Source organism: Magallana gigas, chromosome 9 (genome assembly GCF_963853765.1).
Source record: "Magallana gigas chromosome 9, xbMagGiga1.1, whole genome shotgun sequence".
Taxonomy (NCBI): Eukaryota; Metazoa; Mollusca; class Bivalvia; order Ostreida; family Ostreidae; genus Magallana; species Magallana gigas.
Genome location: NC_088861.1, coordinates 14,381,382 through 14,922,821, shown reverse-complemented (window position 1 = coordinate 14,922,821; position 541,440 = coordinate 14,381,382). Strand labels below are relative to the sequence as shown.

Genomic DNA, 541,440 nt, shown 5'->3' with positions numbered 1-541,440 from the left:
TATTGTCGTAATTAAGATTTGTAATTGTGCAAAAGGCATTTAATGCACGTGTAAAAAGGCAATGTGTCAGATTACAAAGGTAAGATAGACATTTATGGTGTGTATATATATATATATATATATATATATATATATATATATATATATATATATATATATATATATATATATATATATATATATATATATATATATATATATATATATATATGAACTACAATAAAGTTTAAAATATAGGCAACAGTTTTTGTAAATGTTAAGTAAATTTATGAAGCGATTTTCCACAGAAATTTAGAGAGGGTGTAGAACACTTCAGAACAATATGTTTGTACATTTTAAAGATTGTTTTTCACCATGGTCTAAAATCATCAACTGGCTTCGGTGATCTTGTTCAAATTAAACAGCATTCAAATACTAACCAAAGATTAACCGTTTTTTTAGTTTGAGCTATTTAACGACAGATGTCGTGCTATAAAAGAAATGAGAAAAAAATATTTTTTTTGTTTAGTTTCTTATACCTATCACTAATACAACACACACTCTTAATAGTCATTAGGTCAATCAAAACAGATTAAGTCTCAAAAGTATTATTTCTTGTGTAAGATATACACTACGTACAATCAAATATTCCATTTCCATTTAGTTTGGTTCTTTGCTTTGCTCGACGTCGCTCTTATGGTTCTTAGAAAACGGTAAATAGCATATACTTATTTTTACATTTTACTAAAACATTGTTCAGAGTCACAACATCTAAATGAAAAAAGTACATATTTATAATTGTTCAATGTACGAGACATAAAATTCTGTTTAAAGCTATTTGTAATTATAGAACAACATGGTTTACTACGTGTTTTAAACTCACATAATAGAATACAAATGATTTTGTACTACGATTTAGACGCCATGTTGTAAAGAACCCTTTGAAATGCGGTTTTTAAAAATATCCAGTCGATGTTTTCTTAAACTGCCTGTTACTTATCAGGTTACAGCACATTACAATTAGCAATAAGTTTAAATGAGAAGTAGCAAACGACGCCTGAAATTTCTGATTTACGATACATCTTCAAACAACAACTACTGAAAAAAGAGAGTGACTAGGACCGAAAATCGTCTTTTGTTGATAATGATGTTTTTTTTACAATGCATTCTTATTACAAGTCATTTTGCGAAATACTAATGCCAAATTTTGGAAGCGTGCTCTCTGCCTTTCATTCAATCTGACCTTGATGATGAAGAAAAGTCTGAAGTAAATGCCAATAGCTTTCGTTTATTTATGCATAATTTTATGTCTGCACCTGTTTTGCCATGCACGTAAGAGATGCAATGTCACAAAGCGACATCACATTGATGCTTGTTAACTTCGGACAGATTACAAAGCTGTTTATAGCACTTTATCCTTGTTAAAATAGTTGTTTCATAAGACTTTATTTTATTCGTTCTTGTATGGCAAATACAATGTTAGGAAGAATTACGCTATTTATGAGGCATACACTCAAAGTTACAGTACTTGAAATCGTTCAATAGCGCACTCATTTTGTAGCACTTAAAGGGGCATGGTCACGATTCTGATCGCTACGTAAACAAAGCTTTTGTGTACATTTTGAATGTTGAAGTGAAAATTCCAGTTTTAGACGTCAAATGAATGTGTTAATCGTTATATACTGTTTATTTATGCGTAAAATGAATAAGAAAATAAATCAGCTTGAAAAAGATTTTTACTGGTATATTGAACATATGTAAACAAAAACAGGGCACGGGCCTGTTTACATGACGAAGAATTGTATACCCTGTATCTTGCTTAAAACTCATCGACTGACACCAAAATTTAAATTGGTTATAAGAACTGCATTTCTAAGGCATTGCAAATAATAAACACAAAAAAAATGTTATTTGACCAAAATCGTGACCATGTCCCTTTAACAATGGTAAGTAGCTTCAATTCAAATATGTTTTTTTTGGCTAATGTAATCTTATTTCAATTCATAAAACCTATGACGGATTTGTAAATTTACTGCAAAACAATATGTTACTATAGATTACGTAGTTTGAACAAGCAGTTATCAGCCAAATAGTTACTAACAATTAGTCGAGAAAATGAACAGATTTAAACTTAAACCCATTCATGGGTATATTATAAATCGTTATTAACTTTTGTTATTCACAAAATTAAAGGAGATGGTATATTATATTTAGAGTTTAGATTATCAATTTAATTGGCATCTGAAACACATTAACCTTTTGAGAAATTCCTCCATCGGTGTAGATATTCCTAAAGTTGTTATGCTTAAAAGTGTACAATATTCTTTTTAGTATTGATATATACTCATGACTAACAAATTCCAATAATTAAACATTTTATCAATGATAGTCAAAAACTAAATAAGCAAATTTTTCTGTTTGGTCGATAGTGGTATCATAATGGTATCATACAATTCAGATTTTATAACTACGCATTTAATGTATGCTATTGTAAAACGTTTCTTATAATTTTCTAAAGTAAGTGCAAGAAAATACCACTTAGTTTAGAAAACATAATGTTCCTTGTTTTCTACTTTTTGATAAAAATCTCCATTTAAGATTAATCGTAACATGAATCAAGCTCAAATGGAAATGTGATTAGTTTATATTCTGATGCATTCTTTTTTTTTTTTTTTTTAATTTTTAATTTTTTTGGTCTGATTAGTGCAAGATTGAGATTATTTGTAGAATTAAGATCAACGTAAGTGCACGCAACGCTTAAAGACTTCTTTTGCTGACTTTAATTCATTGACAAGACGCTTTAGTAATTAAAATCCTTGTATTTATGTTACTCATTATTTTCTGACGTTGTTGTCTTCAGAGCAGTCATATGGTATATCATGTGCATGATTATTATTGTTGTTGTTTGATAATACACGATCGCATATTAATATGTACATGTAGTAATGTAACTGTTCATAAATGCATGTTGTCTATTCTAGATGATGTAGATATACTGACAGCAAATGAAAATGTGCCCCCATGCACTATAACTCATTTTATTAGCAAATAGCAGTTAGAACATGAACTCAGATGGCAAATGGATATCACGATTAAATACTCCAAAATTAAGAACATTCAAACTTTTAAAGGAAAATTTTTATCTAGAAAATAACATCTCAATGAACATTTTTAGGCATATTAGCTAGATCAACAATGGCACAGTTTCGGTGAAAATGGAGACTGCACAATTTCAGGGTGAACTTGTCTAAACTGAGTGCACATGGAAACTTTGTAACTAAAGGAGGAAATGCATGTAGAGGACGAACTCCAATTTCTTCTTAAAAGAACTTAGATTACAATTTCAGAAGTAAACTTTATCAAAGTGTTAATTTTTCAAATAATCGCTCTAGTTTCTCTTGTTTCTAAATTCAAACTCTCATTCGTAATTTTCCAAGACAAGCTGCAAATTTTATTCATTCTGCATTTACTTATTGCATAATTTGAAGGCTGAAGTGTTCGCTTGCAAATTGACACGCAAGTTACACCCTTATCCAGTTAATGAAATCATCCTGTTATTTTGATCCAAAATGAGGCTTAAGAAACATAACGCTACATTAAACAGTTCAGGTTATATTAATGCATCTATATCTCTGTAAATCTTAAAAGTAATTAAAATATATATATATATACTGGGATTTTTTACATAGATGATTGAGTTAAAAGGAAAAATAAACATTGATTTTACATATCCAGTTTGATTTATTTTGCATAGATTAATTATCTGCAAAATATTTTAAGAGGCATCCCTTCCTTATCCTTCTTTGTCCAATGATTGTTTTGGGTAATATTTCACGTTATCGAATTAAACAAATAATTCTTGTAAACACGTGATACAACAATTCCAAATCAATTGTTGAAGAAATCTTAATGCTACTTTTTTTCAATTTTGAAAAGTTTACAGTCATTAAATCACCAAAACGTTAGTTTATATCAAACGGATTTTCTTAGTACGAAATACGAATGTTTTTCTTATGTTGAATATAAACATGTATATTTCTTATTTAAAAAAAGAGCTGTCGTGTTTGTTCTTGAGAATTTAGATAAATATTATTTTTAAACAAAACAGAATCGCACATTTTAAACCAATAAATTAATAGAGTTGTATGAACTGTAAACGTTGGATTTGCTATCATTTAAATATATTTATTGACTTTTAAACTCCTAAAATTGATGTTGCATTTTACTTGGCGATCACAATTCTTTTCTAAAGTTTAAATAAGATACACATATGTATTTGCATGGTGAATCCTTGACTTTGTCAAACGAGGACATTACGAAATAAATATTCAAATGTATTAGATATTTCCTTGATAAAATAATTATCGTGAATTATTCAGCATTGTAAGGTCATCCCCTAATATAACCTGAAAAATTATATATGATATACTTTCAGGAACCTACACATTTAATTAACAAACTGAAAAACACAGGAAGTGTTGAAACATCTTTTATTTGTTAACATCAGTGAATAATGATTTCGGGTGCACTTTTAGTGAAACAAACAATCATATTTTGTTTTGTCTTAAATTGTATATTTGTTGTGAAACCCATGACTCAGAGGTAAATTCTGTTTTTTTTATAATTAAAAATATATGTATAATATAAAGCTTACACTGTATTACTATGACTTTTATCTTTTTTTAATAGTCGTGGATATGCAACTGTGAGTACAACGGCCAAAGGTAAAATATTCTTTTAAGATTGTGTGGCTTTTATTAGATATATTTTTTTAAACATCACAGCATCTGAATTGAATAACACATTAAGTTTAAGTATTTATGTACTTATTTCAGTTTGTCCAATTGGATACATTGGTTTAAACTGTTCATTGCAATGCAGATACCCAACCTTTGGAAATCTTTGCCAGAACAAATGTAATTGCAAACAATCACGCTGTAATCACAGGACGGGATGTGAAAGTATGTGTTAATTTTATCAGTAAATATAGTTATTTAAAAAAAATAATACATCAATATTTCAATGATTTCTCAGTATATCTAGATGGCCAACTGACTGAATTTTATGAAATTCCAATGAACGGCCATTTTGATTAAGTTATATATCAGCAAAATTTAAGTCCTCTGAATACGCATTTGCTAAACATAAAATCAAAGTGCATTATTTTTCTACTAAGGAAAGCAATAGAACATTCAATTGTTTGTTGTTAAGTTGTTCAATTGTTCAGTTCAGTTGTTCAGTTGTTCGTTTACATTTTCTTCCACCGTCAAAATGCAGTTATGTACATGCATCACATTTCGAATGTTGTAATGAATTGTATAATAGGTTACTAGTAATTCAAATATTTTTATATGAAAATAAAAACTCTTCAACTTTATGAGTGCATACGGGTACGTTTAGTTGTTTTAGTTGCATAGCACGAAACATTAGTTTATCGATGTGGATAATTAAGACATTATAGTCAAATAACTATTTTCCAATCAAAACCGATGTCACTGAAATTATATTTTTTCTATCATTTATATGAATATTTAATTTGATTTATTTCGTTCTTTCCCGAGTTAATATTTAATTTCCAATTAATGCTTATGTAGTGAATTCAATATTTTTATAGGTTGCCCAATTGGTTCGTTTGGCCTAACTTGTGAACTAACGTGTCGATTTCCAGGTTTTGGTTTTCAGTGTCAACAAAATTGCAGTTGCGAAGAAAATCGCTGTGACCATAAGGAGGGATGCATATATAGTGAGTAAAGTTGTTATGTTTTGACAAAATTGCATACAAATGGTTAAAAAAAGGGCGTTACAGGGTTTAGATTAAAATATACGATTATTAATACAATGTTATATTCCTGCTAATTTAACATGCCGTACTGATAAGGTCTGTACTAGCGTTTGAATAATCTTATTTCAAGCATATGTTTATGCACTAGAATGGAATAGATGATTTTATATTATCTATATAATGTTCACTTCTTTAGTCTCAATATTATATATTTCATGTTTCAAAAAAGATGTGTCAACAGCTAGTTTCAAAATATTTACTCCAATGTTGAATGCTTCACATACGTTGCTACATTATAGCTTATACGTAAACTTAAGTAATGTTATATTGTTGAAATAGGGATTTGTCTTTGTCATTGTTTATGAGCCTCCTTGGGATGATACATGTGAAGAAAACTGCCCTCAGCCAAGTCCTTAATTAAATTGTGCAATCTCAAAATTGTGAATATTCTATATCTATAAAGGCTGTTTTAAATTTTTTCTTGTAGATTTAACGACGAACAAAATGGTTACGAACACTTTATTCACTTTAACATACACACGGGATGAATTAGGTAAATCAATGCTATTTACATTTGTTAAAAGTCGCATTACACCAGGAAGAACATCACTGTCTCATTATATAATTGATAATTTTAGAATATACAGAGATTCCAGTCCAGAATGTTGATCATACTTTTTCTTTAAAGACGATATAATGATGAATTTAAATGATGAAAACAAACATGTCGTGATTTCAACAATAATCATTGCTCTCGCAATATTTGGTCTTATACTTCTGTGGGTTTATGTTTCGACGTTTGCGGTAGCACCTTGTCCGCAAAGAATCTAGAAGAACATTGTACTGAAAATTCACAGGAATCCACGACAGGCGTTAGAAAAATGAAAAAATAAATATCAATTGAAATCAGAAAATTGGTTCGTGAACCGTAAGGTGTGAAAAAGCGCGTCCCTTTCTTCATTAAAAACTTTCAGATTCCTCCGATTACATATTTTACTGTAACAGTTACTGTACTGGTGTGCAATAATTTGTTAAACATATGTTAAGCATTACAAATCTAACAGAAACACATCTCTACCAGGTTAGAAACATTTAAATTTTTCCGGATTATAGATTTTTCAAATCTTTAGCAGAAAATGATTTTAAATTGAAAGAACTTTTTTGTTAAATTAATAATCCATATTAGGGGTCCAGATGTGTCCTCACTCTTTATTCAACATCTATAGTTTATAAAAATTATACAAGACAAAATAGAAATTATTGATAGTTTATATATTTATTTCTTTAAATCTTATTTCGTTCTAACAAAACCAAGACATAATTATGGTTTAGTTTCTTGTACCTTTGAATAATGTATAAACTTAAAAGTTATATTTATAGGCCCAAGTTAAAACATATTCACAAAATGTTTAATTTCTCGTGTGAAAGAACGTACATGAAGCTTAACTTTGAGTTGGCATACTGTCCGTTTCCTAGCTCTGCATGGCGCCAACCGTATGATACTTAAACATTGTTCATTTTTATTGCATTGTATATTGATCTTGAATAGTTTTATTATAACCTTACAAATATATGATATATTAGCTATAAGATTAACTTTTTTATTGTTAAAATATGTTTTAACAAATAGTTAGAGTGTACTTATAATCGTGAGAAATATATACATAGTAGATTTGTAGATCGCTCTTTTATTTTTATTTTAAATTTATTTTTATTTTAAAATGCATGAAAACGGCATAAAGAACATGTCAATGTGTACCATGTATTAATGCAACATTTTAAATATTTTCATGTTCGCATCTGTCATTTAATTGTCAGATACATTAAAAATAAAGTGCATGAAATTATCTTTTTTCGCTAGAAATAAGTAATATATGGCTTTGGAATGTTTCCGAAGTATACATACAGCATTGTGATATCGTTCTTTGATTGTCGTTCTTGTATAATGAGTAAACTCGTTAGAACAAATGCACTTTGTTTGGATTAAACACTTGGAATTGTACAATTGTAGAATAAACCTAGTCAGTTGTCATACTCCAAAGTTTGTTTCCTTATTTATTTATTATAAAATCGGTGAAAAAAGCTGTATGAAGTTATAAGTTTTTGAGTTAAACCATATTGAATCTGTGATTGCAAATAAACATAAAACTTTATTTATTATCTTTTGAAAAAGACATAATACATATAGAATAATTCACTCATCTATGATTTATCTTACATGACCTATTATTTTTTAATGCTAGTCAATTACATATTGTTAGCAAAACATGTTCTTATAGAATACGTTGTTTTAATTTGAAAGAGAATGTTCGAGTATTCCGAATATCGCACTTCGTCTTAAAGTAGATCCAGTGTTCTGTGACGTCACACTTTTTTGTAAAACTTTGAACTCTTTAAAAATTGTGCAAGATAGTTTTATTTATTTTATGTGAATATAATCACATGAATGTAATTAGAATTATTGGTAGGTTAAAGATATTTTTGCACTTAATTTTATACTAAATTTCCAAATTTTTATATATTTTATCTATGCAAAGGGGAAATAACTCTTTTCTGACTTTTCTCTCAGTTGTATGTCTAAATGCTATAGTTTTTCTTATTCCAACGATTAATTTTAAAATATTTTTGTAATTTTAGTTTTCTGATAAAGTTGACATTAAAATTAAACAAGAAAAACAAATTTCTGCCTACAAGATTTTACTTTTGACAGAAAAAAAATACATTTTTCTAATGCTAAAATATGCTTTAGTTTATGTTTATCTGGCATCTCAAAAAGTGTGATGACATGTATATTTTTTCTAACAATTGATGACATTTAAGTCTATTAAATCGAAATCAGTTCGGTTTTTCAACTTTCCTCAGAGAATTTTACGAGTATGGAGTTACCTTAATACGGATTTTATAATAATGGTTTGACTTTTCCTTAGCGCTTAAGATATTCTGTGTTGATTTTGCTTAACATTCCTGTTGTAAACAATGACAATAAAAAACAATTAGAACGGTAATGTATGTATTGTATGAGAGATAGAAATGATAAATGTTAAGAAACTTGATTTTGTTAAAGTAAAATAAAAAACGCTATTTCTGTTGAATAACCAGGATCTCAGAATATGCTTATATCTTGTTTCGTTTTATGCCATCACCCCCAGCCCCCATTTTTTTCTTTTTCTTTTACTAACACCGGCTAAAATTTAGACACAGAAGCTTTTTTAAAAATAAATCAATAGTCAATTAAATAATGCTTAAATATTTAACATTGTTGACAGATCCAAGCAGAAAACTAGCAAAATCTTATTTTTATGGATTTTTTTTTCAAGGTCTAATTGGTTTAGGGCAGCTCATAACGTGAAAAGTAATCTGTCAACAAACGATTTATTTTACCAACTTTTTTTTCTAAGATGTCATCCTATATAATAAACACCATAAATTTAGGTTGGACTAGTGACACATTAAGGTATTTATTGTGTCACGACCACATTTTGTACCGAAAGAAAAAGTGGTATTATATTTATAAACATAATATCATTTTAAAGATGTAATCAAATAAAAATGCTTAAACAAAGGAATTTTCAATAATGTATAATTACTTATTAATTTCATCTTGAATTTTACACTGAAGTCTATGGGCAACACATGTTATTTTAGGATATTGTGAAAAGTAACTCAAAATTCATACAAGTCTTTTAGTAAATGTATGAGTACACCTTTGTCTTGATTTCATCAAGGGAATACATCAGACATACATGCTACTTTATTGCTCATGTCAAGCCTTAGCATAGTCATACTCAAACGCCATATTCCTATTATGAATATTCTTTCCGGAATCGTTAATTTCTAAATAAACCGCACGATCGATGTCAAAAAACGTTTTTGTGACCATCATCAATGTCTCTATCAACCTTGTCAGCAGATAAATAAAATCATCCAGTATCCACTTTGATGTCGGACTGATGATATTGAGAACACCTACAGTCTGCTTAGAGTTTGGATTAGTCAACTTAGATGTTTTGAAGATCGCCTTGTAGCCTTTCGTCTTTCCTCAAATGATAAATATTTTCTGTCAACCCTTTCTTGGATTTACTTGTCCTGCCCTTTTTTCTGAATGTAGAAAATATAATTGTAAATATACACTTTTTTCAAAGTAAAGCTTTTCAAAAATCTATATTATCTATTATCAAAAATGACTTTGTTTCTAACTAAAATATAATAGAGAGAGAGAGAGAGAGAGAGAGAGAGCGGTATTTAAATTGCTGTTTTACTATTATGATAATAGCCAAGAATATAACCAAGACTATTTCACCAGCTCTGGCTATTAAACTTTTTTTTTAATTATTATTTTGATAAAATAGGCACATATTTACATATATATACAGCAAATCTTAGTTATTACAATGTAAAAGACATTTTTTTCTTTCCTTTACTTTGTATTTGTATCTTTTTTTTACGGTACATTTCATTTTAGGAGGGATGGATGATCGTGACCATTTTTGACTAAATTAATCTCAAAAGAAAACCACTGAATATATATATTAGAAAATATTCAAATTTTACAAACATTAACATTTTCTTAACTAATTGTTTAATACCTAAAAGATCATATTTAAAACACATAGGTAGATCTGATGCTAATTTATAGGCTACCACCCTCCCCCAATTTAGGAATCTAAAGATTTTGGGGTAATTATTTAAAACTCACTTAGTATAGGTATTGCATTTTAATTGTAATCTGGATGGTAGTATTTCTGATCATATCGAGAATGTTTAAACTTGCATGTATATATTTTGATAACTTGATTCTTAAAAGTTTATTTATTGCCCAAAACAATTTGTACTACAGTAAGGGTTAACTCTTATCGATAAATCTATAAGGATATGCATACCTATTTAATTCGCAATGTACAGTCAAACGTTAAAATTAAAAGCTATAACTGCTGTTATGCACAAATTTTCTCAATGCGATTGGTGTTTCTAAAAACAGTATATAAAAACGACTATTATGGGTATTAATAGGCATTCTACTTCGTGATTTTTTTAATCAAAACAAGGTAAAACTAACAAAAAAACCAAAAGTCTTTTTCAATGCAATTGTTACATTGTCTTTCTGATTGATGCTCCTCTGCGTAGATATTGTCGGAAAGCTATGAGTTAAATCATGGTAAGTCGTTGGAGTAATGTTAGCTTTGCTTGGGGATGAAGATTAGGATATGGACTGAGAAGAGCCATAACCTTGTTCGAAACATATGTTAATTAAAATACATTACTATAAATAATAGATAATTCTAATAAATAAGTAAGATATGAATGTAGCATTCTCTAAAAGTAACAGAAATTTGGTTGGATATAATGTGAGAAGAAAATTATGTATTGATATACGCAAGTAAGTGTTAGAAGTGGGGGTGCACCTGCGCATGCGTGTGAGTATTATTACAATTAAATGATTATAAAGAATACAAACCATTAGAAAAGACACGCAAACAGTATTGTGTATAATCGGCATAAACTGGATGATCACTTACCAACTTCACTGAAGTTGAATATATGCAGTAGAAACCAATGGTGCTGGTGAGGAAGAACAAGAAATTCGGTGTTGTTTACCATTGATCTCGTTAATTTGTATTGCGTTTTTACAGTAATCAACACCAGGATTCCGACATGGTATATACACTTTCTCTACACTGAAGACGTTTGTAAAAGAACATGAACACTGGTATTTGATTACATCAAAGTCCACATTAATGTTAATATTAGAGATGACTTGACCATTGCAACTGTCTAGGTTATTACCTGAAAAACATATATGATCACATAGAAATTTGCTAAAACTATTCCTTTCTTAATGTATTTTACTTCATTGTTCATCGCGTCAATCATATTATGAATGTAATGAATTGGAATCAAGAAAGGAGAGAAAGAGGGAGAGAAAGAGAGAGAAAGAGAGGAAGAGCAGAATGTAAAAATGACATTCTTACTGTCTTCACCCCATGCTCTTTGACCTATAAGAAGAATTAAGTTAAAAGTGGTGCAATATTTTTATATTCATCATAATGATAGGAAACAGAGTTGAAATGATATTTGGGTCTCCGAACTATATAGCGCCCCCTCCGTGGGTCACTGTTCGGAGACGCCAAGAAAACAACAAGTTTAATTTTTATTTAAGTTTTACCTGGTTTTATATTTAACAGTCATCCCAAACCGTTTGGACCGGAGACTGGAATCATAAGGGTCCCTCACTGCAAGCGAGTTCCCCTAATATAGATCATTCCCCATCAAGTAGACACAACAAAATAATTTCAATAAGGAATAGAAGAAAAGTTATATTCATTCAAATTAATGTTAGTGCTGGAAAATGACTAAGATGAGCATTATATACTCATCATAATAATAATATTAATTTAAATTTAAAATTCAAATTTGTTTTTAAATTTATGCTCTTAATATTCTAAAAGTTTGTTTTTTAACAAATAAAGATTCATCTTAATCTGTAGTCAATAATTGTAAAGTAGCTAAATAACGAAAAAATTATACTATAAAGAAAAAATTTATATATATATATATATATATATATATATATATATATATATATATATATATATATATATATATATATATATATATATATATATATATATATATATATATATATAAAGATGTCTTAATTATTTCACTATAATTTGAACCAGTGAACAGCAAATATATGTTTATATTTTTACCATTCATATTGTACATCAACAGTATATCATTTTATCATTTTTTTTTACTAATAAAAGTCAAAGAAACATGACACTTCATTCTCCTATCTAAAGTTTTATTTTTAATGAATATGCATGTAAAACTTTTGATATAAAACAACAAAACACCGTTCCTTATATAAAGCACCGATGAACATTAAATTAAATTAATTAACTTAAGTTTTGTTTTATGTACAAGTAGACAAGGGATGTGTTTTATAACTACAAAATAAATAAGAAACGTCATGCATGTATTTAAGAAATAGATTACAATGTGATTTAATAATGAATTCAATAAATTCACATATAAGTGGAATTATCCGTCCTTGACCAGTTTCATGAAATGTTAAATTACAGGAACATTTAATGTTTAGTGACAGAGAAAAAACCAAATATTCATGCGTATTTTTATATACTAACGGCGTGTTTACATACTTTAATAATCATCTCAAATATACTTACCTCAGCCTAAAACACTCTTGTGCAACCTGAAATCAAGTTCTGCTATCTATTTTAAACCTTTTTAGTAAAACAAAATGAAGAAAAATTGTCAGATGTACCAGTATAATCATATCGTTATAGATTCTAGGAGTTGACCAATTCCAAAAATAGAACATCGTTCGCTTAATCCAAAAAGATATTTTGTAAATGCAGCATCAAAATAATCCTTATATTCGGTAGCTAGTATTATTGCATGCATCAAACAATTAATGCTCTAGATCTCACAAAACCCCTTAGATTGCACCTGCTTTCAGAACGTATCCATGGAATCGATCTTTATTATATCAACTTTAGTTAGAAGATCTATGATTTTCGATAACTGATTTTTTTTTTCAAATTGATTCTATAACCCAATAATTTCATGATGTATATATGTTTTTTAAAAGACGGCTTATTCGCACAACATATTTTATTGTAAAAGTACAACCAAGTGTAGAATCGATTTTTTGCATCGGCAATTAAAAATGGTATGATTCATTGAGGAATCATCCTTACTTTGAAAAGACACATGTACATAGATTTTACAAACATATAAGGATTCTATTTGTGCAACATTTCTTTTTATTCTGAGTACCTAAATGTATACCTTGCCTCTGTTGGATGGTACTGCAATTCTTCACTACCTTGCTACATTGCTTGCATCAAGTTAATCAGCAGATCATCAGTTGATCATTTATCAGTTGAACCTTTGAACAGGGATAATATTTGCCCAGTTTAATTTTCGCACCTTTCTTCTTTAAACAAGTTGCTAACGTTTTACAAATATCTATTTCTAAATGCCAATAGGCAAAATCAAAACGGGGCGGAACTGTTTGCAAGTGTAGAAAGGCGTAAAAAACATGGGGCAGAAATAATCAATAAAAATTTATTACAATAATTTCTTTCGACAATAATGTATGGCTAGTTGCCAGTTCGATCAGCCAAGAATCAGGTAATGTTAACTGGTAATGAGAGGAAAATGCATTCGTAAGTGAAGTAATAATAGTAAATAATTATAGTAAATAATTTCCATACCTTTTTTCTTCATCCATTTGGTAATACCACTCCGTTTGTTCATTTTCTTATTATCGAAATGTGTTACGCACTTATTTTCCCGCAAATATATCAATACATAGTATGACAAACTCTAATTGGCTAGCTTTCGATTGAAGCAAGAGTCGAGTCCATGTTTATGAAATACGTTTAGATAATAAACAATAATGTTTGATTAACTGTGCATTAAATAATGATATGTATACATGTGTGTACTAAAGAACAACTTGGATTGTGTATTTGTTAATGGGAAAAACAAAAAATAAAATTAGTATATAACTAGTTTTCAAATAAAACGAGGTTACGTGTGCATATTATTGAGATATGCCTAAAAGAAAGAACAATATTGTGTGATTGACTTTGCATAGAATGATGATATGCAAATTAATTTGAAGTAATGTCCACACATATTGGATGTCAATGTCTCAATTATTTGGAATCCACATTAATTTTGATACTACATTGTAGCAAAGTCAAAGATATAAAATATTTGCTTCATATACATGGTGTAGCTGTATCTCTTAAAACATTCATTTCTTTATGTTAAGTTTTTAAAAAATCCAAAAAACACGCTACCTTTTTCAAGTGTAAACGCTGTAATATCTGCCTGATTGCTGTTCTTTTGCATTGCAGATGTTTGGTCGCTTTGTATTAAACGTGTTGGGACGCTCTGCGCAGTGGTAATGCTCGCTTCACTTGATGACTTGGATTGACAAGATCCATTTACAACTATCGAAGCATCTAGGAGGTTAACAAAGTGGAATTACAAAATCATTGATAATGAAAAATTGCACGGTGTGAACATAATCATTACATAGGTATTGTTTGTAACTTTATATTTTGTTATTTTTTTTTAAAGTAAGTAATATGAGAATTATATTTTAAAAATACATACCGTTAGACAAAATTCGTAAGCAGTATCCTGCATTATCGCATTTTGTTGAATCAACACAAGACAGCTCTACGATTGTAAATTCCGAAGAATAAACTGTGCCAGGTACTGATGACGTACATTGCATCCTAAATGTGGCACCGTTAATCTCTTCGATTTGTATTGCCGTTCCACAGTCATCAACACCAGGATTTCGAGACAGTGAATAAAATAACCCTGCATTGAAGGCGAAGTTAAAAGAACAAGAACACTGGTATTTGATTACACCGAAGTCCACATAAAGGTTATTTTTAGAAATTACGCTACCATCGCAACTATCCAGGACATTGCCTGAAAAGAATGGGTAGTAAATTACAACAATGTTAAATCGACGAATGTTATGTAAACTATATTTCATCGCAATGATCATATACCTGTAACTGATTGAAATTTAAAAAGTACAGAAAGAGAGAGAAAGATAAACAATGTATTCTTACTGTCTTCAACACATGCCCTTTGACCTGGAATAAATACAAGTTATACTTTCAGCAACAAGTTTATATGCATAACTTTTAATTAGAAATGGGGTCACAATAAAAATTTGAGTTGATAAAAAATAATTTCAATAGATGTATCCCTTAGTAATAGCACATGTCAAGTTAATCTATGATTTATTATTGTATTTTGTCAAATTAGGTATTAAACTCAGATTTTAAATATTGTTCATTTCAGCATAATTCCAGAAATAACTATCATGTATACTTAAGAATTCGTTTTCATAATATCAAACTGAGATTTAAAATAATTTTTAAGTGGTATGCGTATACGCTAAACGCTTAACATGTTTGTTATGTAACCAAAACACGAAAGCTTCATGTTTGTTATGTAACCAAAACCCAGAAGCTTCATGAAAGCTCTACCTATAATGAATTAAAGCTTTTGGAGTACTTATTGCTGGACTAGTTTGATAGATGCCTCGTTTGGATCAAGAATGACAAATTATCTATATTTTTAACTAATATAGCAATTGTACTGATTAATGAAGCAAGCTTTTTACTGACTTTTGAGTTGAGTTGAGTAATGAAACGACATATTTAATGACAAGGATTGAAACATTTACTGGATCAGTACTTTGATAGAAAAAAAACATCGACAAGGGAAATATTTAAGTACATTGCGTAATGAAGTGTTATCGTCCCCTAGTTCTCTATGCATTAAAGTTTGGTTTATTATCAAAATATCAGTGACTTTGTGATGAAAATATTCAAACCCAATGATGCATATAATTTTTAACTAAACAAATGTGCGACTGCCAGTTGTAGACACCACCGTTTCCTTCCTACATTTTCAGAAATGCGATAAATGATGATTATTTATATCTGGCTTTTTTCATGAAGGATAACGATTTTTTTGGTCACTTGCGGGAAATTTGGTTCCCGTTATATTTTATGTCAACCGACTTGAAAGATGATTTGATTAATTTCATATGTACTCTTATACGTACACTGGAGACAAATTGAGTTTAAAGACTTGTTTTAATAATATATGCACATCTTAACAATAAGTAGACATTAGAAAAATTTATGTTTTAATTTTATTTATATTTTAGAGATCATTTTTAGAGGCAAATGTAATCATAACTTAAGATAAAACGCATTTCTATTCCAAGGGCGTAAGGATATTGACTAGTTTTACAAGAATTGTTTGTTTGTTTGTTTGTGTTACGTTAAAGGCATTCATAAGCTCAAGTAGATTTTAGATTTAAAATGTCCGTTGCTAGGAAAACATAAGAAGTAAGATAAACGTACGGTTAAGTTTGTATACAAACAATTACTATTGAAAAATAAGTGTTTTTATCGGAGACAGTTTGACAGTTAAAATTTTTTAACGATAAATTCGATAACCACGACAGACCTTAAGATCTGATAAGATTACATGTGATTACTCATAAAAGCTGCATGTAAACGTTCACAATAGAATTGCAGATACGAGTACATGTATTTACTTTTTTCTGTAAATCAATTCCGAATAACAGTCGGTAATAAATACAACGTTTGGCCTTGAGTTTTAAATGATTTCAGCAATGCCAAATTTGTTTATTATTTCGAAGAGGAATACACATGAAATTGGATACATTTTACCAACAAACATCGTTATAAAATTGATCAAAAATTATTTTTGACTATTTTTCAGTTAACCTTAAACTGCAAGTGCAGGCAACACTTGACTTTTTTTAAAATTTAAATTATAGATTGCAGATTGACATCTCCGACCTAATTGTTGATATATACAAACAAATCAATCATTTTAATTGCTCCAAAATATGTGTGTTAGGAAAGAGCAAAATAGTTATTCAAATTGTTATTAAAACATGTAAGAAAAAATATTTGAGACTCTACACATTCAAAATATTTTTTGGCAAAATACGTTTTTCTCTCCTATGCTTTGGCAGTGCAGTTACATACCATAGAAGTATAAACAGAATGGGGTCTTCAGAATAGAAATATAAGTTCAAACTTACCGCGTACGTCACGTCCTAAATTGAAATGGCAGTATATAATAAGAAAAATGAAACGTTTAACCATGTTGTTATTCTGATACGATTAAATTGCGTTTTCCCTTGAAGTTTTTGAAGACTTTGTATCACAGTAAGACTATGAAATACGTAATCGTCAGTTACTTTAATTTATTTATCAACTACGGATATGATGTGATTTCTCTTCCTTATTCACTTCGTTCCGGAATTGCCTTGCACATGCGTGCTCGTTTGTAAATGTGTCGGTATGGTGTACAATAAAGAATAAATCAAACTTAAATATATATCAGTTCTGTGTTTTTTAATAACACAGAGAGAGACAGAGAGAGAGAGAGAGAGAGAGAGAGAGAGAGAGAGAGAAAGAGAGAGAGTGAGTTTGTTACAGGGATTTAATTAAAATCTACACTTAAACAGAAACATCTCTAAAAATATGGTTGTAATTTACAGAATCTACCCAAAGAAATGAATCAAAAGAGAGCCCTGAAAGTTCAATCTAGTCCACATTGTTCGAGATCGAAATTTCAACGACCCATAAGCCTTTGGAATATACATGCATACCCTAGCTGTCGTCCTTCTTTTTTCGATCTCCAGTGTTTTCAGTGTTATTTATTTGTAGGTTAACATGATGAATAAATGAAATTGTATAATATAGAATGAGTTAATGAAATAAAAAAAATCGAATGTGTATATTTGCATAAACGGTTTATGTGAAATATGACATGTAGAATGAAAAAGTCTAGATGTTACTGAAGGACATTTGACGATAAAATAAAGATTAGAAAGGACATAACTGACTTGACAAATAAGTAGCCGATTTAATGCACATATGTTATAAAAAATACTATGAATCACAAAAAAGTTTACTTAAAACCTTAACAATGTTAGCTTATGTTTTAACTACAGATATGATGTGTCCAAGTTTTAACAAGCATTTTCATTATTCGCTATGATCGCAAGTTTCTTCCGGAGTGCGAGTATGCTTGTATATTTGCCAATAATATTACATGTGTTTAGATTAGCTATACGTCAAAGATTATAATGAGATACTTTCAAATTCATATTCTAAAACCACTTTTAGAAATAAGGAAATCTAATTTATGTTTGAACAACGGATATGGTATGTCTATGTATTAAGAATCCTCTTTATTAGTCACCATAATCGCGCATTTCCTCCGAAGTGCGTGACTGATTGTTTATTTGCCAATAAGTTTACAAAAAGTCATTTAAATAGAGAAACGAATGGATAAGGAGCTCGTCAATTAGGATTAGTAAACAACTACAATTAAACTGGTTTTTATGATTCATCATTAAGAAAAGTAAAGCTTCTTTATGATGCTATATATTTTGTGTACAAATGAAAATTTTTCATTCAAACTCTATTAATTATTAAAAGCATTGCAATAAAAAATACCGTTACCAAACATAGAAAGATTAGTACAATACCCCCAAATAAGATAGATTTGTTTGGTTTATTTGAAGTGCTGATAATTTCACGGATGTAAACAGTCAAGCTTGATAACAGTTTTTTTAATTTCAAAAAGTGTATCCTTGAAAGTGAAGTTAGTATTTATTCATCAAATTTGTCATTTTTATCCCACAAAGACTATGAATAATAAAAAAAAAGTACAACATCATTGAATATAACAAAATAGAAATTCCCAGACAAATAAACAAGAATTAACTGTACGATTAGGACAGGTTTTTTCATCAAAATTAAGTAGCTTTGATATAAAAACAAGGCATATTTGAGCTGTTTAGATTAGCTTAACATAAATAAATTCAATGAGATACTTTAAAAATCCTATCTTTTAGAAACATTTACGGTCACGTTAATATTGCTTTTATTGATTGTTTTGAGTTTCAGGGTCTTTGAGACAACTAAGCAAGCAAAAGTTATGCTAAAATTGTCAATGAGTTCTGCAATGTTCGAGACTGAAATTCTAACGATCGTCTTTTTCAGTATTTCGAGGGCATTGTGTTTTATTTGAAGTCAAACAAGATAAAATAAATGTATGATTGTGCTTTGAATATTGGAATGAGTCATTTACATGTATATATAAAAAATCTAATATACTAACTGCTCTAATTTGAAATTGGCACATCAAGAATACAATATGCTTCAAGATGATGAGAGCGCTCGACAGCAAACTGCAACAGAAGGACATTTGACAATAATCAGAAAATAAAGATCAAACAGAACATAACTTAATAGTAATAGTGGCAGATAATGTTCATATGTAAAAAAGTAAAAAAAAAATACTATGCATTACAAAATAAAGGTTTTACTCAATCTTAAGTTATGTCAATTTATGTTCTAACAACGGATATGGTGTGTCTATGTATTAAGAATCCTCTTTATTATTCACTATAATCGCGCACATCCTCCCAAGTGTGTGAGTTCTTGTTTATCTGTAAAAAAAATTACAAAACAGTCATTTTCATATATATTTAGTATTTCCTTTTTTCATAAGGGCAATTAAAGAGAGAAGGGGCATGTCAATGAGAATTAGTAAATACGTACAATTAAACTGGTTTTTAAAATTCATTATTTAGCAAACTAAATTCGTTATCTTTTGTGTAAAAATACAAATTTATTAATTCAAACTCTATTTATCATTAAAAAGCATTACATATAAGAAATTATACAGTTACCATACATAGAAAGAATAGTACAATAACAGAACAGATTTTTAAGGTTTTGTTAATTGTTTGTTATATTTTAAGTGTTGATATTGTTAGGGAAGTAAACAAACAACCTTGTTAATATTTAATTTTATAAAGTGTTTCCTTGTTACATGTGTAGTTTGGCAAATTTAGTCAGTTTAATGCCATAAAGAATAACCATAATAGAATGTAGAAATCACGTACACTTTATTTATGAGCTAAATTCCACGTGACACTGTTCTCATTCATATTCATTTCTTTAAATTGTCTCCCATACGAATGAAAATAACATAAATTTTATGTATGAAATTTGTGTGATTACATGAAAACTTTCATTATTTTAATGAGAACACGTGTTAGGGCAATGCATAGATTATATGTGTATGTTTTGACAAGACAGTCAGTGATTCACACTTTAAATTCACTTTAAATGCCTCCCTATTCAACCATTATATTATCTAAAAATGGGACTATACTGGCTAAAATGAATGAAGAAATAAAGAAAGTTTTAAAAAAAATCAGATTGGAACAAAATACAATTATAACATAATATATCTCATTCAATATATAATGATAATTCTTATAGAAATATGAGATTTTGATTCAATATAAATCATTTATGTCTAGTTGCAAGTCCGAAAGCTTACTGAAAAAATCTTGAAAAATGCTAAATTAAAAGGAGAAAGAAACCGACAAGACTATTTACTTTGTGTCAAGATTACTGACACAATTTGTTTGCAATAACAACTTTGTGAATATATGAGGAACAGCTTTACCTATGAATTGCATGTATTTTTAAAACAATTCCTAAATCCCTTAATGGCGTCCTTCATCACTAAAACACCCATTATTCCTACAACGCCCTGCTTGGATATTTTAGATTCAAAATGAACCGACATCTCAACAAAACGAGCACATTCCGATCCCTGATGTAGTAAATGAAAACCCCAAATGAGGAGAAAATACTTCCGAAATACTTATTTTTTAATTCATGATTTTATTTTCGATTTATTTCATGATTTATTTTGTTTGTAATGCACATTATATTATACGCATTTTCAAAGAACTAGGTTTCGATTTTACACATGGTAATCCTACTTACATCCCTAGCAGTCTTTCCAAGCAGGAAATTCTTCAAAACCATAAATCGGTTATGGATATCTTTAATATCCCCAATTAACAAAATAAATTTGATTAACCTTATTTGTACTGGATTCCAAAGCTTCACAAAAGTCCTTACTAACTACCAAACCTCTCTCTTTCCTACTTAATAAAAGTTTTACGGTAGTGAAGGAGAAACTTCATGAGTACTGTACAACAATATACTCCAGAAGTAGTCTGAATCAGATGTGGATACTAAAAAATCTGAAGAATTATTTTAAACTTTGAGGTCACAAAATCTTACCAAAATCAATACATAGAAAAGGTTTGATTTTTCAACGCTATATACAACCATTACCCATGACAAAATATTATCTAGGCCTTTTGATATCATAGACAGCTGTTTCTTCAATAAAAATGGAAGTCGTAAAAAATGCTAACCTTGTCATCAGAAATCTAAAAAACTATTTTGGTAAAACCCATTCTGATTGCACATACTAGTACTCTGAAGTTGACAATAAAAAGCTGCTTGGGTTTCTGATAGACAACATCGATGTATTTTTTGGAAACCAAATCTTCAAACAATCTGTTGGAATTCCCATGGGTACCAATTGTTCCCCATTGTTAGCAGACCTATTTTTGTATTCTTAAAAAGCAGAGTTTATTCATTGTTGTTCTGCTTTGAATTTATATTTCGTTTTATGGATTTTTGAGATGGTTGAGTTTTTTATTGTCATTTTTTTTTATTTATATATTCTATTGTACCGAGAATCGCCATTGTGATAACAATATGGTCGCTATGCAGATTAGTAAAATGTACACCATTACTCAATATGAACAAATATAAATAATTGACTGAACGATTATCACAGTTTTTTATCAAAATAAATTATGGACAAAATAAAAAAAATGCATTGAATGAGGTGTTAAGATTAGCATAACATCAATAAATTCAATGAGGTACTTTGAAAAAAAAATTAAAACCAATTGCTCAAATGATGCTTATATTGATTTTTTTTAGTATCAGGGTCTTTAAGAAGTTAAACTAAAATGGTCAATGAGGGCTGCATTGTTTGAGACTGAAATTCCAACGACCTGCATGTTTAAAGAATAGACATTGTCGATGCTGTCGTTTTTTTTTTCTCTATTTCGAGGTCATCGTGTTTTTTTAAAAGCTAAACAAGATTATGAAATGTATGAGTGTGCATTCTATCATTGAATAAGTAATTGCCACTGCTACAGAAGGATACTTGAAGATAATCCGAAAATAAAGAAAAAAAAAACCATAATTGAATAGTGGCAGATAATGTACAACTGAAATAAAGTAAAAACTACTACATGTATGCAACAAAAAATAAAGGGTTTACTTAAACATAAGCAATGTCAATTTATGTTTCAACTACGGATATGATGTGTTCATGTATTAACAATCTTGTTCAGCATTCACTATAATCGCGCATTTCCTCCTGAGGGCGTTCTTGCCTGTATATTTGCTGATAAATTTACAAAAAAGAATCATTTTGTAAATCTTGTACTTCCTATTTGCATAAGAAAACAAGAAGCCAATAGGCCTTACCGGTCACCTGAGTAGCATAGCTTATTCACAAACTTGTCGAGGAGTCGCATAAATGCATTTAACTAAGTTTTATTTTGGAGTAGAAAAATTACAATATCGTAATGACGGTCACCTCTCTGTCTGAAATCTTTTAAAGAAGACTATTAAACCTATAATTTAAGCAAAGAACTTAAAGGTCATAAATGACTGCATGACCTGATATTGAAAAGCTGTAAGACTGATAGAAAATAATTTTCCCTTATTTGTTAAATTTTAAGATAGGTTTTATGTGTAAAAAATGTTTTATTTTAAACAACCTCCAATTCCCCATCCCAAAAGGGAGACAGAAATTCTACTCGTTGGCATTTCAACACAAAAACAGCTTTAAAAGTTATAATATGTTACTCACTCCTGCTCCAGTTTTTGAATATCCCATTCACATTGATATTTCATCACCATCTGGCATTTATACCGAAATCATTTTACATGTACCAGTTATTACTTTAATATTAACAAGTCTATTTGTTAATTAAAAAGTTCTAAAACTGCTTTTGTTTCAAATGAAAAAATACTTCTGATCATACAACTTCCTAATTACACTATATTTAATGATTAATTACTAAACAACAAGAAAAGGAAGATAACTCAATTATGATGAAGCAAGGTAGATAACTCCATTAACTGTTACAACCTTCCCCCTAAACTCTTTCCGAATGCTTTTACAAAATCTTATTAACTTTGATAGACAATATCAAAAATATATATAAACATTTTAGTTTGGTCTTACAGAACTAAACTACAAAAATACCTTAGAGGTACCTTGCATATTAACCATGATGATCTACATGTCACACCTCTAAGAAAGTTTGTCTGCAGAGAATTTGTGGTTCAAATGTTTAGTATACTACACGTAATGACTTAACAAAAATCTAAACATCATATATAATGCATTGACCATTATCAAAGCTTCATTATGAATGCAAGTGTACCTTGTTATTGTGTGTTGAAAGGGGGTCCTAATTTGTTTAATGATACGATATCTATGCTGATAATTCCTTCCACAAATGATCTTGAGAAAAAAGTTTATTAAAGTTCTATTTATGTAGGCTCGCAGACGTTATACTCTGTCGCGGCTATGTGAAGGCTGCCCGATTGATTTAACAGCGATATGTAGAAAGTCACTTGTCTGTACTTCATAAGATATGACGTCATAGTTAACGTTGACGTCACGATCTGCATTCCTTTCGATTGTTCTTAGGGAATATATCGTAACGTAATAAGTGATATTTGATTGTGCATAATAAAACCGCTTTATTCCGATGTAAATACCACTGATACTAAATTCAATATCACCGATATGGAGTATGAAAAAATCAACAGTTTTAAAGCTTCGTAATAGGTAAATAACTATTCATAAACTAATGGTTTTGAGACTCCCCCTGCTACGTGTAATCTAATGATGAAGATATGTATATGTATATAAAAAACGGCTTGGCACAAGTGAAAGATGAAAACAATCTAAGTATATTTTACGTGAAATCGGGAGAGAAAATAAGTACCAATGTGAATCTTGCTGGGGGAAACCTACCGATTGACCTGATTTTGTGTGAATCGAGCCTACAATGTAAAAGTGTGCTTAATTTCGATGGCGGTGCGAAATGTTTTGACAATATTTCAAATAAACAAAATATTTATATGAACCCCCAGCAAGAACTGCAAAATACAATACTTATCGAAGGATTTTTTCATCAAAATAATTTTGATTTAATGTCATTATTCACTTGCGCCGATGCGATTTTTATAGATTATTTACCGTGTTAGAATACACCCGTCACGTGCTTAAGAAAAATATATGACGTCACAAAATACATCAAATATAGTGTTGGGTGTCACTGTTAATTTATGTAATAAAAGTTTAAAGAAACTCGCTCGGTAAAAGTATTTTTCGATAATTAAAATAGTATCATTTTTCGATATATATAATGAGCTTCGGACAGCCTTAACATAGTCGCGGTTTCAAAATCATCACCAGCCGTGAGGTCACCACATTTCCTTGATAGACAAATCATATAATAAAAACGTCAATAAAATGAGTTTTTAAAATATATATGCAAAGCTTAATATAACAGGATATTAAAAGAAAAAAAATTATGTATGAATAATAATGTCTTAGCTATACATGTTCGAAATATATACGGACAGTTGTGGGTTTTATTTAAAAGGCCATATCTTAATTTTTGTTTTCATTTGCTTGTTTGCGCAGAAAGGTACTTAGGAGAAAATGTGAGATAAGGTGAACAATACTGCTGTGTCTACCTGGGGAAAAACAGTCATGTTATTTAGGTGCACAAACAAACACATTTTAAGTAAAAAAATCACTATGTGAGTGATTACTTCATTTCAAACGTTTAATACCGAATATCAAACTAGTTTTTCATAAATTATCTGGCAATTTCAATTTATGATAAATCTTAGAATTGCATTACTTTGTCATGCTTATGTTTAAGATGTTCAAAAGGTTATTAAATCTCCCCCTGTCATCAGTTTAAAGAGGATTGTCCAAAGATCTGTAATTGCGAAAAAAAGTATTGAAAATCACGTGTTAAAATATAATGTGTCAGATTACAAAGATAAGATAGGTATTTATGGTGCGTATATCTACTACTATGAAGTTTTCTTAACTGTAGGCATATGTTTTATACATGTAAATATACATTTGTGATATGTTATTTAACAGGAATTGAATGAAGGTATAGAACTCCTAACAATATGTTTGGTACATGTACCTGTTTAAGAATTTTTATCACGATTCAAAATCTTCGACTTGCTCGAGATTGCTTTGGTGATTTTGTTAAAATAAAAAAAAACCACATTTAATGTACAACCAAAATTATCCGTTTTAGTATAAGCTATTTAACAACAGATATTAAGGACATGAGGGGAAAAAAATGTATGGTTTGGTTTCCTATACCTATTACTAACAACGTATATTCTTGATAGCCATTCGGTTAATTAAAACAGATTAAGTCCTAAATTGTATATTATCCTTGTGTGAATTTTACACTAGGAACAAGCACGTTGCTAGTCATTTTACTGTCATTTAATTTGGTTTCTTGCTTAGGCATATGCATGGTGTCCAGACTGCATTGATATCAGAGAAACTGTACATATTTATATCTGTACAATGTACGAGATATGGGATTTTGTTTAAAGATGTATGTAATTATAGAACAACATAGCTCAATACGTGTTTTAACCTCACACAATAGAATTCAGCTTAATACATGTACAACGAATGAGGCAATGTTGTATGGAGCCTTTAGAATGCGCTTTTTATAATTATCCAATCGAAGTTTTCAGAAAACAAACTGTCTGTTACTGAGGTTACAGCACTTTTGGCATACAGATTATAATAAGTTAAAATGTAAGGTTGCATACGACATGTGAATGTTCAGTTTTACGATATATCGTCAAACAACTACAGAAAGAAAAGAGCGACTGGGAGTGAGAACCGCCTTTGGTTAAAAATGATGCTCATTTATTACAGTGCATTCTTATTATAAGTCATTTTCCGAAACACAACTACATAAACAGATCGAAATCAATAATCACATTTTACTCTGTATTGTCTTTCAATGTGAATAAATAAAAACATATGCATCCTCACAAGAGTTTATTTTGATCGAGTTTGATTGAAACTTTTTCTTTTCAATCTGAAGTCGTTTAAAAACGTCGGGGGTATATGTTTTGTTTATTTATGCAAAATTTTATATTTCCACCTGTTTAGTCATATACGTACAGTGTAACAGATGCACTGATGCAAAGCGACATCACATGGATGTGTGTGAACTTCGGAAAGATTACAAAGCTATAAAGCACTTAATGCTTGTGAAAATAGTTGTTTCATGATTTTTTTATTCGTTCTGGTATGGCAATTTAAATGATTGAACAAATAAACCTTGTTTACATCAAACACTCAAAATTAACGTGAAATTATTCCATAATGCACTCGTTTTGTAGCACTTAACAATAATAGGTACATATAGTACTAATTGGAGTATGTTATATTTGTTAAATATTTCATTTAGATCAAACTTTTATGAATTTGTAAATTAAGTAGTTAAAACAAGCAAAAACAACAGCTGAACAGTATGATAAATGTAACAATAAGTCGAGGCAATTAACAGTAGCATAGCATACAAATCTCATAGCATACCATACAAATCTCATAGCATATCATTAAAATCGCATACCATAGCATAGCATTAAAATTGTAAAAGATATGCATGAAATGACTGTATAACAACGCATTCGATGAATGCTATTGTAGATAATTTTTAATGATTTTTGAAAACAAGTACAAGGAAATACCCCTTTTTTGATAACATTATGTTCCTTGTTTTCTAAATTGTGATATAAAACTCAATTTAAGTTTAATCGTCACGTGAATCAAGCTCAAATGGAAATGTGAATAGATTAGAGGGTGATGCATTCTTTATCATTGAATATTTCATTTTTTTGTCTGATGATTGCAATATTGCGATTGTCTGTAGAATTAAGATCAACGTAAGTACACGCAACGTTTAAAGCTGTGAATAACTGAAAATTATTATTTTTATCGAAACATATCATTTCTATTTAAGGAATTCCACATAATTTTATTCCATGTCTAGGAAAGAAATACAAGTAACAGCTAAGCCTTCGAATGCCGTATGTAAGTATTTCTTTCAGATAAGGTTTCGACGCATTCCGGATCTTGCTATCCCATAATTCTTTTTTATCTATTATTTTTTAGCTTGTTTGCCTGGACGCATTGGAGAGAATTGCAGCATCCCGTGTCGTTACCCTACCTATGGTAGTAAATGTCAGAAGGAATGCATTTGTGGGGAGTCCCAATGCAGCCCTGTAACTGGTTGTATGGGTATGTAAAATGTTAATTATTACATGTACAACATTTTTTGATTTCTGAAAATTGTGGTTATTTTAAATGCCTTATATATATTTTATAACTTTAAATATATTTTTTTAAATCAAACTCCTTTATGCTACCGTTTTGTAGAGAGTTCGGTGACTTTATTCACAATTCCAGTGTCGTCTCGAGTTATCGTGACATCACCTTTCCGTACATCGAAAAGTAAAGAAAAAAGCTTAATGTTAAGAAAATGAATAAAGAAACTACTAGAATGTTAAGCTTTATTTGTAAGACAGTTTCCAGAAAAATCAAAATATAAGTAAAAAAAATAACTGAATAAGTTCATTGTATAATAAACGTAGCCAATTAATGAAAGTGTGTTTTGCGTAAATTTTCCGTATACGTTTACACTCGTCTGATTATTTGTCTGTTATTTAATCTGGCTGCCCAATCGGCTACATGGGAAATGACTGTAAACAACAATGTAGATTCCCAAATTATGGCAAGGAATGTCAGTCGTTCTGTAAATGTACTTCCGACTTTTGTGATCACATAGATGGATGTAACATTTCTGAAATCGAAAGTAAGATATATGAATATTTCTACTCAATTACAGTGTTAGTGCAAAAACAAAAAAAATTAAAAACGCATTGGATTTATAAATACAACATGATAAAGTGAAATTATATCTTTAATAACCATGATTTCTACTAAGAAAAAAAATATATTGTAGCAGACAAACACAAAAGACAAATAATTGATTGATTAATGGTTTTAACATTGAATATTTATACATGTTGTGAGTTCATGTGTAGTAGGTCACACAGACATACGTCAAGATATGCGAACGTTGATTCATGGTTTTATCGGGTGGGCCATCAAGGTGGTATGGGACACCTATCGATATTAATAAGGAGTAAAGTACATAATAATCAAAATAATTTCACCGTTTTAGAGATTCTAAATTTCACAGATTTTAACCAAAACATACTTGTTAAAATTTTTGGGAAAGGTTAAAATTTTGATTAATAGAGAGACCTCAAAACCACTGCGCTACGCTGTTAGTTGACAATGTTGGGAAAGAAACTATTTATATTTAACATTATATATGTATATAATCAATTCTTATCTCTCGTAGATTATATATTTTATGCATTAAAATATCAATACTTTTATTTTTATTTTGTTGTGACAAAGCCTTCTTTTCCTACTTTACCTGTAATATTTGTTTTGTTTTGTTATAAAGACAATAGCAAATTTGAGTGTGATAAACCCTGTTTGTTTGAGGACCATGGAATTTACTGCCATCTAAACTGTACTTGTTCCCAACATATGTGGAACAACTTGACTGGATGCAGAATCTCTAATTTTGAAGGTAAGAAACATTTTAATGCAAGATTTCTGGTGTAAATATAAGTACTAGTATAATAAGTGTGTTTTTCTCAAAAAGTAATAAATTAGTTTTAAAAAACATTTTAATGAAGTTTCAATACATGTTGAAACAAATTCTCACTATAAATAAATAATTATCTTAGCCTGAATAATTCAACCTTTCTATAAGAAACAGTATTACTATCAAAAGTATATTAAACTGTTCGACTATTTTAAAACTATATTAATTTTTTTTATTTGAAGATAGGGGGCTTTTATCAATGATCAACTTCTATAATTTGAGAACGGCTGTTATCATTCTCGGAGTCATCGCTATTGTTTTCTCATTAACATATGCCTGCACGTATTTGAGGACCTGCGATGGACAACATGATAGTCAATCTCCCCTGGTGAATCTTGTAATCAATAGAGATCCAATATATGCAAACATTAATGTCTAAGCACTGGTACTATATCCATATAATTATGTGATCTAATAAAAAAAAAGTTAATAGTTTAACTTTAAAACAACATTTATCATGATTGGTGTGTAATTTTGAAAAACTTTTATTGAATTGTATTGTTTGCTTTCTGTAAAAAAAAACCAATTCCAATAATAAACAGTTTATATTTTAGATCATTGTAAATTTTAATTTTTTTAAATTGATTTTTTAAGCGAGTTTCAAGTCTTGTTTTGTATGGGGTTTCCATTATTTCTGCAATGACATTGTTATGTTTTAAAAGTACTTGAACACAATTTGAGATCAAAGAATTTATTTTTCATTTTTATGTATAAAATAGTTTACTGGTGCATTTTTTATGATTAACCATAATATTGAATGTTAAAGTCAAGTTACAAGCGAGATACAGACGTAAAAATTGATTGTTATGTAAACAAGTCTTATAGTTGTTTACAAAAATGTAATGTAGAGAATTACCATTTCTTAGACAAAATAACAAGTAAAAACTATTTAAACTAATTCAATATCTTCTTTAATGCTTTTATCAACAAAAGAAAGATAGATTTGATTGAAACGAACAACAATACAACACATATGTAAAAAATGACAATATTCGAGCTTTGTTAACAATCAAAGAATTATGAACTCTGCACCTTGATTATAAATTGAAATTTGAAATTTAAATTTTGACATAGCAATATAACCTTTTATATTATTTTTTATCAGTATAAACATTAAAAATGGAAAAACAAAATGTAAACATTTTCAGTCAAATCGTGTCCAAGTCCCTTTAAGGTTTTTTTCCTATAAGCTTTTCCTTGATAAAAGACTTGCGCTTATAATTTAGTTAACTTTCTTCATTACATCTCCATTAAGACATTTCTTCTAATTGAATGCGGTTTTAAAACAATAGTTTTTTATCAGGAAACTTAATATGAAAAAAAGATGTGCGTTTTATAAAGCGTAGTTTTGAAATAACAGTTGTTCAAATTAAATGAAATGGTAAAAGAATATTCCTTTTTTAGAAAACTTTCACTAAAACAAAAAAAAGATGTAGTTTTGAACAAACGATGTTTTTTTTTTTGAATATAAAATAACATATCGCCTTCCACAAGTTTCAATACTTGTTAATAATAGTTCTAAATAATAACTGTTGCCAGTTGAAATATGTTAAAGTTTACGCTGATTAGTGGAACACAAGAACATGATGCATCAGTTATCTGAAAAATGCTGCTGGAAAGAACCATCATTATATTTATCATTTATCAGGTCATTGTGTAGAACTTTTTATAGGTGTCAGATATTTTTCTGTAAGTATTATGTAGAAAACATCTGTGTAAAATTTGGAAATAAGGTCCTCCATGGGTACCAACTGCACCCCATTGTTAGCAGACATAATTTTTATCTTCATATAAGGCATAATTATCACGAAACGCGTTTATTGAAAAAAATTAAATCACTTGTTGCGGCCTTCAACTCAACATTCAGGTATATCGACGACATATTATAAATTAAAAATCCTTACTTCTCTACTTACGTCGACTTTATTTATCTCAGTGAACTTGATATAAAATGTACTACAGAGTCTGCGCCACCTATTTCATATTTGGATACTTGACTGGAAAGGTACCCTGATGGTAACGTAACAGCAAAACTGATAAACGTGATGACTTCAATTTTTATTTTGTTAACTTTCCTTACTTACATGTATGTAGCAAGTATCTTCACCACCTCCATATGAAGTTTTTGTCTCTCAAAATTCCATACGCAATGGCATGCTCTACATATGAACAGTTTACATGGTTAGGCAAGATACTGACAAACAAGCTGATAAAACAGGACTATCGACAGTCACGTTTTAGGTCTTGATTTCTTAAGTTCTAAGGTCGATTCAACGACATTGCCAGAAAATACATTTTTCCACTGGGTTGCATGCGGACTGTCGTTTTTCATACTTTTTTTTATACAATTTTAATTACTCAATTGTCTACGGTGTTTTCCGTTTTCCCAAATAGATGTGTGGTGTGACCGGTCAGCAGAGGATGCTCACTCTTCCATGGCACTTCAGTTTTGGCATAAAAATAAATTTGGCATATTTCATGCCATACTATTTTACATCATTGCCCAATACTCCTAATTTTTTTTCTGATTTTATAAAAAAAAAACCAACAAATCCACCAATTTTCTTATTAAAGGAGTAAAAGTTTGAGACTTTCAAATTATTTTAAAGCATGCTATGTATTTATATTCTGAAAGCGTTTCTTTGGTGAAAACAAAACAAGATAATAAGGTGGTGAAATTTTGATTTTTTGAATAAGTGATATTGAGATGATCATAACAAATATAGATTTAAATAAGGGATATTGCAAAAAAAAAAATACGACAAATTTCAAAGGATATAGAATGCACAATGACCGAATAGCTAATTAAACTTATGTAATGAGCTAAACACTCAGTTTATTCAATTTATTTATTGTGGAACAATAAGAAATTTTAGGCAAAATTATCACATGACAAACGTTTCAATTTGGTAATAAACACGTAATAAAACACTTTCATTTAATATGAAGACGAATGAGAAGTTGACACCTATGGCTTCATACATAATGGCTTCAAACTCCTTTTAATAAGTGCTAAATCGACTTCAAAAGCAATTATTTTAACAATATCTTAAATTAACATGTACCATTAAATTTTTATTGAATGATTTTAAATACGTGATAAAAGAAAAAAAAAAAACGTTTAAGCTGTGTGTAGATTCTAAAAATAACATCAAACTCAAATATCCACTTTACCAAAGCAAGTTCGTTTTAGGTTTTATCCAAAATTAAATACTTCATCCACCTACAATGATATTTTGCTGAAGCAGGCATCTGTAAATGAAGCCAAGAATTAAGCATCTATAATAAAGGTCATGACTCCTTATACAATGTTTCCAGGTCATAGACCCATGGTGTGTTTTTATACTCGCCATATTATTGATAAATGCATTATTTGTAAATAATAATGTTATTTAAATCACATAAATCGAGATATCTCTATTGAATGAAACAGGTATGTCTTGTTAATTATATAAACGAAATACACTTGTTACAATGTATAATATTGAATTATATAAATTTTTAAAATTTAACCCCATGTATTCATAAAATTATTGCGACTATGTATTAAGTTATGGAACGTTAGGACATGATTCACTATCGCAAGTATCTGTGAAATGCCTATCTACACAGTTATTCAGGTAACTTAAATGTTTCCTGTGAAATGTGTCAGTTTTACAGTGCTCAGAATGTTGAATAACTCCCAGGAATTTCGAGTTCATTTAACGGTATCGTACTTATAAGTTCTTGAAAGATCGACTTATCTTTTTCAAGATGTTTGTCTCCCGATTTGTCTGTAACTATAAATTACGACATCCGGTCTTCAACTACATCACTGGGTAGGCTAGTGTTGCTATGTTTGTGTTTCTTCCGTCCATTTTTAAAGGTAATTCCTCTAATAGCAAATCAGTTGCATCTTAAACACATCTATATGTTTTTTACTAACATCCAAATGAAAAAAAAATATAGATAACGATAAAAATCCGAGATTTATTCTAGGACAGAATTTTTTCGAATAAGTGAGACCATAGAGTTAAGACTGTTTTAATATGCTATGATATTTAACAAAAGTTTAAACATTACATGTAATCTTAGTGATCGCATATACCGTTAATTTATGCCTTAATTAATGATCATATTATGTAGGTACATGCAGTAGTATTAAAACTGTTTTATTTAAATACAGTTCAGTATTGGTCAATTTTTAAGACCTGTCAGTTTTTAAAGAGGTGTACAATAAGCAGGGCAATACTTATGTTGGTTTAATTGGGTATGGCTTCTATACATAATTTACATAGTCTTCATAACATATTTTTAGGTACATTAAAGAATGACAGTGCTACCTCTGATGCTGAAAATTGTTATTTGAAAACAAGAGGCATTTTGGAAGATAATACCAACATCTGTGGATTATTATTCAATGCAAAAGAACATCTAGAGTAATTAAACTAATGCAAACATGAATAAATCAGTCTCGAGTAACTAATCATTGAGAATCTGATTTATGTGCTTGGATTGGTTTGGCTAACAACATCTCATACTGTCTGCTCTGTGAGTACCAGTATTTTAAAAGATAGGTTAAATATTATGTTAATTTTATGCTATATACAAATGGGATACAATACCCCATTTCCACATGTTTGGGATAATTCCCATAACATTCATTTTGTGGGATTAAAAACCCTAAACTGTTATTTAAGAAAAATGTGGGGTTTTCTTTAGGGCATTTTTTTTTCAAACTAAAACCCCATAGGGTTAAAACTTTTAAGATCAAATATCTCAAAAACTATCTAAAAATATTTCATTTTTTTTTCATACTTTTATTAAGAATTAAACACCCCTTAGTTAATAGAAAAGTTTGGTCGATTGTGTGAATGGTAATTGGTGCGCAACGCCGGAACAATGTCCATTTCGGAGTTGTCCGTCCCCATGTTTTAGTTACACTGCTCATCGTTAATGATAAAATGAGCGCCCGACAATCGGTATCTACTAATAGACTACTCTGGGCGAATTCAATCAGAGCAACCCCGTAACAAAAGCGAATCCACTTATCGCAATCGAAAAACACGGTGGGGGCTTTTTATTACATTTCAGAAAATCATGTTTGACTTACTTGACTTAATACGAATTATGCTATGATATCTTTCATACTCTTTTCAGCGATTTTGCTGATTTGAGAATCATTTCACAGTTAAAGTTAGACACCGCTAATGATCAAATATATAAAATGCAGTATGGCATATAGTTGATTTTTTTGTTAGTTCATTTTCTTTCTTGTTAATTATATATAATTAGTTTGTTTCAAGGTCTAAATAGTTTGAAAGATTAGTGGGTAGAATAGAAGTGGTGTTCTAAATTCGCACAACATAATTTCCGTGGATTTTTAATATGTATGATGACTTACTTTATGAAACTTGAAAAACAAAAATATATTTACTTAATCTCGTTACAGTATTTACAGTGCTGCTATTAAATATAATCATAAACACTTACCTTCATTGGAAATTGAGTTTGCCGGTCAAGATGATAGTAGTTACGAAGTAGGCGTCATTCACAGCACAGAAGGTGAAGGTCATTTATTTAAGATATCCAACTCCTCAATGTTGTTGTATTAAGATTTTTTTTGAGAAGTGTTTCATTGAAATCTGTAGACAACATATCTAAAAAAAACAAAGATAATTGGGGGGGGGGGGGGGGGGGGGGGTCAGTATTCATCCCTCTGGTCCATTTCATTTGACCTTCTTGCACCTAAAATGCAATTTCACCCTAATTAGGATTTGTTGTCAGTATTTTTGATTAAGCAAACTTATTTCTTCAAATATAGTTTTTAATTAAGCACAATGGTCACACTAAATAGAGTGATAACGAAAAAAATATTCACGAAGCTGCATAAACTTTTTTAAAACCTTCTTGCACTTAAAATGGACAATTTTTATAATAGGTACATTTTGATTTGGAATAAAAACTTTTTGAATATCAAGAATTTTATAAGATTTATCGAGTTTGCCTAGATATGTATTTAGTATTATTTTGACATAATAAACCATTAGGGTCAGTAATGTCAAATTTAAATAAAAGGCTTTAAAGGTAAAAATCCGGAAAAATTTGGTTTAAAAAATTCAGACATTTTCAGATATATTTGCATGATTGTAAACTTAACGTCTATTACTCTCTCAAAAGTTAACTTTGTACATGTCACACAGAGCCTATAGAATATGTTACAAACCTATGAAATGTAAAAAGAGTAAAGAATAAATAAAAGGATAAGAAAAAGGAAAGTATATTGAAAATTAAAAAAATTGCTGGATTCTGTCATTTTCGTATAAAAACCTTCTGCACAAAAAAAATGTTCTCTCAAACTTTTGGTTTTTTTCTTGGATTCAAATGAATTTTCTTTATGCATGTGTTGTAATTATAAAATATAAAGCTTTTGTGATAACTAGATAAATAAAATCATATTTAATTTAAATATAATGATCATTTTCACGATGAAATCAAAACGTTAGGAGGTAGATACTCTAAGACTACCAATCATAGTGAAGCTGAGCATGCGCACTAAATTCGGTGTTTTCCATTTAGTAAATAAATCGACATAAACAATTATTTTAAATTTAAAACAGACGACAAAGAAAGAAAGTTATACGGAATTTTTATCGACTGTCCGAAATACCACACTCTCCGAAATATCAACACTTTCCCCTAAAGATGTTTCAGGAATAATTTTGTTTCAAGTGATTATATTGAGCAGGTAAATTTCGATAAGAATAAGCATAATCAGTAGCACTACGGTACTTATATAAGGAAACATTAACAAAGGAAGAACTAGAAATCGACCAATAACTTATGCCATTCAATAAACCAATACCGGTTTAGTATGTTAATTTACTTGTAGGCTGATGGGCAGTATTTATCCCTTATCTTGCAAACTGATCTTCAAACATCCAACGTCCCCAGCGTTTTTAGTTCTAGTATCGAGAAAAGAGTAACAGGAACAGCAGATGTGTCTGGCAATCTCAACGTTTTAAAAGGGACAACCGTTTCCTTCAGGATGACATATGCCCAATACAAATATGCCATACCTACAAGTAGTAATGAAGTGGGACCCTTCAGCTTTTAAATTGACATTCAATTTGTCTTTTTAAATATCGGTTGTAGTTTATAAATGTACAAACAGAAAGCCTCGATTTACGCTTTTAATTTATTTTATTTGATGTTTTTGTGCAAAACGCATATTGAACATATGTGTCGTATGGAAACGGTGACGAAAAAGAATCGTGTTCCTTTAATTTCCTCGGTTTATTCGTTTGCTATATAGCACAAATATGTAGGTTTATAAAATAACTTATTTTAATGCTGTGAAATTACTTTTGCGAAAGACGATTATTAACCTTCTAGAAATTTGTTTTAACAAGGTTATATATCCTATAATTGCACTTCCAAGCATCTATTCCGTATTGACATGAAAATCAAACATCTTTTTGTCATTAACTGTGTCGAAATTAAGTCGATATTAGGTGATTTCCGTGATTTTTCTCATATGTGGACATTTGCCTTTTCCTATTCTGTCTTCGTCATCCTGTATTCGGTTTTCTTCTCGAATCTCCTCGACGGTTTTCCCTAGTTTGTTTTTATTAGGTCTTTCCACCTTTCAGGTGAAAGACCTTTTGTATTTCTTATGTTTTTTATTAGGTCTTTCCACCTTTCAGGTGAAAGACCTTTTGTTTTTCTTATGTTTTTTATTATTATTCTTATTTTTTTTCTTCTCTTTTTTTCCAGGGACAGCTTTTTTATTTCAAGAGATATTGAAACAATTTTTTCTTTATGTTATTGGCCATTAAAAGTTATGGTACCAAATGACCCTTTGCTCGATAACTCCCAGAACTTACAAAGTTATTGCCCTTGTGTACGAAAAGCTTGTTATCGCTACTCCTCTGAAACCATTAGAGATAGAGACTTGGAACTTTTACCAATGTCTTCAGTACACTTAGAGGGTTCTTCAATCTACTAACACCGAAAGGATCTGAGGCCCCATTCTAGTAGTTATTGCCCCTGAAAGTATTTGAATTTCCATAAAATCCCTTCCAACTTTTTTATTATTTATCATAGAGACTTCCGACCACTTGGGATGGAAGCGTCTACCTTAGATGAACCAAATGATATAAAGGTCAAAGGTCAAGGTCATTTGGAAATCTCTTAATTAATGAGTTTTTAGATCTCTTTTGTTTAGGATGGTAGAGAAAAACTTTTTCATGGATGTAGTAGGACATCTTAAGACATTTCAAAATATAACCCTTTGACCCTTACCATGTAACAATTATAGAGTTATTGCCCCTATTGTACAAAATGCTTGTTATCGCTACTCCTAATTAACCGTTGGAAATAGATGCTTGAAACTTTTACTAAAGTATTCAGTATATTGAGACGGTTCTTCAGTCTATTCTTACCGACAGGGTCCAAAGTCCCTTTCTAGCAGTTATTGCCCCTGAAAGTTTCGAACATTCAATAAAAAACACAAAAAACTTTTGAATCAATAATCATAGATACATCGGACCACTTGGTATTGAAGCGTCTACCTTGTCCGATGAAAATGACATAAAGGTCAAAGGTCAAGGTTAAGCAAAAAAAAAAATTGCAAACTTAATCGTTGAACACTTTTTTTATGAAGTAACGCAGAAAAAATAATTTATTCTATTGAAGCAATCTTATTTCAAACATAAAAAACAACTAGTAGGCTAATTGTTCTCGAACAATTAGAGGTCTTTCCACCTAATTTTTTAAATGAATTGCTAGATTGCTCAATAAGGTATACAAAAAATTATTATACCTATGATACATGTTGTACTATAAAATGGGAAAACCACGAAGCTATTAATTGATAAATGGTTTTTAAAGAGATTTTTTATTATATTATTATCAAGCCAATACTATAGAAATAGATTTAACTAACAATAGAAGAGAGTGCTCTAGAGGCTAGCTGTCTTTGAACAAAATGAATGGCAAGTTCCACTTGAGTAACCACAGGACTTGATGTGATACCTGGCTGACCCAATTGAATACCTTATTGCGCAATCCAGCAAGCTATTGAAACCCTTGCTATAATTCTGTAATTCAAATGGTATGAAAATTCATTAATTAACGGACTTCCAAATGACGTTGACCTTTGACCTTTATATCATTTTGTTCGGCCAAGGTAGATGCTTCTATTCCAAGTGGTCCGCAGTCTGTACGACTAATAATAAAAAAGTTGGAAATGATTTTATAGAAATTTAAAAACTTTCAGGGGCAATAACTACTAGAAAGGGGCCATAGATCCTTTCGGTATGAATAGATTGAAGAACCCTCCAAGTGTACTGAATACATTGGTAAAAGTTCCAAGTCTCTATCTCTTATGGTTTCAGTGGAGTAGCGATAACAAGCATTTCGTACAATAGGGGCTATAACTCTGTAATTATTCAAAAGTATGAGCCAAGGGGCTATATTTTAAATTGTCTTAAGATGTCCTACTAAATCCATCAAAAAGTTTTTCTCTACCACCCTTAACAAAAGAAATATAAAAACTTATTAATTAACAGCTTCTCAAATGACCTTGACCTTTGACCTTTATGTCATTTTGTTCGGCCAAGGTAGACGCTTCCATCCCAAGTGGTCCGAAGTCTCTATGATAAATAATAAAGAAGTTGGAAGTGATTTTATGAAAATTGAAATACTTTCAGGGGCAATAACTACTACAAGGGGGCCTCAGATCTTTTTGGTATGAATAGATTGAAGAAACCTCTAACTGTAATGAAGACATTGGTAAAAGTTCCAAATCTCTATCTTTTATGGTTTCAGAGGAGTAGCGATAACAAGCATTTTCTTCTCAAAGGGCAATAACTCTGTAAGTTCTGGGAGTTCTTTGACACAGGGTCAATTGGTACCATAACTTTTAATGAGCAATTACATAAAGTTTAAATTGTTTGGATAACTCTAATAATAAAAAAGTCACCCCGAGCTAAATAGAAAAAAAGAAGAATAAAAAACATAAAGAAATCAAGAGGTCTTTCACCTGAAAGGTGGAAAGACCTAATAAAAAACATAAGAAAAACAAAAGGTCTTTCACCTGAAAGGTGGAAAGACCTAATAAAAGTAAGGCTAGTTTCTACACTAGTAGACTAATTGTTCACGGAACAATTAGAGGCCTTTCCACCTTCCATAATGATTCAAAAAAATTCCCGAAAATGTTGATAATTATTGAGTAATTAGAGAAAAATCAATTTACGAAGAAAAAAAAAGTAAAAAAAAAAAATCGGTTCCGCACAGTGGTATCGATCCGAGTACCCTTGGATTCCTAGGCGAGAGTGTTGCCAATACGCTATTTCGCTTGTTATATGATCGGAGGTAAAACTTGTTGAGATGTGTAGTGAATTTGGATGATGATAGAAAGAAGAGACGAAGCGTTCTTCTGTCCATCTAAAATTGATACCCAACGCTGAGGAACCTTTAGAATAGATAGGGGCTTAGCGATTGGTTGGGAGGGCAGTATTTGTTCACCAGTTTATTCATAAAAATCAGTGCTGCTTGTAAACAATGTGGCCGGATAGCGTTGACTAAGAAATCAACAGGCCAGGTCAAACTCTGGTCGCCGGCGGGTATTTGAAGGTGTGGGAACGTCACTTTTGCTCAGCTGATGCGAATTCTCCCTGTGATTTGAAATGCACGTGCTTATAAATCTATTAACTGTCATGCATTCGTGGATTACAAGTACGGAAAATCGGAACTGAATTAAGGCCAGTCATGTATTTCAGCCAAGTCGAGAAATAAACAAACTGAAAGAAAATGTAAATTAAATTCATCTAAAATCGGGGTCTGGGAAGGAAGAGTTATCTTTCGTTGCACTTCAACACAAGTCGTCACAGGTTGCCGATAGAAATGTAAACAAAGATTTTCAGTGAAATTTGAGCATGAATTTATTAGATACAAATATCGAAGCGTTGAAATTTCGTTTCTCGGGACCATGGTTCGATGCCGCTGAGGTGGATAACTTTCTTCAATAGGGTTCATTTCGTTTGAAATTTGGCAGGCAATTAGATTCAGGTGTGAGGAACAGTCCCATGAATTTTCGCCAAGTTCTACAGAGTTTTACTGGAGCTGGAATTTTTATTTGGAGGCGTAGTCTAAAACGCGGTCTGGAGTCAAATGGCAGGCAGTGTTTCACCTTTTTAAAAAATTCTGACAAACAGTTGTAACACTTTTTTAAGGTTTTATTTTAAAAAGGAATATCAAATTTCAAGTTCAAATAACGAGGGTCATGTTCATATAAGAAATCAATCCTTGTATAAAAGAAAGGGGGTGGGGGGGCAAATTGTTCATATAACTGAACCTGGTATATATGTTGCATACACTTATTACTCATTAGTTCTAAGAGGTCAAAGGTCAAGGTCAGGTCAAAGGTCAAGGTCAAGGGTCAATGTCAAACCTAAAAATAAGGGGGGGGGGGGTGTGTGTGGTGGTTTTAAAGAGCTTATTGCACATATAAATGAATCTGAAATGTATATGTAAAATATACTTGTAACGCATCAGTCCTTTAAGGTCAAGGTCAAAGGTCATGGTCAGGTCAAAGGTCAAGGTCGAAGGTCAAGGTCAAACCTAAAAATATAAGGGGTGGGAGTGTGAATTCGTGTTTAAAAGAGCTTTTTGTACATATAAATGAATCTGATATTATAGATGTTGCGGATACTTATAACACACCAGTCCTAAGATGTCAAGGGTTAAGGTCAAAGGTCAAGGTCAAAGGTCAAGGTCACACATTTAACAGAAAAAAGAGGGGGGGGGGGGGTTATTTCTAATGTGTTTGTGAAATCAATGAAATTCAAAGGGGAATTACTGCCAGAAGGGCACGTTGGACCCTTTTGGGATCAATAGATTGAAGAAACTTCTAAGTGTGCTGAAGACATTGGTCAAAGTTTCAAGTCTCTACCTGTTATGGTTTCAGAGGAGTAGCGATAACAAGCGTTTCGTACAAAAGGGGCAATAACTCGCTAGCTATTACAAGATGGGAGCTGAAGGGCTACATTTTGAAATGTCTTAAGACGTCCTACTACATCCTTGATCAAATTTCTCTATATCACCCTAAACAAAAGAGATGCGAAAACTCATGAATACACATATTTACAGATGACCTTGACCTTTGACCTTTACGTCATTTTGATCGGCCAAGGAAGACGCTCCCATCGCAAGTGGTCCAAAGTCTCTATGACAAATAGTAAAAAAGTTAGAAGTGATTTTATGGAAATTGAAATACTTTCAGGGGCAATAACTGATAGAAGGGGGTCTCGGAACCTTTCGGTATGAATAGATTGAAAGAGCGTCTAAGTGAACTACAGACGTTAGTAAAAGTTTCAAGTCTCTATCTCTTATGGTTTCAGAGGAGTAGCGATAACAAGCTTTTCGTATACAAGGGCAATAACTTTTTAAGTTCTTGGGGTCATTAGACACAGGGTCATTTGGTACCATAACTTTTAATGTTCAATCACATAAAGAAAAATTTGTTTCAATATCTCTTGAAATAAAAAAGTTTTCCCGTGGAAAATAGAAAAGAAAAATAATAATAACTAGTAGACTAATTGTTCACGGAACAATTAGAGGCCTTTCCACCTTCCATAATGATTCAAAAAAATTCCCGAAAATGTTGATAATTATTGAGTAATTAGAGAAAAATCAATTTACGAAGAAAAAAAAGTAAAAAAAAAAATGGGTTCCGCACAGTGGTATCGATCCGAGTACCCTTAGATTCCTAGGCGAGAGTGTTGCCACTACGCTATTTCGCTTGTTATCTGATGGAAGGTAAAACTTGTTGAGTTGTGTAGTGAATTTGGATGAGGATAGAAAGAAGAGACAAAGCGTTCTTCTGTCCATCTAAAATTGATACCCAACGCTGAGGAACCTTTAGAATAGATAGGGGCTTAGCGATTGGTTGGGAGGGCAGTATTTGTTCACCAGTTTATTCATAAAAATCAGTGCTGCTTGTAAACAATGTGGCCGGATAGCGTTGACTAAGAAATCAACAGGTCAGGTCAAACTCTGGTCGCCGGCGGGTATTTGAAGGTGTGGGAACGTCACTTTTGCTCAGCTGATGCGAATTCTCCCTGTGATTTGAAATGCACGTGCTTATAAATCTACTAACTGTCATGCATTCGTGGATTACAAGTACGGAAAATCGGAACTGAATTAAGGCCAGTCATGTATTTCAGCCAAGTCGGGAAATAAACAAACTGAAAGAAAATGTAAATTTAATTCATCTAAAATCGGGGTCTGGGAAGGAAGAGTTATCTTTCGTTGCACTTCAACACAAGTCGTCACAGGTTGCCGATAGAAATGTAAACAAAGATTTTCAGTGAAATTTGAGCATGAATTTATTAGATACAAATATCGAAGCGTTGAAATCTCGTTTCTCGGGACCATGGTTCGATGCCGCTGAGGTGGATAACTTTCTTCAATAGGGTTCATTTCGTTTGAAATTTGGCAGGCAATTAGATTCAGGTGTGAGGAACAGTCCCATGAATTTTCGCCAAGTTCTACAGAGTTTTACTGGAGCTGGAATTTTTATTTGGAGGCGTAGTCTAAAACGCGGTCTGGAGTCAAATGGCAGGCAGTGTTTCACCTTTTTAAAAAATTCTGACAAACAGTTGTAACACTTTTTTAAGGTTTTATTTTAAAAAGGAATATCAAATTTCAAGTTCAAATATCGAGGGTCATGTTCATATAAGAAATCAATCCTGGTATAAAAGAAAGGGGGGGGGGCAAATTGTTCATATAACTGAACCTGATATATATGTTGCATACACTTAGTACTCATTAGTTCTAAGAGGTCAAAGGTCAGGTCAAAGGTCAAGGTCAAGGGTCAAGGTCAAACCTAAAAATAAGGGGGGGGGGTGGTTTTAAAGAGCTTATTGCACATATAAATGAATCTGAAATGTATATGTAAAATATACTTGTAACGCATCAGTCCTTTAAGGTCAAGGTCAAAGGTCATGGTCAGGTCAAAGGTCAAGGTCGAAGGTCAAGGTCAAACCTAAAAATATAAGGGGTGGGAGTGTGAATTCGTGTTTAAAAGAGCTTTTTGTACATATAAATGAATCTGATATTATAGATGTTGCGGATACTTATAACACACCAGTCCTAAGATGTCAAGGGTTAAGGTCAAAGGTCAAGGTCAAAGGTCAAGGTCACACATTTAACAGAAAAAGGGGGGGGGGGGTTATTTCTAATGTGTTTGTGAAATCAATGAAATTCAAAGGGGAATTACTGCCAGAAGGGCACGTTGGACCCTTTTGGGATCAATAGATTGAAGAAACTTCTAAGTGTGCTGAAGACATTGGTCAAAGTTTCAAGTCTGTACCTGTTATGGTTTCAGAGGAGTAGCGATAACAAGCGTTTCGTACAAAAGGGGCAATAACTCGCTAACTATTACAAGATGGGAGCTGAAGGGCTACATTTTGAAATGTCTTAAGACGTCCTACTACATCCTTGATAAAATTTCTCTATATCACCCTAAACAAAAGAGATGCGAAAACTCATGAATACACATATTTACAGATGACCTTGACTTTTGACCTTTACGTCATTTTGATCGGCCAAGGAAGACGCTCCCATCGCAAGTGGTCCAAAGTCTCTATGACAAATAGTAAAAAAGTTAGAAGTGATTTTATGGAAATTGAAATACTTTCAGGGGCAATAACTGATAGAAGGGGGTCTCGGAACCTTTCGGTATGAATAGATTGAAAGAGCGTCTAAGTGAACTACAGACGTTAGTAAAAGTTTCAAGTCTCTATCTCTTATGGTTTCAGAGGAGTAGCGATAACAATCACTTCGTACACAAAGGGCAATCACTTTGTAAGTTCTGGGAGTGATCAACCAAAGGGTCATTTGGTACCATAACTTTTAATGGTCAATCACATAAAGAAAACATTGCTTCAATATCTCTAGAAATAAAAAAGCTGTCCCTGGAAAAAAAGAGAAGAAAAAAAATAAAAAACAGAAGAAAAACAAAAGGTCTTTCACCTGAAAGGTGGAAAGACCTAATAAAAAACATAAGAAAAACAAAAGGTCTTTCACCTGAAAGGTGGAAAGACCTAATGAAGTGGAAAGACCTCTAATTGTTCGAGAACAATTAGTCTACTAGTTATTATTTTTTTTTCTTCTCTTTTTTTCCAGGGACAGCTTTTTTATTTTAAGAGATATTGAAAGAATGTTTTCTTTATGGTATTGGCCATTGAAAGTTATGGTACCAAATGACCCTTTGCTCGATAACTCCCAGAACTTACAAAGTTATTGCCCTTGAGTACAAAAAGCTTGTTATCGCTACTCCTCTGAAACCATAAAAGAGAGAAACTTAGAACTTTTACCAATGTCTTCATTACACTGAGAGGGTTCTTCAATCTATTCATACCGAAATGATCTGAGCCCCCCTTCTAGTAGTTATTGCCCCTGAAAGTATTTACATATCTATAAAATCACTTCCAACTTTTTTATTATTTGTCATAGAGACTTCGGACCACTTGGGATGGAAGCGTCTACCTTGGCCGAACAAAATGACATAAAGGTCAAAGGTCAAGGTCATCTGAAAATCTCTTAATTAATGGATTTTTGTATCTCTTTTGTTTAGGATGGTAGAGAAAAACTTTTTCATGGATGTAGGAGGACATCTTAAGACATTTCAAAATATAACCCTTTGACCCTTACCATGTAACAATTATAGAGTTATTGCCCCTATTGTACAAAATGCTTGTTATCGCTACTCCTCATTGACCGTTAGAGATAGAGACTTGAAACTTTTACTAATGTATTCAGTATACTTAGACGTTTCTTCAATCTATTCATACTGACAGGGTCCAAAGTTATTGCCCCTGAAAGTTTCGAACATTCAATAAAAAAAAAAACAAATAACTTTTGAATCAATAATCATGGATACATCAGACTACTTAGTATTGAAACGTCTACCTTGTCAGATAAAAATGACATAAAGGTCAAAGGTCAAGGTCAAGCAATAAAAAACTGCAAACTTAATCGTTTGACACTTATTTATGAAGTAACGCAGAACAAATACTTCATTCTATTGAAGCAATCTTATTTCAAACATAAACAACAATGAGGTGGAAAGACCTCTAATTGTTCGAGAACAATTAGTCTACTAGTTGTATTTACGTTTGTTTCGCAATGGCTTTTCCTTGTTTATTTGTACTTATTTACGTTAGTGTGTAGATTGTCTTTTGGACCGTGTAGAAAGCAGAGTCCAATGATTGATGTCTCGGAATTCCATGCATGACATCCTTAAATGACTCTTAATTGCTTAGGATTGATCAAATAAGGCGGTTTGAAAATTAGCAGTGTATGAACATTATAAAAACGTGTTAATTTTATTCAAAAAGAAAAACGAGGAAACGCTTACCTTGAGACGTTTTCAAAACATATTTCAAACTGAGTATGATAAAGGCTTTGAAATACTATCATTTACTATTTGTTATTTAGATAAAATCTGAAATTTATTGCGTCAATACTTTTAATTACCCATATATATGTATCTTCTTCTGAATACTTTTCTTTTTCTAAATTGTCAAGAAATAAAATTTAAATTTACTATTTATGCATGAAAATAGTAATACAATTTTATAAGAATTGAAAAGTCTTTTCAATGCAAATTAATTTAAAAAAAATAGATGGTCGAACAGAGCATATTTTATTTGCATCTCTTTATCTTATATTTTCCTACCAGTGTTAAAGGGTCATTCCTACAATTGATCACCTGTTTAATTGAATTTCTTCATTCTGACTATGAAATTTCCATTGTAATTTATTCAACTGCAATGGCATTATGCGTAACGTGTAACGTAACTTGTAAGTTTTTTCTTCATTGCTCTGATTTAAATCAAAACATTATTACCGGAGGCAATTTGATATGCTCTCTGCGTAAAGAGTTAAATTATAGTTTCTTATAAATTAATGATATTGTATGTCCATACGTAAAACTTAATTACTATTTGATCGGAAGCAGAACACCCCCAGTACAACTTTCAAGTTCAGTTAAATAAATACATGTACATGTATGACCCAGTGCTGGTTCCGACATTTCTAATATATGCCATTTGTTCATCTTTTTGTTAAGTAAATAATTTCCCCAATTCTTTAATATCATAGTTTTCTTTAATAAAGGTGTATAAATTTTATCGTCAATTGAAATTCTACTTTTATTTTCTATTTTTTATGGTGTTTACATTTTGATTTGGAATATTCTATTGTTTTTGTGGCAATAACACTATATCATAAATGAGTGATACAGATGGATTAATTTGACTTTCTAATTTCTAGTTGATCAAAACAGTAAAAATGCACAAAAGCTCGATTTATTTTTGGAAAAACCAAGCTATACATATTATATATAAATAAACTTTTAAACTTGATGTTATGTTTGAATCCGTCAGATTGACCATGGCTTTTGTTAAGCACACTGCGTTGTTTCTGTTTTTCTCAGTGTGTTTTGGATGTTATCCTGGTCCTTACATCGAGCAACAAGACTTTTGTAGATCCGAATTTGGTAAGTCAATGTACATTTTTTGATCGATTTTTCCATTCTTAAGTTTTTCTAAAGTTTTTCTAAAATGGTTAAATAAATGCATCTTAATTGATTTTAAATGTTTTGATCCATTATGAAACGGTTTCTGGTGTTTCAATGAAATATACTGCAATGTGTAATTATTGTATACAGGGTTATTCTCGCCCCGTGTTATTTTCGCCCCTCTTTATTTGCAAACAGTTTCGCTCCGTCTTGAATACGCCCAGACAAACTGGTGTTTAAAAATAGATAATTTTAAATATACAGTACCGATCAGACCCAACTTAACAGAAAGTAACCCCCAGCTCAACTCTGGGTTTACTTCGGGTTAACTAGAGTGGACCCAGAGTAAACTCAAAGTAAACCCAGAGTGGACACAGAGAGTAAACCCAGTTAGACGTATACCCCTAAAAGCAGACGCTAACTGTGTATTCGAAATATACATAGGGAAGGAATTACAGGCAGTAGGATGGTAAGATAAAATACTAGTCTGCTTCACACTTCAGTGCATACAGTTGACCTAAAAAGCAATTTCAAAGTAAACCCAAACTAAACCCAGAGTAAACCCAAAGTAAACCCCGAGTGGACCCAAATTTTCAAAAAGTAAACTCCAAGTAAATCCAGGGTTTAGTTGGGGTTTACTCTGGTGTTAGGTTGGGTCTGATCGGTACTGTATGAGTTCGTCTAATTTTAAATCCGCCCCGTGACAACGAGGTCGAACGGAGAGAAATAAAAAAATCGGGGGCGAATTCTTTCTTATATACAACATTATTTTTGGACAATCAAAGAGTATCTTTAAAGTATCATATATAGGCCTTATATTTATTCAGAAATGTTTCTTTTTATATCATTTTTATGCATCTTAAGCATTTGAGGCCAACATCACATCAATTGTCGCTGGAGATCACGAAGATAAGTACGGGATTGAAGTTAAGATAGTTTATAAGGTAAAACAAAATTTTGTTTTTATTTCATTGCTTTATATAGAAATTAATTAAAGCGTGAAGCTGATCGAAAACATTCTAAAGTTTTGTTTGATTAATGGGGTATAACAAGTGTTGAAAAAAGGTTAAAATATTAAATTTATATTTCAGTTCAAAGGAATATTAGGAATGCATATATCGTTTAAAAAGGGTCGTCGGCAAACAAATTAAACATCATATCTGCCTTAAAATTTGACTACTTAATTTGTTGTTGACCATAACATAACATTTAGTAAACAAAAAAAAAAGCCAAATATTTTAGCTATAAAATTTGGACATTTTACTATTATTTTTTTACAGAGCTCTCCTGCTTATTATTAAAGTAAATGTAGTCTTAAAATTGCCACAAAAATCCAGTCCCCTTCATTTAATTTGATTTATTTATTGCATTTATCTATCAACTATCACGGGAATCTATCTTATTTAATTATACCACATGCCACGTGCACAGCGTTGCAATTGTTCATTAAAGACAAACGTTTTTATATATGCAACAGGGTGTTCTGGAGAACATTTCGTCAACTTTAGACGGTTTTAGTCGCACCTGTGGGAAAGAAGGAATGGAGCTGTATACGAGTTATTTAATCTACGGTAATAAAACAGTATTTTTTAACATCATATAAGTGAGTACATTGTAACGGCATGCAGTGCTAACAATCAAAGTTACTAACAGTAACGTATCACTCATAGTCACTGATAGTAACGTAACAATGAAAGTGACTAGCAGTGACGCATCACTCATTGTTACTGATGGTAACGTAACAATCAAAGCTACTGAATTAATCGAAATTTGAATATGATGAATATAATTAAATTTCATTAAAAACACCAACCATGTAGTAGTGTTAATTTTGGTTAAAGTTGCCTGAAGTTTGAAGATCTTTTCTTTCGTAGATTTTCAAATTTAAAAGAAAACCTTTTATTGTCGATCATAGGTTAAACACGAAGAAATGATTTTTTAAAATTTATGTTCTTTATTTTCAAAGCGATGACTGTGCCACACCCAGATTACCCCAACCTCAGTCTCGTATTTTTCAGAAAAGTTTCTGACATTACTACGGAGGATATTAAGCGTATGACAGAAAAATATGACTGTGGGTGCAAGGTACTTGAACAAGTTCTAGAACTTCACACCATTTTTTAAAACTTATTTATGTATACAAGTTTCATATCGTTTTAAGTTTGACCATTTCAGAAAGATTCCGATGTTTGCAATTATTTCCGCTGTCATCCATCAAGTGTTTCATATTTTACCACACACTCAGTAATTATAATTCAAATGTTGATGTTTTATTGAATTGTTGAATTTAAACTTTCAGATAAATTTTAACGAATGGTCATATTTCCCTCAACAAGATACAACAAGTCGCCCGCTTCTTGAACCTACCGCAGACGCATGTATTGCCCCAAGATTTTATTGCCGGAGATCTGCGTTCTGTCAAAAGAATTCAGAGGGTATTTGTACTTGGGGAGACCTTGGAGTTTGTGACTACCTTACACAGATGGATGGCCCCATTACAATATAGTTATAAATTACATTACATTATATTTCATTAAAATAGTTAAATGAATGTAAATCATTGAACATTCATTATCATCATAAAACATAACATTACATTAATCATCCATTCCATTACTATATAAATAGTGCCTGTTTGGGAGGGTAACAGTTGAAATTGACACCCCTCAAAAACCATTGTCATCCGACGCGAAGCGGAGGTTGACAATGGTTTTCGAGGCACTATTGATTTTGTTATACTGAATGTCTTAATTTTAAAGAAAACATCACTGCTTTTAGATAAGAATAACGTGAATTCTAAGGCGAACCGTACGCGCATGATTTTCACGCATGTAACAATTCGTAATGTTACCCGTTGCTAAGTGCGTTGCTAACGCTGAGGGTAATAGAACAGATTATGAACTGCGTCTAATCCAATCAGATTTCAGTATTTAACATGAAAGTATAACAAATTAAATTGATCATGAGGACTAATTCAAATATTAGACCTCCATTAAACATTATGTCTTTAAGATTTGCCCAAAGGCGAATCTTTCATTATCATTATAATGACATGACATTACATAACATTACATTATACTTGGCCTTAATTACCTAATCAAAGGGATTTTGTTGTTTTATTACAAATTAAATATTTGCTTCTATTTTGAACTACCGGTCAATAGACTGCGATCTATTAGGCCGCCGGTCAATAGACTGCGATCTATTGGACCGCCGGTCATTAGACTGTGATCTATTGGACCGGCAACGTATATCAGACCGCGTTATATATATGTTATATTAATATTCTTTCATGTTAAATACTGAAATCTGATTGGTTTAGACGCAGTTGATAATCCTAACTATTACACTCAGCGTTAGCAACACACTTAGCAACGGGTAACACAATTAATTGTTACATGCGCGTAAATTATGCGCGTACGGTTCGCCGCACAATTTACGTCATTTTTATATAAAAGCAATATAAAAATTCTCTAAAATTATGACATTCAGTACAATAAAATAAATAGTGCCTGTTTGGGAGGATAACAGTTGAAATTCACACCCCTCAAATTCCATTGTCAACCTCTGCTTCGGGTCGGTTGACAATGGTTTCCTCGGGGTGTCAGTTTCAACTGTAACCCTCCTAAACAGGCACTGTTTATATACTGTTACATCTTTTTTCAGGGAATGTATATTCCTTTACATAGACGCTGTTTTAGTACTTGGTGAAACCAAATTCAATGTTATCAAAATGGAGTATCAAATAATCAACAGTTTTAAAGCCTCATATAAGGTAAAAGACTATTTGAAAATCGAATAGGTTGAAGACTCCCTTTTTCTTGTGTGAACTAATACTTATAAATTGAGATGTTGTAATGCATGCAACAGGTTTGGTGCATTTTAAAGTTGAAAAAAATCTCAGTACATTTAAGCATTGAATCATTTTTTTTTAAAGATGTGGTCTCATAACTTCAACGGTGTGTGCATACAAATTGAATAACGCGCTTGGCAAAATATTGTATATTGGGTACCCTCATTGTAAGGATAACTCCTGCTAGAGTGTTCAAGATAGAAAGTTGTTCTTTTGCAGATCAATTGTACATATATTAGATGTTTGCTTTTTGCTGGGATTTTGATTTCTGATGATTTATGAAAAAATGTACCAGCTTTTTAACTTAGTCATTTTTTGGCAAATATCTTATATAGGGTACTACCTTCACTGGATATGATAGACAGTGTTAATCAATTCAGGGTTGACATGGTTTGTATACAGTTCAAATAAAGGAAAACCATGTTTGCTGTCACATTGACAACTTCTCGCCTGTTTTCAACAGTATAATAATGATTGAGAATGATAAAAAGTAAAGATATCAATAATTGTCATTGTGTCTAAAGTTTGAAATATTAAGAATTAATAACATTTAAAGAGTACAAGCAAGAGACGTCAATGAAGAAGCAGTCAGCAACGTTATTTGAGTTAACACCTTGAAATGTCATGTACTCGGATAGTTAGCATATTTCAATTTTATACTATATACAGGGTCAATTTCGTCTCGTGTTATTTTGGACAATCTGCACTTTAAACGGTTTCACCCTGTCTTAAAGTCACCCATACGAAGAGAAATAATATAAGACAACGAAATTCGCCCATCCTTACATTCGCCTCTCACAACGAGGGCGAAAGGCGCGAAAATAAAACGGGGAAGAATATTTCCCTGTATACAGTATATACCGGCAGAGCGATTATTTATAATGCCAAAAGTCTCTGGTAAATGTTATCTGTATATGTACTAACTGTGTTTGGATTTAATTTTTTTAAAATTAAAGAAAAACGGTATTTCGATTATTAATTTATTAATGCAATAGTGATGTATAGTGCGAGTAAATTGGTATTTTAAGATAACAAGCTAAGTACTATATGCATGTATAGACAGTGGTTATAAGATAAGTTGTCGAATGGTCAATTACCAATATAAGGTTCTGCTTCAAATAACTGGCTCAAGGAAGAATACAAGAATGACATAATTTTTAAATGATCAATGATAAATATTAATTTAAGATACAATATAATATTATATAGTTTCTTATCATTTAATGTGTTCAATCATTAATAAATAAAAATAAATCATTAATCACTAAAATATCAACGTGATATAAAATTACTGATTTTACGATACATGGAATAAGATGCAGATCAGAGTTGCAATATAATGAAAATGGTAAACGTTACCCAAAAAATAAAGAGCACCACTTCTTATTTGTACAGAAATGCATAAAGAAATTAAAAGTTACATTGGATTGTTTTATATTTACATGTACAGCCATACACTGAGGATTATCAGACAACACCTTTTTTGTAAACAAATGAAGATGACGACGGGGTCAATAAACTTTATACAAACATGACTAAAAATACACATTTATCAAATAATGGTTTAAACACTCTTCAATATTATAAAATAATACTATAAAAGTTTTAACACATCATTCATAAATTAAATAAAAACCCTAATATTTGGATCTTATCCGTTTAAATAAATCTACCAAAGAGGAACAACCTTCATATTGCATATATATATATTTTACCGGGTTTTTTTTAAATTGTAAAACAATAATCAATTCTTACCCGAATTATTTTTTTTCATTTTATGTAATACAATAGAAATCAGGTTTTGATTAAAATAAATTTACACAAAATTAGATACAATGTGTTCTTTGAAATAGATTATCAGTCTACATTTGCAATATAATGTGTCTGTGACAATAAAATATAAAACAGTTACTGCAGTTATTTCATCGCATTCATCCGGTAAGTAAAAACACGACATTTGATTAAATTACGTTTTTAATCAGCATATTGAATTAATGATCGGTGACGATAAGGTACATTATACATGTATGATGTTTTTCCATAAATAATATCTCATTCCTCATTTTCGTCAAAATTGCACTGAATACGTTGTCGGTTTTTTGCGATCTCCAATCCTTTCCCAACCATTTGTTAAAGTTTGGCGGTAAGGTATTCATAAACACTATCTCATTCCTTTTTCTCGTAATAATTGCATTGACTATTTGGTCGGTTTTCTTTCGATCACCAATTCTTTGCCAAACATTCGTTACATTTTGGCAGTAAGGTTTGAATCAGAGAGCACACTCCCCACTTGGCCAATGCAGGTCTGAATTTTCTCTGCAAACTTATCAGAGCTGGCTATCTCGCTGCTCTTCCAAGTTGTCACTACCATCTCAAGTTGAAATCTGAAAACAGATGAAAATGCCATGAAAAATGGCAAACATTTTTTTTTACAGAAATACAGAAACATTTGGCAACTAAATTACAATACTCGAAAAGTAGAGTTCTACACATAGAAGTCTAAAAAATACAGTTTTACGATACATTTTATCTTTGTTCTCTCTCACAAATCTACAATTTTTTAAGCTAATCATCATATTTCAGAAAAATACAATGTTCTTTATAAAGAAGCCTTGAACTAGAATTGTTCAATACGATTTTTGTCTGTTATGGTATCAAAGAATTTTCCATACAAACTTATTACATGTATCTTTTAAAAAGTTAAAGATTTCACCTATTAACAACAGCAGAATCAGTCACTGAAAAAAATAGAAATATTTGAAGGGATCATCAGCGTCACATTTCAACAGGATTGTCAAAGCCAAAACAAACACTTTAGAGATAAACTTACTAATTGTCTTCCATGTGGTAAAAGCAGCTGTGTCCATCATTGGTCATTACTGCCACGTCTACAAACACCGGTGTATACCCCACAAAGCTGGTGGGCAGTTCAAAGTTACCTCTTCTTCAACTCAAAAAATAGTTAGAAGTGTACATGCATTAAACTATACTTCTTTATACATTATACATTAACGGCACTAGAATTGTTTTGCTAACGGCTATTCAAATCACATCCTGAGCTCAATTACGTTCAACAGAAACACTCTGGACTACATGTTGTATTATGCATTTATCCCCCCCCCCCCTACCCTATCCACCCCAATTATATGCCTATGAATGTGTGTGAAAGGTTACAACCACAGCGACAAAAATAATTCCTCGAGGACATAAATATATCTTATTTCAGAGATGCATGACTGTAATCATTACTTTTGTTTTAAGATTTTAACTTTTAAGTAATCACGCCAAATCAATACGGGTCTAGTCTTTTTAATCTCTATTTGTACCCCCATGCACAGACTTTTACGTGATATTACATTAAAAAAAGATTTCTATTGAAAAACTATTGAATTTCCAAAATGGCCTTTCAAAACACCCTGACCCCTTTATTTAAGCTAATTTTTATCTAACACACTTCTGTGCTTATTGTAGAATTAACTGCTTAAAAACAAGTTAAACTGAAAATATACGAGCACATGAAATTATACCCGAATGTGTGTAAGATACAAGTTATTTTTCTTCAGAATGAATCCGGCCCTCAAATATTTTAAAACAAACTTAAACTTTAATAAAAAATCTATAAATTGTGTAACAATCTTCGAAAACTCTAAACTGTACACAGAAGTATTTATAGTTATTTAAGTGTTATGTTCAGCCGAACAATCTGACTGGTACATGCACATTTCTAATCACAATAAAGCTGATATTAGAACAATGTGATCATTTTATATTATTTTTTACATCTAGATCAAGCAAAGTTATATTTTATGAAGTTTAACTATCTCAGAACAAATAAAGAGTTTGATGAACTTTAACTTAACATGATAGGATTGAAATTAATAATTATACCGAGTGAAATTGATTTGTTGTTGTGATAATGTAGATCATGATTTTATTGATATATTTTTATGTTATCACCAATGCATGGATACTGGAAAATCAATTACAAAATATAAACATGTACCTTGTGCATCTTTGTACCAACTGGTATTTTTTTTTATTAATTAAGTAGTACCTTTTAGTAAATGACTTATCCAGATAGATGAATGGTTTTGATAAGCCTAGTTTTTCTGCTGTTGTTGCAAGGCCAAGTAAATGACTTGTAGTAGTTTGATTGCACAATGTATGAATTATCATGAAAGTTTGAAATTGCCAGCAAGCTCTTATAGGGGTTTTTATATTGACATTTGTTATTAGATCTAATGATTCCTTTTGGTAACTTTTTACTAAGCCTATTCACCTTTATGGGTTGAAATATTACATTTGAAAGTTGCTTACATAATGAAAACTACAAATGAGGAATCTCTAAGAAATAAAAAAAAATCAAAAGCTTGCCATGTATATATCTATTATATTTGGCTAAATATTTTGATTTCACAGCTTACGAACCCTGATTCATTCAATGTTTTAACCTTTTTCTAAAATATATTTTTCTCAATTTTAGATGACTATTTCAAATGTCACGGAAGAGCAAAACCTTCAAAGGACTACGAACGATAGCATTGTCTAGCCGCCTAATTTAACATTTTTGAAAGTTGTCTAATTTAAGTTATTTTTTATAATAGTGTAAACATTTATATATATTTTCATTACATATAAATGATTTGGTCAAACAAAGAGAGATATCTTTGAATTTTGGATTAAAACAGCTCATTTCATAATAGAAAATAACGGAAAACGGAAATGTTTTTATAACACCCCCCGTGAAACCAAAAAAATCCTTTTGAGGGGATTTATATATTGTTATTAAGCATATTCATACCAAAGGGTTTGTTGTTTCACAGTGGGTGAGGACATATGTCTACAGACCGAAATACATTCCAAAAAAAAGAATTTTGCTTTGTAAATTTTTGAAAAATAATTAACAGATATGAATTAAAATGAAATTTTACTTTAATATAAAACGTAAACATGTATGTGATTATTAAGTTTTTAAGCACATATCGCCCGCTAAAAAATATTTTTCTCACTCATAGAGACCGATTTCGATGAAATTTTTTAGAGCAAAACTTTTGTTTAAAAATTATGAATTTGACTACAATTTTTATTTTAATATAAATCAATTAGGATTTGATTACACTTTTTAGTAGAAAACTTAGTTTTTGAATATCTGACAGAAATTCCGAAATATTTGGATGCAAAATCATGGTTAAAAGTATTCGATTAGCTCGCTCGCTAGTGAAATATAAGGGAATGGGAAACGATATGGATTGTAGCGATACGGAATATAATTTATCAAATGAAGAAGGAAATAATAAGGCTGACAGTAAAGCAACAAAGCTATATTCGAAAATAGGTTTCGTTCACAAATGAAAGGAAAATTAGTGCAATTCAAGTTCCTGTAGATCAAGTCCTTAAGTTTATGACTGAACTGTATGACTTGGGGTTAGGATACAGTGCACTTAACACTTCGAGATCTTCTTTGAGTGCGCTAGCAATTTCTAGTGATGTTTTGTAATAGGAAAGCATACATTGGTTATTAGATTTTTAAAGTGTGCGTTTCATTTTCGGCCCATTTAACTAATTTATTCCAAGAAATGGGAAGTTACTTTGAATGTATAGACAAAAAAAATCACCTTGTACAAAATTGTGGTTAAAAAATTTGTCTTTAAAACTATGTATGTTAATTGCATTTACTACTGCTGCTAAATGATGTCAATCTTTACATTTATTGAATGTAGATGGAATTGAGAGTGTAGCAATGTATACAAGTTACCGTGTAAAGGTCTTTTGAAGCAGGATAGACCTGGGTATCATACCAAGTTTTTAGAAATGAGAGCTTATCCACCAAATTGATGATAATTTGTGATTATGTGTTAAAAGAATATCTGATGAGAACAAGTATTATTATAAAAGATTATACACATCTGTTTATCAGTTATGTGAAACCGCATAACATAGTTTGCAGGGACACGATTTCAAGATGGCTCAAAGCTTTAATGAGTAAAGCAGGTAGAGATATAAAAAAGTTTTTAATTCATAGTACATGTATAAGAAATCATTTAATATTTATTAGTTTGACGAGGTATTGGCGCTTCTTATTGGTAAAAATATTTCTTTGATACCTGCATCAATTAAAAAGTACTTATAGAAGGGCAAAACAACTGTCAACAAAATGTAAAGTTATGTCTGTTTAATTGTGAGCAAACAAAATGTAACTTTATAAACATAAAACATTTATTGTTTAACCTTCAAAAATAAACAATATACATTATTTAATTAACTAAATAGAAAATTAAGCTCTTCTCACATTTTTGTCTGCTTGTGATCAAGGATCAACATTTACGGCGAGACTGGCTGTTCCAATTTCAGGAAAAATTATGATAAACATATAGGTCTAATACACGTTTACGGCAACACTGATGTATAAATTTGCTAATGATAAATTTTAAATCATCACACGTACATGATCAGCCATCAGAATGAGCTTCGTAAAGCAAAGCTATGAGTAGTGCATTAACTCCTTCACCGTATTTAAAGCGGTAGCTATACTATTTTAGTACCTCACTGGCTATCAAGTTACCACACTGTTAACAAAAATGCACATATTTACTATTCTTTCTCGATATATCAACTACTTTCGTCCACAATCGCGTGTACTTGCATCATGGTTATGTCCAGTTGCATATTCCAGCGATCTAACTCACATTAAAACTAGTTTTTACGAATCTTGTTGCTCATTGAATATTATCACCATCGCGTGTATTTCCCTTTCGTATTTAATTCAGCCGTGTCAATTTTCAACAAATTCAGCTCAATAACTCTGCATCAGTTGCAGCTCAAATCGACACACTTTGATAAACATCAAAATATGCTTATTTCGCAACCAAGTGAACGGACTTCAAAAAGCAATGTAGGTTATGTAACATTTTAATAATACCAATCTCAATAAACTCATCAATTGTTGTTTTGTATGTGTAAATTGGTGGGCTACATTAGCATATGGAGCATATGGAGAAAAAACCTCTTAATAGACAAATTCTTTTTCAAGTTAACCATGAAGGTCATGGTTCTTTGTTGAATATCCCATTGGTTAAACTAAGTCAAAATAACTATCTTTCACAATTAGAGTCTCATAAGTTTCAAACGAACACTGTAATTATTTTTTTTTTTCAAATTGCGTTTATATTAAACTTATCAACAAACTTTAAAAAGACAAACCTTTGTTTACAAAGGATTGTTAAGTACATTTATATGTTTTAATATTCTATATAAAAAACCAATATCTTATGTAGAGACCAGAAACGAATAGTAGTTGGGTTTTATTTTTTATATTGCATACCTGGATATACGATTGTCCACAAAGCAGTAACACACTGTATCAACACTTTAACACCACAAATATAAAAAAGACAATAGCATTTATATAACAACATTTTTATGGAAATTGAAGAAAATACTTATATATTGCTTAAACTTTTGCTAATATTTCAAACATTTTATGGTTTAAAAAACCCGAAAAATGCGAGTGAAAACAGCTTCTTCTCAAAGAACGTGTTCGGGACCCTGCATCAGTTTTTACAAATACAGTCGGTTCAAGCATATCTTTTACAACATACCCCATAGCATATCATGGCATTGAAATCTCATAGCATAGCATTGGAATTTCATACCATAGAGTACAATCTCATAGAATTGCATTCGTAATATCATATCATAGCATACCATAGCATAGCAGACAACACTATTTTAACTCGGTTGAAATGTTTTTGTTCGAAAAAATAAACGTTCACATTATAGATTATTTTACTTCAAAAAGTGTAAAACTCTTTTGTGCACGGAGGCGTTTTTGTTCAAATATCATAGCATAACATAACATAGCACACAACATCATTAAGCCCTTCATTCCAATTTCTCATAGCATAGCATACAAATATCATAGTATAACAATGAAATCGCAAAGCCTAGCATAGTATAAAATTGTAAAAGATATGCATGAAATGACTGTACATCGTCACCTGGTTTCAAGGTAATAACCATGATTTCGGTTTTTTCAATTAGTAGTCATGGTTATGATAAAAAAAAATAGATACCCGACAGTAATCCCATTTTTCTTTAACAGAAGATGGAGCTGGTTGTGATCTGATTTTGGCGCAGCTGATCCTCTTACTGAAAACATGAAATTGCCATGAACATGCGCTCAACAAACACCAGTTGTATTGCTCTATGCCCGACCAACATTTGAAATTACATTATCGAAGATAACGATACGACCATCAGCAGCAGGATTGTTTAGATTTTTGCTAAATTGGCTCATAAAAAACAATGGTAGTTGATGCAAAAAGAAAAAGAAATAAAAATAAATTTTTAAAAAACATAAAACACTGGTTTTTTTACATGTACTTAAAATTCAAAATAGAAAACTGGCATATGGCATAGTTTGAAATTATTCTAGGGGCTTATATACCATGACGCCTAACAGTACGACTAATTGAGCTCAATTGAACTTAAGGGTATATATATGAATGGCTGAATTTTTTTTTTTTTAGAGCTGAAGACTTTTTTTACCTATCCTTTTACGTTAAGAACTAAGATACCCTAGTATTATTATTTTTTATACATACATGACTTTGATTCCAAAAAGGCAACTTTATTCTTCAATTCCACAATATTTGCTTGGATTTCCTGAATTTCACTATGAAGGGTACCATCATTGACTGCACGTATTTGAGGACCTGCGATGGACAACATGATAGTCAATCTTACCAGGTGCATCTTGTAAACAATAGAGATCCAATATATGCAAACATTATTGTACAATCACTGGTACTATAATCCATATAATTATGTAATCTGATTTAAAAAAAAAAGTTAATGGTTTTTAGCTTAAAATCAACCTTTATCATGATTGGTGTGTAAGTGTTGTAACACTTTTATTGAATTGTATTGTTTGCTCTATTTCAAGAAAACAATTCCAATAATAAACAGTTTATTTTTGAGATCATTGTATGTCCAAATCTTAAATGTTTTAAAAATAAATTTTTTAACCGAGAATTATGTTTTGTTTTGTATGGGTTTTCTATTATTTCGGCAATAACATTGTTATGCTTTATATTTTTTTTCCTATAAGCCTTTGCTTGGTAAAAGACTTGCACATACAATTTAGTTAACTTTCTTCATTACATCTCCATAAAGACATTTGTTCACATTGAATGTGGTTGCAAAGAATATTTCTTTATCAGAAAAATTAAGAACAAAAGGATGTACGTATGATAACGCGTAGTTTTGAAATGACAGTTGTTCAAATTGAGGAGGATGTTAAAAAAATATTCCTATTTGGAAAAAATTTATTAAAATCAAAAAAAAATTGTAGTTTTAAAAGAACGATGTTTTATCTTTTGAATATGAAATAACATATCGTCATCCATAATGTTTATTTCTTTTTATTTTGTTTATTTTCTGGGTGTTTCTTATTCATATCTTACGAAATATAAGTGTATATTATCAATTTTTTAAATGGTTATCTTAAACAAATCCCCAGACCCCGTAAGCCTTTTTAAAAAAGAAATAAACAATTGTACTTGTTTTTCTTTTTTTATAAAACAAAAACCCAAATTAAACATGCTGTCACTTTCAAAATGTTAGCTCAAGCCTGTCAATTAAAAAATGACCCTTGTAAATACTTTAAAAAGGCAAGCCAAGTAATTAGAATAGTTTAAAGTTTCTGATAAAAACATCTGTGTAGATTTTGGAAATAAGGTCATCCATGGGTACCAACTGCGCCACATTGTAATCAGATATATTTTTGTATTCATATTAAGCATAGTTTATCAAAAATTTATAATATTAATAATTTAATATATATAATATAATATTAATAACAAAAAATGTGTATATCGACTACGTATTATCAATTAAAAATCCTTACTTTCATACTTAGTCCTCTCTCTCTCTCTCTCTCTCTCTCTCTCTCTCTCTCTCTCTCTCTCTCTCTCTCTCTCTCTCTCTCTCTCTCTATATATATATATATATATATATATATATATATTCTAGTGGACTTGAAATAAAATGTTCTACAAAGTTTGCGTTCCTTATTTCACTTTTGGATATTTTACTGGAAAGGGATATTAATGGTAAGGTTACAACAAAACTTATAAACGTGATGACTTCGAGTTTTACATTTACTTTCCTAACTTATGTAGCAATATACCTTTATCACCTCAATATTGATTGTTTTTGTCTCTCAGTCAATTTGATACACATTGGCATGTTCTACATATGAACAGTTTCTATGGTGAGGCAAGCTACTGAATTGATAAAACAGGTCTATCAACATTCAGGTTTGAAGTCATCTTTTCGTAAGTTCTATGGTCGATACAACGAAATTGCCAGAAAATACAAGTTCGATATCAACATCTGTCAATTTTAAAAGAAAAAAAACCTTATATTTCAAGAGTGAAAGTTTTTTCACATATTTAACTAATATTTCGTAAAATTCAAAGAAAAATTTGCTACAGTTTTCGCGTACAATTAGTATATTTCATGCCATAATATAAGTCTCTTATATTTGGAGTAAAAGTCTGTAACTTTCTAATTATATTAAAGCATGCTGAGTATTTTCCCAGATTACGACGAAGAGCACACGACGGGTGTGACCGGTCAGCAGAAAATGCTCACCCTCCATGGCACTTGATCATATACGTCTATCTTTAATAATAATTTTTTTTTTGATTCGTAAAAAGTGATATTGCCTGTTAAGCAGACGCTTTTATATACATTTCTCTAAAAGTGACTAAATGGCACCTGTGTTATTATCTAAAGTGCCTTCATCCGTGATATCCAGCAATTTTCATTTATGACTATATACATGTACAACACAACAATAAAAAAAAATTGATGATGTTTTTGATGACAATTTTGCTTTTTACATTCATTTGAAGCATATCAGAATGTAATTCAATATTTACCAATCACAAAATGCGCAACAAATGCAACAAACACATCAAGTATAAATTTCATTTATAACCGATATTAATTTTAATTCACGATATTGAGATCATTTAAAATTCAGATTTAAATAAGGGATATTGCTAAAAAATGGTTTTCAAAGGATACAGAATTCAAAATGACCAAATAGCTCATTAAACTTGTAATATGAGCTCAACGCGCATGTTATTTGATTCATTTATTGTGGAACAATTAGAAATTTTAGGTAAAATTTTCAAATTTTACCTTCAAATGTATTAAAAGGCATAAACGCCTAAAAAATGACAAAAGTTTCATTAAGGTATTTGACACAAACGAAAACACTTTCATTAAATACAAGAAGTATGAGAAGTTGACACCTATAACGTCATGCACGATGGCTTCAAACTGCTTTTAATAAGTGCTAAGTCGGCCTCAGAAGCAATTATTTTAACAATATCTTAAATATACATGTACCATGAAATATTTCTAGGATGATTTTAAATACGTGATAAAAAAAAAACTTTTAAGCTGTGTGTGTAAATTCTAAAAATAACCTTAGAATTATACTCAAATGTCCTTTTTTGGTATCCATGCATTCATACTGCGATTGCGTGATGAATTATTAAACGTTAGGACACGATTCACTAACGCACGTACTTGTGTAACGACCAATAGTAAAACAATTATTCAGATGGCATTATTGTTTCCCTGAGTTAAATATAGTCCTGGATAAGAGACATTGTACCGCCATCCCGTTTAATAACGTGAGGAAGCATAATCAAAATAATTCCATGAACGTAAACATTTTATCAACTAACCACAACACCAAGTGCAAGGAAGTTTTTCAAACATCTTTTATTTGTGAACATTTTAATGATGTTATCGAATGTGCCAAAACAAACAATCAGATTTTGTTTAGTCTTAAATTGTATTTTTATTGTTAAATCCATGAGTGAGCAGTAAGTGTTCCTATATTTTACTGATTATCCGACATCTTATGTAAACAGTACTACATTCATAATGTAAAGCTTTTATTGTGTTATGAATTTTTGTACATCTTCTATAGTCGTGGATATGGTGCAGCTGTTGGTACAACGAATAAAGGTAATATATTTGTTTGTTTTTTTATTCTTTGCATTTTTCACAGATTTAAGTTACCAAATCTTATTAGTTCCTAAACTTGACAATCATGAGATTGATCAACCAGGTATATGTCTGGAGTCAGTCAGTAACAAACCTAACAGGTTTTTTTTTGTTTTCCGAAAGACTATCAAGTGACATATGTATTCACAGAAAACGATAATCTACGCAAACCCATGTACAAGTTACCTAACATTATAACGTCACTTTAGTGACTACCATTGACATTCTTAATTTCTACATGATTTTAACTATCTTCAATTTTTTTTAAAGATATCTATAGAACTTTAATTTTGGGCGAGAAATGTATAACATCGCTTATTGTTCATTCTATTTATGTCTTTGTTTTCCTTACAGGCTGCCCAATAGGTTTCATTGCCACAAATTGCAGTATACCATGTCGATTTCCAAGTTTTGGATTGAATTGTCAAGAAAAATGCAATTGCACAGAAATATTTGTAACTTCAAGGAAGGATGCAGAAAAGGTGAGTAAAGTGTCAATTCGTATGACATGACACACAACGCATATATATAGGGTTAAATTCATTACAGATTTTTTTTTTAAATTAAAAAAAATCACTGCCTAATTCTTATATGAAATATGCTGTACTGATCAGAATAAAGTCTGAACAAGATTTGAATCTTAATCAGGCATCTTTTAATTCAATCATTTATGTAATATTTATGTCGTTATCACTAAAAATTTACATTTTATATTTCTTGAAGTATTTCCTTGAAGTATATTTTCCTAAACAGATCTCAATGTACCTATTTGAACGTCACATAGGTCTTATACATGTACGTTGTCACAACGTCTCTATAATCTGAAGTCATTTTAGTTAGTTTGACTTTAATGCTACATGTATTTATAATGTGTAATAATCCATATTGTTTTTACTTTATTTTTTATCTTAACAACTGACTTGATCATTCTGTCCAATAGCTATCAAAAGATGGTGAAATCATTGATTATGACACCTCATTGGGATGTAACTGTATCCACCACTTGCCTTCCCTTTTGTGGCTGAAATAATATTTTCTTTAACCAAATTTTGTATCACATATTCTGTATTTGCTACAATTATATCAAACTTACCAGAATATATATATTGTTTTCTTCTCTACACACTTAAAATTAATTGTTTACCTCGTACAAATCTGCTCGATGATTTTTTTAAAACATATTTTTCTTGTAGATTTGACGACGTACAAAATGGTTACGAACACTATTTATACTATAAAATATACACGGGATATACTAGGTAAAATATTGGAATTCACTATTATCTTAAATGAATTTTTTTTCGAGTTGAACAAGAGAAACATTAATATTTCATTATATAATCTATTGTTTTAGTACACACATGGACCAATGTCAGGAATATTGAGAATACGTCTCCTTCTCGTGAAGATATAATGACGAAATCAATTGATACAAACAAACGTTTCTCTCTTCATACAGTAATCGTCGTACTTTCAATATTAGCTTTCATACTTGTATGTGTTTATGTTTCCACGTTTGCGATGCCACCTCGGTCGCAAGGAATAAGGAATAACGTTGTACTTGAAATTCCCAGGAATTCAGAACAAGTGTAAACAACTGACCAATCTATGTTTTGTACCTTATCAATATTTTCATCTGAATTGAGTCTCCTCAGCATGTTCTAGATATTCCAGTTGGTATTGTGAAAAGTTAGATCGAGTTTTGAACAGTATGCAACTAACCGCTAAAGATTAATGGTTTATTGCTATAAAATTCATCTTAAAGTACAAAGGTATATTTATTGTTTATGACTTTATTTATGTAATAACACATTTTCTAGTACTATAATGAAGATGTTTAAATCAACTTACATGTACCACTTGCATTAAATTTGTGAGAAAAGAAATAAATCTTTTACTGGTTTATGATCAACATATCGATTTAAATCTCTGTTAAAAATATACTCATATGAATAGCAAAAAAGATTAGTTTAATATGTTTTAATCTCCAGAGATTATTAAACATGATATTTAATGTAATAGCTTTCGACTCAAAATTTAAAAAAAACATAAATAAAATACATCTCTAAAGGCTAATACAATGTTAAGGTTATATTTTGTTTTTAAAGGGTAAAAAGAAAAGAAAGAATGAAATTTCAAGTGAATCATTGAGATATTGTATGAAAAGACGCAATTTAACGATAGGCTATTTGCAGAAGAATTGTACAAAATCAGAAAATTGGTTCGATATACCTTAATCTGTAAAAAAAAAACAACAACAATGCGCCTCTTTCTACATTCATTTGAGAACTTCTAGATTTCACCGATGATATATGTAATAGTAACAGTACCCGCGAGTTTTGGCCTGTGCAAAGCTTTATACGATTGTCAAAAGATCACAGTTCTACATCTACCGGGTTTGACACTTGTAAGTTTATATTTTCCTGATTGTAAATCTAAGTCAAAAGCCGTTTTTAAATTGAAAGAGCTTTCATAAGTAATGCGTTTTTGAAGAATCTAAAATAAGTAGTCCGGATGTGTCATCAATCTTTATCCAACATCTATTTAATGGGTTTTATATTGTTTTACCAGGGAAAATAAAAATTGTTTCTAGATGATGTCTTTATTTTTTTTTAATTTGATTTCGTTTAACAGGAAAAAGAGAGAAAATATTTGGGTTTAGTTCATTCTACCTCAAATAATACTTAATATGTACATTCTTAGCAGTTACATGTATCAGGTCAAACAAAACAGATTCAGTTCCAACAAGTTGAATTTCTTATGTAAAAGTACATACATAATGCGTAACTTTGCATCGTCAATCAATTTTGTTCCTCGTTTTGTATGGCATTTACCGTATGATATTTGAAAATTGTTATTTTTAAATTTTATTGCATTGCATATTCATCTTGAATAGTTTCAGTAAAACCGTACATATATACAATAAATTAGATATAAAATTTACTTTTTTATTTTCTTAAAACATATTGTAACTATAAAGAAACATAAGGTTAGTACATCAATTAACATAAAGACAATCATTATGGATTTTAGTTGATACCAAACGCTGAAGTATACATGAAGTACAATGACTCATAGGTCATGTTTTTAATACATGTAGTCAGTCGTTTCTGTATATGATACATGTATGTATTTTTCTCGCATCTTGGGTGCAAGAAAAAAAACAGTTCGTTTTTTGAACTGATAAAAACTATAAAAAGGAAACAGCAGTAAATAAAAATACCAATTCTAATCTTTAAACATCCACTAAAACAAATGTAAAATAAAACTTTGTAAATGATTTAAAAAACTCGTCTCTTTTGATTTCCGGACAATTATACACAACCTTGGTAATATCTTTTTCTAACGGATGCTCATTTCTTCTTCAACACACTTATTCTTTGACCAAATCAAACATATAAGCAATAAAAAGGCATTTATTTTGGAATACTTGTCAGTTGGGTTTGTTGAACACAAAGTTTTGATACCACTGAACCATGTGAGAAACAAGTGCCATTTTTAATTTAAGTGCATAATTTGAATTAAATGATTATAACGACAAAAGAATACGAATAATGAAAAAATATAGAATGAATCACAAATAGCTACAGTGTACTTCCTATCGTGTGAAGTATATTCAAAGTGTGTTTGACCATCATATACGTATACATATACACTATATACATGATATATTATTCATTTCTAACAGTGCAATGAAATTCAGTCGGAGGTTGCCCATAGGAATGACTTTTTCATTGTAGTTTTAACAGTATTAAAAATATTGCTTACTGCTAATAGCTTACAAACAAATTGTGTATGGAATTTATAGCATGTTTAAATGGGAAATGACAAACGACGCGTGAATATTCAGATTAACGATGACTCTTCATACAGCTCCGGATTTCCCTATGTTATATAAAACTCTTTTAAAGCCGGTTTTTTTTATAAAATGATGTAAATAAAATCAACCATATTTTGGGGATAACACACTTTGAAACCATTAATTATATATATGATTAGCATTTTCAACGTGTTCCCTTTTCACGGTGTATCTGAAGGTAAAAAAATATATATAAATGGGAGTATCATCTCAAGGGAAGAATTCGTCTTAAGATGAAACAGTTTTCATATTTGCTTGCTAAATAAATCGCGCTTTCGGTTTCATTTAAAAAAAATCAAAAAGGCATGAAAAACACACTAATGTGTACCAATGTGTATTAATGCAAATATAAGATGGTTTTATGTTCACATCTGTCATTTAAGTGTCCGATACATTGAAAATAAAGTGCATGAAATTATCTTTTTTCGCTAGAAATAAGTGATATATAGCTTTAAAATGTTTACGAAGTATACATACAGCATTGTGATATCGTTCTTGGATTGTCGTTCTTGTATAATGATTAAACTCGTTAGAACACTTTGCACTTTGTATGGATTATATAGTTGAAATTGTACAGCTGTAAAATAAACTATTTTAAGTTGTCATACTTTGAAGTCTGTTTCCTTGCTTATCTGTTCAGAAATCTAGGGATAAATACTCTCTGACAAACTCTGTTTTATGCTTACATGTAACAGTTAAATCATGTTGACATTGTGATTGCAAATGAGCATCAAAACTATATCAAATATTTTCTGAAAAAGACATGGAATAATTAACTCGTAAAAGATTTATTTCATATGAATAAATCAAGATCACGAAATACGGAAGAAACCGTAGTCGGTCCGGTGTATAAATAGTAGTCTAACAAGTACGAAAAACGTCAATTAGCATGTGTCTTAATGAGACAATGTACCTGTTGACAAGGTCATTGTAGTGACCACCGAACTTGCGGAAAGATGATTTTAATCTGGGTTCTTCATTCATGTATTCTTGTATCAACAACTTGTTTGTTATTAGCTTGTCTCGTTTAAGAAATTCTTCGTATGTGGAGCATACTCTTGCATAAGGAATAAGCTGAGAGATATAAACCCCATAACCATGTGATGATGGTATATTGCTATATTGTACGACAGTAAGGGAAGTTGATGATGGAAAAAATAAAATCATGGCGTTTATCATAAAGTTTTGTTGCTAGCTATATATAGGTTACCTTTAACATTTTTTTTCTAGAAAAATACCTAGATGTCTCAGAATCTGTGGTATGTTTTATTTCATGCTCACTGGGATATATTGAGTTAACATAAGAGTGAAAGTAACTGTCAATAAAACACACCAGTAATTTATAACTTTCATTATAATTCAATGCAATTTTACATTGCTTTTGTCTGTTGAAGAGGAGGGGGCTTTTATGATAATTGGTTAAATGATACAAATGTTAAAAACAAAATATGTTACTTAATTTATATGTTTATAAATCATGACTCGCCTGATATTTTAACGTACAGGAAGATAACTTGTCTTATTTTTAGAAATTGATTTTAACAGCCACTTCCTTGTTGTTCATTTACAGATGACTCAACAAAGATATTTGAAAAAAAATACTAAATCGAAAATCAAACCAGAATATATGCCTTTTCTTTTTTTTTACTTGTTTTAATTTGGAGTTTGTGTTCTTAATAAATCTAAATTGTATTAGCTAAAGTAGTTCATAATGTAATTGATGAATTGTCAGAATCAAAATCATGAACCAATGAACGATATAAAAATGTTCTAGCTATTTGGTTATACTTTGAAATGTAATGAGCTAAACTATACAAAAAAGCAGTTTCAAAAGGTAACAAGCAGGGTGTAGATTAATACAAGGAACGAATAATTCACACTAATTATAATCGCGATATGCATGTTACTGCAAGGAAATACGCATAAGCTTTATTTTTGTTTTGTTCCTTGTTTTGAAAAATTAATATAAACAATCTATCGATAATATTATTAGATATTTACAAACAGACAAGTGACTGTTTCATAGTGCAATGCATTCAATTTTAGTGAAAATTATTCTGTTTGAACTGGTAATTGAAAAATGTAAACTTGACGGGGAAGAGAGATCAACGTAAGTAAAGTCGAAAGTTGATATGCATCAACTAATTATTATAATTATTTATTATATCTTTGTACATACAATTAAACTTTATTAATTTAGAATGAAACTAAAAGCAGCAGCTATGTCGACAAAAAACTTTAGTAAGTATCTCTTTCAAATGATGTTAAATGAGATAGAACTGAAATACTTTTTTAACATTTTATGTACCTCGTTTTGTGTTTATTTCAAGCGTGTTCAGCGGGACTTACTGGAAACAACTGTAGCATTCAGTGTCGCTATCCCAGTTTTGGCAATAACTGTCAGAGCATATGCAACTGTAACAACTCCAGTTGCAACGCTGTAACTGGTTGTATTGGTAAATTTAAATACACTTTGAGTTTTATATGATATAATTATTCAAATGCGTTATTTTGGTCTCCTTTTGGCTCTCTTTATTTCCTGTTGAAACGTTACTATTTCAAAATTATTTGTTCTTTCTGTTTCATTCAATATAAGATCCATGCTCATGTTTTCTTCCACGAATTATTCTCTTTTAGTGGGCTCTCCAACGTTATACCCTGTTTCAAATTCGTCACCAGTCGTGGAGTCATCTCATTTCCTTGATAACAAAATCGCAACCCCAAAACGTAAATTAAATGAGTATTTGAAAATATTTGCAAAGCTAAATGTAACAATATTAAAAGAAAAAAAATATTGGTATTATAATTATACAGAATCATGATATATATGGGCAATTTTGAGGGTGTTTTTAAGCCTACATATTAAAAGTTTTAATTCGTTCACTAGTTTGCCCAGTTGGGTACTTGGGCCCAGAATGTGAGTACACTTGCAGATATCCGAGCTACGGTAGTGGATGCCAGATGAAGTGTAACTGTACAGAAGAACTTTGTGACCTCGTGAATGGATGTAAGAATATTACTATTGAACGTAAGATTCACGTTACATATTTTAATCCACTATTAGAGACCATTTTATTTTAAGAACCTTTCCTTAAAAACACATGCGCACTGGGTTTTTTTGTATGGGTAAACAAAGCTAAGTTTTCAAATAAGTTTCCTTAAGAAATCGAACGATCAAATGTAATCCCCATTTAATATTTGTTTACTAATACATTTAATCGTTATTGAGAGGGAAATTTAAATGTCGGAAAATGTGGGGTTTTTTTTCATTTATGTGCTTTTGCAAACCAGGAAAAGCGTATGTGTTAGCATGTGTCAACAATACCTTTTTTGAATCCATAAGCATGAATATGATTTGAGGGTGAAAGCTTGATGGGAGAGTATTCTTAAAAATAAAAAATAAAAATAATGAATAGAAAAGGTTAATATAAAACGACGGATTGCAGTTGATATTAAAAGCATTCAATGCACATGAAATGAAAGCAATTGTGGTATCCAACGTTAAAGTCTTATGACTTTGCATGCAAAAACTATGTAATGACATAATAATTATAAGCATTTATACTTGTAGTAAAGACAATTATATGTTAGTATTTTTACGTTTATTGCTAGTAGTTTTACTAATGAATTGTTTTAAATCTGAAATTCCTCATCGCAAACATGCAGATTTTAATTCGAGAAAAAGGTCATTAAGTAGACGTTTACTGCCATTCAAACGTCTCATACTTACTATTGAACACGTTTACCATTTATCATTAAACAATGATGCCATCTAATGGTAATCATGATAATGCATTTTTTGGTCCTGCTAAGGTTTTAAGTTTTTCAAAAGGTTATAACAGCTCTGAATTTGACGAATTTTGTCCCTGCAATCAGTTTGAAGATGGTTGTCGTAAGATTTGTAATTGCACTGACGGTATTGATGACCACATATCAAACTGTAATGTGTCAGATTACAAAGGTAAGACACTTTTTTTCTGGTGCATATATGAACTGCTATGAAGTTTCCCTAGCTTAAGGAACAATTTGTAAAGATGCAAAATTATGAAATGATATTATTTATTCATAATATTTTACTAAACTGTACTGTACCAAACTTTACTTTAAAACATCAAAATAATTATCTTTTTTACAGTCATGTTTATATTTTTTGTTTATTTAGAGTATCTTATTTTCAGACAAAAAATGGAACAATTCATATACTTTGCGAATTGCCGTCATCAATATTGGGGCCATCGACTTATTCGTATTATTAATCTACATCTGCGTGCATATTAGAACCCAAAATGAGGAAAACAAATATCAAGTCCAACATGTTGGTCTTATTATTAACAGGGATCATTTATATGAAAGTATAAATGTTGTGTAAAGTTAAGTGATTGACCATTTATGACTTTTTCTTGATATTTGTTAAGTGTTTAGTAATATTTCAATTTAAAACATAAGATTAAACCATAGTTTAATTTTTTTCCATCTACTATTCTTTTTTTCATCGTAGTGTCAGGGGAGGGGGAATTGAACTTTTTCATTTTTTTAAATGTCTACTTATCTTTATTGTGTGAATTAAAAAAAAAAAAAAAAATTTTTGATAACTTCTGCTTGGTGAAATGATAAACAGGTGATTATTATTATCTTTTACACATTTTTTTTAAAGAAATACGTACTTTTTTACTGTTCCTATTTTATCTTATTTTCAATTGTTGGCTAAAGAGCAAATGTTACATATGATATGAAATTACGCCCTCTACTGGAAATTATAGCTGTTGTTTTCTCAAGAAAGTTCTCTAGGTTTAAAGTCTACGTTCTTAAGTAGTATCTTGTTACATGTAACTATGAAATTTTTACAGTTCAAACGATTGTCATTGTCAATATGAGCTATTATGCGTCAATCACATTGAAATATTTGTTACATCATCAATTGTCTATCCTTTTTTCGTGTGTTTGGTATTATCTAGTATATATTTAGATACTGATATTATTTCTATTTTAAAAGTATTTATGAAGCGCAAATTTCCATCTTTTTATTCATTAACCAATATGTATGCGTGCTTAACTTATCAAATAAAAGGTAATAGCTTCTAATACATGTAACTTCAATTTTAAAAAGATAAAAATAGCCAAAAAGGTTAAACCATGATTATCAATACTATTACATATGGGAAGTTATTAAAGAATGTGCATTGATGAAATTACCTATTTGATATATAAAAAGTAATTGGTAAATCTGTTATCAGATGTTGTGATAATATACCGGGTATATTCAGATAGTAAACGATGCAATACTTCAAATGTTAAAATAAGATTTAGTTTAAATTAATATACAGCTTTTAATTGGTTTTCAGTTCTCCTATTTGATCAAAATTATTTGGCTTTGTTTATATAAACTTATCATTTACATATCAGCAACTAAATCAATTAACAGAATGATTGAACAAATGATGATAATACAACTAAGAACCATTTCAAATATCTTGCAACTCATGCTACATCCATTACTGTTAAAAGTGTTTTTCTTCATTTGACGATACTGACAGGCATTAATGATAAGCTGAATGATGGGTTCAGCTATTCCATAACAAGCTTTTACAATCTGTACAGGTGATATTAGATCCTCGGTACTGAACGCGACGATAAGAGCCAGTATGATCTGTGGCAAATCCTCCAGCAGTGTGGATATCACTGAAAGTGTTACTGCGCATGTGCCGTTCTCTTCGTCTTGGTCATCGTCGTCGCTGTTGTAGATCCCATAACACTTTGTAAAAACGGTACACAAAAACAAAATAGTTCCAAAAATGGCAAATCCTAGAATACTTAATCTCACTTTGTCTCCAATCAGGTCTGTTTTGCCTTCGACGTAAAAATCCCAATCCAAAATAAGATCAGCTACTTCTAATGCAAGCTTAAAAATGAATAGTAAAACTCTTTTGTGGTTTGCCATTATGAGTACACTGTATTCAGTCAGCTAAATGACCACACCAAAGTCTTAAACTCAACTTTTGACATACAATTAGCTTTCAGTAATAAACTGAAATCGATTAATACCGTGGTATTATAGCAGTGGTATGATTAGCGTTTCCTTTTGTCATACTGTAACATGAATTTATCCTTGTAGTTGATATAAATTTTGAACACGTTGCTTCCCACTAGTGATTACATGTACATATATGTACATTGCACAGAATCAAGATTATAGGAAATAAATTCATGAAATTTAATGGAAAATTTCCTATCATAGTTAAAGGTTATGATTATGAAAAAAGTGAAGCCAAAATATTTATTACAATATTTTACTATTAAAGAATGAGATGTACTACGGTTTTCATTCATTCAAATAATTTTCATTTTTTGTGTGTCTTTTATCTATGTATAAGCTAGTTAGGATTGTTAAGCGACTTTGTCGCATGGTTTTTGTCTCTTGGCTTCTTGATTAGAATAGTTAGGGTTTAATCGTGGGGACTGTATTTAGATATACAAATACACTGTTTTGATATGTATTTACTCTAGTCAAAATTTTAGCGATAGCAAAAATGTTAGAGCAAGGGGTTTGCTTCCTAGACATTGCTGAAATAGATAATGAATGATGCTTTTTTATAACACCCCAAAGAATACAAGAAGGAACACCAGGTGAAGTATTGCTACCTGGGACAAGTAGAACTGTGTATATCCTATGAAGACTACTCTGAAAGTTGACCCGAGGTTGAATACACAGGGATTAAACCAATGAATATTCCAGTTCAAAATTCGTATTATATATTCGTATATATATTCGTATATGCATCCATGATAAACCAAGTTTATCTCAATGGAAATCTGTGGTCATTAGAGTAGAAACATGCAATACAATCTTTTAAAGCATCCAAATTGGCCTTAATACAATAACATTTTTTGAAAAACGAAACTCAGATTAAATATTCCTACTTGCATCAGTTTATAATTGATATCCACTAATACAAGGAAGTTGTACAAAGAATCAATTGAGTGTTGGACTTTTTTTAAAACTTCCTTTATACAATGATTTATTTTATTCAAAATAAGATTATATCAATTACATTTCGTCTAATGAATGAAGTAAGTTTTTGTCTTTTGTAGTTTTGATTTTATCACTGCTACAGTTTGATAATATAAAATGCAATGTATCATTTTGTAACCCATTCACCGTAAATAAAATGTATTCATCATTTAAAAAAATTGTACATGTTTGGTTTTGTTTGAACAAACTTACATTACGTTACGTTCAAAAGATAGTATTCTTCCTTAAATAAACTAGGCATGGAAACATTCGAATTAATTTGAAACGTTTCAAAACTACGTACGATATTGTTACATAAATGTTTTGTTCATTTTTCCTGTTATCTTCCATATTAAACATATTACAAAGTCACACCAACGCTCTTATTTTTCTTTGTGTTGATTGCTACTTAAGGCGAATGCAAAGGGTTTCCACCTAGCTCTAAATGCATCTACTTGAGGCACATTGTCTGTGTATACCTGTCTACGACTTCGTATTTTTCATCCAGCTCTTTTTTGCCGTCCCTTTTTTTTATATCGTGTTTCCTTACCTATCAAGTGAAAAGCAATTCTGTGCAAATTGTCATCATGTGCATAAAACCCCTACAACATCTTAGCTAGACTTTATCATTAATTGTAAATGCTTTAGTTGCGTTCACAATTCTGGAAGGGGACATTAAAATGTATTTGAAGCTGTTTTGGTCATGAAATATAAGCTGTATTTCAGACAGATTGATGTCAACTTTAAAACCGATACATGTATGATTTGGAATATCGTTATGACACCGAAATGTTTTTAAATGGATTTTGTGTTGGAATTAAATATAAGACTTACAGTCGTTACATCAGGTACCAGTTACTTTTTAATGTTTCTTTTTATTTATTTAATTTTTTTGCAATCAAATGTTTATGAGTACTTGTTATTGAATTTTAATGGAGTTCTGTTAAATACATGTATATACTCGCTAAAGAATGAAGCAAGTAAAAATAAAAATAATTTTATTGAAACACGCTATGATTACTTGGGTAACTTCAATTCCTAATTATTCAAAGAAGAAAATAATATACCTGTGTTACTGTTTATCTGTCTTTTCTAATCAAAACCAATGTGCTTATTAATGGGGCGCCTGTAAAGTGCGAAACGAAATCGAAACGAAACGAAACGAAATCAAACGAAACGAAACGAAACCAATCGAAACGAAACGAAATCAATCGTAACGAAACGAAATCAAACGAAACGAAAACAAAAATCGAAACGAAACGAAACGGAATTTAAACAAAACTAATATCAATTTTGACTACATAAAAGTGAAAATAAATTCATTGAAATGAATTTTTGAACCATAAAATATAACTACCTGTATGTTTCAGGTTGCCGCTGTAAATTTTTAAGCCGATTATCCGAAATTTGCAAAAATTATATAATTATGTAAATAAGTGATGCACATTCCTATACCTTTTAATGTTTCTAATTTGTTTCATTAAATGATAAAAATGATATTCAGACGTTTTGAGAGAGAGAGAGAGAGAGAGAGAGAGAGAGAGAGATGCCTTAAAACTTATCAGCGACATCACATACAAATGTAGCAAAGTATATACGCAAGTTTTGGAGAGAGAAAAAGAAAGAAAGAGAGAGATAGAGATGTGAGAATGATACTAAAGGGGACATTCTAACAACAATTTTCTTTCTGTCGATTTGAAATATTGTAAAAACGAAACGATCGAATACAATGTGATTTAGAGCATACTGGTTGGTTATCAGTTTCTAACATATAATAAGAATTGTTGTAATATGTATAGCATGAATTTGGCAAAATTAACTTGCAATATAAAGATGATTATACTGTAAACGTATTATAAAACTGTCTTTACCCCTTTGGCTATGTATTCTATTTTGCGTTTTTGGCGGAAAACGGCGTCCGCAAAATCAAGTGCATTGCCAAATGTAAAATATATAAGTAGATAAAAAGGTAAATTCAGAAATGCGCTAAATCAAATCCATGCTAACTTGTTGAGTAATTATATTCCGCCAAATATTGTACACCCTAAATATAGTGCATTTACAGTATTTAAGGAGACATTCCAACTACACGATTTTTTTTATATCGATATGAAATATTGTAAAAATGATTAAAATACATTGTGCGTGCGTGTGAAAGGGAGAGAAAGAGGAGATCATGTTTGATTTAAGGTAAAAAAAAAAAAAAACAGGTAAAAAACCTCTTTATATTGCACTTTAATTTTGTCAAATTATGACGTCCAAATTCATGCTATACTTTCTTATTATATGTTAGAAACTGGTAACCAACCAGTATGCTATAAATCACATTGTATTCGATCGTTTCATTTTTACAATATTTCAAATCGATAGAAAAAAAAACTGTTGTTAGAATGTCCCCTTCAGTATCATCATCATATCTCTATCTCTCTCTCCGCCAAAACTTGCGTATATACCTTGCTATGTGATGTTGCTGATAAGTTTTAAGGCATCTCTCTCTCTCTCTCTCTCTCTCTCTCTCTCTCTCTCTCTCTCTCTCTCTCTAAACGTCTAAATATCATTAAATGAAACAAATTAGAAACATTAAAAGGTATAGGAATGTACATTGCTTATTTACATAATTATATAATTTTTGCAAATTTCGGATAATCGGCTTAAATACTTACAGCGGTAATCTGAAACATACAGGTAGTTATATTTTATGGTTCAAAAATTTATTTCAATGAATTTTTTTTTCACTTTTATGTAGTCAAAATTGATATTAGTTTTGTTTAAATTCCGTTTCGTTTCGTTTCGATTTTTGTTTTTGTTTCGTTTGATTTCGTTTCGTTTCGATTGGTTTCGTTCCGTTTTAATTGGTTTCGTTTCGTTTTGTTTCGTTCGATTTCGTTTCGTTTCGTTTTGATTTCGTTTCGCACTTTACAAGCGCCCGCTTATTAATGCTCTTTGCATCCACCATGAATGCTAACATATTCATCTTCATGTATTTCTGTTTATCTGTATTTTCTAATCAAAACCGATGTGCTTATCAATGTTCTTTGCATTCACCATGAATGCTAACATATGTATCTTCAATATTATTTGCTTTTTAGTCTTACTAGCTAGCTAGCTGGCTAGTTAGCTAGCTAGCTGGCTAGCTAGATAGATAGATAGATAGATAGATTTTTTTAAAATGCCCGCCTTGAAAATTATCCTGCCACCCCCACCAAAACTTTTAATTTTTTTCTTATTTAAAACAAAAGAATTGTGAGCTAGGTAATTGTGGGTATTATTAAATCATTGTTCATTATTTATCGTATTACCTTATTTCACCTTTAAATACATTAAACATGAAAAAATAGAAATATTCAGCTTATATTGTGTCCATGTCTCTTTTAAAACTCGATTGATTTATTTTTGAGGTGATATATCTTACATAAAACATCAATGTGTATCTTGGTACATCATATTCAACATAGAACCACAGTATTGAAAATGGTTATACAATCATATATGTAAAAAAGAATTAGGTTTTTTAAATTCTTATTAAGTTAAAAAAAGGTTCAACAGGCCTATTTATCTCATGATTTGCGTATCATAATCAAAAGCTGACAATTTAACCCATTGCGCTACGGTTTTATGCACAAAACTAGAGAAGAGAACACGCGAAACTTTACGATGATTGGACTGTCAATTTTTTTTAAAGAAATTACGGTACAATAAGAATGTGTCCGATATCTACTTTATTAAGAAATGTACATGTAGTTTCAATCTTTATTTATGTGGTTTACATCTTTACATTTTTTTTGCGAATTTGTTTGCAATGAACATAACATAATTCCAATCTAATTATGCAATCTAATTATATACATAATGTTAAGATAAGATTTACAAGCAACAAAATATTACAACATACAGTCTAATATTCAATTTCAGTGATCGTTTTTCTTATTTTGGGCAACATGTTGGGCGAATTTATTGATCAAAAACTAGTTCGAGTTTAGGTTTATGGTTTGATAATAGTTTCATATCTGTTTGAAACCAGTTGCGTGGTTTGAAGGTTTAGCACTAAATGGAAAGTTAGTTTAGAAAAATGGGTGTCATTGCACCCGCATACTTACTAGATTTGTTCTTGAAATTTAAAGAAGATAATTTTTGAACTCATCTGCATTTGCATGAAAGTCTTTATTAAACAGTGCAGACAATTTTTTTCCTGGCAATACCCACATATTAGGTTATTCTGCGAACCCATTGCAAAATTGGCTTTTAACACCATATCAATATTTTGGAAAAGTAAATGCTGCTATGAAAAACTGTATTAATATTCATTTTTCTACACGTATATCAATAGAGATCATTTGATTCATTCAAGGCGTTTGAAACAAGTTAAAAATGACACTGGTTTCAAGTGAAATATCCACTAATTACGTGGTCTTAGCTCAAAAGCCAGACAAATCTTGTTGATTTCAAAGAACCGTAGTTGAATGGCCAGCAATGAAATAGACAGGCGATCTTATTACATGCATTACAATGTGTACTAAAAAAATGATATGAGCAGATCTTTCAATTCTTTTTTTTTTTCATCAACAACTTTGAACGTTTTTCCTTTGCCTGTTGTAAATTGCAAAGGGTAATTCTCAGTGTTTGTATTAATGGATTACCCAGTGTTTGTATTAATGGAATCACTCTCTTCCACATTATTATTTTGGTCAGTACTATATGTACTATCATAGATCCTTTGAGACATAAATGTTTGACGTTAGAACGATACCCATATGCTTCGCTGAGTTCATTCTTTGACAAATGTGCCACACTTGAGTATCAACAACTCTCTTTCGAACACCTCCCCACCATCTTGAAAGGATTTAAAACCACCGAAACCGCACTCGAAGGTGGTTTTAGGTTTCCTGAAAACTTGTTTCAGTTTAAAGCCAATAAATACAAAAACTAGTTTTAGTTTAAAACTAGTTCAAAACCAGTTTTGCAAATAAATGAAAAGTTTGCAAAACCAAATTAAAACTTAAACTAGTTTTTGATCAATAAATCCGCCCGTTATTTTGCTTTATAGAGTAATTTTAAGGTTCGTCGTGCCTAAAAAGGACATCTTATAGATGTGATACATTAAAATATCGTTGAATAGTCAGATAATATGCATAACTGAAATTCATTGCATTGAACGACCACATTATCTGTATTTATCGACTTTAATCTTAACTGATTGACCGATCAACCTTCATTTTTTAGATGGATGGACATATATCTCTTCCTATATTTAGAATCAGTTTGACAACAAATAAATTAAAATTAAATTAAATTAAAATAATTAAAAAAAAATAAGTTCCTACACTTACTGGATGTGTTGTGGAACTTTTTAGATGAATCATGATTTTAAACGAAACTGTCAAATCAAAATCAGCATTTGAAAGAAGAAAGCAACACTTTGTGGTTATTCGTAAAAAAAAAATTAGTTTACTTTCCTACGTATTCTAATCTTTCTTTAGTTTTCGACTGTATTTTCGGAAACCTGGTCATTGCCTAGAAGCTTAATATCTGGATATTAATTTGTTTCCCTCTATTACAGTTTGGGATTAAAAACAACTATAAAGAAAACAAATTCGATCAACCTCCATTAATCCTCTGCTTTTAATAAGATTTCTTCTTGTTAATCTATATTATGCCTACTGTTAACTTACAACATTTGACTGTGGATTCTATTTAGCGACTTTGGCGGAAAACGGCGTTAAATCTCTCTCTCTCTCTCTCTCTCTCTCTCTCTCTCTCTCTCTCTCTCTCTCTCTCTCTCTCTCTCATTATCTAAAAATCGACATTACTGAACCCCGTTTTTTATTATGTCAAATTAAAACTGAATACATATCGAGACAAAGTCCTGACTTTTGTTAAATATGGACTTTCAGAAAGGTTTTTATTTTCAATTCAAATTGTAGCTTTTGAATATAAAATTTATTTTTAGTGCTAAAGGTCACGGAAAACTTATTCAGCTTTATACAGATTTTTATTCGAATCTCTCTATTCAATCTGACCATTGTGCATAACTGAAAAACAATATTTGATGTAGATCCAAACTAGTTCAGTACTGATATCTACAGAAAAAAAATTGTAAAGCACTCACATCTGTTCATCACAGTTTAAACAAGTTTTACAAGGGTCTGCTATTTTCATAATCTTGAAATAAAGTTTCATTTTCGAGTTTCTCCTGATGTTTTATTGCGTTAACAAATCTTATGTATTTGTATTAGTTGTGCTTAGTCAAGTATTGCCTTGTAAAGTTACCGCATTGTACTTGTATACGATTTGAATTATATTACATGTACTGGGATTTCCAATTTTATAAATATTTCAGTAAGCTGGAATTTCATTTTCCTAGTAATTACTAAAAATCTGACTAAAATTAATTACAGCAATTTTCTGTCGCTTTCATTGGAAAAAAAGAAGAATAAACCAAGATAATTAAGTTATAAATTTGATACAATAAGTATTTTTGACATAAATTAAATTAATTATGAATTTGGATTGATACTGTAACATATTAAATATCTTAGATAATATGTAAATATGCATGTGGTGATCAAGTTTACATCTAACACTTATATCCTTCACTTAATGGTTCGTTCTTTTACAGCATCTGCTGCTTCACTCCCCTGGAAATTCTAGCTGGGTATGTGTAGTTAAACATTTACACTGTTGTTTATGAATCTTAATCTTATGAGGGTTTTAGATTTTAGAAATTTAATTAAATGGGCTTTGCACTAGTTACCATTTCCCTTCTTTAATTAGATACAATTCCTTTTCCTTCAAGAATACTATGTAATTCCCGTATCGATAAACGTTTATGTCATTTAGATTACATAATCTTTTAAACTCTTTAATAAATAGTAAAGATTAGCTTCATTATCAAGCTTTTCTATGACTATGAATAGTTGAATTATTGGCGGGAACGGTCCTGGGGAATAGAAAGATATCGAAGAGGACAGTAAAGGCAACGAGTAAAGGTGATTATGGTATGTTCAGATAATTCATACTTGTAGTAAACCAAGTAATAATCCAGGATTATTTATGTCTTTTATACGGTAATTGTAATAAAATATGTGTAAATAGATCTCAAACTAAATTTGATTGATACCTGCTGCGCACACTCAGCGCGCCATGTGCTTTTTTCTTCATGATCGATTGTACGACTATAAATTCTTTTTTTTTAAGTTCGCCAAAGAACATTTGAATACTTAAACAAATTTTATTGTATGATATTGTACAGTCGTTTTACCGGTAATAAATATTTGCCAGTATCGAATGATTTTTGGAAAAATTATTGGAGAAAACGAAATAAAGGTTTTGAAAATCCTAGCTAGGTAATTATAATACAGAAATAAATATTATATATTTTTTGACATTTACCGTATTGTTTACAAATTAAAATGGTGACCCAGATATAAGCTGCTGGCAAAATGACTGTATACATCTTAATCTTTTTGAAAAACACTGAGCAATGACCGTGTGTGTAGTCCAATAATTTGCACTTTTGTAGTGTGGGTTCTGGTTCAATTTGACGACCAGGTTTTCTCTATTGACAAACTTCAAAATCTAGAAAATGATGAAGGGGAAACTGGAGAAAACATGGATTTACATGTAACAGAAAGAGCCAGATGCATGGTCGAGTATAACAAAGAATATTACCCAACAACCGTTATTTGCATATAAAATGTAGATTTAAAAATCCTTTTTTAATTTTTTTAACAATAATGATGAAAATTACAAACAAAATGTGTTTCTCAAGCAACTTCGGTCTTTATATTGTAAGAAGTAGAAGTCTAATTCAAAGAATCTTAGTTCATATAAGCTATAAAACAAAGAAGAAGTAATGAAGAAGAAGAAAGAAGAGGAAACCAAAAAGAAGAGCAGTAAGAGAGATCATTGATTATGCCCATCAAATGTTGACGTAGTATTTATTAACACATGTATCAGCTGCTAGAAAGACCCAATGGGATTATTGTCCAATCTTTGATCAGGTCCAGTCGAAAGACTATTTCTACCTACATAGCTTGTAGTATAGCTATCTTGGTATTTTAACCCACCTGAAGTAGCTACTTTTACCTATCTTTGAAAAGAAATTATATATAAATAATTACATTAAGGCATTTTCAGTATTTGTCAAACGTGTTGTTTATCATCTTCAGCACATGCACAGCAAAATTTAATTACTTTATGAGATGAAGAATGAAGAACGAAATACGTTTAAAATCACCCCAAAAACTGTTTATCTCTAAATGCATGACATATATACATACATTTATATTTCTTTAAAATTGATACAGATTTGTAATCTATTTAAATATAGTTTTAATTCTTATCTACCAATAAATAAAAGTTGAGTAGTTTTTAATGCAAAATTGCTATGTTACAAAGTACTTCAAAATTTTTGCGGTATTCACCACTAGTTTGAAATGTATATTAATCATATTTCACGGATCCTGCATTTGGCAACAAAATGCAAGTAAAGCAAAAAGTAGGTAGAAATAGCAACTGCGGGTAGGTTTAAATACCTGACAGCTTTAGTGAAAAGTGAATAAAAAAATGATGTATAAGGTAATTCATATCTTATATGCATATATCCATTTTACTGTAGGTAAACCTTCTGAAGATAAAGAAAATATGAATGAGAATGAGGGTAAGTGTCAAAAACTGTATATTATTGAATCCATATTGTTCAATATTCTTGTTATCGCTTAAATAATTACAGGTAGTATGATACAATGGGAATTGCACGTAATTTATAATTTCACCTTACGAAAGCTAGAGAATTTCAGGATTTTATATTGTGTTATGTATCTGTACAAATGTATTAATAATATTTTTTTATCTTAAATTATAAGAGAGAAATCAACAACAAAGAGGAAAAAGAAGAGCAATAATGAGGAAGATTCAATATAAAAAAGGTAAGATTTGTTTAAAAATCATTCCATATAAATTTGCATTACATGTTATGAAAAGATTTAATTTCCATATAGAATTAGAATATCAACTTTGTTCCAAGTTCATTCGAAAAAATATTGTGGATTTTTTTTCTCAGAGATTTCTAAAGAGAAAAAACATAAAGAAAATTGTAGAGAAAGAACGCTTTTGAGTGCGCAGCTAGCATTTTTGAAGCAGCTGAATGAACCACTATTGGACTTCATCCTGGAAGTGGGAATCTGAGCTCCCAAGTCTCAAGTGGAGCTGCACCATACCTAAGCCTACTTGGGCATCAAGAACCAATTATCTCTGTAGTAAAGAATGTCCAAAAGTCAAAGGGAAAAAGAGGTATAAACTAAACAATTGAAATAACCACCAATTGTTGTATCTGATTATTCAATCTATGTTATAAAACTTATTTTATTTTTTTAGAGTTGGATTTGGACTCTTTTGGGGATGCCAATATGGCAGGGGTGCCACCAGGAGCTACGACAACACAGAACGTGGTAGTCTCTCCTGTAGCTGAAGTAGCCCTCAACCCCACAGTCCCTCTCGGAGCTGCATCAACACCGAGTCGATAAGTCTTTCTCGGAGCTGCATCGACACAGAGCCGACAAGTCTTTCTCGGAGATGCACCGTCACCAAGCCAGGTTGAGAAGCAAGAGCAAAGAATCTTTGGAGTAAAGAATGCCAAAAAGTCAAGGGGAAGGAGAGGTATAAACTAAACAATTGAAATAACTAACAATTGATGTGTCCGATTATTCAATCTATGTTATTGAACTTATTTTATTTTTTTATCAGGGTTGGATTTGGACTTGTTTGGGGATGCCAATACGGCAGGGGTGCCACCAGGAGCTGCGACAACACAGACCGTGGTAGTCTCTCCTGTAGCGGAAGGGGCCCTAAGCCCCACAGTCCCTCTCGGAGCTGCATCAACACCGAGTCGACAAGTCTTTCTCGGAGCTGAATCGACACAGAGCCGACAAGTCTTTCTCGGAGATGCACCGTCATCGAGCCCTGTTGAGCATCAAGAGACTGAGCCAACGATCTCTGGAGTAAAGATTGCCCAAAAGTCAAGGGGAAGGAGAGGTATGAACTAAACAATTGAAATAACCTACAATTGAAGTGTCTGATTATTCTATCTATGTTATTGAACTTATTTTATTTTTTTCAGGGTTGGATTTGGACTCGTTTGGGGATGCCAATACGGCAGGGGTGCCACCAGGAGCTGCGACAACACAGACCATTGTAGTCTCTCCTGTATCTCCAACGGCCCTCAGCCCCACAGTCCCGCTCGGAGCTGCATCAACACCGAGCTGACAAGTCTTTCTCGGAGCTGCATCGACACAGAGCCGACAAGTCTTTCTCGGAAATGCACCGTCACCAAGCCAGGTTGAGAAGCAAGAACAAAGAATCTCTGGAGTAAAGAATGCCAAAAAGTCAAAGGGAAGGAGAGGTATAAACTAAACAATTGAAATAACTAACTATTGAAGTGTCTGATTATTCAATCTATGTTATTGAATTATTATTTTTTTCAGGGTTAGATTTGGACTTCTTTGGGGCTGCCAATACGGCAGGGGTGCCACCAGGAGCTGCGACAACACAGAACGTGGTAGTCTCTCCTGTAGCTAGAGTGACCCTCAGCCCCACAGTCCCGCTCGCAGCTGCATCAACACCGAGCCGACAAGTCTTTCTCGGAGCTGCATCGACACAGAGACGACAAGTCTTTTTCGGAGATGCACCGTCATTGAGCTCTGTTGAGCATCAAGAGGCTGAACTAACGATCTCTGGATTAAAGAATGCCAACAAGTCAAGGGGAAAGAGAGGTATAAACTAAACAATTGAAATAACCTACACCTGATGTGTGGGATTATTCATTCTATGTTATTGAACTTATTTTTTTTTAAGTGTTGGATTTGGACTCGTTTTGGGATGCCAATACGGCAGGGGTGCCACCAGGAGCTGCTACAACACATAAACGTGGTAGTCTCTCCTGTGGCCGAAGCAGCCCTCAGCCCCACAGTCCCTCTCGGAGCTGCATCAACACCGAGCCGATAAGTCTTTCTCGGAGCTGAATCGACACAGAACCGACAAGTCTTTCTCGAAGATGCACCGTCATGGAGCCCTGTTGACCATCAAGAGGCTGAGCCAACGATCTCGGGAGTAAAGAATGCCAAAAAGTCAAGGGGAATGAGAGGTATGAACTAAGCAATTGAAATAACCTACAATTGAAGTGTCTGATTATTCTATCTATGTTATTGAACTTATTTTATTTTTTTCAGGGTTGGATTTGGACTCTTTTGGGGATGCCAATACGGCAGGGGTGCCACCAGGAGCTGCGACAACACAAAACGTGGTAGTCTCTCCTGTACCTGCAACGGCCCTCAGCCCCACATTCCCTCTCGGAGCTGCATCAACAGAGAGCCCACAAGTCTTTCCAGAATCAAGTTGAGCATTGGGAGCCAGACTTTTCATCTTATTGCGATATAGGGCCAGTGGCGACTTCTTTATCATCTGCTTTTAGAGTGCTACAGAACACACGCAACTCCTGCATGCTGTTAGAGGAGCAGTTGTGTGATTTACAGAGGGCTTACGAAGAGCAGGCTAATGAAGTTAGTTCATGGAGGGGTCAGTGCCTTTATCTACAGGATGCACTTGGTAAGTGAATGAGATTGTACCCTTAACCTGAATACCCACAGTAACTTAATAAAATGTAATTACAATTAGCGATAGTACCACACCAATTAATTTTTTATTTGTATTTTAGATGAATGAATAAATCACATTTTTTTCCTTTTTAGACAAAAGTAAAAGTCCTTTAGAAATGCCGGGAAATGCAGAATCTGTACAAGGTCTCAGCACACGAAAGGAACATTATAGGTCTAAAAGGGGTGTTCAGATCTCGGAATTGCTCCAGTCTAACACATTCACTCCAAAACTAGCTTGCATACCACGCATCCCTTTATCAATTGTTCTCAAAGCGGTAAAGTGATACTTTTTTCTCTCTCTAAAAATATCCTCTAAAACTTAAAACATAATAACCAACCCTACCTCCCTCTTTCAGGAGATTTATTGCTTTTGGTTTTCATCTTTTCTTAAATGGCGATTTGCAAAAGTCAAAACCTTTCATCGGACTGGATCCAGGACATAACAAACGTCGGAGTGAACCTAGAGTTTATTTGGACACAGCTGATGCGTTATCGTGTGCATCCTAACTCCAATGGAAGAATGCAACTATTCTGACATTAGTTAACATCCAGTTTTCAACTATTTATATCCATTTCAAAACACTACATAATAATGACAAGCATGCGCGTGTGCCATACATTGTACATAGTAATATACTAGAATTGAATTTAATTTGATAGCTTGATTAATTGATTGATTATGTTTATACATCTGTGTATTATGCTTACCTAAAATAATGCATTGAATATAACTACATGTATTAAGTAATTGAAAATTGAATGATTGGTTTCGATTGCTGAGTTGTGTTTACTTATTGCAAAATTTACGCATTGATTCATCGTCCCTTATTGCTGCTTTGTTGTTGATTGCGAGTAGGCCCGTGGTATCCTCGAACCAAAATCACCGCGGCCAGTAACGCCATATAATTCCAATAAACTTATTTATTTAAATGCCCTTTTGTTATTTATTTATGTATTTAATTATTAGGTGTCTTGGCATTCTATGTTTTTCGTGGTTTAAGTTAATGTCTTTTTGAAATATTTACCAGTAGTTTATTACCAAAATGCAGCACTACCAAGATAAGTTAATTTTTTTCGAGATTTCTTTTCATGTACAACTTAATCAGACCAACATTTACATATTATTTACATTAATATAATTATATATTTTATCTTAAGAAATATATAAAGTTGCGTAGTATTTTATTGGGTTTATCTAAAGTGGGGGGAGGCGTGTTAAAAGTGCTATATATATAATCTGTCCCGAGATTTTGCCTCCACCACTTTTTGCATAATTTTCGATAATCAAAAATACTTTTATGCTTAAACTACGTTCATCCACAATTATGAAAAATGTCCAGATTATCTGTTTTGAAACGCCCCCTTTACCGCTTCAGGTTTCAAAACACAACCCAAAATAGAAAGTCTACGGGTATTTTGCATCGCATCAGCCATGAAATAGGCCACGGGTTTTTGCATCGCATCAGCCATGAAATAGCCCGGATGATAACGTCGAGAAATTGTGCGAGGTATTCCGAGTAAGTTCCGAATGGTGAAAAGCTGTAAAAATTTTCCGTTATAAGTCCCCGAAATTTGTTTTCGTTTCTGTGAACTTTTATGAGTGAAAATTATAATGTGTCAGTGTTAATATCTTAGATAATTTCCCTTTTATCGATTTCAATTATAATTACACGTTCTTACAAATGTTTTAATGGCAATAGCTGACATTGTAGTGTATATGTACTGGCTTAATATTCTTTTGATTCCAAATACTTTTGTTTTGTTTTTAATGTTTAGTAACTGTGCTGAATATCAAATCAAATGGCATACATATATATACATCGTTATAATAATGTATATTGGTGATATCTGGCATAAAATTCTGATCATTTATGAAATAATTTCAATCAATCATAATTTAAAAAAAACGATTGTCAGAAACTAAAGTAAAATCATGTGCGATTCATGTTTTTTACTTTTTTCTAGTGTGGAACTCTCAAAGGCTAAAAAAAAGTCCTACATGTATATACTATAAGAACTTACGCTCTCTACAAAAACTTGTAGCTGTGGGTTTTTTTCCTCAAGACAGTTGTCTAGGTTAAAAGCCTATTAAATGACTATAAAATGATTATCCTGATAGGATTGCAATAACATTTTTTGGGGTATTACCTGCATCATAAGACATATACAGGGAGCTTTAAAATGACAGTCATTGTCCATGTGTGAGCTATCAGATTATAATTACATCATATCGAACACTCCAACTGCAGTGCATTTTAAACCAATAAAATGTTTACATTCAAAACGACACTCTGATTTTAAAAGAACTTCTTAATATTTTTTATCTCGTTGATATCTACTATTTTGAGTAGACCCCTACTTAAATCAATAGCAACTAAATCGGGCTTTTGACTTGCATATCAATAGTTGTAGCTTACACCCAGTACGCGACGGTGTTAAACATATAGATAGTATTTAAGGTACCTCACTACACCCAGACTTATACTTTTTAAGACACTACGTCACAAGATGGCGATACAACTTTTTTGTTAAACTGTTTATCACGTTCGATTTAGTGGTATATCGTCGTAGCTCAGTGGCTAAACTAGTAAGCATCTGAACCGCAGATCATGAGGTCGAATCCGCCTGTAGCTTTTGTTCATGTTTATTGAATTAAATTTTCGAAAATGTACTTTTTCATCCAAAATTGCACTTTTTGGCCTATTTGACTTAAATACTTCTTACCCATTATGAATATCTATCACAATCAAGTAATTTTCTGCTTATTTGAGAAAATATTTCAAGGTGTAGTGAGGCACCTTAAGATGGAAAAGTTAAAATTGATTTAATATTTAATAATTCACTACTGAAAGATTTTCCATAGAATTCCTTTTTATGTTTAATTTTACTCTTTTTACATTAAAATTAATTTGGTTAATTCATTGAAAGCATTATTGTTCTGATGCATCCTTCTTGAACTTGTACATTAAAGTTTTCTCTATTTACATACATGTACACAGCATAATCCTATTTGCATATTCTTACATTAAAGCTTTCATTTTGCAAAAATTTTGATAGGTGGTGCAAAATCAGTACACTAAGTTTTTATTAAATGTTAAAACAATTATAAACAAATATCAAGACAATAGTAAAAAGACAAACCATGCCAGAGATGCAAAAACAGCGGTAATTCAACTAATTCTGGCCAGATTGAAATTAAAATTTCTAATTTACCAAATTGCCAAAACCATAAAAAAGAGAGCAAAAGAGCAGACGCACAGAATGGAACTGCAGATCATATCAAAACATTTCTGACATTCGTTATCATGAGATGGACTTCGGAACGTTTTCTTACTGTGTTTTCTGTCGCATGATAATTTTATTGCTCTTACAAGAGGCTCAATTATTCCGTACACAGCCTTCAAGATTTGAACCACAGATATCAGATGTGTCGTATGTCTTGCAACAGTGATAGCGAGGACGATTTGTGGCATGTCCTCTGTGACGGTCGACAGTAAAGAAAGAGACGCCATACATGGATGCTCTTCGTCGTCGCTATCAAAAAGATCGCAACACAGAAAAACGATTGTTGTCAAATACAAAAAGGTCCCCCAAATGGCAAATCCTAAGATCCAATTTTTAGTACTCTGCACATTTGGATCACTGCTTTGGGCTATTTCGTATGCAAAATCCCAGTCCAAAATAAGATCAACAGTTTCAGAAACCATCATGAACAATAAGAAGCAAGTTTCCTTTTCGCTGCGCATCTTGTGTGACGTGTTAATCTATGTGAAAAAAGAGTCACAGGGTTTTAGTATTATTCTGAAATGCATGCCCGAAGAGTTCAGATGTTTTTATATTCATTTAAAATATTGAAATACTTTAACTATTTCTAGCGACATCGTTAAACTTACCGGTTTTAAACAATTCCTCTACAATACAGTTAGGTAGCGACTGTGGTTTGAAATCCTTGAGAAGTAATTTTCTGGAAATCTTCGCCGGGCTAAATTTAGATGTTCTAATTTAAGGATAGTGGGATTTCCATCAGATAAATATAGCACAAATAGCATTTATAAACGTTTCCAGGTTACAGAAAATAATTATCCCTTTAATGTATATTTTTATTGCAACCATTTAAAATCAGCGCATTTAAAAGTATATTTCTTAAGATCTTAAATAATGGTTTTGAATATGTTCAATTGTTTGGATGTTACCGAAATCTTCTATGTTAAAGTTTTGCGATCTGATAAGTTATAAACGTGCCCCAATCAGTATCTTTTATTGTTGAAGGTATTTGCGATTGAAGTTTGTAAAGAAATGTTGTTGGGTTACAGAAAAAGAAATATGAAACACATGTTTCATAGAGAATCCTTTTAATGAGAAGGGTGCAAAAAATGTAAACTAAACATTTATAGGAAAACTTTTCGATAAAAATTCAGAGTCTGCTATATAATAAAAAGTTGGTATCGGACCCGGAAAGAGAGTATCTATATATTTTGAGATTGTAATAATTTTATTTGTAATTTTTTAACTTAGTTTGATTCACAAAATACCGGTTTTGCACGGTTATCTGAAAAGATTCATGTTCAAAACAAAGGTCAAGCAAAAAGGAAATAAAAGTTTCAAAAATGATATAATGTTGACGATCATTCAAAATTTCACAACATGGGCACGATAAAAATTTAGAAAGTTGTAGGGGTTCCTTTTTATGGTTTTTCAACGGAACTTTATCTGTTAAACTATCGTTGAGTTTTAGGACAGCATGTCGATTACTTCGAATAATTTGTTACATTAGCATCTATCTCTATCTCTACCTCTATCGCTTTTTGTGTTCTTAGAACTCCCTATAGCTTAAATACTGGTAATTCATTTACTTTAATATTCCATTTTTTAAAGTATTTTCCGATCGAAGATGGAAATTTTATTTCCTTTTTATTAACAATAAAACAAATCCATGGTTATCTGACCTAAATTAAACACAGCATGTTTTTGTAGCTACAATTTTGTTAAAATAAAAACAACACAAAGAGTGGAATTATTAAAAAAATTGGTATTAATGAATTTACATATTTTATTTAAATGAAAAAAATGACAAGAAATTCAACATATTCATTTGACAAATTCAGTGGTAAAAATGTCATCACGTGTTGTAATAATAAATTATAATTTTCAAATTGCAAGCGATGCATTATGACAAAGGTCACGATATGATTATCCAAACATATAAAAGACATACAGATCTTAAATTCTTTTCCATTTTCGTATATAATGATTCAAATTATTTTACCTTTTTATAAATCCCAATTACTTATCGGAATATAAATCATACATCAAAATAGATGAACAAATGATCAGAACACAACTCAGAAACATTTCAAATATCTTGCTGCTCATGCGACAAGTGTTTTTATCCCAAGTGTTTCTATTCATTCGACAATACTGACAGACACATATAATCAGCTGGATGATGGGTTCGCCTATTCCATAACCTGCTTTCACAATTTGTACATCTGATATTAAATCCTTGGTATTGAACGCGACGATAAGAGCCAATATGATCTGAGGCAAATCCTCAAACAGGGTGGATATCAGCGAAAGTGTTACAGCGCATGCGCCGTCCTCCTCGTCCTGGTCATCGTCGTCGCTATCGCAAATCCCAATAAACTTGGTAATGATGGTAATCAAAAACAAAATAGTTCCAAAAATAGCAAATCCAAGAATACTGTATCTTATTTTGTCTCCGATAAGGTCTGTTTTGGTGACCTCGACGTAAAAATCCCAATCCAAGATTAGATCCCCTATTTCTAAAAGGAGTGTAACAATAAATAAGACAACTCTGCGACAACTTGCCATTGTGAATTATCTTTCAGCTGAAAAGAAAATGGAGTAAATTAAAACAATGAAGTAATGAAATTAAATCAGGTGACAGACTAACTTCTAAAAACTCTCTAAAATTTATCTGTACCGTGTTATTACTGCTGTATGGTCAACGTTTTCTCTCTTTATTTTTACTTGTTATACCGTATTTATTATTAGAGTTGATTTAAATTTAGAACACTGTGCTTCCCACAAGTGATTAGGTATCTATTTATAGAAATAATAGCGATATAGTCTAACGTTATTCTAACGTTAACTATATTCTAAGAACGAAAAGCGAAAGTGCAATTATGTCGTTTTCAGAAATCATCAGGTTTACTATGACATTCTAGAAGTATCATTTCAAATTCGCTTGATAAGGAAATCGGATTTAACGTTTGTACAATTTAGATATTTGTTTACACCATTTATAAAATCGTTTGGACTAGCTATAGCTATCCAGAAATTGGAGTTAGTCTAGTATTACATTAAAACTTACATGTGCATTTAACTAGGTCTTTGATGTGTTTAAAAATAGTATTAATCAAGTTTTCTCTCAACGTTAACTAATGCTCAGACTAAGAGCAAAATTTCAAAGCATGTCAAAGTGCAGAATATAGGGAATATTTATAAGGGATATGCTCCATGATTTGCATTTCACTGTATATTGGCTGACCGCATGGGACGTTTCGCGCTGCGAATTTTCGGCCCCAAAATTTAATACCAAACGTCAATGATTTCCCTACATTTAAATAAACACTTGAGATACGCGGTTTTTTTTTAAAGTGTATTTATTTATTCATTGGAATTTTAACGTTCCACTTTGTAAATATTTGCTCCTACAGTCAGAAAACTCGAGAGTTCATTCTATGAAAAGATTAAATCATAAATGATTTTATCATATTATTTCAGCATGATTAAGACCTCAATTGACATACTTTTTTTTAAAACGAATTATTAATTGTTCTTCATATACAAAACTAGAAAGATTTTGTATCATAAACTCTACATGCATTATTTATATGGATTTCACTTGTAAAAAAGAATTGAACAAACGTATTTCAAAATTGTACAGACTTTTTAAATTCGTTTTAACGATTTTAAAAATCGTACCAACGAATTTCTCAACGTTCATTAACTCAACGAAAGAAAATCTATTTCGCAAAATAAATTGTCTGAAATAACATAATGTTTATGAGAAAGTATGTGTGGGAAGTATTAAGACAATTCTCCCTTCAGGGTCGGTCCGTTTAAGTGTATTCCAAATTGTCTCTCCTCGTATATGCACAAAGTGGCATTTTTTGTTCTACTGTAGTTTACTTTTTGGCTTAAAATTGTACGAAATATTCAACAAACTTCCTTAGAGCGCTATTTTTCAAATTTATTCAATTTATTAAGATACAAAACAACAACCTCAGTCTATTTATCAATATTACATGTAGATGTGAGCGATAACGTAATTTTAGACGGCTGTTTCTGTTAAAAGACTCTTAAACATAACGCTGATTCTGTGCACCTTAGTATTAATAATCTTTATTTTTAAACATCAACCTGGGTAATTGATATCCCCCACAACACAACACAAAACATACACATAGGCCTACATACATATCAAAAATTCTCACATGACTTATTTATGGAACAGGTAGCTTTTATATTTTCATTCAGAAAATAATTGCAAAACAAATGCATAGATACAATTTAAGAAGAAGAAAAAACAGTCGGTTATAAATCAGAAAATCGTGTTGTTTAATGGTACAGTGCAACATACTGTAAACGAATTATTTTTGGCGTGTACGATATTTGGCGGAAATTAGTTTTTCAACAGGTTGGCGGGGATTTGAATTAGCTTATTCCTGAATGTGACTATTCTTATACATAGATATATGGCATTTAGCAATGTACTTGATTTAGCGGAGGGCCACATTCCGCCAAAAGCGCTAAATAGAATACACCGCCAAATGTAGTACGTTTACAGTATTTATTCTACACCATATCTAACAAATATCACAATTGAAAGCAGGAAGTACGAGTATTGTATATTAAACTAGACCAAACGGCAAAACATAAAAAGCAGATATTAACGATTCCACATACTAAAATCAAATATTTACAACCGACATAATTGTGTCGTTTCATTAATTAGGCAATACTAACATTAAAAAAAGAGCTATTGAGAACAAACACAATACACCACAGAAAAACATATCAGCGGATTTCTGGCATTCATAGTCATGAGATGCGGTGCTGAACGTTTTCTTGCTCTTTTCTCTTTCATTGAAAAGTTTGTTCACCCGTACCAAAGGCTCAATGAATCCATAAACCGCTTTTGCTATCTGAACCCACGATATCAAATGCGTAATATGACCAGCCACGGCAATAGCAAGGATGGTCTGAGGGAAATCCTCGGTGACGGTTGACAGCAACGAAAGCCACGGTGAGCAGGGATTTTCTTCGTCTTCATCGTTACAGAGATCACAACAAAGGCTTAGAAAGGTTAGGAAATATAATATAGTTCCCCAAATGGCAAACCCTAATATTAATTGCCTTGAACTTTCGTCTACTTTTTCAGGACTTTTGTTGATTTCGTAAACAAAGTCCCAATCCAAAAAAAGATCGATTGTTTCAGAAGCAATCATAATACAGGCAAAGCTGTTTGCATCCTCGCTGCGCATGCTCTTCAATGTGTATTTGCCTAGATGAATTATGAAAAAAAATGATTTAAAACATTAACACAACTATCATGTACGTATTATACGTAGAATTGTTCAAAGCAAGTACGTGTACTAATATTTCTTGGCCATTGTACCGATATAAATAATAAATAATCTATTATAATTTGAAAAGGTGTACTAACTTACCTCCACAAGACAAACAAGAAACAAGATTATTCACGAAAATGTATCCCTTGCTGTAGATTCTTCCAGCGAGGCAATTTTCAGAAAATTCTTCACTGCAAGCTATTCATAGATAATCTATTTCTAGACACACGGGGTTTTTTTATTAGTAAATATAGCACATCATAAACATTAGAAGAAAGCTCTTACTGAGTTTGTTAGTTTGACCATTTTGTTTTAAATCTAATTTATATAACGCTAGACTCTAACTTAAGTCCAAAAGTAATATTTACTGTTTTATTCGTTTGACATGTACATTATATTTATAAAAGTATCACCGTGCAAAATTCACTGTTTAATTATAACTTTATTTTGGACTTTACTTTTAAAATTCAACATCTGTTTCGTAATATTTTCTCACAATTTATTTCTTACAAAGTTACAAGTTTATTTAGTGATTGACACTTTTCGGACTCTATATGTGATTCCAAAGAGACAGAATGCCACGTCTCAAGGACTGTTAATCTCTTAAAACAACAATGTGCAATTATCAGTTTTTCATTTCTTGGCGACAAAGACTCATTGAGTTTATTTAATTATTTTATATCTGTGAACCTTTAACTCAGCTTACTTATGTCACCACCTGTCAATTTATACTCATTGTTCAGATTCTTATTAATTATGTACAATTGTCAATCGGCAGTCTGGAATACGGCGGCCAGCCTCGGCCACGTCCGACTCGCCCAGAGTCTTGAGTCCGGAGGCCACTCCTGGCCATACCCGACTTGTTTGTAATATGTCTGCCTGTTAAATTGTTATAATGTTGCCATCATTGAGTCTCGACCAATAAAAACGGAATCCTGCATCAATTGCCTGTTTGTAAACTTACTCTACGTTATTACCCTACGGCCTACAGCGCGCCACAACCTTATACACATGTACCTTATACCCTTTACGCCAACATTCCCTCACCCCGTCCGTACTGCACACGGCGGATACAGCTCCAGAAGAATTCCCTAGCACCGTAAAATCTACGCGGTCGCAAAAGCTTACGAATTATACAATACAATTGCCTCTATATATTTTAGTCATTGCATACACTTGTTCTTCTCATTTTATGGACATATGATAAGTTTTAAAAAGCTTCAATTATTTCGTGAATGTAGTAAATGTAACTCGTTGAATTAAAAAATGCTGGATAATCAGCATATTACCCATTAAATCTATTAGAATGTTAAAACAAATGTTCTTGATCTGCAGGGATATTCCTCAAACCAAGAAGGACATTTAAATCTATGTACCAGTTAAGTGTCAACGTCTTCTCTAAATATAAATATATACAAAACTATGTAAATAACTATACATACATAGCGGGTATGCCATGAATGAAGACAAAACACATATTTTTGGCATACTCTAAAACCTGGCCTTGCCTGGCCTGGACTCCAAATTTTGGCCTGTCCTTAGAAGTTGGCCTGGTATCAAATTTGGTTTCTACAAACATCTTCGGCCTCAATTTTATTTTTATAATCTCTTCACACATTGGATGAATGGTATTGATTTTATTTATCGATTTATATTAAATACACATGAAACATTAGACAAGATGGCTGTAAGTCCTCAAGTGATAGTTCTTTTGAAACATATATATGACTACAGGAATGAGTGATTGGTTTTAGTAGATTTTGATACAGTCTATTTAATAAATTCTTAAAGTACTTAAAGAATGTAATACTGCTATTGTATTACATCAAGGCAAGGTTTTTTTAGTGTACTTAATCAAGTCGTACTGCTCTCAGGATCGGACAATATCTATATCAAATACTTGTATGAGAAAAAAATGGCAGATACCAATTGGTTTATTCTAACCAACATTAAAGGTCACAAAATGCTTTGATTTGTTCAAATTCTGATACCAAAGTTCCCCTATAGGGGATCATTGTTTTCCTAAATACGCAAACAGCACATGCATGAAAATCTACTCTTATCAAGAGGTGATGATTACATGTAATGACCATCACTGAATCAAGTTATTGAAGGATACAATGTAGCTGTCATTCACAAATGAAATTAATTAAATTAGATCATGTGAAATGTTGAACGGCAGTGCAGACAATGAAACTGACCCCAATAAAGCGACAGAAGTGGTTGATGTCGAATTTGTGCTGGAAAGGGTTATTTGGTTTGATTGGTGTTGACAGGTGATGTAAGCGAACTGGCATATTTAAAATGCATTGCACATGGATACAGATTTGATGTTGTGAATCAGTTTTTCGAGATATTTATTGATCCTTCAAAAAGGTCAGTTTCTTAAAATGATGTTTAACTTCATTATGCTGATATCACTATTCTAAATATCGTCTTGTTTTTAAGTGGGGAAAGGGGTTGCGTCTATGAACTTTAAAGCTGATTGCTTTAGTTTATGACATAATCAATTCCTTGGCAATAGTGAGAGCAGTATTGCATATGCATATCATATGTATTTGTGTGTAAACATGAATAAAATCAATTAAAACACAATTAGTCAGGGCACCTGGGTATATCCCTCTAACTATTTTTAGAATCGGTAGGACAACAAAGAAGTGCCTTTAAGCAAAATAGTCCCTATACTTGCAGAGTGTATATACATTTATTGCGACATTTTAAATCAGAATGCTTGACACATGTCAGAAAAGAGGATTTGCAATTTTTAAAACAAGTGTCAAAATTGAATTATCATTTGAAGAAAAGAATTGAAATTGTTTGATGTACACGCTTTCCAAAACTGAGAAATTCCCTACTTTTACTTTCATTTTCAGAGTTTTTCAATACAGACGCATTTTGCCGGAAAACGAATCTGACTTCAAACCACGAAATTTTAACAGGAAAGAGACAATTTGATGAGCTTTCATTCAAGAGGTCCCTCGTTGCTGAACGAAAATTAGGGCCGGAGCTATGAACCATAACGTTAACATTACCGCCTATGGAAAATGCAGTAGTGGACTATACCCATATTGAGCTCCATGCTGGTAAGGCATATTTCTTGTTTATTTGCAATTATTATGATAAACGTGCATTTTTCTTGTGTACATTTTCTCATTTATGTGAATAAACTAAATTTCCAACAAGTTCAACAAGTTTAATCATTTTAATAGCATATTTTCCAAGAAAATATCCATCACAACACCCCCCCCCCCCCCTTGGATTTTCAAAAAACCAATTTAAATTAAAGAATTTGTGATTTTAACTTTAATGTAATTTATTTTGAGTTTTTACATTAAAAAAAATGAAAATGTAGGTGTGTTTCTAATAATATATGAGTTTAGAAGACATTTTTATAAATTTTGAGACCAAATATCACTTTGGGTTTTTAGTGCGATCATTTCAAGCGAACAAAAGTGAAAGTAGAAAAACAGAAAGTTTCCGGTGAGGAAAAATACTTCATTCTAGCAGTGTCCAGCTATCTAAGATTAGTTTGCATTGTAAGGGAATTGTATTAGTGTCCGGTAGGTTCCAATTCTATATTTATGATGATAGATTTGCATTCAATTGGAGTAAATTAATTTGTCATGCATGTGACATGACTATGTACCGAAGATGTAGGTATGCACTCTTTAACATGTAGAAAGCTACCATGTTGGTTAGTACTTTAAAATCCACAAAATCTATCTTTGTTTATCATAATCAAAATTGAATGAAATTATCAGTAATCATTTTAAGTAGATATTTACTAGTATTTATTTATTCATACTATTGAAAAAATAGATCAATATGTTGGGGTGGGGGTTAATATTGAATGTTATTGGGGGGGGGGGGTGTTGGTCTTTAGGCTGTATAGATGTGTTGTGCATGAAGATGTAGTTATTGTTGCCTATCTGTTCTCTCTTTCTGTATCTTCCCCCCTCTCTCTAATTCTGTCTCTCTCTCTGTCTCTCTGTCTCTCTCTCTCTCTCTCTCTCTCTCTCTCTCTCTCTCTCTCTCAACATATGACTGCTTTTGATATGGAATTGCAAATGTTTGGAATAGTGTTGAATAATGTAGAATTTAATTCAAAACATTTCATTTTAACATGTAAATTGAAATGAAAGTCTTCTTCAAAGAATAAAAACACAACAATGAGCCACACTTGATGTAAGTAAAATTTATTTTTGTAACTTCACTCGTCCAAGTTTAAAAGAAGGAACCTATCAAAACTATATACCCTGCATAGCCAGTATTTTACATGCAGATAATTTAGAATATTATAGATACTGGGAAACTTTACATTGATTATACATATTTCACAGTCTTTGTGGGTATTTCTTGTTCTTCTGGATTTTGAACTTTAGTTGAATGTAGACTCTCTTCCACGGGATATGTCTTTTGATATTTTTTGTTAAATTTGTTACCATGGTAACAATATACAAGAGTAAAAGAAAAAATCCTTATTAGCAAGTTTCTTTTCCCTATGACATATATTTAATGAGTTAAGTCATGGTGCATTTGTTCCGAAATTAGGCTTAAATAAAAGTTCAGCAAATATTACACTTATATGAGTAAAAACAACTCATCACTATGACGTCATTATGACGTCATAGGTGAGGTAATCTCAAGCTAGCATCAAAATGGAGCAAAAACTGAATTGAGGGCCTCACATTATAGAGTCATATAACTTTATTATTTATAAACCAATACCTACATGTAATACCTTGATCGATAGGGAAATTCCTATACTTTTCTATTTTACCTTTTTCGTGGTGTTTGAAAACAATTCTTTTTTGTAACTAAAGAAAAACTCATGATTTATACGACAACAATTTTATAAAATCAGACATAATTGAGCTTTTTCATAAGAATATGAACAAAATAAATTTGGTAAAATATTGAATGTTTATGTTTTACATGTATTTTAATCCTTGAGATTAAAGTTTCCTCAATTTATGCAATTTGAAGAGCATCGAGTGCCAATGAGCTATATGTTGTTTAGGTAAATTATGACTGGACTGTTTCTTCAAATTTCATGCATGTGTATCAAGGCTGCAAAATCCATAGTTATGTATTGAATTTTTCCAAATTTGGAATCATGGTTCTTTATAGTGTCTAGAGTGAATATATAAGCTATGAATTGTAAATAACCACAATGACTGTTTTATATTGGGTATATCCCTCTAACTATTTTTAGAATCGGTAGGACAACAAAGAAGTGCCTTTAAGCAAAATAGTCCCTATACTTGCAGAGTGTATATACATTTATTGCGACATTTTAAATCAGAATGCTTGACACATGTCAGAAAAGAGGATTTGCAATTTTTAAAACAAGTGTCAAAATTGAATTATCATTTGAAGAAAAGAATTGAAATTGTTTGATGTACACGCTTTCCAAAACTGAGAAATTCCCTACTTTTACTTTCATTTTCAGAGTTTTTCAATACAGACGCATTTTGCCGGAAAACGAATCTGACTTCAAACCACGAAATTTTAACAGGAAAGAGACAATTTGATGAGCTTTCATTCAAGAGGTCCCTCGTTGCTGAACGAAAATTAGGGCCGGAGCTATGAACCATAACGTTAACATTACCGCCTATGGAAAATGCATTAGTGGACTATACCCATATGTTTTATAAATATTTTCCATATTATTATCTCTTAAACATTAAAACAGCAATAAAAAAGATCAATGAAAACTCTATGGAAATGTGAGAAATTTTTTTGTTGATCTGTCGCCAAAGGTAGAGGCCAAATTTTGGGCCAACCAAAATTTAAGGTCAGACTAATATTTGGGGCCAGGCCAAATTTGAGGCCAAAAGCGACATTAGGCCACTTTTGAGGCCAAGCCAGGCCAGTGGGACCAGGCCAGGTTTTAGAGTATGCCATATTTTTCATCAATTACGTCAACCACCATAAAAGAGATACTGTTAGGAATGTGATCATATGTCCTGTGGTTAATATTAACATTTTAAAAAATCAATGTCTGCTTTAGAACGTGTGAAAATCAAACTGCAATAAACATTTTACACACAAGCCAATTATATAAGTGTATATCGTATGTTAGTTCTTTAAAAACATAACAGTTTCACCATGTTTTGATTGAATATCTCTAATTCGAGTTTCTGAATAAATCTGGATAAACATGTAGAACAAATAAATTCCTACATATTCTCATCTACCTATTCCTTCATCATCAGATCATACTCAAGATGCAGTACTTTTTTTGTCTGACTGACTTGAACAGGTCGCATCGTAACTTTTAAAAGAGAATTTTTCTAAAATTTGATCATTAAAATTCGATAGCTATATGTGTTTTGTTACATTTCATTTATTTAGTATGGATATTAAATCAAGAGTAGTAACGATGAAAAAAATATATAACGTTAATCATATACTATATTAAATACGTATTATCAAAATTATTTCAGCAACTTGAATTCTTAATATTTTGATATATTATATGTTTAAATATGAGACCGAAATTTTAAACAAGAGGCCCATGATCCACATCGCTCACCTGAGGAACAATAGGTATGATAAAATCAGCTGAATGGAGTCACAATACAAAAATCTTGACAATGTACAATAATACTATATATATATATATAGATCCTGTATAAATAAAATCCATTTTTCCCCCTGGATATTCTTATGTTTATAATCATTATTCCCTTTTTTTAACAGAATGATTTTATAGTCATATCACCTGTTGAGTATTGCAGTTATCAAAAAGATCCTTAACAATTGTTTATATATGGGATATAAAGCTACATCAAACTCTGAACCTTCTTGTGAGGCCAAAGAATTGTCCTGGAGCCAAAGTCTTAACAATTATAAAGAATCATCTGGCTGATTTGTTTCTGAGAAGAAGATTTTTAAAGTTTTACTCTATATATTCCTATTTAAAACTTTAACAACCCCCCCCCCCCATTGTGGCCTCACCCTACCCCCAGGGATCATGATTTTCACAACTTTGAATCTACACTACCTGAGGATACTTCCACACAAGTTTCAGCTTTCCTGGCTGATTAGTTTCTGAGAGGATTTTAAAATATTTACTCTATATATTCCTATGTAAAACTTCGACCCTCCATTGTGGCCCCACTCTACCCCCAGGGGTCATGATTTTCACCACTTTAAATCTACACTACCTGAAGATGCTTCCACACAAATTACAGCTTTCCTGGCTGATTAGTTTCTGGGAAGAAGATTTTTAAAGATTTACTCTATATATTCCTATGTAAAACTTCGACCCCCCCCATTGTGGCCCCACCCTACCCCTGGGGGTCATGAATTTCACAACTTTGAATATTCACTACCCGAGGATGCTTCCACACAAGTTTCAGCTTTCCTGACTGATTAGTTTCTGAGAACAAAGATTTTTAAAGATTTACCCTATATATTCCTATGAAAACATTTGACCCCCATTGTAGCCCCACCCTACATCCAGGGGTCATGATTTTCACCACTAAATCTACACTACCTGAGGATGCTTCCACACAAGTTTCAGCTTTCCTGGCTGATTAGTTTCTGGGAAGAAGATTTTTAAAGATTTACTCTATATATTCCTATGTAAAACTTCGACACCCCCCCCCCATTGTGGCCCCACCCTACCCCCGGGGGTCATGAATTTCACAACTTTGAATATTCACTACCCGAGGATGCTTCCACACAAGTTTCAGCTTTCCTAGCTGATTAGTTTCTGAGAAGAAGATTTTTAAAGATTTATTCTATATATTCCTATGTAAAACTTCGACCCCCCCCCATTGTGGCCCCACCCTACCCCCTGGGGTCATGAATTTCACAACTGTGAATTTGCACTACCTGAGGATGCTTCAACACAAGTTTGAGCTTTCCTGGCTGATTAGTTTCTGAGAAGGAGATGTTTAAAGATTTAATCTATATATTCCTATGTAAAACTTTGACCCCCCATTGTGGCCCCACCCTATCCCCGGGGGTCATGAATTTCACAACTTTGAATCTTCACTACCTGAGGATGCTTCCACACTACACAAGTTTCAGCTTTCCTGGCTGATTAGTTTCTGAGAAGAAAATTTTTAAAAGATTTACTCTATATATTCCTATGTAAAACTTTGCACCCTACCCCATTGTGGCTCCACCCTACCCCCGGGGGTCATGATTTTCACAACTTTGAATCTACACTACCTGAGGAAGCGTCCACACAAGTTTCAGCTTTTCTGGCTTTCTGGTTATTGAGAAGAAGATTTTTGAAAATTTCTCGAAATTTTTCATTAATTTTTAATTATCTCCCCTTGAAAACGGGTGTGGCCCTTAATTTTCACAACTTGGAATCCCCTTTGCCTAAGGATGATGTGTGCTAAGTTTGGTTGAAATTGGCCAGGTAGTTCTTGAGGAGATGTTGAAAATGTGGAAAGTTTACGGACAGACGGACGACAGACAAAATGTGATCAGAATAGCTCACTTGAGCTTTCAGCTCAGGTGAGCTAAAAACCCACCAACAACTTTCCCTTGTATATAAAATGCAACGAAAACACTTCATTTTTGTTACGCGTTTAATTTTATTTTCATGAATATTTATCGGGGTTTTTTTTCAAACAAATCTTATATACATTATCAGAATAAATGAAGTGTTTTATTTCTAATAAATTTATATATTTTTGAAGCTCTCTGCAACAATTGTGAATTCGAAAGCATCAGCAACACAAAACAGGAAAACCTTTATTGGGCTTAAAAATACCTGTAAACATGATTTACTATAGCTAATTAAATATCATGAACTGTATTGAAGAAGGTAAAGGTACAAAATTGTGCATTTACATGATTGATAACAAAATCACACATATTTACAACATATTTTATAAACATCATAATTTCCCCATGTTCAAACATCTTTAATCTATTGTAAAGACGTCCATTACAAAAAATGCACAGTTATTCATTCAACAATAATTCCTTTAAAAAAAATAAAATATTTTCTTTTTCAGCAGCTAATAAAAAAAATGTTGAAAGTTTACCTTGCTATACAAATATGCGTTACATTAAAGGCTTAGATGTTATCAATTAAAACTCAACGTTATATAACAGTATATTACAGTTGAGTTTAAATTGATAACTTTTAAGCATTAGATGTAACATATACACAAAATAACTATTTAGTTATATACAATATAGTTATATACAAAATAGGTATATATTACGCGCTTTTCTGATGCTTTCCAATATTTAAATGAATGTCTAAGCTGTTTTATAAAAAGTACTTCCGAATAAAATTTGTACGTGAATAAAAACACATTATCTATAATCAGCATGTGACTGTATGTTTTAAAGTTTTCGGGGATTTGATCCAGGTTGTTTTTTATACACCATGAGGCCTGCAATTTCACCGGAGGGGACTATAGCTTTCCTCTGCGTCCGTCAGTCCGTCCGTCTGTCTGTCCGTCCGTCAGTCCGTCTGTCTGTCCCACTTCAGTTTTCCACACTTTTTTTCTTTATGCATTTGAGGAATAATATGAAACTTGCTGAACAGCTTCAAAATGTTAAACTACAGATCAAGTTTACACTTTTGTAGCGTCGGATTGACATGTTTTCGAGAAAATTAATTTTTTATATTCCAATTTTTTAATGTTCGGGTTCATTATCGGGTTCGGTGTGTAACTGAATAAACGAGGTCAGTATGTAGTCAGTATACTGTGCGTTACTTGTACCATCCCTTTTCCTGTACCATTCCTTTTATCATTTCTAACAAACAAATGAATTCTATAAAATAGTGTCAAGCATTGTGTTGTAAATTTAATCGGCAGGGTTTTTTTGTATTATTATTACAATCGGGTTCGTTGTCGGGTTGGGCTGTTTAACTGTTTGGTTTGATTCGGGGTACAAAAGACGGTAAGAAATGATATTGTGCATAACAGTGCATTGTTTTCACAAATTTTTACCAGCGAATACAGAATAGACCTGGCGAAATTACAGGAGATGAAATAAAGAGTATTATTTTACCTATTTCCTATTTAATTTCTATATCAACTATATAGTTTTAATTTCCTGTGTTCTTTTATCACTGATAAAAGCATGACATCTCGTTTACAATAGCTCTGAAATAGTTGTGTGCTTGGAAGCTTTCATAGAATAATACAAACCGGTATGGGACGTGTATTGCTATGCAATACTCTCAGAATGCTTGTTTCCTATGTCATACAAATTTGATAATTATATTGTTTTACCAATGCTCTGCAACTTGAAAATCGGGTCAAAGATCATTCAGAATAAAGAGATATAAATCATATATCATATTGTTTTATTAATGACTCATTATAAACAATGTGTTTTAATTCAGTTGTTAAACATGGATTCTTTCACCCATTTTAAAAATAGTTCTTTGTTGTTCAAAAAGATTTTCCATATTTTTACGACTGGTAAAAGATGTTAAAGAACGGAAACAAAACCTAACTAATATTAACTGAAATTGTGCTGAACATTATTTATAAGTACCAATAGAATATTATAAAATGGGGATTTTGACAAATTATATAATCATTTACTTAATTTAACAGTACATTGTTTTGCGCAATGATATATAGGTGCACTTGTAAACAAGAACTGCATTGTGACGTCACATTATGTATTCACCCGGCTTCAACAGGTAGTACGGAAATTTACATTCGGCTTGTTAGTCAATCAGATGTCGCGTTATAAGCGACAAAGGAAATAAAATATAACATTCCAAGGTATATGTAACAAAATAATGTCTCTTTATTAATGTGCATGTTATAAAAATTACCTAAAGCCGACGGAGCCGGGTTAGTGCAAAGCAAAACTGTGTTCAAAACGTGACATTTCCTGGATGCCTGATACGATATCAACTGCAAAATAGCTAAAAGTCGACCGCAAAAAGACCATGATACATAAATTAAACTTAATTTTTCTTTTACGCATGAGTCCAAAATAACTTAATTGATTGTTTCCACATTTTATGAAATGCAAGTCTTTACAGATAAGAAAGTAACTATATTAAATTTGATCTAATTAATGATGAGAACACAACTTAAAACAATTTCAGTCACCTCATTACAAATTATGCTGAAATTGATCCAGTCCCAGGTGTTGTACCTTATTGCGACAATACTGACAGGCATACAAACAATTAGCTGAATGGTGGGTTCAACCATTACAACGCAAGCTTTTTCAATCTGGACAATTGACAACAAACTTCTGTTTTATTACATGATACGTTCAGAGTCAAGCAATGTAGACATTAACGAAAGTGCAGATGCGGATTTAAAATATTTGCCATTCTCTTCTATTCCCTTATAATCGTTGATGTTACATATTCTATCAAACATGTAAATGAATGTACACATAAACAAAACAATTTCAAAAATGGCAAATCCAAGAATGCTGCATTTTACATCATAATCTATTTTGTCTGTAACGCCAATCCAAGATGAGATTTGCTACTTCTAAAGTGAGGATTAAAATAAACAGGCAAACTGTTGAACACTTAGCCATTGTGATTTTTGGTACCTTGAAATTTGAGAGACAACTGTTGTATTTTATACAATGATACTATAGTGTAATACTAAAAGGTTAAGAAAAATGGGATAAATTAAAAAAAATATATCATAATTAAAATCATTATAATAATATAATCAACAATATGATGTGGAAAAAAAATGTCTTTTTTATAATATAAGCAACTTAAACTTTTTTGAAAAGGTTTTTCCAGTTACGTAAAATATTTTTTTTCTAAAGCTAAAGATTTGGGTGACAATCGGATTTGCATTTTGGGTGCATAATGGTCAAATTAAATGCGCTATCACTGGTCCTCTTTTTGTATTTTTGAAATATGTTTTGTCACAGATTCCAATTGCATGACACACATTTCAAGAGTTCTTGATACAACATCATTCTTTTGAGGTGTGAGACACCTTAGTATAGTGTTGCTGCTTGTTTGTGATGAATTATTTGGTATACGATTGCTTTAACTTTTATGTTGTTTCTTTTTGTTCGTTTGTTAGCTTTTTACAACTTGTTGCAGTTGTTCAGTTAGTAACCTTCGCGATGTGATAAATATTATTTCAACAAGAAAAGCTCGACTTAATATCGAGTGCATGTGAACACAGAGAATCCCATCTAACGCACACGAGCATAAAATAATTTTTCTTTAGTATACCGTACACTTATTAACTTTTATGCCGAAGGCATGCATCGTGTAAGGAATGTGTTCATTTCACCAAAACCTCCTGATAAACCCACTTAGAGAGAGAGAAATCCTATATTTGTAAATGGCCTTTTGAACATCATGAATTCCTCTTGATGAAGACTTCTAATTAACACATTACATCATTTAGATCAAATAATGTTTGCTTAAATTATTTGTAGAAATATTTTATTGCTCCGTTTAACACATGCCTTATCTCCACAGACAAATTGCATTTTAATATAGCACGTACATGTGCTAAATATAGGCATCAACTTTTACTAGTTGTTGCATGCCTTACGTAAGTGTGCATTTATAATCTGAAAATCGTTGTCATTTGGCATAAATTGATACTGTTCATTCCTTAAGCATGAAATTAGTTTCTAAATGAATAATGAAAAAGATTTTCCCCCATTTTAATATTTCATTTTCAACGTGCAGTGAAGTCTTCAAACATTTATAAAAGATCCTCCTAAAAATGAATTTATGTTTATATTTGATTATTTCTTTAGTGCTCATCCTATAGTTACTTACATGAGTCATAAACATATCTAACAAAATTGTGATTAATAATGTTAGTTTCTCCTGAAATTCATTTGTTTAAGTACATATATTGGACACTAAAATAAGTAAAGCTTACAATGTACACTACAAGGAAAATATTCACATGCAAATAGAGAAAACATTTGGACTTACCGTATAGTTGAAGCTCACTCTCAAATCCAAATACACTACTTAGATTTTTGATAAATTTAACTTTGGATATGATTATTGAATATTAATTCTGATACACATAATGACATTTTTATAAACGACTGACTGATAAGGTTCATGTAGAAGGAAAAGATCTTCTAAAACTCAAATAGTTCAATACTGCTGTTCGCAAAAAAAAAATGTAAATCACATGTGTCCATCGAAAGCACAAAAAGGAACAATATTCATGTACTAAGATAAGTTCACAGGGTCCGCTATTTTTATAATCTTCATTAAATTTCATTGTCAATCCTAATGTTTCGTTGTGTCTACAACCTCACGTATTTGTATTAGTTTTCTTTTTTAACCACTCCCTCGCAATATTACCGCATGATATAAGTTTTATTTATATTCCTGGGTTTTCCAGTTTTCTAAATATTTCTGTAAGTGGGGTTTTCATTTTTCCATTAATGCTCATTTTATATGCTTGTATTTTTAACTTAAATTGTTACAGCAGTTATCTGCCGCTTTGATAGTAAAATGATGTTTTTTTAAAGCAGAAGATAAAAAAGAAAACAAATACCAGAATTTAAATGAAATATTTTTTATTATGAGCATTTTTGGCATCAATTAATGATGGATTGGGAATTATACAGTACACATCATATATTTATGAGCTGATCCACACTGCATAAACTGTTTATCGATCATAAGTAGTGACATTTAAATGTAAATTCAATTGGAAAAGATGCTTCAAGAAAATAAGTCATCATAAAATGTGAATCAAATTATAAAAAAATTTCACCCAGGTGTTGAATTTGTTTTCAGTGTCTTTATTTAAGTCTGTTGGCCTTGTTTATACAAATATATTATTTATGGATCACTGACTAACTTAATCAACAAAATGATTGAACAAATAATCAGAATGCAGCCAAACAACATTTCAAATATCTTGCATACCATGCCACATCCATTACTGTTTTTCTTCATTCGACGATACTGACACGCATAAAGGATTAGCTGAATGATGGGTTCAGCTATTCCATAGCAAGCTTTCACAATCTGTACAGGTGATATTAAATCCTTGGTATTGAATGCGACGATAAGAGCCAATATGATCTGTGGCAAATCCTCCAACAGTGTGGACATAAACGAAAGTGTCACAGCGCATGTGCCGTTCTCTTCCTCCTGGTCATCGTCGTCGCTGTCGCGGATCCCAATAAACTTGGTAATGATGGTACATAAAAACAAAATGGATCCAAAAATGGCAAAGCCAAGAATACTGTATCTTACTTTGTCTCCAACAAGGTCTGTTTGGCTCACTTCGACGTAAAAATCCCAATCCAAGATCAGATCCGCTATTTCTAAAAGGAGCGTTAGAATGAAACGGGACACTCTTGAACAACTGGCCATTATGAGTATTCTTTCAGCTAGAAAAAAATAAATGAGATGAATCAAAACAATGAAGTTATGAAATTAACACAGGAGACAGCACTAACCTCCAAAAAAAAACCCTCTAAAATTTATCAATACCGTGAGTTTAATGCTGCCGTATGGTTAGCGTTTCCTCTCTTTGTTTTAACTGTTATAATAATACTGTTACGTGTGTTAATTTTGTAGACAATTTAAATTTAGAAAACTGTGCTTCCCAAGATCTATCTTGTATTTATTTATAGAATAATTGCAATTTATTCTTGGAATGGAAAGCGAAAGTACATTGGTGTCGTTTTCGGAAATCATAAGATAAACTACGATAGCGCAGAAGTGCAATTTCAATTCTACAGGAAAACAAGACAGATGAAGATATAAATAATTCTTATTTATGAGTTATATTGTAGTTATTTATTTATTCTTAGGATTTGTACGGTCGAAAGAGCTATTTGTTCGCAGAAATATTTTTAAGTAGTTTCTTCAGATAAATTAAAGCTGCTTGGTCTGATTTTATATCAAATTTTATGCACGCTTTTAAACGGTGGCTATGCTTAGTATATGTATAATAATAGACATTGCAGTAGTTTTCCCAGTCAATAAAGCCAAATTTCAATGAAAAAAAAATACGTACAAAATTTGCTAACAAAACAAACGACATTAAAAGGTACGGCGTTATTTCGCCTCATGTTAATTTTCACCCCTGACGACGAGACGGGTATAGTTGTAATACGAATTTGACATCGCTTTAAATAAAGGTCGAAATGGTCAGACAAACGATCAGACAAATTACAAATAAACATGTGTACGTTTAGTTCGCCAATATTTCTAAAGTCTGCTTTCTTTACAATCGATGCATAGCATGCGGGTTGAATAACCCCAATCATTAAACATGCGGACGAAAACATGCGGTTTCCTTTTCTAAACATTCCCGTGATGCATTTTGGTTTGGTTTTTCGTTTGCCCAAAGAGAAATTATTTTTATTTACTTTGAATATTTCTAACTTTGAAAGGAGATTGATTCTGCTGGTGTAAATAGGAGAAAGTCCATAACTTTCTAAGATAAATGATTTGTATGAACAAAATTTTGATACTGTAATTACGAAAAAATCGGACCAAGCTGCTTTAACTATTTGTTCGGAATAATGAGGAACTTGATCGGACGAACTCGGATTTGTTTGGACAAAACAAAAAGTTTACTGTCATTCTTTTCTCATTTTTTCGATGAAAATGATATTATCATGCGCTATTGCTAAAACTATTGTGGCATGATTGAGACATTTTCATTGAACATAAATTTTAATTAAAGAAGTCCCCATAATTTTTATAGTTATGATATTTGGTAGATTCTTAAATAGTAAGCGAACTCAGTGCATACTGGCATAATCTTGAATCTTAATATCAACGTAGGAAAAAAAACTAGCGTAACTTAGGTTTTTTTTTAAGTCGAGCAATATTTTCACTCCAAAATTAGTTATGAAAAAATTATATTTTTAAGGCATGCTAAAAACAGCAGTTTGTATCTGCGTTGGGCATTCTGTTCAATGTTTTTTTCCTAGATACATTCTGAAAAATCGGCTGATTTAAGACAGTTATTTGAATTGTTGAAAACGCATTGATGTGTCTAAATCAATATACCTAATATCGATAAATTAATAACCATTAATTGTAGTTAGCAATTTTGAACTTGCCTCTACGAGACGAAAAAGAAACGATGTTATTGACAAATGTATCCCTCGCTGCAGATTCTTTCAGCGAGGCAATTTTCAGAAAGTTATTAGTGCGAGCTATTCATAGATAATCTATTTCTGGACACAGGGGATTTTTTTGTTTAGTAAATATCGCACATGATTCACTTTATTGAAAAAAACATACAACGAGATTTGTTAATTTGACCGTTTTGTTTTTAAAATATTACAAAAAGCTAGTGTCAAACTTACATGTAAGTCTATAGGTAATATTTACTGTTTCATTTTTTTTTTTGACACATACATGTACATTATATATTTATTAATTTATAAATGATATTCCCTTCATACCTTTCATTCAACGCATAACATTGTATTGCTATACAATCTGTACATTGCATTTTTTCTTTTCATTATTTTTATTTTTTGTATATAATGTGTATACATTAAGAAACAATCAAACTATCATATCATATTTTTGGAAAACATTTAACTATTCAATGTATGTAATACTGATTTTGCAGCGTAGAAACAGGTACAGAAAAAAAATGAAATAGATACACATGTCACATGTGTTCACGTTGTGTTTGCATGAAATGAGTTTGAAATTAGCTCTAATTATTTCATAAACGTAGTGTTTTGTTGAATTAAGAATGTTGGACAATGAACATTTTACCCATTCAATCCACCAAAACGTTAAAATAGATTATTGAAAGGTTGAATATTTCTATCTAAATATATGTACCATTTACCCACAATGTCCTTTTTTAAATATAGATATTAACACTGCTATGTCACCAACTATATCAACAGAGCGGGTATGCCCTGTATGAAGACAAGACTCATATTATGTGCGCATTATCATCGTTTACGCTAACCGCAAATACAGAAAAACTGATAGGACTGTCATTTGATAACATGCCCTGTAATTTAATAATAACATAAAAACCATCCGATTTCAACTTTACAAAGCGTAGAAATTGAAATGAAATAAACTTTCTTTTTACACATAAACCAATCATATATTATAATAATCTTATAACAATCATAGCCTGTTTTGATTATATATCTCTAGGCAAAGTAGCTGAATAAATACTGAATGGACAGGTAGAGCAAATGAATGCTTAGAAATTATCTTATTTCTCCATCGCTAGCTCATACTTAGATACTTTTCTTGTTTGGCTGACTTGAACCGGTCGAAAATGGATTATTTATTTTTCATAATAATCGATGCATACATTTTCCTTAAGTGAAAAGTCGACAGCTATGTTTATGTTACAGTTTTTGTATTTAGTGGGCACATTATAATGTAAGTAACAATCATGATGAAAGATATTACGATATACACATGTTATATATCATATATAAAAACGCATTAACAACATTTATTTCAGCCACACAATGGTGTTATATGTTTAGCACGTGACTGCCACAAATATCTCTATTGTTATTCGGTAAGAGTTAAAACTAGGCAACATGGCCATCAATGGCCGAAGCTTCGCATTAACAACATTTATTTCAGCCACTCAATGGTGTTATATGTTTAGCACGTGACTGCCACAAATATCTCTATTGTTATTCGGTAAGAGTTAAAACTAGGCAACATGGCCATCAATGGCCGAAGCTTCGCCTACTCATTTCATATTATTTAATACAAGAAACCGCATGCCGTAAGTTCTTAAAATATTTGAAGGAGTTGCCATTTGAAATTCTTTAAAATTTGAGTAGTTTGCCTTTTAATATTGTCGGGACATTGTTGTGTTTGGAGCAATTTGTGAAGCAAAGATTTCCAAAGAGTATATCAAAGTTGAGATTGATAATTTTAAAGAGTTTGAAAAAGTTAAATTAGACGCGATGTTTGACAGCTTGTATACATGGGTTTGCGTAGTTCATCGCTTTTTGCGAATAATTATATAACTTGATAATCCTTAGGAAAACAAAACACCTATTAGATTTGTTATTGACTGACTACAGATATATATCGGGTTGATCAATCTCATAGACGTATCATAACGTCCACCACTATATCATAATTCCTCCAGTCTATTTTATAAAAGTCGACTTTGTTCCAACATCCCCATACTTGGCGGGTGCCCTAGCCAAGGTGTTTCCGGAATGTCTCCTCCTTTACATGGGGAGTAGCCCGTGTCCCAGTCTGTATAAAAGAAGAGGCAGAAAGACAGCGTCCAGATTACTACTCTTTTATTAATTTAATATGACATTTTAACAATAAATATCAATATTAATTACAATGAAATTTATCAACATTTATATCTATTACAAAAATCTCTGAAAATAAAATATTAGTTGAACCCTCTGAATCTATTTACTTTACTTTGGAGAATGCGCGCAAGCGTTATAATTTATCTTACCTGTATAAAAGAAGAGGCAGAAAGACAGCTTCCAGATGACTACTGGAGAGCTGTGTTTCCTGCACCCCTATTTTATACGCACGGACACTGCGCTACAACATTCTCCTCCTAATAAGTAAATGCGATCAAGTGCATACTAATGATCTGACGTACCGTGGTCAGTAGTAGCATTTTGTTTAGATTTCTGACCCGGCGTCGATAGGCTCATCACTGGACTTAATAACACATTTCTCCATGAACATATATAAACATACGCTATATCTAACGCATGTACTTTAACCAATTTCTATAGAATTTCCGTTATGATAGACGACCCGAGGCGGATTGAATTAAGTGGTTCATTAGGTCGGATGCTTTTTAAATAGTATATATCCGCCCTTAAACCCAAAAAACCTCTCTTATATGTAAATGTAAAATATTGTATGCTCTTTCTATGTCTTGTGAGAGGTTAACTGACGCCTAACTTCTTATGGTCGCGTTCTTAAAATGTTTCAGATCTGTTCGCAGTTGAATGGTAAGAGACTCTTGTTCCAAAAGCCAAATCATGACACACTAACTCAATCATTGTTTTTAAACATTTAATAAACGTCTTATATAGCCACAAAGACAAAACTATCTTTTAAATTATATCTTCACTATGACGCAACAAGACGTTTTTACATTTTTCTTCCACAACTCGATTTCCAATATATATCAATATATGCTACAGTAAGCGGGTAGAAAAACAATATTTTATTGCGACAATATATCTATTCTTACAATATTTTCAATGGAAAATAACAATAACAGACTGTCAACCATCCCAAAAGTCCATAAAATGAAATACATATTTACAGCAGAGCAATACAGGCCTCTAAAAAGATAGAGGTGGGATCAGGTCCTTAGGAGGAGTAAGCATCCACTGTTAACCGGTCGCACCAACTGTGTGCTCCTTGTCACAACATAAATAAATAACATCATTTTTAGGCATATAAATCAGAGAACATTGTATTAAACTAATCAAGAGGCAAATCACAAAAAAGAAATTAAAATTTATCCAAGATTCTGCATACAAAAGGCAAAATTTGTTTTTGATTATTTTGCATGAAATAATAAAATGAGCAGAACAACAGAGCACACACACAACAAACAACAGAAAATCATATCAAAGAATTTTTGGCATTCATAGTCATTAGATGCAGTGTTGAACGTTTTCTTGTTATTTTCTCTTTCGTCGATTAGTTTGATCACCCGTATGTAAGACTCAAAGATGCCATAAACAGCTTTTGCTATCTGAACCCACGATATCAAATGCGTAGTATGACCAGCCACGGCAATAGCAAGGATGATCTGAGGGAAATCTTCGGTGACGGTTGACAGCAACGAAAGACACGGTGAGCACTCGTTTTCTTTGTCTTCATCGTTACAAAGATCATAACAAAGGCTGATAAAGGTTAGGAAATATAATATGGTTCCCCAAATAGCAAACCCTAAGATCCAATGTCTTTCGTCTACATTTTGGGAACTTTTGTTGATTTCGTAAAAGAAATCCCAATCCAAAAAAAGATCGATTGTTTCAGAAACAATCATAAAAAAGACAAAGCAGTTTGTATCACCGCTTCGCATGCTGTTCAAAGACTATACTCCTAGAAGAATTGTAAAAATAAGATGATTTCAAACATTTCTAAAACTTTAATGTACGTATTATCGCTATAGGAACGATATAATTAAAAAAAAAACATCAATAAATTGCGATAGTGTACAAACTTACCACTACAAGACAAATAAGAAATAATATAGAACGAAAATGATTCACTTTCTGTTTGCTCTTAAAGTAAGGCACATTTTCTAAAATTCTTCACTGCGAGCTATTTAAAGATAATCTATTTCTAGACACAGGGTTTGAAGTCAAGTAAAAATAGCACATCATACTAATTATAAAGAGTTTTGTTAAACTAAGCAGTTTGTTTAAAATAGGATTAATATAACGCTAGTCTCGACTTAAGTCTATACGTAATACTTATTGTTTTATTCTGTTGGTATACTTTTGTAAGTTGCAAATAATACAATGCAATTTCCTTCATACTTTAAAGTCAACCACATCATATTTATATAGCATTTGTTCATTATATTTTTGACATAAGATGTTTATAGATTTAGCAACACACTAATTATAATATGTTACATAATTATTAAGGTATCTTACTCCTCGCATTATGATTTCATTGTGCAGATATTATATTTAAACGAACATGGTTTTATTTATTTAATCATCACAGAAAGATTAATATTTTTGATTAAACATTCATTAAAAATCCGTTTGAATACAAGAAACAAGTTTTTTTTTTTTTTTTGTTTTTTTTTTTGGGGGGGGGGGGGGCTTTTTTTTCGTGCGAAAGGTTTTTTAGACGAAAATGACAAAAACAAGCAATTTTATTAAATTTAAATATTTTTCATTTTTTTATATTGTCTTCATTATTCACATTTTAAGCTATGATAGGATTGTAACATATTCTATAGGTTCAGTGTGACATGTACAAAATTATATCTTGAGAGAGTGATCAACGTTTAGTATAAAATCATGCAACTATATATAAAATGCCTGAATTTTTTTAGCCAAATTTTTCGAAAATGTTAAATTTGAAGCCCTATTTCTAAAATTTGACATCACTGACCCCCGTGTTTTATTTTGTCAAAAAATGATACTGAATACATATCTAGGTAAAACTGGATAATTCTTATGAAATTCTTGATATTCAAAATGTTTTTATTCCAAACCAAATTGTAACTATTAAAGAAATTGTCTATTTTAAGTGCAAAAAGGTCACAAAAAAGTACATGCAGCTTCCAACATAATTTTTTTTTATAATCCCATTATTCAGTGTGACTATTGTGTAAAATTAAACAATATTGGAAGAAATAAATTTGCTTAATCACCAATTATGACAACAGATCAAAATAAGGCTGAAATTTCATTTTAGGTGCGAAAAAGTCAAACTAAATGGGCCATAACTCAGAGGGATGAATACTGACCCCCCCCCCCCACCCCCAACATATTATCTTTGTATTTTCTAAGCATGTTTTGTCTAAAGATTTCAATTATATGCCTCTCAATAATGTCTTGCTACAATAACATTGAGGAGTGTGATACCTTAATATGCATTAAATCATTTATGAAAAGTAAAAGACCCATTTTCTTCACATGCACAGCAAAGAAAACAGATACAGAAAAAATATAACATATATTTACATATATTTACATCGTGTCTGCATAAAATGAGATTGAAAAGAGCTTCAGTTATTTCGTGAATGTCTACAGTTTATCGCTGAAGTTGGAATTACCCATCAAATCTAATAAAATATTAAGGGAGATGTTGTCAAAAGGCAGGAATATTCCTCAAACCAAGAGGGACATTTAAATATATGTACTAGTTACGCATTAAAGTCTTTCCTAAATATAGATATAAAACAGGGCTGCGTATACGACTGTTTAAATATAGCGGGCATGCCCTGTATGAAGAATAAACACATATTATTTGCACATTTCCATCAATTATGTCAACCGCCACTATAGACATATTGATAGGAGTGTTGTTAACATTAACAAAAATAATTCGATTTCTACTTTACGTGTGAACATGAGGTGAAGTAAACTTTTTTCCACATACACCAATTATTTACGTGTATACTTTTGAAACACGAGCGTTTCACAATGTTTTGATATATATATATATATATATATATATATATATATATATATATATATATATATATATATATATATATATATATATATATATATATATATATTCAAAGAAGTCTAGGGAAATCCTGTCACTATTAATAGATGTAAAAAAAAAAATACAGACTGCTGACGTAACTTAATTGCTTAGTTGCGTCTGGCATGTAAAATATTTGTGATCGATTTCAAATTTCCATTTATCATTGTTTCTTGTAAATATGATTAGATTATTATTTTATTTTTTTGCGTTTGACAAATAAAACCTTTCGCGCAGATATGAATAAGTCTTAAGTTCGCATATCTAGCATGTGACCTCCCCCCCCCCCCCCAAAAAAAAAAATAGTAATAGAGATAGTATTTTGCCATATACTTAACCGATCTCTAAGAAATCAAACTGCACGTAGGATCTTACATATACATGTATTATCAAACTGTCAGATTTTATTTGTCTAAATAAAAATATCTACCTTCAAGAAAATTCAAGTTATCAAAGTGACATTGCAATTTTTTCTAAAGCAAGAATTTTTTACTAGAAATTTTCAAAGCCGGGAATGATGAATCCAACTATGTGCTTCTCATTACTGTTTGAGCTTTAATGTATAATTCAACTGAATCTATCCGAAAATATATTATTGAAATGTTAATAACTAAATGATAAGAAATGTTAAAGAACAAAGAAAGAAAGAAATTGAGAAGGAACCAAAATCGATAATCTTTCATCAAGGACGGGTATTCACGGACCATTTCATTTTATTGATAGAAAGCTTTTGAACTTATTACGGCTGCATTCATTTTAAAATTCAATACGTTCTGAACATAAATAGGGAACTTAGATAGGTAGCAACAGAATAAACATTACCATTTTGATTTTGTAGAATAAACTTTGGGCTACATTTTAATGCACTTTCATACACATGTCGATAAATATATACATGGGAATTTCAAATCTCAAAATAGAAGATTCATCCACGTGTGTACAAGCCTATAAAAAGGGGAAAATGCAGAAATCTTCATAATTGCATTTTGGTGTGGAAGAAAAAGATATTATCAAATCCAAGGTGAGTCAATTGCTTCCCATCTCGTCTGGTTAAATTCCTATATAATTTAAATAGGCATGTAAACAAAGAAACACTTCGTTGTGATATAAGTTATAAGAATAACATATTGTACTCAGCGCTAGCCATAGAACAATTAGTTACATAGATAAAATGAAAACAAGTTGCTGTCCTTTAAAAAAGGACTACAATACGTGGACCATTTGCATGTGTTTCCAACGAAAACGTGAAAGCCTTGAGATTATCAGAGATTCCGCCGGCTCTAGCCCCCCACTAAATTTGTACGTTGTATTAAGTATACATGTATGTATAGCCCTGACTTTTTATCTCAGAATTGAAAGAGTTCATACTTCTAAAATAATTATGATCTATCTATGAATGAAGATTGCATGTATAGTATCAGGCATTCGGCGAATTCTACTATTTGCGCACACATTACGATTCGCACTACTTTGTTAACTATGCAGTGACAGCTTTGTGTAAATTAAACATTTCATATTTTGATGCATTTTTCTGGAGATTTTAACTTTTACACAGTGACATAATTATTCAATCATACTTAAATGCTTAAAAAATTTTAATCGGGAAGTACTCTAGCCTCGCCTACTATAAAAGTAAAGTTAAGTTACATGTGTATTCGGAAAACAACAAAACATTGCAAATTATGCTATTTGATGCATGTTGTAGTTTCGGCATAACATTAACTTATTTCATAATACTGATAGTTCATATCACATGCCAATCATTTCTGTACTGTTTACCGACAACATTACAATTACAGCGCCTTTGAACTTATGCACACATATGGCACGGAATCCTGATCCCGATTCAGATAAACGTGTGCTAACCTGGTTCCCTGAGCTACCCATTACGCACAGGAACCAGGCTAGCTCATGCGCAGGCTGAATTTTCCCCATAGCATCCGGTTTAACCTCGCTTATATATTTTCTGCGTGGACCTCAGGGTCCACGCAACAATCGTCTTTTTTATTCAATTTAAATAGATTAAATAGATATAGACACATTTTTACATTTTTTATATATCGATGTAAATCTTATAACCTAAAAAATTAGAATCTAGCATTAGTACACAATTGTTACTTATTCATTTTCTTTCTTTTAATTACGATTTTAATTTACGATATAAAAAACTAATTTAACTTTTCTCTTTTGGATAGCAAACGTATGGAGCAATGTTTGGTTTCTGTACGAAAAATGATTAGAATTAGAAATTTCGCGCCATTCCTTTAAAATAAATGAAGTCTATAGATCGAAAATGCTAAGAGAATTTTACTGTGTTTCTCATGTTTAAACAAACTAAGAATTTATGAAGAAAAATAATATAATAAAAAAATCCCTCCAAATTACATGATTGACACATTTTATAATTTACTTTTGCAGATATGGAGTGCTGTTAAGTGTTTCTGTTTCTGTTTACCCTGACTTTGGAGTTGATAGATCTGGTGTTGGACTGGGAGTTTTACTACGAGATCAGCAAAACAGATGAGGTGAACTATGAAGTGCAAACTAGCATCCTCGCTTTTGCCATCGTTGGGTCTTTTCTATTTTTCTTAATAGTTGCCAACAAAATTGAATTGTTCTGTTGCAACGAAAATGGTGACGACGAAGAAGAGGACGCGTGTTCGATTGGACTCTCCTTACTATCAACGATCATTGAGGACATTCCTCAAATTGTTTTAGCTATCATTGTTGCCTTGACGACAAAAGAACTTGTGTCTCCAGTACAGATTGCAAAAGCTGGGTACGCAATATTAGAGCCTTTCATTCAAATTGTAATGAATGCTGTGGAAATCAACGAGATAAACAAACACTACAAACCAAATAACGGGCGAAAAAACTGCAAAATCGTTGAAATTTTCATCAGTATCATTCTTATGATATGTTCTATTACTCTGCTCATCAATTTGATAAAGCCTTTAGAACATTACATCAATTTGTAAAGAAGAATATATGTTTTGTTTTTCTTCTTACTTAAAATTTACATGCATATATATGTGTACAAAATATTTTGTATTAAATTGTAAAACCAATTATGTCATTGACGTTATTGCCATTTAAAAAAAATTGGTTTAATGTTAAAGTTATTGCTTTTTTCTTCAACAAATTTAAAGTCTGAGAAACTACAATTCGTATCATGCATCTGATGAAGTATGTATATGTTTCCAAATAGAAATATGATCTTATCAATTACAAAGCAGCATAATACAATAGGCTAATTTACCATTGTTAACTCAAATACAACAATTATTTTATAAGCGTACATAGTCTATTTGAATTCAATTCCTAAAAGTACGTTTACTCGAAGGTGCAAAATTTGCACTATCAGGAACGAAAAACCACTCAATTGTATATTGTAACCCTACCATTGTTGTGCAATTATTTACTTTAGGATAACTTTGTCAAAGACATAGTTACTTTTCAAGCCAGTGAATCTAATATCCGTGAAAATAGTTTACTTATTATACATGTACATTTAAAAAACAATTTTGAACTCAAAGATTAGAATTGATTTATTCCTGAATTACTGCATTCATTTTAAAAATGTTACCCATTTTATATTGAATAAAAAAATGAATAATAGAAACTCTTTATCACTGGATGTTTAAAGCTACTTTATTTTTTGGACTTTGGTGGTATTAATAAAAAATATAGTGGGGTGTCGATGATTCTTAAAAGAAATCTGTCTGCTTATTGCTAACAATGTTAGGTCAAATTTATTATTATTTAATCTCGATGAAAGTTCTCATATTACTGCTATTGCATACTCTTTCATTGAAACACAAATAATTGAACTACCCTTAATAAATCCAGATAAAAGTTTGGATTTCTGTCTCATTATCAACAGAAAATCTGCAACTATTTTCTTTTTTTTAACGATGGCATTGGTTGTCATTCTCTGAAATAAATCAAAGCTTTCGCTTTCGCTTTTGATTCAAAGAATCTGGGGAAATCCTGTCACTATTAATAGATGTCAAGAAAATACAGACTGCTGACGTAACAAAATTGCTTAGTTGCGTCTGGCATGTAAAATATTTGTGATCAATTTCCAATTTCTATTTATCATTGTTTCTTGTAAATATGATGATTCCTTGCGTTTGACAAATAAAACCTTTCGCGCAGATATGAATAAGTCTGATGTTGGCATATCTAGCATGTGACCCCCCCCCCCCCAATCACCCCCCCCCCAAAAAAAAATCCCACATATGGTGCATATTAAAAGTTGTGTTTAGATAGTAATATTGTATGCAAAAAATTAAAATCCATCCGTAAAGCCTTGATTAAATTTCAATTATTTTGCATAGAAATAGTATTTTGCGATATATTTAACCGATCTCTAAGAAATTAAACTACACGTAGGATCTTACATATACATGTATTATTAAATAAGGTTTAATTTGTCTAAATAAAAATATCTACCCCCAAGAAAATTCAATTTTTAAAAGTAACATTGCAATTTTTCCTAAAGCAAGAGTTTTTTGCTAGAAACTTGAAGATTTAAAACCAAATTTATTTATTTTCAAAGCCGGGAATGATTAATCCAGCTAAGCGCTTCTCATTACGTTTTGAGCTTTAATGCAATAAACAAACTAAATCTTTTCGAAATGATATTATTGAAATGTTAATAACTAAATGATAAGAAATATAAAAGAACAAAGAAAGAAAAAAATGAGAAGGAACAAAAATCGATATATCTTTCATCAAGTACGTGTATTCATGGACAATTTCATTTAATTGGTAGAGAGCATTTGAATTAACTACGGTTGCATTCATTTTAAAATTCAATACGTCCTGAACATAAATAGGGAACTTGAATAGGAAGGAACAGAATAAACATTAGCATTTTGATTTTGTAGAATAAACTTTGGGCTATGTCTAAAGTCTGTATGTGTATGTGTTTGTTTCTGAGAAAATACAATACGCATCATGCATCTGATGAAGTGTGTATATGTTTCCAAATGGACAATTTTAACTTATTTATTACAAAGCAATAAAGAACAATATACTTATTCAATATTGTTCACTCGAATGCAATCATTATTTAGAAAGCGTACATATTCTAAATGAATTCAAATTCCTAATAATAGGGAACGAACACAAATAGTTAATCTTAACAAAACAAACAAGGAAAGGCGCTGAAATATAAGTAGGGCAAACAATTCTACTGTCTTGTAAAAATAGCATTGTCTTGCTAGCCACCCCCTTAATAGAAAAAAAACAAATATATATCAGTAGAAATGCCAATGACAAAATAATTTTTTTATCAATAAGCTTATTAAAGATAATGTTCACATTCGTTAGCATTAAATATACAATAAACTTGCAAAAATGTCATAAGTTAAACTTGATTAAGGTCATATTTCTATTATCAATTCTTGGAGAAACAGTCGTTTTCCGGGTTTATAGGATCATAGATTTGGTATATGGGAAGGATTTTCCAAAAGAGTGCAATAAACTATTATACAAAATGGGTTCCCGCAACCTTTTTGCACTATTTAGGTGTACAAACAGGTGTACAAACATTGTCCTTTGCTGAATTCTGATATCTGTGCTTTGATCTCGCCATCAAGTGCTACCAATAGAAAATATATTCTGTGAATTTTATTTCACACATTTTAAATTTTTTTAAAAATCTGAAAGAAGATTAAATTATATATTATTTCATAGCTTATATCGGTATCGTGAGATGAAACAGGAATAGAAAAAAAAAGTTGACCTGTGTTTTGACTTACTCTGAAAATTTTGAATCCTATTAATAGAGGAAGAGTAAAGACAAAAGAACATTTTCAAATTTAAAAGCTTGCATATTTGAATTCTGAATATTTTTCATGATGGTTTATGACTAATGATATCGTATCTGAAATTTGAATGTAGATTTGATAGGTAATCTGTTACAGACTTCCTAAGGTACATTAGTAAGATATAGAATATCTGATACCATTTACTCTTTGAATAATTTTTGATTAAATGTATTTATCAAGAAATCAAATGCATTTTCATAAATGAATATGATGTAAATTTTCACTCAGCAAATTACACAGATATTCATTAGTTTATTACCAGTTGAGCTTTGTTTATTTACACAGCAAAGAAGAAGGTACAGTTTCCTTCAATATTTGCCCTAAAAATCAAAAGTTGTTTAAATCTCATAAAAACACATATGCCATCTTGAACATGTGTGTATATAAAGTACTAAGTTATACATCACTTTTATCTTGTTTCAAAAAATTATTATGACTTCAAAACATCATATTTTTAATATAATATTTTTTAAAAATGATTAAAAAATGGCACATTTTCTCATAGTTTTTCGAACAGGAAAATGTGTCCGCAGCCGTCGCCCACAACGAAATTAATATTATTTAGGTGATATCAAATGATAAAGTTATGTAATTTCGATCATTGGCGACAGCTGCGGGCATTTTTTTCTACAAAAAAAACCCAAAACGGTCTTCTGCTCATTTTTATAAAAATTACGGGAAAATGCACAATTGGTGACGTCACAATTAACATTTTGAAAGTAAAATCAGGTAACTGTTTATAGATTCTTAGTTTTTGTATATTTTTGTGTAAATAAACGTTTCATTTCAATTTCTAATCATATTTTTAAAAGTCACTCCAAAACAGAACCAAATATTACTAAAACTGTACCTAGTTCTTTAAAGAAAGTGTTCCAAATGACGTCTTTTTTTAATGAATGACAACATCAAATAGATGAATACAATTCCTCACAACAGCCACTGTACATTTTATGCCATTGTTAATTGATATGCAAGGTATGAAAATAAGACTCGTGCCATGTTTTTGTTCATTTGATTAACTATATGGTTTTAGATTTGTTTAAATCAATACTTTTCCTATTTGCTATTTGTTTCGAAGACGTATTGTAGTTTTTAATTTTTACACATTCATGTTTCGATTAAACCACGTATTTCCTATTCAGGGCTCAACGTGTAAGCAATACCATGATCTGTGCTGTGTTTTTGTGAATTTTTTAAGCTATATTAAAACACATATTGGTTTGTTTGTCCAAAGTTTATAAAAGATCAATTGTAAATAATGTATTGGGGAAGGAATAAATCTCCATACCAAATTTTAAAAAAAGAATTACTGATAAATGCTCTATACAATTTGAGTTTAGCAAATATTTTTTCACTTATGTCAAATCATAAACCATGGGAATATTCCTAATGAAGATATTGAGAAAAAGAGTAAGTCTATCGATTAACATAAAAAAATGATAAAGTAAGAAAACCTTTTATCGAAGTAGTTAAATCACCAGTAAAAATAAGTTTTCCAACTGATTTCTAAAAATTACTTTCGCTTTCGAAAAATAACCTAGGTAAATGGAAAAACCTTTTCCAAAAATCGATTTAAGATGCACATGTTCTGAAATAGACATTTTAACCAAAACGCCGATTCCATCTCCAGGAGTTTATCAGAGCACATCGAAGCGGTAAGGGATTTACATTCTATTTTATCATTTTAATTGCTATATCATTTTTTAATTAACCTGAAAGTATTTAAAAACATGTCATTATATTGAATACCACACTGCTTAACTGTGTGTCATAATTTTCCAGCTGAACAGATGCACAATGGCCAGCTGTTCAAGAATTTGCCTCTTTATTTTGACCCTCATTTTAGAGGTAGCGGATCTATTCTTGGATTGGGATTTTTACGTCGAAATCAGCAGAACAGGCAAAATAGAAAATGATATAAAAAACAGCATTCTTGGATTCGCCATTTTTGGAACCATTTTGTTTATGTGTACATTCATTTACAAGTTTTATGGAATGTGTAACAGCAACGATAATGAGAGAAAAGAAGAGAATGGCACATGTGCATCTGTACTTTCGTTGATGTCTACCTTGTTTGAGGATTTACCCCAGATCATATTGGCACTGTACGTAGCATTTCATACAAAAGATTTGTTGTCACGTGTCCAGATTGCAAAAGCTTGCTATGGAATAGCTGAACCCATTTTCTGGCTGATTTTCTATGCCTGTCATTATCATCGAATAAAGAATAACTCTGGGGACAGAATCACTTTCAGCATGGTTTGTAAGGTGACGGAAATAGTTTTAAGTTGTGTTCTCATCATTTGTTCGTTAGTTTTATTGATAGATTTACTTTCTACTCATCTGTAAAACTTGCATTTTATAAAATGTGGAAACAAATCACGAACTTTTTTTATCACATGCTTTCAGTTACCATAAGAATGATGTTGAAATTTATGTATTGTGGTCTTTTTTTAGGATCGTTTTATGGCAATAACAAGTAATTCCATATCAGGAATCCAGCATCTGTCACTTTTTGTACACATATTTTGTTTTGCACAAATTCGGACCCACCGGCTTTATGTGAATCTTTTTTTTTTTACATATTCAATTATAAAGTAACATTATTTTGATGTCTCTACCTTGAAATGTTGTATGACATATACGGTCACATTTTGATTATACTTATTGTTTTCTTTATTCACATTTATATTTAATTCGAAAATGTATTTTATAGAACAGTTACATTGTAAGTCATTAATTTTAAGTTTAGAGAGCATCAGAAAAGAGGGATATATATGCATATTTTGAGTAATACATGTATGTCTACTTACTTTAAATGTTAGATATTATCAATTTAAACAATAACTCTTTTAGTTTATAAACTCTTATAGTACGTTGGTTTTAAATTGATAAATTCTAAACTTTTGATGTCACATACATATAACAAGGTTGACTTATAACATTTTTAACATTAACTACTGAAAACTTGGGCCTTTTATGTTTATAAAAAATGAATTGTTGTTTAATAAATTACTGAATGTATTTTCGTAATGGATATCTTTACAGCATATTAAACATGTTTAAACATATGCGGAAATTTCTTTGTTGATAAAATATCTGGTAAGTATATGTTATTTTGCTATCAATCATCTACATGTATATCATTGCACCATTATCTTCTTCCGTCCCGTCCATGATATTAGTTAAGCATTTTGTCATTAGTTTCAAGCTTAATCTTGGTTCTTCTGTTTTGTGTTGTTGAAGCCTACATGATTGTAACAATGAGATTCAGCAAAAAATCAATTTATTAGAAATAAAACACGGCATTCTGTTTTGTTCTTATAAAATATTTAAGATAAGCTTAAAATGTTTTAATATTCGTTAAAAGAAAAATAAGGTATATTAGATGGGTTAAATGTTAATTAAGCATTCTTCTTCTAGCATTCTTACTTCAACGAATTAATACGTTCACGAAATAATTGAAGCCAATTTCAAATCGTTTCATGCAAACAAAATGTAAATACATGTTACATGTATATCTATTACGTTTATTCGGTATCTGCTTTTGTGCTGCATGTGAGCGAAACAGGTTTATTACGTTCATTAACTGATTCAACGCTTTCTAAACTATATCATATAACAATTTGTTTCTTCATGTAGAAACATTACATGTCCAAAAAGGAAAAATGATGAAAAATGCAATTTACATTTGGCACATGTATAGCAAAACAATTTTATGCGTTGAATGAAATGTTTGAAGGTAATATCATTTTTAATTCGTAAACCTACATAAACATAATCTACATATATGTCAAAAGAATAAAACAGTAAATACAACTTATAAACTAAATTTAGAGACTAGCTTTATATAACAAAACGGTCGAATAAACAGAACTCTTTGAAAGGATTTTTTTTATATATAAAGTGAGTCATGTGCTATTTGTACCTAACATATAAAACCTTGTGTCTAGAAATATATAATCTATAAATGGTTCGCAGCAAAGTATTTTCTGAAAATTGCCTCGCTGAAAGAACCTTAAGCAAGGGATACATTTTGGTGAAAAATCTTGTGTCTTGTTAGTCTTGTAGAGGTAAGTTTGTACTTCAAACAATAACTGATGGTTATTATTATATGTATATCGATAACAAGAAATATTGATTTAGACACGTAAACGCGTTTTTAACAATTCAAGGGATAATACGCCCAGTATTGTAGCATAAATTTTTAAGTCAGGTATTTTTCATATTTTATCTAGGAAATCGAAGATTGAACAGGATGCGCAACGAGGATACAAATTGCTGCATCTTTTTTATGATTGTTTCTGAAACAATCGATCTTATTTTGGATTGGGATTTCGTTTACGAAATTAACAAAAGTTCTGAAAATGTAGACGAGAGTTCAAAACAATGGATCTTAGGGTTTGCCATTTGGAGAACCATATTTTATTTCCTGACCTTTTTATGTCTATGTTGTGATCTGTGTAACGATGAAGACAAAGAAAACTTCTGCTCATCGTCGCTTTCGTTGCTGTCAACCGTCACCGAAGATTTCCCTCAGATTATCCTTGCTATTGTCGTTGCTAGGCATACTACGCATTTAATATCATTAGTTCAGATAGCAAAAGCTGTTTATGGATTGATTGAGCCTTTTATTCGGGCGCTAAAACTTTCCAAAGAAAGAGAAAAGAGCAAGAAAAAGTTCAGCACTGCATCTCATGACTATGAATGCAAAAAATTCTTTGATATAATCTTTTGTATGTTGTTGTGTGTGTGCTCTATTGCTCTTTTCGTAGTTTTAATGTTGCCTGCAAATTGATCCAAAGGAAAATTTCGCGAGACGTATAAAAGCTGTAGTATGCATAATCTTGAATATAATTCATATTCTACATTCTGATTCGCCTTTTGATTTGCTTTATACAATGCTATCTGCTTTCTATGACTATAAATACTGAAATGGTGTTATTTATGAAATATGTTGTAAATAGTGATACATATTGTCGCAAATATCTACAAGATTTATTAAACTACTAATGTTAATTTATAAGATTTTTTTTCTTCATGCTTAACATTTAAATATATATATATATATATATATATATATATATATATATATATATATATATATATATATATATATATATATATATATATATATATATATATATATATAGACTCTAGTTATGGAAGAAAAATGTACTAAAAAAGAATTATTACATGTGGGCAATATCAAATATACGTTTATTTAATGTTTAAAAATAATGATTGAGTTAATGTGTCATGAATTGGCTTCAGGTGTAATAGTCTCTTACCATTTAACTCCGCAAAATTCTGAAATATTTTAGCATCGCTGTCATAAGACATACAAACAATAGTTATCTTTAAGAGTGATTTTTGGGTTTATGGACAGATATTTACTATTTGAAAAACATCCACTTTAATGAGCCACTGAATCCAATAAAAGAAAATAACAGCTACATGTAACAAAATCTACCAATGGCAAAATTATCAAATATATCAGTTGAGATGTAGCTTCAAGGTAAAATAAAATATATACAAGTCATGTTTCAATGTAACACAACAACCCGATTTTGAAGTGTCCAATACAGCGCGTTAATGACGCGGTTATGGTGCATGACAAGGCTGTCATTTTAAATATTATAATACAAAATGAAATAACTTTAAAATGTTAATAATTTGATATTTATTGAACACTAGCTGAAACGTATATAAATATGAGTAATTAGGAATCAGTCTTTGAATTTTTTTAAGAGATCAACAAGATCGGGCGTGATTAATTATATTATTAATGTAATGGTTAAAATTATACGTGGTATTTGTGCGAATCGCGTACCGTATATTTTACCTGTGTTTATTCTATTTATAGAGTTTCTGTTCAGCGCAAATCCTTTTTATTTAGAGATTATGTTTCTTTAAACTTATTAAAAATATCTTTTGAACATTTATCTAGTTGTTTTCGATTCTATTATGATAATCAGCAAAGTGAGACTAATTTGTGAAATTATTTATTTACTTATTATAATATTTGAGATTTAAACTAGTCTAACAAGTTTATACGGAGTCTCACTTCGCTGACGCCCTTGAGAGTGTTCAGGTGTGAAACGGGTGAAACGTGTGAGTGATACTAGTACCTTACATTATTTACGGTAAGAGAGTTATTTTCATGTTTGGAATAACTATTCATTTGTATTATATTCCATACACAGTAATTTAAATATCATTTACGTGAGAATAATAAAATTGTTTTATATGCAGACTGTTTAGAGAAATGTATAGCGATTTGAGATAACTTCTAATAAGTCTGTAGTATTTTTGGATTTAAGCATAAATATATGTGGTGTTTTTTTTATTATATACAGTCATACCTGTTGCAAGTGAGTGCGCTAGTCTACTAATTGACTGTGTGTGGCACCGCCGCCATATATTGGAGGTTCGTTGATGTCATATTTTGAAGTAAATGCAAATTGTGTATTATTAATTTTTTAGTGTTTCTGTGTGTGTCTATTTGTAATATGAGTTATTTTGTTTATATAGTAGCTCATTGCCAATAAATTTAATATTTAATTGAAATAAAGAACTTGAACAGAATAAGCGATTTTATTCTATTACATTAAGCTCATCCACCATTAATGGATTTGATAACATCGAGCGCATTTTATCATCTGATAATAATCAAAGAGTGATTCCTTATTTCTAAAATAAATCCAGCCTCTTTAAACGAAGATATTTGAACAAAACGTTCAATAGCCGTTCCAGGTCGGGGGTTGGTTTGGGGTGGGGGGAGGCGGGGTGGATACTTTTTAACATATTAGTTTCGACTTTAGGACGAGAATTTCAGACCTCAAATTTTCCAAGGGGGTCACGACACCCAATACTCCTTTGCTACGACTGGCACTGATTTCCTTTTTCCGAAATAAAAAATCGACTTTTGCTTTCGCTTTTAATTCAAAAAAATCTTGGGAAATCCTGTTACTATTAATAGCTGTCAAGGAAATTACGACTACTGACGAAACTTAATAGATTAGTTGCACTTACTGGCTTTTGAAATATTTGTGATCAAATTCTAATTTTAATTTATCAATGTTTCTTGTAAATATGGTGGTTGTTTTCTGCATTTGACAAACATATACATTTCTTGGTAACTGAAATCTTTCTACCAGATATGAATAAGTAATTTATTGGCATATCTGTGAACCAAAAAAAATAATTTATGAAACACCACATGTAGTGTATTTTAAAAGTTGTATTTAGATAGGAATGTCGTATGGAAAAAATTGAAATTGAAATTTATCCGTTAAGCTTTAATCCTATTTCAATCATTTTGCATACAAATAGTATTTTCCCCTATATTGATACGCTCTCTAAGAAACTAATGTGCAAAGTGATCTTACTTGCATTATTACATGTATATTGTCAGATTGTCGTTTGTCTAATTAAATTAATAAAAACGCAACCAATAAATGAATACTTTAGAACGGAACGCATTCCATCGTTAAACCGGGTCCGTAGGACATTTATCATTTTAACGATAGAACATTCTATCTACACTTTCCTAAGTACATGTACTTGATGACAAATCTAAGTCACCATTGCAAGGCGGTAAATTCTGGCTACTCACACTTCAGTATTGATTTTCAATAGAATTGAATAAATAGTACTTAACATATGCATGAAAAAAAATACTTTATTAACAATCAATTTCAGTCTTTTTATTAGGGAAGAAATCATTAATCGAATACTTATCTTCAGCTGAGTTGATAGTCGATCACATGTCTCCTAAATCAACAAAAGTTTACTCTCTTTACATCATTCATGTGAAAGAACTGTAAAAAGAATAACAGCAAGAGAAAATTGTACTATTTCGAAAGAAAAACAAATCTAAAATGTATGATGTAGCCCTTTTCATAAAAGGAAATCTCTAGTTTGTGAGCAAATAGATTTTTTAGTGGAACATTTTAATAAACATTTATATTTTTCAGTGTCTTTGCGTGTAATAACATTACGTATCAATAAATTCAAATGCCGTATAATTGTGGCGCAAGCGGGGTTTGCTTATTTATTTTCAAATATTTAATCGTACAATTGCTGGAAATTATATAAGGAATAAGGAATCATTCTTTGAGTATTATGAGGTGATAATTTCGGTCGGGGCGTGATCAAATCCAATAAAGCCTTTATGATAGCTTTGATCACACCCCGACCGAAATTAACACCTCATAATATTCAAAGAATGATTCCTTATTACTTATATTTATATAAGTTTAAGCCATTGTACGAATAAATATTAAAATATAAATAGGCAAACCCCGCTGGCGCCCCAATTATACGTCATTTGAAGTTATGGGTTATATAGTACAAAATCGATACGTAGTGTTATCACTGGCAAAGACACTGGGAAATGTAAATATATAGATATAAGAAATAAGGAATCAGTTTTTGGAATATTATGAGCTGATAATTTCGGTCGGAGCGTGATCAAATCTATCATAAAGCCCTTCGGGCTTTATTAAATTTGATCACGCCCGTACCAAAATTATAGATTTCATCAATGCATATCTACGAGTAATAGTCCTAGCACGGAACATCCCATGCAGCTAAGGTACGGCTTAATGCAAAATAAAAAAAAACCCATATATATCAGTTACATACATCCCTATGTTTCATTGAAACTTTGTTTTCAGTATGAGCTTCAGTTAACGTTTAAAGAACACTTAATGAATACTATATAAAAAGCCCATTATATTGAACATCAAAGCTATGTTAAGTCTATCCGAAACTAAATTTATATCGGAAAACGATACTATTTTAATTATCGAAAAAATAATTTAACCGGTCGAATTTCTTTAAAACTTTATCATATAAATTAACAGCGTTATCGAACACTATATTTGATGTATGTTTGTGACGTCATATGTTCTTATTAAGCGTATCTTAACACGGCAAATGGTTATAAAAATCGCATCTCCGCAAGTGATACATGCATATGACTTTAAATGAAAAATATTTTAATGAAAAATCCATCGATAAGTTTTGTATTTTGCCGTTCATTTGAATATTTCGTTTATTTGAAATATTGCCAAAACATTTCGTACCATCATCGAAATTAGGTACGATTTACCTTTTAAGCTCAATTTACACAACATTCGGTCAATTGGCAGATTTTTAATGTAATGCTTGAATGACTTCAATTCTGTCAAAACGATTTTCTGAGTGGTATAATCATATTTTTCTATATATGTCCTTTTAATTTCTGTTATTTCAATTAAGTAAGCTGGAATTCTTAAATTTTATTTAAGTGATACTAATTAACTCCACATTGTAAATTGCTGATTATTTATTAGGTGTATGTATCACGTCTTTTAAAAAAATCTTTAATTTGATTCACTCAAAAATTGTAAAATTGTGTGTCACGTTCAGCTTTTAGTTAATTATCTTCTTTTAAAATAGTTTTTATCATGCCATTCTGAGTTTGTACTTTATATGTTAAAATAACTGTACGTGCGAAGCTGTTTCATGCCAAAAACGGAAATAACCCAAACATTTCTAATCAATTTTTAAATCTGCATTTCTGAATTTTTATCCAACACTAGAATACAAAATGATTGAAAACCCATTGGTATTAGTTTCATATAAACGATTTTCATTTTGTCCCATGGTTGAATTAAATGACTGGTGAAAGAGATTTATGTGATTTTGAAATTCAAATGCGAACCATGTGCTATTTTTGATAGACAGAAACCCAGTGTTTAGAAATAAATAATCTATAAATAGTTCCGAGAAAAGCATTTTCGGAAAACCATTTCCCTGGAAGAAAAAAATAACGGTAAAGTAATACATATCTGTCCATGTTCTATGACGGAGAGGTAAGGTTTTACGATATTGCACAATTGTTGATGAAATAATATGTTATCTAATACCTTGAAAGTTTTCTGTAAGTACGTAAATACACTCATGACAAGTAAACAAATTGTATGCCTTAATTCGTCTGTGTATGTCTTTAGTCAGTTTGTTTTTCGAATATTTATAGGTAAAAAGGATTACAAAGGATGCGCAACGAAAATGACAAAAGCTTTGCCATGTTTATGGTTGTTGCTGAAGCAATCAATATTTATCTAGATTGGAAATTCTGTAACGAAGTCATGAAAACTTCTGAACCTTTGAGCGACAACATAAAACAGTGCTGTTGGTGGTTTTCCTCATGGGGAATCTTTATATTTCTTCCAACATTGTTAAGCCTTTGTTGTGATCTAATAAGATATGACGATAATGAAAACCCCTGCTCTCTGGTTCTTTCGCTGGTGTCAACCATAACTAAAGATATCCCTCAAGTCGGTGTTTCTCTTGTCGTGGCTTGTCATAAGACAACTTTGTCAACCGGAGTTCAATTCTTGAAATCTTTGCACGGAATCATTGTACACTTCATAAGGGGGATAAAAATTCTTTACGACTTTGGACAGAGAAAGAAAACTTTTAGTACTGCATTTGATGATTATGAGTGTATGAAATTCTTTGAAGGAGTTTTTTGTTTTATTTCGTTTATTTGCTCAGTTGCGCTACTTATTGTTTTATTGTTGCCTTCAAAGGCTACGATTTTGTCGTTCAAAGATTTTCTTGAAAAATTGTAAAATCCTGTATGTTTATTTAAATGTACTGAAATACGATTTGTTGTACTGATGTGTTACTTATTATTTGATTTATATTAGAAAAAAATGTTTTATATGTAAAAAATAAATAAATCGAAAGCTTCAGCACTAAACTAACCAATTTGTTTAATTGCAAATAATGTTTGTTTTACGATATTGATGTGTTTTTGGCAGATCAAAGAAATATACATCTTACTAGACTTTGACCCGTGCGTGCACGGGTTGACATTGCATATGATATCGGGCATTTACAAAATAGATACATCGAAACACTTATTGTTGACATTTGCATAACCAAACTTCAAAGCTACAATAATGCTACCTGCTGAGTTGGAATAATCTGTGTTTCGGGAAAGGCCTTCACAACAGTTAAAATGCCTCCCATATAGCCGTAACAGAAAATTGCAGAATCGCTCCAAAACGATTTTGGAGAAAATTAATAAAGTTGCATTGAAAATAACAGTCAAATTGTTCACAACAAACCATTTTGAAGCTGTAAATACCTTTTTCGAAAAGTTTAATTCTATAATTGCAGACTTCATCATACTTCAACAACGTTTTTTTTACATACAATGTTGACATTTGAAACTCTCGGGATTTTTTTTTTATAGTAAATGCACTGTGTTAGAGTTATCTCCCGTATTGTCTTTAATGAACATAAAAAAAATTCAAATGAAAATTAACACGCATTTGTTTTATCGTTTCCAAGTTTAACCATGCAAATATGATATTGTGGAAACATAAAATAAAGAGCCTCCAGTGATTTAGCGTGAATGTAATGCACATGCGCAAAATTGTAAAATCCAAAAAATTCAGATGATTTCCGGAATTTTTTGAGGAATTTTCGTTGATTATTAATAAACGAAGCTTGATTTAGAAAAAATAAAAACAAATTGGTAATCTTCAAGTACCAATGATGTTTAAAATATAAAAAACAAAAGACAGTATTATTCCGATTTATCAATATTAAAGCTAAAAAAATTCGAGTCTTTTATTTTAATATAGTAGTATAGATGAGTTAAATGATAAAAATAAAAGCTATTACATCAATTCAACAATAAAATTGCTATAATTTTTTTTTTAAGTTTTGAATTAAGTACCACCTTTCTAAGTTAAAATCATAATATGACTTTATCTGCCATGACAAGGGGTTGGATACTGTTGTAATTATATTGAAACAAACATCCGATTAGTATAGAAAACCTGGTTTTTAATGATTGGCAGTTCTTAGCTTTTTAAAAATGGTAATTATAATTTTAATATGTTGAATATACTCCATGAATTTATATTTAAGATGTCACTTACTGTCATTAAATTTTATTTTACTAATGATTTGTGTTTAACAAATTTTGCATACATAGGTGTGTATTAATGTTTTTTTTTGTGGAGTGGAGGTTAAAAGATAACTCCCTTTTTATGTGTCACGATAAATAAGTAAAATCATTTACACTTATTATAGACACCATCCATCCCTGATCAGTTTAATTAATTTAGCAATATTAATTACCTTTCGGAATTTTTTTGTAAACAAACTTCTATATTTTTGAAAATATGGAATTATAACGTGCGTTTGACTAGACAATTAAAGGATATAGGTTTTTGGCGGGGGGAGGGGGGACTGATCGCTATTAATAAAAACATAAATCTCTGTAATTCAAATTCGATACCTGCGAATTAATAGACTAGAGGTATATTCAGTATGCTATATTATATAGATAAACTTAAAAATAAAGTAAAAAATGCGATATAAAATATTAAAATATTTCGTTATAACCAAATTTTTTATTAGGGTAAACCAAAAATAATTAACTAATTGAAATGAATTTTTTATTTGTTTTTTTTTATTATTTAAAGGAAAACATCCTCGCAATTTTCATATCTTTATCTTGATTAAATTAACCTTTAAATTTTGACATTGTGGCGCATGTCGAATTTATGAACGAGTATGCTTTAATTTTAACAGTTTTATCTCATACAATATTTGATATCAAACCATAAATTTATTGCAAATAATAAAACCCTTTGTAGCTCAAGTTTTAATTTTTTGTGTTTTTGAATAACTGATCATAAATAACGCCATTTTTAACGCTTTTTGGAACAACACCAGTATAAGCAGTAATTAATAAATATCCTAACAAAATAAAATTTCGTTCTCTCAATATTTGACATTAAATTATATTATATTCCTTTTTTTGTTATTTTTTAAAGGGAGCACCACTCGAGTATTACTAGTATGCATTGAACGGGATTTGTTCATATCTTTTTTTTTCAACAATGGGCACTAGTTTTCATTTTCTGAAATAGAACATTGTCTTTCACTTTCGTTTCCCATTCGAAGAAGTCTTTGGAAATCCTGTCACTATTAATAGATTTAAAGGAAGAAGAGACTGCTGACGTAACCTAATTGCTTCGTTGCATCTTGCTTGTTAGATATCCAATTATTTTCCTATCAATGTTGCATGTAAATTAAATATAACAAGTTTTTTTTTAGCGTTTGGACAAAGTTAAATATCTTAGTACGGTAACATAAAACCGTTTGTGCAGATTTGAATAAATTGTAAGTTAGCATTTCTAGTAAGGTAGAAGAATTTGCAAAATCTGAAGTACACTATCTATTGAACGTTGTGTTTAGACATACATATAGTATGAACGATATTTAAATCCATCCGTAAAGCCCTTATTTAATTTGAATCATTTTAAATACCAAAATAAGTTCGTCAATAAGTTAATAAATCTCTATACAAGGCAACGTGCATATATCTTATTTATATACATGTACTGTCATTGTTTAATTTCTCTAAGTATAAAATCTCACACCTAGTAAATTCAAGTTTTACAAAATAACATTGTAACTCATTCTCAATCAATGTTTGCTGAGAACTGCATTCAATGCATAATGGCTCTACGTGTATATTGATTGATAATGCGACTAATGAAAACATTTGCATTGTCAAAGCCACAGAAGATGAATCCAGATAAGCGCTTTTCATTACTTTTAGAACGATTTCTGAATCAACTGTATATTTTCAAGAAGATATTTTTGAAGTATTTTGAAATAATTAAAGAGGCATGGTTACGATTTTGGTCAAATTTGTTTCTGTTCTTATTCTTTACAATGATTTAGAAATGCATTCCTAATGATCAAAGAAAAATTAAGTTTCAATCGTAGAGTTAAAGGTAAGCAACAGGGCTCACAATTCCTTTTGATGTTAAACAAGGCTCCTATCCTGTTTTTGTTTACATTGGTCCAATAAACGGGTGAAAGTTCTTTTTTAAGCTGATTTCCCCCTCTTCTAATTCGTTTTATTCATAAATTAATAGTTCCTAGAGTTGATCGTATTTATTTTAGGTCTAAAACTGGAAATTTTACTTCAACTCTCAAAACGTAAACGAAAGCTGTGTTCATATGACAGAGAATTGTGAGCTCTGTATCTCGCTTATCGACAAATGACACTCAAAGTTTGGTTGACTACTAGTGTTTAAAATACCTTACTGATGCATTTTAAACATTCAAAACTGAAATATAATTTTTTTAATCAGAATATGGGCCATGCCCCTTTAAAATGATACGAAACATGAAAGAATATCAACAAATCAAAAATTGAGAAGGAACCAAAATTGATATATCTTTCATCAAGGACATGTATTCAAGGACCATTTCATTTCATTGGTGAAGAGTTTTTGAATTATTTACGGTTTCATTTTTTTTAAAACTCAATGCGTCCTTAACATAAACAGGAAAATAGAACCGGTAGCGACAGAATAAATATTACCATTTTGATTTTAGAATATAGATTAATCTTTGGGCTATTTCCATTTCAGTTTATACAAAATTGTATCAAATTGAATAGTTTTCCTAATTTATGAGATCATGACTTGTATGTATGTGCGTATGAATGTGTTAAATGTACAGTGTATTATAAAATGAAAAACTGTAAATAAAAAATAAAAAAAAATCTTTGGGCTACATTTTAATGCATTTTCATGGGAATTTAAAAACTTAAAATAGAAGATTCATACACGTGTGTACATGTCTATAAAAGGGGAAAATGTAGAAACCTTCATAGTTGCATTTTGTTGTGGAAGAAAAAGAAATAATCTAAAACAAAGTGAGTCAATTGCTTTCCATCTTATCTAATTAAATGCCTTTATAATGTAATAGGTATGTAAAAGAAGAAACACTTCGTTGTAATATTAGTAATTGGAATAGCATGGTGCACACAGCGCTAGCCATACAGCAATTAGTTACTTAGATCGAGTGAAAACAATCATATTTTTTATCAAATTTATATAGATTTAATAGATATAGACACATTTAGACATTTTTTCTCTATCAATGTAATTTTTTTATATAAAAAATTAGAATCAGTTTCTGTACGAAAAATGATTCGTAATTAAAAATTACGCGCCATACCTAAGAAAATTACCATTTTTTCATGTTTAAACAAACTAAGAATTGATGAAAAAAAAATATAATAAAAAATCCCTCCAAATTACATGACTGACACATTTTGTAATTTTCTTTTGCAGATATGGACTGCTGCAAAGTGTTCCGGTTTCTGTTTACCTTGGCTTTGGAGTTGATAGATCTTGTGTTGGACTGGGAGTTTTACTACGAGATCAGCAAATCAGTTGAGGTGAACTATGAAGTGCAAACTAGCATCCTAGCTTTTGCCATCGTTGGGTCGTTTCTATTTCTGTTGATAGTTGCCAACAAAATTAATTTGTTCTGTTGCAACGAATGTAGTGACGACGAAGAAGAGGACGCGTGTTCGATCGGACTTTCTCTACTATCAACGATCATTGAGGACATTCCTCAAATTGTTTTAGCCACCGTCGTTGCCTTGACGACAAAAGAACTTGTGTCTCCAGTACAGGTTGCAAAAGCTGGGTACGCAATATTAGAGCCTTTCATTAAAATTGTAATGAATGCTGTGGAAATACACGAAATAAATAAACAGCACAAACCAAATATCGGGCGGAAAAACTGCAAAATCGTTGAAATTGTCATCAGTGTCATTCTTATGATATGTTCTATAACTCTACTCATCAATTTGATAAAACCTCTAGAACATTACATTAATTTGTAAAGAAGAAAATATTTATGTTTTTTTGTTTTCATGTATATGCAAATATTTGTGTACAAATTATTTGATATGGATTTGTAAATCAATCCCTACATTAATGTTATTGGGCATTTGAATAAAATCTTTTTAATGTTAAGGTAATTGCTTTTTTACTAAAAAAAATAAAACATTGTTTCTGAGAAATTACAATCCGTATAACGCATCGGAGAAAGTATTTCCAAATAGGCAATGTGATCTTATAAATTACAAAGCAACATAATACTAATAGTATTAGGCATCGTTCATTACAATATTCTTTTAAAATTCGAATTATTCTAAGTAAAAGTAGAAGACGGAAGAAATTAAATGATTGACAAAATAAACAAGGAAAAGCGCCGAAATAAAAGCAGGGTAAAACATACTACTGTCTTGTTAAAAAATATATTCATGTCTTGCTAGCCCCCCCCCCCCCTTGCAAGAAAAAAAACCTCAAACTTCTTTAAGTTATATCGACGGTGGCAGTGAAAGGGTTGGATGTGAAGGTTGGCCCCTTCAACTCAAAAATGTCAACGACGAAATAAATTTAATCAATCGGCTCATAAATGACAATGTTCAAATTCGTTAGCACTATTACACATGTACCAACACTAATCTGGCAAGAATGTAAAAATCTAAATTGATTAAGCTTATAATTCTGTGATTAATTCATGAAAAAAATGCCGTGTTTCGGATTTGGAGGATCATAGATTTAGTACACGAGAAAGAGAATTAGTATGAGAATATGTACACATTTATTTGCTTTACATATGTAAACTCTGTTTATATATATATATATATATATATATATATATATATATATATATATATATATATATATATGAATAGACAATTTCTATTGTTCGTGTCGTTAGCCATTTTTAGTGCTTTATATATTCAGTTTACTGGCTTAGCATATATTTATTAGATCCGACACTTTAAAGATGCCTAGTGTTGTTGATTCTATTCAGTGCTTTATGCGAAAGCGAAAGCTATGATCTCTTGCAGAAAATGACAATCAATGCCATCGTTAAAAAAGAAAATAGTTGCAGATTTTTTGTTGATAATGAGACAGAAATCCAAACTTTTATCTATGTTTATTAAGGGTAATTCAATTACTTGTGTTTCAATGAAAGAGTATGCAATAGCAGTAATATAACAACTTACATCGAGATTAAATAATAATTAATTTGACCTAGAATTGTTAGCAATTAGCAGACAGATTTCTTTTAAGAATCATCGACACCCCACTATATTTTTTGTTAATACCACCAAAGTGCAAAAATTAAAGTAGCTTTAAACATTCAATGATAAAGAATTCCTATTTCTCACATTTAATTCAATATAAAACGGGGAAAAAATTTAAAATGAATGCAGGAATTTAGAAATTAATCATTTCTAATCTTTCTAATTCTCATGTACCTAACATATGGGGCCTACATATTGCATGTCAATTTCAACAAGAGACATCTCTCTAACTAATGATTATCACAAAAATCATTTTATTAATTTAAGTAGCACTCATAAGCCTTTAAGTACAGCAACTCTCAATTTTACAAAATGCTACCTAAGATCAACTTAATAGGACACATTTGACGATAACTTAGGAATATCTTAATTTAGAATATCAAAACCTTCTACTGTAACAATTATTATTAATTTTCCAGAAATCAAAATGACGGGGTTTTTTTTAAACAATATGTATCAGGACAGAATTGACTTACAAGTAAATAATCATTTAAACAACACGTGTGTATTCTTTGAGGGTTAATAACATTTAATTATCTTGTCATTCAAGTAAATGTAATACACAAACACGCGCTTTTCATAGAATTGTTAACGGTTTATATATGAACACACAAGTACAAACACAACCAATTTTCCTTTAACTCTGCAATATATAGAATACATGAACATGATAATTAAGAAATAAGTTGTAATAGATGTATATCTCGAAAAAAAATACAGTTTATTCAAAAGATAGTGAATTTTTTAAAGTTTTTTTTCAGAATGAAGTGATAAAAATTAAGAATGGTCACGCATGGCTTATACCAATCGATGTAAGTTTTCTTTTAAGCCAAGGACATTAAAATCATTTCCAAAAGTAATCAAAACAATGAATGTAACTCACGTTGTGTACAATGTAGAAATTAAGCAAAAGGTGAATAATTTACATCCGCCAAGCAGAGACAGTATTCGCGAAAAAGAAAACTTAATTGGTTAACTTCTAGGCAGGCATGTGGCAATGGAAAAAGGGGTGAGAGTTCGGGGACCCCCTCCACAAGATTTTGTTAAAATGAACATACATGATAGAAAAAATTAATATGCCCCCCTCCCGGATTGAAAATTTGACGTTTGTTGAAAATGCTGCATGGATCTGTAAAAAAAATTTGCTTTATTCAACCGGTCTTAAAAAAGCTTCATAACAGTCCAAATATCCCTAAATATGTGATTTTTCAGCCTTAGGACAGTCTTAGGAAAAGGTAAGTGATGTACTAAATTTGGGACAAAATTATGGCGATTCCTAAATTTAAGAGAGCTTCGAGAAACAGACTTAAGACTAAGGCGTGTCTTTAGATGTACTTAGGACACATCATAGTCCTTAGATAGATTTGTGAACATGCCTGTTGGGTCTTTCATTACGTTATACTTGTTAGTGTTAATTTGTTTAACGGTTTTCCTCTTTGTTTTGTTACGTTGTATATTAATGACCGACCCCTTCTGTCAGAACCCTAAATACGTATGCTTTCGAATATTTACCAAAATAGAATATATAAAAAATCACTATCAAAACTGTATATATGTTTACAAATGTGAAACACAAAAATATAAAATACAAGCATATGTATATATAAATTAACTCCAAAGAAATAAGTGGTTGTACAGTTTTATGTAACATATTTTGACAAACTTTGACTACATTAAACAAAACAGAATCTTTTAAAATTACATATTGATGTACTGTTTTAGAGGCTTTACCAAATTGACAAGTAGGAAAATAGAACCAAGCATAATAATAATGCTGATGATAATTTCAATGACTTTGCAAATTTTTCGTCCGTTGTTCTGTTTGTATTTTTTCCTCATTTTGCAAATCTCTACGGCATTCATTACAATTTGAATAAAAGGTTCTAATATAGCGTACCCAGCTTTAGCTATCTGTACTGGAGACACAAGTTCTTTTGTCGTCAAGGCAACGATAATAGCTAAAACAATTTGCGGAAGATCCTCAATGACCGTAGAAAGTATTGAAAGTCCAATCGAGCACGCGTTCTCTTCTTCTTCACCATACATACAACAAAACAAGTTGATTTTATCAGCAACTATTAATAGGAATAGCACAGATCCAACGACAGCAAAAGCGATGATGCTAGTTCTAACTTCATAGTTCACCTCATCTGTTTTGCTGATTTCGTAGTAAAACACCCAGTCAAACACAAGATCTAACAACTCCAAAGCCAGGGTAAACAGAAACCGAAACACTTTACAGCAGCCCATATCTACAATAGAAAATTTAAAATATGTCAGACATGTAATTACGGTTCGTTCTTCTTTACTCCCCTACCGGTTTCACCGGAGGGGACTATAGCTTTTCATCTGCGTCCATCAGTCTGTCTCACCTCAGTTTTCCACACTTTTTTATTGCGTTTGAAGAATAATATGAAACTTGCTGAACAACTTCAAAATGTCAAACTACAGATCAAGTTTACACTTCTGTAGCGTCTGGTTGACATATTTTTTATATTCCAATTTTTTGGGAGTTGATTTTAATCAACTCTCCTATGCAGTTACTCAGGAAAACCGAAAGTGAAACAGTGTTTGGACCTCAGCACAAATCACTGTTGCTGACAAGACTTAGTTCTTAAAAATAATTCATAAAATCGATGTAATGTATGCTAAAACATTGTTTTTCAAGGAAACTCATTTATAAATACCATGAAAATAGTCAGATATTAAATGGTACGAACAATTTAAATATTTTTTGTAGTTGTATGTATTCCTACGCCAGAATGGTCGACCCCGTGTAATTTGTCGTCGGGGGGGGGGGGGGGGGGGGGGGTTCTTGTCCGAACTTTGTGTTAGCGATAAGGATGCTTTTGGAAATAATTCTTTTATTCAGCCGAGCTCTATACTTAAATTATTTGTTGCATGTACTCTAATAAATATTTACATGTATATTCATCATGCATTATTTCCAGTTCTAAGATGATATCTGAAGCCGATCGAATTCTTCACTCGCATCTTTTATACATTATCTTGATATACACCAAACTCATAATTTATTTTCCCGAAAAACCATACTTCCTAAAAAAGGTTATTATCTAGAGATAAAATGATTATAGGCCTATCTAACATATTTTCCCTTCCCCATTCCGGCGATTACGGCATGCCTTTACCTGCGACTAGCTTTTTCTATCGGTGACATCACTGTTTCCATATATGGTAATGTCAAAATTCGACAAACTTGTAGACTTTACATTTATCGATTTGTAACATGTCAGCCTTGCTATTTCAGAAAACAGAGATACAAATGCAGAGACTACAGAAAGAAAGTGTGTATTAAGTGGCAGGTTACATATAGATAACAAACAACATTTTACAGCTGCATCTTTAGGAAAAATTAGATAGAAGGCCTGCGGGGTCAACTCTAAAGTGTTGATGCCTGAGTTTGTTAGGTAATACTATCAAAACTACACTCATTCATACAGAGGCTCACACACCAACACGACTGCATATTCGGATTTACAAGTTTACAAGTCCGTATTTTTTACACGATTACCCTCCATAGGCATGTACGTTGATGCATGTTCTTCTAAAAGAAATAATGTTGTTTGAATTTTTTGAATATTTTTTGTGTAATTTATGGATATAAAAAAGAATGTAAGGTGTATCTACCACTGAAATGTTAAATTGAAATTTCTTAGTTAATCAAATTCACATAGATAGAGAGTAAAGCCTAAATGTTTCCTTTTCAGTTCAATATAAAGACAATTGCTTTTACTTGATTCTTAATATATTGATGTATATACAATGCAATACTTAAATAATTGATTAATATTAACAGCAGAGTTTTAATTTACCTTCACATGCTTATTAAGAGAATAAATGCAATTGAACATAAGAAGTAGCGAAATTTACTTACCTATAACTTAGAGGTAGTTAGTGTTTCCTTCCGTACACCAACTCTGAACATGTCTGCAATTTTAATCTTGTTGTAAACCTATATACCTGTCTGAATCTTACGGAAGCGTAATAGCGCCAGGTTGTGAGCAATTTGTTTTTAAATTGCAACTTTTTCAGTTGGAATATCAAACTTTAGTCTTGGATTTTTCAACTTTAAAGTTTGGAATTCCAAGATTGAAGTACTCCGTGATGTAATCAGTATAAGTGTATGATTGAAGGTGAATACCAAATAAAAATATTGTCAAAATGCAAGTCAGATTAAAAATTTCAATATTAGAGTTTAAAAGTTTAACTTTAGAAGTTGAAAAATTCTGATTAATGTTGGAAATTCAAAGATTAAAGTTGGACTTTTAAAGAAAATAAATTCACAACGTGGCACTATTACGCTTCCCTAAAATCTTCTATTTTAAGTTGTAAAATACCCAGGTATATTATTAGCTTAAAAAGTGCAGTTGGAGTTTATTACATTTAAAACTGTCAATATTGTTTCGGTCGCCACCGATTTATTCTCTTTTTTATGTTCAAGCATTCGAAATTACAATGATTACAACCGTAATTAATTCGAAAGTCATTTTAATTATGAAAAAATAACGAACTACAGACCCTAAATAAACATTGCAATAAAGAAAAATTTAGCTAAATAAAGTATCGGTATCTGTATGGAAGATTTTTTAAATCGATTAAAGGTTATCAGTAAAAAAAAAAAAAAAGGGAGGGGGGTCTTGCAAATAATATTTTATATACTACACTTGAGAAATATATTGAGTTTTGTCAGTATACTTGCAAGTGTTTGTATGAACAGGTTAAAAAACAAGCTTACTATTTACATGTATTCACTCAAAAGGTGTTATGTTGCTAAGAAACTGTTTTGTGTTTTTTAACAAAACACTTTTTATTATACTGTCAGGATATATCTATATAGATAGTAAAGCTATGGGAAATAAATGATGCAACTTTATATATAATCATTCTGCAATTCTATTTATAGTTACTGGATTTCCAGAATTTTTCTTGGAATAAAAAGCGAAAATGAATGCCGCGCTGTTTTCAGGAAATTGAATCTGCTAGTCTGTTTTAGTGCATTTCGGTATATATCTATTTTGTAGAGTTTTTGTTTGACTTTTGCTCTTTCTAATGTCTCTACCCCCTTTTAAAAGTCGAAATAAAAGAAACAATATTTAAAAAATTTGAAGAGGTACTTAAACGTTTCTGGTAATATTTCGATGAAGCTAAGTAATATGGCCTATTATACTATATGAAAAACACGTAATAAAGAACAACATTAGATTTGCTAGCTATTGATCAATATTGATACTCCAAGATGTTATGTAATTTACTTAAAATTGGTGTTAAATCATATTTTTTAAAAATATAATCATTTGAATTCTTTAATTCACTAAAACTTGTAATGTAAAAAAAAAACAAAATGATATCCCATGGTTATTATGTGCAAGCATTAATTGTCTGTATTTTGACTAACTAGTATATTGTTATACAGTCATGTATAACTTTAATTGTGTCTTTTAAGTTTTGGAATTCAGCTGAAATTTATAATAGACGGCTTCCCTTAATGAATCTGTGTATTGGTCAGTAAGGGTGTTGGCTATTCGGGGAAGATGATGCATGACACTTAGTGTGCTAATAACCTTTTGATTACAGCACCAGCGTTTATAAACCGTTACAGCGACAATTAGCTTTGCAGTTCCAAGATCCTGGGGCACAATTAGGCACAATTAAGAGCCGACCGTGAATTGGTAAATATTATAATTGGTTAATTGGTTAATTTGAACGAATGATTTTATGGTTAATAATTGGATTGGTATTATTGGTAAATTTGGGTGAAATCTGCATTATCTACGGTGTTTTTATGGAATTCTTGAAACTTACTTTTATTTATTAGGAATTAGTTTATTACTACTGGTGATGTTTTACATCGAGTTACAGGTGTTTACAATCTGACAGATATAGAAAGCTATTGATGGCGTTGATTCACCATAGTTTTAGGACAACGGGAGTTCTGGTGATTAAAAACTGTTGGTGACGTCGATTCACCACAATCTGTTCGCCAAGTTAATCATTTAAATCTTCACCAGTGGTTTTCTATAAATAATTCGGAGTAATAAATAGTTTAACGGGTGTTTGAATTCATTGTTAGTCAATAGCCCCACATTAGTTTTAAATAAACGTTATATCGTTTTTGTATACTGGACCTTCTTGTGAATATACAATATTAATACTGAAGAGGTTGCGCTACAAATTACGGTATTGGCTCGAAAAAATCCGAACCCAAACCTTGTTGACGTTTCTAGTCGCGTCACAAATTGGTGGCAGCGGTGGGATTGTTGATTATTCATAGTGAAATAAGGAATTATATTCGTTGGAATTTAATTGTGTTGTGTTTTTCAAAATGGATGAATCGTCTAAAGTTGTTACTTTTAATAAACCACTGGAAATAGAGGATTTAGAAATTTCAATGAATCAAGGACAGTTTGAAGAAACCATTGCACTTCAAAGACAAGAAAATTGGGAAAATGAAATACCTGAAGAATATAGGAAGCCATGTTAAATTTAAAGACATAAAGACTTTTCTGAAAAATTAAAAGAGAGTTTCTTTGTTATTCAATAGCAAATTTGTGATCAGTTACAAGAACAACGAGAATTTTTCAAGCAAGAACAATCTAGTTAACATGAACAAGTAAATGCTGTGTATTCTTATATGAATTTGATGGAAAATGGAATTCATGATCAGATTTATCACCTGAATTCAGAATTAAAAGAAATCAAAGAAAATCAAAGGGACTCAAGTAAATGACCATGAGAAAATTTCTGTCAAACCACAGACTTCTTTAAAAGTGAACCACAAGTGACCTAACACAAAAGATAACTTCAACTCAGATGCTACAAAAGCAATTTCAGATTTCAGGAAATTGGAAAATCATCAATAAGTTCCATAGCACAAGAAACAAGTCATGCTAAAATTACAAATAAAGGCAATTCGTCGATGGAGACTAACAATGGTTCTACAGAAGCTGTGAGCATTGAAAATGAAAGTTCTAGAGAAGACAGCAGCACAGAAAAATCAGGGACATTAAAATAAAACCACAGCATAATGACAGAGGTTATGATTGGGAAGAATATCTGACAGTTTGAAATCTTACACAGAATGAATGACCATCTTTAAGTTCTCCTTAAAGAGAGCTTAAAGGTGCTTAAAGGTAGCTTAAAGTATATCTATAAGCCACCTTTAAGCTATATGTGGTCCTTAAATGTGACTGAAAGGGGGCTTAAAGAAATCGTAAAGATGGCTTAATGGTGCTTAAAGACACCTTAAAGACTATCTTTAAGCCACCTTTAATCCGCCTTTAAGAACAACGTATAGGTTCTTATTGTCCAAACTGTCAATGGACAATTATATTCAACCTATATGTGAAGTATTCATTTTAGAAAAGCATAGTTTTGAGTATGGGCAATAAAAACACACCTGTTGTATATATTCTGTATATTCTGTGTTGGGTCCAGGGTTTTCTGACGTTTAACAAACATTAGATTTTAGTTAGATATACACAAAGACATAAAAACATGTCTAGACACACAACCGCAGCAATTTTAACAAGAGAAAATTTAAATTGATTACACATGAACATGTACGGTACATAAGTAAATCATGTATATTCTGTCGCAAGTTTCAATGATTCCAAGACAGAAAAGGAATAAAAATGGTTCTTGCTCTAGAAAATAAATGAAAAAAAAATTCAAAACGCCCAAGACACCACTTGAACCCGGCATCCTTCGTGTATGAGCATCACCTCACTCCCTCTGCACCACGGCAACATATCTCTAAAGCGGTTTTTATATCCTATAAATCGGTGGCTATTGAATCAATGTTATGAGTGTGTTCTTGTACTTGAAAAGATATTGACTTTCATTCAGCTTGTAACAATGAATTTTATGAATATCTAATTTATAAATTACATGCATGCATGTATTTAGAATGAAATACGGTACTTGCTCGTCAGTAAAAAATATATTATACCTGAATGGAAACTGTTAGGCTTACTAGTACTTATTTAACAAGCATTCTGAGATTATTACATAAGCAATACACGTCCCCTACCGGTTTGTAAAAATTTGTGAAAACAATGCACTGCTATGCAGAATATCATTTCTTACCTCTTCTGTACCCCGAATCAACGGATCAACCCAATAACGAACCCGATTGTAATAATACAAAAAACCCTGTCGATTAAATTTACAACACAATGCTTGACACTATTTTACAGAACTTATTTGTTTGTTAGAAACAATACAAGGAATGGTACAAGTAATGAACGATATTATTACTGACTACATACTTTCCTCGTTTATTCAATATACACCGAACCCGATAACGAACCCGAACATTAAAGGAACATAAAAAAAAACTCTCGAAAATATGTCAACCAGACGCTACAATAGTGTAAACTTGATCTGTAGTTTGACATTTTGAAGCTGTTCAGCAAATTCATATTATTCCTCAATCGCATAAAGAAAAAAAGTGTGGAAAACTGAAGTGGGACAGACAGACAGACGTACGGACGAATGGATGGACTGACGGACGCAGAGGAAGGCTAAAGTCCCCTCCGTTGAAACCGGTAGAGGACTAATGAATTTAAACCGGGTAGATATACGTTCACCTAATTCATAATTAATTGAAATGCAAGGAAAAAGATGAAACTATTTTTTTAATGCATTTAAACTATTAAAGTTACCGTACATATGTATTAGTTCTACGCAATATCCCGGTTTTCATGATCACGGCGCTGTTCCAGCATGTATAATTTTAATATTGATTATTATACATTTACAACAGATCTAGAATAACAAATTAAATGATATATGTTTAAATATTAAATTGTATACATGATTTTTAAACTACCAATTCTATAACAATATAATATATAATATAACAATATCACCAACTACCGGTGACGTATTTATTGCATGTGGCAATTGCAAATGATTTATACATATACATGTACATACAATTGTATGATGTACCCGGCCGGGAATGTGACATATTTACCCTTATAAATAGATTTAAATAATGAACCCCCATTTATTATCACTAGTACAGTAATCTAAATTTAAAATTCAATAAACGTCTAATTTGATATACTTTTATAATGACGCAACATGAAGCTTTCACATTTTTCTTCAACAAATAGTCACAATGTATATCAAGTAGTAAGCAGGTTGAAAAACAATATTTTGTATATCAAGATAAATATTTGAATGCATCTAAATAGATTTTTGCTACAATTAATATCTACTAATATATTTACAATATTTTAAATGAAAAATGACAATAACAAACTGTCAACCATCTCAAAAAACCATAAAGCGAAATACGAATTTAAAGCAGAGTAACACGGACCTAAAAATAAAAAAGGATAGAGGTGGGATCATTGCCTAGGAGAAGTAAGCATCACCTGTTGATCGGTCGCACCCACCGTGTGCTCCTTGTCACAACATAAATAACATAAATGAATAACATCGTTACATCATTTTTAGGCATATATAGCAGAAAATGTTGTATAAAACTAATTAAAAAGGCAAATTACGATATAGAAAATGTATAATATCCAAGATCCTGCATACTTCAAATTTGTTTTTGATTTTTTTGCAGGCAATGATAAAATTATGCACAGAAAAAGAGAGCACGCACACAACACAAAACAGAAAAAAATATCAATGGATTTTTGGCAATCATAGTCATGAGGTGCAGTGTTGAACGTTTTCTTGTCTTTTCTCTTTCGGTGTAAAGATTGGCCGCCCGCATTAAAGGCTCAAATATGCCATAGACACCTTTTGCTATCTGAACCCAGGATATCAAACGCGTAGTATGACCAGCCACTGCAATAGCAGGATGATATGAGGGAAATCCTCGGTGACGGTTGACAGCAACGAAAGCCACGGTGAGCAGGGATTTTCTTTGTCTTCATCGTTACACAGATCACAACAGAGGCTGACAAGGGTAAAGACATATAATACGGTTCCCCAAATAGCAAACCATACGATCCAATGTCTCTCGTCTACATTTTGGGAACTTTTGTTGATTTCTTATAAGAAATCCCAATCCAAAAAAAGATTCAGAAACAATCATTAAAAAGACACAGAAGTTTGTATCCTCGCTACGCATGCTGTTCAAAGAATATATTCCTAGAAAAATTATAAAAATAAGATGACTTCAAAAATTTATACCAATATAAAATGTACGTATTATCCGTTGAATTGCTAAAAGTGTGTACCTGTCTTAATTAATATTTCTTGGCTATGATATCGATATAACAAAAAACATCAATAATTTGCAATAGTGTACAAACTTACCTCCACAATTCAAATAAGAAACAATATTATTTAGGAAAAATATCCCTTGCTGTTGATTCTTTAAGCGAGGCAATTTTCTAAAAATGTTTTACTGCGAGCTATTCATAGATAATCTATTTCTAGATATAGGGTTTTACGTCAAGTAAATATAGCACATCATACAAATTGTAAAACAAGCTTTCACTCAGTTTTGTAAAATCAACCATTTTGTTTAAAGAATGATTAATATAACGCTAGTCTCAACTTAAATATACAGGTAATACTTATTGGGTTTTTTCTTTTGACATCTAAACTATACTTTTGTAAGTTTGAAAATTATACAATGCAATTCCCTTCATACTTTAAATTCAACGCATGACATTGTGTTACTTTATCACAATAATAAAGCATTTTTTCTTTATATGTTTGACATAAGGTGTATATAGATGTAGGAACACTCTAATCATACAATGTAATACGATAAATATTAAAAAAGCATTTATTTAATCATTTGATAAAAGTAAAAACCCATTTTCTTCAAAAGCACAGAAAAGAAAACAGATACAGAAAAATTTAATAAATATAACATGCATTGTCATCACCAGCTCATACTTAAATACTTTTTTTTATAACTGGTCGCATTGTATCTTTGAAAAGCAAGAGCACATATTGTATTATATAGAAGTATAAATATTATCACACTTTTTCCGAAAATACTTCTAGTGTTCTATATTAATGATCCTCCAAATCCAAAAAACGGCAGCTTCTATTAGAATTTATCACAGAGTTATAAGCTTGATCAGATTAGCTTATGACATTTTTACCAGATAAGTGAACATTTAGGTATTTGTGACAACGAATTTGAACATTGTCATTTATGAGCTGATTGATAAAATTATTTCGTCATTGGCATAATTGAGCGGAAGGGGATCAACCTCCATATCAAACCCTTTACTACCACCGTCGATATTACTTAAAGTATTTGGTTTTTTCTTGCGGGGGGGGGGGGCTAGAATGACAAGAATATATTTTGTTACAAGGCAGTACAAATGTAGTGTGCTTCGCTTCATTTTTTTTTAATTTGGTCAATCATATAATATTTTCCGACCCCTACTTTTAGTAATCCGAATTAAAATAAAATGAATATTTGAGTGAACAATGGTAAAATTGACCTAATAGCTTTACTATTAAGTTGCTTTGTAATTAATTAGATCATATTGTCTATTTGGAAATATATTCATACTTTATTAGATGCGTGGTACGTATTGTAATTTCTCTGAAACAAACACATACATGTTAATTTTTTAAAGTCAAAAGTAATACTTTTTAAATTGAAGAAATTTTATTCAAATGCCAAATAACACCAATGAAGGAATTGATTTACAATTTTATACGAAATATTTTGTACACAAATATTTACATAGACATAAAGAGAAAAACAAAAACATAATTATATTCTTCTTTACAAATTAATGTAATGTTCTAAAGGTTTTACCAAATTTATAACCAGAGTTATAGAACATATCATAAGAATGACACTGATGAAAATTTCAACGATTTTGCAGTTTTTCCGCCCGATATTTGGTTTGTGCTGTTTATTTATGTCGTGTATTTCGACGGCATTCATTACAATTTGAATGAAAGGCTCTAATATTGCGTACGCAGCTTTTGCAATCTGTACTGGAGACACAAGTTCTTTTGTCGTCAAGGCAACGATGATGGCTAAAACAATTTGAGGAATGTCCTCAATGATCGTTGATAGTAAAGACAGTCCGATCGAACACGCGTCCTCTTCTTCGTCATCACCATATTCGTTGCAACAGAACAAGTTGATTTTGTTGGCAACTATCAACAGAAATAAGAAAGACCCAACGACGGCGAAAGCGAGGATGCTAGTTTGCACTTCATAGTTCACCTCATCTCTTTTGCTAATCTCGTAGTAAAACTCCCAGTCCAACACCAGATCTATCAACTCCAAAGCCAAGGTAAACAGAAACCGGAACACTTTGCAGCAGTCCATATCTGCAAAAATAAATTACAAAATGTCATTGGTTTTGGAGGGATTTTTCCATTATTTTTTTCATGAATTCTAAATTGTTTAAACATGAAAACAGTAAATTACTCTTAGCATTTTGACCGATGGACTTGATATACATTTTAGGTATGGCGCGAAATTATAATTTCGAAACATTTTTTCGTACAGAAACCAAATATTGCACAGGATGAATCTATGTCATTCAGTTAAATGAAAGGTTACTGAAAGGTGACTGAATGGCATATTTTTGCCATTCAGTCACCTTTCCAGACCATTCAGTTATCATTCAATTGACTGAATGGCAGAGCTTCATCCTGTGTTGGTCAATACGTTTGCTTCCGAAAGTAAAAAGGTAAATTAATTTCTTAGATCGTATTTTAAAAAAAATGTTTATGTAACACTTATTTATATTATTAATACTAGATTCTAATTTTTTAAATTATGATATTTACATCGATAGAGAAAAGAATGTCTAAATGTGTCTATATCTATTTTAAAAAAATATTAATTGCTGTATGTATAGCGCTGTCTACATACATCATGCTACTCTAATTACTAATATTATATTACAACGAAGTGTGACTTCTTTTACATGCCTATTTGAATTATAAAGCGAATTAACCTGATAAGACGGATTGCATTTGACTCACCTTGGATTAGATTAATCCTTTTTCTTCCACAAGAAAATTCAACTATGGAGATTTCTGCATTTCCCTCTTTTATAGCTCTGCACACACATGTATGAGTCTTCTATTTTAAGTTTTAAAATTCCCAGTTATATATTTATCGACATGTGCATGAAAATGCATAAAAATCTAGCCCAATGTTTATTCTGTATTTGAAAATCAAAATGATAATATTTATTTTGTTGCTACCGGTTTTATTTTCCTTTTTATGTTTAGGACGCATGGAATTTTAAAATGAATGCAATCGTAATAAATTCAAAAGATCTCTGCCAACGAAATAAAACGGTTCGGTGAATACACGTCCATGATGAAAGATATATCAATTTTAACTCATTAATTTTTTATTTCTTGATATTCTCGCATATTTGGTATCATTTTAATTATTTTTAAAACACTTTAAAAGTATCTTTTTGGACTGATTCAGTTCATTCAGACGTAGTTCTAAAACTAATGAGAAACGCCTTATTGGATTCATCTTCTTCGGAGATACAAATGTTTTCAAAATTCATTATCAAATAATTATATGACCATTTATCAATATAGAGCCAAGATATTCACCAGCTTGTCAACCATGCATTAAATGTAGTTTTAGCAAAAAAATTGCTTAAAAACAAGTTACATTTTTTTTTTTGGGGGGGGGGGGGGACTTGAATTTATCAGGTAGGAGAATTTATTTTTTTTAGAAAAATCAAAGTAAAGTAAGATCCAAAATGCCCTTTGATTTTGTAAAGAAATTTATCAAGTGATTAACTTATCTAAAATGATTAAAATTGAATAAGAGCTTTACGGGTGGATTCAAATACCATACCCTGCACACCATATTTCTGCCTAACACAACTTTCAAAATGTAGCGAATTTCAGATTTCGCATATTCTTCCACACTTACCTACGACTTATTTAAAGTTTTATGTAAATTGTTACCGTACTAAGATATCTATTTTTGTCCAAATGTCAAAAAACCCTGTTATGTAACATTGATGGGGAAAAAATGGATTTCTAACAGGCCATATGCAGCTTAGGAATTATGTAACGTCAGCAGTCTCGTCTTCCTTTAAATCTATTAATAGTGAAAGGATTTCCAAAGACTTCTTTGAATAGTAAACGAAAGTGAAAGACAGTGTTCTATTTCAGAAAGTGCCAATCGTTAAAAAAACAAGAGGCCCATGGGCCACATCGCTCACCTTAGCAACAATGTATGATTAAATCAGCTTCATGGTCATTATACAAAATATCTGAACAATGCGGTATAATACATGTAGATCTTGTATTAGAAAAAACATTTCCCCCTGGATATTCTTTGTTTATAATCAGGTCCATTTTTTACATGTAACAGGGTGATTTTATAGTCATATCACATTCAGCATTGCAGTTTTAAAAAAGACATTAAACAAATGTTTATTGAAAGGATATAAACACATATGTGTAAGCTTTCCTGACATATAGTTCCTTTGGAGAATGTTTTTAAAATTTTCACATATGTTTCAGCTTTTCTGACTTTATCGTTCCTTTGAAGATGGTTTTTTAAAAATTCTCGTAAATTTTTCAATAATTCCTAACTATATCCCCTTGCAAATGAGTGTGATCCTTAAATTTCACAACTTTAAATTCACTTTGACTTAGGATGCTTTGACTTAAGTTTGCTAATAATTGGCCCAGTGGTTCTGGAGAAGATGTTAAAAATGTGAAAAGTTTACAAACAGACAGACGAACGACAGACAAAATGTGATCAGATAGCTCTCTTGAGCTCTCAGCTCAGGTAAGCTAATAACGATATAAACAGATCCCGTTCAATGCATACTAGTTATATTCGAGTGAACATCCCTTTAAAAAATAACAAAAAAGGAATGTAATATAATGTCAAATATTAAGAGAACAAAATTTTATTTTGTTAGGTTCATTTTGTTTGAAATAAATTACACTTATCATACTTCTAGTGAGATGAAATATCAGGATATTAATTAGTTACTGCTTATACGGGGGTTGTTCCAAAAAAGCGTAGACATGTGGCGTTATTCATTATCATATCATTGTAATATGCAGTACAGTTATGGTTGAAATTCAAATATTACTTGAGATACCATTTGTAAAATTAAAGCATAATCCTTCATTAAATCGAATGCGTGCAATGTCAAAATTAAAAAGATATAATCAACATAAAGACATGATAATTGCAAGGAAAGGTTCCAGTACGATGTCGAAGTTTAAAGCGGCGCACCGATAGCCATTAAAATGTTTGTAAGGACCTTGAAACAAATCACAGTGATTTTAAAGCAAATAAAATTGCCAAAAATCGCTTAGAAATGCATATATATATATATATATATATATATATATATATATATATATATATATATATATATATATATATATATATATATATATATATATATATATATATAACTTTAACGTTTTATATTGTATTATGACGTCATTGATTTATTTCTTCCCTGAAAAGACTCTCGTTACATCATGACGTCATAGTAAACGTTTCTAAGGAAAACAAGTTCATAACTTATGTACATTCACCTGAAGAAGGATGTAAATCCAGAAAGCGCTAGTGAATAGAAACTTTGGAACTGTTCATTTTCTTTTTCTTTTATGATTATTTATACTGTGTGATATCACCTTTCACTCATTTTGGATTAGATAGATAGATAGATAGATAGATAGATAGATAGATAGATAGATAGATAGATAGATAGATAGATAGATAGATAGATAGATAGATAGATAGATAGATAGATAGATATATGATTCAAACACTAGAATACTCTAGAATGTCTTTAGTTAAAATTACCCATTTAATTAAATCAAATTAAGACCAAGGTATTATTATAATATAATAAAATTTATTATAATAATGATACCTTGATTTTAATTTAATACCGTGCGCATGTGTAGAATTCGTATATTCTCTTTTGAATACAGGAACTTTGGCATTCATCATAATAGAAATACTAGCAAATATTGGTGCTGGTGATGAAGTGTGCTTTTGCAGTGTAACATGTTACTAAATAGTTTTGTTTGGGTGCAAAGACCAACGACCCATAAGCTTCTTCGGAAATAAATTTATCGAACAATTTTTGACATTTCTTTCTGTAAAGGATTGCGATACCAATTAATCCATGAATTTGCATATATTTATCTTTTCTATTTAGGAAATGCAATGGTTTCGGAACACCTGTTATTTCATCAGTTTCATCATGTTGCAAATGAAGCATTTCAGCGCCGTAAAGGTTTTTATCAGTACTTCGCATTGTGTTCATCTTTGTTTTGTGACTGAATATGACTTCTACATTAAAAATTAAACTTAACTAATTTCTAAATACAGTTTAAGAACTACTTTACTCTCAGTATAAATGAATCAGATATAATAATTGTAAAAGATTTACAACCCTTTATAAATTTATTATAACAAAATAAGAACAAAAAAGGCAATAAGTCAAAAGCAAGTACTTAAAATCCCCCAACCTTAAAACCTAACTTTAACATTAACAGGGACTTAGTTGACAGACAAGACGGGGACTCAGGAGAAAAGTAACTAGTGAAACAAGCTGTCTCCCCCGTCAAATATGACGAAACACGACTTTATATAGAAAAGAGAACAAAGACAACTGTCAGTAAAGTTAGTGAATATCGAATAAAGTGGGCTTTACCAAACTAATAGAGCTAAATCACATCGGGATCGAAATAATAATAATGATTAATATAAACGAAATCCCTATCTACCACAATCTTCCCCCTTAAAGACAAATGCTATGCATTTGACTTAAAATTTTAATAATATAAATGTTAAAGTTAAAAATAATTTTTTCCATTAACTACCCGTATCAAGATAATGTATCACATACTTTATAAACTAATACAGAGTCAATAGATATACAAATGGAAAACTTCTACTTGATTGAATTAATGTATCTGTCTATATCGGACGGCGGTGGGGAATACAACTCTTGTCTTGTTCCCATGTTAACCACGGCAACTTGCTCACTGTTTTGGGAGACAAAATCGATGGGCGTGTCCCGCAAAATCATTTCCTTATAATTGTGGGGGGAGGGCGGTTTCCTCGCGCTCGTGTATCCTTTTCATGTGGAACCTTTTCGGGGCGGGGACTTTCCTTTAAGTTCTATGAAAATTGCAATTAGGATACGCAAACAAGAAAGTAAGTTATAGAAGTCTCCATCATGGGGAGGCACGCTATAGCGTGCATTTTAACGATGGGTTCAATATATTATGGGCGCGTTATATTGACCCCCCTCCTTCTCCTTTTCATTTGCTATTGTAGAGGGGGTTCAAAATATTATGACGCGATATATATCAAACCCCCTCCTTATTTAATTCGAATTGAGGAGGGAGTTTAACATATTATGACCACGATGTAATGAACACCCTCCAATGTCCAATTACATTTGGAGAAGGGGGGTTCAATATATTATGGCCGCGATACATTGAACCTCAATCTGTTTTTCAATTGATATTTGAGAGGAGGGGGGATTATGTCCGCGATATATTGAACCCACGACCATTTTTCATTCCATTTGGAGAGAAGATTCAAAATATCATGACCACAATCTTTCAACCCCCCACCCCTTTTATTTCCATTGCAGTTGGAGAGGGGTTTTAATATATTTTGGCTGCGATATATCGAACCCTTTCTAATTTTCATTGCAATTAGAAAGGGGGTTTAGAATATAATGGCAACGATATATTGAACCCCCTCCTATTTCCAATTTCATAGGAAGGGGGTTCAAAATAGTATGGCCATGATAAATTGAAATCCCTGCTATTTCCAATTCCAATTGGAGAAGGGTTCAAATTATTATGGCCGCCATATTTCAAACCCTCTTCTATTTATAATTCTCTTTGTAGTGGGAGTTCAAGATAATATGGCAGCGATACATGAATCCCCCTCCCCCTTTTATTTCAAATTTCAAATGGAGAGGGGGTTCAAAATATTATGCCTGCGATATATTAAACCCCCTAGTTATTCTAAATTCCAAAAAGAAAAAAAACCTTAATTCCAATTCAAGCCTATCTATTGTATGTGTATGCATGAAGTTGGGATGGGAGGGGGGATTAATTATGAAAATTACAGCCATGAAATGTTAAACCCCCTGTCCAAAGGGAATTGAAAAGAGGAGGAAAGTTCAATATATCGCGGCCAATATAGCATTAAATGATTTATTTTTGACGTCGTCGTGTCAATAATTGCCGTCAGGTGAGCAGACAAATTGAATAACGCGCGTTAGCGCGTTATGATAATTTGTCTGTTCACCTGACGGCAGTTATTGACACGACGACGTCAAAAATAAATCATTTAATGCTTATATTTACATTCCCTTACTGAAGAAATCAATTCTTTACTTAAATAAATCGATATTAAGTGCAGATCACGGAGGGAGTGAATAAGTAACAGCAAGAACAGCTGTTTTGTAAAACCGGTTTAAACTGGTTTTCACATAGACTGTTGAGATGAGATCGACGAGCATGAAAATATAATCCATGATAAATAACTCTTGAAATGTTGCTTTTTACAATAAAGTCAACTTTTTTGTCGAATAATTATAAAACATGGTGTTTTGACAACATTCATGAAATACATTTTTTAACCGATAACAAAGAAATCACTGTTTGAGAACTACTTATGTAAATTACTCGTAATTCATACGCAGTGAATAGGTGTTGCATTTAGAGGCATTTAACCATCACGGAATTTAATGGAAAAACACAGTAGAATGTAAATATAATAAATTGAACAACTTCTCTGATTGGAATTGGAAATATGAGGGAGTTCAATATTTCGCAGCCATAATATTTTGAACCCCCTTTCTAAAAGCAATTGAATTAAGAGGGAGGTTAAAATAACGCAGCAATAATATTTTGAACTCCCTCCCCTAAAGGGAATTTGAAATAGGGGGTTCAATATATTGAAGCTATTATATACCAAAGGGATTGGAAAGAAGAAGGGGGTTCAATTTATCGCGGCCATAATATTTTGAATCGCCTTTCCAATAGCAAATGAGAAGCAGAAGGGGGGGGGGTCAGAATATCGCGGCCATAATATATTGAAACGTAGAGTTTAATATTTTATAGGAAGATCAATATTTTGCAGGGGTATATCGAACCCAGGTTGCAAAATATATCGAGCCCGGGTTCAATATTTTTTAACATTTCGCGGTTTCATAATATTATATTACACCGGTATAAAATCATGAAAAACTTTCCTACAAATTGATTTCCTGACGATCTATATTTATAAACACCAGTTTGATGTCCAAACAAGTTTTTTTTTAAAAAATTGAACAGACAATTAAAAAAAAAATTGAACAGAAAGCAAAACATACACAACCCAAATATAACCACAGAGAAAGTCTCAAAAGTAAAACCAGTACTGATCTTGATAAGTAATGATACAATTTTATTTATTAACAGCTTAATTCTAAAAAAAAAAAAAAAAAAACCTACATAAATAACATACTCATAAACTTAAAAAAATAACATCTACGTCATTTTCAAACTTACTTACCTGACAAGATATCCATCAACACGCGCAAACTCTACCGATTACCAAAAAGGCTTGATTTGCTTAGTTCAGTGATACACAGAACCTCCTTCTGCCTATCTGGTACCCGATTCTTTTTCTTCGAAGGATAGACTGCAGATTTTGTAATGTGCCAAATATGGTGGTTGGCGATGTCTTTGAGGTCTCGGACTTGGAGTTTTATCCTCTGGTTATTTATGTGATATTTCCTTTACACCAGCTGCGTCCACTGCAGCAGCTACTTTGGTTTCTGGTTCAACATCGTCAACTGTGTTAAAAGTCCTATCCATCGAGGCTTCATCTGTTAAATTAACCACAGACCCTATTCATGGAGCCAAGTAGTTCACCTCCTTAACTGATATCTGATCAAAAGTACCAGTTTCAGTTTCCTTTTCTAGTGTGCCTATATTTATCTTATTTATCACAAAAATACTTCAAATTGGCAGGAAGAGATTCCTATACAGGGTGTGTGCTTTGCCAATTCTATCTTGTCGTTTTACTATGTACATCATATGTAGATATGTCATTGTTTGGTTGTGTGATACATGTAACTAAATACATCCTATCATCCCATCTGTCCGCAATCTAATGTTTGCATTAAAAAGCAACTTTCTTTACTAATACTTTATCCCCTACATCGATGGTAGCTTCTTTCATCTTGGTGTTATAACCTCTTTTCTGCTGAAGTAATCTAACGCTTCATGGATTTTATATTCACTAAAGCTGCCTCTTTATACAGCGATCACAATTTGTAATCCACTCTTACATTGCTTTGTTCACTCCGAGTAAGTAAAATAGGTCTTTAAGCAATGACATTGTTCTATTTATGCCAGGATGACTAGCGTCCTTTAGTCATCATCTTATGTTCTTAAGGCCACGTTGTTTTCTTTCCTCATCCTTGATTATCACTGTGCTGATATCTTTCAATCACGAATGCTCTTTATCCACCTTTTATAATACTAGATCTCTTCTCACTACCTCTCTAAATTCCTCCTTTGAAAACGCCCGCCACATTTTACTGTTAGATAACATATTCACATCATCTATCACCTGTGATAAACAGTTTATATATGCAATGTATTAAAAAGTATTTGTGGACATATTACAAACTGGTTAAACAAATTCTGAGGGAATCTGAGATTGCTGATTCTTCTCATTCATGGTCTCAGGCATGTGGGACATACAATCCACATCCAAGTTATGTGTGCCTGGGCGGTATAAAAATATAATTATATCTTAAGGACGACAACCAGTGATGTCCTGTAAAATCTAACTTTGCCGTTGTGAGTATATAGGGAAGGAGTTGCTTTCTGTATGTTCCATAAATTTGTTCTCATCAAGGTAATCATCAAATATCTAAGTGATGGACCATTTTAGTGCCAGAAACTCTACCTTAAAAGCTTTCTATTGTTTCTCAGACCTGTTGACTCCTTTACTGTAATTAAGGTTTTCCGCTGGGAGCGGAAAACCTTACTATTATTCTGAAAAATTTTCAAATTTCTTCTTATTTTTTTTTCTTCTAGACGCCAGCTTTGATCCTTAATATCTCGCTCGTTTGTTCACCGATTGTTTTGAAATTTTCAGGACTGATAACATGCCGCGTGATGTTGTCGTTGCATATTTTAGTTGAGGAAAATTCCTATCCGGTTTTGAGTTATTCCCCTTTTAGTAAAATTTAACGACTTCTTTTGTACAGGGGGTTTAGCTTTAACGATGACTGGCAGAGTCTCAAAGATGGGCTGGTGTGGAAGCTAATACATTGAATTTGTGCGAGATATATTTTATTTATTATTTAAATGCAAATAAAAGGGGTGGTATAGATGTTGAAATAAAGGTAAGAAAAAAATCAAAAAAATTCGCGTATTTTCCGTGTTAGTTTTCTACCTGATAAAAATTTGTTATAACATGTATTTTAAAAGTTCTTGGTCTTACTCAGACCTTTCATTCGGTATGCCGAAAAAATGGCTGGCCCTTATAATTAGGGAGTTAGAGGCGTCCAAAGTTTCTTGTCAATAACTTAAAAAGGAATAAAAATTTCTAATGCATTATTGAAGCAAAGTTGTAAAGACTATTTTTATTGTCTTCATTAAAATTATGTCATTATTTCAAGCTTGTGGGTGGAATAAAACAAGTTTCACATGTTATATGACATAAAGATGTCCTCTCCTCACTTTTTCTCGCAGCAACTATTTTTTTAAAATTTACATAAAAAATTGAATTATCATGGAGTTGCCCCCCCCCCCCTCCCCCATTTTTGTAGCATGTAAAAAAAAGGTATAAAAATCATGAAATTATGAGTGAAATTTTGAAAATTTTGGAAAATTCTATAAAAAAAATTTCTTTTTTTGCTTGTCAAGATTTGTTGGATGAGTTTGCCCCCCCCCCCTTTCAAAAACGATGCTACGTGCTTGGAAATTACTCATTTCTTTATTCCCCTCTTTAATAAACAAAACAAACTAACAAACATAACCGATCCTTATAAATATAATTACATGTATCAAAAATAAACTTCAAAAACAAACTACACATTCATCCTTCACCCACAATATTGCCTTTTCGATATTTGTCATCGTTGTAGACCCGTGTAACAATCTGTTACATTATATATGTAAGTAGGTGCTTGCACGACAAAGAACCCCTTGCTGATCTACATTTTCATTAACGCATACACAGAAAAAATATATTTTGATTAATTTTTGAATTTCTTTTGATGTAAAAAAAAAAAGAGAAGAAATTGGTTTTCAGTCTCTCTTTATGCCTGTTTGTTAGCGGTTAATCCAAGTTCATTTTGAATATCCTTTTGTAATTTAAAAAATGCAATGTAAATTTTTTTTCATACAATATTTCGGATAAAGCAATGAAGAGTTGTTTCTTGAAATTTTATTAGACCATAAAATTGTAAAATGCTAACATTGAAAATTGTGCCCGATTTCTTTCTTCTTTTTAAGGTAAAACTTTATTGATTTAAAAATGATTCTTTGAGACAAACAAATTGACATAATCAATAAGAGTTGGACAATCTCTAACTGCAAATCTGTAGCTTTTAGTCAGAAAAAGAATCGGATGGACGACCTAGGACACAGATCGTCCATCCGAATTTCTTCAAAATTGCCATTATTTTCGTACGCGGACGCAATACTCAGCGAGACTAAATGGTTCGTATCTTAAGTTTTAACTGCTTTGAAAGGTAATATTGGTTTTCTGATAATTATGAACATGAATAATTAAATAAAAATGGTTAAAATTATAGTAAAATTACCGGCATCGGTCTTCTCCGTGCGCGGATCTAGAAGGGGAAGAGTTCCACCCCCCCCCCCCAGCGAAATTTCTTTCAATTACGTGTACATTATAAACTTACCAAATATACCTCGGGCATCCCTTGGCAAACTCAAATAACCGTCTGACTTTTCAACCCCCTCCCCGGAAAAATTTTCTGATCCGCGCATGTTCCCCCTCCTCGAAATACAAAATTATTCTTCCAAACCCCTTGTAAAATTTCCAGGATCTCCGCATATATACTAAGAGATTCATTGGCGCTTGCGTTCGATAAAAATGCGTGTAAAACGTTTGCCAATGGTCTTTTTACCTTCGTACCGGGCACAACCACAGTCCCACTCTGTGAATAAAACGCGGCGAATCAAACTAGAGACAACGTGTTAAGATCTGCATTTGCTTATAAACATGTAGTATCATCGTGCAAAATGCACTGTTCAATTATAATTTTTTTTTTTACTTTACTTGTAAAATTCGTAATTTTTTCTCACAGTTTGTTTCTTACAAAGTTACTTTTTTATTTAGTGATTGACACTTTTAATTTTAGACTTTATATGTGATTTCAAAGAGACAGAGTGTCATGTCTCAAGGACTGTTAATCTCTTAAAACAACATTGTGCAATTATCAGATTTTCATTTCTTGGACATCAAAGACTCATTGAGTTTATTTAATTATTTTATATCTGTGAACCTTTCATTCAGCTTACTTATATCATTACCTGTCAATTTATACTCATTGTTAAGATTCTTATAAATAGTTATGTACAATTGTCAATGCGCAGTCTGGAATACGGCGGCCAGCCCCGGCCACGTCCGACTCTCCCAGAGTCTTGAGTCCGGAGGCCACTACTGGCCATATCCGAATTGTTTGTAACATTTCTGTCTGTTAAATTGTTATAATGTTGCCATCGTTGAGTCTCGTCCAATAATGTGGGATCCTGCATCAATGGCCTGTTTATTTCTCTGGAACTGTATACTGGTGGACCTTCGGGAATACGGCAAACCTACCCTTCGTTTTAGCTTACGGCCCACAGCACGCCACAACCTTATACCTTATACACTTTACGCCAACATTTCCTCACCCGGTTCGTACTGCACACGACCGATGCAGGTCCAGACGAATTCTCTATCACCGTAAAATCTACGCGGTCACAGAAATATAATACTTTGTTTCTCAGTGTTTACACATCTAATATTGTACTATGGTCAGCTATCAATTTTTTGTAATACGTCACAAGTATGACGCAGCTACGACGGAAAACCTAATCGTTGCTTGCAACGAGCTCGTCACTAGTTACATATAACCATTTTTGCACTGCTTAAGTTGATAAAAAAAACTTCTAATCTCGCATATCTAGCAACATGCACCTCAAAAAGTATTTGCAAATGTCCAGCATACATGTAGGAATTGTAAGCGCTTCCTTCAAATTCTGAAAAGCTGTCTGTTCTGCATCGACCTACTGCCACTTTCTTTGGCTGGATGGTCTTTCTTTGCGATAGACACCAAATCAGGAAGAGGTCTGGCTATTTTTGAGAAGTTCTATAAAAGTTTACGGTTGTATCCAGCAATATCAAGACAACATGTTCTTGGTAATTGCCTTTTTTTTTAAACTTCAGTGACAGCATAGGACCACTTTGTCTGATTCTTTTCAAGACTCTCCGAAGTCTGTCTAGATGCTCCACAAAGTTAATAGAAAAAATTATGATGACAAACATTCAAATCTATGAAACATATCCTTAAATGCAATCCATCTAAACACTGCTCAATCAGTTTCTGGTATACAGCTGGGGCATTTCTTAAACCAAAAGGCATGCGATTGTATTCGAAGAAACCAATTGACCCTTCTGTAAAAGCTGTTCTTCAATTCAGCTTGATGGCGGTATCCACTATTCATGTATAATACATTGAGATACTTCGACCCAGATAGAGTTTCTAGTATTTCATTAACACGACGAAAGCTGTTTCATTGAATAATCTTGAATTAAGGAATCTAAAACCTGCGCAAATTTTTTAACTCTTTTTTCCTGGCAGGTACTATGTTTGAAGCAAAGGGCGAATGATATCCAGCATTAGACATTTTTTTTTCATTTACAGAGATCATATGCCAACCCTCCCCTTGTGATTTCTCAAGTTAAGATAGATATTCTCGACTGTTGAATAGTAAATATAATGGTCTTGGAGGAGTAGGTGGTTTACCTGTCTTCTTACTTTCAAAAAATCCATCTTCCAATACCAAAATCTTTTGTGGTGTGTTTGCTTTTGGTTGAAGTTTCATAGCTTTCAGAGCCCAAATGATGCACCTCAAAAGGTATTTGCAAAAGTCAAGTATACATAGCGATAGACACCAAATCAAATTAACTGACATGCCCAGTTTTTATATACAACTGTAGTTTCATGTTGCTTAATTAACTATGAATAAAATTTTTGTTTACATTAAATCAAAGTATTTTTTAAGATTTTAATTATAAACGTTTATTTTGCTTTATTAACTCATTGAAATTCAAACTCTAAATCCTCTATCTCAGAGGAAATTGGTATAAGGAGGTATTTTGAAAATAATTTAATTTGAGGCAAAAAATTGCAAATGTAGACAAACAAAAGTAAAAAAAAAATAGAAAAGTGATCAAGTAAAAAAGAAAAACAAAACAAAATTTACTAAAAGAGTGAAATTTTGTATAACAAAACCAAAATAAAAAATTAAATTTGAAAATCTTATGAAAATGATAAGGTTTCAAATTCAAACTGAATGAAAACGAATTCGAATTATTAGATCAATTCACAATAACTGTGAAACTGCTCTCTTGCAAGCCAAGCTGATGTTAAATTAACGTTGCGTCATATTTTACCAAACTCTATCATATTGCCTTGCAAAAGAGCAGTACCACAGTTATCATAAACACATCTCGGTTCACGGCAGTTTATTCATACAGCTGTCAGGTGCGACAAGGAGCTCTATTTAGATTTTATTGAATGCCTAACCAACTACCTTACGTTAATTTCACTTTCATGTCGTCCGGTTCAGTTGTTCAGCTTTTTTATAAACATTGTACAAAACTAAATTACCGTAAAAAATTTTCATCTAATTTTTTTCAACCCAAGTATCAACTTAGCTATCAGCAAACCCAAATTGTTTTACAAAATACACATAGTGAAACAGATATTCAATACACCTAAATAAAACAAAACTTTCCCCTTTGACCCTGACAACAGCCGAGTAGCTCGATACCCCCCCCCTAAATCTAACTCTTTAATTGAATCGATTATAATATTGGTTTTATAGTACAAATTTACGTGATTAAAAGAGCAATGAACAAATGAGCCATTTTGAAATTGTAATAAATTACAACTGATCATCAGTAACATATTTTTGAATTTTACATGAAAAAGCTATTGTTTAAATATGCCAACAGGTGACGTCACAAGGACAGTGTACTGCATATCATTTTACATACATGTATGCTTTCATTTCTACCTTCTATATAATTCGAATAAGTACACTCCGATTTCTCGGTTGGGTGTAAACAGTTTTGATTGGTGTATAGCTAAATTATTTTTGCAAACTTGGTTGTTTATTTTATGATATAAAAACTATTTCTTTTTCTTCATTTTTTTATTTATTATTAGTTTTTATTATAGTTTTGAAAAATTAATGCTACTTTTAAACAAATTACTTACGTAAAATTCAGCGTAAGTTTTTGTCAACATATAAGATATAAATATATCTGTGTAAAATGTAAATAATGGGTAATACACATTAAAATCTTAACCAGGCCCTATCCCTCCCCCCCCCCTCCAACGACAACTCTCTTTAAAGGTTTAAATGATTCTGAATGTCTAATATGCTTACACTTTAATTATTACACTAATCCTCAACCACCATGTATACTTAAGTAGATCTGACCATGCCATGCTTTTTGTATGTGGCCGGGGTATACAGAGATGCATGTATAAACATACCTTTGTAGATTAACTACATTATCGGTTTTATTCTCATTTTAAATCTTATTCAGATTCAGTTATAAAACAATGCAAGACCATACATGTAGTTGTCATTATTGTTGTCTTCTTTGTGCCACACGTGTAGAAAGGGACTGGTTACCCTATCTCTATATTTACTCGCGGCTTTAATCCACATCCACTGATGCCTCTTAACTATTGGAAAGCGAAAGTAATCTATTTCCCTCGATCTGGCGTCATAACACATAACGGCATTGATACACATAAGTTTTTACAATTTCCATTGTCTTGCTACAGACGCTCTATCTACTCGGAAGTGGTTATGCGCATGCACTATTACCGCCGGACTGATAAGTTCAATGGGTTTATAATATATTTTAGAGTTAGGCATTAAAAACGAGCACTACGTACTTACTATTAAATAAGATTGGAAGCATTCATCCATGCCTTCGTAAAAATGGATTTTCAAAGGGCATCATTCCTTCTTTAAAACCGAAAAGCATAATTTGTTCAATACAAATGTACTTTAGGCAGATATAAGAAAATTATGTCTTTTTTGCCGAACATCATTTTAACCAATCAAATATATGTAAAATAAATGAAAATTTTCCATCATGTTTATTCCACCAATCACAAAAGGAGGAAGTGTACAACCCGAAGACTACAACTTCTTTCTTCTTCCTTCGTAGACATAAAACTGACAACGGGATATATTCGCAGGTCTAGTACATGTGAGTATGAAAGAAATGATGTTTTGTTTGTTTTGTTTTGATATCGATGATACTACAAATTAACTCTTTTTATAGCTTTTGACGGATTTGTCGAAATCTAATCAATAATGAAAAATATTTTGAGAGTTAGGCATTTAAAACTAGTACTGCGTACATATTGTTAAATAGCTGAAATATGTTACGAAAAATATATGCTTGCAGGCAGAAGAGGTTTTTTGAAGGGACTATCCCTACAGAGACACTTTAAAACCGAAAGTAAAAATGTTTTTGAAAAAAAGGATTGTGTAAAACAGGAAGAGAAGACACCAGAAACCGAAAGTATCAGCATTCATGTTTTTCACAAATATTGATATAATACTGATCAGAACATAGGGGGCAAATTGCTTAACATTGTAAGTACTGTTATGATATCTCTTTGACACATGTATCAAAGCAAAGTTAGGAATATACATGATGAAGTTAGAAAATGATTTTTTGCGGTACAATTTTATATAGCTTTTAAAAATGGGTTCCGTGTGTGAAAAATGTTTTTATTCGTCGAAGAGAACAAAGAGATTTGAAAAAGAAAGTTAGATAGCGTAGGAAGTTTAGTAAGTCTTTTAAAGAAAATGTTGGAGTTTTTCTTTCGGAGTTTTGTATCCTTTGGGATTTTTGTGATCGGCTTCGGCCGATCACTATTGTGTCCATATGAGGCACCTGGCAAATGCTTCCACGTGCGCACACATTCCGCTTGCATAAGTTGTTCTTATAAAAACTTGAAGTTTGGTTTAGTATTAATATAACATTTTGCTCAGTTTTATTTCAATTTATTTACCTTAAGAGATGCAAACATACATAAAATACAGTCGACCTGTTAATTCAAGAATGCACATTTTGTCTCACGCGTAAGAATTTCGATGGAAAGATGCATTCAGTAATGCAGGTTGCCTCGATGAACTGACCTCAATCATAAGAAAATGCTCAATGAACTGACCTCGATCTTTTGATGTTGCATAATAGTAGCTACATGTAGGAAGACTGCTTGATTTATAAACAAGGTTACGTTATAATGCGACCTCAATAGCAAGTTATGATGGCATCCGATGTTTTTCAGTCGCATTAAATTATTTTAATACAACTTTTTCTTTGTATACGTGTCAATGCTCTTTGAAAAGCCCTACTCAGTATTCTGAAGAAGATACATTAACATTTAATAATTACGTTAAACATATAAAACAAAACAAGGAGTTTACGATCGGCTTTCCCCAAATTTATTTCAAAATTAAATTTGTTGACGGTTTATAATGACGAATTTATAGTGTACATGCAGATTCAAAATATTCTATATTTATAAAAATACAGTACTTTTTAAATAATTTTACATCAAACTGATCATGTTGATTGCTTTTAGCTATCAATATATCATTAATGCCGATCATTCCTTTAATAGGAATACTTGTTTTTATCTTTTTTAGTTTAGTTTTTTTTAACTTTTGATGCATTTGTTAAAATCTACTCAATAATGAAATAGTTTTTTTTAGAGTTAGATGTCTTCTATAAAACAAATTGTTCAGAAAAGTAGACATCGTGAGATAAAGTTAAATTCAAGTTTGTTTAAAAAAGGATACCCAGGGTAGGGTGGGGTAGGGCCACAATGGGGATATCAATTTTTTTTGAAAATCTGTTTTACGATGCGACCAGTTTGAGAGAGTGAAGTAGGAGTGTGCACACACCGGTATATCGGATTATTGTCAACTATGTGTTATTAGCTACAATTGTCAATTATCGTCAGAAAATGTTTGTATGAGATACACTGTACATGTAGTACACTAAGCTATACATAAAATAAGTTCTGTAAAATAGTGTTAGCTTATTGTGTTTTACATTTTATTGGCAGCTTTTTATATTATTACAATTGGGTTCGTTGTCGGGTTAATGTTAGCTTTGCTTCAAATATGTATTTTTTAAAATGGATTTTCATTTGTAATTGTTGTGATATGATATATTTAATATACAGGGTCTCAAAATTTTGGTATTCTCAATCATAGGGTTAAAGGTAAGGGACGTGTATTGCTTATGTAATACTCTTATAAAATGCTTGTTAATTCTTGTCAAATACGTCAAAGAAATGTCTATGCAAGACTATTTTGCTTGGTATTATTTTTTATGTACATTGTTCCCAATTTTGCAAATCTAGGCATATAGCAGTTTTCTTAAATAATTATATAATTGTGTTTTTTTTAATCGAAGGTAGTGTAATGAAGATTACAATATATAATCATTCATTAATGTTCTGCGTTTATATTTTGAACAGTTTTATTCTAGTATATTCATTTTGGAATTTTATGCAATCGTCATTAAAAAAATGGATACAGTGGATTTTTAATTAAACAACGCAATCACAATAATATAGTTTTTAATAAATGAACTAAATCTCTAAAAGTATCTCTGTAAGATAAATGTTTTTTTTTTCGAAACCCTTTTATCTGCATGCATACATGTATATGCATCTTATCATATTTTATCTATGAAATAATAAGTATGCAGTACTAATTTTAAATGCCTAACTCTAAAACAACTATTTCATTATTGAGTAGATTTTAACAAATGCATCAAAAGTTAAAAAAAACTAAACTAAAAAAGGGGAAAACAAGTATTTCTTTTAAAGGAATGATCGGCAATAATGATATATTGATAGCTAAAAGAAGAACTAGAAGAAAAACATGAGTTCTTTCACCTGTGAGACCTAATAAATATAAAGCATTCCTACACAGGTTTAATCATTTTGTCCTATTTGACCGTCAGTGAAAAATGTGACAAAAATACACAATTTGTTTACTCATGTAGATAATATCACGAAAATAATTTTAAAAGACTAACCAATGTAATGTCTTTTTGTTTGAGGTGTTTCAAATTCTGTCTATATTGATTGTGATATTGTAATATGTTGTTTATTTATATTTATATTTATATATATATATATATATATATATATATATATATATATATATATATATATATATATATATATATATATATATATATATATATATAAAACATTTTTAAAAACTTAACGAACCTGTCTGACATCACACACCAATGGTGCGTTCAAAATTGTAACTGCCACGTAAGGAAAAGTAGCAGCTACACTGTTGAAATTACCTTGCCGATACGTACAAATAAAGTCGATGTAATAAGTCTTTCCTTAAATATTTCCAACTTCAAATCAAAGACCGAGCGGCTAAACTAGCTTCCCGTTCATAAGACTGAGATATCTACGAGATAGCGGCTAGGCAAGATATTATCTTGAACACACCCCTGTAATGACAATCCACAAATAGTAAATTCAAGAATTGACGATAGTCAGTGAATGGACAGCCCAAGAATAAAACTCTTATTTAGAATTGAGATTATTGATATACTGATGTTTTGTCTTTTTAGATCATGTTAAATTCAATCTAATTTACAGTCTGGTTAAAGTAGTTAAAAGTTTATTTTTAATTTTTTTGTTGCAGTTCACATTGAGTACAATGCCGCCAAAAAAGTCGCCAGCGGTTGTAGTTGAAGTCGAATATGAAAAAAAATGTTATCCTGACGGTACGTGTCGTGAGAGAGAGAGTAGAAAAGAAACAATATTCACAGGAGGGAGCCAATCTTCGCCTCCGACTCAACCAAGTATTGAATATGGGTCTAACAAAAAGTAATCGGGAGGAAACCATTCTTAGTGCTACATAAGGAAAAGGACACAAAATAATTTGTTTTGGACGTTTGGCTTTTTAGACCTACACAACAAAGAACTGGACTAAAATTTAATTTGAAATTTGATATGTTATGATCAATTGTTAGGAGTTAACTCATTTGTTTGGGGTTTTTTTAAATAAGCATAACATCAATAAAATTGTAGACTTTTTGATTGTTGTGGTATTTTTAGGGGGACAAGGAGAAAAGTGTGTAAATACACGTATAACATATCGTAACGTGCAATTATACCCTGCTTTTTAATGCAAGCATACTTTTAAATATTGTAACAACCGCTAATGATACAAAGCCGTTTAAGGATATACAATTCATTTAAGCCTGATGCTATTAGTTTTTGCACTAATAGTTCCAATATTTTCAACTGGAAAATTTTTGTAAAGCGTTTTATTATTGCTTTCATGGCCTATAATAATATTACACGGAGTGCAACAATTTTAATTTTATAACTAAAAACACTTTTTACACAAAATGACACAGTATCCGTTAAAAACTATAATTAATATATATTAATATTTCAAATATTTTTGGTTGCAAAGTGTGTGGAAAGCTACTGCAGTTAAAACCCAGTTAACCACAAAGTACTGAAATAATATTAAACTAGAGCAGATCTCGTGGTAAAGCCCCGAGTAGGTCTTCCGTTGTTGAGGCGGGTTGAAAATATATGTAATGTGGTGTCAAAGGATTATAATGACTATACTTTCAGTTCTGCTTTTGTTATAAAAACGTGTTGTGATTGAAATCCTTTATATAAAACTTGTTTTGAAAAAGAAAGGAAGAGAATGTTTAAGGAAAACTATTTGTCCAATACAGTTTGTGTAATCGTTTCAAAAATTCTTTAAAAAGTGAGATGTTTAATGGCGAGTTAAATCTTCAAAGGATAGCAAGCATTGTTATAAACAGTATATTAGTAGGTTGTGGTCATTAGCACCTTCTATCTCCATAATGGTGTCTAAAGATTTGATTGATACATCTGACAAGTATGTGCTAAACTATTCCTGGCTTACTATTGATACATTGGGCCAAGTGTCCAACAACCATCTCACTTGGATGTTGTTAACTAATACTTCAGCCTCACTACACTCTGCAACTTAACCACCAATTATTTTCAAACTGGCAAGTCTATGAGTGGAATCTCCCCATAGACTAACGCAAGTTTAAATTCTTCACTCTACAATTTCTAGCAAAAATGACATCCTGTAGACATTTCCTTCACTAAGTAAGGTTATTATGTTGCCCTGGGTTATATCCAGGTCTAGGGCGTAATGATCTTTCGAAAGATTCATTGTAATTAGACATGGTTTTTTAAATTATTATAACCTTAGCGAACATTCTCACTTCAACTTGCAATCCTTCAAAACCAAATAAAAGATCAAAACCATAGCATTGCAAGTAACGTAATAGAAATCCTTGAAAGTGGTGCATATGGTGGGGAAAAAAAATTGCTCGGAATCAGGTACAGATCAAAATATTACTTAACACAATGATACTCCATTTTGCAAGCATTTATTTGGAGGCTCATCCTACTAAAACCTAACTACATATTACAAGGATTTCAGTTTGGTTTTAGAATTGGTTAAAAAGGTCTAACGCAGGGGGTAGATAAGACATTTAAAATCTGTTTTGCGATTTCCAAAAGCAGCAAGGGAGAAATTAAATAGTGATGTTTCATTAACCAGAACTGCAGGCACCTTTTCAAGCAAACCAATATCTAAATGAAGAGTTTCGCAGATACTAGTAAGTACAGTACCGATCAGACCCAATCTTACAGAAAGAAAACCTAATTTAAACCCTGGGTCTACTTTCGGGGTCAGCTCTTGATTTACTCCGGGTTAATTAGAGTGGACCACGAGTAAACCACGAGTAAGCCCCAAGTAAACCCACAGTAAACCCCGTAGCAAACAAAACAGAAATTATATATTTTGACAACAATTCTTTGCATATCGATTTTGATCCAAAAAGGTACTTTCCCCATGCGTTAGGCGGCCAATTTGGTTATTATTTACACCCGTTGATTTTTAAAATGGCTTCTTGGTGTCATGTAACTAATGTACACAATAATTTTACATCTGCGGCGAGAGAATCCAAATCGGTTTGTTCCCGTTTTGCACACATGTGAAAATTATGTATCGAAAAAATGTGTGCAAAACGGAAATTGGACCTCGTCAGATTCATGTAGTTGCTTAATTGAATTTTAAATCGTACTTATGGGCAGTCCTACCCAAAAATTCTTATGATTCGTTATTTTGTCGATGCGTTGGTAAATAAAACATTTTGGGGGGAGGTGGGTATAATAGGTGTAAAGGGTTCATGAGTTCACGTAGTTTTTCATGTTTTACCATCGCTTTCAAAGCTCATATCACTTGTTTGATAGAGAGTAACACAAACGTATCATAACGGAAATGCTATGATATTATGCTTAAAATTAGATCATACAGCAGCCATCTCACTACAATATTAAACACTAATTCTAATTGCCATTGATAAAAAGTCATTACTGTTTTTGATTTATAAATGAAAATAAATCATTTTTTGATGTATAAAAAAATTATCACTGACTGTGGCCTTCATCTCAACACACGTATTATCAATTAACAATTTCCATACTTACGTCGACTCGATATATCCAAGAAAACTTGAAATAAAAGATACCACAGAGTCGGCGTCATCTATTTCATATTTGGATATTTTACTGAAAATGGACAATGGTTACCGAACAACAAAACTTTATGATAAACGGGATGACATCAATTTTTCTGAAGTCAACTTTTCTTACTTATGTAGCAATATACTTTCATCACCTGCATATGGTGTTTTTGTCTCTCAGTTGATTTTCATGCACAAGAGCATGCTCTGTGTGTGAACAGTTTCTAAGGCTAGGCAAGCTACTGACAAACAAGTTGATAAAACAGGACTATCATCAGTCTTGTTTGACGTCATCTTTTTGTAAGTTCTATGGTCGATACAACGACATTGTCAGCAAATACAATTTTCCACTGGGTCGCTTGCTGACTGACGTTTTTTATACTAATTCTTAGACCGTTATTAATCGCCTAATGTCTACGGACTTTTCTGGGTTTTTTTCCCGATTACGCCAAATAGCAAACGGCTGGTGTGACCGGTCAGCAAGAGATGCTCACTCCTCCTTGGCACCTGATCATACCTCTATCTTCTTAGAGGTCCGTGTTGCTTTGCTTTTAATTTGTGTTTCGTTTTATGGATTTTTGAGATAGTTGACAGTTTATTATTTCATTTTCATTTTATCCATAGACATATAACGTTATATGTCTATGTTATATCAAAGCAACAGTACAACTCATTCTAAATCAAGCTGTATACGTCTTCATGTGCTGTCTAGAACTATATTCTAGAGCCCGCGAAGTTCATTTGATAACATTATTTTCGCAATATGAAAGCAAATTGATATAACAATGACGATATAGTATTAATTTCCTGATTGTTTTTCTATATTTTTATCTCAGTTTAATAAAAATCACATTCTTATAATTTGCATTTCAAACTTTATATTTTGTAATGCGATATCGCAGATAGCAATAAAAATGGTACAGTGTATACTTTAAAAAGGTGGTTTCAATTATAAAAAGATCTCAATTCAATACATCTCCATAAATAAGAAGGCATGATACTTTACATTTTGAAATACAATAAAAAAAAAAGACAATTAATAAGTTAAAACACAACAAGTGTATGTCCCGACACGCCTGCGTTCGAAACGATGATCCTTTTCTATAACTCTAACTTATACTTATTTTCATAACGGGTAAACATGTTTAGGCAACAATACAATTCAGTTTAAAAGTTCAACTTTACCTACATGTACGTTATAATTACATGTGAATTCATAAGAAATTTATAAGATTTATATTGTATACATACTTTTGTTAATTAACAATCTTACAGCTGTATCGTCTGTTTTTCTCTATTCCTAAGTCGTCTTCAGATCAAATTATGCTGTATTGAAATAACTAAGGTTCTTAGTTGTCACATAGGGGCATCGTATCCGCTCTTCACTACACACACACACACATATATATATATATATATATATATATATATATATATATATATATATATATATATATATATATATATATATATATATATATATATATATATATATATATATATATATATATATAATACACAATGGAAGAACAATGTCAAAAAACAACTTACTTGACAAAATGAACTCGGTAAAAAGCGTTTTTATTCCATTAAAACCGCTGTCTGCTGCAGACATTCAATCTCTTCACTCAAGAAAAGATAACTCTGTATTTTCGAAATCCGAAAACTCTCGTAACTCTCTATATATGTTCAGCAAGCATAATAACATTCATTCCGATATATTTGGAATGTTCTTTAATTAGCGTTATTTCATATGCAATTGTTTAAAAACAAATACTTTTTCTATCATTTATTCATTCTAAAATTACTAAATATATTTCTTAACTAAATTTAAACATTGTGAGTCTTTTTCTTCTAAATCAAATGGTCTGGCTCTAGTGGTCAGCATAAAGTAATTGCAGTAGCAGGTCGAACAATTCATTGTTCTCAAATTTCCTATCATGATCTATAAGACGATAAAGATATACACCATAAATATACATTGTGACAGCAGATCTGCATCATAAAAAAAATATACATATATTTTGATATTTTAAACTGAATTCTACTTAATATCTATTTTGAAATAAGATTGCCCATTTTTCAAATATACCCCTTCCCCCCACCGCAAGTTATGATCTGCAGATGTATAAAATTTATTTCTTTGTTTTGTTATTTATGTTTCGCGGAATTTTACAATGTATCACTACTGAACATATAGAGAGTCCCGAGAGTTATCGGATGGCAAAGGTACGGAGTTATCTTTTCTTGGGCGAAGAGATTGAATGTCTGCAGCAGACAGCGGTTTAAATAGGATAAAAACGCTTTTTACCGAGTTAATAAGGAATATTTTTAATGTGAATCCGAAATAAAAGTATTGAGACAAAACAGAAATCGTGTGAGGAAACAAACATTTCTAATGACGAAATTCTAAAAGAAATAAAGAAACTCCAAAAAAGTCAACAAAATATCCAAAAGACGTCTAAATCAATACATACTGATTATCAAAATACAAATAATAATAGAGCAGAGCATTGCAATGCAAGTGACAGTCCTAGCTGCAAGAATCGGAGATCTGTTATCGGTCGAATGTCTCTACAAGAAATCGACAAGCCTGAAGGTATCAACCAGTCTATTAACACTGAGGTTCAAGTCCCAGCATCGCGTCACAATAATGAAACAGACAAGGAAAAGGGCACTTTGTCTTCTACGATACAAACAAAAAAGGCAGACAAAACAAATCTACAAACGAATATAGACAATCAAAACAGCATCAAATCCTATGCAAGCGCCCTAACATCTATTGAAAAAAGTGAGGCGAGAAAGTGAAAACACAGAACGCAGTGATTGGCTATCAAGAAAATATATTAACAAGGATACAAAATCTGTTTTTACGGGATACACATTTGTCCGTGGTAAACGCCGAACACAGCGAATTGTTCTTGCTAACATCAAGGCACGGGGATCATCATTCGAGGATGTCAAAACAGAAATCATAAAATGGTGTGAAGATAGGGGTGTTAATGTGTCTGGTATTTTCCTGCTAGCTCATCATTCGGCAAGGAAATTCCCCACTTTTGTAATCCGTGCAAACATTGATGTTGATGACTACGAGAAAACACAGACTCCAGACTTCTGGCCAGACACCATCTCCGTAAGGGATTGGATTGTTCGCACAGATAGAAATACCGAACCGGAACGATCGGAAGAATCGTAATGGCAGTGACATTATTATGTATTTTTATGATCCTGTCCTGTTGGAATGTACATGGAGTGTTCAGCTGTCTGTCTGAGCTGTCCGATGTGATGGAATTGTCTGACATCGTTTTTATATCTGAACACTGGCTTCCAAAACATTGCTTACCAATTCTAAATACTTCTCTCACAAAAAACTATGCTTGTTTTGCAAAACCTGGAATTACAAAAAACAACATAACACGTGGCGGCATTGCCTTTCTTTTTCGAAAATCTAGTGAGATCTCTGCAAGAGAAGTACAAATAGTAAATGAAAGAGTGATAGGAATTGAAAGAGGATATGAGACAAACAAACTCTTTATTATTGGATGTCTCCTCCCTTCCACTAATCTTCCGCTTGAAGAATACAAACAGGTGATGCAAGATGTGTTCGACTTGTTTGATGAGCTAAGTGAAATTGGCCCCGTAATACTATGCGGCGACTTTAATACAGATATTAAAAACAAATGCAGCAGTCCAAAGTCAAAACTCCTTTTGGAAACTACACATGAAAGAAATCTTAGTAGCTTATTCTCATCTGACACCCATTTTACGTTCCAAACAAAAGATAAAATATTTAGATCACTTCTTGACTACATCTTTGTACCCGAGTGGATTTTTCCAGAGGTGAAATATAAGGAAATATTTCAAGACTTTGCTTACGATGTTTCTGATCACTTTCCATTACTATGTGAAATTGACGTCCAAAATATCTTCACTCACCTACCACCAGATTATGCAAGAAATATTCCGAAATGGAAGTAAGCTGACACAAACAACCTAGCAGCATATAAAATTACCTGTGATAATCTTTTAAACTCAACAGATATGGTACTGTCATCTAAGGACACCATCGATATGTTCCTTATCCACCTAACCGCTTCTCTTCTGTCATCTGCTGACGAACATATTCCATATGGAAAATTTTATTCACACATCAAACCATATTGGAAAAAATCAGAGTTACACAACGCCCATTATGAAATGCGGCGTTCTAGATATGGAGGGTAATCGTGTTCAAAAATCCAGACATGTAAACTTGTAGATCCGAATATGTAATCGTGTTGGTGTGTGAGTCTGAGTATGAATATGTGTAATTCTGATCGTCTTACCTATAAAACTCAGGGATAAACACTTCAGATTTGACCCTGCAGGCCTTCAATCTAATTTTTCCTAGAGATGCAAATTGCAGCTGTAAAATGCTGTTTGTTATTTACATGTAACCTGCCACTATAATACACACTTTCGATCTGTAGTCTCTGCATTTGTATTTCCGTTTTCTGAAATATCACGACTGACATATTGCAAATCAACAAATGTAAAGTCTACAAGTTTGTCGAATTTTGACATGACCTTATATGGAAATAGTGACGTCACCGATAGAAAAAGGCTAGCTGCAGGTAAAGGCATGTCGTAATCGCCGGAATAGGGACGGAATAAATATTAAAAAATACAAGGTGGGTCTATAATCATATTATCTCTGGATAACAACTTTTCTTAGAAAGTATTATTTTTCGGAAAGTTATCGATAAGAAAAACAATGAATTTAAAGACATTGGTTTTGAGATTTTGATTAATATGAGATATAAGAAGCGACACCCCCTTTGAAAATAAATAAATAAAAATTCCAAAGATAATGTCAACTGTCATGAAACTAAAATGTGTATACATTATTGTTAAAATGTTTTATTTTGCATTGCCGGCAATGTGTAGGGAAAAATCATGCAGGTGAAAATTGGCATTTTTTTTTAATTTCAAGCAATTATTACGGGGTACGAGCATGACGTCCTGAATGAAGCTTCAATACAGACTCACTTAGTGATATTGGTTGATAAAAAAATGTTCGGAGAGCTATTATAACACAGCTCTAGAGCAACCTGTGAACATGTACTGTTTACCATAAAGCAACTACTTAATTTTGTAAAATTATCGTTAATACAGTATATATTTTAAAACATTTTATAATTAAAATTCAGTTCATATACGATCAAATTCTTCTGACCCACCCCATTCCTTACTTTCAGAAATTCAATTTCCGAAGAAAAATCATAATTACAAAGACATAAACGTACATACTAGTATACCATTTCTATTTCTTCAAACCCTTTTAATTTTTAATAAAACTTGGTGCTTTAATAAATAATTATGAAACTTCTTTTTATTTAAAACAGTTTTAGTTTGTTTTATTATTTATCTTTCACTTGCACAACAAAATCATTTTGATATTTTTAAAAAAGTTTAAATACATGTATAGTTACATACATTTTTCCGCAAAAAATTACCAAATCTTTGCAGGTCGTTTATTCTAACTACTTCAGAAAAATAACAAAATAACAAGAGAAAAGCTGTGAATGTGACAGCAAACCGGGTTTTCTTTTGTGTGAACAGTATCTATAATCCATTTGTCAATCCTGAATTGATAAAAACTACCTATCCAAAGAAATGGGGTACTCTATATGCAATGTTTTTGCCAAAAATGACTAAGTTCAACAGCTGATATTTTTTTTTTTATAAATTAACAGAAATAAAAATGCAATTAATTTCCTATCTCGAAAACTGTACGAGGAGTTATTGGAACAATACGGGTACCTTTTTACAGCCACTCGCCCGCCCGCCATTTTCACTATTTCAATAATAAAAAAACCGGTTAAAAATTCTATATAAAAATTCTTAGAATTCAGAGGCAATAGAGCAACATGGGACCTCACGGCGGTCTCCGAACCTTATGCCGCTAAAATACAGGCACGGAGGCTCCCCCCCCCCCCCCACTTTTTTGCACAGCAAAAATATTTGCATACAAAAAATAGAATTATAGAGGTTCGTTCCTGTGTTTTTTGGTAGCCATTTTGGGTCACCTCTAATCTAGAAAATATGCATCATATATTGAATCTACTCATAAATTCAAATTTTATAATACCAATTAAGCTATCTTAAATAAAATAGTAAAGGAAAAATTACATATTTACAGAGTTTATTATGGGACTATATTTTGAGGCGGAAGGTTTTTAAGAAGAAAATGAACATTTTTCATAACTCAGTTGTTTTAGAGTACTGTCACTTTACCTTCATTATTTTCAGTTCAAACAAAATTTCCAGATAGTTTGTGCATTATGATATCTTCATTTTGTTATGAAAAACATAATTTTACAATTTTTTAATTTTTCTATCGACATATATTGGCAAATTTAGCTTATAATTCATAAAAGTCAAGGAAAAATGAATTCCAATTTTAGCCTAAAATTAGCTTATTTCATGCCATATCTCAAATTTTACATAATAAACCTTACTTTTTTTTCTGAAATTTTAACCTTTTTCTGACAAGTTTATCATAATTTGAGAAAAAGTTTGAGACTTTTAAATAATTTCATTACATGTTAAATTGGTACTCAATAAAAATAAAAATAGCGTTTTATCAGTGCAAAAAGGTCAAAATATCAATGAGATGAAGAAATTGTAACATTTTTCTTTATGATGATTTTAATTTTATTCATTCTAAATAGTATATATTTGTATTTGATGACATGATTCATTCCGATAATAAAATATTAAGGGAAAAATGATGTATGTGCAATCTGCACTTTCAGTGCAGAAAGGTCATTTTAAATACACCCTAGCGCCAAGTGAAGCATATAGATTTGAATTTTGATTAAGCTATGTTTGTAGATTTTTAAAAAATGCTTTAGAAAAAAACTTTAAGACTTTTGATTGCAGGATCCACCGTCCTTAAGATGGAGTTGCCCCCCCCCCCCAACACGTTTATGGGACCATGGAAAAATCTGAATTGAAAATAAGGAAATAATCAGTGAAATTGAAGTTAAAGGTACTAGGATTTTCAGAACTTTAGAAAGTAACCTTTTTTTTTTGCTAGTCAAGATTTTTGGATTAGTCTGCCCCCCCCCCCCCCCCCACATCCCCCCACTTTCAAAACCTGAAAAATATTTACCCCCTAAGGAAATTTCTTGATCCGTCTCATTTCTAGAAAAGAGTACGCATAAACTTATATTCCAGTTTAAATTACATGTCAAATTATTTTAGAAAAATAAGATATTAGGCATTTCTTTTTAACCCTTATCGTATAATACCATGAGAATTATATTACAGAAATTAGCGCATTCGTCACATCGGCGACGATTTTTATATGCATGACCCTCTTCCTGTTTGGTCCAGTTTCAATCATACCTCAACAATTTTTCTAAAAATAATACCGGTATTTTCGATAAAAAAAAGTGTCGTTTATTAAAAGCTTATTGCAACAGTTATGCTCGATATTATGTTTATTTTTCATCCATTCCGGCGATTACGGCATGCCGTTTCCCCACAGCAAGGCAGTTGCCATATCCTTATATGTCAAAATTCGACAAACTTGTAGACTTTACATTTGTCAATTTGTAATGTGTCAGATGTGCTATTGCCGAGCCTGAAGATACAAATGCAGAATCTACGGATTGAAAGTGTGCAAAGTTGAAGTTTAATTAGCTGATGAAAGCAATAAAGCTGCAAATTGTGCATCATGCGAAGGAACTATGTCAAATCTTACACGTGTTTATGCTCGAGTTCTATAGGTTAAACGATCAGAATTACACACATTCATACTCAGACTCACACACCAACACGATTACATATTCGGACTTACAAGTTTACATGTCTGGATTTTTGAACACGATTACCCTCCATATCTAGAAGAGCATGGAAATCAGAAGGTTCGCCTAGAGACAAACAAAATGAATCATATGTAAATTACAAAAAAACAAAATGTAAATTTAGAAAACTTCACAGATTAGCCAAAAAAGATTGGACACAAACAATATTTGATGAAATTGATAAAGCCGCCGAAATAGATATAGGAACTTTTTATAGAACAGCATGGAAAAATAAAAAACGAACAAGCACATCCCTACCTTCCAAGTTAAGATATAAAGAAAAAACTGCTGAAAACATAACTGACATATGTAACCTTTGGGAGGAATATTATTCAGATCTTGCGTGCGAACGACATTGTCCAGGTAAATTCGATGATAACTTTAAAAACTACATTAATGAAATCGTAGAAAACATCGATAACAATCTAAACTATCAGGAAAAACCATTCACGGAACAAGACGCTATAACAGTTGAAGAAATAAAGCATCATATTGAAAAACTCTCAAAAGGCAAAGCCCCTGGACCAGACTTTCTTACCACCGAGCACCTGATATACAGTGGTCATATTCTTATTGAAAAACTATGTCTTCTTTTTAATGCTATAATGAGTGAAAAGTATGTACCCGAAATGTTTAAAGTTGGAAAAATTATATCTATCTATAAAGGTAAAAATAAGGATAAATGTGATCCTACTAATTACAGAGGTATTACATTGACATCTGTAGTGAGCAAACTGTTTGAAAAAATAATTCTATCAAGAATTGAAAATGACTTTGCTAACAAAAATGTATCATTCCCACATAATTTGCAATTTGGGTTCAGAAGTGAATAAGGTGCCATACCAGCTTGTTACGTCTTAAAAGAAGCAATAAGTTATTATGTAGATAAAGGCTCATCAGTATTTTGTGCATTTCTAGATAATGAAAAAGCGTTTGACAGAATTTGGCACAATGGTCTCCTATATAAACTATATAATCTTAATTTTGACTCAAGGTTATGGCAAATTATAAAATACTGGTATAATGGCAGCAAATGTTTTGTGTCATTTTATGGTGCAAACTCCAACTTGTTTAAAGTTTTACAAGGTGTAGGACAAGGAAGGGTCCTAAGTGCTTTTATGTTTCTTGTTTACATTAATGATTTGTTATCTGAAATTTGCCAAAATGGTAATGGTCTTATTTTGGGTGATATACACATACCAGGTATTTATTAGCGGATGATACTGTTTTAATGACCAACTCGCCAAGGTCTTTACAATGTTTACTTAATGAAGTAGAAAAATATGCATATACTTGGAGACTTCATTACAATCCAAGTAAAAGTGTCTTTATTGTTTTTTCCAAGACACAAAAATGTTCTGTTTCTTATAGTATTAGATTATTTGGTAGTGAAATTCCTCAGTCTGATAACACTGTTTATGCTGGCTGCCTTCTACAAGCAAATATGAAAACTAACAAGCTAACCGAACGAGTGTGCAAAAATGCAAGATCAAAAATCCACTCATTATACTCTATTGGTGTTAATAACTACGACATTCATCCAGTTGTGTCTGCCAAAATATGGAAACGTGTTGTGCTACCCTCTGCCCTCTACTCCTGTGAAATATGGTCGTCACTGACACTCACCGCCATGCAACTCCTAGAGTATGTACAAAGACACTTCTCCAGAATCATTCAAGGATTTTCCAAATTTTCTTCGTCGCTCTCCAGCATCTCAAATATTGGACTGTGGACCATGCAAGGCTACATTGATAAATGTCGCTTATTGTTTTTAGGGAGACTACACCGATCAGACCAAAACTCTTTACAAAATCGGATTTATAGGTTTATTTCTGATGTTCATGTAACTGAAAAACTTTTTGCAACTAAAAACTTGTTACAAACAGCTAAGAAATATAAGCTCTTCGATGTGATATTTAACGACTTTAATATTTTTTTTAACAAAAAAGAATATTCAAAATTGGTTATCGAAACAATTTGGGCAGAGGAAGAAAAACAATGGCATAGCTCTCTCTGTGTGAACCCTGAACTCTCTTTTTTTGTAGAATACATACGAATTTGTGCCCTAATAAGCTTTGGCAAATTGCTAAAGAGGAACCCTCAAAACGACTTTTGATCAACTTTTTAGTTCAAGTTTCATCAATGAAAACTGTATGTAAAACTTGTCCTTTATGTTATAAGGAAACAGATAGCTTTAATATGCACCTTGTTTTAAGCTGTTATAATCTTTTAGAAGACAGAGATATTATGCTTGAAAACATTTTAGAATTTCTTGATGTCAACGAATATATATTGTTTGAAAATCAAGACCCAGAATTACAGTTTTTATCCCTTATGGGATGTGTCAATGGTACAAGTTTTGAAAATATATCGTATACAAAATGGAAACAGATAATGTTAATCGTTGCATTTATGTTGTATAAAAACAGAGGTTTCTTTGCAATAGATTGTCATAATTTATAAATGTCTATCAAAATATGTTCATATATAAATATGTTTTGTTTCTGTTCTATTTTCACTTGAGTTTATAACTTGATTATGTAATACTCTCCATTAATTTGGAGGAAATAAAGAATATCTTATCTTATCTTATCTTATATATATATATATATATATATATATATATATATATATATATATATATATATATATATATATATATATATATATATATATATATATATATATGTCATTGAGTCTAGAGCGGATACGATGTCTCTGTGGTTGTCATCACTAGTGTCCTCTTTGTGCCACACGTGCAGAAAGGGACCGGAACAGAACACTGGTTTCCCCTATCTCATATTGCTGGCTTTGATCCACATCCATCGCTGTCTCTTGTCTTTCGAAAATAGAAAGAAACGTATCCCCGTCGATCTCGCGTGATTAGTAAAAACATACCAGGTTTATACACGCAAGTTTTATTTCCGTCGTGTTGTTACAGACGCTGTTTCAACTCGGAAGTGTTAAAGCGCATGTACCAATACTGCGGGACAGATTATAATGAAAAGTATTTTAAGGTTCGGCATTTTGATCAAGCATCGCGTACTTATTATTAGTTCCTGGAATAAAAATAGTAAGCCCACATCCTTGCCGACGAAAAAAATGATTTTAAAGGGCATTATTGGAAAACCAAAAGGGCAAATGTTTTTCAATAAAAAAATTCATTCATAAGTCAGGCCATTTGAAAAGTTTACTCATTCGCCTAACAGCATTCCAACTAATTAATCGAATGTAAATTTTTACATCATCAATCACAACAATCGGAACATCTCTCGGTGAAAAGTTTACTCTTTCGCCTAACAGCATTCCAACTAATCAATCGAATGTAAATTTTTACATCATCAATCACAACAATTGGAACATCTCTCGGCCTTTTCCGTCAAGTCGATAACCAACCTCGGACGAAATACGTCACCATGTTTGAATACTTTCGGTCATATGACAATTAAAATGGCGATGCCCATATGTACGTTTTGTGGCCGAGTTAAAAGAAATCTCACAAGGGTAACCGGCACAAAACGTGCATACGAAAGAGACATCGAAAAAATTTGAAGACACTTTATGTCTTGATATTGAATACACATGTGCATGCAAGATATGTGGCCTATGTCTTTCTTTGTGTGAAAAATTCAGCGACTTTAAGAAGAAGGTTCAAAAGTTGTTTGGGGCTTCGACGATTTCTCAAGATCATATTACATCTCCTTCAACACCAAAAGGCCCAATTTTAAAACGTTCTTGTATGGACACGCCCCTGAAGGTAGATATTTTTATGCCATACGGTAAATTATTGTATATTGTGTTATAACTATGAAAAACAGAACATACTAGTGTCATATTGATTAAACTTTTTATGGACTCCCTCAGAAACTCAATTTAAGGTGTAGCTCTTGTGTGTATTGAATTATTATGTACTAAATTAAAGATGTGCATTTCAATAAAAACTATGTACTATTTTACTAGTGAAGTTTATAGTGATTGCAACTGAATCAGTAGGCATATTTTATCTAATAAATTGTGCCATTACATGTACTTATGATCCATCTGAGAATATTAAGTTACTTGTTTTGAATCATACTTTCAAAGGTGAGATACTGTTATACCTAACATATTTTTTTCCATTACAGAGTACTGCTGAAGTAAAGCCTACTGAAAAAAGCATCATCGAGGAGAAGTATTGATTTCACTCATGATCATGGCTATAGCCTTCAATCTGAGGGTAATTAAGAAAAAATTGTTTGAATAAATTTCTGACATTGGAAAGTTTTTTATTTCAAATTTGTCAAAGTATCATGTTTTTTAATTGTCATCTTGTCAACTTTCGTTAAAAGATATTACCTAAAATCCAAAGTTTTCAGATTTGGAAAAAAAAGTTTGACCGAAATAATAACATTAGACTGGGTGTACCCTAGGTGTTTATTTCTCATGTTTGTTATATAATACATGTACAATAAATGTATTCTCATAAGTGTATAGTGGGTCCTTATTAACAATCAACAGAGGTTTACTTCTGAATTGAGGTAATATTAAAGGAAAAAATCATGTACATATGCAACTACATGTTTGATTATAAATCCATGCCCACAAAAGGCCAGTTCAGATTGGTTGTTGGGGGGGGGGGGGGTATACAATTTTCAAATAAGAACACTGAAGAAGGCCAGTGCCATAATAAAATATAATACGTTGTATCAATAACAAGACTCTTAAATTATTTTGAAATAAATAATTAGAAGCAATAAATCAATACCCTAATTTATTCTATATATTTACTATAAATATTCAAGTTAATAAGTAAAGCAGTTGGTTTCTATGTTAACAGTACACATATATAGACACTATATACATTGTACCATTCCTGTGTATTATTGTTTGTTTTCTAATGACATGTATTTTGATATTTATTTAGTTAATGCCAAGACTTCATTTTTTTTTCATCTTACATTGGGTAGAGACAGCAAGGTAAGCTGGCAAAGGTTTGATCATCAGTATAAGACTGTTAAAATGTTCTGTTCTGTTCTGTTCAATTTAGTTTGATAATATTGATATATAATATAATATATTTTTTATTGTATTTGATCAAGCTCTATTCAATATTTAATATACACGTTTGTGTATGAATGTGCACAGTTTTGTTTACCTTCACATCTTACATTGTTAAAATGTTCCATGTGCACCAGTACCATATCTACAGAAAAGCATAAGAAAAATTTTCATTATTGAATTTAATTAAGCAAACATAATGTAAATTTTTTGCATGTGTTTTCGTTACTCAAATTTTTGTTATTGGAATTAGGTTCTTTAAAATTGCATGGCCAATCAAATTAATATATATTTAATTATTCATGTACTATAAAAGCTCATTCTTTTAAATCGACTATTTACTAAAGATAAAGGAACTTTGGATAGATAAATTCATGAAATCATTCATCATATTTTGTTATTGAGTACATATTAAAAAAAAATCAGGGTCATCGTTAGAATAAATAAGAAATAGTTCATGTAATATGGTTTATATTTTAAGCTTGCATATGTATTTAACGGGCGCTGAATTGACCAAATTGAGAGTGCCAGTGGGTGGGGACCAACTGACCCGTTTTCGCCTACAAGACATCAAGTCTCTTCGTGGTGGTTGTCATACTGCTACCGAAAGAACTGGAAATTCTTAACCCAGTGGTTGTGGAACTGTCCCACACAGTTATTGATTCGAGGTAAAAAAAAAAATAAAAAAAAATTGCAAAGATGATCTCACTAGAGTTGAGATACCTATATACTGGTCTCTTTTTAGGTGATGTGCATTTGGTTGATATTTTTTTTTCATTTACTTATGGTTTCATAAAAATGCATACATTAGGACTTTTAATATATGATCTTTATCTTAGTAAGCTAACAATAAAGTCTTTTTAAAGTCTATTTTATTTAAGTGTAAAAATGATAATAAACTCATATAATTATTTAAAGAAATATTTATATTATAGCTACTAACTCCTAAGTATATATTTTTTTGTGGTTATCCAGAAGATGATAACAAAATTCATGAAGAAAAACGGCAGGGACATTGGTGCGTTGCAAAATTGAAAAAAAACATCCAAAGGTCAAGTGTGAACGGAAATGTCAAAAGCAGATATGCAGCCCATGAGGACTTCTCCATGCGTGTAGGACGAAGTTATTTTCTGGAATATGTCTTATCATACTTTTGTAGTAACTCCTTGGATGACGTTCTTCAAAAACACATACCAGTACTAGTAAACTTAAAAAATTGTCATCAGGCGGAAAAGAAAGCATTTTTTAATCCACTTTTAAAGATCTTGCTACCGGAATCCTGGGAAAATGTAAATTTGAACAAGTATGTGTAATATCACACACACTCACATACAATAGTGAAAACTGTCTACTCTTGTACAATCTGTTTGACTGTGAATTTCAACCCTTATTTAAATTACCATTTTACCGTTTCCTATGTTCTGTACAAGGAGGGATCTGACACATTGTCCGTTCCTACATAAAACTTGTCTCCAAATTAATGGGATTAGACAGGTTCCACATGATTCTTTAGGTTATTTTTCCTCTTTTAGATTTTAGATCTAAATGATCTAAATTTTTAAATGCATCAAAATGAGAATTTATGTTTTAGCCCTGTAAAAACATTATAGTAAATGGAGCGGAGGTAGGTATCCCATTATCTGCTGATAAAATTGTGCTCAACTCAAACAGTAGTGGTGACATTGTTCAAGTCCCTCTTGAAGTGAAATCTTTAGCAAACCCTCTTTTGCTAAAATTTTCTAATATAACTAGTGTCAACATCAAGACCAAAGAAGATGATGACCTATTTAACTATTCAAAGCATTACCTTCACTACTGTTCCATATTGTTGTGCTTTAAAGATGCAATTCGAGAAGGGAACATTTTTATCATCAATATTGCTCTCAAAATGATGCTACCTTTTTCTAGCACACTCAAAACTATCTAAATACTTTGTGGAGTGTATTTATTGTATCTTACTAACGAAGCACTTGCTTGAACCAAGACTTGCACTTCAAATCAGAGTCAGTTCGTTAGTGAATCCAAATGGTGGTCCAGGTGCAAATAAACCTGCTGATATGGAGAAGGAGAATCCAGTCAGAGACTTGTAAAACCTAATTAAAGGGTTTGGCGCAAACAAAACGGAGAACTCCATTATAAACCTGTCAAAAGCTGCCCCAATTGTAAACCACATCACAGAAAATGTGCAAATTGCTTGTAAAAGTTTAACACCTGTCATAAATCTCGCCCAGATATTTCTGATTTACAAACTCTACTGAGACACATACGTCAATTTCAGCAATTTCAGTATACAGAGGGGAAGACATTAATTTTTGTCAAATTCTTTAAAACTAGTGTTTATGATGAACTTTATGACAAGAAAGACAGATCCATTAAATCTATTGACTCTGTAGTGTGGCGTTTAAAAATGAACTTCTAGGTGCCTCTGGAAAATGACTCTGATTCTTTAGACGAGGAGCAATAAAGCCACAACATTGTGTATTTAATTGTATTTTAATAGTTTTGTATAAGTTATGTATTGATATATAAAGTAAATGAACAATGTAACAATATCAGTTCAATTTTTTACATGTTTATATTTGTATGACTGTATGTATATTAAAACGGGACCTCTATATGCATGATATTTTCTGTTTACAGTTTGAACAACAAAGCTCCCTTAAGTCCATTATAAATACATTTCTCAAATCCAAATTACTTTAAGAGATGTAGTCTTAGACACTCATTCTTGTTGAGAAGATTTACAGTTTGAACAACAAAGCTCCTTACGTCCATAATAAATACATTTCTCAAATCCAAATTACTTTAAGAGATGTAGTCTTAGATACTCATTCTTGTTGAGAAGATTTACAGTTTGAACAACAAAGCTCCTTAAGTCCTTAATAAATACATTTCTCAAATCCAAATTACTTTAAGAGATGTAGTCTTAGACACTCATTCTTGTTGAGAACAAAATTACTGACAGCAGAATCAAGACATTTACGTTTCGAGGCAATGTCATTGTTGTAGTACATAATGGCCTTGGAAGGTAGTAAAGTTCTACCGGCTCGTCCAGTTTCCTGCAAATATTTTTCAAGAGTGGTTGGTGGCCTAAAGTGAATTACTCTTGTCAATGAAGGAGCCCATGCCTTGGGTGATTGTTGCAAAAATAACTCTTATTTTAAGATTGGTCTTTGTAATCTCATGCACAATAAAAAATTTCATGCCGGTTGCATGATCCTTATTGTACTGAGCACTTATTCTTTACTCCGGTATTGCCTCTTTCCCACAGTATGCCTTAGCTCCAAGAAGTTGGTAAATATACATATAGCTATAGCCAACACTCTCTCAATTATCACAGTATACTAATGTAACCGGATAAGCCGCTAACTAAACAACGATTTCACTTTCTATTTCTTTCCAAATTTCATCATATTAATCATTCTTTTTTGATATTCGGAAGTCGACTCCTTATTTCTTGATAAATATTTGGCCGATCAGGATTAAAAACAATAACATGAGTGTTCTGGAACTTTGAGAGATCACTTAACAATTTCAGATCTGATGAAGTGGTAATGACAGTGAGTGCCAAATGTGGAACGTCAGGAAGTATGGAAGTTAAATGTCCCAGCTCTGAAAATGGTTTACGGAAATCTTTCCACTATATAAAGATATTGAAAATAAATTTTACAATAGCAAGGCTAGAAAACAAAACAATAACCAATGGCTCCAATACATGTAAATACAAAACTTTACACACAATTCTCGGACCATGTTTTTCTTCATCTATGACTGTGCATATATATATATATATATATATATATATATATATATATATATATATATATATATATATAGTGGACTGCGAAGAATTTTTGTCTTTGTTTTTTAAAGTGTCCCAGGATGCGCCTATTGGAGGCAGAAATCCCCTTTCTTGATTTCATTTATGGATACATTTGAAAACAGCACATCCTCCTTTGCTTATGGATTCTCATCCAGGTCAACTTCAGATTTGTTATCCAATCTATAAATTCAATAAAAGTTTGTTTTTTAATAACAGATTCTGTACCCATTATATTATCAGGTCCTGGACCAGTACAATCTCTTGATTAAGCTATATAGTTTGAATAAGCTATATAGCTTTATATAGCTATTCAGAGTAGCTTAATTTAGCTATGTTGTCATACATTTTTCTTAAATTCGTAATTTTTTCAGCTTGTATAAGTACTCGTACTCTAGTGCAGTGATGGTTTTTATTTTTGAACTGTTTTGTGAACAATGCATGTAAAATGTACTCATCAAATTGTGTCTTCTTAAGAGACTTTGCACTTAAATTTTAAAAAGTTTTTATTAATGACCACACAGTAACTTATTTAATGAAATATAAAGGAGGCAAGTTATATTTAACAAAATAATTGAATGGTAATAATTTAGCCCATTGAGAATAAATCAGTCTTTTTCATGCCTAAATGCACACTAAGTGGTGGACAGTTCCCAAAACAATGGAAATATATATTGCTAAATAGTGTTAAAAAGCTAAAATGTTAAAACTTTAACTAGGGTTGCCTTTGAAATGGTCAATGGAACAAATATGAATAAATAGTTAATTGTAATTTTTATACCCCTGCTCCAAATGAGAAAGGGGTATACTGTTTTACCCTTGTGTGTATGCCTGTGAGTCTGTAACAAAAAATTCTGTCACATTTTTCTCAGCAGCTATTTATCGCAAATGCTTGAAATTTTCAGACACTATTTGTCTAGGCATGCCATATCATGGGATATAATTTTGTACTAATCGGAAGTAAACTTACTGTTAAATGACGACTTCGGTTATTTTTAGCCTTAATTCTCAAACAAATTTTCGTCAAAGATTGTTCAGCCACTTTTTATAGCAGTTGCTTAAAATTTTAACACACTTTTTGTTTAAGCATGCCATCTCAAGGGCTATATTCTTGTACTAATCGGAAGTCAACTTACTATTAAATGACAACTTTAAATTTTCAAAGAAATTTTCGTCAAAGATTTCTCAGCAACTATTTTTCGCATATGCTTGAAATTTTAACACACTATTTATTTAGGCATGACATACTGTAGGGTATATTTTTGTACCAATCGAATGGCAACTTTCTTTTAAATGTCGACTTTGCTTATTTTGCATATTCACATTAGAGCGGGGGTATCACTAGTGAGCATTGGCTGACAGATATCTTGTTTGTCTTTTTTTCGTAATAAACATTAAAGAAAAAAACCCGGTGAAAACCTGAATATAAATACCAGAATGCGACCACCATCAATCACTGATGACATTGTCACTTTGGTGCGTATACCAAATTTAAGAAAAAAAATAAGTGCTGAATAGTATCAAAAAGAGTGCACGTAAAAACAACCTGATTAATTTAGTTAGGTACTTAAGCGAGCCTTGAATATTTCGAGGCTCGGGGATGTTGCGATGGCAGAGCATTCCAATCCCTGATGGTACGAGGGTAGAAAGATTCCTTCCTTACTTCTGTATTACTCGATGGTATTGGGAAGGAATGTACTCTCATGTTTTCGGCTATGTCTTGATGGTGTCACTAGTTTGTCTGATGTTTCAATTTTCACTAGTCCGTTTTTGATCTGAGTCTAGGGAGTGAATCATATCGGTTACCGACGTCTGGCGGCCCGACGTTGTACCATCTCGATTTAGTGTTTATCATCCTTCACATATGGGTCCTAGGTAGTCTTGGCATATTCATGCATTGGTCTTGCAAGTGTCTTTGGCTTTCTCGTTTATATTTTTGCATTTCTGATGTTGAGGTTACGTTTTAGAAAGCTTAAGGTGTTGTTAGCTTTCTTGCAGATGTTTGATGTTTGTGCTGGTTCCACTTAATATCTGATGTTATTGAAACGCCTATATATTTTGCTGTCGTAACCTGTTCGAGTTGATGGCAATGAAGAGTGTATTTTTTTATTATTAGTTGCTTTTTCCTTGATATTGTTAGGACATTACATTTTTCCGGATGGAACCAAATTTTCCAATTTTCTTCCCATAATGCTAATTGGACCAGGTCTTCCTGTAGATGGGTTGCATCAATGTCTGATATTATTGTAAGGTATACGATTTTGTCATCTGCAAGAAGTCCGATCTTTGTTCTAACATAATAACATTCTCAGATCTACTATATAAGAGAATAATTATTCAAACCTTTTCTCTCTGATGTGACACGTCGTAACATCAGATCCGCTAACGTCTACAAAAACATGCTGTTATGTATTTCTTGATAAGGTCCATGACTTGATCTTGCATAATGGCATTAAAGGGCATAACAACAATCACAATAGGCAAGTCACAATTACTGTTTTTCTTTTGCATCATAAATGGGAGCATTTGGAATATAATGCTTCTGCCATACCAAATTGGTAGCACAAAAATGACATCTCTGTTATCATATAAAATTCGTAGAGCTTCTTGCTTTTCTTTCAGTGTCTGGATTTCATTTTTTTTTCTTAGCAAATTCCAAACAATCTTCTATAGTTTCCATTTTTGTTTACATAAGATACCATGTGTAAACATTTCATATATAACACCACCTTTTGGCACCAAAACATCCTACACATACATACAAAAGTAACTGTAATATATCTCACATTAAAATGATAACAACATAGGCAGCAAAACTATTTTAATTATATCGCATTTCGTTTTGCGTAGTCTGTAATTCGCCGGAGGCGATTCTCATTTTCACCATGAAAAGCATTGTATTTGTACGCCTACGTCCGAGGTTTTTCTCGACTTAACGGAAAAGACCAAACGATGTTTTGATTGCAATCACAAAGGAGAGGAAGTGCACAACACGGAGACTGTGAATTATTTTAACTCTGTTTTCTGTGTGGTCATCCTTCAAAGACGGTGATAAAAAGAAGCTTGACGATATATAAGACGGATAGTAATAAGCATACCCTAATCTATACAGAGAGACTTGAAAACTGAAAGAATACCTCTGCACGGTAAGAACACGTACGTTTGAACAGAAATATGATCAGAGGCATATGTGCACGCAGGCGTAAAAAATTGGAAAATATGTTTTAAGAGTTAGGCATTTAAACTAGCACTGCGCACTAATTATACCCGCACTTTCTAAAGAAAGTACGGCTATATTGTTGATACCCTTGTCCGTCTGTCCGTCTGTCATGTTTTACTTTCTCAAACTGCTCATACATCTTATAAAGTTTAATTTGGGGCGTCATGTTGTTTTGTAAAAAAGTTTCAAAAATTCATGGGGGAGGGTCAAAAATAGGTAACAAATGACTTTTTTCACAAAAACACGTTTCCTCAATCTCCTCTTCATTTTCAACAGTAGATAAAACATCTCTTGGAATGTGTTGTGGAGTGTCATATAGATGCGCAATAAGGTTTTAGAAATTACAATTTACGTTAACATTTTTGTAGTACTTGAATGATCTACTAGAATATGATTGGGGATGTCATGTTTTTGTTAAATCACGTTTCAGAATTTCTGCAGTAGCTTTGCCATCTCTTGAGATACATGTATGATACTGGCTGTCCTACAGATGTTTAAAAAAGGGTCTTAAAAATTTCATTCAGGGAGTCAATGAGTAGCAGAAAATTGACGTTTATCACTCCTAAATAACCCTTTTTTCCAGAAGATATGAAACAATGTTCTCACCAGAGGTCGTGCTACAAAAGCTTCGTTTTCAACTCAGTCAACGCCGAAAAAATACTCTGTCACGTGATCAAAACAAGCATGGCGAGCACATAGCATTGTTGATTTGCTTCTCATGTAGAATCAGCTTGAAGGGAAAATATTCACGACAAGTTTAAAACTATCATAGGGGACGATATTGCTGCTAGTTGTGAAAAAAATCAACGATGAATCGGGAGCGTGCAGAAATATAATTTTTCAAAATTTTAAAAATCTGTCGAATAAAATCATGTGATCAGATTTTCATTTTTACCTCCGCGAAATAATTCTCCAAGAAAAATTGAAATAAAATTAATACAAATATTAAAGATTTAAATTTAATTTATAAATGATCATATTTATAGATAAAAGAAGAAAAAATAACGATTTTAAATACATTTTGCCCATCGTTTCAGTCTGCATACAAATTTTGTACATCGGGCATTCACAGAGGTGTAAGCGAAGCATGTGTAGTACGACCTCTGGTGAGACAATGAAAAAGCCACATTATCTGTTAGGAGATGACACGGGCTATATGATTCTGAAGGTTGATAGTATCTGCAAAATGATCTTCTACCCTTAACAAACATTATTCCTGGACCTCCTCTTATCTCTAATGATTGAAGAAACCATAAAATGCACGAGAAGGAAGACTCTATGTATATATGGTTTAGGGGTGGGGATCACAAGCAAAATATTTGACCATTTCTGATTTTTGGGGTGTTGGTGGGGTAGAGAGTCTGGGTGACCCCCAGAGGCCAACGCCTCTTATTACCACGAGATTTTCATTGATGTGGTTAAGATTCAAGAAACAAAATATATAGTTTGGAGAAGGATTTTCAATGATTTTGAGGATATTTTTAAAATATTCGACTATTCAGAGTCTTTTCTTACATTTTTTACAGGATCAAGATCATTCTTGATTGATATGATGATTCAAGACATCATTCAAGATTAACATTATCAAGTCTTCTGAACAAAGAAGGGCCATCATTTGGGTTAGGAAATACCTACATAAGTCATATCCTATATATGGAAACGATAAAATTCAGTACATGATTAATATCAGTTCTGGAGAGTCAATGGGTGTTTCAAAAGGGGAATAACCTATATCCATGTACCAGTTGATGTACAATGACACAAGGGTACGATTTAGGGGTAGGAATATCAACAGTTATTTTAATGTATTAGATGTATTATCATGTCCTATATCAGCGGGGTGGGTATGATTTTAAAAAAACTCCTGGGAGTCATGTACTTTATACTATTTGATGCATCATAATACAAGAAACAATAATATATATGGTTTAATGGTCGGAATCTCAACCGCTTTCAAGATGTTGGGTAATTTCCTGGGTAAAGCCGATGGGGTCATGACCTACAAAATATATGATGTGCAATTATACATTAGGAACAAGAAAGTTTACGATGTAATTTTTTTTCAAGATACATGACAATTTTCAAGTTCCGGAGGCAGTCCTGCAGTGAAAATCATTGGGCAGTGTATCATTTATTTTAACTTTCTTTACTGCAACAACATTTACAGGCTTTTATTGTTTATCTAGAGGCGGGAGGTGTGTCATAGTAGTAATTGTGTTGCCAAGGAAAGGATTGTGGTCTGCTTTTTTTTGTACAAGTAATTTTACTTCGTAAATGAATTTTTTCGGGGGGGGGGGGGTCCGAAACCCTCACTAAACCCCCTTCTCTAAATCAGCGCACACGATGATGTTGGCTCACGAAAGTCTAAAGCAGGCAACTTTTAAGGGGGGGGGGGTAGCTTTATTAAATTTTGTTTGAATAATTATGTAGAACATATGTTATTTACGTGAAGTGCTTAATTATTGTTTTAATTTTAAAATCCCGTGCAAACAGTTCAACCCGAAATTGTAAATTGTACATTAAAGGCAATGTGTATTATGAGATGGGATCTCAACCTTTAAAACAATACCTATAATATTACAAAAGTACCGGAAATTGCATGTTACTTTTTTTATAAAACTGGCACAAAAGAGCGTTATTTAGGGGCAAACACTTGGTGCGGGTATAACTGTATTAGGACAGCATCTACTTATTAAATAGCTGCAATAGGATAAGAAGCATATATTGAATAGCTGAAATATAGTAGAAAGCATTATGAATGAAGGTGTAAAAAATAAATATATCTTGAGAGTAAGGCCTTTATAACTAGTACTTCGTACTGAAACATGATAAAACCATGCCGACGTACAATGTGAACTTTTAAAGGGCATTATCAATAAAGTGAATATTTAAAACTCAAAGAACAAATGTTTTTCAATATAAAAGTTTTTTTGCAAAAAAGGAATAGGAGATACAAGTAACCTAATGGTCAAGTGTTTACAAGTTTTGGGGTTTTTTTTAAATACGAATAATGTTCTAATTAGAACAAACAGGACAAATTGCTTAACATTGAATTTATTGTTTTGATATCTCTTGAACGCTTATGTCAATACTAACACAAAAACATGATCAATTTTAACAGTTAGGCTATTTTACTACTAGTACTCATTATAAACCACAGGATGAATGACCATCTTTAAGTTCTCCTTAAAGATAGCTTAAAGATGCTTAAAGGTACATGTAGCTTAAAGACGATCTTTAAGCCACCTTTAAGCTACCTTTAAGCTATATGTGTTGCTTAAAGATGGCTTAAAGAAAGCGTAAAGATGGCTTAAAGGCAGCTTAAAGACTATCTTTAAGCCACCTTTAAGCCACCTTTAAGGACAACTTATAGGTCCTTAATGTCCAAACTTCTTTAAGCCACCTTTCAGCCACCTTTAAGCTACCTTTAAGCCACCTTTAAGCCATTAAAAAAATTATTTCAATATTGTGCTTAATTTCCAACAAAATGTATTAACTTTATGAAAGAAAAGGTATTAAAACGGTTTTTGTTCTAGAAAGAAAAATGAAAAAAAAACAAAAAAAAAAAACCGGCCACGGCGAGAATTGAACCCGGGATCCTTAGTTTACTAGCATCACCACACTTCCTCTGCGCCACGTCAACTTACATATATATGAACGTTTCTATATCCTATATATCAGTGGATATTGAATCACTGTATTGAATGTGTTTACTTGAAAAGATTTTGACAAACCATTCAGTTTGTAACAATCAATTATATCTAATTTATAAATTACATGCATGCGTGTATTTAGAATGAAATACGGAACTTGGTCTTCAGTGAACAAAAATATATTATACCTAAATGGAAACCGTTAGGTTCACTATAGTAGGCTTTCTTAGTTAATAAATTTAAACCGAGTAGATATACGTTCATCTAATTTATAGCTATAAAAATGTAAGAAAGAAAATGAAATCATTTCTTTTATGAAATGCATTGATACTATTAGGGTATTTGTTCAATTTCCCGCAATTTCCCGGTTTTCATGATCGCGGCGCCGTTCCAATATGTTTAAATATTTACATGTAATTGTACGTACATAATTTTTAAACTATCAATTCTATAACAAACAAAATTACCAATTACCGGTGACGTATTTACTGCATGTGGCAATTGCAAATGACTTGTATATACAATTGTATGATGTGCCAGGCCGGGTATATTTGACATATTTACCCTTATACATATATTTAAATAATCAACCCCTATTTATGATCACCGGTACATTAATTAATTAGCATCAAGATTTTACTCTTACATACATGTATCGTTAATTTGTAGACGTAACATCTTTGAAACCCAGAGCTAGGAAATAATACTTTGAAAATGAATTACAAATGTAAATTAACTTTTATTCACTAGACTTATCGTATACTCGTACATACTAAGATTCAACGCCTTTAGAAACCCTGACGTGCACCTGGACACACGACACACCTGTTGTGTATATCTTGTATATTCTGTGTTAGTTCCAGGGGTTTTCTTAAGTTGGACAAACAATAGACTTTAATTAGATATACACAAACATGCACCTGGGCACACGACACAACTGTTGTGTATATCTTGTATATTCTGTGTTAGTTCCAGGGGTTTTCTTAAGTTGGACAAACAATAGACTCTAATTAGATATACACAAACGAACAAAACTATGTCTAGACAAACAAAGCAGTAATATCCTGCCCGATATAACAAAGGCAGTTGAGAGTCTTTTCATCTTTAACATGTATCTAGCAGATCTAGAGTTAGAAATAATGAAAATTGAAAAAAAAAATACAAACCTTAAACCGATTATCAAATTAAATCATGCATTTTTGGTTCATTATCTTTATTTTGTTTAATAACCGGAGGAACAGAGAGAGAGAGAGAGAGAGAGAGAGATTTTTTTCACCGATTAATTTATAATAGGAAACAAACATACTTTAATTAGTTTTATGCTCATATTAAGATACAGAGACTGCGCTCATCCCTACAATAATTTTGAAACCCCCAAAAAATTATAAAGAATTTTATAACGGCAATCTGTGTCCATCGGAGCGGTGCTGATGATAGCGATCTGTGTTTAATGGAGCGACGATTAGAACCGCCTGGAACACACACCCCCCCCCCTTCCTTGGAAATTATATTATCACTCGGATGACCCCCTCCCATCTCTATAAAAGAGCTTTTGCATTTAATATATGTTTTTATTGTTCAGCTTGATCAATATTGACTTAAAGACCACTTAAAGACAGTGTAAAGGCAGTGTAAAGAGAGCGTAAATGCCACTTAAAGATGCTTAAAGATGGCTTAAAGGTGGCTTAAAGAAGTTTGGACATTAAGGACCTATAAGCACTTGCTTAAAGGTGACTTAAAGGCGGCTTAAAGGTTGTATAGCCTTTAAGCTCCTTTAAGTCACCTTTAAGCCACCTTTAAGGACTTGCTTAAAGATGGTTTTTCGCCCTGTGAACTGGCTAGAAAATTAAATTTGAAATGGGTTTTTTGGGGGGGTCATACTTTTTATCTTTTGTATAAGTTGGACCTTTCAAACATGCAAATTGCATGAGTCATAGAAAGAAGATATTAGGTTTCACAAGATCACCGCGATGTACGAGTCGGTATTTAGGCAATGATTTACTAGACTTTTATAGTTCGGCATTTAAACCATTTTTTAAATAAATTATAAACTGGAATGAATTTAAAGAAAAAAAACGGATGCAAATAAGCCTACCTTTACAAAAACTTTACAAAGAAACTTGAAAACTGAACGTAGTAAAGCATCGGATGTTTAGTACGTTTTTTTAAAAAGATTTGCTATTTACTACTATTACCACAAGATTTGTATTAAAGTAGTTAAGATTCAAAAGACAAAAAAATATGGTTTGGAGTAGGAATTTGGAAGATTCTGAAGATATTTCAAAAATATTCGACTATTCAGAGTCTTTCCGTACATTTTTTACAGAATCAAAATCATTTCTTGATTGATATGATGATTCCAGACTTCATTCAAGATGAAAATGCTAAAGCCTTCTAAATAAAGAAGGGCCATCATTGGGTTAGGAATTACCTACATTATAAGTCATATTCTATATATGAATACCATAAAATACAGTACATGATAAGATTCAGTTCTGGAAAGTCAATGTGTGTCTCAAAAGGGGCATACCTAAATACATATACCAATTGATGTGCAATAACAAAACACTCCTGGGTCTAAAAACCCCTGTCCAAATGAAAATCCCCTGTCTTCCCCTGTGTTTTAACTGTCATTCCCTGTACATCCCCTGACTGCAACTGTACAGAGCTCCTGTATACTTTGTCATCACCTCTGCACCCCTGTACACAACCCTTGTGTGTCACGGTAAACCCCTGTCACCCCCTGTATGCCCTAACTGTCACCCCCTGTAAACCACTGTATACCCCTGTGCATACCCCTGACATCCCCAGTATGGTCTTTGACTGCTCGCTAAGTAAATAAATAGCTTTAAATTAATTCGGAATTTTAAAAATTTATATTTAGCATTTCATGATTTAGTCGGTGCTTGTTTTTCTTTGCATTTCGTAGAGGGCAATATTATAACAAACGTGAATAATTTTGACCCAACATTGACACAAATCAAGATATACTTGTACACCGATAAACCCCTTATTTTATTACATGCATTTAAACAAATGATCGTGTTCTGTAATATGTACAAAAGAAAGAGAAAAAAAAAAAATAAAAATAAGTGGAGGAGTGAGTAAAATCTACAATGTTCTGTGCCATGTACTATGCCTGAGCTAAAGCGCATAATAACACACCATGATGAGGACGTGCAGATAACCACACACCGATCGAAATGATGAAATGATCACCTATATTTTTACTGTTTTGCCGAGTGTAATGATGCATAGAATTAAAAAGTCTTTACGAAGTTCATGTAAATCGCTGATATTTGCTGTCAGCATTTTTTGATAAAACATAAGAGAAAGAGAGAGTTGGTTTTTTTCGGAAGGGTAATTAGACCGGTCCATTGACACTTTTAACTTCTATCAGTGTGCATTTTCCAGTTTTGTTATTTACATGCATTATTGTATAGAATTGTCCTCATGCATATAGAGCAATGGTACAGTTATTGTATGATTTAATGCATGACTGTGTACAAAAGCCGGTAACGGGATAACATATGATTATACACACATGCATTATCTTAATATTCAGGGTTAAGGATAAGAAAAATGTCATACATTTATTCAAATTTGATTTGAATTGAAAAATGAAAAATATTAAAGAGCAAAATACAGTTTTATTTCATATCATGTGCCAAATAATGCCCTGAATTCAATCTTTTCTTGTTTGAAAGTCTCAAGACTTAACAATTAAATTGTATTCGATATCTTCTACTTTGCAGTAAAAAAAAATATGAAAATAAGATGTTGAAAATAAACGAAATCGATAATGAGAATTAATCATAATTTTGAATTCAATTCAAGAGTCCAATTAGCCGGTCAGAAACATATTAAACAAACATACTAAAATAATTTCTTAAGCAAACTTATATAAGCTATTGAAGCTTAATTTTGCTATTCACGGGAAATTAAAAAAGGTGTAACAAAAAACTTGGTTAAAAAAGAAGAAAGGTGTACGCTATCGTTACATGGCTGATTATAAATTCTACATTCTGATTTATTGTTTTTAGTGCGTTCCTATATGTTTAAATATATACAAAATTAAAAACCATATCCCGCGTTTGATCTTAGTTTCTAGTGTGTTGTTTATAACCAAGAATCATCTGATTCATTTTAACATGTGATTTCTAAAATTACGATAACAGTGTGTCTTGTGATTCGGCGCTGTTGAGTGCAAATATTGACTTATAGTTAAAGAGACAGTACAGCGCATCTTATCAAAAAAACCGACTTGGAAAAATTGTCCGATTGGGTTCGGTATTTTTGTACTACTTATGAATGTATAAACATTCAGAAAATTATGAAGTTCTCCATGCAATAAGTCTAATTATTTCATTAAAATTAATAATTACGTATAACCTATCACATAAATACATCGCAACGTGTTCGGGGTTCAGCTTTCTATACTATCACGCATGCGTATTTAATGTAAACAAAACACATGCAGGGCTCGCGAAAAATCGCCTGGACAGGTTTAATTTGTTGATAAAAATATGTCTTTTCTACTTCTCATAGGTAATAACTGTTCAAAGTTTTTAAAATAACCACAATTATTATTTTGTAAGCATGTATTTTTCGTGTTTATCATAGGAGTTGCTACAACCTAAATCTATTTTTATAAATGAGGCCCCTTGAGGGGTTATTTGAGATATTTATGTCTATTCACTTTAAAATGAACCTAAATTAGTAAACCATTTGTAAATTATCGAGTAAGTAAGGATATGTTTCATTTAGAGAATCGCTTTAACCTCGTTTTCATGATGACCGTAGTCGGACGAAGATCTTGTAGTTTTCAGCACGTGTCAATTACTGTCATTCAAAGTCCACGTGGTACAAATAAACGATGTAAGATTATTCAGGTTTGTACGACCCTTGAATTTCCGGAAGCTCATAATTACGTTAATTAAGTATGTGAAAGGGATTTTCGTGTATTTCAACTATTACAATAAACGTTATTTCTAGTTTCCGAACTATACAATAGGTAAATCTGAAGTTATCCACACATGAGTTTTCAGCTGTACTGTCTCTTTAAAAATATAACAAATGTGATTTCAAAAGTTGAATTAAGAAAATAATATTGAAAAAAGTCAAAAGCCGTACAGGGGATGTCAGGAGCATGCACAAGGGTATAAAGTGGCTTACAGGAGTTAAAAGGGGCATACAGATAGTTACAGGGGATTACATTGGCATACAGGGGATGTGAACATGGGCGCACAAGGGATGACAGTGTATACAGGGGCTCTGTACAGTGAACATACAGGGGTTGACAGGTGAAGACAGAGGATTTTCTTACGGATAGGGCTTTTTAGAGCTAGTAGTGCAAGGAGCAAGAATGAGTACGACCTAGGGGTAGGAATATCAATAGTTATTTTTAATTATTAGATGTATTATCATTTCTTATATCAGCATGGTAGGTGTGGTTTTAAACAACTCCTGGGAGTCATGTACTTTATACTATTTTATGCATCATAATACAAGAAACAATAATATATATGGTTTAATGGTCGGAATCTCAACTGTTTTCAAGATGTTGGGTAATTTCCTGCGTAAAGCCGGTGGGGTCATGTCAATTTTTTGATGTGCAATAATACATTAAGAACAAGAATATTTAGGATGCAATTGCTTTTCAAGATACTTGACAATTTTCAAGTTCCGGAGGCAGTCCTGCAGTGAAAATCATTGGGCAGTATGTCATTTATTTTGCACTGTTTACACTTTCTTTATTGCAACGACACGTACAGGCTTTTATTGTTTATCTATTGACGGGAGGTGTGTCATAGTAGTAGTTGTGTTTGCAGGGAGAGGATTGTTGTCCAATGTATATTTTCTTTTTGGTACAAGTAATTTTACTTCGTTAATAAATTTTTTGAAGGAGTGGGAGGGGGGTCCGAAACCCTCACCACACCCCCCTTTCTAAATCAGCGCACACGATGATGTTGGCTCACAAAAGCCTAAAGCAGGCAACTTCCGGGGGGTAGCTTAATTTAATTTTCTTTGCAATAATTATGTAGAACACACTTTATTTACGTAAACGTGAAGTGTTTAATTATTGTTTAATTGAATTATTCACGTGCAAACAGTTCAACTCGAAATTTTAAATTGTACATTAAAGGCAATGTGTATTATGGGATTGGGTCTCATTCTTTAAAACAATAATTATGATTTTTAAAAAGTATGGAAATTGCATGTTACCTTTTTTTTAACTAAAACTGGTGTAACGAAGAATTTTGACCCGGGTTGAAAATTGACCCGGGGGTCATTTTTCAACGTTGAATAATGAGACGAAAGGTGTTGAATAAAGACCCTAATCCGTTGAAAATTGACCCGCATCGTGGAATTTTGATCATGAAACCGGTTCAAAATTCAACAGCAAAGAAGCACAAAATTAGGAATCAATATTATAACTTGAGTTTATTTAGTTAAAAATCATCAGTTTATACATATTTATTCTTTATGTTTCAATGGGGGTGGGGGGGGGGTTAAAAATGAAACTTTATAAATGAACATTTTTTAATTTACATATTATCCCTTTAAATATGTAATAACAATTTTATTCATAATAAACTTTTCCCGTATAATTGCTGTTTTGTGTGATATCTATATATTTCTTTAAAAAATATATGTTTTTAAGACTATTTGTATATGTCACAGGATTAATTATTATAGTTAATTAGTATTCATTTTTGCAATCACTTATTTCAACATTTCATGTTTTCATTTCCCATTGTCCATTTGTTTACATTCACACCGCTTCATTCATTCATACAATCATTCATAGAATGATAGTAGTACGAGAGGTCACGTGGTTACGTTTGGCGGGTGGATCAGTGAATGAAAGGGTGTGTTAGACTGGTTTTTCGGGTTTAAGTGAGTGAGTGCGCATGTCTGTTTGCATTATCGAATTTTTAGCACGAACTTTGATTTAATATCACGATTACGCCACCCAAGACAGACGGTTGAATTATTAAGTTTCATAGCTTGTCAACCCGACTATTATCTTAGTTCATATTGCTGTTATACTTGGTGAGTTATTTTAATCAAATATTGTGTAATTTAAATATTATTTAAGTAAAGATAAATTTAATGAGTGAATGTAGAGAATGAGAGTGTTTTAGTAATATTATAATTGTATATGATTACAGATCACCTAGCTGTACTTGAGGAAACCATTTATTCGATATACAAATACAACAATAAATATTCAGCGTCATTTCCACAAAAGGCCTTTGAGTTCTTAATTGTTCCCAAATGTAGCCCAGAATATTATATATCAGCTACCCCTTGACATATACATAATAACACGTTAAAATATTCAATGCAGTTAAACTCCATTTTTAGCCGGGCTCTGCTGAAAGCAGAGTCCTGGCTATAGGCAGGCAAATCGCCAATGTTACTATAAATAGCACAAGTAAACAAAAAACCGAACAGCGTCAAGATAAAGCTTCCGCTATACAAAATAGTTACACAAAGAGCCACGTTTTGTCAAAAGTGCTGGCATTTTGTTTCTTTTTTTTAAATTTCGAATGAATTGTCTATCTTTTTTAGTTTTCTTATTAATAACGTGTTTTTAAAACATTACTATGCAATTTGGACACATACAATGCGCAAGAATTTCCATGAACTACTTTGCTGCACGATGAAGAAATGGGGATCGAATATATAATGCTTGTTGCAAAATTCAAGGCAGAAACTGTTGAACTTTTTAACTTCTACTAGATAGACAAATTTATTTGTTTATAGCCGCTTACAAAATTTGGTCGCTCTCTGATGCTTTGCCGACATTAAAAGCAAGAGAGAGAGAAAGAGAGAGAGAGAGAGAGAGAGAGAGAGAGAGAGAGAGATTTTCAGTCTTTACTACACAATATGCATTAAGACACACCAAAAGAGCCCGGCTTTCAGTACTTCAGTACTTTGATTTAAATTCGCCGGAGAAGTGTACAAATGTAAATATTTTAAAAATTACTTTAATACATCATATTGTTTAATTTTGGTTTTACGTTCACCCAGTAAATTGAAACTTTGATATTGTTCATTGTAGATTTTCTAGGTGTGTGCAAATACAAAATTTAGAGTCTGTCATATTGAGATTTTTGTGTGTAAAAACTGTGATTATCTGAATTTTGTATTCACACCTATCCAGCCAATAACAGTGTACAAAATGATGATATGCTAACATGTACTATTTCATGAATAAAGCTGTAGTAACTATATCTTGAAAACCTTTTTTTTTTTTAATTTTTTTTGTTACGTAGTTACTAGGGTAACTAAATATCGTCAAATCGCTGATTTTTTTTAGGCATAAACAATTCTGCTTCATGGAATCTGTAGCAAGTTAGCAACCTAATTTTTGTACAGGATGACAATAAAATAATTTTGCTTTAATTGTTTCTAAATTGCTTTGATTACAAAAATTTATCATAAATAGTAACAGTAATTGTTTTCGTCAATAAATAGGTAAATTGCATTTTTTTAATAGAAATATGTAGAAGAAGATCATATAACAGTGTTGGAGTAAATGGTTGACCTTCCTATCACAGCCACCTACATTATTGATTCAATTTAAACGTGTTTTATTGAACGGAATGTTGAAGTTATTGAATGGATTGGATAAGAGTCATAGCCTATGTAAACCCTTTCAAACATACAAAGTCAAGAAGAAATTATCTATAGTCATAAGAATATAGTATTGCAAGTTTACAGAATATTATTGATATTATGTGCATATAAGACAGGGGATACTTGAATATTAAATAATTATCATATTTATCATAAATGATTGTATGACATGTTGTTGGTAGACATGTTGACTCACACCTATATTAACAAACCTATCACCTTCATTTATACCTGCAGCAGGGATACAAACATAAGAATGACATTTTCATGATCCATCCCATTTGAAAAGAACAGTAAGTAAAAGGGGACTATATATTAAGTAAATGTACATGTATAATACTTAAATAGGTTTAAACCGTGTAACCTAAGAGAATCAAAAAAGCTTTGGAGCTCTAATATAAATATAAACATGGGAAACAATTTTACAATTTTATCTGTATGAAAAATCAGAACTACCATAAAGTACATAGTTCATATAAAAAGGTACACTAATGTCAATAAGTTGTTTAAAAAGTTTGTCTCTTTGTTGAGTATATCTTGGATATCCAGGGGGAAAAATCACATTTTCTTCAGATGCAGACCTACACAATAAACATCGACTCCCATCAGTTTAAAATATCCTTAAAGTAAGCTTTACTAGCTTTATTCCGTAATTGACGTAAAATAATATTGCCTTAACTGAAATTTTTGTAAGCTTTACGTATATTTTGTTTTTTAAGTTTTGACTTAAAGAAAGATAAAGTTGCATGATGAAATTTTCTTTCCTGCATGAAGATTATTGCATAATTTACATGTAGACGGAGCAAAGCTATTGTAATAAGTATATAGTGGTAGATAGAAAAAAGGGTCATTCGACCTAAGATTATATGTATGTTCAGTTAGAAAATATGATTGAATTCAATCTAACATATCTTGTAGTGCTAAACCAATTATAATCTTGGAGAATATAATTAGTTTATGTTTATCCCTTCGAGATTGTAAGGTTTCCAAATTAAGCTCACAATATAAAATGATTTTAGAAGAATTAACTCTTATCCCTGTCACTGTCCTGCTTCAATTTGTACATGTTTAAGCAAATCGGATTTTCCTTGATACAGCTGCTCCAAACAACATCACCATATTAAATTCCAGTCTAGGTCTGATAAAAGCCGAATTTTACCAAGTGTTTATCTATCAATTGTATGCTTAAGTAATCTTAATATATAACTTTTTGTATGCCTTTTCATGTATACCATTCATATAATTAGATCAACCATCCTCCGACTGTATATTTAGATATTTAGATGTAATCTATTTTTTTTAAAAATTGATAACATTTTTGCTGTATGCTATATGTTTTTAATTTTGAGGAAATATATTACGTCAGTTGCCTGTGTTTCTAATTTACTGGTAATTAATGGAATTGAAAACTCAAAATGATAGTTCTAAATAAATTGCATTTTTAAAAAGAACTATGACTCTGCATATGCAGAAAATTGGATGGTGCTTCAATAAAGTTAATCGGACAAGTTTATGAAAAACTATTGTTAAGTATATATGTATAATACAGTATACATAAAAAAAGATAAAAAAAATTTCTTGGCTTTATTTACGTAGTATAATAATAATAAATGGATATCATATTTTCAGTCTCAAAATTAAATGATTAATTGGACCTATCAACCTAAAAGAAATTAGCCCATCCACATATGTACCGGACAGTATGAACATTTTAAAACTAAAACTTTCAAATATGTGCAGTTTTGTACATTTAAACGGTGTAGAGTAAATTCCAGTTCAGGTCAAAACTCTGAGGTTGGGGTCAATTCTCAACAGGATCAATTTTCAACGTGTCGATGTCTTCAGAGTTTACAAAAATCTTTCTCATACCGTTGAAAAATGACCCCGGGTATAAATTTCACGATTTTGGTCTCAATTTTCAACGTTGAAAAATGACCCCCCCGGGTCAATATTCAACGTTGAAAAATGACCCCCGGGTCAATTTTCAACCCGGGTCAATATTCTTCGTTACACTGGCACAAAAGAGCGTTATTTAGGGGCAAACACTTGGTGCGGGTATAACTGTATTAGGACAGCATCTACTTATTAAATAGCTGCAATAGGATAAGAAGCATATATTAAATAGCTGAAATATAGTAGGAAGCATGCATGAATGAAGGCGTAAAAAATAAATATATCTTGAGAGTTAGGCATTTATAACTAGTACTTCGTACTGAAACATGATAAAACCATGCCGACGTACAATATGAACGTTCAAAGGGCATTACCTCTACAGTCACTATTTAAAACTCAAAGTACAAATGTTTTTCAATATAAAAGTTTTTTGTAAAACAGGAATAGGAGATACAAGTAACCAAATGGTCAAGCATTTACATGTACAAGGGGTTTTTTCTTCAAAAAATCAGAACAAACAGGACGAATCGCTTAACATTGAAATTACTGTTTTGATATCTCTTGAACGCTTTTGTCAATATTTATACAAAAACATGATCCATTTAAACAGTTGGAATATTTTACTTCTTGTACTTATTAAAAACTGGCTCAAAAATTAACTTTTTAAATCTTTGTTTTTTTTTGTCATAGAGAACTTTGTAACTTCTTTATAAGTTGGTTCTTTCAAACATGTAAATTACATGAGTCATAGGTAGCACCGCGATGCACAAGTCGGTAGTTAGGCAATGATTTACTAGACTTTCATAGTTCGGCATTTAAAACTATTTTTTAAATAAATTATAAACTGGAATGAATTTAAAGAAAAAAAAACGGATGCAAATAAGCCTACCTTTACAAAAACTATACAAAGAAACTTGAAAACTCAACGTAGTAAAGCATCGGAGGTTAAGTACGTTTTTTTTTTAAAGTTTTGCTATATACTACAATTACCACAAGATTTGTATTAAAGAAGTTAAGATTCAAAAAATAAAAGAATATGGTTTGGAGTAGGAATTTGGAAGATTCCGAAGATATTTCAAAAATGTTCGACTATTCAGATTTTTTCCATACATTTTTTACAGAATCAAAAACATTTCTTGATTGATATGGTGATTCCAGACATCATTTAAGATGAAAATGATAAAGTCTTCTAAATAAAAACGGGCCATCATTGGGTAAGGAATAACCCACATAAGTCATATTCTATATATTGATACGATAACATACAGTACATGATAAGTTTTAGTTCTGGAAAGTCAATGTGTGTCTCAAAGGGGGCATAACCTAAATACATGTACCAATTGATGTGCAATGACACAAGGAGCAAGAATGAGTATGGTTTAGGGGTAGGAATATCAACAGTTATTTTTATGTATTAGATGTATTAACATTTCTTATATCAGCATGGTGGGTATGGTTTAAAAACAACTCCTGGGAGTCATGTACGTTACACTATTTGATGCATCATGAAACAAGAAACAATAATATATATGGTTTAATGGTCGGAATCTCAACTGTTTTAAAGATGTTGGGTAATTTCTTGGGTAAAGCCGATGGGGTCATGACCTACAAGGTATTTGATGTGCAATAATACATTAAGAACAAGAATATTTAGGATGCAATTGTTTTTCAAGATACTTGACAATTGTCAAGTTCCGGATGCAGTCCTGCAGTGAAAATCATTGGGCAGATTGTACCAAAAAGAAAATATACATTGGACAACAATCCTCTCCCTGCAAATACAATTATTACTATGACACACCTCCCGCCAATAGATAGACAATAAATGCCTGTACATGTCATTGCAACAAAGAAAGTGTAAACAGTGCAATTTGATAATTCACGTGCAAACAGTTCAACTCGAAATTGTAAATTATACATTAAAGGCAATGTGTATTATGGGATTGGGTCTCATTCTTTAAAACAATAATCATAGTTTTTAAAAAGTACCGGAAATTGCGTGTAACCTTTTTGTTTTACTAAAACTGGCACAAAAGAGCGTTGTTTAGGGGCAAACACTTGGTGCAGGTATAACTGTATTAGGACAGCATCTACTTATTAAATAGCTGCAGTAGGATAAGAAGCATATATTAAATAGCTGACCTATAGTAGGAAGCATGCATGAATGAAGGCGTAACAAATAAATATATCTTGAGAGTTAGGCATTTATAACTAGTACTGCGTACTGAAACATGATAAAGGCATGCTGACGTACAATATGAACTTTCAAAGGGCATTATCTCTACAGTGACTATTTAAAACTCAAAGTTCAAATGTTTCTCAATATAAAAGGGTTTTGTAAAAAAAAAAAAAGGAATATGAGATACAAGTAACCAAATGGTCAAGTATTTACAAGGGTTTTTTTTTCTTAAAAAAACTCAGAACAAACAGGACGAATCGCTTAACATTGAAATTATTGTTTTGATATCTCTTGAACGCTTTTGTCAATATTTACACAAAAACATGATCAATCTTAACAGGTAGGTAATTTACTACTTGTACTTATTATAAACTGGCTAGAAAATGAACTTTTAAAAGGGGGTGGGGGTTGGTCATAGAGAACTTTGTATCTTCTATATAAGTTGGACCTTTCAAACATGCAAATTGAATGAGTCACAGGTAGAAGATACACGGCGATGCACGAGTCAGTATTAAGGCAGTGATTTATTTAATTTTTAAAGCGCTAAGCATAGCTCAGCGCTTTATTGTCGTTAGACTTCTACTTCCGGTGCAAGGAATAACTGCCCTCTATGAGCAGAAATATACATCATTTAAACTGGTAAGAGGTATAGGGAACCAGTTATCTGGGTGACGGAAATGGCCGAGTAGATACGATTGGTTTGCGGGGCTTACGTACATCAGCACGGGATGCTACGCAGTGATGAAAAAATATAGTGCGTATTCAGAAGCTAAAATATAGAAAAATATAATCGATTCTTTGCAAGAAAATGTCAAAAACTGTGATAAATTACTGTTCAAAAGGTATAATTTGTGATTTTAACATATCTTTTTTCAGGCAAGTATCCATATACAAGTCGTGTTCAGCTTTAATTCACATCATTTTCAGAAAGTAACATATATTTAAAGAAATCTGGCCTTCGATACTTTAAATTGATATTTATTAAACATAAACCAAAATTTCAATAAGGCTCATTTCCGCCTACGCTTGCACACAGTAAATTTTCTTAGAACCAAGCTAGGTTAGCGCTTTTCAGTACTTTCAGTACTTTGATTACAGCTAGGTATTTAAAACAATTTTTTAAATAAATCATAAACTGGAACGAATTTGAAAGAAAATGGAAATAAATAAGCCTACCTATACAAAAACTATATAAAGAAACTTGAAAACTGAACAAGGTTTTTTTGAAAATGTTTTGTATGTTATTTTAGATTTTTGTGCAATAGTTTGTTTCCTTTTTTATTTTATTTTTTAAATTTTGACGCATTTTGTAAACAATTAGCCATGCTATGACCTTGAATTGCTAGTATTACATATTGGTCACTATGATACTTATATATATCTAGATACTGCGCAATGAATTGTGGTAATGATAACTTACAGAATGAATTCTGTGACTCTTGTAGCACTGCGCAGTATTCCTAAACGATATTATGAAAAAAGGTGCAAAATACGGGCATACTAATATCCAAATTGAGAGTTTATAAATAAGTGTCATATTTGTCGATTCTGTTTCTGCATCGATAGCGCTTGTACTCTATTGAGTCATATATTGCATATTCTATATAACCTTTGTACCCAACTCATTTATACTTTTATATATGATATTTCAATATTGCACGCAAGCGATCCGTCATAATAAGGCGGGACACTCAACGCCTGCATCCAATAACTCTTATACCTAAGTTAGGTTAAATAATTCTTGCACAGTAAAATCCAAACTGAAAATATATAAACAAGTTATCAACAAATTGTCATATTTTGCATCCTGTGTCCACAATGAAGGCCCTGATATAGCAAGTTAGTCATATAATGCTGGACGTGCTTGATTTATCTACACTGTTGTACACCTTGTGTAGATGATTTACACAAAATAATCAAGCGAAATTTGGTGAAGTGTATATTTTCAATATGGATGCCAAAGTAGTGACAGCTGCCGAGGAGTTCAGTTTTTAAGACAATGCTTTTAATAGCTTTTGAAAATAAATCAATTTTGTAATCCATTGCTACTCTTGCCAGTTTTCAGGTTCATGCAGAGTGCAGTATGTGTTTGTTATTTTTTTAAATAGGCTATTGAAAAATTGTCTATAAGTTTATTTTAGGAGAGACACAATGCTCAGCAAAAGAAAAAAAGTAATTGTCAAGCAAAAAAAATATTTTTAAGTGACTTTACATTCTTTTTAATTGAAAAGTATTATCTGGTAAAATTAATAGATAGTGCATTCATATGCATTAAAAAATAAATGCGTAAAAAACCATATTTTCATACTATTTAGTACACTTTATTAGTTCAATGTGTCTGTTGACTTTTGCTGACAAAACATGTTTTCTTCATATATATAAAAATACAAAGCTTTTGAATTTATTTTAATGCTTTGAAATCTTTCAAATTACACACGCAATATGTGCAACTAATAGGCTATCAACTCAAGCATATTTCATGTGCTGACAAAAGAAATTCTTAAGATTTCTCAGTTTACCGTTTTGCCGCCATATTGAAAATAAGAGTGTAATTTCCAAAACATGCCCTGTACAAAGTGTACACGATGTACACCTAAGGTGTACACTTTTGCACTTGATTAGAAAAAAGTGTACACCGGTTGTAAGGTGTAGACAAATCAGGCGCGCCCGCTTTTTAACCTTTGTAACCTTTAAGCCATGTACGTCTGAATGCATTATGCGTAAGCGATGCATCATACCAAGGAGAGGGGAGGGGGGGGGGGACTCCGAGACTCAAATCTTGCATCCGTACTCTTTGATAGGCAGTTTTGACAGTTTTGTTACTTTATTTAGAAATAAAATATAACTCTGAAATTTGAACACTAAATGTTCAATCACGGTAAACATATATGGACCGAACTAGTCATAATTGTCAATCATAAGTAAAATGTTATATATAGCATGCACCTCAAAAGGTATTTGCAAATGTCAAGCATACATAGCGATAGACACCAAATCAAATTAACTGACATGCCCAGTTTTTATATACAACTGTAGTTTCATCTATGAATAAAATTTATGTTTATATTAAATCAAAGTATTTTTTTAAATTTTAATTATAAAAATTTATTTTGCTTGATTAACTCACTGAAATTCAAACTCTAAATCCTCTATCTCAGAGGAAATTGGTATAAGAAGGTATTTAAAAAATAATTTGAGGCAAACAATTGCAAATGTAGACAAACAAATGTAAAAAGATAGAAAAGTGATCAAGTAAAAAAGAAAAACAAAACAAAATTTACTAAAAGAGTGACATTTTGTATAACAAAACTAAACTAAAAATTTAAATTTGAAAATCTTATGAAAATAATAAGGTTTCAAATTCAAACTGAATGAAAACGAATTCGAATTATTAGATCCTTTCACAATAACTGTGAAACTGCTCTCTTGTAAGCCAAGCTGATGTAAAATTAACGTTGCGTCATATTTTACCAAACTCTATCATATTACCTTGCAAAAGAGCAGTACCAGTGTCTACAGTTATCATAAACACATCTCGGTTCAAGGCAGTTTATTCATACAGCTGTCAGGTGCGCCAAGGAGCTCTATATAGATTTTGTTGAAGGCCTAAACAACTACCTTACGTTCACTTCAATTTCATGTCGTCCGGTTCAGTTGTTCAGCTTATTAATAAACATTGTATAAAACTAAAATACCGTTTAATTTTTCCATCCAACTTTCTTTACTAATACTTTATCCCCTACATCGATGGTAGCTTCTTTCCTCTCGGTGTTATAACCTCTTTTCAGCTAAAGTAATCTAACGCTTCATGGATTTTATAATTACTAAAGCTGCCTATTTATACAGCGATCACAATTTGTAATCCACTCTTACATTGCTTTGTTCACTCCGAGTCAGAAAAATATGTCTCTAAGCAATGACATTGTTTTATTTATGCCGGGATGACTAGCATCTTATAGTCATCATCCTATGTTCTTAAAGCCAAAATAATTGTTTTCTTTCCTCATCATTGATTATCACTGTGCTGATTTCTTTTAATCACGAATGCTCTTTATCCACCTTTTATAATACTAGATCTCTTCTCACTGCCTCTCTAAATTCCTCCTTTAAAAACACCCGCCACCTTTTACTGTTAGATAACATCTTCACATCATCTACTAGTATCACCTGTAATAAACAGTTTATATATATGCAATGTCTTAAAAAGTATTTGTGGACATATTACAAACTGGTTAAACAAATTCTGAGGGAATCTGATATTGCTGATTCTTCTCATTCATGATCTCAGGCATGTGGGACATACAATCCACATCCAAGTTATGTGGGCCTGGGCGGTATAAAAATATAATTATATCTTAAGGAAGACAACCAGCGATGTCCTGTAATATCTAACTTTACCGTTGTGAGTATATAGGGAAGGAGTTGCTTTCTGTATGTTCCATAAATTTGTTCTCATCAAATATCTAAGTGATGGATTTTAGTGCCAGAAACTCTACCTTATAAGCTTTCTATTGTTTCTCAGACCAGTTGACTCCTTTACTGTAATTGCATATAACCCTTTTTGCACTGGTTAAGTTGATAAAAAAACACTTCTAATCTCGCATATCTAGCAACATGCACCTCAAAAGGTATTTGCAAATGTCAAGCATACATGTAGGAATGTAAGCGCTTCCTTCAAATTCTGAAAAGCTGTCTGTTCTGCATCGACCTACTGCCACTTTCGTTGGCTGGATGGTCTTTCTTTGCGATAGACACCAAATCAAGAAGAGGTCTGGGTATTTTTGAGAAGTTTTATAAAAGTTTACGGTTGTATCCAGCAAGATCAAGACAACATGTTCTTGGTAATTGCCTCTTTTTTTTTAAACTTCAGTGACAGCATAGGACCACTTTGTCTGATTCTTTTCAAGACTCTTCGAGTCTGTCTAGATGCTCCACAACGTTAATAGAAAAAATTATGATGACAAACATTCAAATCGATGAAACATATCCTTAAATGCAATCCATCTAAACGCTGCTCAATCGGTCTCTGGTATACAGCTGGGGCATTTCTTAAACCAAAAGGCATGCGATTGTATTCGAAAAAACCAATTGACCCTTCTGTAAAAGCTGTTCTTCCATTCAGCTTGATGGCGTTATCCACTATGCATGTATAATACATTGAGATACTTGGACCCAGATAGAGTTTCTAGTATTTCATTAACACGACGAAAGCTGTTTCATTGAATAATCTTGAAATAAGGAATCTAAAACCTGCGCAAATTTTTAAAGTCTTTTTTCCTGGCAGGTACTATGTTTGAAGCAAAGGGCGAATGATATCCAGCAGAAGACATTTTTCCTCATTTACAGAGATCATATGCCAACCCTCCCCTTGTGATTTTTCAAGTTAAGATAGATATTCTCGACTGTTGAATAGTAAATATAATGGTCTTGGAGGAGTAGGTAGTTTACCTGTCTTCTTACTTTCAAAAAATCCATCTTCCAATGCCAAAATCTTTTGTGGTGTGTTTGCTTTTGGTTGAAGTTTCATAGCTTTCAGAGCCCAAATGATGCACCTCAAAAGGTATTTGCAAATGTCAAGCATACATAGCGATAGACACCAAATCAAATTAACTTACATGCCCAGTTTTTATATACAACTGTAGTTTTATGTTGCTTAATTAACTATGAATAAAATTTATGTTTATATTAAATCAAAGTATTTTTTAAATTTCAATTTATAAAGTTTATTTTGCTTGATTTACTCACTGAAATTCAAACTCTAAATCCTCTATCTCAGAGGAAATTGGTATAAGGAGGTATTTTAAAAATAATTTCATTTGAGGCAAACAATTGCAAATGTAGACAAACAGATGTAAAAAGATAGAAAAGTGATCAAGTAAAAAAGAAAAACAAAACAAAATTTACTAAAAGAGTGACATTTTGTATAACAAAACTAAACTAAAAATTTAAATTTGAAAATAATAAGGTTTCAAATTCAAACTGAATGAAAACGAATTCGAATTATTAGATCCTTTCACAATAACTGTGAAACTGCTCTCTTGCAAGCCAAGCTGATGTAAAATTAACGTTGCGTCATATTTTACCAAACTCTATCATATTGCCTTGCAAAAGAGCAGTACCAGTGTCCACATTTATCATAAACACATCTCGGTTCAAGGCAGTTTATTCATACCGGTGTTAGGTGCGCCAAGGAGCTCTATATATATTTTGTTGAAGGCCTAAACAAATACCTTACGTTCACTTCAATTTCATGTCGACCGCTTCAGTTGTTCAGCTTTTTAATAAACATTGTACAAAACTAAAATACCGTATAACTTTTCCATCCAATTTTTTTCAACCCAACTATCAACTTAGCTATCAACAAACCCAAATTGTTTTACAGAAGACACATAGTGAAACAATACACCTAAATAAGACAAAATTTTCCCCTTTGACACTGACAAAAGTTTTTGTCAACATATAAGATATAAATATATCTGTGTAAAAAGTAAATAATGGGTAATATGGTACACATGGTAGATCTGGCCATACCATGCTTTTTGTATGTGGCCTGGGTATACAAAGATGCATGTATAAACATACCGTTGTAGATTAACTACATTATCGGTGGTATTCTCATTTGAAATCTTATTCAGATTCAGTTATGCTTTATTGAAATAACGCAAGACCATGGTTGTCATTATTGTTGTCATCTTTGTACCACACGTGTAGAAAGGGACTGGTTTCCCTATCTCTATTTACTCGTGGCTTTAATCCACATCCACCGATGCCTCTTAACTATCGGAAAGCGAAAGAAATCTATTTCCCTCGATCTCGGGTCATAACACATAACGGCATTGATACACATAAGTTTTTACAATTTCCATTGTGCTGCTACAGACGCTGTTACTACTCGAAAGTGGTTATGCGCATGCACTTTTACCGCGGGACTGATAAGTTCAGTGAGTTTATAATATATTTTAGAGTTAGGCATTAAAAACGAGCACTACATACTTACTATTAAATAAGATTGGAAACATTCATCCATCAAGCATTGCCTTCGTAAAAATGGATTTTCAAAGGGCATCATTCCTTCTTTAAAACCGAAAAGCATAATTTGTTCAATACAAATGTTTGTACTTTAGGAAGATTTTAGAAAATTATGTCTTTTTTGCCAAACATCATTTTAACCAATCAAATAAATGTAAAATAAATGAAAATTTTCACATCATGTTTTTCCACCAATCACAAAAGGAGGAAGTGTACAACCCTAAGATTACAACTTCATTCTTCTTCCTTCGTAGACATAAAACTGACACCAGGATATATTCGCAGGTCTAGTACATGTGAGTATGAACGAAATGTTGTTTTGTTTGTTTTGTTTTTGTTTTTTGCTTTTTTTTTTATTATTAGAAGGGGGTTGGGGGTTATTTGTAAGGATTTTTAGGGTTGTTTTTTGTTTGTTTAGAGAAACCTAGTGCAAATACTGTACTCATTGCTTAAACAATATTAATTTAACGGTCGAACGAAGAACATTTGTGATTGATTTGTACTCCTTTACTTAATTCCCGACTCTCGTTTCAACAGATTTTGCAATTTAGTAAAGATGAAAAAAAAACTGTTTCAAATGTAAAAAAAAAAAAGAAGAAATAAACTTAGAGATCTCTAGTAAATGATGATACTACAAATTAACTCTTTTATAGCTTTTGACGGTTTGTCGAAATCTAATCAATAATGAAATATATTTAGAGAGTTAGGCATTTAAAACTAGTACTGCGTACATATTGATAAATAGCTGAAATATGTTTAAAAAAATATTTGCTTGCAAGCAAAAAAGGGGTTTTTCAAAGAGACACTTTAAAACCAAAAGTATATTTTTTTGGAAATAAAGGATTGTGTAAAACAGGAAGAGAAGACACCAAAACCGAAAGTATCAGCATTCATGTTTTTCAAAAATATTACTATTATACTGATCAGAACATAGGGGGCAAATTGCTTGACATTGTAAGTACTGTTATGATATATCTTTGACGCATGTATCAAAGCTAAGTTAAGCGTATACATGATCAAGTTTGAAAATGATTTTTTGCGGTACAATTTTTAAGTAGCTTTTAAACATGGGTTCCGTGTGTGAAAATGTTTTTATTCATCAAAGAGAGCAAAGAGATTTGAAACTGAAAGTTAGATAGCGTAGGAAGTTTAGTAAGTTTTTTAAAGAAAATGTTGGGGTTTTTTTGGGGGGGGATTTTTGTATCCTTTGAGATTTTTTTTTCCCTTTTTTAGTTTAGTTTTTTTAACTTTTGATGCATTTGTTAAAATCTACTCAATAATGAATTTTTTTTAGAGTTAGGCATTTAGAATTAGTACTGCATACTTATTATTTCATAGATAAAATATGATAAGATGCATATACATGTATGCATGCAGGAAAAATGGGTTTCGAAAAAAGGCATTTATCTTACAGAGATACTTTTAAACCGAAAATGAAATATCTTCAGAGATTTAGTTAATTCATTTAAAACTATATTATTGTGATTGCTTTGTTTAATTAAAAAGCGACTGTAGCCATTTTTTTATAACGATTGCATAAAATTCCAAAATGAATATACTAGACTAAAACTGTTAAAAAAATAAACAAAAAATTATATATTGTAATCTTCATTACACTACTTTCGATTTAAAAAAAGCACAATTATATAATTATTTAAGAAAATTGTTATATGCCTAGATTTTTAAAAGTATTACATAAGCAATACACATCCCTTACCTTTAACCCTATGATTGAAAAAACCAAAATTTTGAGACCCTGTATATTAAATATATCATATCACAACAATCACAAATGAAAATCCATTTTAAAAATACATATTTGAAGCAAAGCTAACATAAACCCGACAACGAACCCAATTGTAACTAGTAGACTAATTGTACACAGAACCATTAGAGGCCTTTCCACTTTTAATAATGATTAAAAAGAATTCCCGAAAATGTTGATTATTATTGAGTAATAAGTCAAACATCAATTTAATTATGAGGGAAAAAAATCGATTCCGCCCACCGGTATCGATCCGAGAACTCTAAGCTTTGTAGGCGAGAGTGTTGCCACTAGGCTATTTCGCTTGTTAATTGATAGAAGGTAAAATTTGGTGAGTTGTGTAGTCAATTTGGATGATGATAGAAAGAAGAGATGGAGCGTTCTTCTGTCCATATGCAGTTAATACCCAACGTTAAAAACATTTAGAATAGATAGGGGCTTTGCGATTGGTTGAGAGGACGGTATTTGTTCAACAGTTTATTAATAAAAATCAGTGATGCTTGTAAACAATGTGGCCGGTTAGCGTTGACTAAGGATTCAACAGGCAAGGTCAAACTCTGGTCGCTAGCGGTTATTTGAAGGTGTGGGAACGTCACGTCCGCTCAGCTGATGTGAATTCTCCTGGTGACTTGAAATGCACGTGCTTAGAAATCTATTTGTGGATTACAAGTACGGAAAATCTGAACTGAATTAGTCTTGTATTTCAGCCAAGTCGGGAAATAAACAAACTGAAAGAAAATGTAAACTAAATTCATCTAAAATCGGGGTCTGGGAAGGAAGAGTTATCTTTCGTAGAACTTCAACACAAGTCGTCACAGGTTGCTGATAGACATTCAGTGAAATTTAAGCATAAATTTATTTGATACAAATATCGAAGCGTTGAAATTTCGTTTCTCGGGATAATATTAATGGTTCGATGCCGCTGAAGTGGATAACTTTCTTCAATATGGTTCATTTCGTTTGAAATTTGGCAGGCAATTAGATTCAGGTGTGAGGAACAGTCCCATGACTTTTCGCCAAGTTCTACAGAGTTTAACTGGAGCTGGAATTTTTATTTTGAGGCGTAGTCTAAAACGCGTTCGGGAGTCAAATCTCAGTCAGAGTTTCAGATTTTTAAAAAATATTCTGTCAAACGGTTGTAACACTTTGTTGTTAACACATGTATCATTCTTAAAAAGAAATATTAATTTTCATGTTCAAATATCGAGGGTCAAGTTCATAGAAGAATTCAATCCTTGTATAAAAGAAGGGAGGGGGCTAATTGTACATATAAATAAATCTGATACATATGTTGCATATACTTATACCTCATTAGTTCTAAAAGGTCAAGGTCAAATGTTAAGGTTAGGTCAAAGGTCAGGTCAAAAGTCAAGGTCAAACCTAAAAATAACGGGGGGATGTTTTAAAGAGCTAATTGCACATATAAATAAATCTGAAATGTATATGTTAAATCTACTTGTAACGCATCAGTACTTAAAGGTCAAGGTCAAAGGTCAAGGTCAGGTCAAACGTCAAGGTCAAACTAAAAATAAAAAATAATAATAATAAAGGGGTTGTGTTTGAAAGAGCTGATTGTACATATAAATCAATTTGATATACATATATGATGCAGATACTTATAACACACCAGTTGTAAGAGGCCAAATGTCAAGGTCAAAGTCAAAGGCCAAGGTCACACATAAAAAAAATGGGGGGGGGGGGGTATTTCGTATGTGTTTGTGAAATCAATGAAATTCAAAGGGGAATTACTGCCAGAAGGGGACGTTGGACCCTTTTAGGATCAATAGATTGAAGAAACTTCTTAGTGTACTGAAGACATTGGTAAAAGTTTCAAGTCTCTGCCTGTTATGGTTTCAGAGGAGTAGCGATAACAAGCATTTCGTACAAAAGGGGCAATAACTCACTAACAATTACAAGGTGGAAGCTGAAGGGCTACATTTTGAAATGTCTTAAGACGTTCTACTACATCCTTGATAAAATTTCTCTATATCACCCTAAACAAAAGAGATACGAAAACTCATAAATACACAGATTTTCAAATGACCTTGACTTGACCTTTACGTCATTTTCATTGGCCAAGTAAGACGCTTCAATCCCAAGTGGTCCGAAGTCTCTATCACAAATATTAAAAAAGTTGGAAGTGATTGTATGGAAATTTAAATACTTTCAGGGGCAATAACTGATAAAAGGGGGTCTCGGGACCTTTCGGTATGAATAGATTGAAAGAGCGTCTAAGTGAACTACAAACGTCAGTCTCTATCTCTTATGGTTTCAGAGGAGTAGCGATACCAATCACTTTGTACACAAAGGGCAATAACTTTGTAAGTTCTGGGAGTTATCAAGCAGGGTCATTTGGTATCATAACTTTTAATGCTCAATAACATAAAGAAAAAATTATTTCAATATCTTTTGAAACAAAAAAGCTGTTCTTGGAAAAAAGAGAAGAAAAAAAATAAAAAACAGAAGAAAATCAAAAGGTCTTTCACCTGAAAGGTGGAAAGACCTAATAATATAAAACTGCCAATAAAATGTAAAACACAATAGCTAACACTATTTTACAGAACTTATTTTATGTATAGCTTTATGTACTACATGTATCTCATACAAAAAATTTCTGACGATAATTGACAATTGTAGCTAATAACACACAGTTGACAATAATCCGATATACCGGTGTGTGCATATTCCTACTACACTCTCCCAAACTGGTCGCATCGTAAAACAGATTTTAAAAAAATTGAAACCCTCATTCTGGCCCTACCCCACCCTACCTCGGGTATCCTTTTTTAAACAAACTTGAATTTAACTTTATCTCACGATGTCTACAAACAAGTTACAACTTTTCTGAACAATTTGTTTTATAGAAGAAGATATTATAACACCACCGATTTTTTTTATTAATTCTTAATTTTCTCCCCTAGAAAAGATGCATGGCCTTTCTTTTTAATAAAATTGAATTCCCTTCACTCAATAACGTTTTGTGCCAAGTTTGGTTGGAATTGGTAAGGTGGTTCTGAAGAAAAAGTCAAAAAAGTTTACAGACACAGGGATAGACGCGGACAGACGGACGCCCGCAGGCAAAAGGGGATCAGAAAAGCTCGCTTGAGCTTTCAGGTCAGGTGAGCTAAAAGTAAACCTAGAAAAAAAACATGAGTTCTTTCACCTGTGAGACCTAATAAATATAAAGCATTCCTACACAGGTTTAATCATTTTGTCCTTTTTGGCCGCCAATGAAAAATTTGTAAAAAATACACAATTTGTTTATTCATGTAGATTATATCACGAAAATAATTTTAAAAGACTTACCAATGTAATGTCTTTTTGTTTGAGGTGTTTCAAATTCTGTCTATATTGATTTTGATAATATATAATATGTTGTTTATTTATATATATGTAAAACATTTAAAAGAACTTAATAACGAACCTGTCTGACATCACACATCAAGGGTGCGTTAAAAATTGTAACTGTCACGTAAGGAAAAGTAGCAGCTACGCTGTTGAAACTAACCTTGCCGATACGTACAAATTCAGTCGATGTAATAAGTCTTTCCTTAAATATTTCCAACTTCAAATCAAAGACCGAGCGGCTTAACTAGCTTCCCGTTCATAAGACCTAGATATCTACGAGATAGCGGCTAAGCAAGCTACTATCTTGAACACACGCCTGTAATGACAATCCACAAATAGTAAATTCAAGAATTGACGATAGTCAGTGAATGGACAGCCCAAGAATAAAACTCTTATTTAGAATTGAGATTATTGATATACTGATGTTTTCTCTTTTTAGAGCATGTTAAATTCAATCTAATTTACACTCTGGTTAAAGTAGTTAAAAGTTTATTTTTATTTTTTTTTGTTGCAGTTGACATTGAGTACAATGCCGCCTAAAAAGTCGCCAGCGGATGAACAAATAAAGATAGTTGATGAAAGCTATGAAATAAAAACTTATCCTGACGGTTCGTCTCGTAGGAGAGGCAGTAAAACAGAAATAATATTCCCAGGAGGGAACCAACCTTCGACTCAGGAACAACCAAGTATTGATAATGGGTCTAACAAAAAGTAATCCGGAGGAAACCATTCTTAGTGCTACATAAGGAAAAGGACACAAAATAATTTGTTTTGGACGTTTTGACTTTTTAGACCTACACAACAAAGAACTGGACTAAAATTTAATTTGAAATTTGATATGTTATGATCAATTATTTGGAGTTAACTCATTTGTTTGGATTTTTCTTAAATAAGCATAAAATCAATAAAATTGTAGACTTTTTGATTGTTGTGGTATTTTAGGGGGAAAAGGAGAAAAGTGTGTAAATACACGTATAACACAGGCACGTAGCATCGTTTTTGAAGTGGGGGGCCAGACTCATCCAAAAAATCTTGACAAGCAAAAAAAAAACAAAGGAAATTTAAAGTTTCCCAAAATCTTCAAAATCCTAATCCGTGGGGGGGGGGGGGGGGGGGGGGGGCGGCTTGCATAGTATTTTTCACTCCTCATTTCCTTATTGTCCTATCAAGTTTTTACATACTCCCAAAAAAGTGGGGGGGGGGGCAACTCCCCTTGGACCCCCCTGATGCTACGTGCCTGTAACATATCGTAGCGTGCAAATATACCCTGCTTTTTAATGCAAGCATACTTTTTTTTAAATATTTTCAACTGCAACATTTTTGTAAAGCGTTTTATCATTGCTTTCATGGCCTATAATAATATTACACGGAGTGCAACCATTTTAATTTTATAACTAAAAACAAAATAAAATACACAAAATGACACAGTATCCGTTAAAAACTATAATTATTGTATATTAATATTTCAAATATTTTTGGTTGCAAAGTGTGTGGAGAGCTTCTGCAGTTAAAACACAGTTAACCACAAAGTACTGAAATAATATTAAACTAAAGCAGAGCTCGTGGCAAAGCCACGAGTAGGTCTTCCGTTGTTGCTGTGGGTTGAAAATATATGTGAAATGGTGTCAAACGATTATAATGACTAAACTTTCAGTTCTGCTTTTGTTATAAAAACATGCTGTGATTGAAAGCCTTTATATAAAACGTGTTTTGAAAAAGAAAGGAAGAGAATGTTTTAGGAAAACTATTTGTCCAATACAGTTTGTGTAATCGTTTCAAAAATTCTTTAAAAAGTGAGATGTTTAATGGCGAGTTAAATTTTCAAAGGGTAGCAAGCATTGTGATAAACAGTATATTAGTAGGTTGTGGCCATTAGCACCTGCTATCTCGAGAATGGTGTCTAAAGATTTGATTGATACATCTGACAAGTATGTGCTATACTATTTCTGGCTTACTATTGATACATTGAGCCAAGTGTCCAACAACCATCTCACTTGGATGTTGTTAACTAATACTGCAGTCTCACTACACTCTCCAACTTAACCACCAATTATTTTCAAACTGGCAAGTCTATGAGTGAACTCCCCATAGAGTAACGCAAGTTTAAATTCCTCACTATACAATTTCTAGCAAAAATGACATCCTGTAGACATTTCCTTCACTAAGTAAGGTTATTCTGTTGCCCTGGGTTATATCCCGGTCTAGGGGATAATGATCTCTCGAAAGATTTATTGTAATTAGACATGGTTTTTAAAATTATTTTAACCTTAGCGACCATACTCACTTCATCTTGCAATCCTTCAAAACCAAATAAAATATCAAAACCATAGCGTTGTTAGTAACGTAATAGTATCATATCTGTGTCCGGAAATGTCCTATAGCTTGCTTCAATCCAGTCCAAAAAATGTTTCAAACATCTCAATTTTTTCGAATGAACAACCAATCCCTTCTCAATGGCCTTAGCTAAGATATCCTCCTTTTATAACATTTTCATCTGTTTGCTGTTTAGCACTAAATAATTATTTTAAATGCCTCCCCATTAATTCTAAGGTACCAAAAACACTCGTTAGTTTGTCCATAAGGTCACCAGTACTTGCCAAAGATCCTAGCCGTATGGCAAATATTTTCTAATAGCACTTGCAATTCGACTGATGAAAATGTCTTGTCAATCATAAAATGTTACATCATACTTGTCTTCCAGAGATTAAATGTCAATTCTTACCTTGTGTTTCCTCCAGTAAAGATCGACATTTTTGGCTATTGGATAGGAACTGTAAAAGGTTTTGGAAGAATAGGTGGTTTACCTGTTTACTTACCTTCAACACATTCAACAATCCATGTCAAGAACTCTTGTGGTGAGTCTGTTTTTAAGTTTAATTTTCATAGCTTTTAGAGCCCGAAAAATATTCTTTTCATCATCTGAGTTTATCTCTGCAATGTTTATGTTTACAAAGTAACTCAAGTTGTAAAAGTTGTGAAGTAAAGATTTTTTTTAAAACTGTCGCGTTTTACACGAGTGCAATCTAAGTGCGCATAAAAACACCTCATAGCCTACTCTATATTCAGGGTCGTGAACCTTCGAGAGCATTCATTGTTGTCCCCAAATGAGACAACTCTTGAAAACATGCATTGACTATAGTCCGTCTCTTAATCTTATTAAAATAAATATCAAAGTGATTTAATTATACATTATACACACATATATATATATATGAATTATTATAAGGCATGAAAAATGCATGAAATAAGAACATTATCAAATATAAAAGGCTGGCACATGTACCTGGTGAATATTAAATGTATATTGCTTGTAAGTACACGTATAAATTTACACAACTACATATAATTAATACACTGTTTTATGTAAATTTTAAAAAAAAATTTGGATAAATTTTGTTAAAATGAAAAATAAATTAATAAAATTGCATATATCATTCTAAAAAATCAAGAAACTAATAGACTTGTAGTTCAACATAAATAAAGTGATATTAATTGAATGGATTTGATATACTGTACAGCAATTTAAGATTTTGATGTCATTTTTCATATGAAAGGTAATAAAAATTTAAACACACAGAATCGTTTCAATCCATACCATTTAAACAATGAAAATGTTGCAAAAGGCCTATTTGTTTAATATAATGAACATAAATTAATGACCCTGTATACATCATTCTACTAAAAAAGAGTAATAGACATGCTGTTTAGGAAACTAAAGTGATATATTACAGGGATCAACAGCAATTTTATATATAAATGGTAAAACTGTTAATGGATTTGTTTCCAAACATTTGAAGAATAGAGAAAAAACATTCATATTTTTATTCTTTGTTAAACTTAGATTAAATAATATTCGAACAAAAATACTGATGGCTAAAACTGAATATTTTTCTGTCAATTTCTTCTGTTCATGAACAAGACCTATACATTTATCAACACTTTTATATATATCATGTCCATTTCCCATTGTAACTGAGTATTTTTGTTCTGCTTGTAAACAAAAGAGTATATCAAAAAACCTGTATAAAAAAGTAATGCTAATTTACAATTTTAACAAATAAAGATAGCTGTTTCCAAAAATGTTACATGTATATGAATATGTTGGATGGATAGGAAAAATACAAAATACGTGCACACGATAAAATGTTTGCTGGTATTCATTATGTGAACACTTATGGTTGAAACAATTCATTCAGTAACATTTAAAGTGCCCACACCTTTTTATGTAACATAAATTAGAATGTGTATAGAAAAATTCTTCTGTGGTTGGCTCCATGAATCTTGAAAAGATGGTGCGAGTTGGTAAAAAGTCAGAATATGGTTCCATTCAAATCCTCGTGCATTCTATTCAAGAAATATTCATTTATGTCTTGGTCTGGTAACTAAACTAGAATCAACATGAAGTTTTCAGAGAATTAATTTTTGCAAGCATTGTGCACTCATCAATTACTTTTATAGTCAATGCAGTTTTTTCATGAATGTGCTATAAAGTGATAGTGACAATGTAATCTTTTCTAATATTGCACATTCATGTATTACATCATTTTGCCACTAATTTATACCAAGCTGACAGTTTCTTTATTTTTTATTATATATGCAATGTCAAAAGATAGTTGCATCAAGTGCATGTACCTTCAATCATTTTAAAAGCCATTAAAAACATTTCAGCCCTACAAAACACTTTAAATTGTTTAAATGATTTTACAAATGAAATATAAATTAATAAATCAGTATTTAAGTCACAAGTGATATATTTTTTAAAGCAATATCACTTATATGACAAATTCAGGAAACCCGGGTCAATCAAGTCTGCACACACTCGAAAAATGTAATGAATCAAATGGTTTAAACAGATTCACCAGAAACCATCTGCCTTTGTTAGCAATTGGTGTATCTTTAAAAATATTTAGATTTCTAGTGGACAGAAAGATATTATATATATTGAACAAAGATCAAAGTCATAAACACTTATGTAAAAATGAATGTCTGTATGAGTTGCAATTATCAACATTCTATGTACACTAAAATAAGACTGCGTCCATAACAAAAACTAATCTGAAAAACATATTTCCAGTATAAGAAATTCATGGGATTTCTGCAAATCCCATTCTCTCAGAAAGTGTAAAAGACATTTTGTTAAGTTTATAAAATTTTCAAACTCCTGGCATTCCTTTCAGAGATTCCTACCACTTCAAATACCGATAATCATGCAGTGTTGCAACAAGATGCCAATATAAACCTTTCCCTTTTACACGTGAAATTGTAGCTATTTAGATGACCTTGCTTGGCTTTCAATCAGCTTAAACCAAATATATCTACATGTGAAGGACAAGTTGTAAGTTTGTTACATGACAAAGAAGTACCTTCTGGGATTAAATTAGCAGACTTGACTGTGTCATTAGCAATATCAAATTGACAGTTTTTTCTATATTCCTGATCTTCAGATCCTCTGGAGGCCGCAGGTAAACCTGTAGATTAGAAGAAATCAAAGTACTGAAAGTACTGAAAAGCGCTAACCTAGCTTGGTTCTAAGAAAATTTACTGTGTGCAAGCGTAGGCGGAAATGAGCCTTATTGAAATTTTGGTTTATGTTTAATGAATATCAATTTAAAGTATCGAAGGCCAGATTTCTTTAAATATATGTTACTTTCTGAAGATGATGTGAATTAAGGTAACCCACTCCTCAATGTTGTTGTATCAAGATTTTCTTGAGAAGTATATCATTGAAATCTGTAGACAAAACATACTTAAAAATACAAAGATAATGGGGGGTCAGTATCCATCCCTCTGAGTTATGGCCTATTTAATTTGACCTTTTCGCACCTAAAATGCAACATTTCATCCTGATTAGGATTTTTTGTCAGTATATTTGATTAAGCAAACTTATTTCTTCAAATATTGTTTTTAATTATGCACAATGGTCACACTAAATAGAGGGATTACGCAAAAAATTTGTACGAAGCTGCATAAATTTTTGTGTGACCTTTTTGCACTTAAAATAGACAATTTCTATAATAGTTACAATTTGATTTGAAATAAAAACTTTTTGAATATCAAGATTATAATTTTAATAAGATTAATAATTTGCCTAGATATGTATTCAGTATCGTTTTGACATAATATAACATGGGGTTCAGTGATGTCAAATTTTAGATATAGGGCTTCAAAGGTAAAATTCTCGCAAAGTTTGGCTTAAAAAATTTCAGATATGTTCTATATATTTGCATGATTTTATGCTAAACGGCTATCACATTCTCAAGATTTGATTTTGTACATGTCACACGGAACCTATAAAATATGTTACAAACCTATCAAATGTTAAAAATGTGAATATTGAATAAAGTATAATAAAAAGAAAAGTACATGTATATTTAAAATTCATTAATTGGTTGTTTCGGTCATTTTCGTCTAAGAAACCTTCCGCACGAAAAAATAGTTCCCCAAAAAACTTGTTTGTTTCTTGAATTCAAATGGATTTTCTTTATGAATGTTGTGTAATTATGAAATAATAATCTATCTGTGAATATTAAATAAATAAAATCATATTCATTTCAAATATAATGATCATCTGCGCAATGAAATCAAAACATGAGGAGTGAGATACCTTAAAGCTGAACACGACTTGTATATGGATACTTGCCTGAAAAAAGATATGTTAAAATCACAAATTATACCTTTTGAACAGTAATTTATCACAGTTTTTGACATTTTCTTGCAAAGAATCGATTTTATTTTTCTATATTTTAGCTTCTGAATACGCACTATATTTTTTCATCACTGCGTAGCATCCCGTGCTGATGCACGTAAGCCCCGCAAACCAATCGTATCTACTCGGCCATTTCCGTCACCCAGATAACTGGTTCCCTATACCTCTTACCAGTTTAAATGATGTATATTTATGCTCATAGAGGGCAGTTATTCCTTGCACCGGAAATAGAAGTCTAACGACAATAAAGCGCTGAGCTATGCTTAGCGCTTTAAAAAGATACAATATTATTACGAAGCTAAATGCTATCATGAAAACAAAAGGGTGTGTCCCAGATTACACTATTTTATGGGCACATGCAGTACCTGAGACATGGGTCAAAACATTACCACGATAACAACCATAACAACTCATTGAGTGGGAAATGACATATTACTATAAAATTTGTCATGGCTTCTCTCTCTCTCTCTCTCTCTCTCTCTCTCAATTATATGTGTTATATTTACATAACAAATGCAGACCCTTGATTCATTAACACTTTCGTTGTTAATAGATAAATGAAACACAAAGCTAACAGTTTAAAAGAGATTCATATATCACAAATACACGCACCTGCCGAGGAATTTCTGTACGGAAATGACTGAAGGCATGATTGACACAAAATTATTTTCGAGCTTTCTCATTGCATTTTATTGTTATTTACTTTTGAAATGTAGAGTCATTTAGTCTATCTGGTCTAAGTATCTTTCCAACAATACCAAAAAATCGTTCCACTGCTACATAAGTAGCAGGAACAATAAAGTATATCTTTGCAAGTTTAGCAAGAATAGGAAATTTATCTTCGTTTTCCTTCCAGTACTGCAACGGATTTCTCCCTTCACTTGGCTCGAGGAGGTACTGTGATACTTCAATTTTAACATTTTGATCCCCTGAAACATGCCTCTTCTTTCCCTGCTTTGTAGGAGCCATAAAGCTGAAAAGTCCATAATCAATCTTACTAATTTTCCTTTGAGCTAAGAGATCCACCATCACTGGAATTTTCAGGTTTTGCCTTCTTACATACACTAGTAGTTGTTCTTCTACATCAGCAGGAGATTATGACCATCTAATTTTAAATCTTGAATCTAAAGCTGCTGATAGTTGGTAAACATAATCATCTTTGTAAATTTAGAGTCTTTTGATATTAAATACGTCAACGATAATACCATTTTGTTGTTTTAAAGGTTGTTGATAGTTCGGCAAGCTTGTGCTCATACTAAGTGTCACAGCAATATCTATAAACTCCCAAAAACATTATTTCTTGCTGCATCATTAATGTGGCATCTTCAAAGGGTTTCAAAAGCAAACAAAGTTTGCAGTAGTTTACGTCCATATCCAGTTAACTGAACAGTATCAAGTTTATTAAGTTTTTCTTCAGGTACCTCGAGAACTGAGTGAATTGTTGTCAATTGGGAATTCCATCGAGTGGCGTTTAGTCAACTTGCAGTCTTTTTCCTCTTCCAAAATTTCACTGGCTTTTATAGATTTATAGTTTGCTGCCTTCGCAATGACGGGGGGGGGGGCACTTACTTCATCCCATCTTTGATCACCAATTGTAGAGTGTGTGCAAAACATGTACCATGCTTTGCATAGGCGTCGGAACCGGGGGGGGCTAGGCCCCCCCCCCCCCCACTTTTTTTGCAGAGTTATACCTAACCATTAGAAACATAGCATGATAGAGGGTAATTAAATACCATAGGCTCCAAACTAGAATCGTTATATTCATCTTCACTATTTATAGACTCATAGGTGTCTTCTTTCAAACTTGTATCTTTATCGCATGAAAATCCTGGTAGGGTAACCTGAAAGGCCTTAGCCATATTTGTAGCATTGTCTATTACAATGTTTAATTTGTTATTTTATCTGCTGTATTGTAGCAGGCCACTGCTTCGACATCATTTTCTTGGCGTATGTTTTCAGCACAGTGTTGAGCTCTGAACCGCTTACATGACACCATGATCGATTCCATAAACTAATTCAATGTGATGTGACCTGTGATTCCAATAAAGCCCTTTTGTCGATTTGACCGGAGGTCAATAGTCAAACAGACATTCTCCACAGCCTGTGATGACTTGCTCTTTAAACTACTTTGGACAGAAGTTGATCTTTTAAGGAGAAGTTTTGTGGAGAAATGTTTACGGGAACGTAACTGGTAACGGGGATTCACTGATTGGATTCTAGACAACTGAAAGTGCATGGTATCAGACTCCTGCTATAAACGTAACTAAAGCTTCAGTTATCTTCCTCTGGTTTGGATCATGCGTTGTGTAATTGGTATGTTTTTATGAAGTATGGGCGTATGTGTCCATGGACGTTTGAAATGTTTTCCTCTGGTCATCTTTCTGAGTTTCGTATAAATCTCTGTGCTTCCTCTGAAGAGAAAGATATTCATTTAAACATTTTAAAAAGACAAAATGATAACTTAGAGGATACATATAAACTACTGTGTTGACATGTGATGAACATTTTAGTCTGTATATTGGTATGTTTTTCTATTACAATTTACACCATGGTTTATCTGACAGGCTTTGACAGATCATTGTTGGTAAATTTTATTATCAAAGCAAACTTAATTAACATCATATCAGATGTGTTATTTTAATGCTTATAATTGTATCCATATAACTGAACACCCACTTGCATAAATAAAGGTTTACAGTAAAAAGTACAAGCTCAAATCATTCCTGTATAATTAATTACATGTATTACATGTACAGATTTAAATTCATAAACTCTAATAAAATAGATATGAAGCCAAATTACTTATTTGAAGAAAATAAATTTACCTTCATATGTGTGACATATTTGAGGTAGTTTTTCATTCTCCGATATGTGTGCAGAACAGTATCTACATTTAGCTTTCACAATACCCTGTGATGGTTGATCATCAGACAATTCAAAATGCTGTACAGCAGACATCTTTCTCTAAACAAATGCTTATTAAAAGTGACTCTTTAAATAATTTTCCCAATTAAATAAGCACGGTACATGAACTGTTTTCTAATTAACTAAAAGCAAGGACTGTTGGATAGCAAACTCATCGTGACTGGACATGAATTTAAACATCCAAAGTGCAATAAAGGAATACTGGCCGACTTTTAAGTTGAACCTTATTCACTAAATATAAGATCTAATGAAAAATGAATTCAAACTTTTTAATTTTGCCATTGTAATCATAAAAATAATCAAAACATAATCATGATTACAGGACTTCTTCACAGAGTAATCGATTAAATTACGATTACTTGTAATCAGAAAAATGGATGATTACCGATTACTCATGATTTCTAATATTACTCATATTACTTTCAAATTTAAACATAAAAAAATGATAACTGATGTGAACAGAAACAACATTCAAATATTTTCTATGAAATTCACAGCGTTTAATTTATAAATAATATGAATTTCGAAATCTTCAATGTGCATTTTATAAGATAGAAACAGAAATAATTATGTTCATTTATATTGAGCCCTTGAACTGTGTCGTTTTTGGGAGTTGGGAATCACTAAATGTTATTGGAACATTATTGGACCAATTTTTTACGCTGCACTTAAAGAAGTTTTTCAACAAAAAGAGATGTCTGAATCTCAAAGGCTCTCTGTGATATCACTAATATACAAGAAAGGCGAAAAACAATTGTTAAAAAATTATAGACCAATTAGCTTAACAAATACAGATTATAAAATTATAGCTTGTGTTTTAGCTAAAAGATTACAAAAAATATTAGCAAACACAATTAATAAAAATCAAACGGCTTATGTTAAAGGCAGATACATAGGTGAAAATGCTCGACTAATATTAGATATATTTGAATATTGCGATTCAGAGAACAAACACGGCATATTATTATTTCTTGACTTTGAAAAGCCTTTTGACTCTGTAGAATGGAACTTTCTGTTTGAAACACTGAAAAAAATTTATATTCGCGATCAGTTTCTTAAATGGGTAGAGATATATAAAAACCCTAAATAATGGATGGTTATCTAAGACATGTAGTATGACAAGAGGGACAGGGATGTCCAATATCTGCTTTATTATTTTTATTTGTAGCCGAAATTTTGTCCATAAAAATTAAAAACGAACCAGATATACCGGGGATCAGCATAAATGATAAAGAAATCATTTATATACAACATGCGGATGACTTGAAAATAAAAAAAGAGTTTTGCAATCATACAGGATCAAAAATAAACATAAACAAGACCGAATGTATTCTTTTTTTTTTGGGGGGGGGGGGGCTTCAAGATATGTATGATGAAATCAATGGCATTAAAGCAACAAATAAAGTTGTCAGGTGTTTAGGTATTTATATAGGACATGATAAAGAAGAATGTTACAATAAAAATTGGATGAAAATATATCACGACATGGAAAAGTTATTTGAATCATGGAAACGTAGAAAACTAACGGTGTTGGTAAACATGTATAATCAAAACATTAGCAACTTCAAAACTAGTTTATATTGCATCTTTATTGTGTATACCAGATAAAGAATATATCTGTAAAGTCCAAAGACTCTTATTTAATTTCATATGGGACAAGTCTGAAAGAATCAAAGGAAATACCTTGATAGGCAATATAACAGATGGAGGTTCATCAATTATATATATTGAAAGTAAGTTCAAGATACCGCGATTGTTATCTTCTAAGGGCACTCTATTTGAAATCCTTGGGAGTTTTATGGAAAAAGCTAATTTAAATCTTCATTACGTCTTACAGTTTTCTGAAACTAATTTAAATGCACTGGATAGAATAGACAAACTTCCACTTTTCTACTAACAAATTCTAAGTTCATTTAACGAATGTAAACAAAGGTGTAACTTCGATAACATATCACCTAACGATATTTTAAAACAACCCATTTGGAATAATAACAACATCAAAATAAAAGGAGAAACATTATTTTTTAAAAACTGGGTTAACAGTAATATACTTTACTTAAAGGACTTAATAGATGATAACGGGAATATAAAAACACTACAAGTGCTTTCCACTATTTTTAAGAGAAAGTCTAACTGGCTTCATGAATGAAAAACTTTATTACATGTATCAGTTATAAAACCATTGTGTAAAAAATATAATTTTACAAATGTTTAAAAATATTTGAACATTAAAAATGAAATGAAATTTCATTTTGCAACAGGGGTGTCATGCTTAAATAAAAAAATGCCAATTCTTTTATAAAAACTTAATACACAAGAAATTTGTTAAACCGTGTTATCAAACTAAACTTTCTCAAGAGTTTGCAATACCGGTGAAGGATTCAAATCTATGGAAAAATATATACACGAGAAAAGTCAAGAATATAAATGACAATAAAATAGCAGAATTTAATTACAAAATGCTCCATAATATTTTCTGCAACAATGCATATTAAAGTAAATGGTTAAGGGGCAAGGGGGATAACTGTAATATATGCAAAACAATTGAAAACATTAAACATTTATTACTTGAATGTAAAAATGTTGAACATATTTGGAGAAAACTAGGTTCCCTTTTTATTAATCGATATAAAATGGAAACATATTATTTTAGGCTTTTATTTAGAACAAAACGACAAGATTGAGTCGTTGAATTTATTAATTTCTTTCATATTGCTTATAAAATATATAAATACAAAATGTACTGTAGAATTGAATCTCTGCAAGAAACTAAAATAAATGTGTGTTAAAGTGTCAAAAATGCTCTTATTCAATATTCTTCTATGTTACGTCTTATGAAATGTGACAAACAACGTCTTTTCTCAAAATTTGCTGATACATTGTGATATATACATGTTTTCACATGTTTTTCATTTGTAATTCTATAAAGTAATAGCTACTTTGAGAGAACAGTCTCATGTAGCATCGTCCACTGGGGAGTGTTTGGACTTTTTGTGTTGTAAGGACCCTGGTGGACCATAATTGTCAAATAGTATCAGAGTACTTCTATATTATACATATACTTATACAATGCAATTGTTTGTTAAAATACAATTTATCCAATTTATGTATATTCATTGTTTGAAAACAAAACATATTCGACTTAATATACAAGATATCTATGTATTAATCGTCAAATCTAGATTTATGTTTTCCTAACTTATTCCTGTATTGTTTATGAATTATTGTTATCTGTATAAAAAAACTGAATAATAAATATCATAAAAAAAAATTTAAAAAAATGATGTTTTTTCACAATAAACCTTCATCCTCGAACTCCTTCTACATTTTCAACAGTAGACAAATCACCTCTTGGAATATGTTTTAGGGTATCCTATAGAAGCGCAATAAGGTTTCGGAGTTTTCAATTTTGTCCTGGGGGTCATTTAATGGCTGAAAAATGACGTTGTTTTTTTTAAATGGTTTCAAAAACGTCATTTTTATTTTGGCAGTAGCCAAATGATCTAGAATATGATTGGGGTGTCATATTGAAGTGTGATCAGGTTCCAGAATTTTTTTTATTGCAAGGATCAGTGGACAACAAAAAATGACGTTTTTTGCAAAAAAAGTATGGTTCCAAGGACTCCTCTTACAACTTTTGGAGTAGCTACGTCATCTCTTGGGATATAATTGGGGCTGTCCTATAGATGTGCAATAAGGTTTTAAACATTTAAATTTCATCCAGGGAGTCAAATAGTAGCAAAAAATTGACGTTTATCACTCAAAAAAAACATAGATCCCAGAACTCCTCTTATGATTTAATGGATAGACACATCATATCTTTGGATATGATAGGGACTGTTCTATAGTGCATTACGGTTTTGAAAAATTAAATTTAACCCTGAGGCCCATCACCTACATACCGTTTGATGCCCTTTACCTTAAAGGATCAAGAATATATATGATATATGATATAATATATATAAGGGGTGGGGATCTCAACCGTTTTCGAGATATTTGTGCACTTTCTGTTCGAGGAGGTCACGACCCCCCCCCCCCCCCCCCCCCCCCCCTGGGCCCATGAACTACATACCGTTTGATGCTCCTCTACACAAGGAACAAGAATATATATGGTTTAAGGGTGGGGATCTCAACTGTTTTGAAGATATTGAGGGACTTGCTGTTCGAGGGGGATCAGGACCACCCACGGGGCCCATGACCTACATAACATTTGATGCCGCTTGATATAAGGAACAAGAATATATATGGTTTAGGGGTCATGATTATAACAGTTTCTGAGATATATGGTAATTTCCAATTCCTGGAGGGTGGGGATGACTCCAGGGGTCAGATCTAATAAACCTTATATATTGCCAGTAACAGTCAATATATGATAATGAAAACCCTATATTATCTTTGTCCGTTTTCAGGTAACCATTTACAATAGAGTCTATGATTCTTCCCATAAGGTTCAATGATAGACCCCACACCCTTTTGACCCACCACCCCCCGAAAAGTGGTTGTCTAACCCCAAATGAAAAAATCAAACTAGGGTGCACAACTAGATATGCAGGCGTATTGTATCCTAGAGTTTTGTACAATTCTGTTCAGCCATCTCTAAGAAACAAATTCAGAGCTGGAAAGGAGAAAAATAATAATGATACATGTAATAAGAACCGTACAAAAACAATAAGTCTCCAAATTTTATTTGGGAGACTTAATAATAAAGATTAAATAGAGATAGGATCAAGGGTCATCAAACATCAATAATTTAAAGATTATTGACAATTTCTGATTCTAAGGGGGTCATGATGACTCCTTAGGGTCATGACTTATATATACCATAATGATCTGATGCAAAATGACCAGAGGAGGTATAATATCTTTGGATTAAGGTGGGAATCTCTATGTTTTTTATGATATTCGATAATTTAAGGAAGAGAACTTGGGAAAATGACCTACATACCATCTGAAATGCCTTGAACTAAGAAAAAATAATATATGTACATGATATATGATTCAATTTAAGAACTTAGATATAGATCTATCATCTATGTTTTGTAATACTTCCTATGTACACCTATATATATGTATTAGTTTGTGTTTTGTTCTATACTATTCATTTTCATGACTGTAGTATGACTTACTTATTTTAAATTACATAAAAAAAATTGTCAAATATATGACCTGGAACCCCCACCCCCAAACAAACTCAAATATTAACTGTCGCCCCCCCCCCCCCTGGACAATTTTCTGGATCCGAGCTGTATTTCTCCTCAAACTATAGATATTAAAATGAAATTTAAAAAACTTGCATTTATTTATGCTTAAAATGAAAATAACCTTACATTTACACTATTCTTCATTTTCAAATGATCTATTAAACTATTAAAATAAAAAAATATGATTTGGGGTCTAAAAAGTTTTATAAACTGGTAAAAAATGTTATTCTTAAAAAAAATCACATTACACCTTGCATAATTGACAAATTATCTATTGAGATATGATCAGAAGTCATATTTCTACCTTGGGATCAATAACTAATATTGATCTACAAATTAAAATTAATAACAATAAATGATTCAAATTATATATGTATATATATATACTCCACATCCAAACCCCCTCCCAATCAAACCTGGTTCTAATGATTCAGTCTTCTTACATGTGTACAGTTGCATATTTTAAACCATTTCTTGATTGCATTTTCTCTTCTAATGCACATTAACATTTTTGAAATTGCTTAATTTAATTTTTGAGATTTATTTGCCTGTGTATTCGCCTATTTGGGGCATTGGTTAAGTCTCCTAAACAAAGCAATGTCATCATTAGGCTAGGAATTACCCACATGGATCAAACACTACATATGAATAAGATAAAATACTTAATTATTTCTAGACTAGTTCTAGAATGTCAGGGTGTCTCCAAGGGTGCATAACCTATATACAATTTGATGCGCAATGACACATTAAGAGCAAGAATAAAATTATATGGTTTAGGGATGAGGATCTCAAAAGTTATCAAATATACAGTGTATCTTCATTCTTATTTCATAAGGGGGGGGGGGTTAAAGACAAAACCTCGGGGTCATGTACTTTACAGCATTTGATGCATCATAATGACATAAGAAGATATTTTGTATTTTCCTGTTTCATGGGGTCAGAACAATCCCATAGGGTCATGGTCTACATTGTATATGATGCATTTATTATAATACATTAAGAAAGAAAGACCCCTTTCTTCCTATTATAACTCATATTAAAATAAAAAGTCTCTACACTTACTTATTGTTACAGGGTCAATATAGGGTCAACTCAATACTGTAAGTCTGACAAATGAAAAAATAACTTTTGCAATTAAAATGACAGAAACTTTACAAATGCGATAGGATAGGTAACGATGATTAACTTATCTAAATATTAAAAGATGATGATAGAGTATGGTATTCTAGCTAAGGGAGATCACTTATTTAGAAAGTGAAAGTAATACTTATGTACATACCGGTGTCTCATAATATTGCGTTAATATAATACTCACTATACATGTGTTATGCTTACCTATATTGGTCAACATCATAATGATAATCCAATTAGAGCACAATATGAATCCCTTTAGCTGATCACCACAAAAGAAATGTTTATGCATGTAAACTAATCCTTTTTCTGCATTTGAAAAACACATACATGTATGTAAATTTAATCGAAGAGCTAGGTAAAACTAGTACCAGCAATTGAGACCTGCATGTAGACCTGTGTTGTGTACATAACTTCAGACAGCGATCAGTTATTTGTAACATGCATGTATTTTTATGACCTATTCTTCAAATCCTTTTCTGCATATGAAAAACACATACATGTACGTATACCACCTGAAACCCATATAATCGAAGAGCTGGGTAAAACTAGTATCCGCAATTGAGACCTGTAGACCTGTGTTAAATTATTGTGTACATAACTTCAGACAAAGATCAGTTATTTGCAACATGCATGTATTTTTATGACATATTCTTCAAAACCCCTTGCACTATTTTATGACGAAAATAACAGCTTTAAGGTGGTACTGGACAACCTGCATATTGTGATGTAAACTTCATATTGAAATAAACAATAAAGTATAAAAATAATATTTTTCCCCAAAATAATGTTACCTTACGGGTTAGAGCAATTACGGGTTAGAGCCATTACATGTCTGTAAGGGCATTGGAGTCCGAGGTGTATTTTTGGTAATTTTACTATTGATATAAATGAATTTTCATAGGGGGGAGGGTCTGGACCCATCACTCCCACCTCTTTTCTAAATCCGTCCACACGATTATGTACATGTAGGCACACAGAAGCAAATCTAAAGCCGACAACCGCCGCGGAGGGGGGCAAAATTTAATTTTGTTTGTACTCAAATTGCACTTAAAGTGCTGCTCATGTGTTATTATCATATGGGAAGGAATCTCATCCTTCAGTTATGAAAATTATAATTTTTAGATGTATTACCGGAACTTGCATGTGACCTTCATTTTTAATTAAACTGGTACAAAACGGTGTTATTTAGGGGCAGACACTTGGTCCGGGTATTACTGTCTAATGACAGCATCTAGTTTTCATTGCAGAGGATATATATATATATATATATATATATATATATATATATATATATATATATATATATATATATATATATATATATATATATGTATATATATATATATATATTGTTATTTTTTTAAGCACTAAAATGGCTAACGACACGAACAATATCAATAAGGCCACGTAATAATATCTGGGTCAAGGTTGATTTTGGGTAGACATCAAGCAATTTTTGACAGAGTTATGCCCCTTGGACGTAGAAAAATTCAAAAATTTTCCAGGTTCCGTTCTTTTTCTTCGCAGAGGATGCACACATTGAAATGAAATTTGGTATACAGACTTATCATTATGATATCTAGGTCAAAGTTAATTTTTTGTACGATCAAACAATTTTTGACAAAGTTATACCCCTTGTAAAAAAAATCTAATTATCTGCAGTTTCCGTTCATTTTCGCTGAGGTTGTACTTATTGAAATGAAATTTTGGTATGCAGATTATTCAAAATAATATCTAGTTTTAGTTTAATTTTGGGTACAATGAAGTATTTTTTGACAAAATGATATGCCTTGGACTTAGAAAAATTTCAATTATTTGCAGTGTCCGTTCATTTTCTTAGCAGATGTTTCAAAGGAAGGGGGCATAGGTATTTTAAAAACATCTCTCGTTCATAATTTAGACAGTTTAATAAATAAAAAATATGACTTTTCAAAAATATTAAGAAAATTATCTTATTACAAAGATAATACAGTTTAGAGAGATATATACCCGAGTTTGCCACCTAGATCCTTGGGACAGGGACAAAGACACAGATTTGGGCTGTAATTAAATTACTAACCTATTCATTATAATGAAGTATCAATTTCCATCATAAGAAAACAGAGATTCGAATCAATGACTCCTTCCTACTTCAATGAAGTCCAGTATATGAATTAACCAGACACTTTTTATTGTTATTTTTTTTTATCAGAGTAAGTTATTAGAGTTAAGGATAACATTTTGTATTGTATTTAGACCTTACAATGTTTTGATATAAAATATTATTATCAACAGTAATGATATATAAGCAATATTTTGAAAGTCAAACGCGTCGTATTACACATGGTACATTATATCAAATGAAAGCGTAATAAATAAGAAATCAGCAAACAACTCTATTGAAACACTTGTTAATTCTTTCTTGAAATTCTGCAATTCATGATAAATGAAATTATAGTGACCTGGAAAAAAAATGAAAATTATCCAACGGGTATCTGATGGTAATTATGCTTTTCAAACTGACACATTCCAGTTAAAAATTCTATAGGAAAACCAAGCATATGAAAATACAAATAATCTTTTTAGATAGGCGATGTTTTTCTCCTTTCTTCCGCCAAGGATTTCCAGGTAAAGCAGAATAATTATTGGTCAATTTCTCTCGAAATATGCATATGCATATAATTTTTATCTTCACTTGTGGCAAACAGAGATACGTCAAAAGGCGTTAAGGAAGGTCCGAAATGATATCGATAACAATATCACTGTCTTCCGAAGAATAATACTTGCTTGCGTCCTCTTCTTTCTCTTCCTCGTTGGTACTGCTGCAGCAGCATATGTCCCAGACCATAGAGAAAAGGATCAAAGCTGACAAAATACCGATCATACCGTACATTATGTATTAATACCAGTCAAGTACGTCTTCTGTATTTTCCAGGTGCGAGTAATACTTCCAAAGAAACCCAAGTAAAGAAAAATCATGAATTAAAGAAAAAAAGACTTTACCGCAACACACGTTTGCAGTTATATCTCGTTTTTTGTCGTTGGTGCCACAGCAGCATAAATTATAGACCATAAAGAGCAAGATCAAAATTGACATCATAACGATAAAACCGTATAACACGTGTTTGGACAGGTCAGGTATGTCATTTGCATTGCTCAGGTACAAGTAATGATTCCAGAGAAACACAAGTAAAAGAATGCCTTTGACAAACGAAAAGAGCGACCTCAACACTTCACAGCAACCCATGCCTAAATCAGAGAAATGATATCATATCAAAGTAAAGTATAAACAGAAAATTAAATAAATACATGTATATCTTAATTAATACTATATGTTTTGTCAATCTTTATCTAAAGCATCGGCATTTTAAGTTGTGAACACAAAACTATCCAAAAAGTTACTAAGTCTTACCTTTTTCAGTAAAAGATCTGTAACTCGTAAAATTACTATTTTAACAACCTTCTTCACTTCTGCCGATGCATCGATTATTTATATACGAATTTATAATAAAAGGGGGCGGGTCATCCTCAACGGCAATTAAAATATTCTCCCTTCACTTATACAGCGCCAATTCTGCACTGTTCTAGAAGATTTAAATATAACACTATGACATTCTAATTCGGCAATTTTCCATCGGATATTTTGATTTGTTATTTTTAATCATACAGAAAAATACTTATGTTAATTAGTGGTGTCCTAATTAAAGTACACGTATTCTATTGTTTGAATCGAATACAGTATATGTATTTATATTTGGACGAGACAGTTTGGAATTTTTTAAAGTTATATATAAACTGATATATAATTAGCTTATGTTCTAATATTTAAATGCCGTGTGCACGTGTTGAATTCAAAAAATTCTTTTGAAGACAAGAACTTTGGCATTCTTCATAATCGAAATACTAGCAAATATTAATGCTTATGATGTAGTGCGCTTTTTTTAGTGTACATGTAACATGTAGTGGAATATTTTGGGGGTTTTCAAAAATGTAAACAACTCCGTAACCTTCTTCGTAAATAAATGTATAGAATAATTTATGAAATTTCTTTCAGTAAGGTTTTGCAATACAGATCAATCCATGCATTTGAATATATATTTCTATGTAGGAAATGCATTGGTTTCGAAACATTTGTAGTTTCATACATACTGCAAAAAAAATTTAACCAAAATCATAACATCTAATGTTGGTAAACTGAGACACCTAGTTAGAGCTGAGAGTCATAAAAAAATAGTTATACGAGGTTCACAATTATCATTAGTTCTACAAACACAAGACAAATTACAATAAAGAATCAGGATGATATTTAGATATTTTGTTGCAATCCACATATTTGCATTCACTAATGTGGCAGATTGAGTAGAATGATAACATTGTCTTGCCAGGTGTTGAAACATTACTTACATGTACATGTATATAAAGAAAAAGTGGAAATATTTCTATAAACGTTGTGCAATTATAAATTCAGTAAAATGGTGCTTGTTTTGCTTTTCAGCCTACTTGGTTCAGCTCCCGGCAGTAACAATTTACAGACACACAGACAAACAAAGGTTGACTTATTGAAGTCGATAATCTACGATAACACCAAGGCAATCTGGACTCCCCAGCCCTGAAACAACTGATTCAACTGCCTTCGTGTAAATCTATTGAAAAGATTAAGTTACTTTCAAAAATTATTTTATCAAATATCCTGTACATAAACGTACGTAGTCTAAAAACAATATTTGTCTTTTCCAATTTGGCTATAGATTCATCGAGTTTACCTTGCACCACGAGTAAGTTTTTTTCTGTCAATCATAGATCAAACCAACTTACGCACTGGCGAAAACAAACAGAAAAGGCAGCGGATTTGACGACTGAACACTGTGTTCACTTGTTCTGTCGCGGGAACCTATCTGTTTGCCGTCGATGCTTTCATTTTTAACCTCGTGTCTGGCTGAATCTAAAAGTTAACACAGGTACTGACAGTACAGTTGCAAACGTCAACTGTTTCCTGTGGTCAACGAAAAGTTATTTATCCAGACAATCATCGTAAAGTTGAAGTCTGGAGACCATGTAAAAATTACATTTCAATTTACTACTAGTAGTATTTACAATTGTCTTCAATAATACAAAGGCATATTTTTGACAATGTTATGTACGTCTCTGACACTGGAAAGCACTACATGTTATAGATTGTGTGCAGACACGAAGCATCGATTTTGAAAATGGGGGAGGGGGGGAACAGATTCATCAAACAAGTTTCCCAAAATCTTCAAATTCCTAATTCGTGGGGGGGGGGGGGGGGGGGGGGGGGGGGGGGGGGGGCTGGCTGGCGTAAATCCATAACTTATAACTTCGATTTCTCTAATTTCTATTCCACTTTTTTACATACTCCAAAAAAAGTGGGGGGGGGGGGGGCAACTCCATGATAATTATGATAATTCCATTTTTACTATGTAAATTTAAGAAATTTATTTGGTGCGAGAAAAAGAGGGGACGGGCCCCCTGCGCCCCCCCCCCCCCCCCCGATGCTACGTGCCTGTGTGTGAAGGTCTCTATTCAGTATGCATGTACGAATTTTCCAACCAGGCATAATCAAAACAATCTCTCTCTCTCTCTCTCTCTCTCTCTCTCTCTCTCTCTCTCTCTCTCTCTCTCTCGTTGGCGGGCTATGTTAATTTTTTTGGCAATGATCGCTACCTTTAAAACCTGCTTGAATTATCAAAGAAAGTATTTTATTGTTAATATTTACATCTCTCTTTAAACAAATCAATAAATGGATCATAAAATTAAGAAAAACTAATTAAAATATGCTAACGTACATCATTGTACGTTCGATAACGGAAACAGCCAAATCGTCTTATGATGTTATCATGATTAGGCCTATATCGTGAAGTCCTAGACTTTCTCAGGTCGATGAAGGTTAAAAGGAGCGTGTACACTTCAGTCCTGTCAGTTTCAACATTTCTATAATTTGCAATCAATTTACGTAAGAAATAGAGAGAATCATACTTGGTAGATGTAAGATTCAACCTTTAAGTAGAAAAGTTATGTATAAAAAATAATATATTTATAATTTATCATAATGATTTTAAAAAACATGTTTAAATTATAAGGCAGATCTGATGGGTGATTTTTTGACCACCTAGCCTCCTTAGGTGGGTAAAAAAAACAACATCCGCATCATAAATTTTCATTTTTTTTTATTTCGAAAAAAAAGAACATGACATAAAATGAACACTAGTGCGTTGTGCTGGAACAATTCATGTTCTGCTTTTGAAATGTTAATAAAAATACGGAGATTTTCAATATCTAATTATACATATTATAAATGTTTAGCACAATGAGAATGATATCATCTCAACGTATAATGATAGTGCACTATTATCAAAACAAACAAACAAACAACTGTTCTATAACTTGCGGTTATAGAACGAGGACATGTATGATCTACAGCTTGACTAAAATCAATCATGTAATTTTATTTTTTTTTCTGATATATCTTGTTTATTTTTTTTTATCATTTTATTTTTTTTTCAAATACATTAATAACAAATACATGGATTTTGTTAGTTTTTCATATATTGGTTGGTAAATCAGAAACTCTTAACAAAGGCTTTTATGTAGCCATTTAACAAAATTTAATGCTTTACACTTGGTTATAAAAATTATCAAATTAATTAACATAATAGCAATTTTTCAATACTTTTTTACAGAACCCCTTTCATTCTTTATCGATGCCTAGTATATTGGCGTTCGAATCTTCGTGAGGCTTCCTCGTCCACATAAGTATTAAACGGTTTCGCTCGGGCGCGATTCTCCAACAGATCATCGCTTCTCTTCTTGTTACGCCCTTTCTTGTTCCTCTTGACGTCACCATTTGAGTTACAGGCCTGACCAAAATCTAAGGGAGGCAGCGCGACTCTCTCTGAAGGCACATCCGGGAAAACTTGAACGGGTAGTCCTCGAACTGGTCCGTATCCCGGAACGTACCCCACAATCGGCCTCTGTGTCCTGCCATGATTGGACTGATTCTCGATCACAGGAAATGACGTATTGTTGGAGGTGCGCTTTATCCCTCCTGGGCACGCTTGTCCACTGTCTTCCTTCATCACAAGGACAGCTCCATATCCGGGAACGTAACCCACCGTGGTTTTCTTTTTAGCGTTGAACGGCTTACTTCGAACCTGCTCGTTTTCATCAGCATAAGAAAATATCTTCCCGGCCTTTCTTCTATTTTTCTCTTTAATTTTTTTGTATGTGGGAATCTGGTCCAAGTTATCATAGACATGTGCAATGCTAGGGTGCATGTGCGTGGGACAGTACCCCCGGTCGTAGCCTGACTGACTTTGAACCAAAACATTGGAAGTAGTAGTGTGACCAAGATAGCCAAAATCTACATCGGATCGCGTGCTGCATGGATTAGCTCGCCCACTGTCTGCTGCAACTACTTCATGCCCCATGTCCACATGCCGAGCGTGGGGAATATTGTCAGGGTTTCTCTCGGAAGCATGTGTGACAGACAATGCTTGTTTGACATCGTGGTTGGAAAACACTATCTCAATCTTAGACACCGGAGCAAAAGGAAGGATCTCATTATCGGCATCCGACTTGAGATGCTCATTTGTGTCTTCTTCCTCCATCGGTTCGAAGTCATCTTCATACATGAAATTGTCTTCATTGTGACGAGGTATTTTCTCGGTGATATGGACTTTGGTGCTGGCAGTGGGTTCTTTTAGTGCTATATTCTTGAATTCATCCTTGTTTTGTATTTTGCTGATTTGCTTTTTAGTAGCTATTTCAGTTTTCTTTGTAGACTTGGCAGTGAGAGCTCCTTTCCGTTCGAGTTTGCGCTTTGCTTCGTAAGCCTTTCTTCTTTCCAGAGCATTCATCTGAGTATTTTCTTCTTCCTTTTCCCTGGTTTTGGGAGAACTGAGTCTTGCTTTCTTTTTGTCTTTGTTAGCGATTCCATTCGGTACCTTGTTTTCTATGCGAGCTTGAGCTTCACATTTCTCCTTAGATATTTTCTTTACATTATCCATTGCTTTATCAGTCGCAGGCTCTGTGACTTTTGGTGTGATGCTTCTTATAGGTATTTTGCTGGACCGACCAGATGAACCTCTCATTGAAGTCTGGGATGAGCTTGACGTTTCTGAAGCAAGTTTTTGTGACTTATTTTTTGTGTCATCAATCTTCTCTTCATTGTTTGCATTATCATTTGAAGGAGGAGCGCCAAGACCAACTCTTGAAGTTGTAGACGACACTTGTGAAATGTAGCACATTTTTCTCTCATCCCGCTTCGTTTCATTGTCTGATTTGCGTTTGTTTACTTCATCACTGAAATGCTTGCTTGGAGAATTCATTTTACTGTACATGATGATAGGCGAGGAAGCTTGTCTGATTTTGTCCTCATTGCGTGTGACTTGTACAACATCCTTGACGCGTGTCGTTCTGGTTCTGACCGGTATATGGCTTGCATTGCTTCGACTAGTGGCACACTCTTTTCCAATATTAGTGGATGACGCATTGTTTTGTAGCCTTGATTGGTCCAGCAGTACAGTCTTAATATCCTGCTTTGAACCAGACTGTTTGGATTTTGGACGGTCTTGGACATTTTCAGAATTCCTGCTCTCAGTAGATCTTGGGGTAAACAGGATGCTCTGTGTAGAAGGTGAGGAGGTTTGTCTGATAAAGGGCGATGGAGTACCTGTACTTTTGTTCCCGCTGGATCCTAGAACGCGTCCTCTAGAACTGACACTGTTGGCTGATGTACCACGCTGTCCGCGTGCTGGTGTTCCACTCCGTGTCAAATCTCCCGACACCAGACTGGATGATCTTGAGTCGGACCCAATCTCTGATCGGGCGCTTCTTGCACGAGATCTCACACTGCTGCGCTTGCTTGAGTTTCCGATTTCTTGGAATGATCGTTCACTCCTTTCGTCTGGGGACTTTGCTGATTTGACGCTTGAACGCTCAAGGGTTGCTGCAGATACGACAGAATGCCGGTCGCCATCATCTGGGCTACGGCCATCGTTCTGTTCAATTCTTGATTCGTTGCTAGCAGAACTTCTCACACGGTTACACTTGCTTGAGCTTCTCCTCTCCTCCTTTCTTATGTTGAGAGAACTAGCTAGTTCATAGACTGAGCGCTCTGTATATGCTCTAGATACGACAGAAGCTCTGTCACCATTAGATGATTTACCGCCATCGTTCTGTCCGACTCTTGATCCGTTGTTGGCAGACGATCTGCCACTAGCTGAAGCTGTTCCATCTTGATCGGTACTCCTCCGGAAACACCGGCTTGAGATCTCGCTGTAAACACGTGCGGTCACGGTGTCTACAACCTCATCTTTAAGTACTCCGCTCCTTCTTAGGTCATTGCAAATCTGGCTGCACACGCGCTCCATGATGGCCTCTACGGAGGGCAATTCCTCTGTTGGTTTGGATGTGTCGCTTGTTCTCTTGGCACTGAATGCCTGAACATGACCATCTCTTGGCGAAGTAATTCTGGGTGTCTGTCTAAAAGACCTGGGACTTTCTTCATTGCAAGCGATACCCGGAATGCTTATAGAACACTCCGACTCGTTGAAGTTTGGTGTGTAATTACCTTCCACAGGAAATTCCATACTTGGATATAGATTTCTTTGACTGACTTTAAAATTTGATTAACTATTAATAGGAAACAATCCGGCCTGAAAGAAAAATAAGAGATGATATAGACTACATGTATTTAATACAATATAACCTATCTTCACTCTAAATAATGATACATATAAATCGTTGGGGAATTTCAACATGTAGGTGTAACGTAAGATACATGTGTACCAATAAATAGGCTTAAATTAACTATGAATGTTTACCATCTTTATAAGATTTATTAAGATTTAATACAAATGAAATTTTACTTACCAAATAAATTGGACCCAGAGGTTGTTAATTGTACTACTATTGTTATGAAATCTGCGCTACTATCCGATGTTTTGAGGTGAATTTCTCAAGTGACAGGACTAAGTGAATGGTTAGCCCAATTTTCAAGCTCTCTGATGAATACACTACGATCGAAATCGTACAAAGATTGGTAAAATCTGACGAGGCAGCGAGTTACCAACCGGCGGTTCCAAGATGACTTCTTAGAATGATTGTGACGTAGCTGTGATAAACTGATAAAGACATGGCGTCAAACTACATTGTGACGTCATAGAAAATCAAGTCGAATCCACTGTGTTGTAGCACAGCGTAATCTTTTTTTCCAGCGTAAATTTGTAACTTTATAACGTTATAAAAACTTCACATTAATAAAAATTACTTATATATACATGTACTGTTGTTTTTCTTCAATCATTATTTTAAAAAGTAATAACAAATAAGACTTTTTTTTAATGTTATAACAGATAAATTGAATACCTTATTATTTGTCCAAGATTTTCTCATCCAATTCAAAGAACTGGTAACAATGAAACATAATTTAAATGAAAACATAATTTGAAAGGTTTTCTTGAGTAGTTTCGGAAAAGGGGGATGTTGAGATGTAAATTCCATTTCAAAAGGAGATGATGGGTACATGTAGAACCCTAAAACTTCATGTCATGCGACGTCATTGATTTAATAAATTAATGATGTTCTTTTATCATTATTTTTCTTACACTGTATAATAACATATATTTTATCATAAAAGTCATTTGATTCTCTTGAATTTTTTGGTAGATGTACATGCAATGTTTTTCTTTTCCCGAGAGTAAACCAGTCTTTAAAAAAAACAAAATTCTAAAAAAAAAAGTTGATTATTGATGATTTGACAAATAGCAAGTAATTGATTATCGAATTCGGATTAACATGCATTTATACTGTACATATTGAAAAAGAGAGAAAAGGGTCTACATGAGAAGTTAATTGATTTGATGAAGACATAAGACTGTAATCAAATTAATAAGAATTCTACACATGTTATTGCATGCACGGATTCAGATTTTATTTTTTTATTTTTTTATTGGGGGGGGGGCTGTTTGCTTAGGGAAGGGGGTCAAAGTATAAGATCTTTTTTCAGTAATTATAAATAAGCATTAATTTTTCAGAGGTGGGGGTATGACTATTCTCTTTTGAGAGGTGGACAGGCATAGCCTACATCTCAAAAGAGAATAGGGGTATGACTACGTCTAGTTCCGCCTGTTGTATTGGTACATGTATATCCCCTGTAAGTAAAAAATGTGCTGGGCGCTGTACATGAATTCAATTTTCTCGTGAAATTAATTATGGACAACCCTTCGTCATACAGATAGAAAATAGTCTAAATGCATTCATTTATACTGAATGAAATGTATAATTGTATATAGGCGATTGGAGAAGAATGAATAATTTCGTTTTTCAAAGGTTTCCGATCTTCTTACATTTAGAAGTTTTACATCCTTTTTATATGTTTTTTATGCACCTGTACTTGCATAAATGAAGACCATCTATTTTTGACAGAACATATAATTTATAAACACTATTCATAATAATGAATATATAATTTATAAAATATAATTTATAAACACTGTTTTAAATTCGACAATTTATGTTTTCTCGATTGCCGTTTTGGTTTATTGTATGACAATTTAGACATACTCTAACCTACATACATCAAATCTTAATCTAGGGGGGGGGGGGGGGGGGGGGGTGTTATCCCCTGTCCCGATGCGACATGTACATGTCTGATTTTAACACAAACAATGTAACTAACTATTGAAGACCCGCGTGCGTTGCGTTGAAATTGTCTGTTTCGTCATTGTCTGTTTCAGCACAGGCGGAGAAAGTATAACAGTAACGCGTTGGGCTTTTGAACGTTATGCTTTTGGGGTCGAGCGTTCGTGGCCTATTGTAGGCGCGTATATGATTTTCTTTGCCGTGTATTTCGGTATAGTATGCTTTTATCCTACATTAACCCCATTGTATTCAATGCGAAAATAGATGAGTATTGAATATACAGAGAAAAACTGACAAGACGCAGAATACAGTTTCAATCCTATAACAAAATGTCCAATCCCCGTTTTCTGTGTACAAGTATGTATAGGAAATTAAGAAAGTTTTATAAAACTTCACAGTTTCTCCGATGCCATATGTGGTACATGGACATCTTGAAGACAAATATTTAGGGGTTTGAGAATATTTATTAAGCGTTCAATGAATAACTTGTTAACATGCACATAAGTAAATTCACTCACAATACATTACAAAGATTCAAAATATCAGAAACAATGGTATGAATATTATAGACAATTCACAACTACAATACTATCATAAAGTTCATCAGTCATCTGTTCATAGTTAAAAAAACAATTAGTCATCAAGAACAAATCTCTACAAACGTCCAGATATTTCCCTCTACATCTGTCATCTGTTGTTCATCCCCAGTAAGTTTCTAGTCTACAAAGAAGAAAAAAAAACATCAAATGAATAATATAAGACTATTTGCAGTCTCCAGAAAAATCTGACACCATATTCTATATACATGTACTTATAATTCATACAATCTTTTCCTTAATATGAAATGAAGACTTGGTGTTTTCAAATCAGTTTGGTCCAAAAGACTGAATCTGAAAAATCTAAACTTTGATTACCAATGTGGTTTTGTTGTTGTCAGCACTCACTTTCAATCCAACATGTATGTAATATAAATCTCTCTCTCTCCTCTCTCTCTCTCTCTCTCTCTCTCTCTCTCTCTCTCTCTCTCTCTCTCTCTAAAATCTTTCAATACAAAGTCAATCAAAGCCCTATCGACAAATCTACATGTATATCCTAGACAATCATTATAAGCCTCTTATAGACTTTTTCTCTTTTTCTCAATTTTTAAGGTGAAATAAAAAAAACATTGTCAAGTCAGCTACATGTAGCAATGTCTGTATTGAAATATCTATCTTATAAGTTTGGATTGAAAATTGCATAAACTGTTGCTTTACTGTATTTTCTAAAAGTCCTCATCAAATAAAGGTAATATAAATATGGTAAACAAACACATACAAAAATAATTTTATGAAATGTATGGGGGTGCTTCACTTGTCATTTCTGTTAGGTTCAGTTGGTTTTGGAATTGTAGGAACTTGACTCACCATTAGACAAAATCCTTTAGCAACTTCTGATAGAACTGTATTGGTTTCTTGAAGCTGAAACAGATTAAGAATTTCTACAGTATAAACACATATATTGTATATAAGCCTAAACAAACTGAAATAACTTTTATATATAATACGATACATGTAATTTATTGGGATAAAACCCTTAAAATTCACCTAAGAAAACATACATGTTAATCGTATGCTTTGTAGTACAAAGTTTGTTCATTAAGATAACTTTTTTTATTATACTTTCATGTTAAATACTGAAATCTGATTGGCTTAGACGCAGTTGATAATCCATTCTATTATCCTCAGTTTTAAAAACATACTTGGCAACAGGTAACATTAACAAATGTGTAAGAGAAAAATAGGGACATTTCTGGGAGATGTCAAGAGAATTTGATATTTTCCTGCACTTGAATATTTTATAGAAGTATTTCCTATAAATGGCAAATATCATACCTATATACATAAAAAAATTTAAAAATATCTTCATAATTTTGACTAACTACAATCAGGGATGTACAATAGTATATACGTCCCTGCTACAATAATGTGTCTTTCTGTTATGCCAGGTATATTTTTTTTTATTTTGATCTGGCAGTATAGAGATAGTCTTCAACCACCACCCCCCCCCCTCACAAAAAAGGGGGAGGCTTAATTATTCATCATTGTATATAACCTTATTTTACAATGTTTATGTACCATAGGTAGTAGATGACAAAATAATTTCCTACCTATTCTTTACTGAAAGTGTATACATCAACTTGATAGGAAATGCTTCACAGAAATTTCTAAGAATTCCAATGAACCCAATTTCTTACATTTCTTGCAAGGTGCCCGGCACGGACCACATCCTCCAGCCGGTTCTCCAGGAAGTTCCAGGTGTCTGTGTAATCCTCGGACCAGTCCTGGATCAGGTAGATCTCTGTACTCTTGTAGACGGCGGCCAGCGACACTCTCTTGGCGTACCAGTTAAACTGTCAATCAATAATAACCACATATGATGATGTATTTTATACTTTGGAAACATTTGAATATGTCATATTACATTTAGCTGGATAGAACGACATGAAATGCCTAAGCATATTCTTTTAACCCTCTCCAAAGATTGAACAAATGTCAATATAGTGCACCCTTCAATTCTTTACTGTACCAACATTGTTTTTATTTAATCAATATCTTTTTATTTCATAGTCAACTATTTCGGCAAAAAATCTGATATTAGTGAAAAAAACCAGCATTGAGCCATTTACGACTTATTTATATTTTTTTTTCGAAAAGTCAAAGTCCCATGTCTAGGGTAGAGACAAAAAGTTGTTTAATTTCCTACCCCATATTAGCTTACATCATTGGATTTGTCCCCAGCATAGAACCAGATATCATCCACGCCTCGACTCAAGTTTGTCCAGGATTGTACCGCATTCTGAGGCAATGTCTGTATCGCCATGGCCTGTATAATTTATGTACAATGTGTATGCATAAAACCTCAAATAAGAAATTAACCAACATATCATTTGAAATTAAATTTATTCATGCCTGACTAATTTATTTGACTGATTTGAGACACAGAGCAGGGGTGCATGCTTCTCTAAAATCTTGAGGGCATGATTCAGAGTCATTTCAACAAGAGCTTGGTATATGTAACTACCAAGTTTATTTTATTAAAATAAGCTGTCAAATACTGATATTAAGTACCTTTTCTCTGATTTGTTAAGAGAAGCTTACCGTTATTCACACACTTTTGAAATCTGAAAGGGTTTTTTTCAAAGGTCTGATTCATTGTGCAAATTTGACACTGCTTCAACCGAAATAAAATAGATACTATTGTCATTGCGATCAAAGTATTCATATTTATTAGCTAGTGACTAGACAGTTACTGGGCTGCGTTCAAGATCGTAGCTGCTACGTAGGGATACGTAGTTGAACGGTAAGCTAGCCTAGCCGCTACGTAGATATTCGTAGCCTAAATATTTAATGCTAAGCATCAAATTCAAGATGACAACCTTAGTCAACAGTTTGTAATAAACAAGAAATATATTTATTTAGTGATATTTTAATCATCCTTTAAGTTATAATAATTTTTAACTTATATTTCCGCTTGAAATTAATGAATTATATCAATGTAAATAGTCTTTAGTTGAATATTTCAAACTTCAAATCTGAGACCTAGTGGTCCATTCAATAGACCTAGCTATCTACGACCTAGCGGCTAGGCTAGCTGCTACGATCTTGAACGCAGCCCTGGTAACCACAATTAGACCCACCCCCCCCCCCCCCCTTCATCAAATTGAAGTTTGACAAATACTGCCCAAAAGTCCAAGCTCTTGTTAAAAGGGCTCTATTTAGGCACGTGAACAGACCACTTTTTTGGTATATATATGCATAAATTCATTATTTTATCAAAAATTCACAAACAAAAATATTGGTCATTGTAAATATTTTAGATTCACTTGTCTGAATTTGGTATCATCCGTTAATGAAATGCTTACCTGTGGCCGTTTATCAATGTATGGTATGATCAAACGTGGTTTTCTATGGCGTCATGTATAGATGAACCTGTATTGATTTTTCTGTGATAATAAAAAATATTCTCAATTGAATAATATGAAAATCATACAAAAAATATCTCTCAAGTTTTATATATGTCATCAATTAAATAATACCCTTTCATTAGTTGTACAAGAAAGGGTATGCTTCTTTTCATCTAATGGGAGTAATTTTTTTCGATATCATAAGTATTCATAACAATTTAACAGGTATTTGAATACATCAATTTCATAAAATAATCTTTTATCTACACAATTGGAATTTCTTCTTCCTCTTGTAACAAATATATACAGACTTACTCATGTTTTTCTTTTGATTCTTTGACTCTGTGTTTTAAATAAAATTCCAATTCTTTATCACTCTCTTCATGAAAATAGAACACTAATTCTGCCCCACCCCTGGGTAACATCCAGTGGACCACAGGTGGCATTTCTATAAGGATTAAGTGCCTGGAACAGATAAAAACATCTATACACAATGCACTCTCTAAAAAAATTAGATCTTCATACTGATCTTTTACCAATGTTTGACAGGATACATGTATTTTTCAGACAAATTTTTGAAACAATGTAACAGATTCAGTGTACCTGCCAGTATAAGATATTGAGAATGAGGTTTCATTATTAGAGTTATCTTTCTTAGCTTATTTTAATATTCAATAGGGCAAGTTCTAGATAAGAACTGGTTTAGAGCTAGTCAGTGACATTCTAGAGGTCATAACAAGTATTCTTGATTTCCATTGGTAATTCTAGGGTCAAATTCCTAGACAGTTCAGTCTGTATTTTATATTATGCAATTCAACTCTAGCACTCTATTGGTTTAATATATTTCAAGTTATTTTTCATTGGACACAATGATGACCTTGGAAAGTCAGAGCCATGTATTGCTGAGCATACAATGTCTATATTAGTAATAGTAACCTAAGTCCACAATTTGTGTGTTTAAATTATAGCAGATTTGAACCTCAATGGCTGTGTTTTGTTTATTTGATGACAAATTAAATCAACGTTTACATTATGACTTGCATCTAATTTCATTCTTCAATCAGATTCATGTAAATTTTGAATAAAGCATGAAAATGACCTCATTTTCCATGACCGTCAAAGTCAACAGTAAATTTTCAAGGTCACTGATCATGCTTCAAGTTAAAAACTATCACATCAATAATTATAGAGATTAATTGGGTATCATTAAATATAATCACCCTTTGATATATACAATGACAATGAACTTTATTCTCATTAAACTGTGTTTACAGTGTAGAGAAAATATATATCGCATAGCCCCCTAACTCCGTCACTATCCTAACTCCGTCACTTTCGGGAAACTCCTCGCCTTTTGAAAAAAAGTACAATTATGACGTCATTTTTTACTTGTCAAAAATCTTTAATCAAATGTCAACAATTTGCAACGGTTAAATTGAAGAATGTGTCAAAAAATAACAGAATTAAACCTTGTTCATTTTATGCACCATTAATTGTGTGAAATCAGCTAAAACTTTTTCACGGGTGCACTAAAATATCGATATTTCTGACATGCGGGCCCATTCTACCATTTACGGTGGTCAGCCATTTTTAGAGAGGTCAATATGAAACATTTCACATGTAATACATTTTTGATTAAGGTAATTAATACATTTTTTTCAGTCCGCAATAGCCTTTATGCACTACTCTTGATGATAACGTCAAATCGCTCATGTCGATACTTTTGCCTTATACAGGGTATAGATATCTACGGCGTATTGCTATTTAGAATACGCTACATTTCTAAAAATATAATAAATAAATAATATAATAAGTAATATATATATTAATTAAAATAAAATAAAAATTTGAAATATGTAAGGACATAAATCAAACGGCATCCATACATTCTGAAAAGACCATTATGATTGTTGTTACATGGACCCATTTTTTATTCTGGCGATCATTTCATTTCGATGAAATTAAATACAATTTAAATTGTATGCACCATTTTTACTTATTATAACTTGGCCTAGATACAAATGGAGTTTTAACTAAATTGTTAATGTGTCTTCATTCCCTGCCCTATCATAGAGCATGTGGGTGACGGAGTTAGGTTCACAAGATATGATAAGCACCCGTGATAAACGTCGTATTCAGAGAGTTTTTTTGAATAAAATAAAAATATTTTTGTCAATAATTTTATGAATTATTTTGTTTCAGATAATATTCAGTGATTGCAAATGATTAAAACCACAAAAAATAATTTACAGAGAAATGCGGGAGGTTTTCTGCTTATGCTGACGGAGTTTGGGTACTCGGGGATACAAATTACATTGTGAAGAAGGATTAGTATATTAAGGTCATGATCTAGTAAATGATTCCAGAGAGTCTTTTTGGAGCTAGAACCATAATGACGTCATAATTGATTTGAAGAATCTTTTCCTGTACTTTTACGGCTTTAAAGAAATTATGTAGGAAATTAGACAATTTCATGACATTCTATATTAAATCATGGGAAAAGTAATCCCGATACCTATATTCAATTTGTCATCATTTTAAAGAGGAGTTCAAGAGCGCGGCTATGTTAAGGCTGTCCGAAGCTACATATATCGAATTAAAAATGATACTATTTTAATTTTCGAAAAATGCTTTAACCGAGTGAGTTTCTTTAAATTTTTATTACATAAGTTAACAGTGGCATCCAACACTATATTTGATGTATTTTTGTGACGTCATATATTTTTCTTAAGCACGTGACGGGTGTATTCTAACACGGTAAATAATCTATAAAAATCGCATCGGCACAAGTGAATAATGACATTAAATCAAATATATTTTTATGAAAAATCCTTCGATAAGTAATGTATTTTGCAGTTCTTGCTGGGGGTTCATATAAGTATTTCGTTTACTAGTATTTGAAATATTGTCAAAACATTTCGCACCGCCATCGAAATTAGGCACATTTTTACCTTTTAGGCTCGATTTACAGAAAATCGTGTTAATCGGTAGGTTTCCCCCAGCAAGATTTACAGTGGTACTTATTTTCTCTCCTGATTTCACGTAAAATATACTAAGATTGTTTTTATCTTTCACTTGTGCCAAGTCGTTTTTATATGCACATACATATCACCATTCATTAGATTACACGTAGCAGGGGGAGTCTCAAAACCATTAGTTAATGAATAGTTATTTACCTATTACGAAGCTTTAAAACTGTTGATTTTTTTATACTCCATATCGGTGATATTGAATTTAGTATCACTAGTATTTACAACAGTGTCTATGTAAAGGAATGAAGCGGTTTTACTATGCACAATGAATATCACTTATTACGTTACGATACATTCCCTAAGAACGATCGAAAGGAATGCAGATCGTGACGTCAAAGTTAACTATGACGTCATATCTTATGAAGTACAGACAAGTGACTTTCTACATATCGCTGTGAAATTAATCGGGCAGCCTTAACATAGCCGCGAGCTTGTTTAATTCCGTTTTTGGGGAAACTGAAGGCATTCTGGATATATTTTATTAGTAAAAAATGGACAAAACTCTGACATTTGTTCTTTATTTCCTTCATATTTCATTGAAAATGATGGTTAGAACATGATTTTTAAAAGTTTTTACCAAAAATTTTAGCACCAGTACACCCTTTCAAACAAAGCTATTGTTATGAAGCATCATTGAAAGAGTTTATATCTTAAATTTTATAAACCTGTAGGCACCTAGATTTATTCATTTACTAGATCTTGACCTTAACCAAGAGGGCTAACTCTCTCAATAATTGTACATGTATTTATTAATTTACAAATCTTGATAAGTTGTTCTTTTGTTTGATACATTAAACGATGCTTCAAATTCCAAAACATTTCATTTTGGGTTTGATATATAATATTTTGGTAAATACAGGTTTCTAGCATCAGTTATACAAACATAGGTAATCACAGATTACAAAGCTCACCGAAACGAGACATCACCCTTATAAAACTTCACTTATGAGACCAACTTTATCATATTAAATGAAAATCATACTTTATGATCTTCGATATTCATGGATTCTGTTTTGACACAATATCATATATCATCTGTTAAAAAATTGTATGATAATCATATGTTACTCAATACAATAATATAAAATTAAATATTGCATCCTATCATATTTACAACATTTATGATACATATATATCATATAATACATTATTATGCCTTCTGTCAGTTTGTCACTATATATTCAATACTCATCTATTTTCGCATAGTATTAAAGGATTTACCGGTATATAGCGTAAGCATACTATGCCGAAATAGAGCACGGCAAATGTTTTCAACGAAAATCTTTCAAGCGCCGACAGCGGGATTCGAACTCATGACGCTAAAATCATTCAAGCTTGAAGCCCAACGCGTTACCGCTACGCTAAATTAGCCGTTATCAAACCTGACGGTATTTATATATATAAAACGTAGATATATACGACTGACATCAAACAATTAAAATGATTCATTTTTCCAAAAACACTTCATTATTGACGGTAATTTTAAAGTTAAAGTTTCTTATAAACTTTTGAACAAATTGATTGAACATTTTTCAAAGAAATTCTACATGAGAATCACAAAAACGCTTTTTTAAATGACGCTTGATAAAGAATGTACAAGAAAAAAATTCATTGAGATTTCGTCTGCTAAACATTTTGAGTTTTCTCGGTAAGGCCAAGCGAGACGTTTAGTTGACGAGAACATAAACCTTTGTTGACTTTTTAATGCACAACAACTTGTTTAAATAAACAATCAAATCAATTGATTAATTTGAAGAAAAAAAACAAAAAGCTTGCTCTTTCCAGTGATAATTTATAGGGACTTGTCAACTCTCGAACGCCACAGCTACTTAAATATAGCAAAGCACGTCAGTATATTCAACAGTCGGCATAATAATAACAATAGTGCTGTGTTGTGCATGTACTATGCGTAAATAGTAGTCAGGGTTTGATACATAGTGCACTCGCGTCCGGCTCGTGCACTATGTATCAAACCCTGACTACTATTTAGGCATAGTACATGCACAACACAACACTATTATATAAATAAAATACCATAATAAACAATGATGAGATATGATATTGTAAGGTATGATATGACATTGTATTGTGTTATAAGTTATTGTATTTGATCAAATAATACAATATCATAATATATAAAACAATATAGTATTATATTACAATATCATATTACATATTTCATCATAACATTGAAACATATGATATTAGATTGTATAATATAGTATGATATTGTATGATACTGTTTCATTTTTGATACATAATATGATATTGTATCATATGATACAATATAATTTGATACAACATTGTATCATATCAAATGATACAATATTATGTGATAATTAAAAGTTTAATATTATATAATACAATATTATATTATATATATTGTATCATATGATACAATTATATAATTTACAATATCATACAATACAATTTCATATGATGTGATAATATATCATATTATAAACCAATATCATATTATACAATATTGTATGATACGATATTATATAATATTACAGTATCATATTATACAATTTCATGTGATATAATTCTATATTACAGAAACTAATATCATATAATTTTATTATACAATATTGTATAATATAATATTATAGAATATACAATATTGTATCATAGAATGCAATATTAGTTTTTGCAATATATTGTATTAGTATCATGTGATAAAATAATAAATTATTAATACAATACAATAGTATACAATATTATGTATCTATAATATACAATACTATACATAACAATATCATAATACAATATCATAACATAAAATATCAAAAAAATTGATACAATATCATATCGTATCATATAACTTTTTATAATATTACATATGATATTATATTGTATCATATTAAACAATATTGTTTCATACCATACAATACTATATCATAGGAATCATGTTATATCATTTATCAACAACAACATCTATCTATCAAGCAGGTTTGAATGAAGTGGGAAATTTCATTAGCATCCTTGATAATGGAGATCAGGCTCTGCATCTGAAGCAACCTCTGCGTTTCATTTATAAAATAGTTAAATCAACTATGCAAGCTATCATCTATAAAACATGTGACATGTTCCAAAAAAAAAATAAACCTCATCCAGCATCCGAAACCTATGGCTCAGATTCAGCATTCAAGCCCATCAGGTGCATTGGTATCATAAAACGCATCATCCATGCAAGTTTGGTGAAGTTCAGACCAGTAATAACTAAGATATCATCATCAGAGGGCACTAGCAATTAAAACCTTAACCTGCTCCAGCATCCGCAACCTATGGCTCAGATTCAACATCCATGCCTGTCAGGTGCATCTGTATCATAAGACACACAATCCATTCAAATTTGGTGAAGTTAGGACCTGTAATAACTAAGATATATTTTTTAGCATCCTTGATAATCGAGATCAAGCTCTGCATCTGAAGCTTCCTCTGTGATTCATTCATATTACAGTTTAATCAACTATGCAAGTTTGAAATAGTACTATTATCTATTAAACATGTGACCTGTTCCAAAAAACTTAACCATATCCAGCATCTGAAACCTATGGCTCAGACTCGGCATTCAAGCCTGTCAGGTGCATCAGTATCATAAGACGCACCATCCATGGAAGTTTGGTGAAGTTAGGACAAGTAATAACTAATATACAATCATCAGAGGCCACCTGTTTCAAATACTTTGACCAGCTCTAAAAACCTTAACCTCCTCCAGCATCCGAAACTTATGGCTCAGATTCAGCATTCAAGCCTGTCAGGTGCATCAGTATCATAAGACGCCCCATCCATGGAAGTCTGGTGAAGTTAGGACAGGTAGTAACTAAGATATAATCATCAGAGGGCCCCTGCAACAAAAACTTTAACCAGCTCTAAAAACCGTAACCTCCTTCAGCATCTGTAACCTATAGCTCAGATTCAGCACCCAAGCCTGCCTGGTGCATCAGTATCATAAGACACCCCATCCATGCAAGTTTGGTGAAGTATGGACAAGCAGTAACTTAGATATTGCTATCAAAGGGCACCTGCAACAAAAACTTTAACCTGGTCCAAAAACCTTAACCTCTTCCAGCATCCGAAACCTATAGCTCAGATTCAGCACCCAAGCCTGCCTGGTGCATCAGTATCATAAGACACACCATCCATGCAAGTTTGGTAAAGTACGGACCTGCAGTAACTTAGATATTTCTATCAAAGGGCACCTGCAACAAAAACTTTAACCTGGTCCAACAACCTTAACCTCCTCCAGCATCTGAAATTTAGGACTAAGATTCAGCATCCAAGTCTTTCAAGTCCATAAGTAGGTCCAGATGCATCATCCATGCAAGTTTGGTGAAGATAGGACAAGTAATAGCTTAGAAACAGGACCTGCAACAAAAACTTTAACCAGGTCCGGACGCCGACGCCGACACCGACGCCGAGGGTATAGCATAAGCTCCCCCTGACTTCGTCTCGGTGAGCTAAAAATCAGAACAGTTAAACAAATAGTGGAATTCATCTCCAATTTCATTACAAGTACATAATTTACAAGTTCTATTCTCTCTTAAAATATTGAACCATCTTCCTGTCTCAATTTAGTTTTGCATTACCAGTTCTAAAAATACAATATTTCTTCCATAGTTTTGTTGGCAAATTCAAAAAATATCCCGCAAAAGCCAATGATTTTTTAAACAGTCTGTTATCATACTTTATGGTGAATTTTGTACATCACTATACCATATACGTTTGTTTGAACTGATCTAATAGTATGCTGCTAACTTTCATTTTTAACCAAGGAATATTTATATAATTTTCTTGCCATAAATACGACAATCTTCAATGATCTAAAATGCATGTTCTTTACAAATGTAAATGTATATATGTATAATGTATATTCTTTGAAAAAAACCCTACATATTGCATGTTTTACATATATGTAAAACATGAATTTGTTGAAAACAACAAACCTGCTACTATTGCTTTTTTTGTCCAGCCATATTGATGGACAAAAGGGAGGGAAGCCTTGAGGACAGCCTGCTTAGTCTGGTATTCCTCCTCAGTCTCCTCAGGCATCTCCTCTTCCTCAACTTCATTGACAAGGTCCTCAGAGTTATCTAACCTGAAAATGTTCGGATTAAAAAAATAATGATATTACATGAAGATAATACATAACAAAATTAAGAGACTTCAAAATATATTCTTGTTCATGAAAACTTGATACTTGCATGTACAATGTACTAATTTTTACCCAAAAAAAGAGAAATTGAAATAGATAACAATAAATGAATTGTAATATTAAGATCAATGTTTCTTGCTGTTTACTTTTAAACTTTGACATTTCCACATTAAAATAGTATTCACACTGTCCACAACAAAAATAAATGTATATATACACATTCATGAATAGATCAAGATTTTATAAGATAGTTACATATAGGTGTCACTTACTTTTCAGTGTATCGAGTTTCTTGGCCCGTCCCCTGGGTGTTATACCCTCCATTACTGTTATGTGAGGATGCTGACCCATCCCCCTGGGCCCACTTGAGGTGTCCTGCGGTTGATTTCCATCCCCAGTACTGGTGCACTGTCAGCACATCAAACATCCGCCATTTCTATTACATCTGCTCAAAGCTTATATGATAAGGTAAATAAAACATAGGTTATCACAGATTACAAAGTTCACCCAGACGAGGCATCACCTTTATGAGGTTCCTAAAAATAAATTTCAAAGCAAGAATAGGGCTAATTTGTTAAGGCAACATATCTGTGAACCAATGCTCTGATGTGAATATACAAAATAAGCAAAGCCAACATTTAACAGGAAGATACAAAAATAAGATCCCAGCAAATAGCATGCGTATGTGACCACGCCCGGATGTCTGGTACATAACTAGGCGATGCTGCACGTTCATTTTGGGAATTAAGCTCAAGGGGAATAAGTAAATCAAGAATGCACAAAGTCCAAATGGCAGGATATGAGAAATGTTTATTAAAGATTGAATGTTAAATAATCCAATCTACACACGCAGGTAACAACATTAATGAGCAAGTCTTGTTCCTAACAGTAATATAGAGAAAGGGGCCTAAACAGATGAATTAGAAATTTGTCTCCTAACACTCTACATGATTTCCTAGCTTCGCCCTACATCCTTTCAGTCCGAAGTCTCAAAGCTAACTCTCTCTAAAAGAACTAATGTATAAGAATTAATTTCTCTATGAATTGCCTAAGGTAAAGTTGTCACTTAGGGCTAATCAAATAATTAAGTTATCAGTGTCATCCCTTTGATGTGAAGAAGTCAAAGTGGTTTTGTTTACCCTAACTAACACCTATGAGTGCCCAGTACCATGAGCAGTGTCACTGACAATAAAGATTAACAATTACTGTGAAATCACTAAATATTCTAGGGGATTAAGAAGTAAACAACAGCTTGGACAACCTTTAGAAATAAATAATAAGGAATGCTTTAGATGTCAATAAGGAATTACTAAGTATGGGAACATATAAGATAAAAATAAAGTAAATAAATGTAAACTATGAAAATGTATGCTAAAAGTTGTCAAAAGTGAAATGGATGTCATTTCACTGGTGATATGCTCCCCCTACTTCACAAAAAGATTTCTCCTGAAATCATAAAAAATACTATAACTCAATCCTGATTTTTTTTAATACGAGAAAATTAACAACATATATTATCCGATACTTGTAGCAGGTCAATTATTTTTATGAAAATATCATTAACCTAAAGGCATAGGGTCAGTATAGATAATAATATCCTAAAGTTAAGAAATGACTAAACCAGGAAAAATATACTTTAAAAGTATCAATTCCTAAGGGTTTGGATTCTGAATGATCAGTATCGATTCTAAACTAATATATGTACTAGCTACTATATACATGTATATACATGGTACAAAAGCTTAGTCTAATTTAGTAAGAAAATTAATATTTCACTCTCTATATGTAAAAAGTACAAAATCACATGTTTTAAACAACAAGTTAAGAAAATTTTAAGAAAACACTTTTTAAATTACTGGGCATTAAAACGTGAAGAGGGCCTAACCTCTGGAAAACTTGATACTTATTTTTTATATAAAGAAAATTTTACAATGGAATCATATATGTTTATCCATTCTCATAATTTAAGAAAAATACTTTGTAGATTCAGAATAAGTGCACATGACTTACGAGTTGAAAGAGGTAGATATGAATTTACAAAAAATAATACTGGTCAAAGAATTCCTTTAGAAAGAAACAAAAGGACATGTTTATTATGTAACGAAAATTGTGTAGAAGATGAAAGTCACTTTCTTACTGAATGTCTTTTATATAAAGAAGAAAGAAATTCATTTTTCCATTATGTCTCAATACTCAACAAAAACTTTATACTTTTAACAAAGAAAGACAAATTTATCTGGTTAATGTCGAATGAAGACAAAATAATAATTACAAAGTTAAGTGAATTTCTGATCAATGCTTTCAAAAAAAGACAGAATACTTTGAGATCTAAATGACCGGTGAATTACTTATACAAATCATGATACTATCTTTATATTTGTATAAATTACCTTTATGACTATATATTATGTGCACACTGTTCATATGTTTTGACATACTGATGTACATTTGCCCGGCTGTTACAAGTTCATGTATGTGTATGTACTATTTTTATATGTTGAATCTATTATTTAGGCATTTCTATCTAATATCTGTAATCTTGTATGCCCTCTGGGCCCAAAATTGGAAATAAACTATTATTATATTATACAAGGGCCCATTATAAAAAAATTGGAGAGAAAAAAAAAATCCAGACTTGCATGTACAATGTATAAGAAAAATAGTAAACACATACATTGAACAATAGAGCTATAAAATTTAAAGAAAGCTATTTCACTTTACATTGTTCATAATGAAAATAGATTGTCTCTTTGAAAACAGCATCATAAATGTCACATTAGTCCATGGAATAATTGGATGAAATGAATAAGTCATGTTTCACATACTAGTAATCACGAAAGTCTTTGTATTGGTTCTGTATTGGTTTGTTGATTTGTACTTAGTTTTCTTTTGTAATTTGTACTGTTCATTGGATTTGGTGTCCTCAGACAGGAACTGCAGCAAGTGGACGTCGCCACAAAGAATTTCTACAGTATCTTGGAAAACTGCAACAACTGCAAACTGGTTCATGATCATGACATCCCCTGAGGGAGTTCCATCATGATAAACAATAAGTCATGACATCCCCTGAGGGAGTTCCATCATGATAAACAATAAGTCATGACATCCCCTGAGGGAGTTCCATCATGATAAACAATAAGTCATGACATCCCCTGAGGGAGTTCCATCATGATAAACAATTAGTCATGACATCCCACCAGTAGGGAGTTCCATCATGACAAAAAAATATATATCAAAAGAGCTATAACATCCCATGTTTGCTATAGGAGTTCCATTATAGCTTATATCAAAGGTGTTCATGGCATTGGAGAAAGCATCGGTTTATGTTGACCTGGAATCTGCAAATTTGGGCATAGGGCAAGGCATGATAAATGATCAATCAGTAAGCACAACCACAAGAAATCACAAGACACAACGGAACTATACCTATTATAGATAACTTATAGAAAAGAAAAATAAATAGAATAGTATTTGAGATACAACACTTTGGTAAAAATGAATTATGATTTCAAGGTATAAAGAAAAATTATTCTGATGGAAAAAAGTAAGTTTACTTGATACTGAGATGGAGCATTACGCCGTTCCCCAGCAGTTTAAGAAACTACAAGAGTTTCCGCTGGTTCATAACTTACAGGCGTTCTAATGCTATTCAGTAAATTAAACAAAATTCGGAATCTTTAAAGAAAAACAGAAGGGAGAATTATTTTAAAATATTGTAAAAAAAAAATAATAATAATTCATTTGAGTTGTGTTTATTTATCCTGGGTCCTTTGAATTTGATGATAGTGCGCTGCAGTCACACTACCTAGCACTATATACAGGACACAGAATAAATATCAGATGACCTAATTGGGAAAATGTAATAGAGTAATTTTTGAAAAATTAATTTGTATTCTGAGAAATTTAGAGGTCTGCATTTGTATGGAAGAGTTTGACATGATCATAGAGTTTTGTTTTGAATGCTAAAATGCCTTCTGGAGAAGAGTGACAATTTTTTAGGAGCCTGGCTTTTGAAGGAGTAAGATGATGCATGGAAAGTGTTGGTTTGTGTTTAAGGAATAAGACTCTGGATACAGGAAAGTATTGGGTGCTGTTCCTGTTTATGACCTCGCATCCTTTCCCTGATTTACAGTCACTGATTTCTTGTTCAAGTTTTTTGAAGAAATTAAGGCTTAAACAAATGGCTTGGAACCTCATAAGGGTACTTTGCGTAGATCCATCATGATTTTCGAGATAAAACATGATATGTGTGCCTCTGCGGTCAATGGAAGCAGTGTAGATCTTTTGTTGACTTTTGGGAGGGAGTGAAAGGGCTTGTACAGATTCCTGTTTGTTCAAATGTTTTTTGTTGGGTCGCTTCCTTTTCTTTCCTTTTGCATCATAGAGGGAATGGAAGGTGTCCTTTAAGGCTTTTGGGATTTGGTTTCCGTCTTGCCATGAAGTTTGAGCTGCACCTTTGAATTTGATCTTGTAACTGGCTTCCCTTGGTATAGGCTATATTCAAGGATTTTGTCTGTTTGGTCCGTAGAAAATGGTTTCGATTGTTTTTCATTTTGTTTGTTGCATTTTGAATTTCTTTTGTGTTTGTTTTGAGTTTTGGCTTGATTCTTTGGTTTAGAAGATGATGGTTCAGGTGGAGTATTTTGATGTTGGGGATCATGAGCTGCATATCTGATGCTTTGGTCATCATCATTATCATCATTATTCTCTTCAGCATCATCTTCATGGAGAAGCTGATTTTCATCATCAGCTGGAAGCTGATCAGCATTAGCTTGAGGCTGGTCAGCATTTGGAGGAGGAATTTCCTCAGTATTTTGGTTGTCCAATTCTTCAGGATTGAGTACAACATCTTGATATTCCGGTAAGAAATAGTGAGGTCTATCGTCAGGACTATAGTAAGTTTTTTAAATTAGTCTTTTGGCATGTACGAGACTCTTCAGAATTTTGTGGTCTGAATTTTCTTCGGAGTTTAAAAGTATGGTTTGGTCCCTGGTAAATTACTGAATATGGACCAACCCATTTTTGTAAAAGTTTGGGAGATTTTCCTTTAGGAACATGGCTGCAGAAGAGCCATACTGTGGAGCCAACCATGAAGTCTGGTTCTTGTGCACGCTTATCATGCTGCTGAGTGTACTTCTGTTGATGTTGGCCAATGTTTTCAGCAGCAACTTCTCTGCATATTTTAAGTTGTTCCAGATCGCATTAGATGTAATTTTGGTTCATGTGCCGTGGATGGTTTTGGGATTAGAGCAACATCAACAGGAAGGCGCATCTTCTGTCCAAACAACAAGTGAAATGGTGAAAACATTGTTGATTGTGTGGCAGGTGTAGATCTGTATGCCATGAGGACAGCCGGAATAAACTTCACCCAGTCGGATTGGTCCTTGTTACAGTATGATCTTAGTGTTTGGCTGATAAAGGAGTTCATCCTTTCACAAGCAGCATTTGTTTGTGGGTGGTAAGCACTTGTATAGTGTCTGGTGACTTCAAAGAGTTCACAGAGGGCTTGGACTAATTTCGACATGAAATTTTGTCCCCGGTCTGAAATAAGTGTCCTTGGTGCTCCATATCTCGCAAATATTTCAGCAAAGAGTACTCTGGCAACCTCAGTGGCTTCCATAGATTTCAAAGGAAAGGCCTCGCACCATTTTGAAAAGTTGTCAACAACTAAGAGAAGGTACCTATCTTTGTTTGGGGTTATTGGTAATTCAAGGAAATCCATATGCCATCTGCTAAAAATGTCCTCAATAGGGAGTGGTCTCAAAAGGACTGGCTTCTGATGTTTAGAGTTCTTGGACTGTTGACACGTTTCGCAAGTTTTGATGTATTGTTCAATGTCTGAATACATATTTGGCCAGTAGTATTTGGTGCGGATAGCAGCATATGTGCAATCATGTCCTTGGTGTCCGCCACCAGCAATACAGTCATGATATGAGAGAAGAATATCATTTCGGAGGGGTGCAGGAATGCAAAGTTGTCTAATAAGACATTGATCTGGAGATTGGTTCCTAGCACGTTCCTTGTAAAAGTGGAAAAGAAGTCCATTAATAATTTTGCAACTATTGCAGTAGCTTGCTTAACATTTTGCGGTAAATTTTCTGTTCTTTTGTAATTGATAATTGTCTGAAAGTCTGGACAATTTTCTTGCAGATGCTGGAGGGTTAGATTGTCTGAAATATGATCATCATGTTGATCGGCTGTATTTAAGGCAAGAATTTCAGGTTTGCTTGGTTGATTGTCCTCTGGATATTCAAAGGTTGTGGCAATAAACTCTTTCATGGAAGCTTCAATGGATCCAATGGCTGGCAAGTCATCATCTGATGGAGAACATGGTTGGTCTGAAGGTGGATATTCACGACGGGACAGACAGTCTGCATTCTGGTTCTTAGTTCCTGGGCGATGCTGTATCTTGAATTTGTACTGCTGAAGGAATAGAGCCCATCGTCCTAGTCTGCCTAATGCATCCTTATTGGTACATGTATCCAACCAACGAACTGTGATGTTGTCAGTGAAGACTGTGAATTCAGCACTGGTAAGGTAAGCCTTGAAGGTTTTAATGGCTTCAATCAAAGCGAGTCCTTCTTTATGGTTTATATGCCATCACTTTTTTTTTTTATCCCTGAGTGTACGTCCTCCATATGCGATAACATTCACAAGTCCTTGTGAGTTTATTTGTCCCAAGACATATCCAATGGCAGCATCAGAAGCATCGACAGACAATACAAATGGTTTGCTAAAATCAGGAAAGGCAAGGATGGGTGCTCAAGTTAATTTTGTCTTCAGAAGGTTGAAAGCCTCAGTGTGTTCTGGTTTCCACTGGAATTTGATATTTTTCTTTAGAAGATTTAATAAGGGAGCACAGATTTTGCCACGGTCTTTGATGAATTTCCTGTATTAGTTGCACATCCCAAGGAAGCTGCAGACATGTTTAGAGTTTCGAGGTTGTGGAAAGTCAGCCACTGCAGCAATCTTAGCTCTGTCTACTTCAACTCCTTTCTCAGAAATGATGTGTCCAAGGTATTTTACTTCTTGGGCAGCAAAGTGGCATTTTGTTGGCTGGAGAGTAAGATTGGCTTTACGAAGTTTTTGAAAGATAAGATCTAAATGGCTTAATGCTGTAAATGTTCATCAAAACTTTTAGAAAAAACCAAAATGTCATCAATGTAGATAAGAGCAATTTTCCAATTTAGTTCCTGTAAAACTTTCGTCATCAGCATCTGGTAACTTGTTGGAGCATTTGTTAAGCCAAAAGGAAGTCGTTTGAACTGGTAAAGCCCTTGATGTGTGATTAATGCAGTTTTGTGCTTGGGTTTTCTCATCCAAGGGCACTTGCCAGAATCCACTAGCTAAGTCTAAAACACTGAAAATTTTGGATTTAGAATCAGCTATTGTGTCAAAAACTTCATCTAATTTTGGAATTGGAAAGGAAACAAGCCCTGTGATGATATTCAGTTTTCTGTAATCTACTGCAAATCTGTATTGTCCGTTAGACTTTTTCACCATAACGACCGGACTTTGGTAAGGAGAAGTTGATTCCTCAATGACATCATTTTTTAACATCTTATGAATCTGACGTTCTGTCTCATGACGCATCTTTGGATTCTGGGAATATCTTGGGGTGCGGACTGGGATATCAGTGTTGGTAATGATAGAGTGTGTGTGGAGGTTTGTTTTACCAAGTTCAGTGGCATCTTTGGCAAATACATCTCTGTTTTGTCCAATCAGATCTTGGAGTTGTTGAGTTTGAGCAGTAGAAAGATTTTGTTCTTCAATATGGACTTCTAAGGTTTTGGCTAAGATGTATAATCTGTAGTAGAAACCTTTGGCTGAATGGTGTGTTTGTCAGAGGAGTGTGTGTCAAAGCAAATAATGTGATTGTTGTCCATGTTGAACACTTTAGAAACAACAGAATTTGCTTTTAATGGAACCGATACTAACAAAAAATACTAACAAATTTTCAATAATTCTTAATTATCTCCCCTTCAAAGGGGGTGTGACCCTTCATTTTCCTCTTCACCCAATGATGCATTGAGCCAAGTTTGGTTGAAATTATTAGCCCAGTGGTTGTGGAGAAGAAGTTAATGTAAAAAGTTTACAGAGACAGAATGATGCCGGACAAAAAATAATCAGAAAAGCTCACTTGAGATTTTAGATCACTTAGCTAAAAACTATTGAATGTTGTTTATTTCATTGTTAATTGCATATTTTCGCATATCCCTGGCTTTTCCTTAAAGCAACAAGATCTGGCAGTGTTGCTTTGATGAAAAGTTCTTCTTCTGCACCTACACGTTTTTTTGTTGAGGAACCATTCCGCACAAAAATTACATACTCATCTTTCACTGATTTATCTTGATTTTTAATCTTTTTCAAATTAACTTTAAAGTAAAAATTTTTGCATATTTCTGTTGCAGGTTCTATATCCACTTCAATCACATAATGAGGGGTTGATTCATTGGGTATTTCAACTTCAACAAATTTTGGTTCTGAAATGCACTGAAATGCAGTATCAGCCATTTCAGAGTAAAAGGCTCCAGTGTTTAAAATTGAATCTTTTAGTTCGTCCGTATACGCATTTCTGGTGTCATCCTCAATTTCAGTAATTTTACAACCTACTACTTCTCCATGTTTGTACTCTTTGCCAACAGAATCTGCTACACCAAAGTAGATGGTTCCATTTACTCTAGAATTAAGACAAGCAGAGGCAAATCTTAGAGTTTCTGTCTGAAATTTTATGAATCTGTTCTCTTTTTTAAACTTAATGCATGTAAAAAGGGATTTAAACTCCAAAGCCCTTGAAGACACTTGTCCACCACATTCTGGTTGATTCAAAATACTTCCCACTTGGTATTTCACATTTTCCGAGCTTTCTTTGAATTTTCTTGGATACCGAATGTTAATTTGTTTGGTTTCAGCTTCTTCTTTCCTTGCATGTAGATGGTTTATAGGGTGAATTTCTCCATTTCCTACACTTCCTTCTTGAACAGGAAGTACTTTAGTTGGACATTGAAAAGAATATTCATTTTTCTCTGTGCGTTGAAATTTGTTGCTTAAATTCTTGTGTATCTGTCTTTCAAAGCCTTTAGAATAATTTTCTGGGTCAAAAACAAAATATTCCTCTGATGTTCTGAAGGCAAAATAAAACTGTTGTGGACTTGCAGGATCATTTGACAAATTCGTGACAAAACGCTTTTCTTTACTTTCAAAAATGTTCTTGGTAGTTAATAAAATACCAAACAAACCTTTTATGACCTCCCAGCTTTTTTCCATAACATATAAAAAGTTACACTGGTTTTTAGGCATATCATTTCCCCCACTTAAGTTATTTCTTTGATCTTGTGTTAGAAGGTCAAACCCACGAGACCGGATACTTTCGTTTATTTTTTCCCAAAGAATTTTTTGTTGTGCTTTTTCTTTAAATTCATCTTTTTCGCATACCAGAAAAAATGCAAATTTTTTCTCAAACTCATCATTAGGATTTGTCAATGATCCATAAATAACATACATCATGCATGGCTTGCACAATTTGCGTACAATGCTTTCATCTAACGACAGCATTGGGCAAAGCAATTTTTTGTACTTGTTTGCATACAATTCATTAGAACTTTCTTCTTGCACAGGATGTTGTAGTTTGGAGTTTGATATACTATTATCCATGCTTCTGGTTTCTTTTGTAATTGATTTTGAAAGGGCTTTTTGGACCTCATCACAAAAAGGGAGGTAAGTATGAGTTGGTACTTTAAATCTCTCGTTACGCATTATAATGGCTTTTCTAAAGTAAATGCCATCTATGTCCAAATCATGAAAGTCACTTTGAAATTCTTTCCCATCCTTGTAAGCATAAAATATAAGACCATCTATGTTCCATTTAATGATGTGCTCACGCAGAAGTTTTACACATTTTCTATCCCTTTTCACAAAAATTTCATTCAAAAATTCTGATATCTGTTCTGATGTGAATTTTAGTAGAGGATTAGATCTTTTTTCATGAATTCCATCTCTAATACATAGAATTCTAATTGCAATTCTCATTGGCACTCTGGATTCCGATGCAAAAACAGTAGGGGCATTCTCTCCTCCATAGGAAAACAGGGTCAATCCATTCAACTCCTGTAAACTTTCATACTTCTCAAAGACTTTGTCATCCAAACCAACTGCAGTCTTTAACCATAACGAGACATCATTCTCTAAACTTTTCCTTGATACACCTACAAATCAAAAGACACATGTATTAAACAAATTGATAAATACATGCAATAACGTTCATCATAAACATTATCAATAATATTTTTTAGGGTTCAATATTGGCTGCAAATTTTGTAATGCAATGTATGGCAATACTTTAATGAAGTCAAATACAATACAAACAGTCTTCGAAATAACCCTGGAGTCCGATGCCCGGGGCCTGGTAAATTTGCAGGCAGGCATGTAAAAATTGCCAAATTAAATGCCCGGAGGGCATGTGTAAATTTTCTGTCAATGTACAAAATGTTCACTTTCCATTTCTTCCATCATACCCAAGTTATTCGCTTAACTTGCTTTGTGCAGTCTACATTCTTGGTACGACTTGTCAAATAAGCGTCAATCGTAATCATTGAAGTGTTTAGTTAAACCTTTTGTATATATGTTTGCTAAATTACGAGATGTACATCGATGCCACGTGTAGTCATGAACTCATGATTGGGCGATTTATATATTTTGGTTGCACCATACATGTACCGGTACATATAATAATTTTGAGTTGGGCATGTAAAAATTTGAATGGGCTGGGTTAAAATGATGGGTCTACATGCCCATAGGGCATGTGCTGAAAAAAATTTGTCGTGAAGACTGTACAAAACTAGACAAGGGTCTCATTTTTAGCCAAGGACATTAAAAGGTAACTAAAGTAGTTGCAAAGGGCTTATTTTGTAAAGAGCCATTTTATAAAACTAAGACAATATATGGAATACCATAAGTTGGCCAGGAATATCAGGTGTGAAATCTAGGTCTTTGTAACCCCTTAATGCTACCTTTTGATGCACAGGCCATATCCTTAAAGCTGAGATGAATTCATAAAAGCATTTATTGTCATCATATTAGTTTTGATCGCTCCTCAACTGCTACTGGCATATATATTTTCTGGCTGAGAAACTTTAGTCGGTTAATTTCCGATCGAGGTATTCAGGTTGCGTGGACTTCTAAGTGAAAGAACTACAAATTGTAGTAATATGTTTGTAAACTAGATGTGTCCTAATGCCACAAATACCCCTGTAGGCAAGCAAAATTTCAAATGCCAAATTTAGTATAACATTTGCTTGATTGCATAATAAGTTATAAATCCCTGAAAATTACTTATTTTCTTTCAGAGGCATAACTATAAAAAAAATCATCGGATCGGAAATATTTTCGAAGCTGATCGATCTGTACTTTTTTCAAAAGTAAGAGGGGAAACTGAGAATTTTTAATTTTTTTCAAAGTTTAAGCGGCACAACTAAGTCAAAAATCATCAGACCAGAACCAAATTTGAACTCAACCTGTATATTCCTGTGACACATCGATTTTATAAATTTGACTTGAATGTGTGCAACGGTTGTTGAGATAATGATTGCGAAGAGATTTTCCAATTTTTTTCTAAGTTCAAGAGCCTTAACTAAAAAATCATCAGACCGTAAACAAATTTGAACTCAACACGTATATTCATTAAACACATCCATATATCAAATTTTCGTTGAATGTGTGCAACGGTTAATGAAGTATATCTCCGCTATTTTGAGACCCATAACTTGAAATTCGGCATGAGTGTATCTCAGACATTACTTATCAGAGATAAGACAATATAAATGATATATGCCTATTTTTGAATTATATATTAGAATGTTAATGCTTTTTCATTTCATGACCAATGAAAACCCACCTGCTGTCTGTGTCAGGCTTCCTGAACATTGTCCAAGTCTTGATGAATCTTTAGCCATGTCCAATTCTTTTGCATCAATCTTTTCCAGTACGCCAATTTCCTATAACATGTACAATAAAATTATAGCATTTAAGAATCAAGAGGCCCATAGCCCACATGGTTCATAGGACTGTGTATGTAATGGATATATGCCAAAAACAGTTCTGAATGAAACAAGAGGCCCAGGAGCCACATTGCATACCTGAGCAAAAATAGCCTGAACTCTGATAAAATATAGCAATTTAGCATTATACAGTATCAAAAAATCAAAATATCTTGACAACTAAGTAAAGTAAATCTTGCTCAATTTTTTTTTTTTAAATCTGCCAATTTTTTTCCCTCATTAAAATGGTAAATATCAAGCCCCATTTATTGTTGTACCTGTAAGAAGATTTTTCTCTATTCCTATATAACCCCCCCCCCCCACTTTTCTCTAGGAAATCATTGTTTGATCAAATTTTAATCTGCACAACCCGTGCCTTCACACAAGTTACTGCCATTTGGACTGAAAACTTTCCCAGAATATTTTTAATGATTTTCTCTAAATTGTGGCCTCGCCCTACCCTCGGGGACCATGATTTAAACAAACTTGAATCTACACTATTTTAGGATTCCTCCACACAAGTTTGAGCTTTTCTGACCTACCGTAATCCAGTGAATATAATACGCAGTAGTGTACAATACGCACCCCCACTTTAGACCTGAAAGTGGTGAAAAAAAGCTTGTTGGGATGTATAAAACGCATCAAAAAATTAACCAAATGGCAATCCCGAGTATCAACAAGGCAGTTATAATTTGTATGCACGCTCAACTTCATCGCGGGAATACGCTACCGGAAAAACGCAGTATTTTTATTGTAACTACATGTAATACATCGCGGTAATATCTTAATTTCATAATCAATGTTTTAAATAGACCTAGTATTAAATATTCTACCGTAAATAAAATCAACTACTTTAAACAAGCGTTATATAATTGTTTAGTCATTAAAACCCCTGTGTAGTGAAAAATGGACGATGTACAGGTATGGAGATAATTAATGGACCTTATTAAATTCTTAAATGATGCCGATCAAAGTGATAAATTGGAGGCCTGGAACATAATATATATAATAGTTGTGTTGTGTATAGTACACTGAAGTGTCTGAGATACCCAAGCGTTAGCGGTGGGGCGAGCACAACAATGGCTTCAATTAACGGAAATAGGTTATAGAATTATTTACCGTATTTTCCCGACGACTCGTCGATGCGGACGACTCGTCGAATTGCCCATTTATAGCCAAAATTTTAACAAAATCCTATGATACGTCGATCTCAGACCATACGTCGATCTTATCACTTCAAAATGGCCTATAAAACTGCAGTAACATTATCAGTGTATAATGCCACGATGTCACCGATATTGCTACTTATATTATTAATGATTAACATTTAAACAATTACGCTTTATACTTATGCATCAAATTTTCAAATACCGGCAACTTCTACAAAGTCGCTTGCATTTTAAACAATTCCCGATATCGCAGGTTATGCAAAACTAAACTTACATTGTCAGAAATATTTTATTCCCAAGCATTAAAATAAGTATCCACTCTGACTATCGCCAGTGTATTCGTCATTACGTAACCAGCCACCTGTTGACTCGGCGCGTGGTCAATGTTTGTTTAACAATTTCCGGTGTCATAGGCATGCACCTGTCTCGTGTCGGACTTCAAAGGGGGATCTCAAGTGAAGAAAGCTTAGCAATTACTATGATTTAATGAAACTTGTTTACTTTGTATCCAGTAATGCAGTTACACGCTATTGTTTTACATAGACACTGTTAGAAATAGATCGATCATTTGTACGACTTGATAATGACGATATACGACATACATACGTTTCCTAAAAAAATTATCTAACAATAATCAAAGAATTGGACAATAATTAATGAACTATAATCACTCTTATAAAGGTACTCTTTATATGCACAGGGAGTGAAATTGCCGTAAAGATCTCAGCCTTAGGGCAAGATAATTAACACAACCGGTGTCAGCCTATTGTATAAACAGTAGTATTGATAATTGCCGATTACGTATTTTAAGATTGAATTTGACCATTAAATATTTCTGATTTATACTTTCCACTAACAACTCTTTACAAATAAAATAATTAAATTTAAAAAAACATCCCCCGGACCTACTGCAATATTTTCTTCCATTCAAACTTGGTTTCAATTTTATTGCGCAATGTTATCTTCCTACTAGTGATACATAGAACCATGTGACGATGTGTTTATAAAAACGGAACGGTAAAACTTTTAATTGATTAAGGACAATGTAACATTTTTTAATAACTGTTGTTATTATTATGTATTTAAGTGTTGACAGATGAGTGAAAATGATAATTATTAAAGATGAACAGTGAATTCAACAACGTAATTTTCAATCACACAGCCAACTCAAGATGATTAAAACCAAGATTTTTAATGCTATTTTTAAAAATTTTCTGACATCGAGCCTACGACAAGTCGAACAAGACGATAAGTCGGGTGCTCTGCTTCAGAGGAAAAAAATACCGACTAATCGTCGGAAAAATACGGTATATTCATAATTATTTGCAATAAATCAATCAGCATTACATGGAAATGGTTAAAAATGAGCCAAATGGTGTGTAAGCTGTTTTCAAAGATCGGTTACAAATAGCACGTGGCCATCCAACCCCCCATTCTATTAATAACAGCTGTAATGGCGGCGTACACAGAGATAAAGAATAGGCACTTCAAATTAATTTTTAAAGGCCATTTTGAAACAGTTTATTTATTAACAGACTTAAAGTATACATTTTCTTTAATTACATGCTATAACAACGATTTTCTAAGGGTTAAATAATATACAATTATTTAATGCTTGAGCAGTCAATAGACCAGAATATTTTCCCGAGGTACAGGGAACAGCTCAGTATGATCTATTGCCCGAGGCCAACGGCCGAGGGCAATAGATCATACTGAGCTGTTCCCTGCACAAAGGGAAAAAATTCTGGTCTATTGACTGTTCAAGCATAAAATAATTGTTTTATTACCTAATTCCTTTTTTAGTTTTCCGTGTTTACAATTTGCAGATGGTTTTCATGCCATTATGCAATATACTAAGGTTTTTTCCATTTTTTACAACCCTGCTGCATGCATTACAACATCTCAATTTAATATCAGTTTACACAAAGAAGGAGGAGTCTTCAATCCATTAGATTTTAAATAGTCTTTTACCTTATATGAGGCTTTAAAACTGTTGATTATTTGATACTTCATTTTGATAACATTGAATTTGGTTTCACCAGGTACTAAAAACAGCGTCTATGTAAAGAAATATTATAATACATTCCCTGAGAAAGGATGTAACATTATAATGTACACGCGTTCTGATATACGTTGCCGGTCCAATAGATTGCAGTCTATTGACGGGCGGACTAATAGATCGCAGTCTATTGACTGGCAGTTCAAAATAGATGCAAATATTTAATTTGTAATAAAACAACAAAATATCCCTTTGATTAGGTAATAATAATATATAAGTGATAATGAAGGAATGTTACGATGTATAGCAGGGTATCTGTCCTGTCTGTGAACAGCATGGGTAATATGGCAGTATGATACCCCGTGCTTCAGCAAGGGAAAAAGATATGTCCAAATCCTATAGGGATGTATAATACGCACCCCTTTCTCACAGTGAAAAAATGCTCGGAAAAAAGTGCGTATATTCACCGGATTACGGTAATAGTTTTTAAGAAGAAGATTTCAAAAGATTTTCTCTATACCTTCCAATGTAAAAATTCTTCCCCCATTCTGGCCCCACCCTACCCCCGGGGACCATGATTTAAACTTACTTGAATCTACACTATCTGAAGATGCTTCCATACCAATTTGAGCTTTTCTGGTCTAATAGTTTTTAGAAGATTCAGGGTAATGAGGTCTATCTATGGTCGCCATTTTGGAATTGGCGCTCTCATTTTTACCGGTCGTCCTTATCTCGTTTGCAGTGACTGTATGTTGATCATTAAAATTTATATCAACGTCTTTACGCTTGAGCAATAATTCAAGATGTTGCCTTACTTGGTCTTGAATAATGTCTGAAAAATTGACGACTTCCGGTGGGAGTGATCCATCATCGTTGAAATTCCCGACATGGGACTCTTCAATGTTACTCGTCCCGCGGGCTGCCGCCTCCACAGACGGACTTGTGTCCTTGACTGCCATACTGTCTCCACAGATGGATTGAGGCACTTTATTGTTCATTTTAATCGTCTTCTGTAGACTTTTACCGTGAAAAGAGCGACCGACTTTCCTGGCTTATGCGCATGCGTAGGGAATGTCGCGTGAAGGGCGGTACATCGATTTACCCAAAAGGACCCAAAGGAACACAAAAGGGCCCAAAAGGAACACAAAAGGACCCAAAAGGAACACAAAAGGATCCAAAAGGAATTACCGGGACTGCCCAATTATTTCAGTCAATTCAATTCGTAATTATTCTAGCGACCAACCTCTTAGTAGTAAAGTGGCATATTTTAGACGGCTTAATTGTTTAGGATTTGGATTAAAATGATTAATATGAATTTCAAAATAAATTATGATTCTTTAGTACGTATCGATATTCATCGCCAATTCAGTTGGCTTCACATAAGTTACATATTGGTCTTTAAACATATTTTATTGAGTAATCGAATGGTTTGGGCAACAGGCTTTATGATCAGCGAAGTTTCAAAGGTTTTATTTTTGAACTGCATCCTGTCGGGTTTATATGTGGATTTTATACGAAACTGAATGTGACGGGCTCCAGTTGATTTTAAACCCAATATATTTGAGTCCTGTCAGGCAAAAAACATCAAGTAGGCAAAGTGTAGAGTCAAAATGGATTCTTTGAATTATGTTATAATCTGATAAATGTCGGTATATATATATATATATATATATATATATATATATATATATATATATATATATATATATATATATATATATATATATATATATATATATGTGTGTGTGTGTGTGTGTGTGTGTGTGTGTGTGTATATGCTGTCCCATGTTCAGATATAACACAGACAGCTAGTAAACATCATTTATTCACTAGGAATAAATTGTAGATACTACAATATAAACAAAATCACTTATTACACAATTGCATGAACTTGTCATTACATAATATAGGTTGGGGAGACCGTTACACATCTGTAAAAAGGTCTATCTATTTAACTCTATTCATTTTATTGTCACAATATATAAAAACCCGTAAGCATGAAAGTAAACAAGTACCGGTATGCACTGAACTTCATGAAAATTAACTGACATTAAATCTAGTAAAGGCTCCAATACATATCGTAGATATGAAAAGCATGTTTGTTTACTGCACGAAGTACACATAGCCCATTCAAATAGTAAAATATACCTTAATGGAATTTATACACGTCAAAGTGCATAAGAAAGAAATATACTGTTCATAACTCTATATGTTATATAAAAAATACAAAAAATACATACACTGTGGGGTCTCTATATCACCAAAAACCTGATGGAACGTGGTTCCGACAATTTGTGCATCGCGCTCGTGGAGCGGAGGTCCTAATATAAACTCTGAACCGGTTATGTATATATAAATCCGGATTATAACTGAACATAATAAACAATCCCGAATGATTCCAGAACACTCCCCACCTAATATTGTCACAATATTACCCTTTATATAAAAAATTGTAACAATTTAAGACAAGACAAATAATACAATTTACATAGAAAATATATGTGATCAATTTTCAGCCAAAATCAAATGGTGCAGTGACCAGGATAACATCACCATAAAATGTGAAAATGAATGATTGTCATAACATTACCCGGTTCTTCACAATGTCATATTAACACTGAATATGAGAGTACAGTAAATGTTCAACAATAAACATCTATTCAATGAGGCGAATTAGTTCACTGATAGGTCTCATATAAGTACATGGTTTCCCATTCACAATAAGGCGTACGCAGACTTTTCGCACAAGTTCATCAGCACTTTGGATAACTTCCTCCACAAGTCCCACAGGCCACTGGCATCGCGCTATATCTTTATCTCTAACGATCACAACATCCCCAGGTTTAAGGTTTGGTGTTTCAGTGGTCCACTTACGGCGAGACTGTAAGGTATGAAGATATTAATCATTCCACTGCTTCCAGAAGAAATCGGAAAGTACTTGCACTTGTTTCCACTGTTCCTTATACAGGTCACGAATGCTAACATTCACACAGGTAGAGAAATGTCCCGATATTTTCTGATTCAATAGTATTGCAGGACTCAACACAAAAGGCATATCTGGATCGCTTGATATCGTAGTAATCGGTCTAGAGTTCATGATTGCTGTCACTTCGGCCATCAATGTACTAAGAACCTCATGAGTGAGATTCTTTCCCTTTGGTCCTAATAGTAGAGCATCTAAGATACGTCGTGTTACCCCTATCATCCTTTCCCACACTCCTCCCATGTGGGAAGAGTGAGGGGCGTTAAAAATCCACTTTATCTTTGACTGGTCTAAGAAGTGCTTTACTGGACCTTGTATCACATCTATGTTAAGATCTCCGGTAGCTCCAATGAAATTTGTCCCACGGTCAGATCGCAGTTCACAAACGTTTCCACGGAGGGCAATAAATCTTCGTAATACATTGATGAATGATGAGCTTGACATGGATTCCACCAGCTCGATATGAACAGCTCTTGTCGTCAGACACGTAAACATAATAGCCCATCGCTTGCTTTCAGCAACACCTCCTCTGGTTTTACGTGTCACAATCGACCAGGGGCCAAAGGTATCCACACCTACAGCACTAAACGGAGGTCCTGGAGTTACTCTAGATGATGGTAAATCTGCCATTTTCTGAGACATCAAGTTTCCACATAATCTTTTACACACAACACACTTATGAATCACTGATGAAATCAGTTTCCTTGCACCGATCACCCAGTAGCCGTTATTCCTTATGACACCCTCCGTAATGTGCCTTCCCTGATGAGCACCTGTTTTTTCATGGAAATGTAGCACAATCAATTTTGCAACATACGATTTCCTAGGAAGGATAATTGGGTTCTTTTGCTCCATTGGAAGTACACTAAGGTTTAATCTGCCTCCTATTCTCATAATACCGTCCTGATCCAAATATGGGCATAGATTCCTTATTGAGCTGTCTCGAGGCAATGGTTTCTGGTCTTGTAAACACAGGAGTTCTTCTAAGAAAAACGTTTTCTGTGTTTCTTTCACAACAAATAGTTCACTTTCTTGTTTTATGGTTAAAGAATCGAATGTCATATGCTTCCATTTTCTAGCAGCTGTTTTTAGCACTGTAACAGCAGATATTAGGAAATTCCATGTAGAAAATCTCTCAAAACGATTTGTGAGGTCTGCGGTCTTCAACACTAACTTGTTTGCATTTATGCGGATTTCTTTATCTTCATGAGGGTTCACGAGTGGAAAGTATTCTTTTACAAGGTCTTTGCTGATATGCAGAAATTCAGGTCCTTTAAGCCACTTACAGCTCAAGTCGTCAGCTGTACTTAATCCCCGTGTTCCTACATCAGCTGGGTTTTCCTCAGATTTTACATACCGGTAATTCCACTGGGAAGGGTTAGATGATCGTAAAATGCGTTCCACACGATTGGCCACGTAGTTGTAAAAACGTTTGGTATGATTACTGATGTAACCTAGCACAATCTTGCTGTCGGAATAGAACCATGTGTTGACAAATGTAATGTTTAAATGTCTCTTAACAGTTTCTGCTATTTCAACTGCCATAAGAGCAGCGCAAAGTTCTAATCTTGGCATTGAATGTCCATGTAAAGGGGCCAATTTCACTTTGCCAAACACAAATGATACATCACTCCTTATCTCATCTGGAACTTTGATGTATGACACTGCTGACACTGCTTGTTCGGAGGCATCACAAAATACATAAAGCTCTACATAGTCACAAAGGCTCAAAGATTTTGTGATATACATTCGAGGAATGGAAATGTTCTGAAGTGATGAAATGGACCTTTTCCAAGATTCCCATCGATGTACATATGAACTATCGACATCGTCATCCCAATCACATTTTGTTGTAATTTCGCGAAGGATGATTTTTCCACAAATAACGAGTGGTCCAATGAATCCCATAGGATCATATATGCTGTGCAACATAGACAGGTAGCCACGTCTAGTGTTTGGTTTCTCTGGGAAGTTGACATCAAACAGGAAACTATCAATTGACAAATCCCATAATAGACCCAGACTATGGTGTACAGGAAGAAGGTCTTTCTCTAAATCCAGTTGTTTGATTTCTTTACTCAGGTCTTCTTTGGAGAAAGCTAACATCACTTCTTTATTGTTGGATGCAACTTTGTGGAGATTGATGTTACCATTGGTTTTCAACGCAGTCCGAGTTCTTTTCAATAGGTCGATCGCTTGCGAAGCATTTGGAACAGATGTTAAGGCATCATTTACATAGAAGTTGTTATTCACAAAGTCTTTGATATCTTGCTCGGAATTCTCCACACTTTTGCGTAATCCAAAGGTAGCCACAGCCGGTGATGGACAATTTCCAAAAACATGTGCACGCATGCGATATTCTACAAGATGCTTACTTGGATCATTGTTCTGGTACCACATGAAGCGTAAATAATCCCTGTGGTCTTCCCGTACAAGAAATGAGTAAAACATCTGTTCAATATCTGCTGATATTGCAATGGAATCTTTTCGGAAACGCAGCAGAACACCAACTAAGTTATTAGTCAAATTGGGTCCTGTAAGTAGAACACTGTTGAGTGATGTTCCTTTGTACGTTGCAGATGAGTCAAAGACTCCACGTATTTGGTCTAGTTTCTTAGGATGGTAAACTCCGAATAATGGGAGATACCACACTTCTTGTCCAACTTTAAGTTCTGGGGCAATTTCTGCAGCGCCACTCTGAATAACTTTTTCCATGAATGTAAAAAAGTGCTGTCTTTTCTCACAGTTTTTATAAAGACTGTTATCTAAAACCATAGCTCTCTTGAGGGCCATAACTTTGTTATTTGGTATTGCTGGCTTATCCCTCTTGAACGGCAGAGGTGCTGTCCAGTTTCCTTCTTCTAGTTTCATTTCATTTTCCATAATATGAATAAACTCACGATCTTCGACCGAGAGGCCAATTTCCTCATCATCTTTGTGTTTTCTGAATATATCTAGCTCCCCTTCTACTGACTGGATGTGAATTTGAAGGTCTTTGTCACATGGTTGAAATATTGTAGGTCGACCGTTTGGTAAAATGTTAGTTTTGAAACTTGTTACACTGAGATCCCTCACACTGACTTCAGGTAGGTGTTTACCATTCAAACAGACGTCACCAATGATGACCCAACCAAAACATGTCTTCTGAGCAAATGGATGGTTTTTTGGTCCTGTTATCTGCTGATAAACATAATGTGCGTCTGTTAAATCTCTTCCAATAAGAAGTCCAATTTGATGATTTGGATCATATTTCGGAATTTCCGAAGCAATAGAACGAAAGTGCGGATAATGATATGCGATCTCTGGTGTAGGAATTTCTGTGACGTCTTGTGGAATACTTCGACATTCAATGAGGGTTGGTAGTTTCAACACTGTCGATGAGTCAAGAGACTGTACAATAAATCCATGAGCTTGACGACCAAGAGTTTGTCCTCGTCCAGAACATGACATTAAATTATACATTAATTCGTTTCCTTTCACACCAAGAGAGTCCATTAACTCTGTAGTTGCTAATGTTCTATTACAATGTCCATCTAACATTGCATACACAGTCACAGATAATTCTGGGTGATTTTCTGGGTATACTTGGACTAACACTGTTTTTGCACAAGAGCGTCCATGGAAACCATCACATATAGAAGTACACTTTGAATCAACAATGAATGGTTCACTCTCCCCACCTTGAACCGTTTGAGGAATACCTTGATTTCTAGGCTTTAAATGCATAGCAGTCACATGATTGCCGCTGCCACATTCTTTACACTTAATGTAAGCTCGGCAGTGTTTTTTATTATGAAATTTTGTACGTAAACAACGGAAACAGAGTTTATTTTCTGCTACATATCTGCGACGTTCTTCCATAGGTTTTCTCATGAAGAGTTGACATTCATCAAGATTATGCGAAATTGCATGTGGATGTAAAGAACACATTTCTTTTCTGATGTTTTCTTTTTCTTCCTGTACTTCAGTTTTTCTTGACATTACTGTTGCTGGTCTCCTGGTGAATCTTTGTTTATCCATTCCTACGGGTGATGAAGATTCAAATGAAAAGCTTGGGTCATTCAAAGATATGCTAAGTTCATGAATGAATTTTACAAACTCCTGGAAAGGTGGATATGGAACAATGTTTTGAATCTTATATTTAACAGCACGATCCCTCCATTTGTTTTGTAAGTTTTCAGGCAGCTTGCACACGATTGGATTGACACCAATTGGGGTATCATAATACGACAAAAGCATGGCATATCTATCATTGTTTTTATGACACTCTATTTCTGCCAATAGATCTGCAAGGTTATATAACTGTGTTTTGTCCTTTGGTAAGGTAATCACTGGAAATTTCTGTACTTGAATGCGCAGTTTTGATTCTATCAATTCGGGGGATCCATAACGTTCATCCAATCTCTCCCATATCTTCTGAAGAGCTATTTTCGCATCATCTGGGTTCGCTCTTCTTATACTGGTTACTTGAACTGTAGATTCAGGTCCGAGCCATTGTAACAGCAAGTCTATTTCTTCTAAATCACTTAAGGTGGCTTCAGATACAATAGTCTTGAATGTCCCTTTCCATACGTTGTATGAGGAAGGGTCATCATCATATCTTCTAAGTCGTTGTGAAACTAAGTCTTTTTTCAATAAATAACAGTTAATAGTATCACTAGTCACCGCACTTTCAATAACACTAGACGAAATAGGTTGATATTGATGCCGCGGTGTAAACGTAGAATCCAAGTGCGGTTGTGCTATAGGAGGCGGTCTGTACGACTGTGAAAATGGTGTAAACCTAGGTTGCATAACCTGAGGAGGGAACCTAGGTGGTAACGGTTGAGGTGTATACCTCGGCTGCATCAATTGTGGCATGTATGCCTGTCCAGGATATTGCATAGGTCTCGGAGGATACATAGCCATCACAGGTTGAGAAACTGAATGCTGCGGCGTTGAAGTTGACGACTGTGCGAAGTGCGGCACTGCTGGAGCAGGAACTTGTCTTGGTAGTTGCTGGTTTACAATATGCTTAGATGCTTGTCCAATATACCTGTCTTGTTCTTCTTTCTGTGATTCAGGTTTTACTTGTTTCGGACCCAAAGTTATTTTTTCTACATACTCTCTGGATTTATCGGCACTGTTTATCCTCGGTAACCCCAAATCACATACATGTCCTTCATCTTCCATCATTTCAAATTTTACCTTCGACTCTGCAAGCTCCAGTTCTCCCTGACACTTCAACAATTCTAACTCATTTTCTAAATCTTCTTGTGCTTGTTTTTATTTAGCAACATTCAAGTTTTCTTCAATGATCAGTTTGGACTTTTGACGCTTTAATTCAATGGCTCTCTCTGTTATTTTCAACTTTGTTTTAGCTTCTTCTAATTTCTGAAGAGATTTAATGCTTAATCTACTTGACGTTGACTCTTCATCTGTTTTCTTCCTTGTTTGTAAAGGTTTCAATTTTTGTAAACACTGAATAACATCGTCATGAAATGGAGTAAAACACTTGTTCATCAAATCTAGTTCTTTGAAACTTTCTTCATTGTTCTGTCTATTCAAATATTCACAACACTCATGGTATGTATTCTCATAATTTTTCAAATTAGCTTCAATCCTATCACACACTTTAACAAGAACTGCTGAATCGGATGTTGAAGTAGATTCAAGAATGTCAGAATTAATTCTTTTTTCTAATTTAGCCAACTTGCTTTTCTGCTTGTTGAGATTTTCTAAATATAGTTCATGTCCTTTCTGTGTTTTCTCATGTAAACGACCTGAAGTTCTTGGATCTTTCTCCTCCATTTCCATGTTTCCTTGATCATCCAAGTGTCCTTGCTGATCCTTCTCCCTTTCATGTGTAGACATCTTAGGATTGGTGAAGGCTGAGTACCAGTTATCTACTATGCTGTCCCATGTTCAGATATAACACAGACAGCTAGTAAACATCATTTATTCACTAGGAATAAATTGTACATACTACAATATAAACAAAATCACTTATTACACAATTGCATGAACTTGTCATTACATAATATAGGTTGGGGAGACCGTTACACATCTGTAAAAAGGTCTATCTATTTAACTCTATTCATTTTATTGTCACAATATATAAAAACCCGTAAGCATGAAAGTAAACAAGTATGCACTGAACTTCATGTAAATTAACTGACATTAAATCTAGTAAAGGCCCCAATACATATCGTAGATATGAAAATCATGTTTGTTTACTGCACGAAGTACACATAGCCCATTCAAATAGTAAAATATACCTTAATGGAATTTATACACGTCAAAGTGCATAAGAAAGAAATATACTGTTCATAACTCTATATGTTATATAAAAAATTCAAAAAATACATACACTGTGGGGTCTCTATATCACCAAAAACCTGATGGAACGTGGTTCCGACAATTTATAAACCGGTTATGTATATATAAATCCGGATTATAACTGAACATAATAAACAATTCCGGAATGATTCCAGAACAATATATATATATATATATATATATATATATATATATATATATATATATATATATATATATATATATATATATATATATATATATATATATATATATATATTACACACACGAAATTTAAAATATAAACCCGTAATGTTAAAAAATAACAATTTACCGTAACAACTGTGTAGGTGTAGACTTGTTCAGCAATAACTTGGGTACCAGATCAGAGGCCCACAGTTGTAACACCTATATATATATATGTTCTTTATTCACATCCAGTATCCCATGAACATTCGCTTCCCAGGTGTATGCAATAAATCACACCGGCATATATAATGTACATTCACCAAGAGATCAATGGGTGCATATTTTACTATCAATTACAAGCCGGAGATTCACACCTATAAGATAATCTGCAGATTGCGTCTTAATTGTCCTAGAACACAAGGTGCACGTGTAGTCTTAATTGTCCTAGAACACAAGGTGCACGTGTAGTCCAGAATGGTGACACTTTGAAACGATCTAGAAGAACCCCTGTGTTTAAGTTCACGGCTTCAATGTGTTACCCCCTTGTTTTTACAACAATTAAAATTCGGTACCTATACACAGGAAATGGCAGGTGTGAAACCCCTGAAAATATATTGGGTGTAAACATTGAAGTGTGTGAGCTTTTACAGTATCATTAAATAACTATTCTTTTGATGTAATTTTCGACACCGTCGGTAATAAGGAAAGTAGTTCATATCGAGTTTGCAATTTTATTTTTTACGTGTTAAAGGAAAATTTTTAGTTTAAAAGCAGTAAGTATTATTAGAATTTCTGTAGACATGGTAGATATCGTAAAACAATTTTAAATTTTCTCTCATAATCGTTTTATTTGATTATTTCATATTTCAAAAATGACCCTTCAACCCGACGAAAACTTGCTCGACGCAGTATTTAATTTCTTGAAATCAAAGCGATTTCCCTCCGATAGCACGAAAAACCAAAAGGACGCGATTCGTAGACGTAGCAAAAAATTTAAGTTAGGTGAGGATGACACTCTATATTATCTTGCTAAAGGTAAAGAGCTAATAGTAGTTCGCGACCCCGATCATTATATTAGGGTTTTCGAAGAGTGTCATTCAAGTACAACTGGCGCGCATTTAGGCAGGGATAGGACTATCAGTCGTGCACGCGATCGCTATCAGGCACGTAGCATCGTTTTTGAAAGTGGGGGGGGGGGCAGACTCATCCAAAAAATCTTGACAAGCAAAAAAAAGAAAAAAAAGTTTTCAGCTTCCCAAAATCTTCAAAATCCTAATCCGTGGGGGGGGGGGGGGGGGGGCTGGCGAACTATATAACTTCAATTTCACTCCTCATTTCCTTATTTTCATATCAATTTTTTACATACTCCAAAAAAAGTGGGGGGCCAACTCCATGACTTTTCCATTTTCTTTGAAAATATCTGAAAAAGAACGAGAGTATTTGAAGTATAACGATCAGTGTTTTCGGTCGCTCTCTATTTTAGAGTTCCTGACGGGGCCTATTGTAGACTTGTTCAAGGGGGCTGTGTCGCTTAGGAAGTGCCAAATTCAAGCCGGTTTTCTTTGTCAATTGTACAAAATAACTGTCAGATAGTAATAGAGTTTAATTCATAAAATCAAATAAGAACGGGGGTATTTGAAGTATAACGATCAGTGTTTTCGGTCGCTCCCTATTTAAGAGTTCCTGACGGGGCCTATTGTAGGGCTGTGTCGCTTAGGGAGTGCCAAATTCAAGCCGGTTTTCTTTGTCAATTGTACATAATATCTGATAGTAATAGAGTTTAATTCATAAAATCAAATACGAACGGGGGTATTTGAAGTATAACGATCAGTGCCTATTTAAGAGTTCCTGACGGGGCCTATTGTAGGGCTGTGTCGCTTAGGGAGTGCCAAATTCAAGCCGGTTTTCTTTGTCAATTGTACATAATATCTGATAGTAATAGAGTTTAATTCATAAAATCAAATACAAACGGGGGTATTTGAAGTATAACGGTTGTACATAATAACTGATAGTAATATAGTTTAATTTATAAAATCAAATACGAACGGGGGTATTTGAAGTATAACGATCAGTGTTTTCGGTTGCTCCCTATTTAAGAGTTCTTGACGGGACCTATTGTAGACTTGTTTAATTGTACATAAAAACTAAAAGTAATAGAGTTTAATGGTATCAATGATTTTTCCCAAAAATTGGATTTTTTGAAAGTATGACTCTTTGAAACAGAAATCGGAAATGGCAGTTTTCAAGGAATTGTCGGACTCTAAACGTTAAGATTTCTTTGAAGGAAGCAGTTTGTCACAACAATGAGGATCCTTTTTTATAAAGCGTGTTCTCTGCCACATTTGTCTCATAACCATTTTCAAAATTTTTATGGTCTTATAAAAGTAAGTACAAACTTTCCATATAAAATTCTACTCTGCTTTATTACAACCTTACATGCCAAAAAAGATTAGCATCGAATTCTGTATCTTTGTTTTATCCATTTTATCTGCATTTTATCTTTAGGTAAAAAAAAGCATAGGAACTGCAACACCCTCTATGTTCTTATTTAGAAAAAGACATTTTTATCATAATATATGCAATAAAGTTAAAAACTCTGTCCAGAAGAGCTGCATCTGGTAGGATATTTGGCCATACACTTACAATGTTATGTATTGAAAATATGTAAAATATAAGCATTTGTAAATTAAGGGTGTTGTTTACTCAGGATTTGAGTTCTCAAATTCGGATTGTTATTAAGTTGAATGTCATGAGTAAAATTTATTTTAATCACATAAATTATTATCGAAATGAATATTTATTGACATAACATTCGATATTTGTACTCTATTATGGAAATAGACTCAAACAAAATTTGACTTTTAGCAGAACAGAGGGAATTCTGAATAATTTGTCCCACTTTTTCGTTTAGATAGTTGTATGGCACACAGTACAAAAATATTGAAAAATGCTTAAAAACGATAAAAGATACCATATCTCAAAATCTGGATCATTGACCTCATGTAAATTTCATGCCAGCAGAATAAGGTAAATATAAGTAGTTTAACACTCTAAATGTTTTAGTGTTATCATCATTTAATTTTTTGTTGAATCAAAAATAGGTAGGTATTTGAAAACTGATAGAGGAAATTCGGACTGGAATATTTAAAAAAGAAATGTAAATGAAAACTAGCTTGTTTATTAAATTTAATGGTTTTCATTATGAATGTTGTATAATTATGAAATAAAAATCTTAATATGTGCTAATCAAAAAAATAAAATCATATTCATTGTAAATAAAATGATCATGTGCGCAATGAAATCAAAATGTGATGAGCGAGATACCTTAAAATGCATGTTAAAATGAAGCTCTTGAGATATTTGAGTGCATGGTAGAATCCTCAGGTAGTGTAGATTCAAGTTTGGTCAAATCATGGTCCCTGGGGGTAGGGTGGGGCCACAATTTGGGGATCAAGATTTACATAGGAATATATAGAGAAAATCTTTAAAAATCTTCTTCTCAAAAACTATTAGGCCAGAAAAGCTCAAAATTAAAATGGAAGCATCCTCAGATAGTGTAGATTCAAGTTTGTTCAAATCATAGACCTCGGGGGTAGGATGGGGCCACAATGGGGGGGATCAAGTTTTACATAGGAATATATAGAGAAAATCTTAAAAAATCTTCTTCTCAAAAACTATAAGGCCAGAAAAGCTCAAATTTGAGTGGAAGCATCCTCAGATAGTGTAGATTCAAGTTTGTTCAAATCATAGTCCCTGGGGTAGGGTGGGGCCACAAGGGGAGGGGTCAAGTTTTACATAGGAATATATAGAGAAAATCTTTAAAAATCTTCTTCTCAAAAACTATTAGGCCAGGAAAGCTCATATTTGAGTGGAAGCATCCTCAGGTAGTGTAGATTCAAGTTTGGTCAAATCATGGTCCCTGGGGGTAGGGTGGGGCCACAATTGGGGGATAAATTTTATACAGCAATATATAGAGAAAATCTTTAAAAAAAAATTCTTTTAAAAACTATTAGGCCAGAAAAGCTCAAATTGGTGTGTAACCATCCTCAGATAATGTAGATTCAAGTTTGTTCAAATCATGGTCCCTGGGGTATGGCGGGGCCACAATGGGGGATAAATTTTTATATATAGAGAAAATCTTTAAAAATCTTGTTCTCAAAACTATTAGGCCAGGAAAACCCAAATTTGAGTGGAAGCATCCTCAGATCATATTGATTCAAGTTTGTTTAAATAATAGTCCAGGGGTAGGGTGAGGCCACAATGGGGGATGAATTTTTACATAGGAATATATAGAGAAAATCTTTAAAAATCTTCTTCTCAAAAACTATTAGGCCAGAAAAGCTCAAATTTGAGTTGAAGCATCCTCAGATAGTGTAGATTTAAGTTTGTTCAAATCATAGTCCCTGGGGTAGGGTGGGGCCACAAGGGGAGGGGTCAAGTTTTACATAGGAATATAAAGAGAAAATCTTTAAAAATCTTTTTCTCAAAAACTATTAGGCCATGAAAGCTCATATTTGAGTGGAAGTATCCTCAGATAGTGTAGATTCAAGTTTGGTCAAATCATGGTCCCTGGGGGTAGGGTGGGGCCACAATTGGGGGATCAAGTTTTACATAAGAATATATAGAGAAAATCTTTAAAAATCTTCTTCTCAAAAACTATTAGGCCAGAAAAGCTCAAAATTAAAATGGAAGCATCCTCAGATAGTGTAGATTCAAGTTTGTTCAAATCATAGACCTCGGGGGTAGGATGGGGCCACAATGGGGGGGGATCAAGTTTTACATAGGAATATATAGAGAAAATCTTAAAAAATCTTCTTCTCAAAAACTATTAGGCCAGAAAAGCTCAAATTTGAGTGGAAGCATCCTCAGATAGTGTAGATTTAAGTTTGTTCAAATCATAGTCCCTGGGGTAGGGTGGGGCCACAAGGGGAGGGGTCAAGTTTTACATAGGAATATATAGAGAAAATCTTTAAAAATCTTCTTCTCAAAAATATTAGGCCAGGAAAGCTCATATTTGAGTGGAAGCATCCTCAGGTAGTGTAGATTCAAGTTTGGTCAAATCATGGTCCCTGGGGGTAGGGTGGGGCCACAATTGGGGGATAAATTTTATACAGCAATATATAGAGAAAATCTTTAAAAAAAATTCTTTTAAAAACTATTAGGCCAGAAAAGCTCAAATTGGTGTGTAACCATCCTCAGATAATGTAGATTCAAGTTTGTTCAAATCATGGTCCCTGGGGTATGGCGGGGCCACAATGGGGGATAAATTTTTTATATATAGAGAAAATCTTTAAAAATCTTGTTCTCAAAACTATTAGGCCAGGAAAACCCAAATTTGAGGGGAAGCATCCCCAGATCATATTGATTCAAGTTTGTTTAAATAATAGTCCAGGGGTAGGGTGAGGCCACATTGGGGGATGAATTTTTACATAGGAATATATAGAGAAAATCTTTAAAAATCTTCTTCTCAAAAACTATTAGGCCAGAAAAGCTCAAATTTGAGTGGAAGCATCCTCAGATAGTGTAGATTTAAGTTTGTTCAAATCATAGTCCCTGGGGTAGGGTGGGGCCACAAGGGGAGGGGTCAAGTTTTACATAGGAATATAAAGAGAAAATCTTTAAAAATCTTCTTCTCAAAAACTATTAGGCCAGGAAAGCTCATATTTGAGTGGAAGTATCCTCAGATAGTGTAAATTTAAGTTTGTTCAAATCATAGTCCGCGGGGTAGGGTGGGGCCACAAGGGGAGGGGTCAAGTTTTACATAGGAATATAAAGAGAAAATCTTTAAAACTCTTCTTCTCAAAAACTATTAGGCCAGAAAAGCTCAAAATTAAAATGGAAGCATCCTCAGATAGTGTAGATTCAAGTTTGTTCAAATCATAGACCTCGGGGGTAGGGTTGGGCCACAATGGGGGGATCAAGTTTTACATAGGAATATATAGAGAAAATCTTTAAAAATCTTCTTCTCAAAAACTATTAGGCCAGAAAAGCTCAAAATTAAAATGGAAGCATCCTCAGATAGTGTAGATTTAAGTTTGTTCAAATCATAGTCCCTGGGGTAGGGTGGGGCCACAAGGGGAGGGGTCAAGTTTTACATAGGAATATATAGAGAAAATCTTTAAAAATCTTCTTCTCAAAAACTATTAGGCCAGGAAAGCTCATATTTGAGTGGAAGCATCCTCAGGTAGTGTAGATTCAAGTTTGGTCAAATCATGGTCCCTGGGGGTAGGGTGGGGCCACAATTGGGGGATAAGTTTTATACAGCAATATATAGAGAAAATCTTTAAAAACAATTCTTTTAAAAACTATTGAGCCAGAAAAGCTCAAATTGGTGTGTAACCATCCTCAGATAATGTAGATTCAAGTTTGTTCAAATCATGGTCCCTGGGGTATGGCGGGGCCACAATGGGGGATAAATTTTTATATATAGAGAAAATCTTTAAAAATCTTGTTCTCAAAACTATTAGGCCAGGAAAACCCAAATTTGAGGGGAAGCATCCCCAGATCATATTGATTCAAGTTTGTTTAAATAATAGTCCAGGGGTAGGGTGAGGCCACAATGGGGGATGAATTTTTACATAGGAATATATAGAGAAAATCTTTAAAAATCTTCTTTTTAAAGACTATTTGGCCAGAAAAGCTTAAACTTGTGTAGAGGCATCCTTGGGTAGTGTAAATTCAAGTTTGCAAAATCACAGTCCCTAGTGGTAGGGCAGGGCGTGATGGCGGTTTGAATTTTTAAATAGGAATATATAGAGAAAATCTTTAAAAATATTCTGGGAAAGTTTTCATTCCAAAACTCAGTACTTAGTGTGAAAGCACAGGTTATGCAGATTAAAGTTTGATGAAATCATGATTCCCTAGAGAAAAGTGGGGCCACGAAATAGGGGGTAGGGGTATATAGGATAGAGAAAAATCTTCTTACAGGTACAACAACAAAAGGGGCTTGGTATTTACCCAAAAAAAAGAGGTGGATAAAAATTTGCAAATTTTCAATTTTTTTTTTAGCAAGATCTACTGTACTTAGTTGTCAAGATATTTTGATATTGTTACAATACTAATTTGATTAGAATTAAGGCAATTGTTGCTCAGGTGAGCGATATGGCCCCTGGGCCTCTTGTTTCAGTCTGTGATTAACATTAAATTACAGTTTTTAAATTTTTCCCTAGTACATGTATCTAATCTATATCTGTCAGGGCTATCTAATGAATGTCTATCACTCAGAGAGAGAGAAAAAGAGAGAGAGAGGGACATCAAAACCAAGGTATACATGTAATATATAAATATTACACACTATTACACACTTACATTCTATGCATTTTTGTTTGGTCAATGACATTGACTTTGGGGTAGAAAATGCAACATACTACATGTACACCTTTGGTGCGCCACCTTAATTTTCAATGAACACACTATTAAATGTTGATGAAATCAGATCTTTTATGCAGAAAATTAGCAGAAAAATGAATAGTTATAGCAATGCTTAATATCTTGATGTAGGTGAAAGAATGTGATAGATGTCAACGATCCGCAAATGCTGCACCATCAACAGCCCCTCCCCTGCAAGTCATACCAGTGACAACAGATGTGTGGAACAAAATTGGTATAGATGTTTTTAATTACAAAGAGTCTGCAAATGGTTACAAATATGTAATGACTGTTACAGATTACTTTTCAAAATGGGTGGAAGCAGTAGCTGTTAAAGACAAAACCGCAGATACCATTGCTGAGTTCCTAATCAAAATAATCTTGCAAAATGGTGCTCCATGTGTGGTGGTGTCAGACAATGGCTCTGAATTCAAAAACCAAACAATTCAAAGGCTTACTTCTACCTATGGAATTAATCACATTTTTACCACCCCATACCATGCATCCCCAAGCCAATGGCCTTGATGAGAGAACAAATCAGACGTTGAAACAGAGCTTGAGGAAACTGGTACATGACAACCAAGATGAATGGCCAAAATATATTGGCAATGTAGTTTCTGCAATCAACATGACCACTCAAAGTTCAACAGGCTATGCATCAATCTTCTTCAAAGAATTAAGGACACCAAGAATGGGGCTTCAAAATCAGCTGGAACCTTGCACTGATATTAGCATTTCAGAAATAACAGAAAATCGCATTCACTATTGTATTGAATGTCAAAACGAAATTTGCAAGGAAGCAGAGGATAACATCAAACAAGCCCAAGAAAAGCAGAAGACCAATTTTAACAAACGTCATAATATAATTCGACACACCTTCAAGATTCATGATAAAGTTATTCTGCAGAACCTGCAACGGAGAACAAAAAAGGGGCACAAGGAGGAGGAGAAATGGTTAGGTCCATACACCATCACCAAAATCAATGCATCGAGGATATTTACAATGATCTCATCCACAGGCAAACAAATAAAACGCCATGGTTCACAGCTAAAGCCTTACATTTCAGCTGATGGATTTGAGACCCATGAGAGCAGTCCACCCTTACATACAGCACAGACAGTTGACACAGCACCTGTTGTTCCTTCCTTTTCACAGAGTCCAACACCGGACACCCACGAAAACTGCCAAGCACAGACAGTTAACACAGCACCTGATGTTTCTTCTTATTCACAGGGTCTAACACCTGAAATCCATGAAAACTACAGCAGATCAAGTCAATTAACTGTTTCATCTTGTTTGCAGGGTTCAGCCAAGCACATCTTGAATGAAATTGCTAATGACGCTGGCCACCATGTCATTATGGGAGACATGCACATCCATTTATTAATGATCTACCTGCTGGATCACAGTGTAGTTCAATGTCCTACACTTCTATCCTATATGCTTCTTCAACTAACATTTGTTCTTGGTCTACAGATGATGTCAACCATGTTATGCTTCAAGGGCATATCCTACACACTAATCAATTAAATTTTTTACACAGGAACGTCCCAGATTTAGATCATCGCCTTGCAATTGATAAATTACTGTGACAATAACTGTTCATATCGAACGCACCCGATTTTGTTTTTTTACCAATAATTCTTTGCAACGGGCTTGGCCGACCTTAGCAATAGGCGCTAGGATATACCCGGCCGAGCTGTCCAGCGATAAAGACGTGCTTAGTGTTAGAAGGGGGTATCATGGTGAAAGCCTGTGTGGCATGTTTTAGTCTCTCAAGTTAAGCATCTGACGCAGACACGGATAGCTGACCGTGGTAAGTATTTATTTAGTTTGGTGTAGTTTATTTGTAAATTTTTGCCTTTTTATTAGTTTTACGCAGTCGTCCTATAAAGTAACCTTGGCCATTGTTCACTGTAGAGTTACCTGTGTGTTCACTGATGTGTGACTTTAGCGAGAGTGTTTAAATAGAATTCGTCTTTTTCTATAGTACAGTTTTTGATATTGTTGTATAAAGAAACGGTGATTTAAAGGGCTATTTTCTATACGTTATTTTATTTTACAATTTATTGTCGCTTTTTCCACTTAACTGCTTGGGCGGAAGTGCGTCACCGGAAGTTTCAGACGCCATATTGTTTAGGCCTATAAAAAAAAAATGTGTGTTTAGGGTAACACTGATGAAAAAATTAGGTTAGGTAGGTAGGGATTTTTTTTTATTTTATCATATTTTTTTCTGCATGAATCCTAAGAATGTTTGTTTGTGCCATATTTAAAAACGGATTTTTTAATAGAAATAATATAAAATTTAAAATGGGATAAAAACAGACATCTAAAAATGGTAGGATCGGGGCATTTTTGTAGGTCAGGTCGGGTTACCCTAAACACACATCTTTTTTTTTTTAGGCCTTACTGTAAACAAATAACTTAGTTACCATATACTTACAATATTTTGAGATGTTACCTTTAATATAATACTATTTATACATTATCATAGTTTGATACTATCAGTGAGATACTTATATAATGTATTATACAATATTGTTTTTATTATGGTGTTATGGTGTCACTTGTACACTTATTGTAGTGTCATATTGTTGATGTTGAGAGAGAGAGAGAGAGAGAGAGAGAGAGAGAGAGAGAGAGAAAAAAAACCCATATACAACTGACTCGTTATTACAAATGTGAAGTATGGGGGTTCTAACCTGGGGAGCATTTTTTATTTATTTTTCTAATAAAAACACATAATTTCCTAAAAGAACAGTGTTTTGTACTTGCCATTATAAATTTAAAACTAATAGCATTTTTTATTTTTATATTTATATTTGATAAGCATTGATTGCGTTCTAGCTGCAACGAGTTACAGCTAAGTATGCAGTAAAATTCATCTCCTATTTCGCACTTATTGCAATGAGCACAGAATCTTTCATGTCTAGGAATATTTGCCCAACGTCCACTTTCAATGGGTAGATGGTGATTACATGTTCGAAATCTACAAAAAGTAATTGCATCTTTTTTTGATAATGTATCAAAATAATGTTCAAATTTTAACTCTTCCTTATAAATTCTATAATTTAGAGCTTTTGGGGATGATTGTAGAATAGATTGCCAATTTTGTTTGAATTGGTCTATCAAAGTAAGTTTTATTTTTGCCTTTAGCCATTGTGAGTTATGTATAGTTTGATTAATCCATATATTAGATAAACCGCAGTTATTTAGAATATGTTTGATGTTTTCATACCAAGGGAATTTCCTCCCAATTTCGTGATTCATACAAATTCCTAGATCATATATTAATTTTGCAATTTTTGTATCTTTTCCGGTAAGTATTCTTGACCAATAAGAAATAATGCGTGTTTTAATTTGAATTTCAAGTGGGTATCGACCAAGTTCACCATACGAGGGTTGTTCGGAAATTATTGAGACATTTTCTCTTATTCTTTTAGTAAAAAAGATAAACTCTTGAAATTTTACCAAAACGTAAATCAGGATAGAGTTTATCAATGTGAAAAGTTTCTTGTTCATGGCATTAATAGATCATTCCTAGAAAGCTGACCAACGTGCCTTCGTCCTGTAACCCGGCGCAACCGCAAACTTTTCTCGACGTCATTTTAACGCTTCTTATTGCTCCCATGTTTTAAACACCTTACAAACGAACTGAAATAAGAATTATTCTTTATTTCTCATCTTTTGTTTTAATTTCAAGATGTCATCATTTACATTTTCTCTCATTCTTGTTTTTTTTAGAGAGAAAATCGAGTTATTTTTACCCGAAAGTGTAATTACTGTGAATGTCTCCTGCAGAAATTTTTTACATATTTTAGAACTGTTGACAACAGTTAGTGTGTCAAAAGTTGTTAATTAATCCCTTTGGCCTAATTCTAGTTAAACAATCAGTGAAAAAAAATATGATGAACTGAAGTTCTATCCCTAATCTTGTCATCGTATAGATTTTTTACGCAATTGCGTGGCTTTAAAAGGTCTTCTTCTGAGATTTCCACCAGTTTAATGGTTTTCGTTGCGCCGCCTTGACGTCAAAATTCAATGTAAAGTCGTTGTCAGATTTTTATTGTTTGGTAAATATATGTGTACCATATCCGTATTTCAACTCGAACACCAGTGAAACTTAATCAACAGTTTGTCGCAAAGAATAGCAAAATGAACATATTTAATTTGATTTCTTTGTTCATTAAGTGTAATTCTACGGACACTTTTAAAGTACGCGGCTTTAATTTCACAGCGATATGTAGAAAGTCACTTGTCTGTACTTCATAAGATATGACGTCATAGTTAACTTTGACGTCACGATCTGCATTCCTTTCGATCGTTTTTAGGGAATGTTTTGTAACGTAATAAGTGATATTCATTGCATAATATTTACACTTGCAAATGTTTTCCCTTATATAACACTGTTTGAGCAATCCGCTGTTATTTCTGCATAACATCATTATGGGTCAAGAGGTCAAAGTAGCGCATGAATAATATAGGTCACTACTTTTTCTATGTACACAAACTAATCGACTTGTGCTGAAACACACCTATTAGATATCGTAATGAAAACATAATTTAGGCATAAAAAATAAACGTATTTGTATTTTGTTATACGAAGTTTTATTCATTCATTCTCATATAAAATATAACATTAATTGTGGGGATAAATGATTCATGTTAGATAACGTTAGGCATGTAAACAGAATGTTTATGGTTCGACATCGTAACGAGACGTTCTTGAAAATTACAATCGTAATTTGCCAAACGAGTTAACTCAGTTAAAATTCATTTCTGATTTTATTACAAGCCTCGGTCAAAATTGCAAACGCAATATCACAGACCTTTCTTGTGTAGTATATATTCACGGATCACGGTCAAATTTAACTCCTTGTGTTATCTGTCCGATTTGTTCCGTAAAAAGATCATCGAAGTTAAAATCCCTTTCCGCTATAATGTCGGAGGAAATCATTATGCTCTTGAATCTGATTCTCAATAGATTTCCCCCTGAAAATGTCTAAGTATACTCTAACTCAACTTTCAATCGCTTGTTTTTAAATTTCTGACCGCTCTGCGACTTCAACACAGGTGGTACTATTCCGCCAAGCTTTAATCGTTTTTTTCAATTGTACAAGTGAATTTTCTTTTCTGTTTCCCTTTTTAATGATAAAAAAGTGTTGTCTCCTCAAAAGAAGTGTCATATCCATTTATCACAATAATCAAATGCTTGCATTATTGTTGCACTATTTTTTGTTACGTCATTTTAATCGAAGCGGCTTTCTAGGTCATCACAAAAGAGAAAGTATGGAGCATTGTTAGTGTCATAATTTGCAACAAATGTAAATATAAGAAATAAGGTATCATTTTTGGATGTCTATCGGGATATAGATACGGGTTGGTACGTGATCAAATCTTCCATAAAGCCCTTCGGGCTTTATGGGATTTGATCACGTGACCAACCCGTATCTATATCCCGATAGACATCCAAAAATGATACATTATTTCTTAAATAAAACTGCTTCATTCCTTTACATAGACACTGTTGTAAATACTAGTGATACTAAATTCAATATCACCGATATGGAGTATAAAAAATAAACAGTTTTAAAGCTTCGTAATAGGTAAATAACTATTCATAAACTAATGGTTTTGAGACTCCCCCTGCTACGTGTAATCTAATGAATGGTGATATGTATGTGTATATAAAAAACGGCTTGGCACAAGTAAAAGATAAAAACAATCTTAGTATATTTTACATGAAATCGGTAGAGAAAATAAGTACCACTGTGAATCTTGCTGGGGGAAACCTACCGATTGACCCGAATTTGTGTAAATCGAGCCTAAAAGGTAAAAATGTGCCTAATTTCGATGGCGGTGCGAAATGTTTTGACAATATTTCAAACAAACGAAATATCTATATGAACCCCCAGCAAGAACTGCAAAATACATTACTTATCGAAGGATTTTTAATAAAAATATTTGTGATTTAATGTCATTATTCACTTGTGCCGATGCGATTTTTATAGATTATTTACCGTGTTAGAATACACCCGTCACGTGCTTAAGAAAAATATATGACGTCACAAAAATACATCAAATATAGTGTTGGATGCCACTGTTAACTTATGTAATAAAAGTTTAAAGAAACTCACTCGGTTAAAGCATTTTTCGATAATTAAAATAGTATCATTTTTCGATATATATTTAGCTTCGGACAGCCTTAACATAGCCGCGTAGATGTTTAAGTTGTTTAATCTCCGAGTTCATGGCTGCGCCGGGTACCCCGACCACCGACTTGTTTATCTACTATCGTAAACAAAATATTAAATATTCTTTAAATATTACTTTGTTTTATTATTTGTTGGTGTTTCTTCAGTGTCTATGCTAATTTTCACCAAAATTCGTCACTTAGAAAAGAAAATAATTGATTTGTCTCAATAATTTCCGAACAACCCTCGTATATCATGAAATCTGGAGTTGATTGTTTTAAATGGAGTAGAAGTTTACAAAATTTGAGATGAATTCTTTCTATAATTGCAATATTTGAAAAGCCCCAGGCTTCACATCCATATAACAGTATAAGTTGGACAATTTTGTCAAATAAATCTAGTTGACACTGTACTAATAGGTTATGAAATCTCCCCCTTTTTAACACTTCATATAATGCTTTTGTAGCTTTTTCGGCTAATTTCTGTATTGCAATTTTAAAAGATCCTGTTCTGCTAAATACTATTCCCAAGTAGTTAAAATCATGGTAACAACTTCAATAAATTTATCGTTATATTTTATCTGCACGTTTTCTTTCTGCCTACCTTTGCATAATATTATTATTTTAGATTTATCGATATTCATTTTCAGGTTCCATTTTATGCATTAAGTATGAAAGCAATATATCTCTCTTTGCAATTCCTCGGGAGATTCAGCTAACAGTACAGTGTCGTCTGCATATAATATAGCAAATAATTTGAAAAAAATATCTAACTTATATTTCTAACATGTCAGTAATAGTTGGTAAACCTTGCACAACAGACTCATTTAAAAAGTCATGTAAATCATTAAGTACATAGAGAATAGGAAGGCTGACATATTTTCACCTTGCCTCACTCCGTTTTCACAATGAAAAAAAGTAGAGGTTTCATTATTATAAACAATTCTTGACTTAATATATGACTGAACATATTGATAATAATATTAAACATTTTGCCACAAATATTATGGGATAATAATTTAAACCACAATGCTTTTCGCCATACGTTATCAAACGCTTTTTCGAAATCTACATCTACATTGAAATCTATGCAAATACATCTATTCATAACTTGTTTCTATGGACTAAGATCAGATTTAATCTAATTACACTCTGTGCAGTCCCCCCCGTTTTGAAATAAGACGTTTATAACTCAAAAATGTTACCTACATGTACATATCAATGTTTCCTTATATGAACCTACAGAATAGCGAAAACGTTCAATTCTGTATGAACTTTTTCGTGACGTCACAATGATCATAGCAAGCGCTTATCGCTTGTCTTATTGTAAACATAAAATCTCGATAATTTTTTTAAACAGTTCTGAACGATTTGTATTTTTCAAACGTAAATATAAGTAATAAACAGCAATGATAAAAAGTTCACCGGGATATGAAGTTGGTTGGCACGTGATCAAATCTACTGAGAAGCCCGAACTTTATAAATTGCCATTAATTTCTTAAGTATACGTACGTATATGTATGTAGGAAACTGAAAAAAACTTATCATCCATGATAACATTTTTTTTTTCTTGGGGGTGATGAGAATTTATTAAGCATACAATCAACAACTTTTTATCATGCACATAAGAAAATTTACTCATTATTATTACAAATTTAAATAAATATAAACAATGGTATGCACAAAGACAGCTTTCAAGTACAATTCTATCATAAGCTGTATACAGTTTGTTGTAAAAAACAAGAATTAACAATTTGACGACAAGTAATGAAAATATTCTTTATAGATGTCCAGATATTTCCTTCTACATCTGTTATCTGTTATTCATTCCCAGTAAATTTCTAGTCTAGAAAGAAGAAAAAAACATCAAATCAATATTAGATAAGAATTTGCATGCTCCAAGAAAATCTGACATCATATTCTATATTTTAACAGTAAGAGGAAGTGTATACTCATAACCTACACAATGCTTTTTTTAAATAATATGAAATGAAAATATGGTGGTTTGAAATCAATTTGGTCCAACAGCTGTGAATCTGAGAGAAACCTTACACTTTGAATACACAAGTGATTTTTTTTTGGGGGGGGGGGTTTCAGGGTTTTTTTTTTTTTGTATGGTATGGTACTATAACATGTCATTTATTAGTTTGTTGTTTGTCAGTACTTTCAATTTATATCTATAGTCTATTATGAAAACATATCTCTCTCTCTCTCTCTCTCTCTCTCTCTCTCTCTCTCAAAATCATTACAAATTAAAGTCCATTCAAGTTCAATTCTGTATCAACAAATCTCTATCACAATCAATGGCCCTTTGGGACTATTTCCAATTTTCAGAGAACACCAGACAAATCTTCTAGCAATGTGTACACTGAACTATCCATTTTATATGTTTGGATGGCAAAATACATAAACTGTTACCATTCTGTATTTACTATGGGCCTTGTGCATTAACATGGTAAACACATACATGTACTAGTAGTGCATGAAATAATTTAATGAAATGGGGGTGCTTCACTTGTCACCTGTGTTAGGCTCAGTTGGTTGTAGAATTGTAGGAACTTGACTCACCATTACACAAAATCCTTTAGCACCTTCTGATAGAACTGTATTGGTTTCTTGAAGCTGAAACAGATTACCAATTTCTTCAGAAACACATATACTTGGATACAAGCCTATCAAACACATAAATTAACTCTAAGGGTACATGTAATTAATTGACAAATAAAGAAATTCACCTGGAGAAACATACACGTACATCTAATGCTTTGTAAGATACATTTTCATTGCATATTGTACATGTATAAGCAAAAAAGGACATTACAAGGAGATGTCATGAACTTAACAATTCCCTGCACTGAAGTTATATACCAGTGTTTTCTAATGGCAAATGCCAAACCTATGTCCAGAACAAAATAAATCTTCATAATCCTAATTCTACCTACAACAATGTGGCCCTCTCTCTCTTTTTTTTTAATTTGACTTTTACAGCAGAAGTAGTACCCCCACCCCCCCCCCCCCCCAAAAAAATAAATTAAAAAATGGGAGGGGTGGAGGGAGCTTCATCGAATTAGCTAACCTGACTGTAACTGTACATGAACCTATAGGTAGTAGATGATAAAATTATTGGTTATTATTGTTTAATGAAAGTGTGTACTTCTAGTTGCGAAGTAATGCTTCACAAAAAATAGTTTTAGAATTCCCAGGAACACAAATTTTATGCTCCTTACATTTCTGGCTAGGTGCCCGGCACTGACCACATCCTCCAGCCGGTTCTCCAGGAAGTTCCAGGTGTCTGTGTAATCCTCGGACCGGTCCTGGATCAGGTAGATCTCTGTGCTCTTATAGACGGCGGCCAGCGACCCTCTCTTGGTGTACCAATTAAACTGTCAATCAATTATATTGATAGTAAATAACTACATAATATGGATATAAGCATGTATTTTAAGTTTTTGTTATATTTGATTATGTCATATTACATTTAGCTGAATAGAACAACATGAAATGCCTATGCGAATTACATTAATTAACCCTCTCTAAAGATAAAACAAAAGTCAATATAAATTGTTCACCCTTCAATTCTTCACTGTACCAACATTGTTTTTATTTAATCAACATTTTTCTGTTAAATAGTCGACTATTTCGGCAGAAATCTGACATTAGTGATAAAACCAATATTGAGCTATTTACAACTTATTTATTTTCTTAAAAAAGTCAAAGTCCCTTGTCTAGGTTAGAGACACAAAGTTTTTTGATCCCCCCCCCCAATAACTTACATCACTGGATTTATCCCCAGCATAGAACCAGATATCATCCACGACTCGACTCAAGTTTGTCCAGGATTGTACTGCATTCTGGGGCAACGTCTGTATCGCCATGGCCTGTAAAATGTTTGTATATGCATGAAAACTCAAATTACATATAAGCCAACATATTGGTTGAAAGGATATTTATTTATGCCATTCATTTAAATTGACTGATCTGAAATACATACAAATGGGGCCGTGCTTTAGAATTTGATGGTCATGAGGTATTTTGCATGATTTATACATGCAGGTGATAAACACCACTTTACTGTACATCTATGGTTAAATTCATTATTTCCTTTTAAATTCACCCAAAAAAAATATAGCATTATCACAGGAATGAATTTGATAGCTACAGAATTTAAAATAGAAATATATACACTGCAATTTACACTTTTTTAAACTGTATACTGTCCCAACACATATAATGAATTCCTAATAATTTGGTTCTTTTTTGTCAAGTACAGAAATAAGAAGAGTAATCATAAATAACAAAAGTTATAAACATCATAAACATGACATCATGCTTTGGACTGAAGTGCTTTTTTTCTGATATTGATTATAAGGTACATATATACATGTACTCCTGATTTTAGCTCTTATCATTTGTCAATGGAATGCCTGTAATTTACCTGTGGCCATTTATCAATGTATGGTATGATCATTCTAAGGCGGGTTTCTATGGCGTCATGTATAAATGGACCTGTCTTGATTTTTCTGTAATAAAAAATTACAATAGAACAAAATCATACAAAATATCACTCTAAATTCTATATATATGGTGCTGATATCAGCACTTGTACGTGAGAGGGCATGTTTTTTTTTAACTGACAGAGTAATTCTTTTCATAACATCAGGTATTATAATATATCAATTTCATATTATCAAATTTTATCTATACAAATCAAATCATTGACAAATTTTTTTCTCCCTGTTTAAACAAATACAAACTTACTCATCTTTTTCTTTCAATTCTTTGACTTTCTGTTTCAAAAAAGATTCCAGTTCCTTATTACTCTCTTCATAAAAATAGAACACCAATTCTGCCCCACCCCTGGGGAACATTCCGTGGACCATAGATGGCATTCCTAGAGACTCAGCACCTGGAACAGATTAATACATCTATTAACAATGCACTCTCTAAAAACATTGGATCATATTTCAAGGTAAAAATTATCACATAAACAATTACTAGAGTATGATTATCATTTAAGGTGGAATAACATAACTGGAAAAAGTCACTCCAATTAATAGTAAATTATTTGATTTTGAAAGATATAATGATAATTAAACCGTATACCCGTATATGTCAAATAAGCAAAAAATTTGCAGTTTGTGGATAAAAAAAAATGGAAACAAAAATAATTCAATTCAGTAAGTAACAACAAAAGTCCTTGCGGGATTCAAACTCGTGATGTACTGATCAAAAGCCGACATTTATCCACTCGGCTATGGAGTAAGTTTTATGTTTCTATCGATAAAATCCTTTTAATAAAACGAAATGCTGTTTCAATCAGAGGTCAGCCATTTTGTGATGATGTGCTATTCCACCTTAATATAACCACCCTTTGAAATGTATATATATTCTTTTATAAAACTTTCATACTTCATGTACATGTATTGCGTAACCATGAATTTATTGCAAACAACAAACCAGCAACTATTGCTTTCTTTGTCCAGCCATATTGATGGACAAAAGGAAGGGAAGCCTTGAGGACAGCCTGCTTGGTTTGGTATTCCTCCTCTGTCTCCTCAGGCATCTCCTCTTCCTCAACCTCATTGACAAGGTCCTCAGAGTTATCTAACCTGAAAATATTCATATTAAAAAAATAATACAATACATATTAAACAGACATAAAAATATATTCTCCCACTTGTTTGTGAAAACTAAATACTAGCAAGTACTTATTCCGACCACATATGAGAAATGGAAAAAAAATCATTATCTCCATTAATTCAAATAATATTCCAGGTCCTAAATAACAACAAAATAATTGTTATATGAATTATCTTCTTGTTACACTGTATTTACTTAAAATTTACCAGTAGACACCTCCACAGAGAAAAAGCATTCAGACTGCCCACTATAAAAATATCATTCACATTCATTCATAAATAGATCATAAGAGAGCTGTCACTTACTCATCGGTGTATTGAGCTCCTTGGCCCGTCCTCTGGGTGTTATACCCTCCATTACTGGTCTGTGAGGATGCTGACCCCCCGGGCCCACTAGAGGTGTCCTGGGGTGGATTTCTGTCCCCAGTACTTGTGCTCATGAAACGTCCACCATTTCTGTTACATCTGCTCAGAGCTATAAATAATTATAATAGAGTAATACGCAAGTTTATATACAACATTACTGGTACATGTACAGTTACTAACATAAATCAAATTTATTACAGCAACATTTCTGTTCAACTTAACAGAGAAAAACATGTTGCTACTGTGGGGTTTTTTTTTTTACCTACACACGGTATACGAAAAAAAAACAATTCTTGATCAGTTATTGTGGTGAATCTTTGATGCTAGTTGTGACATGAGAGGAGTTAAAGAAAACATATTTCTGTCCTAAAAGCATTGGAGAAGTATAACTCAATAATGTGTTCTTTTTTATCATCATTTAGCCATGATTAGATAAAACATACCGCTGTATACCGATACTTGAAAGAGAAAAAAATCAGAGTTTTAAAAATCTGTTACCACCAGTGGTGGCAAACACACATCACAGATAGGGAACAAGAACATACATGTACATGTAATTTTACAGCGAATTCATGTGGATGTAACAAAAGACACTGAAAACAAAGAAGACAAGACAAGCATTTTTTTTATTGGATTGAAGTTAGATATCTGCATGTACAGTAGTTGTTCTGTGTTTATAAGCATTGTTTGATAAAAAAAGTAAACTTTTTGCTTTATTACATGTACATTTTCACACAACAATTAAAATTTTTTAATCATGTTTGTATATGTCAATATTGCAATACCATAAATTCAAAGTTAATTAAGCTATGTTTAATTGTATCCAATATCAAGGAGTTCATTAACTATCAGCTTAATTGGCTTTCACACTTCTCTTCTGAGCATCTGCCAACTCGATGGTTCGACTGAGTATACTGTCCATCATGTCGAACGTGTTGAGTGCGGACTCAATGACCTGAATCTGCTGTTCCCTGGATACAGGCCCCAGTTTCTCTCCCCCCACATTCACACTGAACTCTGTGTTCTCTGTGGGTAGAGGATTCCCTTTCCTCACATCTTCTAGATCCAAATTGTAGTGACCTTTAGACAGAATTACGGCTTGTCGGAGAGGTTCGAAGAACTCTTTGTCCAGATTTGGATAGAGCTCCCAAAACCCGGTTCGATTTTCAGCAGGTTTATCTCTGAGGACTAAATATCGGACAAAGTTCAACACTGAAAGAATCCTGTCTGAATTTTCCAACAAATCAGTTGTGACTCCGTCTGGTATGACGGACACCAGTTTGAATACTCGAATGAGATTTTTCCCGAGGAAGATATTGTCTGGACCTTCTCCTTTCTTCAGTAGGGAATCGACTTGTTCTTTATACAAACTCAAGGTGTGGCCCACAACTCCTGAGTGTTTGCAAGTGTTGAACACAGTTTCGTACAGACGATGTCGGCCTTGAAGACTAAACATGCCAAAGAAATTTGAATATATCGGAACACATGATTTGCGAATGTCTTTGTTCTGGCAATGCGTCATGGTGGAAATGAGTAGATTGAGAATGTCCTTGTAGAAATCATTATCCAGTTCGTAATGCGTAAAAGACATGGGTGGTATGACAAACATGAGTTTCTCCAACAGGAGAACTCCTTTCAGTTTCACAATGGAGTGTTGATCCTCCAAGAATGACTTGATGAAAGGAAGATGAAATCTAAGCATGAACTTATGGTTGTAGACAGCAGGCATTTGATCAAGACCAAGGCCCTCTGCCAGGACTAGATATGACAAGCAAGCAAGGCTCTTCTCAGGAATTAGCTTATCTTCTTTCCAGTCTTTCACTTTATCATCCCCCTCATCCTCCTCTAGTTCTTCATTTTCTTCATCTTCTCTGGCTTCACTTTCCTCGAGTTTGGCCCGCATGCTCCTTTTCTTGGTTTCATCTTCAATCAAAGCAAAGAAGTTTGGACACAGCTGTGCAAGTTGATCAATCAGTCTTTCTGCACATACTCTACTGTAAGATTTCTCTTTTTCTTCTTGCTCCTTTGGTTTGAAGGTCATATCTAGATGATACAATGGATGAGACAGAAGCTTCATCAAGTACTTGACCAGGAGTTGAACTTGTGGAGTAGACTTAGAGAAAGTTACTTTTGGATTTCTCATAGATACTTCTTCCACAAAAGGACTAAGGAATTCCAGGTAGCACAAAACAACATCGGTTGCCCGCATTACCGAAGGGTCCATTTCTAGCAATTTTCTCTCCTCATGATCGAGATTGTGGTCCTTAGCCTGTGGAATGGCCTCAATATGAGCTGAGAGGGTCTCCAACGTGACATCCAATGAATGATGTCGTTTGTTTGGCAACTTCAACAAAATCTTCTGCACGTTTTCTAATATACACTTAAACTTCTGGTCATCTTTAAAGGAATCAGCCTGCTCCAAAACTGCCAACAGCAGCTCTTTAGGATTCCCATTTGCAATGACATAGTTCATGCACCTCTGGCAAGTCTCAAAGAAATATTCATGCTGTTCTAAATTTTCTTCTGTCAGGTTCGCGGTAAGTTCCGACGCGATTTCCCAGAACACAGACTGGTCCTTTAGTTTGTGCTCCAAAATCACTGTTTTCAGTCCCTTGCTGTCCTTGAACTTTATGCACTCTTTGACCTGTTTCAGGGCAGTCTCTGCATCGGCAGCCTTCTCCATAACCTCCACGTCCATTAAGTGATCCATGATGTTAATGAAGTGATGATTGTGAGAATAACTGAGAGGGGTTGTCTTTGTTTTAAATGCTACCTGGAAAAGAGAAAACAGTTTGCTGGATGTGATTTACTGATTTGACACAATCAAGGATTTAGCTATAAGATTGTTAAGTTTAAACATCAAGAGTGAAAAAAAGTTTGCATGAAAGAGTCAACATAGTAACTAGTTTTTTTTTCCAGTCCTGTAAATTTGTTTTGAAAAAATTCATACCAGCAAACTATTTTCTCATGTTTTAACTCTTCTTATTCAGATTGTAAGGAAACAATGATTTCTAATTTCTTTATACCAGGTAGTTGTATAACACATCATAAAAGTATTATATCAGAACCGTTTAACACGAGCTTGCACTTTGGTTAGATGCGTCAAACAGAAACGTGATGTACATGTAGAAATATTTCAGTTATCCAGAATTTTCAGCTTTAGATAATGAACAAAAACGTTTTTAGTTACTCAAAATGAAAGACAAGGAAATTCTTAATCTTGTGGGCAAATTCATAAATGATAACATGCTATAGTACTCCTTTTAAGAGAAATATTGTCGGAATTAACATTGTCATTTTCTATTTCATTGCTGTCCACTTGATCAGCCATGACTTCGTGAAATCAACAAGCTATATCTGGCTTTTGAACTAGAATGATCAATCTTATTTCACTTGAAACAAGCGTCTTTTTAACTTGTTTTGACGCAATAAAGGGATAGTAACATCCTATCAAAAGTCCACGGTCGTGTTAAAATGGTTCAATGATGTAATGTTCAACCATTATTTCATTTATGAGGTTTATTGTCAAAGAAACTGAATGATTAATCAAAAACTCTTCGGTGTTGAAAAACAGAGGAAATTAAATATAAACTAATGAATTTCTTCTGCTTTACAATTGAGACATTACGACAGATTTGAATACCGGGTATGTATGATGAGGAAATTCGAGATGTACCTATTACATAACGCTCAATGCAAATCAACAAATATACATCGAAATATAAATGCAATAGAGATCTATTTATTGGGCCTATATGAAAGGTGGTTTTTTTTTAAAATAAGAAATCGATATATTTAAAAATTGTTACCTGTTCTTGAAATAGAACGAAAAATCAAAGCGAATCTGTTTATGCAGGGCGCTGCCATTATTTGATTTCGAGTTGTCTCGGAAGTTTACCATCAATATGTGCATGGAACGCTCATTTGGAACAACTCTAATCTTTACATAGACTATATATACAAATAAGTTTTCCACTTCCACAACGGCCGGTTAGCTCAGTCGGTTAGAGCGTCGTGCTAATAACGCGAATGTCGTGGGTTCGACCCCCACACTGGCCAATTATTTTTCCCATAACCATTCTATTTTTACACAACGTTGAACGTAACTCAAGTATACACGAAAACATTACATCTATGTTTTTGTGTATTGTATTAAATCGATCAATTTTTACGGCCATTTGCACGTTTCAATCTTGCTAACCTTTTTGTATAATGTACATTGAATACTTTTTTTAACATGCATTGTCTTCTGTAACAAAGAATTTAAAAAAAACGGCACTACCCGACAGCCGATCGAGTCCCTAGCTGTGGGGATATTTTTAAAATTATGTTATTGGTAATAACCATCTTCGCTAGCCAAGGGTTTTCGGTCCACTCTGCCCCTTATAAATGGTGGGGAGCAGAGTAGACCGAAAACCCTTGGCTAGCGAAGATGGGTAATAACTTTGTTTTCGACTTTCGGGGTTGTTTACAGTAAATACTGATGTTAGAGACATGAACACCAGCTTATGTTTTGTTTGCAATAAAATAGCAAGATATTTTGCACGTACACAGTGTACACGATTTATTACGATATATTAAACATGCCTTTCTTTTCATCACGATGTTAGAAAGTATCACACTTCTTTGATTGAATGAATTTGTTTCAATGTGACTCTGGCAACAGAACACACATGCATCCTCCTTTTAAAATCCTGTATTATCAAACACAGGCTTTAGTTATATTATAATTATATACGAATTATGCAAAATTATACCCTGAGGAAAAACAACTTCACAAACAACGGATTCAGATCTGAGATATTATCTCAGTTATTATATTACAATATAAGAGGAGAAATGTATGACATCATTAATTTTGAATATGTACAGTCAAATTAAATCAAAAATTGTTTATAATAACGAATTTTCACCTTTTTTTCAATTTAAAAAATAGTGTTAGACAAGTTGAAAAATTTTCAGCTTTTTCCCCCCATATACTTAAATGATTTATACACGATTTTATAAATTCATCTCATGTTCAAAGCTTACCCACTATATCTGAACTGTTTGAAACAAAGCTGAATGTGTTTTTTAAAACTATTTGCCATTTTGTACGCAGATCACAGATGACACTGTATTATTAGCAGAATCTTCTGATGACATCCAACAAAACTTAATAACTTCTATATCTATTGAAGAAAATAAAATTTGAAAATGAATGAGAAATCGAAAATACTCTAGTATTTAGCAGTTGCAGACGTAATGAAAATTTACAGACACGATATATGGCGATAGGTTAATTGAAATTGTGACAGATTTTAACCATTAAGGAGTTACTTTAACAGATCATGCAGGATCTTTTAAAGCCGCAATACAAAAACTATCCGAAAAAGGACAATTTATGAAGTTTAAAAAAAGGAAGATTTTGAAATCACCACCTACCCCTTGAAAGTGGACGTTGGTGTATATATAGACCCCTGGGACTCAGGCACATGTGTTTCGAACGATGTTGGTTTGTCAACAAAGTCCGACAACTCCTTCAGTTCTTAACACATATAAACAGGGAAAAAAAAGGAACAAGTTTTGTAAATCCGAAACTTAATCTATAGCTTCTTCATGATAAATTATATTCCTTATTTGAAATTTGAATTTGAATAAAAGTCTTTGATTTTAGATATATGAAATAAACAACATCACATTGTTGTTTTGACATTGTCCCTGGTATTAGCCCTCGGATGGTATCGGCCCGCGCCCTTCGGGCTTGGGCCGATACCAACCGCTCGGTAACTGCCTGATACCAGGGCCGAGATCAAAACAACAGTGTGATATTCTATATGTACGCGCCACAGCGAGTTGTGTGTTATCGCAAAGTCGTGTTGTGTAAAGTTTTAATAGCGAAAAGTCGTGTTATAATAATATTACTTATTAGGTTAGTTACTGACTCACTACGGAAATATATTGGGTTGATCAATCTCATAGATGGCGAGGCGAAGCCGAGCCTTCTATGAGATTGATCAACCCAATATATTTGTAATACTTGTAATAAATGTGCAAACTTGTGCGTTGTCATTTTAATATTGCGCTACCATGTTGTCACAGTGTGTTAGCGCATCATTCTTATAACGTCGCGCTAGCGCTTTAATAAAAACAGGCTGGTGCCTTGTGACTTTGCGCTAGTGTGTTGTCACTGCGCACTAGCGTGTTGTTCCTATATGTTGCGTCGGCGCGTTGTTAGAAACATGCTAGCGCGTTGTCACTTTGTGCTAGCGCAATGTCCCTTCGCTCTAGTGCGCTGTCTTTCACGACTGTTACACTTTTACAAATGGCTCTATCGGGACACCATATAGTCAAGAATAATGATAATCTAACAGAAAAAAAACAATAGGTATTTTCGACCAAAAGTAGAAAAGCCGAATGTCGAAAAGCCCGTATATAATAAAGACATAAAAAGATTCTTTAAGACCGGAAGTCAAAATGTCCTAATAATACGATACAAAGGGTCGACAAAGTTAATTCATTACACTGTTTTCTCTTTTAATTGCGTTAATTGTGGTTTATGTTTTGTGCCTCATTTGAATGTGACAAACTCATATGTGTGACGTTGGAATTAGAAAGTTTCAGACATATATAATTGTTACAAAAATTTAGGGTAAAAACGTCTCCTGGTATAAAAGAGCGAATTAATGAATGAGGAAATATTAGAATTTTTGCTATACATTAATTTCAATTGTTTTTCACTGAGAGGCCGGTATGTGTATCAACAAAATGTGATAGAAATGGTAACTTTGACAGACGATAATTTAGGTACAATACACTGCCTTGGCTAATTGTGTACGGCCAGTGAAAATAGCATGGAATTTTTAGCAAATATATGCAATTTAACGTCTCTCTCTCTCTTTCTCTCTCTCTCTCTCTCTCTCTCTCTCTCTCTCTCTCTCTCTCTCTCTCTCTCCCTCCTGTACACAATGTATTATCAATACAATTTTTGGGAGTTGATTTTTAATCAACTCTCCTATGCAGTCACTCGGACAAACCGAAAGTGAAATAGTGTTTGGACCTCAGCACAAATCATTGCTCCTGACAAGACTTAGTTCTTGAAAATAATTGATGAATTCGATGAAATGTATGCTAAAGCATTGTTTTTCAAGGAAACTTATTTACAAATACCTTAAAAATAGTCAGATTTTAAATAGTACGAACAATTCAAATATTTTTTGTAGTCGTATGTATTCCTACGCCAGAGTTCAATATAGTCTCATTCAACTCGACGCTCGGCTGTCTCCGTAAACCCTTGTCGGAGATTTACGGTGTCAGCCGAGCGTTTAATTGAACGAGACTAGAGTTCAATATTGTTTGGATCCATACAATTTTCGAGAAATATATCTACCACTGATACATACTTTGATTGAATTAATTTTGTCTTTAAATATTATTTAACATGATTCATATGGAGGTTTCTCGACATTCTAGTCGAAAAAGTTCAAATATTCATATTATAAAAATATGCGTAATTTAAATTAGAAACTACGTATACCTATACTTGTCATGCAAAATAACATATCATTGATTTTAAAATAAATAAACATCGACAAAATCAACTCCCGTCAGTTCTTCAGTACTTTGTTTTTGTTCTAAACAAGAATAAAAAGAACTATAACTGAAATTAAAAGTGGTTAAAATACGTTTAATTAACGACATTCGACATCACATCCACTTTAAATTGGGTATTTTAAAAGTTGACATTAAAAGCAAGCTACAGAGGTAGCCGACATGCAATATAGAAATTTAACAACACAATAAATCTAATGCACAGTGGTGTTCAATGTCTATTTCAATCCAAAAAATCTGAACACTCTTTTTCTCAGTCCACCCTTTTTCTTTTTCTTTGAATGAGTCTAAAAAGAAAGAACCCAGTCATGTATAAATGCATTGATGAAAACCTTCATGGATAAAAAATATTACAAAACGAATTTCCGTAAGATTAATGATTACTGTTACGCGGTAACTACCTCCATTTTGTCCATTTCCTCGTCGTCATTTTCATCATCAACAACAGCGGCCTTGGAATCTAGGGATTCTTGGGGTGGTGCAATTTTAGATAATGCAACGGGGCTAGATAAGTCTGGATAACTCGGGCCCTGCGAAGGCAGAATTTTTCATATTTTAATATACATTCCAAGTACATACATTTGTAATGTTCATGTACATATAGAAACACAGTTAAACGAATGAATGTGTAATGAAGAAGCACAGAAGCACAGAACTCATTTCTCTTGCTCTTTTTCATATATATATATATATATATATATATATATATATATATATATATATATATATATATATATATATATATATATATATATTGAGATGCGTTTCAAGTGTATTTCAATCAATTTGTGACCAAATTAAAGTACAGTTTTGAGACAATTTTCAAAGCAGACTGAATGAATGAAAAAGACATTTGAAAGGGAAACATATAGCAGGAACAATAACTCTGCATAAAGAACTTTTTATTTGACGTCAGTTTGTAACTTTGTACCTGGCGTAGATGGTCATCATCGGTTTGCTTGAAACTGATGATGTTGAAGAAGAACAGCTTTCTCGGGACGAACTCCTCGTACGCCTCCTCCTCCAATAGTTTCAACTTTTTCCTTTGAGAGTTAGTTTGCTATTAATAATAAAATCGAAAATTTGTCTTTCATATTCCATGAATAAAATTTTCTTCATGATAGCGTACGTATGTAAATTGGTCTATAGTATATAATTTGCTGTAATATTAGTTATGCTGCATGGCCATGCATTTTCATATCATACATGTATTCTTACCAGTAGCTCGGCAAACACTAACTGCATCCTTTTCATCATCTTTTGTTTTTGTGTTTCCCGTTGAGCGTGAATTGTCTAGGGAAAAGGAACAATAAAAATAAAGATGCAACTGTGTTTGATTTTATGTGTTTATTGCTATAATCAGATATATATGTACATTAGCTTACCATAAGTTCTGCACAAACTTGACGCATTTTCTCCTTGATCTGCATAGTCCTTTGCTGAGCATGAAAGGTCTGAAGAAAGAAAGATTAAATAAAAATTACGACCTAACAACTGATAATATGAAAACATATACTTGTATTTCAAAACATGCAGCGTATAAACTATTTGATTCAGTACCGTTGACTTTACTCGTACATTTATTTAAATGCGCTCACCGTTAGCTCTGCAAAAACCCTAGCCATGAGTTTCTTCGACGTCCTTATCTTTTGCTGAGAATGAAACATCTATTGGAAAAAAGTAACAAAATTAACACTTAAAAATGTTTTAAAAGCATACATCATATTTTGATTGGAAGCATTTAGTATAGTATAGTTTATTAGCTCAAAACCGCATGGTTTATAGGTATTTTATAAAAACAAGTAAATATATAATCAACGTGAACAAATTTTCTGCAGTACACAGACATGTCTGTCATTATGAGATATTACCACAAATGTACTATTTAAAAAATAATTACACAAAAAAAAAGAAAAGAAAAATGTACATATACATAAGGATTAAGGAATCATTCTTTGAGTATTATGAGGTGATAATTTTGGTCGGGGCGTGATAAAATCCAATAAAGCCCGAAGGGCTTTATGATAGAAATTATCACCTCATAATATTCAAAGAATGATTCCTTATTACTTATATTTATAATTTTAAGCCATCGTACGATTAAATATTTAAATATGAATAAGCAAACCCCGCTGACGCCTCAATTTGGCGTCATTTGTATTATGGGTTATAAAGTACAAAATCGATACGTAGTGTTATCACAGGCAAAGACACTGAAAAATGTAAATATATGTATCTTAAAATACTTAAATTATCACATTAGGAGGATATTATACATATCAACTAAAGCAACTTATTTCTATACTCTGTGGCTATAAATTATAATTGATACTTGATCAAAATTTTTGAAAATATATGTATTTCATAAAATATAAATACGCTTACCATAATCTCTGTTAAAACTGTACGCATTTGCTTCTTGGTCTTTTCAGCCTTTCGTTGTTCATGATATGTCTGTTTAGGAATTAAAATAAAACATTAACTGGTTTCATATGTATTGAGGCATTATAAAAACACTGTTTTGGTATTGATTGATTGATTGATTGATTAAATGTAATACAGAAATGATTTGTCAATTATATTTTATATTTAACTGCAGACTTTGCTTACCTTTAGCTCTGCGAAAACCCCACGCATTTGTCTTCTGTTGATTATCATTTTCTGTTCATCATGGAATGTCTGTAAAAATTGAAATCAATTTGTCTAGATACACGTGTGTGTATGTTCATTTCTTATAATCACAATCTTGATTTTATTAATATTTTGTGTGTACAATAACTTACCATAAGCTCTTGAAGAACTTCATCCATTCTCTCTTTATTTTTCTGGATGTTTTTTTGAACGTGAAATGTCTGTAAAATCGAAATAAAATCAAGACTCTTTAAGATTATATCATACTTTATTAATAGATCTATTAACAAATGAATTGAAATTTAAAATTTACGACAAATATGAATAATATACCATAAGCTCTTCGAACACTCCGGTCATTTGTATTTTGATTTTTTTGGTCTGCGTCTCGGATTGATACTTCTAAAAAATTTATATAAATATGACAACAATGCTTTATACCTGCAGATTATGATATTTAATTTAAAATATTTACAATAGTGAAAAAGTTCTGACCAATAGTTCCTCCATTTCAACCACTCTCCTTTCTTTATTCTTCAGCAATTTCACTTGCATTGGTTGGTCCTGAAAATATGCAATATGAAGCTAGATTATTAATTTTGTTTATAATTTATTTCATTCCTTCAGAGATCAATAGTAATAAAAATTTTTCAAAATTTGCACGAAACAGTATGATTAATTAAGATGAAACAATGTACATCTAAATAATATGAATAAACATGAAGTTTTAATTCCATGTTTTATAATTTGTCAATCATTTTTAAAAATTCAATTCCACGTACTTGCACAAATAGATCTAAAACAATTGTTTTAGTTGTGCTAATAATAGTTAACTCATAAAGATGTGTAATACCATGGGGGCTTTCCTTTGGAGAGGGAATTTAGTGAACCTGGCGACCCAAGATGGCGTGGATTGCTGATAAACCAAATTAAATAAATTTTTCATTCATTAATCTGCACATTTAAAATTCTACATGGCATTAATTTTAAAAGATTAAAGAGTTGGTGTTAGATATCTCAAAGCATTCTTTATAATAACACAGTGTTAATATGAATGTTTCTGAAAATGAAATGTTTACCAATAAATCCCTCTGGACCTGCCCCGAAGTTCGTCCTCTGTTTCTCCTTTCAATTTGAGTTTGATTCTGCATAAATAAAAAAATTGAACTGACTAGTATCCCCAAGTATTACCATTACAGGAACGTAGAATACGAGACGAATATGTTGTCATGTTGTAAACTTCGTATTTACTGCCATCCGGTAAATTCAAAATTTACAACATGACAATGTCACGCAATACGTTGAGAAACAAATACCAAATCACTGTTAGCGGGATGCATGCATTTGTTCAGAGATGTTAAAAAATTAAAACTTCGATTATCAAGGTGAAACTTAAAATTAGAAAACAATTCATCAATCGCTTAATGTATCGGATTGGTAAAAGCGTAATTTAATTTAGACAATAACCAAGTACACTTTATCTGGAGTTATTTACAGTAAATAAACATACTTACATTCTTCTCCATCCTTCCTTTCGGTTGTAGCAACAACAATGATTATGACGTCATAGATAACGATCGTCATTGTGACGTATTTATGACGTTATAGAAAACGTCTCTCTCTCTCTCTCTCTTGTCCATAGGTATGTGGGATGCCGTACTCGTATATAACATTTGTCGCAGGCCCCTAAAACCAGCCTCAATAGCGGTGCTGCAGTTTTAATAAAATTAATGTTCAATGCATTACTTACGAAATATTAAGAAACAATTTCAATTACATTGTAAAAAGGCAAAAATCTAGCGCAGTTGCATAATATGTTACTTTGTCAACTTAATCGTCTGTTAATTGGAAAATGAATACGGATTTTGTAATTTTAATTTCAAAAATATTCAAAATTTAAATTTCAATACGATAATGACATGATGTTCTTTCAGGTAAAATGTGAAAAAGAGCCATTGCAAAAAATAAACTGTGTTTTAAATCGGTTTCGACATATAGCCCGCCATGCATCGCGGTAGCCCAACTTTGAAAACACGCCGTCAAAATTGTGTAAAAGCGACTGTATTTTGTGCAGTGTTGTGTTAGCAGGACAGCGTGTCGTATAAATTTGTGTTAGCGCGACCGTGTGTTGTGCAGAGTTGTGTTATAGCGAACATGTGTTGTGCATGGTTGTGTTAAGGCTATTACGTGTTTTGAAGACTTGTGTTTGCGCTATCGTGTGTTGTGCAGAGTTGAACTAGCGCAATCGTGTGCTATGCAGGTTTTTTTAGCATATGCCATTTGTACTTTCTGTACTTCATATTTATTAAAATATTAGGCTACCTTTCTTTATACTTGTACTTTCACGTATGCCATTGTCATTTAATTAGAAAATCTTAAATGTTTACGTTTCTTATAGAGACTGTCTCTTTATACCATTGTAAAGTGGTTTAACGATTGAAATAAACGAAACTGAGACAACAAGACTTCATGTTGGAGTTCGAACCCTTAATCCGAAACTCCTCTGTCTGTTACCTATGTCTTTTACTCTTTGATTTTAGAAAAACTTTTATTTCCATTCATATAAAAAGGGGGTGGGGGGTTGTTCCTAAAACAGAACACATTTTTAAAATTTGATATCGTCAGACGACAATTTACCTTGTCGTTTTCTAAATGATGTTCAAAATATAAAATTGTTAATGGACAACAAATGGCAATAAGTTACCCGACTGACTCAAGTGACCTAAAATATTTACATGTTCACTATACAGCCACCCCCTCCCCCGAAAAAAAAGTATCCTTAGCCCCTGCCCCATGGGCGGCAAATTAAGTTAAGAACAGGACATTATGTATAAAATAATGCACGACGACTGTGAAAGTAAGAATGAAAATATTACAAAATTCGATACATTCCACTACTAGTATGTGCCCAAGTTGTCCATACCCAAAGGTCCTGAACCCCTGACCCAAGAGCCATGAACTTCACAATTTTGAGGAATTGAAGGACTTTTTGGAACACCAGATTCATGCATTCAGTATATCTCCCACTACTGTGAAAGATGAAAAGATTTTCTATGATACAATACATTTTCACTTTATGGTAAAATTAGCCAAACCCTTAAGCCTGCCGTGAACCTGAAGCAGGGGCCATGGCTTTTACAATTTAGGTAAAAGGCTTCATGAACATCATAACCATGCATTCAGTTTATTTCAATAATGTATGCGAATAGAGAAGAAGATTTTATTAGATTAAATATATTTTCACCATATGACCATATTGGCCCTACCCTAGGGCCTGAAACCCTGACCCAGGGACAATGAATTTTAGAATTAGAGTAGAGATCTTCATGGATCTTAACCATGCATTTAGTTATGAGAGTGGAATTTTCTTTTTATCCAAGATCCAATATATTTTCACGATGTGGCCATATTGGCCCCGTCCTAAGACATGAACCCATAACCCAGGACCGTGAATCTCACAACTTTGGTTAAGGGCTTCATAGTCATCATAACAACGCATTAAGTTTTTTCTGCCATATGTAGGAGTAGAGAAGATTTTTGTAAAATTGGCCTTTTTGCTTATTTGGCCCTGCCCATGGGGCCCTGGGGTGGTATGGTTATAAATTTCACAATTTATATTCCTCTTATACAAATATGGTAACAATTAGCCTTGTAGCTTTCAAGGAGAAGTTAACAATGTAATATTATTAACAGATAGCACACGATGCTTGACGATGGGTAAAGACTAATAGCAATAGGTCTGAGGGATTCAGACTACCTAAAAAGTGGCACACAGCTTATAAATTTTCATTTCACATTGGACCAAAAATAACAACAACAAAGTAGATATTGTTAGGAAATAAATATTTATTATTAAACATGATTTTTCTGTCACTTGTACCTTTACAAAAAAAAAACATCATGGAAGATGTACATTGTAAATGTTTGTATCATATATAATTCATGAATACGATAAGAAAACATGTCACTGTTTAACATTATCCCAACAGCGTGTTGTTGTCACAGTGCAGTACATAGATGGGACTTTCTTGAAGAAAAAACAACAAACAACTTGTTTTTTTTTAATTTATAACACCACAACAATCAAAACCTCTGAACAACAAGAAACTCCATTCAAACAAGTGTTTTGGTATGTACAGTTATAAATAGTAACAGCAGTACAAATGCTGGCATGTCATATGACCTACTTTTTCTGTACAATGCTAATGAATGACTTCCTAACAACAATACAGCACCTTGTTATATTTGTGTTTCAATCAAGAAAAATGTAGAAATATGTATTTAAAACATTTATGATTGTTGATTAAAACTCAAGTTTTAAATAGATATAAAACGATAGGTGACTAGCAAAACTCTGAGTCTGCCTTCATGTACTTATCTCAGATTAAAAAAAAAAAAAGAATAAGAGAAAATACATGTAAAATGTGTATATATACTATATACATGTAAATGCATATTCATGCATGTAAGAAAAAGAATTGTTTAATGAATTATGTACAATATAAATACATACAGGAGAACTGTATTGTTTCTATGACCTGAACATAAAGAGATCATGTGGTCTCATAGTTTAAAAAAAAATGAAATGTAATGAGTGAAGAAATAGCTTACTGGTTAAGACTTCATGGCTTAAACATATATGCATATTCCATGCAACGGTTGTATCTCGCTGCAGATTTGCTTCCATGTATTTCATAAATAATTATAAAACCTGCATTGTATTTAATGAATGGATGCCACTTACAGTTAATGGCATGCATGGACTCCACATATAATATATCTCACATACAATCAAGTTAAATCTATATGATAGTTAATGACAATGTTAATTAACAGTCAGATTTTTTCACAGTGTTAATTACTAATCCCTTGATTTAACCTGGATAAACAGCCTGTGTACATCATGAAAAAGCAACCAATTATTGCCACACCATAAACCTATGCCCCTCCTAGGGACCGAAAAATCGGCAAGCGTAAGGCAAAGGGAAACTTCCAAAGCAACTGGTTTGCCAACAACCAAAATAGCTTGTAATTTTTAAAAAATAGCACTGTAAGAAGGTAAGCTATTCTTGTAAGGAAATAAATGCGATAAGCTTGAGGATTTTGAAGCATTAAGTAAAAATAATACAAAACGGGATGAAAAACCATAACCAATTAAAAAAAAACAACATGCTTTTCCAATTCATCTTGAATATTTGGTCAATATAATACCCAAAGCAGAAAGATATCAATTTAAAGTCTTGATTCTGTTTATACAAAATAAATATTAAGTAAGTTTAATTTTTAATATTCTTTCTTGTGAAATTAAACCATTTAAGAGAAATTCTTGCCTCTGCGCTCCCCAAATCACCCTCCTTTGATTCAAACCATAGGAGATACTACCCTTCAGAAAGGCATAGCTTTCAGTCTGTTTTTAATTTTCACATATTCTATATAACAGATCGAGAGATATGTACATGTACAATGTTCTTTTTGTGTTTGATAATACAGATAAAAAGTTGGAACTTCTCAATATTGATATTTTCTATTATCCAGTATTTACAGAATAAATCTCAAAAGTTAAGCCGTGTCTGCCGATACGTTCTTGGGTGGTCGCACCTTGAAATAAACAAAACAATTTATCATCAAAATACGTTTCTCTTATACCCTGGAAATCATTGCAATGAAAATTTAAATCTATATGGAAATCATCAAAGTTTTTACCATATTTTGCGATTATAATTTCTCATAAAATAGGTGGTGCAACGTTTTGGAACGTGAAGCTATACAATTTACATACATGTAATCTGTATTACACAACAACAAAACCATGCCACATGCTTGAACTAGACAACAATGGTACACATAAAATCTGAATAAAAGTAATCCAAATTAAATCTCTAATTGATAACTCATTTATCATTTAAGCTACACCAATGCTTGACATTGATTTATTTATACAATTAAGTTCTATGATTTTGATGCAGTACGTTGTTCGATAGGAACCAATATTGCACTTTTCCAATTTGGCCTGACCGGTGAAATAAAAAATCATATTTCCTTAAAAGTACACTTGAACTGCAAGTGTTCAATTTTCCAAACAAGATGTAATATATTTAGCACCTTATCTGAATTGCTGCCTTGTGGTTTGTTTTTATTAAATATCTAAAATTAGAGCTAACTTTCCATGGTACAGGTACTAAGCTTTTTCCAAACTAAAAATATTGTTTCTAAGAGACAGATATATCACCGAAAACTTAGTGTTATGTTTGGCAATTTCTTTTTAGGTATATGACAATATGATACATTATTTACAAATCAGATCAAAAATAATTCTGATAATCAAATAAATTAATAATACATGATTTTATACATGAATTAAATTAAAAGAAAAAAATTCCTTCCATCAAAATAAACTTGTTGACAAGCTTCTAAGTGATCACAGCATACAGCTTCATTAAAACGTTTAAAATGAATTCTTGGCATCATGTAGAAATTTTACAAAGTCTTAAGAATGTTTTTTTAGATGGTTGATTCTACACTTGATGTAGACAGATCTTGAACACTGCTGCTCCGACTACATATACTGGCGGAGTCGTCATCCTGTCCGCTCTGAGAGCTAGAATAATTAGCCGCTTCTTGTAGCCGTTTGATCATGTTATACTGAAAAGTCACAGAAAAAAAAAACATACCAGCAAGTCAGATAACTCTACATGTATAAACAAAAACAAAACACAACATTCCATCGTCAACAGACCATTTATACTCTAATAAATATCATAATGATTATTAAGAAACACAAATTATTAGTCCATTTAAAAAATTATCCTTCTTGTCAAATACCCGGTAGACATAAGAATGATTCAGAACAATTTTTCTTTCCAAGAGTAAAGTGTTTATAATAATTTGCATTGCCTATTCTCATCTACTCTATAAATGTTTCAGGATCAAGAGGTCTAAAATACATATTTTATAATAAAAGTATAGCAAAAAGTAAGCCTTTAAATGATTCACTAAGTGGAAATATCAGGATCAATATCTAGGCAAATAAATGGTCTGCTGAACAAAAACAAAATGCACACAAAACTTTATGCACAATGCACGCCACTGAATACGATGCAAGCAAACAAAAGTACACTGTGCTACGAAAAACATCCTCTGCCTCAGATTCAAGCCTTTTGTCATCTTTCTATGTTCGAAATCAAACACCCAATCGTACATTTTGTACCTCACTTCGAAAAAAAAAAAAGAAAGAAAAAGATTAAGTGATAAGGCTCTATGTATTTTCCCATAATTTATGAAGTGAAGAAGACAATACACTATTTTAAAATACTTCATTTTGAAAAATATCAATATTTAGCAAATTCTGCAGGAAATTATCTACATTTTTTCTATGCAAAAAAAGGTTTTCATTTACAAATTACTATATAGGCCTTAAACTTAATCTTTTATGACTTGTATATGACAAAAGCTTGGATCTGACACAGAATGGACTTGATCAAATGTCATGCAGTTGCTCAAACTTTTGATCTCACTTATTTTTTCTTCCTCAATGCACTTAATTGAATGATGAGGTGTACATCTTTTTTATTGTGAAAATCCAAATAAAATACTTTCCATTTCGATTTGCCGAGGTGCAGATGTTGTGAATAAAAATGGGATTTTTTGAAAAAAAAACAAAATGTAGTGAATAACTGTGGGTTTGTGGAAACAAAATGGCGTCAGAACAAAACGTTTCGGTGTACGTTATGTGAATTCTACCATCAGCTCATAAAATAAAAAAAATTAAAACGAAAAACAAAGAACTACAACATCGAAACAGTGATTGACAATTCGGTGGTTTTTACACATGACTAACCAAAGGATCTGTTGAAGGTTCCATATGGTTGGTCAAGTCAGAAGACTTGGATTTTAGAGCGACCCCACTGGATGTGGAGATGACCCCCTGGGTATCGTAACCTACATCCTCAGGGCGGATCTTCAGCAGGGAGGGGTCCTCGTCCTTGGCCGTTGCCCAGGGATACGACTCCAAGACCCAGTCTGTGGGGTCTTCCCAAGGGGCTCTCTTGCCGTAGACCTACAGAGGTAAGACAAAAGAGAAATGTTGTTAGACAGTTTATCATACCGATCTAAACAGGCAAAAAACACGTTGGTACAAAAATGTTGTTAAATATTTCTTTTAGTGAAATATCAATAGAAGATATATCTCCAGTATAATACTGTGTAGAGGTGCAGCTGTTAACTTTCATATGTTCACAGTATATCAGGTGTAGTGTCATGCAACAAACCTGCAGTCCTTCTCTGACAGCCTCCAAAAGATAGGGAACAATGGAATAGTTCCACAAGTCAGTGAACCAAACCTTAGAGCCAGATATCTCCATAGGGCATGACAAGAACAATCGGGGACCTATTGAAAAAGAAGAATTCAGTTTCACATCGAGTCTTCTATTACTCATAAAACAAAAATATCACTGAAAATTGATCTTTTCCTAACTTGATGAAAAATCATATTGATCGCCATGAACATACCAGGGCTGTTACATACTGTTAATTAAGTAAAATTTGTATTTTTTCCTGTTCTTACCAATAGTGACATCAGAAGAACTGTGTGTCTCCAGGAACTTGTTGAGGTGGAGCCAAACCTTGGGCACCCAATCAATGATCTTGTTTAGGTCGTTGTTACGGATACCAGTTCTGACCTCTGCCTCCACCAGCTTCCGTCGCAGATACCTTCCCAGAAATCCTTTCACCGGCTCCATGTGGTTGGCGCAGAGCACCCACCGGAAGTTGTGGTGGAGCTGAAGGTTTGTGGTGGAACATGTGGCTTGGTTCATGGTTCCAATGATGTAGGGACTGGAAACAAAAATTAGACCAATGACATTATCATCACATTTATTGTTATTTCAAGCCAGTACTTCAAAGATTCTTTCACTAAAGTATTTACTAGTATATGAAAAAGATTTAAAAAATATCACAGTCAAATCACGAAATTTCTTCATAGCATTGTAGATGTATGGCAGATGACACCCTGATCTTACCATTTCTGGTACTTGACGCTGAGGAAGCCATTGAAAACTTCACCGAGGGACCCCACATGGTGGAGGTTGTCCAGGATGATGACACTGGGTAGTTCCCCCACCCCTGTGTTCTCACACTGTTCTGCGATGTTGGCCAGGTACTGTCGGAGTTCCTTGGCTGACTTGTGGTCCACATTAAAGGTTGCCACTGAGCCAGCTGTCAGCTCCTTACCAGATCTATGTATTGAAAAAATATACATATAAGTAAAGCATTTGTTATTGTGAGAGATTGCAGAATACATGCTGAATTTATTAGACTGTCGGTTGTCTGTATATTTTAAATTGTTTAAAAGGTTTCGGTTCTATCCATTGCAATCTTGTCTGAATACGACAATTTGAATTTGATTTGCTTTTGCATATTAACAGAATCAATAGAGCAATATGATGCTTTCAATTATGGTGGCTGTACAATTCATAGTGTGCTTTGATTGATATCTCTAATACTTTGATAATTTAACTTTGATATACATATTTAATTGTGTTTTAAAAAATACATATGGTTTGAAGATATCTAATTACCTTAAAACCAGGTGCTCAGCCAGTTTCTGAGCCAGGTAGGTTTTCCCGGTTCCACTTGGTCCACATAGAATGATCCTCCTGTGTTCCAGAAGCAGCGACACATATCGCTGGACAATGGACTTCGGGATCAGTGTCTCAAACGCCAGGGAATCCACACTGTTCTGTCTTGTACCTGTAAATCATTTTTTTCTTTATTTTAGAAAATGCAGTCGAGAAATGCAAAGAACAAGTCTAAGATCAAATGAACCTATTTTTTTTACCTCAAAGAAAAAATCTTCAAATTCTTTACATAAGGTTTATGTTCAAGCTAGAATTGAAATGTTTGAAAAGATTTTTCTTTACAAGAGAATTTTTAAAATTTTTAAGCAATATTTTTACCTTTCAAACAAATTCCAATTTGCATAGTATCACCAACAAGGTAACCAATGGGAAGTAACTCTGGCAGCTCTGCATCCTTTGTTCGGATGATTTCCGCAATGTGATATGAAAACACGCTCTCAGCACTTAGCCCTAGATTCGTCACTGGATCAACTCGTAGTACATATTCCTGATCAAGATTGTAATCCATATTAACTTTTGAAGAAGTAATCTTAATTTAACACAAAACAGAGTTTAAAAGAAATATTGATTCCTAGTCTGAATTGGACTTGTAAAACTGAATATCTATTTTTCATTTCCTTTCTTTAACAGTAACGCTTAAAACTTATTTTAACGAAATTGAGTAAAAATAAATTATACAGCAGTGTTTATTAATGTAACAAAATCTAAATATTTTTTTTTAAAGTTATATCTATAAATGAACACTTTATTAGAGGTTGAAATCTCGTTAAATAATCACCTTTAATATTTTTCGAACGATATTATCTAGTATGTCCCACTTTGTTTTTCCGCTGACAGAAAGAGAACCTATTAATACTTCAGCAGGTCTCTGCAAAAAAAAGAAATAAAGAAAAAAAATTAAATTCCAGGAATTTGCACAACCTTGTGAAACATATGTCGAAATTAATGAACCTCAATTACAGAAAACATCCGATGCCAAATGGAGAACCTGGAATTACAAACAAATTACCGAGCAATCTGTATTTGTGATTGTGGAAGAGCTATAATTATATCTTATCTCGGTAAGCCCTTCATGAAGAAACTAGAAAACAGGTGTTTATTTCTTGATAATGTACTACACAGGAAATAGGTTTATCTCTAAGCATTGTAATTCACATCTGATATTGACATTATGAGCTGCCATTTTTTCCCCCTCAACATCCGAAATATACCCTTCCTGTTTTATATTTCTCATGAATCAGCTAATATTTAATCTACGCATACATTTGCAGGTGAGATTTGTGCAGTACAAATGAAACTCCATATTACCAGTAAATCTATTGACAGTTGAATATTGGGATCTTATTAACAAATGTCCAACACATTGAGTGCAGTTTAAGTACAAGCACAGTGTGAGAAATGTGGTGGAGATATAGAAAGACAAATATACCAGATTATTCATTCTTGCTTACAAACCACGTAATAACTACATAATCTGGTTGCTTATTCTCAGAACATTTGTTCTTACAGCATACATGGCCATGGAATTCAAAGTATTTTGATATCCTCAAATTTTCAAAATCATTACCTTTAATTCACCGATTTGAAAATGAACATTTTTTGGGGATGCGCAGCAGGTTTTGGATGATGGAAAACCAAGATTAACATGTCCCGCATTTTAATTGATCAATAGCCAAAATCATAATTTAATCTTTTTCAGTTACATATTAGTATAAAATGTTCTAGTTCTACCTCCACTCCTTCTCTAAGTGGGTCTGGGTTTGAACCAAGGTAAACTGTCATGGTCACTCGTTTGCCATCTCTGTCAGGGGTTTCTGATAATAACATTTCTGAAATTGAAAATATTACAAAATCATTTTTTTTTTTCAATTGATTTTTCCAATTGATCTGCACTAATGAAATAATGTGTCTGCTTTATATAGTGCCAGCCTTTGATACTGGGTATATTCATCTCCAATATCAATTTGTGTTGAAAAAAAAAGTTTATCAATAATATGTCTTACACTCTTCTTTAACACCATTTCCTATCACATTCTGAAATTCTACACTGTTGAATTTTGAAAGAAGGTGGAACTTTCTTACCTAAACTAGGCTGTTCTGTAATACTGAGCGACCGCTCTAACGATTCACTACTGGTACGATTATGAGCTATGGAATTCTGGGATGAATTTAATGGACGAACATGCATCATTCTTTGAAGTCTATCATTGTCTGCTTTCAAGGCACTCATTTCATTCTGAAAAATAAATACCATTCATTTATGTTATACAGTTTGAACTATATTTCAATCTATCCCCTTTGCCAATGAGTAGTAATTCAGAGTTGCTTCCCTTGAAAGAGCATTTTTAAAAATTCTATTTTTAAAAGATTTTAAAATATTTGTGAAAAGAAGAGCATACTTATAAATCATCATCCACAAAAGATATTTTATCTCCACTTTTCCTTACAATGAGACTTGAAAATTGTTCATTCTTGGTGGTTGAGTGGAGCTCAATATTATCCTTCCCCCTTCCCAACCTTCCACCAAACACTGTGTATACAGCGAGTGTATTAAAAGCAAACTTGTAAAAAAAAATTTCATAATTTTTGTTGTAGGGTGTGGCTCACTACAGTAACAGTCCCCCCTCCACAACACTATCTAAGTGTATGTACCTTCATTTTATTCATGGTTTCGCGGAGCTGCTCCAGCTGATGCGCGGAGGACAGGGCCTCCAGTCTGATGTCTGTGAGCTTCATGTCCTTATCACGGAGCTGTTTCTTCAACTCCAGCACTGAAGAGGCATCCTCCGCTTCATACAAACTGTCAAAAGAAATTATAATTCTACAAATTCTATTCACTCCATGTGCTAGCTTCCTCTTTTTTTTCATTCATTCCTGTTTTCAATGATTGCTTTGTTAGCCTGCATTAAAAGCTTCCCATTCTCATAACAGTTTTGAGCATTATTACTTTAAGCATGCAACATTTGCAGGTGCTTTGCATCTTCAAGCTGCTCAACTCATTTAAAGGCCATTGCACCCTTAGAGTTCAGATACCATTTGACAAGAAGTATTCTACTTACGCGCTGGAGGAGTGAGAGCCTTTGATAAGGCCCTGTCCGTTTGGCATGTGGATCTGGAGTAGGGGAGAATTGGGAGCAGAGAAGTTTGGCCTCGAATTGCCCATATCCAACTCGCAATCCGACATGGATCCACTTTTATTCTTCTTCCTGGAGAAAGCCTTGCTGAAGGAACTTCTTAGCTGTTGACAAAGAAAAGTATTATTAAAGTTTAAATTTGTTGCAGATAAAATATATTCCGAAGCATGACAAGCTGTTACTTCAAAAATCACAAAAATGAGAAATGAAAAATGTTGCAGACATATTTCATTAAACATTTAAAATACATGTGGTGCCTTATCAAGCACGTGTCCTTCTTAAAGACTGCATGCATTGAATTTGTCAATAATATTCTCCATAGGACTGAAAGTGCAACAGCTGAATGCTGTCTGGACATAAATAATCTTGATAGCATTGCATGTGCAATAAGAATGTCGTCTTGACATGAACAATTTCAAAAGTACCATAAGTGCAGTATCTGAATGCCGCTTCCACATATTAAATGATCTCAATAGTTATTTAAGAATAATATCTGAAAGTCCTTTGGATATAGACAATCTTAAGAGTATTAAAGTGCAATATCTAAATGTTGTTTCCACATAATCTCAATAGTATTTTACAAGTGCAATACATGTATTTGAATGTTGCAATAACTTGAATACCTGCATGGTAATTTCAATAGCATAGAAAGTGCATTATCTTAAAGTTGTCTAAACATAAATTAATCTTAATAGCACTGTAACTGTGCTATCTAAATGTCACCTTGAATTAAGGTAAAACATGTAGTGGACACTTACCCATCCCTTTTTCTTTTTGCGGCGACCTGCTTCCCCGTCCGTGGCGGCAGACTGTTGGCTTGCGGTGCTACAGGCGCTGGAGAGACTGTTGATGCTCGACACACTGTCGGTGGAAAGCTGTCGTGTTATCCTGCCCTCTGGTGACAGAAAAAGAAAAACCCGACGTCATTACCCCTCCATCTAATCTCCCCGAGACTGACTTTTGTATTATTTTAAACATGCATTGGAAACAAAACAGGATTATGGAAGTTGGCAGACACACAGAAAAAAGTACAGCAATCATTCAGGGCTAAGAATGAGATAATTATTTTTGAAAGATTATTGGCATATGGCGAGCAATTGTAAAAGATGTCTGCCAAGGAAGAGTTGTAAAATTCTTGAATACCAGAGACAATCAACAGATCTTACTTTAGAGGACACTTTGGTTTTCTGAAGCACTTAATTCTTAGGTGAAATTTTTCTGCACAATCTCTTATTTATTGTTTATCATTCAAAATGTCATTGAGTAAAATATACAATTTTTTTATATAACTGGTGTGTGTAATTGAAAGGATCTGTTTCATGTCACTGGTTTGCATCTGCATGCATGGAGTTCAGTATTTATGAAAATTTTTACATCCCAAGTGTAATACAGATAAAAACATTTGAAACATGACAATTCTTTTTAGAATCATTAACTTGGTAAATATCATAGCTAGATATTCTAAGATTCTTTAAAAATACTACAATTGTGAGTTCTAATCCTTTTTCTAACATATTAAACGAAAAAAAAAGAAGAAAGATACTGGTAATTGAATCAGTGATCAATTAAATCCTTATTACAAATACATGTGGATAACAAATTTATGAGTTATATATGAAAATTATTTTTTTCAATAAAAACAGTACAATTTAAATATGAGGAAAAATATATAAAAAGAAAAAGATGAGTAAAATAACTTAATGAGAAAAATAGATCACCATGCAAAAGATGAGTACAACATTCAATAAATTTAAGGAAATAAAAAAGAAAACAGTGTGCCCACTCCACCACCCTGCTTAATACCAGGGAAAAAATACTTTTTAAAAAGATAATGATATATAACTTAATGATGATTACTCCAATGAAAAAAAAGGTCAATATCCCTGCACCTGAAGTTTATATGACTATATTATATATTCCAGAACTCCTGTAAATAGGCCAAAAGGAAATCTAAGCTAAAACTTGGGAAAGCTGTGTTACCAATGATTCTGGGAAGAGTATTAAAGTCTTTCATTCCTCTCAGTGATGAAGAGCGTTTTTTCAATGCTAAACAATGGGTAAAACGCAAGTTTACATAAATGTGATCCACCTTGCAAACACTTTCAGTAGGATAAATTATTACTTCCTAATTTCTCTTAGAATATTTCAGTGATCATTCAACTAGATTTTTTTTCAAACTTGAAAAACAATGTGCAAAAAAAAAGTTTTTGATTATTTGAAACTGCAACTGACTATAACAAATGTGACAACAGTGATTATAAAATAAGTCAAAAAACACTCGAAAGTGATGTTGGTGATTTCGAAGCTAAGCTAGTATTCGTTTTTACCCGTGGGCATCGGAAGGGTATTGAACCCGGGCCGGTTGCCGTGGTGAGGAGATTGGTGATGGATTTGGTGGAGCGGACTAGAGATGTAATCGTTTGTATTGACCATACCCGGTGAGGTGTGACGACGCCCCGCCCCGGGGCTGAGAATCGTGGGGTCGGGTATACTCAGACCACTCTGTCTTTTCAGTGCCTCAATAGTTGCCCTTAGCTCATTCAACTCTGAATCCTGGAAAAAGAAATAAGCACTGTTTAATACACAGATATAAAAAAAAACCTAAATACAAAATGGAACATACTTCTTTGCATCTCAGCATCTAAATAAAAAAGTTGGCTTGATTTAAACAAATTGCAAAAGAATCAGGAAAACACTCCCAAACCACATGTTATAACAGGAAAACGTAAAAATAGAAAGCATATTTATAAACAGAGGATATAATTACCTTAATCAGAACAAATTAGGTACGCACACAGATCAAGTTAAGAATCCAGAAAAATAAGATAACTAAATACACAACAAATAATAGAATCCAACATGGGGAGGCTAAATTGTCCTGTTGTAAGGTCTTCCCCCCTTTGCAGAGAAATGGTAAGACACAATTGCCATTCGGTATGGCGCATTTAGCTGTTTAGAAAATGATTTCCATCTGCCATGAGGCAAAACAGATGCAAAGATTATGAAATGTTTTATATTTCAGCAGGGCGCAAGTGAAACCCAAATAAACTGCAACCAAATACACCTATATGAAACAACATATAAGCCCCACAAACAAAATGCTAAAATAAACAAAACAGTAATGGAACTCGGGCGAATCGGAGAAGGCAGCGGATCCAAACTAAATATTTTCACTGCACATCTCCTTTGTTTATCTGCAAAATGGCATTTTCCTCATGCATCTATCAATACTAAAAGATAAAATGTTTGTGAATGTTTCAAAACCTTCACTTGTTACGCAATGCTGTCATGTTTAATCTTGATATATTCTTGATCTTCAGAGACGAATGACAAAGAAATCGAGTTTCAAGTTGTAACCAGGACATTTGACCTTGTTCTTGTTCTTTGGATGAAATTAAGTTTACATTGATTTGTTTCTACCTTAATTTCCTCCCTGTTCAGTTGTTAAAAAAGATCATATAAAAATCCTTTGATGTTCTTCTGTCGTAAAATTACAACTTCTATTTGTGGGTGTATATATACCGTATAAATACATATATGATTGCACTACTTGCCTGACAGTCTCATATTTGCTACAGTTCATTAGTGTTGTATTTATTACTGCCAATTCTATTGCTCTTGGGGTGAAATATATTGTGCTTAAATTGCAAAACCACTAACATCTATTAGCTTGATTAGTTGATGGTAATTACATTTGACTAAAAATTTCATAACCACAATATTGATTTACAAATAAATCATATTTGCACATCAAATGTATTTTTTTTAGTTGTAAATACCTAGCTATCATTAGAGAGAAAAGAACATTTTTTCTTGGTGACACAATTTTTTCTCCAGTGACACAAAAAAAGGGATAAAAACTGTGACTCAATCGTATGAAAGAAAAGAAGATAATGATGGAGAGCCCTCATCTTTGATCAATATCGTCCTATAACAAAAGGGTCAATTTCCCAATAAGGCCTTCTTTTCTAGGTTTTTACTCCCATTTGACAAAAGAATTCAATGATAATGCATCAGTTTGCTTTAATTGGCCAATGTCACTGAAGTTCTACCACTACTAAATATCATTGTATGGCAAAAAGAACAGGCAAAACACAACACCATAGGGAATTGTCAGCATGCAGAAAAATACATGTACTACAACACACCACACTTAATTTAAAACAAAACCAAAGACATGCACAATCATTATAGTACTTTACAGGGGAATAAAAACATTGACACAAAACAAGCATTTCTTGGTAAATCTTCAAAACTCTAACATATCAAACTGGGTGAACACTGTTAATATCTGGGTACATCATTGAAAATTAAGTTCTAATTCTGTCAAATAAGTCTTTTAGATGATATATTGGTGCATTATTTGAATTTTATCTCCTTCCAATGTGTCTGCAAACATATAATGATGACAGCTATAAGGATATAATTCGAAATAAATATAATTATGTGAAACCAACCACAGAAGAAAGAAAACGTCTACATTAACTGTTAAATGCTACGTATAATACAGGATAGACTGAATAATGAAACAGAAGAAAAATGGATGCACTTGACACATACCTTTTCTTGTTTGGAGCGAAGACGTACTTTATCGCTAGCCTATATTGAACACGATATATGCAGCATGAGACGTTAGCCAATCAGAAAGTCAGCAAAAAAGGAGAAGAAAAAAAAAATTTGAAAGAAAACAAACATCATAATCGCATTGTCAGCTGAAAGAAGCCAGCATTTGTCATGACTGAATGCATTACGTTCATGCAATAAAATTGGTTAATTGACTCAAAGGAAAAAAGTTCCATTTAATGACAGTTAATGGCAAAAAACAATAGTAAAAAAGCATTGTTAAGAGTCTTCTCTTAAAATAAGGGAACTTTTACACTTAACCCCCCCCCCCCCCCAAATCTTTGCTTAACCTCTCACCCCACCCCCTTACTTCTTTCCATCTCCCCTCCCTAAACTTTCTTCCAGACTGCGATGGCGGGTTAAGATTATTATCCTCTGTCTAATGATGACGTTAGGAAAAGCGTGCCATATCTCCATATTTCCTCTAGACCTTTATCTCCATCTCTGATAAAGTGCTATGATTCATATCCAATATTACACAAAAATCTCCCCCCATAGATTGGCAAATGTAGCCCCCTTGAAGATATCTTTGCTTACTTCTGCTTTGACAGTTGATCTGATATAACTCACTGAATATGCCACATCATGTATATGGACGTTACATAAGATGTCTGTGTATCCCCGTGTTCTATACATTATTAATACAACATCAAAAACGTAATGTACAGTATAGCCCTGTTCATCCTCCAGTATTTGAATTACCAAAACCCTTGCAAGTCTGTACTTTTCAAAGCATTGGTGTAACTTATACTACCAAAGATTCTCATTCTCTTTCAAAGAAGTGTTACTTTATCTATATTAATCTTGAGGTCAGAAATTAAAAGAAAAAAGAACAAATTGATCAAGGCAAATGTAAAAAAATGTCTGATTAAATAACTGCATTTAAAAAAAAAATAGACGAGCGGGAGAGGGGGGTTAGGGCTGTTAAATAAATTCAAAATAACCACTTCAATTTAAACAACACTTTAATCAAGATGCATACATTCATTTGCAATTAACTATGGTCAATACGGGGGAAAAAAAATAAAGCAGTTCAAAGGGAGACAAATCTACACTGTCCAAAAAAAAACCCAAGGTACCGGTAAGTCTAAACCAATAAAAACAACAGCACATCGCAATGCTTCTCAATTCACTGACGATAAAAGAGATTATAATTTTTTCTTTTGAAAACAGCAAAATATAATCATTCGTAAAAGGAGAAGGATGTTTAAACCCATGGCATTTCACAACAAGAAATTGTAAGATTCTGGAGTATTGATATGTGATCAAAAAGAGCAAAGCACATACCTTTTGTTCAGCAGTTGAGGTCAGATGCTGTAGCCGGGCAGTCATGTTGGATAGGCTCTGTTCAAATGCTGCCACTACATGGGCCTATAGAAAAAAATAGAAGAAAGGAGAAAAATAAGAAAAGACATTATAGCAATAAAAACATCAATATACTCCATATGAATATTGTTCATTCCGTGAACTGCTCTTTTGAGAATTGGCCTTAAAAAAATGGAATCTTCTGTTACGATATCAGTTTCAATTTATTACGACACCAATCCAGCCTGTTGGATGAAAAAGATCAATTTTACAAGTGACCTCGTGCATTCTTGCTGTTAAACCCAGATACAATGATTACATTGTCTTAAAATAAATGTTTGGTGTAAACTTAATTTCTGAGCATTTTAATATCCATTCAATTTTTAATACAACAATGCTTGAGTTAATCCTTTTTGATGAAAAGCACAAAAACTAATTTCCGTTGGATAATTAAGTTAATGGATATAATTCCTCTGCATATATTCCATTACTTTTCAAAAACACTGACACATTTTTAAACAATGATGTCAAAATTATTTGAATAATGCAGGAATCCTAAAATCCCAAGACGTGTGGAGCAATCACATTGATTCTATATCCACATCGTTTATTTGTACAGAAAGAAAAAACCTACCGAAAAACAAAAAAGCATTTGATGGGTTTACGCCCCATCTGTCTTGAAATTAACAAGCTCAGGTGAAACTGAATTTGATGAACCTTATGTCAAAGCTGAAAATTAAGGGCTAATTCAAACAGATTCGGTAATGCCGCTCTTGTAGAAAGTAATTTGACAAGATCTGTTGTTTAAACTGGCACTCAATGAAACACCAAAATCTACCACACAAATGCATTCTGACATTGAAGATTTCGAGGAGGTCACATACACATTTCTTTTTCAAAGAAAAAACAACAACAAAAACACACTGAACATATCTAGTAATTTCTCAGTATTACGTGAAAATACAAAAAGACAAAGTTGTTTTCAGCCGAGAGAGAGAGAGCGAGAGAGAAAGAGAAAGAGAGACTCTTATCATCTCATACTGAACTGTTTAACTAAATTTGATTAAGAAAAATTTTTGGTAATAAATAAATAAAGATTGCTAACAAACCTCCTAAATGATGTATTGCAATCTATGGAAGTTTTTAATTAATTGATTATAAATCATTGGAACTTCAACTCATGAAAATAGTGACCATGAACTTCTATTCAACTTTATGACAAAAATATGGAAGTTTTTAATTAATTGATTATAAATCATTGGAACTTCAAGAGAACTCATGAAAATAGTGACCATGAACTTCTATTGAACTTAATGACAAAAATATGTCCTTGGTTCTTATCAAGATAGCCATCACAAAATGTTAGATGCAAATGCATTATTGCCTCCGGATCAGATAAATATTCAAGGACTCCAGGAATTTCTATTCAAATACTATACTGAACCATACAGTAGCTCCTTAGCAAAAAGGGGATAATATTCATTGCGCTTTTACTGTTCATTTTGTGTGAAATCAATACACACAATGACCTGAAAAACAATGTGAATAATTGGCAAATGCATAGATAATCAGGGTAATCAAAAATCAATTCTTTTATCTGATATGATTCCTGTTGTTTTTCACTTGTTCTATGTTGATTTAGGGAGTCCAATAATGTCCATGGGGGGAACGTTTAACACATCTCCTCAATTTTCACTTCCTTTGATCATGGATGGAAGTTTATCTTGATTATGCTAACTACTACAACTTAATTTAATGAAGTACATCAAAATGTGGGCAGAACAATTTTACCCCCATTAAAAGCCTGCAGTCTGCAACATTGAAATCGTACATAATATCAAATGACAGCCTTATATCCTTTTCAAGCAATACCATTATGACAAAAATTCAACATTTACAGATGTTTTATCAAATTTTCTGCTGATTTATTCTAAAAATACATAGCAACAGTATCAAGAATAGCAACCAAGAGGCGGAGCTTTCGATTTCCTTTAAAAAAAAATTGACTTCAGTCTTTTTGTCACTACCGATTCCTTCCTGTAATTGCCATAGTAACAAGAGATGATACACTGGAGGCATGCTCAGACGCTACCCAAAAAGTAACGTCTCCTGCTGTGCAGTTTATCAACAATCTCTGAGCAAAATGATGCATTTTTACACAAATTTATGAATATTAAAGCACACAATGAAGCAGACGTCAGGCATTGCAGCAGTGATCTATGCAAGGCTACGATCGTCATAGGAACAGATATCTGAGCAAGGGTGAGCACATCAAACCATTGCACAGTAGGGGGACCATGGATGTGCCAAAAATGCAGTGTTTTTTTTCTCTCTTCTTCTTCCTGAACATCTTATCTACAAGAGATTCCTGCGACTATCAGACCTCAAAAATTTATCTGAATTCTTCAACTACTGAGAAATCCCAGAATTTTACACAGAGTAGAGACAAGACAATTTGAGAGATTAAAACATTTACCCTAGCTGAGTCTAAGGTTCATAAACATTATACATTTTATACACTAGTTGTATACTCAAGAGTTCTTGAACTGAGTTGCCATCTTCATGTTACAGTGCTGCTAAATAATGTACAGTATTTCACACATTTGATGCTGTGGAATATTGCTTATGTGTATTCCCAGTTCATAAAAAAACCTTAAGTCATCCACTGTGAAGTTTATCCTAGAATGCAATCATACCCAAGAAACTAGATACACTTCCATTCATGCATGAAGAATTTTTATCCTGTGTCAGTTTCAAATTACACTACAGCAATTTCCAAAGTGAAACTTTTTTTTACAGAATACTTATATAATTAGTATGAATGGCTCAGTGGTGGGGGTGTGAAATTGAAAGTATTTTTATGGCCAGGATGAGGGTGTACAATTGAATTTTGATCTTTCTCTATTAGATGAAAATAAAGGAAAAAGCTTACATAAGTTTCTCTTGATATGCAAAGCAGCTCATATGCAACTGAGGAATGTTGGAAATTATTGATAATTATTGACTGCCCGTGGTATGATATCCCCCAAAGCACCTGTGCTGGTCCAATATTTTTACTAATTTGGAAGCCATATATCTGCAACTGCCTCAACATCAATGGATGTACAGGAAGTGCAGATAGAAGTGTTTTGCATTATTTGCAACTAAAACCCTTGTAATTCAGAGAAATATATGCATAGATAAGTCTCCATTTAATCTAGGGATTCAGGCAATTCTCAACATTTTCATTTGAAGTCCTTGAGATGAAAAGGCCAAAATAAGCATGCCAAATCGATCACCAAAATACTTCTTCCTCTGAATATTTTTAAAATAATTAAATGGTAAATTTTTATTTTTGAGGAAAAGATCTACGGGTATATGATTCTAACAAGAGTGATTTATCTACGGGAAAATACTCCCCCCCCCCCCCTTAAAAAAAGGAAAAATAAAAATAACCAATTACATAATTCACAAACAAAATGCTCCTCATGACTCAGAAAAAACCAACAGAGAACATGAAGATTAATTAAAATAAGAAATAAATTGGTAAACATCATCTGTCCTCTCAATTATAGCTCATTTACTGCATAGAATCAATTCCCCGGACTAATTCACCTGCCAGTACAGAGTGTTCTCAAGGCAGGTGTAAGTTCAGTTCATCCTGACTCTAACCAAGCCTACTGCAATCAGCTTCCGACATGTCAAACACCAAACAATAGAGAAAATTTGTAGCAGAAGTACATTGTTATCAAGGTTCTACGTTAATTAACAACATGCTGAATTTCATGATGACAAAAATTTACAGGATCCCTATACAATACCAAAATGTCATGTCCAACATTAATTGGCATTTTTTTTTACCCCTTTATATTAACTTTTGTGGACCTGAATTTACAGGCGTTATTAGAAGGAAAAGGAAATTATTAGTGCTTAAAACTCACTTAGTGTCAGTGGAAAAAAAAAGAACATTTTCAGATAACATAAAATAATTCCAACAGTCTTCAATGGAAGATTTACGACGACTAATATACAAACCATGTAACCCTCATTTCCGGCACTGTCATACAGAGACTCGTACTCAGATTTTTCCTGCATGTTGTCCTTGGAAGGCTTCATGTAAAGCAAGTTCCACTGTAAAATATATCCTTTCTAGAAACTCTGTACAAATCTCTCACATTTCAATTTTGCATCACCCTATTACATGTACGTACATCCCCTGTGTCTTATGTTGAAAATAATCACAAGTGTTTAAAAACTGTTGTGGAACCGTCTGTTTTTCTCTGGTTCTCTTTCCTCACACTATTAGTTAATCAGAAATATTGATAAATATCTCGATTCCAATGCAAACACTTGTGAAGAAAAAATATGATCCTCCGTGTGTTTGATGATAGGGCAAGATAAAAGGACTCCCACAACATCCAATGGAGAAGGCCCTGACAATGCTACTTAACATGGAAATCAATTAAAAACCAAGTAATTAAAAGAAATACTACAGAATTCTGTTCTGTGATGGATTCTGTCTGCTCTCCGTAATTTCAGAAGTCCTCTCATCAGGACAAAATTAGATCATTCTCCAAATCTCTGAAGAAATCTCAGAGTCGCAATTCCATTAAAGAGTCCAAAGCAGCGAGCACTTGAAAGTTACGATGAAAGCAGAGTCCTTTATTGTTATAAAATAGGAAGCCAATAGTTCACGTGGATAAAAAACAAATTTGACTTTTACAAGTCCACAGGCATATATTAGCATTTAATGCAGTATGATTTTCAGACTTTTGCCTCCTCTTGAATACATCACATTTTTTCATCAAATGTGTCAATTGTTCATATCATAATAATACGAACTGTATGTATCACATGCTGACTTTAACACCTTTTACATGTGATTTAAATTGTATAGTGCAACACACTCTGGCACCAATAGATCAATATCCACCTATAGGCAGCAGTAACAAGGCTTAATAGTGGTCACTGTTGCGTTTTTTCCAATAGTACTTAGAGCTTCAGTGAAGGGTGATATAAAAACAAACTGATTAGGATCAATACACCCCACACTGGTCTATAAATAAATCACAAGATTGAATTTTTTGCATCCTTTTCTGCATTATTATGATATCGGTTTTATCACCGGCACACATTTTTTATCGTCATCTGAGCCACTGGAAGCAAGGGGTAAAAAAAAACGTTACCGCACAAAGAGCTACAATAAAAAAAAAATCACCAAGAGATGTATGAAGTCACAAAAAAATTTAATCTATCAAAATCTAGGTGTCTAGTGAGGTTTTTTTTGTTTCCTTGGTGAAAGTCAGCACAAACAGAAGGGAACTGTGGAATTCGAAAGACAATCCCTCGAAATCGTCAGAATGACATCAGAGGGAAACAGCGATCCTGGAGATGATTTTTCCAAGCGATATCCTCTAACAAATAAACCAATAATACCAAAGAGCTTCTTGCCTCTAAATCAAATACATCATAACAAAAGCTTCAATTTCACAAACTTCTGTTAGTATAACATACATACACTCCTGATAATGCCCCATCAGTGTTAATGATACCTAGGGTAAATAGGTTGCATAATCCCCCAATAATGCTCCTCTCTTGCTGGGTTCTTTGATTAAAACCACTATAGATGCACTCAAAGTTCAAAGTTCAGAGCCAATTCCAAAGAATGTTTTTCCTTGATATTTACCCAGACTCTGAGAGTATGCTTTTCCAAAAGTCAATGCTATTATTTTCAGTTATTAGAGCCCCTGAAATTTTCTGGGGTAATTGGATTTATGGAATAGTGTAGATCAAGGGCTGATTCAGAACTATTTTAATGATCACTTTAACAACCAGTGCCAAATATCAACTATTTCGGTTGAATCATAAATTAATATGATTCTTTTTGGCAATGACATAGCTTAGCTATTTTCATCACTATTTTCATTTTTACAACCCATTTGTATGAGGAAAATAAAACAGCATCAAGATGATAGCAAGGTAAAGATGTTTCTTATAAGATTCCTTTTCAAATCACACTCCAAAACTTTTCTGTTGATAAGGTTTGTCTCTAAGCTGAATCAATCATTGGTCAAAAAATAACTTTAAGTAGATCATCTTTTCCCATGCTCCAAGAAGAAAGAAAAAGAATGTTAAGGCTTGAAACTTCAACTTTTATCACCAGATTCAGGCATCTTGAAGGTCCCAAGGGCCACAGAACATTTTTGTTGTTGACGTTACAACATGGGAACAGTGTATAGGTTGTAATTTTACTCAGAGCCCTTTCATGCAATGGAACCACAGAAAAAGTCGTTACAAGAATCTCTGAGAATTTCAAGAAAATTCCCAACTCCTTTCTTCTGTTGCAAAGCTGTCAAACTGCGGCTTTCATATGCATTAAAAACTATGTCACTTGAGATTTTTTTATCACGATTTTTTTCCCTCCATGTTATTTGGACCCAGCAGCTGCTTCGTCAAATCAAGTTAAATTCATTGGAATCCTTGCAAAATTATGCACATAAAAATTCTTGGGTAAATCCTGTTTGCATGAAGACCTTTCCCACAGCGTTCCCTAGACTGACAGTTCACCATTTCACACCAATGGCCACTTTGTGAACTGGACCTCTTTGGCATTCATCTTCTTATACAGAAATTCATTTGCATATCATCATATTCTTTGGCAGATATGAAATAGTAGGACCACACAACAAATATTTATCAAAACCTATGAATTCCTGATAAAAAAAAGAGGTTTTTTTTCATATCTCCAATCTTCCAGGTTTCTGATGAGCTAGATGATCTATTGGCAGCTTATCAGATGAGTAAACATGGACGAAAGTACATAATCTTCCTTCTGAACAGAAACGACCTTGAGTGAAATTAATACAGTGACCGACCAATCTACGATTGCAAAAAATCCCTGGGATCCCACTCTTGAGCGAAGAATCAATGCGGCCACTTTGTTCAGCTCTGATGTCATCGGTTTAAGTCTAATATTGGGGTCCCTGCCCTTAGCCTTCCTTACCAGCAACTTTACATGGCAGAGGTTATGTTTTCTTGCCAGATGCCTTGTTGTTTTCAAACTTTAATTTGGGTTGATTCCTTTAGTTTTTAAGACTGGTGAGAAATTCTGTCGATAGTATACAAGCTAGGCCTCCCTGAGATAGTTTGGATCTTCATGCCACATAAAAGTCTAGAATTCCAGCTAAATTAACTTCAGATCCGGATCCAATTTCATTAATTTGCAATTAAACTTTTATCAACTTTCACAGAAGTGGGGGGAAAAAATAAAGTAGAGAGTATAATGGACAGAACACAGATAGGACATGCCACACTGTTACGGAATTGAACAGATATAATTTTACAATGAAGTTTTACGCATTCAAATGTGGATTTTTAAAATTGATTTTCAGTTTAAAAAATATCTTATTATCAAGTTCAATCATATTAGAATGCATCAGTTTTAATGACTCGTAAAAAGAACAAAAAACCTTAAAACATTTAAACGCATCTTTCACCAGCAGTAACACATTTAAGAAAGATAATATTATGAGGGAATAGAACTAAAAGATGAATGTTCTTCTTCAGGAAGTTGATCTATCATCGATAGGGCATTTATTTTGACAAAGCCCATCCGAGTGACAAGAAACACGCAAACTTATTTTCATGCAAGCACTATGTGACTCTACATAACAACCACATCTTGATAAACTGAGTTGTTTTTCTGCACAAAGGGCAGATTACTCTGTCGCAAAAGGCTCTGCTAAGATAAATAATCTGCATGGAAGTGGACAACTTTGAGCTTAAGATATATGAACTATCTTTTTTCTTTGGATAGGGATTACATACATATGAATAACAGCAGGTTCCTTGTACACATTTTAACAGTTATACTATAGTATTTGAAAAGAATTCTTAACAAACACATGAAATCTATTTCATCTTCAATATTATTCTTCAGTTTGCTGTATGTATATATATTGTCCTATTTTCATCTTGTTCATTGATTGCTGATGAAAAGTGTTCCCCAAAACATCAAAACTATGTTCATTTTAGATGAACTATCAATATAGATAACATTGCACACTTTATACATTTTACTTTCCAAAATATGTTTAACTTGTTTATGAATGCTATATCAAGATCTCATATACATAAAACTATAATTGTAAGTGTTACATTTTCATATTATCTTTTCCTGTACTGACATATCAATACATTAACCATAAATTAGGAAATTGTTTGGATCAATATATATTACTTGGCAAAATATCATATGCCAAAAATATTCTCAGAGTTTTTTTTTATCTTTCTGTTGTTACGCATATAGCCTTAAATATATTACCATAATAGGCACCATAAACTGGGCAGGCCTTTATTAGGAAATATAAACTGAAACAGAATACAAAGAGCTGCCAAAATTGATTTCATGCATTAACTATAGAGGCAATTTTTTTTATGTAAGCTCAAATAGTTTTTCTATCATATGAAAAGGGAATAATTTTCTCAGTTGTAAAAAATATGAAGTGCTAAACCAAACTTTCTTAAAAATGATAAATACCCTTTTCCTGACACCACAGAAAGCAATGGGATGTCTGAAAACCAGCATGGTCATTTTGTAATTCAATCATATGGTCCTTAAAAACAGATAAACACAAAAAGCTTCCAAGCATGATAGAAATTCACACTCAACAACAGCAATTAATGTGCACAAAATCTGACACAAAATCACTCATATGATATCTTCTTGGTAATTAATGTCTTTACACACAGCAACATTGATATGGATCACAAAATTGTCATGCATTATCGAAGCAGAAAGCGAATCTTGGGTTGTTGTTGCAAAGAAAGTACTTACTCGCTTGACCTATTCATGGCAAGATGGAAAGAAAATTTGTAAAGTTTATATGCATATAAAAGACAGCAAAAATCAATGCACCATACCATTCAAAGATCAATATAAACACAATACATTGAAACCTTATTGCTCATGATTCAGTTTATTCTAGTCACTGTTTACTACGGAACAATCTCTGAGGGATTAATCAGTTTTCAGTGTATTTTTTCTTTCTTCATTTTTGCACAGCAGTGACATAATCCCCAGCAGCAAAAATTCCAAAAATGTCTTGCTGCATAGTGCAATGTGCCTATAAGATACCTGTAGTATTCATTCTAGGAAATATTTAATTTATTTGTCCTTAATATTTATAATACTGATATCTGCACTTAATTACCACATTTCATTCTTTATCAATAATTCTATGAACATGAATTAAGATAATCAAAAACCTAAAACACACATGTACATCTTTCTGATCCTATAATGAAACACACATAAAAATGGCAATTTCATGAATTCATCAATCTTTGCATTTTCATTCAATTGCCACTCACACAATATATCTGATAGCCTAATTTATTTAAAAGTATACCAGGGTATTACACATAATTTGGTATTTACTACTTGTCTGAATGTATTGATACTGTTGTAAGGTTATTCACTCCCAGTCTTTCCTGCTCTTAGAAATGTGTTTACTTGTTTTTTTCTTTGGAATGGACAACAAAAAGCATTCCATAATATAGAATTACATCTATACATTAGTCAAAACTAACTGTGACTCACAAAAGACTGTACATTATTTCTAACATTCATTTCTTGTTCTGTGATGATTAGTCACAACGAGATACATGAAAGAGCATCCCCTAAAACTAAAATACAAAGAAACCGAGGAGATGCATCTGTTTGATATGGTGCACCTTTATAACAAGCATCACTGATAACCCCCCCTTCTAGACCCTTGTCTGGTCCCCGCTTGTGAACTGGTATCTAGACAATGACCTTTTGGTCCAATCAGATTCCGAGCATGAATCTTGGATCTCACTGAGATGTACATAGGTCAGCCCCATTATCTCTCAGAAATTAATTGTTCCACATCAGGGTTGATATTTTCAAGAGGGGATTGCCTGTTTTCGAGATATTCCAATCAAGATTTGATGGCTGCTGATGTTCTTGTTGGCAAATTGAAAGTCTTTTATTTTTTATATTGCAGCAGTTCGTATTGTATTTCAAGAATGTTGATTTTAATGTACTTTTGAACAAAAATAAAAAGACAATCATGAAAAATGTTAAAGCTGATAAAAATACCAAAAATGCTTTATGTTAAAGGTGAACTTCATTGTAATTAAGAATTCAAGCAAACAGTGAAAGAAGGAGAATAACAAAACAAAGGTTCATAAAAGTTCAGGGCTGTCCATGAGATATTTCCAGAGGGAACTGAAAGTTTAAGCCACAGTGAACAAAGCAATTGAGTCTATATCCAGAGTCCCATGTATACTCTTACAAGAGGGAATCATTTTGGTATACAAACACAACTCAATTGGAATAATGCGGAAAAATGCTAAATAGACATCCCAGTGAAAATTACAATTGCAAAACAGGATAGGGCTTTCAGAGAAGGTTGACACTTCTGTTAGTTGAGGCTGGGATTCAGTATTGACAACTGTTAACAGCTAGAGGATCCTTTGATTAGCTCAGGAATGTTTTCAAGAAATCCTTGTGTTTCAATGATCTCTGATTATACAATGAGGATGGAAGAAAATCTTATATACTTTAAACTTTATTTTCCGACTTAGTCTATTGCAATACACAAATATGATTTCAATTCCATAAAATAAAATTTTCTGCAGCATTCAAATATTTTCCATCTCTATCTAAATCTGCTTCTGTAAAAATTATGGGGTTTTTTTTCAAAAAGGAAAATTGAAACATAATTTAAACAAATCATTTAATTTTGTTATTAATATTATCAGACTCTACTGTTCTATAAATATCAAGCTTCAGATAATCAAGCACACATCAGTATAGTGCTTGGAGCAGGGATTATTTCAAGAGCCATCCTGGAAAGCTAACAGTGCATTCTTCCAACTTTCTTTCAAGAGAAGAATAAATACATGATAGTATCATATGATTCACCCTGATTAAACACAGAAAAATGCCCATTATCTCGTTATGAAAATCTGTTTTATTGCTTTCAAATCTGCCATTACCTTCCCAAGTCCCTGACTATTAGCTTTATGAGAGACAGCGGTACACAGAATATAGGAACACATTAGAAATCCACTTTATGATTGTGCAAGTCTTAATATCATATAGGATATATGGTGAAGATATTAGCACCCTACGTACAATTCCAGTCACGTTTTGCGCTATTATCATTGAGTGTTTATTTTTAACCCCCATCTGACGCAAATATATGTATATGTACTTCTTTACTTCAGCGGGCAAAAAAAATATTAATCTCTCTGTGAAAAAAGAAAACAATCTAAAACATTTCATCTGTTGTTATCATCAAAGAAAGTGTTGCTGATAAAAATGTCTTGTTCAATTTACAGAAGATATAAATAAATGTAGTAAGGTGTCTTCTGGGGATTTAAGTTAAACTGTAAAACACAAAAACATTCAATGATGGTAGAAAAATATTAAAATTTATTTCAGTAAAAATTGTTATCTTCACATATGGTGGTCTTTTTAGAGTGTTCAAATAAATTTGAAAGAGTCTGAGAGAGAGAGAGAGAGAGAGAGAGAGAGAGAGAGAGAGAGAATAAAGAAATCATGATGTCATCTCTGAATGCATGCTTTCATCTGCAACTTTTGTGGTCCCGTCATTTCAGTGCAAGTCCTGACAAAGCCTGCCAATTATTAGTTTTCTCTCCGATACAGACAGAAAAATATGATTCTTAAATCAGTAATCATCGCAGTGGAACCAGAATCATTCATCTTACCCTCAAAGATATGTCAAAACATGGCTGAGTCATTCAGAAGCATGCTCTTTTGCAATGCAAAAACCATATTTCTGTTGTTTTTTTTTTAATATTTGAGCATGTGTTTTGAAACTGTAAAAAGTGAATTTGTTCTGAGAAATTGCAACTGTAACATATCCAAGCATTGAGAAATGATTTAAGATCATTTAAAAATTCAGTGAAAAATTTTATCTTCCCAGTGCTCATCTTTACAGCCTGCTGCTGCTGCACCTGGCATTTCAAAGATTCTTTATGTTCTTTAAAAACATGAGAGAGAGAGAGAGAGAGAGAGAGAGAGAGAGAGAGAGAGATTGAGAGAAAGAGAGAGAGAGAGAGAGAGAGATTGAGAGAAATTTTGCTCATCAAAGTCATAAATCTGCTTTGGTATGAAAAAAAAACTCCAAAATTAATATAAAATTTTCCCTTAATATGTTATCAATAAGTTTGGAAAAGTATATTCCTAAATGAAAAATTGCTATATCAATTAATTTTTATGAATCAGTGAAAAATGTTTAACCTACATACAAATCAAGCTGTGGACATTCTGTGAGGAAGTAGAACTCAGATAGAGGAGAACACAGATAGCAGTAGGTGCCTCCAATAGGTGGAACAACACTGATGAGATACAAACCCAATTTACTTATCTTTGACTCAATTTTTAAGTTGAATTTAGGTCAGAGTCAACAACAATCTTGATTCAGAGACATAAAAATACTCATATGCTCAAATTCCTATAATGTGTTTGGTTTACAAATGTCGATCAAGGATTATTGCCAATTAAAGGCTAGACTCAAAAGCCATAATATTTTGGGGGAACTATATTTAATCTTAAAAAATAAAAGACAAACACCCCAAAAAACTCTCCACTTAATCAGTTCACTTTCATCTTATCCTAGAACTAACCAATGCTACGGCACGGGTGTTAAGGTTCACAATGTCTGGGTAACCAAATGTTTATACACCAACTTAAGAACACCATGAAACCCCATGGAAATTTGTTTCCATGTCTTCAGACCAGACAGACACACAAATGGGTTAATGAGCAAAAATACTGTACTGATTAGCAAAGAGTGTTTCCCTTAGCCATCTGTGGTTGGTATTCACAGCGTGAGCTATGAAATCTGGAGAATTCGGAATGATGGACATACATGACAGGATTTAGAGTCGTGAACTGGAACTAAAAACAGATAATGCTTACTTTAGAGCAAGTGTTAGGCTAATTTTCACAATGAATGCATGCAAAAATTACTTTAACACTCGAATCCATGGAAACTGCTGCCATATCTACATAGGAGACCATTGGTCCAAATCCTTTCCCTTTCATAATTTATAAACCTAGTTGATCAACTTTGAAAACACATATGTAGGAAAAAATTGAGGCAAAAGTATTCTAAAATCTGAGCTTTAAAAAAACAAAACAAGTGATGTTCAAAAAACTTACCAGCTAATTAAGAATTTCCAACTTGAATGAGAATACCATTGATGTCACAGGCTAATGTATATACAAGTGACAATAGAATTTGTACAATCTATTCTACAGATAATGATGGAGATTGTAAAGGCTTAATATTCACAGTGGAATCATAAAAACCAATGCCAGAGTCCCCAAATGTGACTTGTGTGCCACATCCTATTGCCAAGGAAACATTCTCTGTACAACATTTTGTTCATTATAAAACTTTAGGGGTGCTGATTCTATCATGAAAAGATGACCCATGGTTTTGCAGGGAGCCAAGGTAAAAAATCTCTCTTCACATCCTCTGTGCAAATTATCAGGAGCAATCAACTGTTTGCTAGTAGGCTTTATACTATAAAGCTGCAACATTATGGAAATATTCCAGGCAATTTGCATATAGTTACATGTGTTTTCAAAGACCTTAAGGCCTGGTTTTGAATATTGAATAATAGGAATAAAAGTCTTAAATATAAATTGATTCCTTTATCTTAAATAGTTGCTTACAAGAAAATGTATGTTCAGAATGAAATTATGTATTCTAATGAAATTCATTTTGTACTACTTGGAAATGTCCCCCCCTCCTCATCTTTATCATAATTATTGGGCTCATAAGCATTATTTTACAAAACCTTGCCAAAAGGCCATGCAAGTCAGATGAGAATACTTATTGATTTCAATCTCACTACAATTTTCCAATTTTAGAAACCGAATCTTTTAATAAACTCTTTGAGAGCAACTCTTTTTACTCTTTCCAGTAGCAAACAACTTTTTTGCAGAAGTTTGAATTCTTGTTAATAAACTTTCGTTCCATCTGTGCACCTTTCACACTAGCGGTTAACCACAGAAGAATCGAGCCAACATACTTTTTTATCATTATGTAACACTTCAGCATCCGTCACGATAAGCCCTCCAAACGAGACCCCATAGTAAATCATGGGGACGTGCATAAGGCAGGGATATTTATATACCTTCAGGTGATAACACTTGGAATCAAACTCTGCGTCTGAGTCAATGGGTCAAGGAAGAGGTGGCGTTCGATGGGAAATCTTGAAAAGGCTCCTAATTTACGATGAGAAATGATTACACCACCAACATGCAAGGCAGCAAATAACAGCGAAAGGAAACTCTAGACTAGATCATCGAATTATCTTGCTCCTCTTTCCATATTTTAGCCCTTTTTTTGATTAAGATAAAAGTACATCAAGATTAAGGGATTTAAGGCTTTCTGCTCACACACACAGGAAGTGCAGGGTATAAGTGATAAGGTATCTACAATAAAACTTAGCACATGAATGCAGATGAATAATTCAAAACTACAACACAATTTTTTTTTTGGTGAGATATGAGTTGGAATGACACGTAAATCACCCATGTAGCTGTAAAGAAGATGCTAGCGCTTCTGGTAGTGATATCAATTAAGTCAGGGCGTGGGTCAGAAAGCTCCTGTGTAAACTGTCAAGTAAAAGTTAGAAACCCCTCACTTCTCATGTCAGAAAGTCAGAGAATGTGAAGAGAATAGATTACTATCAAAACAGGTATTTTATTTCAGTGAGTCTCTCTCTCAGTGTTATTGTTTCCATATCTCCTCCTGTGCAGGTGTGGTCTTCAAGTTAAATCAAACAATATAAGATGGAAGATTAGAGGGAAGAAAAACAAGACTTTATACCTTCCACACATCCAGGGTGTCAGACTGTGATGGAAGATCTCTAGAGGGTTCCTGGGAATCTCCACAAAAATTGCACAACATCCAATGGCAGTTATGTATTACATTCAATAATACTTTCAAACACCCTCACTTTTATAACTCCTTAATACTCAAAGTCTCACACAAAAACCTAAACAAAACACAGTGCTCCCCCTTTACAAGCAACTGAAGAAATTTTAGTGATTTGCAGGTGTGCTGAAGGCTACTATAAGATGTTAAAAGGGGGGGGGGGGGGGGACAATTACCCTTTATCAAGTCACACCTACACATGAAGTGTTGTGTTTATGTTGTCTGCAAAGATGCAAAGCTGCTGGCAGATGGGGGGTAGGAAAATAAACAAATCATCTATTAATTATGTAACATGGGCTGCCTGGGTTAATTGGCTTAAGTGTTTCTTTGTTTGTTTAGTGCATAATTCTGATAGGATCCAGGAAAACATTCCTAGCTAGAATGAGGCGAGGTGTACGCAATGTTTGGAAATGCAATTTCAATATAGAGTACAGTCCTCTCCAGAAAATTGGACTTGAAGCACCATCATATGAATTGTTGCTAAGAGAAATTGAAAGAAGCCAACAGAGTGAAGAGGCTTGCTAATTTGCCTCCTCCTTATTGCAATGAAACCCTTCACAAAACCTGTCAAATAAGAGCAGATTCCAAACTTCTTGAGCTATTAGCTATAGTCATGCCAGGCGGCATCTTCTCTGTGAACTAGTATAATTGATAGCCTGGTACAATAGCTATGCATATAGCAACACCAATCTGCAGCATCAAAGAAACCCAAGGAGAGAAAGAGAGAGAGAGAAAGCCAGATTACAATACATTGCCTGTCTAATCTTTGCAATCAAATCTAAAGATTCCTTGCATTAATTCAATTAAGTTGCAGCTACCTCTTGTAGTTAACACAGCAATGCACAAGTGTTTTTGAACCCTATTTTTCTTGCCAATTGGAGCACTTGATAATACAGAAACACATTGCTGTATCTCCCTCGTGGAATGCACTAACTCCTATGACCTTATAACAGAAAGGCCATGCAACTTTTGAGGATAAATATTGAATTTTTCAAGTCATTAATGCCTAAAGGATATTTGATTGACAAAGGCATCTTAAGATACACTGTCCCCGTAAACTTGTACTAATATATTACACTGTAGATTACAGTAGCAATTACCACTTTTCAATAGAAATGTTGAAATATTAAATGAAGTTACATGAATGAACATCAAATATTTGGTAATTGAAGATTCTACAATTGTTAAAACTAATAGAAAATTAAGTAAAGACTAGTTCCAAATTAATAATTCAGAAGCCTGCAACAAAAAAGCAACAATCATACACCATCAATTCACCATCCCTATCCCTCAGAAGTCCAATTCTGCTAAATAACTGTACGCTCTACTAAACTCTTATGCTCCCCCTGGAAATAGCCGAGTACAAATATCATTTAGCTATGTCAATATTTTGTCTCTGAGTAATCAAACAGTTTTGGCCTGGGTCAAAAGTAGGGGACTGATGGAGGATGAGGAATCAATAAAAACTGATCAGAATGACCACAGATCTACATCCCAGTCAAGCCATTCATCATGTAAATCTACCCCATTTGGGAGACCAATTGGAAAATTGTCAGAATTAATGGCCGAGGAGAAAGGATCATCAATGCTAAGACCAGTTAGAAGCAATAAATGCATTAAATTGTACGTAGGTACATACATCTTTGTAAGTTTTAATGAAAATCGGTAGTTTTTCTGCAATTTTCTCTTGAGGCTTGTCTTCATCATTAATGATTAAAGTGAAAGCAAAACAGATCTCCAAATCAGAGTTTACTATCAAACACGTAATGAATTTTGCAAGACTGATAATAAATTTGTTTAAATAAACGTAAAGTTAATTCCGTAATGATGGATGCAAGAAAATTTCCAATTCCTTAACAATTTTTTGCCTGGATGAATGTAATTTCATGGTGGTTACATCTCCAAGATACTTTAACCAATCAAAATTCAACGTTAGATAGGAGTTTTAATCTCGCTTAGTACCACAGAAGTTATTGGTTATTAATGATAAAATAATCTACAGGAAAAGCAAATATATCTGGAATCCTCATCAAACCAAAGTCATGGTTGAATGATACCCCCCTAATCATTATCTTACACAGGACAGGAACCCCAACTAAAATCTACACAGCCCGGCTCACAGCAAAGGATCACGTTTTCTATTTTGGAAGTGGTTCAATTTTCTAAAATATGTTTAATGTTATCTAACATCTATGCCAGGTGCTTAATTTTTATATCAAATGCATTTTTTTTCCAAAGAGTAACATTAGCCTATTTTCTTCATTTATAATTCAGTGTAATGAGAATTTGCTCTGTTGAATTTTATTCTTTGGACCACCATAAAATGAGTGTATTTGTTTTTTCAATTACTAAGCAAAACAATTTTTCAAGGCGAAATCTTTCACATGCTATGAAAGAAATGTCAAATATGTTTTTAAGATGATTGAAACGAATGAATGAAAAGAAAGCATGCTGCTGAAAGAAAATGATACAAAACCTCCAGCTCTGTTAGGTATTTGTCTCTTATTAATGTCTTAAGCAATAAACATTTCAAAATTACCATAATAGCTGTGCCTTTATATTGATATCATCACTAGAACTCAAAACTCATATTTTAAACATGTATGATATGAATTTTTTCAATGTTAAACACTCCAGAATAAATTCAGTATTGACTGATGCATGGGTAATTGGAACAAATGTATACAATAAGCATTCCATTCCCCCTCCCAACTTCAACCCCCCCCCCCCCCCCCCCCCCCCCACCTCCTTGCCAACACCATTTTGAAAACCCAGTATTTTTACCCAACACCCTAAACAAAATATTCCGTCACCAAATGCCAATGTGAATTCGATAACTTGCCTTGTTATTATTGTTATAAGCAGTGTGAAACGGGTAATAGACTTCAGACTTCCATTCCACGGGACCATTGTCATACAGAGACTTACAGCGGGAAGGAGAACTCGGACTCTCCACTTTGGCATCCATCTTTAAATCAGTCAACAACAACCAAAAAAAAAATTCAAGACACAATTTTCGCGTTAATAAATGTCACACACAAAAATTCTTGGTATGATCAGCTGCCTGTAAAACCACAAATATTTAGGCCGGGTATCCCAAAAACGTTTCACCAATAGCACACTTGAGGAGTCACAGAATCCATGTGAAAAATATTCCACAGCGAAAGAAGCGTAAACAAAATATTTTCTCTCAGATGATATCCTTCCAACACTGGACTTTATGGTGTAATTGCAAAACTCACAGCCGATGAAAACTTCTCAAGAGAAGCAAGGTTAAAAAAAATATGCAGTATCTTCACACTTTTGGGAATGTTCGTAATGCTTTTGCTATTTCACCTCTCCCTGGGTGATGGTCAATGCAGTTGAAACCTAAACATCATTAAAGCATTTCAAGGACCGCTGCCAAAAAAACTTGAAACTTCTAGAGCAAAGGTTCAAACGCTAAGGAAGGGAGGGGAAAAAAAATCCTGGTGCCAACAACTTGTTTGATAGGTTGAAAGATCTTCAGTTATTGGAGGTAATATTGAGGGGAATATCGTGTGGCGATTACTGGTTACGAGCTACTCACTCCTCTATGTTAACCATCAGGGTGAGTGTTCATATCAGTAGTTTTTGATATCAAATATGAACCCACCTTCAAAAAAAATTTTATCGGGCAAAACTGAACAAATGCTAGCTAAGAAGCCCATATCAAAAAGTTTAAAATGCTCAATAATCGAAAAGCCATTCTCCACATTTCTTTTTATTGATATCAAGAAAATATTTCTTAAAAAAATCTAGAAAATTTGTCTTTAAAAAATTAAGTACAAGGTAAAAAAGTGGGGGGGGGGGGGGGGGGGGGACTTTTTCCCCAAAAAAATCCAAAAGAAAACACCCCAAAAGACAACTGTTTTCAAAATGGATGCAAGATATGCAACTGATCAGTTCTTGAGATTAAAGAAATGAGTTTGATATCTAGAAGAGGTATCTTGAATGCCTTTAATCCCCCAGAACTTAAGATGATTGTTGCATGCATTAGCTTGCATTTAAAGCAGCAGGACTTCTGCTGTTTTTTTCTTGGCACCCTCCTTCACAGTATCAATTATATAGTGTTCATTTACTTAAATCTTCTTCAGCATCTCTATATTCTTTGTTTAGCTGGGTTTAATATCTTAATTTCAATGTTTCCTTTTCCCCTTTCCTCTCTCTCCTTATATATTAGATATTTCGGATAAGATTCCTGGCCTGGATTTTAATTTACTGGAAAAGAACAGCTGTTCCTCTAAAACAAAACTGTTACTATCAACCAATAAATAGCAGAGTTATCTACTTTTTCTCAAAATGAATTCAAAGAAACCCTTGAACACACACTCCACACACATACACACACATTTTGAAAAATAGACTCGGAAAAAAATAAAAGCCAGTCCATAAAATGACCTTGAAACTAGCGCACAGAGAGGAAATAAAACATCAGACTGATAATTTACACATAAATTCAAAGCCCTCTATAACTAGCTACTGAGAGAATCATTTAAAAAATTCAAATCTCCGGGCTTGATTAGGAAGGCCAACATAAAACTTAATGATCACGAATACCATTCATCTTACGATAAAAAAAAAATTTGAGAAAAAAAATATCAATGATGTGCGATAAGGACTTAAAGGATGCTACAATCTGATGTTTGCATCCGAAACAGCCTGTATGATCAGAAATTGACTGAGCTAAGGGTCTTATCAGTGAACTCAGGAAAAGATTTTAGGTGCAGATTATGCTTCTATGCTCCCGGTGTATGTGTTAAAACATGTTTCAGAGGGGCAGGTTAAAACAAGGTACACCCTCTGCCTCTCTGCGGGGACAGATAAAGGCCGAGGGTCATCATAGGTCAACAAAGGTCACTGGCAATGTATGCACTTCTTCAACTTTATATAGAGAACATGTTAGCAATATGGTTGGGCAAGAGAGACAACTCAAGTTAAAATCTCACAAAACCACCTGTGATTGCACCCCCTCCCCCTCCCCCCCCCCCCCCCCCCCCCCAAAGAATAGAAAAAATACAATTAAGGTTTTGAATCTTAAGTTAAAAGTACAAGTCTTGTTTTCACACTTCAACCTTTTAATGTATACGGATAACTAACAGATAATGAATCTTTGGGTTTTTTTTCCAAATTCTTTTTAACACTTTATGTATATATTATTTTTTTCTCCTTTGAAGCTGTCACTCAAAACATCATAAAAACTCTCTTCAAACTTGTAAGAACATAAATTGGTATACATTTCATAATCTCATGCAATGAAAAGCTTAATCTCTTAGCCATTAATTCTTATCTGGTTCAAACCACAGCAATAAATACAAACTGCAAAAAATTGCATGAAATTCTCTGCCACTGCAAATCTCTACAGTAAATAAATTCACATATATTAAAGACACATGACATGCAGGCTAAGTAACATCCTGGGACTTACGTTTGTGCTGAGTTGCGTGGTCAGTGTCACCACTTTTTCCTGTGCCGACTCCAGTTCGCGTCGTAGCTTACGAATCTTTACAAGGGAAAAAATGAAAAAAAAAAAATTAAAGATGAAAAATAGTCTTGTATCAAACAAACATCAAACTCGGCTGGAGGAAAAACACACACACACATAAATCTTGTCTGCAACAATTTCTATTTAATTTTCCTCTCTTATCTTGCACAAAGCTAGATATCTCCAGTCGGGTTTTTTTCTTTCTTTCTTCTTTCTTTTTTCAGATTCTTGTCTTTTTGAAAAACTAGCCGTCTTGAAAACTTACTTAAGCTCAAGCCAAGAGGGCTATAACTGTTAATTTTGCAAAGTGGGGGAGAGAAACTCAAGCCTACCAAACAACATGTAAGGTTTCTTCTTCGGTTGATAAGAGAAATATTTTCAATACATATTTCTCTCTTCCATTTTTTGTTTTTACCCCTTTTCTAAAATTATAGCTGACAGAATTGAAGAATCTTCTGCTTTCTGATCGACACTGGCTGTTGGCCAAAGTCAACTGTTTGCTTCTGAGTTTATTGAAAGTTTTGTATCTGATTCATCGTCATTAAAATTCTATATTGCATCAAAACATGCATTGCAACAGAGCATTTCATTTTGAAAAAAAATAGATAAACTTTAATTCCAGGAATCCAGTGCAAAGATGAGCTGGATAGTATATTAATCATAAACTGACAATTTAAGTGGTTGCAACTTGCCAAGATTCTTATCTAGAAAAAATTACTTATCTATAGGAAAAAGCATTTTTAAAAAGGTGTCAAATTTTGCACTTTGGGCAATTAATTTCCAGTTACCTTAATTTCCCTATCCCTCTTTCAATGCAACAATTAAGTATTATTTTGTAATACTTTGCTAAAGTTTATTAAGTAAATATTACAAACATTTAAATAATTAACATTTCAGTTTACAAAAATTCTAATTCCCCGATTCAGCATCAAATCTAAAGAGGAAAACATTGTCGTAAAGATGTCTACAATATAAATCCTCCAACATCTGTGAAAAAATTTAACAAAAAATGTAATTCAGTAATAACGAGAGCCACTAAGACTTTCAAATGAATATCTTTTCGCTGCTAGAAAACAAAACAGCTCAGTGGCGGAGGGCGAGAATAAACCACACAGAAGCTGCCGATTTATTTCACATAACTCACCTCATGCTGATGTTTGTCTTCAGCCTACAATGTAAAAACAGATCAGGATGAGAGAGAGAAAGAAAATGATATAGATATAATTAATATCATACTTTTTTTTATAACCACCTGTTTGCTCTCAAGTGGCTTACATTATACTTGTGCCAAACTTTTTCTAGTTGGCTGCCAAGATTGTACTTCTATATTTTTTCTGACCAAGCATTCATCCCCTTTTTCCCATTATATACAAGAACTAAAACTGTTATATTTAGATAGTGACTTCAGTACAATCTTCTTGTAAACATAATTATAGTATTCTTTCCATTTACCTCAATGCTGTATCTTATCAAATAGCTTGAGCTTAACAATTTTGTCAAAAGGAGACACAAAATTTTCAAAAAATTTTTGCAATATTTTGGAATTTTACATTTCTTTGTTCAACAATTTCATTCATCTTACCGAGGAATACACAGAAGAGCTGCAGGATGCCAGAGATAGATTGGAGCCATGAACTGAAATTAAGAAATCGAAAAATCACTGCAAGAGAGACAACTCCAAAAGCATTAAATAATTTAATGAAATAAACACTTTATAATTTAGAGTTATTTCCCTTTCATTATCAATTTCATACATTGGCAACTCCAAGAAGAATTGCATGCAAATGGATGTCAGTTCATGAAAAATGACCGTTATCTGATGTACACGTGTAAAAAATCTGCAAAATAATTAAGACACTGGAGAATCTGCCATGAAGGGACATGAAACGGATGCTGCAGCAAAGTTGGGAATGAATGATGCATCTCAACTCGAACATGATCAATGGAGATCTAAGACGATAGATTAATCGATGAGAGAGGGGGGAGTATGGGGGAGGGATGATGACCTCAGCAGAGAGGTCAGACGGGGTCAAGATGATGGGAGGGAAAGTGTGAAAGGAAAACTTTGGAGCATTCATAATGGTAATTACTGCTAGGAGCAGACAATATTAGAGTATCCTGAACAAGCACAAACTTTCTTTTCTAAATCTCTTTTCTCATGCAATATTATGACACTTTTTGTTGTAATCTTTTTTTTCTTTGTAGCAACATGCAAAGATCATCATTTGATTTTTCTTTCAAAGCCAGTAACTAAGAGGTATCAAATAAAAAAAAAGATGGAACTTCATGCAAATATCTAAAACTGTGTTAAATTCATGACATCCAAAATACATGCAAAACTTCAAAACAAAATTAGAAGTAAAGATTAGCATTTTGCTCCATGGAATGAAAAGAGCAAACTTAAAAACAATTTCATTCATCTTGAGAAGACACTCAAGTTGCAAGTCAAAGGAAGAAGGAGTTGCCATGAAATTTCTTTCAAATAGTCATTTTTTTTCTAACTATCTCAAGACAGAGAAAATTTGGATTGACTCACTACTTCCATCCTCATCCTTGTTGATCTTGGAGAGGGCCAGGCTACTGTATGGGGGTAGGCTGGACTGAGTGTTGGACCGGACCATGTTCTGATTCAAGGTCGCTGGGTTGGCGTATCCCCCACCACTGCTCATGGACGACCCACCACCACCAAAAGCAGTCATAGGATATGTGAAGCGAGAGGAATGCGAACTATTGCTAGGGGTGGGGGAGGAAGGGGGTGGGGGGCTTGGAAGCTGGGAGAACGAGTTGGTGCGGGTCAGATTTTCCCCAATGTGTTGATTGGAAGCATAGATGGAGTCTGATTGGGTGGACTTCAGACTATTTGACCGGGTCAGGCCCACATTGTTCATTCCGTGGGCGAGTATACGAGCACTGGCATCACTCAGGGCTCGAGCCTGCTGAATCTGGGCCTGAATACTGGAAGCATGAGAGGATATGGAGTCCATGCTTTCAGTGTCTGACATATGCATAGGGATGTTTCCATTAGTGTTCTTAAGCCAGACACCCTGACCTGAACCCGAATTACGAGGACTTCCATATTCCATGGCAACATAGTGTGCTGGCACACCGTTTTGTGGCATGTTGGGAAGAGACTGGGAATACATGTTAGGTCTCCCCATTTCATTTTTCCCATAAGTAGCATGGGGATTTGAAATAATAGTATTATTGCACAAAGGGGTCCCCTCGCCCTGCGAGGGGGTTCGAGTAAGACTAGCCTTGCTGCCACTCTTTTTTTGAGTATTCCTACCCAGAGTATTGGACTTATAAAGTTCCTCGGGGGGAGAAATATTGTTACCATTTGTCTTTGCACCATTAATCCCTTTTTTCTTCCTCTCTAGTGTGGCACTAGTGAACAGATCCTCAGCCCTCTGTGGTGTCGTTCGCAGTGATGCGGCACTTCCTGGACGTGGAATCCCAGACGGAGTGCACTCCCCTGGCTTCATGCCGTTGTTTTCATTCATCACACCGTGCTTGGCCAGACGACTGCCGACAGTGGAGCTCTTGGAGCACGACGATCCTCCTGATCCGTTGCTCTTGTTGCTACCGGCTGAACTGGTGCTGGTGTTGCTGAGAGGACGGCGATATCCAAACCCGCCCTGACCCCCGCCACTTTGTTGCTGCACCCGCCTCATGCTGGCCTCCATTAAATGCGACTGCTCCGTGTTAGTCTCCGAGTCCTTCTTATTGGACAGACTGTTATTGGAAGAGTACACGCCCGATTTATTAGGATCGACGTAATCTGCACTGTGAGTCCGGTAATGGTTAATGTCCGGTTGACTTGTGTTGGACAGTTTTCTCATTTGTCCCTGCACTGGTGGGGACTGGCCCCAATGCTGCATGGGTGAAGCATGAGTGTAGCCATTAAACAAATACGCATAATCAGCAGGGTCACTACTCAATAAACGGTTTGTCTGGGGTAGTGGGTATTTCCTCCACCCAGACATGGGACTAGCATCACTACTATAGTCCGCTCCCATAAAAGCGCTTGTTCCGAGGTTGGGGACTCGTTTGCCGTGCATGTGACCGGGGTAGCCATTTGGAATTCCCTGGGCGTTCGGTGTCCGCTTGAGGCTGTTGTACGGGTTGTTCTGATCGCTTCCTCCGGTCAAGTTTCCGTCGTCTGTGCTAATTTCGTTAATTGTATCACTGATGTCACCGCTGCTAATGGAACTGCTGTCATCAAAACTGCAAAAAAGAGAAACATGATCCTAAATTAATATTGCCATTTTACTCCATATGAATCATTGTAAAGAGTTCCAATGTGTGAAGTTCTCCACCTCAAACTCTTATGGTATCTTATCTAAACTAATCTTAGTGCTCCTCAATACAGCAACTAGATTTAAATCTAGGAGGAAGAATACAATAATGTTTCCTCCAAAAGTGATGGGAATGAAGAAATCTGCAAGATTTTTCAGGTTTTTTAATAAATAGCAATTTTAATGAGTTTTATTTTCAATTAAAAATGCATCATTAAAAGTCACAGTTGGAAAATCCAGAATTCAACTTTGTAGGCCACTGAACAAAGCAATTTCTAATGGTGTTTTCTAATTAAAGTATTATAGTGAGCTATTATGAGTCACTTACACAATGTGCAGGGGTCTAAAAATAAATTTCTTGAATGTGCAGTTCTATTAACTGTAGAAAAAAATACATCAACTGCACAATTAAAATTACTGGTGGGAAGGTGATTGAGTTTATCGGATTTGGCGACACAATATTTGTTTTAAAAAAGAAACCACTTATTGCGAACGAAACCCTTCACCTTATATGCACACGATCTTAGAATAAAAAGTGTGGAATTTCTTTTTATGGATCCAGACTAAAAGGTATTAACCAGAAGCGCCTAAATACCACGCATCCTTTTTTTTTTGGTCTTCATTAATAGGATCAAAAACGGATAAAACCTTTATACATAATATTTATCATACTTATGCCAAGACAAGCCTCTAAAAATTAATTTCCTGTATCTGTCGACAGGGAGGGAATATTTTTCTGCATTTATTTTCTTATGTCATTAACTCTCCTTATGCCATTAACACAATTTCGCTATGCCATTTAGCTGAACCGAAATTGACTGCAGTTCAAACAGGAATATAAGTTTTTACAGGTATTTAAATCTGAAAATAACCACATGGTAATCATGCACTGTTGAAAAAAAAATTACTTTTTTTAAAAATTTACTTTAAATATTTATTAAACGCTATAATGCATACCCCACTGATGAAGCAGAAAAGTCGACATGGGACATTTCCTATAATGTCAACGCAACTTCAGCCAAAGTAGCCGGCCAAAAAAAAAAAAAAAAATTCAACCTTGGGGCCCAGTTACAGCTATCTGAGTACACCATATCTAATCTTCTAATTCCCAAAGTAAATCCACAGCCATAATTCACCAACGAATCCCGAATTTTCACACCTGGGGTGCTGGACCATCTTAAGCCTTGACCATATTTGATACACTAGCTATTACATTGTTGACACCAGAAAATTGGGCGATTATTGAAAAATTCTAAGGCTTATAATGTCAAAGCTTCCGACTCGGAAGGCGATAAGATAACAACAATACTGTATCACATATACTGATCTTGCATTGCACTCAAGAAGGTGACCCAAAATATCTGACTACTTTGTACTGTTCATAAATACTCAGACAGCGGCAAAAAGGACTAAACCAATTCTCCAATGTACCGTGACATAAAAGTACTTCCCAATTCTTGTCACCAAGCATTCAAATCCATTCACATCTGATTAGTTCTGTCAAAATAAAAGGACATGTCTAGGAGATGGCCCAGGGAAGAGAGAGAGAGAGAAATTTTAAAGGATAATTGCTCTCATCAAATTCTCCTTTTCTCCATTGTTATTTCAAACCGATTAAATTTGAGGTTTGAATTTTTTTTAAAGTGCCTGCCTTTGCCCTATATTTGTAGACACTTGAGGTGTGAAATTCATTGGTTTATCTAAGTCTGATCTGTATTCATTCAATACACATTCTCTCAAAAGAGCCTATTGGTCTATTTTGCTAATGTTAAAGAAGATGTATGAATAGAAAGACTCATTCACAAAACCTAGCTTCTGCATGAAAAATTCTTAACAGTAGATGAACAAGATTTATGATGGTAAATTAAGGGTGCTTGAACTTTGTACATCTTTTTTTGAATGAACATTTTTCAATGAAATGAAATTGCTTCCTCAGGCAAAAGAAGTCATTGACAAAAACCATCCCTGTAATGAACACTCATGCTTTTTTATTTGAAAAATTCACACACATTTTAATCTCCACAAATTGCTTCTTGATGCGAAAGATGTCAAACGCACTTCATAAATCAACTAATTTTTAAAAAATTTATTTACAATTTTTGAACAATCAGTCAATATTATCACCTGGTACCTGTCCAAATATTGATCCGGACAGGGATTTTAAGTATGAATACACTCACAGTGCTGGAGCATGCAATACTAACTACTATTGTATAATGTACCAGATTCATTAGTTTCTGTGTCAGCGTCTGTGTAATTATAGCAGCACTGAGTCGCCTGAGAGAGAGAGAGAGCATCAGATCGATACAGTCCGATCAAGTAGGAGGCTGAGTCATCCTTGAGCAACGTATAACGGAGACTCTTTATTGTAGAACGCTGTCAATTTTATGGTAAAGAACATGCATAATACATGTAAACTTAGTGACAGTTGGTCTGTTAATGTTTAAAGATAATTGTTTGAATGTGTTTCATGATATGTTGGGGGGGGGGGGGGAGGATGAGAGAAAAGAGAGACGAGATAGTTTCAAAATAATCATTAAAATCAGCATGCAGTAAAGAGCAAAACTAAAAATTAAAAAAACCCACAAATATATTAAATATATGGCAAAAACACAAATTTTTTATCCATGTCCTAATTTTCTTTAACAAAGTCTTTTAAAAACCCATGGAAAATTTTGGCTTCTTAATTGACCAAGGTAATAAAGGCTACAGCTGTAAATTGATTTCTACATGTATCCCATATCTCAAAAACCAAAGAGGAGAAAGCTGATATTGTGAGAGAAAAAAAAGGAGTTTGGAATCAGATTTTCAAAGGATATGTGTTCAGTTGTGTAGCTCATCATTTAATTATATTCCAAATTGCTCATTTCACTCTGCAATTTTGCATGCAATTAGAGACTTCTTTTTTTCTCCAACAATGTCGTTTACGTAAGAGCCGTTTGGAGCATCTGCTACATCTGTGATGTCATTCAAATCTAAAGGCCGTGCAAGGATGTTTTTAAGGGGGGGAAAAAGGAAGTTCACAGCATCGAATCACAAAAGAGCTCTCAAAGGAACAGAATGCAAGATTACCACATATATACAGCAGAGCCAATAGTCTGCACATTATGTAATCATGTAAGCGGTCCATCTAGTGTGGAACCGACTGACAACAATACTCAAAACCTTTTGAGAAGTCTCCACAGTATAGAATTGAGAGGGACCAGCCCATAACCAGCACACCAACAATACATTTCTCTGCTGTAAACAGGACCATTGACAAATGCAGTAGAAGACCCCCTGTCTCCAGATGCTGCAATCCAATAGCCCCCTTGTCTGTCAGGAGCATTTACTGTCAATTAGATAAATTGTTGTATATATTAACTTCTAAGCTATCTCTGATAGGGGTCAGGCATCATTGTCTTATGTCATATACTCTGTTGGCTTCTCATGTATGCTGCAGCCTGCATTCACATCTGCAGAGAACCAGCATCTGACAGATACGAGATCATAGCTATATGACATTTCTTACCTAAAAACTCCACAAATAACTTATGCCCAACAGTGACTAAGCTTGCATATGTGTGCAATACAGCAAGTCTCAATTTGGGGGAGGGGGGGGGGTACTTATATATAAAAGAATTATTGTATTTGCATCAAATCAATTTAATTTTAGTTGTGCTTCCTATTTTGCTGCTCAGTTTTGACAGAACATCCAACAGCCTCAGATATCACAATTCAAAAGATAAGGCGAGAGAAATTTAATTTTTAGTTTTACGGATCCGCCGACCCAATTTTTCCGATTTTGTAAAAAAAAAAATAATGAAAAAAAATTCGTATCTTCGGAAATTTTTCCGGAATTTTCAAGTTTGACCGATCTTGGTTTTAAAATTACTTTATTTTATTTGAAATCTGCAAAACGTTTGACAAAGGGAGCTTTTAAAATCAAGTGTAAGCGTCTCTATAACATGGAGTATTTAAGATGGAGGTCAGCCATGCATGGTTTGGCTTAAAAGTTTTTATGAAAAGCAAAGAAAATATGTCATCCTGAACAAGTTTAGTAAGGTTAATACCAATGATCTTGAAACAAACACAAAGTACACAATGGATAGTGGACAAATTAAACTTAATATTATAAGTTCAAGCAAATAATATGTCATTTTGATTAATAAAAGTTTGCCCCCAGTTTTTTATTTTTTTTATTTTCCCTCCTCCGACCCAAATTTTTTACAACAAAATCCGTAAAACTAAAAATTAAATTTCTCTCGCCTAAATTGACGTGGCAGGCTACAGCATTAAAACAAAAGTATTACACATTCAAGGACAATAGCTAGGGTACAAATCAAGTTATTGACAATCGAAACTATTATATACTCTGCGTAAAAACCTGGGCCCCTGCCACCATTTGATTTATCTACTGCACATTAAACTGCACAACAATACGCTCTTATAATTTCCTTCCTTGGATCAAATTTGTCTCTGCATTGCGGATGCACAAATTCTGAGCAATAAACCAGAATTACACGCTTCTCTCTGACAAAATCACCCAAACAGAAGGAAATGAAATCCTGATAAATTTGGCACCCAGACGGTCATAGATCAGAGAATATTGCAATGGGGCAAATTAACCATTTCTGGAACATGCAAGCGTCAAGACAAAATATTTAGCAGCTTAACTTTAAGAATCAATATCTTGGCAGGAGAGGATTGCTTCTTCAATTATTTTTTTTTTTTCGCTCTAAATTTTTTTTGGACCCGTTGGATCAATAAATATGATTTGATCAGGATGTCAACTCACTCAGAGTATTGGCAGATTTGGTATAAATCCAATCATTGTAAGTTTACTAAGGAAAGAAAAAAAATAACGAACTGAAAATGTTTTGGGTAGATACTAGCGCATTTCTTGATTCTGGCAGACAGAAGACAAAATTCCAATACCCAAGCCATATTGACAGAAACGGGATGAGTCATATGTTTTGTTACATTGCATTCAGTCTTCAAACAGGGAAGAAAAAAAAACAAGATTGATTTTACCATGTGACATGATAATGCCAAATATTTATCTCAAGTCAACCATATAATTATGAATCTCTATGAACAAAATCAAAAAATCTTCAGAGGAATGTAGTGAACGAGATTTCAAGAGAAAATTCAATTAACTTCAAAAAGAGCATTTTTTATTCCCTGGACAATGTTTATAAATACTCTGGAATTTATCCGAGAAATGTAATCATTATCTGATGAACATTTAATGATTTAATCATTAAAACTATGCACTTCATCACAATTAGCTAAAAATTGCAGTATTGACTGAAGGGCATTGTTGTCATCTTGAGAGAGATCTGACTCACTGTTGTACATGAAAGATTCAGAGGAGAGTAGTTTAAACTTCAATTATTGTCAAATAAAAATCAAGTGCATACCTCTTTTCTAAAAGCAACCAGCATGGAGGCTTATGTTTGAGATTCCTTACAAGATCATAACAAATATGTGTTCAGCTTCATTGTAAGAACCCACGTTCTTAACTTGAAAGTCCAGCTGAAAGGTCTTTTGCAGCTCTAATTATCACCTAGCTTCAATGCCAACTCTGGCTCCACTCACGTCATAATGAATTTGCAAATATTACAAAGACCTTTTGTTGTCAACATTTGCAACACCTTAATACTGCATGACTTTATGCAAGATGACCATTCTTCTAACACACCATTTAATTACCAATTCTCTCTTAACCAACTAATACTAATAACCCAGAGAGGGACATTTTGTATATATACTTACAAACACAAATTAACCATGGGTGACACTGTTGATGTTCATCATAGAATGAACAACAACTGAGGACAAGTGAAGCTGATGCAGGACAGTAGATGCTTACCCTGACGAGGAGGAGGTAGTCCAGTAAATCACATTCAACTGGGACTGAATATGCTGCTGTAGTTCAGCCTTGGTCAGGATCTGCTGGTTTGATTTCACCAAAGAAGGCGGCTTATTTTGCCTCCCCAGACTAGCAGTCTTGTGGGTCAAATTCCTGTTCTCATCTTTCTCTTCTGAAGGGATGGCTGGGAGAGGCCTATTCCGAATGCTCTGGTGCTCAATGATGGCATGGGTTATAATCTTCCTAGGTCCTGACCCTCCAATTTGTTGTTGTCCAATTTGCTGTTGTTGTTGCTGACCAGGAAGCTTCGGCTTGGTCCCTGGATCTTCCAGTGACCTGCCCTGGGTCAGTTGTTGTCCAGCCAACCTGACCTGAGAGGTACCCTGCCCCTCCTGTGATTCCCTGGGTAGTGTGTGTGATCTGACCTGTCCTGCTCGCCCCGGACCATTCACTGCTCCACCCTGACTACTGGGATCTGGGCTCGATGTCTGCTGATGCCCAAAAGACGTTCTAAGAAAAGCTCCGTTTGTTCTCATGGTGCCTCAGATTGTACACACACAATGGAACATGCCCAAGAGCCGATACTGTCTGTGAACCCTTCAAAATCAATTATATCACAAAACACATTGGCCAGATTTTCTCATTTCTGAAGTTCCTTGTTTCTTTCCTCTCTTTACACACATATGCAGGTGAAATGGCTATTACCTTGCCATGCATCAAACATTCTCAAGTGTTATAACCGATATTCCATCTAGTCAACTCATCCCAAGTGTGTTGAGCGTCTGTGTCAAATAATATTTCCAAACTTTTTTTTCTCTTCCTCTTTCCCACACCACAATGAGCTACCAGCATAAGATCACAGCTCACATAAGCCTAATGCTCTTCATTATCATTTCAAAGACTCTGTAACATATCACTCATTGATTTTTTTTTTTTTGCCTTTCATTCACACTCTGAATGTAAACCAAGTGTTGTTTTGAATTTCACTGTTGGAGCCTCTTCTACTCTCCGAGTAATTAATCCATTACACATGAGTTGATCCAGCATGCACTCGGAGCTTCCAGACGACTCACGTTGTTTTTTAAAACCTTTTTAACTCTCGCGCCTCACAAATTCACAGCATCTTTGTTGATTCCGATATTGATTTAACAACATCCCCATTAATATGTAATAGGTAGCCATCAAGAGCTTCTTAAATAACAAATCAATCTTAATTTTAAAAATTGACTGAAGTAAACTCCTTCCTTAAAATCAGTAATTTAAAAGTAATTATGTTCCTCTCCCATGATGATGAGTAACACAGGATCAGCGGGTCTTTTCCACAAAAAGTAACGACTGTTCAAAATTGAATTTCACATGGACAGTTATATATGCATTGCACAGGTAACTTCAAAAGATAGTCTTTTTTCTCTGGCCAAAATCCATCTAACTTGTTCTACCAATCCAATGTTGCTCTATACAGAATCAATATGACTCAAACCAATTTTTACACAAGAGCCGGTAGCCTTTTCCCAATGACATCAAGGGAACAATTCACTTGGAATCAAAGTGTTTTTTATGCCTCAAATTTTTCGCCCTTTCTTGAGCAACAGCAAAAGCTGAACATTTTTACCCTTAGATCCAAAAGTATCAATTATTAACTGCTCTAGAGATCTCTTGGCTTTAGGATGCACCTTTCCAACAATATTGATCAAATCGTTATGACCAAAACGCAAATGCATTATCCATCAATTATTTCAAGAGGAATATCTTTTAACCTCCAAGCTATTATTATAACAGATTCTTATGAAGAGACCCATTGGATCATTTTTTTTCCCACAACTTGCATATTGCACCAACACATAAAACTGAACAAAATTCAGCATGCTCCAGAGCTACCAATGGAAATCTAGTGTTTTATGCATGGACTCAACTTCTGCAATTCAGACTTCACAATCCAATTTACAAATGCAGTTGCATGGTAAAAGAATACTTGTTGTAACGCTGAAACGGTAATCACTTTTTTTCATCAGATTTTGTTATTTTTGTCTTTTGGCACAGCAGGCAAATTTAATAACCAATTTGTCTATACCACAGAATTTGATTGCTGTGCTTAGTATGTCCTCTTTTGAAATACAATTTATTTAACACAAAGTGATAGGACGGAGTCTTTTAGGAACTTGATAAACTAGAAATTATGGGGTAAATACAGTTTGTTTTACAGAACACGTCTCATAAATCATATTTGTCCAGAATGTATTGATCTGTGTTACACAGAATCCAACCAAATTGACCCATATTCTTTCTAAAGAACGAAAAAGCATCCAAAAACTTTGCTAGCCTTAAATGTCATTCCACAGACCTCGAGTTTGCACTTTCTCTCGAGAATCTGTTATATATTGTGTCATCCCCTTTTTTATGATTTAACTGGTGATCGACGTTTCTGAGTCATACAATAAAGTCTCTTGGAGAAAATCATGGACATTTGCGGACTCCAAATGAAAAGCATTTTGGATCAATCTAGAAAAGACGCAAATCCCAATAGCAGACTTATTTATTGGCAGATTTGGTGGGATTGATGATACTTCTTCAAAGCAATCAATTAATTCAGCTAAAGAAAAGTTATCTTGCACAAAATAAAGATTGTGAATTGCTATTATGTTCTCTCTCTATATATACCCTATAATATTTCCATTTCTGACAAGAACCATAACTCATTAATCTGACAAATATAGAAAACCATTTCCCAAGGGCCAGTATCTTAGAAGAAGTTATGTAGGCTAGGATCAGGCATCAAATTTATTTGCAAAGCCATCAGAAGAGCTTATTAATTTTAGTTTCTAGAAAAAAAATTGGATTTCAAGGCATTGAACTTTCAAAAATAATTTTGATGTTTCATGGTATTATTTTTCCTGAAATAATTTTCATAATTCTGTAAGTTTTTTTTATTAATGTCGAGAATTGATGAAAAATCAAAGCTGTAACAGCTTGTATAAACGATTTCATTTCCTGCCTTGGATTAATGAATTCCTAAGCTAAAACGGGAAAGATGATAAATGCATGCCATGAATGTGTGTCGATCAAAATCATCCAGAAGCTCCAAGTCTTATACCCCTCAACATAAATGATTCTGAACTCATCAAGGTGAATACAGAGAAAATCTGGCTGAGCATCTTCATTTTTAACAAGGTGTTGACCAACATAGTGGCGTCTGTCCAATTTCTGGAAATAGCAGCAACAAGATGGAAAACACCGCTTCTCCCTCCGAAAGGATCAAAGTGATTGTTCTTTCTGTTTGTGTACAACCAGAGACAGCATAGAAACTGGTACCGTTTCCTCTCAGACTTTTAACATAAAAAACAACAACAGTAAAGGGAGGTGCTATGGTGTACAGGGATTTCTGTAAAACTTGAGGATGATCCGCCAGAATCTGGGATCTATATCTAGTCGCCTTAATGAACCTCTTGCTAGGGATATAAAAGCTTTAACTGTAAACCTTCACCAATACATCTTTACATCTGCTCATCAAATTCCTTGCAGGCAGCAAACAGGCATTACAAGGCATCTTTTCCCCTCCTTCATTACTAAGTTCTTCCACAATCAAGCAGCAACTTTTACTTTTTTTTCTGAACAAACTAGGGGGTAGTTCAACAAATCTGACTCCGTAACTTTCATGTATAATTGTTAGGGCATTCCAGGGACCTCACCAGATGAAATTCATATAATATCCAACTGACATTTAGCTTTGATGGCATAATCTTCATTAAATTATACACAGTCAAATTTCATTATTCATTAATATACATTTGCGTATACAAAACACGCACACATCCCGATTTGCCAAGAAAATCAAGATGGGGGCCCTTTGATCAAATACTTTCCTTGCGTATGGTCGTATGGTCGGATGCTGTTTTATGTGAGATTATGACAAAGGCATGCCATTATATGAACCAATTACTTTCCACTAAATGTTCTGAATTCTTAATCTTGATATGTTTTCCAGAAATTTGCCTATAGACTTAGGAATACACAACCTCCATGAAAAATATAAGCTAATCACTGACTGTCCATGGGCTATGGATAAAAATAAATCTTTATCAAATCATACATACACAACTTTAGGCAAAGCTACAATTAATATTAACAGTTTTGACTTGACAACGACTCAAAAAGATGGTGAAGGTTTTTTAAAGCAATTAACAGCTAATTTCACAGAAGTGACTCTATCAACGAACACACCAAAACACAAACCTCTAATCTTGCTCTCCCAATGATATGGAACAGCCTACCAGTGTTTGTTTTATTTTACTATATACAATACCATGAAGAAACCACAAAGATTCAATCAAATATTAATTTCCACCGTAAAATAACCATGAAATGTTAAAGAGCAAACACCCAAAGTTTTGCAGCATCATGAAAGAGTTTACACAGATGCATATAGGACAGTTTAAGGAATTCCCTCTCCAATCAGAAAACAAAAGCAAGGGGGGAATTCATTTCAAATGCTCTATGAATAAGCATCTTTTTTCTTGGAAAAACAGAAATTGCCCTGCTGTGTTTATCACAAAATCTACATTTTCATTTCTATAAAATTATCTTATTAAATCAAATCATTGATTGAAAAATTACATTGAATATGAGTAATCTTTTATTAAATCTAATCCATAGAGATATTTTAGATTTTACTGAATATCATTTCATCAAATATTAAAAATTCATTTTTAAATTAAACATCAATCAAATACTTTACACAATAATTTTCTGTGATCCTGATCTTGCACATGTTTTATTAATGAAGATTTATTCATTGAGCAGTGTAAAGCCTCTCCAACAGAGACAATGACTAATTCCTTCTGCATGAATCATCATCCTCCCTTTGTTATTGGTTGCTAGGTGACTATACCATTAGAATTGATGACACAATGATTATCTCACTAAAATTGAATACTTCAAACATTTAGAGAAGGCCACAAAAGTTATCTCCTCTTTTATCTGCTCAGATTATTAACAATTTTATGATCAGGAGTTATCTTTCTTGCATAATTGAGGAGCACAGGAAGGAAACTGTAACTTTGTCAATATCTTTGTTCAAATCTCTCAGTTTGTGTTCCTATAGTCAAATTTATTTTGTCTTTGATCATTACCTTAATTACCTGTTATCAAACATTACCAAAAAGTCTAAAAGAAAGCCTGCACAATTGAATTTAAAATTAAACATTAGACTTTCACAAGTCCACTTGCTTAACACCTTGTTGCATTGCTTGAAATTTTAAAGCACTACTTAAAGTTTATCTTAATTAATAATTTAAATTCGTAGAGACCACTAAGATTATCAAACCTGTATAAATATCTTCATAAATGTCAACTCACCTGTCATCATCTAGGAGTCCGCTGCTTTTCTGCATGCATTCCTTGACCGCCTGCATCCCCTCCCTGAATCTCTGCTGTAGGCGGCGGGCGTAGAGGGACGCCCCACCCTCACTCAGGTACCCACTGGTCATGTCCTCCATCTTGGCCTGGTTATTTTTTAGAATGTCGCCATCAGACATGTATCCGGACATATAGTCATAAGTGTCATAATCGGAGCTGTAATCCGTATCGAATCCACTGTTTTGTCCACTGGAGGGCACTTTCCGAATTGGTCCGGAGTAGAATTTCCCGTGATCAATTAATGGACGATTGACTCCCAATCTGCTGGTACTCGCAAAGTAAGCTGTGGTTGGTGTCGCATATCCTGGATTGTGATAGTTTAGAACTGGGAGTTTGTTAGCTGGGGATCCATACCCCCGTAGCAATCCGGATGAACCGTAGGACATTGCCCGAGTGATCGGTGCCATTGGCTTGATATCCAACTTTTCACCTTCATCATCGACAAAAGTTGTTGTTTTCTCAGAAAATGTTGTCTCTTTCACTGTAACACTACCGTCTTTAGAATCTTTGGTCACTTTTTCTGTCCTTACTTCCGTATCAAAAGTTGTTTCCACTTTTTCGCCGTGACGCGGTTGCACGATGGCCACATTATTAGCGGTTTTGTTCAATTGCGAGTGTAACACTTTTAATCCTAGATGTGGTGAATTGGTAGCACTTTTCTCTGATCCAGAAAACTCGTCACCACTAGAGGGTTTATAAATAACACTTTCACTCGAAGAATGACTTTGCCCACTTTTCCCACTATTACTGGACGACGAAGGGGTAGAATCACTATTATGTCCAGAAGCCGAAGTTGAAGCACTGTTACTATCTATGCTCTGATTACTATTGTCCCGGGGAACACTTCGTGGAGGGGGCTCCGTTTTTGGCAGGGGCGGAGGAAGAGCCCTGTTCAGCACCGTGTGGTTAGTCTGTGCATTCCCATCTGACTTTGTTAAGACATTTGAGGGGGTGGCTACCGAACAGGTAGGCTTGACAACATTAATTGTCTGAGAGGAAGCAGAGATAACATGATTCGACTCTGCAGCAGCACTGTTACCACTGTTTTGCCTGTTGTGCTGCAAATTATTGTGGAGACCTGTTTCATGGTGGTTTGGATGTTGTGTGCTGTTGGAGCTAAACGGGGTTGGCAGTCTAGTATTGTTCAGTGGCAGCTGACTGGGTTTTGAACTGTGACCTTCACCTACTCGCTCTAACCTTCCATCTGTGTACTCGACTTCCGTGTATCTCGACTTCTCCTGATGTTGCATTCTGGGATCCAGTGTCTTTGAATGGGAGTGATGGTCCCTTGATTTTGATTGGTCTGAGTGTTCCTTGCTCTGATGTAAGCCGTGCTGTGAATGGCTGTTGTTGTGAGATGATGAAGATGGCAGTGTTGAACACCCAGGGATTTGAGAGTGATGATTTTGCATAGATCTTGCTGATGGAATATTGCTGGAAGGGGTAGATGGTAATGGCACATTGTATTTTTGAGCACTTCCCGATGAATTTGAGTCTCTTGATCTGCTCCTCTCATCTTTGCTACTCTTCAAGTCCTCCCGACTACTTTTCATTGACTTGCTACCAGAGGAGGATGGTTTTGGAATGCTACTTGAGGGAGTTGGAATACCACTTGATGGAGCAGAAGATGGTGATTTGGACTTTCCTCCTGAGGAAGACGATGTCTTTGGAATTAAACTCCCAATCTTGGAACTCTTCTGACCGGCTTTGTCATGTTTGTCACTTTTAGCACTGCTTTTCTTGTTACTCGTGGGTAACGTTGACGAATGGGACGATGGAGTGGGAGAAGGTGACCCCCTATGTTTGGCTGACACATCTTCAGCAGTAAGAATGCTCCCACCCTTATCCCTCCCCCCAAATCCCCCTTTACTGAGGGACTTGGTTTTGGGAGGGAGCTTGGGGCTCCCAGAGTCATTTGAGGGTGTGCTGCTACCACATGTTCCAGGGTCAGTGGAACTCGAGCTGCGCGCACTCGCGGACGACTGCCGGTCGCTCGCCCGCGAGTCCCGGTCACTGCTCGAACATGTACTTCCTGTGCTAGTTGTGCTCTGTTTAGAGGCACTCTTTGGGAGACTACTCTTAGTCTTCGACTTGTCCTTGGAATTGAAGAATTTGAATTTGTCTAACATAGAGTTTTTGTTGGTGGTTACCGCCCCTTTCTGGGAGGTGCTTTTGCCCGAGGCGGAGGAACTTGTGGAGGTGGTGCTTCCAGTGCTGACCACTCGACCTCCACCACCTGACTTGTCACCAGAGCGGGGGTGTGCCAAACTTCGACCCCCGGGGATCGGTATTCCTGAGGTAGCTGAGGATCCTGGGGAGGTTGCCCGTTGTGAAGCCGAGGGCGCTGGGTTGTTATTGACGTTGTTTTTGGCACTTATAAAAGATGAACCTGTGAAAAGTAAAAATACTTCCTTGTTAAAATCATATAGTTTGTACAAAAAAATATCTCATGTAAGAATCTTAATTATATTAAGAAAATTTACATTTCTGAAGAAAAAAAATATCATAAAAAATATCTTATTTTTTCCTATTAATGCTGCAGTATATTCAATGATTAGTAAACAAAAAATTTGAATTAAAGAGAACAGATGCTGAACAGTATAACTACTAGCAGCTCTACAGAAAATATTGATCAGTAGAGTTATTCCCCTTTGCACAATGAAATTACCACCTGAATGATCTGACAGATCATCATCATCAGAACTGAAAAATATATCATCCTCCAGGTCCTCAATATCCTCTAATGCCTCCAAGTCATCCATCACATCAATATTATTTTTTTTTAAATTCTCCTCAAAAGCAAACTTAAAACACACACAATAATTAATCCCTCAAGGAAACAACACTGCAAGGTTTCCAACAAAGTTGTGTGGCTAATTAGACCACTGTATGTCAGTCTGTCCCTGCAGTCACGCTCTCCTCACTCTGAAGGTCAGAAAATCATATTGCCAAGTACTCTAGTGCCTTAATTTTTTTTTTCAAGCAGCACTTGGTATGTATATATAAATATAAATGTTGTTGAACTCTTTCCTCATTTGTCATGCGCCATGTCGCTGCGGTTTTGAATATTAAGCTTTTGATATTTATAGTTTATGCATATAATTAATGAAATAGTTTCTGTAGAGCTATTAATTAACTCCAGGAACTGACAGACAGCATACAATTGACAAAGTGTACCTATAGACACATAAATAAGTACTAGAAAAAAAATATTGGTATAATATATGCCTCTGGAAGCAAAATATTGAGCATATATTTTTTCCCTGTTTTGAAAATCATACATCAATGTTCCTTAAATGCCTGGTACTTAGTGCTTTATCAGACATAAACACCATATCCACAAGTATTTAACAACAAAAACCCATAAAACATATCTAACCTTTAGAAGCAATACCATAAATAGCACATTACTAAGAAAAAAATCAAAATAACAAACAAGGTAAGGTATTTCTTCACTAAAAAGGTTATAATCATATTGCAATATTACCTGGCTGGGGCAAGCGTGAAGGCATCCTTAATTTATAGCCATAAAAAAAAGAGCTCACAAAGATGCAATTCGCAAGATATTGCGAACAAAAATTTTTAAAGTTCAGTCCTTTCAGACACTTCAATTACGGCCTTTGGTCTTCCAAGTCTCGGCAATAGCAGCCACCCCCATATACATATGTAAACTACCCTCGTCCAAAAGAGACAGATCTTATACAGAAAACCCTCTGACACATCATTTAACAATGGGCACATTTAAGCATATTTCACAGTAACTCGATAATACCTTTGGACACTTGATATTCTATCAGGGGTCTTGCTTTTTAACACAGCAGTGCAAAAGGTTGAATTTTTTTTCTTTCTTAGAGCCATTTTTTTGTATCAATCTGCATATTAATAAAAAAAAAGTTGTGTGGTTGACAATTTGCAATTTCTCAGGAGCCTGATAAAAGTGGGAGGTCTGATTGTTTTTTTATATTTAACCACTTCCCATAGATTATCTATATACTTTTTCCCTTCAATGTCTAGACTTCATAATTTCTGGTCAATTGAAGAACAGCAGGGGTATAATGGCCCTGTTCCTTTCTTCAAGAAACCTTTTCAATAGATACTATTTTCATCATTCATGATTGTCTTCTTTCTCTCAGTTCAAGCTTCGATAAAATCAAGAGAAAAAAAATAAAACCTCGGAAACATTGACTCAACACAGTTACTCATGCAAAAACCACAACAAAGGGAGACTCTTTACAAAACATAGATAATGATAAAAACACCAAATTTGCACCTTCGCAGAGTTCATAAAGCTTGACTGCCTCGGGTCAATCATAGCTACGCATTTATTCACTCGTAAATTGTCAATACGTTACGTACCGTACTAATTGGTCCTTTGCTCTAGAGAGCTAAGATTTCCTATTTATACCAAAATACCTCTTTATATAAATGTTAAAATATATATCATTACTGAGAATTATATACTTATACTTTCCTGCACTTTAAAAAAATTGACACGCTTCCAAATTTCTTTTCAAATACATACATCCGATCGGTTTTTCCCACACAAATTATTGGAATACATATAAAAGAAAAACTTACGATCTACTCGCTGCCCTTACAGACAGATGTTAAATGCAAGTATAATTTCCGACACAAAGATGTCAAATATAATTGTTTGAGAGCCTCTTTAGATCATTCTTTCAGAAAAAAGGTTTCATCAATCGTATAGGTATGGGAAATTTCTTCAATCTATGAGCAGCTGTCTTTTAAAAAGACTCGACTCCATTTCCACAATATGACAACTTAAACTACATAATAAGGTTACAGGTGATCATCAATTAGTCCTATATATAAGAATCTGAAGCCCAGGCCTGATACCTGTATACTGCTATGTGTGGTAATACCCTCATAATTAGGCAAGAAGTGATGTTCTGGGCTGGTGTCAAAATGTTATACTGTGATGAGAACCCCTTATATCTCATAGTAAATATATACATACACTGATAGTAGCTTGTTGTTACATAAAACATCCCACCTTTTGACAGGTACCAGGGATTAGCCTGGAATTATTACTACACGAGGACACCTTATACTCATTCTAATAGTTCAAGGTAAAGATTGAAATAGTCTCACTGTTCTAGTTTAGATTTTCAAATCTTTAATATTTGCTTGAATCTAAGATTTAATAATCAAATTAAGCTATCATTTGTATCAAACTTTTAAAAAAATCTTGATTTTCTTTCTTACATATTCTACAATCGTGTTCAAATAAAAGGTGTATTAATGTCCTTAACATTTGCATGACATTGCATTCTAGAACAAAATAACTCACTTATGTTTTAACTAAGAATCCAATGTTAACGACACATTCCTATGACCTCGTTAGATTTCACTTTAAGGTCATATGCACCAAGAAAAACACAATAAATGGAGATAGCAGGAGAGAGCCTAATGCATCATCTAACATCCACAGGTCATTCTGCTGAAGTGTAAAATTGAGAAATGCTCTGACACATGGAGACATTAAACGGCTACGAGGATTATATATGGAGCCAGTCAGGGGGAAATGAGTACACTACAATCTGCATTTCGCAGAAAAATAAAAATTATTAAATGGTGCTTACTATTCGAGGAATGATTTTACGAAATGTTTAATCAGAGAGGCGGCATCTCCTATCTTAATAGGTAATAATAGGTTTCGATTGAAAAAGGAAACAATTTCGATTTATTACAAGGAGGGAAATATCACGATAAGCAATTAAAATAGACAAATTCATTTGATGTTCAGAAAAATCTTCAATTGTTACATAAATGCAAGAGCGTGGCATATATTTCCGTAAATATTTTGGAAACGTTTGCACCCATTGATTAATTTGGACAGATGGCTGGTTTTTACATTTAAGTGCAGGATGACATGTCATAGACACCCCCTTTCCTTTCTTATTCCTGGTGCCTCCTTAGTCATTCTGAGAGTGCATCCGTACTCATTTTCCTGAACCAGAAAGATTACATATTTATTTCAATTTTCAATGTCTCCAAGATTCAGTCATCCTTAAAAAATAATTTGTTGATTTGTATTGATGGATGTTGAATTAACTACACGAAAGTCCATTTAAACTTTATCTCATATTATGCAAACTATATTTTCAGGGTTGGACATTTTTGTTTTGAAGAACTAATCGTATCAAAGTTACAATCGTTTCAATAAGGAAATAATGGTCTTAATTTTCATAATTTCATCAAAGATAAAAATAGCTCTACAGTATTATATGACATACTGTGGGATACAGGGCGCTGAAGGGTCTCATTACACCTATTAACAAACTGAGCCTCATTAATCATTTCTGACTGATATTCCTTTCACAGATCTTCATAAATATCATTAATACCCAATAATATATATCGCAACTGATAAAGATTGAAGATCAAAATTTGACACAGGATTTATGCAGGTATGCAAACACAATCGGGGGATTACACTGCCAGACAGAGAACTTTTTTTTGGAGGTAACCGAACAATTTTCCTGTCAAGACACAAAGTCTGACAAAATCTCCGTAACCTTAGAATCCTGAGACACGTCTTCTCACCCTGGGAACTTACTTGTTGGGGGGGGGGGGGGAGAATTGTTTTTTTGCAAGAAAGGATACATTTATAGTATCCACACTGATCATTATAATGACATATATTTCAATATCATGGCATTATTTATTATTTACAAAAAAATACAAGCATCATCTAGTTTACTTGCAAAAAACAACTCAGATTATTTTAAAAAACTTACCAAAATATGGAGAATACACATACTGCACTTCAGAATTTATCCAAGACATGGTACAAATAATGTTTGCCTAGATATTATTTATATTTTATGTACATGCATTCAAAACAAAAGTATACACTAGTAGTACAGTTATTTCAGTGGAAGTATATATGCCAAAATCATTTTTCTTTTTAATACCAAAGTACAGTTGATTAGATAGTATTGCTTGATCTCTTTTCTATGCTTGTTGTAAGAAAAGCATATGACCCGATTCATTCACAAAAAGCAGAGGGTTACTACGCATAGTAAATTTTCCTTGGAATTACACAAACAAAGTTCAGGCACAAGGCAAATCACATTTAAACACAAAGTTCTTCTTAATTCAATAAATTTTCACTTTTTCCATTGTTTTAGTTTAAATGGTTTTGAAGGATGTTCCACTATTCCAGTTTTTAAGTCTTTTAATAAACTGTCGTCACCTTGTCTAAACATTTTTCTGTGTAAGGCAAAGCAAGGAAGCAAGAATTTTAAAACACTTTGGTCCCAAATCCTATTCAATAATACTCCGACGAATTCAAGCTTTGATCGACATATTTTGTAATGATTAAGGATATGATATAACTCTTGAAATGACCACCTGGCTGTATATATACACAAAATCTCTAACAACATCCAATTCTATCAAGGGTAAAAAAACTTTGACCAACTTTACAATTAAAACGCGAAAAGAAAACTGAAACTGTAGCTACTAGAAAATGAAACCTAAGCATTTCATTATACCTTCTCAAACAAGCTACTCATTTAGGTGTTCAAATGGTTATAGATTAACTGCCGAGATAAAAAAAAACAGTTTTCTTACCACTCTTCAACTTGGTAAGCAACTAAAATCCCTGCAATTTGTCGCCAAATCAAATACATTTAGGCATGCATTGCTGCATTAAGAAACAAAGGCTTTGCCTATCAATCCCTTGTACATACACAATGCTTTGTTGTAAGACAGGAATCAAATCTAAAGATGCAAGATTAGATGGCTATCAACAGATTTAGGGAGATCTTTTTAAAACCGGCATAATGATTTCTGCAAACACACGAGCTGTATAAGCTACAAAGTCTCTGACTCAGCTATTTGTTCCTTCTAAAGATGTGAATTATTTGTGTCAACATCCTGCCCGTGGATGTGGCATCTTTATGAGGAAATTCACCACTGTATTTATTACCAGTATCTTATTTACCTTCATTAAAAGCAAAGAAGATCGTAAGTCTGAATTATAAACATGGATAAGTTACCTCCCTTTACATAACTGTAACCACGTAAAAAAAGATTAATTTGGTCCTTTTAAGCTGTTAAGTTCTCATTAAAAATTCAACAAACTTTATTACATCTTCGTGCCTCAATAACATTTAAAGTGCACACAATGCAAATTTGTCAACAGCGTGAATTTCCGAGCACTTGAGAGATAAATTACCTAAGAATATAATAACCTTCTTTTACCTGACAGTGCAAACATTTGAAATGCCATTCCTGTAACTTTTTCCTCGTTTACTCTGTCATAGGAAAAAAACAATCAACATTCCATTTCACAAAAAAAAATTCTCCATAACTGGGTTGAATTGATCCTTCTTTAAACACTGGGTGACAATTTTTCCCTCAAGAGAAAGGAGAGTCATCAAAGGGGTAGGGTAATTCACACAGAAATCCTTCACCCATCACCCTCCTTAATCCATCCAACAAATATTGCACCTCAAAATTCACTCTTTGCAATAAGTCTTGACTGAGTGTCTAAGTTTCGTAATTATCTTGTCTCGATTGAAGCACGAATGAAGCTTTAACGATATAAGGTTAGTTGGCGATTATCTAGTCCAAAAACATATCAAATCTCATGGAAAAATTTTCATGTCTTGCTCTTTTCTTGACCTCCTTTCAAATGGAATTAAAATTCAGCTTTAGCATATATCCAACCATGGTCAGTTTGATAAAGTAAGGGTATATATACATAAATGGTCTAAACATTTCCAAAGAAGAAACCCCATGATAAAAAGAAAAAAGCAAATTAACTCTGGCTTCTAGCAGATAAGGGATGTCTTTTGGTCCTTTGATGTTTGATAACAGGTAGAAAATAAGCCTGGCTACCTGCTCAGGTGCAAAGTTGTTAATATCTACATAGGTAAACAAGCAGGTGCAATTAAGCCAGCAAAAGAAAGATTAAAATCTTCTGTTGCCAAAGCTATTAAAACTTTCATCCACGGATCATTATCAGGTGTAATGAAAACCTCACAGCTGTTTTTGACCTTTGGCTTTTGACATGAATATACAGCCAGGTGTTGCTATAAAGTTACCCTGACCCTTTTTGCAATGTACCCCTCAAGGCCAAGTCTCTGTTTTGATTTCCAAAACCTGCTCTGTAGGCAAATTTTCTATCATATTTCATTTTTTTTTAGTACCTATTAAATATAAGATTCAAGTTATTATACCTAAAAAATTTAAATTTTCCGCAAAACTATTTGCCCTAAAATTTCAAAAGACTTTGAACTATATAAAAACTATAAAAAATTTAACTTTTAATTTAATGATGCCTTAAAGCCTTATGAAATTTTGTGGGTGGGTATTCGAGTCCATACGATAGCATGTGTATATAATTTTACGCCAGCCTTGCTGATATGAAATAATGCAGTGAGTCTATATATGAAATGTAAACAACACCATTGAGTCGTTACTCACCATACATCCCTATATAATGCACTCAGTCCCCCATCATAAAGTCCTTCATTTAAACTCACTTACCACGCAACACACACACACTACATTATAAGCCAAACAGTTTATTTGACTTATATGTAATGATCATGTAATCTTAATGGCAAATTAAATAAACTTTGTCAGGATTCCCATACCTATTACCTGGGGTGGATTAACTGATAAAGTGGATAAAGATAATCAACACGGCCAGGGGGCGACACTAAAAAGGGAAAAAGATTATAACACCTTTAGATGACCCGTGACAAACCCATGCCTTCGTTTATATATATATATATCAAAGTTATGGCTAATTTTAGTAGCATGTATTTTAGTATGCATAAGATACTAGTATAAATTTCCTGCAGCAATGAGGAAATCTGTTGAGAATATTTCTGAATAAGTAAATATTTACAGTTTTTCCTGCATACAATCAGCTGTTGATACATGCGGACCTTAAGGACTTGACTTCAATGTTCACTACTCCACCCTTTTTAATGATACATTAATCACTTAGTACACTTTATCCAGGCACAATAATATGATCAGATCACTATACACTTATATGTTTAAAACTATTATCGGCTAGCTTAAGGTACCAAATAATAGTTGTAGCTAGTGCAACCTTCAATCTATACAGTTTATGCTGGGTTTTTTAATGCGGCACAACTCTCCTTTCATTATTTAGTAGTTGCATGCATGGGGATAAATGGACCATGGATGACAAGCCAGAAAAATTGACTTGTAGAGCTGCTTTGCTAAACAAAAATAAAAAGGCTAAATGGTCCTATTACATTCTCCCACCCTATCACTGTATGAAGGGGGAGGAGGGGATGCTGTCAAGATGGATTAACTGAAGGAAGAAAGATGTCTTCCAAAAAAAATAAGTTATCTAATTTCTAAGCTGGTGACAAACTGAATTTGACAAATGATTTCCATGGAATGATCATCCTAATTGCCAGAACATTTCAATCTGTGGGGCCCTAACACTGCAGCAGCTCTTTCTTGGTTCATATGGAGCCTCTAATCACCCCATACTGCTAGCGGATCTTAGTTGTCTGTATTTAGAAGAATTAGCAGGAAAATGCTAGCATAAACATCTGTGTATCTGTCGTTAATGCCTTCCTTTCACTGGCCCAGCAGGATAGGGACCATGATACCACAATCTAGACTTACAAAAAAAGATTGCCCCTTCCCGGATTCCATGTTTTTGTAGTAATTCTAGGTCAGTCTAACCCAAGAAGCTTAACCTAAATAGATCTGTCTTACTTACCAATGTATTTTAGCATTATTTTCCTTCGAATTCAATTCATAAATAAACATTTTTCCATTGCCTTTCCGTAATCAAAAATAAGAAAAGTCTCATATTCACAGTCAAATCAGAACCGCTCTGAAGAATGAAACTATAGAAAATCCTGTCTCAAGTTGACCTTTTCGGTATGGAATATATACATACATTGTATATAATTATATAATAATACATATAAACAAAACATTTTCCCATCTATAGCATCTAGTTATTTCCAGTATCACTCAACGTTTAATCATAGGGAAGAATATACTCTGTGCAAATTAGGGTCATTAAAATATTTAGCGTAATTTGACTATAAACATTTAACAAACAAAAAATGACAGTTGATATCCCAGATCATTTCTATGATAACAAGGTTCGCAGAAGTTCAAAGTGTGTACACTGATCTATAAAACCACTTACAAGGTCTGTATCTGATTAAAGGGAAAAAACGGTAACTCTCTAAATTTACTAAAATTTACTAATACCCCTCCCCCCCCAAAAAAAGTCTGTACCAGCTAATTTCTTACCTTCCAAAATTAAATGACCACCAATAAAGCTCAGTTTCGCAAAACTGAAATGTCTTTTACAGAATTTTTAATAGGTTTCCTATTTACTAACACTCATATAGACACGTACACCTGGTAAGTTCACTGAATTAAGGCACACACACACACTAGCTGAACTTCTACCCTTGGTGGTTTATTTGAGGGAGACATTTAACATCAAAATGACCAAACCTTCATTATGTTTATACTATCAACACAGCCACAAGTCTATTATAAGGCTGCCCACCCTCCCTGCAATGCCACGGCCTACCCCCACACGATCATCAACGCTGCGTAAACAAATACATTACAGATTATTTGTCCACCGTTGACCATTAGAGTACCATACAGCTCTCTACAACAAAGGCGCAGGGTACTTGATACTTCATACGGCCCTGCATTATAAAGCCATTAAACTGCTGATATATTTATCTACATATATATATTTATCTACATTGGTATCGACATTAATTCTCTAACATGATCGATTCTGTCTTCTAAGACATAGAGTCTTGGTCACAATTTCACTTTGAGATATGTTGAGATGTTCCAATTCTAGTGTTCCTTTACATTGATAAAATGTTTGACTTTCTATTCCCATTATTCAATGCCTTACAATCTTACAAACAGTTGACAAAGTAATGAAAACTGTTATCTTTATCTTTTTATCTCTTGAATAGTATTTAGAGAGTAATTAAAGAGAACAAAGCTAAGTAACTCCTCTCTCTCTCTCTCTCTCTCTCTCTCTCTCTCTCTCTCTCTCTCTCTCTCTCTCTCTGTATGAGAGTAAATTGATAAATGAATACTTGCCCTTGTTTTGTCAAAAGCCAAAAACAAAAGTTTACACACACAAAATCCACAGAAATCAAATTTCACAATAATCCTGATACATCAATTCAAGGAAAGCTCAAACTACTTCCATAAATCACTGTTCGAATTGTGTTGTTTGAAACCAATCACAGAAGAATCAACACCGTTAAATATATTGATCTCAAGTGATTTTTTAAGCAGACAGTTCCATTTTTCCAAAAGTTTATCACACAATTCATCTATTCCTTTGTATGGCTAGAGAGCATGTGATCAAATATCGGTTTTGGACTGGGATCAATCAAGTGCACCCCAAATCTTTCACCTCCTCAGAGAGAGCGCCTGTTCAGTAAATCGAACAAACCCATCACCTCGTCATAGCAGGTACATCTTTATATACACACAATAGGAATTCCAACAAGAAGGGGGAGAGAGAAAAGAAATCTATTCAAAGGCATAAAAGGCAAAAATCTTCTTTTGTGTCTATAATGGAGGGAGAAAAATCTACTGATATTGTATTCCTTGTGAACAAAAGGAAATTTTGACTTTTTTTGTCCATTTAAGCGTTATATAAATAATGGCAGTACGTAATTATCTCCGGGTGTTGAATGTTGGTATATAGCAAAGTCTCCGATCACCATGATCGAAGAGTCCATTAAATAGAGGTGTTGACACCCCTGTTGTGTGACAAGAAATTCCTCAATGTTTTGTGACAAGAGATTCCTTAATTCAAGTCAACAGAGCAGAGATTTCTTAACTCAAGTTTTAACCGCCCCCCCCCCCCCCCCCCCCCCCCCCCCCTCAACTTACTCTCTTTATCTCTATATATACACCGGCAGATTTATTGGCAATTGCCAACAAATTTAAAAATAACGATTCTTCTAAAATCGGTAAATTACAATTAAAGATCACCTTCAATCTCATTAAACAGTCTTCAGCATATGATTTTTATTCTGGTTAATTGGAAATGAGTATAGCTCTAGCTGCTTCACACTTCAATGAAAGCGCGATTACATCATTCACTTTTTTTTCTGGTATCTTCATTTGTTAATGTTCGTTGAGACACATATAATGTCAGGGGGCATTATTCTGTGCAATGATAAGCTTTTACAACATCATAAAACTGTACTGTTTGATTTCTGAGTAATATCCTTTTATCAAGGGGACAGAGCTCTTGTCATGCAATAAAAACAAATTAAATCAAAGTGCATCCAAGTAAACAAGCAAAGTTTTTCTTCAATCATTGTTTCGTTTTTTTTTTCTTAATAGGAATAGTTTGTTTACCTCTTCTGCAAGCTAATTGCTTAAAGTTTGCTTTCTCTATTCAAATACAGCTGAAGCAATATTGAGTCGTTTGCATCAGAGAAAAGGTCTTATTAATGAATTTCATGCTCGTGCATAAACGTGTTGTGCCTCCATTGAAGAGAACTAAAAGTGTTTTCTGACTTAACTTCTTACTTAAAATCCAACTGGTCAAATAGGGAGAAAAATACTGGTAAATTCTTATTCAAATCAGAATATCATTTAATCAGATACAAGACCATGTTCATACCTATAAATATCAATCATTTCTCCCTTGTAGATATTAAACCAATTAAAGCACTTATCATATCTTGAGTTTTAAATTGAAAGAAACAAAACTATGACTCATATCAAATATGACACCTTCATAAAGCATACATGTATTTGTGTGAACTGAACTGAACTGTCCAAGCTTAGATCATTATTCTCAAGGAGAAATAACTCTTGCAAAGATGTTGTTTGTTTAATTGCCCCTTTGATCTGTTTTGCAGGAATTATACAAAATCTTCTATGAATATATATGTACTTTGTCACACCTCATTATTAATTTTCAAAATAAACATTTAAAAAATAGAATCCTTGCATTTTTCCTGATTTTAATCATTTTGGGGATATTGTCACAACTATCAACACCATGCATAACAGGATGTTTGTCTAGACTTCAAAACAAAACAAAACAAAAAAGCAAAGTTTCATCTGTTAACCTATTTTATGATATTTGTGCAGTTCCTGATATCAATTCAATTATCAAGAGCAATATAAAAAAATAAACAACTTGTGATTTGGTCAGTTGATTAGCTCAAATTTGAAACAATCTAGATTGTTTTTAAAACGATGATATTAAGTGATAAAAAAATTTACCAGTTCCTGATATGTCTACATCTGAACAACTCTGAATAACATCCAAAAAACTTGAAATCATATAAAACTTTCTGCAAGTTTATATTGCTAAACTTTCGTAGATTTAATCCACCAACAACTTGAAATCAAATAGAAATTTGTGCAAGTTCATTTTGCCAAACTTTCAAACCTTTCGTTACAACATTCCTTGATTGTCACTTGAACATGACTTGAATTTACCTGAGGTGACGTTGTTGTTCTGTTGGTTGAGTTGAGCTTTGTTTCTATCACTGGAAGTGGGAGTTGAGCGACTGCTACGTGAGTTGTTGAGATTGGAATTACTGTGAGATCCACCGTCTTTGCAGGAAGGGTTTGTTATCGTTGGACATTTGCTTCCCTTGTTGAACGGAGATGGTAACCTACAAAAAAGATTCAGACTATAAATGACCATTCAAAAACAATGTTGGGAATCAGTCTCCACAATCTACAACCAAAAATAGATCAAGCTGGCCTGAGTTTCCCAAACGATTAGAAAGAAAATTTCTTTGAATGTAAACTATGGAAAAGAATACATTGTTGCAACATTCTGCACACAAAGAATATAATGAATGCTCTTATTAATTCTCAATTTATCATTTTCAATATAAAAATATGACCTTGTAGTATTCTATTATTACATTCAAATAGAGTTACGACAATAAAAGCCCAATAAAACTGTTAATTATCATTAAAGCCAGTTTCTGTCCTGTAATTAAATGTCTCATTATTATATAGTTGTGAAATGAAACGCATTATCAAATTCAAGGACAAAATCATAATTTTTAAGCTTTGCAAAAAACTTGATTGTAAATAGAATCTATTTAGGAAATTGGCTGAAAAAAAAATGCTGTAATTTTGAAGTACAGTATTAATATATATACGGAAGATAACACACAATAACCAGTTATTTCAAGGTCAGTAAACTGTTATATACCAGCTCGTGTCAACAAAATCAGACCTTGATCCTGGAAATGGTTTAGGCAAAGGTCACTAGCAGACACGTACAACACAGGAAGATAGGGGAGCCTAGCGCGGAAGAGCGAGACAGAAACTGATTGACAGTCTGCGCATATCCAGGAAATTTCAACATTCAGGAAGTTCACTGAACACAATTCACGACTTGTCATGTCCATAGCATCTCCATGATAACTTAGTGCAGGAATGGAAAAAGAAGTGTAGTGTCCCTGCTCAAAATTTTTTTTTTCTCTTCTGGATTCAAAGCAAGCACTCTCTCAGCTCTCTACTCATTGAGATGGCTTATGTTACGAATGCAATTACACACACTATCTCTTTTCTTTGGCTTTTTTGTAAACAAAAGGGTCTCTTTAGGAAACATTGCTTCTCACTCCACCTGCTTCTGTTGTTTCCTGTTCTAGTTACACAATAAACATTTTTACCCTGGCTGTCTTCTGAAACCACTTACTGCTTCAAGCAAGAAAATCGTTCTAATGAAACAAGAGTTTCCAACACTTGTAAGAGTTTTCGATCAAACAAAAATCAAAAAGTCCTACAACTTGTTCAGAAATCTATTAAAACAGGCGGTTATGAGCAATACGAACCCAGAAAAAATTAAAAAGCGTGATTTATCCATTTTTCTTACCTCAACAGTCTTGCTTCAAACAAGCCACAGAAGTGAACAAGCTGACACGAGACGTCAGTTGGAAGGGAAAGTTGGTTCAAAACAGACACAACAACCAAAAGGTGTTTGGCCCCAATCTTTCATAAGATCATTTCCTTGTATCTTGCAAATCAGATATGCCTGCTAGTAAGGTCAGTAATATTTCTCTGATGCTGGTCAAATCAACTGAATCACACACACTTTCTCATATTAGCAATAGCTCATATACTGAGTCACTAAGTGTTATAACATTCAATGGCAAACATGATGATCCTTAGCACTGTCTTGTTTTAAGAGCACATTAAAATTTATACAGTACAGGCAACAGAGATTTTCCAAGACAAAGAAATTACTGGATGGAATTCAATGATCACTGGGTCAGAAACCGTCTGCCATAAAACTCAATGGAATAACACTCTCTGGGGTGAAAAACAGAGAAAAAGATGGGGACACAACCAAGAGGCTGCAAGTGAATTAATTTTTGGTCATTAATGAGTACCGACAGTGACAGAGGGGAATTCCTTCTCTATGGATTCAGAGAGCTTTGATTGACACAGCCATTAGTAGTACAATTTGCAGCAGGACATAGGTTAAAGAATTAATCAGGAAACCAATTAAATATTAATTCATGAATCAGAGACGCACAGCGGGGTGGAGGATTTATGGGGACCTCCTCTACTATTGTCCAAGGGACTTATGATGCTCTGGGGTCAGGCGAGATGACCTTCAGACAGGTGACCGATTATTTCCACTACTTGACCACAGCTAAATCTGGTTGAAGTCCATTTTTGAATGTTACAAACATAAAGCCTGACCTTGGGAATATCCTCTTGTTATGATGAAGTTTCAAAAAGCAATATCTAATATCTATATCACATTATCACATATTGAAATGTTTTACAATTTCAAAAATCAAGTAATGTCAGAGCCTGCTTCAAGTCAACTTTTGCATACATTCATCAGTACTCATTTCATGACAAATTGATAAATAAATTATTATAAGAAAAACTCTGAAAATGAAATTAAGTATTTTCTATATTGTTACACAATAGCATTGCACTGCTATTGTTAGCAATTATGCTACAAAGTCAAAACAAAACATTTCTAAAATTTCAACTAACCTGGATAGAGATTCGCCTCCATTGAGCTGGGGTGTGTTTCTGCCCTGCTGTGAGAGTTGGTGGTTGTCAGGAGTGCTCTCCCCTGGCTGGGCCTTCGCTTGCGCGTGTTCCTGGCCCTGTCGAAGTTTCGCCTTCTGCTGCTGCTGGTAGCGAGACAAACTATAGAACAGTCCTAATATGGATTTTAAATTCCCGTCCTTGATATCTGCAAATGTGAGAGGATTCCATGAGAGTTTTTGCTATTTTCGTTTATTTTTTTTCACTTTTAAAACTTCATTTTGAGTGTATAGAGAGGCACCACTTTACGATTTTTCTTTCGAATACTAGCTCCAATTATACCTAGTTTTTTCTGGTTGGAGAATCCGAGAGGGATAGGTTTTTAACTGCAAGTGTTATATGGAACTTGCATTTTCTCTTACTCGATGCTTATGCGTCGAGCATGGAAAACTTATTTCCCCTTTCAATGTTAAACAGGAAACCCTTGAAATGTTTACAAACTGAACAACAAAACGCAACACTTTCCCAGAGAGAGTCAAGTGCATATTACTCAAGGAGGAAAACCAGTTGCCTAACAAAAACCAAAATTTGAACGTGAGAATGATATTTTTCACAAAAGATCAATTAATTTTATTTTTACCACGGAATGCATTTTCAGGTTGCATGAAACTATAAACATTGAAAGAATCATTAAAGAAAAAATTCTCATTATATTTTGTGGTTAAATGAGAATTTAAAAAAATATACACCAATTAACTTAAACCACAAGAGAGAGCAATGGGTCATATAACATTTTAAATGATAATTCAAAAAGTTTTAATCTTTCACATATCTTTAATCACAACAAAATAAACTTTAAGATTAAATTAAAATTAGTATTATATGTACTGTATGACATCAAAGAACCAATGGCTAAAAAACATTAAGAATATAGTGAGCAAAAATATTGTTTTCAATTGAATATTAACAGTGCATGGCCACGATAAAAAAAAAAAAACAACTGACAATTTATTTCCAGGATGGCCTGATGTAACTGAAATGTACAGTTTACCTTTAGCACAAAGTCCCTCTATGTTGACTCCTAAGCCTGCAAGGAATGCTAGGCACTTGTTAATGTTATCTACCTGCAAAAAATAAAGACAAAAATTCCTCAATAAAGTTTGATATTGCAAACATCATTGTACAATTTAAAAAATTATGATGTTCCCCAAAAAAATATCTTTTTTAGAATCTGGCATATAAAGAATTAAATTTGGAATCCAATATCATTCAATTCATTGAGACAGAATTTTTAAAAACTTTCATTAGAAATTCAATAAAAAAAAAAGAAAGAAAAGAAAATCAATTTTCTGTGAAGGACAATAAGGTTTCAGGTACTTCATAAATAAAACGAAAATGATATCTGCTAATAATACATTGATCATTAAAGTGTTCATAAACCTCTGCAGTCAAAATTACACCATTTTCTGTCTCGTATGTCTTACGCCAGAGAATATCAAACCAATATTTGTCAACTTTTTACAACCCGCCTATGACTCATATGTGACATTTCTCGCTCTAAAGTAAGCTCTGCAACGAGGAGATATTGCGATCCCCAAAAACTCAGAATCCTCTAGTTACAGCTAGAGTAGATCCTAATAATTCAATAACTTTGATGATTGAACAGGAGAGAAACCGCGTCTATCCCACAGACCCTTGGATAATCAACACGATTCTCAAATCATGACTCACTGGACCGAGAGTGAATCTAATGACATAAAATCAATCTATATGGAGATCAGCAAACAATTTAGTCACCTATTTAACAGGTGCTTCGTTAAATAATTTTTTCTCTCCCTCTGTCCAATTTTTGCACAACTCCAATTGATTACAAGTGTCCATTGTTCCGTAATGAAGAGGAGGAGAATAATTGAGAGACGCATTTGCACATCCTGATTTGCAGCCAATTTACTAATAAGGCAATTTTAAGCATGAAAGCTATTAATTTCTTTTCTCTTAATTGACAATGGATATTGGTTTTTCAATTATAAGCCATTGTAAGGTTTCCCTTAAATGCAATTTCGCTATTTTTCTTATCTTTCAAAGGATCATGGCAGTTGAATACCTATTATCTTGCAACAAAGAGAAGCAACAACCATCAACTCATGAAATCCTGGATTTAACGTGGTTCAAAACACTGGTCATAGATTACCATCAAACATTTTCAGCATTTTTGTAACAATGTATCATGAAATTTTATGTCTTTATTTATACTTTCAAAACATGGGCAAAAATCTTGCAACTCTTCAAATGTGCATGTGTGTGAGGGTGGGGGGAAGAGAGGTGTGGGGGATACGGACATTGTCAACTCCCCCGTTTCCCCCTTCTTTCATGATTTCATTGCAAGGAGATGCCCATTAACTGTTCATATAACATTCTAACAATAAGAGAAAACCATCTCATGTCCACATCACATTTCAGTGCAGCCTGAAAATTTTGGGGGAGAAATCAGCAAAATTAATAATAATTTCACATAGCACATCTTATCAGATTTCACGAGATCATTCATAAATGCAGCACTGGGTCACAGAAGCCCTTTGATGTGTGGCTGGGCTGCACTACTGATCTAGATTATGAATGCAATAATTACTGCCTCTACCAGGCTGGTGAGTCGCTGTGACATACACACCAACGGGTCTCTGAAGAGACTCAACAGCACCTATCTCTCTCTTAATTGTAGACAAACAATCCCTCATTATCTTGCAATATTTGTCTGGCAGATGATAACTGCAAATTTAATAATATGGTGAATCACACTGCCCCCCTTTGGCTAAGAGTGAATACTGTTTCTTTTTAAGAGCAAAAAAAAAAAAAAAACTCGCCTACTAATGACTGGATAACTCTTTGTGGTAGAAGACACAGAGTGAACAGACTAGAATCTAAGTATGACTTAATTAAGTGCCAACTATCTGGCAGATGTGAAAGCATTTCCTCATCATCTTCATGCAGGAATAATTACAGTAGAGCACAGCAATAACTAATGAATTTCTAATAAAAGATGCTCCCTAATGTGTGTTGTCTTAATCCGCAACTGTCCCAACAAACTAGGTCTCTTGGTTACCATTAATTCTCCAGTTTTCAAAAGGAGATCCACAAAGTGAGTGCAACATATCCGAGATCAGATTTTTTTTATTTTTTCGAGTATTATATCCTAAAATAAGCAGGCAGTGCTTTGAAGTGGACAATGCATATAACCTTATGCTTAATTCTCTATTAGTTCATGTAGGCTATGCCTTTCCACTTTTCAAAAGAGAATAAATCATATGTCTGTCTTCTTTATTATGAAGACAATAAAAACATGCACAGAAGTTGCAGCAACTGACATGGTCACTCTCTCATTTTCTTAATGTCAAGAGAAATTAATCTCAGCAATCATCATCTGCATATTCATATCCCTTCATTGCTTAATGGCCGACCATAGATCATTCCCTAGAGTGGCTCCCCCCAATGAGACAAGAGCAGCTATCACAATAAAACAAGCGACCCAGCGTCTGACTCTGTCCCTGTTAGGTCACTGTACACAGCTGTTGTCTCCTGTGCCTGGCTAGCTGTCATCAGACCATCCTCCTTTGCAGCTGAGTGGACACTGAGGTTCTAAATCATGCCACAATGGCTTACAGATGTTGAGTTATGGGAGCAAAGCCTTCCGAATCAATGTCCATGCAGTCGGGATTGTTTGGGTAACATTGTAAGCAATGTCTGTCAGATTCTGTCTTTTTTACTCATCACCATCCGGTAATAAGCATTATGGTTACATTTATCCAGATAATGAAAACCTTTGGTTTACACTAGCTGTTTAAACAGAGATATCTTTAAGTAATGTTACAGTGATATATCTCGATTTTAGGATTAAAAAACTTAGCTAACTTTCAGTGCATGTCTTGTCAACTGATAAATACTTTGGGTTATAAAAAAGGGATAATGCTGTAGGTCATTTTAATAAAAAAAAAAAAAAAAAAAAAAAGGAACAACAAACAGGAAACCTAACACTATACAACTCTGTACCAACATGACCTTGTAGCAAACATCCCATTTAATTCCTATCACCCATTTCAGAAATGGATCCATTCACAAACAATACCGAGGGTGACAGTATTTTGAAGCACCTGTCAGTCACACCAAGGCCCCACCTGATCTACTGCCGTCCCCACAACAAAACGCTGGTGTCAGAAAAGGGATAAATAGCAGTTAAAGTAAACCCCATTGCATGCGATATAATCCAAACCCTGTAAGCCTTAACCAGATCACATGCAATCAAATCGTAAACAATGTACCAAGGTTCCTTTATGGATCAGAGGTAGCTTTGGGAGCACCCTGATTTAGGACCCAAGATCATGCAATGGCTTTAAGAGTTTTTTTGCCTGATGAAAATCACAAATAAGAGAAATCTTGTGAATAGTATCTGACGTCTGAAACAATCATTAAGCAATACACATCTTGAGACCAGTAGACTGTATCTTTTATACCTTTCATGTTACAAGCCATTGTTTCCTGTAAGAAATCGGGCAACCATTTTTAGAAACATTGCTTCCAACTATGGTGAATGCTTTTCACACACTTGAAAAAAGAAGCTTTCAAAATGTAACCACAGACTGCAAAACAATTCACAGGAAACTTCAAAGAGATAAAAACATACAACCAACTGCTCCCAATTGCACATTAAATCAAGAAGAAAATACTCCGGAGTATAATCAAATGTGGACAAGCTAAAGACTTTTGCACTGCTAGAATAGTTAGAAAGCTTCTTAGGCATGTTAAGAGGCAGCTGCTCCTTTAAGCTTCAATAACTCGCAACTTTTGTTTTTCCCCCCATCCTCCGTAAAACACGATTTACAGGTACTTTGCCGCCCCGAGCCAAACCTAACAAGCAATGTACAACAAAATCTCGCATTCCATCGAAAATGTTACAAACTTTGTCAATTAGGAGCAGTGGAGTGAGCGTGTCACTTTTTGGGTACCGCAAGCCTGGGCATCAATTATAGCAGGTTAATGTTAGCTAGGAAGCATGCAACATATTACGTGTAATTGCCATTGTTGATACATGAATCACCAATATCATGAAAAGTTGTGCAACAATATAATATTTTACTTAGACGACAATCTTTTTTTTTTGTATTTGAAATGTAAAAGTTGATATTGATTACATTAATATTTAATTCAATTTTGTATCTTCTTCAGAAAAGTGGACAAACAAAATCTTTCGCATGCATGGACAAACTTTTAAGGCTATACCAGTCCAGTTTCTAAAATGTATGATCAAGGATGATTGAAACCAAAACAACAGATATTAATTCGGTGATATTTTTTTTTTCCATATTTACCTATGTTATACTACAAAAGCTTCCAATTCTAATTTAAGCCTTACGCATACAAATTTTACAATCAGTCAAATCATCTGAATTATTGAAAAGAAAATCATAAATAAAATAGAGCATGCATGAAGATAAAAATACCTGCTCAGAGAATTAATCAATCCAATAACAAAAATAGTATACACCGACTCCCTGAACAACAAGAATATGACACAGGACAAGAGTACATAAATCCACTCACTCAGATACTCTGTAACAGTATAAGTAGCAGCAGGCAGCAGAATCCCCGCACGCAGAAAGGCAGAGGGGTGGTCTCAAAAGGCACTTAATTTCTACTACACTACCCCCTCCTAAGTGTGAAAGTGTTCAAGACCTCATGCAGTCTGAGCTGCTAGTCAATGGAAACGTTCTTTTTTTTTTTCCGAATACAAACCGAATACAAACCGGTGATCTAATTGATTAAGGGATGCATGTTGCTGGAAGATATTAAATTTACTATTTGATGATATTTTATTGTTGAAGGGGCCGTTGTGTTCTTTTTTGCTCGAGAGATCAAAGACCCATGCATCAGACAACATGCTAGTGTGAAGTTAGAGGGAGGGTCCCTGGGGAGACAAAATGACCCCCACTGGGTCTCTGGTCCCTGAGATAAGAGAGGTGAACTCATTGGTTTATTTGTTTATCAGAGCAAGGCCTTTAATGAGGGTGACTCCAAGGGGCTACTATCAAAAGATTTGTAACCGGCAATTGCATAATGGTTCCAAGGAAAATTATAACACTACATCTGACAGCATTGATCAAAGGGAGAAATCTATGATTTCCAAACACTGATTAGAAATTGGAGATCTTTATAAAAACAGAGAGTAGGAAAGAGTGGTTTTCAAGCAAGCTTTCTTCATTCCGCTACAATTATTAAAATTGTGAGAGAGAGAGAGAGAGAGAGAGAGAGAGAGAGAGAGAGATTGTAATACATTTATACATGTATTTACAAAATACCAAAAATTGAATCTTACATTTTAGTTTGCAGTTAACATACGACAGGGAAATTATTTTTAATATTGAGACATTCAAAAATGTATAAAACTCTGACACTAGTAATGTACTATTTCTGACTTTTAAGTACAAATTGTACTTAATTCTTCAACAAGTTGGACTAAGTTTTTTTGGACACATTCATGTATTGATTTAATGGCAATTGCACCAATCTCAATTCTTCAGACATTATAAGACCTTCAATTTCAAACAGTACATGTGTTAACATACTGGTTTCAATAGCCATTCAGACCACATGTATTGCATCAAGGTCACATGTATTATGAAACTGAATACATCACCTTATAAAAATGGCAACAGCATGCATGCTTTCAGCAGCTTAACATGATCAATTTTCAAAAATCAAACCATAGCTACTAATGTGACTGTTGGCAGATGGTCAGAAAAATCACAGAATCCAGGAAGGAAACTGCATTCTACTAAAATCCTGTATCTATTTTTGAACCTTTTTACATCAAATCAATATACATTTCCATATATCATTCAAGTTTGCTCTGGACAATAAGACGAAACGCTTATGCAGCTGCAAAGGTCTTTGAAGAAATGCCAACTGTTATAATTATAACTGCTTATTGCATACTTGATAATTACACTGCATCAATTTCCCTCTTTGACAAAAAAGTCTTCAAAGGTCAACTACAATGTTATGACAAAATTTTGCAAAACCTCAAAAATTCCCAATATTAGAAATACATCAATTGAAATGAAACCATTTCAGCAATAGTCACCCACTTTTAATCATTTAGAACACTGCAGCCGCTATAATCTACTCTGATCCTACAAATTTCCCAGCATTCTCCCCCGCCCTGAAAGTCAAGTGCCCCTCACTCAACAGAGATTACCAGGGGCAACCTTTAACATTTGTCAGGGTGCTGATGACAAAGTCCTGTCAGTGGTTGAAGAAATGAGATGATAAATGTCATCTTGCACAATCTGGAAGAATTTAAAGAAGGAAAACATTCTGTTCAAGAATTTTCAAGGGCTAAGAAGTTGATGACCTTTCAAATAAATGGCAGATAAGAAAACTCCCATTAAATGCTAAAGCCTAAGTACAGAGATCCTGTTCAAAACCATAAATTAAATTATTCAACCCTTTTTCCTATTCAATGATATAATATGTCCATGCATTCATTGTTCATCAGTGACACTAAAATCTTATGAAATCGAAATTTAAAAGTCAGCAGGTATTTTACAACTTAAGCTATATAAACTTTTGAACCATTATCATCATATGTAAAGAAATAAACTCCACAAGTAGCATATTAAACAGAGGCAAGTTTTCACTGTATATAAACTGCTCTATCCAGGAGCTACGAGGTCTGAATCCTTAGCACCTGGCACGTGTTAATAATGATGTGTTCCGTAAACATGCTCAAAAAGAACAAAGTCAAGCCCAAATCACTTCCCTCTGCTTGCAACATCTTTCTCTTCACTTCTTAAATGTTGTTTGGTCAATTTAAGGCTTCCAGAAGATTCTAACACCCTTACCTTAATTTATACTCCCAACAACATTTTAATATTCCTTTGGCATATATCTAATCAAACCTCAAATACCTAAATGAACTTGGAGAGACCTAAACTATTGAACCCTGAAAGTAGCAGAACTATTTGTGATAAACTTTGCCATATTGCATCCTTTCCAAACAACCAAATCTGTCGTTCCCAAAAGTTCAGTAAACTGTGATGGCAGAGACCTGGTACTTCTAGCAGTGTGACAGTTGGGAGTTGACAATTCCCTGTCTGTCTGTAATTGCCCTCTGCCAGACAAGCAGCAGACATCTTTAGAGCCATTCTGCATCACTTTTAGAGAAAACTGTGAAAACGTCAATATTCTAAACGGCAGCTTGCTCAGAGCAAGGCTGGCAATATTGAGGTCATGACCTTTGTATTGGTTGTCTGTGGAGGACCAGGACCTGTAAACTAGTTCCCTTTGTTTTCTTTTGAAATCATGAGGGACAAGTTTGTCACAGCTTGAACAAATTGAACATCATAGTAATAAGACCTAATCAATTTTTATATTCCATGATCTCTCCTTATGATGAAGTTTTCCAAACAATGGTCCAGCCTTTTGAATAACAATTGGCTCATTATTTGTAATAAAGTAAATTTTAAAGGAAATTGAAGCAAATGGTTGACATATAAAGTTTCTGGGTACTATACAACTTCCCCTACTTCTAAAATCTTGTTAAAGCTTAGATGCTGAAGATAACTCCAAACGACAAGATAACAGCTTTATGGCCCTCTTGACTGGTGTGAGCATCAGAATCTGTACAACTTTCAGCACAAAGATAGCAAATCTTGAGTTTACAAGTCACGCTGTTTCAATCACCTACTCTAAATCATGTTAGACAATTTGAACTTGTGGGTATACACAATTTACTTGTAATTCTGAATTTATATGCTTAGATTTGTCAGAAGGAGCAAAAATCAAAACATACCCTACGATTGTTTAACATGTAATATTGACTAAAAGAGTCTTACCTTTTAACATACAAGACAGTCTTGAAATAGCACACTCAGGAAAATAAGTTTTGAGGAGACATGTAAAATCCTTGTCATTTATTTAGTAACAGTTTATTGACAACAGCTGTGTTAAACATCACACACATACACAAAGGTAATTCTTCCCCCAAAAAACTATATTTCCGGACATGAAGTTTAACTTCAGGTCATTAATTGGAGAAAAGGCCGTGAAGGGAGAGAGAATCGCTGAAGTGTGAAACATGAAAGTTACAGCTGCTGCTGCTGGGCTATTCCATTAATCTACCTCTCCCCCTACAATGAACTCTTCATGTTATTGTTTACATCATTATGCAGACCCAGAGAGCGTTCCATCTTCATTTACCCCGAAGGTTTCGGATTTTGATAAAAATCAATATGAAATTTATTTGAATATTGCTGTGCCGTCTCCTGTTTGAATGTATTATTAGTAACAACAGATGTTTGATGTGATTTTGAAAACTGATTAAAAAGAAAGAGATGTCTTTGTAAAAAAAAAATCAATAGTTCTACCATAAAAAGCTGTCAGTAATTAAATTTATCCCTCCCCTTTAATTTTTGGTCTGATGGTTCAAAAATGAAACAAAACAAAAATGTGTGGATTAAGAATCAAATTTTTTAAGAGCTGCTAAAACATTGTTAATTACAATTAATACAAACACTTTATGCATACATAAATGATAACAGTCATCAAATACAATGTAAACCACATTGCTCTTCTATTTGAAGAAGTTAATGACAAAGAAATACAGCTGAGAAATTCTTTAAGAGATCAAGGCATTTGTTTTGAGTGCAGAATTTTATTTGCACTCTCCAAAAAATATTTCTAAAAATTCTTACAGTGGCTAACACCATAAAAAAATATTAATATTACAATCCTAACACAACACATACACAGGAATCTACTATAAAAATCTGACTTTTTCTAATGAATCAACTTCAAATAAACTCCACATATGCATTTTAGCCAGCTTACTTCCTCTGAAAACATCTGTAACTAATGCAATTAAACCTTTTTGTTAATGGAGAACACGGAAAACACATAATGATGCTCACAACATGGGACAAGACAAATTAATATTATTTTTTTGAGAGACATGGAGAGATTTTTTACTTTGCGATTCCTTTGGAGCTTTAAATTCACAATTAGCTGTTCTCCATTTCATAACATTAGTCATATTTTTCTGGTGCAGTTGCGTAATTTTTACTTTTCCGCGACATTTGGAAATAATTGTGAGCATTGTACAAGAACAAATTATTGAGATCTGAAGCACTGCAAAGTATAGACATGTAGTAATAATGGCAAAGAACAAGGGAAAAAATAAGCATTCTGACGTACCTACACAATGTTTCATATTGTCTTTGACTTGAGTAGTTTCCCCCGTCTTATAAATTTTTAGAAGAACATGCAATGTTTAATCTCAAATTAAAAAATAAACATCAACTTAACTTCTTCAAAAATCCTTGTCATGGTCTTTCTTAAAATGATTCACAATATATTTACAAATTGAAGGAATCTTGCAGTCTGAATATTTTACTCATAAACACGATGACTGTCTTGAGAGAAGTAGCTCATAAGGGTTGAACTGTGACTGCATGTGTCCTGTTTGTTCTTGAGCCTTAAGGACATTCATAATGGACTTTGAACTTTACAGGTTATCAAATATAAAGCTTGTATAAGTCAAAATTTTGAAACTTTTTATTTCAAGGACCATTGCAGCCAGGGGGAGTGAAATTTATCGAGAACTACCAAAAACCAATAATAGCCTTCCGAGAATACATTTTGGGATTTACTTCTGTCATACATCACACATATGAATGTATACATGAACTACTTTCTTTAGTATTAATTAAGGCATCTGGACCCACAGCATATAACTCTTCGACAAATTATTTTAATAGTTAATATACCATTTCAATCATAAATTTTAACTTTTGTCATTTTCTCAATTTATGGTCTTTAGAGCCTGCCCTACAAACTCCTGTGTCTAGCAACAGATAAATACAAGCTTAACTGGTGGATACTGCATCTGTGGAGATGATTTGGACATTGAGAGATTCAAGTGTTGCTTACAGATCTGTCAAGACTCATTAGAAAGGTCTGCCATTTGTTTATGAAATTTCCAGGTGGGTTAGTTTATGGCAGAAATAGTTTTAAGATGATCGATGCTTCCTATTTGTATATGACATTCATCCTGGTCAAACAGATGTTTTTCTTTCATAAATTTTACAATGCGGTCATTTTTGCTTCCTCTTTTTAAACATTCTTAAGCAAAACATCTTGGACTAATTAGACTTGAAGAAAATAGTAGCTGCTTTGTTTGGTACCTTGATAGCATGACCAGGGATTATTAGTTAACACGTCATTTCATCAATTAAATTTAGAAGAAAAAAAATTGAATGAATAAATACATCCATATAAAACCAACAAAGAACACATCATCTTTGTTTCTAAATAACAAACAAAACTTTCATATCTAGGCAATTAAATGCCAGTTAGAAAATCCTATCTATAAAAATTCCTGACAATTTGAAGATAACGTAATCCTTGCAGGTGTAACAAACTGACATCATGTAACTCTCTATAGCAGACTCTTATACTCACTACAAATAAAAACCAAGTAAATTCTAACACGATTTTCATGTTTGATTTGATTACCATACACTGTAGCTTTGAAATATAGGTCAAAATGTATCCTGGTCAAGGCACCATGGAAAATATTATTCTTAATTATTCAAAATAAAAACTTATAAACTGTCTTTAAGTCTTCTGTTCAATATGTTATATGACTTAGTGCCAACAAACTAAAACAAGCCCAATTTTGAACTCATTCTCACTTTAACAGTATTTTTTTCTTTTGTTAAGTGAGACTGAAATCAAAAAGAACTGGTCTAATTATAGTGTTTCATGGCCTCTAATCATGAGCAGTTGAGTTTGAATTCATAATTCTTTTTTCTCATGATTCACCAGATTTCTTACATTTTTATTTTATTTATTGGCTTTCTTAGTATGACAATGATATAAACATGTCTTACCATTTGAGCAGTGTTCTTTGGTTTGGATTTTATGTCTTTAATTTTGTCATTAGCTGAAAAATACAAATGAAAATCATCATTAAAGCATCATCTGAAATCAAATTGACAATTATACAAATCAATACAACTTAATGGACAATACTCAGGATTGATAATCCATATGCATGACTAATTTATACATAATCATAGCTTTGGATACAAATCTTTTTCTTTTTTTTTATCTCAAGACAAACCAATGATTTCCAGGATCTCTGCTTTTGAATAAATTCAATGCACAATTACACCAATTTGGGGATAATTATTCAAAAATATTTATAATTCCATCTGACATTGGCATCTTACCGGTCAATACTAAGACCAGCTCACTAAACTTCAGTTGATTCTTAACCACCACTGGGAATTTCAAGAAATTTGATTTGCAATAGAGTGTGTTTTTAACAAAGATTTTTTTTTTTGGGGGGGGGACTTGAATGGAAGTAAATCCCCTTGTTAGGAAAATATCTTTATCAATACAATCAAACAAATTTTGTTTTTTTTTAGTCTATTAAAAGATGAAGAATGATTAATATGGTGCATGAAACTCACTTATAAATGCTGCTGATGTTTTTGAGTGTACACTTAGCATTTATCTTTAAATCTAACATTTAATAATGTGTATCATGAAAAATGAACACACATTTAATTTATGGAGGTTTCTAATGAAGTGAAGCTCCTTAAAATCTATTAATTCTGTATCCAAGCTCCAAACAGCAAGTTCAGCCGATAGTGAAACATTCCTCCAATAGATCTAGATAATACAACACTTCTCTTTTACTTTTTTTTTTACCCCTATCCAGTAAATTGAAGTTCAATACACCTGACATGGTGTATTGAAATCATCTCCACAGATGCAGTATCCACAATTAAAAAAAAAACCTCCCCTGTCTTTCATACAAAACCTCTTATCACAATACATATGTACCCCCTAGTTCCAGCACTGATCGTGATTGTCTGACTCGTGGCATGGGGCCATGTCTGGTATTTGAACCTAGACTGGGATATCTAACCAAACACCATGTAGTGGGGAAGGCTTATCTGCCAAACACATCGGGAGCTATGTAAACTAGCAGCATGTGTATCTATTGACCATTAACTGGCCGTTAAAACTTTCATGAAGTTTGGGGGGAAAATGGAAAATCGGCATTGATTTACACAGCCTTAGTTTGTATGATCAAAATATATATGATACCTTCTTCATACTCATATTATAAACCAAGAGTCATCAATTTTTGGGGGAAACGTAGCAAGTGTCATCAATTTTTTTCAGAGAAAATATTTATGTGTACAAGTTATACATTCCTCATTAAATACCACTGTAGCTGTTTAAAACTAATGTTACGCTAGTATTTTATGATCTTCGACTACAAGCCCTGTTTGCTATTGGACCCTGAGAGATCAATACAATGTACGAGTTCCAGCTACATGTACATATGCAACCTACAATAAAAATATCAGATGTCAGGAACAACACAGAAAACCTCAATATCTGCTGGACCAGTACCAAATCAATGACATAATAGCTATGTGATACGCTCTTGCAATATTAGTCAGACTGTAGAATAATGATTTAATTTCTCCAATACATTCTAGACCAAATCTTTGCTGTAGCAAATCTTATTCTATCATTTATGAGAAACTGCATGAAACACCGACCACTATAGAAAATTCAATAGAAAAAAAAACCTGTTTGTTTAAAACTTGAAATATCCTAGATATGCATCTTTTGAACAAATTTTGACAAGTACAGCAGCAGTTTCAAACACAGGATTTAATTAAAAAAATAAATAAATATTTGCTTATGATTTATTAAGAGAAAGAATTCCAAACCAATAATCTATCTGAGACACTATACAGAACTGCAGATGACACTCCAGTGCTAGTACATGGACCTTCTGAATCATATATGTATTATGATCCTGATTGTGGGCTCTTTCATCTTTTCTTCAAAAAGCTGTTTAGTCTTCTTACAAAGATGTAAGGCTTGGTTAATTAGGTACACCAAAGCTAGAGAACTTTCATAGAAGTGGTGACATTCAAAAGCATCATGACTCTAGCATGTGGTCAAAGAGTCCCCAAGTCTATCAATGCTGCCTCTTTGGCTCATCCCCTTTGGAAAGTTATTACCAGATCTACCAAATTCTGCAGCTTTAATTGAGGCACTTCATGAGAGTTAAGTAAAAGTAGCTCTCTGATTTGATGTATTTCATCACATTAAGGTAGAACTCCTTTCTGTTCAAATATAAATTACGTAGCTTTTGTGTGATAATGAGAGAGAGTCATCTTTCTTATGATAAAGACATTGTACCCTAAGCACAAACATGAGTGAACGTCGTAAATAATTGAACATTGTGAGAGTTATCTCCCTTGTAAGAAAGACAATTCACCTTAAGCGGCAGAGATTATATTAAGCACACTTACTGACGGCCTCGATGACCTCGGCCAGAAGTACCCCGTCTGACACGTCCTGCTGAAGGTCACTGATGGTGTGCTTGTTTTTGGCTTTCTCCAAGTAATGATTGGCCCAGTCTGTGTATATCTGCAAAAGGACAAAACAGCAGATGAAGACAATGGTAAAGATACAAATCTTTGTTAAAGGAAAATAACTGTTTGGACATGCAGTAAAAATTGTTGTCCATAGTATTAATATAGACCATTTCAAGATGTTCAGGTCCAATTCTTAAAACTGTTTAGCAATTAAAACAGAATGCAAACAAACTCACTATATCCTTAATATTTTGCAAAAATTGTCCTTTCATAATTAGAATTTCAGTCAACCAAAACAAACAACTGTACATCCAATTAACCATCAACAGACAGACAGACAAACATACCTTAATTTTGAATTTTTCATTAAAAAAAGTATTATACTGTTCTGAATTTTCCCCAGGAACAGGATGGCTAGAAGATGATCCCATTTTTTATCAATATTTTGAATAAATATTAACACACACACAGGTTTATAATCTTTCAATCTTAGAGATAAACTTTGAATAATCCATTGAACACTCAGAATCAATTTCAATGTGGATTGTTTTCTGCTGGAAAGAAACCATTCACTGTCTCCAATACAGGAGAATACACACACTGCAGTACAATTTCCCTGTCAGACAATACCAGTTGGGTTTTCAGATTACGTGATGCATCTTACATAAAAAAAAAATTGCAATCTTCTTGTGGCCTCTGAGCTCAGACCAAGATGGAGGCACAAAAAAGAAGAAAAAGATGAGCATCCAATCTTATGAAATGTAACAAGTGCTCAATAGCATGTACCAGAAAAGTCCAATTGCTTCTCCGTTTGCAATCACAACACATTGAACACCAAAAAAAAAATAAATGATCTATCAAAAAAAAGCCACAAAACGTTCTGTCAATATTTTGCTGATGAACAAATAGACGGGCTAAAGCTACTACATGGCAATTAAGTCTCCATAGAAAAATCCAGATCCCAGGGAATGATTTAAACTATATTGCTTCCCATGCAGGGGGACCCTTAATGCATATGCACAATGCTTCTCGTCTGAGTTAAACGATTCCGACTTTTGCTGGTGAATTTTACTCCTGGAATATTTTACGATTTGTGGTCCTTATAACATGGCTCTATTTCCCTCTATCAGAACAGAATATCTCCAATATCAGTGGCACAAATGAATGATAGATTTTTTTTAGTGGTGTGTGTCTTCACACAGCTAAATAATTCATTTGCAGAAGTCTTATGTTTTACATATCTCTCTGATTGTCGGTTCTCCGATTTGACTCACAACTCGATCATTCATTAAGAGCATCATAATGAGGAAAAGAAAATGAGAGACTCAAGCGAAATATCTTCTCATGCGTTTTTTATCAGGCGAGTAAATAAAAAACTTAAGATGTTTTTAGAGAAAACAAAAAGATGTTCTCCCCCTAGGTGGGCATTTACAGTTCCGAAGGCTTCTGTATAGGAAGATACAATTACTACACATTATTGATATCTCTCCCGCGGAAAGAAAAAAAAAATTAGGAAAACCTGGTCTCAACAGGGTCCCGTCTCATCATAAAATCCCCACAATTATGACTTGATATTAGAAGATCAGAGATTGCGTTGTTTGATGTTGTTACCCACATACTGTGCCCAGGTAGCTACTTTTTCCTCGTTCTGGATGACTAACCTTTTGTAATTACAAGTCATTTAAGACCCGATATTCTAGGTGTTAGGCGAAAGTACGACCAAATCAATATAAATACTATCTATAAAAACCTTGCAGCTTTATTATAATGCATCACCATATTAAGTTCAGTGCAGTGTAGAAATTTTATAATTAGGGTAACAATTTGAAAATTTCATCAACAAAAGATTTTTTGCTATCGATCAACTGAGCACTTTTTTATTATTGACAAATTGCCCTAAAAGTGTGGCAAAAAAAGATCCCAAAACAAACACTCAAACTGAATGCTAAATCAGTTACTGGTGTGGAATAAACAAACAACTAATTTCATGGTAAATTTCATATCCTTTTCTCATAGGGCTTCCAAAATCAATAACTGCTGTGTGGGACAACCAATTCTTTACTACTGAACATATGGCTTATGATGTTACAGAGAGATGTCACAATGTCAAACCATTAGAGAAGAAGGCACAGGGACCTAATATTTGACCATAAAAGTTTGAGCTGAACGATATCAGTGTAATGTAATTTAGTGGGCATCATCTGATTTTATCAGAATCATTTTTAAGTAGATGAAGTTGTTGGGAGATTGTATCTTGCTCAATCAAACTAGGTATCACTTATAAACACGTACTACACACATTATAAGAGTAGTGAGGTGTAAGTAAAAATGTTCACTGGATCTATTTTCAAAAGAACTTAATTCATTCTTCAATCATGTCCATCATTGAGAGAGAGAGAGAGAGAGAGAGAGAGAGAGAGAGAGAGAGAGAGTAAGATATTTTTTTCACAAAGTTTAAATTTCTAGCAAATATGACAACAAATTCAAGGCATTTATGAAAAAAAAATAAAGCGCCAGCTGACAGTAATTTCTTTTCAGTTCATTAATCAAAGTAGAAAATAAGGCAACAGTTTGCATACATCTAAATTCTGTGCACACACTTAGAGTTATTGCCCTTTGAATGCAATTCATCCTACAGAACTTGCAGCAATTTGTACTGTCCTTGTTTGCCCTATGAACCAGAAGAAGGAATCCATTAACACTGCACCAGTTCTCTGTGTGATTAATGAGTATAGGGTGCTCTATTCAGAGTTCACCTTATCTGTATCATTCACTGGGGTTGGTCAGTGCTTTCGCTTCAGTTAAGTCTCCGAAACAAAACTAAGACCCAATCTACATCATTCTCAACTTTTAATGCTGTCAATTTATCTATGTTGATCATTCTTAATTATGTCCCAAATCTAGGTTAAATATTAAACATGATAAACTGATATATACATAAAATCTTCGTCTCTGTTTTCTTTTTCTTTTTTTTTGCAATGTATTTGAGAGAGTTATTGATTATAACTTTGAAAATTCCGTCAATTAATGTAAACAATCAATGTAAATGCCTCCAGCCCCCCCCCACCTTTAAAAATCATTTAATACGTACACTTGCACAAACACCACTACTTGCTATTGTTAAATCAACTCATAAGCCCCATGGTACTGACAAGGAAATATGCACTGTTTATAAGTGGAGAGTGGAGTGGATTATTTCCTCTAAAGCAGTGCATAGCATTTTCGGATAAAAACATGTAACATTATACTCTTCTTGAAATATTACAAAACCTATGCATACTATATGTTATTTATATATATAACCATTTTTTGAAACCCTTATGTTTTCAGAAAATGAAGAGCGATTAAAGACGTATTCTTTCATGGTTCTATTTTCGTAATATCATAGATAGAACAATAGCATACTTGAGAATATCGGCTGATCAATTTTGGTCTCCAATCAAAAGCCTACATGATATGGCTATACACAGTTAATCTGGTAAATGGGATTTTTTTTGGTTAAATTCAAGGGTTTTCTGTAATGGATTCTTTGTGGCACAAAATCTAATTTTTAGAAATTTTTCTCAAAAAAGAAATGCACGAGAGGAGTTGACGGGTCACTTTTTACATTTTTCATAGCACAAACATTTTTTTTGTTAATGAACTCAGATCATCAGATCAAACACAACACTTTGTGTCCCATTTGATTAATTGATTAATATAATCCTTGTCTGGCAATTCCACTGTTTGAATCAAGTTATTGCCTTAAATATATATTTAACATTAAGACGTTCTGTAAGCAACAATCATACATGTATATATCAAACTAAAACTAAAATTCTTCAGAGGCTCCATCAAAATAATTTTGTATGCATGCCAAATAAAGTATTTTTAGCATGAATTAAATTTTATGCACCTAATAAAACCATTTGAAATTACCACATCTTACAAAAATTATTTTAAATATAAATCATTTGAAAAACTCTGCTGAAGTCCAATATAGCACCTGTGTTTATACCCTTCCATCTCTCACACCTATGAATAACAGAACATACTCAAAGGGACATAACTCAAAAATTTGTAAATAAGCTGTCAAGAGATTTCAAAGCAAGTTAGGCCCTAGACCACCAATAGTAAAAACCTGCTCCGACATATTGTATAAATCTCTGCCATTGAAACCACTTGAAGCTGATGTAATCGGGCTTTATCTTGACAAATCATTATTTGACTTCATTCATCTCTCAAGTTAACAAACGATGTTTATCAGAATCTACCAATCTCCCTCCAAAAAAGTTTTATTACACAACGCCAATTACCCACTAAAATCACCATTCATAAAGCCTCTTTCTCTCAGGTCGCCCGGAAATAAAAGTAAAAAAAAATTCTTTCTCCCCAAATCAATTCCTATGTATCTGATTAAGTGCAACAGATAAATACATCTCATTGCTTAAATTATCACAGTGCAACTCCATTAAAGCAAAGAGCAACACACAGTTATAATTCAAGGTAATGGAAAACATCTAGCCAGTAACAGTGTTTTCTTGCAAACATCAAAGGGACATAACTTGTACAGGAAGGGCCAAGTTATTGTTCAACTTCATATCAAAAAACGCAGAAATGATCCAGATCAATGCTTCCAATCTGTGGTTTCGGAACATGTAGTGATATCGCAGGAATTCTGCTTCTTACTACTGCACTATGCAGGGGATGATGGCTACATCTGATAGCAGTAGTGTTCATTCAAGAGGCTCGCAGGCTTTTCAAGTAGTGGTGCATGCAGGCAATTGAAAATTACAACATATCACTCCAGTATCACTTTTAAATTACATGTGGTTGCTTGTACAATTTACAGATTATCTAAGCTACTGGCTTTTTCCCGTTCAAACATCTTATTACTGCTCTGCTAAATAATCTTTAGGTAGATTATAACGTTTAAGAAAGCTTTAGTCGAAAAGAATATCAACAGATGTGCTTACAATATTTTGTACCAAAAATATCAAACTGACTTGGAGGCACGATGTATAGAAGACTCTGGTAAAAACTACAGCACAAAATACCTCAAGTTTCTAAGTTTCTTATAAATACATTACTCAAAACCTGACTCCCTTTATTATAACCTTTTGTTTTCTTCACTTTGTTGCTTTTATTTCTTCAAAAGATAAGTTTTTAACAAGTTTGAAGATCAATCAATACATCAATTGTTCCTGCAAGTTCTACAAGAACAATTAGGTAACTATGTATCGTAAAAATTGCTCTTCCCCTTCTATGTATATCTCTTTAAAGACATGTTCTTGTTAAAACTTGGCTATATAGACCAATGAAAGCACTATGCTATGATGTTTCATATGACATGATCTCATAGAGATAGCATGATGTAAACAGCCACAATGGGGTTCCAACCACCAATATCTCCTTTACCAACCAAGCAAATATGACCACTGAGCTATGATGATTGACCCACAATATCTTACTACAACAAATTACTTCAAACCATTGTTTGTACATATAAGCCTTTCCATATATCTCCTATATGATTTCTACATTCAACTTTCAGAAGAAAACAAATTACACATCATTACATATGGCATCAGTCCAAATTTCTTTTTTAAGTCTTTCGTCTTCTTTATAATAGTGCATCTGAGCAACCTTGGGGAAGTACTAAAGTACCATTAGCTCTCCCTCCTGAGAACCACTTGAGCCTAATCATTCTAGTAATGCAGTTGTAAACATACGTCATACCAACAAAGTACTTGTATTATACACATGGCAAGGTACACTGCCAACAATTTAGTTAATTTCTTTTTCTCTGACTTTCTCCCTCTTTTTCCCCTTTCTCTCAATTCTTTCTTCACTTGCTAAACTAGATCACTATTCATTTCAAATTAAAGTCTGCACAACAAACTTCATGTTTTTATCATATCAGTAGTGGTGTTTTTAGATATCAGTAGATGGCCGATTTTGAGATTCATAATCTTCATAAAATTCATAAACTTACCGGAATCTTATCCTTATGATCACTCATAGCTGAACTTTTTCTTCCAATGTTAACAAAAAAGTTAGACAGTTTCCATTTTCTTTAAAGTCAGTGAGTGTTTTAAAACTTTTTTTTCACTACATCTCACTCATATCAAGTGTTTCAATCTTGTATACAAGATATCATCTCGTGAACAACAAAGCACATATTAATCCATACACCACATGCGTTTTGTCGGCATGTTGCTCAATTAGGGTTCCTTATTTTGTACAATAAATCAAAAAGAAATCATTAAATCCACCCACAAGAAATCTTTGATCAGATGTAATAATTGCTGTAATTACATCCTATTTTCTCTTTCCATAACAGTTTAAAGGATATTGCATATATCCATCCATTTCCTTAAAATTTTCGGTCTGCACATGCATTTTCATTTTCACGAAAAATGCAGGTTTGTCGGAATATCAAACGAAGGCAGCTAGTGCAGTAATAAAGGAGATCAGATCTGTGAGGAAGATGCACAAGGTATATCCATTGGGCTCCTCCAGCTATACATAACAATATCTTCATAAACGATATACAGCCTATCTTCACAGTACGAGAAATGTACTCTCTGGTGGGTTCCTGCGTCTCTTGGCTGCATGCAAATCTCCAGGTACTTTCTCTCTGCCATTGTTCTATTTTGAATCAGTTTCTCCTCAAAAAAAATGATTAAAAAAAAGAAGAAAAAGCAGAAAAAACTCAGGTGATATACATGAGCATACAAATTTTATCCTTGTGGTTTTTTTTTTTTTTGAGCGTTACGTAAACCTCAGAAGATTCATCCCTCTTTTTGTGTTCATATGAATGGAAAAGTAAAGCAAAGCAGCGAAAAAAGCCAAAAAAAAAAAAAAAATAAGAAGCCTTCGTTTTTATCAATGGCAGAAGATTCACATCGTATTTTGGTGGATCTTATTTCAAAGTGTTCACCAGCTTGTTCTTGGGGATGATAGATGCTTCAACGAGCTCCTGCATTAAAAGAAATCTTGAGACAGGAGGAAGAAGTCTCACTGCAAATTCAATCATTTTCCATGAATCTACCTGGCAAGAAGCCACGACTTCTGCTGGACCTTTTTTTCAACAGCTGTCTTTTCAAATAATGATAATTATCCACGACTTCCTATACACTCTAACTTTTAGCCTCTATCTCTTCTCTCCGGAAAAAAAATCTGGCAGATTTCTACATGAACTTTTTCCACTGAAACATAACCAAAAGAACTTAAAATTCGAAAAAAAAAAAAAAAAAACTTAAACCAATTCTATTAAGCTAGATGATTACATAAGAACCGGGTTTGAAGCAGCAACCAGTTTACCTGTCTAGTTAGGAAGAAGTTTTACGAGTTAAGGATGTCTTTTTGCGGAGATTAGGATGTCTGTTTAACATACATTGTAAAAATATGTTCTCCACTCATTTACAACTTACATTATAGTGTAAGCAACAATGGAGCAGTTCCATAGATAAAACATTTCACTCAGGCTGCCCTTATTATTGCATCCTGAAATAAAAGTTCCCTGATTAGATACCCTTATCGGTTCCTCATTTTATGTGTCCTGTCTACTTTAATTGTCAAAGATGAAAAGGATTGGAACATTTAGCACATGATAAGCAAAGAAGATGCAAATGATTGACATAGGATCTTCTTTATATCCAGTTAATGAAATGTAGGTCATGTCCAATCTATTAGACAGTATAAATAATTAAACAAAGATTTCATTTTCAATTCAAATTTATGTTGCATGTTGTACTTTAAAATAAGCACTCTCATGCTCAATTAACTTTAAGTAAGGTGATGAACTGTAATGTTAATCCTAAACCAACAAAATCTTAATCTTTCTTTCTATGCTAAATTATTTGATAAAATGAACCTCCATGTTTCCGAATAATTGAAAGCATATTTTTATTTCATTTTTTCTATAAATATTAATCTTAAAAGCTTTTAAAAAGTACTATAGTAAGCATTTAGAGCATTCAAAAAAATTCCTGTGGTTTAAAGAATTTGACAAGAAGGTTCTTGCACATCGCTAAATGCCCCTTAATTTACCAATTTTCACTTTTCTGAACTAAAACCATATTTATGGTTGCTTATAAGCAGCACATGGCACTAGCTGGGGTTCCATTTTCCTCTGAACAGTTGCTGCAACTTATGATGCACAAAAAATAATGAAAGACAAAGGGCTGCATAAACAAATTTTAAACTCCATCAGCTTCAACTTTTTTTGAAAAAAGAAAAAAAAAACTCCTAAAAACCTGGAAACAATTATTTCTAGAACTTCATCATCTCGCAGAAACCTTGTACATAAGAACATACAAGTCTGCTTAAAGCATACATAAATAATGGCTGCATCTGGAAGGAACCATTGCTCTCAATAAATCTGTTATCTGGTTCGACATTGATATCTCAACCCCCTTGTATCAAGAAGAAATATGAAATGCATTGATGCACTCCCTTTTGATAGACCGTTATCTCTAGAACAATCCTATGAAATCCTTTAGTAATTATCACGTAAGTGTGAAAAAACCTTCTCATCTCTCCGGCATATCATCTGTGGCTTAACACAGGATTGTATTTTAATGTGATAACAACCTTAAAAAAAATCATAATGTGCTGATACATATCAAAATGATATTGGAACAAAGGCCTCTGGAGCACAATGCTAGCCTGAAAATAATTATGTGTTACTGAAGATCAAATAAAAGTGAAGATGTTTGTTTGGGTTTTTATTTTTCAGTAAACTTTGACTGTGACTGTGATATATTAGAGGATTAATTAACAAAATATACTGTATGATCTGGCATTCTTCTTAGAGACTTATGAAATTGTATATAAAAACTGAGAGAAATGGACAGCTTATCAAAAAAAAAGAACTTCTGAATCATAAGATGCAATACATCAGAAAATATTTCAGAGGACAGAAAAAACTTTATGAGTATTTTCTTCAATTTATAAACAGTAGCCCTATATTTGATCTCATCGCATATTTTACAGCCTTTAAACTGCTTTCCCTGAAAATAGCAACTTGTTTTATCAATGAAAAAAGGGCAGAAAAGATAAAAACCAAGTTCCTTCAAATCAAATAATGAAGTTTGTGCATCTGCCAACATCTTCAAGTTGGCACTTGAAATTGCTGATCAATTTGTGTAGAAAATGCTCTGTAAAATTGTATGCAGATGCAAGATGGAAAACACCACTTTCTCTCAAGGTAACATAAATTAGTTTGGAAAAGAAGATAGTTTTTTAACTTTTTCTAAAAGAATTCTCATTTAAGGTGTTCATATTACTTATTACTTCTGTTTATTTTTAATCAGTTTAAAAAAAAACATTCATTAGTTTAATTTAGAAGAAAAAAATCAGTGCATTTCATCTATATTAAACATTCACTTAGAGTTTACACCTATCCATTTCAACATGAAAAACTTAATTGTGTAGGTCTTAACATTATCTCAATTTTTTCAAAGTGCATGTAATGGGCACATTGATTCTACGGTTAAGGTTACAACTGAAATTAATTGTCTCTTGTGAATTTCAATATCATTATAGTACTGTACTGTATCCTTTGAATCATAAACGTTTAAAGTATGGATTTCAATGACAAATTCACGCAATTATCAAGTATCAAACTTTTAAGACTAAAATGTCCCCCTCATCCAAGCATTCCCCCGGATGTGATGGATGAGGGGCATTCTTGGAAGACAGCCTGAGGCTGAGGAGTATCAAGTAGCATTATTTCCTGGCTATTATGCTCGGGATCGCCCTTCAAAAAAGCTAAAAACCTACCTGGAAGTGACGTCACATACCGTATAAATAGTGCTCCCACTGCGATAAACACTCATAATTTTAAAGCAGATTTATTGTCAAATATGTATTTTAATTTGAGGTGGGATAAACAATTCTCAAAACCCATACAGGGAGGGAACCTTGATACTCCTCAGCCTCAGGCTGTCTTCCAAGAATGCCCCTCATCCATCACATCCGGGGGAATGCTTGGATGAGGGGGACATTCTTTTCATCCAGCCTTCGGCATATCGGAGTATCAAGTAGCATCTTCAAAGTATTTGACAATAAATAAAAATCCTTCCAAATAGAGAAGATTCTCAATCAATGATATAAATAAACATAGACCATTTTAATAAATCAACTTTGGTTTCATCATGTGGAAACACAAAATTGCTTGATCATCTTAGCCACAAAACACATCAAATGTACCCATTATTTTCCCCACCAATTTCTTTAATAATTGTCCATATTGTGGCTGCATGATTTCTCAGAAAATAACGTTTTAAAACCATTCTGCCTCATTTCTCTGTGATATAAATAAAATACATTGTTTGTAAAATCCAAACTATATCTAATTTTCTGTCTGTAAGATGTTAATAGAAAAAAGAATGAATTGCATTCATTGAAATGTCAGATTTTACTGTCTGATATATAGGGTACATATACACTTATAATACAGCTATAATGTAATCAAATGTATGATCTTCTAGCTTCCAATGTAATGTAGAAAACAAATGTTTTCTTCCTTGAATATAAAGTATCATATTCATGTATGATTAAGTTTTGCAACATAACTAAGGTACAATGACCCTCTGATCAGAAAAATATTTACTCTTCATGAATTACCTATATGTCAATCATTCTTCTTAAACTAAAATCATATTTATATATACATGTATGTCCTATTTTGTCTAGCTCATATAGCTATATATTAGGATAAGTTAAGTTTTCTTTGAAACTTTAGATATTATCAGCAATAGAAATAGTATTCACTTGTGTACAGAAGGATGTCAGGTATAATCTTGTCTGATGTCTGCATGAACATCAACATTCCTTCCTTTGAAAATTCTTAAATCAATATCAATGACTTTCCTGGTATGTGGTATTTATACGAAAATCAAAATGCTAATCTTTCATAACACATCCATTTTGATATATTAATACACTGTACAACCAAACTCTGCATGAATTAATTAGTTTTAAGAAAACTAATTTCAAAACTTGCAATCTTTTCTAAATTTGATAATTATATCTTCAATATGATTTAAGTTAATATAACTGACCTATGTAAAGATTTTAACCTCTAGCTAGGTACTGTTTTCTCTAAGAATATATGGAATTCACATTTCATTTTCCATAAATCTAATATGTGTATCATTATAAACAATCTAGCTATTATTTACATATACATGTATATTCATGGAGTATATGTAACTTTTCCCTATAAAGTGGGAACATTGTATGACATTAATTTTTTGTGTATTAACAATTTATGACAAGATATGAAATCTAATATTAAGTTCTTTGTAATGTCATTTTTTGTTCGTCAATATATCTATATTCATGTAATCACAATAAGACCAACAATTGGGAACTGTAAACAGGACTATTTTTGCCCCATGTTATTTTCTTAGATTGTAAACAGTTTTGTCCCAATTAAAACTTGCCCAGACAAAGCTTTGTTCATAGAGACAATGTAGGGCATTGTAATTCGCCTAGTCTTCATTAATTCACCCACTGGCAAAGAGACAAAAAATAAAACAGGAACAAATGTGTTCCCTGTAATCTTTCTTGGAATTTATGAATCAGATATGTTATATCTAGTGTAACATTATTTACATATATGCCAGCAGCTAAATATGAGTAAACATTTCTTCAATAGTAAATATTGTAATATAATATCTTTGTTCCTTGATCGAGTGATATGATGAAACACAATCACTATCTTGAAATAACTTATTATAATCAAATTTCATAATATGAAATAAGCGAAATTATAAATCCTGTTAATTCATATATTCAATCAATATAACACAATTAGAAAATACAGAAAAAGAACTTTCTCAATCTTTTGCAAAGAAATTCAATCATCTTTAATATTTAAAAGTTTTTCCCATCATTTTAATTTTCTGTTGCAGCTACTACATAGCCTTATTGGCTTAATGTTCACACAATGTCTATCTGTAAAGTTAATATTTTCAAATCTATTCTGATTCAAATTCTGAATATTACCAGAAACGTTCTAAAATCTGTTTTAAATTTGTAGTATCATATATACTAAACACCATTAGCGAGTAAATACATGTAACATTTGTCTTTTCATGAAGACTTCAGTTATGATGATAAGTTCTGAAGAGATAATCAATAATTATTCACATATACTGGAAACCATTCCAATGCATCAACTAATACATATATTGTAAGTATATAATAAATGTATGAAAATCAGTTTGTTCTTTGCTTTTTCTCAATATGAACATTGTAAACATGGTGCTAGCTAGTGTATCGTAATTCCAAATTAAAGTTACTCATGTAACCCATCATGTATCAAGAGAATCTCAAAAAATCAAATTTCAGTGTCTCTATAAATATATAATCAAACATATTCTCATGTTTCATATTGTATATTCAATACTCTATTCAATAACTTATAACTGTTTATGGCCAATTTACCATTCAATTATATCTCTTCCATTGCAATATTCTATTACAGATGTATTTTTACATTTATAATCCTTATCACTGGATTTTCCCTAAAGAGGAAGGTTGTAAAACAACTGATCTCCATTGACAATTTGTCTTGGTCTAAAATTGCTTGCATTTCACGATATATAGCTTTTATCTAATTCTACATGACATATGGTAAAAGTTTAATTCACCAAATTCTTAGGATAGAAATAAAAGATGGTCACATATAGTCTCTTTCTTTAATATATACCATACTCTTTCATTTCAATCTAATTGAACATGTACCATACTTTGGTAATAAGTTTTAATGTTTATTGTTATAAACAAATAGGGTTATAGTGAACATTGTATTAATATTTCTGGATTTTCATTCTGATCACATTGATCCTCTTTCACTCTGAACCTTTTCTTTTGTATTATATCTCAGGATTTCAGCAATGTATCAAACAACTTCATTTCTTTATGTCATACATTGTCATAAAAATACTTATCAAGCCTTAGTTTCCATGAAGTCTTCATTTAAATTAGCTTAAAATAAATTCATGTATGGTGTCTGAAATCAAATCATCTAAGTCAATAAATGTTTGGTTCTTTGTTCCTTAAATCATCCCCATGAATCATATAATGATGTGCAGGTTTATGACTTTTGTAATAATTATGGATGCAAAAAACAATTAAATAGTAAAACCATATTAATTATTTGACTGAATACATGTATATTACCGGTACATGTACTTGTTTTAAAAGTTCTTTTCAAGTCAAGTATCCTAATGTTTGTTTGATTTCTCTCTATTACTAACTTATACATATTGATGTCTTTCATTCAAATTTTTTAATCAATACCGGTACTCCTGTTTTCAACATTCACTGTCACTTCAGTCAAACTTTATAACTCTTAACTCAAACTTTATATCTGAATAAAACTGCACAAACAATTGATTCGATTCAAAACACTGCATGAATTGTCTTTTGCACCCATTCCAAACAGCGATAAATTTAATTCTCTAATATTTTACGAATCAGTTCGTCTTTCAAAAAATTTATGATTCTCCAAGATTTTAAGTTTCTTTCTTCCAAACTTCACAACATGTATAACTTCGACTGTACAATGTAATATAAATAAATGTAATGCAGACAATCATCTTTTCTGTGACAATAACTTGAAAACACCATATATTATGTGGTATAGAAAACATATGTATATGTAAGCTTCTCATTTCACAGCCAATGTATTGCTCTGAGAAGCAAAATAAATTCCAGTTCATTTGTGCAATTTCTTGTTTGGTCTTCAATGACACCAAATTATATTACTGATATCATCAGTTGTACTTATTTCAATCATGTGAAAACTGATGCCTTGAATACTTCTTTTTTTTTTTTTTTTTTTTTTTTTTTTTTTTTTTTTTTTTTTTTTTTTCATGATCAATAAACCAACATTAATTTCATGTAAAATATTGCACCAGCCTGTTCAGATGTTCTAAATTGACATCTTCTTTCACCTACATGATTTAGTACAGTTGTATTATTAACCCGACTGTTATTTTGTTCAAACTTCAGACCTTTGGTCATTTTACTATGAGCACTACATTTTGTAAATTATAGTTCGTAAACCAATCATCTCTAGTATCAGTCAGCAGTTAAGAGAAATTCCATCTCTTGTCTCATTTATATCCCTGATATTGAGATCAATAAAACCATAAGAAAATCTGAACACAGCGTGTTCTAATTGTACTGTACTATTTGATATATACACAGCGTGTATATTATTCAACTTGCGGTGTAAAATTTTTTATAGTAGTCAAAGTTCTGAACACAACGTGTTTTATAAACGTACTATCAACCAATACACAACGTGTACTGTAAAACTTGCGGTAAAATATATTCACGACAAAATTCTGAACACAGCGTGTTCTAATCGTGCATTCAACAAATACACAACGTGTATTGTACAACTTGAGTTGTAAAACCACATGAACCATGTGTAAAGCGAAATGCACGGATTATCAATCCTTTCAAACCAAGACTTCGTCATTGGTAGATTTAATTCGTTTTCAAAGGCTTTACAAACCTTGCACCTAAGGCCACGTCTTAGAAAATTTATTAACACCGCAATAACCATATAACCGACAAGGGCTCATGTCCCGATGTCGCCAGAAAAAATATGAGTGTTTATCGCAGTGGGAGCACTATTTATACGGTATGTGACGTCACTTCCAGGTAGGTTTTTAGCTTTTTTGAAGGGCGATCCCGAGCATAATAGCCAGGAAATAATGCTACTTGATACTCCGATATGCCGAAGGCTGGATGAAAAGAATGTCTCTAACAGGTACAAAAACCAAAACCAAAATCACATCAAATTTTTTATACATTTTAATCTCAAGTATCAAAGTTTAAAAACTTCACGATTACTCAAATGAGTACCAACTCCACTGAAAAATGATCTTGACAAACTTGACAACTTCTCAGCTATAAACTCTCTTCACCTGAGACTCATAGATGTCTGAATCGCTGCAGATACACATTGATCTTACAATGCTCCCTGTTTCCAACTCCAAAATGACGTCTGCCACATCATAATGGCTATTATCAGCAGCAAAAACTCCACTTAATGGACATTTCCTTGTGTTTTTGCAGGGCTCTAAACTTCAGGATAAACAGGAATGGACAAGGGGAAAAATTGATCTTATGTCAGAAAAGCCCCCTAACACCATTGATAGATGATCTTTGATCCAATCAAAATGTTGCTAAGAAAAATCAAGATTGGCTCTTGAAATTGGTTGAGCAATGTCACAGTAATGTCACATGTATGATATACATGTAGGAGTGGAAATCAGTCTGGGGCCATATAGCAAGATGAGTTCAATTTAGATACAAGACTCAAAACCAAAGGCATATGTACAGTCAAATGAACTAGATGACACTGTTTACTTAAAAACTTTGAGATGTGCGAGTATTTGAGATATCAAAGATAAAAAATTTTAAAAGTAAGTGGTCTGGACTTACAAATCACTTCGACATATCCAATGTATTCAAGATATCAGTGTTCAAGATATCGAAGTGCAACTGTACGGTAGAAAAGTAAGACTGAAATCAAATGTGAGAATGGCTATACATGTATTTTCGGTCCTGATGTACTCTAATTAAGTAATTTCCAAGGCTCTAGGGATATTATAACTTCAACTGCATTTCAACTTTCTCAATAAATGAAACCTTCAATCTCGGCCAAGAAAACTCAGACGCTTCTGTTTCCTTTTGACCTCCTTTCCTTAAAGTTCTTTCAATATTCCTTTTCCTTAATAAAACACTCTCAAACCACTTTTCCATTTCAAAGTCAGGAAAAACATGACAGGTTTCATCTTTGGATCAGTTCTGCAACTTGAGCTACATACTTCCTACAATTAGCACATATCTAGCTTACAAGCTAGAGGGGCTAGCATATGGATAATGTTTAGAACTCATTAAAACTCAGAGAGACAGAACTGTGTCATTGCAAAAAAGGCCTGCAAGAACTCAACTTTGGTTGGATAATGAGGTTCTATCATCTTCTCAGCAAGACAATGTGTTTAAAAGAATTAAAAATATACTAATCAAAATTAAAAGAGGTTGGACCTATCATCTTTGAACAATACATATCTCATCTCTCAGTTTATATGTATTACTCTTATACAACATAGGCACTGAATGATTGGAATTCATTGAGGTCGAACTAATTTGAAAAATAATTAAATGACTTTATTGCAATATTTCAAAGGACTCAACTGTTGAATTCCAAACAACAAAGCAGCTGTTGTCAGATTAATTTCACTATTACAATTCTTTACTGGAAAAAAGCTCTAATAAATTTTCAAAGAACAATCAAACAATGCACCAGGTTATTTCCAAAAGCTACGACCTGAATCAATCTCAGACCATACTAAAGAGTTCTTCCATCATTTAATGCGGGAACATTCTAAAAATGCAAGGGGAATTATTGAAAAAGAAGATAACAAAGAATCCTGACCTACACTATAAACTTCTTTGATAATTTTTATTGCTCCACGAATAGCACCTAGTTCTAGCCTTAGAGTACAAGGTGCACTTCTATAGGAGCACCATGGAGGAGACAGAGCGATTCCTTCATGCTTCATAACAAATGAGGACATAAAATTCCCCGCATTATCAGGTATTACAAATGCTACATTTAGCTTCACTTACAGCAAAAAACCCTCCGAATCAAAGAAAAGCTCCCCCCAAAAAACTGCAGCTCAGGTACTTTTGAGATTTTAAATACACCAAAAAACCGGCCATTAAATACCATCAACCACTTCCAGAAGACATCTGCTCTATGTATGACATAATTGATCAAAGAATATCGCACCATACCAGTTGCACAAGCTGACCTTATTGAAATGTTAAACAGATAAATATTTTTCTCCTCAAGTTAACCAAAGCATTTGGAAGGTTACATGGAGTTGTCTTCCTTGACTCACAATCTACATTAGGGCACATGTATTTGAAATCACGTTATCTAGATCAAAACAGTATAATCTGATTTTTACAAGGAAATATATGTATCTCGAGATAAAAATATTACTCTTTAACGAACATTTGCTTTGATCATTTGTATATTCAGCGGAAATTAGATTTTTTATTCATTATTTATCAATCATGCGCTACAACAGTTTACAGATAAAATCTAATGTACAATGAACTAGCATTCAGTTTTACATTTTGTAACCTTTGGATATTCAAACTGGGAAACATTAAGATGATTAAGATATCATTTTATCCTCAAACTTAAGCCAAAGTTAATTTTAAAAAGCTGATCAAACGACTTACTTAAAACAAACGAGTTAAAACAAAAAAACCCATGACACATGCATTTAATTCACATAATGTATATTATAGTATATAGAGTCATTTCAAACGATCCTTGAAACCGAGTTGGTGTGTAACCCTGCAAGACACTCACTCATGAAAACTATGATCTCACTGAACTATGCGAGCTTGAATCAATTCAATTGTTCTGAGAAATCCATTCTAAATACGCAACTCCAATACACAACTCCTACGCTTTCACTCTCAGATGATGCTGGCATTATCGAACAAATACCACAGTGTCATGCGTTCACAAGTGTTTTGGGGGGCTTTTATCGTGCTGCCAAAATTGCTTTTATAATTTTTCCATGTTTTCCCTTTAGAATTTCTAGGTGATACACAATGCTAGGAATGTAAGCTATAACTATAGCTTTGTTGTTTAATCCTTCGTTTTTACAACCCACACGAGTCCTAGTTAGTGTCTATCCCATACAAATTTACATCACAATCTTACACATATTGTTTCTTCCATTTCGTTATTAATGATAAATAACAACATGGAACTTGGGGTCTCTTAGAGATCAATATGATCTGATGCAGACATTTGAAGATCAATACGATTAGGTAACTCAGACTGATTAACGCAATTTCATGAATTTACCTTGATTTAGAATAGATTATATAACAAAGTATCTTCTAATGTCATCCAAGATTGACCAATGATGGACGAGAATGCCTTTGCCATTTTTGCAAGGTCTTCGAAACACCTTTCACACAGGATGCTTCAAGCTGATTGCAATGATTTAATAATATACCACATCTAGAAATTTAGAATTTACTTCCAGAGCACTATCTAGCACTGAAAGAGCTTAGTTCTTAGCAACTGTTAACTTTAAAGGTGGAGTTGAAAAAGAAATAATTGGTGGTATATTGTGCTGTAAGTAGAGATGAAGATGATATTCATCTGATGAAAAATTGATGTCAGTTTTTTTTTCAAGACTTCTGAATGTTTATCGATTTTAGCCATAGTCACAACTTTTCATTCAGGGGCATGTTCTTCTTTCAACTTACCTTGGAGTTGTAGGTTTTGGGTTCTGCCGCATCCCAGACGGTAATGATATAATCCAGCACCATAATGCCGGCTCGAAATAAAAACTATATCACTGAATAAAAATTAAAAATTCCACAAAGTATTATATATGTCAAGAACAGGAATCAAGGTCATCTCCAAAAATAAAATCCAAAAGTCTGCGAGTCAAAAACGTCAAGAGGCACAGAAGTTACATGTTGCTGACTTTGAGCGAGTATTTTGGTCCCCCTTCTGCGAGATGTTCCACAACATTACATCAGAACCCCATAATGGGATTAGCTATATACACCTGCATAAATGTCTGATATCATTGTATTCTTTATCCGCCTCAATAAAAACTCAAGGTAAAACAGCAGCAGAGCAAGTCGTATGATTTGCAGGATGCCACAACGATAAAAACAAATGCAGTCAGCGGCAGTAACAGAATCTTGGGTTGGACAGAGCGAAACTTATATATATGCTGCGCCTTTTAAAACAAGTGGTTTATAAATAAAAAAAATTCTATCTCATTCGGGAGTACACAAACCTCAAGACTTGATGACTGAAGAGTTTGGCAATTAAAAGGTCTGCCGTTAAACAGTTAGTGCATATAACCCCTTCTCTCCATAAGAGTCATATTTTGAATTTTCCAACAGATGCGTTCCATTAAGGCGTAAAAACCCCACATGCACATAAAAATCCAATCACTGATAGAAATTTGTGTCCCCTTGACTCTCCGATTGATGCCTGATCCTTTACAAAGAGTGCAAACCAGGGAACAACATCCCACTCCAAACTCTGAAAGATTTTAGGTAAGCGTCAAGACAAAAAAAAAGATTATCATTAAACTGATGACTGCACTTGGGCTCTCTTTTAGATGAATTCCTCAGATGTTTGAGTCACAAATTGTATGGATTAATGATTTGTCATAAGAGTATCCAATATTTGGGGGACATTTGGTTGAATTAATGGCTATGGGTCCAGAATGTAATCTAATATTTCTCATGGTCCAGTAATGGGCTTTGATCAATACATGACCCCCTTCATCACACACAAGTGTGTCAGGAATCAGAAAAATCAACAAATATTATGACGACCATCAAAACATTAAGCAATCAATGTAATGACCATTCCATAGGATTCCAATATCCATCGCATTGAATTGTTTAGTTCACACAGTGTCAGACAGCAAATATTGAAATCCCCTTTTGTGGATAAACTGTTTCAACGAGAACTTGCGGGTTATTTTAAACTATGAATGTTAATAAATGAATCCGATTTAAACAAGCGAGATATTTTTCTCAAACACGCCATTGAATTGCACAACTTTCAAACTACAGGATGAAAACTCGTAAAGTGAGGTAATTCCATAGCCAAAAACAAAACACACAGAGATAAAACGAAATCTTGAAAACAAATCATGTATACACAAGAAAAACCTGAATTAGCTCCACCTTGTAATTGATGAAGAAGTTTTGAAGAAAACAACACTTCTGTTGCATACACTGGCCACACACCTTTTATAAATCCTCATAAGAGAAAGCAGATCTGTTTAGCAGAAGACAGGATGAAAACTTGCATCTGGTGGGTGAAAACGTTTATTCATTAGGGGAAGGGAGTACAGGTTTGCTCCATGGTCACTTACATGAGCCATTGTTGTGGTTGATAAATGGACCAGAGGGTCTAGACTTAAAGGCTGCAAAATACGACCGAGTAAATCAACGTTTATACAAACAGAAAACTTTTCTGTGTTGGGAGTTTGGATGTTTTAATATGGATGAGGGGCGTGAAAGGGCAATATGCACACAGCAGATTAAAACTTTCTCCTGTATGAAATTTCACACACACCCTATGGCTAATGCTCTTCTTATCAACAGTTTATTAAATTTGATCAAGGAGATTTAATAAACATGTTAGCCCAATTATGTGATAAAACCACTGCACTGGCTGGCGGGGGAGTCTGTGTGCATCGGGTTAAATCTTTAATGTACCAGACATATTACATAACAATAACAGGAAAAGCCTTCTCAAAGACGCTTCCATCACATGATGCAGATTTATATTAATGTTCAAAATCCCGTCTCTCAACGTGTGGTCCCATCAAGAGTGGAGTCTATACTTGGGGTGATAAAAGGCTAATAAATTAATTACCAGATCATATAACATCAGATCATCCAGAGATCTGTCTATCAAAAAGTGACTTCATCGTTATGGCATCATATCAAAGGCATTGTAATTAAAAATAGAGTCAAGTCGCCTTTGATCTGTGAAAAAATCTAGTTATCTTAATATATATGTTAAAAAACTTTTTTTTCCAGTAAAGATTATCTTACTATTCTGTGAGACTGTGAGAAATAAGTAAATAGATTCATGAAAATAGCTAGTATACAGGAAATTTGGGTTATTTATTAAAGGACAGTAAAACATGCTTCTTTATTTGATACTAATAATAAAGATTCTTCATTTTAGTCATATATTATAACCATTTTTTTTACAAATTTGAGGATATCATCACTTTTAAATTGTAACTCCACAGTGAAAGATCAGCTAAAAGCTTGGATAATCAAACTTCATGATAAAAAAAAATATCTTGTGTGAAAACCAATCGCAAATTATTGTGTGCTAGCAATATTTTCATTTTACAACTGCTCAACTATACATATATTATTTTTAATAAGCTCGAATACCAATTGTTACATAATATTGTAAAAACTTTCCCAGAATCCACAAATTATACAATAACACTCCATTATAATTACACCCCCTGCCTGACCAAATGCTAATGAATCAGCAAGGGGCATTGCTAGAAAGAATAATGATCTATTGTAACAATTACTTCAGTTCCTCAAACAATATGTGGTAAGCAATTGTCAGATAAGAGATCTTGCTTTTTGTTTCCTGGAAAATCCGAATTCCCAAGACAGACTGACAGTTTTATGTTCTTCATCCACAAAACCCGGATCTGTCATCATAACTAGACATTGCCGACAGGTATACATCCGTACGTAACAATAATTATTACAAGTGAAGGTACTGGTATTTGCTATGAGGAACAGGTCTGGAATTTCTACGATACAATGGAAGGCATGCGGAGGAGGACAATATTACACACAGACATACATGTACTGGTTACTACTTAGCTCAGCTGTCTTTCGATGCAACTACAAGTAAATGCAATGCCTCCTCATTGGAGTTTTGAGCATTCCACAAGAGAAAAAGTTTACATTCTCTTTTAATTCCAATGGTGTATAAAGATATGTAACTATATACATGTTGTAGGTTCAACTTGCATACAACGGAATGAAAAAAAAGAATTGTGAGTGCTATTAAACACTTAATGCACATTGAGATTAAAACATTTCCAAAATAAGATACCTATCTGCAACCCACTGATTTTTATAATTGATATGTTCCTAAGCTAATTTGTATATTAACCACAAAACCGCAAATTGCACATAATGTTATTATGACGAATCTGCATGTTGAGCTTAAAAATAAGAAGAAATAATGGCGTTTGTTGGTTGCTGCCAAAGCATTTATCATGGCATTTACTGCATTGTAAAACTATAATGCTTCAATTACCATACCAACATGGTCCTTGTTAAAAGGCATAAAAATATACAATATCTTTATTGATTTTCTTTTTTCAGTTTTCTTGTAACCCGCTTACAGGTATGTCTGCTGTATCCTGCTTGCCCCAGAATGAAATAAAACTACACAGCAATTATCACCATTGTCTTCAGATTATCTTGATCTGTAATCAGAATGTGCATCAACAGTGTGCAATGTTTGCAGAGAATGGGGAAGAAGAATGCACAGCTGTTATAGTCGCAGCTCAATTACAACCAGCAGGTAGAGGATCAATGTAATTACTTGGAGGTGGATCCAAGAACTTCAATTCATAATGGGTGGATCAAAGTATCATATATATAATTTTATGTCACTTATTAATTACTGGGTTGAAGTTCAGTTCTTTTTTTATGTCAGACTTTATTGACCACAATGGTGCCTGATCAACCAAATATAATTCAAGTGTGAATGTTAGCTGTCTTCAGAAACCTAAATTATAGTTCCTAATGAGTATGCCAATTACACATTGAATAGTCAAATCCCTGGCCGTCCACATCATAATCTAATTTCTTTTCCCCCCACCAATATAAAGCCCTCTAAAGACGTTTTCATGACCATGCTGTGGTCAATCATAAAACCATTGCAGGAGAAGCATCAGGCCCACATTTGATGAACTTCCACCAGAGGAGTCACTTCCTTACAAATATTGACTCCCTGAGTTGACATGACCATATTGTCCATGCTGTGCAAGGAACCGTTAGTCATCTTCCTTAATCTTCTCTCCAATAATCGAGCCCTAATTGCCATGATGATGCCTGCTTATGGGTTTCCCCTTGCTTTTGGCTTGACCTCGAACCACCTTTTGCTGAGCATGACTAAGACAATTGGGGGGATCAGCAAGACAGTGAGTGCTGGGGAAACCATTTCAGTCGAAAATTTGTCACTTCAAACTGTTGCCAAAAGTAGAGATAATTTGACAAGACTTGTCCAGAAAATGTGTTTGCTGCTGTCTGGGGTAATGGATATTGGCAATCCCCATCAAAATTCCAAAACAATGACAAAGCACAATTTTCCCTCCTTTATTTTCTTTTGTTTTACCCCCCAAAAAATAATTGTCTCATTTTTCCCAATTCTTCGAAAATATGATTTTCAGGCTTTGTTTTTATCCATTTTAAACATTTATTTTTTCAATAATCAATATAGCATATTAGACACCCTAACAATATATCCTCATAGATTTCCCATATTCCTGACTATTGATTACGAAACTCTCTAAAGGTAGCCCATGGTATTCAAAATTCAACAATATTAAATCTCTTTCTGTGTATCAGTCTGAGAAGCTGAAAACAATTCCTGGAGCTAATCAAGAAGTTGAATAGAAATAATTAGACTCTGATTGTCACCACACACTAGCAGTCATTCATTAATCAGGAGAAACGGTAATGGCACCCTGCTGGCTGGATGACGGCTTTTCCAGCAGGTTAGTTATTTAATTACCCCTCTGATGAACGGATCAGTGTATATGCTCCTATGTGCTCGCTGCAGGTAATCAAGCAGTACCTAATCTTCATGGTCAATACTGCAAGTTGTAATTACAGCAGTCGTAATGATTTGGTCTTAATCAGTTCTAAATGAACCGAATGATGAAATTGAAAAAAAACAAAAAAAACTTGATGAGCCTTTTCTTAATCATTCATTTGCAAGGTAGCGATATTATAATGTACTTCCTGTCTCTTTCAATTGTCATCCATTATTTACAGTTATTGATCATTTTGCATGGCAATCACATGATTAACCGACTCTAAATACAAGTAATTTTCTTATAATCTTAAGTTTAGGGTTCGTACATTTGATGAACCGTTAGCACAATCTGTGTCTGTATCAAAAGTATTGAACATGTGTCTACAATTAAAGAGCCAATTCTTCTATAATAATTTGGCTTTGGGAAAAATTGCCTTACCTTGATGGTACCTTCAAACAACATCTTGAGCAATAATCTCCTCTACTAATCCAAACATATGGGATGATCACTGCACTATCTGTTTCACTTATAACACACAGACGATGAGTGCAGACACAGAAACACAAAGGCTAGAGGTAGTACTCAGCCATCAGGAGATGAAGAAAGGGAAAAAAAACACAACTCAAGAGAACACCATCAAAGACGTCTTCACCTGGAGGAGAAAGGTGCTCTATCTTATTAGCAGATCAAAAGAATAACTACATAGCTTTCTCTCTGGGCCTCTGAAGTTTCAGGTATTCCCTCCTGATTCTGTTTGTTTTGGAGTTTGATTGAGTTTGAGTCAATGACAATCTGTTCAGGGGCTGATAAGTAAAAACAGTGTACACAATAGGTGCCAATTCACCATCCCCCCTTTGATGGGAACAGTTTGGAGTTATCTGCACATCACTCACAGAGATACGATAAGGCGATTTCCTTTCCCCCCAATTCCGACGAAATCTGTGTAAAAGTTTCCACTTTCCGCAAAAACAAATCTTGAAACAATTAAAATGTCAGTATTTTCCTCCTTTGGTGTACCTAAGCTTCATATATTCCACCAATTATTTATGATCCTCCTTCAACCTCACTATCAGCTCCATCATATTCAGGCCCACTAGTTCCAATGGATGATTTTACCCCTTAAGCTTGTTGCTAATCCCAGCACATATGTCACAACTGCAACACATTGAAACATTTTTTTTTCCTCCCTTAAAATATTGTTCCATTAATAACTACACAAAACCTTTAATATTTGCTCAACCATTCCACAACACATGTTAACAGTTGTTAAACCTACAAAATTTAAATTAGTCCACTATATATATTCACATCCAAAAAAAATCAAAAAATAAAATCCAGTCATAAAATTTGTGATAAAAATGTTCCAATTGATAATTTTCTGCAATATATCCTTAATCCTTTTTGCAACGCAGAGAAGTAAAAAAAAATTCATAAATCTTTTGAAGAAATGTCTTTTCTTTTGATTCTGGTGAGTTATCTGTCTTCTCTTTTCCAAAATTTTGTTGAGTTTTCAACCACACAAGATGTTTTAGTTTTAAACCTCCATCAAACAATCAGGCTTGACAACTCTGTTGCAGCTGTTAATTGGAGAGAAGAAGGTTATATAGTCACTCTCTTCACCTCTAACCTAGCAATCAGCATCTGCTGCTCCGGCAGAAGGAAATCTCTGACTCCCTCTTCTACAAGATTTGGTCAGCAAGTGTACTGAATGACATCATCATCACATTCACAATTGCTTGATCTGCTCTATAATACTGCCTTCCACAGAGTGAAATATCATGAATTGTCAGCTATATGTTTTTCAAAATAAAGATTTGCATCAAAATTCTGCATTATTAATAAACACGGAGAAATTATTACGACAGTCAAAACATCAGTTGACTGTACACCTCCAAGTAAAGCAAACTGATGAGAGTGAACTTGAGTTCAATGAACCACCCAATCATTAATACATAACCACATATAATTTCCAGATTTTCTGGACAGGCAAATGCTAACAAGGTTAAGATCTTCTGAAGATGGACTTTAATCCTGAAGCTTGATCAAGGACCACATGCCAGGATCTGAGGGTATCTCTGGTGTCTTGCTGGGTTTTGCTGATCCAAATCAACCTCAGTAACTGGCCATCCCAATATTGTCTATTGAATATTCATTGGGCTGAATATCTTTAACTTTTGCCAAATACCCCATCTGGGAGTATCATATTTGCTTTTTATTGCACCAAATGAATTTGACTTTAGGAATACAGTACAGATCAATCCATTATACATATTTTGTAATTTATTGGAAAATCAATAGTTGAGTTCAGATGTATAAAAGGATAAAAGTAAGCTTAATGCATCATAACATTTACACTGCATTAAAGCTTGCAATGCAAGAATACTTCATGCAGTAAATGACAATGCTGAAAAATAGTACTAAGACCTCAAGTAATAGTAACTACATGTAACCATCATGATTGAAAGTTTTGTTTGTCATGTTTAGAAATTGATACCTTAAGATGTCACTAACATCAAATTATGGGTTACTAATATTACTAAGTGACCTTAAATTCTTTATAAAGATATACCTGTGTTTGGAAGAAAATTAATGTATTCTTGGAACAAATTTTGTGCTTCATTAAATTAACTTTAAATTGTGCCTCTTTAATGACAAAATAAAAAGTAAATGTTTAACAAAATGTTATACCGCAAATATAATATGTCACAAAGAGGAAATGTAAAAGTTGCAACAAACTTTGACCTTGAACCTGTCGAATGACCTTACATCTTTAATCTTGACCTTGATTGTTTTCTAAGAAGACTTATCATGATCAATTTTCTCCAAAATTTACGAGAAAAATAGAAGTACTTGTTGTAGATTATAGGCCAATGCATAGAACAATTAAGACAGCCAGGATTAGAGTATGCTACCCAGCCGGCTTTAGACTACAGGAGAGACAGCCCAAAAATTCACATTCCCAGATCTTAGGATACAACGGTCATCCAATAAAATGCCATAGCTGCACAAAACCGAATATTCCTACAAAATTCTCAGCCGACTCAATTCATACACTCTTCCTGCTTTTTACTGGAGAATTATTGATCAAGTTGTAATAATAGTTGCGAAACACTCTAAAACTGCATACAAAATCATTAGTGAGCATCTACATTGTACAGTTTGTCATCAGATTCCACTCCTCGGGCTTCCGTTCACTGCCAGACCCCCCTCTGGGTGAATTTAATATCACAGTATCACAAAACTGGTTCTCGTTTTATTTGCACAATGCTTCAATAAATCGTACACATTACCGACTGTCTAGACATCAATAAACATATATATTTTATTTCAAAGATAGCCTACGGTCACAATAATATACAGTTTTATTATCATTGACACCAATATTCTGGTGCATAGTATGAGTCAGCTGGGCTGCATCTTGATGTAACTTTTTTAGATTAAGTATATACTTCATGATGAATTTCCATTGGGCTTAAAGATATAAAGTCAACTCTGTGTGTCCAAAATCATGAACATTACATAAAATGTTTCAATGAACATGATATCCAATTTATAACAAATTTGTCACAAGAAACAAAAGAAGGGTTTTTAAAGTATTTTACTGTTTGATAATTAAATCATCTTTATTCTATAGATTTCCGCAGATATGTTTCCACATAGTGCAGTTGATGTAAACAACTTTAATTTCCCTGTTTTATTGCTCCTGCTGCTGACACCTTAAGCTTCCAGTACATCAGGTCTCAATTTTCTCTCACTTGCAGCAATAATGAGCATAATCAAACATGCTGTGTTTTCATATATTGCAACAAATAATCCAGGTTCTTTTTAATTACAATGACTTAAATTTAGAAACAAACATTCTCAAATTTACCACCACTAAATCAAGCTTAGGGGACAAGATACCGTTATCTTAAAAAACTAACGTTACAGTCAAACTTGGATATTTCTAAAATTCATATCAAGAATATCATGAATTTCTGTAATTAAAAATAGCGGTTTGAAAGCCCCTACCACTGTTCCTTTGTGTATTTTAATCCTTGTACCTCAAATCACAAAATATTTCAGAATCTATGACTTTTCATTTAGTTCAAGATATCAAGGTTTTACTGTATTCTAGGCGCTTCAATATCCTATCATTAAGGTGGAATGACACACCTGGAAAAAGTCACTCAAATTAATTGTAAATCATTTAATTATGAAAGATATAATGATAAATAAACTATACATATGTCAAATAAGCAAAACATTTGCAAATTGGGGGTTAAAAATGAATATCTAAAAAAATCAATTCTGATCAGTGAGTAATAACAAAAGTCCCGGTGGGATTCGAACTCGGTATGCACGGATCACAAGCCTGACACTTTATCCACTCTCGGCTATGAAGTAAGTTATATGTTGCCGTCGATAAAATCCTTATAATATAAGAAAATGTCATTTCGATCAGAGGTCAGCCATTTTATGACAATGTGTTATTCCACCTTAAGTTCAAGATATTGAGGTTTATATGTATTTTAAGCGCTTTACCATCCTATCATCAAGTTCAAGATATTGAGGTTTCACTGTAATTAGGGGGGGGGGGGGTTACCATCCTATCTGAGTAAGTTCTACATACCATCCTAACAATAGGTTCAAGATACTGAGGTTTAACTGTATTCTAGTCACTTTACCATCTTATCCTTTAGTTCAAGTTATTGAGGTTTTACTGTTTTCTAGGCAGTAGTTTACCATCCTATCATTTAGTTAAGATATTGAGGTTTTACTGTATTTTAAGAGCTTTTACTTCTTTTGGCAATATAGTATGAGAAACCAAGGAAGCTATTTGTTGACATCTGGAAACTCATACACAAACTAAAAACCATGGACTATACAATCCTAACAAACAGACTGACAACTGCTGATCTTCAAGACAATACACACACAAAGCTCCAATACTCAAACAACTTACCCCGACTTTCTTTACGTGTTTATTCATGTTCAGCAAAATAACAGATAGATCATAGAATCATGATGGATACCTCTGAATCTGTTACACAGTAAAAAAAAAAACCCAAGAGCAACCCCCCTTCAAAAAGATCAGACATCAAAACAACCAATAATTTCTCCATTCATCATAATTTCCCTCCATCACCATAGCCTGAAGATTACCTTTGCATGAATGTTGATTTTGATTGTCTTAATAACTCAATTTGGGGGTCCTTTGATGTCTACAACTTTCTCTCTGAGGAAGATTAAACCAGCTACATCCATCCTTTGGTGAGAAGATAAATCATTGAACAAGCCAAACACTCCAATAGAACCACTGAAGTTTAAAAGAAGAGCAATGAACATTTTCATCGTAGGGGGAACATATTGCGAGAGAGGAGGAAAAGGATAGATGTATATGTATTTTTTTGAAAAATTGTTTGGATGTTTCATCTGGCATTTATTAGAAAACATCTGAAAAACATTTATGAAAATCTATCATCACTCAAATTGCAACCGACTAGTCAATACTCAAATCAATACAGTTTTTGGCTTGTATTTAAAAGAATTTTTATTACAGCTATCAAAAACTTTGGTTTCAAATAGTTCATAGAGAATTTTAAATGAATTCCCTTGTTTCCAGCGCAATATGAGAATGTCAGTCCATTTTATACTCTTACACAATTCTTACGCAATTCAATCTCTTTAGAACTACTCCTAAGGTCACCAAAGCGTTTGCAAACACTTCGAAATAATGCACCATATTATTTTGTGTCGGCTTCTATTACTCCCAGATGAGTGAAGATGTCCCTTATAGATAATTGCTTCTCTCCCATGTTGTTCTAAAAGGACACCATTACATAAGAGAGGCTGAAGACCACTTATAGGAAACAAAATGCAGATAAGTTATCAGTGAAGTTCCCTGTGCATCCAATCAATAAATCCCTTTTATATGATCATAATGTGCTTAATGAACCAATCAAAGAATCAGTTACATGCTTAAGTTAATGTAGATTAGCCAATCAATGAAAAGCATCAGGAGGAGACAACGAATTTGTAGCAAATTGGAAACATTATGAGGATTTACAGATTACCCGCTTTGCTGGGTTTCTATGCAAAATGATTTTGATAAGAGAAAATTGTTAAAATTTTATCTGTCATTGGATGGTTTAAACTGTTTTTTTCTTGCATGATCATGAACCTTAAAACATTGAAAAACTTAAAACTGTTCAGCGCTGTTGGGTAAGGGACACAAGTTCATTAAAGCAATCAATGACTGGCTATAACACTTTTAATGGCAGCACTTGAGAGTCAGTTTAAAACAATAATAAAATATCATCAACAAACCATCCTCAAATCATGTATAAATTCTGCTAGCCTCCTTATCCGCACTCATCTTGTATTTAATCATTTTATCATAATTCTTAAGGAGGATCATGGATATGTATGAGCTTTCCATTTTACGACCAATTGTCAAACATTTGCTGCATAACTCCAAAATCTTACCAATCTGATTGTACTCTTCAAAGCATCACATGAATACTGATGTTTTTAAACCAGAGCAATATTAAGCAAAGGCTCATTAAAGAGATCTGCAAAACAGAGCAATATCAAAACAATTGAGATTCCCTTCAAAGAAACTACCAGAGTCAGATTTGAATATGTTTGATCACAGTATGGTAATTGTCTGCAATAAACAATACAAACTAAAATATCACAAGTTTTTATGTTCCTTGGTGCTCTTGAATGTCCAAATAATCTTCAGATTTCCTAATGACAGCCATTAAAGTACCATAATCATCGTCAACATAAAAGTGGTTTTTATTTATCACCTTAACTGCTTACGTAGGTTTTTGCAACATAGAGGAAACCGCTATCAAAATTGACTGCTTAATTTTCAGACTATAATGAATCAATTAAGCAACCATATCTTCACTAGCCTTTAAATCCAACATTCTTAGAATTATTACGCCTTTTTTCCTGAGAGACTGGTTTCAGCTTTTCATCTGATACCATGACCATGCAATTTCCTTTGGTTGACAGTATGATTGGTATAAGTGTTTGGCAAATATTACGCTGCCTGTTAATCATTAATTAACAGCATTTTCACATCTACATAATTTTTACTGAGATAGAGATAATATACTGTACACAGTAAGAGAAATATAGTATTATTTTGCCAACCACAAAATATACAAATCTTGATTAGCCTGAGTTGGGATCATAGAAATTAAATTCAACAAATAAAAATCAGATTTTCTGATATCATAGTAAAATAAGGCTAAAATAAAATTATTGTTTGTGTGGAATTGCTTCCAGCCTCATTGAAGTAACCCCCAACCCCCCACTAAAAACATTAACCAAAAAATTCCTTGGCTCCCTCCTGGGTCTAGAAACCTCCGGGCAACAATTCCAAACAAAACTTTTTTTAAGGATGGCCCAATATATATATATATCTCAGAAAGCAGCTCTCAGTACAATCAATACTTTGATTTCATTCATTTTCATCTTTTTAGGTCCAAAAAGGTCTTCAAGGATAATGGCTTTGAGAAAAATCCGGGAAATTAATGGTTTTGTTTTCCCTTCATATTGTAGGATCAATACTGTTTCAAAAAATTAAAGCAATCAGCAGTAATGAAATTGATAAGAAAAGGGAAACAACTCAATCTGATATTTTGATCTCACGTTTGTCTAATGATCACAGTGATTACTAAAGAGCAAATCTTTCATAGATTATACCCGAGTTTTAACCTATTCACAAGCAATGTTTTAGTTGCAAATGATTAAATGACAAATTATGAAGCAAAACGAATTTATCTTTACTTTGGATTAAACTTTTAAAAAATGAACATTCATTTAGAATGTTCATCAGAAATTTGAATTCAATAATATTTCACCAAAATCACCATAAAACAGTAAAAAACATTCAACATTCTCATACTTCTGTGTATGTTGAATGTCAAAACAGCTATATATATACATGGCATTACTATTCCATATGGAGTTTTCAGTTTTTACTGCAAGCTAAAATCTGAATGGATTTTTATGAAAAATTTCGCAAATTACAACTTTTTGAGATCAATACTATCAAAACAAAAGCCTGATGTCCTCCACAGAAAAGTCGTAAACCCATTAACCAATACACAATAAACACAAGGATATAAAGACAAACAATAGCAAAGACCAAAATTGCATTCTGAAAGTCATATTCCTAAGAGTTTTTCCATTAGAACCTTGGCTGGATATTCTCTCGGAAATCCCTACACTAAAGCACACCCATCAATACCTTATAAATCACTGAATCAAAGATAAAAAACCCCCAAGCATTAAGATAATTAAACCATTCCATAAAACATTAGCCATTTTTGTCTGGCTCCAATACATTACATCTAATGACTGGAGCGTTCAGAAACCCAGAACCATAAATTGGGACCTTATCACTTCTACATGTAGCATACACCTCAGGGATGGCTGCTCATCAATAATTAAAAGGTTGCTCCAAGGATGTTCACAGTGGAGTGCAAATTACAGGTTTAATCAGAGTTCATAGGGGAGTTCTAGTATGGCTCTGAGCAAAACTAAAAAGACATATGGAGTCTTTGCTCCATTTTCCTCTGTGCTTGTGTATTCTCCTAATCTTTTAATCAATATTACAGCGAGTCCCTGCATTATTCACACTAATGAACTATCTGTAATAAATTCCACTTTTGGGCAAGATTTGGTGCCACTGTATGATCAAAGTCCTGAAAGTTACTGCAATCCATAAACAACTGCATTTGTAAATTGGAATTCCATCTACTACAGATCAATTAATAAATAATTGAATAAATTAATATCTTTTACATTAAAAGTGCATTTAAACTGCATGATTAACTTATGCAGTTTATAATGAACCCCAAAATCAAAGATTTCATTAATCAATCATATATGTACTAAACAGATTTGCATTTGATATCCAGAGAATCCATAAATAATTCAAAAGCTTTTGTTCCTTTTGGAATAGAACTTCCAATATCAAAGACAATTCAAAGCTGATGAATACATGTGACCAAATATACCACAGTTGACAAAAACAAAAAGACATGCTATTTGACAGACAACTGTAAGCTCTGCTATGCATGCCAATCATGTAAATCTAAACAGAAGCAAGTTGATCTAAGGCCAGAGAGACATGTCTTAAGAGGCTTCCACATCCCAATCAATATTTATTTATGGTCATCATCTGTCTAGCAGGTTCAAGCTTCATAAAACATTGGATTTAGTGATCAATCCTTATCGGTATGGCTTAATTGGTCATTTGATTGGCAAAGGTGCACTGCTCATGCTTAAACATCCATTTCCTGTTTTATCCATTCTGGTTCCACTGGTTGGGTGACAGGTAGAAAAAAAAAGCCATTAATGGTGACCTTGTAGCTGCATACAAATGGTATCATACCCATCTATCTTGACACTTTACCTTGTTGCAACCTTGATTGTCTATTTCCAACTCAAAAACGAGCTAGGACGTGACTGAAAATACATCTTTAACTATTTATAACTTGACCTGTCTTCTTCAAGCAATTTTCACTATTTTAAGGTTTGATCATAAAAAAATAATTTTTATCAACACATTAAGTGTGCTCACCTTAAATTTATTACTTTACTGGTATTTATAACTTTACAGTTGTTTACATATCATTATGAGGATTTTTAAAAACAGGAAACATAAAACTATTAGTCATTTCATCTTATACATTACACTACAGGTGCCGTTTTCCCAGGATAAACGCCATCTGCTGCAATCTTCATTGATTTCAACATTCACTAGGTCAGTACTTAATGCAAATAATGATGCAATCTTGGTGCACATAAATAACAAATCTTGTACAATGCGTGCCCTGATTTTCTGCCATCCACTTTACCAATAGAATACATCAATGAAATGCAATGTAGGAAATACACAACCCCAATAAAATACCCACCCATGAACTTACAGGTATTTCTTAGATTTACAACTGATTTTGCAATTTAATTTCCACAATTGAAATATTAAAACTAGAGCAGAGCTCGTGGCAAAGCCCCGAGTAGGTCTTCCGTTGTTGCTGCGAGTTGAAAATATATGTTATATGGTGTCAAACGATTATAATGACTATACTTTCAGTTCTGCTTTTGTTATAAAAACGTGTTGTGATTGAAAGCCTGTATATAAAACGTGTTTTGAAACAAAGAAAGGAAGAAAATATTTTAGGAAAACTATTTGTCGAGCAGAGTTTATGTAATCGTTTCAAACATTCTTTAAAAAGTGAGATGTTTAATGGCGAGTTAAATTTTCAAGGGTAGCAAGCATTGTTATAAACAGTATGTACTCATGATTCATGTCAGGAATTGTATTTCTTTTTTAAACTGAACCCGCCTACAAAACACGTAAACCTTTCTCAAAGATAACTTCTATATTAAAATATTTCTAAATTTTTGAAGACTATGTGCAAGTTTAGAATTGCGTGCTGACAAAATTTACAGACCCTAAAACGTACTACTACACCAAAAAAGCGTGCGGCCTACGTGCGAGAAACGTTTCGTGTAAACCTTTTAGAGTTTCATGTAAACCGTTTAGCGTTTCGGGCAAAGCGTGTAAATCGTTTCGAGCAAAGCGTACGAGAACCGTGTGAAACGTTCATCAGATTTCATTCGGAACTCTCTGACAAGTTAATTGTTTCAAAATGGCGCCCGTGTTTTACATTACTTTAACAAAATTGAGCGAATTTTTAACAAACAAAAGAAAGGTATATATATTAAAAGACGACTAGTAACAGATAATTACATGTATATTTAACGTTTTCATGCGATGTTTCAGTACTGAAACAATATTAAAATTCGCTATACATAAAAAATATTAAATACAGTTAGTGAAACATGATTTCTATTGGAACAAACCTAAATCGACTTTAACTTGCACGATCATGTTTTGATAAGCATGTATTTTTATTATTTATTTACATCGATAACTCTTATTGAGACCATTCGGCTGTGTACAAGCAGCACACATAACCTCGGACATGGGTGAGACCTGCACCTGGCTAAACCTGTCAATCAAACTCTGTGTATTTGTTTTCATTGGATGGTCAGGCGTCTCTCTTTTGTCAAAAGCCAATGGAAAATGAATGACTTCAAGGTAATCGGAATACGTATTTGATAAAGCACACAATTTAAATGATAGAAAATTTATTAATTATTTGAACAAAATTAAATGTAAACATAGAAAGGTAATAAAAAAATTAATTATTATGGGAATCTATACGCATGGTACTCAATTCAAATAGATTATATTATGATTTTATTATTTTATGTAGTAAAATCACCCTTCCAACTGTTACTCAATTACATAACAATTGATGACCTGGGGCTATAAATGTTCTGAGCTGTGTGCGCTGAAGCGACACAAGATTTTCGGTCGCATGCGGCAATTGAATTAACACAGACTGGCCGAATAAACAAAGGGGTGGGAAAGTGAAACAAAATGTTACACATAAGAAACCACCAAAAATGATTTTCGACAGATCTTGCAATCTTTTCTCCAATTAAAAAAAAATCCAGCGCGAGCACCAGTCAGCGGGGCGGGAGGAGGGGTGGGGGGGGGGGCAGCAATGAGTTCGCTTCCACAATGAAACTACAGTAGTGATTAATATGTGACCGATAGAATCTAATCTAAAGTTGTTTAAACTCATGTGAATATTTTTTAAAATAATCATCGAATGCCTCAATTCAGGGCATTCCTTTATCGTGCTACCACCTACCGCAAACATGTAACATGGAACTTTGATTATAATTTGATTTGATTTTTAAACTACCTTATACGCTATCGTATAAATCAATGCTTAATCAACTGTACAAGTAAAATAAATTTATCTTTTCATCTTAAACCAATATAATAGTTGAAAACATAATAAAATATAGTTGTGTCCGTGCAAAATATGAAACATAAACGCGTCATAAGGTACATGTAGAAGAACACGAACCGACCGCGGATCACTTATCCACTCGCGCCGGATCTCCTCAGCCATGTGCGAGGGATTATCATCATTTAAATGTTTAATATTTGAGGGGGGGGGGGGGGGGTGTTGATTTAAAACATTAATTGTACAGTTTTTAAAGTAGTTTACATAAACAAACCAACCATTAGTTTATGTCTAACGATTTTTCCGATTTGGAGTAATATCGTTCATTAATATTCATTTACACTCAAATATTTAATTAAATATATACAAGTAGGACAAACTTTTATAACATAAAATTAAAACAGTTCTTGTATATACGGCTATATTAACTCAAACACGTTCATATGCATGTGAGTGTAAGTCGCGGTGTGCGAATCTTGTGTATTAAATAACCGCTTACCGCTAGGTAATGCAGCCGTCGCTGATCTCCTCGGCCGTGGGCAAAGAATATATTTCGTAAAGGTACAACGCACAGAAACGCACAGCTCACAACCAAGGAAGATTTGAAAAGTTTGCAATATAATGACCTTACTCTATCAAATAGAAGTTATATATTTTAAACTTAAACCCCACAATTGATCTTTGTCTATTATTGCTTTAGAGAATGACATTGCTTTTATTAATTAAATGAACTATTTCTTACTTGACCTCCAATCGTTTAATCCACAAAAGATTTTGTGTAATCAAAACTAAAACAATTCTTGAGTTCGCGGCTAAATAAACTCATATATGAGAGACGCAACTCTCGTGTATTAGATAACCGCTGACCGCTAGGTAGTCCAGCCGCGAGCATGATGACCGATTTTCTCGGCCGCGGGCGAGGGAGAGCTTACGTAATGGTACACACACACACAGCTCTGATTCAAGGTAGATTTTAAATGCATGGAGTTAATAAATAAAATGTAATGCATAGAGTTTTTTAATTCCATATTTTGTGGTTAAAAAGAAAAGAAAAAGAATGTTTTGTTTTCCAATTGCCGTTTTCAATGATTGTGCACTATAAGAACTTAACAACAATGACTTAAACTCCTAAAAAAAAAAGCATGAACTCCAACAAAAAAAAAATTCTTATAAATTAATGCCTCCTGTATAAACCAGCATACTTTCTGCGGCAACTTTATGCCAGTTGTACGCACAAAGACTTTCGTTAACTTGTCAAATGAAAACAGGTACATGTCAACATGTAAAGCTTTTTACACTCATACTACACAAATCACTTACAAAAAAATATTGTTACGACCTTTATGAGATCCCAACAAACAACTTTTCCAGCGACATCCATATCAAAATCCAAACCGTTTTTGAGTTATTAAGCAAAAACTTTTAGGGGCTATTGGCCCTTAATTTAAGGGGCCAGCCCTTTTTTATTGGTGTCAAATGAAAGCCCTTGATATTCTGCACAACTTTTATTCTACATGTCTTAACAAAATATTTTTCGTTAAAAAGATATAAAGGAAAATATATCTAAATTTTTGCACTTTTTGGAATCCTGTTTTTTGACCCCCTACCTTTTCCTAAATAAGGAACGTAATCCAAAAACAAAAACCGATGTATACAACTTCAATGTCTTTGTTATTCAAATTCGTTGGATTCCCATTCCCTGCTATCATAGTCTCGGAGCCTTTGTCTGGAAACCAAAGGCCCTAAAAAATTTTAAAAGGGGAATAACTCGTTAACGGAAAGGGAATTCTAACTTTTATGAATTGATGAAGATAGTGTTTTGTAAAGTCCATTAGCCCTGAAAATTTGAGCAAAATCCGTTCAGAAATGAGCAAGATATGAAGCCTCAAAGTTCGCGTCTAGGAAGAAAAAAAAAAAAAAGAAAAATAAGAATAATCTTAACCCGCACAATAATAGAAAGGTCTTCCGTTGGAAACGGAAGACCTTAATTATATTTTACAGGAGACATACCTTAAGTATCTGAGAATTGTTTCTCTCCATCCTCCATACCTTAACACTCATCTTAATTCGAATTGTTTCTCTCCATCCTCCATAACTTAACACTCATCTTAATTCCTTCTCAAACATCACCCACAGCCACTACTTCCAATTTTGTCATAAAAACTCTGAATTTCACTAATTTTCCATTCACATGCAATCTATCAGAATTAATCGAATTTCCACAATTGAAATATTAAAATTATATTTTACAGGAGACATACCTTAAGTATCTGAGAATTGTTTCTCTCCATCCTCCATAACTTAACACTCATCTTAATTCCTTCTCAAACATCACCCACAGCCACTACTTCCAATTTTGTCATAAAAACTCTGAATTTCACTAATTTTCCATTCACATGCAATCTATCAGTTTCGTTCACAGGCCAATACACTACTGCTTAAAAATAAATCCTTGTGTTTACTAGAAAGTCGTAAAATTCTCCTGTATTCCAGCCTTTTTTCCATTTTGTCGCCAAACCACCTCCAGCTTATAGCTCAACGAGGATAATGCATTTTGGGGCCTCACAAAAAATACAATTACCATCCCTATCCTGATGCATTTCCAGACATTGCTTACATATTTTCACTTTTCCATAGTACTCGGTTTTTGCAAAGCTATATTGCAGGGATTTTTTTTTGTTTTTGGTTAATAGGTATAAATCCAGCAAAAAAGTTTCCCTGATGATTTTGCATTTGTAAATAGCATGGTCAATTCTCTTTTAGTCCTGGATTACAGTTCCTATTAGTTATTGGAGACTTAAATGTAATGGTTCATGTCAGGCAAATTTCAGCTTAAGCTCTAGATCTGAAAACCCTCCATACAAATGCAAAATTTTTTTTTGAATGTAGCAGTTGCCCTTTTAATGAAGTGCAAATATTCAATACCTCTAAATTGTCAATGAATCAAAGTGCCAGCATTTTGAAAAGGAATGTCATAATACATTATTTAAACTGCTTCCTGAAAACTCCTAGAAAAAAATCATGGCACCCATTTTATCTTTGTTTGCACATTAATGTCTGGGCAAGCTGGCTCCAAACAAAAGTGTTAGTCTCTATTAAATAACAATCAAATGATACAACTTCCATCTGCAATATGGTCCAACCAAAACTACCATGGCTCAACTCTCTTTCCATATACACACAACTATATCATTGATCACAAGTCCTCACAAGGTCCACTGCTTAAGTTTCAGATCATTAGCAAAACAGTTGAGTCTTAATCCCATTCATCTTAGGTTTCCAAAGTTTCTCAAGCTCCAAATTTTAAATTGTGAAGTCTTGAAGCAAATTTTAATGCATATTCAAAAATTTTCAATACGAAGTGTTTGAGTTCCAGCATCCATATATAAAAGTTAGAATCCTGAGAGACCTCTATATATAAGTTGCTATATTGTCTTTGAGGTCTTTACAATAGGAAATGCAAATACAATGGGATGTCTTCATACTGAGACACAAAGTCTTCATCCGATTCTTCCAATTCAATCTTGCAAATGATGAGTAAGATAAAACTTTCAGACTCATTTCTTTCTTTACACTCTACTTCAAATTAATTATGGATGAGAATACCAATGACACATTATCACTATTTTGTTTCTTGTTTTTGAGTTGTGTTTTTCAATCAAAAACAAATTATCTTATACAATTCTTTTACATGGTCTTCCCCCACAATGACTATCCCTGCTTCCTGATTTTTAATTCAAATCCTACACATATACAAGAAGTTGTTTTTTTCTTTCTTTTCCAACAACAACAATGTAAAAGACTGATTTTTCTATTCGGTGCAATTGAATTTGCTGAAAAGGTAAAGAGCTTAACTGTGCGGATCAATCAATGATTCAACTTTGTCTCTCTCACCAGAATTAATCCCTCTCAGCATCTCTCAGCAAACAGCAAGCCATGTTGAACAAGTTATTGTGAAGATTAACCAAGTTTTAATAGATCGGCCAATTACACGGCAAAAATAAAATCTTCTTTTTTGTGACTTATTTTTTTTTCTCCATGCAGCTTAACTTGAATGATTTTCATCTGCAGCTCATTTTAAAATGGTGGTGCACTGTACAAACTCAGGATAAGCACACTTTTCATATGAAATTCCTAATGAAATCAAGAGGCTGACAACTTAAAGCCTTAATTAAGATTGTCATATGAAATGATAATTTTCTGGATAGAGAGGATATTTCCCCAATAAATCCAATAATATATCATAGAATTTCTTCTTTAGGCAAGCTGACATTCAGTAGCAAAGCTACTCTCAGTTGCGTCCTCTCCTCACTTCTTCTATTTGCTAACTTGTTAAATCCACACGTATAGAATCGCTGCCTGATCCTTAAGAAAGACGCCCTTTGGAAAAGCTATCCTCTTCCTTCCTTAATATTGTAGCTTTGTGGAGAATCATTTGCATTGAGATGAACCATTAGTGACAAAAAAGAGCAATTTATGGCTTTTCAATATTCCCCACGCTGATGTATAGTTTTTAATCATTTACCAACCTTCTCTAATTCTATGTCACTACACAGTCAGTGTAATATCAAAGTTATCCAAAAACAACAATTGAATAATGATATATGATATTTATAAGCCTTCTACAGCATATACTGAAGAAGTTTTATACATACCGGTATGTTAGTCAGATGCAATATATTGCATGATAATCAATTATCATAATACTCTTTGGAACTTAAAATCATGATGCAATTTTAGAATGATTAAAAACATTATGTATTTATATATTGCACATATATAGTACATCTTTATGAAAATCATTGAAAGTTCAACCTGCAGAATACAATATAGAGACTTCCACGTACAAACTGACAGCAGCAGAATTATCTGTCCACTCCATTGATACAAATTGACAACTATCTCTTAAAGCAATCACACACATAAAAAAACTTTACCTGTCTGATATCCATTATTCGATCTCATTTGAATCAGTATATATATACTCTCAGGTTCCTGTAAATGCCAATATATTTTTCACCTCTACAGCTCTTTTACATTCAGATAAATGTGACCGATATGCATGCCTTAATGTCTTCCTCTTGACTCTGATCTGCCAGAGATGAACTTCCAGAGAGATGGACATTAGTTTATCTGTAAGGATACCTCTTGTTTATATTGCTTCAGTATGGATTTTTCCTCAGGTTTATCAATCGGTCTTTGTTTTTTTCTTTCCTTTTTTTCTCTTACTGATATGCAGGGCATTGCATCTTGGCTACTTGTTAACTGATCTACATGTCAAAAGAAAATGGCAGATCCGATGATTTCTTTTATCAATTAGAAAGAGTTCATCTTGAAAGGAAACAAACCATGTAATTTCAGTGGGTGCCATCTCATTCTTGATTTACAAACCAAAGATGAAGTTAATTGATTATTGTATTGATATGGACTCTTTAAATGATTAAAAAAAAATAATAAGTACCTGTTACATCTCATCAGAACATCTATATTTTTGAATCAGTCACAAAAAAATCTAAGATGGCAAAGTATTGTGGTTTCATTAATATTCAAGGGTATCAATTTTTGCGGATAAAGTGACAATCACAGTTTCAAGGATACGTAAATTCGTGGTCAATGACCCTATCAATACAAATTATTAGTGGAAATTGCACTTCAATGAACATTTAATTTCATGGATAAACTTAACAACGAAATCCACGAAAATTAGTATTCAACGAAAATTGATGAAACCACAGTACCTGGATTTGGGGTCCCATTGGCTATTACAGAACGTCACAACTATACAGAATTCCAATAAGGAGAAAGTTTCAACAGTTAGGAAGGGAAGGGATACTTGACTGCAGAGCAGATAACCGCCATCAGTCAAAAGTTCACCAATCACTGATCAATGCCATGCCCCTTTGCTTTTTTTCCTCTCTCCCTCTTAATGAATTACACCTAATAACAAGATAGTGGTTTTATGACTCCCTGGAAGATCAGCCATTGCCTCTAAATATTGCTTCTTTGATGGCTTCATGAAAATAACTGGTATAGCAAGCTTAAGCCATAGATCACCTCTTTCCCAAAGGCAACATAAGTATACAGTAGTAGCCTGATACAAAAAGAAAACAAAGACACTTTGAACAAATTTTGCTCTTTTTGCTTTCACTGTCCATCTTGGTTCCAGTAAATCAATGACGTACAGCAAAAAAGAAAGATTTAGAAAGCTATTTATGTCCTTCGTAAATGGCTTCTTGTCAATACAGCTACTGTTTATACCCATAAAATTTGGTCATATCTAAAGCAAACTGTGTGCCTCCTGAACACAAAGTTCTAATGCATTCAGTATAAAAAAAACCTCTTTTGGTGCATTCTGTCAATACATAGCTACCAAAAACAATTTCCTCTATGCATGTTTTAAATTAAGGAAAGTAATATAATTGCAACAGCCCATCTAAAATTACTTCCCTTTCCCCAAAGTAGTTTCTTAGCAAATAAAACAGGATAATAAAACTGCACGTATTTAAAACAGAATCGTTGAATATCAAGCTATTCATATGCTATTTATTCCAACCTGGAATAGCCAGTCAGTTCTTTGGTTGATTTTATTTTATTAAAGATTAAAGAATATGATATTTTACTTGATAATTGCCTAATATTGCTAACTTAAAGGAAGATTTTAAAACTGCTTGGTCCGATTTTGTATCAAATTTTGTGTACGCTTTTCAACGATGGTTATGCTAAGTATGTGTATAATAATGGACATAGCAGTAGTTTTCCCGCTCAAATACCGGTAAGCCAAATTTCAATGAAAAAAAATTATGTACAAAATTTGTTAACAAAACAAGTGACATAAAAGGGTATCACATTATTTTGCTTCATGTTAAAATTTGCCCCCTCCCCTGACTTCAAGACTGGTATGGTTGTATTACGACTTTGACATCGCTATAAATAAAGGTCATTATGTTCAAGCAAATCAAAAATAACCTGTCTACATTTTTTTGCCGATATTTCTGAAGTTTGCTTTGTTTACAAATGATGCATAACATGTGGGGTGAACAATCCCAATCATTCGGGGGACAAAACCAAACGGTGCCATTTTCTTAACATTCCCTGAAGATGCATTTTGGTTTGTTTTTTTGTTTGCCCAATAAGAAATTTTTTTATTTACTTTGAATATTTCTAACTTTAAATGGAGACCAATTTTGCTGGTGTAAAGATGAGAAAGTTCATAACTTTCTTAAATGACTGGTCTGTATGAAAAAATTGTTTGATACAATGACCAAAGATACATCACTAGCATTATACAACAAAAGAGTAGCAAATTCCTTATTTAGGGGAAAATTGGTTTATGAAACTCTTAGTCTATAGAATTCAATAATAATATTGGAAAGTTTAAATTCATAACTTAAGCTTCAGGTCAAGATTTGAGCTGAAAACAATTTTAAATTTTTATTTTTTCATTTTTAGTGTTAATCATGAAAACCAAGCGAATTCATTTGTAATTCCATTTTAACAATGCATTAATTTGTTTTTATTGGATATAATTACACTATATCATCTAGCTTCTTTTTTTTTTGCTTTCCAAATTCTGTCTTTGTTTTTTTGTTTGTTTTTTTTTTTGCTTTTTTTTCTTTTTAAGATTTTTTGCTGTTGCAGCTTTGCTCCATCTTCAATTGAGTAATTAGGACACTAGCTGTCCTTTTCCTAAGAATCCGACGCCCACAGCTAGTCTGCTCCCATTCTTTTCCGTCCATTTACAAGGCTTGCTAAGATTTCAAAGAAAATTAATACAGTCTGCTGCTGTAACAGAATTATAGCTTCTCGTCATAGACATGCAGCTTAGAGGGGCTGTAAATCATGTTACATAGAAGAAAACTGGTCTATCGATTGTCTTATGATACTCGACATCAGTGGGTGAAGATGAAAAAATAAATAATTCTGTTTTGAAAGGATTTCTGGGTCAACGATAAATACTTCCTAGCGTAATTACAAGGCCATGAAAATGCCAAGTAATCGTCATAATGGTTCCACATAAATCACACTCATTTGATGATGACAATGTAATAACTGTATATGTAATAATGAAGGGACATGTAATAAACTGTCATTTCTTTTAGCATTTAGAGACAAAAGCTTTTAAGCAAACTTGTTACATCTCAGCTGTCCAATTTTCTTTTTTAATTCAATAATTCAATATCTTGATAATATGTGTATACATGTACATTGTATGCAGCTACCATGCACTTTTTTCTGCATCAAGAAAATTTAATTGATTTCAATGCAATACGAGTTGTGTTTTTTTTATGCTGTTATATACCACTCAAATGGGTGATTATGTGAGTGGTATATTTTTATATAGCCAGGGCTCTTCAAAACAGTTTTATTGTCCAGCAATTACATTACGAAGCCTTTGAACTATAATCAAGATATTTTTTTGAAAAGCAAACAACGGAATGTTCCTAAGTGTGTGTTAATGTAACATTTCATTTATTTTTTTTTTCAATTTTATCCTTGACCTTAATTAAGAAATGACTTTGACCTTTAACAGATGTATATTGTTTCTGAAATAATGAAAGATTCATGATCTTCTGACTACCTGTTATATAAGAAGATACATTGTAAGAGCAAAAGGTCAAAGAGGCGAAGATGTACCAATATAATCATTTTCCTCCCACTACCAATCTTAGATCCCTGGGGGCAACAATGAGAGAAAAACATATCCTTGACCCCAACATTATTATAGTCTGTATACCCTTTCAAGATTATACCCTCAGACACACTCCAACCATTACAGCCCAAGGATGAAACAAAAACAAAGCTACAAAGAAAACAAGAAGGCATCAATCAAGTAAATCAAGTCAATACACCACTGTTTGAATTTCTTAATTTAGACCCGTTTTCCTCAACTTTTGTGTGATTCGGTAAACACAAGGACTAATTACGCATTTCATAAGGTCTTTGATCATGTATCCCGATAAAGAGATATCACTGCATCTCCCGGAGTCTGTCAAAACAATGCATTGACTGCAGTACAAGCAAGCAATCCCTCACAGATTTATTGCATCTATAGGAGAGCCCCAACAATATCGCCAGCGATCATTTTGCACTCACGTGCATGAAGTAAATATCAGTCTTAATGAAGAGCAACATGCAAGCTCTCTCTCTCTAGCAGACTGATAGTAATTGCTGTATTGTTCCCCATAAGCACCCAAATATAGATTTCGTTTGGTCTTGCCCATACGAAATGGTTATAGGTCTATATTTTGACAACACGCAGATGTAAATCACACCAGAATGTCTAGGAAACAATCTGAGCAGAGTCTCGAGGCCCATTGAAAGCCGGCCACGGGCAAATATTTCACTGCCACGACTTCACCATCAGACCCGAAAAATATTGATGTGTTCAATATGCAAGACAAAAAATCTTATTTATTGTTGACCACAAAACAGCACTGTCTTATTTTTAAACACATAATGTTGATGTCATATGTGGTTTGGTATAGGAACACCCACACACTCTATATCCTTTAATTGTACAATCTCCTAACTGGATTCTAACTTACAAATTTTATGCGTATAAACTCATTTGACTCTCCATTGCAATTCCAACAACAAGCCATGGCAATCTGCAACACACCTCTAATTTGACAAAAAAACAAGTTGAATTAAGATAACATACAAAGACATAAAAGAAATAGAGCCTAAAAGTAGTCTCGTCTTATCAAATTATTATTTTTCAAAGCTGCTTGCCCTCAGTGCACCACACATTATACTCAGGGTCCACAGTTCTAAATTTTCCACATCCTTTTCTCTGGAGCAAATCTTATAAGATCAATGTTTTGTTCAAATGATATATCATGAGAAAACAATTTGGATCTATAAAAAGATTGAATACTCAAGATATTCATCATAAAACTATTGAAATTAACTTTCCTGTATAATAATATATGTTCAAACTAAATTCTGTTTAAAAAAAAAAATTACCTAAGATAATAAAACATTAAAATTTACATGATAGTATAAAACCTGACATAAAATTATTCTTCCTTTCCCTACGGCAATTAAAAATAAATATGCAAATAATAGAAGCCAATCAAATTGATGCTTGATTATGATTAATGTAATAATAATTAACATTTGTTAAACTTTTTACAATAATTTGTATGATTAATTAGGAATTTTGTGGCATACAAAACGAATAATAAATTCACTGCAATGATTCACAACATAAAGAAATAGCTTTAAGGAAGGTAATCATTTCTAATTGGACAAAACGAAAAATAAAACTGTTAACTTAAACAGCAAAAAATAAACAAAATGTGACAATGGAGTAATGAAACTCAACGAAACAATAATTCATTTGTTGATTTGTTACTTCACTGCACATCCTACGGGACTTAGCAAATATCATCGACACCAAGTGATGTCAAATTTTCTCATCACGACCAGTATCTGCAGGGTTTATCATTTACAATTATACCGTCTCCCCTAAAAAATGCAATTGCACACATCACTGGGTAATCAAATGTTCAACTCAATTTTTTATCAATAACTGTTACATAAGACACAGATGACTTTATAATTACATTAGTTTAAGATCCTATCGTTATTGTTTGTTTTGGTTTAGAACTTTTTTTTTTTAAAGTTTTCTTAATTATATTTGTATCTGATGAGTGCAATAAACACGTTCTTTCCAAAAGTAATGGAAATAATTGAAGGGTGTGATGAATGCATCTTCCCCACTGGGACTCACTGACCAATGCTTAATTTGACTTTATCATGCAACACTTCTTTGTAAAAAAAAAAATCACCAAAACAGAAATCAGACTTTATATATAGTCATCGTACTTACATGACTTTAGTAATAATTAAGAGATGCTGATTCAGGACATATTTTCTTTCACTAAATATGGCTCCACTAAGATTTACTAAAGTGGTTAATGGGGACCATATTGAAGTAAATATAATTCACTTAGGAATATCCATTAGGTTGATATTTTCCTTAAAAAGGGTCAATAAATGAATATGGTCCTGAATTCCAGGTTCGTGATCTAAAGGATCTGATTATGGCAAGACTTTTTGGTCAAAAAAGAGGAAACCGTCATTAAAAGAAGTAATGTTTGACTTTGTTTGGTCTGTCGGTGACTAAAAATTTCAACCACATAATGTTGCATGGGTAAAATTTTGTGAAGACTTATAATAGAGATAAGTGGTGGTTGGTAATTCTTGACAATATGAGAGACCCACTCACACAACTTGAACTTTTGTTACAATTTTAAATTGTCATTTATAAGTAGAAACATATTTTACTAAAACAGTTACAGTAAAACACGGTTATAGCGAACACGCTTATAATGAATTGATGCTTACAGCGAAGTGAATTTCATTCCCCAAGACTCTATTTCATTTTGTAAACTTGAGGGATATAACGAAATACGCTTAAAACGAAGTAAAACTGCCCGTCCCTGGGACTTCGTTATAAGCGTATTTTACTGTATTTGACCTTAATTCATCATATTTCCCTAGCACAGAGTCGTGCAACACAGTCTAGTATCAGGACCTCAAGTCTCTTATACCATACATCATTACAAAATTTCATCATATGCCAGAAATTAATAAAATATGTATGTTTTTGTCACGTTCCCCATGTGACCTACTTGTACTCCCCATGTATTTTACTTGTAATTGGACATAAAACTGGAGCCGTCCATAATGTTACAGAAGTTGCAGAGCACAATTACCCAGAGTGCTTGCTTTTGGAATCGAGGTTAATAGCGTTATCTAGAGACGTTATAAACCAATCCGAAATTTAGGTGTTTTTAGCACAATCCAACTCCAACAAGTGTCTGAAATCAATACACTTTTTGGCGCTCAAGTCTACAATGGAAACAGATTGGGAATCAGGGTTGGAAAATTTTCTTTTGTATCTGAATGAAAAATAGTTTTTGGTATTGCAATTTTGTCATTTCTTCAAAAAAAATATTGCGATCAGATTGCACAAAAATTACATCATTCCTATATTTCTACTTTAAATGCATGATCCTAAAAGGACAAGTCAAAATCTAATTTTTAAATAGCTGCAAAATATTGAATAAGCAAACTGAAATAGCTTTGGTATGTCAATTTTATTTTCTACATGAGAGCAAACAGTTAAGTTGCATTAAACTGTGAGAGTAAAATGCATATTAAAACACTGGTGCTTCTGGTACAGAAAACAGGGATAGAGTCAGGTGTTTCATTCATCCATATAAGTATACATTCTGCTGAAACTAGATGTTAGCCTCTTATCCCTTATTTAGTGGAACTTCTTGGAGAAAAATAGAAATTAGCAATCAACTTGAAACTATATATTAATCAACTTCCCACACTTCAGGGAATACAGTACATGTAAGGAACACTGTGGGTGAAAACAACCAAGTTTGTATGAATCAGTAAAGTCATATACAAACAACAAAACTAAGATACTTTAGTTCTAAATTATACAAGATGTATTATTCTTTTACATAATATTATAAAATATACAATGTAGTTCAGCAGTATATGCACCACAAAAAAAACAAGGTTTAGTTGGGGTCTTACATTTGACCCCAATACTGATCATAATTTAGAATTTTACAAAGGTCATATTACTTAAAACAAGAATTAAACTGGCCATTTTGAATCTCAGTTCTTATCTTTAACCCAATTCAAGAATTTCAAAGGAATCAGTTAAACACTGTCCAAAATTCAAACCCAAAGATTACCATCATACTTTGGCCCATTGCGCTGTATGATTTTGCAACATTTGTATCTTTGCCAATGGAATAACCATACAGTCATCTTAGCGACTCTAGTTTCAACCACAATGTTAATCATAATGAAGTTGTTAGTAAACTTTAATTTTTTTTATGCAAACTTGTAAGGACATATCAACAGTACATAAGTTTCATTATGCTTTCTTTTTTTCTTTTTTTTTTATACTTTAATTCTGCAGATGTCACTTTTTAGCATCATACACATGCATTGTTTTGTAAAATCTTTGGAGCACATGGAAATAATTACTGAATTCCATCTTGTCTTCCAAACAATGACTAAATCAAGAAGAAAAAAGGGAATTGCGTAACAAATCCAACAAGTTTTCTGCGAATTCTGCTGTATAAGTGATATTCATTGATCGTGGAGGTATTGATTTTCACACCAACGTGTCTGGAGTTTTATGGCTTGCAGAACTACAAGATCCTGAAATAAAACTCAGCAGATTTAAAGTTTTAATGTGAAATATCTCTTGATTTTCTGGATTTTATTATCCGTTACAACCATGTAAGGAAAGAGCTTGGTCCTAACTACCAAATTTAATTAATGGAATTTCCAATGCTAATGCAAATACAAAACATAACTAAGTTTGTAAAAGGGATATAACTCTTGTTTAAATAGACTGTGTACAATATGGTACAGAATAACTTAAGGTGTATTAGGTATTTCATTCAAGTTAATTCTTGGTTTTCAGTAATGGAATCATGCATTTTACACCATGAGATTCATGGTTCCCTCAGTTTTATTTAGGGAGGCTCTGAGTGATCAACAAATTAATCCAAAAATCTACCATAAAATCTTAGATTTTATGAAATGATTTTTTAGTTAAAAACTATTAAAAATTTAGTAAAGAAAAATTCCACAAATCTTTGCTTTAAGATTTGAATATTTTTATCCATAATTTTATACAGAACTCTTCTTTTTAAGGAGATTAATGGAGTCTAAAAATGGCTACGACCATCTAGCCCTCTTAAATTGTAAATCTAAATCTTGCCAAAAAAAAAAAGATTAATGGCATTTACCCATGCAAGTGTTGGCTATTGTTTATGTTACGATGAGCTATAAGCTAGGATTAATTACAAAACATGGATAGTTTGCTCCTAATTACCAAGTGTTCCTATTGGCTCAGAATTAGACTGGTTTTGAACATCTGACCAGATGGTTAATAAGGTTTAAATAAGACATGCACTTTAAGCATTATATTGGGGTTATTCTTCATTAACTCTAAAATGACTGCTGCATGCAGATATGAATTGTGCAAGAAGAAATTGCAATTCAAGCTACTCTGGGTTTTTTTTTAACCAATTGATGCAAAAAAACTACTCTTAAAATTTGTCTTGCAAAGTTCGCAGTAATTTAGACACTTATTGAGACAATTTTCCCCCAGTGAGTTTATTAACTTTGCAAAAATATCACCCACACAGAGAGATAAAGCAACAAGTGCATTTGACTTCATTCTTTTTAATACTATACAACAATAGTTCCCTTAGTCAGAGCAACCAATGTTTCATCTTTAGTAAACTTATTCAATTTAATAATGTTTCCCATAGTCATCAAGTCTACCCACGCTTTGTCACTGAAACAGATACCTATACATTGCTGTATAATCTAAGTGGTAAAAAGATACATCTAACAGAAACAATAGCTATCCTGTGCATTATTATTATATAAACTTGTCCGAGATTCCAGACAAAATCATTAATTTCTTTGAGCACAAATATGCTGATCACATTTATAATTCATCTCATCTCCCATTCATTAAGTAGACAGGAATACCCTACAAAACAAGAGGAAATTATTCCATGGATGGATAAACCCTGTACCAAGGAAATAATTAACATTGCAAAACTGCCCAATTAACCCAGTCAGGCTAGACATCCCGTCCCAATAAAAAGGCAGCATTTCCATTCATTAGTGTGCAGCATCAGGACATAAAAGGTTGAGTTCTCAACAACTATTAAACATTGAACACTCTTTGAGCAAATGCAGTGCAGTCTCGGGGACAAAATGGGTTCATCAACCAATACACATCTACTGCATGATGCATGAAAGACTTGCAGCATAAAGTATGCGAAGTAGTTACAATTCCTAGTTATCATATTTGTCTCTGTGACCACAGTTTTTACCTTAGTTACTAAGCCTTACGATTGGCATCTTATTAAGCTATATTTCATCTTTCAATCCCAAAATAGAATTGATTCTATTTGATCATGATAATTGAGCAGACTGAAAATATGTTATCAATATTAGATTCCTGAGTTCAAGATTTTTTTTTTCCCCGAGACATTGATCAGAGGGTGTCTATACTTGGGACGAAGACTTTGTCACAAAGTACATATAAAATTGATTAATAACTGATTAATTAATGCCAAACAACTACCATAATTGGCATCAACCTTGACCTTCATTAACCATTTGTTTTTTGGGTTTTTTTTATTGCAAATCCACTGTTTTAAAATTGAACACTCATCAAAAACCCAAAAGATCCGAAATAAAAGGTCATACCATTTGAATATATAAACAAATTCCCAAGACTCCAATTTCCTGCTTCAGACTTTGAATGAATGACAATTCCCAAACCAGTATTTTGCAGACTAGAATGCAACAGTTGTGGAAAACAAACCTTACATTTCCCATATACTTCCCCTAGAAAATACGGTGATGGATGGGGATTTTGCATTGTGAGGTTCGATGCTTGAGACAGATTTGATTGAAAATGACAAAATAGATCAATTGAAAGAGATTGGAGGGATCAGAAGTCAGAGCTTGCTGTCTTTCTGCTCCTTGTTCATCTTTTATTTATTGCAGTGGTCCAGAGCTAGAGTCTGCTGGGTCACTGACTCCGTACATATGGGGTTTACCATTATTACTGTTGGTCATTGTGCGCCAAGATTCGGAATAACAGCAGAGGCCTGATTACATATGGGAACTCAACTCATTGTTCATGTTCCAATACAAACAGAAATGTTAGAGAACAAAAAAATCTATTTTCATGTTTATCAGAACCAAGAATTCTGCTTTGATTTGTGGAAAGATTTATGCAGAGTGAATTTTCTGAGACTGAAGCTTTTAATAAGCTTTCTTAAAAAGACATAATGATTATTCTTGTGTTCCTTTTAAACCCAAAAAGTTTATTTTTTTTCTTCTTTTAAAAGTATGAAACAAAGAAAATGCATCATAAAAATAATTTTACATTTAAAATCCAAAGAGAATTGTTCTTTCAAGATGAAAGAGGGATCTGGATTTTTTTTTCCACTAAATAATGGCAAACTTAAGATAAAATAAAGATAATGGTACAGAAATCATTAAAATTTAAGAAACCATACATACATGCAGCTTTCTCTTAATGTTTTACACAATGAAGTTTTAATTTAGCCCACTTATTTGTACCAAATTCAAGCTCAGGAGAATTGAAGTATGTTAGGATCAAATTCAAACATACATTTGCAATAATGGATATGCTGAACATGAAAAAAAAATCTATGTTCACTTCTGAAAGCTTTAAAAACTTTTTGAAATCATGCATGCATGTTCATATATAAACTGAAGACTTGATGAAACAGAGAGGATTGGGAAAACTGTGCAGAGAAAAACACATCCAGCTGTCAACTTTAGAAGCCTTTTCCATTATTGTCTCAGATAGCAGAGCGTCATCTCTCAAATTTCCTCAAGGTGCAAAGATAGTCTAGTGAGGAAAGCCGTCAAACAATAGCAGAATTATGGCCGTGTAAATGTTAAAATTGATAAACCTGATGGAATTCTACCTCTCCCTTCCATAAACTCTAGCTGTATCAAACAGGTTGTTGGGTTTTTTTGCATTGAGCAAATAGGATTTTCTCTGTAAAAGCCATTACAGGGTTGCTGAATTGACAATTTCAGCTTCATTATTGTCAGTCTATATTTACAGCCACCATTTGGAAACTATTTTTGCAAACTTTAAAATTAAATAGAGAGAGAGAAAGAGATAAAGAGAGAAACATAGTACATGTACAAGATTTACAAATCAATGGTGTCAGATTTTTATTTTTTTTTTGGTATTGTGTCCATGCAACCAATTAGCTTTCACAAAGGACACAGAACTTTGTACCAAGAACTAAATAGTCATTACATGCAGCTATCATTATGATCGGAAACCAAAAATCCATGGACCTTATCCCAGTACTGGATAAATCTGTCTCCACATTCTGTCTTATCTAACAATCTTGCACTTTAGCAATTTTTTCCCCCTCTTTTTCTATTCAGCATCTACATGGCATTTCCTCCCCATCAACAGCCTACCTTCATTCACAGAACCGTGCAACAGGGGCAATACAAGCTTGCGGCTGAATAGTGCTTTAAGCGCCTTTGGTTGTTCACTGATGAAATTTAAAGCCAAATGCCTTGTAATTCTCCCTAGAGGTTATCTCTCTAATGAGCTAATGATAATTGACTTCCAATTTCCAAATAAAAAAAAAACATGCAGCCTACAGAAGAAGTATAAAAAAAGAAAAACAATCAAAAAAATCGGAGAAATGGCACAAGCTATAAATCCCAATTCTGACTGCTGAGAGTGTTTTCACGGAATTTATTATTCTCTAATATTTTACACATGGAAGCTTTATATATGCATTTGACACTTTATTCTACTCTGTTTCAAATACAAGATGGAAAGGGGGGGGGGGGGGGTGACGTTCAGACCTCCTTGACCTGAGTAACATGTATAAGCCTAATCAATATGTCAATATATTTCCATTATCTCGAACATTACAATACAGACCGATATTTGAGTCTCTAAGTCTTCAAAATTATATGGTACATTTAAAGAATAGATTTCCTCTACAATTGTGATTAATAAACAATGGAATGACTGAGAAGGGTGCTGAAGTTAATTGGTGTACTTAAGTCAACAGAAAACTTTTTTTTTTAATTTGACGTATATAATACTATGTCAATAAAGCATATACAATGAATTTTAAAATCACAATGCCAACTCAAATTCAATCTTTGAACATACTGTAAAATGTTGCAGGTGTACGATGTCTGGTGAAAATTGATTCTTTAACAAGTTTTAAGATTAAGTTTCGTTAAGTGCATTTTTTATATATTTACATACAAGACATTTAGAGTCGCACTTGTTACAGCAGAAGCTGCTCTTCCACATAATCTAAAACACTAACTCGATCGTCGAATACACTGAGTCAAATATAATACATTTGCGGCAAGTTTCATCAATATCTAGAATTTGATATTTATGCATTAAAAATATAAACTCCAATATTTCAATGAATCTGTTCAACTTAAAAATGTCGAAAATCCATAATCTCATTTCAAATTCTGTCAAAATTTGAGATTCAAATTACACAGATTCCTAAATTTTCTTCCACAAGAGAAAAAAAATTCCATGGCTTCATTTAAATAAAATACCAAATTGTATAACCCAACTTTCCCTAAAAGTAAACATGAACTATTACAGTCTTCAAAAATCAATGATTTTTAATATCATCAATTACTTTTAACAGATCTGCTTTCTCTTTATTGGATGGGTATTCAGTCTTTAATTCTTGAAATATTAAAAATTGAAGAGGAAGTTTCTAAAAAAACAAACCCCCTCTGGTGTAATCAATTTTCCCCAGTATTGACACATTGGACAAGTAAAAGAAATAAATTGCATGTCCATACGTCAAATATCATATTGCATGCCAACAGAATGTGAAATTGACTTTGAATAATGATTATCTGCAGTAAGTTATATTTTAGAATATCATTACATAATTCTGGTACGAGTTCTATGGATACTTAGAGTCGTGCAAGTTTTTTCAGATGGACTTGGTCTCTCTGAAACAAGACTGCAAAACAACTTCCTGCATTCTGATAAATTTAAGCATATCCAAGAACTCAAAATTTTGGTTTTATCTAGGACTTGGTTTTTTCCTCTCAATTAATTTCACTTTTTAGATGCAACACTGAAGTCATATTGCACCAGCACAGTAAATTTTGATATTTAATCTGTTGCATCTTAAATCACCAGGGTTTATTTCTTAATGATTTAATCATTTCTGAAATTCAGAGTTGATAATTAGTAAAGTACATGCATTTGCACAGGTCCTACCTTCAGTTTCCCTTGGATTTGAACATCTACGCTGGCAATTTTGCTAACTTTGTCCTCAATGGCAAGAGAAGGCATTTTATCACCGGTGGCTTTTTCATTTAATTTCTCCTGTGAATCCCCTCCAGGAATCTCAATCACACTTATCACAGACGCATCACTTTTACTTTCTCCAGAAGTTGACACTGAATTGGAAGCTGAGGTCGAAGGTGTGGTACTATTCTCCAAACCATCATCCACCATAGCAGTTATACCATCATAATTCCCACTGTCCATGCTAGAAAAACTAATCAAACTCTCACAAATTTTACTCACACGAGAGGACTTAGAAACCGGAGTATCCACAAAATCTGACTCCAGAAATATCTCACTTTTATCCATGTTGGAGCCATCAGATTCTATCCCTGAATCATGTTTCTTCACCAACGAAGTTGACATTGGATCCGCCACCAAATCTCTCTCACCCGTCTCTATTGGCGAGTTCTCATCATCGTTCACAGGTGATTGGTCGGATTCTGCTTTACTACCTGTGGGGGATTTGTCACTAATTGGAGACAATTTGTCAATCTTTGATGCGGACGACACCTTGCATCCAGCCATTTTTCCACCACCAGAGCCTTTAGTGGAAGAAGCCACTTTAGCACCACTGCCTCCCGCCGTCTGCTTAGCGCTTGTGGAGGTTTTGGTAAGAGTGGAAGAACTTTTGGAATCACTAGGTTTGGAAGTTCCTCTGGTGTTTCCATAGGAAGATGTGGTGAACCTTTCGGACATTCTGGTTCTTCCTGGAGTGGTTCTTCTGGCGGCTCCAGATGATGAGACACCACCTCCCTGAACACCACCACCCTGCACACTCTTCGTCTTGTCCCCTTTGGACATGGGAATCTTACTTTTCTGCGACATTCTCTTGTCACAGAAATTTTTCTATCTTCCCCTTTGACTATTTTTCAACCTGTTTGTTTCTCTTAGTCAACTTCATTTTTTTTTCATATTATTCAACACTCTGCCCTCTCAATCCCTAGATCAGGATGGTTTTGCTGTTTACTAATGAGCTTAATTTCCATAAAGAGTAAATAATCTGTGACTTTTCATTCCCCGGTCGATTTTGAAGGTTTTCATGTCCGAGAATTAATCACTCTTAACTTTCTGTCTCATCCTGATTCACTTAAACCTAGTAGCGTATCTCCACATACATATGTATAAGTCGCTTGGTATTTGAGTCTCGGATCAAGCTTAATATCCACTATGCTTTCTATATAACTTCAAACAGCAAATGCAGAGAGAGAAAAAAAGACAGCTTCAGCGACTCTGGATCAATACCATTGTTTTGTCGAGAGAGAAAACATATCTACATTGAACTATTTTAATCCTTTCACATTGGGAACGGCAGTTGCAAAAAAAAAATAATAACGAAACAGCGTTCTAATTGTTTTTAAATTGGAAATCAATGACTTGACCATCCCCCATCTCTTTCCTCCGCAGTGCCCCGTAAAATTCACTCATTACAACCACTTCTCCCTCTCCGGTCTATATTGTCCAAGTCTGTCATTGCAGACTCTGATGCAATGCCGATCACAATAGGAAAGAGAAAGAAAAAATCCATGAATTATTATCCAACTGCAGTATAAGGTGCTCTCGGAGCTCTCCGTCTCTCTCAGTCTCTCTCACTGTACTATGGCATACCAATAAATAATCGCAAAAGCTGCAGCTATAGGGGGAGAAAAAAACCTGTAGATTTGAAAGGAGCAGCCCTGGTGATCTTGAATCAATGAAATGTCAATAATTTGATACAGTAGATGTAGAATGCTTAATGATAAACAAAGATTGCTCTGCTTAATTAGTTACCAGCACTTGTTTGAAGCTTTGTTTCTTTGCAGAGATATTCCTTAGTTCCTCCTCTTGCATGAAGAGAAAAAAAAATAGGTTTCTTTTCTTTTCTTTTTATCAAGAGGCCCAGCAAATACAAAAGAGTGAAAGTATGGCGTACAATCAAATGGTTTTTACATGCTTCGACTACCTGTCAGTTCATTGTAGTTATTTGTTATACCTCAATTATTACAGCATCTATTTAATGGGGTGCAGGTTTTTTTGTGGGAGGTTTATTTATGTGCATGCTGAGTTTATTAATAACCATTGTTGAAATCTTAATGTTTCGGTGTATGCGATTTTTATTAAAGAATATTTTCCACACATTGAATCAAACACAATAGACTTTCGCTAATCAATGGTTATACTAATTATCTGTTTACTTTGCATTGAACAAGTACATATTGGTCAATAAATATAAAAATAACAAACAAACCACAAAGTACAAATCCAACAAAGTACATTTCTTAAACATTTCTAAGAAACTTTATTGCAACGCATCTTATATTTTAATTTAATTTTTTTTTTTTTTTTGGGGGGGGGGGGGGGAATTTCTCTTTCATTTAATCATCATTGTTTTAAATAAATATTCATTTTCTGGATGCTACGATCCCACAATTTCTAGACATGCAAACCACTTCAATAAATTACCATCAGAGGGTTACGGAGTCTGTACAAACTTATTAGCTATACATACTTCAAAATAATCACGTCAGACCAAAACCTCAGCAATTTTCGATGTTGCAGTTTACCCAATAAAATCCTAATAAATAACAAACTATCCCCCCCATCAAGCTTAACTCGTAATAGTGCACAGTATTCAAATGCAGCTCCTTTAAAATGAAGACTTACGAGCATTTGGATGAATATTAGTATCATATTCTGTCAATTATAATTACAGACAATATTGATCAGAATGGTGGCACAAGACGACATTACATCATTGTCCCGAGAGGCGCCCCTTGTACATACGTCAATAAAACCATTTAGTCAAATTGCACTGGTCCATATACAGATAGGAAGGATTAAATGTTTCCTCAATTAATTTAGGGTAATGAAAATTTACATAACAAACCTAAAAATGTTGATCTTTATTAAAGAACATAACATTTTGGGCAAAAAAAAACAACTTATTACAGGAATTTCATCAGTTCTTTATTAGGATGTCAAAAGTGCAAAACAATATGGAAATCCTTATACATTGATTTTATTTCTCATTTGATATTCTACAAGCAATTGGTATTGTTATAATATTAATTAGTAAATTTTGTTAAGATCTCCCTTTCTCTCTATCCTCTTCCAAATAATTGAAGTCTCTGAATCTCAAGCCATATTCGATGACACACTTGAATCCATTTCATTAAGCTTTGAACCCTGGGGTGGAATTAAACTTTCAAACGTTAAGTCAATACCCATCAATTAACTGAATGATCATTGCAGTCAACAATTATTGGCATGCCTTTACCCATGCAGAGTAAGCTAGTGGCCCTCGCATGTTTAATTTCAACTTTTTTCCTACTAAAATTATGATCTCATCCATCATGAGGAAAAACAAACAAAAGCGTCTCTTTTCGATGGACAGGTCAAATATTGATTTGTTTCGAGTTACAGATTGTGTATTGAATACATGTAAAACATCATGTCTCCTCTCTCTGTTCCAGTCTTCCTGGAATTTAACCTCCCGCCAGCTTTTAATGTCTGCACAATTCAATCCTAGGTGCTCCATTGACTGATCTAATAAGTTACTAATTGATTTGTTCTTAATGGGTCAAACACTGATATTGGAAATCTTTACAAGGTATTTCTTTCTCTAAGTGAATTTTCAATACAAATATGTCCATTTAAAAAATAATTAGAAAGTGAAGATATGGATAAAAAAAAATCAAATACCAAAAAACAAATTCATGTCTGAATACTAATAGGCTCAAAATACATTTATTACTCTTATCAAATGGACTTGTGTGTCATAACTCAACCAGATAAAGGTCATAAAAAATGCATATTGGTACCCGTTGGAAAGTTTACACATGGAACGATAAAAGCATTTTGCCTTAATGTTACCTGATACAGATAACCTGCCCTTTGCATCCTTTTAACCGTTGCAGACCAGACATAATCTGTACTTTTGGGTTAATAATCTAACGCAGTATGCCCTGTGGACCTACAGGTCTGAACTTCAACATTTCTAAGGAAACTCTATCTACAAGCAGCAAGTCTTGTGATCACCGTTTTCATCAATAAACAATTCAAGTGATTTCTAAGCCCGAGGTTCTCTTTTGCATTTATTTGTCATTATCTTTTAGAATTCAGAGCTCTGCAAATACTGTTGCCTTGAGTTATTTCACAGCAAGTGGAGAGGCTCTTTGCCAATGTATCCTACTGTATTGTCTAAATTTCTTAGATGATTTATTTGCTTTATTTAAAGAATATTGTATGCAACTCCAATAAAATAATTCTCTCAAAATAACTGCATTTACAGCAATCTAAATCAAGGAAAATGTTCACAAATTACATGCAATCAATTGTCATTATACATGTAATAGTTGTAATCATTTCAATGTTGACACAGGTGAGCTAAATTAAATATGGAACATTTCATTGTCCTAGCTCATCCAATCAAATCTGCACTTTTATGTGACTTATTTTCCTCCCTTAAAAAAAATTTGAAAAAAAACCATAGCTCCTATCCCATCATTTCGCATCACTTATTCAATAACAATTTGCTGAAACAATTAATGCAGACTTAATTAATGCTTTCTTGCCTTGGATGATCAAGAGACTTCAAACAAGGCAGAATTCTGTGTATTCTTTAGGCAAAGGGGTCAAGGTCAATCATGAAAATGAATTCTAGCTAGATCATCTTTTCTTTGATGGCTGATGCATTAGCTTTATAGATAAAAATATTGCACAAAGTGAATCCATGATCACAGTTTCGTATGACGCAGGGCCAAGTACATGTTGGTTAATTGGCAAACATTTCAGGTAGCAATAAAAAATTCAATTAAACCTGGATCTGTCACAACTAGATCAACTTTCTAAAATGCCTATAATGGTCACCATTCATTTTTATTTCTTTATGGGTTCTAAATTTTCTTTTGCTGTGCACATTTTTTTGAATTAGTAAATAACTGGACTTTAGTATGGACACTATAATGGCCTTTAGTAGTAGACCTAACAAATTAAAGAAAATGATGATAAAATAAGATACTGATGGAATGATGCACTTGATCTTTCACCTTAGCATACTTCTAACATAAGCCAAATGAAAAACAGGAAATATGAGAAAAACTCGCAATTTTATGAAATCCTGAACAGCATTGAAAAGTTCCAGCTAATTAATTGCTTTTCTGTAAGCCAATATATGTAAAGAGTATAGGATTTTCTTCATTCTATCCCAATGGAACGGTTATGACGTCAGATGAAATGCAAAAATAAACAAATTAATGTGTAACATTAGGGGCACTCTTAAAAAGTAAAATGGCTTTTGTAATATCCAAAATACAATAATTTCGGTTTCTAAAGCCTAAGAAGAAAAACTGCAAATCAATATTTTTCAGCATGAAGATCCTAACTTTATATCTTTTTGGCTCCAGTGGTACTTATATGTAGATAATATTGCCTCTCATAATGTTCCGAATCCATATATAGAAAAGTGGGCGAAAATAACAATCTGGTCAATAAATCCCCTATAACATCACTGCTGCTTATAATTCCAACAGGGGGGCTGAGATTGAAGCACGCACAAGCCTAGGGTCGCTCGCGAAGTGTTGTATCCCTCCCCAATGAGTTGTATCCAAAACAAGAAGAAATGCTTACCACAAAAGTGCAAGACTACAGTCTTAATTGCAGATAAAAAAGAAACAGGACCCTCCGCAGGGAGTTCGTTGCCAGCAATAAATAATTCACAACTTAGAAGGGTTGTTTGTTTAGGCCGATTGAGATAGAACAATACAGATATGATCTTGGCCAAAAAACTATGAAAAATTGATTTGTACAAATAGCTATCATCATAAGCTTTCATAAACCAACATATATATTCAAACAATAGCTTGTAATATTTATGATATACTGTATGTATACAAGGTTATTTTCACCCCATGTAGTTTTCTCCCTTCAACACTTGCAAAAAGTTCACTCCCATTGTTTGAAGAGAAATGAAATTCACCAAGTCTTAAATTTGCCCTTTGACAATGAGGGCGAAAGGAGGAAAATATTTACCCCGCTCACAAAGTTTTGTCTTAAATTTGCCCACTGACAACAAGGGTGAAAGGGGCGAAAATAGGACGGGTGTTAATATTCCCTTTATACCTTATCTTGCACTGTATGAAGAAAAAGCAAGTATCACAGATGCAATGAAATTTTTAAAATTTTGTATTCCAATATTGTCATGTTAAACTATGTTATTGTATGAATAACTACAGAAGCCCGTTGGTGCCACGTAGGAAAAATATTTTATCTGGCGGCCGCCAGATAATTATTTGGCGGCCGCCACTTATTATCTGGCGGCCGCCACATAATTATCTGGCGGCCGCCACATAATTTTCTGGCGGCCGCCACATAATTATCTGGCGGCCGCCACATAATTATTTGGCGGCCGCCAGATAATTATTTGGCGGCCACCAGATAAAACCTGGCTTCCTGATGAGCGCGCATGTTTTAATGGGAGCTTTTAGGGAGTTGTGGATACACTAAATTTATTAGTTTTATTACTTATTTCTGAAACTTGACATTAAATATCAATTGCAGAGCTTAGTATTTTGAAAAACTGGTTGAGTTGAATGTATAGAAGACTTTGTTGTTAGAATCTAGAATGAATTTTATAGTACTTTGTGCCTTGTATTATACATGTATGTTGTAAAACATGGTATTTTAGAGTTGATTCTGAACTTTTTAAAACTGAACTAGACACCCGTTCAGGAAATCTTAAGAGGAATTTTATGTAAACATGTATAAGTAAAGGAACGCACTGCCTTCTATATGTTTTAATTTTGGTATAAGAATTTACCAACGCAGATTAAAGTCAGCTTTATTGACCACGACAGCTAGTACAGGCAATATTAACACGAGAGCAGATCCATCTATGACTTTATAAGGATAAATTAGGATAATTGTGTACTAGCATTCGTGGCCATAAAAATGAAACTATTTAACTGACTGTGTTGTTAAACTCTTATTCCAAATCACATGAAAGGCAGTACAATAAAAAGACCGTGATCGGCCACAGTCTCTCTGGGTAAATCAAAGTACTGAGAGTACTGAAAGGCGGGGTCTTGAAAGTTTGAATTTGTAATTGTTCACGTTTTCCTCCATTATGTTCCAAAAATTATGAGTTTGAATTAGTTGTTTCAATCTACATGTAGTATGCTAAAGTTCGGCTTTTTGCAATTGCCTGATACTTTGTCATAATTTTGCTAAATCCCGACCGGGACTGTTCTTCATAATTGTAGAAAATTGACACAACGGTTATGTAAAATAAGACCTCAAGAAAAATTTTAGAAAACTACAACTAACCGGGAAAATCAAACAACTATATTTAGGTATATAATTTAAATAGTTATATTTATTTATTTTGTGATTCAAGGGAAAATCTATAAGTCGGACGGTATCTGTTATACAAGGTTATTGGGAACTCCGAAAACTCTCAAACTGTTGAATTACCGAACAAAGTTAACATTTGTATACCGATAACAAACACAGGCATCTAACGTTAGAAATATTTCTTTTTTACAATAAGATTATTCCAAGTACTATAACAATAAAAAAAAATGTCGCAGTAGCCATTTTGATTTTTCTTACCTGTCATGATTTTTTTTGCAGCGAATCATATAAAATTAATATTAGGTAAAAAATAAATTCGTTCGCCACTTACTACTTTTTTGTGTAAACTCGTGCATTATTTACACGAATCACGATACAACCGTTTCTGAAATTTCATTAAAAATCATACTCCAAATTCAGTCATCTGCTTTTCAAATTGATAAAACAAGAAAATGGAGACCAAAAGTAAATGAATCCCGTCATATTTTGGGGTAGACTTTTCCTGATTGGCTGTTATATATGATAATTGTAGATTGTTAATTTTAGCTATTAATTCAGATTTATTTGATTTTAAAATTTCTAAAATATGCAAAGTTAACGCTTTTAACAATAAAATTAACAAATGTTGTAGGACATTGTCATTTCAGGGATCTTTGTCCTTTAAATACACCCTCGTTTATTAAACGCACAATTTAATGCGTGTCTTGGAAAACTGAACTTAATTTCGAAAGCGATTTAATTTCAAATTTTTTCGAGGAGCTACAATAAAGGATTTGTAAATCAGATTTTAAAACTATGATAAAAACTTACTTTTTATCTTCCTAAAATTGAAATAAGTCCTATTCATTTACATGTACTACCACACAATAAATTAAAAATTTAAAACATAACAACCATGCGTTATCTCTGAATTCAAAGGTCTAATATTGGTGCGAGATATTTATCAATGGGAGAAAGATCAGCTGAGTTTCTGATGAGAGGCATTAAGATATTGATGAAGAATTCTTTTAAATCATGAATATGACTGGTTTTGTCCGTTATAAAGTATAGAAAATGTCTCATAATATTAAAACAAATTACATGATTGTATATTCCATCTAAGCCGGACAACATGAACATTAACATTTAACTTGGTTCTTCAATCGATAAGATTGTATATATCAATTAATGTATTGGTCACCCAAAATGTATAATCTATATAGATTTTGCTTACAATGTATTGTTCAAAATCTAAATTCATTTTAATTAACTAAAGAGTCAATGAACGAGAAGGCAAATTCAGACTTGTTTTTATTTTCTATGTACAAATTGTTTTTTTTTTCGAGATGAACAGCAGTCATAACGCGTGTTAACTGGAGGCCAATGAAACACCTATTTATTATGTAGGACATCTGTGTATTTTAACCTCGGCTCGCACATGAAGTTCGGTTATGGTGGCATATCTCTGTCCCTTGTGTGCAAGTTATTTTTCTATCAAATATGTCGACATGCAAGATAAATATGTTGACATGCAAGATAGTTATGTCAACATGCAACATAACTATGTTGACATGCAAGAAATTGCAATCTGATATGAATTATACAAAATCTCAAAAAATCGCCCACCTGTGACATCCAAGATGCTATCTTTCTATGTCGACATGCAACTTATTTATGTTAACATGCAAGATAAATATACTGACATGCAACTTATTTATGTCAACATGCAACTTATTTATGTCGATATGCAAGTTATTTATATCGACATGCGAGATGAATATGTCAACATGCAACTTAGTTATGTTTACATGCGATAAAAATATGTTGACATGCAACTTATAACTAAGTTGCATGTTGACATAAATATGTTGCATGTCAACATACTTAGCTTGCATGTTAACATAACTAAATTGCATGTTGACATAAATAAGTTGCATGTCGACATAAAGAAGTTGCATGTTAACATAAATAAGTTGCATGTCGACATAAAGAAGTTGCATGTTAACATAAATAAGTTGCATGTTGACAACAGTAGGTAGCGTATCTAGCATCTTGAATGTCACATGTTGGCGATATTTGAGATTTTTTATAACTCTTATTTGATTGCAGTTTTCTTGCATGTCAACATAGTTATGTTGCACGCTGACATAACTATCTTGCATGTCAACATATTTATCTTGCATGTCAACATAATTAAGAGAAACATAACTTGCACACAGGGGGCAGATATATGCCACCATAAACTAGGAATAATCTTATTGTAAAAAAGAAATATTTCTAACGTTAGATGCCTGTGTTTGTTATCGGTATACAAATGTTAACTTTGTTTGTTAATTCAACAGTTTGTGAGTTTTCGGAGTTTCCATAAACCTTGTATAACAGATACCGTCCGACTTATAGATTTTCCCTTTGATCACAAAATAAATAAATATAACTATTTAAATTATTTACTTAAATATAGTTGTTTTGATTTTCCCGGTTAGTTGTAGTTTTTTTTTAATTTTACTTGGGGTCTTATTTTACTTAATATACCATTGTGTCAATTTTTTACAATTATGAAGAATTATGACAAAGTATCAGGCAATTGCAAAAAGCCGAACTTTAGCATACTACATGTAGATTGAAACAACTAATTCAAACTCATAATTTTTGGAACATAATGGAGGAAAACGTGAACAATTACAAATTCAAACTTTCAAGACCCCGCCTTTCAGTACTCTCAGTACTTTGATTTATCCAGAGAGACTGTGGCCGATAACGGTCTTTTTATTGTACTGCCTTTCATGTGATTTGGAAAAAGAGTTTAACAACACAGTCAGTTAAATAGTTTCAGTTTTATGGCCACGAATGCTAGTACACACTTATCCTAGTTTATCCTTATAAAGTCATAGATGGATCTGCTCTCGTGTTAATATTGCCTGTACTAGCTGTCGTGGTCAATAAAGCTGACTTTAATCTGCGTTGGTAAATTCTTATACCAAAATTAAAACATATAGAAGGCAGTGCGTTCCATTACTTATACATGTTTACATAAATAAGTTGCATGTTGACAACAGTAGGTAGCGTATCTAGCATCTTGAATGTCACATGTTGGCGATATTTGAGATTTTTTATAACTCTTATTTGATTGCAGTTTTCTTGCATGTCAACATAGTTATGTTGCACGCTGACATAACTATCTTGCATGTCAACATATTTATCTTGCATGTCAACATAATTAAGAGAAACATAACTTGCACACAGGGGGCAGATATATGCCACCATAAACTTGGAATAATCTTATTGTAAAAAAGAAATATTTCTAACGTTAGATGCCTGTGTTTGTTATCGGTATACAAATGTTAACTTTGTTCGTTAATTCAACAGTTTGTGAGTTTTCGGAGTTTCCATAAACCTTGTATAACAGATACCGTCCGACTTATAGATTTTCCCTTTGATCACAAAATAAATAAATATAACTATTTAAATTATTTACCTAAATATAGTTGTTTTGATTTTCCCGGTTAGTTGTAGTTTTTTTTTAATTTTACTTGGGGTCTTATTTTACTTAATATACCATTGTGTCAATTTTTTACAATTATGAAGAATTATGACAAAGTATCAGGCAATTGCAAAAAGCCGAACTTTAGCATACTACATGTAGATTGAAACAACTAATTCAAACTCATAATTTTTGGAACATAATGGAGGAAAACGTGAACAATTACAAATTCAAACTTTCAAGACCCCGCCTTTCAGTACTCTCAGTACTTTGATTTATCCAGAGAGACTGTGGCCGATCACGGTCTTTTTATTGTACTGCCTTTCATGTGATTTGGAAAAAGAGTTTAACAACACAGTCAGTTAAATAGTTTCAGTTTTATGGCCACGAATCCTAGTACACACTTATCCTAGTTTATCCTTATAAAGTCATAGATGGATCTGCTCTCGTGTTAATATTGCCTGTACTAGCTGTCGTGGTCAATAAAGCTGACTTTAATCTGCGTTGGTAAATTCTTATACCAAAATTAAAACATATAGAAGGCAGTGCGTTCCATTACTTATACATGTTTACATAAAATTCCTCTCAAGTTAAGGTTTTTTGATATTAAGATTTCTTGAACGAGTGTTTAGTTCAGTTTAAAAAGTTCAGAATCAACTCTAAAATACCATGTTTTACAACGTACATGTATAATACAAGGCACAAAGTACTATGAAATTCATTCTAGATTCTAACAACAAAGTCTTCTATACATTCAACTCAACCAGTTTTTCAAAATACTAAGCTCTGCAATTGATATTTAATGTCAAGTTTCAGAAATAATTAATAAAACTAATAAATTAGAGTGTATCCACAACTCCCTAAAAAGCTCCGATTAAAACATGCGCGCGCATGAGGAAGCCAGGTTTTATCTGGCGGCCGCCAAATAATTATCTGGCGGCCGCCATATAATTATGTGGCGGCCGCCAGAAAATTATATGGCGGCCGCCAGATAATTATGTGGCGGCCGCCAGATAATAAGTGGCGGCCGCCAAATAATTATCTGGCGGCCGCCAGATAAAATATTTTTCCTACGTGGCACCAACGGGCTTCCGTAAATAACAGACCTTGTGAGATTATTCGTGTGGTTTTAAAAAATTATTCTTAATTTTTCATTTGGATCCTGATGTGGTTTCAATCACATAGTCATCATGGAATAGTTTGGAGATGAAAAATTCTCATATACGGTACTATAGATTCCTTTTTTAATGCAAGTACTTTTTAAAAATTTCATGATTCCAATTTTTGGTATCAAATCACAAGAACATCAAATTGTGACACCCCCCCCCCATATTTCATCATATGTAATTTCCTATTGACTGTCAGAAAACCTATAAAGCAAGATTTTAAAAGTTTTGAGCCACACTTTCCATGATTTTTGCATACAATAATTCCCTCTGCTTAATGTCTTTGTGTGCGACTACTTTCAAAGTGCACACACCGTCAGCATTAAGCTTGTCATCACTGGTAATTTTTGCTTTGGACTATCATCGCAAGTCTGCAATGTATGTGGTGCTTTTGTCTTTGAAATTAGGATTGGCCCCAAGTAAGTCTGTGGAACTATAGAGGACCATAAACATATGTCATCTGATGTTTCCATGGCTGTCCCTAAACCATGAAAGCTAAAATAATGAACCAAAGATGTCCGCTAAAGATAAAATTATACACTTCATAGGGGAGTTTTGGTATATCATCAGGTTACTGCATTCGGGCAAAACAAATTACGAGCTGAAAGTCCTTGTAGGAATAAACTTGAACAATTAAGAACATGCATATTGTCAAAATAGATGATTCAGAAGTAAATTTTGTTTGGAAATTTGAGGCAAAAATGACAGAAATACTACGGTACTATGTTATGTTAACTGTTGGGTATAAATAATAACCACTGTGGGCAGTTCCATCGACTTGAATTGACAGTCATGTGATAATGTGTTGATAAATCTCCCAAATGGAGGTCATTAAAAAATCTCAATATTGCAAGGGCATACTGTACCCTAAATACTTGAATAAAAAAAATTAAATGTAAATTAAATTATACTTATCTAGTAGATACTGAAAAGTGTTGCTGCTTTGTAAAGAGTTTATCTTTCATTAGAATAAATATCAAAGAAATAAGCTCCGCTTGAAATGTATATGATTGTTGTTTCGTGTGATGTCATAGTTAACTCTCTGGTGTGACCACAAAATAGACCTTTTAATAGTGCTGTGTAAGCCAAACTATTCAATGACCTACAATATACCTTACTTAGATTGTTCAGCAGTTAATAGTCCAACCTTGCTAAATATCAGAATCACTGAATTTAAAGATCTCTTGAAATTCATAATTTCAATCAATTTCAATCAAACTTTGTGCATTACATTCCTAAAAAGTTCATATCTAAAACCCATGCACAACACAAATCTATGCAGTCTGCAATCTACTATTATACCTGTTTAAAAATACATGATTGAAATATTATGCCTATAAATTCAAGCAAAAGATATTGTGGAATTCATTAGCAAGAGATTCCAGTAATTCTTTTTTCATCAAAGTACTCAAAAGTCTTTCTTTTTTCATTTATTACACACAGAATTAAAAAAATGTTCATTATCAAACCTCAAGGGAGGTAACTCTTCTTCAGATGACTAACTTCATGGGCTTTATATATAGCATTCTCATTTTGACAAATTTTCATTTATTCTGTAAAGCTAAAATAAGGAATACTTGAAAAGTTATTCAAAAGACCAATTTTAAGGCCTGGGTCTGCCCAATAAATAATTACATCCTTATTTCATTCCCTTTTACATTTATTTTGTCACTCAATCCATACATGAGTCACGAAATCTCTATCCCCAATTATTCATATTTAACAAACACAAAAGACAAGCATAAAAGCAGTCCCCCCAAATCATGATGATGTTGATGAAGCATTTGTAATTGATTTCTGCCTTCGGTGACAAGAACAAATGGTTGTTGCTGCAATGGAATCCTGCATGAAAGTCCATGTTGCCCCCTGACATTCCTCTTGCAGAACTGCCACGGTGCATCATGGCATTGCGCAATTGATTCTTGGTTTCCCGTTCCTTCAAACATGGTTATGAAGTCCCTTTCGTTGACAGTTTGCCATCTGTTTCTCGGTTTGCTCCTTGGAGCAGGCCCGATATGAAGTAGTGCGACATGTAATTAATAATTTAGTCGGTTTTTGCATGTCATGTCAGTCTTTCCTGCGAGGCTTGCCACATTAGTGTGAAACCCTAGAGATAAACCCATAAATTAGGATTATCCTGTGGATGACGACTTCATTTTCAGTTAATTGCCAAATATGACCATTATTGGCATATTTTTCTGAAAACTCTCTTCCATTATTTTTCCAAAGAAATACACATATTCTTGAAATCCATTACTTTAAAACAGATATTTTTGAATTTTCCGTACTTCACCATAAATTTTAAATTTGAAAGCAAGTAAGAGATGGATCAAACTTCAAAGTTCGCAGTTCTCACGTTATTAAGATTCGGTCCCAGATGGATGTGTTTTCTTCAAGCAAGTCAGCTCAGGATTAAGGTGGTCACATGATACGATTTAACATGTGATTTTAATATAACAATAAATATTTGATCATTGTATAGGTAAGGTAATCGTGAGGTTATAATTGGTGCTCTCCAAAAAAATCAATTAAATATTGGACACAATCAGATTTTAATCAACTTTCAGATTTCCACTTATGTGGTCATACGGTATGATTTTAGACAAAAGCAAATCGAATAGGAAAATTGGATGAAAAACTGCATTGTGTGACTGCACCTTTATATTATTCAATATAGAACTTATATAAACAACATGTATTATACATGGATGCAGCAGATTCATAAACAAGTGGGAGCTCCTTTTGAATGACACAACTTCTATGGTCTCATTGCTCTCTCCGCCCCATCTTCATTGCTAAAATTTTCCTTCATATCATCATTTACTTAAATGTCAAGGCTATTATTTCTATTAAATTGTCAATTAACCTTTCACTTCATGAAGATGCTTTGTTTTCTTCAACAAGAAAATAGCATGCCTGCATTGTGTACATGATACTAATTGTCAAATGTCACTTCTTTACTGACACCAAAAATTAATAAAAAGAATTGTTAAGTTGCACGCTTTTTTAATTTAATTTTCAACACAATTGTATTACATATACTTCTGCTCAAAGAGCTGTGTATTCATGTTCCTAAAAGCTAATTCCTAATTCACATACATCAATGCAGTTTTTATGATACAAAATATCTACGGTATGTCAAATTCAGTTGAATAAACTCCTTAAAAATATTTACATGTACTTCCCAGTCTTTCACAATTGGTACGTTGGCGGAGCTGAGATTTCATTAGCTGTTTACAGAGCAAAGTTTCAAATGCATTACAGGTAGAACACACAATATGATAACCAAAAAAAAATCCCAAATTATTCCTAATTTTGTCACATTAAGTTGTCAAATCTTAAGGCAAATTCATGTCAAAGTGTTTGAGTCATGGTAAGTGTAAATTATAAAGAAAAAAAAATTCTTTGTTTAGAAAATTGCAGGTGAAAGACTGAAAGTAGTGTATAAATTCTGCTGTGTATTAATTTGAATATGCCAGTATATCCATGACTTCATATGCATCTATTCTATAATAATTCGAATTAAGTTCTAAATTAGTCAGGTCCAAGTAATTTAATAAGACTGCAATTTCCCTCAGGCTCAAAATTATGAAACAATAGTTGTTTTTTTTTCCCCATCAACCGATCAACCACAAGAGCTTTATCTATACAGTCATACAAAACAAATTTCATCAAGACAGTACACATTGGATAATATAATATATATTTGATATAATTTATTTGTTAAGTTTAGTTTCAACTATTTGCACCCTCATATCCTTTTCACACAGAGAGAGAGGGACAGAGACAGACAGACATGTGGATATATACATGTACATTTATTGCTAGCCTTGTAAAATTCATCCACATTTTTATTAACCTGGACTTTACACAAGAGAAATAACACATCCTTGTAATACTGTGTTAATAACAGCAAGAGTTGTCTACCTTGGATTGCATACAAAATTTAGTGACTTTCCATAAAGTTCAGCAAAATCAACACATATATGGAGACAGATGATTCAAAGAAAGACAACAGCAGAAAAACATTTGATCTTTTAGCAAAATAAATACAGGGGAGAAAGTAAAAAGCTTTGATCTTCCGGAAAAATAAACAAAAAGAGTTGACGGTATTATCAGTAAAGCTAGTTAGTTATCCTCAACCTATCTGAGACATAAGACACAAGTAAAACTGATAATCGTTAAACAAACACACAAATAAAAACCTGCCAATTGAATACAGCTAATGACAACAAAAAACAATCCCATTCAAGCCATAGGGCAGTTTATCATACAATGGGGACTGCACAAACCACAAGTCTACAAATAGGTGAGAGATGGAGTGAGGGTTTTTAGCACCTTTTGAACCTTGACATTTCCTAAGTGGAATTAGCAAGTACTTAGTGAATGGTCAGCCTGATTTGACCCCTTGCCCCCCAGGGCTGTCTCGCCGTGAGGTACAGAGTCCTGTGGGGGTATCAGTCAGACATGTGACAAAATCTAATGACCTTCAAATGATAGGCAGCTGAAATTGACAGTTGGAAAAATAAATCCTTGATAATCCAATTAGACCCATACATGCACTTACAGATGTTTTAATTGTTTATAGAAAAGTAATATTCTTCACTTATAGTCTGTGTATTATAGTGGTGAAAAATATAAATGGGAATTTTAATTTAAATCATGGAAAAGTCATAATAACTCAAAATTAATATCTTTTATTCAATAACTAAATGTGTCTCATGTTGTTGTTTTTTTAAATACTTTATAAATAAAAAAAAGGTTTAGGAGTTCAATGTTATCAAGTTAAATAATTGTAATTTATTTTCAATGTCATACTTTCAATGTATGTTTACATGCAGCAAAGAATTATCATGTCATAAAGGCATTGCATGAAGGTGTGATCCATTACTTAAAGACAAGACAGACCTTAAAGTGCTATAATGCAAACTCACATGCAAGCAAAACAAAAAAGAACTTTAATCGAGTCAAAGTGATTTCTCTTTTCATATTTCCTCCATTTTTTTTCTTGATAAATTATTGATCTGCTGTTTGCATGGCTTTTAAAATATTTCGATTTTCTTCCAATTTAATTTATTGACATTAAGCAATTAAATACCTTAGAGTTTTATATTAAGGTGTATTAATATAGGAAATGATAATGTTGAAGATGATGAGTCTCCTTCCTCTTCCCCTTAATTTCAGAAAAAATTGATTTGTGTTTTTAACAACTCCTAGAAAGAAGCACAATTTGCTAAAACAGTTGAAACTTTTGAAATAGCCAAAAAATAGCTTCAACTGCACCCAGCAAACAAACAATTACAAAACAGTATCTTCCTATTCTCTAAATCTCCAATACTGATCGCAAGGAAACGCAACAGTCATATAATACCAGTAGGTACTTGAATTGACGTTAACTCATGGTGTTGTGTTTTATTGATGGCATGACCTGGATGTATTACGTCTGAGTTCCTCATCCTGTCTCCAATATGACAACAGGATGTAGTAAAGGAAATCGACCCAAGGAGATCTCGGATAAATAATGCAGATTAGATCCTTCTCTGTAGATACTTGATCATGAATGGCAACATCCATATATATAAGTCCAGGTTGACTGGCCAACAAGTCAAAATTGAGGGCATAAACCTAAGCAGTCTTGAAATCTGATTTAAGGAGCTACTGATATGTGGTCAACAAAATTCCCATTCAATCTACTTTAGAATTTTAAACATAATATTTTTTAATAATGAACTGTCATTAAGTAAAGAAAAAAATTTCAAATAATATTAACGTTAAAATTTGAATATTTGTCTACATCTTTTTACAGAGCTCTTCTTACCAAGGAGATTAATATATTCTAAAAATGGTCGCAACCATCCAGCCCTCTTAATCCATGCACCCTGGATCTCCCTTTTTCGCATTCTTCCCTTTGTAACATGTTTTCAGCTGTTGATCGTTATCACAAACATGTTTTTATCCTTTATATTTGAAAGTATACAAATATTAGGTATAAAATAGCAGGAAGTTTTAGCTATTTGGTTACACATCTTCGAGTTTGTGTCATTTTTAAAGCTCCGCAGTACATGTAAAAACTACATTTTGAAAAACATAAACTACACTGTAAATATTTATTACACAAACAAATGTTTGCATAACTATGAAGTTTTGAAATGTTTAAAATAAATGATTGTGTTGAATGATATATAAATTTTCAGAGACATGTAATGTAAATGTATAATAAATCAAAATTCTTTTAAAAAATAAGCAAACACAGTTGAAAGATAAGCAAACACAAAACTCCAGTTACATGCATCAGCAATATGTACAACAGTAACAAGTGCTGTAGGATTTCTATTCTTTAGACTGAGCTTCTTGACCTTTGGTAATCACATCCATCTTTTATTATCTAGACACTAGCCTCTCTCTAGAAATCTATATACACCTACACTGAGCATGTGTGAAGGAACATGTATTATCATCCGATATACCTAATTCAAGGGTAAAATGGTGCATGCCTTAGAATGACCTCCAACTGACACAAATAAACCATGGGGAATGTGGAAGATGCAAAAAATTTAAAATCAAATGTGGATATAAATATGAATTTAAATAAATTCTAAATCAGTTACTTCTCAGTTAATTCAATTTTTTAAAGTAGAAATAATTAAAAAAAACAATTTTTCTTTCAAAACTGATACATCAACAACCAATGGACACTTATTTTGATGGTAAAGGGAGTGGAAACAAAACTGCATTAGTGACCTGGGTGTTTTCAATCCTTGCATATTTTAATAGCCTGAAGAAATCACAGACGTTCCATTGATTAAATTCCAGAAGACACGGTGCAATATGTGTTGATGATGATCATCACTGGAATGAGTTACACTGCTGTAACAGACATGTGAATCCTCACAGAGATAATCTGCTAAGAACTGGGACTGAATTACCGTCTTCATGGGCGAGTTTTAATCAGATTAGCAGCCCTGCCGATGGTGGCTGATCCCTCAGAGCTGTGTGGAACAGCGGGAGACCTCCTTATCTATGAGCTAGCGGAGTTCAGATTGTTATCATCCACAAGAAGTGATAAGACATTATCAATTCTGTCAGATGTACAATTAGGGAGATGATTAATGAAATGACAAATTTTATTTCTATTAATGACAACTGTTGTTGCAGATTCACACTTAATAAATTAAACAACTTTGCGGTTACTTTGTAATTTGCCCTCTGATAAGCACATGACTTACTGATTCAATATATCGTTCACTTTGTACAAAGCATGCATGGAAATCTTAAATATTTTTAGAATAATTTTCAATAACAATAAATGTATTTACAAACATTATTCTGATTTTAAACTTCTGGGCACTGGTGTCTCAATTGGTAAAATACTTCCTCCTTGCTTATTTATAGGTAAGCATTGAAAAATAACACATGTTGCATGAAAGAAAAATAAGGAAGATCTGAAATTAATTATCAGGTATCCCCTTAGGTCAATCCTGCATGGTTCGATCATTACATGGGGACATCCATATTGTTAATGACATTTTTCCTCCCCACAGCAAAACAGATGAAAACAAAAACAGCCATGATCAATATGAAAAAATATGCTTCTTTCATTGCCTAAGGGAAAATTTCAATAACTGTTTATCAATGTGTCAAAAACAAATCCTTTGTCAGCTCGTGAGGGTGACTCTTTCATCTATTGTTTTCATCAGTGACCACTAATTATAATCCTTTTGGTCTTAGAAGAACTGTCTATTTCTTCACCCCCTTACCATGTGGATGTGAATTTCTTGTTTAGTTGTGTATGGATAAAGATTTAAAATCAACAAACTGCTAATTACATGTTAGCTGTTTAATTAAAATTTATTAATTGTTTCCATACTAGTTACTTCTATTTTGATTGTTCACTTTTATCTTAATATATGTAATTATGTTATAATAATTAATAAAGTACTTTATATAAACTAATTAGCTACTACCATGCTATGAATATGGAAATTAATCTATAAACACTTTTACAAAAAAAACTTCTTAGAAACTCCTCAAATACAATGTACTTACATCATTGAAAATGGTAAAGTAAGCATACTGATTTCAAGATATATCATTGAGATAGCAAAATACTGATCTTCAAAGCAAGCAATTCTTATATTGATATTTTAAACAAAATCAATGGGTTATGAAAGATAGTGACATTCATTGGTCAATATCATTGGTCCAGACAATGTTTCCTTCAATATTGTCAGAGTCTTAACATTAAGTAGACAGGGCCTATGAATGACAATGAGAGGAATTTTCATCAACTTTACCCCCAAACAAGCATTGTATAAAGGATTTATGCAAGTTGCTTGTCAGGAGAAAATTGCTTGAGACTTTTTATTATTATAGATATCACCAGATTCTCTCTCTCTCTTTCTTTCCTTCCTTCTTTAATCAATTTAATGTTAGGAATATAACCAAAGATACCAAATATTATGGAATGCAATTATACAAATCGATTCGACTTTCAAAAACCTAAAATCAAGTTTTAACTTTATAATACACTTATATATACTAACACCAAGATTCCATTCTCTATAGAGCAAGATCTTATCTTATGCAATTTTTTTCTTCAATCGAATTTTAAGGAACACAAAAATTGGGAGTAAATTTCACACGCACATATGTGACACTCAACTCCTAATGTGTGCAGCGATAAATATTTTATCACTGAATGAGTAATCGTGAAAAGCCGTTTTTTGTATGATGCAAATACACCTCTTTCAACTTAGATTGATATTGAACCTAATTTGATACTCAGTTTCTCTCTGCATAACTGCACATAAACTGATAAGACCATCACTGGGATAATGCCATGATTCAGATTTGAATGAAAAAGGGAAGGGGGGGTCAATATTGTGGCTGACCAATAAAATGGAACCTGATTCCATTTTTCTTTTCCCGCATGATCGAGGATTTGTAAACAAGCCATCATTCCTCTATCCCTAAAAAAACTACAAAAAAAAAATACTTTTACAGGTACATGATATATATTATATAAATAGAATTCACTTACTTTTATTGTTTGACAGACGCCACTGCTCATTCTGAATAATCTCCCTTGGTCTTGAATGTGGAGTCCAGCTGCAGCCATTGGTCAGAATTCATGTCACAGCAGTACCGTTATCCATCATTTTAAACTAAAAGATTAGAATCCTGCATTAATTACTATAACAAGTCATAAGTATCAAACACATTCAAGAAATGACTTTCTGCCTGCATGTTTACGAAAATATATCACATTTTTGTAAAGAAAAAAAAGAGAGAGCGAGAAGTCCATTAACTATGAATGCATATCTTTCAACACAACATGTTGATGAAATACACAGCACGAATTGACAGCGAAAAAAAAAACTCCATGTAAGCAAACCACAAGAGTTTTTTCCTTGGTGACTCACGAGCTAGTAGCAATAATACATCATTGATTCATTCCACAGAGCAATTAATGCTTTGAAATGAAACTGTGCCACCTACAATGATTAGAGAGAGAGAGAGAGGGAGAGGAAAAAAATACAACGCATTTTTTTTATTCCTTAATCCCCGAAAAACATTAGGCCTCTCAAATTATCTTCGTTTTATTTGACAGCGCTAACAAACCGTACATGCTATAAATCAATAATTATTTAAGAAAATGCATTATATCCGAGAGAGATAAAGAGATAAAAAAACATCCCTGTATAGTAGCAGACTTAATAAATATTAATTACATACATAGGTTTTGCCTGCAAAAGCTTTTCATATTGCCTCATCTTTCCTGATGTTAAATTGTATGGCGCAACTAATATGCATTCTGGCACGTTCTGTATGTCAGCAATAGTTTCTTCTTACCTTGATATTTTTTCCCCTCCTTTTTAATAACATCAGTCACTTTAGTAACGTACATTTGCATCAATCACCTGTAGAAAAACTCATTAGTGTTGAAAATTGTTAAATAAAGCTATCACCAGATAGGTATAGAACTAGAGAATTGGGACGGGGAAGGAAAAATGGTCAATATTAATTTATAAACATCCTGAAATTTCACAGAATATGAATTAAATTATCATTTTTTTTTAAATTAAAAATTTTAATAGCTACTTTTATCCCTTACCTAGATCTCTCACTCAAGTTTGCGTGAACTTTTCTAATTCATATAACTTATGTACTGTATTGATCCTGTTGCTGATAAATTGGTCAATACATGTAAGAAAATACACGAATGTACGTGTAATACACAAAAAAAAGTGTACAGTAGATATTTCTTAAAATCTTAGTTCAAACTAAAACCATTTTTAATATGATTGTTGAAGGAAAAGTCAAATTTTTTAATTTCAAAAATCTTTAATACATCAACTTAAAATTGGCATATTGACCAATTGATGTAGAGTTGGAGAAAAAGACATGGAGTATGCAGAATTGGAAATATTTTATTTGATCACTATCCCATTCTCAAAACAAGTTTTATATTAATACTTCATTTTTTATAAAAAAAAAAAAAAAAAAAAAAAAAAAAATTAAAAGCGCCAGTATTTATGTTTATAAGTCGGGCTCGACTTCGGTGTGTACTGATTGGCGAAGATATTTCTTTTGTTTATCAAAAGAAATCATTTGTTATCAATTATCAACAATGTTTTAAAATATGCACATTCTATGTAACTATAATTATAGATGCTTCTGACCCCCTCCCACTATGTGAATGTTATTGCCAGAGTACATTGATTTTATTTTCATTTCATCCCTTGTATCTTCTGCACCTAAATGAATAAGATTTACCTGAAGTCGGGGTAATCTTATAACTTTATGGTACTAGCCTATACGCGGAATTTGAGGTGCAAGGGGTCGGACACCCCCCCCCCCCACCCCTTTTGTAAGAATTATTAAAAAACCAATACGACTCAAGCCTCAGACCCCCCCCCCCCCCCATACTAAAAATTATCCCTCGGGTCAAATATAAATTCATTTTGCACTTAAATAACACCAGGGATCTTAAACTTACTGTGTCAATTTCCCAATCCAGGAGAAATGACAGTGCATGCATTTTGCATGCAGTTTTTGCGGGAAAACTCAATCAAGAGTACTACGTCATTAAAATGTGTGTTTACACTCTTAAAGGAATCCAGGTCATGGTTGGCATTGATCAATAATTTTTCCCGCAATATTTTTTTCGCATCCTAATAGACATGCCAGAGATTCTATATCTTTTTTTCAATTATCTAAATGTATGACCTAGATTTAAAATATTTGTTTTATGTAGAAAAAAATTAACTCAAGTTTCGTCTGAACATGTCATACCATAAGTACATAGATCTAACCGACGCACTGACTAGACATGTTTGAAACCAATGACCTTTCGACCGGCTTGCTGACCTTTGATCTGTCATAATATTTGAATCTGATTGGTCCTGTTATTAAGGCCTTAAATAGAATTTTAATTTGATTGGTCTTCATAAAGTGGGCGGTAACGCGGTAACTAAAACCTCAACATCTCGCGCCAAATAACGTAGCGAACGAGTCATGGAGGTTGAAATATAGCGAGATATCGACAGTTACAGCTACTAACTATGGTAATGTACATCTTTTATATCATTTAGAAACTGTTCTATCTTTCTCCTCTTCATAACCTCTCCTTCCGGTAGGTTTACATTCTAATCGTATGGCTGTTTTGTCGATATTGAACGAGTGTGTAAGACCACATCGTCTAGGCTTGTATATATTGAATTCGTAAAACGATACCGTTTGTTTATTAAACTACACTGTTATGTTTTAGATAAAGTTAACATAATGATAAATTGTCTCATCTCCATGAGATTATGTGAGATATTCTGCCAGGTCAACACGATAAACCTGTTACGACCTATCTTACGCGGGGGTCACCAAGTAGGAAGCTACCGTTGATGTTTCGACAGAAAATAAGCATCTAGATGTATCTTCAGAACATAGACCGTATTATAAAATGTCAGTGTAAGTCTAAGATATCTGTGGTGTGTGAAATTTGGAGCTGGAGGTGTTCATGAATCGATGGCGTATTTTTTCCGCGAACAGGAACGTGTCCATTCTCAGTTGTGACCTATATATTTGGCGGAACCTAGACTACCCGGTTTATAAATCGATAATTATACCAATAGCCAGGGGCCATATTACGCAATATATGGGCAGCTGAACTTAATGTGTTTCATATTTAATCATTTGATCAACATTGTCTATACATAACGGTCAAACAATTCTAATTTTCACCATTAAATAACAGATGTGCAGAAGTGGGGCCGCTATGGCATACGGTCACGCGCCAAATTCGAACGCGCTAGTATTCGTCTATCGTTTGAACGCCAACAGAAACTAAGAGAGTACTGTGCAAGATTAATTTTATATTTTTGAGAATTTAGCAACCCATTAGCAGGTATTTATTTTTTCTTGCTTTTAAATTACTTATACCCTGTATATTTCACTGAAAATGGACTTCGATTCACAAAGACGGTTGGCGCGCTAAATTTGTTTACACTTGAAACATACGCCAGATGTATGTTTACGTTCTGGGTAGACTATTGTGTTTGTTTTAAATGTTAATGTCACAGTTAAAGGTTGAAGAAGAGTTTATTAGTGTTTGAATTAATATTACTGATTATTTTTATTTTTCAATATCATTGAATTTGTATTTTGGTCAGATCTTTTTTATTCATTTGGTGGAAAGTGCTTCCAACGATTTGTAACTATAGATTCTACTAATTTCTTCAGTCTGCTTATAAATAAATCAACTTCATAAACTTTTTTATAAACTGAATATTAGACAGTAGGAATAATGTTTAGCTTTGATTCATTAATGTTTTTGTTCATCTTTTTCTTGTAGAAATGACAGAAATAAATCTACCTTCACTGTATTCACTTGACACAAATCCAGTAATTGAAGAATCCACAGTTGAGCTACACACCAAGATAGATAGAATCCCATTTTCTCCGATCAACAAACAAAACACTGGTGTTTCCGCACTTAAATGCAATAGCTCTCCGAAAATCCCGACAGCATCTGACAAAGAAAACATGAGAGCCAAATCAAGATCCAAGAAGGAGTCCTCTGGTTCTCCAATCAAAGCAGAGAAAAAATCATCTACAAAGTCTGAGAAAAGTTCAGTGGTAACTGAAGGACAATCTGTGAAAATGGAAAGGGTGAAAAGTGACTCTGAATGTTCAGTGGACTCTATCGGTGAGAGACCATCCACCCCCACCGGCAATCCCGAGACCCCAGCCCCCCTTACGCCGACAGCAAATCTAAAGATGCTGTTTAGTGCTGTGAGCCCCGAACTCAGAAACAGAGAAAAACAGCTGGAAGAGGAGAGTGAAGGAAGGGAGAGTGATGATTTGGGAGGGAAATTTAAACCTCTCAATCTCGATGCAGAGCTGGCAGCTTCACAGAATGAGGATGAAAATGGAGACTGGAAACCAGGCTCACGCAAAGAGAAGTCTTTAGGCTTACTTTGTCAAAAGTGAGTTTGTCTATAAATAAAGAAAGACTTTTTTGTTCACTGTAAGATTAGATTTTTCTTTACATTGTTTGCAACATGTTCTTAAATGTTATTTGAATATTTGTAGATTCCTACAGAAATATCCAGAAAACCCAGAGACAGAAGAAAGTTTAGAAATTTCACTGGATGAAGTAGCAAAAGAATTGGGTAAATATTTGTAAATTATAAAATACAACATTTATCTGCCAACACCTTGTGTTTTATATGTCCTGATTACAGTACTAAATATTATTGTTCTATATTTTCAAGCTGTTGAAAGGCGAAGAATTTATGACATTGTCAATGTATTAGAAAGTGTGGAGATTGTCAGTCGACTCGCCAAGAACAAGTATGCTTGGCATGGGAAAACTAATCTAGTCAACACACTTGCCAAACTAAAGGTGAGAATATTTATGAATTTAATATTACACATATTTTTATCTCCTTGTTTTAATAATATGTTTTGCAAATGAATTTTGCACTGAGGATAAATTGAATGAATTTTTTTTTTAATTTTTAAATCACTTTGAGTATTAGTATTTAAATATGATTGATTTTTGCAGGCATTAGCTGATGCTGAAGGATTTGGAGAACTAGTGCTAAAGGTCAAGGACTATGAGTTGAACCGTGAACTCGCAGAGCAGAACGGCAGCGTGTATAGTGCTACTCCTCCACTAGTCATGGACCCCGAAAATCCTAACGCGGGTAAGAGAAACAAAATCATTTATTGCCGTTCTTTTATTTCAATGGTTACGATATATTTCAATGATTCCTATTTGACGTATATTTAATTTACATCTTTCATCTATGAATATGCTTCAGTTGGTATTGTGGTTAAAACTTATATTTTGTATATGCATTAATAGAATTCTTCTTTTATAGCATTACTGAGGAAAGACAAATCACTGGGCATTATGAGTCAGAAATTTCTCATGCTTTTCTTGGTTTCCAGGGTAAGTTGAGTTTTGTGTTTAAATTACTTTGCTGTCTGAATTATATAAATTTATCTTCCTTATAAAAGACTATGAAAATAAATAATTTATATTGAAAAGTCCTCTTAAAAAGTTGCTTCATTTTCAGCCAAGAGTTGTGAACCTGGATTTGGCAGCTAAGATTCTCATTGGAGATCCAAACATTGATAGGACAGAGAATGCTAAGTTCAAAAGTAAGAACTGTTGATTTTTATAAACAGACACCGATCAGATGCAATGTAATAAATTATGCCGATAGATAAATATACAAAATGTATAAACATGTTAAATTTCCTTCGGCCAAAAAGTACTTTGCCAAGTTTCATGCTTTGGTTATTATTTTGACGTTAAAGTTTGTTTTCTCAAATGCATAAATTTCTTCATTGTCCATCTCTTGTTTGTTACAGCCAAGATCAGGAGACTTTATGACATAGCTAATATTTTAGCGACACTTAACTTAATCAGGAAGATTCGCATAACTGACATCAGGGACAGAAAACCAACATATCAATATATAGGGCCAGATCTGGAGCAAGTTCATGAGTTGAATGGTTGGTACAATGTAAAACGCAAAATAAATTGCAAATATTAATTGTTTTGCAGTTCAATCGACTGTTGTAATACTTTTATTAGAATTTCATGCCTTCTAATCTTTTTGATAATACAGTTGAACTTTGGATATCAAACTGATTACTCCAATACCTCCGTTATTATTGGTTTGTTGAAGTGTCTAAAAAAACATAAACATTGTTTTCTCATTCTGTTTTATCTCGTAAATAATATAAATTTTGGATCTATTGTGCATTTTATTTCTCAGTTCACTTGAGTTTGAGATAGCCATGTATCTTTGTGTGTCATGCTTTTAAGTATTGAGAAACTGTCTTGTAGTGTGCTACCACGATGGATATCACCGACCGTCTTCGAGACATTCCATGCTTGACTGTGTCAAGAACCAGCAAAGTAAGTCTCACTATCTTGCTTTTAGTATGAATTTCTTCTCAGCAATTCCAACCAACAACTAAAAAACACCTTTTACCCTCTTTTGGTTTTGTGAATTTATTTCTGTGTCGATCTAATACCTTGAGTTTGCCGTGTTTTTCTTTGTTGTTGTTGTTGTTTTTTGGGTACATAACTGGATTTTGTTATTAAGTATGAACCTATATCCAGTGACTGTAAAACCACTCCACCTATGGCCCTCCTTACCTAGTTTGTTCTTGTCATCAAGTGGACTTGTAGCAGACTAGTTCATTTCCGTAACTAGGTCACTAGTTAATGGGAACCAATTCAGTGGGCAAAAGTCTTCTCACACCTGTGTTACTTACCTGTGTACTATGAAACATTTTTCCATTTTGCAGTGTCTGATATCCTTTCACCAAATGGATACCGACCAATTAAACCTAATTCTCCCTATTCTGATGACAGAGGTAGCTTTTCTTTCTTTACATTCCAGCTCTTATCCATGCAATTACTTTATTATGAAAACGACTAAAATACACGTATTCGAAAAAGTTCCAAATTTTAAAATTGAAAAAAAATTCTGTGAACAAGTAATTCATATTTTGATTCCTTCCTGTCATTTCTATGTTTTAACTACTCCTATGGGTAATGATTGAATCTATTCTTTGGAGTATGATGTAATCCAAGGGTTTTGAGTGGCCTTGATGTGGTTTTCAACAATTTACTTAATCTTATCAGTAAATTGAAAAAAAAAATAATGTTTATTGATTTTCTTGGAAAACCCTTGAATCTCCTCCATTTGAGTTATACGAAGATCTAAAGGGGGTTTTGTTATTTTCATTTAGGTTTCATTTGGCTTTGATTATAGTTTGTTGTTTCTCACCTTTATCAAGAATAATCTGGACTTCTTTTTTTTTTAGTTTAAAAGGAAATAATTTGACTTTAAAAAAACAAATTATAATAATGTTTATTTTTTTTTTAAGATTGTCAATGCCTGTTGGTTAATATCTATTTGATGGCAGCACTGAGAATTAAATTTGTACAAATTGTTTTGCAGGACTAAGTGACGGCGGTGTCAAGAAGAACTCCATGCCGAGACATTCCTCTTTTGAACAGATTTGTCAAGTGGCAGAGAAAGAGCGAGACAAGCTGTATGCTTCCATGTCACAGCCATCAAGCCCCACAGAGAAACTCAACTTTGATGGTAAGCATTGTTATAATCAAAACATTTGTTTCCAAGGCTATTGGTGAATTATTTGTCGAGACATTTGAAATTTTCAAAGATACACAAATCACATTTAATGTACAAGTTAACAAAAGAACACAATCAATAAATGAGTTAACTAAAAAAACAGTCTATTAATAGCAAATGCACCACTTGGGTTGCTCTTGTTTCAATTGTTTTTAAAAATGGTCCTGTTTCACTACTGTTTTATTTGTCACAAATGTTGCGAACATGAGTACATTTTAGCCATCAGTCCATTGATGCTTTGTTATCCCCTCGCGCAACTTGTTGCGAAGGGGATATAGCATCGCTATCGTGCGTGTGTGTGTTCGTATGTGTGTATGTATGTATGTGTGTGTGTGCACTCCATTTCAATTTTCTAGTAAATTAATAAAAAACCTTCCAATAGAATTTCCTCAACCTTTGCACAAATATGCCTCATTGTAAAAGATTAAAACAAATGCAATGTCATATTAATTGGTCAATTTTTTATGCAAAAACTTAGATAAAATTACACCATTGTAGAGGAGGGGTGGGGGGGCATACATTATGACAAAATCCGTTCAAAACTAAAAAATATTTATCATAGATTGCACACTTCTGTAAACTGTAAAATAAAAAATAAAAAATGCATGTGCCTTTCCAAACCATTAATACTACTACAAATTATTATTTCATTAAATCAATGTCATAATCAATTTTTCTGAGTAAGAGTTATCAATCTTCCGCTTCACTTCTTTGAAACCAAAGTGAAAGTAAGCAGTTCAAATCAACAACTTGATATTTTTTGGATTTAGATCTAGTACAGGTAAAGAAAATGTAGTTTTAGCAGTAATGGAGGGTTATTAGAATGTGGTCTTCTCATTAACATAACTATATATTGCTAAATAATGCATCCCTACACACAATAACTCATGTCGCGAGGGGATGCTCCGCTTAGCGGTGCCCTTGTTAAAATTGTGTTTCTTTTAATATTTTGTAGATGCTCAAATGAGCCTGAGTCAGGAAGAACCCAGTACAGTTAGAAAAAGTTACAGCAAGAGAATCATTGTCAAGCAGAAAGGAACAGAATTCCAAATCATACATCCACCAAAGACAGCAGTATTGAAAACAGATGCAGCAACCTCTGCAGAAGCAAATTCCTCAGGAGTCACCACCAAAGATGGAAAGACGACCGAGACCATTGTCATTAAAGCCAAACAGAACTCGTCTCTGCCCCTAACCAAGGATCAGATCAACGCAGTACTGAAATCCCTCAAAGTGCCAGTACCAATCAAGAAGGAGGCAGAGATCAAAGAGATACAAAGTCCAGTCAAAAGCGAGAATGCTCCTGAGGCTGGTGTTTTCCAGGCAGTCAAGAGAGCCTACGTCATTCAGAACGGAGAACCAGAAGTCAAACGTTTCAGGTTGGAATACCCCTCACCCCCGACTGATGAAGACGAGGCCAGGGTTAAAAAAACTTCCACCGAGATTAAAGGGAAGACTCCACCACAGAGAGCTTTGATGTCCGACTTCATGGAAGCCCAAGGAGGTAAAGGCATGTCAGAAGGTGAATCCAACAAAGGGATGGATACGTGTGATTCAGAACAATCTGTTAATGGGAAGAGCAACCAGCAGGGACAGATTCACAGAATCGCAGTGCAGTTGCCAAATCAGCCCCCTACTATATTGCAGCTGCCTTTCATTCAGCGCCAGCCTGCCACTTCTATATCCCACATGCAAATCATTCAAGGAGTTCCAATGAGTGCTACAGATAGTTCGGGGCAGGCGGTGAACTTCATGGTACCAGTGACCTTCAGTCCTCCCCTCACCCCCAACAGTAGTGCCTCCCCTAGTCCGACTGTGTTCACCTTTCAAGGGCAACAGACATATGTGAACCAGACTTCCTCTGTGCCTCACTTCATTGGACAGCCGCCCGTGAAACTGTCTCCGATTCCAGCGTCCATGTCCAGTGCCTCCCACACTAGTGCTGTCCAGTCCTCGCCGGTCATCTCCCAGCAGATGATCACCCCCACGGAGCGACCCACTCCTCCCACAACCAAGTATTTTCGCAACACCCCTGGGGGCTTGATCCCGCTGTCCACCATTTCGGCTGCCGCCAGCAACTTCGCGGCCAAGGAGGGTCTGACGACGGCTAGACGCCTTGACCTGCCTGACCTCAGTGCTAACGACGTCTGCTGAACTTGATCTCATGTTTTAGAGAATTCAATCCTGGTAGCTTAGCCTTTATTATATTATGTATTTATATTTAAGATGGAGTGTAAATGTATTTTATTGAGGTATGATTGTGCTTTGCTTCTCCTATTAGGAATCTGTGTCAAATGAAGTCTTATGTTTTAAACAGTAAACAGATTTAAAAAAAGAAGAACCCGTTTTAACCAATGAAATTTGTCTAGTTTTATGTGGTGCATAAGATGTTTCAAACTATCTAGACCAAAGTATTTATTTGTCGACAAACATATGTATTTGCATGAGGAAAAGGATGTAAATGTATTTAAAGTTGATATTTATGTGTAGTATTTAATTTGCTATAAGCTAAGATGTCTATCATTATCTTTATATAATTTATTTGTGTTTGAAATATGCATGAAAAACAAAAAATTCATTAAATTCTACGGTAGTCTTTTTCACAAATTTTTGTATATATATATGTGAGGGTAAACAATGTTAACAAAGTACACTTGGATAATTTTTTGCATGCATGCTTCTTGTATTCGAAAAAGACAATGAGAAAAAAAAATATTGGATGTACATAAGTTTTGACCTGCAGTGTGTCATTTAGAATGGTAATTGGAAGTTATATATATATCTACTGTAGAACGTGTTATAAATGTGTAAAAAGGAAAAAAATGTTGATGTGTGGGAATGTATTAATGTCTTCAATAGACCTCTTAAATGTTCAGTTGGTGGTAGAAATAGAGTATTTCTGAATGTGGTTTCCCCCCCCCCCCCCCCCTTCCAAATATTCTGTATGATGCTCTAGTATTGGTCAGTTATGTGTGTGCTTGACTGTTAACACTGGTGTAGATGTATAAGTATGAGGGGACTGCATATAAATATGTGTTGGTACATGATGATGAATGCAGCGTTAGACAACATGGCAAACTGTGATACAACTTTATTGTTTAGTTTGTCATCTTTTTAATTTATTGGACAATGTGGTTGTAATTAATTACCTTTTTTTTTCGGTTGGATTATTCTACGGATTATCCACTTTGTTAAGACTTTGTAAGATTTTCTAGGCAGCAAACATCCTAGTGTGACCCAGTAACATGCATGTAATGCATTTGTCCATTACGTTACTTTTATTTTCTTTTTCCCATTCATCATTTTATTGTCCATGAATAGTATTGTGTTATTATTATGATGACTTTTTTTTTTTTTTAAAGAAGTAATATACAATGTTTGAGCCAGCTCAAATTATTTATTTTTAATATCGTAAGGGAATAATATCAGATGCTTTATAAAGAGTTATCTTCCTTGTATTGTAAGCAAAATCCACCCAATTGTAGCCATACATTTCATTCCTTAGTTGCATTGTTTTTAATTTGCTAACACCTCAGCTCATTTTTTCATGATACTCCTTTGTTTGTTTTTTGTTAGACAACAAATATTGTTCTGTTATCATTTTTTTTAATTATCTATGTTTTATCCTTGGCAAGTGCACAATTTTTTTTCCATTGAAAATTGATAAAATTGTTGCCGAATTTGAAGTCGAATTGTACATAGATGATTTGTATATAGAGGAATAATAAACTATTTAAAGATGAGCATTGAGTCCATACTTTCTGAACTATGAATTAGTTCTAATCCGGTACATTATATAACATTTCTCTAGTCAGTAAAGCTATTTATTTACAGATTGGATATTGTAAAATTTTGCTTATATACTTGAATCTTTTGATTTTGAATCTACTTCAGTAGAAGGAATAATACCTGCAAGGTTGAATAAATATAACTCTTGCAGGCGTAAACTCTCGATTACCATCTGACCATTGCAAACTTCCCTGAAAATACTAAGATGATTTTACCGAATTTGGTGTGTTGCGTGTACACAGGAGTGAAACATAAATTCAGATATTTTTTATATCCATGCAAAGGGCCATAATTTTTGGGGTGAAATTAAAAAAAGAGATTCTCAAATTCATGGCCATAGGGCCAAGGCTTAAATTCTAGTTTTGATCATGGTGGACATCCATGGAGCAATTTTTTTAAAAGAAAGAAAGAAAGAAACATCTTTTTTTCCACTACTCGTTTCATAAAGGGTCGTACGTCCAGACGGTGCAAATACGGGACTCGTTCGAATATTTGCGTTTCATTAAAGAGCGCAACTTTACGTCCGACTAAAGTTAAGCCAAAATTTTACGTCCACTCATAGGTAGGCGTAAGTTCGGGGTCGGGGTTTGACGAGCCCAAAAAACCCCGGTATATTTAATTTTACATACTCCCAAAAAAGTTTGGGGGGGGGGGGCGACTCCATGATGATTCAGTTTCAGTTTTTTATATGTAAATTTAAGAAAACTAGTTGCTGCGAGCCCCCGATGCTACGAAAGAAGTATATTACTCTATCAACTTCTAACGGCATCGCCATATTACGCCACAGGCAGCCTTCGAAAACGACTAGTGAATATTCGTCAAAACAAAGAAGTAACAACAATAGACTGAATACATTGCCTAAGATCCATGCATCGCTTTGAGCTTTAATTTTTTTTTAGGTACATATGTATGTATATTCATGCCAACTTGTAAATAAACAAGTTATTAACCAAAGATAATAATTGTATTACCAATGCATTCAAATTCGACAAAAGAAATGAAAATTTTGGTTTTACTTTTTAACATAAGGATGACTTAGCTAAGACATTGCTAAGTTAGCTTTACTGAAGTCAAAATCTTAGCATGCTTTATGTTACGAGGTCCAGGTCGCCCTCTAGTACATTTTATTCTGATACTGTTTAAAATCTACATTTTTTATTTCTTCATATATATTTTACAATTTACAACATTTCAGAAAGAGTTCTAAGTATACAATAATCAAGTTTGACAGCTAGTTTGAGGTTGCTGATAAACAATATATATAAATATATGTAATTATTTTACATATTGACATACATGTACATGCATTTACATTACAATTTTAGTTGAGTACATGAATACACATAAGACATAGATACACAGAAAACTGGAGGACTGCAATCAGTGTGAAAACAATTGTGGAGATCAGCATGGCCTCATTGGTACTGGATCTTTTTGTTGACGAACAAGGTTCCGGAACTTCTTGGGAAAAAGACAATAGAGATTACATTCAAATAAAGATAAATCGATGCATGATATTTGTGTTGACCCATACAACTGTATTTTATCATATACATTTTATTGTAAAATAAAGTACACTTCTAAAAACCAAAATTGAAATGACAGAAATTGTTCCCATACCGGTATATTTCCCTGCCCCTCGGTCAAAAGATTAATTTATTCAAACAAAAACTGCACCCCCTTAAAAAAAAAACCCACCAAAAGCATCAATAATTAACAACAATTTAAACACCACTAACAAAAAACACATTAACAGCTAGATCATTAAATATATACTTATAGACTAGTGTAGTTCATAAAAACACAAATTAAAAATGCAATAATAATGTTTAAAGCAATATGAGCTGTATTTTTCAGAATTTTATTTTGCTGCAATAACCTGCTAGTAAAACAAGTCTACATGTAACTTAAACTTTTATGATAAATAAGATTTGAACTAATTTTTGTCAGAGGAAAGAGTTCTCTTCTAAGGAATATATAGCAGATCATATTTTGTACAGGACGACAAGAATTTAATTTTGGTCCAATTAAGGCTTCTTGAAAGCCTTTTCCACAAGTATATATGGCTAACAGAAATTTAAAATCCATGATTCTTTTGTCATTTTAGTAGACAATAACATTTTTGTACAAAAAAATTCAACATGAAAATTGCAGCTCATATTGCTTTAAGAGCCATCCAAATAAACACTTGATACATACAATTAGCAATCGTCAAAGATTACTTGCAATATTACTCTATGATATTTATACCTTGACAACCTGTAATGTGGTTACAATATTGTTCCGTAGTACAGTTGCATATCTTCTGACACAATAACCCATAGCTTGGATGGTGACATGGCCTATCGCATTTCGGTCCATGAAATCCAATTTCTAGTACACAAACTAAAGAACAAGCCATGATACACTGTATTCATTTTGTGACACGATGAAAAGTAGAATTGCAAATTACAGGGAGGGGGGGGGGGGGCAAAAATCTGTTTAGAGGACAAACCTCGAGACACTATCGTCTTCTCTGTATCATTCACGGAGGAAGAGAAGCAACATCCATAAGGTTCTCTAATAGTAAAAAGCAGAAAAATATTCCTCTCTCCACTAGTTCCTTACAAAGTTTGGCCCAAATTATTGTTAAACAGTTGGTATTTTATTCCTTTATAGCAAAATGATTATTTTAAAAGGCATGATCAACAAATATGCTTTCAAATAAATATCAACGGCAGATGAATAAACTCTTTGACAAAATTTCAACAGCATTATCAACGATATTTTAAAATTATAATAATTCGTGAATTTCTTACGGAAAGTTTGTTACATTTTGACGCAAAAGCTCAAACCTTTTAATGATGGATATCTAATAAAGATTAAGTAACCAGAATAGGTTGACATCTACATGTAAATTCTGCGCAAAATAAGATTTACCCTGTACTTTGCTGATAGGAATATCCAACTTCCACCATCACAGTAGTGAAAACAAAGACTTCTACGACATAAAATACACGATTGCAAAATTCCATTGTATGATTATTGCAAGTTTTAACAATTTAGACAAAATGAAATTTCGAGCCGAACTTTACACAGTTTAAATTTCGAATGTATTTAATGTTACAAGGAAAACCCTTACCAACCATTAAGAGTTTTGATTATTTTAGGCCTTAAATTGAGACAAATTGATGGATTTCCTTCACAAATAAACTTTTAACTATGCACTACAACACGTGTTGATCATTATATATTTACATTTTCCAGTGCCTTTGTTTGTGAAAACCACGATTCAACTTTGTGACGCTTAGAGAGAGAGAGAGAGAGAGAGAGAGAGAGAGAGAGAGAGAGAGAGAGAGAGAGAGAGAGAGAGAAATTATCAGTGCATGGCGCAAATGGCAAACTGTTAGGTGTTTGCATTGTTATAGGAAATGAAAACAACTTTAGAATGTAAATCATTTAATATTTACATATACATGTATCGCGGTTGGGCACGATTAAATCTAGCATAAAACCGTTCGGTCTTTATTGGATTTGATCCACCCAACATAATGACCCCCTCATAATTTGAATAAAATGATTTTTTATTTCTTTGACTGAAGCCTCAGTCACAATTTGTCGTTTACACGTTATTTTACGGGTTGTCTGCCGGTGGATTCTGAATAAAATCGTACGAGAAACAAAGTAGTATCTAGTTTTGACAGCACTATAAGCACACACTGTGGCTGTTAGACACCCTTAAAAGTCACAACAGTGTCTTTCACGATCTGAAACTGTATACATGTATTGCAGTTGCACCTTTTTTTTAATAAGAGGAAAAGGAAGGAGAAACCCCGAATTTTTGTTTAGTTATCCCAGTACTCAACTTGCAAGGAAAAAAATACTGTCGTATATTTTTCTACCATGGTCTGAGAAATGTTGACGTTGATAACTGAAAGTTAAAACACTATTTGGACACTTGTTAGATACGTGCAGACGTCGAGTGGAACTCCACACACATTAAATTTCGTAAATATTTATCAAGGAAAGTCCTCCATAATAAGTACGAGTGCAAATTGCTTTATGTCCTTTAACTGAGGGTAAATAGTTAATTTTCTTAAATGTTCGAATACTATTTCTGTGAATAAGATGGTTTTATGAACTTTTAATCATGCACTACAACATCTGTTAATCATGAATTTAAAGGACACAGACTCAACATTATACTTATCAATTACATGTTTTTATAAAATAAAAATAAAACGTAAATATTTTAGTATATCATTGAATGATATTTAATAAAAAAAAAGACTGTACAAAATTATTCACAAGTACGTATTTTTATCTCTGTAATCATATTTTACTTAAGGATAAAACATTGCTTAGTTTGTGATTAATAAACATTAATTTAATTGATTGTGAGTTGTATTTTCTTTTGTAAAATGATATAAATGCAAATTTTTAAATTCGTTTGTCTATGTTTGTTTAAGTTTATTTGTCATTTGGATTTGTTCTTTTCTGAAGAAAAGTTTGAACATGTTAAAAAAATGTGCATCTGAGCATTATGGCATGTTGAAAATTTTGAATTTACCTGGTACAAGGTAAGGTGTTATGTGGATTATAATTGGTAATGATAAAAATCGCACTTTTCATGTTTTTTAAAATGTGTTTTCAAACAACAAGAAATGATAACTCTCAGAACTTTTACTCTCTGCAGCAGATGATGAACTTAGTATCCGGAGATGCTATGAAGAGGCTGTCGAAATATGTGTCATCATGTCTTTGATAATGAAAAAAAAGATTTGCAAGAAGATAACACATAACGTTATTAATACATATTCATTTCACGAACGATTGGAAAAAAAACCCACTGTAATTAAAATAAGCTACATGTACGTATGTAATACGACATTTACCTGAGCAACCTTCAGAAGGATTACAAATATCTTGATTGCAATAACATTTATACGCACAAAGATTTCCATAAAGAGGGTACGGATATTCTTTCTCACAACGCGGTCCAAATTTACCAGCATCACATTTTAGATATGTAAAGTACATATATTAATTGTAAAGATTCATTTACAAATCTTTAAAAAATCATTACGCTATGTAATCGTAATTGATAGTTCTTTAATTCTGTCCGGAGAAAACAAACTTTCGCATCTTTTTTCCATTATGTCCCATGTAAATCCCAAAGAGCACTCGAACCATCCTTCGAATTTTTTACTGTAAAAATTAAGGATGTTTAATATATAGAGGATATCTATATTGTGTGATTTTATATTTGCTTTATCCAACGAGTTGAAATGGTGTATATATTCGCGAGGCTTGCCGAGCGAATATAACCATTTCAACGAGTTGGATAAAGCAAATATAAAATCACACAATTATAGATGTTCTATTTACCTCATACAATTTGATTTATATTATGAAACCTTTTAAAACAGTCCCTTATGTGACCCGAATTGGTTTTTTTTCTTCAAAGATTTAAAACTACGATGCAACGTTGTGTTATGCGGGCCTATTGTGACCTTGCGCAATACAATTTAGTACGTCATTCCTGAGATAAATGTAACTGTTTTAATGTAAAGTTTCACTGAAAAAAAACTTAGCTCTAAATAATTTTTCTTAGAGTTTATTCACTTGATTAAATGAAAATTCCGATTAGAAGACTTGAATAATCAAGTTTGTTGACATACACAAAGTTGCGAATGCTCGTTAGTTTGAATTGACTCGAACGAGGAACAGTTGTTGATGTTTAATAAAACAAACACTAGGCTAGCCTTATGATTCGAAATTGAAAATAGTGAATAAGGATGCTTACTGGTGGTGGAATAAAAGTCTTATGAAACATTATTTCGGTAAGTTATTGTATATAAACGCAACCAGAGCGCTCTGTTTTCATCGCGTCGTCAGGATGAACTCCTTGATAGTTAACGTAATTTGCAGTTTTATAAACTTCACAAAGCAAATTGAAAGTTGGAAGTGGGCTAAACTTATCAAAAATCTTGACAAACAAGAAAAAAGGGTCTTGTGGTTACGGTTATGAATAACTTTGAAAAAAAAGTGCGGGGGGGGGGGGGCTCCTTCATATTTGTAATTTAAATCTTTGACAAAATCAATTTTATATTAATTTTTGTAGTAGATATAGTTATGTTGAAAGTACTAGCAAATCTTGGAAAATAGGTGACTGAAGCGTTGAAGCGAGGGGTTGGGTCAAAAATAGTTCGGACCGGAAGTATTTGATAAAGCATCACCCGTTTGATAAAGCAAATGTTTATCACACGGGTAATATACACCACACGTATGAGATAAAATCACATTGATCTTTAGCATGATCTAATGTAATATACCCCGATAAAGCTGATAAATTGTTCAAATACATGATCTAGAACCATTTAAAACATCTTTTAAGTCGACATTATTATGTTATTTGTATAAAATCAAATTCATTGACGAATGATTAATAATGAATAAATAAATTCTGGTAAATGCTAGTAATATCTCACCTTTTGCATCAATCCAAATGGGAAGTATCGATAAATAGAAATGAGAAACACATTATATATTTTGCGTTTGCGGAAGTATAACCAGTCTACATGTAACTTAAACTTTTATGATAAATAAGATTTGAATTAATTTTTGTCAGAGGAAAGAGTTCTCTTCTAAGGAATATATAGCAGATCAATTTTTGTACAGGACGACAAGAATTCAATTTTGGTCCAATTAAGGCTTCTTGAAAGTCTTTTCCACAAGTATATATGGTTAAAAGAAATTTAAAACCATGATTCTTTTGTCTTTTTAGTAACAATAACATTTTGGTACAAAAAAAATTCAACATGAAAATTGCAGCTCATATATTGCTTTAAGAGCCATCCAAATAAACACTTGATACTATTACTTATTAGGTTAGTTACTGACTCACTACGGAAATATATTGGGTTGATCAATCTCATAGATGGCGAGGCGAAGCCGAGCCGTCTATGAGATTGATCAACCCAATATATTTCTGTAGTGAGTCAGTAACTAACCTAATAAGTGTTTTGTTTTCCCGAGGACTATCAAGCGACATATTCATTCACAAATAGCGGTGATCTACGCAAAGCCATGTACAAGATGCCTTACATCTCGTCCAATTAAACTCATTTAAACTCTTCAAAATTATCAATACCACCTTTCAAATACGCTTAAAAAATCTTTGCTTCAGCCATATTACTTACAATGTTTTGTTGCTTTTCAATTTTAAACTTCTGCAGAGATTTGAGCAAATTTAGACGCTGCCATTTTGTTCTGCTCCAGACACAACAATGTGACGTCAATATTCAAAGGGCAACTACTCTAATTTAAAAAATAATTCCAAAGGGCCACTACTCTAAATATTTTAATGACTTACTAAACACGATTTCTGTGTTAAATAATATGAAATATCGAGATGAATAGGTGAGGCGGCGGCCAATGACGGCCATATTGCCTAATATTAATCCTCACAGAACCTACATATAGATATATGAGGCAATCACGTGCCATGTTTAATCCAATGAAAATGTGACATTTCAGTCCGAGGGAAAACAAATACAATTAGCAATCGTCAAAGATTACTTGCAATGGTACTCTATGATATCTATACCTTGACAACCTGTAACGTGGTTACAATATTGTTCCGTAGTACAGTTGCATATATTCCGACACAATAACCCATAGCTTGGATAGTGACATGGCCTATCGCATTTCGGTCCATGAAATCCAATTTTAGTACACATTCTAAAGAACAAGCCATGATGCATTGTATTCATTTTGTGACACGATGAAAAGTAGAATTGCAAATTACAGGGAGGGGGCCCAAAAATCTGTTTAGAGGACAAACCTAGAGACACTATCGTCTTCTCTGTATCATTCACGGAGGAAGAGAAGCAACATCCATAAGGTTCTCTAATAGTAAAAAGCAGAAACATATTCCTCTCTCCACTAGTTCCTTACAAAGGTTGGCCCAATTTATTGATAAACCGTTGGTATTTTATTCCTTTATAGCAAAATGATTATTTTAAAAGGCATGATCAACAAATATGCTTTCAAATAAATATCAACGGCAGATGAATAAACTCTTTGACAAAAATTCAACAGAATTATCAGCGATATTTTAAAATGAAAAATCGTGAGTTTGTCAAGGAAAGTTTATTAATTGCATTTTGATGCAAAAGCTCAAATTAAACCTTTTACTGAAAGATATTTAATAAAAATCAAGTAACCAGAATAAGTTGATATACTCAGTATACACCATGCGCTATAGATAATATTTACCGTGTACTTTGCTGATAGGAATATCCAACTTCTACCATCACAGTAGTGAAAACAAAGACTTCTACGAAATAAAATACACGATGGCAAAATTCCATTGTATGATTTACTCAGCATGTACTGGAAAATGATTATTTTAACTTTTGTAAGTTTTAACAATTTAGGCCGAACTTTACACAGTATAAATTTCGAATGTATCTAATGTTACAAGGAAAACCCTCACAAACCATTAAGAGTTTTGATTGCTTAAGGCCTCTAATTGAGACAAATTGATGGATTTCCTTCACAAATAAACTTTTAACTATGCACTACAACATATGTTGATCATTATATATTTACATTTTCCAGTGTCTTTATGATAAAACTACGATTCAACTTTGTGACGCTGAGAGAGAGAGAGAGAGAGAGAGAGAGAGAGAGAGAGAGAGAGAGAGAGAGAGAGAGATCATCGGTGCACGACGCAAATGACAAACTGCTAGGGTGTATGCGAATTAGTTAGCATTTTTATAGGAAATGAAAACAACTTTAGAATGTAAGTCATTTAATAAATACATATATCGTGGTTGGGCACGATTAAGTCTAGCATATAAACCCTTCGGTCTTTATTGGGTTTGATCTACCCACCATAATGACCCCCCCCCCCCATAATTTGAATAGAATGATTTTTTATTTCTTTGACTAAAGCCTCAGTCACAAATTGTCGTTTACACGTTAATTTACGGGTTGTCTGCCGGTGGATAGTGATGGAAATCGTACAAGACACAAAGGAGTATCTTACAGTTTTGACAGCACTATAAGCACATACCGTGGTTGTTAGACACCCATAAAAGTCACCACAGTGTCTTGCGCGATCTGAAAATGTATATTGCAGTTGCACTTTTTTGTAATAAGAGAAAAAGGAAGGTGAAACTCCGAAATTTTGTTTAAATTTCCCAGTACTCAACATGCAAGAAAAAAAAACATGCTGTCGTATATTTTTATGTACCATGGTCTGAAAAATGATGACGTTGATAACTGAAAGTTAAAACACTATTTGGACACTTGTTAGATAGACGTCGAGTGGAACTCCACACACATTGAATTTCGTAAATATTTAGAACCATTTTAACAAGGCCTTGGACTTTCCGTAGGACGTAGCTATTATTTCTTGCGTCAAAACATGTTAAAAATGACGCTGGATTCAAGTGAAATATGTACCGATTGCGTAGTCTTAGCTCAAAAGGCAGACAAATCGTGTTGATTTCAATGAGCTTTCACTGAGTGGGCAGCGATGAAATAGACAGGCATACGTCACATTGCTGTTTGACACAACTACCCAAAGTCCAAGCTCCTGTTATAATGGTTCTATTAAGGAAAGTCCTCCATAATAAGTACGAGTGCAAATTGCTTTATGCCCTTTAACTGAGGGGAAATAGTTAATTTTCCAAAATGAATACTATTTCTGTGAATAAGATGGTTTTATGAACTTTTAATCATGCACTACAACATCTGTTAAGCATGAAATCAAAGGACACAGACTCAATATTATACTTATCAATTACATGTTTTAACAGTATATATTTCAAATTGATGTGAAAAAAAATAATTTTTGTAAGAAAGAAGAACCTTTATTTCTTTTTGCCTAATCGGACCATTTTTGTTAACCAAAAGACTACCTAAAAATATGGGATGTGCTGTGACATTTCTTCAAGAAATTAGGTACGGGTTCTATCCCAAACTCTAGTCACGGTGGTTTGACCTTTAGATAGCAAAAATAGATCAAACTCACCCAATTTAAGTACATGTATGTTATAGTAAGTTAAGTAATTAAAGGGTGGTCAAACATGCATTGGGTGGACTGTGATAACTTGGTTTGATGATAGTGTAGGGCATGTATATCGACGTCTTTTGTTTTGACTACAGAGAAACCAATGTGCATTCGAGCACGGACATTCCCATCGGAACTGCCTTACCTCCTGGGTAGAGTTTATGACAGAATTCGCCGTATGTCAAACCTATGTCGCCCTATGTCAAATACCTATGTCATTGCAGATCTGTGTATATAATTCTCATCTTGGCTCTTTATATATTTATCTATCTCTCCTTGACCTCATCTCCCATCTGAGTCACCTATTGATTGCTGGAGAAAGGATGTGCAATGATCTTAAACTAAATTTGTAATTTGCAGTTTATGGTTAACGCAAAGAATTGATTTTTGTTCAATGTCCTTATTATAAAGCATTGCCCTCTATGGTAATGGATTTCATGTCATGATACAATCAGTGGTATTGATAACCGTTGTCTCACTGTTGACTTTGTTTTTACGGATATTATACACATAAAAAGTTGCCAGGACAACAAGACCGAGAGTCGCAAAGTACATGTACTGCGAACGGTGTGAGTCTTCATGATGCTGCATGGGCTTTCTCGTTAGTATATGTGTGATCATCGTTACAGTCGGCGTTTGGAGTGGAACCTCTTTTGTAATAGCATCAGGACCTGCATCTTGAAGGAAATACAACATTTTATAAAAATAAAACGTTTTGAGATCGTGAAACAAATCTGAGTAATAAAAATTGCAAAAAACGGAACTGTAATGGATAGAACGGGCAATTATTTTTTCATTTGATTTCATGTCTGAAGTGAAATATTTTCTCTTAATTCAGCAAAATTGAAAAAAATGTTATCGATATGATCACCTTTTATATCATACTATTGTAAAAATGAAAATGTGCATTAATTCAGTCAAGGAGAATGAAATATTTACTTATATGTAAGAAAAGAGGCAAACGATGCAGAATCAATTACGTCCCTTCATGTATTCTTATGTGTAAAATAGAGAATGTCAAATGTTACTGAGCTGTAACACGACCTTGAAGCTTTCAATAAATTTGTAGTGAAACAATAACTGATTTACAATGATCTTCAGTGAGCTTAGTTCGTTTATATATTTCATTAAAAAGCCTTTGCTTTTTAATTGCCAAATACGATACATATGTAAGCAAAATAAAAATTAAAAAAATTAATAAAATGAGGAAATGAATTTCTCTTGAGTTTAAAAAAAAGAGCAATAAACTTATTTAAATCAAATTTTCATTTATCCTCAGAATATGTTTCACTCAGAGTAATATTTGACATTCGTACCGGTTGAAACAAGTACGAATTACTCTAAGTATCAATATTCTCGGAAATTGAAAAAAAATACAGCTTTGATTTCAATTTGTATGATATAAAAACTATGATAAAACGCTTTCAAAAAGTTTAATATATAAAAAAGCTGAAAAAAATGAAATCCGACGTAGACATGCATTTACAGCTGTGACATGGGAAGAACGTTTTATAAACAACCGTTTTAAAGTACTGTGTATGAGTAACTGTTGAATAGAAATGAAAATGATTTGTTTCATCTTTGCGTTGATTAGCTTTTTTAGCCGGGCTCTGCTGAAAGCAGAGTCCTGGCTGTAGGCAGGCAAATCGCCAATGTTACTATAAATAGCACAACTTCAAAAGGAAACAAAAAACCAAACAGTGTCAAAGTAAAAGCTTCCGCTATACCAAATAGTTACACAAAGAGCCAAGTTTTGTCAAAAGTGTTGGCATTTTGTTTCTTTTTTTTTAATTTTGAGAGCATTGTCTATCTTTTTTAGTTTTCTTATCAATATCGTGTTTTAAAAACAAGACTATGCATTTTAGACATATACAATGCGCATGAATTTCCATGAACTACTTTGCTGCTCGTAGGAGAAATGGGGATTGAATATATAACGCTTGTTGCAAAATTCAAGGCAGCAACTGCCTTGAACATATTTTGTTAATAGCCGCTTACAAAATTTGGTCGCTATCTGACGCTTTGCCGATATTAAAAGCATGAGAGAGAGAGAGAGAGAGAGAGAGAGAGAGAGAGAGATTTCAGTCTTTACTACAAAGTATGCATAAAGACACACCAAAAGAGCCCGGCTTTCAGTACTTCAGTACTTTGATTTTTATTGGCGCGGCCACACCTTACAAAAGAGCATACTGCATTTTAGAACTCCAAAGTCGTAAATATTTCAGTATATCATTGAATGATATTAAATAAAAAAAAAAAGACTGTACACAAATTATTCACAAGTACGTATCTCTGTAATCATATTTTACTTTAGGATAAAACATTGATTAGTTTGTGATTAATAAACATTGATTTAATTGATTGTGAGTTGTATTTTCTTTTGTAAAATGCTATAAATGCAAAATTTTAAATTCGTTTGTCTATGTTTGTTTAAGTTTATTTGTCATTTGGATTTGTTCTTTTCTGAAGAAAAGTTTGAGCATGTTAAAAAAATGTGCATCTGAGCATTATGTCATGTTGAAAATTTACCAGGTAAGGTGTTATGTGGATGTATAATTGGTAATGATATAAATCGCACTTTTCATGTTTTTTATAATGTGTTTTCAAAAAACAAGAAATGATAACTCTCACAACTATTTCTCTGTGCAGCAGATGATGAACTTAGTATCCGGAGATTCTATGAAGAGGCTGTCGAAATATGTGTCATCATGTCTTTGATAATGAAAAAAAAAAGATTTGCAAGAAGATAACACATAACGTTATTAATACATATTCATTTCACGAACGATTGAAAAAAACCCCACTGTAATTAAAATTAGCTACATGTACGTATGTAATACGACATTTACCCGAGCAACCTTCAGAAGGATTACAAATATCTTGATTGCAATAACATTTATACGCACTAAGATTTCCATAAAGAGGGTACGGACATTCTTTCTCACAACGCGGTCCAAATTTACCAACATCACATTCTAGATATGTAAAGTACAGATATTAATTGTAAAGATTCATTAACAAATCTTTAAAAAATCAATACGCTATCGTAATTGATAGTTCTTTAATTCTGTCCGGAGAAAACAAACTTTCGCATCTTTTTTCCATTATATATCCCATGTAAATCCCGGACAGCACTCGAGCCATCCTTCGAATTCTTTACTGTAAAAATTCAAGAATGTTTAATATAATCACATTGATCTTTAGCATAATTTAATGTAATATACTCTGATAAAGCTGATATATTGTTTAAATACATGATCTAGAACCATTTAAAAATCCTCCTTTACGTGGACATGTTATTTGAATACAATCAAAATCATTGATTAAATGCAATAAATACAGGTAAATGTAACCATCTCACATTTTGCATAAATCCGAATGGGAAGTTTCGATAAATAGAAATAAGAAACATTATTTGCAGTACCGTAAATAAATTCTCCACATTTGCAAATATAAGTTTAGACACTAAAATGTTTTTTTCTTTACAAAATGACAACAGATGGACGTCTTTTTTCCAAAAGTATCTAGCAAATGAACAAACAACATCCTGTATATAATTATGATTAATACAAGTTGCTGTCCTTTAAAAAAGGACTACAATACGTGGACCATTTGCATGTGTTTCCAACGAACAGGTGAAAGCTAGCCTTAAGATTATTAGAGATTCCATCCACTCTAGCCCCCTGCTTTTAACCACTCTATTTGTACGTTGTATTACGTCTTATGTATAGCCCTGACATTTTATCTCAGAATATAAAGGGTTCATACTTCTAAGATAATTATGATGTATCTATGAATGAAGTTTGAATGTATAGTATGAGGCATTCAGCGAATTCTACTACTGTAAACCAACTTTTATTCGCTTGCGAAAAATTTCCGCGAGGTTCGCGAGGGCCTCGTTGTCGCGAATATTTCTCGCAGCGAACCATTCGTTGTCGTATGGTTGTTATAGTAACACTGGTATGGAGAAGGCTTGGTCGCGAACATTAATCGTAGCAAACCAATTTATCAGAGGTAAATCGCGAAATAAAGTCATCGCAAATAATAGTAGGTTTACAGTATTTGCACACACTTTACGATTTTCACTACATGTGGAGTGAAAGCTTTTTGTAAGTTAATTTCATATTTTGATGCATTTTTTTTTTTAGATTTAGACTTTTATACAGTGACAAAATTATTCAATCATACTTAAATGCTTAAAAAATTTAATCGGGTAGTACTCTAGCCTTGCCTACTATAAAAGTAAAGTTAAGTTACATGTGTATTCGAAAAACAACAAAACATTGCAAATATGCTATTTGATGCTGCATTGCATGTTGTAGTTTCGGCATAACATTATCTTATTTCATAATACTGACAGTTCATATCACATGCCAATCATTTCTTTGAAAGGAATAATTTGTTTCTGTACTGTTTACCGACAACTTTACAATTACAGCGCCTTTGAACTTATGTTTGCATATGGCATGTAATCCCGATCCCGATTCAGATAAACGTGTGATTGCCTGGTTCCCTGAGCTACCCATTACGCACAGGAACCAGTCTAGCTCATGCGCAGGCTGAATTTTCCCCATAGCATCCGGTTTAACCTCGCTTATATATTTTCTGCGTGGACCTCAGGGTCCACGCAATAATCTATTTGATAGGCGTTTCTTATATGCTACATAAACACTTACTCGATCCATATGCTTGTACATAGACTTTGATAAAATCATAAATGACTTGTTCCACATAGGACCGATAGAGTCTGTACAAATTATTGCAATTCGTGAAATTTAAGTGTAAAGCAACTCGTATATAGCTGTACGTTATGTTAGTTTCCCGTCAGGTTATAATCAAATTTTGTATTTTTTTGCTCGTTAACGATTTCCTGTTTGCGTATAACACTGCGAGTACAATCGATGCTCTAGATGTTAATATGGCTGGATGGTCACACCATTTTTTAATTATTCGACCTCATTTAGAAGTAAAGCAAAACGCTCAAATTTGAAAGCAAACGTGAATGAAGCCCAGCCTCCTTAAGAGTAACTCAATCCGCCAATTCTGTCTGTCTGTCTGTCTGTCTGTCTGTCTGTCTGTCTGTCTGTCTCTCTCTCTCTCTCTCTCTCTCTCTCTCTCTCTCTCTCTCTCTCTCTCTCACACACACACATGTAGGTATACATGTGCTGTTAAATCATGAAGAGTTTTTATTTCAATATATTTATCCATAACTGATAATGTTCCAAATAAATCTCCCTTTATAGTTTTAATTTTGTTAAATTTTTAAACTCAGATAATCTACATGTAGATACTTCGGGGAATTCTGAAAATAGAATTTTTTCCTTTTTCGACATTCTTTAGATAACCGATTTCAATATCTATCTTTTTACACTTCTTCTAGGATATTCATAATTGTCAAAAAAAATGTATCAGCGGTTGCAAGTAGGGAGTGTTGATTAGCATTTGATTTAAGAATTTGAAGGATCTAATGGGACTATATCTTAAGAATATGAATGTATTCAATGTAATATTAACAAATACATGTACAACCCACCATTAAAAAAGTATAGAATAACTATGTATTTTAGTAAATAATTTTTGCATCAATAAAAAAAAAATATATTTTCTGTTTTTTATACACACTATTTCATGTATCATTATATTGACTTGAACATGTCTTACAGTTTTCTACATATATAACAATTACTTGTTACCTTTTAGATGACCTTAAAGCGTTGTGTATCTCTATAAAATAATGGTTTAAGAATCTTAGTTTACGACATTCCTAAGATAACTTTGGCTTACACCACTAAGTTTGACTTTCAATTGACCTATATTTTTCTTAAGATCTGTCTTTGAAACTTTTTAAGAAGAATCGTAGAAATGTTTTTAAGGAAACATACCTGCTGTTTCTCTTGGAAAAACTTGCTTCATGTGTTGTGCTTTGAATAACTATATCTTATAGATGCAGTAGACACCTTTAGGTACCAGTTATGCAATTTCTGAAGCATTGATATATCAAATTATCCACTCTGTCATTAATTTCAAATAATTCATATTTTTCAATTACTGTAATTACAATGTTTCCTTGACGTCCTTATGTGAAGCAGTGTCCCATGTTTTCCCTCCTATATTCTGATGTAGTAAATAAGCATTACGTAAGTGGACAATATTTGTTTTAAATGTTCAAAAAATGCAAACAATATTTTTAACTTTAAACTATAGTATCAATTATACTTATGCTGCAGATGGTGATCTAATATTGATAATAAAATCCTTCTAAAGGTAATTATATGTACCAACATTTTAGCCCATTATCCAAAGCATTGTAAAAGGTAAATTTGTGTTGCCACTGTGATGCAGATTGCAATCCTGATTGAAAATTCTATCATCTCAATGAGTTTGAGGTGTTGTAATGACTGAATACCAAGTTGTTATTATAATTACTTCTGACTTTGAAATGTAATACTGTGTACATACATTTTGCATGTATCATTATTTATCACACCTTTAGCAATTAGCAATTATCAGGTTGCAGACCTTCGGGCCTCAAACTGATTTTGGTGTCTTACGCTGTTATATGGTGTGATCTGTTAAAGAGAACATTCTCTGTGTATCAAAATGTTGAGTCAGTTTAAAAGTTTGTTTTGTTTATGAGAGCATTTCGTTTCGGAAAGATTTATTTATGAAAACATTTCTTTCCCTCAAATATTAACAGTATTTTTTTTTCGATTTGATTACAAAGTCACCGAATTTTATGTATTGGTTCAAACTTATAAGTAGATATAAAATGTAAGATTATCTTTAGTCTGCTTTAAATATATTTCTTTAATAAAACCAAAATCATGATCTTGAGACTGTTCGAAGACAGCTCTAACACCGTATTGGTTTAAATATTTTGCTTTTGCGGAAATGTATCTTGCTACGCTATGGAATAAATTATACCTAAACAGTTTATATGAACAGACATATATATTATGCGAATGTATGAATAAATATTTATTAAGGAAAATCCTCAATAACAACTAAGAGTGCAAATTGCTTTATGCCATCTAAGAAAGGGGGGATAGTTAACTTTCTATAATCTATAATGAATACCCTTTCCGTGAATAAGATGGACCTACAAACTTTAATCATACACTAAAACATCTATTAATGATGAAATAAAAGGAGACAGACTAAGCATTATACTTATTAATATTAGTTACATGTCTTTAGAGTATATTTTAAATCGACTTCTTTGGTTTTGACTACAGACAAACAAATGGGATATAAATATGCATTCGAGCACAGACATTTGCATCGTAACCTACGGGGTATGGTTTATGACAGAATTCGACCTTGCTGAGAGACATAATTGTGTCATTGCAAATCAGTGTGTAGAATCCTCATATGGACTCTTCAATATTTTTTTCAAATCTCCTTGACCTCATCTGAGTCACCTATCTACTGATTGATGGAGAGAGGATGTACAATGATATTAAACTAAATTAAATTTTGTAATTTTACAACTTATTTGTAAAATAAGTTGTAATTTTTGTTCAATGTCCTTTATTAAAGTATTGCCCTTTATCGTAATGGATTTCATGTCATGGTATAATCAGTGGTATTAGTTGATAAACGTTGTCTCACTGTTGACTTTGTTCTTATGGATATGATACATACAAAAGCTGCCAGGACAACGAGACTAACAGTCGCAAAGTACATGTACTGCGAACGGTGTGAGTCTTCATGATTCTGGTCTTTCTGGTTAGTATATGTGTGATCCTCGTTACTGTGGGAGTTTGGAGTGGATGTCTCTTTAGTAATAGCACCAGGACCTGCAACTTGAAGGACATACAAAATTTTATAAAAAGTAAAACGTTTTGAGATCGTAAAACAAATCTGCATTATGAAATTTTTAAAAATGGAACTGCAATGGATAGAATAGGCAATTATTATTTAATTTTAAGTCATGTTTGAAGTAAAATATTTTCTCAAGGGCAAAATTCAAGGGGAAAAATGTTATCAATATGATCATTTTAATATAATACCATTGAAGCACTTTGCAGTACTAAAAGGACCAGAAGAAAGAGATTAATTCTTCGCTAGGTAATTGACCCTTAGCTGAAGAAGAAAATTATATGTTTTAAATATACTTGTTCACTTGTTGTATGCTTTAAAAATCATAAAACAATAAGAAACTCTATTCAATCAATACTTTGTTCTTAAAGTAACGTATGAACAAGTACATTAGTTCAGTCAAGGAGAATGAAATATTTACGTAATTGTGAGAAAAGAGGCAAACGATGTGGAATCAGTTATGTCCTTTCATGTACTCTTATGTGTAAAACAGAGAATGTGAAATAATACTGAGCTGTAACACCACCTTGAAGTTTGCAATAAACTTCAATTAAACAATTATTGATATACAACGATCTTCAGTGTGCTAGGTTCATTTATATATTTTTTTCCCTTTCCCTTCCTTTTAAATCGCCAAATACGACATGTGTAAGCATATTAATAATTAAAAATAATAAATAAAATGAGGAAATGAATTCCTTTTGAGTTAAAAAAAAAAGAGCTATAAACTTTTAATAAATCAAATTTTCATCTATACTCGGAATATGTTTCACTCGAAGTAATATTAGAGATTAGTACCAGTTGAAACAAGTAGGAACTACTTCAAGTATAGATATGAAAAGCTTTTATATGATATGATGAAAAAAATGAAATTCGACATAGACATGCATTTACAGCTGTGACATGAAAAGAACGTATTATGCATGATTAAATGTTGATAAAATATGAAAATATAAATGTAATATGACATTTGCATTTGTTTTTCATTTCAGCCATACCTTACCAAATAACATACTGCAGTTTACAACTTCAAAGTCGTAATCATTTTAAGTATCACGGAATAATCTTAATTAAACAAAAGATTATATAAAACCTTTTATTCACAAGTATTTTTATCTTTGTAATCATATTATACATTGGATAAATCATTGATTAGTCTGTGATTAATAAGCATTTATTTAATTGATCGCAAGTTGTAACTTCTTTTGTAAAACGGAATGAATTGCAATTTAAAAAAAAAATTGTTTATCTATGTTTGTATATTTCTTTTGTCATTTGGTCTTCACTAAATAAAATACGTTCAATACTTAAGGATGTAAGTGTAAATTTGTTCTCTTTAGAAGAAATTTTTGAGCAGCTGCATCTGAGCGTTATGACATGTTGTTAATTTTGAACCAGGTACCAGGTAAGGTGTTACGAATATATTTGATTAGTAATAAAATTATTTTCGCTTTTCATGTTTTATAAAATGTCTTTTCAAACAATAAATGATAACTCTTACAATTGTTTCCCTCTGCATCTGTTGATGATAAACCTAGCATCCGGATGTTCTGTGAAGAGGCTGTGGAAGTATTTTTCTTGGCTATAACATTGAAAGAATAAAAAATTTGCAAGAAGATAACAATTAACGTCATTAGTGCATATTCATTTCGCGAAGGATTGGGGGAAAAAACGTAAGTAGTACGTCACTTACATGAGCAACCGTTTGAAGGATTGCAAAGATCTTCATTGCAGTCACATTTTAAAATGCAAAGACTTCCATAATATGGGTATGGACATACTTTTTCACAACGCGGTCCAAATGTACCAGCATCACATTCTAAATATGTAAAGTACAAATATTAATTGTAAAGATGCATTAACAAATCTTTAAAAAAATCAATACGCTTTTGTAATTGAGAATTATTTAGTTCTTTCTGGAGAATACCGACTTTTGCATCCTTTTTCTATTATGTCCCATGTAAATCCCGGACAGCACTCGTGCCCTCCTTTGAATTCTTTACTGTAGAAATTCAGGATGTTTATTATAATCACATTGATCTTTTGGATGATTTAATTTTATATACCCTGATAAAGCTGGTAAAGTGTTTATGTTTATAAATACATTACCTAGAACCATTTAAAACATATTTCATATCGACATGTTATTTGTATACAATTAAAATCATTGATGAAATGCAATTGATAAAAAGAAATCTTAGTTTTATCTCACCTTATGCATAAATCCGAATGGGAAGTATCGATAAATAGAAATTCGAAACACATTATTTGCAGTACTGTAAATAAAGTCTCCATAATTCTAAATATTAGTTTGGATACTGGTATGTTTTTTTCCGTCACAAAATGAAAACAGATAGATGTCTTTTTGTCCAAAATTATTTGACAAATGATACAACTTCCTGTATATACTTATTATTAATATGACCTATTTAATAGGCGTTTCTTAAGTGGTTCATGTATGAATTACTTCATATGTTAGTGCATAGATTTTGATAAAATAATAAATGACTTGTTTGAATAGGTTACCTATAGTGTCAGCACAAATTATTGCAAATCGAGAAATTTAAGTTTATCACGACTTGCGAATAGCAGTACGCTATGTTAGTTTTCCCGTTAGTGATTAATACCGTTCATATTCGTTCTGCTTGATTAAAGTTTGATGTGTAGAATTACATTCGTTGTTTTAATTTTGTATTTTTTCGTTCTTAAAAAAATTCATGTTTGCTTATAACACTGAAAATGCAATCCATGCTCTTTAAATTTACATGGTAAAGTGCATACATTTGATAATTTTATTTCAAGTGGAATAAACTAACAAATGATTCTGATCGTGTTCGAAAAGCACATTTTATACTCCTTGTAATGTACTTATTTATAAGCCGTTTAGTATTGAAGATCTTTATTAAGAATAAAGAGCTTCTACAAAAAGCTTGGCTTTACATATAAGTGTATTTCCGCAATATCCTTATTTTGGCAAGGTAGCAAGTCCAATGCAATACTGAACTATTAGATGTTAAGATGGCCGGACGGTCGTGATTATCTTTATAATTAATTAAGCGACCTCATTTAGAAAAAAAGCTCTGTATAAACAGCAAAATAAGCTAACGCAAATTAAACACAGCCTCCTTTAGAGTGATTTAAAGGGACGTGGTCACGATTTTGGTCAAAATTTATTTTTCCGATTTTAATGTTTACAATACTTCAGTTAAGTAGTTCTAATAAGCAACTTAGATTTAAGTGTCATTTGTTGAGTTATAAGCGAGCTATAGAGCACACTTTTTTTTTTTATTATAAAAACAAATCTTTTGTTAATAGTTTGAATGTTGAAGTGTATAGTCTAATTTTAGACCTTTAATGAATGTGTGAAACGTTAAAAACTTTTTATTTATGTTTAAACTGAATAAGAAAATAGACAAATCAGCTTAAAAAGATTTTTTCTTGTATATTGAACCTATGTAAACAAAAACAGAGCCCGAGCCGTGTTTACATTACAAAGAATCATGAGCCCTGTATCTTGTTTATAACTATACGACTGACTCATAAATTCTATTTGATCATTAGAAATGCAATCCTAAAGCATTTTAGATAATAAAGCAAATAGTTTGACCGAAATCGTGACCATGCGCAAGTGAACGCACGGTGAATGCACGGCAAGGGAACGGGAAAATGGGAAAATAAAACATTTCAAAAGACTGAACCCTGGCATCTAACTGCTGAAAAGCGCCAGGTTTTGGGTGAAAATATCGAAGCCTTGAAACAAGTAAAATAATCATGCAGAATAATGTACTCAGACTGTTACAGTAATTCATCAAAATTGAGTTACTGTATTTTTGTCATATTTACATATTTATTTTTAATAATTTGTTATTATAATGGTAGAATTCAATGATTAATCCTGACATATACACTGCACACCATCAGCATTACTTCATGCAGTTCCAAATTGCAGAAAAAAGAACTTTGAAGACACCGACATATTAAATGTACTGCCCTGTATTTTTAAAAAACTTTATTCTAAATAAGCTTTTCATGGTACATGTATTTTCATCAATAAATTCATTTTCATAAATTAATTATGATGTCTACAAGTCATTTTATTTTGTTTTTGTTTATTTTATTAGATTCAAGTCATACGTTTTATCATTTCATGACGCTACTTTACAAATAAGACGTCTGTTTAACATTTTCCCCTCAAAACAGTGCTATATTGTAAACTCCGTTTATAAAAAAGTATGATAGATATCGAAAAAAGAAAAACAGATATGAAAAGATATGATATTACCCTATATTTCACTATAATATGGTGATTTTTTATGATAGGGCAATTTTTGATGCTTGGTGGCTCTAGCTCTTTGACCGAAATCGTGACCATGCCGCTTTAATCAGTCAATTTAAATTCTCTGTCTGCCTGTCCGTCCGTCTGTCTCTTTGTCTGTCTGGCTCAGTCTGTCTGTTTCTATTTTTTATGAAGATGTTTCAATTAGGCTAAACAATTTAGCATTTCTCAACTATACATCTTATGCTTCTGCAGGCATGTTTATGAAGTTATATTAGATCTAATAAATACCATAAGAAAGACAGTTCTTAATTCTAAGTAGTGTTCTAGAAAGTATCTTAACTTAAAACATTCTGAAGCAACTGCCTAAACTTACGACTTAAACTTACTTCTGACATCTTCAACTCAAGTCAATTTCAGGTAATTGTTTACCCTCTATCTCTTCTACTCTATATTCATACGTGTAATGGCATATCTCACTGCGACCCATCACTATTACTCTCACTTCAAGATAGAAGGTCGCCAAATCATTTCGTTATTTATCTTTTAAATGCTGTCTTATTTTGATCAATGATGAATAAGATCGAATTTACAAGTACAAAATGATATTACTAGAAATGAGATTTATCTGACATACAAATAAGTACACCAATGTTTCCTATTCACAGAGAAAAAGAAAAAAACCCCTTTTATATCTAGAAAGATTTCAACGACTAGTACACAAATGAACATGTTTGCTTTAGCCATATGAATTTATCTAATTGATGGGATAAGTAAATAAAACCCGAGAACAAATCTAGAGGGAGATAGGAGAGGTCCTAGACTTTGCTACTGAATTCATTTATTAAAGAATATCAGAAATATGCATTATTTTCCATTTACCCTTGGAAATACGAAACAAATTGATTTTTTGGTATAAAATAGAATATATTAGTCAGATACATATGGAATAAAGGAAGCGTTTGGCCCCTGAGAGAGGAGAGAGAGAGAGAGATCCAGAGAGAGAGAGAGAGAGAGAGAGAGAGAGAGAGAGAGAGAGAGAGAGAGAGAGAGATCGTTCATCTTTAGTGGTTTCTTTTTCATATATTAAATAATATTAAATAATGATGTTTCTAAAAAAAATTACCTCCTCCTCAATATTGTTGAAATTTTATATTCAAGTTATCTGGATAATTCGGGGAATTCGAAAAAGAGAATCATTTCCCTTTTTGACATCCTTTAGATAATTGATTTCAATATCTATCAATTTCCTTTTTACACCTCTTTCTGGTTATTCAAGAAAAAATCAGCGGTTGGGGGGGGGGGGTTTACTAGTAATTGATTTAAGAATTTGAAGGATCTATAATGGGACTAAATGAATGTAATCAATGTAATATTAACACTTCCGTGTATGTAATTGGATGTTCCAACATTTTTAGCCCATTATTCAAAGCAAGTTAACTTTCTGTTTCTAGTGACTGTGTGATAAAGATTGCAAACCTGATTGCAGGTTTTGTTATTTCAATGAGTTTGAGGTCTTTTAATGACTGAATTTATTACAATTACGTTTGATTTCAATGTAATGCAATACATACATTTTTCACGTATCATTATGTACATGTATTGCACCCTTAGCAATTCTAGCAATTATCAGGTTGTAGACCTTTGAACCGCAAACTGATTTTGATGTCTTACGCCGATAAGTGGAGTTTATGGAAGCATTTTCTATATATCAAAATATTGAGTCAGTTGAAAAGTTTTGTTTATGGAAGCATTTCGTTTTAGAAAGATTTCATTTATAAAAACATTTCTCTCCTTGAAAAAATAGCGGTTACTTTTTGAATCAGTAACAAAGTCACCATCCATATTTTGTTTTGGTTGAAACTTTTGCCTACCTTTAAGTAAATATAAAATTAAAGATTTTATATGGTCTGGTTTAAATATATTTCATCAATGAAACCAAATTCATGATCTTGAGTCCGTTCGGAGATAGCGCTAAGACTGTATCGATTTATTTATTTTGTTTTTTTTTGCGGATCTGTATCTTGTGACATCATGGAATAAATTATATGACACGTTTGTAAGTTTCTATGCTTCCACTTTCTGTTACAAATGACAACGATTCAAATTAACCAAATAACTTAAGTTTATAATTAAATTTGGTATTGCTGAAAATCCATGTCTGAACTCTGGTTTCTCTCCCCTAGTCTTAACTGCCTTGTACCCTAGATGGCTTGCTTGAGATATGATAGTGCTCCACAACAATTAAGTCTAAAAGATTTTCGTTGCATGTATTTGTTTCTTATAGTTGGATCAATCTTCAATACAAGACTTTAAAGTCTAACGCTCTTTTATTTAGAATATTTTGAACATTAAAAACGTCTTACTTTTAAATTTTCAAAACTGTCTGCTTTATAAGTCTTATATAAAAGTGAAATGTTATAAAGTTTTGAAAAGGTTGCATAGTTGCATATTTGAATGAACGAAAATATGAAACTGAAATAAGAGACAATCCATTTCCACACTAGCTAAGGATCCCCCGCAAAACATACAAAATGAACTTTAACAATCAGCTGGTGGAGAATAGAACGATTTCCGGAATAGATCTCAGGAATGGTAAATCGATCAATAATTTCAAAGGAATGTTCCCAATCCGACCTACTTCACCACCAACCACTTTCATAGGCGCAACCGCTTTTGCGCCACCTTTTATACAACTGTAATGCCTTCGATGGGCTATGAGAATCCTGTGCGATCTTACTAGCTCTCAATCAACAGGAATGCCATCTCCAGATGTGCCAGCACGTCAATCGAATGGAGCAGTAGGAAGCACAAGTGATTATTTAGTCTCTTTATCTGCTCTGTCTCATTCTGCAAATGTTTCATCATCTTTACAGCCTTAATCATACTCATCCTCTATCACTCCACCGCCACATAAGGTTCGCCACGCGCCAAATATTATCAAATTATCTTAATACCACCAGGCTGAACCGGCCAGTCAGTCAGTGGTGGCATGGTGGCATATTTTAATATGTCGGAATCGCCAGCATTGCATGCCTTTCCTTTTTATTTAGGTGATATTCCAAAACAATGGTACTTCAAACTAAATGATTTAATGAAGTTTTTTTGTAAAGCTTAAACCACTCCTTTTTAGAAAGATTCCAAAAGCAAAAATCTACTTTTGATATTATAAATTATTAAATCTAAAACAGTATAAAGAGGAAAAGGTCCACGATAACATGGCCTGTTTAACCACTTAATATGATCTTACCATGCACCTGCTTGTTAGGATCATTATTTAAGGGTTAAATTGCCAGATACGATATGTGTAAGCATAGATTTAATGATGAAATGAGATCATATATTTGGCTTTGAGAATAAGAGCAATACAATTTTACTAATTGTCAAAATGTATAACATAACTGTTATACGGTTAAATGTAACGAGGACATAAAGATAATATAACATTAATTTTCATCAGTTTTTGAAAAATTTATTTTCAACCGATAAAAAAGAGTCCTATGGCCACTTTGCACACCTGAGCAATACTAGGCAACAATACTAGGATACAATCAGCTAAACAGAGTCATAATACAAAATATCTGGACAATGTGGTATTATACATGTAGATCCTGTAGAAATAAAATAAAAATTACCCCCTGGATATTCTTATGTTTATAATCAAGTCGCCATTCAAACAAGATGATTTTATAGTCATATCACATGTTGAGAATTGAAGTTTTCAAAAAGATCCTAAACAATCGTTTATATAAAGGATATAAACCTTCTTCAAACTCTTAACAATTTTGAAGAATCAGCAACATGGAAAAAATGCTTGCATATAAGTAAACCCATATATAATAACATTCCAGTTTTTGTGAATAATAGAAATGTTTCCTATGTACAACTGGATCCCAAATGTGGCCCCACCCTATTCCTCAAGATTTTGATTTTAACGAATTTAAATCTATACTATCTGAACAAGTTGTTTTTCACTTAAGTTACAGCTTTTCTTAGCAATTTTTTTTTTAGAAAAAGATTTTAAGATTTTTATATCCATATTCCTATGTAAAAATCCCCCCCCCCCCCCGTTGTGACCCTCATCCTACCCCCGGAGATCATAATTTGAACAAACTTGAATCTTCACTACCTGACGATACTTCCACACAATTTTCAGCTTTCCTGGCTGATTGGAATGCGAGAAGAACATGTTTAAAGATTAACTCCATATAATCTTATGTAAAAATTTGATACCCAATGGTGGCTCCACCCTCCCCCGAGGGTCATGATTTTCACAACTGTAAATCTACACTACCTGAGGATACTTTTACATGAGTTTCAGCTTTCCTAATCTAATAGCTTTTGAGAAGAAAGATTTTAAAAATTTCTTTAAAATTATCAATAATTCCTTTTTATGTCCTCTTGTGAAAGGGCGTAGTCCTTAATTTTCACAGTTTTCAATTCCCTTTGCATTAGGATGATTTGTACCAAATGTCGTTGAAATCGGCCCAGTGGTTCCAGAGAAGATATTGAAAATGTAAAAAGTGTACAGACGGACTGACAGACGGAAAGACGAACGACAGTAAAAAAGTAATCAGAATAGCTCTGAGCTTTCAGCTCAGGTGAGCTTAACATGAAAACTCTTACAATTGTTTCTCCCTGCATCAGATGATGATAAACTTAGCATCCGGGAGTTCTGTGAAGAGGTTGTCGGAATATTTGTCTTGTCTATAATAATCACAGAGACCTGCAACGAAATTTGACATAATGATACTTATAGATAACATCACAAACGTTTGAAAATAAACCCTTTAAAAAAAACCCCAACAACGTAGTATGTATAACGTCATTTACCTGAGCAGCCGTCAAAAGGATTGCAAAGATCTACATTGCAGTCACATTTTAAAATGCAAAGATTTCCATAATTAGGGTATGGACACACTTTTTCACAACGATGTCCAAATTCACCAGCATCACATTCTTAATATGTACAGTACAAATATCGATAACATAAAAATCTTTAGCTCAGCATTTTCCACATACATTATATTGAGTATAGCTAATTAGAAGTAAGAAACTTATTATCTTCAATACCGCAAACAAAGTAGTCACCTTTGCAAATATAACTTGGGGCATATAGTTTCTTTACAAAATGACTTAAGATAGATGTATATTTTTAAAAAATATACTGACAAATGAACAAACAACTTCCTTTACATATAATTAATATTACTCAATTAATAGCGTTTCCTTTTATTATATAGGTACAACTACCTTGTTTCAGATGGTATTGTACAAAGTATTGCAATAATTGCCGAAGGTTAAGTTGAACAAGACTTGGAAATAACAGTACACTTTTTTGTAAATTCCTTATTTTACGCCAACTCTTCATTCCGTGATTCCGCTCTTTTGTATCAAATTGCAAGAATATGAAATCGTCGTTCAAATATAGTTCAAAACTGTCTGAAAAATAAAGGCGAAATTTTACAAAATCCGCGAGGGTTGCTTTATGCAAATTCAAGCAGATATATATAAGGAATCTGTAGTATAGGTTTTCCCATCAAAGAGATAAATGCCTTCCGTATTCGTTTTCTTTGATGTGGAATGACTTGAAAATAGTATTATTTCTTATGGTGTTTAAATGTTTGTTTAAAACCAATATGAACATGATCATTTTTGCAAGAAAGAAAAACCTCATTTTTTTTGGCCAAATCTGAAATTTTTTTTTTTACCAAAAGGAATATCTATAAATAAGGAATGCTGTAACTTTGCTTCAGGTTACATGAACTAGGCGAAAATCTAATTAATTCGTTAGCATGATGTACATTTGAAAATTGGTAATCCAAAGACCAGCAATTTGAATACTGACGTCAACCAATGTGCCTTTGAAGACGGACATGAACATAATTTTTTTCTCCAAAGTAAACTTTGGTGTATGACCGAATCCGCTACAGATTAAAAATACGAAGGCCATAGCTGATATCTGTGTAATCTTCGTCTGAACTTTATTTTCTCTTCCCTTTGGCCTCGTCTGTCTGAAACTTAGTGCTTGTCGGTGAATGAGGTCCAATGGTATTTATCTTTTTGTAATTCAGAGGTTAATTGAGCTAAAAACAGAAACATAAAACGTTTTTTTATACAATGTCCTTTATTAAAGCATGATCCTTTCAAATTGTTACTATCTTAATAATGTCTGGTGCAACATTTCTTCATTCGTATAGCTTATCGTATTAACAAGCATATATGTCAATTACAACAGCAATAATGATTCATATTAAGGTGTTATGTTTGTCATATATGGGATTTTTCATTTACAAAATTTACATGCTTTAATTGTGTCTTGTTTTAAAAAGACATGAGCTTTTAAACATAATTTTATGCTTTATACTATCCCAGTGACGATTGAATTATAAATTAATAATTATAAATGCTGTTGTGTTAGAAACTATTGTAATTAAATGCCTTTGCTATAAATTTCAAAGCAATAGCCAGGAATGAAATACAAAAATGCAGCAAAAATGCAGCATAATCAAAAGATTCATTACATCATTATAACTGTTTTCATGTCATGTCATAGTCTCTATTGTTAGTTGATAAACGTTGTCTCACTGTTGACTTTGTTCCTACGTATATGATGCATACACAAGTTGCCAGGACAACAAGACTGACTGTCGCATAGTGCATGAACTGCGAACGCAGTGAGTCTTCATGATGCTGGACTCTCTCGTTAGAACATGTTTGCTCATTAATACAATCGCCTTTTGGAGTAGATGTTTCTGTTCTTATAGAATCAGGAGTAGTAACTATATAAAGAAATACAATATAATATATGAACAGAATGTTTTGAGACCAGGATACATGTCTAATAGTTTTGTTAATGAATGGATAAATTGAAAGTAAATTTTCAAATGAAATTTCTCTGAAGCCAAACCGAAAAAAATGTGTTCGATAACATTATATTGTATTATAAAATTTAAAAAAAAATTCAATTGTAAAAAGATTGCGTAGGACTAGAAAAAATATAATTTAGTTTATGTCATCTTTGCTAATCATTGGACCATTGTTATTTTGTTTAAATGATGCGTATTTAAGAATGATAAAACAATATGACAAGCTTTTCGAAGCAATTAAAATAATCAATGTTATATCTTTTATTAAAAAAATGTACATTCATTCGGTCAAAAAGAATGAACTATATAAGAAAGTATGAGAATAGAGGCAACGATTTCCTTCGTGTAAGTGTTAATTAAGAGAATGTCAAATGTACCAGGTTGTAGCACGTCACTTAAGCTGAAGTTGATGCTTGTAGATAATTTTAAGTAAAAGAATAATATAACTGATTTACAACAACCTTCAGTGTGGTGAGTTAATAAACACTTTATTAACTAAACTAAAAAAAAATATTTTTAAATTGCCAGAAACGATATGTGCAAGCATTGCTATTATGAGGAAATCAGATCCTTTCATTGACTATGACTTGCAATAAAGTTAATAAAATTAAATTTACATCCCTGCTCAGAACCTGTTTCACTAAAAGTAAACATATACATTTCGTACCAGCTGAAACAAGTGAGAACACTTCAAGTATCAATATTTTCAAAATCATTTGAATTTTTTTCTAAAATAATACTAATATGTATCAGATGAAAACTAGGATTAAAAGATTTTTTAAAATAATGTTTTAACCAAAAGCTGAAAAATTAATTCCAATTTAAGCATACAGCTGTGACTTTGATTTTTTTTCTTCACAAACAGCCGTATTAGGGTACTACAGTGTATATATGATGAGCTGTTGACTAGAGATGGACGTTTCCAGACTTCCAATAAATTTAAATTTTTCAATTCGTTTGACTATGTTTGCATGGTTGTCTTATTCTTTTGTCTTTGCTAAGATATGGTCTATATCTGGGATGGTCATATTGCATTTTGTTCTATCTAAAATGATGTTTTTGGAATGTTCAAAATTTGGAACAAATATGTATATGTTAGAATTATGCCATGTTATAAAATTTAAAATTAACTGTGTGTCAGCGCGAACATGTACATATGTTAGCATTATATCATATTGTAAATTTTGAATTTGCTGGATGGCGGCCACCCTGGGTGGTAAATTTTAAATTTACAAAATTACAGTTACAGTATACGTTTTCGTTTTATTCACACTTTTAGACAGTTTTAATGGAGATTTCGTACAATATGAAACATATATTTCTTACAATTGTGTTTCACTGTATCCGATGGCGATGAGCCTAGAATCTGAAGGTTATGTGAAGAGGTTGTTGAAAGATATGTCTTGTCTTAAATAATCAAGGAGACTGTCACAAAAATGTGAATAACGTAATATTTGCATATGTATATAACAAAAAAATCGAGAAAAAACAAACAAACTGTAATTAAAAAATACTAATTAATACTGCACCCGAACAGCCGTCAGCAGAATTGAAGAGATCTTCAGCGCAGAAACATACTGACACGCAAAGATTTCCATAAGAAGGGTACGGACATTCTTTCTCACAATGAGGTCCAAATTTACCAGCATCACATTCTAAATTTGGAAAATTATAAAATTAAAATAGACATAAAGCATAAATACGAAAATTTCATAATTCATTTAAACATGCAGTGTGCCCTTTTAAGTAAGTTGGTCTTTGAGTATGTATTTACAAACTCAAGAAATACTCTTTTGCAAATGATGATTATTTAATTCTCTCTCTCAATAATACCGACTTTTACATCTTGTTTCTATTTTATTCCATGTATAACCCGGACAGCACTCGAGCACTCCGTGTTTTCTGAAATGATTAGGTAAGAATGTATCATTGATAAAATCATATTAATATAATGCATAATTTTAAGTAACATATAATTGCTCAAACTGGCAATTTTTTTTTTTATAATTCACGATCCAGAACTATCTGATAAAAACATCCTGCATGTAAAAAAAATTGTTATATATCATAAGTACTGGTAAAGACAATGAATGCAGGTAAATGCTAGTATTATCTCACCTTTCGCACAATTCTGAACATGAGGTATCAATAAGTAAAAATAAGGAACACATTATTTGCAATACCGTAAACAAAGTCTCCATATTAGCAAACATATGTCTATAGATGTGTTATTCAATGACAACAGTTGATAGCTATTTTCCAAAATTACGCTAACAAACAACTATATATATATTAGTTTTAATTGCCTTTTTTATTTTTGGAAAAATGTATTTTTTTTGGCTAAAGTTTTTGGTATCATTTTGAATCGCGAAACATGACCTTTGACAGTTTAAAATTGCTTTCTTTACAAATTAATAAGTTTGAAAAATTATTCAGATATTTAATTGAAATTTGTACAGTTAAAATCTGTTAAACATAATCTATTTTTGATTTTCCTGATTGTAAAAGATATATACGTAAGGTATACATTCCCAGTAAAGTGTTCTATGTCAAATACAATGTATTGGGAGACAGATACGAGAAAGACTCGCATGGTAAGTGGAATGCAGGGAAATTCCAATATATTTACTCTTGAACTGATTGATCAATCAAGTGTCTCTTGTGATGTATAAAAGGTTTAAGTTCCAAACAAGGTTTAAATTCATATATCTAGCACATCCCTGTTTATAAGTATGAAGGAATAAATATAAGTTGTACTATAAATATAAGATATTCAATATAAATCCATCAAAATGTATATATATAAAATATCCAAAATGAATTACTGGGAGTGGTTAACAATTGTTGAATGATCGATTTGTATAAGTATATTTCGCTCTGGTTATTTCATAATCACACTTAGAATTTTTTCTATGCAACATTTCTGCGCCTTATAATGCAGACACGAGATACAGTATACTATCATAAAATTAAAATCCTGAAGGCATTTGGCCTATCTGGACACAAAATTATCTAAGTATGCAACAGTTCATTTTTTACAGTTATCTTGTAAAACTTAGATCTAACATAGTTTGTTTTAAAAAATACCCGAACACCCACTGTGCTTACATTTTTAACTCTCTCATATTGGAGCTAATACTCAATGGACAAAGTGAATAAAGAATAACCAAGTAAATTGACATACAAGCAACAGATGTTTGGTCTAACGAGTCTGAAAATTTTCATCACCATCTTAACTTTACAAAATCTAATCATGACTATGATTATCATAAATTCATTAAACACAAATCATGGTAATGATCTTTATTGTTGCCAACACACTACTTTTTTTAATTAATAGTATACATGTAGCATAACAATTCCATACACAATTCTTGTCTTTACTTTATATATTTCCTTAAAATGCTCAAATTCCGTATTTGTGATGCATCGCATTTTGTAGAGAAGAATAAAACCAGGACGCAGTGTTTAAGGAAGTACACATATAGTTTATAATCATGTTAGCACGTATTCCTCATTCTGTTCCCTAGAATTAATTAAAAAAATGTATTTTTAGGTTCAATGTTACAATATGATTATAATTATATGTTAATTAAAGGAGCAAAAAATATTGTTTTCCGTTTTGCTCAACCATCAAAATTTGAACTGAATTTTTTCAAAATTTATTTACCCATTTTTGATTTTTACAATATTTCCAAATATTAACTAAAGTTGCAAAATCATTCGTCGAGTTATTTAAGGAGTTTAGAGCTCACAATTCTTTGCACGTAAACAAAGCCCAAGCCATGTTGTTATCAGTATAGTGAGTGCTAAATAAAAATAGAAATTATCAGGTTTAAAACAAAGATGATGGTTACTAACACTAGTGTTTGATTGTATTCGTAACTAACTGACAGATAGATGAAATATACTTAAAACATACCTTTTACCAGTATATTGAACTAATGTAAACAAAAGCATAGCACGAGCCAGGTTATATAAAAAAGAAATGTGAGGTAATTATCTCAAAAATTCAAATGTTTACTAAAGTTTTAATGTCATTTGTCGAGTTATTAAAAGAATATAGAGAAAAAATTATTAACTTAAATCGTAGCAATGCCCCTTTTAAATCGCCATGATCACGAATTGAACGAAATTTATATATCTTGAAAGCTTCGTCCACCGTATCGTTTATTCAAATGGTAAAAAGAAACCTAAGATATTTCATATTCTTAATTAAATTATGAATATAAAATTTGAAGTCTCAAACAAAATACTAGTATTAAGCTCACAATTAACTAACAAAGAGACCACAAACATTAAACAGCATTTAAACATGTTTTTAATCTTCTTGCAGATAGAAAAAAGACATTTGAACGATATTTTTATTTGTGTAAAACCTATGTTGACAGACCAGACACGATTCTTTTATGTTGTGAGAAAAAGTTCGTTGCTATTGTGATATTCTCTGCCAAACAATGAGAATGCACGTAAAGAAGATTAACCATCTCCGTCGAGTCCAATTAAAGTCCTCTTTCCAACCATTTCCTTTCCATACTCTCCGTATCTACATTTACGCATTTTCTGTCCAAACAACCTTTTTGAGCTTTTTCCAAATAATATCTTGGTTTCTCACAGGGTCTGCAAGATTCACACATATGCAACAAAAGGGACCATTCCGTAGTTTAAATACAATATATCAAGTTCAAGTTACATATGAATTTGGCTGTTACAAAATATATTGATTCTTAAATAGCTAATTAAGAGCATTAAGTTATAAAGTTTTGGGTGTAAAAGTTGGCCAACAAAATGATTTAAAAAAAAAATTATATCTAATTTTGTACATGAACTCAATCATTCCAAGGCAAAAATAGAAATGAAAGTATCCTTCTTTCGATTACTCTTCTATTTTTAAAATTATGAATCAATAATGCATATATTACTGATGACATATTTTACTTGGTAGCTATACAATGCTATTGATATCAGGCACAAAGAGGACAAATATGATATGCAGAATAAAAACAAAATCAGAGGATGGTTACATCGTATCACAATAGGTTAATCAATTAAGTGTCTGACTTGGAAAAAAATAAAAGATATAAATATATCCCCATCTGAATGATCGCCAAAACACTCATTACCACAGTGATGTACATCATTGCCTGTGTTCTTTGATGTTTTTTGGAATCACAAGAAGGGTTTGACAGTGAATATGAATTATATTACGTTACAATGCATAAAATTTTTAAATCATTACATACAAAATGAAAACAATTTGAAAAGATACGAACAGAATTCTAAACACAGGGATAAACTATAACGGTAGGTTGTACTAATTCTTTATTTTATCGAACATTTGAATAAAACATAATTTACATTGTAAAAGAATCTAAACGTCAAACTAGACTAAAATCAATTTTACACCTTTCAAATTTTTATGTATTGAATTGATTGATTACATAAAATCGATTTCACTGTACAGTATAGCTCGTTTAGTAAATGTACGAACATGGTTATAGCGAAATCTCGGATAATGCGAAGGTTTTTTGAGTTCTTGGTAAAATTCTAAACAAAATCTTTAAAAATTTAAAGAAAACTTTTACGGTTCTAACATTGTTTTTAGTGTCACATGGGTCTCTTCAGACAAAAAACGCCAGTGCTAATTTGAGTCAAAAAATACCAGGGCAAGGCAAGCGAAGTTTTAAGTGAGTAATGTGCCTACTTTATTTTTTAGAATTATATATACATCATAAAAATCAATGCTCATTTAGTTGTAAAGTTTGTTTATTGGCAGATTTCTAGAAAAGGTGGATACTTGTTACAAAAATAGTACATTTTTGTTCATTTTGATTAAATTACAAATTAAACCTCTATCGCTTTACAAATTAGCATCAGTTTAATTAAGTACTGGTAAAAAGAAAATTATACCAAGTTCAATAATATCTAAAGCCGTCTTGCCCTTGTCTTTTTGTATTTAATTTGTCAATTAGGAAGGTCTCTTAAATCAATACGCTTTTCAAACGCACAAGTAATCCCATAGGGGAGATAACTTTTTAAGCGATAACTTTCCTGAAATTAGCGCAATGTAATTTTATCCTATAATCGAAATTATTTAGTAAGTTAGTAAGTTCTTAATTTTTATTGGGATAAAAAAATAAGAGTTAAGTGTACAACATCATTTGAGGGGTAGTGGTGGTAGGTGGGTATATTAATAGCATAGACATCTAATGTTATAAATTGTTCTCATAATATAAAAAAATAATCTCTGTCTCACTGAATAATGTATTAAAAGGCCGAGAATATGTTTTGATCATTAGTATATATATTACCAGGTGTTTGCCTGTGTCTTGTGACTAATTTACAACACTGTATCAATCTATAGAAACATTTTCCGCGAGGGGGGGGGGGGGTCCAAGGAATACTCGTAGCTTTTTTTGCAGGGGCCAGGGACAAAGCAAATTTACTATGTGAATTCAATAAATTAGAATTTTCAAGGGGAATTTTGAGGTACACTTGCAGAATGATCAAGGGATTGTTTTTTAAAAGGGGGGGGGGGGGGGGGTAGCATATATTATATAATTCATTTACAAATAAAATCCCATAAAAACTGACGTAATATCTCATTATCTCTTCATTAGCTTATCAAAGCAATGAGTAGCCTTACCTGTACGGCGAGTATTCTTTTCCACGTCGACAATTCAAATACTATTTGAAAGCAAACAACGATAATTGCCATTTGATTTCATTGCATTCTGCGGGCCAGGCTATGCTCAGACGTTTTAAAAAGTTTTACTGTGAAACTGAAGCTTATAAAAAGTGCTTGAAAGATATTGCATGTAAGAAATATTAGTAGAACATCTACCTGATGCGTTGGTAGTAATCTCTACTTCAGAGACAACGTAAGCTGAGGTCAAGTTTGGTCTATATATTGATGAACCATCTGGATAAAAAATATTAGCTTAGATGCAAACTTTGCAAACTGAGGCAAATGTTTATCACTCTTGCTTTTGCTATATTTACAGCTGTTTTAAATGTAGTTGTCATTCTTTTTGTAGTGCTAGATTTTATTTTTCTTTGCCTTTACCCATGTACTTTATTCATTGTGTCGTGAAAAAGGGACTGGTTGTATATATGGTTGTACATTTACACTGACATTTTTTTTGTTGCTGAACAACATTTGGAGACTTTTCTAATGTAAAATTGAAAGAATATGCATTGTGTTTGAAATTAAAAGCCACTGTTTTACTTCCGTATAAAAGCGTTCCATTTATACTCGTCAGTTAATCATGCAAAGCATTCCAAGAAAAATATCGGTACATTATAAAACTACTGGCGGTGTAAAAAGTGTGAAGCGTAGGTACAGTAAGTAGACAAGTGTTTATTAATACCTGTATCATATTAAAAAAAGCATTTAATACATTAAGCAAAGGAAAACAATACCCGTGAAAATCGTTCAGCAGACGCTGATTTACAATATATATATTCTAAAAGGAAAATCCCTGAAAATAAACGACTTTTTGTACCTTGACATCCAGAAATGTGATCACAATCCTCATCTGTACAATTGCAATTAAATTGGCATAGTTTTCCATAGTTCGGATAGCGACATAGCTTTTCGCATTTACTTCCAAAATATCCGTTTTTGCATTCTAAAGGTAAAAATCTGAATAGTTTTGGAGATTTGTATAAGCAGACGAAATGCAAAATTTTTAATGGAGGGGGATAGTGTCTGACACATTGGGTTGTATCGACTCAATCGTTAAGTTGCAATCCTAAATGAAGAACTTTAAGCATGGATGGACTTACCATTACATATTTCCTTGTGTGTTGTAGACCAAGACAGGCAACATCCGTACGTTTCTCTTGAAGATGAAAATATGGACGATAGATAATAAAAAAGACAATCATGAAACAAATACAATAAGCAATATTTCATCAAACAAAGTCATTTTGCTCATGCAAAAGGGAAATGCTGATTATATCAGGGTTTTAGTAAACATTACCGTCCACACAACTGTTTAAAAGAATCTGCTGCTACCACAACAGCAGTTAATACCAATGCTTCTGCGAGAAATGAGACACTATAGCAAATATCCATAGTACAATAAATTGAAAGCTGTGAGTCAAATTTAAAATCCCTTGTAAAACGTTGATATTTGGTTGGTTCCGATAAAGAGACTACTTTAATATATTATGATATTGAGTGTGAGACAAATCGAAAACACAATTTCACATAGTTTGAATTCCCAAAAATAGGGAATAAGGAAATCACTCATTAAAAGAGAAAATAGTTTCTTTCACCACTACCAACTGAACACTGATCAATAATATAATGAACAGGAATTCTACATTTTAGTATAAATTTTTGCTTTCAGCTAACCGCAATGTTAAAAAAATTACATAAACAAATAAGTGCCTCTCAATTATTTCGATTGCCACATGAAGTTAAGTGACACTTCCCCCTTTTTCTCCTTATAAGTACGATGGATTCCCTAAACAATCGAGCAATAGATTTTTTAAACGAAAATTTCCCCAATACGTTCGAATGGAATAATGGCTCATTGAAAACTCCCCCAAAAGTTTCGCTATAAATTAGATTTTTCTTTTATGATTTTAAATAATTTCATAAACGTGTTTTCAGGCATATATGCTATTTCATATTAAGTAAAACACATTTATAAACCATCAATAAAACATCAATACGGTATTTGTCAACCATTAATATAAAATTTGTTAAATGTTGGTACACCTTAATTTTAATTTGTTCTTGTGTATCTATCTTCATTATATCTACGTCTGTAATTTTTCTACATATGTGAAAGTGAAGAGTTTAAAATATACCAAGTCATTCCGTGAACCTTAAAAGATTTGTTTATATGTCTGGTCCAAAACACATGTTGATATTTTTTCTGCAATCGTTCAGCTAAGTCTGGAAATCAATATAACGTAAAATATCTAAAAACAACCATTGAAAAGGACTTCGGCTTTACTGAAATTAAATCTAATAACGTTTAGACTAAAATGTGTCAAATCCAGGAGCTTCATGAAAGTCGACCGACCCGTTTACAAGAAAATGCATGCATAAAATCCCTTAAAAAAGGGGGTAAAAGAAACCTGATAAAACAATAAAGTTTCAGAAAGAAAAGAATAATCTGGAGATCCTGATGAGAATAAACGCCTCTTAACATCGAATAACCGTATATTATAATATTTTCTTTTTTCTTCAGGGCTATGAATTAAAATAAAAATGAAAATGAAAATAACAAAGGCTATGATGCATACATAGGTTTCAAAAATATATCAACTTATTAAATGGAATATACATACATATTTTTTGTTAAGCTGAAATATGCTAATGACCCACTCCATCATAGGGTGAATTTAAGTATCAAATAATTCCGATTGCATTTGATATGATACTTGACTTGACCAATATTTATTTTACCCTGTAATGCAAAATATACATCGTGTTATCAGAAACACGACTAGGCAACCGTGTTGAGACCAATATTTATTTATAACCCTGTAATGCTAAATACAAGGATCCTCGGATCGACACCCTGTGACTTCTACTGTTCATCACAGTACGTCACAACATGGCACTTTTAACGCAATGTGAAACAGTTTAGATTACAAAAATTCGATGTCTGTCTCTGTAGCACGATTGGTGTAATTTCAGTCTACCAACCCTTTGGTCCCGAGTTCAAATACTGCAGGGACTATTTTTATGAAGAACGGTAACATTTTAGAAATTAAATTAAATTTTTTAATAAAAAACACATGCTTCATATCTAAATCTTTAAGTAATTTAAAGGAGTGGGCTTGTATGAAGAACTTTTCCCTGGTGTGTATAGGACCCTAAAAATATGTATTTTTTGTTTAAAATGACTGAAAATGAAATAATGAAATAATTATAAAGAACTAGAACAATAGATGGGGCATATTTCGCATTGTGAAACGAGATAGCTTAAATACTTGTTACTTGTTATAATGAATTTAATTAATGAAGTGTATTACGCTTAAGTGTGATGCAAGGTCGCGATTTTTAGAAAATGATGGTTCAGAGGTCGACAGTTGAGTACCAAAGGTTGTAGTAATTTGCCAAAATGATACAGGTACTTAAATTAGTATTCTTACTATTTGATACATTCGGAAGGGAGAGGGTTGCACTGCGCGAACGGTACTTCATTCTGATTGCCAATTCTGCTCGCAGATTTGTGTGCTAGTCTATACCTCCTCTTCGTTAAACATTTGATGGCACGGTTACTAATACGGTGTGTAGTTCCTGGAACAACGAGCATCTAAAAAATGTATATTGTAAAAGCAGACAAAATCGATTGACACTAATACATGTGCATCTCCTTCGTGAGTTCATTGAATTATTTGCTTTTTTATCAAACTCATTTCATCTCATTTTCTATATTAATATAACATATTCATACCTATAGTTAATTTTGATTTCTTTGATTTAAAAAAGGTGTTTATTTTTTTAAAATAAAATTCTACATAGAATGTGTTATTGGAACTACAAATTTATGCTCAATTCTTTTGACACAGGCATCCAAATTCTTTTTTTTCGACCAATCAAAAGTATCTCTTCAAACGTATACTAGTAAAGCAATTATACGTACATGTATCAATGGATTTTGAAAAAATGTTTTTAATGGTAGTTGCTTCATTTAATAAGCTCAAAATGCTTGTAATTTTGATGACGTTTTGAAAAACCAATCAAAACAATGACTCTTGTCAAATAATCAAACGTAGGCCATAAATGACATTGTTACAAGTTATCTTCCATACCTAATAGCATTTAATGTGGCTACAATATTGTTTTTTACAAGTGCATTTCATCTCATACAGATGTCCATAGTTTGGATAGCGACAGGATGTTTAGCATGTTTTCCCAAAATATCCCGTTGCACATTCTGTTGAGAAAGATAAACAGAATCGGGTATAGGAAATAGCCAAAATAAAGAAACGGTTTGTTATTGTCATTTTTCATTGTTTCTAAGTGCTGAAATATATTCTGGCAAAGAGGATTAGTATGAAGTATAAATAAACTTAGTGACCGTGGAACGTACATGTATTTTCTCAGTCAAAAAAGGAAAGAAAAGAATACTTTATATACATGAAGTTAATGTCTATATTTGCATCGTAAAACATTGACAAAGTGGAAACAAAACTTATCGTCACAGATATCCTTGTTTGTCTCGGACCAAGACAGATAACAATCGTAAGGGGTCCTGGAGAAAAAAAGATTATATTTCAATGAAAATAAAATACCATAATTGTATCTCAGTATTTATACAATAACCGAACTATTACAGAAACAAAAACTCACTGAATTGATAAAATAACCAGGTAAAAAAGGCTAGAAATTAAAACTTCTTTTTGTGTAAAATCTACATTAAATTATAGTTTCATTTTTGTACGCTAAAACAACATATCTAAAACTAAAATGTTAATTATATTTTACCGTTTGCAATACTGTTCTGGTCGATAGGTCCTTTTTGAATTACAACAGTAGTGACAACAAATGCTTTAACAAGATTATGGTCACGATGTCAAGTTTCCATTGTATAGTCTTCAAGATTTGTAAACGTATGATTTTTTTGAAAAGAAAATAGATCTATCAATGGATTTAACAAAACAGCACGGATAATTCGTCAGTTACATTCTGCATACTTTACTGTTCCGATCTCAAATAACAGACTAGATGGCCATCAAAGGAAATACGGAAACAAACGCTTACGCTAGTATTATTTCTATGTTGTATTATGACAGCTCTCTCAACGTACTATTCTAGTCTAGACAAACACCAAATGAAAGTTCCTCTAATGACGGAAACCACAAATTACGTAAAACAATTTTTTGCAGATAGTTCTTTAAGCTCTCTGAGAACCAGATTTTATTCATTCCGTACATGTTTCTTAATTGCCTGTGACATTAAAGGTTAATTCAATGGTGTTGTTTTTTCTGCTAAAGGGGTGTTTTTCTTTTTAAGTTGTTCTAACACGTCATATCAAAAATAAAAAGAGGCAAGTCAAAATTAAACTTTAAAAACACAATCTCTGAAAGTATAGCATGATAATATTGTAGTATACATATACTATTATACAACAAATATTGCATTAGAACGCAATTCTTAAAAAGTTTTCCCTTGCTTTAACGACTGCGTGATAAAAAGACTGCTCAAAACCAAGATAAAAAGCGAGTGTAATCAAATTTACTAGAGCAATCGAATTCACCAAATCTGATTACATGTATCAAAAGTTTATCGGAACACATAACAAGTTTAGCGGAAACATTACATTAGATTTTTACGTATACACGATTATCTCTCTGTTAGATTCAAAAGCTCGTGCTCCTTAAGCTAATGTACAATAATAATTGATTCCAGAGTAATAATATCTTATGTTTACATCTTTAATGGTAGGTGAACAATAATGATATGTAATATATACAATAATGATATCAGATTTATGATTTTTTATACAAATTAAAACATTACACAAATCAAAATAACTTAACACATTAAATGTTCAACTTTCAATTAAAAAAACATAACAGGCAGCATTCTCTTAATACTTTTGAGTTATTAAAATAGTAGTTGTACAATCCAAAGACTCAATGCAATTGTAATAAATGTATGCCTTTATGTTCTAATCAATGAAATATACAGATAAATTCCGATTTGGAAGATCGCCCACACGCTCAGAATCACGGTACTATATAACAATGCTTTGTTTCCATAATTATCCCCACTGTCACAAGAGGTAGAGGGAACTGAAAAAAAACAACAAACAAATGTATCAACTAATTAATACCGTTACTAACAATCAGGAATTTGAATCACAAGCAACTCCCCCCTCCCCCTCCCCACCAAAAAACAAAAAACAAAACAAAATAAGTCACATTCGGAGGAAACCAATTCACGTTATTATACTTTCATGTTAAATACTGAAATCTGATTGGCTTAGACGCAGTTGATAATCCGCTCTATTACCCTCAGCGTTAGCAACCCACTTAGCAAGGGGTAACACAACGAATTGTTACATGCGCGTCATTTCTATATAAATGCAATATAAAAATTCTCTAAAATGAAGACATTCAGTATAATAAAATAAATAGTGCCTGTTTGGGAGGATAACAGTTGAAATTGACACCCCTCAAAAACCATTGTCAACCTCCGTTTCGCGTCGGTTGACAATGGTTTCCTCAGGGTGTCAAGTTCAACTGTTACCCTCCCAAACAGGCACTATTTATATAATGTTAAATGATTTTTTTTTTATAATTTCTGTGTGATGCATCACAGTTTTATAGCATATTTGCATATAGTAAAGTGGAAAACAAGGACCTGCTGTTTAAAGAAACACATAAGATTTTAGAGTTTATTAAAAACAATAGCATTGTGCATCTCACTGCAAATGAATTCTAAAAAAATAAAAGAGCTTCGGAGGAGCAATATTGCAAAATAAGATATATTTGTTAAGAAAGAAGTTAAACACAATTCAACTTTTTTTTTATTTCAGTTTGCTCAAAAAGGCATGGTTACGATACGAGGTAAAACATGTTTTAAGATTATTTCCCCATTGTTTTATGTTAACAATTTCTTCTTAAAGCATTTTTAAATAATCGACATTTGAGTGTCAGTCGTCGAGTAATAATAATGACTCAGAGCTAACAACTCTTTATCTGTGAAGAAAGCTCAAACCACGTCTTTGTAAATATATCAAATATAAGAATGAAATCAACTCAAGATGACAGACTCTAGAAATTGTTTTTTTGTTTTCATTACGAACAGGCAGATGTATAGAATTTGCTAGAAACTTGTTACCAAAACCATTCCATGAATCGTGTTTATATAACAAAGAAATGTGAGCTCGGTATCTCGATTTTTGTGCGTATTTATGGGTAAGCCGAGGAAGCTAACACGCTGACTTGGTATCGGGATTCATGCCAAAATCACACATTAAAGTTTAAAAGCACTGAAATAGTGATGTTCATACATGTAAGTAGGTAAACAATAAAGAACAGTACAAAAACACAGTACTCCTTTTTAAAAAACGATCAACATGTGATATCAACTGTCAACCTCTTGAAATTTTTTTATGTTGTGCCGAAACTACATCATGCTTTAAATAGCATAAATTCCTATATTTTGTTGTTTCCGAAATAGCCTAACTTAATTTAGTAAGCGTAGCCAGTGTACTTCCGTAAAAATTTTTACGCTCTTAAAGAAAAACATGACTGAACTATTATGTAACTGTATACATGTTTAAAATTCAAGAATATTGCATCATACACGCGGGTAGGTTAAGGCAACTTCGAATTTAATAACCGTCAAGTTACGATCAATTTAAAAACTGTTTATTTTTACGAAAACAGTGTTGAATATTTATACCAAGTAAATGTGTTCACCAAGATATATTTTTCTACTTCGGAATCGACCCGATCTTTGAAGCTACAGTGCCATGGTATCATGTGACAGTTAAAAATAGATCATGTTTTTACCTTAACATAAAATCAAAAAGTGTAACACTACCCCGAAGTTCATTTGTATGTACGATACAATAATTCGATCGGCAATTAGTTCATGTTTATAAGTATTACTGCTGCTAGAATCCTATTGTTGATCGCATAAAATAAATATTGTCATTATTTATCGGAACCCCCCTCAACTTCTTCAATTTTAATAAAAATACTACGTATTTTTCATTGACAGCAGCAAAGCAAAGGATTCTAGCAGAACTTTTCAAGTATTTTAGGTCATATGCTTTAGATATTCACAAAATTCATCTTTCATAATATTCAGGGTGATAGTGTTAAACTTTTGTCTTTTTGTACTCACTGACAGAGGAAAGACCGGTCAAGCCATATAAATGTCAATCTGCTTACCTTATAACATTAACACTCGCTGATAAAACAAAATAGCCATGCCTGTGTCATCCTTATTATACCCTAACTGACAATCATATAAATCTTGGGTATCTGTTTTAAATAAGTCCTATTTCGGCATTGTTTACACTGCATTCCGATGATTTCTCTCCCGACACTGATCTTCTCTAATAAACATGCTTGCGACGTCATCAATGATATTTATACGTAATACAGAGAAATCGAAGATATATTCAGTTTCTAGTGACATTTTACGTCTTTGAGAGGAATTTTCATCGCTGAGAGTTGCCTTATCATACCCGCGAAATGTAATAAAAAAAATTACACGAAGATGTCACTGCATATTTGACAATATAGAGCATAATATGCGTGCAAATGGTAATCCTTACACTATAAATGTGACTTTACTGATCTAGTTCATAATTATGTTAGAAGTTTGAATCCTTTAAATCCTGAGGTAAAAAATGGTCAGAGCTATACGCTATACAAAGAACAAATTTAGAGGATAAATGCTATATCCATACTTGTTTCTACTACTCATTATACCACTTTTGCAATTAAATGTCTCTCCTGCACATGTCATAATTATAAAGCAGGGGATTAAAGACCGTGAAATTTTCAAAAATCTTAAGGTGTTCACATTTCCATTAGATACACAGGCATATGATTCATGCATTGCTGTTCTTTGCAAAAGCCAGCAATTTTTATGGTAAACCAAAATTGGAAGTCATGTGTCAAGTTTGAAAATAAAGATCTCACAACGTGAACTAAGTAACGAGTTGGCAAAAACCAATTAACATGTGGTATTTTTGGTATTTCTAACCGATAATAATAAATGAGAACTCAATAACATTGTACATATTCTAGAAATCACACATATCGAAATGTTTAACGTTAATTGCATAAAGTAACGTACACGACATAATTATATCAGAAAATATGCACATATTTACCATTACAACCAATTATGTGATTACAGTAGTTCTGGCTGCATTCACACTTCAACTGGCACCCATAACCAAATGCTGGAAATCGACACGATATTTGACAATTATTTCCAATGAAACCGGCGGGACATGCTACAATAGAATGTTTTGTATCGTTTATTTGTGAATCCGATGGCAAGATTTGTCAAGATACAGTTTCGTTACTCGTTGAATAACTGTAATATACATGTACTTACATATCTTTTTCGTAGCTTCATCTACATAAAGAAGAGATCTGTCGATTTCCGTAGCGGATTTTGAGTTTGGTTTAATTGTTGGAGAGCCAGCTGAACAGAAGAATTCATTAAAATGAAAATAATTGTTATTTTTTTATAAATACAATAAATAACAAAAAAATGAATGCAGACGGTAGAAGGTGAAGAGGTATTCCGTTATATATCTGTTATATTTGCAATACCAACAGTTCAAGCTCCGACGCATATATTTCTGAGGGTAGTTAAGCATATTTTTCATTGAAAATATCTACTTCAACACCTTATTATAATAAGAAAATTATTAAACAGAAATATCAATTCGTGAATTTAGAAATACCCTGGCAATGCCAAAATGACGCCATTTAATATAACTTTCTATTGATAAAGAATGAATGAACTGAATGAAGATTAACCATCTTCAAAATAAACAAATCAAAGGCCAGTTTCTTTTATCTATTTGAACATTTGTTCTCAATCATTAAGCCGTTAAGCGTTTGTTAGGTCATCGACTAGAAATGTATCTGAGGTATGTTTAAGAAAGCGGATGATAGCAAGCCCTCGCCATAAATCCCTATTCCCGCAACACAAAATTTAGAGATCGCTCGCGAGCACCTGCTCTGCCGAGCACAAAATGTTTTTTTCATAAGTTAATTAATCTTTGTAACATAGTGTAAAATATAAGTTATTTGAAATATTCAATGTTACGCCATGCACACGGAAGGCTATTCATATTTCTCTCAACTTTTTTAGGTTGATAATTTAAAGGCTTTTAAAGACACATAACTATATAATTTCAAATATTTTAACTTTTTAATATTAATTTTTGGTTAAAAAGACAAACATTGATATTGTTTTCATTTTTTCTACTAATTGATTAATTACAATTGAAAACAATTTTTCTAATTGAAAGTGCATACTCTATTGTTGTTTTATACCTTGACATCCTGTGATGTGATTACAATACTGTTTTTCACAGTTACAATTTTGCTGGCAAGATTCCCCATAACCTGGATATGGGCAGGTAAATTCGCATTTATTCCCAATATATCCTTTGAAACATTCTAAAAGAGAAATTCAGGTGATTGTTTGAATAATCATAAGAAAACGTCATAAAAAGGTTATTATAGTTTTGTCACATATTTCTGATTGAACTAACTTTTAAATATTCCAGTGCCGTTCGAAGACCATATCAAGCAACAATCTTCAACTTCCCTATATAAAAGAAAATTGAAACTTACGATCAAAAGTTACATTTAAAATGGAAAATACACTTTATCTTGTAACCCCCAAACCTCAACAAAATAAAAGATAAAGATAACTGAATAGAGATAAAAATCGAGAACCAACTTTATAAGTTATAACAAAAACAGCAACGGATCAGTACAATGCAAAACTTCATAGGACTAATGGCAATATTCGTTTTCGTCAAATACGTCTAATGTAACGGAAAGTTTGTTGAGGCTTGTTTTATCCAGCTGTAGTTTTGCAACGTGTTCACAACATTGAAGAGACAAAATTCAATCTTTTTAAAACTGACTTGAAAAAATAGTTCTTCTAAAATGCGCTATTAAAGATTAAACAAAATCCCGTAAGGTGTAATCTCAGTCCAACCTTAAAAGTTTGAAAAACAAAATATGTACGAGATTCTATGAAACTTATATAAAAAGTCTCGAATAGTTATGAAAATTTTATACAATGTATCATTCATGTAACTATAAAAAACTTGGTTGTCCTTTTAATCAAAGTAAAGTATTTTCTGCCAAAATTCTGTATGATGTTACTAAGACCGGTTTTTATTTTATGAAAAACAACCTCCCCCACCCCCACCCTCCACACATTTTAGTGTCGACACATGGACTTGTTAAGTACGCATGACACCTCGGGTATTTATGTTTGCTTGTGAAAAAGTAAAACATGTTTGAACTTCCAGGCAAAAGTTTGATAGGGTGCCATTGGACACAGGTTTAAAACGCTGTATATTTGTATATGCACTAGTACCAACCGTGAAAAGAAGCGTGTCAGTGTAATCCAGTTGGGTGTCGCCGGGCCTAAAAAAACCTTTAAAATTTTGCATAACAATTTACAGCAGAAAATGAAATATTTATTTCAAACAAGAATAACTCAGTTTGGCGCACCTTTTCCCAAAAGATTTTATTGCCGAAAGAAGTATTGCAATATAAGGTAACATGTGAAAATAATTAATTAGCTGGGAATTTTTACCTTATGCACAGCTGTTCTGGAGATACGACTTTTACCATTATTGTAGCGAAAACAAAAGCTCCTACGAGAAAACAGACAGGATTGCAAATCTTCATGATGTGGATTATTTCGGTGATGAACATTGTTTGTTACACACATAAGCTACAATGACTATGAAAAATGTAGTCCAATATAGTCAACATGTATTATCAAAAACAGATGTGGTGTATATACAGTATCTTGGCCAACTATAAAACTTATTTTTAGCGGAAATATATCAATAAATTAAAAACAAGGAAATCACCCCGTAACCATCACAAGTGTTCGTATATGTTCCCTAGTAGAGTGAGAATATGTCCTTTAATTAGTTTGTCATTTTTCGTTTATTAGATGAGTTTGACCATGCACTCTATGTATATCACATATTGTCTAGTCTATGAAATGATATCAATCAAAGCAACGACGATGTGACCTCTTTTTTCTTTACACACTTCATAAATCATGTTAAATGTTAAAAACGCATTTTCGCAATATGCGAGATTTTAATTAACAATCTTGTGTATAAATAGAAAAAAGTTTACTTACTAAAATATTCTTAATGCTAATATCAACTATATACATGTAATACAAAAATGAATAATGTTAATATGAACAGCAAGACTGTAACATGAAAAACTTCAAAATACTACTGTCATTTCAAATTCCAAAAATATGAATAAGTTTGTACTACCTGTTCAGATGAACTGAAAGGGAAATGTCAATTTAATCACATAAAATACATGTCACCTACCTTTTTCATCAAATCTGACGTGTACTACTGTAAGTCGTTTTAATTACACGGTGTTAAAGTTTCACGATTTCTAATTAAATACCAATCACGATTTTAATTTAACGCTGCTAGAAAATAAATTGATCAGAATATAAGCATTAAAACGTTTTTCGGAACTAAGTGTTCACGATGGGTTAAATTTTGCGGGAAAATGATGAATCGCAAACATATTGAAATTAAAATCATCGTGATTATTTGCCAATCTACAGTATTATATCAGAAGAAGTTTTTCATTATTTCATAATTACTTTTGGAAAGAATTTTCAGTCTATAGTGCATATGTTAATACATTGTAGATGTACATGTAATATCAAAGAAAGTTGCAATCATAAAGTTAGGAAAAACGTTTACAACCCCTTTTTGTGAGTTATCAAAATGCAACTTTATTTGATAAATTATGTACGTATTTGACAAATGTCTGGATAAATAAAATGAAAAATATATATCGTATGAATAAATATTCACAATGTTTTATATATGTATTAAGTGTTTGCAATAACCACATTATTGACGATAATATTGGTAAGAAATCATCCTTAATTTAATCGATGGCATCATCCAATGTTCATCTTTATATGTTGTTGATTTCATTTTTTCCAGTCACAAATCCCAAAATAACGTTGTTGTGATTTGTTTCTTCCCCTGTTACAGATATTAAGAGAATTTCACAAAGATCGATCCCTTTGCCAATAAATAGCGAGCTTTACAGCTTGCCAGCTTATAAAATCAGTTTGGGGATTTATTAAATCTATCAATTATCACTTGGGTTTAGTGGGTGAATTTTATGCCAAACTAGTGAGTTTGTTATACAAATTAATAACATTGAGAGGATTGTAAAAATGGGTGAGACTTTTGATGTGATTGTAAACCATTCATTAACAAATGTTAATGTTCTCCTCTCCAAAAGACAATCAATTTATGAAGACAACACATCAGGTTTGTAAACATTAAAATAACATTTAAAATAAATATTTTCAGAGTGCAAAGAATAATAGGTCTACCATCTTGTCTTTTATATTGCATGTATATAATACGATGCTTGGACACAAAAATGATTTACATGCTATGCTTAATAAAACGAAATCAAACTACTTCGAAACAGAAAATATTAATAGAAATGTTCAAATTCAGGTTCTACAGAATCAAGACAAAAGCAATGACAACAACAACGACAGACAACATATATACTTAGTCTTTGGCTCAGTGGAACTAAAAATAACCGTAATTATATTTTTCGGTTAATTATCAATGACGGGAAATTTCAATTTCCTCATTTGCTCATCGAATCTAATTAAGTATTGTTATTTTTAAAAAAATAACAATGAAATTGATAACATTTTCATTTTTTTCACAAAATACTTGTTGAAAATGTATTATTACGTTGCCGTGAGTAAGGTTAATACAAATATGAAACATTTCTTTTGTGCGCATTGGTATTTGTTGCGTTGTGAACAACTTTAGTAAATACCAGAAAATACAACCCCCCCCCCCCAAAAAAAAAAAAAAAACAACCCACGAAAACAAACAAAAACCGCTTTCTCGTCACAACAATTAAACCCTCAAAAAAGGAATTTGAAAATTCAATTCCAATAAAAAAGCAAGTTTGTTTTCAAACTATCTTCTAAAGAACATGTTCATAATAAAACCTACCAGAATCTCTCTGAGCAAAATATTGTGAATAAATTGGAACACTATAGTCTTAAATTTTGGTCTTTTAGGCAAATAAAAGTATGAGTGAAAATACACACAGAGAGGACAAAAATATGCTTTAACTTTAAATACCAAGGGCAATCCTCTCAGAAGAAATTTGCTAAGCTTTTTACAGAGCTTTCTCAATAAAGACTTTCATTATTTTTAAAACACATTACCTAATTCACTCATTATATGGTGGAACAAAATTATTTGATTACATTTTTCAAAGGTTTTCTACATTTTCTACAAATTGTAGGGAGAAAAAATTGTTTCAACTTCTATATTTTAGTACAACAGAAATAAATATAAACTTCTAGAGAAAAATACGCCAGTTAACAACTAATTTACAAAAAGTATGACAAGACATTTCAAGTCTTTGAAATTCCTTTATTTTTTTATTTGTTTATTCCCTTTTTTTGATTAGTTTGTTTTTTATTTTAAAAAACCTAGTGTGTCTTACATCTTTATTAATTTAAAAAAAATAATGTTAAAATCTGCATTAAGATGGCTGAAAGCGTGTCATGAAAATGGGTTGTACAAATTGTCGAAGATAAAGCAAGTGGTAAAGATATTATTTTTGGATTTTTTATTACACAAAGTTTGAAATTAACGATTCCAAGAGAATCAAACAGCACTTTCACAAAAGTATAGACCAAATAAAAGAAATACGCATGGATATAATTCTCCTCAAATTTTCAAGCCTCTATATTCAAGATTTATATTGCGTTTTATTCATAGTGTTATTTCCTTTAAAATTATTTAATTTTTAATTACAAAATAAGGAAATCACTCCAAAACCACCACGAGTGTTTGTATATGTTCCCACATAAAATGAAAATATGTCCTATAATGTAGTTGTTTCGTGTATGAAATACATTTGACCATGCACACTATGTATATCACATTTTTTCTAGTTAATAAAAGTAAATCAAATCAAAACACCGACGCATTAAATGGCCCCTCTTTGCTTACAAACATCATTATGTTTTTGTTGAAAATACCTTTTCGTGATCAACGGTGTGTTCAAATTTAAAATCCTTATATGTAAATGAACAAATAATTTTAGCTTAATTTTTTAAAGACTAAAAATGACTATAAAATGCAGATCTGAATAACATTGATATGAAACAAACAAAACATTGCTTTGAAATGTAAAATCTTAAAATATTACTGTGACACAATCATAATTCCTGGTTCAATATTGTTTACAAAAAGTCAACAAAAGTTTATGTTTCACCAAAAAGATAAATGATGTATGACGACAACACATAAAGTTTGTAAATATGAAAGTAACATTCGTTATAAATAATTCTAAAGTTTGAAACACCATATCAAAATAAGTCTACCGATTTTTTTTTACATTTTATGTACATAATACGATGCTTAATGGGCACAGGGAATGACTTTCTATGTAGAATAAAATAATATCAGAAAATTTTTCCGATGAATTTTTAGTCTATAATTATTTTCATGGTGAAAAAGGCAACAGAAAATATATGCATTAATAAAAATATAAATATTAAAGTCCCACAAATTAAGATAAAATAAATGACGGCAGTCAACGTAATTTCCAATTACTAATTAATCATTCAATGACAGAAAAGGTTTCGTTATTTGTACAAAATGTCACACTTGTTAAATATAAATGGTTTTAAGTTAGGTTAGATTATTACAAAAACTACGTATTTTATATATATATGTACGTATTTCTTGTATAGTTGGCAACTTAAGTAAAAATTAAAAATGAAATTATATAAGCTTTCACATTACAATAAAGCTAATAGTGCAATTACAGTGCTGTAAAACCATAGAAAATGATTTTTAAAAAGCGACGCTGATGAAAACTCCTTTGTTTTAGAAGATTTTTTTGTTGAGAACATGTTCATAAAAGTCTTCACTGACTCTCTGATCAAAGCCTGAGGGGCCGGTTATATATTTCAATAGTAAAGTCTTACATTTAGTTTTATTTGAATTGAAAAGAAAAAAGGTATTAGAGAGAATATATGCAACAGAGAGGACAATAACAATACGCCCTCTGATCTTCAATACCAAGGGCATGAACTTAAGTGCAGTCGCCTTGGATATCAGTAACTTAGTAAGATTTATATTTTTCCCTACAAAAAACATCAACTCTGCAGAAGATGAAAAATGTATTCTGAAGTTTTTTTGGCCTTGTATGGCGTTGTATATATAATATGCAAAGGGTTCGAACACAAGTTCTTGCAACTTACTAATAAGAAGCTATTAAAAGTTATTTCACAACCATTCACAACATGACACTTATTTTATTAGTCTTAATCTATTCAACATAATCCATAACATTTGTTAGAGTTGATTTGATGATATTGTTGGTAATCCATCAGGATATAAAACTTTTATCCTCTATTATGTTAGTTTTAATAAAAAAAAAACCTTTTGCAAAAAATTGATCTATTTTATTGGTGTAATCTTGCGCACTATAAAATCACAGGGTTAAAACATATTGACTTTCCAAGAAAGACAAAAAGAGAAAGACATTTAATGATTTAAGACAATGACACGGGTAAACGGTAGAAGCCATCTGTAAACGGGGTATACACAACTGCCTTTAAAGAATGATAGGTGAATTTCACACCTTATTACAAATAAATGGATTTGTAATTAACCACTGACATATCTAATGCTTTCATCAACTGAGCTTACAATGTGATCGTCATTCCACAAAGCATGTGGCTAAGGACAACAAAAACTGCGTAAAACAAAATAAATATTTTGAAAACGTGTAATTAGTTTAAGATATGATATATGGTTGATCAAAATTGCTTAGTTTAAATTGTTATATAACTTTTTGACAAGGTGTTTAGACTTACAATTCTGACATCGTAAGGGTAGTCTATAAATAGAATTATGTAGCAAACTTGGAATTTTTACAGTTAAATTTAGTTAGAATGTCACAGTTCAATTATTTATTATATGAAACAAAAGAAATAAGATTTGGAATGATAATTTTGACTGTAAATCACAATCTTAACCTTTAGCCATCTTCAGTCAGAATTTCCTCTGTTCCCAGATTAACACAAACTACACATATATCTACTTAGAGATGTTGTTCAAACGCCAATCAACAAGCCAAGTAGATGCAAGAACAACTATGTTTTTGGATTGAATAATATTACAATACAGCAAATTTGACCTATTTTCTTGCTCTTTTTTTTAAAAATAAATTTAATCATAGGAAAACAAATTAAAAGATGAAATTTGTATAATATCAATTTTCTAAAAAGATCTAAAAAGCTCTACATTTGTCACAAGATGTCAATATTCACAACCATATACATCCATTATTAGTTACATTTCTATATATATCTATAATAATTTAATAATAAAATCGTAGTTTTAGGTATGCATATAATATAAACAGGCAGATACATATGACCAAAAACTAATATTCTAGTATGGTGATAAACACTATGATAGAAAAAAATGATTAATTTTATTACGCGAAAGGTTGCGACACAAAATTTGGAGCCAGTGTGAG

General features: G+C 32.8%; 11 protein-coding genes, 10 long non-coding RNA genes and 1 other non-coding gene across 65 annotated transcripts; 11 read left to right on the top strand and 11 right to left on the bottom strand.

Moving 5' to 3' along the window:
* Positions 1-9,280: 9,280 nt before the first annotated feature.
* Positions 9,281-17,602, bottom strand: LOC117692087 (uncharacterized). 14 transcript variants are annotated; one of them, XR_010709343.1, is made up of 10 exons: positions 17,415-17,602; positions 15,391-15,414; positions 14,918-15,244; positions 14,005-14,763; positions 13,577-13,676; positions 12,952-13,008; positions 11,925-12,007; positions 11,731-11,754; positions 11,278-11,545; positions 9,281-9,859 (listed from the first exon to the last, which is right to left on the bottom strand). XR_010709343.1 is itself a non-coding variant. In XM_066071524.1 (9 exons), exons 1-5 carry the CDS (start codon positions 17,476-17,478, stop codon positions 13,660-13,662), a joined length of 597 nt encoding a protein of 198 aa, XP_065927596.1. In that variant the 5' UTR covers positions 17,479-17,602; the 3' UTR covers positions 11,278-11,545; positions 11,731-11,754; positions 11,925-12,007; positions 12,952-13,008; positions 13,577-13,659. The 14 variants fall into 14 exon arrangements, 3 of the variants coding, with proteins under 3 accessions (XP_065927596.1, XP_065927597.1, XP_065927598.1); XR_010709339.1 differs by having other exon boundaries at positions 11,217-11,545; positions 13,577-14,763; positions 17,415-17,601; XR_010709341.1 differs by having other exon boundaries at positions 12,952-12,977; positions 13,565-14,763; positions 17,415-17,600.
* A 10,506-nt stretch (positions 17,603-28,108) lies between these two features.
* On the top strand, positions 28,109-29,575 carry LOC105345715 (uncharacterized). Its single transcript, XR_010708983.1, has 3 exons — positions 28,109-28,244; positions 28,908-29,036; positions 29,297-29,575. It is a non-coding gene; the product is annotated as an uncharacterized lncRNA (long non-coding RNA).
* Positions 29,576-46,529: 16,954 nt separating this feature from the next.
* Positions 46,530-50,969, top strand: LOC105345664 (uncharacterized). Its single transcript, XM_034479098.2, has 5 exons — positions 46,530-46,662; positions 47,548-47,627; positions 48,161-48,254; positions 48,650-48,768; positions 48,983-50,969. The coding sequence occupies exons 1-5, from the start codon at positions 46,533-46,535 to the stop codon at positions 49,187-49,189; spliced, it is 630 nt and encodes a 209-aa protein (XP_034334989.2). The 5' UTR covers positions 46,530-46,532; the 3' UTR covers positions 49,190-50,969.
* An 11,344-nt stretch (positions 50,970-62,313) lies between these two features.
* Positions 62,314-64,469, top strand: LOC117692286 (uncharacterized). The gene is made up of 4 exons (XR_010709011.1): positions 62,314-62,587; positions 62,981-63,108; positions 63,820-63,885; positions 63,981-64,469. It is a non-coding gene; the product is annotated as an uncharacterized lncRNA (long non-coding RNA).
* A 3,012-nt stretch (positions 64,470-67,481) lies between these two features.
* On the top strand, positions 67,482-73,857 carry LOC105345662 (protein draper). Of its 2 annotated transcripts, none has more exons than XM_011453885.4 (7): positions 67,482-68,595; positions 68,686-68,726; positions 68,816-68,941; positions 69,123-69,212; positions 69,373-69,513; positions 70,318-70,446; positions 70,664-73,857. In XM_011453885.4, the coding sequence occupies exons 1-7, from the start codon at positions 68,516-68,518 to the stop codon at positions 70,852-70,854; spliced, it is 798 nt and encodes a 265-aa protein (XP_011452187.3). In that variant the 5' UTR covers positions 67,482-68,515; the 3' UTR covers positions 70,855-73,857. The 2 variants fall into 2 exon arrangements, with proteins under 2 accessions (XP_011452187.3, XP_065926830.1); XM_066070758.1 differs by having other exon boundaries at positions 67,484-68,595; positions 69,373-69,492.
* A 10,869-nt stretch (positions 73,858-84,726) lies between these two features.
* LOC117692284 (uncharacterized) lies at positions 84,727-85,686 on the top strand. Its single transcript, XM_066070594.1, has 3 exons — positions 84,727-85,095; positions 85,239-85,420; positions 85,502-85,686. Exons 1-3 carry the CDS (start codon positions 84,990-84,992, stop codon positions 85,586-85,588), a joined length of 375 nt encoding a protein of 124 aa, XP_065926666.1. The 5' UTR covers positions 84,727-84,989; the 3' UTR covers positions 85,589-85,686.
* Positions 85,687-88,212: 2,526 nt separating this feature from the next.
* Positions 88,213-89,444, bottom strand: LOC117692083 (uncharacterized). The gene is made up of 2 exons (XR_004603527.2): positions 89,039-89,444; positions 88,213-88,909 (listed from the first exon to the last, which is right to left on the bottom strand). It is a non-coding gene; the product is annotated as an uncharacterized lncRNA (long non-coding RNA).
* A 23,422-nt stretch (positions 89,445-112,866) lies between these two features.
* Positions 112,867-114,072, bottom strand: LOC136271223 (uncharacterized). The gene is made up of 2 exons (XR_010709109.1): positions 113,873-114,072; positions 112,867-113,747 (listed from the first exon to the last, which is right to left on the bottom strand). It is a non-coding gene; the product is annotated as an uncharacterized lncRNA (long non-coding RNA).
* LOC117692291 (uncharacterized) lies at positions 113,311-118,951 on the top strand. The gene is made up of 2 exons (XR_010709112.1): positions 113,311-113,495; positions 118,299-118,951. It is a non-coding gene; the product is annotated as an uncharacterized lncRNA (long non-coding RNA).
* A 7,989-nt stretch (positions 118,952-126,940) lies between these two features.
* On the top strand, positions 126,941-128,308 carry LOC109620762 (uncharacterized). The gene is made up of 2 exons (XR_010709821.1): positions 126,941-127,863; positions 128,077-128,308. It is a non-coding gene; the product is annotated as an uncharacterized lncRNA (long non-coding RNA).
* A 19,279-nt stretch (positions 128,309-147,587) lies between these two features.
* LOC136271224 (uncharacterized) lies at positions 147,588-149,473 on the bottom strand. The gene is made up of 2 exons (XR_010709111.1): positions 149,013-149,473; positions 147,588-148,844 (listed from the first exon to the last, which is right to left on the bottom strand). It is a non-coding gene; the product is annotated as an uncharacterized lncRNA (long non-coding RNA).
* Positions 149,474-165,786: 16,313 nt separating this feature from the next.
* On the top strand, positions 165,787-170,105 carry LOC136271574 (uncharacterized). The gene is made up of 2 exons (XR_010709500.1): positions 165,787-166,215; positions 169,710-170,105. It is a non-coding gene; the product is annotated as an uncharacterized lncRNA (long non-coding RNA).
* Positions 170,106-215,914: 45,809 nt separating this feature from the next.
* LOC136271467 (uncharacterized) lies at positions 215,915-221,965 on the top strand. The gene is made up of 2 exons (XR_010709355.1): positions 215,915-216,225; positions 221,557-221,965. It is a non-coding gene; the product is annotated as an uncharacterized lncRNA (long non-coding RNA).
* Positions 221,966-243,690: 21,725 nt separating this feature from the next.
* LOC136271767 (probable serine/threonine-protein kinase nek3) lies at positions 243,691-247,110 on the bottom strand. The gene is made up of 2 exons (XM_066072218.1): positions 246,879-247,110; positions 243,691-246,661 (listed from the first exon to the last, which is right to left on the bottom strand). Exon 2 carries the CDS (start codon positions 246,593-246,595, stop codon positions 243,701-243,703), a length of 2,895 nt encoding a protein of 964 aa, XP_065928290.1. The 5' UTR covers positions 246,596-246,661; positions 246,879-247,110; the 3' UTR covers positions 243,691-243,700.
* A 1,988-nt stretch (positions 247,111-249,098) lies between these two features.
* On the bottom strand, positions 249,099-308,989 carry LOC105334388 (ubiquinone biosynthesis protein COQ9, mitochondrial). 4 transcript variants are annotated; one of them, XM_066071846.1, is made up of 9 exons: positions 308,830-308,989; positions 304,961-305,129; positions 304,473-304,624; positions 303,774-303,921; positions 303,451-303,535; positions 251,406-251,510; positions 250,882-251,037; positions 250,052-250,105; positions 249,099-249,368 (listed from the first exon to the last, which is right to left on the bottom strand). In XM_066071846.1, the coding sequence occupies exons 1-9, from the start codon at positions 308,885-308,887 to the stop codon at positions 249,336-249,338; spliced, it is 960 nt and encodes a 319-aa protein (XP_065927918.1). In that variant the 5' UTR covers positions 308,888-308,989; the 3' UTR covers positions 249,099-249,335. The 4 variants fall into 4 exon arrangements, with proteins under 4 accessions (XP_065927918.1, XP_065927917.1, XP_065927916.1 ...); XM_066071845.1 differs by lacking the exons at positions 250,052-250,105; positions 250,882-251,037; positions 251,406-251,510 and adding exons at positions 301,584-301,637; positions 302,243-302,398; positions 302,789-302,893 and having other exon boundaries at positions 249,101-249,368; positions 308,830-308,988; XM_066071844.1 differs by lacking the exons at positions 249,099-249,368; positions 250,052-250,105; positions 250,882-251,037; positions 251,406-251,510 and adding exons at positions 300,583-300,861; positions 301,584-301,637; positions 302,243-302,398; positions 302,789-302,893 and having other exon boundaries at positions 308,830-308,988.
* Positions 252,907-277,072, bottom strand: LOC105334406 (uncharacterized). Of its 3 annotated transcripts, none has more exons than XR_010709489.1 (5): positions 276,800-277,072; positions 272,675-272,774; positions 261,054-270,986; positions 260,573-260,724; positions 252,907-253,056 (listed from the first exon to the last, which is right to left on the bottom strand). XR_010709489.1 is itself a non-coding variant. In XM_066071843.1 (3 exons), exons 1-3 carry the CDS (start codon positions 261,206-261,208, stop codon positions 253,049-253,051), a joined length of 315 nt encoding a protein of 104 aa, XP_065927915.1. In that variant the 5' UTR covers positions 261,209-268,976; the 3' UTR covers positions 252,907-253,048. The 3 variants fall into 3 exon arrangements, 1 of the variants encoding a protein (XP_065927915.1); XR_010709490.1 differs by lacking the exon at positions 276,800-277,072 and adding an exon at positions 276,574-276,792; XM_066071843.1 differs by lacking the exons at positions 272,675-272,774; positions 276,800-277,072 and having other exon boundaries at positions 261,054-268,976.
* Positions 278,215-285,407, bottom strand: LOC117691617 (uncharacterized). The gene is made up of 2 exons (XM_066071278.1): positions 285,317-285,407; positions 278,215-284,931 (listed from the first exon to the last, which is right to left on the bottom strand). The coding sequence occupies exon 2, from the start codon at positions 284,140-284,142 to the stop codon at positions 278,884-278,886; it is 5,259 nt and encodes a 1,752-aa protein (XP_065927350.1). The 5' UTR covers positions 284,143-284,931; positions 285,317-285,407; the 3' UTR covers positions 278,215-278,883.
* A 16-nt stretch (positions 308,990-309,005) lies between the features above and the next one.
* Positions 309,006-309,079, top strand: Trnai-aau (transfer RNA isoleucine (anticodon AAU)). Its single transcript has one exon. It is a non-coding gene; the product is annotated as a tRNA-Ile (tRNA).
* A 3,583-nt stretch (positions 309,080-312,662) lies between these two features.
* On the bottom strand, positions 312,663-316,926 carry LOC105334397 (uncharacterized). Of its 3 annotated transcripts, XM_066071839.1 has the most exons (14): positions 316,756-316,908; positions 316,321-316,386; positions 316,095-316,157; positions 315,737-315,805; positions 315,575-315,643; positions 315,394-315,462; positions 315,221-315,289; positions 314,996-315,064; positions 314,209-314,277; positions 313,996-314,064; positions 313,829-313,903; positions 313,542-313,670; positions 313,012-313,140; positions 312,663-312,897 (listed from the first exon to the last, which is right to left on the bottom strand). In XM_066071839.1, the coding sequence occupies exons 1-14, from the start codon at positions 316,765-316,767 to the stop codon at positions 312,829-312,831; spliced, it is 1,026 nt and encodes a 341-aa protein (XP_065927911.1). In that variant the 5' UTR covers positions 316,768-316,908; the 3' UTR covers positions 312,663-312,828. The 3 variants fall into 3 exon arrangements, with proteins under 3 accessions (XP_065927911.1, XP_065927912.1, XP_065927914.1); XM_066071840.1 differs by lacking the exon at positions 316,095-316,157 and having other exon boundaries at positions 316,756-316,926; XM_066071842.1 differs by lacking the exon at positions 315,575-315,643 and having other exon boundaries at positions 316,756-316,906.
* A 2,141-nt stretch (positions 316,927-319,067) lies between these two features.
* LOC105334383 (neuron navigator 3) lies at positions 319,068-476,810 on the bottom strand. 19 transcript variants are annotated; one of them, XM_066071828.1, is made up of 28 exons: positions 476,666-476,810; positions 401,423-401,540; positions 398,966-399,018; positions 388,078-388,150; positions 387,030-387,234; positions 384,492-384,670; positions 369,930-372,378; positions 356,965-358,652; positions 356,011-356,063; positions 355,573-355,596; positions 354,372-354,446; positions 333,921-334,004; positions 332,571-332,609; positions 330,338-330,563; positions 329,991-330,056; positions 328,769-328,905; positions 327,936-328,114; positions 327,529-327,676; positions 326,959-327,112; positions 326,608-326,705; positions 325,655-325,744; positions 325,195-325,363; positions 324,817-324,988; positions 324,259-324,474; positions 323,805-324,073; positions 323,509-323,627; positions 323,079-323,297; positions 319,068-321,883 (listed from the first exon to the last, which is right to left on the bottom strand). In XM_066071828.1, the coding sequence occupies exons 1-28, from the start codon at positions 476,741-476,743 to the stop codon at positions 321,743-321,745; spliced, it is 7,521 nt and encodes a 2,506-aa protein (XP_065927900.1). In that variant the 5' UTR covers positions 476,744-476,810; the 3' UTR covers positions 319,068-321,742. The 19 variants fall into 19 exon arrangements, with proteins under 19 accessions (XP_065927900.1, XP_065927891.1, XP_065927894.1 ...); XM_066071819.1 differs by lacking the exon at positions 476,666-476,810 and adding an exon at positions 455,602-456,866; XM_066071822.1 differs by lacking the exon at positions 476,666-476,810 and adding an exon at positions 455,602-456,864 and having other exon boundaries at positions 319,068-320,839.
* A 2,231-nt stretch (positions 476,811-479,041) lies between these two features.
* LOC105334382 (transcription factor E2F8) lies at positions 479,042-488,047 on the top strand. 5 transcript variants are annotated; one of them, XM_011437812.4, is made up of 12 exons: positions 479,042-479,192; positions 480,473-481,106; positions 481,213-481,292; positions 481,395-481,525; positions 481,688-481,829; positions 482,007-482,077; positions 482,205-482,289; positions 482,503-482,646; positions 482,984-483,055; positions 483,451-483,519; positions 484,110-484,256; positions 485,260-488,047. In XM_011437812.4, the coding sequence occupies exons 2-12, from the start codon at positions 480,475-480,477 to the stop codon at positions 486,456-486,458; spliced, it is 2,772 nt and encodes a 923-aa protein (XP_011436114.3). In that variant the 5' UTR covers positions 479,042-479,192; positions 480,473-480,474; the 3' UTR covers positions 486,459-488,047. The 5 variants fall into 5 exon arrangements, with proteins under 5 accessions (XP_011436114.3, XP_011436117.3, XP_065927890.1 ...); XM_066071818.1 differs by lacking the exon at positions 479,042-479,192 and adding an exon at positions 479,409-479,583; XM_066071817.1 differs by lacking the exon at positions 479,042-479,192 and adding an exon at positions 479,409-479,589.
* Positions 488,048-534,144: 46,097 nt separating this feature from the next.
* Positions 534,145-536,496, bottom strand: LOC136271145 (uncharacterized). Its single transcript, XR_010708990.1, has 3 exons — positions 535,424-536,496; positions 534,360-534,415; positions 534,145-534,264 (listed from the first exon to the last, which is right to left on the bottom strand). It is a non-coding gene; the product is annotated as an uncharacterized lncRNA (long non-coding RNA).
* Positions 536,497-541,440: the final 4,944 nt, after the last annotated feature.

Excerpts from the sequence above, each read along its gene's own strand:
- LOC117691617 (XM_066071278.1), bottom strand. The coding sequence starts at position 284,142 with ATGATGGAAGATGAAGGACATGTATGTGATTTGGGGTTACCGAGGATA.
- LOC117692284 (XM_066070594.1), top strand. The coding sequence starts at position 84,990 with ATGCTGTTAGAGGAGCAGTTGTGTGATTTACAGAGGGCTTACGAAGAG. Across the intron at positions 85,096-85,238 it reads TTATCTACAGGATGCACTTG|ACAAAAGTAAAAGTCCTTTA; the intron begins GTAAGTGAATGA and ends TTTCCTTTTTAG. Across the intron at positions 85,421-85,501 it reads TATCAATTGTTCTCAAAGCG|GAGATTTATTGCTTTTGGTT; the intron begins GTAAAGTGATAC and ends TCCCTCTTTCAG.
- LOC105334406 (XM_066071843.1), bottom strand. The coding sequence starts at position 261,208 with ATGTTTGATGTGCTGACAGTGCACCAGTACTGGGGATGGAAATCAACC. Across the intron at positions 260,725-261,053 it reads GAAACTCGATACACTGAAAA|GTTAGATAACTCTGAGGACC; the intron begins GTAAGTGACACC and ends GAACATTTTCAG.
- LOC105334383 (XM_066071819.1), bottom strand. The coding sequence starts at position 456,498 with ATGTCGCAGAAAAGTAAGATTCCCATGTCCAAAGGGGACAAGACGAAG. Across the intron at positions 372,379-384,491 it reads GAACAACAACGTCACCTCAG|GTTCATCTTTTATAAGTGCC; the intron begins GTAAATTCAAGT and ends TACTTTTCACAG. Across the intron at positions 324,074-324,258 it reads AGCGTCAAGTACCAGAAATG|TCCCTACATCATTGGAACCA; the intron begins GTAAGATCAGGG and ends TTTTGTTTCCAG.
- LOC105334397 (XM_066071839.1), bottom strand. Across the intron at positions 313,904-313,995 it reads AAGTTTGTGCAGAACTTATG|ACAATTCACGCTCAACGGGA; the intron begins GTAAGCTAATGT and ends CCTTTTCCCTAG. Across the intron at positions 312,898-313,011 it reads AGGAAATGGACAAAATGGAG|ACTCATTCAAAGAAAAAGAA; the intron begins GTAGTTACCGCG and ends CTTTCTTTTTAG.
- LOC105345664 (XM_034479098.2), top strand. The coding sequence starts at position 46,533 with ATGTTTGAATCCGTCAGATTGACCATGGCTTTTGTTAAGCACACTGCG. Across the intron at positions 47,628-48,160 it reads AAGTTAAGATAGTTTATAAG|GGTGTTCTGGAGAACATTTC; the intron begins GTAAAACAAAAT and ends TATATGCAACAG. Across the intron at positions 48,255-48,649 it reads TACGAGTTATTTAATCTACG|CGATGACTGTGCCACACCCA; the intron begins GTAATAAAACAG and ends TTATTTTCAAAG.
- LOC117692087 (XM_066071524.1), bottom strand. The coding sequence starts at position 17,478 with ATGGTTAAACGTTTCATTTTTCTTATTATATACTGCCATTTCAATTTA. Across the intron at positions 15,245-15,390 it reads AAGGGCATGTGTTGAAGACA|GCAATGTCCTGGATAGTTGC; the intron begins GTAAGAATACAT and ends CATTCTTTTCAG. Across the intron at positions 14,764-14,917 it reads CTTACGAATTTTGTCTAACG|ATGCTTCGATAGTTGTAAAT; the intron begins GTATGTATTTTT and ends TTAACCTCCTAG.
- LOC105334382 (XM_011437812.4), top strand. The coding sequence starts at position 480,475 with ATGACAGAAATAAATCTACCTTCACTGTATTCACTTGACACAAATCCA. Across the intron at positions 482,078-482,204 it reads TGCTTTTCTTGGTTTCCAGG|CCAAGAGTTGTGAACCTGGA; the intron begins GTAAGTTGAGTT and ends CTTCATTTTCAG. Across the intron at positions 483,520-484,109 it reads TCCCTATTCTGATGACAGAG|GACTAAGTGACGGCGGTGTC; the intron begins GTAGCTTTTCTT and ends ATTGTTTTGCAG.
- LOC136271767 (XM_066072218.1), bottom strand. The coding sequence starts at position 246,595 with ATGGAATTTCCTGTGGAAGGTAATTACACACCAAACTTCAACGAGTCG.
- LOC105345662 (XM_011453885.4), top strand. The coding sequence starts at position 68,516 with ATGCATTCAATTTTAGTGAAAATTATTCTGTTTGAACTGGTAATTGAA. Across the intron at positions 68,942-69,122 it reads CGCTGTAACTGGTTGTATTG|TGGGCTCTCCAACGTTATAC; the intron begins GTAAATTTAAAT and ends ATTCTCTTTTAG. Across the intron at positions 70,447-70,663 it reads TAATGTGTCAGATTACAAAG|ACAAAAAATGGAACAATTCA; the intron begins GTAAGACACTTT and ends TCTTATTTTCAG.
- LOC105334388 (XM_011437834.4), bottom strand. The coding sequence starts at position 307,730 with ATGGATCACTTAATGGACGTGGAGGTTATGGAGAAGGCTGCCGATGCA.